Source organism: Schistocerca nitens, chromosome 1 (genome assembly GCF_023898315.1).
Source record: "Schistocerca nitens isolate TAMUIC-IGC-003100 chromosome 1, iqSchNite1.1, whole genome shotgun sequence".
NCBI lineage: Eukaryota > Metazoa > Arthropoda > Insecta > Orthoptera > Acrididae > Schistocerca > Schistocerca nitens.
In genome coordinates this window covers 95,181,808-95,758,523 of record NC_064614.1, presented here as the reverse complement: position 1 = coordinate 95,758,523, position 576,716 = coordinate 95,181,808, and the positions used below count along the sequence as shown (strand labels likewise).

Here is a 576,716-nt window from a genome sequence, read left to right as displayed (position 1 = left end):
CCCTAGCCTCCACTGAGAAGATGAAGCTTCAGATCGACCTGTAATGTGTTCCTGGAGTGCTTAATTGCTTCACAACAGACGAAGAGAACTTCTTTTGTCTAATCATTTGTTTATGGATAATAACGAATCTAAACACTTATACCGCTTATCTCTGGCCGTGTAAATTAGAAGTGGAGCTACAACATAGTCACAATTGTAACCTGCTTAATGGGCATAGAATAACGGGTTATGTTCGCACCTTTAATAAAACACATTTAATAGGATGTAGAGTAAGATCGTCTACCAGTCATAACAGAAGGTGATTTATTTAAGACAGAATGTCTCGGGTTTACTCCCTTCTTCAGGTGAGCATCTGATCTCAAATAAATCTTGAACTGTAACTGATCTATAAAGGAACAGACATAGAGTTCAACAACACCCATTATGGACAAAATTCACATATGTAACGAGCAAATACGTTCAACGCAAATAATTAGAAAGGCGGAGATCGTCAAAATAGTATATTTTCGGAAAAACAAATCAACATATTGTGAGAAAATGATCATTTCACCACCGGAATGAAAAAGAAATTCAGCAGTAACTCCATGTTCACAGTGGGCCAAGGGCCAATGTAAGGCGCAACGTCCGTTCTGGCTACATTTGAGTGTCTGCGTTATGGTTATGGACTCTCTCTTTATTTGTGTGTGGTGTGTTTATGCAGCTGCAAATATCATTGACAAGGTTGAGTCTTATTGGTCTATTTTGAAAAACTTTTTCCACTTTCCCTTGTCGGACAATCTATAAATGGCTATGATAGTTGAAAAAATGTGTTTTGCTGACACAGAAGTGCAACTGGACGCTCCCCTGATTGACCTGATAGTCAAGAGATTGTTCACCTGTCTAATAATTGTTTTATGTTGTTGTGTCTAGCCACACAAACAAAACTGTACGAAAAAGAAAGACAGAATATAATTTTTGTATCGTTAAATTAGTTACGGGACATATTCCAAAATCTTCACATAAGCTCACTTGCTTATGCTATTTTTCCGGGAGTGATAGCCCAGTTCGAGAACGCCTGCGCAGTTTGGAGAGCGCGGGACAGCTGCTGCCAGAACTGAGGGAGAGTCCTGAGCCGGTTCCGTACAACTCAGCCGGTAGGAGCACTGCCCGCGCTAGCGCCTAGGTCCGGCACCCAGTTTGTTGAGAATTTCACACATCACCTTTTAGCATGTAGCGTAAAGTTTTGGCTGCAGTCTGACGAATGAGATCGTCTGCACATGTACTTGTACCAAAGCTTTATCGTCACAGTACATCTTAAAATAATTTAACTACAATTGCTGATACGGTGAGACGTAAGAACTATTACTGTACGAATCCCGTGCATGGTTAACTGGAAGTAGTAGTGTAGTTAATTAGTTGCTCAACTTTAGAACATGAGCTATGTATATTAATGTAAATATGCTGTAACTGTCAACATTTGCCGACCGGAGTGGCCGAGCGGTTCTAGGCGCTACAGCATGGAACAGCGCGACCGCTACGATCGCAGGTTCGAATGCTGCCTCGGGTATGGATGTGTGTGCTGTCCTTAGGTTAGTTAGGTTTAAGTGGTTCTAAGTTCTAGGGGACTGATGACCTCAAAAGTTGAGTACCATAGTGCTCAGAGCCATTTGAACCATTTTTGTCAACATTTAGAGTTATATGCGTAATGGTTTTATTTTACACATCTAATTTGACTGGAAACGGAAATATTGTGACTTACAATATTTATACTTCTGTACTGACTCCCCATAATTTCATCATCCATCTTCTAGACTTCAAAAGATGGAATCAGGAGCATACTAATAATGTCTTCCATTTTACCTTCAACATGGCATCTGGTTGAGTGTTTGTGGAAAAGTGATTAAATGAAAGATGAAACCCACAACATCGCGTATTTGAGTTGTAAATTATTATCATACACTTCTGACTTCGTCAGCGTGGGGACGACCTGTAGTATTATAAACACTTAATAAATTTTCGACTGTTAAGATTCCTAAAATAATTTATTCATGTAGATGACCGGTTTCGGCAATTCTCTGTTGCCATCTTCGGATCTATGGTCACATCATTACACAGTCTCCTTCAGTAGCGTAAGTGGTGCTATACAAATTATGTTCATGTTAATGTCGTGATCTATGCTTGAAGTCGACGTGTCAATTTTAAAAAAAGACCTATGTACACACATACACTGAAGCGCCAAAGAAACTGGTAGAGGCATGCGTATTCAAATACAGAGATATGTAAACAGGTAGAATATGGCGCACCAGTCGGCAGCATCTATATAAGACGAGAGGTGTCTAGCGCCGTTGTTAGATCGATTACTACTGTTACAATGACAAGTTACCAAGATTTCAGTGAGTCTGAATGTCGTATTATAGTCGGCGCCAAAGCGATGGGCCGCAGCATCTCAGAGATAAGGACGAAGTGGGGATTTTCCCGTACGACCGTTGCACGAGTGTACCGTGAATATCAGGAATCCGGTAAAACATCAGATCTCCGACATTGCTGTGGCCGGAAAAAGATCCTGCAAGAACGGGACCAACGACGACTGAAGGGAATCGTTCAACGTGACTGAAGTGCAACCCTTCCGCAAATTGCTACAGATGTCAATGCTGCGCCATCAACAGGTGCCAGCGTGCGAAACATTCAACGAAACATCATCGATTCTGTCTTTCGGACCCGAGGGCCCACTCGTGTTCTCCTGATGACTACACGACACAAAGCTTCACCGATATTGGACTGTTGATCAGTGGAAACATATTGCCTGGTCGGACGAGCTTCGTTTCAAATTGCATCGAGCGGATGGACGTGTACGGATATGGAGTCAATCTCGAATCCATGGATCCTGTATGTCAGCAAGGGACTACTGAAGCCGGTGGAGGCTATATAATAGTGCGGGGCGTGTGCAGTTGGAGTGATATGGGACACCTGATACGTCTAGATAGGTCTCTGACAGGTGACACGTACGTAAGCATCCTGTCTGATCACCTGCATCCATTCACGTCCATTGTGCATTCCGAAGGACTTGGGCAATTCCAGCAGGACAATGCGACACCCCACACGTCCAAAATTGCTACAGAGTGACTCCAGGAACACTCTTCCCTGAGTTTAAAGTCTTTCGTTGGGCACCGTAGTCCCCAGTCATGAACGTTATTGAGCGTATCTGGGATGAGTTGCAACGTGCTGTTCAGAAGAGATCTCCACCCCTTCGTACTTTTACGAATTTATGGACAGCCCTTCAGGATTCCTGGTGTCAATTCCCTACAACACTGCTTCAGACATTGGTCGAGTCCATGCTACGTTGTACTGCGACACTTCTGCGTGGTCGCAGGGGCCCTACACGATATTAGGCAGGTGCACCATTTTCTTCGGCTATTCAGTGTATTACTGCTCCAGTTACTAATCTTTGTTATCGGTGTAATAATATGTGTGCACATAGCCGTTATTTTAAAATTGTCATGTCGACTTCTAGTATAGATTATATCACTAACATGGACATACATTTTATAGTACCACTTACTGTACTGAAGGAGGGGATTGTGTAATGACGTGAACATAGATCCGAAGATGGCAACAGAGAACAGCCGAAATCGATCATCTATATGTATAAATGATTTTAGCTATCTTGGCAGTAGAAAATTTGTATGAACCGTAAAATTACTGCTGGTTCACCAAAGGTTATTAATCTCAATCAATACACAAAATGTAAAGTGAAAGTAGGTGCCAAGGAATAACTGGTGAAGTTACAATTTTTAATAACACTCTTCATTTAAATTTGGTGCAAGACTTTACGATATTTTTTTTAAAAAAAGACCAACAATCATTTAACAAAGAAGTCCCAATTTACGATAGGAAAGACTTTTAAATTATTAAATTATTATAAAAAATTTCACCCCAGTAAAAGGGAAGAACAGGCAGGCAATTTAACGTATACATCTCGATGCTGTATAATATTTCAAGGTCAGCTAAATTACAGGTGAATTTCACTCCATTCATTAAATGGCACAGAATCTGACTTGTCTGCAACATATAAAGACAATCCTGTTTACAAAGTTCTTAAAATAGAAAAACCAAAACGCACGAGTCATGCACACATATTTCCAAATATATATATATATATATATATATATATATATATATATATATATATATATATATATATATATATATATCCGAGGGCCGTTCAGAAAGTAACCTCCAGTTGATTTATAAAAATACACCAAGTTAAATAAAAATATTTTAATATATACACCTTACAACTACATCTTTGCACTATTTTTCTACATAGTCTCCATAGCGATTGAGGCACTTATCGTATCTCTTCACAAGCTTTGAAATTCCTTCTGCATAAAAATCACCCGCTTGTGCCTGGAGCCAGCCTGTGACCGCATCTTTGAGCTCTTCGTCGTCATCAAACCGCTGTGACCCGAGCCATTTCTTCAAATGCATGAAGAGGTGATAATCACTTGGCGCCAGGTCTGGGCTGTAAGGTGGATGGTTGATAACGTCCCACTTGAAGGACTCAAGAAGGGCCGTTGTTCTGCGAGCAGAGTGAGGACGGGCGTTATCGTGCAATAAAACGATACCGGAAGTCAGCATACCACGGCGTTTGTTCTGTATAGCCCGTCGTAACTTTTTTGTTTCACAGTACACGTCTTGATTAATGGTCGTACCACGTTCCATGAATTCAACCAACAACACCCCTTTGGCATCCAAAAACACCGTTGCCATCAGTTTTCTGGCAGAAAAATCTTGCGAGGCTTTTCTTGGTTTGGTAGGCGAATTTGAATGTGCCCACATCTTTGATTGTTCTTTTGTCTCAGGGTTCACGTACTTAATCCAGGTTTCGTCACCGGTCACGATTCTGTTTAACAATGGTTCTCCTTCGTCCTCATAACGTGACAGAAAGTCTAATGCAGAGGCCATTCTTTGAGTTTTGTGGTGGTCGGTAAGAATTTTGAGCACCCATCGTGCACAGAACTTACGGTAACCCAATCTTGCTGTCACTATCTCGTACAAGAGAGTCTTAGAAATCTGTGGAAAACCAGTAGACAACTCCGACATTGAGAAACGTCGATTTTCACGAACTTTTGCATCAACTGTCTGAACGAGTTCGTCAGTCACCAATGATGGTCTACCACTCCTCTCTTCATCACGGACAACTCCTTCACTCATAACTCTTGGTCCGTACACGGCACAAAGCTCACGATGAATAGCTGCTGCAGAATATCCTTTGGCTGTAAAAAACCTTATGACAGCACGCACTTCACATATGGCGGGGTTTTCTATTGCAGCACACATTTCAAACTGCCACAAAAACTAAACTAGCGCAGGTACGACGTTCACTGGACCACGGCTTGATGCCGACTGACCTGTTGAGTGCGTGAACGCACAGATGGCGTCGCTACTCCCCCCACAACCCGCACTGTGACCAATCGGAGGTTACTTTCTGAACCGCCCTCGTATATATATATATATATATATATATATATATATATATATATATGTGTGTGTGCATGACTCGTGCGTTTTGGTTTTTCTATTTTGAGATATATATATATATATATATATATATATATATATATATATATATATATATATATATATATAAAAGAAATTTTACCAATTTCTGCCAGTTAACTTACGGCAAACACACAAGCTCGCCAGGTAGGACTTAGGACTTACAAACTTTTACAACATTCTCCTTTCGAGGCAATAATTTCTACCCGTAATGAAATGGCAAACTTTTGCATGGCAGGAAAACACACTAATAACCAACTGCCTATATAAAACACATAAGCACGTTGAGTAAAACCCTTAACAGGTATTGAATTGGAAAAACGCAAAACAGTTTTTGCTGACTAGAAACAACATAAAAAAATTCACTACGGCGTACATTGACAACCTTGCTTGATAAACACAGATTTACGTAAGTTGCAGCTTCCAGATGAGCAGGAATTCGTTATGCAGTTGACTAGTTCTTACCACGAGGCAAAAGGAATTTTTCCTATTTCTTAGAGTACCTTTTTACACGTGAGTCTAGTAATACTAGTTATGGCAGGCGAGAGAATGGATCAGGTCTTAGTGCCTTGCATTTTAAACAGTACAGTCATTAGTGCCTTAGACTTTCACAGACATAAACCCGTAGGTAATCTGGGAGGGGAAAGAAGCAATCCGAACCACAGATTTACTCTGACTCCCCCCCAGTCGTCCTCAAAAGGGGAGAAACGGACCACCCTTTCTAATATTACCACCTTCCAACGGGTGGGCAGACGAGAACGAATGGCGGGAAACCCCCCAAAAAAATACGGCTGGTATAATTAACAAGTAAATTGAGTTCAATTAAACTTTATAAAACCTGTTAACAATCAATTCTCAACTTCCGGTGCGCTACGACTCCCGGGACTGAACCAACGCAGCACTTCCAAATGTTCTGCCGAGCCGCCCGCTGCCAGCCGTTTCAACGGACGCAGGAAGGCGCGCCGATTTTCAGAGCCTCCTCGCCGGTCGACAGCATACGGCCTAACTGCAGATTAGGCCCCTTGCGGACCCACGCTCAGGAAGATTCCTTTCGAGACGAGCAGTTAACGCCCCATACCACGGAGCCGCTGCTCGCGTCGCTTACGGTGATGCCGCGCTCTGCGTGCTGTCGCTTGAAGCAGGGGCCGAGAAGTCGCTTCTTGATGCCCCGACTGCCAACTCTCTACGAGAGCCCATACGGCCACTTCTTAAACCCACGCGAACAGCCCACTTTTCCCCTTTCCCGCTAGACGGAGACACCGAAGCCATCAATTGCGACAAAGGCGCCATCGCCAGAAAACGGAGGGCGACTGCTTCACGCTACACGCTGTGGCGCGCTTTTCATAGCTAACTTTACTACGGCTCATTATACAGTGTTCATAGCACATTATAGTTTTTAACGTTAGCAGTGTGCTTCCGGGTGTTCTGCCGTGTTGTGACGCCCGTTTTGTGTACTGTGTTTCAACGACCGACCCAGTCATCTTCTTCAGGTGCTGTCTGGGTAGTGTCCAAGACAGACGCCTCCCCCAACAACTCAACGGGCTTTTGTTCAGTGCCAGGTCTCCGTAGACATTCTGTAACGGCCTATAAATATCTCCGAGGCTCTGGTTTTCCGCCAAGAGAAACTCAACGACAGCCCTCTGCTTGGAATGCACCTCCGTTACAGACGTCATTTTGAAGAGTGCGTCTAGCACCGCCATCTATCGAAACTTCGTGAAACTCTATGGGATGAAACAGGAATATTCTACGATGTCTCACAACAAAGTCAGCATTTTTTCAACCGCAACTGCCGGAAAAAATAAATTGTTAAATTACTTATTTAACATCCCTCATATTTTACTTGCAGTACTCGCGTCCCAATTATTGATGTTACCAGTACTTTTGCGCAGACAATCCCAACATCCATCGTAGATTCCTTCACTACTACCGTCAATTCACAAAAAAATTGCGTCACTTCCTTGGATTCGTCCAACCGCGTAGTACACCGTAATTGCGAGAACAGCCCGCAGGAGTTAAAGGTAACAAAGGAACAATCAATACTTGCTCCTCGCACGTGAAGAGTAAAATCCTGTTCTGAATTTTTTTTGTGTGTGTCTGGGGGGGGGGGGGGGGGGTGGTACTTTCCTAATCAGACAGATACATCAAAGGCCTACTCATTTTACGACCAAATATATATACTGATTCATGTAAAAAGAATTTTTATCATCATGTGACGTGACGTCTGAGGTCTCTAAGAATGTGGTTAGCTTGCAGGTCTATAACGGTATTGTGGCTGAGTCTATTTTAGCTCTTGCAGGGTTATTCCGGTACGCTTGTCTGCTCTGCGTCGAAAGGGCTGCATCGACATCGATCTCGGTGTCCGTAAATCATCTCGATACTCGGTGAAGCGCCCTCCAAACAGAGACAGCGGCTGCCAGAGTCGCACGGAAATGAAAGGGCGGTGGTACGTCACGAGTCAGAGCCGGCTGGTGGAACGAGGATGGCCAAAGTAGAAGCCCGGTACCGGCTGTAGGCGGGATCTCATACACATCCAATACACTTGTTCCTGAAAGTAAAGGGGAGGGATGAAAATGGAAAGATAAATGAACGACAATTACTGTCGAAAAATTCCCACAAATAGAACTTCTGCCGTCTGTGTAGGATATGAATGCTCCTTGTACAGAACACGCACACGATTGAAAGATTTTCTTGTTCATTTCACATCGAATGCTATGAAGGTGATGTACTTGATGGAAACTTCATGTCGTCTTCTGTCCCGAAACAGCCGGCGAGTCTATAATAAATCAGTCAGTACCGGTACATTATGTTATTCATGACATGCTATGAGCTTAATATTTAATATTTTCGCCTTTGCATAAGTACATGTTAACAGCATAATACAGTCAGACATCAACATGGTTATCAATAAAGAAAAACAGCGTATATACTGGTGGGCAAAGTTTGAGAACGAAAGTAACTTTCCCATGAAGTTACGCTGCTAAGTGACGTAGCTCGATGAAAGTTAGACCATACTCAGAAATAACTGGTACACTATGTGATCAAAAGTACCCGGATACCCCCAAAAACATACTTTTTTCGTATTAGGTGCATTGTGCTGCCACCTACTACCAGGTACTTCATATCAGCGACCTCAGTAGTCATTAGACATCGTGAAAGAGCAGAATAAAGGCCTCCGCGGAACTCGCAGACATCGAACGTGGTTAGGTGATTGGGTGTCGCTTGTGTCATACGTCTGTACGCGAGACTTTCACACTCCTAAGAATCCCTAGGTCCACTGTTTCCTACGTGATACTGAAGTGGAAACTTAAGGACGAGGGACATGTATAGCACAAAACGACCTCGTCTGTTGACTGACAGAGACCGCCGACAGTTGAGGAGGGTCGTAATGTGTAACAGGCAAATATCTATCCAGACCATCACACAGGAATTCTAAACTGCATCAGGATCCACTGCAAGTACCATGACAGGCGGGACGTGAGAAAACTTGGATTTCATGGTCGAGCGGCTGCTCATAAACCACACATCATGCCGGTAAATGCTAAGCGACGCCTCGCTTGGTGCCATGAGCGTAAGCATTGGACGACTGAACAGTGGAAGAACGTTGTGTGGTGTGAAGAATCACGGTACACAATGTGGCGATCCGATGGCATGGTATGGGTATGGCGAATGCCTGGTGAACGTCGTCTGCCAGCGTATGTAGTGCCAACAGTAAAATTCGGAGGCGGTGGTGCTATGGTGTGGTCGTGTTTTTCATGGAGGGGGCTTGCAGAACTTGTTGTTTTGCGTGGCAGTAGCACAGCATAGGACTACATTGATGTTTTAAGCACCTTCTTACTTCCCACTGTTGTAGGGTAGCCGGCCGCGGTTGTCTAGCGGTTCTAGGCGCTCAGTCCGGAACCGCGCGACTGCTACGGTCGCAGGTTCGAATCCAGCCTCGGGCATGGATGTGTGTGATGTCCTTAGGTTAGTTAGGTTTAAGTAGTTCTAAGTTCTAGGGGACTGATGACCACAGATGTTAAGTCCCATAGTGCTCAGAGCCATTTGAACCATTTTGTTGTAGGGTAATTCGGGGATGGCGACTTCATCGTCCAGCACGATCGAGCACCTATTCATAATGCACATAATGCACGGCCTCTGGCAGAGTGGTTACACGACAATATCGTCCCTGTAATGCACTGGCCTGCATAGTCCTGACCTGAATCCTATGGCACACCTTGGAATGTTTTGGAACGCCAACTTCGTGGCAGGCCTCACCGACCGACATCGATACCTCTCCTCAGCGCAGCACCCCGTTAAGAATGGGCAGTAATTCCCCAACAAACCTTCCAGCACCTGGTTGAAAGTATGCCTGCGAGAGTGGAAGCTGTCATCAAGGCTAAGGGTGGGCCAACACCATACTGAATTCCAGCATTACCGATGGAGGGCGCCACGAACTTCTAAGTCATTTTCAGCCAGGTGTCCGGATGCTTTTGATCACATAGTGTACAATAAAGTGTAGGACGTAAGTGTAAGAAATACACAATGGTGCGAATAGAAATGGTACTTTAAAAAAAAGACAACAAATACACTATGTTTGCTGCGATGTGACAGCTCTCTGGACAATACAAAAGGCGAGACATGTTTCTCAGTTGTTTGTGGGATCACCATGGACGGTAATGCATGGACAGCACTGTGCTCCAATGTTGGCCAGAAAGTTGGTTAATGAGTTCTTGTGGTACTGTGTTCATATGTTGATAACTGCTGGAAAGTTGCTGGTGCACGTGAATGCTGCTATACGTCTTCCCAATGCATCCCAGGCGCCCTGGAAGGAATTTAAGTCAGGTTAACGGTCAGACCAATCCATTTCCCGAATATCTTCTCTTTCCAAGAGATCTTCCACTTGCGCTGCTCGATGCGGTCGTGCATTGTCATCCATGAAAATGAAATAAGGACCGAATAGCTCCCTAAAAGGACGCACGAGGGGAATAAGTACAGTGTCAGAATAACGTTGAACGGTGTGTGTACGGTGATTTTAAGGTCAGTACGCCCATGCAACAGTATGCTTCCCTACATCATAACACTTGGACTACCAAAACGATAATTTTCGACAACGGTCCTGGGTTCATTACATGTTCCCACGTTTCGGCATTAAGAAGGTACGCCCAGAATGTGCTCTCATCCAAGAAGAATCTACTCTCTTCCGAGAAGAGCACGGAATCCCAATTCGCGCTTGTCCAATGCTATGCTCTTGGCACCATCGCAAACGGTACCGCTGATGTGCGAGTGTAAATGGAACACAAAGAAATGGTCGTCGGCAAAAATAAATAAATAAATAAAATAAAATAAATAAAGTCATCCGCTGCAGTCGCCATGCGAGTGTGGAGTGTGAGATGACGTCGCTTTAAATCTTGTTAATTGTGATTGCAATTTCAAAAAAAAAAAAAAAAAAAAAAAAATAAAAATAAAAATAAAAAAATAAAAAAAGGCTCAAATGGCTCTGAGCACTATGGGACTTACCTTCTGAGGTCATCATTCTCCTATAACTTAGAACTACTTAAACCTAACTAATCTGAGGACATCACACACATCCATGCCCGAGGCTGGATTCCAACCTGCGACCGTAGCGGTCTCGCGGTTCCAGACTGTAGCGCCTAGAACCAATCGGCCACATCGGCCGGCCTGCAATTGCAAACACTGTGTGACGTGGAGCCCCGGTTGCATGTTGTAAAATATAGCGGTCATCTGCTGCAGTAGTTGTCCGTGATCGATCACCTTCCCTCCTTTGAGCATCAGTGCTTGTGGTTCGGAACGCTGACCATACACGTAACACAATGCTATGAGCAATACCAAACTCTCGGGCTACACGTCCTTCGTCCGCATGTGAAGTCATCCAAATGTCTCTGAGCCATGTTGTAATGAATAACGCCACTATAGTACACCGTGACTGTTCACTGAATGACACACACTATCAAAATGGTTTAAATGGCTCTAAGCCTAACAGGACTTAACATCTGAGGTCTTCAGGCCCCTAGACTTACAACTACCTAAACCTAACTAACCTCAGGACATCACACACATCCATGCCCGAAGCAGGATTCGAACCTGCGACAGTAGCAGCAGCGCGGTTCCGGACTGAAGCGCCTAGAAGCGCTCGGCCACAGCGGACGGCCACACACTTTCCATTGCTTCGACTGCCTCATGATGCGTAGCCAGCGTCTTTTGGCGCAATAGTCATACTGATATCATGCCATGTGGAGTCCAGTTACCTGTGCACAACTGGGAGACCTCTGGCAATATACTCCCACACTTTTATTCATTTCCACCGAGTGGTTAATATGTTATGGTACTTTATCTAACTCGTCCTTAAGTTTTGTAGAGCAGTATATTTGTTTTTTATATATACATATTTCAACATTCTGTTTGAATGAGCAACATCTCGTTAACTTTAATATTTGTTATGAATAACATATTCACATTGTTATAAAAGCCCAAAATTCATTAATCAACAACCTCACTGTGGGTTCCTCCATGTTCAAAGCTATGGTTGATGACGTGTCGCCATGTTCTAATGTGCTTCCCCTCAAGCATATCATAGGCGATTCTGTCAAATTCCATGAGAAATCCGTCTTTCACGTGATTGCCGTTCAGGTGTCGCTGTCTAAGGGAATCTTGTTGTATTTTGCGTTGTCTAGTGTGGTGAAGTCCGGATTTCGTGGAGGTTTCTGCAACGGTGCTGGAAAGTCTCGTAATACACGACCAACCCAGCAGTTCATTTCGCCGTTTGCAGACGCTCGCAGCAAAATGTGGCGTAGCGCCGTCTTGTTGAAATGTAGCGGTGTGAGATAAGTCTCTGGCTTTTAATTCTGGAAACGACCACTTCTTAATCATGTGAAGATAGACTTTCCGGTTCCCAGACCCGTCAGAGAAAAATGACGCAGATATAAAGGCTGCCCTTAATCCTAAGTCATAACAAGCACCAGATTGAATTCGATTTCCTCTTAAAAGTGCGGATTGTCTTTTTCAGAACAACAGATGTTACCATTTCTTGAGCTTCGATAAATCGCACAGTCGTGAGAGAACATGCCTTTTTCTAACCATTTACATGCGGGAAGCGTGCGAGCAGCATTTCACACGCATATTCACGTTGCTCCACGTCACGATTCGATCACTCAACCCACTCACTGAGGATGGGAGAAAACATGAAACGTTCGAGTCTGTGTTAATAATAACTGGTAGTAAAGAGTAGTTCTGTTCATCACACTACAAATATAAACCGTATAATATTCATACATAGTTTATCTAATTGTATTGTGATATTAACGTGTAAAGTGACTTTTCGATCGTCGTGAAGAGCGCACTGATGAACAACATTATTTTCTGTCCAGCCGGTTGTGTGGTATCAGTTAAATCGAAGAGGGTCGTCGGTGATTCACTCCTAGAGCAAACCGATACAGTTTTCTTGCACGGTCAAGTACGTGGAAAAGGTCAAGATCGCACTGATTTACCGAGAAAAGTACCCTCTCAGACAGCACCACCCAATTCACAACATCTCCACATCTATTCTTCGCCGTTTGTGTGAATGTGTATTCTTTCAGCACTCTGCAACGACTAATTGACCCTTACTACAGCTGGCATCATGAACTTACACAATTATCATCTTTCGGATACAGATACTCGTGGAACTGACGAATTCTCGCATCAGAAACGATGTTTGACCTATTTTATTTTTCGTCACACAGTGAAAGCTTCATGACCGTATGTCATAACTATTTTCTCACAACGCCTTAAAAGACGGTTACATTGATATTTCGTCTTATTACGTCTCTGAATGTACTTGCTATACCATCTAATTTTTTATGGCAAGTGAAGTTAGTAAAAAAACTAATCTTCATTATTTGGATAACTTACATCCTAAGCTACTGAAATTAAATACTTGTTCTGTAACATTTGTCAGTCTTTAAATACTTAAAACTTGTATATGTCAAAATCTCATTGTCTTCAATTCTTCATCGAAAATTCTGTGACGAAGTGTTCCTAAGCCCGAAATTCTGGTCACCTTCTGAATAGCTATAAATAACCACGTTATCTGCAAATAATAGGATATTTAAAATCACATTACCCGCTTTAAAACTACACTCCTGGAAATTGAAATAAGAACACCGTGAATTCATTGTCCCAGGAAGGGGAAACTTTATTGACACATTCCTGGGGTCAGATACATCACATGATCACACTGACAGAACCACAGGCACATAGACACAGGCAACAGAGCATGCACAATGTCGGCACTAGTACAGTGTATATCCACCTTTCGCAGCAATGCAGGCTGCTATTCTCCCATGGAGACGATCGTAGAGATGCTGGATGTAGTCCTGTGGAACGGCTTGCCATGCCATTTCCACCTGGCGCCTCAGTTGGACCAGCGTTCGTGCTGGACGTGCAGACCGCGTGAGACGACGCTTCATCCAGTCCCAAACATGCTCAATGGGGGACAGATCCGGAGATCTTGCTGGCCAGGGTATTTGACTTACACCTTCTACAGCACGTTGGGTGGCACGGGATACATGCGGACGTGCATTGTCCTGTTGGAACAGCAAGTTCCCTTGCCAGTCTAGGAATTGTAGAACGATGGGTTCGATGACGGTTTGGATGTACCGTGCACTATTCAGTGTCCGCTCGACGATCACCAGTGGTGTACGGCCAGTGTAGGAGATCGCTCCCCACACCATGATGCCGGGTGTTGGCCCTGTGTGCCTCGGTCGTATGCAGTCCTGATTGTGGCGCTCACCTGCACGGCGCCAAACACGCATACGACCATCATTGGCACCAAGGCAGAAGCGACTCTCATCGCTGAAGACGACACGTCTCCATTCGTCCCTCCATTCACGCCTGTCGCGACATCACTGGAGGCGGGCTGCACGATGTTGGGGCGTGAGCGGAAGACGGCCTAACGGTGTGCGGGACCGTAGCCCAGCTTCATGGAGACGGTTGCGAATGGTCCTCGCCGATACGCCAGGAGCAACAGTGTCCCTAATTTGCTGGGAAGTGGCGATGCGGTCCCCTACGGCACTGCGTAGGATCCTACGGTCTTGGCGTGCATCCGTGCGTCGCTGCGGTCCGGTCCCAGGTCGACGGGCACGTGCACCTTCCGCCGACCACTGGCGAGAACATCGATGTACTGTGGAGACCTCACGCCCCACGTATTGAGCAATTCGGCGGTACGTCCACCCGGCCTCCCGCATGCCCACTATACGCCCTCGCTCAAAGTCCGTCAACTGCACATACGGTTCACGTCCACGCTGTCGCGGCATGCTACCAGTGTTAAAGACTGCGATGGAACTCCGTATGCCACGGCAAACTGGCTGACACTGACGGCGGCGGTGCACAAATGCTGCGCAGCTAGCGCCATTCGACGGCCAACACCGCGGTTCCTGGTGTGTCCGCTGTGCCGTGCGTGTGATCATTGCTTGTACAGCCCTCTCGCAGTGTCCGGAGCAAGTATGGTGGGTCTGACACACCGGTGTCAATGTGTTCTTTTTTCCATTTACAGGAGTGTAATTGTCCGAGGACTTTGCCGCAAATGTGTGTCAATGTCTCTTTGTATACAGAATAGAACTGGTGGCATCGGGCATCCCTGCTTTACTCCCAGTTTTACGACCGCTTAGTTTTTGTTGCTAGGTTGTCCGCTCTCGTCGGGTACAAGTGAGCGTGAGCGCCACATTAACTGGGCCGCGAGAACGTGCCCGACATTGGGAAGATGAACTGCAGCCCATTATATGGCGGAGACAGAATTTTTTAGGCGTCCTCACGTTTTGTTCAAAGATAGGATCGATTGACACAGCAGCTCCTGAATAATAGATAGCGAGCAAGGGGCGTCGCTGCCCTGCATCTGTAGAAGATAGGAGTAGCCATATCCTCTTCTAACAGTTTCGTTCTCCTGCAGAATAAATGCAGGCCTTTTTTTTTACATGTATCTTTGCGTCCAGAAGTTTTTAAGTATCTGTTTGGAACATTGTTGCGTTTGACTATCTTGTATATTCCTCAAACTCTTCCTGTATACTCTCATAGTTTCATTATGATTAACATCTCACGAAAACGTACACAGAAATGTTGAACAATCAGTTGACACGGCAGATCTAATCTTATATTTGCGTGATGATAAACATGTACATCTACTTCTGTTACCTGCGAATCGTTAGAAGGTGCAGAATAAAGGGTACATTTGTAGCGCATCCTAACGGCTCTTCACCGGTGAACCGTAAGGAGGAATGATTACGTATTTATATTTGCGGTTCGCAGCTCGTGGTCGTGCGGTAGCGATCTCGCTTCCCACGCCCGGGTTCCTGGGTTCGATTCCCGGCGGCGTCATGGATTTTCTCTGCCTCGTGATGACTGGGTGTTGTGTGACGTCCTGAGGTTCGTTAGGTTTAAGTAGTTCTAAGTTCTACGGGACTGATGACCATAGATGTTAAGTCCCATAGTGCTCAGAGCCATTTGAACCATTTATATTTGCGTATTCTGTTGCTGGCAGGAATGCCGGCCGGAATGACCGAGAGGTTCTAGGCGCTACAGTCTGGAACCGCGCGACCGCTACGGTCGCAGGTTCGAATCCTGCCTCGAGCATGGATGTGTGTGGTGTCCTTAGGCTAGTTAGGTTTAAGTAGTTCTAAGTTCTGGGGGACTGATGACCTCAGAAGTTAAGTCCTATAGTGCTCAGAGCCATTTGAACCATTTTTCTTGCTGGCAGGCATACTTTTTTCGAGTCATCAGTCTTCCGACTGGTTTATTGTGGCTCGCCACAACTCCTGCGCCAATCTTTTCATCCCAGAGTACCAACTGCAACATACTTTGCCAACTATTTGCTGCATGTGTTCCAGTCTCTGTCTTCCTCTACAGTTTTTACCCTCTACAGCTCTCTTTATTACCACGGAAGTAGTTTTCTGTATCATCCTATCCCTCCTTGTCAGTGTTCTCCATACATTCGTTTCTACGCCGATTGTGTGGAGAACCGTGTCATTCCTTAGCTTACCAGTCCACATAATTTTCAACGTTCTTCTGTAGCACCACATCTTATCCGCTTTTGTTCCTGTTTTCCTACAGTTCATGTCCCGTTACCACACAATGCTGCGCTCCAAAATTATATTCAGAAATTTATTCCTTAAATTAAGGACTGTTTAATACTAGCAGACTTCTCTTGGCCAGGAAAGCCCTTTTTGCCATTGCTAGTCTGCTTTCATGTTCAGCTTGCTCCGTCCGTCATGAGTTATTTTCCTTTATAATATTGTGCAACAGCCTCCCCCAAGATCATTATGAAATGTTCGAACCACCTTTTCTTATATGCATCCGTGTATTTATCGTACGATTCAGTGCTTCCTAGGGCTTTTTATGTGTATTTTTGTAGGTATCGTTCAGTTCGATTTGCCCAAAAACCTATTCTTCTTTGTAAATACATAATTACGTACATTCTCGCCATTGCTTATAGATTGTTGTCTTTAACAAAAATATGTACATATGCTAAATTAAATATCAGACCGTGAAATTGAAGTAATAAGTGTTTAGCAGCAAATATTAAGAGGCTGTGGAATTGTTAGCATAAATAACTAACACCTCTAATTACCATAATTGCAATTTGTAAATTCGCTAACACAAAAACGTCATTACGATTCAAATGAAAATAAGTCATTATCCAGTGATGTAATTTCATTCGTTATTCATTTTATTAATTCAACGTAATTAATGATGGTTGTAAAGTACGCAGATATTTACCTCTTGTTATTTACGCTACCCAAATTTATGAAATTCCGGTATTTGAGAAAACATGTGTGTATATAATTTATATAATTTGGCGAAGCACGATGTGTATACTCCGGACAAATGTTAGCAATAAAATCCATACAGTCACTAATTACGAAATTAAAGAAAAATCAAAATAATTGTTGAAATCAGATTGTGAATTAATTTTCTCACGTAAAACCAAGATGACGATTAAACTTTTGTCTTATTTGACAATATATTTTATAACTTGTACAAATGTAACAGCAGTTAGTTTAGATGAAATTGTTTGTAATTGTAAGTTACATTTTGTAATAAATCAAGAATGGTAGTGATTTTTAAAATTGCATTTAAACCGATGCAGCGATGCTGCGCAGGGAGGCAGCCAGTCAAGTTTTGTTTACTTCAGGTGTCAGTGCAGTTCAGTTCGGTCTAGCTCAGTTTTGTCAGTTATTCTGCACTTACTACAGTTCTGTCGATCAGCTGACGTCAATAAATAATCTGTCAAGCTTGAGATTTTCGTTATGTTCTCATTATTCGCAGCATCCACAACATCGACGAACCACAGGCCAACGCAAGTTAGGTAGTAACGTTTAAAGATCTTTACTTAACTTCATCTACTTCGTGATCATATATGATGATAAAGTTCTCGGTGTTCTCATTTATACTACTTCTCATTACCTTCACCTTTCTTAGATTTACTCTCAGTCCATATTCTGTACCCATTAGACACTTCATTCCATTCAACAGAGCCTGAATTCTTCTTCACATTCGTTACTGAGAATAGCAACGTCATCAGCACTGCTTGACATTGATATCCTTACGCCTTGCATTTTAATTCCACTCTTGAACGTTTCTTTTATTTTCGTTAATGCTTCTTCGACGAATAAATTGAACAGTAGGTGAGAATGACTACATCTCTCTCTTACACCCTTTTTTAATATGTGCTCTTAATTCTTGGTCTTCCTCTCTTATTGTTACCTCTTCGCTCTTGTACATACTGTATGTTATCTGTCTTCCCGTATATTTTTTTTCTCATAATTTCGAACGTCTTGCACCATTTGCCATTTTCGAACGCTTTTCCCAAGTCGGCAGATCCTATGAACGCGTCTTGATTTTTCTTCAGTCTTGCTTCCTTTATCGGCTGCAACGTCACAACTGCTTTCTGGTGCCTTAATCTTTCTGGAAGCCAAACTAATCATGTGACAGATATTCCAGGAATACTTAACCTGCTGAAGTATTTTATAGATTCCGTTCTAGATACTAGTTTTCTGGACGACTTTACCAACTTTTCGAATGGATTATCTGTTTTTCAGTACCAACTATAGGAAATTTTCAGCTTTTCTGTTGCACTCCCTCATAAGGGGGTATGCCTTTCACATTTCGTGCTGACTTATTTTATACAGGGTGAGTCACCTAACATTACCGCTGGATATATTTCGTAAACCACATCAAATACTGACGAATCGATACCACAGACCGAACGTGAGGAGAGGGGCTAGTGTAATTGGTTAATACAAACCATAAAAAAATGCACGGAAGTATGTTTTTTAACACAAACCTACGTTTTTTTAAATGGAACCCCGTTAGTTTTGTTAGCACATCTGAACATATAAACAAATACGTAATCAGTGCCGTTTGTTGCATTGTAAAATGTTAATTACATCCGGAGATATTGTAACCTAAAGTTGACGCTTCAGTACCACTCCTCCGCTGTTTGGTCGTGTGTATCGGAGAGCACCGAATTACGTAGGGATTCAAAGGGAACGGTGATGGACCTTAGGTACGGAAGAGACTGGAACAGCACATTACGTCCACATGCTAACACCTTTTTATTGGTCTTTTTCACTGACGCACATGTACATTACCATGAGGGGTGAGGTACACGTACCCACGTGGTTTCCGTTTTCAATTACGGAGTGGAATAGAGTGTGTCCCGACATGTCAGGCCAATAGATGTTCAATGTGGTGGCCATCATTTGCTGCACACAATTGCAATCTCTGGCATAATGAATGTCTTACACGCCGCAGTACATCTGGTGTAATGTCGCCGCAGGCTGCCACAATACGTTGTTTCATATCCTCTGGGGCTGTAGGCACATCACGGTACACACGGTACATGATGGCCACCACATTGAACATCTATTGTCCTGACATGTCGGGACACACTCTATTCCACTCCGTGATTGAAAACGGAAACCACGTGTGTACGTGTACCTCACCACTCATGGTAATGTACATGTGCGTCAGTAAAAAAGACCAATAAAAAGGTGTTAGCATGTGGACGAAATGTGCTGTTCCAGTCTCTTCTGTACCTAAGGTCCATCACCGTTCCCTTTGGATCCCTACGTAATTTGGTGCTCTCCGATGCACACGACCAAACAGCGGAGGAGTGGTACTGAAGCGTCATCTTTAGGTTACAATATCTCCGGATGTAATTAACATTTTACAATGCAACAAACGGCACTGATTATGTATTTGTTTATATGTTCAGATGTGCTAACAAAACTAACGTGGTTCCATTTAAAAAAACGTAGGTTTGTGTTAAAAAAACATACTTCCGTGCATTTTTTTATGGTTTGTATTAAACAGTTACACTAGCCCCTGTCCTCACGTTCGGTCTGTGGAATCGGTTCGTCAGTATTTGATGTAGTTTACGAAATATATCCAGCGGTAACGTTAGGTGACTCACCCTGTATATGCTCAACATATTTGAGAAGCGCAGTACTCGGCTATAAAGAAAACAAAACAAAATAGGCAGCCACCAGAATTTTCGGTACCTTAAAAATTACGTGGCTAAGTATCAAAGTAGAAATGTAAGAATTTGGGATTGTATCCGTCGTCGGCTAAGAGTTATCTGTGACTTATCGCTTCTTTCATATCCTGCGGCGATTTACACGTGAAAAAGATGTCAAGTTAGTACCGTCATTCAGAATCTACTCTAAAATGTGGGCTGCTTGTAACTCACTAATTCAGTGCATGAGGGCTTAAGGGAGATGGATATAAGAAGCCAACTAGTACGCAAAAAAGGAAATCAAAAGACGGCTGCTATTATCAAATAGGTCTTAACTTGAAAATAAATTATTTGGCAGGAACACAGAATTTTCTAAAATGATCGTGGACTATAACGAATCTGGAAAAGATTATCGAAGCATTTGAGATTTGATGTTACAGAAGGATGATTAAAATACTGAAAAAGGAGGAATTCTTCCTCAGAATCAACTAGGAAAGGCATAATATGAAAAGTAAGTACCACAAAGGAGGAGAGGATAATCTGTTAAGACATAAACTCGAGTGAGCCGTCCGTAGTGGCCGAGTGGTTCTAGACGCTTCAGTCTGGAGCTGCGCGACTGCTACGGTCGTAGGTTCGAATCCTGCCTCGGACATGGATGTGTGTGATGTCCTTAGGTTAGTTAGGTTTAAGTAGTTCTAAGTTCTAGGGGACTGATGACCTCAGATGTTAAGTCCCATAGTGCTCAGAGCCATTTGAACCATTTTTTTAACTCGAGTCAGACGCGGAGTGCGAAAATCGAGGGAGAAGAAAAGCTGAGGTTAAGAGAGTGACCGCTAGAAGAAATGGTGGTGTGTCGCATCAAACTAGTCAGAACACTGGTGACTCAAAGAACAAAAAATTCGGTTGAAAGGACAGAGGAAGGCAAGAGCAAATGTAGTAAATCACTGTGGTGGTCAAATGTATTTGACTGAAACTGCTCGACTGCTTCACTTTCAAAATACTTTGTCCAGGTCCTCCTGGATATCAATGAAATAAGTATAATAATGGGGTTAATTATTGGATAAGCAAATGAATTGTTATCCTCCGTATGAGTGACAGCGCAACGACAGCTTTCTCACTAAAGGATACGGTCATTTTACGAGGGACATTTCATAAATAACGCAATGGTTGGTATTACTGTGGAATGTTTGATGCAACAACAATTAAAATTACGTCAGATGTAGTTGGGAGCTTGAGGAAAAAGCACTTGCTTTTATTTTTCCGCTGTACACTCTAACATAAAACTCGCGAGAGGTACAAATGGACGCTGTAGGGATATCAGATAAGTGTGACTGTTGAAGACTAGAGGTTACATGAAGATCGAAACCTCACGCGGCAAAAACGCGACAGAAAAACCACAGTGCGTCAAGTGAAGTGTAGTTTCACGTTGGGTTGATTACGTGGTGATCGTATGAGCGTAGACGATAATGCAATAGCCCGGAGGCCAAAAACGTCAACAAATGAACGAAGTGTGAAACTTGTGGCAGATTCTCTTGGTGAAGATTGCAGTACGACTTGTGAGGAACTTTCTGAAGCCACGGGAATTCCCCCCAACATCAGTGTTCTGACAAATGATTTGAAGAAGAGAAAAATTTCTGTGAGATTGGTCCCACACTGTTTGATTGCCGAAGAGAAGCAGCAACTCCTGGACATAGCAACCTTGTTCAAACAACGATTCGACCGTGAAGGTCAAGTATCCTTGTGCCGCACTGTCACTATTGATGAACCGGATTTGAAATCACAGTCGAATGAGTGGAGAGACCCAGATTCTCCAAGTCCAAAAAAAAATTCGGCGCGCTCAGTAACGATTTTTGCTGATGATCACCACGGAATTATCAAGACAGAAAGAACCCAATGCGGAACAAATGTCACGGCAGTGTATCATCGTAACTCCACGCAAAACTTGCGCAGAAAAATGTACAAAAACTGACCTCAGTTGCTTGAGTCTGGGCCACATTCTCCCAAAAAAGTGCGAGAATACGCGTGGGAAGTGTTGCTGTACCCTCCCTACAGCTCGATCATGAGTCTGAAAGTCAAATAAACCTATATGCTATGTTTCTCTGGAAGAGACATTCGACAGATGAACAGATGTGGTGTCCTCCTGGATGGAATAATAGAGCTTCCGAGACGTTGGGACTCGATCATAGAAAAGCAAGGAGACTATATTGAAGGATTGTAAAGAGATATTGAAAAAGCCTATAAGGAAAATGATTGGTGTTACTTCTTTATATCCAGCATCATATTATACCATATCCCTCCGTAGATCACTATTATAGGGCCTCCAAAGTAGTTATAGAGCGGGCCTTTCCCCAAGGAGCCCAGTCGGCCTTCGCTGAAGACAGAGGATGCACCGGGGCGTGTCTGATGCGTGACGTCTTGTTGTGGCAGCAGGTGCTGGCGAGGTGCCAGACCACCGCCCTCCCCCAACTTTTCCCCCACCCCCACCCGTGTGTGGGCGGCGCTAGGCTTCTCCTGGCACTGCGCTGACAGGTCTCTCACTACATCACCCACGCTTCCACTGCCGTGAGGGTAATAGCCACGCTGCCTGCACTTGTTACGGCGCCAAGGTGCCTTCCCCACGTTCAGCGTCCACATTCACAGTCCGTAAACACTGTAAGTCTCTACATACAGTGGTCGTCCAACGATCCGCATGCGGCCCGAAATCAAGCACTTGTGCGTCCCGCGGATCTCAGCTGGTCTTTTACGGTTATATTCATCTAGCAATTAACAGCCGAATCCAAAAATGCAACTAAAGATCAAAGCTTCTTATGAGTGTAGTTTTCCTGCTTAGTAACAAACAAAAATGCTAACAGAGATAGTAATGTCTTAAACATTTTTCCAAGGTGACTATCAACAGTCATCAAGTAATGTATAAAATGCATGTTTGACAATCAGCTGCTTTTTAAAACCCAAATACCGATCGGTTTCAGTCACGGACCATCTTCAGGGATGAGGGTTAAAACAGTTTAAGCCACAACATCACGTTCATCATTACTTAAATAATGGCCACGTCTCATATGTAGAGCATGTCATGAATTCCAGTATACCTCACAGGACTTTTAAAGGCAAACATAGTAATTGTATTTTAAGATGTGCTTAAATTTAATTGACGTTGGTGATTTCGGCCGCTTGCCTCAGGGACGTAGGATTAGGTAGTGTGGCCACTGCGGGGTTAAAGAATATGAAATGGGGAATGTTTAATTGTTTGTCTTCCAGTATTCAAAATTCACGGGCGTGAGTGGGCCGTACCGATCACCTGCTATGGTATAAATTTCGAACGAAAGTAGCATGGATAGCAGAGATAGTCACCTTCAAATGCGACACGTACAGAGTGACTGCTTGATGATGATACAAAATTCAGGGATGATGAAGAAGAGCAAATAAATCAACTTGAGGCAAGGATCCCTGGTTTTGAAACTAAAGAATCTAATGTTATAAGCGAAAATCGTTCTGATACCTCTGACTGAAATATATGTACCGGTACTGCTGTTGTTAATATCGTGAGGTAGGCGAGTTGCAGAAAAGAAAAAAAGGAAGAAAAAGAAAAGAACGTCCATCAAACATGGGCTCAAAAATGCTTACATTAAGAAGTGTAGGCACTTGTCCAGTAGAAAAAATAGGTTTCACAGTAGTGAAGAACAAGTCCTCCTAGTTCGTAAGGTATGTATTTTAGAGCCTATTAATGTTACATATTTTTTTCTTGTTTTGGTCCAGCCCTGAAGTTGCCTACGCTTCAGTCTCAGAAACAGCAGTACTGATATGCATATTCCACTGTCACAGGTATCAAAACGATTTTCGCTAATAACTTTCGAACTCGCTAATTAATCTGTTTACTGTGCTCCCTCATCCTTGCAAGTTTGTAATATCATTACGGAGTCACACTGTATTTTTAGCAAGGAATATCGTCTTAAATTAAGGCTGTTGTTATGCAATATAATGAGTAGAAGGTAGATGACACTCAAAACAGTAAACGTTGTGTCTGATATTGCAAAACGCATTTGAATGTAATAACTTACTAATCAGATAATCATCCACTCCTCCCACAGAAACAACACAACACTTAGTTAGCACGTTACAGTGTCACAAGTTTGTAGTCCTTCAGGCTGGAAGTAATCTGGAACTGCATAGTCGAAACGAAGTGTTCACCGAACGATGCCGACATACAACGGTCAGTACTTTGCGGCTGGCGGCCAACGTATCACTTCCTTACTACAGATAGACTATTTGGGGCTCATAACACACTAATTTATATAGGTTACGAATTAATAATAAGGTCGGTACATATGTGGACTGAGGTGCCGCCACACAATGTCAGTGTAGGCCCTTGAGCAAAAATGTTTGACAACCAATGCTCTGCAGCTACAAACACAATTTCTCAAAAATGGTTCAAATGGCACCAAGCACTATGGGACTTAACATCTGAGGTCATCAGTTCCATAGACGTAGAGCTACTTAAACCTAACTAACCTAAGGACATCACACACTTCCATGCCCGAGGCAGGATTCGAACCTGCGACCGTAGCAGCAGCTCGGTTCCGGACTGAAGCGCCTAGAACCGCTCGGCTACAGCGGCCGGTACAGTTTCTCAGATCACAGTTCTCGTCTGCTTGTAAATATCCCCCCCCCCCCTTCCCACAGAAGCGAGATATTGATGAAATCATCTTGGATTTTCAAGCATTGAATTGCCATGTTTGAACTTCGCCTGAAGATGACGAGTAGGAAACTCGTCGGAACCTTACGACAACACAACACCACGACTCGGCTGATAGTTCAAAAAGATTTCTTCAACGTAATTCGAGAAAGCCTGCATCCCCAAAAGCGACAGATTTATAAGACATCGAAATATAAGTCAACAGAGTCTGTAAATTCCAAATTATCATTTTAGGAAGTAAGTACCAAGCACTAGAATTAGTATGTAGATGGCTGTATGGGTAAACACCTAAAGGCCACTAAATGAAATACAGATATATTAAAAATACGGTACAATCACATTAGCATTTCATAATGCAATTTCCAGTTTCAGTCAGTCAGTGCACATATTCCGACTGAAGGCTTGTGCTGCAAATGATTTCCACAGCGTTGTCTATAATACTATATAACTGACAATGCAATGTAAATCACTTCCGGCATGTGTCTGCAGACTTAATATAAACACTGGTTGATTGAAAACAGTCAGACACTGTGAAATAATCATGTGATTATTTCGGGGAAAAAATAAAGCAATATATTCAATCATTTGGGTCCAAAGACCTAAATGTTTTTAAAACAAAGTTTGTTTTTATCATTCAAGTCAAAAACGAATAAAGGGTTTAGTGTTTTCTGAACTCATTTAGCAGATATAATTCCCCTTTTTCCTATTCACTTGCTGCGTGTATGGTGTCTCCATTTCCACAAACTGTTAGCTGAACTAGTAGAAGATTTTTTGGTAATTTAGTAATTAATTTCTTAAACAGATTTAAAATAGTTATCACCTTATGAAACTGATGTGAAATGACTTTCAATTAATGGTAAAAACGGACTTACACTAAAGCTGTATCACTTGCAGTCTATGTACTGTCTACAGGCGAGTTATCTGTGAAACTAACAGAAATAATTCATGTGTGGATGCAGTAGTGGGTTTAGGGGCACGAACTGCTTGATGACCGGACTCCATCGCAGACAACTACAAGAGACTTACAGATAAATAATATGACTGAGTCAGTAAAATGTAGCCAGATCTAAGTATGCACAACTGGTTAAGGAATACCAAAATGTATTAATTTTATTTATATTGTTTCGCCATGTCTATATTTTAAAAAAATCGTTATCTACATCAATAATACAAATTTTGGACTCTGTCTGAACGGAGTTCACGGTTTTGATGTTCATGTTGCTCTTCTACATCTACATTCATACTCCGCAAGCCACCCAACGGTGTGTGGCGGAGGGCACTTTACGTGCCACTGTCATTACCTCCCTTTCCTGTTCCAGTCGCGAATGGTTCGCGGGAAGAACGACTGTCTGAAAGCCTCCGTGCGCGCTCTAATCTCTCTAATTTTACATTCGTGATCTCCTCGGGAGGTATAAGTAGGGGGAAGCAATATACTCGATACCTCATCCAGAAACGCACCCTCTCGAAACCTGGCGAGCAAGCTACACCGCGATGCAGAGCGCCTCTCTTGCAGAGTCTGCCACTTGAGTTTATTAAACATCTCCGTAACGCCATCACGGTTACCAAATAACCCTGTGACGAAACGCGCCGCTCTTCTTTGGATCTTCTCTATCTCCTCCGTCCACCCGATCTGGTACGGATCCCACACTGATGAGCAATACTCAAGTATAGGTCGAACGAGTGTTTTGTAAGCCACCTCCTTTGTTGCTGGACTACATTTTCTAAGCACTCTCCCAATGAATCTCAACCTGGTACCCGCCTTACCAACAATTAATTTTATATGATCATTCCACTTCAAATCGTTCCGCACGCATACTCCCAGATATTTTACAGAAGTAACTGCTACCAGTGTTTGTTCCGCTATCATATAATCATACAATAAAGGATCCTTCTTTCTATGTATTCGCAATACATTACATTTGTCTATGTTAAGGGTCAGTTGCAACTCCCTGCACCAAGTGCCTAATCGCTGCAGATCTTCCTGCATTTCGCTACAATTTTCTAATGCTGCAACTTCTCTGTATACTACAGCATCATCCGCGAAAAGCCGCATGGAACTTCCGACACTATCTACTAGGTCATTTATATATATTGTGAAAAGCAATGGTCCCATAACACTACCCTGTGGCAGGCCAGAGGTTACCTTAACGTCTGTAGACGTCTCTCCATTGATAACAACATGCTGTGTTCTGTTTGCTAAAAAATCTTCAATCCAGCCACACAGCTGGTCTGATATTCCGTAGGCTCTTACTTTGTTTATCAGGCGACAGTGCGGAACTGTATCGAACGCCTTCCGGAAGTCAAGAAAAATAGCATCTACCTGGGAGCCTGTATCTAATATTTTCTGGGTCTCATGAACAAACAACGCGAGTTGGGTCTCACACGATCTTCCTGCATTTCGCTACAATTTTCTAATGCTGCAACTTCTCTGTATACTACAGCATCATCCGCGAAAAGCCGCATGGAACTTCCGACACTATCTACTAGGTCATTTATATATATTGTGAAAAGCAATGGTCCCATAACACTACCCTGTGGCAGGCCAGAGGTTACCTTAACGTCTGTAGACGTCTCTCCATTGATAACAACATGCTGTGTTCTGTTTGCTAAAAAATCTTCAATCCAGCCACACAGCTGGTCTGATATTCCGTAGGCTCTTACTTTGTTTATCAGGCGACAGTGCGGAACTGTATCGAACGCCTTCCGGAAGTCAAGAAAAATAGCATCTACCTGGGAGCCTGTATCTAATATTTTCTGGGTCTCATGAACAAACAACGCGAGTTGGGTCTCACACGATCGCTGTTTCCGGAATCCATGTTGATTCCTACATAGTAGATTCTGGGTTTCCAAAAACGACATGATACTCGAGCAAAAAACATGTTCTAAAATTCTACAACAGATCGACGTCAGAGATATAGGTCTATAGTTTTGCGCATCTGCTCGACGACCCTTCTTGAAGACTGGGACTACCTGTGCTCTTTTCCAATCATTTGGAACCCTCCGTTCCTCTAGAGACTTGCGGTACACGGCTGTTAGAAGGGGGGCAAGTTCTTTCGCGTACTCTGTGTAGAATCGAATTGGTATCCCGTCAGGTCCAGTGGACTTTCCTCTGTTGAGTGATTCCAGTTGCTTTTCTATTCCTTGGACACTTATTTCGATGTCAGCCATTTTTTCGTTTGTGCGAGGATTTAGAGAAGGAACTGCAGTGCGGTCTTCCTCTGTGAAACAGCTTTGGAAAAAGGTGTTTAGTATTTCAGCTTTACGCGTGTCATCCTCTGTTTCAATGCCATCATCATCCCGGAGAGTCTGGATATGCTGTTTCGAGCCACTTACTGATTTAACGTAAGACCAGAACTTCCTAGGATTTTCTGTCAAGTCTGTACATAGAATTTTACTTTCGAATTCACTGAACGCTTCTCGCATAGCCCTCCTTACGCTAACTTTGACATCGCTTAGCTTCTGTTTGTCTGAGAGGTTTTGGCTGCGTTTAAACTTGGAGTGAAGCTCTCTTTGCTTTCGCAGTAGTTTCCTAACTTTGTTGTTGTACCACGGTGGGTTTTTCCCGTCCCTCACAGTTTTACTCGGCACGTACCTGTCTAAAACGCATTTTACGATTGCCTTGAGCTTTTTCCATAAACACTCAACATTGTCAGTGTCGGAACAGAAATTTTCGTTTTGATCTGTTAGGTGGTCTGAAATCTGCCTTCTATTACTCTTGCTAAACAGATAAACCTTCCTCCCTTTTTTTATATTCCTATTAACTTCCATATTCAGGGATGCTACAACGGCCTTATGATCACTGATTCGCTGTTCTGCACTTACAGAGTCGAAAAGTTCGGGTCTGTTTGTTATCAGTAGGTCCAAGATGTTATCTCCACGAGTCGGTTCTCTGTTTAATTGCTCGAGGTAATTTTCGGATAGTGCACTCAGTATAATGTCACTCGATGCTCTGTCCCTACCACCCGTCCTAAACATCTGAGTGTCCCAGTCTATATATGGTAAATTGAAATCTCCACCTAAGACTATAACATGCTGAGGAAATTTATGCGAAATGTATTCCAAATTTTCTCTCAGTTGTTCTGCCACTAACGCTGCTGAGTCGGGAGGTCGGTAAAAGGAGCCAATTATTAACCCAGCTCGGTTGTTGAGTGTAACCTCCACCCATAATAATTCACAGGAACTATCCACTTCTACTTCACTACAGGATAAACTACTACTAACAGCGACAAACACTCCACCACCGGTTGCATGCAATCTATCCTTCCTAAACACCGTCTGTACCTCTGTAAAAATTTCGGCAGAATTTATCTCTGGCTTAAGCCAGCTCTCTGTACCTATAACGATTTCAGCTTCGGTGCATTCTATCAGCGCTTGAAGTTCCGGGACTTTACCAACGCAGCTTCGACAGTTTACAATTACAATACCGATTGCTGCTTGGTCCCCGCATGTCCTGACTTTGCTCCGCACCCTTTGAGGCTGTTGCCCTTTCTGTACTTGCCCGAGGCCATCTAACCTAAAAAATCGCCCAGTCCACGCCACACAACCCCTGCTACCCGTGTAGCCGCTTGCTGCGTGTAGTGGACTCCTGACCTATCCAGCGGAACCCGAAACCCCACCACCCTATGGCGCAAGTCGAGGAATCTGCAGCCCACATGGTCGCAGAACCGTCTCAGCCTCTGATTCAGACCCTCCACTCGGCTCTGTACCAAAGGTCCGCAGTCAGTCCTGTCGACGATGCTGCAGATGGTGAGCTCTGCTTTCATCCCGCTAGCGAGACTGTCAGTCTTCACCAAATCAGATAGCCGTCGGAAGCCAGAGAGGATTTCCTCCGATCCATAGCGACACATATCATTGGTGCCGACATGAGCGACCACCTGCAGATGGGTGCACCCTGTACCCTTCATGGCATCTGGAAGGACCCTTTCCACATCTGGAATGACTTCCACCGGTATGCACACGGAGTGCACATTGGTTTTCTTCCCCTCTCTTGCTGCCATTTCTCTAAGGGGCCCCATTACGCGCCTGACGTTGGAGCTCCCAACTACCAGTAAGCCCACCCTCTGCGACCGCCTGGATCTTGCAGACTGAGGGGAAACATCTGGAACAGGACAAGCAGCCATGTCAGGCCGAAGATCAGTATCAGCCTGAGACAGAACCTGAAACCGGTTCGTCAGACAAACTGGAGAGGCCTTCCGTTCAGCCCTCCGGAATGTCTTTCGCCCCCTGCCACACCTTGAGACTACCTCCCACTCTACCACAGGTGAGGGATCAGCCTCAATGCGCGCAGTATCCCGGGCAACCACAGTCTTAGTCCGATCGGGGGATGCGTGGGACGAGCTGGCCGTCCCCGACAAACCCCCATCCGGACCCCCACAGTGATGCCCATTGGCAACAGCCTCAAGCTGTGTGACCGAAGCCAACACTGCCTGAAGCTGGGAGCGAAGGGATGCCAACTCAGCTGCATCCGAACACAGCAGTTGCAGTCCCTATCCATGCTAAAATGACTTCTGAATGACTAGGGTGACCATTGCTAAGTTTCGTTTCAGATGAATCAAAAGAGACTTACGCGCACGTAGTATTAGTTATTACTGAAAATAATAAGAGTTTCACAGAGAGGTAATGAAGACTGCTGGGCCAACCAACATAACCGAATCGCACATAAATCATTAAATTATAGAGGAGGCGAAGCAAAGATGATGTCAAAAATGAGTTACGACAGGCTACGAAAACGTTCTTGGGGTGATGAGATAACCTAAAACTAAAACTCTCTCTGAACTAGCCTCATAAGGCCTAACGGCACCGGCCGACCGCCGTGTCATCCTAAGCCGATAGACGTCACTGGATGCGAAAATGGAGGGAGCCCGCTACTTCTCAATCAAGCAGGTCGTCTATTGGCCTCAGAAGGACTGAGTGCACCCCGCTTGCCAACATCGCTCGGCAGACCCAGACGGTAACCCATCCAAGTGCTAACCATGTCCAACAGCACTTGATTCCGGTGATCCGACGGGAACAGTTGTTGGGAAATGAGGGAAAAGTTCGTAAAATTTTACGCCAGGAGAACTGCTTTGAATAGAAGCAAACGTGGACCGACCGGAATTTGGAGAAGAATATGGAAAGTTTAGAAATATGGTGTTACTGAAGGATGTTAAAATGTGACTCAATGGATAAATTACGAAATGGAGAAGTACTAAAAATTATAGACGAATAAAGGACTAGTTAGTGGGACATCTGCCGTGGCAGCCAGGAGTAGTCAACATGGCAGTGAAAAAAGAATTGGAGGCAAAAAGGTCTGTGGAAAAAGACTTGAGTATGCAAATCGCATTATGTAAGATGGGAACGGGAGGGGGGAGGTGCACAATATAGGACAAGATGCAGCCAATTATGAAATAAGAAACGAATAAAATGAAAAATCGGATACATTTTTTACGCTAAAAGTGGACACTCGTTGGAGGTTAGCGCGTTCCTGCAATAAGAAGCCTCTGTAGCACTTTAACGTAGTCGAGCTATTCCCTTCCAGAGCTGGAGGAGGCACCTACTTCCTGGAAGCGTTCGCAGGGCAACAAGAGTTTGGGCGCGGCTATCCCTTTATTACCATAAGTGCCAAGCCGGACGGGCGCCGTGGCGGAATTATTCCGACCCGCGCCACTACGCCGGATGGGATTTCCAACTTTCTCATCCGCTGAGTGCGACGCAGTCCGGCCTATTTGTCAGGGGCCGGTCGGGGCACGAGGAGCAAAGCGACACACCGACAGATTGCGCCTCGCTGGCAGCAGCACGCGATGCGCACTGCACGCACTTGCTTTGCACATCAGCCGAGGCGCAAATTTGACACAGGGCCGAATTTAGCAATTGTGGCGCTCTAGAAGTATAATATATTTACTAACCTGCGAAGCAAACTGGTAGCCCAGCCAAAGTGGGAACTGACTAGATAATGTCACTACGTACACTACTGGCCATTAAAATTGCAGATGAAAAACGGGTATTCATTGGACAAATATATTATACTAGACCTGACATGCAATAGCATTTTCACGCAATTTGAGTGCCTAGATCCTGAGAAATCAGTATCCAGGACAACCATCTCTGGCCGTAATAACGGCCTTTATACGCCTGGGCATTGAGTCAAACAGAGCTTTGATGGTGTGTACAGGTACAGCTGTCCATGCAACTTCAACACCATACCACAGTTCATCAGGAATAGTGACTGGGTCCGCAGCTCGTGGTCGCGCGGTAGCGTTCTCGCTTCCCGCGCCCGGGTTCCCGGGTTCGATTCCCGGCGGGGTCAGGGATTTTCTCTGCCTCGTGATGACTGGGTGTTGTGTGATGTCCTTAGGTTTAAGTAGTTCTAAGTTCTAGGGGACTGATGACCATAGATATTAAGTCCCAAAGTGCTCAGAGCCATTTGAACCAATAGTGAATGGCATATTGTGACGAGCCAGTTGCTCGGCCATCATTGACCAGACATTTTCAATTGGTGATACATCTGGAGATTGTGCTGGCCAGGGCAGCAGTCGAACATTTACTGTATCCAGAAAGACCCGTACAGGACCTGCAACATGCGGTCGTGCATTATCCTGCTGAAAAGTAGGGTTTCGCAGGGATCGAATGAAGGGTAGAGCCACGGGTGGTAACACATCTGAAATGTAACGTCCACTGTTCAAAGTGCCGTCAATGCGGACAAGAGGTGAGCGAGACGTGTAACCAATGGCACCCCATACCATCACGCCGGGTAATACGCCAGTATGGCGATGACGAATACACGCTTCCAATGTGCGTTCACCACGATGTCGCCAAACCCGGATGCGACCATCATGATGCTGTGAACAGAACCTGGATTCATCCGAAAAAATGTCGTTTTGCCATTCGTGCACCCAGGTTCGTCGTTGAGTACACCATCGCAGGCGCTCTTGTGTGCGACGCAGCGTCATGGGTAACTGCAGCCATGGTCTCGACCTGATAGTCCATGCTGCTGCAAACGACGTTGAACTCCTCGCGCAGGGATCGAGACGTGGCTGCAAGATCCGTTACAGCCATGCGGATAAGATGCCTGTCACCTCGACTGCTAGTGATACGAGGCCGTTGGGATCCAGCACGGTGTTCCATATTACCCTCCTGAACCCAACGATTCCATATTCTGCTAACAGTAATTGGATCTCGACCAACGCGAGCAGCAATGTCGCGATACGATAAACCGCAATCTCGATAGGCTACAGTCCGACCTTTATCAAAGTCGGAAACGTTATGGTACGCATTTCTCCTCCTTACACGAGGCATCACAACAACGTTTCAGCCGGCCGAAGTGGCCGAGCGGTTCTAGGCGCTTCAGTCTGGAACCGCGCGACCGCTAAGGTCGCAGGTTCGAATCCTGCCTCTTGCATGGATGTGTGTGATGTCCTTAGGTTAGTTGGGTTTAAGTATTTCTAAGTTCTAGGGTACTGCTGACCCTTAGATGTTTAGTCCCATAGTGCTCAGAGCAATTTGAACCATTTGAACAACAACGTTTCACCAGGCAACGCCGGTCAGCTGCTGTTTGTGTATGAGAAATCGGTTGGAAACTTTCCTCATGTCAGCACGTTGTAGGTGTCGTCACCGGCGCCAACATTGTGTGAATGCTCTGAAAAGCTAATCATTTGCATCTTCTTCCTGTCGGTTAAATTTCGTGAACGTAGCACTTCATCTTCGTGGTGTAGCAGTTTTAATGGCCAGCACTGTACTAACCTGCGAAGCAAAGTGGTAGCCCAGCCAAACTGGGTACTGACTACATAAAGTCACTACATACATTCAAGTTTCAATTCAAAACATCGCGCACTGCAACCTCGTCTTGCGGTCAAGAAAAGCGATCACGAAAAGCGATCGCGGAAAATACGTTCGCAAGGTGTCACGACAGCTTGCTGTGAGCGCTATTAATTTTACTGGCAATGAGAAAAGAACGTAACAGTGCGTATAGAAGACAAAAATGGTTCAAATGGCTCTGAACACTATGGGGACTTATGAGGGAATCAGTCCCCTAGACTTAGAACTACTTAAACCTAACTAACCTAAGGACAGCAAACACATCCATGCCCAAGGCAGGATTCGAACCTGCGACCGTAGCAGCAGCGCGGTTCCGGACTGAAAGTCCTAGAACCGCTCTCCCACAACGGCCAGCGGACAGAAGACAGCGGTAGGTCCAATCAAATGTTGACAAGCAAAAGTAAGTCAGTGGTGTTCAAATATGGAAGATTGCACACTTTGTCGAATGGAGCAGGATTCAATTATGTGTCCAAAAACAGAACAAGTAAAATACACACAATAAATATTTCATTGGTGATGTAGATAAATACATTATTAGGCAGCCATTTTTGCAATAATATGACCAATACGAATAAAATCGAATTTTGCAAAACTTCACAGCTTTCGTCCCACAGAACTGGAATTCCAGGCTGGCAAAGACAATTCTAAGAGGAATTGTTTCATCAATTGTATTTAATTTTAAAAGGAATGAACCACTCGTTATACGCTTACGGAAGAGGATTGCAGAAAATTCACGATACGTTAGATTTGTTATGAAGAAAATGACGCATCCGAAATAAAATTCGCAGTTGAGACTTACTGGCAGATTAGAAGTGTGTGCCGGATTGGGACTCGAATCTGGGATCTTTGTTTCCGCGCAAAAGCGCTCTACCAACCGAGCTACGCAAGCACGACTCGTCCTCAGAGCTCTAATTCCGTCAGTGTCTCATCTCCTACCTTCCAAACTTACAGGAGTTTTCCTGGGAAACGTGCAGGATTAGCACTCCTGGAAGGGAGGAATTTACGGAGGCGTGGCTTAGACACAGTCTGGGGAACCGTTTCTGGAATGTATTTTCGCTCTACAGTGGAGAGTGCGCTGATGTTTTACCGGGTTGTTACAATTAAACTTTCCCTATTTAACACATTATAACACGGAAAATACGAGGGTCGGTCAAAAAGTAATGCCTCCCATTTTTTTTCTACTTAAAGAAATTAAGTTAAGTGAAAAATTTGAATTTGGCGCCATTCCTCAAACCTTCTTCTGCAATCCACTGCAGTAGTAACTTTCTGTGTCAACAGGTGGCAGCACAGCAGAAGTTTGTAAGATGGCCGACATCGATGTTCGTTTGAGACAGCGTTGTGTGATTGAATTCTTGAATGCAGAAGGTGAAACGCCCATACGCATTCATGAAAGACTGAAGAAGGTGTATGGTGTTGTGACAGTGGATGTCAGCACTGTTAGACGATGGGTTCGTCGTTGTAAGGAAGCTGAAGGGCAAACACCGTTGACTGACGAAAAGCGGAGCGGCAGGCCGGTGAGTGCAGTGACTCCACACAACATTCAGCAAGTTGATGACATCATTCGTGGTGACCGTCGGGTGACTGCAGATGAAGTGTGTCGCATTATTTCTCTTAGTAAAGGCAGTGTGATCACGATTATTAAACAATTGGGGTACTCAAAAGTTTGTGCACGGTGGGTTCCAAGAATGTTAACCGATCAGAATAAAGAGGCAAGGAAAACAATAGCCTCCCAACACTTGCAGCGCTTCCGTTTGGAGGGAGATGAGTTTCTGAAAAAAATTGTGACCGGGGACGAAACATGGGTGCATTTTTTTGAACCCGAATCAAAGAGGCAGTCAATGGAGTGGCGTCACACAAGCTCGCCGAGGAAGAAAAAATTCAAAACTGTGCGATCGGCAGGGAAAGTTATGGCAACAGTTTTCTGGGATACAGAGGGTGTGATTCTGGTTGATTTTTTGGAGCAGGGATGCACAATAAATTCTGTTCAATACGTCACAACCCTCAAAAAACTTAAAGCACGTCTTCAGCGAGTTCGCCCAACAAAATCAATGGCAGATGTTCTTCTTTTGCATGACAATGCAAGACCACACACCAGTCGTCACACCTCTGACGAGATTGTCAAAATTGGATGGGAAGTTTTGCCTCATCCCCCATACAGCCCTGACCTGGCACCATCAGACTTCCATCTGCTCGGGCCACTAAAAGAAGCTCATCGTGGGATTCATTTTGAAGATGAGGAGGCCGTCAAAACATCCGTGCGTCAATGGCTTAGGAAGCAGAGCTGTGATTTTTACCGTGCTGGGATACATGCCCTTGTTCAAAGATGGACCAAAACTGTAGAGATGGGCGGAGATTACATTGAAAAATGACAAAATGATCCTCAATTTTGTGGTTTTCAACCTATGTAATTGCATTTAAATTTCCTGACAATTAAACGTAGAAAAAAACATAGGAGGCATTACTTTTTGACTGACCCTCGTAATTACCGTACGAGTACCAAACTTGGTAGCACTAATGTCCGCAGTATGGGGTGCATGATTTCCATGCGCCACAGCGCCACCGTCCAGTTCCAACTATGGCCACCAGGTGCCGTGAACAGTCATCGTAATTCGTAGTCTCACGCACCTGACCAGTCCCAGTGCATTTGTTGTCGTATCAACGTAAGGCTGGACGAAAGGAGCAGGCCATTATTGCTTAAGCTCTGTTATCATAGTAATGCTGCAGCCGCACGGAAGGGTCCTCTTTCTTTACCTGCTGTGCGGAGCGTGATGAAGAAGCACGAATGAACTGGAGAATTGGGCGTCTCTCCGGGAAGAGGCTGACGACCGGTTGCACCACAGGTGATTGGCGAAATGACTTTGGCTATGGCAGACAACGCTGCGCGCACTTTCCGATCGTCAGGCAGTGCGCGTGCTGTTTCACGATAGTTGAACATCCCGTGGTCCACTGTACGGAAGGTGCTTCGAACCACTCAGAAAGGATATCCGTTCAAGATCCATGTCGTACAGCAGCTTGCACCCCAGGACACACAACATGTGTTGACTTCGCTTTCCACTTTCTCGCAAGGATTGGAGTTGACGAGAGCCGGCCCTGGATCGTCCTATGGACAGATGAAGTTCATTCTTCTCTGACGGGTGAGATGAACACACAGAACTGCCGAGTATGGGGATCTTCCTCTCGATTCACTGTGCATGAAGTTCCTCTGTATGGTGAACGTGTTACCATATGGTGTGGATTCACGGCTACGTTTATCGTTGGCCCATTCTTTTTTTTAACAGTTAGGCGCTCAAGGTCCAAAGACGTGCAGTGTGACCGGCCAGCATTACTGCGATGTCCTTCGCCAGCATGTCATACGCACGCGTTGAACTCAACAGTTTTCGAGCAAGATAAGGCTCCAACACACACCGCTCGTGAAGTTCGCCGGCTTCTCCGAAACACGTTGGGAAACGATTGAATTATCAGCCGATTGTTTCCAAATGCCTGGCCGGCACGCTCAACTGATCAGGGGAACATTCACACATGTGCTGATCTGAAGCTCATCATATCAAGAGAGGTTGCCAGCATACTTACGGACATTATTCGTTCTGCTGTGCAGAATGCAATCCTGCGCTTTCAGACTCTTCTGGACACTGATGGGCGCTATATTGAGCCCCTTTTGTAGCAATAATGGTATCGGTATGTAACGGTATGATGTACTGTAGCAGCACAATAAAAGCTTTTCAATTGAATTGATTCTACATGTTTTCTCTTCCCCATGTCCTTGACATTAAAGCTGCCAAGTTCTGCACTAGAACGGTAGTTAGTTTCCGTGTTATAACGTGTTAAATAGGGAAAGTTTAATTATAACCACACGATACTTTCCTCATTTCTCATAAAAGGTACTCTATGAACAAATATTGCAAGGTGACAGAATACTAAGAGATTCTCTAACAGCAGTACCAGGCAACGTTTTATTGTACCTAATGCCGAGTTTCACTTCTCCTTTGTGGCTATAACAGCGTAACGGCAGAGTATCATCTAGAAATGGTCAGGAAAAATAAAAATACTTATCGACAAAGAAATCCGAACTTTTCGGATTAATTACGAAGCAACAGCCTTCTTCTCTTTAATTCGCCAACAAAATTTGCAAGATGATGGTTCTCTTCGTACTGCCATCATACTGCACCTAATTCCTTCATAACCGCTCTGGAATCTTGTAGCATATGAGATCCGTAGTCGTAATACGTCAAGTATTTCGCTCTGACATCAATAAAATAGTTTCGTACTCTTATATACAAAATATTTGTTCATATCTGGAACTGGAAATAAATAAAATTGATTTCAGCTATTTTTCCAACAATTTAATTACTTTTTCATATATTTGATCTATTTCTAAATTAGCTTATTCAGTTTTATTTTTATTTGAAGTCACTGGCATTAAAATTGTTAATTATAAATTTTCAAAATGACTTCAAAGAATAGGTGGCGCATAAATAACTCATTTGTTATGTAAAAGAATTTCTTTGATACATGTCTAACCTATGTTCTCCTCGGTAATCAACTGGCGGGAAGTAGATGTGGTCTTTGGCGCATAGGCTACTACGATGTTTAACAGTTGCAATTTCATTATTTTATACTTAGAAGGTAATTCACATGATCCTGTACGATGAAAATTGCCAGTGTTATTACGCACTGCTGTACTGTTTTATTTACGTAAGTGTCTTTTTTCTTTTATTACGAAGTATAATTTTTGTTTGCGGAACCATTGCGACTGCCTATACTGAAAAAGTTCGAAATTTTAAGAAAATTTGTAAACATGAAAACTACTGTATGTGAAATGAAGCAAATAAATCAGCGGATAAATGCATTTTAACCACGCGGCTTTTTTAACTGAAAATCAGTGCCTGGGACCTACTAGCTAAACGAAAATTATTTTTTCAGCGGGCCACGGTTTCGTCGAGAAGCCGGTAAATAAAGTTTATAGTGTGCGACCTTCTTTCTAAGATATTTTGGGTGCATTACACTAGCGTATCCACTACTACAAAATGCATTCGATTCCAACAACAGTTACAGATATTTCTCAAGTTCGTACATTTAATTGTAAGGCAAACGTAAACACCAATGATTGACAGCTGTCTGCAAGGCAGTACGATGAGCGATCCATGATCGTAGGACTTATTATCGTCATGTGGCCAGTCCCTCCAGTCGTTATTGCCAGTAGAGGAATCCTGATGGTGTCGCTGCTTCTTTATTCAAGTAGGTCCTTAGGTGGCCCACAAGAGCTAAGTGGGCCCTCTACCAAACCTCTCTTGTCGTGCAGGGTAGCAGCGCGGTCTGAGGCTCCTTATCACGGTTTGGGCGCCTCCCCCCCGTCGGAGGTTCGAATCCTCCCTCAGACATGAGTGTATGTGTTGTCCTTAGCGTAAGTCAGTTTAAGTTAGTTTAATTAATGTGTCAGCCTCTGGACCGATGACGTCAGCAGTTTGGTCCCATAGAACATTACCACAAATTTCCAAAATTTCCTCTCTTACTAAAAGTCTTTCTGAGGAGATACCGGAAATCGAACTCGGATCCTTCCATATGTGAAGTCAGCGATGCTAACCTTTTGGGTACAAAGGCGGTCCACCTTTCATTGTTTTATGCTGATCACTATACGATACAGTCAGTTTAATTTTGTAGCTGTGATATCGACTTTTACAGTAGGTAGAAGACTAAATATGCTGTATACCATGCTAAAAATGTGTGATGGCTGCTGTAGGAGAGATAGTTTTGGAGAGAAGCTGAACATATAACAGTTGGCATAGATTTGAACAGACGGTGGTATCACCAGCGACTGAAACAGTAGTCGACGAATCAACAGACTACGCTGTATAGACTATCGATATTACCAGGAAAGGTGGTTTCATGGACACTGCCAGTAAAGTGAAATGAGCAGATAAGAAGAGAAATATTATACGTTCTGTTCCTGTTCTACACAAGAACTTCATTCAGTGGCGCGTAAAATGAATACTTCTCGAGCGTAAACACGACAGCGCTGCCAACCAAATCAGGTAACCAGTTCGCTTGGCCTACTTTCCAAACATTCCGGCTTTCCTTCCATTGAGGTCGTTTTTAAGTTGTTCTCAAAAGGGGAGAATGTACTTCAGACATTTTAACAAGCAGAAGTCTATGTATTTAAATTAAGGCCTTTTTTATCATGAACGAAATGAAAGTTAATGATGACAAAACAGAGGACAGCATTTAGCCTCAGTCGTACTGGAACACTGGGTGACACAGCAGCCTTTTCCATGGTACTATGTTAACCTGGCAACGTCACTAAACATGTATGTTCTAAACTTTCACGGATTCTATACCGCCTGAGGGAAAAAGTGTAATATCGGAACAAAACATACTAACAGTGTGCTATGCAATTTTCCACAGCCACATCCGCCGTGGGCTTCCCAATGGTGGCCCTAAAATTATTTAATGCTCTACCTTAGGATATTCAGTCATTACCAGTGGAGCCATTTAGAACTAAGGTTTTGTGTATATTAAAAGAGCAAACTTTACACAGTACTGAAGAATACTTCTCTGTGGGACCATTCACTAAACTGCAAGTACGTGCTTTTACTGCAAAATAAAGCAATGTGGGCCATTGCCTCATGCAAGAAAGAAGTTGACCATTGTAGCCAATGTTTTCCAGATTAGAGTTTGACTGTTTTCATCCAATATATTTTCAACTAATTAGTTCGCAGAAAAACAAATCATCAGACGTACAGAAAGAGAAATTAGGTTGATCAACACAAGACTCGCAACGAAGACGGTACAGATACACCAAGATGTCGATTAACAAAAACGGAGATCGCGTACCCTGTGGCGGCCTTAAATTATTTAATGTTGTATCTGAGGATATTCAGTCATTACTATCCAAGCAATTTAGAACTAAAATTACGTGTAAATTAAAGGAGCAAACTTTAGACAGTACTCAGGAACACTTCTCTGGTGATAGAACAGTGTCTACCTGAATTGCACTTCAGTGCCATGAAAAGAGCAGCAGCTCTGTAATTCAACTACACTATATTCTAACATTTTTCTAGTTCAGTTGGTAGATCACTTGCCCGCGAAAGGCAAAGGTCCCGAGGTCGAATCTCTGTCCGGCACGCAGTGTTAATCTGCCAGGAAGTTTCATATCAACGCACACTCCGCTGCAGAGTGAAAATCTCATTCTGGAAACATCCCCCAGGCTGTGGCAAAGCCATGTCTCCGCAATATCCTTTCTCTCAGGAGTGCTAGTTCTGCAAGGTTCGCAGGAGAGCTTCTGTTAAAGTTTGGAAGGTAGGAGGCGAGGTACTGGCGGAAGTAAAGCTGAGAGGACGGGGCAGCCGGCACGGTAGCTCAGCGTGTTCGGTCAGAGGGTTAGCTGCCCTCTGTAATAAAAAAAAACTGAGTTAATGGATCAACGACGAACTGAAACGGGTGTCTTGCGACGTCCGCCCCGAGCGGATACAACGAACAAAAACGAACAAAATGAGATTAATAAAAATAAAAAAAGTTGGTAGAGCACTTGCCCGCGAAAGGCAAAGGTCCCGAGTTCGAGTCTCGGTCCGGCACACAGTTTTAATCTGCCAGGAAGTTTCATATCAGCGCGCACTCCGCTGCAGAGTGAAAATCTCATTCTAGAAACATTTTTTTTGGTTTATTACTATTGTGAAGTATGCACATCTTTATTTGTTTTGTAATATCCATTTAGTATCATAGTTTAAATTACATACTGTATTCATTTTATTGTGACAATACTATCGTAAATTTGAGCAGTCTATCCAGCCATGGCTGGTGAACGACATAGAACTGGTCTTTAAATTGATCTCTTCATTTTTAACATAGGTTTGATGCGACTCTCCGTATTAGTTCATCCGGTGCAAGCTTCTTCATCTCTTTATAACAATTGCAATTATAGGAGCGATGTGGAGAAAATAAAACAGCATTCCATTTATATAAAAACGAAAACCTCGTCTACAATAGACACAGAAATAAATTTCTCTTATAGCTAACGCGGTGGTTGGACTACAAACTGTCTGTATTTCTTGGTGAATGATCAATTTCAGTATGAGACTTACGAGGGGCGTTTGAAAAGCCCGTGCGAAGTCCGAGATATGACACCACCGGCGCGTATCAAGGTCATGTTTAGTTAGTAGCATCTCCGGAAAGAACGCACACCAAGTTTCAGCCATATTGGTCGGTTTCTTTGTGTTTGGCATTCGTGTGAATCAAGGAAGTTGAGTGATTGTCAAAAGATGGACGAAAAAGAATTTCGTGTGGTGATTAAACATTACTTTATGAAAGGCAAAAGCCCTCAGGAGACTAAATAGAACCTTGATAAACATTACGGTGAATTTGCGCCTAGGATTAGAACAGTTTATAAGTGTTTTCAAAATTTTCGGAGTGGCCATAAGGGCACAAGTGATGCTGAACGTTCTGGACGCCCTGTGGAGGTTACGACTCCAGAAATTATTGATAAAATCCATGATATGGTGATGGATGACAGAAGAGCTAAGGTGCGAGAGATTGCTAGTGCTGTGGCCATCTCGAATGAACGTTTACATAATATTGTGCATAAACATTTGGACATGAGAAAGCTATCCGCAAGATGGGTTCCGCGATTGCCCACGCTTGACCAAAAACGGAATCGTGTGAAGTGTTGCAAGGATGGTTTGCAGCTGTTCAGGAAGAATCCGCAGGACTTTAAGCGTCCTTTCGTCACTGTGGATGAAACATAGATACATTACTATACTCCTGAGACCAAAGAAGAATCTAAACAATGTGTTACCGAGGGAGAATCTGCACCAAAAAAGGCGAAGACCATTCCTTTGGTCGGAAAGGTTTTGGCTACTGTCTTTTAGGATTCGCAAGGGATAATCTTCATCGACTATCTGGATAAGGGTAAAACTATCACAGGTGCATATTATTCATCGTTATTACACCGTTTGAAACCGAACTGCAAGAAAAACGCCGGCGATTGGACCGCAAAACTTTTCCATAACGACAATGCACCAGCACATACCTCTGTGGTTGTGGTCGCAAAATTAATGGAAATAGTATTCCAACTCGTTTCACATCCCCCCTATTCTCCAGACTTGGCTCCCTCGGACTATTATTTGTTCTCCACTTTGAAGAAATGGCTGTCGGGACAAAGATTTTATTCAAACGAGGAGGTGATTGCAGTAACTAATAGCTATTTTGCAGACATGGATAACTCCTTTTATTCGGAAGGGATCAAAAAATTAGAACAGCGTTGGAGGAAGTGTGTAGTTCTAAAATGAGACTATGTCGAAAAATAAAAAAGGTTCACCCCAAACACGTAAGTAGTTTTTATTTTCGCACGGACTTTTCAACACCCCTCGCACAAGTTACTTTCCATTTTTAAAACATATTTAGAGAATTCTGATCCACACACATGTCTGGCTGCTTTTTGCAGTGATTCAAAAGACAAATGCATTACGCGCTCACAAATAGTAAATTAATACCTATCAAAAAGCCTATATACGTTTTTCCTCTGATATTACCTGTTACGAGACCTTCCTCTCAGAATAGCACTACTACAGACTGGTAGCATAGGTACGAGCATACGGAATAGGTTTCCAGACATGTGAGTGGTTCAAAGATTCTTAAGTAATAGAAACCAATACATTGTCCTCACTGGCGTGTGTTATTGAGAGAGAAGAGAATCCTCAGGACTGCTCATGAAAGTGTGATAGAAAAACTGTTATTCACTGTACACGTAAATGATCTGACAGACCAGGTGAGCAATTGGCTGCTGTTTGCTGACGAAGTTTTCGTGAACGGGAAGATGTCATTGAGTGACTGTAGGGCGAAGCCAGATGACGTAGACAAAACTTCTGTTTAGTGAGACGAATTGAAGCTTGCTCTAAAAGCAGATGAATAGAGCATTAGTATTACGCTGCTTGAAACAGTCATGCCGATTATCTAGACGTAATGTAACAAAGCGATATGAAATGCTACGAGCGCGTAAGGATGGTAGTGGGGAAATCAAATGGTCGACTTCGCTTTATTGCGGGAATTTTAGTTAACTGTGGTTAATCTGTACGAGAGACTGTGTACAGAACATTAATGCGACCCATTCTTGTGTACTGCTCGAGTGTTTGTCGGACTAAAGGAAGATATCGAAGCATTTCAGAAGCGGTCTGCTAGATTTGTTACCGGTAGGTTCGGTCAACACCCAAGTATTACAGAGACGCTTCGTGCACTGAAATGGGAATCCTTGGGGGGAAGACGTTCTTTTTGCGAATCATTACTCAAACAGTTTAAAGAACGCTTCTATTGCCGCCAACATGTATTTCGCTTAAGGACCACAAAGCTAAGGGAAATTAGAGCTGTTAGGGTCTCTATTTGCGAAGGGAACACGGAATGAACTGTTTAGTAGTGCTACAAGGTACCCTTGGCGATGCACCATACGGTAAATTTCGGAGTACACAGGGTGTCTCTCAGAATAAGAGTCGTCAGACATATGTTCTCTGGTGTTTCAGGAGATTTTTTGCAACTCTGTTTTTGCAACATGTAGGTGGAGTCAGCCCAAACAATTACTGCTTGCAACTCTGTTTTTGCAACGTGTAGGTGGAGTCAGCCCAAACAATTACTGCTTGTCACATCTTTCATGTGACGCCCATTGTCGATGTAAAGCCTCGGTTTGTCTCCCATTAAAAACTGAATGATACTGAAAGTGGAACTTTACGAGTCCATAACACAGACACAAATTAGTTTTATCGACATGTATTATCAGGAACGCGCAGCCCCTCCCGCCGGAGGTTCTACTCCTCCCTCGGGCATGGATTTGTGTGTTGTTCTTAGCATAAGTTACTTCTAGTTAGTTTCAGTAGTGTGTAAGTCTAGGGACCGATGACATCAGCAGTTTGGTCCCTCAGGAACTCTCACACATTTTATCATCAGGAACAGTGAAACAGGAAGAATAATCAGCAATCCAGCAGCGATAGCAATCGGGCGCTGATTGCTACCGCCATACAAAAGCGTTGCTTTCTTCCTGTTTTTCTGTTCCTTTTAATACATATCAATAAAACTAATAACTGACTAGGCTAATCTGGGACCATTCTATCGAATTGGCACCTAAAATACCAATTTAAAAACGGAAAACAACTTGGCGCCTTCCGTTGACACTGGGCATTGTATGAAAGATGTGATGAACAGTATTTCTTTGGGCTGACTCCAGCTGCACATGGAAAAAACGAAACTGCAGATGTCTACCGAAACACCACACAAAAGACGTCTGACAGCCCATAGCAGAGACATCCGGTATACGCAGATATATTTGTAGAAAAGGCCTAAATCTGGTCCGGGGTTCCTTCTGGAATATGGGGAAAATGCAAGTCAGAGAAAATGACAACACTAGGAAGAGTTTGCTCGGAACATATTCTGACATCTACAGCCACAGAAGCACTAATTGTTAAATCATGCGCTATCTGGGAGCACTTATCTACTTGAGGACCAGTGGCTGTGTTCTAGTTAAACGATGAAGTAGGCACTCGTTGCAGCCCGCGGCCTCAGCTGGTTCCATCTTCCTTTATTGCAGAGCCTTCCGCCTCATTTAATTTGCATACATACGACTTCCCACACGCAGGGCGTCCCATTCTCAGCGTCTCCTTGTGGAGCCTGGGAGGCAATCTCTGCTAGAACACTATTCCGCTTGCACGAGGAACGAGCTGGTGCTATTAATTTTCTATGGCAGATGGTATTTAACATCTCACACTAAAAAAAAATTAATAAAAGAAGTGCTCCATGTCGCCCGGTATAAGGGAGAACCTGATGATCAAACACTGCGACATCATGGCTTCTTCAACATCTGATATATTTTTTAAATTTAATTTGCAGCAATTGCTGAACGCAGAAACTTTCACTCTTTGTTTTTTTTGTACCAGATGTTGTGCACCCAATTCATTAATGATAACTGATCCAGGGGATCCATCAACGAATCAAGAGTGCTACATAAAGTATAGATATAAATTATGTTTTTGTAAGAAGACAAAGAAAGTTGCAGTTAAGAATTATTCTTGGGCCCGGGTACTTACATAACATCAAGATTTACAGTAAAGGAAAGTGATTAGTAACAATACCAGTATAAACATATTAAACGGGGGTGTCAATTAGCCTTTGAAAATTTGCATGTTCGACAGCATTGCACTTTCGATTTATACGTATCCATTATAAATTGCTAATAGTATTTCTTAAAATGGGAGAGAAGAACCTGGCACCATGTCCAAGTTTCAGGACATCAGGTGACTTGAATACAGGTTAAATTCCAGTCTTCTTCAGTTCTCATAGACAGACGTTGCAGTATATTGTTACACAGAACTTTCGGGTTTACCGACGTAATTGCCATCATAATCACAATTCCCAACAAAAGATTGAGCTTCCCCACTTTTAAGAGCTACTATGATAACCACCGACAACGTGTTATCTACACTACTGGCCATTAAAATTGCTACACCAAGAAGAAATGCAGATGATAAACGGGTATTCATTGGACAAATATATTATACTCGAACTGACATGTGATTACATTTTCACGCAATTTGGGTGCATAGATCCTGAGAAATCAGTACTCAGAATAACCACCTCTGGCAGTAATAACGGCCTTCATACGCCTGGGCATTGAGTCAGAGCTTGGACGGCGTGTACAGGTACAGCTGCCCATGCAGCTTCAACACCATACCACAGTTCATCAAGAGTAGTGACTGGCGCATTGTGACGAGCCAGTTGCTCGGCCACCATTGACCGGACGTTTTCAGTTCGTGAGAGATCTGGAGAATGTGCTGGCCGGGGCAGCAGTCTAACATTTTCTGTATCCAGAAAGGCACTTACAGGACCTGCAACATGCGGTCGTGCATTATCCTGCTGAAATGTAGGGTTTCGAAGGGATCGAATGAAGGGTAGAGCCACTGGTCGTAACACCTCTGAAATGTAACGTCCACTGTTCAAAGTGCCGTCAATGCGAACATGAGCTGATACGCCAGCATGGCGATGACGAATACATGCTTCCAGAGTGCGTCCACCGCGATGTCGCCAAACACGGATGCGACCATCACGATGCTGTAAACAGAACCTGGATTCATCCGAAAAAATGACGTTTTGCCATTCGTGCACCCAGGTTCGTCGTTGAGTACACCATCGCAGGCGCTCCTGTCTGTGATGCAGCGTCAAGGGTAACCGTAGCCATGGTCTCCGAGCTGATAGTCCATGCTGCTGCAAACGTCGTCGAACTGTTCGTGCAGATGGTCGCTGTCTTGCAAACGTCCCCAACTCTTGAGTTAGGGATCGAGACGTGGCTGCACGATCCGTTACAGCCATGCGGATAAGATGCCTCTCATCTCGACTGCTAGTGATACGAGGCCGTTGGGATCCAGCACGGCGTTCCGTATTACCCTCCTGAACCAACCGATTCCATATTGTGCTACCAGTCATTGGATCTCGACCAACGCGAGCAGCATTGTCGCGATACGATAAACCACAATCGCGACAGGCTACAATCCGACCTTTATCAAAGTCGGAAACGTAATGGTACGCATTTCTGCTCCTTACGCGAGGCATCAAAACAACGTTTCACCAGGCAACGCCGGTCAACTGCTGTTTGTGTATGAGAAATCGGTTGTAAACTTTCGTCATGTCAGCACGTTGTAGGTGTCGCCACCGGCGCCAACCTTGTGTGACTGCTCTGAAAAGCTAATCATTTGCATATCACAGCATCTTCGTCCTGTCTGTTAAATTTCGCGTCTGTAGCACGTCATCTTCGTGGTGTAGCAGTTTTAATGGTCAGTCTTGTATTAAGGACCAACGATCACTAGATAAGAGTAAGAAGCTCATATTAGCGTTCAATCCTCTTGTGACATGGTTAGCCTCAAGTGATAAATTAAAGTCAAGAATCACGTGGATACAATGTCTGCCACTTCATTAAGCCGTCTGATACGACAATTATATGCAGAATACTTTAATCAAAAACTCTACTGGTTTCAATTTACCCTTTTTAATTCAATGATTATGTTGATTTTAAAGAGACCAAATTTATTTCGCGGTAGATTGATGTCTAACCGATTTCTGAACAGATTTCATATATACAGTGTGAAGAAAAACTGCCGCACTTGTTAGTCTGCAAATGATTCCTCATCCAGTTCAAGAAAAGAGTGTAGCTGGCAAAAGTTACTTCCGTCAACAGGTTTTAATAGAAATGTGATTTACGAAACGAGGCTCCAGAAACGCTGTAACTGCTTGCAGCATGACTAAGAACAGGTAGGAGGAGCTGTACCATTAGCTCACTGAGAAGAGCCGTGGGGGACCGACATACAGCCTCGCCGATGTTCTAATCGTATTCACGCCAAACTTTTTTTTCAGTCAAAGCATCAAATTGTATGTCATTTACAACTACACAATGCGGTACGTTGTGTATTTGCTTGTGTTGCCGTTAGCGTATAAAATTAACATCTCACAGACTTAAACGACTACTTCGTTTCGTCCATGACACAAATAAAACCGATAGAAAATAGCATACTACAGTAACATCGTCTGTATCTAATGACGTACAAAAAACACAAAAGGTAGACTACACTACATTGCACCTTATGTTATGCACAGTAGTTCCATTATGTACAATTGACGTCCGGCCTTAGTTTCACGGAGTCGGTACGTACCTGCACAAGTAACGTTCACTTTAGAGAAGATGTTCAAAGCGACCACCTTCCATTTGCAAACGCTTCGCCATTCACTGAATCGTACTTTGCTGTCTTCTACGCAACACATATGCATCAACTGTTGACAAAGGGACATGTACGCGAACTATTAGGTCCTGTACATCCACGGTTGGTGTACTAAAATCCTACTCCCTTAAGTATCTTCAAATAAAAACCTAGTGGATACAGTTCCGGGGAACATGAGGGCAGAACGTTGACCTCCATAAACAATCCATTTAATTAGAAATGCTTCTTTTAAACAGTTACGCACATTTATTCCTAAGAGTGACGGCCCAGCATGCTGAAAACATAGCTTTCGCCGAACACCAAGTGGGACGTTTTTTAATGTGTCAGGTGAAATATTGCAAACAAACGTAAGGTTCAAGGGCGCATTAACTTGTCCTGCAGTAGTTAAAGGGCACAAAAGTATTCCTTCCACGCCAGCAGCCCACAGGTTTACACCAAAGCATGCCTGAAAGCACATTCACAGGTGACATATAGGTTGTATTCTCACCCATAATGACTGTTGCGGAGGTTGAAAATTCATTCAACAATAAAGTTAGATTGTTGTTGTTGTTGTGGTCTTCAGTCCTGAGACTGGTTTGATGCAGCTCTCCATGCTACTCTATCCTGTGCAAGCTTCTTCATCTCCCAGTACCTACTGCAACCTACATCCTTCTGAATCTGCTTAGTGTATTGATCTCTTGGTCTCCCTCTACGATTTTTACCCTCCACGCTGCCCTCCAATGCTAAATTTGTGATCCCTTGATGCCTCAAAACATGTCCTACCAACCGATCCCTTCTTCTAGTCAAGTTGTGCCACAAACTTCTCTTCTCCCCAATCCTATTCAATACCTCCTCATTAGTTACGTGATCTACCCACCTTATCTTCAGCATTCTTCTGTAGCACCACATTTCGAAAGCTTCTATTCGATTCTTGTCCAAACTGGTTATCGTCCATGTTTCACTTCCATACATGGCTACACTCCATACAAATACTTTCAGAAACGACTTCCTGACACCTAAATCTATACTCGATGTTAACAAATTTCTCTTCTTGAGAAACGCTTTCCTTGCCATTGCCAGTCTACATTTTATATCCTCTCTACTTCGACCATCATCGGTTATTTTACTCCCTAAATAGCAAAACTCCTTTACTACTTTAAGTGTCTCATTTCCTAATCTAATTCCCTCAGCATCACCCGACTTAATTTGACTACATTCCATTATCCTCGTTTTGCTTTTGTTGATGTTCATCTTATATCCTCCTTTCAAGACACTGTCCATTCCGTTCAACTGCTCTTCCAAGTCCTTTGCTGTCTCTGACAGAATTACAATGTCATCGGCGAACCTCAAAGTTTTTACTTCTTCTCCATGAATTTTAATACCTACTCCGAATTTTTCTTTTGTTTCCTTTACTGCTTGCTCAATATACAGATTGAATAACATCGGGGAGAGGCTACAACCCTCTCTCACTCCCTTCCCAACCACTGCTTCCCTTTCATGCCCCTCGACTCTTATAACTGCCATCTGGTTTCTGTACAAATTGTAAATAGCCTTTCGCTCCCTGTATTTTACCCCTGCCACCTTCAGAATTTGAAAGAGAGTATTCCAGTCAACATTGTCAAAAGCTTTCTCTAAGTCTACAAATGCTAGAAACGTAGGTTTGCCTTTTCTTAATCTTTCTTCCAAGATAAGTCGTAAGGTCAGTATTGCCTCGCGTGTTCCAACATTTCTACGGAATCCAAACTGATCATCCCCGAGGTCGGCTTCTACCAGTTTTTCCATTCGTCTGTAAAGAATTCGCGTTAGTATTTTGCAGCTGTGACTTATTAAACTGATAGTTCGGTAATTTTCACGTCTGTCAACACCTGCTTTCTTTGGGATTGGAATTATTATATTCTTCTTGAAGTCTGAGGGTATTTCGCCTGTCTCATACATCTTGCTCACCAGATGGTAGAGTTTTTTCAGGACTGGCTCTCCCGAGGCCATCAGTAGTTCTAATGGAATGTTGTCTACTCCCGGGGCCTTGTTTCGACTCAGGTCTTTCAGTGCTCTGTCAAACTCTTCACGCAGTATCTTATCTCCCATTTCATCTTCATCTACATCCTCTTCCATTTCCATAATTTTTTCCTCAAGTACATCTCCCTTGTATAAACCCTCTATATACTCCTTCCACCTTTCTGCCTTCCCTTCTTTGCTTAGAACTGGGTTTCCATCTGAGCTCTTGATATTCATACAAGTGGTTCTCTTCTCTCCAAAGGTCTCTTTAATTTTCCTGTAGGCAGTATCTATCTTACCCCTAGTGAGACAAGCCTCTACATCCTTACATTTGTCCTCTAGCCATCCCTGCTTAGCCATTTTGCACTTCCTGTCGATTTCATTTTTGAGACGTTTGTATTCCTTTTTGCCTGCTTCATTTACTGCATTTTTATATTTTCTCCTTTCATCAATTAAATTCAATATTTCTCTGTTACCCAAGGATTTCTATTAGCCCTCGTCTTTTTACCTACTTGATCGTCTGCTGCCTTCACCACTTCATCCCTCAGAGCTACCCATTCTTCTTCTACTGTATTTCTTTCCCCCATTCCTGTCAATTGTTCCCTTATGCTCTCCCTGAAACTCTCTACAACCTCTGGTTCTTTCAGTTTATCCAGATCCCATCTCCTTAAATTCCCACCTTTTTGCAGTTTCTTCAGTTTCAATCTGCAGTTCATAACCAATAGATTGTGGTCAGAATCCACATCTGCCCCTGGAAATGTCTTACAATTTAAAACCTGGTTCCTGAATCTCTGTCTTACCATTATATAATCTATCTGAAACCTGTCAGTATCTCCAGGCTTCTTCCATGTATACAGCCTCCTTTCATGATTCTTGAACCAAGTGTTAGCTATGATTAAGTTATGCTCTGTGCAAAATTCTACAAGGCGGCTTCCTCTTTCATTCCTTCCCCCCAATCCATATTCACCTACTATGTTTCCTTCTCTCCCTTTTCCTACTGACGAATTCCAGTCACCCATGACTATTAAATTTTCGTCTCCCTTCACTACCTGAATAATTTCTTTTATCTCGTCATACATTTCATCTATTTCTTCATCATCTGCAGAGCTAGTTGGCATATAAACTTGTACTACTGTAGTAGGCATGGGCTTTGTGTCTATCTTGGCCACAATAATGCGTTCACTATGCTGTTTGTAGTAGCTAACCCGCACTCCTATTCTTTTATTCATTATTAAACCTACTCCTGCATTACCCCTATTTGATTTTGTATTTATAACCCTGTAATCACCTGACCAAAAGTCTTGTTCCTCCTGCCACCGAACTTCACTAATTCCCACTATATCTAACTTTAACCTATCCATTTCCCTTTTTAAATTTTCTAACCTACCTGCCCGATTAAGTGATCTGACATTCCACGCTCCGATCCGTAGAACGCCAGTTTTCTTTCTCCTGATAACGACGTCCTCTTGAGTAGTCCCCGCCCGGAGATCCGAATGGGGGACTATTTTACCTCCGGAATATTTTACCCAAGAGGACGCCATCATCATTTAATCATACAGTAGAGCTGCATGTCCTCGGGAAAAATTACGGCTGTAGTTTCCCCTTGCTTTCAGCCGTTCGCAGTACCAGCACAGCAAGGCCGTTTTGGTTAATGTTACAAGGCCAGATCAGTCAATCATCCAGACTGTTGCCCCTGCAACTACTGAAAAGGCTGCTGCCCCTCTTCAGGAACCACATGTTTGTCTGGCCTCTCAACAGATACCCCTCCGTTGTGGTTGCACCTACGGTATGGCCATCTGTATCGCTGAGGCACGCAAGCCTCCCCACCAACGGCAAGGTCCATGGTTCATGGGGGGAAGTTAGATTAGTCACTCCAAATCACGTTACTCATAAAATGTTCCTTATCTTCAAAAAAAAAAAAAAAAGTTCAAATGTTTGTGAAATCTTATGGGACTTAACTGCTAAAGTCATAAGTCCCTAAGCTTACACACTACTTAACCTAAATTATCCTAAGAACAAACACACACACACACAAATGCCCAAGGGAGGACTCGAACCTCCGCCGAGACCAGCCGCACATCCTCATCCTCAATTTGGTGTAAAATCCATTCGGAAAACCGTACTCGTCGAATGCAGTCGTCTCGCCGCTGCGGTTGAGTTAGTGTGTAATGATATGGATGAAGCACTTTAGGGTATAACACTTCACCAACGAGTCTTTGAGATATCTGGAACTGCCTTTTAATATCACGGGTAATTAGCCGAGGTGATTCGTGAATGGCTTCACATCAGAGCACACTCCGCTGCAGAGTGGGAAATTTCATTCCGAATAAAAATTATTTTGAACTGTTCTGTACCGTATATTTATTTGTGTCTACTCCATAGCAGTTTGGAAAGAATATTGTAGATAATTCATCAGCTGTACTTTTCAACGAATGTTCAGTTGTTTTTCGATCGCTTTCATTGGGCTAATCAGCTCTCTCATTGCTGTGGCAAGAGAGCAGCGCGTAGCTAACGCTACCTTGTCCCTACATGGCGTTGGCATTTGGGCTGTACAATAGGCAGTTCGAGCGCGGGAACCACGCTACCAATATCTTAATTGACAAACGTTTTTACAAACTTCCAGGTCATGTCAACAGCTGAAATATTGCGTACAGATTTTTTCAACGTTAACTCACAGTGGCAGAACGAGCAACACAAGTGTTGACATGACAAGTTTGACCGTCTGCAAAGATTTTCGTATTCTATCACTTCCTACGTGCAAACTATTAGTCCTAAAAAAAATGAACAGAACCTATCTGAAGGAAACTTAAAGTAGCTAAATTTTATGCTGAAATGCGTTTCCGCTAGAGGACGTTTCCGAATTATTTAAGGAAAACGTAGAAAAGTGGCCTTTTTTTTACTAATAGTATACGCGTTGTTGGTGAGAGAATATGAACCTCGGAGTAGTTTCTGAAGCTATTGCAGATTGCATAAACCAACTGGTAGGAGCAGCTGAAGTTTCAATACGAGCTTTATACACTGGACCGCCAAAGAAACTAGTATAGGCATCCGTATTCAAATAGAATACGTCGCTGGGGTCGGCAACGCCTATATAAGAGAACAAGTGTCTGGCGCAGTTGTTATATCGGTTATTGATGCTACAATGGCAGTTTATCAAGATTGAAGTGAGTTTGAACGCGGTGTTGTAAGTGGCGCACAAGCGGTGGGACACAGCATCTCAGAGGTAGCGATGAAGTCTGCATTTTCCCGTACCACCATTTCACCGTGAACGTCAGGAATCCGGTAAAATATCAGATCTGTGATATCGCTGTAGCCGGAAAAATATCCTGCAAAAACGGGACCAACGACACTGAGGAGAATCGTTCAACGGGACAGAAGTTCAACCTTTCCGCAAATTGCTGCAGATTTCAGTGCTGGGCCATCAACAAGTATCAGTGTGCGGACCATCCAATGAAACATAGATACGGGCTTTTGGAGCCGAAGGCCCACTGGTATATCCTTGGTGACTGCACGACACAAAGCTTCATGCCTCGCCTGGGCCCGTCTACAGCGACATTGGACTGTTAATGACTGGAAACATGTTGCCTCTGTGCGGCTGGTCCCGGCGGAGGTTCGAGTCCTCCCTCGGGCATGGGTGTGTGTATTTGCCCTTAGGATAATTTAGGTTAAGTAGTGTGTTTGCTTAGGGACTATGACATTAACAGTTAAGTCCGATAACATTTCACACACACACAGCCGGCCGTGGTGGCCAAGCGGTTAAAGGCGCTACAGTCTGGAACCGCGCGGCCGCTACGGTCGCAGGTTCGAATCCTGCCTCGGGCATGGATGTGTGTGATGTCCTTAGGTTAGTTAGGTTTAATTAGTTCTAAGTTCTAGGCGACTCATGACCGCAGAAGTTAAGTCGCATAGTGCTCAGAGCCACACACACACACACACACACACACACACACACCCGCGCGCGCGCGCGCGTGTTCTCTGGTCGGACGAGTCTCGTTTCAAATTGTATCGGGCGGATGGACGTTTACGGATATGGAGACAACCTCATGAATCCACTGACCCTGCATATCAGCAGATGGTGGGGACTCTGTAATGGTATGGGGCATGGGCGGTTGGAGTAACATGGGACCCCTGATACGGCTATATACGACTCTGACAGGTGACACGTACCTAAATACCCGATCACCTGCGTCCATTCGTGTCCATTGTGCATTCCGACGTACTTGAACAATTCTAGTAGGACCGTGCGACACCACACACCGCAGTGGTTAGCACACTGGACTCGCATTCGGGAGGACGACGGTTCAATCCCGTCTCCGGCCATCCTGATTTAGGTTTTCCGTGATTTCCCTAAATCGTTTCAGGCGAATGCCGAGATGGTTCCTTTGAAAGGGCACGGCCGATTTCCTTCCCAATCCTTCCCCAACCCGAGCTTGCGCTCCGTCTCTAATGACCTCGTTGTCGACGGGACGTTAAACACTAACCACCACCACCACACCACACACGTCCGGAATTGGTACAGAGTGGCTCCAAGAACACTCTTCTGAGTTTAAACACTTCCGATGCCCACCAAACTCCCCAGACATGAACATTATTGAGCATATTTGGGACGGCTTGCCACATGAGAAGCTCTCCTCCGCCTTGTACTCATACGGATTTATGGATAGCACTGCAGTATTCATGGTATTAATTCCCAGGAGCATTACTTCAGACATCAATCTCGTCCATGCGACGTCGTGTTTCGGTACTCCTGCGTGCTCGCGGGGGCGCTACACGAGAGGAGGCAGGTGTACCACTTTCCATGGCTCTTCAGTGAACGTTATAATCAACGTCCATCTTACTGACATCAATCGAAATACGTTTATAGTTACCAAACACAATGGGTACCATAAGACTTTGAACAACGTGTTAAAATAGTTTTTTGTTTTGGTCCCCTGTTCGAATACATACCCATAGGTTTCCACAATGTCATACACTCAACACACGTTTTTCTTATTAGTTCACATAAAGCTATCTGACGGCGAGGTTTCAACCTCTACAACGGTATTGGAAATATAATAAAATATGGGTGGTACATTAAACTTTTAATTTCTGTTGCGAGTGGTGTTTTCCCGCTCACTTTTTGCTGACACCAACGTACAGTCAGAATGGGACTGACCACCCCTACAGAGAGTGCAGCCCTTTCTACAAACATCGAAGATTCCAGAAATATGGTATTTTTACACCCACCGAATATCCCAAAATATACAAACATTGCAAACGTAAGATGTTTCAGGAACTAAATACTAAATAACAGGTAACTGCTACTTCTAGGTTTTGAACTGGCGGCCCGCAGCCTCTACACCACACTGCCTTCATCGCGGCTCGTTACATTACGACCTCTCCTGGAGAAACAGCGATCCGCTGTTTCGGAAATTACGACCGGACCTGACTACAGTACCTTGAAACTGGATCCTGTCGATGGTCTTCTGTATGAGGGCGCTGATAGGTCCTCGTGTTCTGGATGTGAAGTTACGTCCTCTTTACTACGAATGACATCGAGCCCCTTTCATCGAATTGTAAGTTTCCTTGAACCTCCCATCGTCCGTGTGCTTCGATTGATTGCAGTAGGGTTTCGTACGGAGAACGTGGACAAGGTCTCTGTGATTATATCTTCCTGATGAAGGACCATAAACGCAGACTTCATTTGTGACGTCCGTCAAGCGACGAAGGACACTATAAGACCCAGAGTAGCACTTTAGTAACTTATTCGATAGATCCGCTTTCCGCAGAGGCATAAAAATTCATGTGAATTCTCCTGGGCAGTATCTCACTGGCCGGTGCTTGGCTTTATAGCACTCTCGGTCTTTCCCTGGGCGTCCAGTGTCCGTATATGAGTGTTAAGTGGTTGAGCCTAGGGCTGTTGATATTTTTAAAAATGTCGGGGATCTGATACATCGATATTAAAAAAAAAAAATATTTTCGGTTCCCGATATATCGAGAGAAAGTACCTATATAGAGATATATCGACGGAAAAAATATCGGCGTATCGGCCTATAAAAATATCGGCTGTACATTGTATACAAGAGGGTCATTCAATATTTAAGACAGACAAATTGGTCAGGGGAAAAAACTGTTTGTCGGGCAAGTTTGATATTTTTATGGCCTTAAGTTGGCATCACTGGGATGAGTCCTGATCAGCTGATATATCAACATTGTTTTGTTTATAACCTCGAAAATACTTTTCAACATGGCGAGTCCGCTTGAAACGCTCACTTTAGTTGAACAACGTTCCGATATTCGTTTTTTACTTACTGAAGGCGACAAATCAGAGAATACATACTGTAGAATGTGTAAAGGTTGTATGAATAGTGCAAATTTTTACAAGTGGGTAGAGCAGTTCAAAAATGGTCGCGACTCAGTGACTGACAAACACCGTTCTGGCCGTCAAGTTGCAGTTTCAACTATTTCACTTGAAAGTCGAATTCATGACATTATTCGTGCCGACCGTCGTGTGACTATGGAAATGATACACTACTGGCCATTAAAATTTCTACACCAAGAAGAAATGCAGATGATAAACGGGTATTCATTGGACAAATATATTATACTCGAACTGACATGGCTCTGAGCACTATGGGACTCAACATCTTAGGTCATAAGTCTCGAACTGACATGTGATGCAATTTGGGTGCATAGATGCCGAGAAATCAGTACCCAGAACAACCACCTCTGGCCGTAATAACGGCCTTGATACGCCTGGGCATTGAGTCAAACTGAGCTTGGATGGCGTGTACAGGTACAGCTGCCCATGCAGCTTCAACACCATACCACAGTTCATCAAGAGTAGTGACTGGCGTATTGTGACGAGCCAGTTGCTCGGCCACCAGTGACCAGACGACTTCAATTGATGAGAGATCTGGAAAATGTGCTGGCCAGGGCAGCAGTCGAACATTTTCTGTATCCAGAAAGGCCCGTACAGAACCTGCAACATGCGGTCGTGCATTATCCTGCTGAAATGTAGGGTTTCTCAGGGATCGAATGAAGGGTAGAGCCACGGGTCGTAACACATCTGAAATGTAGCGTACACTGTTCAAAGTGCCGTCAATGCGAACAAGACGTGACCGAGACGAGCAACCAACCAACGAGCAACCAACCGAAAAAATGACGTTTTGCCATTCGTGCACCCAGGTTCGTCGTTGAGTACACCATCGCAGGCGCTCCTGTCTGTGATGCAGCGTCAAGGTAACCGCAGCCATGGTCTCCGAGCTGTTAGTCCATGCTGCTGCAAACGTCGTCGACCTGTTCGTGCAGATGGTTGTTGTCTTGCAAACATCCCCATCTGTTGACTCAGGGATCGGGACGTGGCTGCACGATCCGTTACAGCCATGCGGATTACATGCTTGTCATCTCGACTGCTAGTGATGCGAGGCCGTTGGGATCGAGCACGGCTTTCCGTATTACCCTCCTGAACCCACCGATTTCATATTATGCTAACAGTCATTGGATCTCGACCAATACGAGCAGCAATGTCGCAATACCATAAAAACCGCAATCCCGATAGGCTACAATCCGACCTTTATCAAAGTCGGAAACGTGACGGTACGCATTTCTCCTCCTTACACGAGGCGTCACAACAACGTTTCACCAGGCAACGCCGGTCAACTGCTGTTTGTGTATGAGAAATCGGTTGGAAACTTTCGTCATGTCAGCACATTGTAGGTGTCGCCACCCGCGCCAACCTTGTGTGAATGCTCTGAAAAGCTATTCATTTGCATATCACAGCATCTTCTTCCTGTCGGTTAAATTTCGCGTCTGTAGCACGTCACCTTCTTGGTGTACAGTTTTAATGGCCAGTGGTGTAGTTTATCAAGTTCAAGATAGTACTGGTACAGTTCATGAAATTATCTGTAACAAGCTGAAGTACCGAAAAACATGTGTAAGATAGGTCCCAAAGGAGTTGACGCCGCTACACGAGGAAACAAGGTTGAGTGTGTGCACAGAACTAAAGCAGCGTAATGAAAGAGAAGGTAAACACTTCCTCAACAAAATTTTAACTTGTCATGAAACTTTGGTTCAGAATGAAAAATTCCATTTGTATCTTTAATTCACTTGAAATGTGGTCAGCAAATCATACAACTGTTTCCTTGAACGGCTGCTTCCAATACAATCTCTTTATATGGAATTCAAATGCTTTAAACGGAAAACTAGCCAAAATGCCTGCCAATAATGGCGCTCTCTCTCTGCGAATTTCTACAACGTCCGTTGCAGTCAACGCCTAGATCACAAAAGTCTTTGGTTCATCGCTCCAATCACTCCCAGCGACTTTTCCACAGAGTAATACAACAATTAAAACAGCCAAAGATGTTGCACATTCTCGAAGGTTCATTTTTTTGTTTTTACAGCTGAATAGTTCATTGATTCTTTCTTACGAGAGTTGTAATCTTTTTTTCACACAGACATTTTCCTTGTTTTTAAATAAAATGAACATAATACAGCATTCGTCACACCTGTGGTGATTGGGTAGTGGGTAAGGTATTCAGTCAGGTTATTATTCATTGATTCCCGTTTTTCGACTTCGGTTACCTCCGGAAGAGGTCGATTTCATTTCGGTGAAATGGCGCTGCTACAGGCGGGTTTGGTACCAGATGCTCCTGAGATTATTGGGGCAGGTGCTCCCGTCGTTGGACTGCCTTTCAGTGGCTCACATTCAGTTTCGAAAAACTTACGTGTTCATGTTTTTGATTAATTCGGCTATTCTGGATTTATTTACCACGGCGCTATTGCAGTGGAGATACTCCGTTAGGGTACCTGGGGAGAAGCCATAAACGAAAGACGTAAAGCGCAGCAGGGTGCTAACCACGGAAACCAAGTGCAATCCATGACGTGTCGCTGCGGTACGTTGCTTCGTATCTTACAAAGCACTTTCAAAGTCAATTTCTGACACTAGTGAAGTTATAAACGTCGGTAATAAAATCTTTATGACGTAGAAGCTACAGGCCACTGCGATAAAACGAAATAGTCGTACAAATTTCTAACTACGTATTGTTAAATGTGCAGTTAACGCGCGGAAAATATCACACCCGAGGTGATACTTCGCGCTGTGCAACAATGTAGCTTGTGCACTAAAGCAAAAAGAAGAGGGACGTTTCTAAGATATACAGTGCAGAAAAGATGAATGTCTTCATTTCTCAGTGACACCCTGTAAAGGCCCAATGCTGAAATTACATCATGATGATGAACAAATGTAAGTGTTGGTAGTGAGACAATCAGTGACCTGGTTACGGATATTCAGGAACGGACTGTTATTTCTCGACACTGTTTTTAAGTCAACTATTGAAGAATTCCCTCTCGTTGAAACTAAATTAGCGAAGTTTATTCGACTGAATTTATTTCAAAGGATATAGAAGCTCAAAGATCAATGATCTGATGTATCAAACTTTAATCATTATTACGTGTGGTTTCAGAGCATAATTAGTAAACACTGAAGGTTGCAGTGACGTCTCTTCGACTAAAGTCTAGTAAACTATAACAGCTTTTCAGTCTGATATGCTTCACAGTTTTTTGCCCAATACATCCAAAGGCAAAAATTTTTAATCATTTTTAATGTAATACTATCCAGTGGCGAGTATTTTAATTTCAGTTGTTTGCTTCTTTCCTTATTTCTCTCATTTCCTTACTTCTTTTATGAGTCTAAGCTATAGAATCAATTTCTGGGTATCTTTGTAATTTACAGAGATAAATGTCAGTGGGATATGCTGTGGGTAATTTTCCACAATAATTTCGATATCCTTTACCTCCGTTTTGATGATATGGTAGCAAGCCAACATTTCTTACAGCCCGCTACATCTGCATGCCAGAGCTCGCAGTGAATCGTATTGAATGTTTTTTTTTCCTATGACTGCGTAAAAAGAAGTGGCCATCTCGAAACTAACTTAATGGTGTGTGTTTTTCACGATGTAGTTTGTGTTGTTGCTCAATTTAAATCAGCGCAGGAAACGCATAAACCTATTGTACCATCTACGGCGTCGAGAACATGCTTTATCGCCCTGCTCGGATTGCAACACAAAGAACACTGACAGTTCACGAAAACTACTACACGCCAGGTAGTCATGACGAAGAAAGCAAACCGAGAGAGATACGCAGAGTGTCCAGTATCACTCCAAGCTCTTTGGGAGCAACGTAGCTAGCAGCTTGAGGGTATCCAAAGAGAAAGCCAAACAATAATGGCAGAGCACAGCATAATACGAAGTATGAGTCAGTAGCTCATTTCAATAGTGTCATCTACCTCAAAACGTACTTTAAAAATCATGATCCCATACCAAAGACATCATTCAAAGTTCTCATAGTATCACAATGGTTCCAAAAAAATATGAACAGTTCACAAAGTACAGACAAAATACAGTTTCATAAGTGTGAAGTTATCCAACTGTGTAATTGTATAAACATGTGTCACTGATGTAGTAAAAAAAATGTTTGTCTCTCAGTTCAATGGTCAGATAGCTGTGTAATTTATGTGTTAGAGAAATATGGTACCGATGTGTAAAGTTGTATAAGCAAATACCATATTAGCTAGGGCTCCTTGTGCTTGCCAAACACATGGTACACAAAGTAAGCGTGTACCCCCCCCCCCCCCCCCGAGGATTAATGTTATTATACCCTCAGGTGTTACAGATTACAGCAATGGAATGAAATTTATCACGGAAAACTTTCTTTGTAATTCAAAAATCTTGAAAAATAAATGGTTTAAGTACAAAATTAATCACTCAAATGCATGTCATATAGCGCTAAATTTGCGTCTTGCTGTAAGATAATTCTGTGGAAGTGTCGTAGTTATCGTCCTCTGTAAGCAAAGTTCTGCTGAAGTCAATGTACTTACCTCATCATAAACGAAAGTGAAATGCTTTGCGTATAGATACTGTAGTTATTACGCACCTTACCGTGATCAAGAAAGTACTATAATGTAACGTATTGTTGTGCTACGAAAAAGGCTGTCTCATTGTAGCTATATCACAAAAGTTACTACTAAAACATGTTTTACTTTCCAGAATAATACAGAAAAACTGTGCAGATATTACACAGATACACCGCAAAAGCAACAATGTAAATTTGTCACACATTAGTACCGTCGTGATATAATCGTGTAGCTGTCAAAGAAACCAAATACTAAGTCATCTTTAATCCCACAGAAAGTACTTTACATAAAGAATGTCTTTTCAAGTAAACCAGAATGTTGCATTAAAATCTCATTAGCAGTATATAAGCAGTATGTAAGCCGTATATTCGTTACGTAATAGTGCAACCAACAAGCAAGAAAGTACAAATTCAATCACTCAAATACGTGTACTGTCGGTAAGGAATGCTAAAATTTTTCTCAAGATTAGCGTCTATGTTACTTTTTTCTGAGCCAGCCAGCGCACGTGGCTGCCTGCGGTGCGAGTCATTGTCTGCTATCTCTTTGTTGGCGTGCGTCGTTATTGGGATTAGGAGACCTAGCTTCTAAAAATTCACCTTGCCGAGAGGGCCCAGCCCTGTTTGATTCCCGCCAGTTCTGATGAAATTCAGGTCTGTCGTTATGATTATATTGTCTGTCGTCATGTCGGTAGTTCCTGTAGTTTCTTTCTTGTCGGTTAAGTGGTGGAGAATTTCACCCTGAATTATCACTGCATGGTGGACCGTTGCGTCTGAAGTTATTCTGTCTCCCGTGATAATAAATAGTTCTGGTTGCCATATTGTTAGATTCTATGATTGTCTCTGTCATATTCATTACTACGGAAATGCGATCTTTCTCTGTAACTATTACTACTCTGCCAACGGTTGTAATACGGGTGGTGTCTGTTTTGGTCACGATTTGCGTTGTAAGAATAGCCTTGTCGTGTCCAGTTATTATTTCTTTCATCCTGGAATTGTGACGGATGTGACCGGTAATTTTTGTGCTCCTGTTTTCGCGTTCCGCGATTGTCAGTGTCAATTTCCAATTCTTGTAAGAGTCCCTGAAAAGCTTCAATGTCGTCTTTGCAACGTCCTGCCAAAATAATATGTCGTAAATGTTCAGGTAATTTGATTAAGCAAATGCGGATGAGTTCTGAGGGGCTGTATGGGTTTGACAGGTACTGATTTTTGTGCAACATGTCTTCAAAATATTTCACAAGACTGGAGAATTCAGATTGTTCGAAATGTTTCATCATTATGATGCTATGTTTTACTCGGTCTTGTGTAGCTTGAGACCAATACGCTGAGAGGAAGGCATGATAAAATTCTCCTTCACTGTGGCAGTCGTGAATGACCGGTCGCATTCTTACAGCTGGTTCATTCTCTAAATAGCCACACATAAATTCTAATCTGTACTCTAATGACCAGTTGGGAGGAAAACAATGATAGAATTGATGAAGCCACCCTTGTGGATGAATGTCGTTGCCGGAATTCTTAAATGTTTTGAATTTACGTGTAGTAATGAACATCGTGTCGGCGAGTCGCATGTCGGTCATTGTTACTTCGTTTCGGCGGTTCCATCTCAAAATTCGGTGTACCTTGCCAATTTCTTTCATAATTTCCGAAGTACCCCGTGTTATTATTTTGTGGCTCTTCCGTATTTCTATGTCCCTCTTCCCGTATTGGAGCGCTGAGTGTCCTCTGAAATACGTAATTCTTGTATTACCTGTGTCAGCTGATCTTGTACTTCCCGGATTTCTCTTTGGTGTTGCGTATATTAATTTGATTCTGATTTTGTTTGAATTTCGTAATTTGTTCGAACTCTTCTGTGTCATTAAAGACTACCGGTTTTGTGTCATTCAGATTATCATCTACCTTCGTAGATAAATTATTTAGCTGATCCGAAAGTTCAACTTCTTTCTCTGATAATGAACTAATTTCCTCCATGTGTCTTTCTGAACCAATTTTCAGAGTATCTACTGTTTCCTTTAAGTTTTCCTGAGTTTTTGCAAGTTGCGTAACCGAATCGGTAGATGCAACTGAGTCAATTTTAGCTTGCAAGGTCTCATTATTTTCATGAACGATAGTTTGCAGTTCTTTTATAGCTGCTTCGTGATTCTGTAATGCATTTTCATGCCGCGAAAAAATAGGTTGAAAATGCTCAGAAATTTGTGTTTTTACGTCATTACAGACTTTTTGACATTTCGATTCGATTTTAAGTAACTCAGCAGTTAAACCTTTACGTGTTTGTTCAAGCGTTTGTTCCAATGAGTCTCACTTTTGAAGCTGTTGCTGTGTTTGTCTCTGATTTTGTTCCATTGTGTCTAACTTTTGAAGCTTTTGTCCCATTTGTTGTATTAATTGTAACAATGCACTGGTGTCTGAAAGATGTTCCTCAGTGCTTTTCGGCAGCGAATTTGCACCGGCAACATTCACATTTTGACAAGCAGAAAATGTGTCTTTACTTATATGAGAAAACGGTGAGGACCGAAAACCTTAAAATACAGTATTTGCAAGATTGTGTCCTGTCATTTCGGATTCCTGAGGCGAGCTGTTGCCGACCGATCGATCGATAACGCTTCCTTGTTCACTAATTGTTTCACTGTCTACGCCATTATTTGCCACCCGCTCCATTTCCCTATGCACAATTACAAAATTACTACTTTGAATGTCTGTTAATTCATTACACAGTGGTGCTGATAAGCTACGCTCGTCGTCACTATTATTTCTCAGTTTACTTTGGAGCCTAGTGTTACGTTTTTCACACGCCATTATTGCCACAATATTTCACACGATAACACAGAAAAGCACAATTTGAAGAGCAAAAATAAGAGAACACATTAACATAGCACTGAAAATAATATCTAGTTAATTGCAAGCGCAGCTGCGAAATACTTGGTGCAAATCTACATACATGCCACAACTGTTTTACTGTACAACAATGAAAGACTGCAACTACAAAGGAGATTCTCTCTACAATTCGCGCTAACAATAAACAAAAGCTACACTAGTTACACAAACTACAAGAAAAAATCAGAAGATTCCAGTGAGGTATCCTCGGCTAAGGGTCGACATATGAAACGTCCCCTTACAAAAATTTGTGAATTACTGTGCTGATAAATCTCTTACATTATTTGATTCTCAAACAGCTGAGTAGAACTGAACGTACTCAGACATTTCGCTCTTTACCTATTCTGATCAGCACTAAACTGATACACAATATTTTTTAGCGCAACACAATCTGACTTTCAATAATCCCTACAAGAGAATGACCCTTACTAAATTAACCTATACGTTTCACAAATCACTTACCTCACAAAAATCTTCGTTACTCGAACTACTGTAATACAGCGAGTGCCAATACTGCTAGCTAAATAAGATTCAAACTACTGAAGGCACTAACTACTGATAGGCATAGTTAGCAAATGAAAGATTTTGATAGAGAACAAACAATGTATTTACCTTAATGGTGTTCAAAAGTCATAATATATATAGCAGTTCATGACATCCCTTCTTACAAACGAACTGTATCTGATGGACACACGTCCAGATCACCCGCTCTCAAAAATCCGCCATCATTTCCCCACATCAACCACTGCTGGCGGCACACCCCCAACTGAGCAACGCTATGCACTGTTCACATCCAGCTGCCCAACACTACAATGGCAGACAACAATGCAAACTAGCCACAGACTGCACACAGCACAGCCAGTGATTTTCATACAGAGCACTACGTGGCATTAACAATAAGAAAACCTCAACAGCCTACTTACAAGGCGTGCAACCATTATAGTCACAAAAAACTATAAGCAATTTAAAAATAAGCTGGATGATTGTGGCAAAACAGGTACTAAATGTCTTTTCGACCCATTTCTCTTATTGCTCGTTTTGCGTTTCGAACACTGCCCATGTTCAGAATACCTGACAAAAATACATTATCAAATATAAAGTTACATAGCGTACATAAAATACAGGTTTGTTAAATAAGCAATGTAGTTGCAACATATTTGCACAAGAATTACTTTTGATAGATTGATAGATACAGTTTTAATTGTTATATGTAACTTTGACAAGAGCATCAAAATTTTTCAGGAAAATTATGAAGTTACACAAAATAGCAGCATTAAATAGATACGATGACTTAGCACGTATAAAACTTACAGTGCAACGATAGGATAGTTTAGATGTTCCCCAAAACAAATTTTAGAAGGCACGAGTGTACAAAATGAAATGTGGATTTTGCGATGACTTCTGCATTGGACAAATGGGGAGAGTGTTTAAGATCCAGAGAACACAGTGTGCGAGTAACAGTAATGCAGCGGGTTGTCATTTGAGAGACCAGAACCATCAACTCATAACAACTGAAAATAGCCTTTTCATACTACATTCTGGAAAAATGGTAATATATCAGATTTTCTCGAGGAACCTGAAATCCTATACCAACAGTCGCTTTGCTCCCAACCTTCTAATTAATGAGCAAACCTTCTAGCAGTCGGAAGTGGTTTTTCAGTATATCTGATCACCTGCTTGTGAATAAAAGAGAAATAGATAAATAAGCTGCGTTATTAAACATCTACTGCTGAAATCCTCCATGTTTTCCTTTTCGAAAAAAGAAACAAAATTTAGCTATGTATTTTTCTATTTTGTTCCCATGGGATTGTGACAGATTACAATTACAGAGAAATACTCGTCTTACTTTTTATAAATCACATTATGTGTAATTCTCTCCTGTTATCGTTTTTATATATTAAAAAAGGCTGTGTTACCAAAAAAATATTTCCTTGCATGTATTGTTTTTTGACTAATTGAGTGGCATGAATAACTCTTAAAATTTTTAAACACATATTCTAATTCACATATTACTTTTAACAATAACTTTTAAGATGGACAAATATGTAACTAATGATAAGAATGAAATAATGATGTAAATCAGCGCCATTGTAGTTACACTGCCTGTTGATCATTTACCTAGCGGGTGCAAGAGACCATTCCTATCATTCCACTGTAAGTTTTATGTGTGTTTGGTCGTCGTATCTCAGAAGTTTAACTGTAGCGTACCTCTTCATTATTTAACTAGCATTTCCGGAAAGTAGCGTAAAGTTTAAGTTGTTGTTTCAGAAACTTTGCACTGTTGTTTTTGTTTACACATAGTTGCTTATAGGCCAAATTTGTGGAACCATATTTTCGTTTTTATCTGTGATTTAACTGACTTATTCTTAATAAACTATTAGGTTTATCATGAGTGAAAAGTGCTTGACTTGCCGTAGAATTGCTAGGTGTGATGGGTGCTATAGCTTTTTCCATGTGGGTGACTGTAGTGGCATGGGAATAGGGGAAGTAAATGAGACTCATCAGTGGTTTTGTAGGATTTGTAGTAGAGATAGGATAGAACAGAAGGGGAAAATTGCCGCCCTTCAGGCTGAGTTAGACAAGGCCAGGGGAGATCTTGAAAGGTTAAGGAGGGAGAAGGTTAAAGAGAGGTGGGAAGTGGCAACAGGCAACAGGAGGAACAGGCCTGAACTTTGTCTGACAGTTTCGTTGTGAATGTGCAAAATAGATTTGACCTGTTGCGTCAGTTAGAAGCTGGTGAGCCTCAAGCAGTTGCAGGTGTAGATAGGGCACAACAAACTTTCAGCAGCAAATTGAAAAGTATGAATGTAGGGAAATCAGTAGAGAAAAAGAAAGTGTTGTTGTTAGGTAGTTCCCATGGCAGAGGTGTTGGCCAACTTTTGCAGGATGAACTAGGATCAGAATACCAGGTCACCAATTTTTTTAAACCTGGTGCTGGCGTGGAGCAGGTTGACAGAGGATTTAGGATCACTTTGCAAAGATTTCACTAAGGAAGTCACCGTGGTTATAGTGGGTGGGGTAGGTAATAGTATTGACAGAGATCCTGGGTACAGTACAGAGAGTGACCTGGCAAAGATTGCATCAGCATCTAAGCATACTAGTGTTGAGTTTGTATCTGTTCTTGGGCGCCATGACCGACCTCATTTGACCTCTTCTGTCAAGAGAGTTAATTTGGAGTTGGAACAGTTGCTTATGTCGGGTGCAGGGTCACACATTGGTGTGGTTCCTGTTGATTCTCTCAATAGTTGGGATTATAGTAGGCATGGCCTTCAGCTCAACAGGAAGGGGAAGGGTAAACTGGATGGGAAAATAGCAGCAAAGTTAAAGGGGGGAGGCACTGTCATGAGTGATAAAATACCAGTGGTTATAGGGTTCAGAAAAGACCCTTTTTTAGGGTAGTGAGGACAGAAAGAAACCAAATTCTAATAGAGGTTAGGAATGAATCAAACCTTCAGTTTGAGAAAGGAACAAAAAAACATAATTATAGCTTATTACATCAGCATAAACAGCCATTGGTTAAGAATTTTCAACAGTCAGCAGATATTAGGACTCTAGCCAATTTTAACTCTGTCAATGTGAAATGTCAGCTACCTTTATTGCATCAAAATATTCGAGGACTGAGAAATAAAACTAATCAATTAATTATCTGCATAGATTGATTAGAGTCTTCAAACCCAGCTGACATAATCTGCCTCTCTGAACATCATGTGACCACTAGTGTAGAACCTTTAAGTGTTACAGGGTTTAGGTTAGCATCTCACTTTTGTAGATCAGAAATGGAGAAAGGAGGAGTTGCCACATTCATCAGGAGCTGTCATAAATTTAAGAACATAGACATTCATAAATTTGGCCTAGAACAGCATATGGAAGCATGTGCAACAGAAGTAGAATTTCACAAAAAATCCTTCATAATATTAAGTGTATATCGACCACCTGCAGGTAACTTTAATATGTTCATAAACCACCTGTACTGGCCTATTTAACAACCAAAAACAAAGGAGTAGTGATTGCTGGTGATTTCAATGTAGATTTCCTTAAAGACTCTCCCAATAAGAACTTATTTGAGTTAGTAACACTATCATTTAACTTAATTCTCACTGTAAAGTTCCCCACTAGGATAGCCAATTGCTCATAAACAGCCATTGATAATATCATTATAGAAAAGTCCAATGAACAAAATTATATTACAAAACCAATAGTCAATGGCCTCTCAGATCATGACATGCAGTTCCTTCTGTTAAATGTTAATACTGAACATGATATAAAATCTGTTAAATCTGAGCTCAACAGGGTAATCCATAAGCCAAAAATTGATTATTTTAGGAGACTCCTCAGAGACATTCACTGAACTGATGTTTACAATGCTCATGGCTTGAATGAAAAATATAACACTTTTGCTAATAAAGTGTTTACCTTATTCGAACACTGTTTCCCCCCAAAACTTACCAAGGTTAGATCAAATTCTACAAAGAAGCCATGGATTACTTAAGGAATAGGGGTATCTTGTAAAACAAAAAGAAAACTGTATCTGTCACTCCGAAACAGTCCCGATGTTGATGCTATAGCACATCACAAGAAATACTGCAAAATATTAAAGACTGTAATACGGACATCAAAGGAAATATATTACAAGGAAAAGATAGTCATATCAGATAACAAAATAAAGACAATATGGGATATAGTGAAGGAGGAGACCGGTAGAACCAGACATGAAGAGGGACAAATAGCATTAAGAGTAAATGACACATTGGTGACAGATGTGAAGTGTTGCAGAACTTTTTAACAAACATTTTATAACTGTTACTGAAAAGATGGAGTTGTCAGATTCTGTAGACGCTGCTATGGAATACCTCAGACCAGACATTTCAGGTAACTTCCATAATATGAATTTGACCCTCACTACCCCAGCAGAAATAATGTCCATCATAAAATCTTTAAAATCAAAAACATCTAGTGGGTATGATGAAATATCAACAAAGCTAATTAAAGAATGGGATTCTGAGTTACGTAACATATTAAGCTATCTGTGTAACCAGTCGTTTATCAGTGGAATATTTCCTGTATGGTTAAAATGTGCTGAAGTTAAGCCACTGTTTAAGAAGGGAGATAAATAAATAGCATAAAATTTCTGTCCAATTTCACTGTTGCCAGCATTCCCAAAAATTTTAGAAAAGGTAATGTACAATCGGCTTTATATCCATTTTATCTCAAATAACACACTGTCAAAGTCACAGTTCGGATTTCTAAAGGGTTCTGATATTGAGAAGGCTATCTACACATACAGTGAAAATGTGCTTAATTCATTAGATAAATTGCAGGCAACAGGTATGTTTTGTGATCTGACAAAGGCATTTGACTGTAACAATCATAATATCCTTTTAAGCAAATTAGAATATTATAGTGTAACAGGAAATGCTGCAAAATGTTTGAAATCTTATATCTCTGGCAGGAAACAATGGGTGTTGTTAGGAAAGAGACATCTATCAAGCTATCAGGCATCATCCAACTGGGAACTAATTACATGTGGGGTCCCACAAAGTTCCATTTTAGGGCCCTTACTTTTTCTTGTGTATATCAATGACCTTTCATCAGTAACATTACTAGATGCCAAGTTCGTTTTGTTTGCCGATGATACTAACATTGCAATAAGTAGCAAATCAAGTGTAGTCTTAGAAAGATCAGCTAATAAAATATTTGTGGACATTAATCACTGGTTCCTAGTCAATTCTTTGTCACTGAACTTCGAAAAAACACACTAAATGCAGTTCAGAACTTGTAAGGGGTGTCCCACGAGTATATGGCTAACATACGATGACAAGAAGATAGGAAACGTGGACAGTGTTAAATTCTTGGGATTACAGCTTGATAATAAATTCAACTGGGAAAAGCACACCACAGAACTGCTGAAGTGTCTTAACAAGTCTCTATTTGCAGTGCGAATTGTGTCGGACATAGGGGATATAAAAATGAAAAAGCTGGCATACTATGCTTACTTTCATTCCATAATGTCATATGGGATTATTTTTTTGGGTAATTCATTAAGCCAGGCTAACGTTTTCGGGGCACAAAAACTTGCAGTAGGAGTTATATGTGGTGTGAACTCAAGAACATCCTGCAGAAGCCTGTTTAGAGAACTGGGGATACTAACCACTGCTTCCCAATATATTTATTCTTTAATGAAATTTGTCATTAAAAATATATCACTTTTTCAAACCAACAGCTCAATTCATGGAATCAATACTAGAGATAAGAATAATCTTCACAAGGATTTAAAGTCACTTAGTCTTGTACAAAAAGGTGTGCATTATTCAGGAACACACATTTTCAGTAACTTGCCAGCAGCCATAAATAGCTTAACAACCAATGAAATTCAGTTTAAGAGAAGCCAAAGGGATTTATTTGTGGCTAACTCCTTCTACTCCATTGATGAATTTCTCAGTAGAACCAACTGATTATATATATAAAATAACAATATAACTTCTGCACAATTTCAGTGCAGTAATGTGTTCATTGTAAATAAGTGTGTGTGTGTGTGTGTGTGTGTGTGTGTGTGTGTGTGTGTGTGTGTGTGTAAGTACAATCTAACTTCTGCACCATTTCAGTGCAGTAATGTGTTGATTGTAAATAAGTATTATAGTAGTTGTATTACATGTTTATTGCCTTATAAATAAATAAACAACTTTTTTTATTTTATTTCAGTGCATTAGTATTTGTAAAATGATCCTTTCGTATAGTGTTCATTAAAAAATGACGATCATTCCACTTGGGACCTGTGGAATGATACATTAGCTTATTTGTTTGAGTTGTAAATATTTGTCATGTATTGTTGTTTTTCTGACATGTTCTACATCCTGGAGGACATCCTCACTACGGATCAATTGGAATGAAAGTAAATATAATCTAATCTAAAGTATCAGAGGTGTTAGAACGCTTTTCGCTTGTAGCTTCCGAGTCGGTATTCTCAGGACCAAGATCCGTTACATCAAACTGATATATTTACAATTCATCACCCCTGAGAGTTTGTTACACCATCACGGAATCACCGTGTATTTCTGTTGAGTTCGCCACTGTTCTTGTCAACATGAGATCAAGTGCAGGCACTAGACCTGTACTTTACATATTGCTTCAGACGCTAGGCTCTTTGTTCATCATTACCTAAATTTTTACTTCGTAAAATTTCGTTCTGTTGTAATATAATAGCTTGTTTGGGCTACATAAAATTCCTTATAATTATACGTATTTGAGTTTTCATGTCTTTCCGCTTGTACATACTATATGAACAATCATCATGTGATTGTTTTAACATGTGTTTCCTGTTTCTAAATGATCCCCAACACTACTAAAATTTATTGGAAAGCAAAACCGCATCTTATTCACATTGGTTTAATAGGTTTTGTAGGGACATAGCATCCATAACGTAATCCTGCGAAGACTTTATCAGTTAAGCTGAAACGGCCGATATGTGTGGTCAGAATACTACGATACGGATGCCTCGTTTTTAAAAGGCGATGTTTATTATTAATCAAAATATTGAGAAAAACGCATCGACAACTTTCGAAATACTTTACCTCGTGAAACTCCAGTTTCAGACTTTTAGTGGAGAAATGTAAGGCAATCAAGTGATATGCAAGTCGTTCACACTGTGCTCAGTTTTTATTTTAACATTTTTATTATGTTATTCGTTTTTTTTTCATTTTCCTCACATCCTTTCATCTATAGGCTTCAACCATATATTGTAAACATGATTTGCATGCCTACATAATCATCAGATTGTCCAAGTTTCAGAATTTTATTTTTGTCCATAGAGCAAATCTAAAAACATTCCTTCCCTGTCATTTTAAAGTACAAGCTATAATCCGATTCACAAGACCATAATTATGGCGTAGGGCTTGGCTTAAGCGAGTTCCGGCACCATTACGAACAGAGCAAAGGTAGCAACAGGTGGTGGTTTGCATTAACAGCCTCAGACTGCACTGATTATATTTGCTTCTGATAAATAGTGTGGTGGCAACGTTGGTGAACATAGCCTAACTGAAGTGGAACAGACACAAGGTTTCCTTCTGTGCTGGTGGCTAATAGCAATTAGCAAACAGCATGAACATGTCTGTTTGTTTTTGACAGTTGGCTTTACTTTAGGCACTAGAAGCTGTGCATCTGCAACCCCGGATAAATCTACTATAGAAAAATGATCATATCCACGGGTGCTGTAGAAACGAGAATCTGTGGAAGGGGGCGTGATTTATACACAGCCTGACCAAAAGTATTCGGACAACCCTACGTAAGGCAGAAATGACCACGAGATGTAAGGATAGGTGCACCCGCCAGTATAAAAAAAGAGGCGGAGAGTCCTGTGTTGTCGGTAGCGGAGCAGTGACACCCGAATGGGTCGCTCAAGAGAGTTCAGTGACATCGAATGTGGACTAGCCACTGTATGTCACCTGAGCTACAAACAAAACGAGATAGGCCAGTGGTTACAAGATGTATTCGCATTCGGGAGGACGTACTACAGTTTAAACCCGCGTCCGGTCGGCCGGAGTAGCCGTGCGGTTCTAGGCGCTACAGTCTGGAGCCGAGCGACCGCTACGGTCGCAGGTTCGAATCCTGCCTCGGGCATGGATGTGTGTGATGTCCTTAGGTTAGTTAGGTTTAATTAGTTCTAAGTTCTAGGCGACTGATGACCTGAGAAGTTAAGTCGCATAGTGCTCAGAGCCATTTGAACCATTTGAACCAAACCCGCGTCCGACCATCGTGTTTTATATTTTCCGTGATTTTCCCTCAGCGCTCCAGGCAAATGCTTTAATGGTTGCTTTGAAAGGGCACGGCTGATTTCCTTCGTCATCCTTGAAATAATCCGAGCTTGTGCTCCGTTTCTGTGATGTACATGTCAACGGGACATTAAACTCTAGCCTTCCCTCCTCTCTTCTGAGTAACGATTCGATCACGGACATTTCAATACTTCTAAGCCTGCCCAAATCGACTGGTGATGTCAACGTGAAGTGGAAATGCAAGGGAGCAACCTCAGCTAAACAAAGGACAAGCATAGCCCATTCACTAGAGGATAGGGACGTCGAGCACTGCGGAGGGTAGTTATAAAAATTGCTAGAAACCAGCGGAAGGAACCACTCGTGAGACACAAATTGTTACCTGAATTGCAGCTAGCACAATGACAGCGCCCAGGGAGTTTATAAAAATGGGCTACAGTGGTGGAGAAGCTCCTCGTGAATCGAACATTTCTGTATTCAGTGCTGGGCGACGCCTGAGGTGGTTTAAATAGGACTGGAGGGTAACTGGGAAGAAGTGATTGGGAGTGATGAATCACGCTATAAGCTGTGGCAATTCGAAGGAAGGGTTTGGGTTTTGCAAATGCCTGGAGAACGTAACCAGCCATCACGTGTAGTGCCACCAGTGAAGTACAGAGGAGGTGGTGTTACAGTATAATGGGTACTTATCTGTGGTTGCGGTGTGTGCCCCTTATTTTGGTTCAGGAAACGCTAAATGCGGAAGGATATGATTACATTTTACAGCATTGTGTGCTACGTCCAGTAAGTTAAAAAAAATGGCTGTGAGCCCTATGGGACTTAAGATCTGAGGTCATCAGTCCCCTAGACTCACAACTACTTAAACCTATCTAACCTAAGGACATCACACACATCCATGCCCGAGGCAGGATTCGAACCTGTGACCGTAGCAGTCGCGCGGTTCCAGACGGTAGCGCCTAGAACCGCTCGGCCACCCCGGCCGTCCGTCCAGTAGGGGAACAGTTCATTGCCAATGATTATTTGCATCAGCATGGTAACAAACCATGTCTAAAATAGCATTTTCGCGGTCATAGTTTCTGGGCAATGACGTTGCTGAAATGGGCTGGCCCTAACCAGAATCCCTAACTGAAACCCATGGAACTCCTTTGGGACGAGCCATACCGCTGCGTTAAACATCATTACCTTCTCTGGTTCTGCTCTTGTGACATAATAGGCTGCCGTTCCTCCACAGACATTCAGAAACCTTACTGTAAGTGACCCGTAGCAGAGTTGAAGCTGTAATAAAAAAAAAAAAACCTTCAAATGTTCATATGTCTGTGAAATCTTACGGGACTTGATTGCTAAGGTCATCAGTCCCTAAGCTTACACACTACTTAACCTAAATTATGCTAAGGACAAACACACACAGCAATGCCCGAGGGAGGACTCGAACCTCCGCCGGGAACAGCCGCGCAGTCCGTGACTGCAGCGCCTTAGACCGGTCAGCTAGTCCAGCTGTAATAAAGATGAAGAGTGGGCACACCCTATATTCGTGTCAACTGACAGGTGTCCGCATATTTTTGATCACGTAGTGTAGGTCACAAGCTAAACTTTGGAAGCAGGAATAACATCGTTTCACCGTCGCCTTCCCAGCCGTACGGCTGTGCGGGTCGCCTTAGCCTCTTCTCCAGGTATCAACCTGTGCCGGCCGACACGTGCGTGGTTTGGTGGGCGGGACGGGCGCCACGCCCACGCGCTATCAGCGCCGCTATCGCCCCAGTGCCGTCGTGTCGACACGGCCCTTCCGCCCTTTACTCCGGAGCCCTTCGCCTAATTACTCCAAAATATTTCGGCCAATTTAGGTCCGGGCGCTCACATGCCCCACCCGACGGTCCCGCCACACACGACTTCCGAAAGCACTTCTCGTCTTACGCACTTCGGAGACATCCAACCCGGCTGTCGCTCCGAATGAAGAGTGAAAGCAACGCTAGCCACCGTACGGTAATATGTCGCTGATGGTTTTGGTGTCTGCTTGCATTCCTCCAGTAACTCCTAACTCGAAGGCTAATGTGCGTATGTGTCAACGTTTCGTTACATACAAAGGAAAGAATATGTGAAACAATTACTGCATTTTTTTTCTCTTCTGTGATGTCATAACAAATATGCTACTATCCTGTACCTTTTTCTTGTTAGTGTTTTCCATACATTCCTTTCCTCTCCGATTGTACGGACAACATCCTCGTGGCTTATCTTATCAGTCCAACAAATTTTCAACGTTTTTCTGTAGCACCGTATCTCAAATGCTTCGATTCTTTCTTTCCCCTTTTTTCCCACAGTCCATGTTTCACCACCATACAATACCGTGCTCCAAGCGTAAATTCTCAGAAATTTCTTCCTCAGTGAAGGCCTATGTCTGATATTAATAGACTTCTGTTGGCTATTAATGCCCTTTTTGCCAGTGCTAGTCCTCCTTGCTCTGTCCATCATGAGTTATTTTGCTGCCTAGGTAACAGAATTCCTTAACTTCATCTACTTCATGATAACCAATCCTCTCGCTGTTGTCATATCTGCTAATTCTCATTACCTTCGTCTTTTTTCGATTTACTCTCAGTTCCTCCTTACCCCCTTTGAATCCGAGCACCAAGTTCTTGGTCTTCCACTTTTATTGTTCCCTCTTGGGTCTTGTACACACTGTATACTACCTGTCTTTTCCCTACAGCTTCCCCCTATTTTTCTCAGAATTTAGAACATCTTCAACCATTTGACATTGTCGAACGCTTTTTTCAGGTCGGGAAATCCTAAGAACGTGTCTTGTTTTTCCTTTTGCCTTGCTTCAGTTATCAACCGCAACGTCAGAGTTGTCTCTCTGGTGCCCTTACCTTTCCGAAAGCCAAACTGATCATCACATAACTCCTAAATTGTCTATTCCATTCTTCTCTACATTATTCTTGTCAGTAACTTACATGCATGAACAGGTAACCTTATTGTGCAATATTTGTCACCCTTGTCAGCTCTTTCAATCTTCCAAATTGTTTCGATGACTCTTTTCCGAAAATGAGATTGTATGTCACCAGACTCGTACATTCTACACACCGACGATAATAAGCATTTCGATGCCTCTTCTCCAAATTATTTTAGAAATTCTGATGGAATGTTATCTATCCGTCCTCCCTTATTTAATTTTACGTCTTCCAGGACCTCTTTTTAATTCTAATTCTAATACTGGATCCCCTATCTATTCCCGTTTCTGCTTCCATCACATCTTCAGAGAAGTTTTCCCCCTGATAAAGGCCTTCAATGTAATATTTCCACCTATCCGCTCTCTCCTCTGCATTTAACAGTGGAATTTCCATTGCACTCTTTTTAATGCTGCTACCCTTACTTTCGATTTCACTGAAGGTTGTTTTGACTTTTATATACGTTGAGTCAGTCCTTTCGACAGTCACTTATTTCTCGATTTATTCACAATTTTCATACAGCCGTTTCACTTTAGCTTACCTGTATTTCCTATTTATTTCATTTCTAAGTGACTTGTATTTCTGTATTCCTTAACTTCCTTGAACTTTTTTGTACTCCCTTCTTTTATCGATCAGCTGAAGTATTTCTTGGTGTTACCCAAGGTTTCTTCGCAGTTACCGTCTTTGTGCCTATGTTTTTCTTTCCAGCTTCTGTGACTGCCCTTTTTATGTCCATTCCTCTTAAACCTTACTGCCTACTGAACTATTCCTTATCGCAATACCTACAGCCTCACAGAACTTCAGGCGCAGTACTTCCGTATTCCACTTCTTTGGGCACTGATTCTTTCTGATTAGTCTCTGAAATTCAGCATACTCTTCATCACCAGCAAATTGTGATCTGAGTCTGTGTGTACTTTCGGGTACGCCTTAAAATCCAGTACCCGATTTCGGAATCATGATGTAACATAACTGATATCTTCCTGCACCTCCTGGTCTATTCCAAGTATACCTCCTCCTTTCTGATTCTTGAACAGATTACTCGCTATTACTAACTGAAATTCATTCCATAACTCAATTAGTTCTCCTTCTCTCTCATTCCAAGTACCAAGCTCATATTCTCCTTCAGCCTTTTTTTTTCTACTCCTTCCCCTACAACTGCATTCCAGTCCACCGTGACTATTAGTTTTGCAATTCCCTTCATACCAGTTTAATATCCTCATGTACTTTTTCTACCTCTTCATTTTCAGCTTGCTACGATGGCATATATACATGAACTATCGTTGTCTGTCTTGTTTAGTTGTCGATTCTGAGGACAACCACCGTACAAAAACTGAACTTTCACAGTAACTAACTCTCTGCCCTATCTCCTATCCATAAAGAATCCTACTCCTGTGGTACCTATTTCTGCTGCTGTTGCCATTACCCTCTACTCGAATGACCAGACATACTTGTTTTCTTTCCATGTCTCTTTACTGACTCCCACTGTACCTCGATTGAGCCTTACTATTTCACTATTTCTAGCTTCCTTAGTATGTTCAAACTTCTTGCATTCCACGCCCTGACGTAGATCGATATCCTTTCGTTGGGTATTCAGTCTTTTTCACATGGTCACCACCCCCTTGGCAGTAACCTCCCGGAGATTCGAATGGGGGACAAGCCTTCCTATCTTGCTTTCAATTCCTATATATAGCCGTACTCAGAGATGCTGTAACGCCCTTATGATCACTGATTCTCCGCTCCGTGGAAAAATTACATTTACGAGTCGTTCTCGTATTACCAGCTCAAGGATAAGGCATTTACAACTATTCTATACGATTCCCTTTGCTTACTACCCACCATTATCATTTGAGTCTCCCTGTAATAACATAACATGAAGTGCAATTTTCTTCAAGTTTCCCGTCAACTGCTCCACTACTACTACTCATTCTACTAATTCATACGATTAATATGTTTCATCCAACTAATTATCTTCGTCCAAAGTATTTCGCATTCGTAATCCTTACTAATCTCAACAGATACTTTCGTATTATTTATGGCTGTAAACACGGCTCAATCTTGAGCGTTCAATCTTATCTTTGCGATATACATTCCAGTCTGAATTTAGTATTTCATTGCTGTTAACATCAGGTTTCAGCTAGCTTTCCGTCTGCAGCATTAAGTGGGCATATTACAATTTTAAACCGAGACTAGACAGACAGTGTTAGGTGGACGCTCCTGCATTTAACTACGGTAATATAATATTAAAATTTCTTTCTCCGATCTGCTTTGTCGGATGTTACTCTCTGTAACCTCTTCCTTATCTGAATTCAGAAAATACTGTACCTTTCGAAGGATTTGCCTTTCCTAAAATGAATGTCCGCTGTACACAAAATATGTTACCTTAGTACCACTTCCTGTGTGTAATGCACAGCAGACCTACTTACATGGATTCTACAGTTCTCCACCCGATTGGGGGGATATACAAATCCGCAACCCAGGTTGTCACTTAATCGTCTGAACATCTGGTTCCATGCATTCCACTCGGCTCACAACCAGAGGACTGGGAACGGTGCTGAAAACACTAACTCTGCTTTCACACCACGCAGGATGCTAGCTGCCTTCAAGAAAGCGGTCAGTCGGTTGCAGAAACCGAGGCCAGCCTCTGATCTCAGGTAGTATATGTCGCTCGTGCCAATATGCGCCAAGATTTAAAGCTAGGTGTACCCAGGGTACCGCAGTCGCCTCCCTCGGGCCACCAAATAGAGTGATCACTGACTTTGTTTCCCACCCTGCGCGTTAACTCCCTAAGGGGCTTCATCACACGCCAAATGTTATTACTCCTAATGACAAGCAACCACACCCTCTTCCCTTTAGGCCTGACAGACGAGGCGTACCGTGCTGGTTGATGTGTGCTTTCAGCAGTGGGCGGTACGTCAAAGCAGCATTTAAGGCGTAAGGTGACAGCCCTTTTGCAAGTGCTCGCTTTCACTTACCAACCAGGGATTCACGACCACTCCACTGTTCACTGTTAATCGTCAGGTTAGTGTCAACGGAAAAAGAAGAGCGAATTGGAAGATGTAAGATCATCAGGGATTACAGGCGACACTATAGGCGTCAGAAGAGCCAAATCATTTGCCTCAGATGACCCTGCGTCATCGCAGCCTAGTATAATACCCTGAAGCCGGACAGTGGAAAATGGCCCTTTATACGTCCACAACAAGCCCAGTTCATGTCTACATTAAGTCAATGTTCGCCTAGACACAAGGAATGTAACACTAGTCCAAGCAGTAGCGAGATACAATCCAAATACTGGTGCTACGCTGCCTCTGGTTATCATTACGCTACAAAGTCAGCTCATGTGACACTAACACAAAAATTCGAGAATTGTTGAATTCACCCAATACTCTTGCCGTCCAGCATGATGTGGAAGGAAAAGAACCCCTTACCAGGACGCATAAACTTTACAGCCCCGTCACGCTGCCATAAAGGGTAAGGCGAAATACAGTAGAAATTATGGAAACACAAATTAGCAACAATTAAAAACAACTTTTTCACAAAAATTTTATAATACTCAAGTAAAGCATGAAAATGAAACGTGGCAAAGTTCATCGGAACTGATTAGTCTACGAACACTGGTCCAGTCTTAGATGCAGTGAATCATGACTAATACAACTAGTAGCAGGTCCAGATTGTCTCTTCTGGTGGAGGCTATAAATAAATACAGTCATGATGCAGTCGTGTGACAGTGTTGATACTCCGAATACCACTCGGCGATGATGCGAGGTGCCGGGGCTAGCAGTGTATTTAACACTAAATTCTTCTAGAATCTACATATGTAAATGATGCTCTAAGCCCCCCCTATTCTAACTCCGACTTTTGCTGTTGCACAAGGATTAAAAAAAATACGCGCACTGACTCTAATCAACCCTGCCAGTGAAGTAGAAGAGAGTTTGGCACCTGCAATAATTTAATTTGATAAATAAGTTAAATAAACGAAGGTTTCATTAACATAGTGAGGAATGATAGGGTTGCTCTACCGATTAACAGAATGAAAGTTCTGTCCATAATAACAATATGATTTATTAAGACTAAACACAAAATAATAAACAAAAACACATGAAACATTTACAATACATCAAATTGGCTCAAATTGGATACTCATACAAACACTGTAAAGGTGAAGTTGTCCCTAAACTAGATTGTGAGGTTTAAGACGAAGTGGTATGTGGAGCCAATTCCTTGCCACTCAAATCTTAAGGGAGACACACAGCTAACCCAACATTAATTGCTGCTACTCAAGACAGAACAAAGTTAGAAAAAGACGAACAGGCGCGCTCTGCTGAGCTCTGATTATCACCTAGGAAAATCCCTATCTGCCGGTGCTGCGGACATACATTACCAAACTGTCTTCTTAACTGCCAGAACACGATCTGGCGTACCGGAGGCGATGGCTGGTTGCTTCGACGTCCTCGACCGAAAGGCGAGAGCCGACTACCTAGAGCACCCGTACAGGTCGAACAGACAACATTCCCGCCCCCACGACAGTGGCCGTGGTTAAACGTTCCAATCAGCAACTCGAAAACCGGCGGAAAATTCCACTCCATTGCCGGAGCACTACCATTCCACCAATGGAGATTCTTGGCGCCGATTTCTGCGCTGATTTTGCTATGTCACGGAGCTATGCCCTGAGCAAGCCAATCACAGTTACTATTTTGCAGAAAGCGCGGGAATTTTCCCGCCACTACTGCCTGGGTACACAAGTCATTCCCACGCCTCGCTGGTAGCCCGCCAGAAAGTGTTTTCGCTAAGTTTCTGCGAAGTAATGGAACCTCTAGCCCAGCCGCTACTTCAGACCCCTCCGGGCGTGTCTTTTGACAATGTTGGCGTCTGCAAAGCATTCACTCGACTTCCTCACACCCGTCGGTTTAACCCTTTCCAGATCAGCGGCGCACGCCTGTCACCGGACCACCCAGGTGACGATAGACGCTGCGTGGGAAGTCCGCGTGTGAAGGAATAGCAACTTTTCACCGCATACAATTAGAGACGAATATCGTAAGATAGAAATCTGAGAGGGGGTTCATGCCACCTCTCAATGATGCTGAATTCAGGGCAGCCGTGAGTCCGCTCATATCCGCATTTTGCGGTTTGATGTCTGTTTGGAAACAATCTTCATAACATATTCCGTGCTGTGTGCTACCTTAATGGTGTCTGACACTAACAGTGTTGTGCCTCTCTGGATGCTGGCCTTGTGTGGCGCCCTCTCTGTGTACAGCTGTTTACGCAGGGGTAAGACTTTGAATCAGTTAATCGGCACCAGTCAACACAGTTACACACGCATATTCAAGGTGACACACGTAACACTTGTACTGGAAATATTTAGAGCATGAAAGCCAGTATCGACATGTGATTTTCACAGAACTGAACAGTAGACAAGAGCGTGAGCTTGCAACCGATACACAGATTTTGAGACGTTTACTAAAGTGCAGTTTCTTACAATAGTTATAAATTATGTGTCAATGTCTATTGATAGTAAAATCCTAAAAGTATCGTAAATGAGAATGTCAAAGGCGTTTCCTGCACAAAGCTAGTACAAGTACTTTACGAGTTGTCTTATTGTGAACATAGTTAACATTACGAACATAGTAAACATAGACAGTTATTTGTTCAACGCTATTGCTTTGATGCTAACCCACGACGTTATGGTGTCTTGCGTTGTGTTTTGTGTACATTCCGATGAGATTACGATGGTCCTGTCAGTTATTGTGTGATAATGGACACAGCAGGACCTGCTTTGAATATTTTCTCCGCTCCCCCAATCGTCGCACCCCGTACGGCGGAAGATATCCCAAAATACGTACACCACCGCAACCGTTATTTGTGAGCCTCTTCAAACATCAAGTTGTAGGTTAGGATAGGTGAGTGTTGTTTAACGTCCCGTCGACAACGAGGTCATTAGAGACGGAGCGCTAGCTCGGGTTAGGGAAGGATGGGGAAGGAAATCGGCCGTGCCCTTTGAAAGGAACCATCCCGGCATTTGCCTGAAACGATTTAGGGAAATCACGGAAAACCTAAATCAGGATGGCTGGAGACGGGATTGAACCGTCGTCCTCCCGAATGCGAGTCCAGTGTCGAACCACTGCGCCACCTCGCTCGGTCATCAAGTTGTAGTCTAATGCCTAAAACAGGTAACAGAACGAAACGTGTGACTGGAGAAGAGGGTAAAATTAATATTCTTGCTGCTGTAGTAGTAGTACGACCGCAAAGTACACTCATACTCATAAACTAAGAATAATTGCATAATGTGGTGCCACACAATGTGGCACTACACAAAACTGGCGGTAATAGCTTAGGCACATAGGGAACACACACGACACAGATCTGTAGGTCCACAGTATTGGTGATAAGTTGAGAAAACCCTCCCGACTCACATATGCTTCAAAACGCCACTGTTTCCTGCGAATGTACCCCAACATCAACATGGGATATGACCATCATGCACACGTACACAGGCTGCCCAACTGGCTAACGTACTCTGGATCAGGTGGTCAAGCAGCTGCTGGGGTATAGCCTCCCATTCTTGCACCAGTGCCTGTCGGAGCTCCTGAAGTGTCCTAGGTGTTTGAAGACGTGCAGCGGTACGTCGACCGAGAGCATCCCAGACGTAATCGTTGGCGTTTAGGTCTGGAGAGCAGGCAGGCCACTCCATTCACCTGATATCTTCTGTTTCAGGTTACTCCTCCACGATGGCAGCTCACTGGGCCGCGCGTTATCATCAATCAGGAGAAAGGTGGGACCCACAGCACCCCTGAAAAGGCGGACATACTGGTGCAAAACGACGTCCCGATACACCGGACCTATTACAGTTCCTCTGTCAAAGACATGCAGGGCTGTACGTGCACCATCAAACAACGACCTCCATACACGTCCCTTTCAAGGCCATTAAGGGGTTGGTATCTGGTTCCCATTTCGGTTCACGCCAGATGAAATCCCGGCGAGAATCACTGTTCAGACTATACCTGGACTCCTCCGTGAACATAACCTGGGACCGTTATTTCAATTACCATGTACTGTGTTCTTGACACAAGGATTTACGGGCTCTCCTGTGACCAGAGATCAGTGGAATGCACCTTCAAGGTCTGCAGGCGAATAAACCATGTCTGTTCAGTCGTCTGTAGACTGTGTGTCCGGATACAACTGTTCCAGTGGCTGCGGTAAGGTCCTGAGCAAGGCTACCTGCAATACTCCGTGGCCGTCTGCGGGCACTGATGGTGAGATATCGGTCTTCTTGTGGTGTTGTACACTGTGGACGTCCCGTACTGTAGCGCCTGGACACGTTTCCTGTCTGCTGGAATCGTTGCCATAATCTTGAGGCGCTTCAGTCTGGAACCGCGTGACCGCTACGGTCGCAGGTTCGAATCCTGCCTCGGGCATGGATGTGTGTGATGTCCTTAGGTTAGTTAGGTTTAATTAGTTCTAAGTTCTAGGCGACTGATGACCTCAGAAGTTAAGTCGCATAGTGCTCAGAGCCATAATCTTGAGATCACAGTTTGTGGCCCACGGAGGGCCCATGCTACGACCTGCTGTGTTTGAGCAGCCTCCAGTCGCCCTAGTATTCTATCCCTCGTATCGTCATCAATATGTGTTCTTTGAGCCATTTTCAACACACAGTCACCATTAGCACGTCTGAAAACGTCTGCGCACTTACTCGCTGCACCGTACTCTGGCGTGCACCAACACACCTCTCCGAATGTGGACCGTTACCAGCGCCATCGTGCGACGACTGCAGGTCAGATGCACCGCAGGGTCATACCCCGAGGTGATTTAAACCCACAAACCGCCCACCAGAGCATTTTTTGACGATGTATCAGCATTAGCCTTCATTTATGAGCGTGAGTGTAGTTCCCGTGCAATCGTACAAGGAAGTGCTACGAGTCACGTTCTCCATCGTCGTCAGTTCCATCCATATCACACATCTCTCCATCAAGTGCCATACGTGAAGGATTTTGCGGATCGCGTGTACTTTTGTTCGTGAGCATTAAGACATGATACTATGCACGTGTCACGTATCTTGTTCATAGATGAAGCATCAGCCCCATAGAACTTAGAACTACTCAAACCTAACTAACCTAAGGACATCACACAACACCCAGTCGTCACGAGGCAGAGAAAATCCCTGACCCCGCCGGGAATCGAACCCGGGAACCCGGGCGTGGGAAGCGAGAACGCTACCGCACGACCACGAGCTGCGGACATGGGAAAAAAAGCAACTGCCGGTGTTTAGAAGGTTAAAACTACGATATTTCATAAACTACTTGCATTAGACTCCTCCGTTGACATAATATGGTCTACTTTGATTGTGGTAATTTCAATAGACATTGTTCCATTAAAATATTCGTATCTTTTTTAAAACCACGGAAACGCCAAAGAAACTGGTATACGCATGCATATTCAAATACAGAGATATACAAACAGATCTAATACGTCCGCTGTGGCCGAGCAGTTCTAGTCCCTTCAGTCTGGAACCGCGCTGCTGCTACGGTCGCAGGTTCAAATCCTGCGTCGGGCATGGATGTGTCTGCTGTCCTTAGGTTAGTTAGATTTAAGTAGTTCTAAGTCTAGGGGACTGATGACCTCAGATGTTAAGTCCCATAGTGTTTAGAGCCATTTGAACCATTCGAACACGTCGCTGCGGTTGAAAACGCCTATACAAGAGAACAAGTGTCTGGCGCAGTTGTTAGATCGGTTACTGCTGCTACAATGGAAGATTATCCATATTTGAGTGAGTTTAAACATGGTGTTATAAGCAACGCACAAGCGATGAGACACAGCATCTTCGAGGTAGCGATGAAGTGAGGGTTTTCTCGTAGGACAATTTCATAAGTGTACCGTGAATATCAATAATCCGGTAAAACATCTCCACATCACTGCGGCCGGAAAAAGATCCTGCAAGAAAGGGACCAAAGACGACTGAAGACAATCGTTCAATGCGACCGAAGTGCAATCCTTCCGCAAATTGCTCCAGATTTCAGTGCTGTGCCATCAACAAGTGTCAGCATGCGAACCATTCAACGAAGCATCATCGATATGGGCTTTCGCAGCCGAAGGCCCGCTCGTGTACCCTTGATGACTGAACGAAACAAAGCTTTCAGCACCGACACTGTACTGTTGACGACTGGAAAGATGTTGCCCGTTCGGACGACTCCCGTTTCAAATTGTATCGAGGGGATGGAAGTTTACGAGAATAGTGACAACCTCATGAATCCATGGACCCTGCATGTCAGCAAGGGACTGTTCAAGCTGGTGGAGGTTCTGTAATGTTGTGGGTCGTGTGCACCTGGAGTCATATGGGATCCCTGATACGTCTAGATACGACACTGACAGGTGACACGTACTTAAAAATCCTGTCTGATCGCTTGCATCCGTTCATGTCCATTGTGCATTCCGACGGAATTGGGGAATTCGAGCAGTACAGTGTGACACCCCACAAATCCAGAATTGCTATAGAGTAGCTGCAGGAACACTCTTCTGAGTTTAAACGTTTCCGATGGCCACCCGAGACATGAACATATCTGGGATGCTTTGCAAGGTGCTGTTCAGAAGAGATCGCCAACCCCTCGTTACTCTTGCGGATTTATGGACAGCCCTGCATAGTTCATGATGTCCGTTCCCTCCAGCACTAGCTCAGGCGTTAGTCGAGTCCATGCGACGTCTTATTGCGGCACTTCTGGCGTGCTTGCGGGGGCCTTGCACGGTATTAGGCAGGTGTACAAGTTTCTTTGGCTCTTCAGTATAAATACACATTCGAAACTGTGTCAAGACCCTGCCTACCACTCCAATCTGTGAAATCCACTTACCTGTGGCACCTTCCATCCGAAAAATATTTGCGTTGCACGTTTCAGGTGATTCACGCTGCATTACTTATTCACAAGAGCACGGGAGAAAACGCTATGTGCAAACAGCAATTACTACTACTACTACTACTACTACTGCTGCTGCTGCTGCTCTCGACTACACTGCAACATCCCTGCGATTGTACCCTCTATACCGTGGTTGTTATACTACTGTCTCATGAGTCATTGACATACAGGATCCGATTTTATTGCTTCCGACCCCAGCCGTGAAGGGCAAAACTCTTAATCAGGAGCTATTCCATTCGGCAAGTACAGTGCGCTGAAACGATTCCGGCGTTATGAACCGGCTCCAAGCGAGGGCCTCTTTGGTATTCACTGTGTTCGGCTGTTGACCGGTGAGCAGTACCGTGCGGAGTGCCCCACGGAAGGGTAGCTGCCGGCGCGCCAGCTCTTGACGCCCCTCGGCGCTGCTGGAGGGTGCTCAGGCCGCGACGGCCTGGTTCCGCTGCGCAGCTGGCTAATGCACTCCATTTGGGGTGCGCTGTAGCTACCTCTACCTGTTACCGAGGCCCGCCGCCCCTGCAAGCCGTCACAGTGGCTGAGCTCCCGCTGCGACAGGTGACAACGGGCGGCAGCCAGTGACGTTCGCTGACGGCGTAATCACGTTACGGGGCGCAGCAGTGTTTGCCTAGGCCGCACATCCACGTGTCACTTGAGAACTCTGACGTCTGCTCTGAATCAACAATTTGATAGTGCTGCTGGCACCAATAACACAATTCTATTAACATAAATGGCGTTGACTCAGTCGAACTACTCTGATGCAACATCGTCACAATTCAGTTAAAATCCCATTAATGCTCTCTTCTCAAAACACGACGTTCTAGTAAGAAATAGGAAACTTTTTCCTTCAACATTTTCATAATATCTCTTGTAAGTTGCCATACGAATCTATGAAGTAATTAAAATTGTCCAGGGTTTTACAAAAAAGGTTAGTCCAGTTTCGTAAGACTACATCTTCCACTTTGAAAGCCTTCTGCTCTAATCGATTTTACTGTCATGTACTCGTACACGAGTTGATAAGCATTTGTATAGCTCAAAGACTCTATAGCCAATATTAACTCCCGATAGAGTACCTTTACTTTTGGTTGGGTAGTGAAAAGCACGTGTCTACCATATAGTGAGCATAGCCTACTGCGTATGTTCTCAACATCAGATCGGTTTCGTCACGTAATTTTGCGACGACGCTGCTTTTTCTACAGTTTGCGGTAAAAGCGAAACTTGTATATTACACGTATTCGCATTGTTTTATATACCTTTCTACACGTCTGAGTTTTAGTAATAGCTATGGTACAATATCGTCGGTGCTATGGATGTAAAGAGAGGTACGTGATAGGAGGGCCAGTTACTTTTCACAGGTATGTGCAACAAACGTGTAAGTGTAAATATTGTAGTGACTCGAGACACTTCATATGTTCGAAAATGTCGACGCATGGTATTATGAAGTCTTGCATTTAGAGATAATTTTTGTAGTTTTATGGCCATTTTTTTAGGTTTGCTGAATAAATTTGCTAGTGTGTTTGACTAAACTATCAGTCAGTCTATACGTGTTGGCCCTATGCCAGTGTAAACGTCTTGATCCTATGTCAGAGTATAAGTGTGGGTGCTATGTCAATGTTCAGACAATATTTATACATAACTTTCCAATTTCCCACAACTTAACCGTTTTCTCAGGTCCTTGTATCAATCATAGTATTTATGCATGAGACAGTTTCCTATACAGTGACGTTGGAGCTTAATTACACTACTGGCCGCTAAAAATTCTGCACCAAGAAGAAATAAAGATGATAAACGGGCATTCATTGGACAAATATATTATACTAGAACTGACATGTGATTAAATTTTCACGCAATTTGGGTGCATAGATCCTGAGAAATCAGTACCCAGAAATACCACCTCTGGCCGTAACAACGGCCTTGATACACCTGGGTATTGAGTCAAACAGAGCTTGGATGGCTTGTACAGGTACAGCTGCCCATGCAGCTTCAACACGATACCACAGTTCATCAAGAGTAGTGATTGGCGTATTGTGACGAGCCACCATTGACCAGACGTTTTCAATTGGTGAGAGATCTGGAGAATGTGCTGGCCAGGGCAGCAGTCGAACATTTTCTGTATCCAGAAAGGCCCGTACAGGACCTGCATCATGCGGTGCTGCATCATCCTGCTGAAATGTAGGGTTTCGCAGGGATCGAATGAAGGGTAGAGCCACGAGTCGTAACGCATCTGAAATGTAACGGCCACTGTTTAAAGTGCCGTCAATGCGAACAAGATCTGACCGAGACGTGTAACCAATGGCACCCCTTACCATCACGCCGGGTGATACGCCAGTATGGCGATTACGAATACACGCTTCTAATGTGTGTTCACCGCGATGTCGCCAAACACGGATGCGACCATCGTGATGCTGTGAACGGAACCTGGATTCATCGGAAAAAATGACGTTTCGCCATTCGTGCACCCAGGTTCGTCGTTGAGTATACCATCGCAGGCGCTCCTGTCTGTGAGGCAGCTCAAGGGTAACCGCAGCCATGGCCTCCGAGCTGATAGTCCATGCTGCTGCAAGCGTCGTCGAACTGTTCGTGCAGATGGTTGTTGTCTTGCAAACGTCCCCATCTGTTGACTCAGGGACCGAGGCGTGGCTGCACAATCCGTTACAGCCATGCGGATAAGAATCCTGTCATCTCCACTGGTAGTGATGCGAGGCCGTTGGAATCGAGCAAGGCGTTCCGTATTACCCTCCTGAACCCACCGATTCCATATTCTGCTAACAGTCGTTGGATCTCGACCAACGCGAGCAGCAATGTCGCGATACGATAAACCGCAATCGCGATAGGCTACAAAGTCAGAAACGTGATGGTACGCATTTCTCCTCCTTACACGAGGCATCACAACAACTTTTCACCAGGCAACGCCGGTGAACTGCTGTTTGTGTATGAGAAATCGGTTGGAAACTTTCCTCGTGTCAGCACGTTGTATGTTCTGCCACGGGCGCCAACCTTGTGTGAATGCTCTGAAAAGCTAACATTTGCATATCACAGCATCTTTTTCCTGTCGGTTAAATTTCGCATCTGTAGCACGTCATCTTCGTGGTGTAGCAATTTTAATGGCCTGTAGTGTAATTAAAATTGTCTAGAGTTTTACAGAAAAGGTTCACAAGACTACATCATCTACGTCGAAAGCCTTCTGCTCTTATCGATTTTACTCTCATGTACTCGTACACAAATTGCTAAGCATTTGTATAGCTCAAAGACTCTATAGCCAATATTTACTCCCGGTAGAGTAGCTTTACCTTTGGTTGGGTAATGGAAAGCATGTCTCTACCATACAGTGAGCATAGCCTGCTGCGTATGTTCTCAACATCAGATCGGTTTGGTCACATAATTTTGCGTCGACGCTGCTTGTCTACAGTTTGTGGTAATAGGGAGATTTGAGATTTGAATATTACACGTATTCGCATTGTTTTCTATACCATTCTACACGTTTGAGTTTTAGTAATAGCTATGGTACAATATTGTCGGTGCTATGGATGTAAAGAGAAGTATGTGATAGGAGGACCAGTTACCTTTCATAGGTATGTGCAACAAATGTGTAATTGGAAATATTGTAGTGACACGAGGCACTTTATATGTCCATAAATGTCGAGGACGGTACTATGAAGTCTTGCATTTAGAGATAATTTCTGCAGTTTCATGGCCATTTTTTACAAGTGCTGAATAAACCTGCAGGTGTGTTTGAGTAAACTGCCAGTCAGCGTATACGTGTTGATGCTATGCCAGTGTAAACGTGTTGATCTTATGTCAGTGTATAAGTGTTGTTTCTATCTTAATCTTCAGACAAAATTTATACATGACTGTCTAATTTCCCCCAATTTATCCATGTTCTCAGATCCTTGTATCTATCATAGTATTTATGCATGAGACAGTTCCCTATACAGTGAGTTCGAGGATAATTAATTAGAAGAGAATCGACTATTTGAATCAGTGCAAATGAAAACGTAAAAATAATGTTGTTCGCTATCACTTCTTTCATTACTACATAATTCGAGCACTGCTCTTGTATTTTTCATTTTTCTGTGTGTAGTGTATAGTTTGTTTTCTGGTCAGATGGCGATAATTTTACTTGTCTATAAAGAAGGATAAACAAAGAAAAATTTAAAATAATAGTGGACAAGCAGGTAGTGCAAATCATTTAACATATTTACTGTAACCACTTCGTAGTTCCAAATGCGTTGTTTTTTCGAGACACTTCGGCGCCGTCTTCAGTGTCACTGTAACGTAATTAATTAGAACAGAGATTCGACAATATGAATAAGTGCAACAGATAAGCTTAAACAAAATTGTTGGCTGTCACTTCTTACCCCGTCACCAAAAACCCGTAAATAAAATGAAATCTGAGCTATGATACTGAGGCAAAAAAATCAAAATATCATTGCTCTTCACATATTCAAGCCAACATCAGTTCCTGGTATCGAACTGTTAAGATGTCTGTAAAACTCATATACAAAGTTTCACGGTACTTCTGAAGGCGATCTACCTGTAGCAGCGAATAGTAACACTCAAAATCCGCTAAGCGCTACTAGGGCTAAAATGTGCCGTCCCAGAATCATGTGACTTGAGTTGCAGGAGATGCTACGTACAGAATTCTCGTTCTGCGCATCCGAATGCTCACTCCATAGATATTTATACTCTAAGGTCTCTACCGAGTACTCTGAATGCTGGGAGAAGCCGATCAATCAAACTCCTTAGCACAGAGCTGTGATTTCTCTAGCGCAGTAAGGACGGATAGACGAAGCAGTCTTTTTACTTTCGCCTGGAACTATGTATATCTTCTGCGTGCTGCTGATTTTTAAAGTATAGACATGTCTCTTGTGATACTGAAATGGGGTAATTACTGGTGACACGGTTTCTTGCTCACGTTTCAATGGCGTAACTACGGGGAATGATGTAAAGTAATATCTCCAAATTTTTATGTGAAAACTCTTCGAGACTTTCAGTAATACAAACGTTATTAACATTCGACATCTTTTTACTGCATCTCTAAATATTTATCACTCAACATACCCACCCTGGCCATGGGCGTACCCAGCGAGGGGCAGGAGGGGGGGGCAGCTGCCCCCCCCCCCCACCCAGCAGATATTCGCAGTTTTTTTACTAGTTTACTGTTTTATTTATTAAGAAATGCTGCATGTTTTCTCGGATTGTACAAGTGCATTCTTGTATTTAAAATGTTTATTAAAAGCATTTTCCTGAGACTAGTATGACCTGCCCCCCCCTCCCCCCCTAGTTCAGATCCTGGGTACGCCCTTGACCCTGGCAACGAAGACGTTGCTCCCAACGATAGACCAGTTCGTTGATCTTGTCTCTGTAGAACGTTTGAAATTTGTTGACGGAGCCACAACCTCACCCATGCTTGCACCGCTTGATCACTATCAAAGCGAAGTCCTCCAAGGTGTTATTTAAGTTTTAGAACCATTTGAAAATCGGATGGGGCCAGATCGAAACTGTATGGGGAATGATCGATGGCAGTGAACCAAGGCGTCGGCTTGTTGCACATGTCGCAGCGCTCGTGTGGTATGGCAGAAGGAGAGATTGCTGCATGTATCGATGAATCTAAAATCGATTACAGTGAGCTTTTCTCACGCATAGACGTAGTTACGTTACAAACAGCCATCTTAGACGCTATAATTCGGAACCTTCAGCGGCAGAAGGCTGCAGATATGTAGACATAATGATTGTAGAATTTCGATAATGGTTGTTTTATTTAAATGGCTTTAAGAGTTTTCACATGTGTTTATTGTGACCAATCTTAACTTTTTGTTCAATGCGTGTCTATTTTTAGAATGTGTGTGGATCAATATCTACTGTTCATCGGGTCATCCGAGCATACCAGTCGCTTACTGCATTACTATTTACTCAGTAAATAATATTATGGTTCAAATGGCTCTGAGCCCTATGGGGGACAACATCTGAGGTCATCAGTCCCCTAGAACTTAGAACTACTTAAACCTAACCAACCTAAGGACATCACACACATCCATGCCCGAGGCAGGATTCGAGCCTGCCACCGTAGCGGTCGCGCGGTTACAGACTGAAGCACCTAGAAGCGCTCGGCCACCCAGGCCGGCAATAACATTATGGGGATTATTTCTAATACGAGGGGTACTTTTTCCTTGGTTTTGTGTCTACTATCTGAATAATAAAAAATTAATTGAGAGTATGGCATCGTTGGCCGGGAGGCACCAGACGGGGAAGATCGGCCGCCAAATGCACGTCTTATTTTAATCGACGCCACATTGGGCGACTTGGGCACCGGTGATGGGATGAAATGATGATGACAACACAACACCCAGTCCCCAAGTAAAGAAAATCTCCAACGCAGCCGGGAATCGAACTCGGGCCCGCTTGTATGGGAGGCGCGCACGTTACCGCCCAGCTAAGCAGGCGGACGCTGAATAATAAATTATTTTCCTCACGAAGTCATTTATCAAACCTCTGATCGTTAATGCGCTTTCCAACATGTGCTTACTTAAGCTTTGTTCATGAAATCACCACATTCATAAGCAGTGTACTTCAGAAATATATATTTCTTGACCTGCCTTCAGGAGAAGTGACATTTCTTAAACTGCCATCAGAAGCAACATTATTTTCTGACTCTACACGAAGTTTCAGTTGACTGGGTGCGAGCTGCTGTGATCTTCATGATAGTGCTGAAACGACGATTACGTCGAGACTTTGCTTTCAAATAAATCATTTTCCATTCGGTAAGCGTTAGAAAATACAGTGCGCAGTTAAATCTGCACTTCATATATCACTTCTGTAAGGAGATATACATTAACACTAATACTTTGTGCTAGACTGGTCAAGGCTTTAGATTGCGATTTATTTTGATTTTATTTAAGGACGCCTTTATCTGTTTTGCATAACCCTTTGGGGGGAGGTACGAAAGGTAACATTATTTCTACTTTTTGTTTTAATCTCTAGTTTTCTCTGGACGTACACTGTTTTCATTCTCCGAGATCGTCGTTCCTTCTCGCCTTGTGTCCACTTTCTTCCCGTTCTTGACTTTTTCCTGTCATGAAAGCCTACAATTCTACTTATTCTTATTCCGTACAAGTTGTTATATAGATTTTCGTTACCTCTTCCCACTTCAGATCTGATTTTGAATTTGTAATTGTTTAGTAAGTCAAAGTTTTGTAGAGTTATTTTGTCATTATTGATCCTGCATATGTGTGCATATATGTCCACAGAATTTTAACAACCTTCTTCCTCGTTACAGCAAAGCTGTAATGAGAAAAAGGAGGTTCATGTATTACCATTTCAACATTTCAATAGGGCTGCACATATTACATTAAAACTGCATTGTTGTTAATGATGAGTAAAATTTCATATTGGGCGTTAATTCCGGATTCATAATGTGCTAAGCACCGACAGGCTAATGTTGTAACACAGCGGCCACTTTCAAATTGGCATGTACCAACAGTAATTTGACTATTACGTTTATTAATTACATTGGAATCTGTATGATCCCGTTGTGCGAACCGATTGTTGAATATAGACAGTGGACAAAAGAACAGCAATCGATCGAGAAATCCGACTTTTTATTACAGAAGTCTAGATTTCAATTACTACATTGTTATCCTCAGAGCTTATAACAACGGGGGAAGTTAGTCCCAGTGCACATACTGAAATGCGAAATATGCGTGTGGCCTAGGGCCCCCCGTAGAGTACACCGGTCACCTGGTAGGTCTTTTTTTAGTTGACGCCACTTCAGCGACTTGAGGAATCACGTAGTAGACAATATTGATTGATGTAGTGATACAAGAGGCTAACATGTCCCCTTCATGTTCCACATCAACCAATATTGTTTACTATGTGACACTTTGGATTAATGTCCTTGTTGTTATATGCACTTAAATAGTTGAAATCTAGATCTACTGTTAGAGAACGATGGATTTCTTTATCGATTGCTGTTCTTTTCTCCATTGTCCATTTACGTTTATGATCAAAATTACCACTGCTGTCGCTAAACGGCGTCGCAGTTCACCCATAGTAGCTGGAAAGGGATACTCATGGAAGGAATCTGTCATAAAGCCCTACAGTCTAAATTACATACCGGCAGATCAGTCGTCCTTCGAGGCCAGTCTTATGCAGAGGGTTTGTGGAGGTGGGCCTGAAATTCCCCGTCCTGGTTGTGGCTGAAGCGTTCCGTCACAAAAACAGCAGCGTCAACTCTCTCTCTCTCGCTCTCTCGCGCTCTCTCTCTCTACCGCTCTCTCTCTCTCTCTACCGCTCTCTCTCTCTCTCTACCGCTCTCTCTCTCTCTCTCTCTCTCTCTCTCTCTCCCTCTCTCCCTCCCTCTCTCCCCCTCCCTCTCTCTCTCCCTCTCCCCCTCTCTCTCCCTCTCTCTCTCCCTCTCTCTCCCTCCCTCCCTCCCTCTCTCTCTCTCCCCCTCTCTCTCTCCTCCTCTCTCTCTCTCTCTCTCTCTCTCTCTCTCTCTCTCCTCCTCTCGCTCTCTCTCTCCTCCTCTGTCTCTCTCTCCTCTCTCTCTCTCCTCCTCTCTCCTCCTCTGTCTCTCCTCCTCTCTCTCTATCTCTCTCTCCCTCTCTCTATCCCTCTCTCTATCCCCCCCTCTCTATCCCTCTCTCTATCCCTCTCTCTATCCTCTCTCTCTCTCTCTCTCTCTCTCTATCTCTCCCTCTCCCTCTCTCTCTCTCTCTCTCTCTCTCTCTCTCTCTATCTCTCCCTCTCTCTCTCTTTCTATCTCTCTCTATCCCCCCCCTCTCTCTCTCTCTCTCTCTCTCTATCCCCCCCCTCTCTCTCTCTCTCTCTTTGTCTCTCTCTCTCTCTCTCTCTATCCCTCCCTCTCTCCCTCTCTCTCTCTCTGTCCCTCCTTCTCTCTCTGTCCCTCCTTCTCTATCTGGTCTACACAAGGGTGTAATGGGCATAAGTGCTGTCTCCACGAGGCTCTGTCTTGGGCATGGTGACTTGCTTGCTGCAAATCCGTATCAGTTGAGCTCTTAATCTGGTGCATCCACCGTAACGGTGCGCGTCCTCCAGGTTTTCGGCCGTCGACTTTTACATCTATCATTGCTCCTTTCTTTGACTCTTGCCCTCTGGCAATGTGACCAACATATTTTAGCTGTTTATCGTTGACAATAGTCGACATTCTTGTTCTGATACTGAGCTGCCTCAGATCGATTTATTAGTTCCACGAGTTGTTCATGGTATTCGAAGTAATCTTCTATAGCACAACAGTTCTCTAGCACCGAACATGTGGCGATCCACGCTCTTCGTTCTTACAAATTTCTGCTGCGCAGATCACGATAGGAAATATCAAATTCCAGGCGACGGTGACTGTCGTCTTGACAGAAATGATGTGTCCTTCCAGATGCGAGCAACTTTTGCTATAGCATATCTAGCAATCGAAATGCTCCTACGGATCTCAGATTCACTACCTCCAGTATGAGTGACAACAGATTGTATACGCTCCAAGCGACTGACGACCAAGTATCCAGCAATACCTACGATGTCAGGTCTGTTCTCATTAGGTCAGTCGACACTGAAGAGCCACAGAAACTAGTACACCTGCATAATATCGTGTAGGATCCTCGCGAGTACGCAGAAGTATCGCAGCACGACGTGGCATGGACCTTACTAGTGCATTAAGTAGTGCTGGAGGGAACTGACACCGTGAACCCTCCGGGTCTGTCCATAAATAAGTAAGTGTACGAAGAGGTGGAGGTCTTTTCTGAACAGCAAGTTGCAAGGCATCTCAGATATGCTCAATAATGTTCATGTCTGGGGAGTTTTGTGGCCAACGTAAGTGTTTAAACTCGGATGAGTTTTCCTGGAGCCACTCTGTGGCTACTCTGAACCTGTGGGATGTCGCATTGTCCTGCTGGAATTTCCCAAGTTCGTCGGAATGCACAACTGGCATGAATGGATGCAGGTGATCAGACAGGATGGTTACGTACGTGTCACCTGTCAAGACTCGTATCGAGACGTATAAGGGATCCCACATCACTCCAGCTGCACACGACCCACAACATTACAGAACCTCCACCAGCTTGAACAGTCCCCCCTGCTGACATGCAGGGTTCATGGATTCGTGAGGTTGTCTCAAAACTTGTACACGTCCATCCACTCGATACAATTTGAAACGATAGTATTCCGACCGGGCAACATGTTTCCAGTCATCAACAGTCCGATGTCGGTGCTGACGGGCTCAAGCGAGACGTAAAGCTTTGTTTCGTTCAGTCATCATGGGTACACGAGCGGGCCTTCGCCTCCGAAAGCCCATATCGATGATGTTTCGTTGAATGGTTCGCATGGTGACACTTGTTGATGGCACAGCACTGAAATCTGGAGCAATTTGCGGAAGGGTTCCACTTCTGCCACGTTGTACGATTGTCTTCAGTCGTCGTTGGTCCCGTTCTTCCAGGATCTTTCTCCGGCCGCAGCAATGTCGGAGATGTGATGTTTTACTGGATTCCTGATATTCACGGTACAGTTGTGAAATAGTCGTATGGGAAAATCCCCATTTCATCGCTACCTCGGAGTTCCTGTGTCCCGTCGCTCGTGCGCCGACTATAAACCACGCTCATACTCGTTTACATCTTGATAATCTGCCATTGTAGCAGCAGTAATCGATCTAACAACTGCGCCAGACAGTCATTATGTTATATATGCGTTGTCGACCGCAGCGCCATATTCTGCCTGTTTACATATCTCTGTATTTGAATATGCATGCCTTGTACCAGTTTCTTTGGCGCTTCAGTGTACAATCATTGCTTCGATCTTTGTATTTTTGATTTCACGGACACATTCCCTGTTTCGTTCAGTCACAAACTTCGCATGATGGTTTCCAGTTGATGCTACTCTGTCACAATTATGAGAGTGTCATTTGCATACCTAAGAGTGTTAACTTTTCTATATACCAGTCCTCAAGAACAAATGTTAAATTTTTTATTCCCTCTCAGAATAAAACAGTCGTGTTTGTACTATACAGTGGTGAACGCACCCGAGAAGCGCTCTGCTGTTCAAGTATGCTTAGTTAGGGAGGCAGCCATTTGTCAGAGGCAGCGTGCTGTGCCGCCCTGCAGCGGGAGGTGGCTGGAGCGGCGAGAAGTGGCCAGCACTCCTGTGGTGGCACTGACTCAGGGTCAAAAGCAGAGGAGCGTATGTCGGCCGGCTATGCCGTCTACCGCGAATACACAGCTGGTTGCCGCACGCAAAGAGCCTGCAGAATCAAATTGTGGACCCCAGGGTAGATGGCAGTGGCTCTCAGCAATGACGTGCCCACAAACGCGATGGCAGGTAGCAACCGTGTTTACAGCGTAGGGCGAGTTGAAACATTCCTATGAATTGCATAGGGGCACAGAGCTCCCACAATTAGGAATGTTTTGGAGGACTTTTGCCAAGCAATCAAAACCTCCAAAAATCTTGGTTGAAAGCTGGGGATTGGAGCAATAAGTAAGCTTAAACTGTTCAGACTTGATTTTCTTGTAAACGTTTGAGAGTTGGATCTTCCCGTTTAGATATGTTGAACACCTAATCGTGCCATGCACTCTCAGTCAATATGAAACAAATCGGTGAGGGGAAGATCGCAGGGTCTCCGTATCAGTCTCTAGGCGCTTCAGTCCGGAACCGCGCGACTGCTACGGTCGCAGGTTCGAATCCTGCCTCGGGCACGGATGTGAGTAATGTAGATCTACGTTCTAGGGGACTGCTGACCACAGATGTTAAGTCCCATAGTGCTCAGAGCCATTTGAACCACTTGTCTCTCTCTCTCTCGGTGCGTTTGTGTGTGTGTGTGTGTGTGTGTGTGTGTGTGTGTGTGTGTGCAGTGCAGTGCAGTGCAGTGCACTGCATCTAGTGCACGTCCATATCTCATCTGGTTCTTCTGTGTCTTATGTTGAAATGCTAGTTTATTGCACATTTAACACTTCTGAAGTTTCTGTCTGTACGTGATTGTCGTCAATGAGACGCATACAATAACTAGAGCCTGTTTGCAACGAATGTATAAACACGACTGAGACATTCTGGTCTAAGAGGCTGTTTTTCGTTATATTAGGAGAGCATACCTACACTCCTGGAAATTGAAATAAGAACACCGTGAATTCATTGTCCCAGGAAGGGGAAACTTTATTGATACATTCCTGGGGTCAGATACATCACATGATCACACTGACAGAACCACAGGCACATAGACACAGGCAACAGAGCATGCACAATGTCGGCACTAGTACAGTGTATATCCACCTTTCGCAGCAATGCAGGCTGCTATTCTCCCATGGAGACGATCGTAGAGATGCTGGATGTAGTCCTGTGGAACGGCTTGCCATGCCATTTCCACCTGGCGCCTCAGTTGGACCAGCGTTCGTACTGGACGTGCAGACCGCGTGAGACGACGCTTCATCCAGTCCCAAACATGCTCAATGGGGGACAGATCCGGAGATCTTGCTGGCCAGGGTAGTTGACTTACACCTTCTAGAGCACGTTGGTTGGCACGGGATACATGCGGACGTGCATTGTCCTGTTGGAACAGCAAGTTCCCTTGCCGGTCTAGGAATGGTAGAACGATGGGTTCGATGACGGTTTGGATGTACCGTGCACTATTCAGTGTCCCCTCGACGATCACCAGTGGTGTACGGCCAGTGTAGGAGATCGCTCCCCACACCATGATGCCGGGTGTTGGCCCTGTGTGCCTCGGTCGTATGCAGTCCTGATTGTGGCGCTCACCTGCACGGCGCCAAACACGCGTACGACCATCATTGGCACCAAGGCAGAAGCGACTCTTATCGCTGAAGACGACACATTCGTCCCTCCATTCACGCCTGTCGCGACACCACTGGAGGCGGGCTGCACGATGTTGGGGCGTGAGCGGAAGACGGCCTAACGGTGTGCGGGACCGTAGCCCAGCTTCATGGAGACGGTTGCGAATGGTCCTCGCCGATACCCCAGGAGCAACAGTGTCCCTAATTTGCTGGGAAGTGGCGGTGCGGTCCCCTACGGCACTGCGTAGGATCCTACGGTCTTGGCGTGCATCCGTGCGTCGCTGCGGTCCGGTCCCAGGTCGACGGGCACGTGCACCTTCCGCCGACCACTGGCGACAACATCGATGTACTGTGGAGACCTCACGCCCCACGTGTTGAGCAATTCGGCGGTACGTCCACCCGGCCTCCCGCATGCCCACTATACGCCCTCGCTCAAAGTCCGTCAACTGCACATACGGTTCACGTCCACGCTGTCGCGGCATGCTACCAGTGTTAAAGACTGCGATGGAGCTCCGTATGCCACGGCAAACTGGCTGACACTGACGGCGGCGGTGCACAAATGCTGCGCAGCTAGCGCCATTCGACGGCCAACACCGCGGTTCCTGGTGTTTCCGCTGTGCCGTGCGTGTGATCATTGCTTGTACAGCCCTCTCGCAGTGTCCGGAGCAAGTATGGTGGGTCTGACACACCGGTGTCAATGTGTTCTTTTTTCCATTTCCAGGAGTGTATTTGAACCAAGCAATTCTCATTTCCTAAGCCAGTAGGTTATCGTGACAGACGTATACGCTAATTGTGTATATTTTCTCGTTTCATTTTCTTGATTTTCTGCAGCAGTTCAAATTTAAACACTGTTTTGCTCCGCAGTAACCATATGCGGCGGCACGAGGATGAAGAACGCAACCCCAGAGAAGGCGCTGACCAGGACGTCACCACGATAGGAGCGGCATCTAGACTAAGTGAATATAAGCGCCACTCCTGCGAGTCTCGGCACAGTATTAGCGCAGTACTAGATCGGCACAGTAGTAGACCGGCACTACGATAGCAGTGACGTGTGATCCATATCCATTGCTTACATTAACACTGTATACAGCGAAGAACATTTATTATTTGTATGTAGCCCATCGCTTGCGGCAACACGTTGTAAATACCAAGTTCAGTAGTCAGAATGAGATTTCCACTCTGCAGCGGAGTGTGCGCTGATATGAAACTTACTGGCAGATTAAAACTGTGTGCCGGACCGAGACTCGAACTCGGGACCTTTGCCTTTCGCGGACAAGTGCTCTACCAACTAAGCCACCCAAACACAATTCACGCCCCGTCCTCACAACCTTACTTCTGCCACAACCTCGTCTCCTACCTTCCTAACTTTGCAGAAGCTCTCCTGCGAACCTGCAGAACTAGCACTCCTGAAAGAAAGGATAATGCGGAGATATGGCTTAGCCACAGCCTGGGGGATGTTTCCAGAATGAGATTTCCTTTCTTTCAGGAGTGCTAGTTCTGCAAGTTTCGCAGGAGAGCTTCTGCAAAGTTTGGAAGGTAGGAGACGAGATACTGGCAGAAGTAAGGCTGTGAGGACGGGGCGTGAGTCGTGCTTGGGTAGATCAGTGCCGGCACGGTAGCTCAGCGTGTTCGGTCACAGAGCCGATTGGCCTGTGCAATAAAAAACTGAGTGGAAGGATTAACCACCGAACTTGAACAGGATGTCTTGCGACGTCCGCAACGACCAAGCACAATGATCAATAACGAACAAAATGCAAAAAAAAAAAAAAGTTGGTAGAGCACTTGCCCGCGAAAGACAAAGGTCCCGAGTTCGAGTCTCGGTCCGGGGCACACAGTTTTAATCTGCCAGGAAGTTCCAAGTTCAGTAGTGTCAGTCTGCTTATTTATTGTAAAAGGTATTAATGTGACTTTGCTTGAATTGCTGAACCGCTATCCGAGAACGCAGCATCCCTTTGGCACCTTATAAAACGACGAGTGGGCAGGACCCCACAGTTTTGACCAAGTCCAATGTGGTGACTGTCACAGAACTATGTTGATTCGTACAACATAAGGCTGCTCAAACGTTTTGGCGCTGTAGAACACCACTAACTGCAGTAAACTTAGTGACAGACTGTAGTGAAAGATGAAAAAGTTGAGGCGTGGTGGTGGTGGTAAGTTCATATGGGACCAAACTGCTGAGGTCATCGGTCCCTAGGCTTACACACTACTTAAATCTAACTTAAACTAACTCACGCTAAGGACAACACAAACACCCATACTCCAGTGAGGACTCGAACCTCCGACGGTGGGAGCAGCGCGAACCGTGACAAGACGCCCAAGACCGCGCTGCACCCAAGCGCGGGAGTTGGGAGGTAAGGCAACAACATTTACAGAACAGCACTGAACACGGTCAGTATCTCACTTTTAGTATAAACTATTTCAAATACAGGGTTTGACATCTCAAAATCCCAGAGGGGTATCTAGTAACTGGTAAATCGCTTAAAAAGTCTAAATTGTAGTAAAATAATTATCAATATCTGGAAGTAACAACAAGTAAATAATATATACATTCAAGTTCGTAAAGTATCCGTTATATCTACTGGTGCCACAAATAAATGATTCATAGTTCTCCATGTTAGGTTCATGGACTTCCTTTTCCTTAGTTTTCGTTTGGTTACTACTACATCTTTTATCTTCATTCCAAGAAAACAAGAAAAAAAAGGGATTCAGCATCAATCGATGAACAATTTATAGTCTGTGAAATCGTGAATACAATATTTTTCGCCAGGTATCTTTTACCTCTGGTGATCATATGTACCCGTACGTGGTATCATTAAGAGCAACATTGACTTGGAAATATCTGTTGCTTACTACGGGTACAGACGAAGCGAATAAAGTAATTATGCGCTTACACGTGCAAAAATTAATAATCTGGAAAAATTACAGATATTAATATATCGTGCTTCGTTGGACGTTTTTTCCAGTTATTCATAAAATATGTTCAGTATTGCATCAGTGTAGCGTTACTCTTCATTAAAAATTTCCTACCTCGGCCAGTATCAGAATGTCATAGTGACTTTAACGTTCAGTTATGGCGCATCGTAACCTCCGTCTTCCCGCTCAGCCAGTCACAGAGCAGCAATCAACTATGTTCTGAATGGTGGCCATGAATATAATATTGGGTCCAAAATTACACCATCCATCCGGGAACGTTACTTATCGACGATCCGTAAGCAGCTGTAACCTCTTGTCTCGTCTCGTCGCAGTCTACTTCCCAACAAATCGTCAATACGTAACGAGTCTCTGTTTATTCCCTAAGAAGTTGAACTGTAGACGCATGGACGAAAAATGTTTAGTCTCTACGGACAGATGCAGTCCACTTAATGGTGCACTTACGACTGTGTTGAAAACATGAGGAAGTAAATTATGTGTCTGTGGGAAGAGAAAACAAAAAATGGTTCAAATGGGTCTGAGCACTATGGGACTTAACAGCTGAGGTCATCAGTCCCCTAGAACTTAGAACTAGTTCAACCTAACTAACCTAAGGACATCACACACATCCATGCCTGAGGCAGGATTCGAACCTGCGAACGTAGCGGTCGTGCGGTTCCAGACTGAAGCGCCTAGAACCGCTTGGCCACGCCGGCCGTTCCGGAGATATCTGAACTTCATGAGCATATGTGCTCTTCTCACCTGTGACAGAAATTGCAGTGCTGGGTGTTTGCTTTCAGACGCTTCACACCTTACATGCCAGTGGCCGTCTCTTCGATGGAGCATAAATTGTGATTCGTCTGAAAGGGCCGCCTGACGCCACACAGTGGACGTTGAGTTGCGTTTGTCGCGATCAACAGCATGAACCAGATGCTTGCCGTGGAGTCCCATACGTATCAACGTTCGCTGAATGGTTGTTGAGGAGACGCTGTCCATAGCCCCTTACTTCATCTGGTCAGTTGCTCAACAGTCTCTCATCTCCGCAGCTGACGTTCACCACACTCATCCATGGCCCATGGTACACCGCGTTTTGCACAGCGCCATTTTGCCATGAAGGTATGCTTTAACCACGGTGGCACACCAACAGTTTACCCACTTAACCGTTTCGGAAATGCTTCCATTCTTCTTGGCCCGAAAGTCAAAGACCATGCCACTCTGGATGTCAAATAACTCCATTTCCGCGTTACAACAACGACTGAAATGTTTTTCCTTGCCGCCCCCCCCCCCCCCTGCCCCGACACACTTCATATACACACTGCTAGTCTGAGAGCAGTTATTGCAGACTGACGTCGGAGATAGGCGGTGGTCAATTAATGTGACGGGACCGTGTTTATACACTCATGCTCATAAATTAAGGATAATTGCAGAATGTGGTGCCACACAACGTGGCACTACTCAAAACTGGCGCTAATAGCATAGGCACATTGGGAACACACACTCCGCGGTATTGGTGATAAGTTGAGGAAACCGTCCCGAAACACATATGCTACAAAACGCCACTGTTTCCTGCGTATGTACCCCAACATGTTCACATGTGCTACGATACGCCACTGTTTGCTGCGCATATACTCCGATATGATCACCATGCACGTACACAGGCCGCTCGACAGGTTGGCATACTCTGGATCAGGTGGTCGAGCAGCTGCTGGGGTATAGCCTTACATTCTTGCACGAGTGCCTGTCGGAGCTCCTGAAGTGTCCTAGGGAATTGAAGACGTGCAGCGGTACGTCGACCGAGAGCATTTCAGACGTGCTCGATGGGGTTTAGGTCTGGAGAACAGGCACGCCAGTTCATTCGCCTTATATCTTCTCTTTCAACGTACTCCTCCACGATGGCACCCCAGTGGGGCCGTACGTTATCACCCATCAGGAGGAAGGTGGGACCCACTGCACCCCCTGAAAAGGCGGACATACTGGTGGAAAATGACGTCCCGATACACCTGACGTGTTACAGACCCTTTGTCAAAGATATGCAGGGGTGTACGTGCACCAATCATAATCCCACCCCACACCATCAAACAACGACCTCCATACAGGATCCTTTCAAGTACATTAAGGGATTGGTATCTGGTTCCTGGTTCACGCCAGATGAAAACACGGCGAGAGTCACTGTTTAGACTATACCTGGACTCGTCCGTGAACATAAACTGGGACCACTGTTCCAATGACCATGTACTGTGTTCTTGACACCAGGCTTTACGGGTTCTCCTGTGCAAAAATGGTGCAAATGGCTCTGAGCACTATGGGACTCAACATCTGAGGTCATCAGTCCCCTAGAACTTAGAACTACTTACACCTAACTAACCTAAGGACATTACACACATCCACGCCCGAGGCAGGATTCGAACCTGCGACCGTAGCAGTCGCGCGGTTCCGGACTGAAGCGCCTATAACCGCTTGGCCACCGCGGCCGGCGGTTCTCCTGTGACCAGGGGCTGGTGGAATGCACCTTGCAGGTGTCCGGGAGCAACTGTAGCACCTGGATACGTTTGCTGGAATCATTATCATAATCTTGAGATCACACGGAGGGCCCGTGCTACGACCTGGTGTGTTTGGCCAGCTTCCAGTCGCACTAGTATTCTACCCCTCATAATGTCATCAATGTGTGTTCTTTGACCCGTTTTCAACACACAGTCACCATTAGCACCTCTGAAAACGTCTTCACACTTACATGCAGGACCGTATTCTGACATGCACCAACAAAAAATGACTGAACGCTATGGGACGGACTTAAAATCTGAGGTCATCAGTCCCCTAGATCTTAGAACTACTTAAACCTAACTAACCTAAGGACATCACACACATCCATGCCCGAGGCAGCATTCGAACTTGCGACCGTAGCAGTCGTGCGGTTCCGGACTGAAGCGCCTAGAACCGCTCGGCCATAAAGACCGGTCATGCACCAACACACTTCCGCGTATGTGGACTGCAGCTAGCGCAACCGTGCGACGACAGCAGGTCAAATGCACCGCATGGGCATTCCCCGAGGCGATTTAAACCCGCAAACCGTGCTGTACTGTCGCTGTTAATACATATCGATGAGACTTATATAGCGCTAGACTAATGTGGGACCCCTTTATCGAATGGACACGTTAAATTCCATTTCAAAAATAATTTTGTTTGCAACAGGGAATGCTTGGCGTGGCATGAAAGACGTCACGCGCAGTATGTGTTTGAATCTGTTCCAGCTACAGACCGCAGAAACGAAATTTCAAGTATCTGCCGCAACACAAGAGAAAGTGCGCCTGATGAATCTTCAGAGAGATACCCGGTGTATATTGAAGCAAGCTGTCCAGCACTCTTATTTGCTTACTGCCGGACTTGTATCGGGCGTACATGTCCATCATCAGCGAAATTTTATACCCACTGCTTTCTTTGTACATTCGAAAGACATACGTCAATAACACTAGTGTGTGTATATATACAGGGTGTTACAAAAAGGTACGGCCAAACGTTCAGGAAACATTCCTCACACACTAAGAAAGAAAATGGTATGTGGACATGTGTCCGGAAACGCTTACTTTCCATGTTAGAGCTCATTTTATTACTTCTCTTCAAATCACATTAATCATGGAATGGAAACACACAACAACAGAACGTACCAGCGTGACTTCAAGCACTTTGTTACAGGAAATGTTCGAAATGTCCTCCGTTAGCGAGGATACATGCATCCACCCTCCGTCGCATGGAATCCCTGATGCGCTGATGCAGTCCTGGAGAATGGCGTATTGTATCACAGCCGTCCACAATACGAACACGAAGAGTCTCTACATTTGGTACCGGGGTTGCGTAGACAAGAACTTTCAAATGCCCTCATAAATGAAAATCAAGAGGGTTGAGGTCAGGAGAGCGTGCAGGCCATGGAATTGGTCCGCCTCTACCAATCCATCGGTCACCGAATCTGTTGTTGAGAAGCGTACGAACACTTCGACTGAAATGCGCAGGAGCTCCATCGTGCATGAACCACATGTTGTGTCGTACTTGTAAAGGCACATGTTCTAGCAGCACAGGTAGATTATCCCGTATGAAATCATGGCGGTGAATCGAGGAAGTACAGTACACACTGACGAAACTAAAATGAGCTAACATGGAAATTAAGCGTTTCCGGACACATGTCCACATAACATCTTTTCTTTATTTGTGTGTGAGGAGTGTTTCCTGAAAGTTTGGCCGTACCTTTTTCTAACACCCTGTATACTACTTCTAAAATGGCTTTCTGAACAGTATTGTAATCGTCGTAGCTTGATACAGGGACTAGCATCTATCCTTAATGTCAATACATTTTTGTGTATTGTGCATAAACAGGCTAAGATATCCATTTCTGTCCAATTATGCTACTGGCTGTAAACCACTGGGAACAATAAAAACCGTTAAGTACGTCGGAGTAACTGTCCGAAGCGACACACAGTGGAATGACCACTCATAAGCAGTCATAGGAAAAGAAGTGCCAGACTGAGGATTATTCATTTGAATCTAGTATATTGTTTATCCATTTGGGGCCCTTAACCAGGTAAGATTAATATGGAGGATGGATAAGATCAAAAGATGAGCGACACGTGTGTTCATAGTTTCGTTAGTAAGCGCAAGAAAATAAGGAAATACTCCTTGCAGTTTTTCTGCATTACATTAAATATTCGGGTACGTTACTCATCGCTTTTCCCTTTGAAGAGCTATCGCATGCTGTCAGAAAGGTACATATCTCCGTTCTAAATACATGTGTGGTTCACGAATAGCGTTAATACAAAATTCAGTGCAGAAAAGAACTAATTCTATGGCATACTATTACGTGGAAAAAACCTATTGATACTTTTTACCTTCGTGAAATATTACGGCTCAACGACATTTTGAAACAACAAGGCCTGAAAAACTTTTCGCTAAGCTGTGATGTAAAATATGAGTTCGTAAAAGTTTGTGGAAGAGAGTCTGAAGCTAATTAATTTGTCGACGGGTAAGTCGTGTCCATAAAACGGCGGCCTACAGCTAAGCTATAATTCTGCAAGCTCTTTGCTTTCCATATTTTCAAAGGTGGTTGTATGGGCCAAAACTAGAAAAAAATATCCAGTAGACACGGCCTCTAAAGTGTATTCTTTAAGATCTATAAAGCACTTTTTCATCTTCGCTACCATAAAACACCTCTTTTACAGAAAAAGTGCTCGTAGATCCTAAGTTATGCATTTTAGAGCCAAGGTTACTAGACTTTTTGCTTCGCATGATCGTTCCCGTCGTATCCCTGAATACTGACCATTCCTCTTGGGACACCCTCTATGTACGTGATGGCGAGGCGCATGCATCGGTATACTTTTGGAAATCTATAAGAGTTCCAAACGGCCCTAATTAATTTCAAACTCGTACGTTACATAGATTCTATTATGCTGAACTCCTTAAGATAAATTTTAATAATTTTTAACGGTTTGGTGAATGCCAGAATACTCCCAAATGTACTAATATAACCAAACCCAGTAGTCTCATCCATCTGTCTACAATGCACCAATAGTATAAGTACAGTGCACTAACGCTGTTAATTAATACACCAGATTGCCCAGCAAGGCCACAACTGAACACTCCTAACTATTTTCTGTAAGTGCCAACACCCTTTAGTCATATTCAGCGTAAGATGCTTCGATTCTAGTGTATACTGTACACCTAAGATATAAATGGGTATGTCTGATATGACATGAAACGAAGAGTAAGTGAACCAGAGCAGATTATCAATATAAACTGGTCGGTAGACATTTCGTAAGGTATCTTGACTGTTACCGTCTTCGTTGTATATTAAAATGCAGAGGATAATAAGGACTAAGTTATCGTAGTATAAAAAGACACTTCCTCTAAGAACTGAATAAGAAAACCAACAATGTAGCCCAGCGTGTTGTTATATCCCCTCCACGTGTTTCTGGCCGTGTATCAGTCGGTGAAGTGTTCCAGTATACTCCTGGGATCCATTGTGTGCCTTTTATCTCTGTATAAGGCTATTATACATTCCTGATTCACGACAGCGGCACATTACCCGCCACTTTGTGAGAATTACTTACTGAGAGTGTCGCCTGAAGATGTTAATTTAGAAAGAAACTGGTTGTGGCGTATTAAACGCACCCGAAATACATGTATTGTCGCTTTTTAACATCTAAAAATGTATTATCAACACATCGTAAAAGAATGAAGAATGGAGCTAAGAAACAGTCGAATTTTGGAATGTAAGGCAGTGAAAGACTGCGACTGGGTAGCAAAATAAAAAATATCGTTGACCTAGAGTATTTATGGTAGCCTAAGAAGGGGAAGGAGGTCTCAGACATGGCCAACCGATTCGGCTCATATTTGGTAGGTCACTTTTGTACAACATAAAATGAAAGGATCTAAGATATTTTGGCTTAACATCCCCCTCTTCGTTTTTGAGAAAACCACCACTGAAATTCACAATGCGCAATCGATACGTAACTGAAAACTGAGCATGTTTCTCGTGGTAATTTTTGTAGAAATCGTGGAAAGAAACTTTTACAACTGCCGTTTATGTAACCTTAAGGTAAGCGCCTTTCAACACGGGCGGCGCTGGCGTAGCGGTCAAGGCACCCCGGCTAGGGAGCAGGAAACCGGTGTCCTATTCCCACATGGCTTGTGCAGTTTTTTAATTTGTGTATTTTCCATTATTATCAATAAGGAATAAGAACAAATAAATTTATTCGGGATTCCATGAAGCATTCATAGTCTTCTTTATGGTGTGCCTCATCTGTGAACGTTCAAAGTGCACAAGGTTTCAACAGAGAGCAATGAATTCGTATTTTGAAAGCCTGTAACAACATATTTTGTTTCTCATACAGCATGTCGTTGGTTTGGAACATTTAAGATATAAATGATGATCTAAAAGTAGCAGAGTTTTTGTTTTTGAGACATTTTATAATTAATATAGTATACTTTCACCATGAAGGAGTTTTACTGTTCTTCTTTCATACGATTGTTGTAAGAGTGCAAAAATTCTTGTGCACCTCTGGAGGTGGTTCCTCTAGTACACTACAGTAATACCGTTGGATATTGGTAAGCGATCTAAAAGAGTTTCACCTTAAGACTAAGAAACGACTACCTAAAACCCACTGAGAGCGGTCTTTTTCTTCCCTACGCCCCTTCCCTGTCTGTACCTTGTCAGGCTTCCCACACTCCACGCTGCATCCATTTCGTTACGTAATGGAAGTCGCGCCTCTGACCGACGCTTACAAATAGCCCTCTTGCTGCAGTCGATACGAATAAACAATCGGAGTGATGTATCGACTACCACTCCACCACCTCCCAGCGACGCAACCACAGGAGGATTGCTCTTGTTTAAGGAATCGGACGTTAACCCTCAGCGGCTGGAAAACACGTATTCATTAGTACTGGTAATAATTTCGGCTGCTACCTACCTTGTTGGACAACACCTGAAAGATAACACCGCAAGTAAGAGTCAATCGATAAAAGTGAAGAGGACTTTCGCATTTATTAGTTCGTAAGAAATACACTCGATATCAAAGTGTTAGTCTCATGTGCGATAAATTGAATAAATACCCACGACAGTAAAATAGCATCCGTTAGAGTTAGTGCCAAATAAAGTTATCTAGTGAGGCGTTTATCAGAAAATTGGTATTAAAGAGTATTTACGGATGATTGACTCAGCAGATATGATTACACTCACACACTACTGGCCATTAAAATCGCTACACCACCACCAAGATGACGTGCTACAGACGCGAAATTTAAACGACAGGAACAAGATGCTGTGATATGCAATTTATTAGCTTTTCAGAGCATTCGCACAAGGTTGGCGCCGTTGGCGACACCTACAACGTGCTGATTTGAGGAAAGTTTCCAACCCATTTCTCATACACAAACAGCAGTTCACCGGCGTTGCCGGGTGAAACGTTGTTGTGATACCTCATATAAAGAGGAGAAATGCGTACCATCACATTTCCGGTTTTGAAAAAAGGTCGGATTGTAGCCTATCGCGATTGCGGTTTATAGTATTGCGACATTGCTGCTCGCGTTGGTCGAGATGCAATGGTTGTTAGCAGAATATGGAATCGGTGGGTTCAGGAGGGTAATGCGGAACGCCGTGCTAGATCCCAACGGCCTCGTATCACTAGCAGTCGAGATGACAGGCATCTTATCCGCATGGCTGTAACGGATCGTGCAGTCACGTCTCGATCCCTGAGTCCACAGATGGGGACGTTTGCAAGACAACAACCATCTGCACGAACAGTTCGACGACGTTTGCAGCAGCATGGACTGTCAGCTCAAAGACCGTGGCTGCGGTTACCCTTGACGCTGCATCACAGACAGCAGCGCCTGCGATTGTGTACTCAACGACGAACCTGCGTACACGAATGGCAAAACGTCATTTTTTCGGATGAATCCAGGTTCTGTTTACAGCATCGTGATGGTCGCATCCGTGTTTGGCGACATCGCGGTGAACGCACATTGAAAGAGTGTATTCGTCATCGACATACTGGCGTATCACCCGGGATGATTGTATGGGGTGCCATTGGTTACACGTCTCGGTCACCTCTAGTTCGCATTGACGGCACTTTGAACAGTGGATGTTACATTTCAGATGTGGTACGACCCGTGGCTCTACCCTTCATTCAATCCTTGCGAAACCCTAAATTTCAACAGGATAATGCACGACCGCATGTTGCAGGTCCTGTACGGGCCTTTCTGGATGCAGAAAATGTGCTACTGCTGCCCTGGTCAGTGGTGGCCGTGTAACTGGCTCGTCACAATACGCCAATCACTAGTCTTGATGAACTGTGGTATCGTGTTGAAGCTGCATGGGTAGCTGTCCTGTATGCGCTATCCAAGCTCTGTTTGACTCAATGCCCACGCGTATCAAGTCCATTATTACGACCAGAGGTTGTTGTTCTGGGTACTGATTTCTCAGGATCTATGCACCCAAATTGCCAAATGTTAGTTTTAGTATAATATATTTGTCCAATGAATACCCGTTTATGATCTGCATTTCTTCTTAGTGTAGCAATTTTAATGGCCAGTTGTGTAATTACTCTGCGAAATTTGCCGTTTTTTTTCATCCTGAGTTACAATAATAGTTGTGTCGAAGGTTGGTGAGGAACATATTAATCATTGTACATTATACAAGGGAGACTGTTGCTTCTTGGTACACTTTTAATATTTTCACTTCTATCCAGCCCTTTAATAGAATAATATATTTTCTAATTACTTTTTTTAATGATGGAATTCAATTTTTATGTGCCGCAGTCTTTTTCTGAAGTTAACAAACGTTATTTCAGGAAACTAAGGTTTTTGCAAATGTGAAAACATGTGCCAAGCTTCAGCATTGTTATGTACCTATGAACTGACATTCGAATGAAATTTAAATGGGTTGCAGCCGAGAATATCTTGTCAGTACTGTATTCAGTAGGCTATCCATTTCATTATTACCCTAATACTCTCCAGTAGTCAGTAAGTGAAATCAGTTTAAGTAGAAGTATTATCAAAAACTAGTTGGAAGTGAAACGCGTTTTGAAATACAAGCTATTGCAAGCTAACAGAAATTTCCATTTTCAAGGCAGGTAAAACTGTTAACACATTAAGTATAACGTGTTCCACGGTAAAAGACATTCTTCTGTTTCAAAGTACAAGGCCGACGACGTAGGTTCTAACTATTCCCAAGTTATATAAATAGTTCAAAATGTATATAGCGTTTTACTCGCCATAAAATGGAGAATTAACAACACATTATAAATAGCTTCAATACATTATGCAGCACTTAAATTTGCAGAAAACGAACAAAACCAACAAAAAAAATTTAGAAAATACCGGAAACTCCTTATCACGGTCCCTAGCGCTCATTCCTTCAAGTGATTCTAAAGTCAGTACCGACCAAAAAATACCGTGTGTTCCTATTTTCAAGAACTCACTATCGGCACTGATACATCCCAGTGATTATAAGGAACTTGACAGTCACTGCCTGCAAGAAACGAAGAACCATTGTCTATAATTCTCGAGGAGATGCAAGTGCGAATTTCTGTAGGTTATAGTTTGCATATTACTCGAAATTTATGTGAGAGAAGCTAGAATGTCTCATAACTGTTCTAAGAAAGTTCATTCAAGAAACCTTAAGAGTGTCGTCTCCCGTGCAGCACAGTTCCACTCTGTTCCGCGTTGCTTTACTATGGTGTTACAGCGAAATCAGAAAGAAAAGTTTTGGTCTACCATGTGTACGTGCTAAAGCTCTGAAAAGAACTAAAGGTGAAGACGAGACGGCCGACGCAACGTAATGGAGAGAGCGCAACCAACGGTACGTAGAGAAGCACAGCCTCGCCCTGGCTGTTCGTGAGTCAGGAGCTGCCCAATGCTGTTCCGGAAAGTTTCTGTCGCAAAGTCGCCGGGTTAAAGTCGCGTCTGTGTCGTCAGGTTTAACTTTACCACAGTCACCGAAGTAGTTCTTCCATCAAGCAACACGTAAGACTACTTGTGTGTACGGAATGCGCGCGAAATCTGTCCAACTGAAATGCTTGGTTTTTGAACATTTTATTTGAAGCTTCAGGCTTTTCATACGATCTCTTATTCATCACTAGTTCGCCACCTACAACCGAACTCACATAAAAACGCAGAGTATTGCTGGAGACACAAACTATAGCAATGTTATTTCTGTCTCTTTCCATATGTAGATGGCGATTTGGACAAAGACCCATATAAGCCAGAAGTTTTCTAATTTTAGTTCCATAAACTTAAAGCGAGATGTCATCGTCATTAGCAGTACCAGAAGCATTATTTTAGATTCACTATTGGATAAATGCCTTCTCCATTCATTGGGTATTTGACTATAGCAATCTTTCGCAATCTTTCTGAGGCCATCCCTGATTGAAATCATAAAGTAGCTAGTACCTCTCCTGCTCTAGCCCCCTCCCTCCTTTTCCGCCGCCTACCACAATCGATATTAGCATCTAACTGAACTCACGAATGAAAAAGAATTTCCTTTGAATACATTTATTTTTATAATGATTAAAGAAGCAGTATATTTTGTATTTGTAGGTGATTTATTAAATCGCCAACTAGTGAGTTATTGAGGTATTTAACATTGCCTTTTCGTCAGTAACGATTTTCGTAGAATGATTTAGTTTTCTGTGCATCGCGAGTACTCTGTACAACTTCTCATTAGAAAAGAAAACTATCGACATTGAGGGTAGACACTTCTTAGAAAGCATTCTCCCTATGTGCCACTCCTTTCCACTGCGGCACTTGCTTCAACGATACCCAACACCCCCATTAAAGCTGAAATGTGAGCACTAAACTTGTAAGTCACTTGATTTCTGGACTCCTGAAATGGCAGAAACTGGAAGACATCAGGCTGCTAGTGCTTTATGTGTGACCACTGCCACTAATAATAATACCGTAACAATGATGATGATGATGATGATGATGATGATGATGATGATGGTAGTAGTAGTAGTAGTAGTAGTAGTAGTAGTAGTACTAGTACCAGAGTGTGGGCCCTACAGCACTGTAGTAGACATTACATAACTGAGCTGCCCGTGGGAACAAAATGGGAAGTCCCAAAAATAGAGATGGAAGATACAGAGGGTAAAAGTTAGCAACTGATCTACAAATCTGAATAATTTTGTCTGGATGGCTTTTAACATCCACATTTTTCCATTCACACAGTAACAGAAAAGGAAACTGACCACAATGCTTGAAATACACAAAAATTGACACATTACTACAGCGTAGATACCATAATGTTACACAAATCACAAACGCTCATAGATCATCACGTGATAACATTTACATAAAGTTAGAAGAAGACTTAACTGTACAGTATTTGAAACTTATGCTATCAGTATTACAGTCTTCCGAAATGATATTTTTAAAAATAATTTTGTTTGGTAATCGAAACACAATTCAATTCTTTAGTTTTTCCCTTTCAGAAAATTTCATTTTAACCCCGAGGTTGGGAACCACTGGGCCATACGTATCTGTGTCGTTTCTGTTTTCTACTGACGTGAGTCGACCTTCCTTTAAATTGTTATCTTGATTTTTCCTACCTCTTGGATTCCAGCAAAGAACCTCATCCATCCATCAACAACTGATTAGCGTCGCTACATGTACAGCTCTGCTCCATTTAATATTCATGCCAGTACCACTTTTCTTTTCCATTCCAATATGTTCCTCATTGATTTCTTTGTGCATGACGGACAGAACTATAAGGGGAGACCAAAAAGTTTGTTTGAGAGCATTACTCAGCGAATATGCAGCGTAGCGCGACTCCGATATGGGTATACAACCACCGATATGTAGACGAGAGATTAGTGTCGCATTCAAGGCTCTCCGACGTGCCTGCGACAAATGCGGAAACGTGAGCTACGCACTACTAAATGCGACCAAACTATACCAATGTGCTGTTACCTTTTCATTGTCTGCAGAAGGATAAACACTGATAGATATCCATCGAAAAATAGAGAATCTGTGTGGGGTAGAATGTCCGTCAAAAACCACGTTCGAGGAATAGTGCGTGAAGTTCCGTGCTAGTCGCTACTCGACGCCAAAGACGGTGGTTCTGAAAGCCCGGCCTCAATGGAGTGGGAAACAGTGGTGTACCAGCCCTAGAGCCCTGATCTCTCACCATGCGATTATCGTGTGGGATTTAGTGGTGAACCAGACCTAGAGCCCTATTCTCTCCCCATGCGATTGTCATGTGGGAAACAGTGATGTACCAGCCCTAGAACCCCGATCTCTCTCCTTGCGATTATTTTGTGAGAAACAGTGGTGTACCAGCCCTAGAGCTCTGATCTCTCCCCCATGCGATTATCGTGTGGGAAACAGTGGTGTACCAGCCCTAGAGCGCTGATCTCTCCCCATGCAGTTATCGTATGGGAAACAGTGGTATACCAGCACTAGAGCCCTGATCTCTCCCCCATGCGATTATCGTGTGGGAAACAGTGGTGTACCAGCCCTAGAGCCCTGATCGCTCCCCATGGGATTATCGTGTGGGAAATAGTGGTGTTCCAGCACTAGAGCTCTAGTCTCTCCCCATGCGATTATCGTGTGGGAAAAAGTGGTGTACCAGCCCTAGAGCTGTGATCGCTCCCACTGCGATTATCGTGTGGGAAACAGTGGTGTACCAGCCCTAGAGCCCTTATCTCTCCCCCATGCGATTATCGTGTGGGAAACAGTGGTGTACCAGGCCTAGAGCCCTAATCGCTCCTCATGCGATTATCATGTGGGAAACAGTGGTGTAGCAGCCCTAAGCCATGATCTCTCCCCCATGCGATTATCGTGTGGGAAACAGTGGTGTATCAGCACTAGAGCCCTGATCTCTCCTCATGCGATTATTGTGTGGGAAACAGTGATATACCAGGCCTAGAGACCTGATCTCTCAACATGCGATTATCATGTGGTAAATAGTGGAGTACCATGCCTAGAGTCCGGATCTCTCCCCATGCGTTTGTCGTGTAGGAAACATGACGTACCAACCATAGAGCCCTGATCTCTCTCCATGCGATTATCTTGTGGGACACAGTGATCTACCTGAAGTAGAGACATGATCGTTCCCCATGCAATTATCGTGTGGGAAACAGTGATGTACCAGCCCTAGAGCCCTGATCACTCCCCATGTGATTAACGTGTGATAAATAGTGATGGACCAACCCTAGAGCCCTAATCGCTCCTCATGCGATTATCATGTGGGAAACAGTGTTGTAGCAGCCCTAGAGCCCTGATCTCTCTCCATCTGATTATAGCGTGGGAAACAGTGGTGTACCAGCCCTAGAGCCCTGATCTCTCCCCATGCGATTATCATGTGGGAAACAGTGGTGTACCAGCACTAGAACCCCGATCTCTCCCCATGGGCTTATCTTGTGGGAAACAGTGACGTACCAGCCATAGAGCCCTGCTCGCTCCCCATGCGATTATCGTGCGGGAAACAGTGATGTATTAGCCCTAGAGCCCTGATCTCTCCCCATGTGATTATCGTGTGAGCAACAGTGGTGTAACAGCCCTAGAGCCCTGATCTCTCCCCCATGCGATTATCATGTGGGAAACAGTGGTGTACCAGCCCTAGATACCTGATCTCCCCCCATGCGATTATCGTGTGGTCAATAGTGGTGTACAAACCCTAGAGCTGTGATCGTTTCCTATGCGATTATCGTGTGGGAAACATTGGTGCACCAGCCCTAGAGCCCTGATCTCTCCCCCACACGATTATTGTGTGGGGAACAGTGGTGTACCAGCCCTAGAGCCCTGATCACCCCATGCGATTATCATGTGGGAAAATGTGGTATACCAGCACTAGAGTCCTGATCGCTCCCCTATGCGATTATCGTGTGAGAAACAGTGGTGTAACAGCCCTAGAGCCCTGATCTCTCCCTATGCGATTATCATGTGTGAAACAGTGGTGTACCAGCCCTAGAGCTGTGATTGCTCCCCATGCGATTATCGTGTGGGAAACAGTGGTGTACCAGCCATAGAGCCCTCATCACTCCCCCATGTCATTATCGCATGGGAAACAGTGATGTACCAGCCCTAGAGCCCTGATCTCTCCCCATGTGATTATCGTGTGAGGAACAAAGGTGTACCAGCCCTAGAGCGCTGATCTCTCCCCCATGCGATTATCGTGTGGCAAACAATGGTTTACCAGCCCTTGAGCTCTGATCTCTCCCGATGCGATTATTGTGTGGGAAACAGTGGTGTACCAGCCCTACAGGCCTGATCTCTCCACCATGCGATTATCATGTGGGGAACAGTGGTGTACCAGCCATAGACACCTGATCTCTCTCCCATGACATTATCATGTGGGTAACAGTGTTGTACCAGCCCTAGAAACCCGATCTCTCTCCATGAACTTCTCTTGTGGGAAACAGTGATGAACCAGCCCTAAAGCCCTGATTGCTCCCCATGCGAATATCGTGCGGTAAATAGTGGTGTTCCAGCGCTAGAGCCCTGATTTCTCCCCATGGGATTATCGTGCGAGAGACAGTGGTGTTCAAGCCCTAGAGCCCTGATCTCTCCCCCATGTGATTATCATGTGGCAAACAGTGGTGTACCAGCCCTAGAGTCCTGATCGCTCCACATGCGATTATCGTGCAGGAAATAGTGGTGTTCCAGCCCTAGAGCCCTGATATCTCCACATGCGATTATCGTGTTGGAAACAGTTGTGTACCAGCCCTAGAGCCCTGATCTCCCCCCAAGCCATTATCATGTGGTTAATACTGGTGTAGCAGCCCTAGAACCGTGATCGCTCCCCACGTGATTATCATATGAGAAACAGTGGGTACCGACACTAAAGCCCTGATCTCTCCCCATGTGATTATCATGTGGGAAACACTGGTGTACCAGCCCTAGAGGCCTGATCTCTCCCCCATGCCATTATCGTGTGTGAAACAGTGGTGTACCTGCCCTAGAGCCCTGATTTCTCCCCCATGCGATTATCAGGTGGGAGACAGTGGTGTACCAGCCCTAGAGCCCTGATCGCTCCCCATGCGATGATCATGCAGGAAATAGTGGTGTTCCAGCCCTAGAGCCCTGATTGCTCCCCTTGTGATTATCATGTGGTAAATAGTGGTGTACCAGCCCTAGAGCCCTGATATCTCCCCACGCGATTGTCGTGTGGGAAACAGTGATGTATCAGCCCTAGAGACCTGATCGCTCCCCATGAAATTATCATGTGTGAAACAGTGGTGCACTTGCTCTAGAGCCCTGATCGCTCCCCGTGCGATTATCGTGTCGGAAACAGGGATGTACCAGCCCTAGGGCCTGATCTCTCCCCATGCGATTATCATGTGGGAAACAGTGGTGTACCAGCCCTAAAGCCCCGATCTCTCTCCATGCGATTATCTTGTGGGAAACAGTGATGTACCAGCCCTAGGGCCTGATCTCTCCCCATGCGATTATCATGTGGGAAACAGTGGTGTACCAGCCCTAGAGCCCAGATCTCTCTGCATACGATTATCGTGTGGGAAACAGTGGTGTACCAGCCCTAGAGCCCTGATCGCTCCCCAATGCAATTATCGTGTGGGAAACAGTGGTGTACCAGCCCTAGAGTCCTGATCTCTCCCCCATGCGATTATCGCGTGGGAAACAGTGGTGGACCAGCCCTATAGACCTGATCTCTCCCCATGCGATTATCATGTGGTAAATAGTGGTGTACCACCCCTAGAGCCATGATCGCTCCCCATGCGATTATCGTGTTGGAAATAGAGGTGTTCCAGCCCTAGAGCCCTGATCTCTCCTCATGCGATTATCGGGTGAGAATCAATGGTGTACCAGCCCTAGAGCCCAGATCTCTCCGCATACGATTATCGTGTGGGACACAGTGGTGTACCAGCCCTAGAGACCTGATCTCTCCCCATGCAATTATCATGTGGTAAATAGTGGTGTACCAGCCCTAGAGCCCTGATCTCTCCTCATGCGATTATCAGGTGAGAATCAATGGTGTGCCAGCCCTAGAGCCCAGATCTCTCCGCATACGATTATCATGTGGGACACAGTGGTGTACCACCCCTAGAGACCTGATCTCTCCCCATGCAATTATCATGTGGTAAATAATGGTGTACCAGCCCTAGAGCCGTGATCACTCCCCATTGCGATTATCGTGTGGGAAACAGTGGTGTACCTGCCCTAGAGCCCTGATCGCTCCCCATGCGATTATCGTGCAGGAAATAGTGGTGTTCCAGCCGTAGATCCCTGATCTCTCACCATGCGATTATGTGAGAAAGAGTGGTGTACCAGCCCTAGAGCCCTGATCTCTCCCCCCCCCCCCCCTGCGATTATCGTGTGGGGAAACAGTCGTGTACCAGCCCTAGAGCCCTGATCTGTCCCGCATGCGATTATCATGTGGGAAACAGTGGTGTACCTGCCCTAGAGACTTGATCTCTCCCCATGCGATTATCATGGGGTAAATAGTGGTGTACCAGCCGTAGAGCCGTGATCGCTCCCCATGCGATATTCGTGCCTTCTGTCCTTTGAACTGTCGACGATTTCTGTCGGACGAGGATGTGCAGCACGCAGTTGTGGACTTCTTCACGCGGCAAGACACAGTGTTTTACCAAATGAGTATCTTCAACTTGGTGCGTCGGAAGGATGATTGCCTCAGTGGTCATGGCGGTTTTGTATGTTTAGTGTGTAGATTCTGGACTGTATGGCCTTCGAACGGCAATTTTTTGATCACCTCTAATACTTCACACACATTTTGGTGCAGGTAACTCAACTTACGACATCCACCCCAGATGCGGATGACGTAAGTTTTGTTGCCTGTCTTAAGGTGCATGAAATATTTTCCAGACGAGTTTTATTTTGCGACCTTTTATTTATGTCTCTCATTATGTATCTCTCCATCACCTCCTAAGGGAATCTCACTACCTGCATTCAAAGTCAGTATGATTCTACTATAAGTGAAGAGTGACAGCACAAACCCACACCATACTTTCCTTTACAGACAGCTAGGATTCTTCAGTTTGATCGTTCTGTTTACTTTAACAGAAGCACTCGAAACCATCATATAATCTTCTGGTCACTACTTTTCTCGTCCATGCAGTCTTCTTCAGCTGTCCTGCATCAATTTGATCTTATTGTTAATTTCCACTATTTACGTTTCGATTTGTTGCTCATACTTTTAGTTTCATTAGACCTAATTTTCAAATCTACTTGCAAACTTACTCTGTTAAGCTCAACCATCAGTTTCTGGATATCTTAGGCTGCTTAATTCATTGGCACAACGTTTACTTCAACATTTATTTTGCGTTACTAGCCAGTTTCGAACCCTGGTTATTTTCAAATACAGATGTACGTCGATGACTTGTCACAGTTAGTGGTACGAGGTAACAGTAATTTGTTCCCTCCAATGGTGACTTTCCTTGTGTATTAAGCGTTGTCGAAACTGGCTACTAATTTAAATGCTGTAATAGTGCAAAATAAATGTTGGTGAAGTATTTACATTTTTTCCAATACATTATAGCAATGGTAGACAAAATTCTTTTAATATTCATAAAATACACTAAATATGAGGAAAATAATTAAACTAGTATGACGCAGGCTTCCGCTCCTGTCATCTTCTTCATAAAACGTTCCGCCCCTGTGTCTGCGTCGTCTTGTTTATAAAGCTAACGGAGGGAAGTTAATGTTCTGAAACACCATTATTTGTTCACCTGACCGTAAGCTGATATTGGCGTTAATTTGAAGGTTTTTTGATGATTCCTTCATATTGTACTTTTTTAATCTAGCAGCGTACAATGCATGTGGATATAGATGTAGATGTAGATGATGTTCAAGCACGGATTAATCGTGTAGTGATGACTGTCAGAAGTAGGTATAGTTATCTTCAAAGTTCACAGTTTTCAACCTGCGTTGAGGGGTATGAAGAGAAAGCACGGATGCATGTAAGAATATAATACAGCCCTCTGCACGTCTTTCCCAAAGGCATCACGTAGAGGAGGCTAGACTGATAATAGCACGGACAAATATAATAGGAAAGACTTCAAAAATGCTTGTTGGTTGCTGAGAAAATCGCGTAGCTGTTTTTGGAGATTTTTTTAATGTCCACATTCGCAACATGTTTTGGGCCCAGCTCATCGTCTGTTTTTTTCCCCCTTTATTGAGTTTCAATTCCCCCCGAAGGGGGCGGGTTGTCAGCAGCTTAGTACGTCGCTGTTCAGCCTACAGAATTTTTAACACATAAGAAGAAGATAATAAACAATAAAAGCAGGCGATAAAAATGGTGACTTAAATTGTAAAATGGCGGAAAATATTGGAAGTTAAAACATAAAACAGAGGGTTGGCGAAGCTAACAAAATACACAGGAAGCAGACAGGTGAAACAGTAGACAGACAAATAAAAAAAAAAGGCGACAGTCTGGTTTCTGTTCGCAAGAGACATAAAAATCACACCCAGCGGCAGTATGATTTCCGTTCGCAACACTTCGCAAAAGTTGGACAACACTTAACATTCACTTGAAACACTGCACTAAAAAGTTGGCGCAAAGGTGACACCACAGCCAATGGCAGATGGGAGGGAGAAAAAAGGGGGGAGGAGAGGAAAAATGAATTGGGGGGTGACCGACGAAGGGAGAGGACTCATAAGGGGGGTAGGACAAGCGCGAGAGGAAGTGGGGAAAGACAGAGGAGGGGAATGCAAAAGGACTCAGGGGAGAGAAGGGAGGCAGAGAGAGGGTAGGTGGGGGAAAAACACGATGGAAAGGGGGAGAGGAAACCCGGGAAAAGGACATAGGAAGGGAGGGGGAGGTGAGGATCAGATTTGATAGGAGGGATAAATGGAGGGAGAGAGGGTATCATCTGGGAGGGGGAATCGACAGAAGCCACCTTGGGAAAGGAGATGAAGGGGGTACAGGAGGAGGGGAGGGGGAACAACGGTAAAGGCGCGGCAGAGGGCAGAAGTTGGTGAGGAGAGGAGCAACCAGGGGATGAGGGGGATCAAGTTGGTGGGAGGTGTAGAGGATGCGGATATGTTCGAGGAATAGGGGCAGATGGGGAAAGGAATCAGATCTTAGAGGATCTGCGTGGGGGATGGGAGGCATATATAGAAGGTGAGGCAGAATGCATTGCGCTCAAGGATCTGGAGGGAATTACAGAATTTGGGGGGGGGGGTGGCAGATATCCAGGCAGGACTGGCATAATAGAGGATGGGACAGATTAAGGATTTGTAGGTGTGGAAGATGGTAGACAGGTTCAACCACCATGTCCGGCGAGAGAGGAGTTTGAGGAGCCGGAGGCACTTGTGGGCTTTGGATTGGATAGAGAAGAGATGAGGGATCCAGGTGAGGTGATGGTCAATGGTGAGGCCAAGGTAGGTAAGGGCGGGGGAGAGGCGGAGAGGATGGGAGCAGATGGTAAGGGAGAAATCAAGGAGCCGGAAGGAGTGAGCAGTACGACCTACAATGATTGCGTGGGTCTTGGAAGGATTGATTTTCAGGAGCCACTGGTTACACCATGCGGCAAAAAGGTCAAGGTGATTCTGGAGAAGGCGTTGGGACCGTTGAAGGGTAGGAGTGAGGGCAAGGAAGGCAATGTCATCGGCATACTGCAGGAGGTGTACTGGAGGGGGGGGGGGGGGGGTTGGCGCATATCTGCCGTGTACAGGAGGTAGAGGAGAGGGGAGAGGACAGAGCCCTGGGGCACACCTGCGGAGGGGTAGAATGTGTGGGAATCGGTGATATGGATGAAACTTCCCGGCAGATTAAAACTGTGTGCCGGACCGAGACTCTAACTTGGGTCTCATTCTGGCGTAATGGATGGTAACATAGGAAGGGCGGCGGGAGAGGAAGGAGGCAATCAGATTCATGTTGTTTTTAGGAAGGGCGTAGGTCTGGACCCATCGTCTAGTAACCTGTTAGTATTCAAAATTTGACATTACAAACTCTTCCCACGATACAAATGAAAGTATACACAATTGCAAGGTTCAGAAACGTATAAAAATAATAAAAATTTGGAGATGTCAAAACAGGCAAAAAATGTACATATTATATGCTATTACATATGCTCAAGAGTCAGTTGTAAATGCCCTACATCAAGAAATGCACATTGCATATCAGGTACAATAACGTTTCACTCGTGCAGACAGAAATCGGAAGTACCAGCGCCAAAGCGGCATTAACACGCGCCGTGATCGATAGATGGGACCTGAGTTAACATAATACTACGTAGCGGAAGCGCCAGTATCAAAGGGAAATTTAATAAAATTTGTATATCAAGATAAGAAAGAATGACAAAACTAAAACTCAAAGACAAACTCGTACAAGACATGACAGCAACTATTAAATATGTGGCAAATACGGCATACTAAAGAATAAACCTAAATTTACTACTACAAACATCACCGAACATTTCGTGTTATAAACAGTGGCTGCAAAGAACTTTTGATTTTTGCTTCCAGGGTCAAATGAAGAAATTATCAAGAATATGAAAACACCAGTCTCTTGTTCCACTGATATCCTCATTAAGCAATCGATCATGGAAGCTCCGTCTATGTACGAAAATTTCTAGATATTCCAAAATATCCAGTTAAACGCCTTTATTCTCATAATGAAGAATCTGTAAGCTGCTTTAGATGTCACGAAGCTGATGATTGCATTGACGTAAATGAGCTACGCGCACCTACCACAACTAGGGTAACTGTGTTCCCTACATTGCGTTCTGAACTCACTCCTAGTCTATCCAATATAAAAAGTCTCACAAGCTACACGCTTTATCTTATAACCCACCATTGCAAAACTTATTGACAGGCTGCCCTATACTATATCGGAGGAACTTCTCCACTTTGTTAATAGTATTAAAACCGACCACAACATTATGCTTTTTAAACTCATTACTAATCTTAAGAGAGGGTGGGCCAACATACGTCATAGCAATACATCTCACTTCTTCGTTCTGAACTCCGGTCTCTGTCAGTCTGTGACAATAATTTCACCCACTTTCCTAGTTTCACTCTCTCTCTCTCAAATCATTTGCAATTCCTATCTGTTCAGTTGTGGCTATTTCCCTCTACGTCGCCTCATAGCCGAACGCAAACTTTAATTTGTGTAACATGGAACGAAAAAATGATTTCTTCTGTGATGGAGGATGATTGGAACTCGCAGCAATAATGACATCTGTTGTTGTCGGCTTATCAAACACCTCGTATTCTGAACACTGGCCGTTCCTACTTATCCATAAATCCAAAAAGTTAAGAGAACTCAACTTAAAACTCCATAGTGAAAATTAAATTATGGTATGAAGTGTTACAATTTTTTTGTAGCCTGAGCGCCTCGTCCTTCCTCTCGTTAAAAACAACAAAATATCGTCAACATAACGTTTGTACAGAATAATTTCATTGACCAACTCAGCGAGAACAGTCACATTTAAACAGTCGTTCTTGTCAAAATCGATACGTAATCGGAACGTGACTATCCCTAACATCTTCATAAAGATTGAGACCGTTGCTACGATGTTTTTTAATTATTTTTGATTCCTCCAGCTGATATTTTCTTTGTTTGATGTATAATTGTATAGTTTCACCCTTAGGCCATTTTCAAGTATGTAAAGCGGAAGCATTACACATTGAATACATTAGTATCTCTTCAGAATATAACACAAGAACAAGTCATATCCCAACATAAACTACGAGGATTAAAACTTACTTTTTAGAAGAATCGGTGATCGTGCATTAATGCCATATACGTCTTCGCTGTTCTGTTGTAATTATGACCGCGCGTAATTTTCATAAAATAAGCAGAAAATATTTTTTCGTTACTATGCGAACACGTTACTTTCGAGCAGTTGCTGCAAAGCCTGTACATACAAAGTCGTTTTTTAATGTACGTATACTAGGAAGATTGCAACTTATTTTACAGAGAATTAGTTGACTTGGCATTATGCAATATAGGTCCTTGCTCTAATGGATATTTAGTTATAGTTCATTGTTGTTGTACATAGGACTGCATGTAATTTCGATGAAATAAGTTTTAAATATTTGTTATATTATTACGGGAGACGACAGTTTTGAACAATTGTTACGAAGATCTCGTTTATAAAGTCTATGTATTCACATATATAGACGGTGGATAAGGCATGCTACTTTTGATGTAGATGTAAAGTATCAACACATTCAGTTATAAAGCTAGATTGTAGAATTTACATTTAGGACATACACATGGTTGTAGCGGTGCTTTCACAGCGTTGTGATGACGCAGTAATGAAAAACATGAAACTCGAATAAACGTCAATGGCCTACTATAACACTATATGATCTTTCACACTGCGCTTCCATTTGTTAACGACTATAGCGATGACTAAGCGTTCTATAGTTCTATAATGCTTCGTAGTAGAAACGGTCAAAAGTTATCTACAGATTTCCCATTACGCAGGACTTTTCGTTTATTTAAACACATAGGCATATCGGTCATGAAGCGAAAGCTGAATTCAGTTTTAACGGAACTCCGAACAATAATTGCTGTATCTGCATATTTAAAAGAGAAAATTGCAACCGCGGAGACTACGTCTGCACCTGAGGAGTTATGTGTTGAAATAGAAGGGTCGTTACCTTAAGTCTCCCAAATGCTCGAATATTGTAATATATCTGCATAACCGGGTTCGTCTCTTTCTAACATCTGAAATGGGAAAATACTGCTGCGAAGTTTAAAAGCAAAGAATAACAGAAGAAGCATTTTATGAATTCAGCTTCTTTGCTTTGCGCTGCGGAAAAAGACCTTAAAAAGAATTGGCGGAACAGTGAACTCAACCATGCGTTCTAGCAGAAAGAATAACTCTCTGCCGCAACAAACGCAAAGGAAAACAAAGAATGGAGTGCTGTACTAGAGAGAGACCTCTTCACATCGGGCTGTTCGGCCCGCCCTCAGATCAGACTCAACCCAGCCGATCACGTGAAATAAATGTTTCTTACACCTTACCGGCTATAATAATAAATTCTCAGGTGTTAAAAAATAATAATAATAATAACTTACTATGGGAAGAAAAGTCACGTAAGTAATTCTTATAGGCATCATTTTCAACCGTTTCGGTAAACAATGAAAAAATATTAACAAAACGCGGGAATTTGATCAAAGATATTTGGAGCAACCTGATTGTTTCCTGCCACTTTAGTTACCTTGGTACAACAAAGATCGTTGAACAAATAATGCCCCACTATTTTTTTCTCACTACATATTTATTCTTAGAATCTATAGTTTGTCAATAATATAATTCGAATTTCCTTTTACATGTACTATAGTTCTACATAGCATTCTTCATGTTCTATAGCATTATACCAGCGTTGTGTAAGAGCATGCAATCCTTCGTGGTAAAGGTTTTCACTGCATGAATTAGGCTTTCATTGAAATCCCTAAAGATAGGATGGGGTAAGACAAGGAAAGCATGTAAGGGGGAACCCAGAATAGAATGGTTATTTATTTAACCACCACATAGTAGCATGAATTAATACATGCAATAATCACAAATAATTATGAGTGACAGAATAAGACTAATTAGTTCCACACAACAATAATCGGCTTTAACAAATGATCTTACCTCAACAAGTCACAAACCACAGTGCGAGAATAAATATAAAACAGTAAAAATTTAATAAAAAGACCTACGTCCCTTATAAAACATATTTATTCTTAGAATCTATAGTTTGTCAATAATATAATTCGAATTTCCTTTTACATGTACTATAGTTCTACATAGCATTCTTCATGTTCTATAGCCTTATACCAGCGTTGTGTAAGAGCATGCAGTCCTTCGTGGTAAAGGTTTTCACTGCATGAATTAGGCTTTCATTGAAATCCCTAAAGATAGGATGGGGTAAGACAAGGAAAGCATGTAAGGGGGAACCCAGAATAGAATGGTTATTTATTTAACCACCACATAGTAGCATGAATTAATACATGCAATAATCACAAATAATTATGAGCGACAGAATAAGACTAATTAGTTCCACACAACAATAATCGGCTTTAACAAATGATCTTACCTCAACAAGTCACAAACCACAGTGCGAGAATAAATATAAAACAGTAAAAATTTAATAAAAAATACCTACGTTCCCTATAAGAAAAACGGAACTGCTCACAGGGAAACATCAAAGATATCTTTAAGACAATATAAGAAAAGGTCTCTTAAGTCCTTCAAAGGATTTTCGAAAACTATTTTTTTTATTAAACAGGCCCTTAGCACAAAAGAGGGAAAGCGCAAATCAGCATAAAAACCACTGAAAATTTTACGAAGTACCAAAACAGCAAAATAGATTAAGGTTGTCCACATGTGAGGCAAGTAAAGTACCAATTTAGGCTGAAATTAGTAATTATGGTTACATTATTTGGAAATATTCACGTACCGTAATAATCAAGACAGTACCTTGTGCTTAAGCAAGTTCAGAAACAACTTAGCTACGCGAAATTCATAACATGGGCGATACAAACATATTCCAAATGAAGATATATGACTAATTAAAATTTTAAATAAGGTTCCATAGATCAGAACATTAAGTAATATGGCCACTAAGTTAAAATTTACTGCCGGCCGTGGTGGCCGAGCGGTTCTAGGCGCTACAGTCTGGAACCGCGAGACCGCTACGATCGCAGGTTCGAATCCTGCCTCGGGCATGGATGTGTGTGATGTCCTCAGGTTAGTTAGGTTTAAGTAGTTCTAAGTTCTAGGGGACTGATTACCTTAGAAGTTAAAAGTTAAGTCCCACTGTGCTCAGAGCCATTTGAACCATTTTTTTAAAATTTACTAGCAGGCAGTGCGAAACACCGCGCTTAGGTGATCGGGAACGCGCCTCAAAGGCAGCCAATAAACACCGAGGCGCTGCGTAATAGCAACAAGCCCGCTCGCTGAAAAACCGGCCACGGAGCTCAAAAGACTAAGTAAGACTTACGTAAAATATAGGCCAAAGAAACAAGTTAAGCAAATCTCAATGGGAACCTTCTGGAGAAATGGTCAGCATAAGATCTCTTAACATGCCACCAAATTTCAAAAAATTATCTTTAACGAAATTTACAAGATACCAAGAATGTGAACTAGTGGCGAAGTAATGTCTCTCAAGTCATTTAGCTGAATAAACTTTGATAAAAGAAAACTTAATAAAAGCCCAGAAAATAAAATTAACCTTGTGTGAACCAAACACTATGTAAGGAAAATGACAAACTTGCCTCTATGGGGCGGTAATTAATAATTACATCTTACAAACAATTCTTCATTCCGTGATATTTATACATGGAAATCTACAACACACTTTCAAAAATGGCTCAAATGGCTCTGAGCACTATGGGACTTCATCTGACGTCATCAGTCCCCTAGAACTTGTTGTTGTTGTTGTGGTCTTCAGTCCTGAGACTGGTTTCATGCAGCTCTCCATGCTACTCTATCCTGTGCAAGCTTCTTCATCTCCCAGTACCTACTGCAACCTACATCCTTCTGAATCTGCTTAGTGTATTCATCCCTTGGTCTCCCTCTACGATTTTTACCCTGCATGCTGCCCTCCAATGCTAAATTTGTGATCCCTTGATGCCTCAAAACATGTCCTACCAACCGATCCCTTCTTCTAGTCAAGTTGTGCCACAAACGTCTCTTCTCCCCAATCCTATTCAATACATCCTCATTAGTTACGTGATCTACCCACTTATCTTCAGCATTCTTCTGTAGCACCACATTTCGAAAGCTTCTATTCTCTTCTTGTCCAAACTGGTTATCGTCCATGTTTCACTTCCATACATGGCTACACTCCATACAAATACTTTCAGAAACGACTTCCTGACACTTAAATCTATACTCGATGTTAACAAATTTCTCTTCTTCAGAAACGATTTCCTTGCAATTGCCAGTCTACATTTTATATCCTCTCTACTTCGACCATCATCAGTTATTTTGCTCCCCAAATAGCAAAACTCCTTTACTACTTTAAGTGTCTCATTTCCTAATCTAATCCCCTCAGCATCACCCGATTTAATTTGTCTACATTCCATTATCCTCGTTTTGCTTTTGTTGATGTTCATCTTATATCCTCCTTTCAAGACACTGTCCATTCCGTTCAACTGCTCTTCCAAGTCCTTTGCTGTCTCTGATAGAATTACAATGTCATCAGCGAACCTCAAAGTTTTTACTTCTTCTCCATGAATTTTTATACCTACTCCGAATTTTTCTTTTGTTTCCTTTACTGCTTGCTCAGTATACAGATTGAATAACATCGGGGAGAGGTTACAACCCTGTCTCACTCCTTTTCCAACCACTGCTTCCCTTTCATTCCCCTCGACTCTTATAACTGCCATCTGGTTTCTGTACAAATTGTAAATAGCCTTTCGCTCCCTGTATTTTACCCCTGCCACCTTCAGAATTTGAAAGAGAGTATTCCAGTTAACGTTGTCAAAAGCTTTCTCTAAGTCTACAAATGCTAGAAACGTAGGTTTGCCTTTTCTTAATCTTTCTTCTAAGATAAGTCGTTAGGTTAGTATTGCCTCACGTGTTCCAACATTTCTACGGAATCCAAACTGATCTTCCCCGAGGTCCGCTTCTACCAGTTTTTCCATTCGTCTGTAAAGAATTCGCGTTAGTATTTTGCAGCTGTGACTTATTATACTGATAGTTCGGTAATTTTCACATCTGTCAACACCTGCTTTCTTTGGGATTGGAATTATTATATTCTTCTTGAAGTCTGTGGGTATTTCGCCTGTCTCATACATCTTGCTCACCAGATGGTAGAGTTTTGTCATGACTGGCTCTCCCAAGGCCATCAGTAGTTCTAATGGAATGTTGTCTACTCCCGGGGCCTTGTTTCGACTCAGGTCTTTCAGTGCTCTGTCAAACTCTTCACGCAGTATCTTATCTCCCATTTCATCTTCATCTACATCCTCTTCCATTTCCATAATACTGTCCTCAAGTATATCGCCCTTGTATAAACCCTCTATATACTCCTTCCACCTTTCTGCCTTCCCTTCTTTGCTTAGAACTGGGTTGCCATATGAGCTCTTGATAATCATACAAGTGGTTCTCTTCTCTCCAAAGGTCTCTTTAATTTTCCTGTAGGCAGTATCAATCTTACCCCTAGTGAGACAAGCCTCTACATCCTTACATTTGTCCTCTAGCCATCCCTGCTTAGCCATTTTGCACTTTCTGTCGATCTCATTTTTGAGACGTTTGTATTCCCTTTTGCCTGCTTCATTCACTGCATTTTTATATTTTCTCCTTTCATCAATTAAATTCAATATTTCTTCTGTTACCCAAGGATTTCTATTAGCCCTCGTCTTTTTACCTACTTGATCCTCTGCTGCCTTCACTACTTCATCCCTCAGAGCTACCCATTCTTCTTCTACTGTATTTCTTTCCCCCATTCCTGTCAATTGGTACCTTATGCTCTCCCTGAAACTCTCTACAACCTCTGGTTCTTTCAGTTTATCCAGGTCCCATCTCCTTAAATTCCCACCTTTTTGCAGTTTCTTCAGTTTCAATCTGCAGTTCATAACCAATAGATTGTGGTCAGAATCCACATCTGCCCCTGGAAATGTCTTACAATTTAAAACCTGGTTCCTAAATCTCTGTCTTACCATTATATAATCTATCTGATACCTATTAGTATCTCCAGGATTCTTCCAGGTAGAACTTAGAACTACTTAAACCTAAGTAACCTAAGGACATCACACACATCGATGCCCGAGACAGGATTCGAACCTGCGCCCGTAACGGTCGCACGGTTCCAGACTGAACCACTCGGCCACACCGGCCGGCAACACACTTTCAACATATTCACTAAATGCAGGAAATTTCTGTCAAAGCAAACCAAACCAAACTTAAAATAGAAGATTACGTACAAAACCCTTAAAAACGCTTAAAATCAGCATTTAACTTGCAAAATTTTTGACGTGACTTATTGCCAAAACATTTTCACAGAACACGGCAGCACAAGAAAGCCGATATCAATGGGATATTTAAGATTAAGCTTAAATACTGAATTTAGTCTTTCACATTGCTTACAGCCAATACAAATTCATTACAGTGAAGCTCCCCGTAATTCCGTAATACACAGAAAACCGCAATACAGGCACAATTACGTATACAGCCAAATATTTGGCTGATCAGAAATATATAAAAAAATGAATGAAAAGCGACTTACCTCAGATGATTGCGCTCGAACAAATATTTCAGTAAGCCACGAAACGTAGGCAATAGAAGTGAGCGTATCTTAGTGTGAGAAATACTGACCATAAATGCACGATGGGAGAGGTGTTTGATAATCCTGGTAATATCCAGTGTGGCTCCCAGCACCCAGTCCTACAGAGGATGGAATAACAAAGTCGGAAAAAATCAGGGGGCGTGGACAGAAGGACGCCATACTCAGCTCAGTGTCGTAACTCCTGCTTCAGTGGTTCACCAAGTCTCGACATAGACAGAGCTAACGGCCGACTGGCCGACTGTGTCCGGAAATCTGCCCGTGATGCCCTCCAGTCCTTTAGGACAGGCTCTGCCAGAGATAATCAGGACAAGCTACAATCGATTCGCTTTGCCAATAGTAGCGCAGGTGAATATTGCCTGAAATCAAGCCACTCGTTATCGATTGCGAGCGCCCCCCCCCCCCCACCCCCACTGTTCATTCATCATCTTCGAAGTGTGTTGCACGTAGAGAATACTTAAACGACCCAAGCAGATTTCAGTCCGAGGGGCTTACTCTGTGCTATACGGAGGATGAGGCATTGATGTCCAATCTGATTTGGAGATACATTCCTGGGTTCTGTGATTAGCGCACGTACGTGCATTGTCGTGCTGGTGTAAGGATTTTTTTAAAATTTTTTGTTATACCAAATACGCCAGAAAGAGTTTTTTAGTTTGGAGGTTCTTGCATATGCTTCTGGCTTAGTGGTTAACCCCTTTGCCAACAGTACCAAAAGAATGACATCATGAATTTACCAAAGGAATGTTATCACGACACTTCGATTCCCAGCTGGGTCGCAGATTTTCCCCGCTAGAGAACAGAGTGTTGTGTTGTCTTCATCATCATTTCTTCCTTATCAACACGGAAGTCGCCGAAGTGGCGCCAACTAAAAGACTTGCACCAGGTGACCGGTCTACCTGATGGGAGGCCCTAACCACTCGCACATTTTTTACGAAGGACACTTGCCTTAAACAAGGATTGTTAATTTCCATAAGGGCTAGGGAAAAGTCTGTCGTTTTTGCCTGTACTGCCTATGATTAAATGTCAAGAATAATGTGAATTGATAATATAAATACGTCTAATTATTTTTACGCTATTTCTTAAACCTTTTCTGTGGAAAAATAGTGGCCGCTTCAGATTTTGCTTCTGAAGATATGTATTCATGTGCTTTCTCCATATCATTTGCTACACAATGTAAATATGTGTTTTAGATGGGTATTGTGAAGAATTAGTATTTAATTGAGGGGCGACTAGACCCTTCAACAAGAACAACAAACTACAGGATTAGCGTTGCAGCAACTTAATAAATAGCCTCTAGTCCCCAAATGTTACATCAATGCACGTTCCCAATTGGCCATGATTGATTGGCCTTCAATAACTGCCTACACAGCGTTACTGATTTACGTAATTTATTAATAATAGTTCACTGAAAAACAAGTCTTAAAACACTTCATAGAAAGGCCGGTTAGATAACTGTTCCGTTGATTAATCGTGTAATAAAGTCTCAACCAATATTAGTAGCAAACATCACTTCCAAATAAAAACTTAAGAAATCGTAATGGTAGGAAGGTACCTTACAAGCTTCAAAATTCACTTTCATTTAACACGCAGATATAAAAACATATCCAAAACTCACAGTTAGCATACTTGTCAAACTCCAGTATTTATAACACGCTGGACTACAGCGCAGAACTGACAGTTTCAAATCTGTCCAGTCAGTAATCCTGATAACAGAAAATTATGCTCACAAATAAGAAATATAATAACTTCATGACAACGTCCATCCGGCATTGGCCACACTTTTACACAATCGTAAATTCCGTTGAAAAGTGACGGTTACTGCTCATTCTCCACACAGTTAAGTGAACTAACACCGCAGAGGTCACTGAAGGTTAATACGCGTACCGTATTCCACTGCTTTCTTCTCCAATATCATGACATCCTTATTGTGAGCCAACATGCTACAGCAAAGCGTGTTCAGGTTGAGCCCACGCTGTCTTGTTTATCTGCCGTGGCAAAACACCCACAAACGACATCGGCCACAGCTCGCCGGAAGTTGCGTCCACACAATTGCAGAGCCCACGGCTTATTGTTCCACACCAGCGCTGAATTCCCAAGCGTCTCGGTTAACAAAAAAAAGTTCAAATGGCACGAAGAGAGAGAGAGAGAGAAAGAGAGGTGGTTCAAATGGCTCTGAGCACTATGGGACTTACCATCTGAGGTCATCAGTCCCCTATAACTTAGAAATAATTAAACCTAACTAACCTTAGGACATCACACACATCCATGCCCGAGGCAGGATTCGAACCTGCGACCGTAGCGGTCGCTCGGCTCCAGACTGTAGCGCCTAGAACCGCACTGCCACTCCGGCCGGCGTCTCGGTTTCACCATCAGTTCATTACCACATAGATCTAAAATTATTAATGCACAATTTGGACCATTCGGACCCCAACAGTGTGCCGTTCCGTCCTTCTCGCTCGGCACTCTCCAACCCTCCTCTCCTCGTCGCCAGAGGGCCACTCGCCGCCAACTCGGCGCTCCAGTATCTTTGGCGAGGCCAATATCGAATTTATCACTCGCGGCCGAAACACAAGCGTGCCGAAAATCGGCACAGTATGTAAAACATAGATTCTGGGGGGCCAAATAAAAAAAAGTCACCCCATCCCACCGCGCCACGCCAATGTCCATGGATGCTGTGAGGAGCGGCTTGTCCGTTATTTGCATCTAATGTTGTTGTTGTTGTTGTTGTTACTTATGTTGTTTGTTGTTACGTGTGTGTGTGTGTGTGTGTGTGTTCCAGACGGGCGCCGCGCCGCTGGCGTCGACGTGCCGGCCTCAGTGCGCACCTCGCCTGACATGTGACGATCACACTCACGTTCACAGGTCAGTAGACTGCTTTAGTATCACCACGAGGGCTCATTCTCAAATCATGCTGCATAAACTGTTTTTATAAACTTCAACTGCGTCAACCGCTGTACGCTACCGGAGTTCCCAGTGATCATGAATAGAATCTCTCTGAAGAAGTGTTTATATTTTATGTTTGCAAAGTGTGCTACAGTACAGATACGTGCAAAGATATGTTTAAATGTGACACGTGTGACAGAAATATGTGAAGTCTGCACGAGCTGTCAGCCGAGTAGAGTCGTCGTCTCGTAGCAACGTTTCGATGGAATGCGTCTCCTTCATCTTCAGGCGAAGTTCGCCTCAAGATGATGGAGACGCATCCATCGAAAAGTTGCTACGAGACGACGACGCTACTCGGCTGACAACCCTTGAAGACTTCATATATGAAATTCGCCGAGAAAGCCTGCACTCACATATAACGTGTGACAGAAATCTATACTATGTGCATGTAGTACGTATATAACGACACCCTGTAACACTTATATCGATTAGGAGTACCTTTATTTAAGTAACTGTGTACCTGCAATTTATCAAGTGTGCAGTCTGTGTTGTCTGAACTCCTTGATGTATGGCAAGAAAATTAGAGTTTTGTGATGTATATATGAAAAAAAGCAAAAGACGATGTTGAAATTTTAAATTATTGTAATATGAATATGTTTATGAAAGAAGTGTGTTTGTTACAAGCTGGTTCATACTTAGGGCGCTCGTATTTGTAACAAGAAAACGCTGCAGAGAAGTCCCTTCGCAACGAGAGTGGCATGGCGCGATGTAAAAGGTGGGTTTGGCGGTCGAACTGAGCGGCTCCTTTGAGTGAACGGCATTTAGTGTGTGGCTGGCCTTAGCACGGTACACCTCGATGGTGCTAAGAGAGGCAATTGGAAGCTGAATTCGAAGAGATTTGTCTCGGATGTGGATCTGGCTATTGTTTAGTATTCACGGAATAATGGAGTGGCTCTAATATGTAAAAAATCCGACGCCCAAGAAGAGATTTTATAGAGAATTTGCACATCAAGAGTCTTGAGTACAGCTAGCCGTCATTTCGCCTGCCACTAAACTTCACCACTGCTTCACAGACTTCATATACTCAGTTACGTAATGTATATTAGCATGGACCAGTTAATTTTTGTGTTGTTTCAATAATAATCACGTAAAACGTCAATTCGTGTTCGAAACCATAATGATAATCCTAATCATGAACCTATGTAGGGTCCTCACCTAAGTGCTGCTAAAACAGAGTATCCTGAATTAAATGATCCATTCTTACATTCATGTGTTTAAACGGATTTTTTGTCAAAAGTAAAAGGAGTAGCAAAAGCTAAACTAAGAGTAAAGTGAAATTGTTAAGGTAGGAAGATTAAGTTCAAAAATTTAAAGATTAATCAATGGAAAAGTGAAAACCTTAATTATTTAAAAACTAAAACCATGAAAGTGAATTGGATAGGCTTTTGCTAAAGCATCCTCAGTTTATCATAAAATATAATTTTGTGGGATTACAGTGCAAGATTGTGTAAATATTGCTGCAAGAATAACTGCTTCACAGGTGATTAAAGTTGATGAACGTATAAATCTTTAATGAACCGATTTGCGGTAGTACTATTAAACTGAAGTTATGCACATTTTCAAAGATAGCGCACTTTTGGTACCCATCATGAATGGTTCCCTTTTGAAGTTGAAACGTCCCCTTAGAAAAATTATGGATTACTGTGCTGGTAGACTTCTACGTTATTTGATTTTCAAATAGCTGAGGAGAACAGAAAGTACTCAGATATTTCTCTCTTTACTTATTCTCATCGACACTATACTGACACACAGTATTTTTAGCGCAACGCAATCTGACTTTCAAAAATCCCTACAAAAGAATGGTCCTGATTAACAGTAACCTATACCTTTCATGGATCACTTACCTCACAAAAATCTTCGTTACTCGAACTACTGCAATACAGCGAGCGCCAATACTGCCAGCTAAATAAAAGATTCTAACTACTGAATGCACTAACTACTGATAGGAATAGTTAGCAAATGAAAGATTTTGATAGAGAACAAACAATGTATTTACCTTAATAGTGTTCAAAAATCATAATATATATCTCAGTTCATGACATCCCGTCTCACAAATTTACTCTTTCTGATGGACACACGTGCAGATCATCCGCTCTCAAAACTCCGCCATCTCTCTCCCCACATCCAACACTGCTGGCGGCTCACTTCCAACTGCGTAGCGCTACGCGATGTTCACATCCAACTGCCCAACACTACAATAGCGAATATTCCAACAATACCAACCAGCCACAGACTGCACACAGCACAGCCAGTGATTTTCATACAGAGCGCTACGTGGCGTTACCAACGTAAAAACCTAAACAGCCTACATACAAAGTTAATTAAGACCAGTGTTGCATTCTACACCTTGCAAAGTAAATTAAGTGAATGATTATCTTTTAGAGATAGTTTTTACTTTTGCAATAATCAAAGAACTTTGGGTAGTGAAATATACCAGTTTATGGGCTCCCATCATATTGTCCTCCTATTAAGAGAAAAGTGAACTATTACTGTTACTAAGTAAAATTACAATATGCAGAGGAGCTTAAATAGTGTATTTAAGATATTATTTATCTTTATTTGTGTTATTCATGTCAGTTAAAATAGAAGCACCTCATGTCCAAAATTAGTTCTGCAGTTCATGCAGTAATGTTTCAGTATTTTGCTATTGATTGTGGCCGTCATTAGTATGAGTTCTGTGCAGTTTCGCTTCCCATAATTTACTGGTGTGTATGTCATTGGTAACTGCTGCTACACGCAGTATAGCGAGCACTGTGTCATTTTGTATCCTGCTTGCTATTCAAAGGGAAATCTTAACACAAGTATCTTCAATAATTAATATCCAATTTTCTCAAATATATATTTCCAAATTAATGTGCCTAATTCGGCTGACGACCGTTCATTTTTTTTCCATTCACTTATAATTTTACCACTTCTGTTAACTCCCAAGGTTAAGGCCTGTTTGGTTTTACTGTCAACTTCACAAAATTCGAAATTATAGTCCGATACCCCTTTCCATTAGGGTCTGACTTTGAAATCCTCTCAGATGGCAACATTAGCGTGTTTCGTAGCACGTTAGTGTTATACGTGACTTTTCCCGTGACAGAACTAAAGGTTCAGTTATTAGGGAATAATGTTATAGCCCCTGTATGCATGAAAGGGACCAAAAGTGAATGTAAAAATACACAACCATACAGTTTAAAATAGAAATAGATTTAAATGAGATGTCAATAATCACAAAAGATCTATCAATATATGATAATTAGATAATTTCCTTTGTACTAATAACCATTGAAGATTCCTGTCACGAATAGGCGAAAATGGTTGCGACACACTAAAATATTCGTTCGCAAACCACCAAATTTTTTTATCTGTACGTTAAAGGATAATTGAAGTAGCAACTGAGACAGAATGTTTTCAAATATCAACAATATTGTTATCAATGTAACATTATTTTTTAAATCTGTTCATGAAATTATAAAATTTGTTAATTCTCTTTATGAAGAAATAGGTCCCAAGAAAGTATTTTGCGAACAGGGGAGGCGTGGGGAAGTGGGTAGGCAGGACGCAGATGGGAGGAAAAATGGTGGTGGACGCTTAGCTTCGCCATCTGTAGCGGGGCCAAGCGAAATCAGACTTTAAACGTTAAACGAAGCGAAAATAATCTTAAGGAGAGCAACACGACAACTGTTCATGCAATTCTAAAGTGAACTTTTCCCCAACTATCATACCGAAAATCCAATAAGGGTAATAAGCGAATTGAAATGTTTTACCCAGTCGCTCACTGAATATACTGGCATCGAAACTAAACACACAGAGAGGGCCTAATTACTGAATTTGGTCCTTAAATATTATTTCATTGCGGGAAATCGTAATGCGGTTCGCTCCTTCAGTCATGACGCAAACGCTGCAGTTGTATTGTCGCAAAAATTGAGATAAATGGTCACGGAATACAAATTCAATTAAAACTGCACAAGAATGAAAAGGCATCGGGACCGGACGAGATTCTTGTAGGAGTTCACTGAGATTTTGCCAAAGACGTTGCTCCCCTATAGCCGTAGTTTTTCAGCCGCTGGAGCAACGAAAGATGGAAAAAACGCAATCACTTTCGTTTTCGGCAAGGGTGGTCGATAGATGCATATAGTGGTGCGTCTATACCATTGTTCACGTTCGTTTCTAGAATGTACGAGTTGCGATATAGCATCCGATTTTTGGAAAAACATCATCCACACAGTTCCTAAGATTGCAAGAGACGACAAGTGCGAGAATCATCACACCATCAGCATAACAGCCAATCCATCCAAGGTGCTGGCAAAAGTAATATACAGAAGAACGGCAAAGAAAACTGAGGCTTTGTTAGATGACGATAAGTCTCACTTTAGGAAAGATAAAGGCACCAGGGTGGCAGTTCCGACTTTATGGTTGATAATGGAAGCAAGACTGAAGAAAAATAAGACACGCTCATATGATTTGTGGCCCTGTAAAAAGCGTTCGACAACTTGAAATGGTGCAAGCTGTCCGAAATCCTCAGAAAATTAAGGCTAAGCTATAAGAAAAGGCAAGTAGTATACAATATGCACAAGAACCAAGAGGGAACGATAAGAGTGGAAGATAAAGTACGAACTGCACGGACAAAAAAAAAAGCATTCACGGAAATAAAAGAAAGATTCAAGAGTGAGTTTCCAATTCAAGATGAAAGGATATCAATAATAAGATTCGCTGACGACATTGCTATCCTCAATGAAAGTAAAGAAGAATAACAGGATCTGCTGAATGGAATGGTCTGATGAGTACAGAATATGGATTAGAGTAAATCGAAGAAAGACGAAAGTAATGAAAAGTAACAGAAATGAGAGCAGCGAGAAACTTAACATCAGGATTGGTGATCGCGAAATGGATGAAGTTAAGGAATTCTCCTGCCTATGCAGCAAAAAATCTATGACGGATGAGGCAAGGAGGACATCAAAAGCAGACTAGCACTGGCAAAAATGGTATTCCTGATCAAGATCATTCTACTAGGATCAAACATAGGTCTTCATTTGAGGAAAAAATTTCTGAACATTCACGTTTGTAGCACAGCATTGTTTGGTAGTGAAACACGTACTGGGAGAAAACCGGAACGTAAGAGAATCGAAGCATTTGAGATGTGATGGTACAGATCAATGGAGCGGTTCTAGGAGCTACAGTCTGGAACCGCGTGGCCGCTACGGTCGCAGGTTCGAATCCTGCCTCAGGCATGGATGTGTGTGATGTCCTTAGGTTAGTTAGGTTTAAGTAGTTCTAAGTTCTACGGCACTGATGACCTCAGCAATTAAGTCCCATAGTGCTCAGAGCCATTTGAATCATTTGAACAGATCAATGTTGACAATTAGGAGATTGATACGGTAAGGAATGAGGTCCTCCACGAAAATGGCGAGGAGAGGAATACATGTAAAACACTGACTCCCCCGGTAGAGAAGCAATTAAGACATCCAAGAATGACTTCCACGGTACTCTATGGGGCCGGAGGGGGTAAAAACTAAAAACTGTAGAGGACGTTAGAGACTGGGATACATCCAGCAAATAATTGCAGCTGCTACTATGATACAAAAAGGATGTAAAAGGATGGCACACAAGATGACCAGACAGACAGAGATAGAGAGATAGGTTCGCCTCCATGTTCACTCGCTCGTCGCGGCTGACTGCCATGTTCAGGACTTCCTTCCAGACAGAACTCAACACGTCCTTAAAGGAACAAATTCCATAAATACGAGGGTAACGTCAAGAGTATCCCAAACAGCTGTAATAGTGCGCATACTGATTACAGTACATACTAAGGATCCTCCGTGACACTATTCACCGGTGATACACCGTCTTATATGCGATATGATCACACGAGAATATTCTCATCCAGAAGGGATGTGAGATGTAGCCTTCGTACGTTACACGGTGAGTTCCTGAACGTAACACTTCCCGCCAAAAAGAAATGCCAGGTGCAAAATACACAGTGGATTGAGCGCTGATGCTGCTCTCACTGCATCAGCGCCCATTTCTCCTATCACAACTAGAGACAATTTGCTTACCATTTGTTGCGTGAAGATGACTCGTTTTTGCCACTTTCGGCTTTTTGTCCACCGACCGCTGGCTCTAAAACGCATGCAATAAACATTGCATAACGGAATGGCAGGTTATTACAGTGAGAATTGCGAAATATTGGGATGAAACATGATTTTCTTTCTATTCATAACACCGCAGAATCAGGAAAACGATGTCTAGAACCAGTTTAACCTTAATATAAGCAACAAAGTTCCCGGTTAATAATCATTTCTCGATCACCGTAAAAAGTTACAGAAAATTTTAAAAATTACGAGTTCGCATAGGTACGTTTTCCGAGGCAACTTTTAACAAATACACTCCTGGAAATGGAAAAAAGAAGACATTGACACCGGTGTGTCAGACCCACCATACTTGCTCCGGACACTGCGAGAGGGCTGTACAAGCAATGATCACACGCACGGCACAGCGGACACACCAGGACCCGCGGTGTTGGCCGTCGAATGGCGCTAGCTGCGCAGCATTTGTGCACCGCCGCCGTCAGTGTCAGCCAGTTTGCCGTGGCATACGGAGCTCCATCGCAGTCTTTAACACTGGTAGCATGCCGCGACAGCGTGGACGTGAACCGTATGTGCAGTTGACGGACTTTGAGCGAGGGCGTATAGTGGGCATGCGGGAGGCCGGGTGGACGTACCGCCGAATTGCTCAACACGTGGGGCGTGAGGTCTCCACAGTACATCGATGTTGTCGCCAGTGGTCGGCGGAAGGTGCACGTGCCCGTCGACCTGGGACCGGACCGCAGCGACGCACGGATGCACGCCAAGACCGTAGGATCCTACGCAGTGCCGTAGGGGACCGCACCGCCACTTCCCAGCAAATTAGGGACACTGTTGCTCCTGGGGTATCGGCGAGGACCATTCGCAACCGTCTCCATGAAGCTGGGCTACGGTCCCGCACACCGTTAGGCCGTCTTCCGCTCACGCCCCAACATCGTGCAGCCCGCCTCCAGTGGTGTCGCGACAGGCGTGAATGGAGGGACGAATGGAGACGTGTCGTCTTCAGCGATGAGAGTCGCTTCTGCCTTGGTGCCAATGATGGTCGTATGCGTGTTTGGCGCCGTGCAGGTGAGCGCCACAATCAGGACTGCATACGACCGAGGCACACAGGGCCAACACCCGGCATCATGGTGTGGGGAGCGATCTTCTACACTGGCCGTACACCACTGGTGATCGTCGAGGGGACACTGAATAGTGCACGGTACATCCAAACCGTCATCGAACCCATCGTTCTACCATTCCTAGACCGGCAAGGGAACTTGCTGTTCCAACAGGACAATGCACGTCCGCATGTATCCCGTGCCACCCAACGTGCTCTAGAAGGTGTAAGTCAACTACCCTGGCCAGCAAGATCTCCGGATCTGTCCCCCATTGAGCATGTTTGGGACTGGATGAAGCGTCGTCTCACGCGGTCTGCACGTCCAGCACGAACGCTGGTCCAACTGAGGCGCCAGGTGGAAATGGCATGGCAAGCCGTTCCACAGGACTACATCCAGCATCTCTACGATCGTCTCCATGGGAGAATAGCAGCCTGCATTGCTGCGAAAGGTGGATATACACTGTACTAGTGCCGACATTGTGCATGCTCTGTTGCCTGTGTCTATATGCCTGTGGTTCTGTCAGTGTGATCATGTGATGTATCTGACCCCAGGAATGTGTCAATAAAGTTTCCCCTTCCTGGAACAATGAATTCACGGTGTTCTTATTTCAATTTCCAGGAGTGTAGTTCCTTTTTCACTCGATATCACACTTCACACAAGGACTAACGTAACGTATTGTCTCGTCGGAAACCGGTCGTAGACTCCTTGTGAGCTATCTTTACTGTTTGGAGCCTGTCCGCTCTGGGCGCGCTGGTAATTGGTTAATTCTGTCCACCAATGACATCAACATTAACTGAAAGTTGAAGATTTTTTTATATGAATTTAGAGACCTTGAAATTATTGTTAAAATGTTGTCAAATCAAATAACATCAGCAGCACTGTTGGAGACATTTATGAATGTTTAAACAGTAAACCTTGGGGCGAAACCTCGTAGACAAATCACCGCTGTATCTATTGCTTACAACCTGCTCCATCATTCTCACGCTCTGAGACCGCCTGTCGCTTAGTGGTTCAAATGGCTCTGAGCATTATGGGATGTAACTGCTGAGGTCATCAGTCCCCTAGAACTTAGAACTACTTAAACCTAACTAACCGAAGGACATCACAAACATCCGTGCCCGAGGCAGGATTCGAACCTGCGACCGTAGCGCCTAGAACCGCTCGGCCACTCCGGCCGGCTGTCGCTTAGTGGTATGGTACGTCTTATGATAATAAATTCTTGCTAGCGTAGAGAGACTGAATCTTTCTATACTGCACAGTAAAGCATAATAACAAAAAACAAGAAAATGCCACAAAGGCACAAACGCAAGTAGACTACCAAAATGCAGGAAGTTCTGCAGAGAATCGGCGATTGATGCTGAGACCAAGATTTGCGTCTGAACGTAAACAAATATAATTATTACAAATAAACAGGCAGTGAAATTCGCTGCTCTTCGATAATACTACATCTACCTATATACTCCACAAATCACTGTAGTGTGCGTCATTTCCACTCGCAAGTAGCGGGGGGCAAAAACCACTATCTATTTGCCTCCGTATGAGCCATAATTTCTCATAATCCTATCCACGTGATCCTTGCGCACAATGTACGTTGGCAGCAGTAGAATCGTTCAGAAGTCAGCTTCAAACGACAGTTCTAAACGTAGCAGACCGCTTCTGAATTGCCTCGATGTCGTCCTTCAATACGATCTGTTACGGATCCCAAACACTCGAGTAGTACTCAAGAATAGGTCGGACCAACGTCCTATATGCGGTCTCCCTTACAAGTGAACTACTCCTTCCTAAAATTCTCCCATTAAACCGAAGTCGCCCATTCGGCTTCCCTACAACAGTTTTAAAATGCTCGTTCCATTTCACATCGCTTTGCAACGTCATGTCCAGATATTTAAACGACTTGACTGCTTCAGGCAGAGCGCTAGTGATAGTGGAATCTGTACATTACAGGTTTGATCTTCCTACTCATCTGCATTAACTTAAATTTTTCCACATTTGAAGCCAGCTGCCTTTCGTCACGCCAACTGGAAATTTTGTCTAAATCGTCTCGTAACTCAACTTCTACACCTTACCGTACACCACGGCATCATCAGCAAACAATCACAGACTGCTGCCCACACGTCCGTCAAATCATGTACAGAGAACAACAGTGGTCCTATCGCACTTCCCTGGAGCACTCCTGACGATACCCTTTGTAGTGTCGGCAGACTTGCCAACACTACGCACACTAATTGAAAGAGGCGGCCAAGATGAACGCGCTAACTCACGAAGGATGGAGTGAGGTATCGTTCTTGATGAGACATCTGGAGATTGTGGCGATACAAGTGAGACTCTTTAGATACATGCAATGTTACAAATGGCGCCTTGCTAGGTCGTAGCCATGGACTTAGCTGAAGGCTATTCTAACTGTCTCTCGGCAAATGAGAGAAAGGCTTCGTCAGTGTAGTCGCTAGCAAAGTCGTCGTACAACTGGGGCGAGTGCTAGTACGTCTCTCTAGACCTGCCTTGTGGTGGCGCTCGGTCTGCGATCCTGACAGTGGCGACACGCGGGTCCGACATGTACTAATGGACCGCGGCCGATTTAAGCTACCACCTAGCAAGTGTGGTGTCTGGCGGTGACACCACTCCCTTGTCTCTGACGAAACACTCGCCGTCGAGGACAACATACTGGCCTCTATTACTTAAGAGGGTTGGGGTTGGGTTGATTTGGGGGAGGAGATCAAACTGCGAGGTCATCGGTCTCGTCAGATGAGGGAAGGAAGTCGGCAGTGCCCTTTCAAAGGAACCATCCCGGCCTTTGCCTGCAGCCATTTAGGGAAATCACGGAAAACCTAAATCAGGATGGCCGGACACGGGATTGAACCGTCGTCCTCCTGAATGGGAGTCCAGTGTGATAACCACTGCGCCACCTCATTCGGTATATTACTTAAGAAATGTTCGAGCCAGTCACATATCTGAGAACTTACTCCATATGCTCGTACTTTCGCTAACAGTCTGCATTGGGGTACCGTGTCAAATGCTTTCCAGAAACCTAGAAATATGGAATATGCCTCATGCCCTTCATCCATAGTTCGCAATAAATCATGTAAGAAAGGGTGAACTGAGTTTCACAGAAGCGATCTCTTCCAAAACCATGCTGATTCGTCACAAGAAAGTTTAATATATTGGAACTGAGAATATGTTCAAGGTTTCTGTAGCAAACTGAAGTTAATTATATTGGTCTGTAATTTTACGGGTCTGATCTTTTACCTTTCTTATGTACTGGAGTCACCTGCACTTTCATCCAGTCACTTGGGACTTTGTGTTTGGCGAGAGACCAATGCCCTAGCGTACTCTTTGTAAAACGGAATTTGGATTCCATATGCATCTGATGATTTTTTTCTTACAAATATTTCAATTGTTTCTCTACGCCAGGGATGCTTATTCCTATGTCGCTCATACAGGAGTCTGCCCGAAGGTCAAATGACGGTATCTGTGCACGATACTCCTGTGTGAACTATTTCTTAACTGTTAAATTTAAAACTTCGCCTTTTGTTTCGCTGTCTTCCACCGGCGCATCAGTCTGGTCAATAAGGGTCTGAATGGAAGCTTTAGACCCGATTAGAGATTTTAAACAGAAATTTCTCAGGTTATCTGCCAGGTCTTTTGCTATTAGCTACAAATCACTAGAATCAGTAACTATCTAAAATATCTGCCAGTAGCCATCTGAGCATGAACGACCACTTAAAAGTATAAATGTAAGGAAAGCTGTCTTACATTCACTAGGAGAAACTTAAGGTAATCTAATTCATCCATGAGATAAGTGGCACACATTGCACTTGTTTAACCATTTGTGCTGGGACAGCTGCCAAGATTCGTGTACCAGGTATATCAAAGGTACCTCAAGTAGTTCTATATCTTTAAGTGGATGCTGTCTTCTGTTTTGGAAGTACAGGATCTGCCACTAATCGTCAACTCGACTGTGAATGGTGTTTCAATGGTAGGTCTAGGTGCCCTGTAGAGAGGGACAGGAACCAGGGAGAAGTCATTGTGTAACACCCATTAACGCCCATTACCGTAACCATGAAGTGTTGCCTTCCACTGAATCTTAAACGGAGCCAGTAAGATGAACTGCACCTCTTCAGAAACATTCTGTATCACATGTCAATGGAAGGTGCACCCAAATTGTGGTCTATTAATCGTCGGCAGTTCAAACATGGAGTAAAGTTAACCCTTAGGGAAAATGCTGCAAAAGATGGGACGCAACAAAATGTGCACTAAGTGTACATGGCTGTAGACCTGATTCAACATATTGAAGACTAAATCTTGAACGTGGCTGCGAAACAGCAATTGTGTAAATCTGAAGAGGTAGAAAAATCAGCCAAACAGTTGCAAAACAAAGATTTATTAGCCCTTGACAGGTTTCGATATTTTTAAAAATGTCTTCTTCAGAAGTAGTGGGCCTTTTTACATCACATCGGCTTCAGCTAATCTAATGTACCATCATGTGATATAACAAGCCCCACTCCTTCTGAAGAAGAAATTTTTAAAAATATCGAAACCTAGGTCAAGGGCTAATAAACCTTTGTTCCGCAACTGGTTGGCTGATTTTTCGACCTCTTCATATTGGAGACTCTATTCTGGCAGCCAGTGAGGCAACAGGTACAGCTAACCCGCGGGAAAAATGTAGTAATACCTGAAGATCCACCACCACACACAGTAAGGAGTGCTACGTATTATTGATACAGATACAGGCAATAGAGTAATGGACATTCGGGACGACCATGCCCACTTGCGGTCCTTGGTGCCGCCCCCCCCCCCCCCCCACTCCATTCATCCCCGAGGAACCACTAGAAATTGATCAGGGTCACCCAGAGGAACCCTCACAAGTCTTATGCAATTGTGCTAGTTGTATTCAAGGTCATGAAGTAACTCTATAGTCGTCAAGTGACATAAAATTGGCGGGAAACCCTTCTCAGCCAATGGTGGCACAATGAAATGGTGGGAAACCCCTTCCCCCTGCACCAATGAGGATCAAGCATCACCTCCAGCCCCTCCGCATCTTTTTCATCTATAACTGGGACGCTTGGATGGGTGAGGTTCCTTCAGGAGCTGGGCAGTATAGGGAGAGGAACATGATGTGTCTACTCGTTAATAACAAATTACTTTAAGTCACAGCTATTCTTCCATAAGATTTCAAGAAAACACCTTCAGTGTCTAAATTTCCAGTTTTATTTTATTTATGCTGAAAATTTAGACGCCAGGAGGTCTTTTGATATGACATTTACATTCAACAGTCGAAGTCCAGCAACAATCTTCTATAAAGATGGACTTACAGAGACTCGCACATGATGCTCAGACCTCGAATGAGGGGGGGGGTCCCGCGCTGCTGGAGTCGTAATCTAAGAAAGGGAGGGGAGGAGAGAGCTCAGTTCCAATTGGTTAATGGGTTTCCCGCGACTTTATTGCTCTCCAATTGACTGAGATACATGGGGAGGGAGTTCCCCGACAATTTTGTATCGCTTTTCCACTATAGAGTTACGTCATGACCTTAATATAACTTGAATAATTGTCTAAGACTTTGGGAGTTCCCCTTGATGACCTCGATCAATTTCTAGTGGTTCTCTGGGTAACAGGATTGGGGAGCACGAATGGTTCAAATAGCTCTGAGCACTATGGGACTTAACTGCTGTGGTCATCAGTCCCTTAGAACTTAGGACTACTTAAACCTAACTAACCTAAGGACATCACACACATCCATGCCCGAGGCAGGATTCGAACCTGCGACCGCAGCGGTCGCGCGGTTCCAGACTGTAGCGCCTAGAACCGCTCGGCCACTCCAGCCGGCGGGGAGCACGAAGCACATACTTATCAGTGTAACGTGATATTCAAGGTAGAGGTCGTCCCGTGAGCCCAATGTTATCCCACTGGTGTAGATGTAGGAGAATAGGGTCACATAGGTATTGAACTGCTCCGCTTCACTGTCCATATTGCTATTTTAATTGGTGGTGTGTCATCCAAGCAGAATTATCCGTGAGGAATATCTTAATGTGAGATAAGTGTGGGCATGTGAGAGACAGTAACGTCTCTTTGTCAACAGTACTCTACCACAATGGAGAGCTTGTTTGTGGCGGATGCTTGCGAGAAGGAACTGCTGAGCTACGCGTCGGAACATTGTTTCCTGAAAGTCCCTACCCGCATATGTTTCGTGTGTGAGAGAAAAGGCCCTTCACCAAGTCCTTTTCTCTCAACTACTCAACCAGCAGCATCTGCTGGTAGTAAGCATAAAGGATGTAATTTTCTCTTGTCGCTGGAGATGTAGATAGTAATCGCACCAAGGACAGATATCTCTTGTGTGGCTGCAGGCACCCTCAGACGGACAAAGGGTGACACAAAATTTCCATTGTCGTCCAGCGGCGGGCGGAAATTACAGCCGGTACCACCTCGTCTGCATACCTGGGGGGACTGTCGGCCCACCTTTAATACAGTCCGCCTGTGTTTGCTTTGGAGCGGTTAACGAGGTGGAAGACGCATTCGGTGTGCGCGCGTGCGTGAGGAGGCGTGTTTGTGCGTACGCCGCCGCAGCGGGCGCTCAAAGCCGGGTAACAGCGTTTGTGGCCTCTTCCTGCGAGGACGGCTTCGACCGTCCACAGACACAGCACGTATTGCTGCAAGCGTCGTCAGAACAGTTGTGGGGTAGGCTGTCCGCCGGACGACCACAGCTGTCGCTGCAACAACGACTCTATTGTTATCGCGTTAATTACGTCGTTTGTCATTTCGTAGGCTGTCGTGCTTGTTGTTAATACTGGTCAAAGAATGGAAGATACTGAGCGAAGTACTTGGTTTAGAAGGGACGGAAGGCATCTACTGATGGGCCTGCGTGTCGTAGGAACAGTATTGTGATTAAAATTCGTGGTGAAACGATATCAGTGATTCGCTGACGACAGACACTGATGCATTGTTAGGATCTGGAAATGCGGGCAGGGGTTGAGGGGGTGCGGCGGCGCGGTTCTTTCCGTCCCTTTATGACGTACCTGCACCTACCTGTGAACATTGTCTCAGCATATCATCAGTAGGGAAGCCGAGCGAAACCTACTCTACTTCGACGTGAACCTGGCTGCAATTAAAGTCACTAATCTACATTTCGGAAGAAAGTTTTCACACGAAATGAAAGGTTGGAAATTTTGTCCTTAATTAATAAATTCTGAAACTTAGGTGAACAAGTATTACTGCCAAGCCCGTGCTAGTCTTAACACAGTCCCTCACTATCAGTTTCACTCACGTTAGCAAGTTTATGGTGTTGCATTTCCCGAAAACGTAATAGCTACAAAAATACGTATTGTTTTTGGTTGAGAATTCTCGCCAAAAATTAAGTCTGTCGGTACCTAATGCAGTCACAGTTTTTAGCCACCGACCTGCTCAATACGGCACGCGGAATATATGTCTTTTCTCGTCACAAAATTCACTTACAAATTGCGAAATTGCTACACACTCATCGGAAAAATTATGCCGTCACTTTACCACACGTTTGATGTATGAAACACTGCTAAATCCGGCAACTTATCATTTCCATCGGAACTACTGCTACACACGTCCGAACTGTTTCATGGATAGGCTCCGACTCCTCTCTAGAATACTCCAAGTCTTCTCTACCAGCAGAGAAAGGCGCGCAAAGAATATTGCTTTACCATTGGTCAGTTTACTCAACAGCCAATAGCAAAACAACATTCTCCTGCGTCAGTCCGCGCTTTTCGTCAATAACCAGTCGCAAAATAGTAAACCTAACGACTTCACTTTACACCGACGTAATTATCTAATATGCTGAAGTTTTGTTTATGCATAAAGTTATTTACTATTGTCATTTATACCTGAATTAACTTTCCCTTTACCATAAACTTACTTTACAAATCTATTCTACAAAAATCCCCTTTGTCTACATCCATACTGCTTCGAAATGTTCCCACACTAAATCCCACTACATAACTCGTTAAACAATTATCTTCATATTAACCTTGAAACCACACTCACGCATCATTCATACTGCTAAAACACATTTATAACATTTTACCTACACAAAGACATAATAACACTTCATGAAAATACTAGAACAGTTTATGAAAAACATTCTATTACTTTAGTGCACTCTAGTGGGCACAATCGAAACTAAATCAGTCCCCTACCCAATATTGTCCTCTATCGGCTGATACATAAACTACGTGCGCGTCCAGTCTTGCGTCACCATCTGTCACTATCCAGCTCTGAGACACATCTCCCACTTAACCGCCTCCAAGGCAGGATCGGTATACGGCGCTACGCCTCAGGCCTCAGGGTGGGGGGGGGGGGGGGAGGGGGGTTACAATATATTCGATTCTCTGAGACACCATTCCTCCTCCTCATAAAATCTAACATGTTGTCACGAATAAAGCGTTACAACACTTCAAGGGAGAAGAGTGGTTGCTGTCGAATTTAGAGGAAGTTTAAATCTTTTGCGCTCTAAGAGACGAATGCGTCAGCGTTAAATGAGAAGACAGAAGCATCCAAGGAACGTTTCTGGGCCCACTTTAGCGATGTCCTCCTTGAGAATCAGCTAACAACTTATTTTACTTAGCAGGGTTAGGTTTCAAGTATTGTACAGTAGACATTAGCATCGTTTGGGGCTGTGTTATGTGCGCTAGATGGTGGTACTATATTTGGTTGGTGAAGGCAGCTGCCTTCAGTTCCGCTGAGCCTTGTGATAGCATTATACGTCAACATGAGCTGTTGAGGAGGACTTTTATATCTGGCAATGCGTCTTTGCCGCTGGCTTTTTACTTTCGATGGTGTCTAGCGGCAGAGAAACGTTAAGGAGTATTATTCTGCAGGACAGTATAGATTTTTACATGGTTGGCAGTGTGTGTATTGTTTCAACTTATTGATTTATTTCCTTGTTTTTTAGCACTTGATAGTGGCATAATATAGTCCCAAAAGATGTTGTGGTAAATGTATCACACATTTGAAAACCGGTGCGTAACGTTCTCAGTACTTGTGTACAACATTTTTGTAAATTTAAAGCTTGTTACAAAAAGTTAATAAGTAAGCTAGAATGTTGACTATTTTTATGTTTTTTGTTGATGAGAATGTAATTAAAAATACATTTTAGGGTTTTTTAAGCAACTCAGTACAGTCACTTTCGCACACTGTGTTATTGCGAGCTTGGAAAGACACAAATAATACATTGCACATAAGAGTGCCTGAAGAATAATACGTGGGGCTCACCATCAACCATCTCGTATACAACAGTTTAAGAAGTTACGTATTTTAACTGTGGCATCAGAGTACATTTTTCGTAGATCACTAGAGTTCATCAGGAACAATGACATGCGTCATACCTTCATTAATCTTCATTAAAATGACCTTAGCACAGAAAGGAGTGAATAATATTGCTACCGAAACCTTTGATTACTTACTCAGTGAAAATAAATTCCTGAAAGCCGAGGCAAATTAAAAAAATAGGCTGAAAAGATGCTACTGGACTACTTCTTCTGTTGTATAGCAATTTGTTTTTAGATACTTCTGTTATTTCATGACGTATTTTATTAAACCAAATATTAATTTCTGTTTCCTGAACTGGCCTGTGAATGGTCAGCATGCAGCCATATTTATGTCAAGATTCTGTAAACTGACTCCCACCGTTTCATTGATATATGTCGTGCAAAGCGACCCACAGGATATATACGTAATTAACGCACTCTATTAGTTGCTGATACTCTGCTTCAGTAAGCATATTAAGCATATCACAATATGTTCGTAAAATAAAGTTTTTGTGCTGGTGATGACACCGTAACACCCCAGATGATCATTTTCTTATTTTAGCTCAGAATTTACTGTTGGTCACATTACTGGACTCTAAAACTGTAGTTTTTTTATAGTACTCTATACTACAAATAACGACCTTAAAGAAAATGAAAAGATGCAGATCATATCAGTGCGAAGAAATTTACTCACTTTTATGTGCTCACTTGGTCTACTAGTATCAGATATCGGTCTTAATTTGAGGAAAAAATTTCTGTGTAAGTTCTTTTGGAGCACAGCATTGTATGGTAGTGAAACGTGGACTGTAGGGAAACCGGACAAGAGCAGTAGCGGAACATCTGAGTTGCGGTGCTACAGAAGAGTGTTGAAAATTAGGTTGACTCATAAGGTAAGGAATGATGAGGTTCTCCGCAGAGTCAGCGAGAAAAGGAATATAATTAAGAGGCTGACAGTAAGAAAGGACAGGATGATAGGACATCTGTTGAAACATCGGGGAATAACTTCCACGGTACTGTGGGTATCTGTATAGGGTAACGACTATAGAGGAAGACAGAGATTGGAATACGTCAAACGAATTATTGAGAATTGAGGTTGCAAGCCCTACTCTGAGGTGAAGAGGTTGGCACAAGAGAGGAATTCATAGCCGCATCAGACAAGGCAAGAAGACTGATGAGCCCAAAGCAAGGCCTGATTGTATGGAAAAGATGGAAGCGTCGATCACAGTAACAGAGGAAAATCTGAGAGGAAGAAACTGGAAGTATTTGATATTTGAAGCTGTTGAAGTATGTTAAAACCTGTACCAACGGATCAAGTTCGTAATGTACCAATACAGGCAATAAAAATGTCAGCACGGAAAAAATCTGGGGAAGCTCTTGCCAGAAGTACGGACAGGTTGCTGGAGCCTGTATTGTCGCATCGTGCAAAAGTTAACTTGAAAGAATCAGTAAAGAGAGAAATTGTGGAAACAGGAAGAGCCCAATATGAAGAAAGTGGTCACATTTCGGAAAAAAAGTAGATAGTGCGAGGTCGCATTTGCTCCCACATTATAAATACAACCTGTCGGTCGAGACAGCCGAGTCGCTAATAGCGGTGGTTTGATATTTTCTGGCTGGGACAAGCGTTCTTCAACAACGTGTTATGCAGTATAACACATTTTATTACCACAAAACTCACTCGTTATTCAATACAAGAAACCTGAATCCTTCAGTGTAACATCTGAATGAAATGTGAATGAGTTACGTATTTCGGAAAAATCTAAATGAGTACGGAGTAAAGTACACCAAAAACGAATGTGGGAAGATCTACAGAAGAATGAAAAAATAATCGAGAGAAAATTAATTATTGCATTCGTGTACATATTTACTATACTTTTTTGTGAAATGTTTTTTTATGTGTGTTATTAAAGCCATGTGTTAATGTCTCATTACCGGCAGAAATATTTTCCCATGCAGTTTAATTATTCTGAAGGAGAGCATTCTCTCTCGCCGGCAGTACAGATGGTCCATGCGCTCAAGCGATCAAAGGTGGGATTAGTTAAAGGCCGCTGCCTCTACACAACATTCCCCGATCACAGCAGTCTTCTGACGTGACGTAGGCATGGCACAAACGTTGAGCAGGATGGATGCACTGCGAATAGAACCTCCATGTTCCGGATGAATGTCCATAGCCTTACATTAAATGCGGGCTAGAATACGATTGCTGATCGTGTGTCCAGCTGCTTAATCCCTGCACATTTTGTGTCTCTGATGAGTAGCGAGGCGGAATTGCTCACCGATTAATCATTTGGTTAAACTGCGGCGAATGACTTAACAAAAAAGCATCAACCAGTTTGTTCAGAGAGCTACACGTTTGCTTGCTAGCGTAAGCAATCAGAACTTGGCTTTGCAATGCGCGTAACAAGCCTAACTCTCAAAACAAAAGTGGCGAAGCTCTTAGACGACCCGTTTAATATATCTTTTACTGACGAAGCATGTAGATTTAAAAGACTACTGCCCATTAACCCTTCGGTGGGCGCGCCTGTGGCGCCGCAAGATTTAGTTTTCTGTTAGTATCACAGATAGCGTTACATTTGCGTCCACGTCCAGATACGTATTTGTTGTTCTCGACGGATGTCACCACTTACTACATTTGCGCTATTCACGCTTTCAGCAGTTTGAAACGTGAGTGTTGCGTTTGCGGTGTTTGCCGCTACGCACCTTGTGATGTAAGTATTTTCTATACTTGTGTTTTTCTTTCGCCTCAAGGCATTCTTTCTTTTATATTAGTGTATAATGAACATTCGAATCGAATCAAAGTTCCAATATGCAATTTTAATTACTTTTTACAGATAATTTGCTACAATATATTACTTTTACGAAAACATGTGTTTCATTAGGTCTCATAAAAGCGTGGAAATTGAGAAAAAGAAGGCATTTGATAGGCACCGTCTAACTGTACGTCCTGAAGACTATGAGAAAGTACTGTGGGAATTGTCAGAAGAAGAATTACAAGAATTGTCAGATTCGTGTGAATCTGAGTCGGAAGTGGAAGTTATTGAAGAAGAAAACCACAGCAATGACTCCGAACAATCAAGAGTGGAAACAGGTGACCACCTGGTTGAAGAGGGGAGACAACAGAGGATTACCGATTTTATGTAGGAAAAGATAAATAAACTATTTGGACAAGTGAACCACTTCCTTCATCTTCTAAAACGAAGGCCAAGAACATACTAAAAGTTTTGCCAGGTCCAAAAGCAAGTGCTGAAATTACGGAAAAAGAAATTATGCATTTTACCTATTTGTTACTGATGAGATGATTATTTTTCCATAGTTTAAAATGTAAAACTAATTGCGGTGCAAAAGCCGCAACGCGCCCACTCATGGAAGTATGAAAGACGTGCCCACCGAAGCGTTAAATTTACTACACCAGTTAGGACCGCACAATAATATAGGCTAGTTTTACCTATGATGAGTATAGAGTGTGGAACACATCTCAGACTTTCATCTCTAGCCAGCCCTGTAATAGAAGTTTTACACATTTCCTTATCCCTCTTTTAAATGATGGCATTCACTGTTTATATCCGTGCCGTGCACGCAAGTTTTCTGGCAAGGCGCCGGCGATCGGTAGATCGAATGCCATTTCCTGATTTTAGCCTGGAGATTCGCCGAGTTGAGAAGGCCGTCAGCTGCCGAAAACGCGGTTATAAAGGCTCGAGCAGAGGGTGGGTGGAGACAGTGTGGAGGTGGAGGCTCGTCGTCATGTGTTGGACAGTGCGCGCTGCTCCTAATATCGGCCGAGCGAGGTCGAGGTCGCAAGGAGGCGGCAGATACTGGAATAGGCGGTTGTCGTGTCGCGGCAGTCACGCTGGAAAACCGTTTGAAATTCCACAAACGGCGGCTAATGGTTGATTTGCCGATTACGTTAAAGACTGGACCTTATGGCGATTATACCAGCGTCTGGTCATTAAGCAGATTTCGATATTTCCGTCGTCGAGACACTTGTGTTGAGTTGTATTCGTTTGGCTGTGAGTTAGGCTGAGTGCATTTTGTTAAATTAGTACAACCCTCCCGAAGTTTCATCCATTGTGATCCGATTTAATGTGCCGGCAGGTCATGTGTGTTGTAATCCTATCCGATCAGCATTCGAATTTGTACTGTGTACTTACTGTGACACATAAATTTTCTGTTGACAGGAAAGAGTAGTTAACGCTTAAAATTGTGTTGCTGTATTGTGACAATGTTACTTCGAAACCGTGTGGGTTGATTTTGTCAGTGACAGTTCACACACAATTCTTTCCACTGTGTGCATTCAGAATTGTGTATTGTACTACTGAAATTTAATGTTCTGTTTCTGTCGTAGACGGACTGTATGCCGCGTATGGTTCTCATGTTATACTGTGTAACTCTACTTGTCTGAGGTTTGTTAGTCAAAGGTTTTGGTACGTATCATGACCAAACAAGGTAGCAAGTTAAACAGTTGTTAAGTTCCTGTACTTGAATCAAAGCTCTAGGTGTTGGACAATTTGGTGTTAAAATGTTCCTTTTGATTTTACAAAGGTGTATCGTTGTATTTTGGATAGTTCGGTAACTGCTGTGTTCTATGTTTCAGTTATGGCCAAGTTGTTTTAAATGCATTTGAGATAGACCACTGGCTTGGGGTTGATGTTTGATTACCTAAGGGCGTGAATCCGAGAAATCGTAAAGATTAGTTCCACGGTGTGCTAGTATGTGTGTGACAAAAGGTACACCTGTTGGTTCACTGTTTTAATCTCTGTATCAACTAGCTGTTTCTATTGTGTTCTGGGCGCAAGAATTTGCGACGTGGCGCCTTTCGGCATACTCATTTTATATGTTTTGGTGGGGCCTTCCACAAGTTAAGCTCGTGTCTGTGTTAAATAATGAATGGAGTCGTTAGCTTGCCAGTGAGAATTGAGTGGCTAGTCATGATTTTGGGTACTGAATTGTAGCTTGAAATTGTTTCATCGATCGAGCAGTCTTAAGTTTCGGACTCATTGAAGAATTGTCTTGGCTAAGTTACCCGAAAAACCTAATGAGTATAAGCTCTTGTTGTGAGGTGCTAGGCCTGAAGAAGCTGCAGCTGCCAAAACTTTCTTTCATAGAGCGTCGTTATATTGTTCATTAAGATATTTTGATTTTGTTGTTTATTCAAATAGTAACCAATAGCGAAAGATTTACTATGTCATAAATTTATTTAACTAGACGATTGACGTAAATTTTGGAGAGCCGTCAAGGAAAAAAAATTGGAAATTTCTGGTAAGGTCTTACGGGACCAAACTACTGAGGTGACGGAAACTGCTTACGGCGGTCTCTAGAGCACATTCCTTTATGTGACTCTAAGATCGGTCTCTTGACTGAAGAACCGATCAAAAAGCGCCGTATGTTCCCAGGAAGCGGGTGATCATAATTAAAGTGCGGCTACTCATGGGGGGTCCACTGTAGATTGTAATTATCGTATGGCAGCGAAACTTGCTAGATACGCTAATGCGTTAATGAAATGAAATGAACGGATGGCATCGTTGGTCACGAGGTCCCTATTCGGGAAAGTTCGGCCGCCAAGTGCAAGTCTTATTTCACTCGACGCCACATTGGTCGACTTGCGGGCCGGTGATGAGGATGATGATGATGATGATGATGATGATGATGACAACACAACACCCAGTCCACGAGCGGAGAAAATCTCCAACCCGGCCGCGAATCGAACCCGGGCTCGCTTGCATGGGAGGCGAGCACATTACCACCCAGCTAAGCAGGCGGAAAATACGTTAATAGTGAACCGATTTACGCTGGAAAACAGATTAGTTCCAGTTGTGGCCACCAGATGCAAATCTGGCTCTATACACTGCTTGACTATAAGATATTCACGCAATCATTTGACAAGCCATAACGTGAGTGAACAGTACGCTTGTCGACACGAGAGACCGTGTACTGTGAGTGAACGACAGCAATTACAGTGCTCCATAAGGCCTGAGGAGAGGCTCGATGTCATTAAGTAGTTTAGAGAAGGTGATAAAGAAATTCGAAAACACAGGTGAGATTCACGTGGTACCTGGAAGAGGACGGCGTTCTATCCCGGTGGAAATTATTGACGAGGTTGCTGTTGCACCATGCACCATGCAGCACGTGCCCCGGGTAGTCAGAGAGCTCGTGCAGTGTCACAAGAATTATCCATCCAGTGGTGAGCAGTATACAAAGTTTTGCACTCTGTTTTACAACGGTATCCATACCAGATCCAGAAGATGCAGCAAATGAAACCTCATGATCCGCAGCATCGTTCTGAATTTCCTCTTCGGTTTCTGACACAAGTAAAATTCAGTGACATGTGGCCGGGGAATATTCTGCATAATTACGAATTACGAAGCACATTTTACACTGCATGTTGCCGTATTTTCGGTATATTAATCCACGTATTGTGGACGAAGAGCCATTGCGCTTGCCGTATGTGACTGTTTGGTCTGTATTCATAAGCACCTGTATTCTCAGTCCTTTCTACTTTGAATAGAATACGCCCAGAGTGCCTGTCGGTTGTGTCGTGACGTCTTCACGTCATCGATACCTCCTCGTACATTATGTGATTCCTGATTTGCAAGAGCGCAACTGTGTGGAAACAACTGTTTCCTGCAACATGTGGCAGCACCTCATGTCGTTCGTCCAGTGAAAGATCTGCTTAATGCAACCTCCAGAGGTCTTCCTGATGGACGGTCTGAAAGATCACCTGATATGAATCCATCCGATTTTTAACCCTGAGGATATCTAAAAGAATCGGTTTACCAGTACACGTTCGGTTCCCATCTGATCTAAAGGCCAGTATACAGAAACACGTTGTCCAGATTCCACCGAAACTGCTGGGGGCAACTGCTGATCACGTCGTTTTACGGATACAACGCCTCCTCGCCGTCTCTGCTGCTCTTACTGAACAAACTGTCTAAGCGGTGGTTTATAATAAAGTAAACTAGATGCTTTTCTCACTTATTTGGCCTTTTCTGTCTACGTTCCATTCCTAATCTAGTACATATGAGCACTTATACTCATATTTCTTACATTCACAGCGCTAGATTTGCGCTGGTGGCCAAAATTAAAACCATATATATACACTCCTGGAAATGGAAAAAAGAACACATTGACACCGTGTGTCAGACCCACCATACTTGCTCCGGACACTGCGAGAGGGCTGTACAAGCAATGATCACACGCACGGCACAGCGGACACACCAGGAACCGCGGTGTTGGCCGTCGAATGGCGCTAGCTGCGCAGCATTTGTGCACCGCCGCCGTCAGTGTCAGCCAGTTTGCCGTGGCATACGGAGCTCCATCGCAGTCTTTAACACTGGTAGCATGCCGCGACAGCGTGGACGTGAACCGTATGTGCAGTTGACGGACTTTGAGCGAGGGCGTATAGTGGGCATGCGGGAGGCCGGGTGGACGTACCGCCGAATTGCTCAACACGTGGGGCGTGAGGTCTCCACAGTACATCGATGTTGTCGCCAGTGGTCGGCGGAAGGTGCACGTGCCCGTCGACCTGGGACCGGACCGCAGCGACGCACGGATGCACGTCAAGACCGTAGGATCCTACGCAGTGCCGTAGGGGACCGCACCGCCACTTCCCAGCAAATTAGGGACACTGTTGCTCCTGGGGTATCGGCGAGGACCATTCGCAACCGTCTCCATGAAGCTGGGCTACGGTCCCGCACACCGTTAGGCCGTCTTCCGCTCACGCCCCAACATCGTGCAGCCCGCTTCCAGTGGTGTCGCGACAGGCGTGAATGGAGGGACGAATGGAGACGTGTCGTCTTCAGCAATGAGAGTCGCTTCTGCCTTGGTGCCAATGATGGTCGTATGCGTGTTTGGCGCCGTGCAGGTGAGCGCCACAATCAGGACTGCATACGACCGAGGCACACAGGGCCAACACCCGGCATCATGGTGTGGGGAGCGATCTCCTACACTGGCCGTACACCACTGGTGATCGTCGAGGGGACACTGAATAGTGCACGGTACATCCAAACCGTCATCGAACCCATCGTTCTACCATTCCTAGACCGGCAAGGGAACTTGCTGTTCCAACAGGACAATGCACGTCCGCATGTATCCCGTGCCACCCAACGTGCTCTAGAAGGTGTAAGTCAACTACCCTGGCCAGCGAGATCTCCGGATCTGTCCCCCATTGAGCATGTTTGGGACTGGATGAAGCGTCGTCTCACGCGGTCTGCACGTCCAGCACGAACGCTGGTCCAACTGAGGCGCCAGGTGGAAATGGCATGGCAAGCCGTTCCACAGGACTACATCCAGCATCTCTACGATCGTCTCCATGGGAGAATAGCAGCCTGCATTGCTGCGAAAGGTGGATATACACTGTACTAGTGCCGACATTGTGCATGCTCTGTTGCCTGTGTCTATGTGCCTGTGGTTCTGTCAGTGTGATCATGTGATGTATCTGACCCCAGGAATGTGTCAATAAAGTTTCTCCTTCCTGGGACAATGAATTCACGGTGTTCTTATTTCAATTTCCAGGAGTATATATATATATATATATATATATATATATATGTGTGTGTGTGTCGTATATATATATATATCGTTATATATATATGGTGTCCAAAATTAAAACTATATATATATATATATATATATATATATATATAGTTTTAATTTTGGCCACCAGCACAAATCTAGCGCTGTGAATGTAAGAAATATGATATATATATATATATATATATATATATAATCTTAAATAGGTTCCACATTAAGGTATCGGAACTATCTACCAACTTTTGCTGCCATTTGATAGTTACAGCCCGCACTGGAAGTCTGCGAGTAGTTGCACTATAATTATAGCCACTGGGTAGACTACCCTCTAGGTACAACACTCTCTCCTATAATAGGAAGAATTCATGATTACATTTATAGGTGATTTGGGGACACACACCGAAAAAAATGTGGTACAGATTGCTGCCAAAATTTATTTTACCCTGCGGCGCATCGAATCGAACAGAGTTTGGATAACGTATACAGATACGTCATTCCACACTGCATCACCTCTATGACGGAGTTCATCAATGATAATGACTGACGAGTGGTGACGCGCCATCTCTGCGCAACTCATGACGATGTTTTCAGTTGAGAAGGTCCTAGGCAGAGCAACGAAAGAAACCCACCCCATGAGGTAGTTGAGGTCAGCGCGGACAATGTGCTTCCTGGTGTTATCTTGTTGAAAGTTACGGAGAAGTTGGTTCAAAATGGTTCAAATGTCTCTGAGCACTATGGGACTTAGCATCTATGGTCATCAGTCCCCTAGAACTTAGACCTACTTAAACCTAACTAACCTAAGGACATCACACAACACCCAGTCATCACGAGGCAGAGAAAATCCCTGACCCCGCCGGGAATCGAACCCGGGAACCCGGGCGCGGGAACCGAGAACGCTACCGCACGACCACGAGCTGCGGACTACGGAGAAGTCGAAGATATAGCACAACCACAAATCTTAACACGTCATAAATGTAACTCCTGCTGTCGAAAGTCAACATCCACATACATAATCGGCATTGTATATTATGGTGCGTGGCGGATAGTATCCTGTACCATTACTAGCAAATTACTTTCGTGTTCCTCTCTCAAACAGAGCGAGGAAAAAACGAGCCTTAACCCCTCTAATCTACCATTGATGGTCCTTACGCGAAATGTATGTTGGCAGTAGTAGAATGGAACTGCAGTCAGCCTCAAATGCCTGTTCTCAAAATTTTCTCAAAAAGCATATCCCCTTCCCTCCAGTGGTCGGCGTTTGAGCTCCCGAAGCATTTCCGTAAATGCGTGTTGTTCGAGTCTACCGGTAACAAGACTAGCAGCCCGCCTATGAATTCTTTCGATGTCTTCCTATAATCCGACCTGGTGAGGATCCCAGACACTCGAACAGAACTCAGCAATGGGTTGCACGAGAGTCCTATATGTGCTATCCTTAACAGATGAATCGCACTTTCCTAAAATTCTCCCAATAAACCGAGGTCGACCATTCGCGTTCCCTGCTGCAGTCCTTAGATCCTCAATCCATTCGTCGCTTTGCAACGTTACGCCCAGATATTTAAACGACGCCACTGTGTCAAGCAGTGCAGTACTAATACCGCATTCGAACATTATGGGTTTCTTTTTCCTACTTATCTGCATTAACTTAAATTTTTCTATATTTATAATTACACTACGTGATCAAAACTATCCGGACATCACTAAAAACTTACGTTTTTCATATTAAGTGCATTGTGCTGCCACCTACTGCCAGGTACTCCTTATCAGCGATTTCATTAGTCATTAGACATCATGAGAGAACAGAACGGGGCGCTCCGCGGAACTCACGGACTTCGAACGCGGTCAGGTGAGTGGGTGTCACTTACAGGGTGTTTCAAAAATGACCGGTATATTTGAAACGGCAATAAAAACTAAACGAGCAGCGATAGAAATACACCGTTTGTTGCAATTAAAGACGTCGGCCGTGCGATGTGGCCGGGCACCATCTTGCATAAACCACGAGGTGTTCGCAGTGTCGTCTAAGGCAGTTTGTACCGCCACAAATTCACGAAGAATGTCCAGATAGCGTGATGCAGTAATCGTTTCGGATCTGAAAAATGGGCCAATGATTCCTTTGGGCGACATGGCGGCCCAGACAAGTACTTTTTGAGGATGCAGGGACGATGGGACTGCAACATGGGGCTTTTCGGTTCCCCATATGCGCCAGTTCTGTTTATTGACGAAGCCGTCCAGGTAAAAATAAGCTTCGTCAGTAAACCAAATGCTGCCCACATGCATATCGCCGTCATCAATCCTGTGCACTATATCGTTAGCGAATGTCTCTCGTGCAGCAATGGTAGCGGCGCTGAGGGGTTGCCGCGTTTGAATTTTGTATGGATAGAGGTGTAAACTCTGGCGCATGAGACGATACGTGGACGTTGGCGTCATTTGGACCGCAGCTGCAACACGGCGAACGGAAACCCGAGGCCGCTGTTGCATCACCTGCTGCACTAGCTGCGCGTTGCCCTCTGTGGTTGCCGTACGCGGTCGCCCTACCTTTCCAGCACTTTCATCCGTCACGTTCCCAGTCCGTTGAAATTTTTCAAACAGATCCTTTATTGTATCGCTTTTCGGTCCTTTGGTTACATTAAACCTTCGTTGAAAACTTCGTCTTGTTGCAACAACACTGTGTTCTAGGCGGTGGAATTCCAACACCAGAAAAATCCTCTGTTCTAAGGAATAAACCATGTTGTCTACAGCACACTTGCACGTTTTGAACAGCTCACGCTTACAGCAGAAAGACGACGTACAGAATGGCGCACCCACAGACTGCGTTGTCTTCTATATCTTTCACATCACTTGCAGTGCCATCTGTTGTTGAAAATTGTAACTACTGTAATTTCGAAAGTTTGTCTGCCTGAAAATGTATTGTTGTCCCAAGCATATTGCAACAAACGGTGTATTTCTATCGCTGCTCGTTTAGTTTTTATTGCCGTTTCAAATATACCGGTCATTTTTGAAACACCCTGTATGTCATACGTATGTACGCGAGATTTCCACACTCCTAAACATCTCTAGGTACACTGTTTCCGATGTGACAGTGAAGTAGAAACGTGAAGGGACATGTACAGCACAAAAGCGAACAGGCCGACTTCGTCTCTTGATTGACAGAGGCCGCCGACAGTAGAAGAGGGTCGTAATGTGTGACAGGCAGACATCTATCCAGACTATCACACAGGAATTCCAAACTGCATCAGAATCCACTTCAAGTACTATGACAGTTAGGCCTGAGGTGACATAACATGTATTTCATGATCTAGCGGCTGCTCATAAGCCACAAATCGCGCCGGTAAATGCCAAACGACGTCTCGCTCGGTGTAAGGAGTGTAACATTCGACGATTTAACAGTGGAAAAACGTTGTGTTGAGTGACGAATTACGGTACACAATATGGCGATCCGATGACAGGGTGTGGGTACGGCGAATGCCCGATGAACGTCATCTGCCAGTGTGTATAGTGCCAACAGTAAAATTCAGACGCAGTGGTGTTGTGGTGTGCTTGCACCCCCTGTGGTTTTCCGTGGCACTATCACAGCCCAATTTGATGTTATAAGCACTTAGAGCATGTAACCTCCCCACAGTAAAATAATATAAATAATATTCTAATTTAGTCTAACCTCCCAATAAATAAATTGCGCAACCTATCAATAATAAAATGCGACTAATCTCTCAATAAAATTGCGACTCATTTATAACATTTCAATAATTGACTGTGAATTTAAACTGGTAAATTTTGGACGTCAGCAGTGCTGCGTCATGGCCCTGAAAATTCATTCTGAATAAATTGAAAAATCTTACCTTAATTAGGTCGCCGGATAACGCATATATATCTGCTCCTATAAGAAATTTTTCTGGCGCAGCTAAGTGCAATGCTGGCCGATAGATTTGTCATGTATAAAAAGAAAAAACAGATTTTTCTTTTCAATAATCGGGATGACCAAGGATTGGAGAAATTAGTAAATTCTTTAAATTGAAATGAATGATTGTCAAAAGTTGCTTTTTATGAGAAAGATTATTATTAAGAGATTTTTTAAAACATTTACATGGGACTTGATATAACAATCCTACATATGCGCGAGGCTGCTTTTACCTTATACTACAACGCTCAGGCTCCGCCATCGCTCCACCACGACTGGCCCAGCCAACACGATACACCAGACTGCTCGCTAGCAACTACTTACTCCAACTACTACACAGTTCCTACTGCAGTCAACACTGCTCTTTGGTCTCAGATTCTCTTATAGCTTACATATCGCAGGCAGCGCGTGAGCAATCCATCGAAATTACATCTGCTCGAGTGCGCTGGCAACAAATTCCTTAATCATGGACCTCTTACATAACCCTCCACCGGGGGGGGGGGGGGGGGGCAAAAATTGGCAGCGATGGTGAGTCAATTGCACGTGCCATGAGCAACAAATTTTTCTATAATCTATTTAATTAACTAAGTCCACAGTCACAGAGTATATACATTATTGATAAGTGCAGAACATAGTAAGAAATGAAATAGAGTGCACGCACACTGAGTTCAGATCATTTTAAGGAATGACAAAATGTATACGCAATGAATACAAAATATATTAACAAATTACACAAAGTGCACACGCACTGTAAAAGTCTGTAACATTTTGCAAAAACTGAATACATTAAGAAAAGAAATACAGTGCACACGCACTGTATAGGTCTCTAACATTTTACAAGAACTAGGAAAGGAATGGGAAGGACAGCATCATGGTTGTAGCGCAGTAGGTTGCACGTAGCTGCACTGAAAGTCCATATCTTTCTACAGAAGCACAACACCAAGTGAGCCACTCTGAAATTCTCTTCCCTGAAGTATTTATCAGTGTAACCAAGACACTGAAATGTTGTATTAATATTCAATGTTATCATTTTGGTAGTACATTAGGTACACCAAACAGTAGGACCATAATAACACCTCCATCGTTCAAGGTGGTGGACAGCTTGATATGTCAACACCACATTCTTGTAGAATCCATACTCTTACATCAACGTAGAATTAGTGCAAAAACCAAATATAGTGCTCCATGATCATGAGGATGGGCAGGACAAACGGATATAGCAGTAATTGGTGGTAATTAGGTCAGAATGTAAAGGACATTAAGTCTTATGCTAGTCATCATTCAGAATTACATTAGTATATCAACCGATTTGAATAATTATTGGCACTCATTGGCTAGTTACTGAAGATGTAGTAAGTACTGAGTATTACAAAACATTATTCATAACTCATCTCATTGCAGTAATTATTGGCATAGCATTTATGCATAAGTCATCTCATTACAGTAATTATTAGCACAGTATTTATGCATAAATCATCTAGTTACAGTAATCATTGGTATAGCATTTCTGCATAAGTCATCTCATTACAGTAATTATTAGCACAGTATTTACACATACATAATCTAATTACAGTAATCATTGGTGTCATAAGTCATCTCATTACAGTAATTATTGGCAATCATTGGCCAGTTACAAAGCATTTTTATGCAGTATTCAGAAGTCATCATTCTAAACAAGAGTTAATTATTGACATAACATTTATGAATAAGTCATCATATTACAGTAATCATTGGCATACCATTTATGCAGTGTTACAAAACATCATTCATAACTCATCTCATTACAGTAATTATTGGCATCATGTCATCTCATTACAGTAATCATTGGTATCATAAGACATCTCATTACAGTAATCACTGGCATTTATTGGCCAGTTACTAAACATGTAGCAAGTATTGAGTATTAGAAAACACTATTCATAACTCATCTGATTGCAGTAATTATTGGCACTCATTGGCCAGTTACAAAGTATTCATATAGTTTTACAAAACATTATTCAGTATTATTCACAAGTCATCATTCAAAACAGGAGTTACTGAGTGTAGCATCAAGATACTGGTGTATCATGTAAGTGGCATAAGACATATTTAAAATTTAAGACATCATAACTATTACTCAAGGTCGGTAGTCGACTAATACATAGACATAATGGAATCAATACATCAGAAAAATTTGCATTATATTTAGGATTAGAAATATATCTTAAACTGGTAGCATTATTTAGTTGTATACTGATAATACTTGTGACTGATAATAAAAAATTGTTTGTACTAGCAATGCATTGCGTTGGGATCGATAGTCAATTGCTGGGACATGAAAATATTTGCTTTTGACTTATTGCTGGAAATCAGGATTAATAACGGTATTCGTCATGAGTCAGCTGTAGCAAGGTTAAGAAACAAGCACAGTATACGTGATCACATTCATAAATGATAGACACAACTGGGAAATTAAAATGCAAGTATTAGAACAGGTTTCATAATAAGCCTTGTAGCATATTAATATCATGAAAAGCTTCTCCTGGAAAAAATACAAAATGGGTTATTGACCTGAAAGAAAAAAATGTATATTATAGTGAAAAGTAATAAACTTCGAACTAACAGGTAATGAAATGTGTACTCAATATGTATGTACTCTAGCTGTCTTTCTCAAAACATTCAGTCATTATACAATGCAACATAAGACATACTGTCAAAACGACCTGCAACAAATACTTAAATAACTACATAGCATTTCTTAACTAATAGAAAATATATAAACTTCATCATTATCATCATCTGCAAAGAAAAACGTCATTATTCATATTACCATATGCTTCATATAACTATTCATCACCATTTATCACCATCTGCAAAAAATAGACGCTTCATTATTCATATTAATACTACCATTTACTTCATACAACTATTCATAGTATAGAGTTCCTTACTTCTAGCATATTTCATCACTAAAATTAACATGCGTAGTTCTGTCTGACAGCCTGAATAAATCGCCTCGTATTCTGAAAGAAAAATAATTAGTCAAGACTGCTATCATACAGTGTGTATAGTATATTCTTGTTAATGCTTGTTAATGCTGATCCAGTTACTCTTCATGACAAGGTATTGCACTTTCTTTCTTTCATTCCAGTTGTGAAATTTCCATTTCATAGTAAACCACTGTGGTTGTATAATTTATCTCCTTTACATGGTATTGCTTTCTCAAAATGATGAATATGGATTAATATTTTGCATTTAATTCATACACCCATTAAATAAAAACTTGTTTCTCGTGATATAACTAAGCATACAGCATAGCATGACAGAAAACGTATTATGTCAAAAACATAGACAGTTTTCAAGTGCAAAAAATGTACACACAGTATCATAATGTAGTAGCAAAAAATGTAGAATAGTCAAGGTATTGAGATATCATAAGGGAAAACGTCAAAGTCAACTGGTGTTTGTTACATCTTAAAGATTTCATAGTGCATGCAGAGAAAAATTCTACTTTCGATAGGAAAACAATCATACATACACAAAAAATGGAAAATGTGGACGGTCTGATGTCTAACGACAAGAAAAGCGACCTGCTAACCTTACCTTGCCGAGAACTTGCCAAGAAAAAAAAATACGATCATTATCAGTAAGTAGTCACATAAATATAATTGCATATATATATATATCAGGAAATGGCATTACAGTTTGATAAATCATAAAGTATGTTCATTTAATAAAGGGTTTAATATTGGAGACATGGTGATTGCCTTTGATTTTTCTGGTTCTCAAAGTTTCGACATGTACTACATTGGGGTGAGGAATGCTACGAATTCTATATGGACCTTCGTATAGAAGCTCAAATTTACTGCATCTACTCTTTCCTCTGTTGGATAAATAGTGTGTGCGTACTAATATTTTCTGTCCAATGTGAAAGTCACGGCGTGTACAAAATTGTTTTTTCTGTCTCCTCCGGCGCTCTGCGGCATGTTTGATGTTGTTCAGTGCAATGTCAATTATTTCATGGTGGCGTAGTCAACGAGATGTAGGAAAGGATATTAATTCTTTAATTTTGTTAGGTGGTTCAACATTTTTCAATATAACAGTCGGAGACAGCATAGTAGATTCATTTGGTATGGAGTTAATTACATCCCGGAATGACAGTATCTGTGTATCCAAATCAATATGTTTTTTATGGCAGTATATTCTACATAGTTTACCAATTTCTTTCATCAGTCGCTCAGAAGGGTTCGAAGAAGCTTGATACTTGGATGTGTAGATCGGAGAAATGTTTCTAACTCGTAACATACGTGTCCATATCGCAGATCGAAATTGTGGTCCATTGTCGGAAATTACTTTCAATAGATGCCCTACATGAAATAAAAATTTTTTTACAAATGCATTCCAAATAGATTTAGCAGTAGCTTTGCGTAACGGAGTGAAGGTTACAAATTTCGAAGTGAGTTCAACAGCGACAAAGATGTAGCAAAAACCTCTATTAGATCTGGGAATCGCACCGAAAATGTCTACAGCGGCCAGGAGTCTCAATTTAACGGGTACAATGGGATGTAACGGAGGAATATGTGAAGTCGTGTCTGATTTAGCTTTCTGGCAGATTTTACATGACGCTAAAACTCGTCGAATACGTTTCTCCATGGTAGCAAAATAACAGTTCTGTTGCAGTATAAGAAAACATTTTCTGGCTCCATAATGTGCGTAACTTAAATGAGTATACCAAATTAATTTGTTAACAAGTTCGTCGGGTATGCATAATAACCAGTTGTTGCTGTCTGGGTGAGAGCGGCGAAACAGAATGTTATTGCGTACAGTGTAATGGTTTCTAATGGTAACGTTATTCTTATCTTGCCAAAGGTGTTTCTTTCCAAACGTTGTCTTTGCACTGCTCCTGTGCTATGTCTCGTAATGACGACGAAATGAAATTTTCAAATGCAACTTGTTTGGATATACATGACGCTAAAATTTGCTTGGCAGAAGTTGGTTGCGATGTCTTGCTGATTGTTGCTGAGAGGACGGGATAGTGCGTCTGCTACAACATTTTGTGTACTGGGAATGTGAACAATTGTAAAATTAAATTCCTGTAAATAAAGTTTCCATCTGCTTAATCTGTCATGTGTAAATTTAGCCGAAAGTAAAAACTGCATAGCTCTATGGTCTGTGTAAACGGTAGTATGTCTTCCATAAAGAAAATGCCTAAATCTGGTAAATGCCCATACAACACATAATGTTTCAAGTTCTGTAGCAGAATAATTGCGTTCAGCAGGCGACAGAATGCGACTTGCAAAGGCGATGTTTTTAATTACTGTATTACCGTCTTCTTCAATTTCCTGAAAAATGTGTACGCCTAAAGCTGTGTTAGAACTGTCGGTGGCAATGGAAAAATTTCTGGTAGGATCAGGGTGTGATAAAAGTGGTGCGTTCAACAAAGCTCGTTTTAGATTGACAAATTCAGACTGTGCTTGGCTATCCCACGACCAAATAGCGTTTTTACCCGTCAACTGGCATAATCTAGGGGTGTCTAAAGGAGAGTAATGAATAAATTTACGGAAAAAGTTAATTAAACCAAAAAATCTGCGTAGTTGTTTCTTCGTCGTAGTGCGCTTTGGGGCACTATACTCATTAAAGCCTGTACTAATGTAAGTTGACGGGCTTCACCTTAAGAGAAAGGATTTTTGTATAGAAATTGACCGCGTGTACCTGAATGGAGGCAAATCAGACTTACACCCACTCGGTAATAACAATGATACGTCAAGCAAGTCCGAAATACAACTACACGTCAGGACGGACAAGAAACAACACAGAAGATGCTACCAATTTGTTAATTATACGGTCGCCAGCCTAATTAGGCATTAACTGAATTTCTTCCCTGTACAAGTTGATGTACGTTCATGCAAAACCACCTGTAATAACACTGCATAATATGGTAAATTTTAGAACCAGAAATTCTACTGAACTGATAATTTCACTTTCTGTACTAATATGGATAAACCATAAGTACATAACATTACACTATAATGTTTACTACAAAACTTCGTACTGTCTATTGATCTGATTAAAATCGGGCATAGGTTATCCTAGAAATAGCATTTTCGAAACACACACACAATGTCAATTTTGATAAAGGTAAAACACTGATAAATTTTGGTTTCTATTTTGGCTTTGACTTTGCTGGTCAAATCAGTTTAGAACACTTCAGAATTCAAATGAATAAAAAAAGGGGGGCCTGAAACTGTTATGATCACTGTATAAATAAAAAAAACAATTTGATTACTGAAATCATTGTGTGCTCAAGATTTCCAATATATGAGTTACTGCTCTTTTTATCTTATTTCCTGCTCATTTAAATACCATTATATCTGTCTCGAAATAATTAAACTTCATTACTAAATCAATATCAAAATTATCTTGCAACTTTGTCAGACCTTTGTTATTCGTCTATTGGTTCATTAACAAAAAAGTTCTTTAAACATCATTCTAACATAGCTAGGTCTGCAGGTAATTATTGTTAACATAAACTTTAATTCTTCATTTCGGGACACTCGGATTGCACAACATTTGGAAAGGACCCTGGCTAGGTTAGTTGTGAGGATAATTAAATGATAGGACAGTTCTGGTAAAATTTAAGTTGTTATTGAACAGTATGGAAGAAAAGTAACACTGGTCCACACGAATACAGTACTAAAAGTTTCAACCTGTTCGTATCGATGCGGCGGTTGGCGGGCGGCGAGATGGCGAGGCACGGAGCACACATACAACCACAGCAATGGCTCTTGATGTATCGGCACTTTACTCCTTCATAGCGTCGCAATACTTTTCCATTTAGTGCCTATGAAATTTTGCCATGCTGTATAGGCGTCGGAACGGCATATCCGAGGCTCAATGAAACTTCGTCTTCCAGGAGAGCCTCCTCGATCCAGAACGTGTTGCTCAGACCAATGCCCAGCTCCGACTACTACTGCTGAGCCCGTTATGCCGTGCAGCGCCCGTGTGCATTTTCCCGCGCTCGCCTGCCATCCACCTTTTACCGCTCCCTTACAGACAGGGTATTCACCCGAGGTTTTGCATTCTACATATCCTAATACATTGCCTACGTATGGACCAGACGCACAATTATAATTTTAACACCTTACAACAGTCTCAACATTTGTTACACTTCAATTCTATTACAATATTGCTTGAAATTTGACATAAACATTAATATTCACATCGAAATTTGTTTACAGTTTTCTTAAGACAATGACATGAAAAAAAAAAAGAAATGAAATCAGAACATCGATTACACTAATTTATCGAAAATCAGAAGAAAAAATTATTATATGTACAATAGTGCAGCGTTGTTGTTGTTACAGTAGGAACAGTAATGTCACGTAAAGCTTGAAGTTTTTCCGGGTCAGGCGCAATGTCTTCTGCTGAAATTACATGTCCAAGAAATTTTATGGAAGTTTCGCCATAGTGTGATTTGCTAAGATTAACTGTGAGTCCTTGTGCACGAAAAGTTTGCAACAGTTGTTCAAGAATCAGATTGTGTTCAGACCAGTTAGCTTCTGCGATAAGAATGTCGTCTACATACGTTGTGATTCTGTCTTTAAGTTCTGTCGGAAGTATAGTATTTAAACCGCGAATAAATGCTGCTGAAGAAATTGTTAAACCGAACGGTAGTTTGCAAAATTGATAACAATCACCAAAACAGAGAAATGCTGTGTACTTTCTGCAGTTCGGATGGAGCTGAATTTGCCAAAATCCCGATTTCAAATCTAATGTGGAATATACAGCAGTACAATGAAATTTCTGTAAAAGTTCTTCTAGTGTCTGTGGGCGATCTGTTTCATTAATAATATTGTCGTTGACATGACGCGAATCAAGCACGAGTGGAAGTGAACCATCCTTTTTCTTAACAATATGGAACGGATTTATGTACGGACTAACTGCCGGTTCAATAATTCCTTGGTCTAGCATAGCTTGTAATTCTTTCTTAACTTGTTCTCTGTGGATATAAGGAATGGGATAATGTTTAGCTTTAAATGTGTCGTGCTGTTTAACTTGAAATTCATACATAAAACCGGACATAGTACCAGGGATCTTGTCAAAAACTGGAGCTTGCTGTAAAAGAATATTGCGTAGTTGAGTACGTTCGACGTCTGTATTTGCACTGCTTTGTTTAGCTTTATAAGAAATCATTTGTATAACGTCATAGTCAGCTTCGTCTGGTGTATTATAATTGTGTACGTACGTATCTGTGAACAATGTGGAATGACAGTCCGTGTTACGCGATGTAGAAAAAGACCTGTGTTCGGTTAATTGCCTGTTCACCTGCAGATAAAGCATGCCGAAATTCTAATGCCAGTTGTACCTTCTCATCCTTTAACATTAAACAGGAATTTTGAAAGTTAATAATTGCTTCATGTTGTACCAGAAAATTCGTACCTAAAATAACGTCTGTTGTCAATAAGGGAACAATCCAAAAATTTGAGTGGAACGTATGACCTGCAATACAAAACAATAAGTGTGTCTGTAATTTTACATCTACTCCAGATACTGCTCCTTTTACTTTAGTTTTGCCTAATGGTAACGTAGGATAAATATTCTCTTTGTTACATTCGCTGAAGGTTTCTTCATTTATAACTGACATAAGTGATCCAGAATCGATTACTGCTGAAAATGTGGATGGTCCAATCTTTACTTCAATGACAGTGTGGGAAATGGTTTTTTGAATAACTGGTTTTTCATGTAAAAGAGTGTCTCGGATGTCGTCAAAAGTAATAACATTTTTGTGAACAAGAGTCTGTGTGTCAAAAGTATTGCTGACGTTGCTGGAGGATGCAACCTGTACTGTATCTAGTCGAATTCTATCCGACGTGCTATTATTTGCGGGAGGATGCTGTGGCATTTCCACTATTTATACTCTTCTGTTATTTCTTCCTGACGTATTAGGTTCGGGATGATACCGGCTGTCTGGTTCATTCATGATAATCTGTTGTTGCGGATGATTTTGCTGCTGGTAAGACCGACTGTTACGCTGAAAACTGTGCTCATTACTTTTACGTCTGTCATAATAATCATTGCTATACGGCGCGTTGCGATACGAGTTGAAATGATGTGTCTTCTGTACGTAGTGATTTCCTTGTTGCTGTGCGTTACTATTTGGTGTGGCCGACGCTATACGTGTAGGCGGCGAAACATTAAAGCTTGGTTGACCTTGTAAACCACGTTGTTGGTTAGGTATGCTAACCGGCTGGTTTTGTTGCTGTTGTGGGGGAAAGCCTCTATTGTTACCAAAATTCGTTTGCTGTTGCTGATAATTTTGACGGTACTGATAATTAAAATTTTATCTGCTATTAAAATTCTGGTGGTTGTCATTCCTAGATCGTCTATCACCTTTGCTATTAAAATAGCGTGGCTGGTCGTAATTACTGTATGCTTGTTGGCCTTGGTTATGATGTGAAAAATTTTTGTTTATGAAAGAATAGTCTGATTGCTGAACTTCCAAAAGCTTTAGCAGATCTCTAAATGCCGAAATATTTTCTTTCTGCTGTCCTGTTAAAAGTGATACTCTTAACGATCGTGGTAATTTGGAAATACACAATTGGATAAGTGCTGATTCACTGTATGGTTCACTTAAGTATTGGTTTTGTTGGACCATGTGTTCAAAAAATTGCGTGACAATGGGAAAATTTGAGTTCTCATAATTCGGTAAGCTAATTAATTGATCCTTGATTCCGCGCTGTGTCGTCTTCGCCAATACGCTGACAGAAAAGCATTATGAAATTCTTCTACCGAATAACATTGTCTCGCGATTGGTCTCATACGAGTTGCCGGTTCGCCTTCCAAGAAACTGCAAATAAATTCAAGTTTGTGTGTTACGGGCCAAGTTGGTGGAAAAGCAAAGCTAAATTGTTGTATCCAATCCAAGGGGTTAATCTGCGTTCTGTCATTCTTAAATACCTTAAATTTTCTCACTGATAGAAAGTGCTTATAATCAAAATTATCGTCTCTGTATGTCTGAGCAGGTTCGGGGTTGTATGATAATCTGTTTGTCTGTGACTGTTCGGAATCTAAGTCACGTACACTGTGTAAATTACCTAAATTACACTGGCTGTGTGAATGTGACAAATGTTCACAATGTGGCGTATGCTGTGACGTGTTAGAGGCTGAAACATTTTTCATTTCTGTCACTTCTTGCTGTAAAGACGACACTTTTCTACGCAATGTATTATTGGACGAACTTATCTCACTGATTGTCTGCTGTAAATTTTGGAATTCGGGTGTTTGATTGAAAGAAATTGGTGACGTATCGTCTGATTTGGTGTCATTGTTATTTTCGATAACGTCAATACGACTGGCCAATTCATAAAATTTTTCAGTCAGTGCTTTTACATGGTCGTCGTTTTTAGTGTCACAAGCATTAATTTGTTTTTGTATTTTACGTGTGGTTTTGTTCAATTTCTTAACGTCTGCTTTGATGGCATCAGGACCCTGTATTAATTCTAATTGTTCAAGTCTGTTGGTCACTGTCTGAAAGGCTACTGTGTGTGTGTCTGTTTTTGTTTTAAGATCGGAGATTTCGTGATGCAATTCGGTGTTCAGCTGTTTGATTTCGTCTGATACTGTAACAATATTGTTGTCTACGTATGTTTTTGCCTTCGTAAACATTTTACGCTTATCTTCCTGTCTCTGCGCAGTAATTGTTTCCATGACTTGTTTCTTTACTTTGTTCTGTTCCTGTACGAATTTACGGTAAAGCGTTTCACTGTTTTGTAGGTGGTGATTAAAACGTTCGTCAATTAGGCTGTTTTGTTGTTCAAATTTTTTGTCGACTTTCGCGTCCAGCGTGTGTGAAAGTTCTGCTGACATTAATTCAAACTCGTCGCGTAACTGTGTTGCGTTTTCAGAACATTGTTTAGCGACTGCACTAATTTCATCTCTAAGTAATTTCGTTGTGGCTGCATGTGTATTGCGTATCTCTTCACTATTATTCCTGGCACAGGCCTTAATTTCCTCACGTAATTGTCTTTAGTTTCACTACATTGCTCCGCAACGGCTGTAATCTCTTCAGTAAGCTGTTCAATAGAGGTGTCAAGTTTTTCATTAATTTGTTTGAACGACTTGTCGTGTTTTTCATTCGACTGTTTGAAACTTTCATTATGTTGTTTGAAATTGTTGTCTTGTTTTTCATTCGACTGTTTGAGATTTTCATTAAGTTGTTGTTTGAGATTTTCATTAATTTGTTGTTTGAGATTTTCATTAAGTTGTAGCAATAATGCCATAACTTGATCCATGCCAAAATTAGCTGCTGTATTCTCTGTGCTGTGTGATGGTGTATCTGCATGTGTCTCGTTTTGTGTACCGGTAACCATTTTGTCATTGTCTGATTCACAAAAAGGTTTGCTAATCGGATGTGCACTGTTGGTCACTACATCGGAATCAAATAAATTTGACGTGTTTTGTATATATTGTTCACATTCGTTAGAAATATTTATCTGTTCACTGTGTAAATTTTGCAAATCAGGTGTGTTAAACTGGGCAGCGTTCATTGTAACGGAAAGTGCCGCATCAGCAATTGTTGTTAAATTTACAGTGGACGCAATTGAATTTGTTTGCTCATCATTTAGATTAGAATCATTACTAGCGATCGGCACGCACTGATTATCTGTAATTAGAGGATTATCACTATTACACTGAGTGTCGCTAATATTATCGGTCAAATTATTCGAGTCGGCTTTTTCACTCATTGCACATCGCGATGTACTGTTAGCAGTTTTTCGCGGCATTTTTCACAACTCAAAGTTAAGCAGAAAATCAAACAAAGACAAAGCAAAATGGAACAAATACAATTCCAACATAGAGCAATAAATTGCCGATGATCTGTGAAAGAAAGAATGACAAGTTAGTAAATGCGTTACGCCAGATGCAAACTTTAACAATACTGTAAATAAGAGCAGATATATAAGTGACTGCTTCTCATAAATTTACAAAAATACGATCCTGGCCGGTTGTCGCCAAGTGTAATCTCCCCACAGTAAAATAATATAAATTATATTCTAATTTAGTGTAACCTCCCAGTAAATAAATTGCGCAACCTATCAATAATGAAATGCGACTAATTTCTCAATAAAATTGCGACTCACTTATAACCTTTCAATAATTGACTGTGAATTTAAACTGGTAAATTTTGGACGTCAGCAGTTCTGCGTCATGGCCCTGAAAATTCATTCTGAATAAATTGAAAAATCTTACCTTAATTAGGTCGCCGGATAACGCATATATACCTGCTCCTATAAGAAATTTTTCTGGCGCAGCTAAGTGCAATGCTGACCGATAGATTTGTCATGTATAAAAAAGAAACAACAGATTTTTCTTTTCAATAATCGGGATGACCAAGGATTGGAGAAATTAGTAAATTCTTTAAATTGAAATGAATGATTGTCAAAAGTGGCTTTTTATGAGAAAGGTTATTATTAAGAGATTTTTTAAAACATTTACATGGGACTTGATATAACAATATTACACATGCGCGAGGCTGCTTTTACCGTATACCACAACGCTCAGGCTCCGCCATCGCTCCACCACGACCGGCCCAGCCAACACCATACACCAGACTGCTCACTAGCAACAACTTACTCCAACTACTACACAGTTCCTACTGCAGTCAACACTGCTCTTTGGTCTCAGATTCTCTCATAGCTTACATATCGCAGGCAGCGCGTGAGCAATCCATCGAAATTACATCTGCTCGAGTGCGCTAGCAACAAATTCCTTAATCATGGACCTCTTACAAGCACTTAGAATAAGTGTAATAAGAATATTGGGAAGCGTAAACTGACTTCTATATTTAAATTTGGTTCTGTCAGTTTGTATGTGATGTTATATTATTTTCCCTGGAGTCTTGCCATTCTAAGTTTTTTTTATAATTTTATGATGCTTAATGCCCTCATGTCCCTGAATACACAATTCAAACTTAACGAAACCGGTAGTACTATTAAACGATCATACAGCCGCTGTCTGCGATTTATTTTTCAAGCATTCAAATATATGAGTTGACATATAGGACGATACTGTAATATTGGCACAGACAAGGTATCTGAAACCTTTATGGTCAAAAGTGTACAAGCGAAAGAAGATCCTATACTGAGAACTTAGATACAAACGTTTAATGGTTGATAACGAATATTTAGTTTTCATATTAAGGCTATAAGCTTTTTAGGGCAATAGTTTAGGTATCCCTGAGTTTACGCATTTGTTGATTAGTGATAGAATGTTCAAGTCACGTACGGGTTAATCTGCCAAGTAATATTAAAGTTAAAACAGTGCACTGTTTTCATCTCTGCGTGATTACCATTACAAACACATTACTACGGACTGCTGTTCAGTTTCATATAGGACACGATGTTGCTGAAATCCCTACTGCCGTTTGATACTTCTACGACTGAGCTACGTTACTGCGTAGGGCAATGAGCCTATTTTTCCACAGTCTTCGCTTACTCTCCGTCTCTTCCGTTCCGGAGACCCATGTCTGTAGCTCTTTGAAGGGCTGCACAATCGTTTACATCTTTAGAGTCTGCCGTAGGCGTTAGACTGTATTAGGAAACTACATTTACACGTACAAAACGGTCTCCAACATCAGCAGGTCTGTTAGCGGAATGTCGGAACGCGTACTTCACCGAAATAAAATGGTACGTTTTTGTAATTATATCTAGATTTTCCCAATGAATACAGAATCCAGAATGTCATTACGAATTCAAGGCTGTTAGAGCTACTTTTCTTATGTAAATGTCTGCCATTTTACGCAATATCTGTGATCCAGTATCTCGTAACCGTTATCATAGCGAACCATCGAAAAATTGTTAGGAGTGACCACTAGAAAGTTCTGGAATGTGTGGAAACTCCAGGAGAGCTATCATTACCAGACTGCAATCACCATCTTGATAGGGATGCAACACTTACTGCAATGATATTTGGCGCCATTGCATACAAGTCAGCATCACCTTCCGTTCGCATAGCAGATAATTTGGTAGTTGGAGGCGACTTTAACCTACCGAATATGCAATGAGACATCTGTGGATTCATTGCAGGGACTACAGACAGACAGACAGACAGTCTTGCGAAGTTCTTTTTGATACGCTTTCCGGAAACTGTCTGGAGTATGTAGTTCATTAGCCCAGACGCTTTGGAAAAAATTTAGATCTTGTAGCTACAAATTGGCCTGACGTAATCGACGGAGTCAGTATAGAGACAAGTGATAGCGACAATGATGTCATCATAGTGGCTTAGGTTATTTAAGTTAGTAAATCAGTCAAGAAGCCTCGGAGGCCTCGGAGAGATTTTCTGCTAGCAAGAGCAGACAGTTGTTAGCATCCCACTTAGACAATGAACAGACATCATTTAGTTCCTTTACGACGGGTGTAGAGGAATTATGTTAGACAATGAACAGACATCATTTAGTTCCTTTACGACGGGTGTAGAGGAATTATGGGCAAAACTGAAAGGGATTGCAAATAATGCTCTGTAAAAGCATGTGCCGAGCAACTGGATTAAGGACGGAAACACCCACCGTGGTTTCACAACAAAACTCGAAAAATGCTGAGGAAGCAGAGGTTGTAGCACTCGAGGTTCAAAAGAGAACGCTAAACGGCTGTAACACCTATTTTTGACCTCTTTTGCATCTGTATGGATACTTCTATGTCTATTTGTAATATTGCTTATGTATAATGTTGTATCTTCATGGAAATTCTTTGAATAAGTATACATGTTTCAGTGATGTGAAACTTTTGAACGATGTTGTTTAAATTATGCTTATGGATTTAAATAACTAATTGAATGATTGTTATGTACTGTAAATGACGTGGTCCATAGTTAGAGTACATAGGGTTGAATGTAAAAGACGTGGGAAAGCCCCCCAAATACGGAAGTAGCCTGGAAGTGTGGAAAAGGTGTGGTTGGTGCGCAAATGGCAAATCGTCCTTTGTGAAGGGTAAGGAGTCTGGGCTGAGCAGTGCTGAGGTTAACATTTCGTTAGCAGTAGCGGATAGCTATGGCTCATAATCCTGGAGTTTTGAGGCCATAAGAGCTTAAGGGCAATATTTATGGGCCTCGGATGCTGCATTTGATGATACCATTACCATGGCATGGTTTTTGGCCCTATAAAAATATAATTCGTCAGCGAAGAAGGTATGTAACAGGGCAAGGCCAACAGTATTGCTATGGTTGCATCGCCGCCAGGTTAACACACACTGCAAGTTGCGCCACCAGTTCCATCAGCCTTCCGCTAAATTGTTTATATTTGGCACTCTGTAAATGGACCAAGTATTTATGAAATTTGGTTAATTTTATAATAATAGTCATGGTGTTATTAAAAACTCTATCTTACACCCGTGATTACCCCAAATCACAAACCTGGACAGGAATCCTATTCTAGTGAATTTAATTCTGAGTGTCCTAATTTATTATGAGAAAATAGTTGAACTTGAATTTGATGTTGTGTTGTCATTTGCAGAGACAATTATACTTTTTAGTAGGTCAAAAAGACTGCTTATGAAAGCACTTTTGTTATTTAAATAGTTAAAGTTTGTTGTGCTTTACTTAATTAATAATTAATTATAAGAATACTTATTATTTCTCTAACATACTGGTGTAGTTTTTTTTATGAATATGGTTCTTCAAACCATGAACTAGGCTAGTTAGTTATTGAAGGAATGGAAAGGCTCCTTCAGAGCCAGTGTAGTTAGATTTGCCTTATGTCTGGTTGCATTAGAGTTTAAGGAAGAACTATTTACTGTGCTATCTATTCTAAGGCACGTTGGTTAATGCACAGGCATAGATACCGTGTACTAAGCAATGAAGCTATAGATTATGATCATTAGCAAACCCCTTGAGTTAAATTCAGAATCATTTCAAGCTTTTCCCTGTTCAGTATTGTTACTAGTTTCATGTGTGTCGGTAATCGGTTTTATAAACTGTTGCACCTTGTTCAATTAAGTTACGTGTTGTTGAGAGGCGTATGTTACTAATCACTATTTCATTGGACATTTGTTTGTTAGTAAAGCTTTTATCTGCAAGGTTAGGTTACCGTGTTGTAGTATGAACAGATTTAAGGAAAGAGTTTAGTGTGTGTGTATCAAGGAAAGTTAGGCAAGCCTTAATACTGCCCTCTGCTTTATCATTTTCCTTGACCCAAGAATGACTAATTATGCTGGCGACCGGTTTTAATATGTCATGTTACAACTTGCTTTTGTGGTGGGAGAACGACTGTTCCAGGCCCACCGTTTACTATTGTTTATGCTCTGCTGGAGTGCTTCGGAATTGAATCCCAGTTTTATTGTTCTGTTTCCATTAGGTTATCTCACCGTCACATCTCAAAAATTCCTCGCAGAGGGGTATAACGCTAGCATCGATTGCCATTTGAGGTCGTCAGTGGTACCGTTACACGGCGAGAGGCAAAAGTCAATACAAGTTCATGCATCTGTATAAAGATCTATGCACGAAGCTTATGCACGAAGCTTACAACAAATACCGCGGTCATACCTTAGCAACAGATCTCGCCGAGAAACCGAGAAAATTCCGGTCGTACGTAAAATCGCTAAGTGGGTCTAAGGTTTGTATCCAGTCACTCGTTGACCAGTCTGGTGTGGCAGTAGAAAATAACAAAACGAAAGCCGAAGTTTTAAATGTCGCATGCCGGAAATCGTCCACGCAGGACATTCGTACGAACAATCGTTTGACCGCAACTGGAAGACTTGGAAACAAGTAAGTCGCCAAGTGCGGATGGAATCCCAATTCGGTTTTATTAAGAGAACTCTATGGCACTGGCCCCTTACTTAGCTTGCAATTATCGCGAATCTCTCGCCGAGCGCTAAGTCCCAAGCATCTGGAAAAAATTTAGGTGACTCCTGTACATCAGAAGGGTAAAAAAATGAACCCGCAAAATTACAGACCAGTATCATTGCCATCGGTCTGCTGCTGAACATATCCTCAGTTCGAATATAATAAATTTCCTGTCTGCAAATTAGCACGGTGTTAGAAAGAATCCCTCTTGCTGAACTCAGGTTGACCTTATCTCATATGAGATGAGGGGCAAAAGGCGGATTCCATAGTCCTAGATTTTCGTAAAACATTTGAAAGGTGCCCAAAGTGAATAATGTTAAGAAAGGTAAAAGCAGTCGAAATGGGTTACCAGGTGTTTGAGTGGCTCTAAGACTTCTTATGTATCAGAGCCCAGTATTTTGTTCTCGAGGGCGAGTGTTCATCAGAGACACAGGTATCGTCAGGAGTGCCCCTGGGAACGTTGATAAGACCGCTGTTGTATTCTGTATACATAAGTGATCTGGCGGCCAGGGTAAGCATCAGACTGCGTCTGTTTGGTGATGATGCTATATTGTAGGGGAAAGTGGCACCGTTGAGTGACTGCGGGAGGATATAAAATGACTTAGTCAAACTTTGTAGTTGGTGTGATGAATGGCAGCTACACTATGTGATCAAAGGTATCCGGACACCTGGTTAAAAATGACTTACAAGTTCGTGGCACCCTCCATCGGTAATGCTGGAATTTAATATGGTGTTGGCCCATCCTTAGCCTTGATGACAGCTTCCACTATCGCAAACATACGTTCAATCAGGTGGTGGAAGGTTTCTTGGGGAATGGCAGCTGATCCTTCATGGAGTGCTGCAATGAGGAGAGGTATCAATGTCGGTCGGTGAGGCCTGACACGAAGTCGGCGTTCCACAACATCCCAAAGGTGTTCTATGGGACGCAGGTCAAGATCCTGTGTAGGCCAGCCCGTTACAGGGATGTTATTGTCGTGTAACTAGTCCGCCACAGGCTGTGCATTGTGAACAGGTGCTCGATCGTGTTGAAAAGATGCAATAAAAAAAGTGGTTCAAATGTCTCTGAGCACTATGGGACTTAACTTCTGAGATCATCAGTCCCCTAGAACTTAGAAGTACTTAAACCTAACTCACCTAAGGACATCACACACATCCATGCCCGAGGCAGGGTTCGAACCTGCGACCGTAGCGGTCGCTCGGCATGCGTCCATGACGGTTCTCACCGATAAGACTTTAAAATAACAAGTCTTGTTTTGCATCTATTTACTGTTTCTTTATTCATTCTAATTTTATTCTTTGCCCATATTTGGTGCTTTTCACTACATCTGCTCTCTCTTTACAACTGTTATTTAATTTCGCTGTCACCGGTAGCGCCTCTTTTCCTGGTTTTCTCTTTTAGAGCTGACTTTCTTTTGTGGCTGTCTTCTTCGTTCCGCCTGTTTCAACTTTTGACTCTGGTCACTATTTTGACCAAATATTACATCATGACTGTAAATGATGAGACATCCAGTGTACTCAACCATTGACTGTAAATGATTTGAAAATAAGTAATTAACTATTGTACCTAAATTTTGCTTCTGTCAGTTAGGTCATTTGTGTATGCTGTTATATTCTTCTACCTAGAAACTTGCAGTTCTAATGTTTATGTAGTTTTATAGTTTTTGTAACTCTTAGTTCGCTCATGTGCTATTCTTCTTTATTTAGATATACCTGAAGACGAAACCCTAACGTTGCGAAACTCGGTAGTATTACTAAAGGATCATACAATAACTGTTTGCGGCTTATTTTTCAAGAGTTCGTACCCTTAGCTGCGGATGCGCATATATTTGGAACGTCTCTTCTTTGTATTGTAATCTATGCTAGGTTAGAATGTTTCCGTCGAAGAGACGGATATTTAAAAAAAAATGTTTCCTCGTGTAGTGTTTGGTATTCTTTTCTTTCTTCCAAATTACGTTACGTTCACAGGAATCAGTGCTTAGGCAGTGCTTAAACCGGTGCAAGGATATCATGTTGCAGCAAGTAACAGCAAGTAACAGAAGGCAGTGCTATTTTATCGCCAGTCTTCAAAGCTGTGTTCCTCTACAGTCTCTGGAGGACCCGGAACACTGAAGCAACGAGTGAATGGGCACATGCTCCTTTGTGTTATCTCGAGGGAACTCTCCTGGAAAGAACCCAGTTTGTAATGTAAGCGATGGGCGTTACGTTCGAGGCGTTGTTCAAAGAATAACAGATAAGCTGATTCCTCATGATGCGCGCTTAAATTTTAACGTAATGTTAAAATACCGCTAGTGGCACTGAAACCTGATCAAGGCGTATCACAATAGACTTTAGGAAATCGATAAGCTGTAACATCATGTGTTGAAAGAAATGGAAGGTTACTAAATAACATAAGAAAACATGGAGGAATTACATGGATTTCGTATAGCTGACGATCGGAAGGCACGGAAAATTTTACAGTGCAGTGAACAGTTATACTGTTTTACTGAACTCTACAGAAAAAATCACACACTAATCACGTGCCTTTACCCGACTCGGTTATCACCAGTAACAATCATCAATATTTTTAAAACATTTCAATAACTTGGTACGAAATGACAGTACAAGTAATAATCATTAAAAGTTAAACATCAAATGCAGCATTAAAACGTTTAACACTTCAGGCTATATAACGATGTGATGCAACCAGTAACGCCAGTTCAGTTTTAAACACTGCAATAGTACATTCACTTTTGCAATATGTAACTTTCAGAGCATATTAATTACAACGACATTCTTCATTTAGAATGCTTCAGTATATTTTTCATTAATCAGTACATCGGAAAATGTTTGTGAGCGAAAACTAAAACCTATTATGGCGTAATTATTGTGTATTTTAGTAGATGAAGAAACTATTTTACAACGATCCAAATCAAGGTGCACTCATGTTCGGAAAAAAAGAACAGAACACCTTGAACGACTAGATATAGGACGCTCATATTCACAGGACATGTACATTATTATGTTCTGCAGAAATAATTAGCATTTCAGTCACCTCGGTTCAGCATGTACCCTGTTGCCTAGTAGGCACAGGGTCCGCCATGGGCCCTGATAACTTGTTCCAAGTGTAACGGCATCGACTCGTATAAGGCGCGAATGGCATCCGGCGGTATACCAGCCATGCTGGATTCATCTCGTTCCAAAATTGATGTGTGGTAGTTGGGATTGGGTCGCAGTGCTACACCCGTCGTTTCACCATGTCCGACACGCTTCCGATTGGTGGCAAGTCTGCTGACATGGCGGGCCAGGGAAAAATGTTGACAACCTGCGACACCAAGAAGGCACGTGTTCCTGCAGTAACATGTGGTCATGCATTGTATTGCTGAAAAATGGCAGCTTGGGTGTTGTACAGAAAGGGTATGGCTACGGGTCGCAGGACACCATTCGCTTAGGTCACACTGATCACAATGCCCTGGACACGCATCAACTGTGATTTGTGGTTGTACCCAATAGCACCCCATACCACAAGGCCATGAGTTGGAGCTGTATGTCTTGTGATAATGCCTGCGGCGAACCAAAATGCGGCCATCATTTTCGAACAAACAGAATCTGAATTCGTTCGAAAACACTATCTGGTGCTATCCCTATCCCCAGTGACGTCGTTCCATACACTACTGCCGTCTAGCATGTTTCTGAACATTCGTCAAAAGTAGGCGGAGAAGTGCACGACACGCACGTAACCCATACCTTAATAAACGGCGATGGACTGTCACCCCTGACAGTATACGAAGTCTTACACTGTTCCACTGCTGCGCCAGAGCCGAGGACGACGCAGATCTGTCCTGAAATGCCATTCGGATCAAGTGTCGATCTTCTTGGCGGGGGGGGGGGGGGGGGGGGGGGGCGTCTGGGTGGTGCGGTCTGACCTATCTCGTCATTCTACGGCCTTCCGTGAACCATTCTCCACACGCCCGTTGCACTAACGAAACACTTGGTACCACACGAGCAGCAGTTTCCCGGATGGATGCATCACATTCTGTCATGTCAGTAATGCGCCCTCTTTCAGACTCACTGCTTTGACGGTACGTTCCGGGCATACGTCTACGAGACATCCTGCACGTCTGCTCAAGTCGGTTATAGCGACAACCAGAGGAGCAGGCACATTTTGCGGGCAGGTGTTGTTGTACCGCGATATCGATGTTGGCTTTGAATCCGAGGGTCGACGTGGTTCAAATGCTAATCGTTTCTGCAGAACATACTAATGTACATGTCCTGTGAATATGAACGTCCTATATCTAGTCGTCCAAGGTGTTCTGTTTATTTCTGAACATGAATGTATATGTCGCATTAAAAACCGGATACCTGCTAGTCGCTCGCAGTGATCAAGCAGCTGAGTTATCCGAGCAAGCCTCACGTTCTAAGATTTTCCACTCCCTCTCGTCACTGTAGGTTTCAGGGATGGAACTAAGTCTCAGTGTGCCACATATAGTCAACACTACGTAAAACGAGTAAAAAAGTGGAATAACTCGATCTAAGTGACAATTCAGAGGCTGTGTCTAAGCCTGTCTCCTATATTACACAATGCTTTCATAGGTACTGCTGTCACGGTCGAGGGCCGGGAGGGGAGGGGATGGGGATGGCTAATTAACGATTTGCGTTGATCTGTGATGCGTGTTCAAATGGCACATTCAGTTGTGCACTGGGCACGAAACGAATGCTTCTAGATCCTAATAGCTGACCTCCGCACAATTTATCTCGTCATTTACTGGCGTTTCAAGAGCAGTGGTAAATATTTTAGGGTGTGGTAGAATAAACTAATTCAAAAATGCTTCAAATGGCTCTGAGCACTATGGGACTTAACTTCTGAGGTCATCAGTCCCCTAGAACTTAGAACTACTTAAACCTAACTAACCTAAGGACATCACACACACCCATGCCCGAGGCAGGATTCGAACCTGCGACCGTAGCGGTCGCGCGGTTCCAGACTGTAGCGCCTAGAACCGCTCGGCCACCCGGCCGGCTAAACTAATTCAAAAAAATTACATGTAACGTGTCCAGTTGTTATTAGTTACAGAGATACAACTGTCAGAATGTAACCCAAACAGTCACAGAATGTGTTAAACAACGGCAAATGATTTTCACAGTTGAATTTCATTAATTACGCCGAGTTCAATAAACTTTCGAATCCTCTTGACAAAACCACGTGTAGTTCTTCTAAGGTCATCTTGTAGTCCCTTCGTGAAGGCACTACTGTTCATAAGCCGAACGATCAATTCGTCTCTGGCGTTTACTTTTTCTTTGTAGATGTCGCTTCTCAAACACACCCAAAGGGAAAATTCTAAAGGGATAAAGTCGGGGGTCGTTGTTAACCAGAAAGCGTGACAAATTCTGTCGATCTATGTCCCGGAAAATGTTAGGCTTAATTAGGTGTTACCTGACGACTACAATGTGCTGGCACCCTGTCATAATCGAAGAACACGTCCATGCTTCTAGACAAAGAAACATCTTTCGATCATACTCGAAGCTCGTTTTCAAGAAAGTCTAAGTAGCGGAGACCTACAAGACGATGCGGTAACACAACAGGTCTAATCAACTTATTCTGTGTGATATCACACCACACGTTTACAGAGAAACGCTCTTGAAAATATGTCTCCATTAAGGCATTCGGGCTTCCGACGGACCATCGATGTGTCTTACGAGTGTTATTGAATGAAGCCGCCATGAATGGACGTGGTTTCAACAGTAAACAGTATTTATGGATTTAGTCATCCCTTTGCAACTAGCCAATAACAAATTTCCGGTCTGAAACTTCCTGGCAGATTAAAACTGTGTTCCCGACCGAGATTCGAACTCGGAACCTTTCCAAAGGTCCCGAGTTCGAGTCTCGGTCGGGCACACAGTTTTAATCTGCCAGGAAGTTTCATATCAGCGCACACTCCGCTGCACAGTGAAAATCTCATTCTGGAAACATCCCCCAGGCTGTGGCTAAGCCATGTCTCCGCAATATCCTTTCTTTCAGGAGTGCTAGTTCTGCAATGTTCGCAGGAGAGCTTCTGTAAAGTTTGGAAGGTAGGAGACGAGGTACTGGCAGAAGTAAAGCTGTGAGTACCGGGCGTGAGTCGTGCTTCGGTAGCTCAGTTGGTAGAGCACTTGCCCGCGGAAGGCAAAGGTCCCGAGTTCGAGTCTCAGTCGGGCACACAGTTTTAATCTGCCAGGAAGTTTCATATCAGCGCACACTCCGCTGCAGCGTGAAAATCTCATTCTGAAATTTCCGGTCGTTTACCTAACGTCTTTCTCGAAGATGCTGGATGTGGTGTAAATTGCAAGGATAGCGGCTGCGCATACTTAATGTTAGCCAAACCCTTGTGCATGTCGTGCCAATACATTTACAAATTTTGCATGTGCTTCTTGAACTACGTTCTGCCAACTAGCTAATATTTTCCATTGCATCCGTACTCCGCTCATTTACACGCTCTGATGAGATATGACTGCTGAGCGCGCATCTCAGCGAAAACAGGAGTGAGCATTCGGAAATCTGGTACTCTGTGATTAGGAAATCGTCTACAGAGTTCTCTACAAGCTGGAACAACAGCCTTTGTATTACAAAGCCTGTCCGCCAATTCCATGTTGGACGTGCAGCATGCTTAAACGAGACGATAGAACTAGCCAACAAGTCACAATCATAGTTGAAAATTTCGGTTTTGTAAACTCAAGCACAACTTAACAATTTAAACTTCAAAATAGAAATGACAACCGCTAAATATACCCATAAGAGACTAACGGGCGAAATTAAACCGTCGTAACTTGACATGTCTCCGTAATTAATATAAATTATACATATTTTATACGTATCCTGGAGATCCAAGTTCTAAACCTAGGCAGGGATGGGGACTTTTCTCTACCCAGTCCATCGAGGGTGGTCTCAGCTCCGCTCAGTTTGGAGTCAGAATGAGTACTGGCGACTTTTCCGGGAGAGGGGGTGAGGGGGGGAGGGGAGGGAGAGGAGGAAGGCCACCACTCCACCCCCTCATAGTGACGCAACGAATGGAAAGGCTGATCCTGGCGTTAAACGGATAGTACTGTTACAGGATCGTGCCACAGACTTATCTAACATCACCGAATTCTTAAATATGCACTCTTCATTATGGAACACCCTGTGTAAGCAACACAATAGAAAATTCCAATTTATTGGAAGCCTCCGTTTCAATTGAAACATCTACACTACTAAATAAATTGCACCATCAGAACAGCCAGTCACATTTTTACTAAGCTATTGTGCAGTTCAGATCCCGATCGTTACCATAGACAACCTTTCCGTGAATTATAGCTTCTTTTTCTTTAATTTCCTTAGTACCATCTGCACGAAACAATTAGGTTATTCAAATGAACTGCTGGAGTTTTACTCCAAGGAACGCGGACCCGTTTAACGGACGTGTGAGTGTTAAAATATTCGCAGAACACGTGATTCAGAGCACCTCATTAATGTGGAATGGGAAGATAAAGAGGACAGTGGGGCGTGACTTTGCATGCAGGGACGGCTCCCACGGCGGGCGGTTAAGGAACACTTCACTACGTGGTGGTGGTCTTGTTAGATAAAGCGCATTGCTCCGTATGATGAATTTTAGTGCAACATACATAGACCGACGAGATTCGATGCTCGTTTGTCTTAACCACCCATACCGGCCAGCAAATGTGTAACTCTGTTTTATTCGTATCCGTAACTATTTGCCAACGTAAATGTTTAACAGTGAAGGTGTTGCAATGTGTGGTTAGAAACAGCAACATATCAGTCTCAAATTTATTTACAAGTATCCCATTTTTTTCTCCTGTGTGAGCTATTAAAACAATGAATTAAATACGCAACTGAATACTTCATCTTTCAGCCGTGCAATCGGCATATAAATATGGGACCGATGACCATGCAGTTCGGTCGCTTTAAACTTCAAACCCACCACCACCATACAAATATTTCTTTTCCGATATTTCGGCTGCCAACCTACAACCATTTTCAAGATGTATCGGCGAGTGAATTAAAACCACACTATGGCTTCAATTCAGTCGGAGACTCACATTGCAGATGTTTGTACGATTATCAGAAAAAATATCGGAAGCTGAAATATTGCTGCTCGGGAAGCACACCCGAAAGATGATGCAATATTCACTTCGCTGCGAAAACTTACAGAAACACAGAGCTGAAGTTATTGAATCTGGTACAAAGACCGTCTGCATTTTAGTAACCATTCATTTGTGCTTTCCCATAGTACACTGCCAGGTAAAAATAACTGAAGCATACAGAGGACATGATCAGATGTCGATGTAAATTTGTTCATGGACACACTGTCAGCAGGTATATAAATGATCATAGAGATGCAATTTTCTGTGACGGGCAGGGCGTCCACCAGAGTGCAATAGTGTTGTCCCTGTTTACTGTTTTTGCCAGACCAGGCCAGGACTGATAGGCTACCTGTCAGAGTTTGAAAGGGGTCTCAATGTGGATCCCCTTCCGGCCAGTTGGTCGAATAATGCATTACCCAGATTTGTCGGGCATTTGGATGTTACATTCGCCCAGTGGTGGATTGCATAGGAATCTGAAGGCAGGCATACTTGTTAAGTTTCTGGTCGACCTAGTCTCACCACCACACGGCACAACCACCGGTACTGTGCACCAAGGACATTGAAATCCCCTTTATATATGCTTCTCCTGTCAGAAAACAAATAAAGGAGCCTCTGTTTTATGAAACGTCATCCTACACCATTGGTCGCTGACTAACCGGAGCTGGTTTAGGGAATTACTGTTCCATGTCTAAGCTGCAATCAACACCATAAACAAGCGGCCTTATTTACGGTGGTGCCGCATACTGTTCAGCGATGATTGGCGATTCTGCACTACCCTGGATGTTCATCGTCAGCGAGTATAGCGGCAGTCTGGGGAGAGGTTCTATTCTTCTAATGTTTCCTAGAGGCAGAACAGTTCTACTCCTGGCGTCGTAATGTGGGAAGCCATCGTATATGACTACAGGTAGATTCAGAAAAAGAATCATTTCTAGACTGTGATGGAGAAAGTTGGAAATGGCATCCCAATAATATATTTATCCTCGGCTCCTTTTGCAGTATGATATATGGCTGTCATACGTGCAATCACAACGCAAGAGCATCTGTGAAAAGAAAATAGACTTTAGTTCCTCAATAGGGGCATCTGTGTTGTAGGTAGCTGTAGGGAAAACAATGATCGACTGTTCTGGCTTCGTAAAGTTAACCTACATGACCTAGCTGAGCTGCTACTGCAAATGGTTGAAAGCAAGGAGGAAGTTTAGCCACCATTCTTCTCAGGGGCATACAGCTGTACTGTGTTGTTAAATATGATGGCATTCTCTTGGGTAAAATATTCCAGAGGTGAAACAGACCCATTCGGATCACCAGTTGGCGTTGTCATTATGAGTATAAACGAAACTGTTATTCTATGGGTCGGAGAGTGGAATGTTGGATGTCTAAGTGACTGGATGGGCTAGACAATTTATAGACGAAATGGATGTGTTGAACTTAAATATAGTGAGTATTAATGAAGTTCGGTGACAGGGTTTCTGGTCAGATGAGGAGGGAGTCTCGATCCGGCACACAGTTTTAATCTGCCAGGAAGTTTCAGTAGTTACTTCATTCGCAGACTATTAATTATATCTATTATGAGTAGTATGTGTTTATATCGATTATTACCATTAAATATGCAACGCACAAACAAACCATTAATTTTTACTTTACCCTGGGGAGCAGGTCAGGTACTGAAAGGTGGGCCTATGGACGCAAAACGGTTTGTCTGTACTGACAACTCCCAGGGGGAGATGTGGATTCTCACCAGATTTGTTGGTTATGAACTCAAGATTAAAACTAAAGAAACTGCAAAAATGTAGGAAATTAAAGTGACTGGATCTGGATAAACTGATGGAGCCAGAAGGTGTTGAGAGTTTCAAAGGGAACGTTAGGCAACATTTGACTGAAATTTGGAGAAGGAATATAATAGAAGACGAATGGGTAGCTTTTAGACACGAAATACTGAAGGCAGCGTAAGTAAAATACGTGAAAAGATAAGTTCTAATAGGTATCCCCGAATGGCACAGCAGATATTGATGTAAAAGGCGAAAGAAGAAAATATACAAATGCATCAAATGAAGGGCGAAACGGAATACAGACGCCTAAAATACGAGATTGGCAGAAAGTGCAAACTGGCTGAGCAGGAATCTCAAAGAGACAGCTGCGACGCTGTGGAACCAAGCTTGACTAGAGGAAAGATAAATGATGCCTACAGTAAAATTAAAAAGAAAGTATATTGAGCAAAGATAAGCAGTTTTGTGATAATGAAGTGCTCAAATGGAAAACCAATACTAAACGAATCCGAAAGGTGGAAGGAGTAAATATAGGAGCTATGCAAGTAAATTAAATTGAAGATTACATTGTAGAAAGGGACGAGTGAGAAAATGAAGATGCAATGAAAGATATGGTACTGTGCCAGGAGTTTGACAGTGCACTGAAAGTGAAAGAAAGATTCTGGAATAGATGACATTCCCTCAGAACTAAAATCGCCTGGAAAGACAACCATGAAAAAACTATTCCACCTGCTGTGCAAGAAACTTGAGACAGACTAAATACCATCAGACGTCAACAACATTGTAATAATTTCTAATCCAAAGAAGGCAGCTACTGACAGGTCTGAATCCTACCGAACCATCAATTTGAGAAGTCAGAGTTTAAAATACTGACACGATTTACTTAGATAAGAATGGAAACACTGGTTGAAGTGTTCAAGAGAAGATAAACTCAAGAAAGAGAAACCTATATTCTTAATATTTGTAGGTTTACAGAATGCTGTTGACAGTGTTGATGTGCATACATTCTTTGAAATTCTGAAGGTATCAGGGATCCTTAATAAAAAGCAAAAAGTTGTCAACAATTTGTACAGAAACCAGATGGTTTGAAGGATATGAAAAGGGAGGATTGATTTAGAAGATAGTGAGCATTATAGGCCCTCCCCGGTGTTATTTAATCCGTACTTTGAGCAAGCAGTAAAGGAAACCATGAGGAAAACTGGAAAGGGACATGGAGCTGAGGAAAAAAAATAACTTTTAAGTTTGTCAAAGTAATTAGAGAGGAGAAAGGATATGGAAGAACAGTTGAACGAAATGGATATTTACTTGAAAGGAGATTAAAAGATGAATATCAATAAAAGTAAAACAAGGGCAATGGAATGTAGCTGAATTAAATCAGACGATGCTGAGGGAATGAGATTAGGAAAACGGGCACTAAGAGATAGAGACAAGTTTTGCTGTTTGGCGTAACTAAATAGCTGACGCTGCTACAAATAAAGAGACTACAAAATAACCATTGCAGTAGCCAGAAAAAACTTCTTCACACTTACAACAAATTTAAATTTTATAAAAATTTTCTCGAAGTACTTTTCTGAAAGACTTACAGGGACTGAAATATAGACGAACGGTTACGGTATTTTTTTTTAACTATGGGACTTAACTTCTGAGGTCATCAGTCCCCTAGAACTTAGAACGACTTAAACCTAACTAACCTAAGGACATCACACACATCCATACCAGACGCAGGATTCGAACCTGCGACCGTAGCGATCGCGCGGTTCCAGACTGTAGCGCCTAGAACTGCTCGGCCACTCCGGCCGGCGAGGTTACGGTATATTGATAATTTTTACATATGGACCGTCTGACAGCGACTGAATAAAATACAATTCTAGTGCGATACGCGTTTCGCCTTTATTTTCTGCAAGGCGTCATCATGGCCTGGAATATGTACATATGTTTGTTATTCAATTTACATTTTGGTGACTGTACCTATAGGTCAAAACAGTTCTGGTGGTTTGCATTTCCTATTAAGTAGTAATGTTTTGAACTGTACTTACAGGTTGCGTGGACGATTTCCTACATATTACGCACGTGTTGCATTTTTGGTGTTGTTCTTCTTCTTATAAATGCCAATTTGCGAGCCGGCCGCGGTGGTCTAGCGGTTCTAGGCGCTCAGTCAGGAACCGCGCGACTGCTTCGGTCGCAGGTTCGAATCCTGCCTCGGGCATGGATGTGTGTGATGTCCTTAGGTTAGTTAGGTTTAAGTAGTTCTAAGTTCTAGGGGACTTATGACCACAGATGTTGAGTCCCATAGTGCTCAGAGCCATTTGAACCATTTGCCAATTTGCGGTTTTTTCCCACGTTCCACAGCACTATGAACTGAACACTGGTTTCGATGCAATGTTTTGGTTTCTGTTGCCGACTGTCAGATGTTTTTGCCAAAGACATAATGTTATTCCCAAACTTTCGAGTGCAATTATTGAAGTATCTGCGATCATATGTTAGTGTATGCATTCGTCTGAGCACGCGCGCGCGCGCGCGCTTGTGTGTGTGTGTGTGTGTGTGTGTGTGTGTGTGTGTCTAGAAGGCGAGGGGGAAGAGTGCTTCTTTTCCTTGTTGTGTAAGAGGAACGATTGGTTTCTTTTTTTAATATCATTTATTTTATTAAGTGTATTAGGGAGTCTGTGCTGATGTGTGTTTGTTCATTCATCACATGTTTGTTTTCAGCGATGGCTTTCTGAATGTGGAAGTTTTCTTGCATTTGTATAAGATGTTTGTCATGGTTGCTTATTTTCATTATTTTCATTTCTTGTTCCATGTTTGTAGAATGGTGGCTATGGTGTTTTAAATGTTCTGCAAATGTGGTTTGTTTCGTACTTCCAACACCTGATATGTTCTTTGTATCCTGTTTTAAAATTCCTCCATGTCATGCCTATGTATACTGCATCTCAACTTTGACATTCACGTTTCTATATTCCTGATTGTTGGAATTTGTCCCTCTTGGTAGCTGGTGTTTCTCTGTGGTGTTGTCGTTGTGTGTGTTTGTTGAGTGTGTTTGTAAGTTTTCAGCTTGTGAATTCTCTTGTGTTCTGGAAATGTTGTGTTTGTTTTATATTAGTGTTTTTATTTTTTGATTGAGCTTGAGCACAACGTATGTGTCATACCCATTGTTCCTAGCTATTTGTGTGATTGTACACATTTCTTTTTTATAGTGTCTCTTGTTGAGTGGGATTCTGTTTAATCTATGTAACATATGTCATAGTGCTGTAAGTTTCTAGCTATGGGGATGGTTTGAGGTGGAATGTATTATTGTGTCTGTGCCTGCAGGTTTTGTAAACATGTTAAATGTGTGATTGCCATTTTCCTTTTTATTGTAATACCAAGAAAATTTATTTGATTTTCTTTTTCTTTTTCAAGTATGAATTTTATGTTGATTTCCGAATGGAGTTTATCTATTTTTTCACTTGGCTCATCTACCAGACAAATAATGTCATCCACATATCTGTACCAATACATAATTTTGAAACTTTCATCAGTGGTTATCTTTTCAAATATCTGATTTTCTAGATGACTGGTGAAAATGTTTGCTAATGTTCCTGATATTGGGGGTCCCATGGGCAGTCCATCACTTTGTAGAATATATTCTTTCTCAAACTGACAGTAGTTTTGTTCAGTTGTCAGTCTGAGCATATCTGTTATTTCTTTTATTGCGTCTGTGGTGAGGTTGCTGTGGGATGAGAGATTTTGTTCTATGATTTCTATAGTTCTGTGACATGGATGGAGGTATACACATTTTCTATGTCAAATGAAATCAGTGATGCTGTGTGTGGTACCTGTATGTTCTGTATGTTTTCTATTAGGTTTCCTGTGTTTATCACTGTTCTGTTGTTTTCTACTTTATAGTGTTTTGTAACTAACTTTTGGAGGTGTTTGGCTATGTGGTATGTTGATTCTTTCTTGAAGTTGATAACAGCTCTCATTGGCATTCCGCTTTATGTACTTTTGGTTGACTGCAGAGTGTTGGTGCTTGTGGGTTTTTCTGTGTTATGTACTATTTCTGTTTGTCTGTGAGTGTGTGTTCAATGTTTTTCAGTGTTCGTTTCACGTTTGCCTGGAATCGTGTAGTTGGGTCTACCTTCAGTTTTTGTATGTCTTTGGTTTTTATGTATTCCTTGGTTTTGTGATGTATTGCTCTTTATCCTTGAGTACTGTAACATTTCCTTTGTCTGCTCTTGTTATTAATAGGTTGTTGTCTGGTAACTTGTATTAAAGACAAGGTGTACCGCAATGATCCCAAAACCAGTGCTGAGCTGAAAACAAACATTCATCGTGTAACCCCTTTACAATTATTGTAATTTAGTATGCTTTTACCTAAATAACAGAACACCTGTCTCTATGTTGCCATTACCTAAATCCGAATATCTGTAGTGAAGTTCACTTGTTGAATAAAGTGTGTTTGTAACTAATTTACGTTTTTTTCATATAGTTCAATAACTGTCACACTGTAAGTCGTAGGGTCAGTATTGCCTTGCATGTTCCTACATTTCTACAGAATCCAAACTGACCTTCCCCTACGTCGGCTTCTATAAGTTTTTCCATTCGTCATCTATTAGAAACTAGAGAGCAAATACTAGAAGAAACAAAGACAAAACACACTCATGCTTCTGCTCCGACTACTGCGTTCCGTATGCTTATTTGTATAACTGAGCACCAGATGGCAGCGCCAATCAGATAAGACTAGCTCTCACTGTCGAAAACATATTGGCGTGAGTCACTTTACCCTCTGCGCCAAATTCCCCCACTCTTCCCTAAAGGCTCTAGAGAGGCAGTTCTGACGTTGCAGTTGATAATGGAAGCAAGGCTAAAGCAAAATCAAGGCAGATAGGGTTTGTCGACATAGAAAATCAGTCGACAACGTAGGATCGTGCAAGGCGTTCGAAATTCTGAGAAAAATAGGGGTAAACTATTGGGAAAGGTGCGTAATATACAATATGTACATGAACCAAGAGAGAAGACCGAGTACGAAGTGCTTGTATTGAAAAGAGTGTACGACAGGATCATAGTCTTTCACCCCTGCTGTTCAATCTCCACATCGATGAAGTAATGACGGAGATAAAAGGAAGGTTGAAGCGTGGAATGAAAATTCAAGATGAAAGGATATCAATGATGAGATTCGCTGACATTGCTATCCTGAATTAAAGTGAAGAAGAATTATAGGATTTGATGAGTGGAATCAACAGTATAATGAGTAAAGAATATGGACTGAGAGTAAATAGAAGAGAGACAAAGGTAACGAGAAGTAATAGAAATTAGATCAGCGAGAAACTTAACATCAGGATAGGTGACCTCGACGTAGTTGAAGTGAAGGAATTGTGCTGCCTAGTCAGCAAAATAACCCATGACGGACGGAGAAAAGAGGACATAAAAAGCAGACTAGCACTAGAAAAAACGGTCATTCCTGTCCAAGAGAAACTAGTATCAAACATAGACCTTAATTTGAGTAATAAATTTCGGAGAATGTACGTTAGGAGCACAACATTGTACGGTAGTGAAACATGGACTGAGGAAAAACCGGAAAAGAAGAGTCAAAGAGTTCGAGATATGGTGCTACAGAAGAATGTTGAAAATTAGGTGGACTGATATGGAATGAGGAGGTTCTCCGAATAATTTGTGAGGAAAGGAATGTATGGAAAAGGCAGGAAGAAGGAACAGGATGATAGGACATCAGTTAAAACATCAGGGAATGACTTCCATCTCACTAGACGGAGCTGTAGAGGGTAAAAATTGTAGAGGGAGACAAAGATTGGAATGCATCCACCAAATAACTGACGACATACGTTGCAAGTCCTGTTCCAAGATGAACAGGTTAAAAATTACGCCTATTTGTTAACTCGCCATCCGAACTTAGAATAATATACAAAGGCTATTCCGAAATTAAGGTCGCGAAATGGAAACCACAGTGAAAATCAAAACTGTTTCATTTGCAACAGTTAGCTACAACTTCCATCTACTTATCTCCATAGTCGCTGATCCGACTTAGACGTTTGTTGTAGCGTTGTACCAACGTTCCATTACCCTCGTTATAGAAGGCACCCGCCAGTGCTTTCTACCAATCCTCTACGCTGGCCTTCAGCTCGTTGTCTGTGCCAAAATGTTGTCTTCATAGCCAGCGGTTCATGTGAGCAGAGATGAAACTCAGAGTGAGACAGTTACGGGATGTATTGTGGGTAATCAAACATTTCGAATTGAAAACGATGCAGAAGCATCTTCATTGCCCCTGCAGAATGCGGCTGAGAATTGTCCTGAAGAAGAAACCGCACGACAGTTATGTAATGTTTGCTGCATAGCTTCAGGCCCTCGTACTAGGCGGGAGACACTATTGTTCTAGGTATCTTTATGTGCTCCCTGTGAACTCAGAACTAAAAAGAACAACGTAACGTGATCGACGGGCATACTAGAGGAGCTGCCCAACACGCCTGTGCAAAACTTCATCGGATTTTCACTGTGGTTTCCATTTCGCGACCGATCGTTCCTTACTTTCCAAATAACCCTCGTAATTTAATTGCATATGACATGCTACAAATATACAGTAACCAGTGGAAATGTTCTCCTATCGGAGCACAAAAAATGCGAATAGGGTCTTGTTTATTTGAAAGACTGATAGAAAAGTGGGGCACCAGCTGCCTTATTCTACCTTCTTCAGCACCAACAAAATTTTCCCAGTAATCTGGTCATGGGAACATGTTGACGCTCTTTTCAACATTCAGCTTACCTCTCACTCGCACAAGCTTCCATATATGTAACTTGCTCACACCCGCTAGTCCATCGCTTTAAATCGCTCATACCCGTCCGCTCTCTGTTGCCCTTTCTCACTCACTCACTGAACCCAATTCATTATCATTATCTCTCTGTGGATCTCACTGTCATTGTCTCATGTGTCACAGCCACAATCTCCTTCATTCTGCCCTACTACTACAGACTCCTCTCATTCTCACGATCACTGTCACTCACTTTTGCTCTCTCTTACTCCTAACATCTCATTCCTTCCTCCCTACTGCTGCTGCCTCTTCTCACTGTCACAATCTCTCTTTTTCTTTGATACTATCATATACTCTGTCTCCCGTTAGCACTGGCAATCACCCGTAACCACTTTCTCTCCCCCCCCCCCCTCCCCACAGCCCCTAGTATTGTCTCCGTCCCTCTTTTCCTACCAGTGCTCTATCACTGTCAACTATGTTCCACTGCCACGATGTTCCTCTCTTTCTTTCATACTTACGTTCTCAGTTTCACTCTTTCTGTAACACAGCTTCTGTATATTATCGTCCAATATATTTTACTTTTCGTCTTTTTGCCACGGCCACTGTCGTCTTCTCTATCATCATGAGAAATTGGGAATACGTACGCAGGACAAAATTGTAAGAAAATTTTTAAATAAATAGAAACACATTAATATTTTTTGTGCTCCGATTGGAGCAGTTTTCCCCTCGTTTCCTTCTTTTTCCTGCTGCAGTATGGCACTTGATTCATATAGAAAGAAATAAACTGGTCAGTAAAATTAAGGTAGTTTACTTATGCAAAACTGAAATAACGCACAACTAATTTTGCATCTCATACGGTATTTTACGAGCAAAAAAGTGTTTCATTTGCTTCAATAATTAAAATTGCTACACCAAGAAGAAATGCAGATGATAAACTGGTATTCATTCGACACATATATTATACTAGAACTGACAGGTGATTACATTTTCACGCAATTTCGGTGCATAGATCCTGAGAAATCAATACTCATAACAATCACCTCTGGTCGTGATAATGGCCTTGATACGCCTGGGCATTGAGTCAAACAGAGCTTGGATGGTGTGTACAGGTACAGTTGTCCATGCAACTTCAACACCATACCACAGTTCATAAAGAGTAGTGACTGGCGTATTGTGACGAGCCAGTTGCTCGGCCACCACCGACCAGACGTTTTCAATTGCTGAGAGGTCTGGAGAATTTACTGGCCAGGGCAGCAGTCGAACATTTTCTGTATCCAGAAAGGCCCGTACAGGACTTGCAACATGTGGTCGTGCATTATCCCGCTGAAATGTAGGCTTTCGCAGGGATCGAATGAAGGGTAGAGCCACGGGTCGAAACACATGTGAAATGTAACGTCCACTGTTCAAAGTGCCGTCAGTGCGAACTAGAGGTGACAGAGACGTGTAACCAATGGCACCCCATACCATCACGCCTGGTGATACGCCAATGTGGCGATGACGAATACACGCTTCCAATGTGCGTTCACCGTGATGTCGCCAAACAGGGATGCGACCATCATGATGCTGTAAACAGAACCTGGATTCATCGGAAAAAATAACGTTTTGCCATTCGTGCACCCAGGTTCGTCGTTGAGTACACAATCGCAGGCGATCCTGTCTGTGATGCAGCGTCAAGTGTAACCGCAGCCATGGTCTCCGAGCTGATAGTCGATGCTGCTGCAAACGTCGTCGAACTGTTCGTGCAGATTGTTGTTGTCTTGCAAACGTCCCCATCTGTTGACTCAGTCATCGAGACGTGGCTGCACGATCCGTTAGAGCCATGCGGATAAGATGCCTGTCATCTCGACTGCTAGTGATACGAGGCCGTTGGGATCCAGCACGGCGTTTCGTATTACCCACCTGAACCCACTGATTCCATATTCTGCTAACAGTCATTGGATCTCGACCAAAGCGAGCAGCAATGTTGCGATACGATAAACCGCAATGGCGATAGGCTACAATGCGACCTTTATCAAAGTCGGAAACGTGATGGTACGCATTTCTCCTCCTTACACGAGGCATCACAACGACGTTTCACCAGGCAACGCCGGTCGACTGCTGCTTGTGTATGAGAAATCGGTTGGAAACTTTACTCATGTCAGCACGTTGTAGGTGTCGCCACCGGCGCCAACCTTGTGTGAATGCTCTGAAAAGCTAATCATTTGCATATCACAGCATCTTCTTCCTCTCGGTTAAATTTCGCGTCTGTAGCACGTCATCTTCGTGGTGTAGCAAATATAATGGCCAGTAGTGTACAAAATGTGATTCCCAGATGATGAGACACTTTACGGCGTATTTCTCCATGACACGTTACTTTAAAAACTGCGTTTTCGCCTGCTACCGGTCTTTGCACGCGTATTTTTTGTCTATATGTAGGGTAACTTTGAACCTCTACACCCCGGAAACGGATAAGCATACGAAGAAAAGTTACAAGGTTATTCCAAATCGGGATCTTAGGAATACATCGTAAAAATTACATTCATTTGCTGTTCATTGCCGTCTCAGAAAACGCGGCTGGGTTTCGGTACCCAAGTAACACGCTTCTCGGTAATGGACAAAGATTTTTGAAAACTGGAAGATAGCTCTTCTCTTTGATCAGTTTGCAGCGGTTATTTATTATTTAGATTTCACCTCATACCGGATTTTACGTGTAGAAATAGGTTTACATAGAACGTCAGTATTTTAGAAACGGATAAAGATACCAAGGAAGTTTACAAGGTTTTGAGAGATCTGGTTCTTAGGAATATATTGTAAAGATTTCAGTCATTTGCTGTGCTTAGCCGTCATGTAACCCTCGGCTGGCCCGCTGCTGACGAGGAAAATACATTAAAAACCCTTTTTTTTGTAGTTTTTCGAGGAAGCGCTCTTGAACTAATGATGCCTCCATTAGTCTCATAAAGACCAGAGTATAACACATGTGATGCTAAAAGAACCAATCGATTTGCTTCTTTTGCCTAAGCAGGAGTAATGTGCATAGTGTTCATAATTTGACCACCTACTGCAGGATACTGATACCAAGACGACCCTTCTGTTGCATATACAAACGGCCCTGAGCTCTAGAGTTATACAAGTCCCTTGTCGCTACATTTTCATCACCAATAGAAGCGGAAGTATGGGCACCGGAAAATCCCGCTTTTTTCCGTGGCATCTTGGAACAGGTTAGGTACGTTTGTTTTCGGATACATACAATGAACAGAGAGGCCTACATAAATTAACAACGTAAAAAAATGATAATGACAATAGAAAAAACTGTTTTGGTCCTAATTCTTTTTAAAATGGTTATTAATGAAAACATGTGCCAACAATGACACAAATCTGGTGAAACAAGTTTGGATTCATATAAAGCTGGACCTTAAATCCAGTAAATTTGTTTGCAAACACGGCTACTGCAGGAGTTTCAAAACCAAATGACAAATAAACCACGGCTTTGCTTAGAATCGTCACGATTAACCTAGTTAACATTTACGGAAAATTCCGTCGATAATTTGAGGACCATAGACGTTAATTTTCCACGATGATACTTAATTTATATTTTATCACATGGCCTCATCGAGAGCTTCTAGCTGTATAAGACTGTTATTTGCAAAGATATGTAACATTAAAGGACTTTGAATCTGCACGAAAATTATTCTTCCCTCCCGGGATATCGAGAATCCGACGTAACGAATTGTGTTGGTACCCGTTCGTCGCTATCTGTATGCCGCAAAGTGCTGTTTACTTGTAAATGCAAACATTAAACAATGGACGACGGGAACTACACGTCCGTCTCAAAACGTGCTACACTGTACGTGTTAGTCGTCGGTAACATAATAGAGTGTGACCACCTATCTGGAATTCCGCAATGGCCAGCGAGTTGGGCTGGAGAGTAGGGAGGGAGGGAGGGGAGCTTGCGAAAGCTAATGCTGAACCCTCTACAGGAGGACTGTTTCTTGTCAGTACATTACAGGAGAGATTGTAACAGTAGTACGAGATAGGAAAGGGTTAGGATACTACTTCACAAACTTTGCTAGCGTATCATCATTCAACTGCAACTTAGTTCTGTGCCAGTGCTGTGTACGAACTGTAACGACCGATCCTGGATAATGGCCATGCATTGTCATGTACCCTAACAGTGTTAAATAAAACATTCAACATGGGTAATTACAATTGGTTTTTAGCGCGTTTAACAGCTACCTTTGCACTATATGTTTCTCTGTGGGAAGAACAATAATTATAAATACCAGTCAAGCTATTTACTCTTTTCTCGTGCCCTGGTAGATGGTTTCGAGGTGTCTACAGTGTTTACTTAAGGCGGGTTTAACGAATTTCCGAACACGATATATAGGGTGCGTCAGAACTGAAGTCATTATTTTTATGTGGCCAACAATATCTTTATCGATCTATACACCTACAAACACTTTTCTTAATTATTAGGGGTATTGACTGTTCCGTTAACGGAATGTAGCCCATTACCAAGACACATTTCAGAAAGCTATCGATTTAAATGAAAAAAATTATAACTATATCAGAGTTATTGGTCCCAGTCGTACAGATGATTAACTCGGTTTAAAGGTTGGCAAGTATACTTGAAAGTTTGGAAACCAGACTGAACAGCTGTAAACCGCCATAGAGAACCTGTAACACGATAGCTCTAATGCTCTACTGATTTGTTTTGCCTTTGTTTCATTTAATGTTACGTCATTGAGCGTCTGTAAATGTGTTTGTTTGAATCGATAACATAAAATTGTATACTCCTTTCTTTGTACGAACTTTGATATCATGATTTGATTGTATGCTGTGTAACATATCTCTCGTTTAAATGCTTTGTCCCAGTTGGAGGGAACAGAACTTACTGTATATAATTGCAATTTTGTGTGAATAATTTTTTGTAGAGATGTCAATATGTGTAAATGTTTTGTTTTATTTAATGCATTTGGTTACTGTTATGTAAATTGCTGATCCTCACTTAGGGCTCTTAGTATTCTGTGTATAAAAGTTGTTGTGGTTCCCCTCGGGAACGGAACTGTGTAGCGCGCGCAAATTGTGGTTGGCCTAGGTGGAAAAGGTGGAACCGATAGTCAGTCGGGGACGAGCAGTCAGTCGGGGACGAGCTACGAGTCCGTGCACTGCCATGTAAATGATGCATATTGTACTGGTTCAGAGAGAGGCTTTTCCTGCTACTTCCTATGCCTCGGATGGATGGATAAATAGCTGGAACTACTCTGGAATTTGTAATATGTCGTCGCCACCAAGAAATGACAGAGTCCTGCAATTCAGTCTGCGAATCCACCTACCAGCTTGCAGTTGCCACCACGTTGCGCAATCACTGTAACGTAATACTATAATGATGTACAGTGAAGGATCAGCTTAATGGATGTGTTATTGTGCTCAAATACAAGGTAATTTATATCTGAATTTATGTACCAACCTTGATTTTTCTCCTCATCATAACACCTCTCAGGTTCCTTTCCGTTTGAACTAAAGTGATTACCGAGTGTCCTTACTGAAAGTACATTAAAACCCAGTTTTCTAATTAATTCCTCTTGAACATAGTAAAGTTAAAGTTAATGTGGCAAGAGAGTGAGTTAGAATTAATGATGCTTACTGAAAATCATTTTCCTAGTAAAAATGCTTATTAATGTGCTGTTGCCAACTTCAAATTAAAAGTTCTTAGGACTGAGGCTTACAGAGTTTTGCTTGGTAAATGATCACATTACTACCTGTTGTTAATCGCAGAAAGTGAGTCAGTACCTTACATAAATGTTAATTTTATGTCTCACGGTAGTAAAAGTAGAAAACTGCATAGTAGGAAATTATATGTTCATGATTACTAAGTGTTTGTCTCTCTTGTGTGCATATTAACAGTATAAAGACCACTCAGTTAGTGTAAGCCCTGAAAGTGATAGTGTTTTTGTGTACGTGTTATAATTTTGCAATTAGTTTTTGTGCTGCTCCAGTTGTTAACTTCAATCTTAAAACATATGTGTGTCAGAGTTCATTGCACTCGCGTGTGGCCAAGTCTAGGTTGTGTTTGTCCGTTATAGTTACTTATACCTACTTTCTTAAGCGAGAATGTTAATCATTCTCTTGCCGAGTTAGGCTGGCGACCATTTTCTTTATCCGTTGAACAGTGTAGATAGGCAAAATTTTGTTTGGTACTGTTCAAATATTTACGTAATTCTAACTTTCATTTCCGATAAGCCACCTCCGTTAGGAACAACACGGTCAACATAACAAAATTCCTCTCAGAGGGTAACACTGCTCTGTTGCTTTGTACCATAATTGCTATAACAAAATAATTCTGTTTTGCAAACTGCCTCCAACTTCGAGGTTATGGTATAGCAGTAGCAGGCGGGGAGTGTTGTAAACCTAGCAGTGAAGGGTGTACAAAGAGGAAAAGGAGCAACTGCACATCTTCCCTGTGATAAACAGTACATCTCCTCTGTTTACTGTTGCCGAGGATATACAACACCAAGCGACACTAGAGAGCCGTCAAGGTGCACCGAAGCGAGGTCAGGCAGCATTGACCCGCCATCCGACAGCACCTCGCACCCAATAACCTGTGTAACGATCGGCGTTATAAAATTCCCGATTAACTCGTGGCGGCGACCGTGAAAATCCTGTTAGGCGCGAGTGGCCGGCCGGTTATCGCTTTATCGCTCATTACGGCCTGAAGCGGCCGCGGGCGACGGAGCGAATTAGTGGCCTCGCGTGACGCCTCGTCACAAAGTCGAGTACATCGCCGCCTCTCCGAAACCCCGTCTCCAGTGGCAGGGCGAAGAAATGTCAGGTGATGTTATCGGTCGCTTAATGTAACAATACTGTGCAGAAGAAGGGAAAAGAAAATGAGGGTGTATTAGATGTGTATATGTTTGTGTTTAAGTAAGTTAAGAGCACGAGGGAGGCTGTTCTGATGCACTTCGTAATGGACGCAAAGTTGTGGGTGAAAGGATGTCAGTAATCAGATTCGTTGATGACACTGCTACCTTCAGCAAAACTGAAGAAACCAGTGGAGTGTGCGCTGATTTGAAACTTCCTGGCAGATGAAAACTGTGTGCCGGACCGAGACTCGAAATCGGGACCTTTGTCTTTCGCGGGCAAGTGCTCTACCATCTGAGCTACCCAAGCACGACTCACGCCCCGTCCTCACAGCTTTACTTCTGCCAGTATCACGTCCCCTACCTTCCAAACTGCAAGTGCTCTGTCAACTGGGCTACCCAAGTACCACTCACGCCCCGTCCTCACAATTCTACTTCCGCCAGTAGAGCACTTCCCAGCGAAAGGCAAAGGTCCCGAGTTCGAGTCTTGGTCCGGCACACAGTTTTAATCTGCCAGGAAGTTTCAAATCAGCGTACACTCCGCTGTAGAGTGAAAATTTCATTCTGGAAACATCCCCCAGCCACGTCTCCGCAATATGCTTTCTTCCAGTAGTGCTAGTCCTGCAAGTTTCGGAGGAGAACTTCTGTGAAGTTTGGAAGGTAGGGGAAAGGTAGGGGACGAGGTACTGACGGAAGTAAAATTGTGAGGACGGGGCGTGAGTCGTGCTTCAGTAGCTCGGTTGGTAGAGCACTTGCCCGCGAAAGACAAAGGTCCCGAGTTCCAGTCTTGGTCCGGCACACAGTTTTCATCTACCAGGAAGTTAGTTTCAAAATTGAAGATAAATTACAGAATCTGGTGAGTGGAATGAACAGTCTAATGAGTACAGAATGTGGATCGTGTGTATAACGAATGAAGGCGAAAGTAACAGAAAGTACCATAAATGAGATTAGCGATAAATCAAGACGAGAATTTGATACACTATAAAATCCCAAAAAATGTATGCATTCATGCACTATCAAATTACAATTCATGCATGTTCAAGTGAAGAATGCATAAAAATATGCGCTATCATTTTTGTTCATAATTAATTTTTTTCACTCCCCTCTTTGCACAGTTAACAACTAACAGCACATCTAAATTAGTTTCTGTGAGGTTGCCGAGCTCACCAGTTAAAATACTTTTGCAGGTAGTCAATGACCTCTCTATAACACAAGATGTTATAGGCGATAATTTGAACGAATTTATTTGTGACAGTATCCAGCGAAGTTCTTTATTCACGGTTCCACCACAAAATGCCTTCTTCACTGAACAAAAGAATCCTTAATTTTGTTCTTTCTTACGACATAGTCAAATTTGTTCTTTACATCTACTCCCACTTTCCCTTGGACATGACTGAGGCATCTCTGGAATTCAACAACTGACATTAAGTCTACCAGTGGCAGACACGTGGCTTCTGATTTTGTCATTGTAGAGGAAAATTTAGAGAAGTTTCTCTTAATGTTAATTAAATCCTGCTAAACATTTTTGCATTTAAATGCTCCTTGTGTATCTCTGATACATACGGCGTCATCTGCCATACTTGAAAAATAAGTATTGAAGAATTAATTTTGTTACAATTAACTACGCGTCAGTTTCACTTCATACCAATTTAATGGCATCTAAACTGTCAGAGCAAAATATTGCAGTTTCCAACCAGGACCCCTGTGTAGTAAGGATGGGCTCAGGGTGTAACGGTAATTCAGGTAGGCCCTTTTTGTAAGCAGTTACACGTGGAGGGGCTTTTGAAAACGCCTGTACAGAACAAAATAACATCTATTTTTATAGCTTTCAGACCATTAAAACTGATATATCCCTAAATTTTACACATACCTTTTTAGTTGAGTATATCAAATTCCCCCCATGAACCATGGACCTTGCCGTTGGTGGGGAGGCTTGCGTGCCTCAGCGATACAGATTGCCGTACCGTAGGTGCAACCACAACGGAGGGGTATCTGTTGAGAGGCCAGACAAACGTGTGGTTCCTGAAGAGGGGCAGCAGCCTTTTCAGTAGTTGCAGGGGCAACAGTCTGGATGATTGACTGATCAGGCCTTGTAACATTAAATAAAACGGCCTTGCTGTGCTGGTACTGCGAACGGCTGAAAGCAAGGGGAAACTACAGCCGTAATTTTTCCCGAGGGCATGCAGCTTTACTGTATGATTAAATGATGATGGCGTCTTCTTGGGAAAAATATTCCGGAGGTAAAATAGTCCCCATTCGGATCTCCGGGCGGGGACTACTCAAGAGGACACCGTTGTCAGGAGAAGGAAAACTGGCGTTCTACGGATCGGAGCGTGGATTGTCAGATCTCTTAATCAGGCAGGTAGGTTAGAAAATTTAAAAAGGGAAATGGATAGGTTTAAGTTAGATATAGTGGGAATTAGTGAAGTTCGGTGGCAGGAGGAACAAGACTTTTGGTCGGGTGAATACAGGGTTATAAATACAAAATCAAATAGGGGTAATGCAGGAGTAGGTTTCATAATGAATAAAAAAATAGGAGTGCGGGTAAGCTACTACAAACAGCATAGTGAGCGCGTTATTGTGGCCAAGATAGACACAGAGCCCACGCCTACTACAGTAGTACAAGTTCATATGCCAACTAGCTCTGCAGATGATGAAGAAACTGATGAAATGTATGATGAGATAAAAGAAATTATTCAGGTACTGAAGGGAGACGAAAATTTAATAGTCATGGGTGACTGGAATTCGTCAGTAGGAAAAGGGAGAGAAGGAAACATAGTAGGTGAATATGGATTGGGGGGAAGAAATGAAAGAGGAAGGCGTCTGGTAGAATTCTGCACAGAGCATAACTTAATCATAGCTAACACTTGGTTCAAGAATCATAAAAGCAGGTTATATACATGGAAGAATCCTGGAGATACTAAAAGGTATCAGATAGATTATATAATGGTAAGACAGAGAATTAGCAACCAGGTCTTAAATTACAAGACATTTCCAGGGGCAGATGTGGACTCTGACCACAATCTATGGGTTATGAACTGTAGATTAAAACTGAAGAAACTACAAAAAGGAGCTAATTTAAGTAGATGGGACCTGGATAAACTGACTAAACCAGAGGTTGTACAGAGTTTCAGGGAGAGCGTAAGGGAACAAATGGCAGGAATGGGGGGAAGAAATACAGTAGAAGAAGAATGGGTAGCTCTGAGGGATGAAGTAGTGAAGGCAGCAGACGATCAAGTAGGTAAAGAGACGAGGGCTAATAGAAATCCTTGGGTAACAGAAGAAATATTGAATTTAATTGATGAAAGGAGAAAATATAAAAATGCAGTAAATGAAGCAGGCAAAAAGGAATACAAACGTCTCAAAAATGAGATCGACAGGAAGTGCAAAATGGCTAAGCAGGGATGGCTAGAGGACAAATGTAAGGATGTAGAGGCTTGTCTCACTAGGGGTAAGATACATACTGCCTACAGGAAAATTAGAGAGACCTTTGGAGAGAAGAGAACCACTTGTATGAATATCAAGAGCTCAGATGGCAACCCAGTTCTAAGCAAAGAAGGGAAGGCAGAAAGGTGGAAGGAGTATATAGAGGGTGTATACAAGGGCGATGTACTTGAGGACAATATTATGGAAATGGAAGAGGATGTAGATGAAGATGGAATGGGAGATAAGATACTGCGTGAAGAGTTTGACAAAGAACTGAAAGACCTGAGTCGAAACAAGGCCCCGGGAGTAGACAACATTCCATTAGAACTACTGACAGCCTTGGGAGAGCCAGTCATGACAAAACTCTACCATCTGGTGAGCAAGATGTATGAGACAGCCGAAATACCCTCAGACTTCAAGAAGAATATAGTAATTCCAATCCCAAAGAAAGCAGGTGTTGACAGATGTGAAAATTACCGAACTATCAGTTTAATAAGTCACAGCTGCAAAATACTAACGCGAATTCTTTACAGACGAATGGAAAAACTGGTAGAAGCGGACCTCGGGGAAGATCAGTTTGGATTCCGTAGAAATGTTGGAACACGTAAGGCAATACTAACCTTACGACTTATCTTAGAAGAAAGATTAAGAAAAGACAAACCTACGTTTATAGCATTCGTAGACTTAGAGAAAGCTTTTGACAATGTTGACTGGAATACTCTCTTTCAAATTCTGAAGGTGGCAGGGGTAAAATACAGGGAGCGGAAGGCTATTTACAATTTGTACAGAAACCAGATGACAGTTATAAGAGCCGAGGGGCATGAAAGGGAAGCAGTGGTTGGGAAGGGAGTGAGACAGGGTTGTAAGCTCTCCCCGATGTTATTCAATCTGTATATTGAGCAAGCAGTAAAGGAAACAAAAGAAAAATTCGGAGTAGGTATTATAATTTATGGAGAAGAAATAAAAACTTTAAAGTTCGCTGATGACATTGTAATTCTGTCAGAGACAGCAAAGGACTTGGAAGAACAGTTGAACGGAATGGACACTGTCTTGAAAGGAGGATATAAGATGAACATCAACAAAAGCAAAACGAGGATAATGGAATGTAGTCAAATTAAATCGGGTGATGCTGCGGGAATTAGATTAGGAAATGAGACACTTAAAGTAGTAAAGGAGTTTTGCTATTTAGGGAGTAAAATAACTGATGATGGTCGAAGTAGAGAGGATATAAAATGTAGACTGGCAATGACAAGGAAATCATTTCTGAAGAAGAGAAATTTGTTAACATCGAGTATCGATTTAAGTGTCAGGAAGTCGTTTCTGAAAGTATTTGTATGGAGTGTAGCCATGTATGGAAGTGAAACACGGACGATAGATAGTTTGGACAAGTAGAGAATAGAAGCTTTCGAAATGTGGTGCTACAGAAGAATGCTGAAGATTAGATGGGTAGATCACATAACTAATGAGGAGGTATTAAATAGAATTGGGGAGAAGAGGAGTTTGTGGCACAACTTGACAAAAAGAAGGGACCGGTTGGTAGGACATGTTTTGAGGCATCAAGGGATCACAAATTTAGCATTGGAGGGCAGCGTGGAGGGTAAAAATCGTAGAGGGAGACCACGAGATGAATACACGAAGCAGATTCAGAAGGATGTAGGTTGCAGTAAGTACTGGGAGATGAAGAAGCTTGCACAGGATAGAGTAGCATGGAGAGCTGCATCAAACCAGTCTCAGGACTGAAGACAACAACAACAACAACAACAACATATCAAATTATTGACATCTGCATCTTTACTCTGCAGACCACCGTGAGATCCCTGGCAGATAGTACGTCCCATTCTACCAGTTACTAGGGTTCCTTCCTGTACAATTCCCGTATGGTGGCAGGGAAAAATGGTTGTCTGAATGCAGCTTTGTATGCGGTAATTTGAATAATCTTATATTCGCGATTCCTATGTGAGCGATACGTAGGGGGTTGTGGTATATTACTAGAGTCGTCCTCTGAAACCAGTTCTTGAAGCTTTGTTAATAGACTCATGATAGTACGCGTCTACCTTCTAGAGTCTTCCAGTTCAGTTCCTTCAGTACCTCTGTAACGGTTCAAACAATCCTGTGACCATTCTTGCTGCCCTTCTCTCTATAGTTCAGTATTCCTTGTTAGTCCTATTTGGTACGGTTCCCTATATTATGTTCTTTATATTAAGAAGCATTACCAACTGTATACTAATAAGATTGTAACAATGAGAAGTCTTTTGTGTTAGATTCAGAAGCATCCGACCGACCTTACATTTCAAGGCGGTGGGTTACCCTGTACTGTTAAAGAAATAAATAATATAAATAAATGTTCGGACATGCAGAAGGAATCTGGAGCAGAAATCAATTTGTCACGGAGGGTGGGGGGGGGTGGGGGGGGGGGAGAATGAATGGAGTAAAATTAGAAGAAAATCTGAAGAAAAGAAGAAAAACGAGAATAGTTAGTGTTGAAGAAAGCTATAACAGCATTCACAATGAGACTTATATTGGATCGACGATCAACAACAGGAAGACTGTTGGGATATGCAAAAGTTGGCTAGATGATAAGAGGGAAGGCGGAAATTTCATTTTGAATGCAAGGTAGTGTTGGGGCATAGGGTAGCTACTATATGGGTATACGGGAGAAAGATTTAACGTTAACCGTAAGTGCACATTTTCTATGCAGTTATGGTATGATGACAAATATTTTAATTGCGTGGTGAAGTACTGGACACAAACGAGTAAGAAACCGATGAAGAAAAAGGAGCATGAGAAAATCTCGTCACCTTTTCGGTCGAGTACACCAAACCAGAGCTTAAGGAGCGACGCACTGAAACTAATGAATGTTGCACACATATCATACGCAAGGAGTCGTTGATAGACCAAATTATTACGGACTTCCATTATTTGTACCGTTTTGAAAAACAACACTCTCTAAAGTACCCGGACGCCCTCCTGTGACGCGTAATTGTTCACTAGGAGCCACGAAAGGTCAAAAACGAGCAACGAAAGCGGACAGTGGATGATTTCGAGCGATGAATCACGCTGCAAGCTGTTGTAATCCGATGGAAGGGTTCAGGATTGGCGAATCCTGGAGAACATAAAGTGCCTTCATGTGCAGTGCCAGCAGCGAAGTATGGAGGTAGAGGTTTTCGTGATTAGGATGCCTTCCGCTTATTGAGCTTAAGAAAACACGAAATGAGGAAGTGTATGAACACGTCTTACAGCCTTGAGTACTGCGTACCGTAGAGGAACAGTTCCGAGACGATTATTGTTTGTATCATCATGAAAACGTACCCTGTCATATAGCAGCATCCGTGAGGCAACGGTTTGTAGACAATAATATTCCAGAAGTAGACTGTCCCGCCTGGGTGCCGACCTGAACCCAACGGAACACCTTTGGAATGAGTCAGAACGTCGACGTGGCCTCAGGGCCCGGCGTCCAACGTCATTCCATCTCTGGTTTCGGCTCTTGACGAGAAATGGGCTGCCGTTCTTCCAAAAACATTCCAAACATTATTGGAATGTCAGCGAGATTTCAAGTCGTCGTAAAGGGCGACCACTCCCCATATTTATATATATATTTCATCATATAGCGTATATTCTGCTGTACTAACGACGTTATTAGTTTTCCTTTTCCTTCCAGTTAATAATTATTTCTGAAAACATTACTGTAGAAATCAATGATCACAACATAATCCTTGAAATTAATTATAACAGACTAGATCGCAGGGCACATATGTTAAAAGTGACACGTTTCGAATATCACATGATCTTCCTCAAAATAAGGATAGGAAAAACAGAGCAGTTAGAACTAATTTTAGTTCTGAACAATCGGTACTTTTCGGTATTTGTTTCGTATAGGTTCTAATAGATTTTTTAATTTTTTATTAATAAATAAGTAAAAATCCGAAATATAAATTTTGCGTTGTTAAATTAATTTTTTTAAAGAATGAGTAACTTTTATTGGTAATGTGTGCATTGGTTTGAAATATTACATTATTATAAAAAATGTGAAAGTTATCAGTGCTAGTTTAACAACTCTGCGGAGAAAAACGAGCAACAAACATTGGGATAAGACCAGGTACAGCATTGTTGAGACAATAATGTCCCTGTTTTGTGATTAGGTACCCGTGTGAATGCAGTGTGCAAGACATCTCACCTCTAGTCTACACAGTATGCAGTAGTTTCTCGCTCTGGTCACCGAACATTCATTGTATTGCAGAATGGTTCCAACTTTATTCTCGAAATAATTTTATGAAGTGAACATACAGGGTGTTTCACAAATGACCGGTATATTTGAAACGGCAATAAAAACTAAACGAGCAGCGATAGAAATACACCGTTTGTTGCAATATGCTTGGGACAACAGTACATTTTCAGGCGGACAAACTTTCGAAATTACAGTAGTTACAATTTTCAACAACAGATGGCGCTGCAAGTGATGTGAAAGATATAGAAGACAACGCAGTCTGTGGGTGCGCCATTCTGTACGTCGTCTTTCTGCTGTAAGCGTGTGCTGTTCACAACGTGCAAGTGTGCTGTAGACAACATGGTTTATTCCTTGGAACAGAGGATTTTTCTGGTGTTGGAATTCCACCGCCTAGAACACAGTGTTGTTGCAACAAGACGAAGTTTTCAACGGAGGTTTAATATAACCAAAGGACCGAAAAGCGATACAATAAAGGATCTGTTTGAAAAATTTCAACGGACTGGGAACGTGACGGATGAACGTGGAACGTGCTGGAAAGGTAGGGCGTCCGCGTACGGCAACCACAGAGGGCAGCGCGCAGCTAGTGCAGCAGGTGATCCAACAGCGGGCTCGGGTTTCCGTTCGCCGTGTTGCAGCTGCGGTCCAAATGACGCCAACGTCCACGTATCGTCTCATGCGCCAGAGTTTACACCTATATCCATACAAAATTCAAACGCGGCAACCCCTCAGCGCCGCTACCATTGCTGCACGAGAGACATTCGCTAACGATATAGTGCACAGGATTGATGACGGCGATATGCATGTGGGCAGCATTTGGTTTACTGACGAAGCTTATTTTTACCTGGACGGCTTCGTCAATAAACAGAACTGGCGCATATGGGGAACCGAAAAGCCCCATGTTGCAGTCCCATCGTCCCTGCATCCTCAAAAAGTACTGGTCTGGGCCGCCATTTCTTCCAAAGGAATCATTGGCCCATTTTTCAGATCCGAAACGATTACTGCATCACGCTATCTGGACATTCTTCGTGAATCTGTGGCGGTACAAACTGCCTTAGACGACACTGCGAACACCTCGTGGTTTATGCAAGATGGTGCCTGGCCACATCGCACGGCCGACGTCTTTAATTTCCTGAATGAATATTTCGATGATCGTGTGATTGCTTTGGGCTATCCGAAACATACAGGAGGCGGCGTGGATTGGCTTCCCTATTCGCCAGACATGAACCCCTGTGACTTCTTTCTGTGGGGACACATGAAAGACCAGGTGTACCGCCAGAATCCAGAAACAATTGAACAGCTGAAGCAGTACATCTCATCTGCATGTGAAGCCATTCCGCCAGACACGTTGTCAAAGGTTTCGGGTAATTTGATTCAGAGACTACGCCATATTATTGATACGCATGGTGGATATGTGGAAAATATCGTACTATAGAGTTTCCCAGACCGCAGCGCCATCTGTTGTTGAAAATTGTAACTACTGTAATTTCGAAAGTTTGTCTGCCTGAAAATGTACTGTTGTCCCAAGCATATTGCAACAAACGGTGTATTTCTATCGCTGCTCGTTTAGTTTTTATTGCCGTTTCAAATATACCGGTCATTTTTGAAACACCCTGTAGCAATGAAGTACAATGTTTTACTTGCTTTAAAAGATTAAAGATTTGTCTGCCATTTCTGTTTCTATTAAATAATATGGGGGAAATTATGGTAACCGTAATGAATTAATAACTTGATAACAATTCATTCATAGCATATAATAAACACAGAAAGCAGGAGATCTGGTGCCTATGTGACACAATACGCCTTAATCTGCTTGCAGCCCTTGAAAAAGACAGAGTTCTACAACCTTAGTTTTCACCGTTTAGCACTGACTGTTCGTAACGCTCAGACGGTGGTATGATCCCACATTTACATGATTTTTTAATAGCGTTTCAAAAAATTAGTAAGAGAATACTGGTGATTTTTTTTTGTAGCATCCACCCGCAATTGACGAATGGTGGGTGGGCAAAATTTTCTTTCATTTGCCTGTTTGATGTAACATTTTGATTTTATGTATGAGAGTGTAAAAAATTTTGAACCTTGGTTCTAGTTATACGTTTATTAAGGAAATAATACGAATAAAAAACCGAAAATCGTTTATTTCAGAAATCGGTTATTCTGAACGGGCGAAAGTCAGGTGAAATTGGCGTGAGAAAAAAAAAAACCCAAAACCGATTGTTTCAGAGATAACTGCCATAGTTCTCAAGATGATCTTGGGGTGATTGAAACCGGTCACCTTCCAGTAAACCTGCCTTGCGATCTAGCCTTTTATAATTAATTTCAAAGATAAACCAAATAAACTGACAGAAATAAAAATTTCACACTTGGAACGCTTTCACTGAATGCTATACAGATAACACTCCAGTACTTCCAGTACTATAATTATGTCCTTATGCGAGTTTATGTTGATCGCAGAAAAAAGTCATTCCTACGGCTGAAGAATAGTGTGAGCACATGAATGCAATAGGGGGTGCCTAACGTTACCGGAAATTTTCACGTGGAGATCACAGGGCAGTACGTTCAGAGGGCATGCATGTAAAGCTAACCAGAATGTTGCGGATATGAGAAAGATCGAATCATTAGCATATGGTACTGGCATTCGCTATAGCCATAGTACGATGACTGGAGGCGATGACATGGATTCTCTGTAGAACAGACAGATGACGTAGTGGAGTTGAAATCTCGTGTACCCATACGTCGGGTGCCTCTCACATCGTACCAAGAAGAAAAAAGTAATAAAAAAAAGAGGAAGATTTGGATGACGTAGAAGCAAAGTGAACTGGGACACTGCATGGCATTCGGGGCTTCTGTTTATTTCTTGGTTCAAATGGCTCTGAGCACTATGGGACTTAACATCGGTGGTCATCAGTCCCCTAGAACTTAGAACTACTTAAACCTAACTAACGTAAGGATATCACACACATCCATGCCCGAGGCAGGATTCGAACCTGCGACCGTAGTGGTCACGCGGTTCCAGACTGAAGCGCCTAGAACCGCACGGCCACACCGGCCGGCCACATTTCTTGAACACGTACCTTTCCAGCTCTGGTAACCATCGTGTGGAGAGTTATGATATATATAAACAGGAATGGTTTGGTACTCGATGAGGCTGAATGATTGCCAATATGTGACGAGAATGATGAATCTTTCATTACCAGGGTCCCAAGAGAATAATGTAAGACCCCAAAATTCAGTCCCACTACAAGCTATGTGCTGTGTCGAAGGGCACAGCCTTTCTCCCCAACGCCATCGGTCGTGATCTTGGGAGTGCGGCACTGGTGCTGCATGAGAGCGGCGGCTATGGGAAACGTGATGGACTCGGGAGCCGTCGTCTTGCAGCTCGGACAGTGCACGGACTGCGGTTGTCATTTCGAGTGGGATGAGGAGGACCTGACAGGCCAGAGCTGCCGATGCAATGAAAGCGACTAGCAATCACGTGGCGCGGCGTCTGGGGCCGGGCATTGTCGCAATGACTGACGTTGTCCGATAGGGAGACCGAACCTGGAGGTGTTGGAGTCAGGTGGACCGTCTGCTGTACAGAGAGGAAGCGGCAAAGTCGGCTTGAGCCGCGTTAGAGGCCGCTGCAGGTAGTGGCTGACAAGTTGTGAGCCGGTGCTGGGGCGTTGTATGGCGCTCTGGCCACACTTGTTTCTCTTTGGCGTTTCTGATCTAAGTAGTTGCCTCAGAGGATCTGTTTCTGATCATGCACAAGGCTGGTCTGTGAGGTTGAAAGTCCACGGGGCTTTCTTGTTGTGGGGCCTTGCAAGATGGACTATGGTCAGCACATACGGCGGCCATGCAGTTAGCAGAAAGAGCACGTGCTGTCTTCTCTGATCACACACACGGCGCCGCAGTGAAAATGAGTAATGGCTTCGACAGATTACAAGGAGCACAGTCAGAGTGTTTTTGCAGTTATTGTTGGTATTTTTGATGAAGTTGGGATCAAGTCGAGGCATGGTATTATGTACAACTAAGTGAAGTTGGATTACATGCTGCCAACTGTATTTCATTGTGCTACAGGGCATGCGATAGTGAATGTTATGTCAGTAAGCAAGGCTTTCAAGTCAGTATACACTGAGTGCATGACTGTACTGACTGAATGAGAGCTTAAATGGCTTTGTTCTGTGGAAGGTGATTTTGGACAATGCTGTAATTTGGTTGTGATTCAATTGAGCGTACCGATAGTTGTTGTAATGGCTTGTGTGACCGATTTATCGTATGTGTGACTATTTCATTTGGACACAAGCTTGGGTATTTGTGTAGTATTGTTGGCCACTGGTGTCTTGGTGCTTGGATGTAATTAGTAGTTACAGAGCAAGCGGTAGTTAGTGGATATGTTACTGTCCGAGATAACTGAATGTTTTCTGGTACAAGTACTCGCTACTGTCGCTACCATTGACAGAGGAGGGCCACATACTGTTACTTGTTGTGTTGTGTTAATTATCTGTTATAGACACAGATTTTTATTACATATTTGAGCCGTGTTTTTAAAGTACTTCCACCTCACTACGTTAAATTACTAGTGTCACTAAGTTGCTGCTTTGTCTCAACGTGAGCAGCGGTAGCACCGCTATTACTTCCCGGTCGCTGTCTGTCGTAAGCGAGTTCGGGTCGCGAGTTCGGGTCTGTCAATCAGTTGGAACATGTCTGGAGCGCAGTCCGGACCTTCCAGTCGGGGAGTTGCAATGCGGCACTAGTACAATCGGGTTGGAGCAGCAGTGAGGTCTGTGTCGAAATGGCTCGCCCGACCATTGCCGCCCCGCATCACTTGAGCCGGGCCACGGTCTCTGTGGATCGTCGGTCGGGCGTCCTACCGGATCTCGCGTTTTGGCTCGCTGATCGTTCATGAGTCGGCTGTGTGCGTGTGCATCGACTCCTGATTTGTCTTCGTGCGTGCTTAGTTACTGTTGGGTATCGTTCAGGTCTTCGTGCAAGTGTTCGTCAGGTTGTGTGTGTACTTGGCGTTATTTCCACTGACGAATATTTTAGATGTTGTCGCCATTCTGAGGGGAGTCGGTCGTTTGGTGCGGACCAGGGAAGTTATCTCCACACGGTGCAGTCGGCTGAGTCCGCTGCCGGTCCCTGCGCAGTGTCGGAGCGTGCAGTCGGCTGGGTCCGCTGCCGGTCCCTGCACAGTGTCGGAGCGTGCAGTCGGCTGGGTCCACTGCCGGTCCCTGCGCAGCGTCGGAGCGTGCAGTCAGCTGGGTCCGCTGCCGGTCCCTGCGCAGTGTCGGAGCGTGCAGTCGGCTGGGTCCGCTGCCGGTCCCTGCGCAGTGTCGGAGCGTGCAGTCGGCTGGGTCCACTGCCGGTCCCTGCGCAGTGTCGGAGCGTGCAGTCGGCTGGGTCCGCTGCCGGTCCCTGCGCAGTGTCGGAGCGTGCAGTCGGCTGGGTCCACTGCCGGTCCCTGCGCAGCGTCGGAGCGTGCAGTCGGCTGGATCCGCTGCCGGTCCCTGCGCAGTGTCGGAGCGTGCAGTCGGCTGGGTCCGCTGCCGGTCCCTGCGCAGTGTCGGAGCGTGCAGTCGGCTGGGTCCGCTGCCGGTCCCTGCGCAGTGTCGGAGCGTGCAGTCGGCTGGGTCCGCTGCCGGTCCCTGCGCAGTGTCGGAGCGTGCAGTCGGCTGGGTCCGCTGCCGGTCCCTGCGCAGTGTCGGAGCGTGCGTGGAGCTGTCCGATCGCTACGAGCTTCGTGGCTCACCGACCCAGGAAGTCGAAGTTGAGTGGTGTCTTAAGTACCCAAGCCACATCCGTTCATATTGTGTCGTTCTTTCCGGTGGTTAGCTGTTGGCGAGGTTTTCCTGTGAGCAACACCGAGTGTTTGCATTGCTGAAATTTAGCCGCCATGCGGTGGAATTAACTATATTGGTTGATTTCAAAATCAAATGTACCAGCAGAATTTTCTGCCTTGTGGCCGTTAGTATACCACTAACGTAATATCAGGCAGTGTCCTTTCCTCACCTGTTGTCACTGTCCAACACGGTGTGTAGTTTGGACAGCTCAATACATATTTCATTGTGGATAATCACGTCCGTAACAGTTTGGTCCTTGAGTTCTCATATACCGATTGGTGGCAACAATGTCCTTTTGTCAGTCGGTCCGTGGCTGTCCCTTGGTTGCGTTACCGACGGATCAAGTGTAGTAGGGCTCACCACCTGTCTCACCTAAGTGAACGAGTGCAGACCGACCCCCTGGAGGCTTCTGAGTGCTGTTGTCTTTACTTTCTCACCAGTGTTTAATTGTATGTTTATAATCTATCATAGCCAATGATAAAAAAATTCTTGGTTTTACTGTGTTTTATATAAGTAAGTTTGAATTCCGGCAAGTGGATATTTGCTGAAAGGTTATTGTCGTTGTGTTGTCTTTTTAGTCCGGTTTCAGCTACTTAAAACTTAAGGCTTATGGTTATTTTTTTTTAATTTTGGAAAATTAATTGTGGGCCTTCAGCCTTGGAACCTTATTCTTAAAATTACCTTTCAAGCTTAAGCATTGCGGCTTGGAATCGTATTCTTAAAATTACCTTTCAAGCTTAAACATTGCGGCCTTCTGCCTTTGAAAGGTTATGGTAATTTATTTTAAAATCTTGAAAATTTTATTGCAGGCCTTTGTAGTAGTAGTAGTAGTAGTAGTAGTAGTAGTAGTAGTAGCTTTATTCATCCGTAGATCTCTTTTTACAAGGATGTAGGATACGTCAAAGTATTTACAAATTTAGGTCAATTTAAAATAAGCTAATTCGTATTCACATATATTTATAGACTTCTAGTTAGAGACAATCATTAGATTTACTCCTGGTACACAATACTTTTTACAAATAGCTTATTATTTAATGTAGCGCCACATTGTTCACTCATAACTCACTACCAGTCACTGCACACTCTATACACACGTTGTTTCATAACACTTCACTCACCACACACACACACACACACACACACACACACACACACACACACACACACACACACACACACACACACACACTGGTGATCTCTGGGCCATTTTCTGTATGTATTGTTTATGTTTCTCTATCCATCCCTGCCTTGAGGCTTTCAGACTAGCTGTGATAAATACTTCATTAAATTATTTTATTTGTAATTGTAACTGCGTGTTTTCAGTCACTTGAAATTTACCTTGTTGGTGTTTAAGATTTCTTGTTTGGAGGCCTTCAGCCGTGAAAGATTTGGAGTTTGAAACTCGTAGTTCTAAAAGTTCGGCTGAGTGCCGCTTTGGTTGTAAATATGTTATTAAATTACAATACATTACAACTTTAAGGTGAAACTGACCCCAACCTGACTTGGCCCTTTCCACAATCCTAATCACCTGTTCTGCCCAGCGGGTTTAGCGGGCGTTTCAATATCGGATATTGTTATTTTAAAGATGATATTTTGTGTAGTAATTCGAGCACTACTGAAGTTTTGTGTAACGTTCTTAACTAAACATTTTTTGTTATGTTAGCTCTTGAAGTTATAATTAATTTGAAATTTTAACTTAACATTTTGTTGATTGTCTTTTTGGTTCTTGGATTTTCACTGCTGTACTGTGTTCACTGCAGGAACTTTTTGTTTAATGGTATAGTACTGAACACAGTCCTAGAAATTTAATTAAGGTTGCTTTGTGATTGTTATCTTTTGTGTGGCTAACATTTTCTTGTGCTTAAGGAGTACAATTCATTATAATTTAGCATATTGTGTTATTAATAAACCAATATTATTTTAGAGATTACTCAGACGATGCCACACTTTTATTTTTCAAAATTCAGATGGCTCTGAGCACTATGGGACTTGACTTCTGAGGTCATCAGTCCCCTAGACGTAGAACTACTTAAACCTAACTAACCTAAGGACATCACACACATCCATGGCCAAGGCAGGATTCGAACCTGCGTCCGTAGCAGCAGCGCGGTTGGGAATTGAAGCGCCCCTCGGCCACCACGGCCGGCTTTTATTTTTCCTATGGGACTTCTTGCACATCACAGTTTATTTGGGCTACAAATAATTTCATTGCTTTGCCAATGTACTTTCTATTTTATGCATTGGTACTGTGCATGTTTCATAAATTGTTATTAAAATTGAGTCCGGCATATGCCCAATCACCAGACACAACCCCACTCCTCCTAAATCCCACACACCAACGAGTTTAGGGATATTTGGATCCTTGACGTACATTCTGTGTGCTCTGATATGTCTGGGTTGCGATGGAAAGACGTATACGTTAATGTCTGCTTCCAGCTAACAGTGTACATAAACTGGCACAGCATGTTTCCAGAATGGAATTTTCACTCCCTGGCAGATTAAAACTGTGTGCTGGACTGAGACTCGAACTCGGGACCTTTGCCTTTCACAGGCAAGTGCTCTACAGACTGAACTTTGCAAGCATGACTCGCGATCTTTCCTCACAGCTTAATTCCTTTCAGACAGTCAAGAAATTCCTTAAGATGACATTCGTGCGCTATTTGCTTTTGTACCACCCTAAATAAGTACCCGTGGTCTAGGCGTAGCGTCTGATTCATAATCAAAACATCTTCGGTTCCGGGTTCGATCCCCGCCACTGCCTACATTTTGATAAATAATCAGCATTGGCGGCCGAAGACTTCCGGCATAAGAAGTCAGCCTCATTCTGCCAACGGCCTTGTCAAAGAGGGCGGAGGAGCGGATAGAGGTTCAGGGCACTCTCTTGTCCTACGGGTGGGAAATTGCCCCTAAAGGCGGAAGAATCAGCAATGATCAACGACATGAGGATGCAGAAGGCAATGGAAACCACTGCGTCAAAGACACGTAATGTGTATCCACAGGACATGTGGCCTGTAATTGAAGAAGTGTCATGATGATCTCTCCATTGGCAAAAGATTCCGGAATAGTCCCCTATTCGGATCTCCGGGAGGGGACTGCCAAGGGGGAGGTTACCATGAGAAAAAGATTGAATAATCAACGAAAGGATAACGTTCTACGAGTCGGGGCGTGGAATGTCAGAAGCTTGAACGTGGTAGGGAAACTAGAAAATCTGAAAAGGAAAATGCAAAGGCTCAATCTGGATATAGTAGGGGTCAGTGAAGTGAAGTGGAAGGAAGACAAGGATTTCTGGTCAGATGAGTACCGGGTAATATCAACAGCAGCAGAAAATGGTATAACAGGTGTAGGATTCGTTATGAATAGGAAGGAAGGGCAGAGGGAGTGTTACTGTGAACAGTTCAGTGACCGGGTTGTTCTAATCAGAATCGACAGCAAACCAACACCGACAACGATATTTCAGGTATACATGCCGACGTCGCAAGCTGAAGATGAACAGATAGAGAAAGTGTACGAGGATATTGAAAGGGTAATGCAGTATGTAAAGGGGGACGAAAATCTAACAGTCATGGGCGACTGGAATGCAGTTGTAGGGGAAGGAGTAGAAGAAAAGGTTACAGGAGAATATGGGCTTGGGACAAGGAATGAAAGAGGAGAAAGACTAATTGAGTTCTGTAACAAGTTTCAGCTAGTAATAGCGAATACCCTGTTCAGGAATCACAAGAGGAAGAGGTATACTTGGAAAAGGCCGGGAGATACGGGAAGATTTCAATTAGATTACATCATGGTCAGACAGAGATTCCGAAATCAGATACTGGATTGTAAGGCGTACCCAGGAGCAGATATAGACTCAGATCACAATATAGTGGTGATGAAGAGTAGGCTGAAGTTCAAGACATTAGTCAGGAAGAATCAATAGGCAAAGAAGTGTGATACGGAAGTACTAAGGAATGACGAGATACGTTTGAAGTTCTCTAACGCAATAGATACAGCAATAAGGAACAGCGCAGTAGGCAGTACAGTTGAAGAGGAATGGACATCTCTAAAAAGGGCCATCACAGAAGTTGGGAAGGAAAACATAGGTACAAAGAAGGTAGCTGCGAAGAAACCATGGGTAACAGAAGAAATACTTCAGTTGGTTGATGAAAGGAGGAAGTACAAACATGTTCCGGGAAAATCAGGAATACAGAAATACAAGTCGCTGAGGAATGAAATAAATAGGAAGTGCAGGGAAGCTAAGACGAAATGGCTGCAGGAAAAATGTGAAGACATCGAAAAAGATATGATTGTCGGAAGGACAGACTCAGCATACAGGAAAGTCAAAACAACCTTTGGTTGGTAACATGAAGAGTGCAACGGGAATTCCACTGTTAAATGCAGAGGTGAGAGCAGATAGGTGGAAAGAATACCTTGTAAGCCTCTATGAGGGTGAAGATTTGTCGGATGATATAGAAGAAGAAACAGGAGTCGATTAAGAAGAGATAGGGGATCCAGTATTAGAATCGGAATTTAAAAGAGCTTTGGAGGACTTACGGTCAAATAAGGCAGAAGGGATATATAACATTCCATCAGAATTTCTAAAATCATTGGGGGAAGTGGCAACAAAACGACTATTCACGTTGGTGTGTAGAATATATGAGTCTGGCGATATACCATCTGACTTTCGGAAAAGCATCATCCACACAATTCCAAAGAAGGCAAGAGCTGACAAGTGCGAGAATTATCGCACAATCAGCTTAACAGCTCATGCATCGAAGCTGCTTACAAGAATAATATACAGAAGAATGGAAAAGAAAATTGAGAATGCACTAGGTGACGATCAGTTTGGCTTTAGGAAAAGTAAAGGGACGAGAGAGGCAATTCTGACGTTACGGCTAATAATGGGAGCAAGGCTAAAGAAAAATCAAGACACTTTCATAGGATTTGTCGACCTGTAAAAAGCTTTCGACAATATAAAATGGTGCAAGCTGTTCGAGATTCTGAAAAAAGTAGGGGTAAGCTATAGGGAGAGACGGGTCATATACAATATATACAACAACCAAGAGGAAATAATAAGAGTGGACGATCAAGAACGAAGTGCTCGTATTAAGAAGGGTGTAAGACAAGGCTGTAGCCTTTCGCCCCTACGCTTCAATTGTACATCGAGGAAGCAATGATGGAAATAAAAGAAAGGTTCAGGAATGGAATTAAAATACAAGGTGAAAGGATATCAATGATACGATTCGCTGATGACATTGCTATCCTGAGTGAAAGTGAAGAAGAATTAAATGATCTGCTGAACGGAATGAACAGTCTAATGAGTACACAGTATGGTTTGAGAATAAATCGGAGAAAGACGAAGGTAATGAGAAGTAGTAGAAATGAGAACAGCGAGAAACTTAACATCAGGATTGATGGTCACGAAGTCAATGAAGTTAAGGAATTCTCCTACCTAGGCAGTAAAATAACCAATGACGGACGGAGCAAGGAGGACATCAAAAGCAGATTCGCTATGGCAAAAAAGGCATTTCTGGCCAAGAGAAGTCTACTAATATCAAATACCGGCCTTAATTTGACGAAGAAATTTCTGAGGATGTATGTCTGGAGTACAGCATTGTATGGTATTGAAACATGGACTGTGGGAAAACCGGAACAGAAGAGAATCGAAGCATTTGAGATGTGGTGCTATAGACGAATGTTGAAAATTAGCTGGACTGATAAGGTAAGGAATGAGGAGGTTCTACGCAGAATCGGAGAGGAAAGGAATATGTGGAAAACACTGATAAGGAGAAGGGGTAGGATGATAGGACATCTGCTAAGACATGAGGGAATGACTTCCATGGTACTAGAGGGAGCTGCAGAGGGTAAAAACTGTAGAGGAAGACAGAGATTGGAATACGTCAAGCAAATAATTGAGGACGTAGGTTGCAAGTGCTACTCTGAGATGAAGAGGTTAGCACAGGAAAGGAATTTGTGGTGGGCCGCATCAAACCAGCCAGTAGACTGGTGACAAAAAAAAACCACCCTAAATACGCATTGTGTGGTGCATGTGTATGATGGACATTAGTTTCGAAAGGAATGATAGTTTAATCATCAACTACCTGTAATGTGAGCATAGATGTATAGTTTGATAAACAGCATGTTGGTGTTTCATGATGTAATAATTTCCATTTCTCTTAGTGTAACATTGTAAGAACAGCCAAATTATGCTACTAACGAAGAGTTATTCTATGGAATGAAAAAGCAGCTAGGAAAAGAACAGAATTTTCGACAACAAAGGCTTTTTATTACTACAGCCCATTTGGGACTACCTTCTAACGGCATAATTTTTATACAAGGCCACAGTCACTGCGTCATGGCCGACATTCGCCTACTGCCTTCTTCGTCCGCCAGGAGATGGCGCTCACAGTGCAGACGTCTTCCCCGAAACCTATCTGATGGCGCATCGGTTTGTCCGATTGTAGCGCAGGTTCGCGTGTAGAAGCGTGGAGCAACCAATTCCGACTGTCGAATCTGATCGGTATACTGAGAAGCCGTCAGGGAGTTCGATTCACATTTTAAATAACTATCCACGCCGCTTAACCGAATTTCTGTGGCGGAATTGTGTCAGACTTCTTGCTAGAAAGTTTAATATTACACTTCTGGGAACAATAACTGAAACTGAGTAGACATTATGGAAATGAAAACTGTCTTAGATATATTTCTTTATTTTGTTACAGATTTTTTTAAATGCTTCCGTAGGCTGTTTTAAATTTTACGTTTTTTGAACGCTAGGTCGTTGTATACTTCACTGTTATTATGTCATACTTCATCAAAATGTAGAAGCTCCATTGTGTACCTGAAAGTCACACACTGACGCGCAACATTTAATTTAAGGACGGTAGACCTGACTTCTTCTTGACACAGATGTTTTTTACAGACAGACTATTGGCTGACAAGAGAGGACTTCAACTGGAACTTCGGCTTATGAAGTGTGTGAAGAGCGTTATGCAGGGAATTCTCAACGGATAGACAGGTGTTTTTGTTGTTAAATTGATATTACCGAGGGGAACAAAAAGTGGAATAACATTTTAGTCTATGGCCGATAGTTTACCTAATAAATCGCCTAATTTATTTTGCCATGGCGCTGTGTCATCAGTATTAAAGACCAGGCGAGATGCCACTCTAGCAGATACAAAGAGATGGGCGTACAAACGTGCTTTCAGTTCGCTTTACAACCAGCTACAAGATTCGCTTCACAATCAGCTACAAGACAAGTAGAAACGAATACTCGAACCTTGTCTTTGTGTCTAACAGGGCAAGACGCTAAACGTACCGTGTGCCCTGAAGATCTTACATAATACAGGGGAAATCGCGAAGGACATGGCAGGACCATTGTCCCACGAAGAGAAGCAGATCGGAGGAGACTTTATGAAACAGACTGGAGACTTGAAGGTCGAAATATTTCACACAAAAAGTGACGAAGGAATTAAAATGCAGGCGTCGAAGAAAAGAGTGGTATTCAAAAAAAGTTACGTGTCATTTTGACACGCCAGGCAACTTTTATTCAATGCCTGTAAAGGGACATTCTCCTCTAGCATTACTTTTCCTCAAAAGTTGTAGTCGACACCAGAAAAATTTTTCGAATTTTGGACAGATTAATATTATCTCAGCCGTTTTTCCGAAAAATTTCATAGTTTTATACACAATATGTTATAGTTCAAGCTCAAGTTTATGAAAAGAAATTACTTTATTTTCGTTGTTACACTCGATGTGTACCAGCTCCGAATGCACAGTTAAATTTTTTTTTTTTAGAAACATTTGAAATTACAAATTTGGCACGCTTAAAATTTCTATTATTAATTACGCAATGTAGTACAGTTTATTATGTTTATTTCTGGATTCATTTATAAAATAATAATCTAAACCAATAGAAATTCATTTGTTAAGGAAAATTGTAAACCCTTTGGAATATTGTTAATACCGCAGAGTGAAGTAGTAGTAAACATGCCTCTGATGTGACAGGACGTATTTTTGTGTTTTACACGAATAATATAATTTCGGATTTGTTAATGTGAAAAGTCAATAGACAGTGTCATAGAGTAAAATGTGAGATAATAAATTATCCTGAAATCAAAAATTCTGCGAAGACATTCTTCAAAATTATTTACATCAATTGAACCATGAGAATCTAAAATGTGAGAATTTCAGCTTCAGGAATCAGACACCAAGACATGAAGAACTGGAACCAACTGTGCGAGAAAAGATACGTAAAAGTTTCATTGTAAATATTACTCGTCTCGAATCTTCTAAAAAAATTTCACCATCGTGGACAGTAGCAGCAACAAGAAAGGAAGGAGTAGATTACATGCTGCACTACCTTTTAAAGTCACACACATATACACACACATAAGCGAGCGCTGTGTGAACTTCGTCACTGGATAATTTCTTGGTCCCTAGATGTTCTTTCGGTTCGCCGAAAAGATTTAAATCTCATGGTACAATATCTGGACTGTATGGCGGACCTCCCATCGCAAACGTTGTGCAAAGGTATGTCTCAATTCCGTGGACGCTTTCTTTGTTGCAGGTTTGAAAAGATGGACCCATGTCTCATCGCTCGTAATGATACCATTTAGGACATCACTTCCTTCCATGGAGTAACGCTCAAAAAAAGTCCAGAGACGCCATAAACCGTCGCAACTTTGTGTGCATCTGACAGCAGTCGTGCAACCCAGCGTGAGCACTATTTCCGGTACCTTTTTTTCACTTACTGCTGTTTTCTTTATGACCCACCTGCTGATTGCTTATGGCGGAGCCCTTTAGCTGCTGCGATGGGTCGTGGCGCCTGAGATGATAGGTACAGATCGTGCCAGCTCACAACTCCTATCGCACCGTTGCCAGTGTCCGCATCGTGGAAGCAGGCTTTTGTATTTCCTTTCTTTTTGTTTTATTTATCTTTTTTAATTTTTCTTTGTTTTAATTTTTCTTGTTGGTCATCTTTTGTTGTTTGTGTCTGCAGCAGAGAGAAACATTAAATGAAATTAACAAAATTTTGGAAAATCGAAATATAAACCACAACAATATGTTTAGGAAGAATAAAAACATAAGATAGGGAATTTGATAGTGAAAGTATGTACCTTCAAGAAGTGTGTATGACGGTGAGTGTTCTTGAATTGTCGATATAACCGCTGATCGCCAATCACAGCTCTTCATCCAATATTTACTATAGATTTCCTGTTAACTAAACCTTACCCTCTGACAGTTGTCTTTACTATACGTTTTCAGTACGTTCCTTTTCTTGCCGCATACAGAGTTGTTGAAATTGTTGTTATTTTTCAGCTACTGCGTTGTCTGTTTACAGTATGCCTTCCTTTTTCATTAACGATCGCGCCGGTATCAGTATCGGCCCCTGATTTCATGTCGGTTTCAGTGCTGTTTTCCATCCTGCGGATTCCTTCCTGTTTATGGATGTAAGCTCGTTCTCAGGCTCGGACATACTCTCTATAGGTCGCTTTGGGTATATTGTCAGCGAGCGTGTTTGGTTCAAATAGCTCTGAGCACTATGGGACTTAACATCTGAGGTCACCAGTCCCCTGACCTAACTAACCTAAGGACATCACACACATCCATGCCTGAGGCAGGATTCGAACCTGCGACCGTAGCGGTAGCGCGGTTCCAGACTGAAACACCTAGAATCGGTCGGCCACAGCGGCCGGCCAAGCGTGTTTAACATTGTTCATTGGTCTTCGTGTCAGAGCATTGTGTATAGGGTCTCTTGAATGTTGTTGAAGTTTAAGTGTAATGTGTGTCAAACACTGGTATATTATCTGCAAAAAAAGACGCTGTGTTTTTGGGAGCCTTCTTCCCCATACGTGCATGTTGGTGTCTGCCTCAGACTCATGCGGTTTAAGTGGGTGGTGTAAGGACCGTGTCCTGTTAATAAGTGGCCCATACCGCGGCTGGGAGTTTTGAGCTCTCCCGTACATCGGGAAAGAACTGGTGTAGCCTGCGGCCCTTATCACTTGTGTCCCACTCACCTGCAGACAATCTCGGATGATGGAATGACCACTGCCTAGTCAGATGCGCACTAGCCGAGGAATGTCTGCGATAATCAGTCTGAAATTCCTGCGAATCGGTTCCTGCCTGAACATTGCCGCCTGCGGTCCCTGTCTTCCTTCCCGATCAGCAAGAGCCACGTCTGCGGGCACTTTTCCAAATTGTCGGCACCATTTCACTACGGCAGGAAGCGACATTCCGTTTGGTCCACATAGCGCCAGAATTTCGCCCTGAAACAGTGTGCAGTCTAGGCACTGCTCAAATGGCTCTGAGCAAATGGTTCAAATGGCTCTGAGCACTATGGGACTTAACATCTGAGGTCATCAGTCCCCTAGAACTTAGAACTACTTAAACCTAACTAACGTAAGGACATCACACACATCCATGCCCGAGGCAGGATTCGAACCTGCGACCGTAGCGGTCGCCCGGTTCCAGACTGAAGCGCCTAGAACCGCTCGACCACACTGGCCGGCCTCTAGGCACTGTTCCGCGGACTTCAACTTTGCAGTACGTTCCCAGCTGCCGCGCCATTTACTCACACACTGCGGTGCACCTGTTATCCGTACTGAAGAAGAACCGCTTCTGCAGGAAAGTAGGAATATGCACTGTCTACCGACAATGTACCACTCTTGTCTCACGCTAAAACCACCCAGCAACACGTGGGACTTATTTTGTTACATCTCTACATAGGATGACATGTATTCAGCTTCACACACGGATATAGACTCTAAAAACAGCACTCACCACAAACGGGAAAGGAATAACATGCTACGGTCCTTTGGGATGTGAGGTTCAGACCTCACTGTGTTTAGCCCTACCGTACAACACTCTTTTGTTTATACACTCTTCCGAAGAAGCTATTTGATAATGTAAACAGGTTGTTTGGATTAATAAAGTAAACAGCCAGTCTGTTGCCGAAAGCTTATTTGGTTGGTTGGTTGGTTGGTTTTGGGGAAGGAGACCAGACAGCGTGGTCATCGGTCTCATCGGATTAGGGAAGGATGGGGAAGGAAGTCGGCCGTGCCCTTTCAGAGGAACTATCCCAGCATTTGCCTGGAGTGATTTAGGGAAATCACGGAAAACCTAAATCAGGATGGCCGGACGCGGGAGAAAGCTTATTTATTTAACGTTGATCTAGGTTTCGACACTACTATGAGCATCTTCTTCAGAAGTACACGATGTTACTTGGTTAGATTATTTTAAATATGCTGCATGTGTCACATCTTATTAAATAACGTAACCAAGTAATATGTACTTGTATTTCTGAAGAAGGTACTCTTAGTAGCATCGAAACCTAGATCAATATTAAGTATATAAGCGTCCGGTGACTGACTGGCTGTTTACTTTATTAATCGAAGCTTACATACAGTTGCTGCTAACAGCCATGTTCAAAATTGTAAAAAACTTGTGCTGTACAGATTTCCATTTCTCAACACCAGTCACTGCACACACTTTAAAAACTAAACAAAGTGAAACTTCCTGGCAGATTAAAACTATGTGCCGGACCGCGAGGGGCAAAGGTACCGAGTTCGAGTCTCGGTCCGGCACACAGTTTTATCTGCCAGGAAAGTTTCATATCAGCTCACACTCCGCTGCAGAGTGAAAATCACATTCTGTGACTGTGGCTAAGCTATGTCTCTGCAGTATCCTTTCTTCCAGGAGTGCTAGATCTGCAAGGTTCGCAGGAGTGCTTCTGTGAAGTTTGGAAGGTAGGAGACGAGGTACTGGCGGAATTAAAGCTGTGAGGACGGGGCGTGAGTCGTGCTTGGGTAGCTCAGATGGTAGAGCACTTGCCCGCGAAAGGCAAAGGCCCCGAGTTCGAGTCTTGGTCCGGCAGACTGTTTTAATCTGCCAGGAAGTTTAATATCAGCGCACACTCAACTGCAGAGTGAAAATCTCATTCTGTATACAAATTGATCCGCTTGCCAGAAAAACTGAGTCGGCATTCCTCCGTATAAGTGAGATGATGAGCTCCCAAGGAGGATAAATTCGTTTGCAAAAAGGCAGTAAGTTGTCACATATGAAGTCGACAATCCTATTTTATTATTGTATGACCACAACAGCCTAGATCGCTTTTCACAAACTGTTATGACAGGTTTCAGCCAGGCCATTTTTGATTTAACGTTAGAATAACATTACTTATTTCTTGTCATCCAAACGATTTGTAGTAAGATACAAGAAAGCTAGTCGGTATAGACATTGGAGCAGATTTGGCAGTCAGTGCCTAGATAGTGGAATATTTACCGCACAATGAGGAACTGAAAAACGTGCAATTTTGTGTGCGCTGTAGCGTCTCATGAATGCAGGAGGCTAACAGGAATTGGGAAGTGCCTGTAAGCTGGTCCCATTAAGGTTCACAGTCCCTACCTGTGTTGGTAGCGTCTTTCACCAGTTATGTAGTATTGGATCTCGGATTCGATCCCAGCCACTGCTAAAATTTCAGCAGTGGCAGCCGAAGACTCCAGTACAAGTTGGCTTTCTGATTGATTGTTGTAGAATTTTGGAACACGTACTATGTTCGAGTAAAAGACTTTTCTGGAGACTAGAAATCTACTCTGTAGGAATCAGCATGGGTTTCGAAAAAGACGGTCGTGTGAAACCCAGCTCGCGCTATTCGTCCACGAGACTCAGAGGGCCATAGACACGGGTTCACAGGTAGATGCCGTGTATCTTGACTTCCGCAAGGCGTTGGATACAGTTCCCCACAGTCGTTTAATGAACAAAGTAAGAGAATATGGACTATCAGACCAATTGTGTGATTGGATTGAAGAGTTCCTAGATAACAGAACGCAGCATGTCATTCTCAATGGAGAGAAATCTTCCGAAGTAAGAGTGATTTCATGTGTGCCGCAGGGGAGTGTCATAGGACCATTGCTATTCACAATATATATAAATGACCGTGTGGATGACATCGGAAGTTCACTGAGGCTTTTTGCAGATAATGCTGTGGTGTATCGAGAGGTTGTAACAATGGAAAATTGTACTGAAATGCAGGAGGATCTGCAGCGAATAGACGCATGGTGCAGGGAATGGCAATTGAATCTCAATGTAGACAAGTGTAACGTGCTGCGAATACATAGAAAGATAGTTTCCTTATCATTTAACTACAAAATAGCAGGTCAGCAACTGGAAGCAGTTAGTTTCATAAATTATCTGGGAGTACGCATTAGGAGTGATTTAAAATGGAATGATCATATAAAGTTGATCGTCGGTAAAAGCAGATGCCAGACTGAGATTCATTGGAAGAATCCTAAGGAAATGCAATCCGAAAACAAAGGAAGTAGGTTACAGTACGCTTGTTCGCCCACTGCTTGAATACTGCTCAACAGTGTGGGATCCGTACCAGATAGAATTGATAGAGGAGATTGAGAAGATCCAACGGAGAGCAGCGCGCTTCGTTAAAGGATCATTTAATAATCGCGAAAGCGTTACGGAGATGACAGATAAACTCCAGTGGAAAACTCTGCAAGAGAGACGCTCAGTAGCTCGGTACGGGCTTTTGTTAAAGTTTCGAGAACATACCTTCACCGAAGAGTCGAGCAGTATATTGCTCCCTCATACGTATATCTCGCGAAGAGACCATGAGGATAAAATCAGAGAGATTAGAGCCCACACAGAAGCATACCGACAATCCTTCTTTCCACGAACAATACGAGACTGGAATAGAAGGGAGAACCGATAGAGGTACTCAGGGTACCCTCCGCCACACACCGTCAGGTGGCTTGCGGAGTATGGATGTAGATGTAGATGTGGATGTAGATGTAGATTGATTGATCGACTGATTTGTAGGAGGGGACGAAATAGCGAAGTCATTAGTCCTATCGGATTAGGGAAGGATTGAGAAGTCGGCCGTGCCCTTTCAAAGGAACCATCATGACATTTTCCTGAAGCAATTTAGGGAAATCACGGCAAAGCCAGGATGGCCGGACGCGTGTTTGAAACGTAGTGCTTCTGGATGCGAGCCCAGTGTGCTGATTACTGCGCCACCTCGCTCGGAAGTTGTCTTTCTGGAAAAATTTGGAAATTTGTGGCAAGGTCTTATGAGACCAAACTGCTGAGGTCATCGGCCCCTAATCTTACACACTACTTAACCTAACCTAAACTAACTTAGGCTAATGACAACACACACACCCATGCCCGAGGGAGGACTCTAACCTCCGACGGGGTGGAGCCGCGCGAACCGTGACAAGGCGCCTAAGACCGCGCGGCTACTTGTCTTTCTGCCAACGGCCTTGTGAAAGAGGGCAGAAGAGCAAGCTGAAGCTTTGGAAGAATCTATGGCATGAGGATGCAGACGGCAATGGAAACCAACGCATTAAAGACACGCAATGTGTGTCCACAGGGCGTACGGGCTGTGTTTGAAAAAGTGTCACGATGATCTCTCCATTGCCAAAATATTCTGGATTAGTTCTCCATTCGGAGAAGACAGCCAAAGAGGAGGTGGCCATGAGAAAACGATTGATAACCAACAAACGGGTAAAATTCTACGAGTCGGAGAGTGGTAGTGAACGCTAGAAAATCTAGAAAGGGAAGTGCAGAAGCTCAGTCTCGATCAGGGATGGGAAAATGCGAAATACGGGCGCGAGCGCTCTCAGCGGCTTGCAGTGCCTTGCTCATCCCTTGCTTGCGTAACTAGTTACTGACTGCCATCTACGTGCAGCACGTATTGGTCTCACCGCGGACTTCTAATACTCAGCCACACACAATTGATTTCATCAAAGTGTGCGGGCCTGAAGATGGCGTTGACGCAAAATCGAAACTAATAGCCAAATAAATATGAAATCTTAAGTACAGCTGCAGGAGTTTCATTTTTAATAAAAAAATAACAACTTTTTGAGGTTATCATTCTCCTCTATTTGCTGAAGACAGTATTTTTTTGGGCATTTCTCATCGCAATTCTTCTTTTCTTCTTTATTCTCCAGTTATCATTGCTGCCAAAGTAAGTAAATGAGCAAACTTCGTGTATATTGCCATTTACATGTACCTGAGCATTGACTTGCCCTCCCTCGTTTTGGACTCTCTTTACATTGCAATGGAATTCTTTTCCCAAAGCTTTACACATTCTTCTTAACATGACATCATCACTTTCAAATAACACAGCTATGTTATTGGCTTATCTATTCTTTCGCCACGTATTACTGCAACTACTCCTAAATGTTCTCTGGTTTCCTTAAATGCCTTCCCGTCGTACAGATTAACTAGCAATCTGTGAGGCGGCTGGTTCAATAGTAATACAATGCTTCACTGTTTTTAGAAGAGCCTGATAACTATTTTTGTGGTCAGCCTGAAAACGACGGAGGACATACTGACCATAACCTCCAGTCTTCAAATCCACATTCTTCTTGTGCTCACTGAAAGAAAATGTTCCTACTAGCTATTTACTCAGCGGGATCAGAACTATAATTATAAACAAAAGTTTTCAGTTCTAACTGATTAATATATTCAATAAAATTTCACATGCACCCATATAATAAAGTTCCTGAAGATGATAATAATAATAATGTCCTTATCATAAACGGAACTATTAGCAGCTAAAAGGCGACCTCTACGGTAATTTCACATTAAAATCATCTATCGCCCGGACTTCTAATCATCAAAGTTAAAATGCTCGCCACAAAAACGGAAAATAAACTCATCACTTGCCACACGGTTTTGTCAACATTACGGGCGGCATACAAACAGCTACTTCCGTGAAATCTAAGCGATCCAGTATGGTGCACAGTCCACGCGAGTTCACTTCCTACTTTTCCCGTAATCGCGTTTGGTGGCTACCTGGCTGTGGCGTCATCCGAGGCAGAGCGTACGCCGACGTTTGACTGTCACGGACAGATTGATAGCTCGGTGCGAAGTAGTGATGGGGAGCTCGTGAATGAGTCGTTCAAATGAACGCTTCACTCCAGTGAAGTGTGAACTAGCCACTCAATTTCAATGAACTGGTACTTCAAACTCTTCACAGATAGCACACTCCACACTTTTTTCTAGTTCACTCACTCTCTCCCCCTCTCAAATGGCTCTGAGAACTATGGGACTTAACAGCCATGGTCATCAGTCCCCTAGAACTTAGAATTACTTAAACCTAACTAACCTAAGGACATCACACAACACCCAGCCATCACGAGGCAGAGAAAATCCCTGACCCCGCCGGGAATCGAACCCGGGAACCCGGGCGTGGGAAGCGAGAACGCTACCGCACGACCACGAGATGCGGGCTCTCCCCCTCTCCCTCTCCCACTACATCGGCGCTACGTCACTCTTTCTCCCTTCACTTCAGTCCTCCCTCTACTGCCTGTCGAGGAATCCCGCGGTGTTTGTGGGGAACGACAGGTTTGCGAGGGGATGGGGAGGTGAGGGGCGAGGAAAATGTAGCGTCAGCTGCTTCCTACAGTGCTGACATCATTACCCGTGACTATTTGTGCAGTTAAACATCGCGTCTACGGGTAGCCTACCGTTGGCAGCGCTTGCAGACAAATGAATATTAAAGATACAAATGAAGAGGCTGGCTGTGTGAGCATGCCCTGCCAACATGAAAATAAAAGGTTTGTTAATAATACTGAAAGAGGAATTTTACGTGAAATCGTACCAATGACCACAGGTGACAGTTTACGTTTTGAATCTGGAGGGTTATTATTCTCAACAAAAATAAAATCTACAGAAAAACTTCTGAATAATTACTTAACTTAGCGGCGAACTGGGCAACTTCGCCAGGCTTCCGTACTTCATGAATGAACTACTTCATTTGAACGCTTCACGGCAAAGAGTGAAATGAATGAAGTAGTTCACAGAAATGAACGAGTTCGACCCATCTCTAGTGCGAAGTCTCTCTTCCCACTGCCTCTCTGGCAGTATTTATCTACGGGCGCAGCGAACCGCCGAATCGAACATCTGTTGCCAACCGCTCTAGGTGCAGTCAGCAGCATCTACATGGCTGCTTTCTCGGACACGTAATATTTAACGACTCTCTTGTGTATCAGTTTACAGTTTTCATTATTTTTATAGCGATGAAGTTAATTTGGCTTCAGCTGCTGAAAAAGTATCAGTTCGTCTGCATCTAAACTTTGCCAGCTACAATTTTTAGAACGGAACCGACAGTAGAACATGACCTCTGAACTACTACTTACGAGGGTCACTCCAAAAGATACTTTTTTTTAATCCATCTTTTATTCTACATGTTTGAAAGTTTTACAGTGTGTAGATACATCCTTTAGGAACAATATTTTCATTTCTCCACATAATTTAAATCCCTCTGAACACATTATGGCATCTTGGAACCAGTGCCTGTCTACCCGCATGGTAAAATTCTGGACCAACCTGCTGGAGCCACTGTTTGCCAGCGTGCACAAGGGAGTCATCATATTCAAACCTTGTTCACGAAGAGTCTTTCAGTTTCCCAAAGAGATGATAGTCACATGGAGCCAGGTCAGGACTGGAAGGCGGGTGTTTCAGTGTTGTCCATCCGAGTTTTGTCATCGCTTCCATGGTTTTTTGAGTGACATGTGGCCGTGCATTGTCGTGCAACAGCAAAACATCCTGCTTTTGCCGATGTGGTCGAGCACGACTCAGTCGAGCTTGAAGTTTCTTCAGTGGCGTCACATATGCTTCAGAATTTATGGTGGTTCCACTTGGCATGATGTCCACAAGCAAGAGTCCTTCGGAATCGAAAAACACCGTAGCCATAACTTTTCCAGCAGAAGGTGTGGTTTTGATTTTTTTTTTTTCCTTGGGTGAATTTGCATGATGCCACTCCATTGATTGCCTCTTCATCTCTGGTGATGGAGCCATGTTTCATCACCTGTCACAATTCTTCCAAGACATTCATCTCCACCATTCTCGTACTGTTCCAAAAGTTCGCTGCATACCGTTTTCCTTGTTTCTTTGTGAGCCACTGTCAACATCCTGGGAACCCACCTTGCACAAACCGTTTTTAACGCCAACACTTTCAGTATATTGCAAACACTTCCTTCCCCTATCCCAACGTAGCGTGACAATTCGTTCACTGTGATGCGTCTGTCAGCAGTCACCAGTTCGTTAACTCTCTGCGCATTGTCTGGAGTGTGTGCAGTACGAGGCCTGCCGCTGCGAGGACAATCCTCAATATTGCTGTGCCCGCTTTCATCACGTAAGCTGCTTGCCCACCAACTAAGTGTGCTGCGATCGACAGCAGCATCTCCATACACATTTTTCAACCTCTTGCGGATGTTTCCCACTGTCTCGTTGTAAGTAGGCTGTTTAGGTTTTTTTTTATTAGTAACGCCACCTCTGTATGAAAATCACTGGCTGTGCTGTGTGCAGTCTGTGGCTGCTTTGCATTGTTGTAATACTCGCCATTGTAGTGTTAGGCAGCTGGCTGTGAACAGCGCGTAGCGTTGGGCAGTTGGAGGTGAGCCGCCAGCAGTGGTGGATGTGGGGAGAGAGATGGCGGAGTTTTGAAATTTGTCATGAACTGCTTTATATATGATGATATCAAGGTAAATACATTGTTTGTTCTCTATTAATATCTTTCATTTGCTAACTATCCCTATCAGTAGTTAGTGCCTTCCGTAGTTTGAATCTTTTATTTAGCTGGCAGTAGTGGCGCTCGCTGTATTGCAGTAGCTTGAGCAGCGAAGATTTTTGTGAGGTAAGTGATTTGTGAAAGGTATAGTTTAATGTTAGTCAGGGCCATTCTTTTGTAGGGAATTTTGAAAGTCAGATTGCGTTGCGCTAAAAATACTGTGTGTCAGTTTAAGCACAGTCACGTAAAATTGTTTGAAAGGGGACGTTTCATATGTCGACCCTTAGCCTAGGATACCTCACTGGAATCTTCTGATTTTTTCTTGTAGTTTGTGTAATTAGTGTAGCTTTTGTTTATTGCTAGCGTGTAATTGTAGAGAATTTCCTTTGTAGTTGCAGTCTTTCATTGTTGTACAGTAAAACAGGTGTGGCACGCATGTAGATTTGCACCAAGTATTTCGCAGCTGCAATTAACTAGATATTATTTTCAGTGCTATGTTAATGTGTTCCCCTATTTTTGCTCTTCAAATTGTGTTTTTCTGTGTTGTCGTGTGAAATATTGTGACAATAATGGCGTGTGAAAAACGTAACACTAGGCTCCAAAGTAAATTGAGAAATGACAGCGAAGACGAAAGCAGTGTGTTAGCGCCACCGTGTAATGAATTAACTAATATTCAAAGTAGTAATTTGGTAACTGTGCATAGGGAAATGGAGCGGGTGGCAAACAATGGCGTGGACAGTGAAACAATTAGTGTAGAGGGAAGCATTATCGATCGATCGGTCGGCAACAGCTCGCCTCAGGAATCGGGAATGACAGGACACAATTTTGCAAATACTGTAGATTCAGGTTTTGGGTCCTCACCGTTTTCTCAAATGAGTCAAGACACATTTTCTGCTTGTCAAAATGTGAATGTTGCCGGTGCAAATGCACTGCCGAAAAGTGTAGAGGAACAGATTCCAGACACTAACACATTATTATTACAATTAATGCAGCAAATGAAACAAAATCAGTGTCAAACACAGCAACAGTTAGACGCAATGGGACAAAATCTTCAAAAGTTAGACACAATGGAAGAAAATCTTCAAAAGTTAGACTCAGTGGAACATAAGCTTGAACAAACACGTTAAGATTTAACTACCGAGTTACATAACATTGAATCGAAATGTCAAAAAGTCTGTAATGATGTAAAAACACAAATTTGTGAGCATTTTCAACCTATTTTTTCGCGGCATGAAAATGCATTACAGAATCACGAAGCAGCCATAAAAGAACTGCAAATTACTGTTCATGAAAATCATGAGATCTTGCAAGCTAAATTTGACTCAGTTGCATCTACCGATTCGGTTACGCAACTTGCAAAAACTCAGGAAAACTTGAAGGACACAGTAGATTCGATTTCAACACAAATGGACACTCTGAAACTTGGTTCAGAAAAACACACTGAGGAAATGTGTTCACTATCGGAGAAAGTAGCCGAACTTTCGGATCAGGTCACTAACTTATCTACGAAGGTAAATGATAATCTGAATGACACAAAACCGGTAGTCTTTAATGACACAGAAGAGTGCGAACAAATTAGGAAATTCAACAAAATCAGAATCAAATAAATACGCAACACCAAAGAGAAATCCGGGAAGTACAAGATCAGTTGACGCAGGTAATACAAGAATTACATATTTCAGAGGACACTCGCGCTCCAGTTCAGTAAGAGGGACATAGAAATACGGAAAAGCCGCAACATAATAACACAGGGCATTTCGGAAGTTATGAAAGAAATTGGCAATGTGCACCGAATTTTGAGATGGAACCGCCGACACGACCTAACAATGACCGATATACTACTCGCCGACACAATGATTTTTACTATAAGCTGTTAAAAAGAAAAAAAAGGGAGGCAGAATAACTTCAGACGCAACAGTTCGGCGAACAGTGACGATTCAGGGAGAAATTCTCCACCACGTGACGGACAAGGAAGAAATTATGAAATCTACCGACATACCGACAGACCTGAATTTCTTCAGAACTGGCGGGATTTAAACAGGGCTGGGCCCTCTGGGCAACGTGAATTTGTAGAAGTTAGGTCTCCTAATCCCAATAACGACGTGCGCCAACAAAGAGACAGACAATGACTCGCACAGCAGGCAGCCGCGTGCGCCGGCTGGCTGGTAGAAAAATAACATAGACGCTAACCTTGAGAAAAATTCCAGTATTCTTTACCGACTTACACCGCATTCTGCACCACATTTCACATGTAAAACCGTTTATTGAAAAATAATCTGCTTTTTAACTTTGTCTTTGCCATATAACTTTTCACTTTACATTACTAGTATGCTTTGTAAGACTTAAGAAACTGTTAACATGCAACAATGTTGTTAAATATCCAGTCAAGAACCAAGAGAACTTATTTAAACAGAAATTACGAATGCATTGTTATTGTGAACAGACGACACAGTGTTATTGTGTGTGTGCATTCTTGCTTGTTCGTTGCACGATTACGTAACGACTAAAAGGTTCACATACTTAGAACATTTACCAGTACTGCTAATGAGATTTTAATGCAACATTTTGGTTTATTTGAAAATACATTCTGAATTTAAAGTGCTTTCTGAGAGATACCAGATGACACAGAGGTTAGTTTATGTGACAGCTACACGATTTTTATCACGACGCTACTAATGAGTGACAATTTACAATGTTGCTTTTGCGGTGTATCTGTTTTATATCTGCACAGTTTTCTGAATTCTTCTGGAAAGAAAAACATGTTTTAGTAGTAACTTTTGTGGTATAGCAACAATGAGACAGCCTTTTTCGTGGCACAACAATACGTTACTGTACAGTACTTTCTTCATCACGCCAATAAGCATAATAACTAAGATATCTATACGCAAAGCATTTCACTTTTGTGTATCATGAGGTAAGTACATTGACTTCTGCAGAACTTAGCTTTCGGAGGACGATAACTACGAGACTTCCACAGAGATTATCTTACAACATGACGCACAGTTTAGCGCTACAGTACACGTATTTGAGTGATTAATTTCGCACTTAAAACATTTATTTTTTTAAGATATTTGAAGTACAATGATACAAGGGTTTTCCGTGATACATTTCATTCCATTGCTGTAATCTGTAACTCCTGAGGGTATAATTACATTTATCCTCAGGGGGTACACGCCTACTTTGTGTACCATGTGTTGGGCACGCACAAGGAGCCCTAGCTAATATGGTATTTCCTTATACAACTTTACACATCGGTACCATATTTCTCTAACACAGAATTACACAGCTATCTGATTATTTGACAGAGAAACAAACATTCTTTTTACTACGTCAGTGACAGATGTTTACGCAATTACACAGTTGGATAACTTCACACTTATGAAACTGTATTTTGTCTGTACTTTGTAAACTGTTCATATTTTTTCAGAACCATTGTGATACTACGTGAGCTTTGAATGATGTATTTGGTATGGGATCATGATTTTTAAAGTACGTTTGAGGTCGATGACACCATTGAAATGAGCAGAGAATTTTTTTTAGGTTTTGATATTATTGCAGAAAGCTACGACGATTGAGAGATTTGACTGAGGTGTTATGATGTTATTTTTACGACGACGATGTGTATTATGCTGTTGAGATATGTTTATGATCAATAAGATGATGCTACCGTATATGAGGAATTTGATTATGCTACGGATTTCTAAGATGAAATATTGAAGACGTGTCGACGAATATGTATATGTGTAATAAAGTAAGGAATAATGAGTAGTGGTTAGGGAAAAAGGATGTTGAAAACCAAGAATTGTACTTTAACCCTGCTGTTCTGTTCACTTTTACTTGACATATATACTGTTCGGGTCAATATGACCCGACATATCAAAATGCTTTAGAAACATAAATTTTGGTACAGTTTTAGCTATCGACATTGTTGTTCTATTCCAGTACCTTGTTAGTAATAATAATAATAATAATAATAATAATAATAATGGTAATAATAATAATAATAACAATGCATACAACTTTATTGAGGGATATTTTTCATTTAAATATGCACATAAATTTGAAACAACAGACAGTTTCCATTACAGGCATTCAACTTAGAAAGCACTACAGTTTTTCCATACTTCTATTCTTATTGTTGACAGTTTAGACGTAAGTATTGACATTTTCTAACAACAGACAGTTGTCATTACAGATATTCATCTTAGAGCACACTACAGTACAGAACACACTACAGTTTTTTTATTACATTCCAACATAGAAAGCACTACAACTTTAGAATCCTCTCTTCTTACTGATTGTAGTTTAGGCACAAGTATTCACATAAATTTGAAACAACAGAATTTTCAATACAATCATCTTATAAAATACTACAGTTCTTTTCTTACTGCTTGCACTGTGGACACAAGTAGGTTACATGTTTCTTGCAAATATGTTTACTACATTTTCCACACACCATGTTTGTTTTATTGTCATTACTTGATGGACAGAACTTACAGCGTGCACGTTTTGTAGATTTTCTTGTTGTTACCGATTCTGACACACCACCCACATCATTCGGGTTTTGGATGCTTGTGACCATTCTCAAAGAATCTTCTGTTCTTGGGAAATGCGTTCTTGATGCAATATGTTCTTTTATCAGTGACTTTCCAAGTTCCTCCAAGAATATTCTCCTTCTAGTCAATTTGCTTGCATTCCAATTAGGGTCAACCGAAATCCACAAAACGTATGCATTATAAGCAGAAACATCAAGAATATTGTAGAAAACTATCATTGGCCACCTATTACTTTTTCGTTTGCATGTATATGTACCTAATAACTGATCAAGCGTGTCTACAGCACCTTTGGTTGAATTATAGTCCAAAATCATTTTTGGCTTCTTATCAGCCCTGTCACTGATTTCCGCATCATGGTGGAGAGTGCTCATAAGTACAACATTCTTGTGTCTCTTAGGAATATAATTAACCACAGTAGTGTCATTTGTGAAGTAAAATGAAGAGCTGTGTACCTCCTTGTTGGTCATTTTGTGTGGAAGCTCCGGCTTATTTTTCCGTATAGTTCCCAACATAGTCAATTTCCTTTTCAGAAGCAGCTGCCCCAAATTGTACGACGTAAAAAAGTTGTCACACGTGATATTCTGACCACGTAACTCAGAAGTGAGATCAGATACCACCCTCATTCCCTGATTTCTTTCTGGTGCCGCTCCACTCACCTTTCCTGTATAAATTTGGGCTTTCAGTACGTATGAAGTTTTGCTGTCACACATGGTCCATATTTTGATCCCATATTTTGCCGGTTTACTTGGGATATACTGCTTGAATGGACAGCGACCTCTAAATGCTACTAACTGCTCGTCAACAGTAACATTTTCTCCTGGATTATACAGTTTAGGAAGGACCTCTACCCACTTCTCCCAAATACTACGAATTGCGGCAAGTTTGTCAGTACGTCGTCTTTCCTCTCTAGTAGATTTCTTGTCAAATCGCAGGACACGTGATATCTTACAGAATGTTTCATGAGACATGGTTGCTCGAAATATGTTTCGCCCAGTATCTTTATCCCACAAACTTTTTGTAGACTCCCCATGAGATCGATATACACCCGCTAGGAGTAAGAGTCCTAAGTATGCATGGAAAACAGAACCATCAATATCTGTCCACTGTTCACCATAAACTCGCTGCCCTTCAATATTTGTCATCTCTATTATTTCATTTTGAAGCGCTGTGTGAAATACTGCTTCAAATGAACATTTTACATCAGATATTCTGCTGACTGCATACCTGGTAACTCCTGGGGTACTCTTGATGATGTTCGAAGCTGGTAGGCGACCATGTTGTGCTGGTGGATGCAACTGCCATTCTATATTCCCATTTTTAGAAAGAAAAGTCTCTACACTATTTTGTATGGGCTGTGGACTGTCGTAACTGTCATCGGAACACTCGCTTTCAGATGCATTGCTGATGTGATCTTCAAACTCAGAAAGTGATCCTTCATCTGGTGAGGCATTTACTATTTCTTCCAACTCACGATCATTCAATGGTCTCATCGCCATGGTGTCACAAGTCAAACTGGGCAGAAACAAAGCATTCCAATTATTGAGAACTGCCAATTATTATTTCCTGGGGAAAGCAACAAACAAGCCCATTGTTGTGAACGCATGGAGCTTTAGGTGATTGTTGAGAGTAAGTTGGAATGATGCAGTCACTATTCCCACACAACACAACAAAAATAATTTTCGCCATTTCCAGATTTTAGAAATAAATACGAGTTACACTAAACATATTTGTGTCGGGTCATTATGACCCGAACATTACATATGCAACTATTACAGTTGAAGCCCAAACTTCTTAAACTTTTTTAAAACCTTTTAAAACACATGCTGCTCATCCATTTTCAGACAAAGTCACAAAGTTTCATAAATATATATTGGTATTTACATAATGTAAAATAACGTTCATATTCGTTTCGGGTCATATAGACCCGAACAGAACAGCAGGGTTAAGAGTTATGAAATGTGTGTAAATGCGTGAATGTATCACAATGCTGACGAATATTTTTTTTTGACACTTATATTTATAGGATTTTGTTTCTACAGATTGGTAACGCAAATTCTCAACCTGTGAATTTTTTTTTTGTATAAGACTGCCACTGTAGCGGAAACTGCTGTCGTAAATATTTCCGTACGAAAGTTAAGTGACCACCTGCACGTAATGCGTCGTGGGCACCCACCTGGGCGACAGCGGCCCGAAAAAAAAAAAAAGCCATTAGCCTTCCAGCGGCACAGGTAGAAAAAAAAGGGGGAGGCCGTTATCCTCGCTATTGACGTTCCTTGATAGAAAGCATCGTAAATACGAGACGCTAATAATAAGTTGGAAACATTCTTACATCTGCACACCTGATTAGGACAAGTGTCTATCTACGAGAATTGAGAGAAATGCCATATGGCTTGCTTTATGTATTTATTTACTCATTTTGTTTAATATCTAGTTTCTAGCTGCACTGCAGCACTGGTTAAAATAAAATTTTATAGATGTACTAATATAAATATTTTCTGTCTCCAGATCCAGTAAATAATTTTATGATCTATTCAAAAAAACGAAGGAGCATAAAAAGATATTTCCTTTCACAGGAATTGCATACGGAATTTTCTTTTCAACTACTGGGTAATTTTTTTTGGTAGAATAACTTCCTGTGGTGCACCACTTTAATTACTTAGACATTAAGATGTGATTATACATTTCCCTTATCTGCATTGTTGTCTTTACTGTAATATTTTTCTGCTTGAGCGTTGTCATGTTTAGATATAATTTATTGCTTTTGCTTCTGCTGTTTGCCAGGCATAATGTTACTGAATTTGACTTTGTATTATTCTGTTAAGCCAGTTTTACTAATGATTTATTTTTATTGTTTGCTGCACATTGCCTTAGATTAGTTGTAATATTACAATTGCTTTGCTAATTTCTTAATGCAGCTTGCTTCGCAAATCTGCGTCTTTTTTCATTGCTGTTTATATTAATTGTTTTATGTGATGCTGCATTGCCTCGTCCATTGGTATATATATCTGAGCTCAGTAGATTTAAGTTAGCTTAAGAGGGGGTAGACTATATAAGAAACTAGCTATGATGGATTGGAAGAAATACATTGAAAATCTGTAAGAAAATGGTTTGGCCAAAACAGTATTTTGAAAGAGGATATGAACAAAAAAGTAGGTTTTAGGGACAACAGGTTTAGGTAGGATTTTCTTGGAAATAAATGATGAAGTAAGATAATGGAAAATAAATAATGAGGTAAGAAATATGTGAACATATATATACAGAAAGCATGCTTGAATAGGATTTTTTTTGGTGGAAGCAAAGGTTGAAATAAGACAAAAGGTCTACAGAATGAAGTTTTGCGTTGGACTGCAGTACCAAATGATACACTGAAAACAAACCCTGTCCTTTCCTTTTGTGTTATCCCACTATGTGTTTGTGTACCCTTGTGTATTTGTTTTCTTCCTGTCTCTGTGTAGTTTCATAGAATTTTTTTCTTCTTCTAATACTAAGCTACATACACTATGATGAGGAATGCTGTTATCCTCAAATATAATTGGCATTAATAATATGTTATTTTCTTTGTAGAGATGTTAGACATTATTTATCTGTTCTGTTTTGTTGCTCATGTGTGAAGTTGATGTTTCGAGGGTTATTCTGATCTTTTATGTATGTACTTATGTCATTATTTATGTAACACTGATGTATACATTTTTATTCTTTTGTAAAGCCTGTATTACTGCAAGTGTTATCTGTATTGTTATGTTCCTTAATGATGTATTTTGTATCTTTGTAATTGTATTCTTATGTTATAAAATTGTAATTGACACCGGTTCGTCAAATTGGGTATCTTGTAAGTTACATTTCACTGCACACGTTTCTATTGGTCATAGTATATGGACAATATGTGAAAAGTAGGGACTGTTAGTGTTTGCACGTGTGTTAATAATTCAGCAAGGGACTGGTTAACAGCATTGCTGGTTCTCAGGACAATTCAAAAACTTTGTGAGTGCACAAGTGGTGGTTATGGACTTGCTACATTATCCACAAGACTCTTCGATGGTGATTGTGCACCTGCACAGTCGCAGCAGATGGCTGCTGGCCATCTCTACAAGGACTACAGTGGGTCTGCATCTTTGATGACCCACCAGTACCTTTATCTCTACAAGGACTACAGTGGGTCTGCGTCTTTGCTAACTCACCAGGACCATTATTTCTGCAAGGACTGCAGTGGGTCTGCGCCTCTGGTGGCCCACCAATACCATAATCTCTACCAGCACTACTGTGGGTCGCCATATGAAACGTCCCCTTTGAACAATTTTACATGACTGTGCTTAAACTGACGCACAATATTTTTAGCGCAACGCAATCTGACTTTCAATAATCTCTACAAGAGAATGGCCCTGACTAACATTAACCTGTACTTTTCACAAATCACTTACCTCACAAAAATCTTCGCTGCTCAAGCTACTGCAATACAGCGAGCGCCACTACTGCCAGCTAAATAAAAGATACAAACTATGGAAGGCACTAACTACTGATAGGGATAGTTAGCAAATGAAAGATATTAATAGAGAACAAACAATGTATTTACCTTGATATCATCATATATATAGCAGTTCATGACAAATTACAAAACTCCGCCATTTCTCTCCCCACATCCACCACTGCTGGCAAGCACAGTCACGTAAAATTGTTTGAAAGGGGACGTTTCATCGTTTCTGCAGCACAGGAATTCTATGACAGCACGTTGCTTCTGACGAACGCCAAGTGTAGCAGCCATCTTGAAGACATGCTGTGACGGCGCCACTCACGGGAACAGGTTGAACTAAGTTTGAAAACAAGCGGGAAGGATATATCTACACACTGTAAAACTTTCACACATGCAGAATGAAAACTGTATTTTTACAAAAATAGTGTGCATTTCTTTTGGAGTGACCCTTGTATATTAATTATTATTTACACATAAGTCTTGAAACTTGGTTCAAATGTATTATTTCCTTAATGTAACCGAGTGCTGTATTTATAATTTTCTATCATAAATTCAAACGATACTTAATCTGTTATCGATAAAGACATTTCTGTTCCAAATTTAGTTTTTAGTAAATTACTTGGCAACTCTTGGGGGTAGCTTAATGGAGTCACATAGTTAATGATTTTTTTATGAAACTGAAGCTACATAAGGGTATTCATCTTTCTTATTCTAACATTTAGAGTCTTCAATTTTTCTGAAAAATACCGATTTTGACCACAATATTGCTCCAGTCAAGTTGAGGCTCGTAACTTTTGACTGTGAGATACATTTGCACATTACGTTCAATTTTGTTCTGTCTAGTTTCGTTATTTAGCTCCATTTTTTTTTTCTTAAGGTAATATATTTAGTGAAACATATTCATCTTACCCTTCTGATATTTAGCAATTTTAACATTAATCAACTGAAGCATACAATGACAAAGTTTGGAAAAGCTATTTTAATTTTTGAATTCGTTCATAGACTATGGCGCAATACTTTGTATGTTACGCACAGGCGCGTTATAATGACGTGGTGCTAGTAGCAGGAACTGGGTTAAGCCCCGGGACACCCGCCCGCCACTGTATGTCCCAGATGATACAGTCCTTGTTACGCGACATATCCATCTGAACTAGAGAGTAAAAGAGATATTCACATCACTAGAAGGAAAAAGATCAGCATTATCTTTTAATGAATCTAACGTTGGCTAAAAATGCGTGAAATATGCAGCCATGAAAGTCTTAGACAATCTCCCCACGGAAGTAAAATATCTGATAGAAAGGAGAAGTGGTATCAGATGTAGATTACAGATGTTTCTTCTTACTTACGAACTTCTTCTGAATAGTACCACAGAGTTCTTAAACAGAAATAATTAGTTATATATACAAATACGCACACACAGAAGTACCCAGAAGTTGAAGGGGAAACGAAATTTCATGGATTGAGAGAGCATGTGATGTTATTTCAATGATTGAAAAATCAAGCCAAAGTTATTAAGAATTGCAAAATCAAGCCAAAGTTATTAAGATCTTGACAGTATATGCTCATCAGTATGATGTTGCACTCCCTCTGGACTGGATGCATGCATTGTTTTGCTTAGATAGGGTGCCATAAAGCCACTGTATTCTTTCCTCAGGCAAGATGGGCCACAACTGTTGTAAATGGTACTTACTATCCTCAATACTAGCAGTGGGATGGGGTTGAAATCCAGCCTGATCCCACATAGGGGAAAGTCGGAAAAGAGTAGGCATGTGGGGTAACGGGCGAGTTGTAACGCCTTGAAAATATTTTAAGTTCGGAGTTGGCGTGGCCGCACGGGCCGCTCGGCAAGCAACCGCGTGGTGATGAACATTAGCTGGAACTAGAGGGATAGCCCCAGCACGTGGTTCAGGCCATCTGTGTGGCTGGGAATTCCATGCTGACACAGTGTCGAGGACTGTGCTTTGTGTCGACGAAGGATATTTGTATGCCGGGGTGCCAAAGATGGCGGACTTTGTGAAACGATAATGGCAGACATTTCACAGTTCATGTAGAAATTAATAATAGACAGAGGAATCATGATACCTTAAAAAGAAAAATATTCATTACCATTATTTGCACAACGATTCTGGTGGTGTAATCAGATTTTCAATATCTTTATTAGTTTAAAGATTAGTATCTGACTGTAAATTATACAAGTAACATCCAGCAACGAATTTCCAAAATCTAAACGGTTCATCCGATTTTGTCGATCGACGTGTGTTTAGAAAACTATTAGTGTAAACTTAAATTGGTATGAATTACAGGCATGTAACTTGAATAGTACATGAGTTATTGGAGGTCAAAGTGTGGCCAATTATTCTTGATTGCGTCAGGCCATAAGTACTCCACAGTTACACGAAAAAACGGTAGCAGCATGCTTATAAATACATTTATTCGTTTATGCCTTTGTTTATATCCTGTATATACAGGGTTATTACAAATGATTGAAGCGATTTCACAGCTCTACAATAACCTTATTATTTGAGATATTTTCACAATGCTTTGCACACACATACAAAAACTCAAAGTTTTTTTAGGCATTCACAAATGTTCTATATGTGCCCCTTTTGTGATTCGGCAGACATCAAGCCGATAATCAAGTTCCTCCCACACTCGGCGCAGCATGTCCCCATCAATGAGTTCGAAAGCATCGTTGATGCGAGCTCGCAGTTCTCGCACGTTTCTTGGTAGAGGAGGTTTAAACACTGAATCTTTCACATAACCCCACAGAAAGAAATCGCATGGGGTTAAGTCGGGAGAGCGTGGAGGCCATGACATGAATTGTTGATCGTGATCTCCACCACGACCAATCCATCGGCTTTCCAATCTCCTGTTTAAGAAATGCTTCTGCTTTAGCCTTTTCCGTAAGATTTTCCAAACCGTCGGCTGTGGTACGTTTAGCTCCCTGCTTGCTTTATTCGTCGACTTCCGCGGGCTACGCGTGAAACTTGCCCGCACGCGTTCAACCGTTTCTTCGCTCACTGCACGCCGACCCGTTGATTTCCCCTTACAGAGGCATCCAGAGGCTTTAAACTGCGCATACCATCGCCGAATGGAGTTAGCAGTTGGTGGATCTTTGTTGAACTTCGTCCTGAAGTGTCGTTGCACTGTTATGACTGACTGATGTGAGTGCATTTCAAGCACGACATACGCTTTCTCGGCTCCTGTCGCCATTTTGTCTCACTGCTCTCTCGAGCGCTCTGGCGGCAGAAACCTGAAGTGCGGCTTCAGCCGAACAAAACTTTATGAGTTTTTCTACGTATCTGTAGTGTGTCGTGACCATATGTCAATGAATGGAGCTACAGTGAATTTATGAAATCGCTTCAATCATTTGTAATAGCCCTGTGCTATTCATGAAGAAATTGGTCAAATATTTACTGTGTTTTAAAAAGCACAGAGGCATTAGGCTACTGGCCTACATTTGTTTCTGTTCCTTTGATATATGTTTATTTAACCTGTTTATGTGTTTAATAATGTGTGTTAGAGCGCGTTTTCGGTCCAGCCGTAGGAATATTTATTTATTTTCAAGTTATTTAAATGTCAATCCACTATTTTGTATCTGTTTCAATATGTTTGTGAGTGTGCATTGGCTTGAAGACATGGCGGGAGCGCTCTAGCCAATCACAGCTACCGCTGTATGGAAGTGGGAGAGGAGCATCGGGTGGCACAGGACGTGGGGGAGTGCTGGACAGGAAAGCGCGACGGACGGTCGCAGGAAATACTTGGATACTTGGAGAGTGCTGAGCACTTTTCGCTTGGTCGCGGGAGATAGAAATATTTCGTAGTGCCGGCACTTGTGAGATTTCCGTGGCTTCTGCAGTGATGACGTAGTATGCGTTCAGAAGTGAATATCTCGCGAGCTATGTTGTTGTTCATAACTAATTACGTCAAGTAGGGATCTATGGTTTCCCTGTTATTCAACCTATATTTTATTTAATTGCTGGACCGTCGACACCAATAAGTGTATCGCAGAAATATACCGCATTCTCAAAAGTGGTTCAAATGGTTCAAATGGCTCTGAGCACTATGGGACTTAACATCTGAGGTCATCAGTCCCCTAAAACTTAGAACCTAACTAACCTAAGGACATCACACACATCCATGCCCGAGGCAGGATTCGAACCTGCGACCGTAGCAGTCGCGCGGTTCCAGACTGAAGCGCCTGGAATCGCATGGCCAACGCGGCTGGCGTTCTCAAAAGTACTTCTGCAATTGTGCTCATCATTTAAAGTTGTTAAGATAGTACCTGCAGATTTTATTTAATTGCAATTGTTCATTTATAAATTTCTATCTTACATTCAAAACTGAGTTGTAGGAACCTTCGACCATTCGATTCATGTAGATTCATATCGTATACTGTAGACTCAGCAGTATTTGGCTTGTAATGCGGCAACTACGTATCCCAGCCCCTAGACAACGAAACCAGCCAAAACGTTTAATATTTCAACTCTGTGTGTGGGGGTACATAGTTGAGGGTCATATTTTTTATTCGAAAGCCCACACGCACTTAGTATTTAACCGCTTATATCTAGTAGATAATGAGGTTAAAACAACTTTTCTTATAACAAATTACTGCTGGTTGATTCAGGAACAACATATGTGCATTCTCCATGCCTCCTTTGGGAGCAATTATCACACTTCATCCAGCCTTCCGTGGTATGCTCCCTGTACGGTTCACTACACCCTGGGCTATTCAGAATATCAGACCCTCCTTGGATTTGGACCTGGTTGTTCAGTGAAGTCCACATTAGCCACAGAGATTCTACGTTGTTCGTTACTGGTTTTTGTCTATTCATGGTTTCGTTTTAGCTTCTTTTCTTAACAATATATTTTTATGCGGAGATCCAGAAAGAATCTCGTAATTTGTTGTCATTTTTTTCTTTGCTGTGGGTCGATCATATTTTAGCAGTGGATAAACACTAGACAGGTCTACATCTGTAAGTACATCAGCACTCTGAGCTTCATTTGTGTCATGTTCTTAGTTTTTTTCCTGCTGACTGCACAGACAAATCACCTCTCACTGAGCAGCAGAATTTGTCCGTGGGCTTCTGTTGAACTCCTTTGCCTTCTTCCGTTGTTGGAAATTCGGCCCCCTAAGTGATTTCTGATGGAGAAAAGTCTTCTGCTGTGAAGACATCAGGAGTGGACGGGAATTTTCCCGATGACTCAAAGGATTTTCCAGCTGTTGGGACTGCGGCTACTCTACAATATGCACCTCGAATCAGACACTCACATCTGCATGCCTGTTGCGTCTTCCAGGATTAGTAACTGGTAGAAACATAGAGGGAGGGGGGGGGGTGGGGAGACGTCAATAGTTCATGCATAGTCTTAACCGCCATCTTACAGCGTACTCTTAACCAACGCGCCACGCAGATCAAAAAAACGTAACAAATCGCAGACACTGCTTGGTTCCTCTGTTTGTCATGCCTTGGTTTCTTCCTCAGAGAACGGCGATTCTCTTAGCAAATAATTTTATTTTCTAGTGCTTACCTAGATAGACGAATGGAAAAATTGGTAGAAGCCGACCTCGGGGAAGATCAGTTTGGATTCCGTAGAAACGTTGGAACACGTGAGGCAATACTGATCCTAAGACTTATCTTAGAAAATAGATTAAGGACAGGCAAACCTACGTTTCTAGCATTTGTAGACTTAGAGAAAGCTTTCGACAATGTTGACTGGAATACTCTCTTTAAAATTCTGAAGTTGGCAGGGGTAAAATACAGGGAGCGAAAGGCTATTTACAATTTGTATAGAAACTAGGTGGCAGTTACAAGAGTCGAGGGGCATGAAAGGGAAGCAGTGGTTGGGAAGGGAGTGAGACAGGGTTGTAGCCTATCCCTGATGTTATTCAATCTGTATATTGAGCAAGCAGTAAAGAAAACAAAAGAAAAATTCGGAGTAGGAATTAAAATTCATGGAGGAGAAATAAAAACTTTAAGGTTCGCCGATGACATTGTAATTCTGTCAGAGACAGCAAAGGACCTGGAAGAGCAGCTGAACGGAATGGAGAGTGTCTTGAAAGAAGGATATAAGATGAACATCAACAAAAGCAAAACGAGGATAATGAAATTCAGTCGAATTAAGTCGGGTGATGCTGAGGGAATTAGATTAGGAAATGAGACACTTAAAGTAGTAAAGGAGTTTTGCTATTTGGGGAGCAAAATAACTGATGATGGTCGAAGTAGAGAGGATATAAAATGTAGACTGGCAATGGCAAGGAAAGCATTTCTGAAGAAATTTGTTAACATCGAGTATAGATTTAAGTGCGAGGAAGTCGTTTCTGGAAGTATTTGTATGCAGTGTAGCCATGTATGGAAGTGAAACATGGACGATAAATAGTTTAGACAAGAAGAGAATAGAAGCTTTCGAAATGTGGTGCTACAGAAGAATGATTAGATGGGTAGATCACATAATTAATGAGGAGGTATTGAATAGAATTGGAGAGAAGAGAAATTTGTAGCACAACTTGACTAGAAGAAGGGATCGGTTGGTAGGGCATATTCTGAGGCATCAAGGGATCACCAATTTAGTATTGGTGGGCAGCGTGGAGGGTAAAAATCGTAGAGGGGTAAAAATCGTAGAGGGAGACCAAGAGATGAATACAGTAAACAGATTCAGAAGGATGTTGGTTGCAGTAGGTACTGGGAGATGATGAAGCTTGCACAGGATAGAGTAGCATGGAGAGCTGCGTCAAACCATTCTCTGGACTGAAGACCACAACAACAACAACCCAGATAATGTTTACTGTTTATGATATACAACTTAAAGATTACATAATTCGAAGCAAAAACTTACATTTACTTGCTAGAACCAACAAATCTGGCAGAGCTCTTCAAGATTAGATGCGATAGCATCGCTATGGAAGCAACAACTGAATGTAGTTTTTCGTTGTCTTCACTGTTGCCTATGTAGAGAAAATGTCACTGCGAATTCTTACCAGATGCGTAGTCTTTCCCGACCTTACCCTATGGTCTATAGGGAACAGATCTGGGTATCTTTTTGATCACGAGAGTACCTCAACTTCACGAAGACCGTTGTTGGAGACATCTACCATTTGTGGTAAGAGAAGTAACACTGAGGTCGCAGGATTTTCGTTATGCCACCAGAGTACCCTCAGTCACTAGCCGCCGTTGTAATGTTCTTAAAAAAGTTCTTCTTTGTGTTTTATTACATGAATGCCTGAACTGGCTGGAGTTACCGTGTAGCGTGTTGCAACTGCAAGCAGTGTACTTTGTGTTACTGTTAGAAAAAACTTTAAACAAACTGATTGGGCAATGCAATTCCCAATACCAATAAAGAAATACAGTCACTGCAAAATACACTCAGGCCCTTGGGCACTGAATCGTCTGGCGTTGTTCAAAACTGGTAACTTTGGTCCCTGTGCTCATAACAGGTAAATAAAATTGTGTTACCTCTAAAGCACCAACGGTGGATCGCGATATATTCTGGTCTCTCATGAAGAAGGATAAAATATACTAGCTACAGGCTCAGCGGTGTGCAATGCTGGCAGTATTACTTTGAAATGTACATGAAATTCCTTTGGCTGATAAATGAAAACATTTAAGAAAAATTGAATGTCTTTGAAAAACATACGACCTGGACAGGGGAGTGTTAATGAATTAGGTGAATTACTAACACTGGCCTTTTCAATAGTGAAATTGTATTCGAAGTTAAGTTTGGCCTTCCAAAACATCTGACATTTGAAATTACATTACCCAGAAAAATTATATCGTGTTTACTAACTGAGTCATAAACAATGAGATTTATACAAGTATTATCTAACGTCACTAAAAAAGCATAAAGACGAATCTTCAGATTGCGTAGATCCATGTTAACAAATCTTAGAAACATTACAAAAGGGAAATATCTAAGTAGCCTTTCATCAAATCTATTTACGTGGATTCTGGGATTACTCAACAGTTGCCAATTATCAGCCAACTCTTGTACACTAACGCGTTGGCAAAACGAGAGTACCTTGCTTGGGAGAAGACTTCTGCTTCCACATTTGTATTTCCAATAACATACATCCTCGGAGTTCCTCCATTATAATCCAACATTTGGTGGTTTCACGGAGCACACCACAAAAACTGCATACTGCATCCTCTTTCTCTCACAGACAGCTACCTTCCACTGTGCACCAAGCACTCTCGTACTCCTAAAGCGCAATCTCAGATCAGAAGCAGTATCCTTGGCTCTGCGGTCATGCACAGTTAGCAATCCGCTTTATAGAGCCCGTCAAGGACTTACATCATTTATAATATGTTTAATTTTAGTTTACATTAGTATCATAGTTTACATTAGCATCATTACAATATTCGAGTGTCACATAAAAGTGTACTCCAAAGACTCATTTCACTGTGACCTGAAGTCATACCTTACGACTCCGTTCACCAGGTGACGCCTGGAGTAACACCGCTGTGCGTCCAAAAACGTTGGCAGTCTGGGACTTCTCCCCAGGTGGCCGCCGTTTCCTGACGATGGTCATCCGGGGTAGGGCAGAACCGCGATTCGTAGCTGAGCAGATCGACGCCACCCCAAACGCAGCCGTTTGTGTTGGGGTGTTAACGGCAGCCTACACATGTTACTGTCATTTTTTAATCCGTCTGCTGAGAGTGTGAAAACATAGAATATTGCTGGAAATCAGTTGCTTACTATTGGATGGCAAGCGCAGGTGTGATGGTACTACGAAGTGCTTGATGCACAATGTGACGGTCCTCTCTTGTGTTGGTCAGACGTGGTCCACCGGAACTTTGACGACGAGATGACTGCCCCCATGTTCCCGTACTGTCTAAAATAGGTCCACTAATCGTATATTTAAAAAATGCAACACCTGAAAGCAACAGAAACCAGAACGAAAACGTTTCCTAGAAAGTATTCGGAGTACAAAGGAGAGAAGTGTTTCAAAACCATTCTTCCGATTTTTTCTTAAGCTTAAAATTTTTACTTCCTACCTCATTAGATTAAGAAAAGGCAAACCTACGTTTCTAGCATTTGCAGACTTAGAGAAAGCTTTTGACAACATTAACTGGAATACTCTCTTTCAAATTCTGAAGGTGGCAGGTGTAAAATACAGGGAGCGAAAGGCTATTTACAATTTGTACAGAAATCAGATGGCAGTTATAAGAGTTAAGGGGCATGAAAGGGAAGCAGTGGTTGGGAAAGGAGTGAGACAGGGTTGTAGCCTCTCCCCGATGTTATTCAATCTGTATATTGAGCAAGCAGTAAAGGAAACAAAAGAAAAATTCGGAATAGGTATTAAAATTCATGGAGAAGAAGTAAAAACTTTGAGGTTCGCCGATGACATTGTAATTCTGTCAGAGACAGCAAAAGACTTGGAAGAGCAGTTGAACGGAATGGACAGTGTCTTGAAAGGAGGATATAAGATGAACATCAACAAAAGCAAAACGAGGATAATGGAATGCAGTCAAATTAATTCGGGTGATGCTGAGGGGATTAGATTAGGAAATGAGACACTTAAAGCAGTAAAGGAGTTTTGCTATTTAGGGAGCAAAATAACTGATGATGGTCGAAGTAGAGAGGATATAAAATGTAGACTGGCAATGGCAAGGAAATCTTTTCTGAAGAAGCGAAATTTGTTAACATCGAGTATAGATTTCAGTGTCAGGAAGTCGTTTCTGAAAGTATTTGTATGGAGTGTAGCCATGTATGGAAGTGAAACATGGACGATAACCAGTTTGGACAAGAAGAGAATAGAAGCTTTCGAAATGTGGTGCTACAGAAGAATGCTGAAGATAAGGTGGGTAGATCACGTAACTAATGAGGAGGTATTGAATAGGATTGGGGAGAAGAGAAGTTTGTGGCACAACTTCACTAGAAGGGATCGGTTGGTAGGACATGCTTTGAGGCATCAAGGGATCACAAATTTAGCATTGGAGGGCAGCGTGGAGGGTAAAAATCGTAGAGGGAGACCAAGAGATCAATACACTAAGCAGATTCAGAAGGATGTAGGTAGCAGTAGGTACTGGGAGATGAAGCAGCTTGCACAGGATAGAGTAGCATGGAGAGCTGTATCAAACCAGTCTCAGGACTGAAGACCACTACTACAACCCCATTCCCTAAACTGGCACAAGAAGAAACTTGATTCATGTGTGCATTTCTTAAGCACTTGACACGTTCAACATCACAACTGTTACCGTGATATTGATCAATCGAACAAGTAACTAACTAACTAATTAACTAACTACAGTCTCGTGAAATCGGAAGAATGTTTTTGAAACCCTTCTCGTGACTTCAAGAAGGGCACTGGTTTTGGCGTTGGCCAGAAATGTCAAGGAAGCTCATGGAGTATCATGTGCGCTGCCGTTACGAGCCGCCCGTTGCGGAAGTGTCCGGAATCGCCAAAATGGAAAGGGTGGCGTGGCCTGCCGCACAATCAAAGCCGGAGGCGGCGTACCTCATGAGGGAGTTCAGTGCAGATAGTGGTCCAAGAAGAACATCTGTGTTCGTCAAGCCTGGTGTCTGGAATTATAGTATTCGCTCTGGCTCTGCTCGTGTTCATACACTACTGGCCATTTAAATTGCTACACCACGACGTGTTACAGAGGCAAATTTTAACCGACAGGAAGAAGATGCTGTGATATGCAAATGATTAGCTATTCAGAGCATTCACACAAGGTTGGCACCTACAAAGTTCTGACATGAGGAAAGTTTCCAACCGATATCTCATACACAAACAGCAGTTGACCGGCGTTTCCTGGTGAAACGTTGTTGTGATGCCTCGTGTAAGGAGGAGAAATGCGTACCATCACGTTTCCGACTTTGATAAAGGTCGGATTGTAGCATATCGCGATTGCGGTTTATCGTATCGCGACATTGCTGCTCGCGTTGGTCGAGATTCAATGACTGTTAGCAGAATATGGAATCGGTGGGCTCAGGAGGGTAACACGGAACCCCGTGCTGGATCCCAACGGCCTCGTATCACTAGCAGTCGAGATGACAGGCACCTTATCCTCGTGGCTGTAACGGATCGTGCAGCCTCGTCTCGATCCCTGAGCCATCAGATGGGGACGTTTGCAAGACGACAACCATCTGCCCGAACAGTTCGACGACGTTTGCAGCAGCATCGACTATCAGCTCGTAGACCATAGCTGCGGTTACCCTTGACGCTGCGTCACAGACAGGAGCGCCTGCGATGGTGTATCAACGACGTACCTGGGTGCACGAATGGCAAAACGTGATTTTTTCTGATGAATCCAGGTTCTGTTTACAGCATCGTGATGGTCGCATCCGTGTTTGGCGACATCGCGGTGAACGCACATTGGAAGCGTGTTTTCGTCATCGCCATACTGGCGTATCACCCGGCGTGATGGTATGGGGTGCCATTGGTTACACGTCTCGATCACCTCTTGTTCGCATTGACGGCACTTCGAACAGTGGATGTTAAATTTCAGATGTGTTATGACCCGTGGCTCTACCCTTCATTAGATCCCTGCGAAACCCAACATTTCAGCAGGATAATGCACGACCGCATGTTGCAGGTCCTGTACGGGCCTTTCTGGATACAGAAAATGTTCGACTGCTGCCCTGGCCATCACATTCTACAGATCTCTCACCAACTGAAAACATCTTGTCAATGGTGGCCGAGCAACTGGCTCGTCACAATATGCCAGTCACTAATGTTGATGAACTGTGGTATCGTGTTGAAACTGCATGAGCAGCTGTACCTGTACACGTCATCCAAACTCTGACTCAATGCCCAGGCGTATCAAGGCCGTTATTACCGCCAGAGGTGGTTGTTCTGGGTACTGATTTCTCAGGATCTATGCATCCAAATTACGTGAAAATGTAATTATATGTTAGTTCTAGTATAATATATTTGTCCAATGAATACCCGTTTATCATCTGCATTTCTTCTTGGTGTAGCATTTTAGCTGTGTACCTCCCTCCATGGGATTTTGCAGATCAGGAGCAGTTTCACTCATTCATCATCCAATTCTTGCTCAGATGAGCAATTAGAGTGTAGTCATTCACGCCTTGCTTTGTTCCTTTATTTCCCGACCGAGTTCCATAAGTCTTTCAAACTTCCAGTTAGCTATCTCCACGTTGGCTGACTGGACGGACCTTCTCCAGTCTGGAGTGTCATGGAGCATCCACACCGCTTGCTGGACGCGACGCACTGTCACATGCGAATGCCCGACACATCTGCGTACTGCGTGATTCGATCAGCCGGCCAAACGGAGACTCACAATGAGGCCTCCTCCAAATTTTTTCAGTTGCTTATAACGTTGTCTCACACGACTCCGTGGCGCATCCTTCATACCGATCATTCAGCACCTCACACACTTCACCCCCTTGTACGAGGTCTATTCAAAAATTCCGGAACATTCGTAATGTCGCGCCAGTGGTGCGTTGGAGCGAAATGCGATTGGCATCCCTGCACACGCCTGCGTTTAATGAGTAACTGCCTGTAGTTTCATTGCAGCATGTCTGTTAGTTGTTGCTCAGAGCAAAGAGTCTGCATTAAATTTTGCGTGAAAATCAATTAAACCTTTACAGAGACACACCAAATGATGCAGGAAGCCTACGGTGACGAGTGCTTAGGATCTACTCGGTGTTATGGCGGTAGTTAGAGATGGCCCTCGTTCAGGACCCCCTTCGACGTCTGCCGGCAACGCTTATGTCAGGAACGTCAACGAAAGTGTGTGTCTCAGTTACAGACTGATTGTCGCAGAGCTTGAAGAAGAATGTTCATATCAGTTCGATCATTTAATGAAATCCTGAAAATCACTTTGGAATGCATCGTGTTGCCGCCAAGTTCGTCCCACGACTCATGAGTGAAGACCAGAAAGACCTTCGCGTCATAATCAGTCAAGAGCTTTTGGATCTCGCAAGCGAGAATGAGATGTTGCTTGAGAGAATCATATCTGTTGATGAAGACGTGCGTCTACGGTTATGATGTTGAGACCAAGTTCAGTCTTCACAATTGGTCGGGGAAGGCTCTCCAGGACCAAAAGTAAACTCGTCACGTCAGCTCAAGTATCAGGGCCATGCTGATAGTTTCCTTTGACTTTGAGGGATTAGTTCATCATGAATTCGTGCCACAGGGACAAACTGTTAATCGATGGTTGCGACGCCTGCGAGAAAATGTGAGAAGGAAACGGCCTGAAATGTGGCGAGACAATCCATGGTTCTTACATCACGATAATGCAACCGTGTAGGCGTAGGTATAAATGAAAAAAGCAGGTAAGTCGACATGCAGTGTTTCAGACAAATCCGATATGTGACGAAACCGAACTGCGGACCCATCGGACATATTTCACTGTGCCACTTACATGCAGTTACCATTGTTATCAAAGTGGTTATCGCCAAGCGTAAACGTCTATCGTTTTCATTTCAGTTCTTGCTCTAAGGAGGAGAGGCAGGCTGCTATATTATTGATGTACAAAAAATCTAATATATATCAATACTTAAATACACAGCTCTAAAAATAAAAATAAAAAAAATTAAAAAAATGCTCAAATGGCTCTGAGCACTATGGAACTTCTGAGGTCATCAGTTCCCTAGAACTTAGAACTACTTAAACCTAACTAACCTAAGGACATCACACACATCCATGCCCGAGGCAGGATTCGAACCCGCGACCGTAGCGGTCTCGCGGTTCCAGACTGTAGCGCCTAGAACCGCTCGGCCACCCCGGCCGGCCAGCTCTAAAACCGGTAGTATATTTACAATGTGCAGCCGATATTTTTATAGGCCGGTACGCCGCTACTACTTCACTCGATATATCGAAAATTATTTTCGATTTATTTTATCGGTAATGATATTTTCTAAAATATCGATATATCCGATTCATGAAATTTTTTAAAAATATCAACAGTCCTATTATACTCACATCCGACAGTGCTTTGTGATTGATTCACTTTCTCTGTCTGGTTGTGTATTTAGTGGTAGTGCATATGTCTGCTGAATTCTTTTCGGAATATGTGCTCTTTGTGTTCATCGCTCACTAATAACATCCGCCACATTTTCGTAAAAGTTCCATGCTAGTTGTCGATCGCTTTAGTTTATTTCTGCTTTCTTCAGTACATCAAACATTTTCCCCTTCCACATTATCAAAGTCTTCCAGTACTTCTTTGAAAGTTATGTACGAGGTGTGTTCAAAACGTATCGGGAGTTTTCATTTTATTTATTCGTCTACACTAATGTTATCTCCTTAAACTTTAAATATTATACTCCGATGCCAACGCTTCTTCCAATCCCCAAAACACTTCTGGGACTCGAGTGTTTAGCTCTTTCAGAAATTCGCTTTTAATTTCATCCATGTTTCTAAAACGAAGAACTTTGTGTTTGGAGACAGCAAACATTCAAGAACAGGCGATGAAGTGTGGTCAGTTCCATTACGGTCATGGAAGAACCGCGATTTGCTTAGCCAGAAATCTGGGCGTTCTTTTTTCGGACTGCTTCCCACAAACGGCGTTAAACTTGTAGGTAGTATCCCTTGCTGATCTTTTAACCTTCTCCGCAAGTTATAATGATTCACCGTGCCGTTAAAATCGAAGAAAACATTGAGCAAAATCTTCACAGTCGACAGCACTTGCCGAGCTTTTTCCGGCTTTGGCGATCCTGGATACTCCCACTGGGGCGACTGAGTCTTAATTTCGACACCCATGTTCCGTCACTTGTTATGACACGTCTCACTAGTTTTGCATCGTTGTTGGCTCAGTTAGCGACTCCTGAGCAACTTTCGTTTGCCGCTCTTTTTGCACGAAATTCAACACCTTTGGCATAAATTTTTCTGTCACACGTTTCATATCCAAAGCACCCAAAAAGATTTTATGGCATGAACCAGTTGATATGTCAAAATCATCAACAACGTCTCTGATGGTGATCATTGATAATCATTTCTTTCGCTTGCTCCCACGTTTCCATCGGTTACTGACGTGCTGGGGTGTCCAGAAGACATCCTGGAGCGTCCAATATGCCCACATGAAACTATTTTAGGTATAAATACAAGAATTTCGAGAACATCTACCTGTAACCTTCGTGTCTCACGTGAGTGTATGTTGTTGTTAGAGTTCAAACATTGCTTTAAAACGTACAGCAAAATTTTTTCTAATATGAGCTATGCTATAATGAATTTTGTTTGATCAGAACAGGTTCAGATACACATAACAGTACTGTAGAATGGCTTGTAACTACGGTCCTATATTAATGTGTATCGTTACTCTTCCATATACATTTGAGGATTTATTTTGTATTTAGATTTGAATGTATATTACGCTCTAAATTTAAAGCATGCCATAAGAAAACACTGGAAATTTGGTTTATAAGTTAGTGTAACGACAGTTTAAAACTCGTATAGTTGAGACGCACATGGAAATTGCTTTTGAACGCAAAATAAAAGCGACAGGGCCTCAGCGGCAACGTGTCCCTATCAACGTAATTTAAATTACGAGCCCTCTAACTAAATCGCTTTAGGGGTACGAATTCCAATAATTGCGCTTCAGTTATTTACGGCCTGAAAACGATCCCCTGGGCCTAAGGGCATCACCCAACTTTCTGGGTCGGCAGCTGTGCAGATCTAATTTAAACCGGTACGTAATCATTTCCCACATCAGTAAATCGGTCATTAATGTCAAAAGCCGTAAAATTTTTCACAGCAACAAACAGTTTTCAAGTGAGACCATGAACCATTTAACTTGTTTTAAGCTCTCAGAAAAAAATGATTTCCACTGCTATAAAAAGCAATCATCAACAATCTTGTTCGACTGAATTAATATTCGTCATAATGCACAAGAAAGCTTCATTCCTTTGTTAAGACGATCCTCAGTATGTCCATAAATAAACATTCGAACATGACTTTGCACACGGTTTTCAGGTAGGGGGACGGGGTGGAGGTGCTGTAAAGTGATTCTCGTGTACCACCTCAAATATTGACGTACGCTTTATTCTTCTGTTCATCTTCTTATCATTATACTCTACCACTAATCTGTTATGCGATTTCCACTCGTCAGGTCTTCCGATCTGAGTTTCCGTTAATTCAAACAGTAGCAGTACGAAAAGAAAGAACTGTTCTACTACGTAATCCCATTACCTTTTCCTTTGTTACGTTCTGTAACGTATCAGTCTAGAAACTGGAACGTCCGTTTCCAAGAAAGCCAGCTTGCGTGATTCTGTGGTAATTCTGATCAACAGAAGTGATCCAGATATTATTCGAGACAGTCGTCAATTAACAGATGTTCTCCATTCTACAGCTTTCTCTATGTGGCTACCATCGTATAACATTTTAACAGAAAGATGGCATATGTAAAGTAACAGAAATTTGTAATACCCGGTTAACACCATTACACAGTTATTAAAATAACTGTTTTCGTATTTCAGTGGAATCGAGATTACTTCGGTGGAACAGTATAGTAATACCATTGCAATTAAATGTAGTGTTCGTAGATATACAAATAACGTTCAAGTGTTCTTGCCAGAATGAGAATAACTTTCCTAAATTGTTAGAGGAACGTTGTACGGTTCATGACAAATTGCGATCTACACTATGTGATCAAAAGTATCCAGACACCCAAAAAACATACGTTTTTCATATTAGGTGCATTGTGCTGCCACCTACTGCCAAATACTCCATATCAGCGACCTCAGTAGTCATATACATGGTGAGAGAGCAGAATGGGGCGCTCCGCGGAACTCACGGCCTTCGAACGTGGTCAGGTGACTGGGTGTCACTTGTGTCATACGTTTCTACGCGAGATTTCCACACTCCTAAAAATCCATGGGTCCACTGTTTCCCATGTTATAATGAAGTGGAAACGTGAATGGACACATACAACACAAAAGCGTACAGGTCGACTTCGTCTGTTGACTGACAGAGACCACCGACAGTTGAAGAGGGTCGTAATGTGTAATAGGCAGACATCTATCCAGACCATCACACAGGAATTCCAAACTGCATCAGGATCCACTGCAAGTACTATGACAGTTAGGCGGGAGGTGAGAAAACTTGGATCTCATGTTCGAGCGGCTGCTCATATGCCACACATCACTCGAGTAAATGCCGAACGATCCCTGACTTGGTGTAAGGGGGTAAACATTGGACGGTTGAACAGTGGAAAAAACTTTATGTGGAGTTACGAATCACGGTACACAATGTGGCGATCCGATGACAGAGTGTGGGTATGACGAATGCCCGGTGAACGTCATCTGCCAGCGTGTATAGTGCCAACAGTAAAATTCGGACGCGGTGGTGTTATGGTGTGCTTGCACCCCTTGTTGTTTTGCGTAGCACTATCACAGCACACTTTGACGTTTTAAGCACTTAGAGCTTCCCACTATTGAAGAGCAATTCCAGGATGGCCATTGCATCTTTCAATACGATCGAGAACGTGTTCATAATGCACGGCCTATGGCGGAGTGGTTACACGATAATAACATCGCTGTAATGGACTAGCCTGCACAGAGTGCTGACCTGAATACTATAGAGCATCTTTGGGATGTTTTTGAACGCCAACTTCGTACCAGGCGTCACCGATCGACATCGATATCTCTCCTCATTGCAGCACTCCGTGAAGAATGGGCTGCCATTCCCCAAGAAACCTTTCAGTACCTGATAGAATATATGATTGCGAGAGTGGAAGCTGTTATCAAGGCTATGGGTGGGCCAATACCATACTGAATTCCAACATTACCGGTGGAGGGCGCCAAAACTTGTAAGTCATTTTCAGCCAGGGGTCTGGATACTTTTGATCACATAGTGTATGTATAAGGGGCAGAGCAGTGAAAAAGAGATGAATGGAAAAATATAAGTTAATTGCTTAGCATTTCAAAATTAATCGCCATAATTGTTAATGTTTTTATCCCATTGTGAGATAAGACGGTCAATGACTTCATGGAAAAATGTTTGCAGTTGACTTCGGAAGCATGATTGTACCCAGCGTTCGCCTCTTCTTCTGAAGCAAATCGGCGGTCACGAATGTCTTTCTCCAGGGCTCCGAAATTACGGCAGTCTCTTGGGGAGATAACGGGACTGTATGGGGACTGAGTAAGGGCTTCCCAACGAAACTACTGTAGCGTAGTCGTAACAAGCTGCCAAAAAAATGACCGCCCGCCATGGTGCCAAAGTTGTTTCAACTTGCTGCAGAAGTTTCTCTGGGAAGCTGTTAAAATACACCCCCATCTCACTCTTCCTCTCCACAGTCCCAATCTTTCCACATGCGACTGCCATACTTTTAGGTCCTTGAATAAGGACATTCAGGGCCATCGATTTGCTTCGTACGAAGAGGTGCAAGCCTGGGTACAATCATGGTTCTGTAGGCAACCGTAGACATTTTTCCATGAAGGTACCGACCATCTTGTTTCACAGTGGGATAGATGTGTTGAAAGTTATAAGTATTGCGTTTGAAATAATAAACAGTTCAGTTACTTTTTTCCACCACTCTCATTTTCATTCGACTGTCCCCTATACACTGAGGATACCGATACTTGGGATACCAATATGCTCAAACACAAATGTCGGTAGTATCACGTAGAAAAGGTATAAAATTGTAGTGCGTTGGTGGAGCTGCCATTTCCATTAAGGTGATACATGCAAAAAATTCAAGACACGGTTGTGTCAGCACGAAGGGAATTAACATACTTCTAACGCGGAATAGTAGCTGGAGGTTGACGTATGGGTCATTCCATTTGGGAGATCGTTAGGAAATTCAGTATTCCGAGATCCATATTATCCAGCGTGTGCCGTGAATGCCATGTTTCAGGCACTATCTCTCACCCACGAACAACGCAGCTTCCGACGGCCTTCACTTAACAACCGAGAGCAGGACGGCTTGCGTGGAGTTGTCAGTGCTGACAGACAAGCAACACTGCGTGCAATAACTGCAGTAATCAATGTTGGACGTACCAGGAACTTATCTGTTAGGACAGTGCGGCGAAATATGGCGTTAGTGGGTTAAGGCCTTTGCTAACAGCACGACATCCCCTGCAGGGCCCTTCCTGTGCTCGTGACTATGTCGCTTGGACCCTAGACGACTGAAAAGCCGTAGCCTGGTCAGATGAGTCTCGATTTCAGTTGGTAAGAGCTGATGGTAGGGTGTGACACATATCACACGAAGCCATGGGCACAAGTTGTCAACAAGGCACTGTGCAACAACCTAGTGGTGGCTCCATAACGGCGTGGGCTGTGTGTGCATGGAATGGATTGGATCCTGTGGTCCAACTGTACCGATCATTAGCTGGAAATAGTTATGCTCTGCTAACTGGAACCATATATTCATAGATGCTCTTCGTGCATAGATTGCATTCATAGATGCTCTTCGTGTAACAGAGGGGCTGCAGTTGTTCGCAATTGGTTTAATGAACATTCTGGACAATTTGAGCGAATGGTTTGGCCATCCAGATCTTCAGAAATGCATCCCATCGAACATTTACAGGACACAGTCGGGAGGTCACACCGTGCACAAAATCCTGCACCGGCAATACTTGCGCAGTTTCGGACAGCTGTAGATATAGTACGTCTGAATATTTCTACAAGGGGCCATTTGTTGGGTCCATGCCAAGTTGAGTTGCTCCAAGATACCAGGCAAAAAGAAGTCCGACGCCGTATGAGGAAATATCCCATGGCTTTTGTCACCTCAGTGTACAAGAAAATAAGCTCCAGTTCCAAGGAGATAAAAATAGTGGATAATTTGGTTTAGTGCTAATTTGTAGTTAAATTGAAATACTGAATTTTGGAGATCTAACATTTTACTGTTTGGTTCTCCAAGCGGTTTCTGCTAACGTAAGAGAATCGAGAACAAGCTGTCATTTTCCGGCCTCTGTGGCCGAGCGGTTCTAGGCGCTTTAGTCTGGCACCGCGCGACCGCTACGGTCGCAGGTTCGCATCCTGCCTCGGGCGTGGATGTGTGTGATGTCCTTGGGTTAGTTAGGTTTAAGTAGTTGTAAGTTCTAGGGAACTGATGACCTCAGATGTTAAATTCCATAGTGCACAGAGTCATTTAAACCAAGCTGTCACTTGATTGATGTCACATACGTAGGTAAACAGTTCTACAAATCTTACATCTGCCAAATAAAAATTCTCATTTGTCATTTTATTTGACGGGGATCTTAATTTCGTGTTTCATGTCTATAGGCAACTTGACTGTATTAATGATGTAAGAATTAGGTTGAAGGGACGACACGGCTGTTACAGACAGAAGGAAATGGACGATACACTTTTTAAAGAAATCCTCTCAGATATTCCTTAAGTGATTTACGCTAAGTGACCCACGGAAAAGTTTATCTTAGTGGTTGAACGAGGAATTGAAATGCAGTCCTTCTTGATTTCTTGTCCAGTGTGGAAACCTTCTGAAGCCACTGATGCGTGATTAGACCCCACAAAAGCTACCAAATTTCGGGGAAGTTGATACCTACATTTCACCTAGTGTTCAAAATAATCTCAGATTTTTTCTGTGGGATTAAGTGCCAGTGAATCGTCAGTCCAATTGAGGTGCGATAGTATGCCTGTGTGATTTCAACCAACCTTTGCTACACATACTACTTATTGTCTGGAAAGATGTAATGCCTTTGTAAGAACCACTTAGCTCCCATATAAGGGGGAATGGGGGGTGATAATGGTAACACCTGACTTCTCGGCTGATCTGCAAGAGTAACATGTTGTGCAGGTGGTGTCACAATGAGTTTCATGTGGCACATGACTCGACAGGCATAACTGAACAGGTGGTAAGAGAAGGTAGATAGAAAGAGTGGGAAGGAGGAAATCGACAGAGGGAGGAGGAGAAAATGGGCAGTAAAAGGGGAGCGGGAGTAATCAGGGAGAGGGAGAGAGAGAGATAGAGAGAGAGAGAGAGAGAGAGAGAGAGTGAGAGGGAGAGAGAGAGGGAGGGAGAGAGGAGGAAGTGGATGGATGGAGAAAGGAGGAGGAAATGGACTAATAAAAGATTGGAATAAATAAGTAACCCACCACCTATTAGTTTATCAGCTAGTACTGAGATAAGCATTGTGGTAACCTGAATGAGTAGTCTCTAAGGTGGTCGGTGTGGCCAAGCGGTTCCAGGCGCTATAGTCTGGAACACCGAGACCGCTAGGGTGGCAGGTCCGAATCCTGCCTCGGGCATGGATGTTTGTGATGTCCTTAGGTTAGTTAGGTTTAACTAGTTCAAAATTCTAGGGGACTGATGACGTCAGACGTTAAATTCCATAGTGCTCAGAGCCAGTAGTCCTCAGTCGTGCTACGAAAAACACCCCCAAAACATCACCGAATCATCTCCAACCTGAGGTACACCCTTCACACACTACGCGTTCAATGTCACATTTGGCTGTCGGTGCACTTGACACCCGTATCACTAAAAAAAAAAGGGAGGGGAGGGGGGGGGGGGGGGAATGATGACTGGAAAGATTACAATCCACGCCTCTAGTGCTCAGTTTCGGAGTTGTTAGGCAACTGAAGACATGCAGCATTATAGGCAGCTTTGAGTAATGGAGTTTTCCGAGGTTCCCATCTCCAAATGTACGTTGCAGGCATTTATTCAACAATATTTGCTCGAAAGGCGATTATAGCAGCGTTTCCTATTCGGAATGAAGTCGATTTTCATAGATGAGTCCTGCCTTTTGGAACCGAAACCTGCAGCTTAGGAGCTTCTTACGAGCACTTCTCTCAAGCCGCGTTAGATGAATGTGAAACGTTCCGTGATGGGTTTTTTCTCATCAAACCAACACAACAGTAACTGTTAAGCTATACGTGCCAACGACACAAGCAGAAGATGTGACAGAGAATGTATACATGTATACGAAAACACTGAACAGATAATTCGGTAAGTAAAGAAAAATGATAATCAAACAATCGTGAGGGGTTGAACGTGATGGTACGAGAAAGAATAGAAGACAGGCTTGCAGCAGGATGTGGGCTCGGAAGTAGCAATGAGAGAGGAGAGACACTGAGTACTACAGTAAATTGCAGCAAGTAATAGCGAATAGGCTACGTTGTTCAAAAATCATAAGTGGAGGAAGTAAACTTGGAAAAAGCCCCAACGTAGGAAGATCCCAGCTGCAGTATATCATGATGAGACAGACATTCCGAAATCAGATACTGGATTTTAAGGAAACCCAGATTCACAAATTAGCAATGTTGAAGAGTAGACGGATGTTTAAGAAAATCGTCCGGAAGAATCAGTCAAGAAACACTTGGGATACTGAAGTATTGGACAGTTACGAAATGCATCTGAAATTACATAAGGCTGTAGGTACTGCAATAATGAATACTACAGCAGAAATATCAGTTGATGAGGAATGGACGTCTCTAAAAATTGAAATCATAGGAGTTGGGCGGGTAAACGTATGTACCTGGAAGGTAATCTAGAAGCAAGTTTGGGCAATAGAAGAAATGCTTCAATTTATTGGCGCAGCTGGGAAGTACGTTAAGGGAAATTCAGGAGTACAGCAATATAAGTCATTTAGCGATGAAATAAATATTAAAGGCAGGGAACCCAGATGTAATAGTTCCAGGAAAAATGTGAAGAAATCGAAAAAGAAATGGTCATCCGAAGGAGAGATTCAACGTGTAGAAAAGTCAAAACAACTTCGGTGAAATTAAAATCAAGGGCATCAAAATTAAAAGTGAATTTGTAATTTCATTCTTAGAGAGGAAATGGTTGGGAAGAGTGCAATGAAGACCTCTAAGAGGTCTAATGACGTATAGAGAAAAAAATAAACGTCAATATGGAAGACATATGTGATCCAGTATTAGGGTCAGAGTATAATACGGCTTTGGAAGACTTGCAAACAGATAAGGAGCAGGGGTATAGGACTATAACACCCCCTTGGTTTTTCTGAACTCATTAGCACAAGTGGCAACGAAATGATTGTTCAGATTGGTGCGTACATGCGGCCGCGACTGTTTTACTGAATGTTCACATTTTCTGAAAAATATCCACATAATGCCGAAGATAGCAAGTACATATCCATGAGAAAACTATCGGACAATCAGCCTAACAACTTATGTATCAAAGTTACTCACAAGAATTACATACAGAATGATAGAAAAAAATATCTCTATATATTAGATGATGATTACTTAAAGCCATCAGAGAGGGATTTATAAAGTTTTGTTTGGGAAGCAAAGCAAGACAGAAGAGAAATCAAGACACTTTCGTAGGATCTGCCGCTTTAGAAAGAGCGTTAGACAATATCAACTGCCACAAGATGTTCGAAATTCTGAGAAAAAGAGGGCGTAAGACAGGGAAGTAGACACAAATAAAATAAAGTTTTCAGAGTTTGATTAAGAATCATTTTTAAAGTATATCAATGACAAGATTTGTTGACGACTTTGCTGTCCTCAGTGAAGGTGAAGAACAATTACAGGACCTGTTCAATTGGATGAGTAGTCTAATGAAGACAGAAAGCCAAGAAAGACAAAATAATGAATAAAACTAGAAATGCGATTAGTGATAAACTTAGCACAAAAATAGAGGACCACCAACTAGACGAATTTAAGGAATCCAGTTACTTTGAAAGCGAAGTGACAAACGACGGACGAAGCAAGGAGGATATAAAACCGTTAGTAAATAGTTTTGTACGTCGAACACTCCGCTGAGCTTAGATATTTTGAAAGTGGCGTTGATAGCCTTCATTGCATTAACAGTAAACAATTTTTAACATCAAAAACTATTTCTCAACATTTTCTGAAACTTTCTTCAGGAAAATGGCGATCTCAGGTATATCGACAAAATTTGCTAAAAACAGTCTTGATTTCATAAGTATTATTTAAATTGGGGACCGGTTTCTATCTATTGTACTCAGATCATCTTCGACTTTGTACAACACAGTGGTGATTAAATCTCTCTAGAGCAGCCTGCTCAGCCAGTCCATCTCCTGTCACAATCATGGAGTACAAGGTATGAAGATAATTCACGTACAATACATCGAAACCGGTCACCAGTTTAAATAAAATATTTAAGCGATCAAGACTGTTTTTAGCAAATTTTATTTTGTACGCAAATTTCTAATTCACAACCTAGTCAGTTTGTTAGTTATTTGTTCAGTTGATCATATTCACGATAAGTGTTGTGATGTGTAATGTGTCAGCAAAATAAACAAAGAACACACACAGATCACAGATGCTCTCTCTCTCTCTCTCTCTCTCTCTCTACCTCTCTCCCTCTCTCTCTCTCTCTCTCTCTCTCTCTCTCTCTCTCTCTTTGTCTGTCTGTCTGTCTGTACACACACAAATTGCTTATATGACTACATGCTGCCGATTTATAGATTTTCCTGTAATAATTACTAATTATTTCTACTCAAGTATTTGTCTGTTATAGAAGTTGGTATGAAGACACATCTTTAACTTATATTTGAAAAGTCTTCTGCCATATATTCCCGGGATCCTACAGATCATTCTTTTCTTCTAGCGCTGTACTCGTACTTGTGAATATTTGTTAGTCTTAGATGGGCTGTTGATAATAAATTCCATAAGTGAATAAATGAACTAGAGTTAATATTTCCAGGTGCCTCCAAGAAATACGTGCGTGAACCCCACACATTATTCCAATTACTTTCTTTTGTGTAGTGAATACTTTTGCTTAAGTGCAGAGCTACCCCAAAATACTGTCTCACAATACGTTAAGTTACAGACTTCTGTATCCTCATTGTTAGCAATTATGTTTACAGCAAAAGTTGCCGAACGTTTTAGTAGTCTACTGTCCAATTACTCCAGATAAACTTTTCATCAATATGCACACCTACGAAGTTAAAACTATACATCCTGTTTAATGTTGGTTTGGTGTACTAGGTTAAGAGGAGGTGAGATATTTTTGCTCTACAAATTTAGCATACGTAAAACCAACTCTGAGTATGGGGAAGAGACTACTTCAAATTTTATCTCTCTTACTTTCCGCATCGTCAATTCCGAAGGAATAGTGTGTTTTTCAAGGCGATCTACCTTAGTATCTATTACGTCGATTATGATCGGTTTTTCTACTGTGAGCTTAAGACGGAAAAACCAATGATAACTGACAGAGCCACTTCGCATAATAGTCAGTCATTGGCGATCTATTTCTGAAGATGTCTCCCGCGCATGGGAACGACATAGTTACTTATTTATTTAGTTAGTATTCCTTGGATCATTTGCACATAAATTGTAATGACGTGGAACGAGTCATTTTATATACACATCAGAAATTAATTTGTTAATGTGATCACATCCTCAACAGCCGTAATTTCTATTGTTTTTGTTTTCTGTAATTATTATTTATATCAAATATAAAGATGTGAGTTAGTAATTTCTCCCCACTACCTTTTACACATTACTATAACATAAATTGCTCTACAGAATACAAGCGGTTTCCAAGGAGATATTTTTCTAGAATGTTTTCAAATTTTTCTTTGCTGTGTATCAGACATTTTATATAATTGCATAAGTGATCAAAAATTTTTGTTGCAGCATGCTGCCCACCTTCTTGTGCTGAAGACAACCTTAATGTGGAGTAGTGCATGTCATTTTTGCTCCTGTTATTGTAATTATGCACATGATTGTTCCTTTTGAACTGCAGCGAATTATTTGCAACGAACTTCATGAGCGAATAAACAGACTTTGATGCAGAAGTTGATATGCCCATCTCCTAAACAGGTGTCTTCAAAATTAACGTAGGTGACAACTACATATTATTCTTACAGCCGGCTGGTACCGGCGGAGGTTCGAGTCCTCCCTCCGGCATGGGTGTGTGTGTTTGTCCTTAGGATAATTTAGGTTAAGTAGTGTGTAAGCTTAGAGACTGATGACCTTAGCAGTCAAGTCCCATAAGATTTCACACACATTTTGAATATTCTTACAGCACGTTTCTAAGCAATGAAGAAATCAAATGGCTCTAAACACTATGGGACTTAACATCTGAGGTCATCAGTTCCCTAGGTTTAGAACTACTTAAAACTGACTAACCAAAGGACATCACACACATGCATGCCCGAGGCAGGATTCGAACCTGCGATCGTAGCAGCAGCGCGGTTGCGGACTGAAGCTCCTAGAACCGCTCCGCCAAAACAATGAAGACTTTCTGTCATTATTGCATGTGACATTATTGAATGAAAATGTGCAACATATGTCAGCTTACTGATTTGTCTTTCCCGAAGTCCAAATGTGATTGGAGGAGGAGATTAGTGTTTAACGTCCCGTCGACAACGAGGTCATTAGAGACGGAGCGCAAGCTCGGATGAGGGAAGGATGGGGAAGGAAATCGGCCGTGCCCTTTCAAAGGAACCATCCCGGCATTTGCCTGAAGCGATTTAGGGAAATCACGGAAAACCTAAATCAGGATGGCCGGAGACGGGATTGAACCGTCGTCCTCCCGAATGCGAGTCCAGTGTGCTAACTACTGCGCCACCTCGCTCGGTAAATGTGATTGAACTAAATTGTTGTAGATGTTCCAAAATGTGCCTTTTGCTGTTTAAATTCTCATCAGTATGGACATCTAAGAATCCTGAAGTTACCACCCTATTTACTATTTCTTCACCGTGCGTTACACTTATTATTGGTGTAGTACCTGTAGACATGCGAAACAGAATACGTTGCCTTTTTAAAATTGAGAGTGAGACCATTCGCAGAAGACCAGTCAATGACACTGTTGAGAAGATTGCTTACAACTTCTTCTGTTGCTGGATATACGCTTGGGATTGGTTAGAGTACTAGTATCATCTGCTAAAGGAACTAATTCTGATTGTTGTATATTAGACGGAAGGTCGTTTACATATATGAGAAACAATTGCGGACCTAAGATTGAGCCTTAGGGAGCTCCACACAGGATTTCTCCCCAGTCAGAAAAATCTCCCCTGCAGACGCGTCAGGCCACTCCCAGAAAGAACAAACGCCGTTAGCGTGTAACGGCGCACCGTCTGCAGAGAGCCGCAAGTGCTGCGTACGCCCGCACAGTTCGCGTCCGTTCGTGGGCCACCCGTTGCGTGGACTGGCGGCGACTGTTACGGTGGAGCCGCAGCTGGGCCCCTTACGTAAGGGCCGCATCGACCTCACCCCATCCCACCCCACCAAGCAACCCCTTGTATATTAGATGCGCCGCGTCGGCCCCACGCCCTACGTGCGGTCCCTCCACCCGTTCCTCACCTGCCCGCAGATCAATCACAAATTCACTTTATTGTCACGGAAGGAGCCCGGCCTTGCGACGGGGGAAGACTCATTTATTGATGGCGACCTTGCCAGGAACGACCAGCAGGGAGGCCAGACCTATTTCCTACAGCGGGTCAGGGATCGGTTCGACACTGTGCACTGCTTACGGTTCATTAACATCTGAATCAGAGAATGACACCATTCAGAGCAATCAGTATCTATCGAAAAACGAATTTGTGGATATTAAATTATTGACTTTTATAATGTCGATTTTTCGTTCTTTTTTTTACGAAATAATCACTCTCGCAGTTACGAATATGAAATATGTGCTCTAGCACTGAATACTGTCACTTCAGTACATGTTTAGTATTACAGGGAAGAACGACAATAAGTAAAGTTCATAAAAGAATTGTAATTTCAGTAATATTTTGTACTAATCCCTACAGTAGTTCCAATTTCGAGGCTTATTGTCTTCATTGTATAGGAATGATACAGAAGTCCTGGATTTTTTATTTTGTGGTAAAGAAGCTTTTTTAGAATGAAACAATTCTACAATTTATTTCACATTTCTGTTTATTGTTAGAACACCAAAATTTCACAGTGATAACTCTTTTTATACTAGAGAGAATTTCTCTACAGCTACGGATTTGTCACTATAAACACAATTCACGGTTCACACATGTCGAGACATGAAGCAATATTTGCACATATATGTTGCCAACTACTGAGTGAGACAAAGAACACGTGCTTGGTGTATAAATTACAAGGTAGATGTCATCTCAGGAGAGACTGTGAACCATCTAACACACTTTAGCACGCAATTCGTTCACGAGATTCTGGTATGTTCTAAAATCGGCAATGGTTCAAATTACTATAAGTAATGATTTCCTGTTTTTAAGAGCGAATAACTGAAACAAAATTATATCTTTCGAATTTTATGAAAAATATGAGGATAAATGTCTAAAATTAGTCTCGAAAAGATTTGAAATAACGCCTCTGGCCTTAAAATTCCTACACCAAGAAGAAATACAGATGATAAACGGGTATTCATTACACAAGTATAATATACTAGAACTGACATGTGATTACTTTTCACGCAATTTGGGTGCATAGATCCTGAGAAATCAGTACCCAGAACAACCACCTCTGGCCGTAAAACGGCCTTGATACGCCTGTGCATTGAGTCAAACAGAGCTTGGATGGCGTGTACAGGTACAGCTGCCCATGCAGCTTCAACACGATAGTACAGTTCATCGAGAGTAGTGACTGGCGTATTGTGACGAGCCAGTTGCACGGCAACCTTTTTTTTTTTTCAATTGGTGAGAGATGTGGAGAATGCGCTGGCCGGGGCAGCAGTCGAACATTTTCTGTATCCAGAAAGGCCCGTACAGGACATGCAACATGCGGTCGTGCATTATCCTGCTGAAATGTAGGGTTTCGCAGGGATCGAATGAAGGGTAGAGCCACGGGTCGTAACACATCTGAAATGTAACGTGTATTGTTCAAAGTGGCGTCAATGTGAACAAGAGGTGCCCGAGACGTGTAACCAATGGCACCCCACACCATCACGCCGGGTGATACGCCAGTATGGCGATGACGAATACACGCTTCCAATGTCCGTTCACCGCAATGTCGCCAATCACGGATCCGACCATCATCATGCTGTAAACAGAACCTGGATTCATCCGAAAAAAATGACGTTTTTCCATCGCAGGCGTTCTTGTCTGTCATGCAGCGTCAAGGGTAACCGCAGCCATGGTCTCCGAGCTGATAGTCCATGCTGCTGCAAACGTCGTCGAACTGTTCGTGCAGATGGTTGATGTCTTGCAAACGTTCCCATATGTTGACTCAGGGATCGAGACGTGGCTGCGCAATCCGTTACAGCCATTCGGATACCTGTCATCTCGACTGCTAGTGATACGGAGCCGTTGGGATCCAGCACGGCGTTCCGTATTACGCTCCTGAAGACACCGATTTCATATTCTGCTAACAGTCATTGGATATCGACCAACGCGAGTAGCAATGTCGTGATACGATAAACCGCAATCGCGATGGGCTACAATCCAACCTTTATCAAAGTCGGAAACGTGATGGTACGCATTTCTCCTCCTTACACGAAGCACCACAACAACGTTTCACCAGGCAACGCCGGTCAACTGCTGTATGTGCATGAGAAATAGGTTGGAAACTTTCCTCATGTCAGCACGTTGTAGGTGTCGCCACCGGCGCCAAACTTGTGTGAATGCTCTGAAAAGCTAATCATTTGCATGTCGCAGCATCTTCTTCCTGTCGGTTAAATTTCGCGTCTGTAGCACGTCATCCTCGTGGTGTAGGAATTTTAATGGCCAGTAGTGTATGTGTAAATTTCTTTGAAAGTAACTTAGTGCACTCATCAATTGCTTGAAGAATATACACTGACGGAAAAAATAGCAGCACCAAAAAATAATTAATGTAGAGTAATGAAATTTCAGGAAGACCTTTGTCTAGGTGACATATTTAAGTGATTAACAACGCAAGATCACAGCTTAATGTAAGCGAGCGACGAGCCAGAGCAAATGTTAAATGGTGTACATTAATAATAATAGCTATAATCACCAAAATAATAAATACAAGCACACAAACGGGTGTGTATTGTGTTGTAAGGATGCTAGTTGTCAGTTTTTGAGATGGAGTGCCTGTTGCACGTGGACGGGCGATATGCGGACAGTTAATGCTAATTGTGGATGACGCTGGAGTTGTTGTCCAATGATGGCCCCTATAGACTCATTTGGAGACGGCCAGCAAGTCTACACTCAATAGAGCATGTTGTGTTACAACAGCGGTATGTGGGCGATCGTTACCCTGTTGGAAAACACCCACCGGAATTATGATCATGAACGGCATTACAACAGGTAGAATCACGAGATTCACGAACTGATTTGTACTCAGACTGCGTGGGATAACCACTAGATTGTTCCTGCTGCCACACGAAACCGCAGCCGAACCATTACTCTATGTGTAGCTGCAGTCTGTCTAGCATGCAGACAGGTAGGTTGGAGGCCCTCAACTGTCCTCCTCCTAACCAATACACGGCCATCACTGGTACTGAGATAGAATCAGGTTACATCAGAAAACGCAACATTACCTCTACCCTATTCTGTCAGAGACAGCAAAGGACTTGGAAGGACAGTTGAACGGAATGGTCAGTGTCTTGACAGGGGGGTATAAGATGAACATCAACAAAAGCAAAACGAGGATAATGGAATGCAGTCGAATTAAGTCCGGTGATGCTGAGGGCATTAGATTAGGAAATGAGACACTTAGAGTAGTAAAGGAGTTTTGCTATTTGGGGAGCAAAATAACTGATGATGGTCGAAGTAGAGAGGATATGAAATGTAGATTGGCAATGGCAAGGAAATCGTTTCTGAAGAAGAGAAATTTGTTCACATCGAGTATAGGTTTAAGTGTCAGGAAGTCGTTTTTGAAAGTATTTGTATGGAGTGTAGCCATGTATGGAAGTGAAACATGGACGATAACCAGTTTGGACAAGAAGAGAATAGAAGCTTTCGAAATGTGGTGCTACAGAAGAATGCTGAGGATTAGATGGGTAGATCACATAACTAATGAGGAGGTATTGAATAGAATTGGGGAGAAGAGGAGTTTGTGGCACAACTTGACTAGAAGAAGGGATCGGTTGGTAGTACATGTTCTGAGGCATCAAGGGATCACCAATTTAGTACTGGAGGGCAACGTGGAGGGTGAAAATTGTAGAGGGCGACCAAGAGATGAATACACTAAGCAGATTCAGAAGGATGTAGGTTGCAGTAGGTACTGGGAGATGAAGAAGCTTGCACAGGATAGAGTAGCATGGAGAGCTGCATCAAACCAGTCTCAGGAATGAAGACCACATCAACAACAACCTCTACCCTGTCCTTCAATGTGCTCTCGCTTGGCACCACTTATTTAAGCCACAAATGGCGGTGGTTTGGGGTCCATCGAATGCGTGCGTCAGGGTGGCAGGCTCGGAACTTTGAAGTAACTGAGTTGTAGTTCTTCGTAGTGTCACTGTGATACCAACTGCTACTCAAATTGCTGCTCCCGATGCAGGGTGCTAACTGCTGCTCAGATGCAATGCGATGCGCCAGAAGCATACGCCGAACACGACAATCGTACCTCTCGGTAGTGCCAGTTGCCGTCTGGAGCCCCGTCTTCTTGCGATCGTACATTCTCGTGTCCACTGCCTCCAAGTCTTTTTGCAGTGTGGCAGAAGGAGCATCCAGCTTCCCGTAGCCGCATTACACGACCTCGTTCAAACTCAGTGGGATGCTGTAATGGCGTCTTTGTCGCCTCAAAGGCGTTCTTGACCAACATAAACTCACCACATCCGAACTGAAAGGTAACTAACCCTCACGATCGTTACAACATATGTTTAAACCAAGCCTAGTTTCCATCCTCATGGTGGCACCATTAGAACCACTGTTACGCGACTGGCGGGAAGTTTGAATACACATCATGTTTCAGATGTAGGACACACCTACCAGCTTTCGTTTATGTTGCACAACTTCTTTCTGGGGTTGCGATCTTTTTCCGTCAGTGTTGGTTGGTTGGTTAGTTGGTTGGGGGAAGGAGACCAGACAGCGAGGTCATCGGTCTCATCGGATTAGGGAAGGACGGGGAAGAAAGTCGGCCGTGCCCTTTGAAAGGAACCATCCCGGCATTTTCCTGGAGCGATTTAGGGAAATCACGGAAAACCTAAATCAGGATGGCCGGACGCGGGATTGAACCGTCGTCCTCCCGAATGCGAGCCCAGTGTCTAACCACTGCGCCACCTCGCTCGGTTTCCGTCAGTGTAAAGTGGCTATTTTCGTGTCATCAGCTACGCTCCTTTTTCACCCCAACCCCAAACCTTCTGAGAAGTAGGTGGTTCTTATCCCCACAGTGGTTCCTTCTGGACCGTAAGTAATACCTGTACCAAATTTTATTGAAATCGTTCCATTGTTTTAGGAGGAGATGTGGAGTATACATGCATACATCCACTTTTATTATACGTATGTATTCCATAGGTACGTGGTTGCTGTCTAGTCCGGGCGTGAAGATTACTTTAGAGGAATACATGTTCGTTTAATGTGAATCGCAAGTACCACTAAAGATTTTCCTAATGGTATCTTGTTATATACTTTACCCAAACTGATTAGGTTCTTCTGCTTAGACTCCTTAGCATTTTTCGATCCAACAGAAGCTGCTGTATTTTACAACACGTTTTGAGTGGAAGGGGTACGTTATATTCGAAAGACGAATATTGTAAGGAACCTCAATTCTAGATTACTCTAAGTTTACTTTGTCTAGTGTTATTGGTTTCTTGTAAAGCATCAGCACTTGAAATTAGGAGTTCATACCATTGCAATAAAATGCCTCTTACGAAACGGCCCATTAGATAAATTTATGAATGACTGTGCTGATAAACCTCTTACATTATTTGCTTTTCAAACAGCTGAGCGAAACTGAACGTACTCAGACATTACTCTCTTTACTTATTCTGATCAACACTAAACTGACACACAATATTTTTAGCGCAACGCAATCTAACTTTCAAAAATCCCTACAAAAGAATGGCTCTTACTAACAGTAACCTATACCTTTTATGAATCACTTACCTCACAAAAATCTTCGTTACTCGAACTACTGCAACGCAGCGAGAGCCACTACTGCCAGCTAAATAAAAGATTCTAACTACTGAAGGGACTAACTACTGATAGGCATAGTTAGCAAATGAAAGATTTTGATAAAGAGCAAACAATGTATTTATCTTAATAGTGTTCAAAAGTCATTATATATATATATATATATATATATATATATATATATATATATATATATATATATATATCAGTTCATGACATCCAGTTTTACAAATTTACTGTCTCTGGACACACGTCCAGATCATCCGCTCTCAAAACTCCGCCATCTCTCTCCCCACATCCACCATTGCTGGCGGCTCACCTCCAACTGTGCAACGCTGCGCGCTGTTAACAGCCAACTTCCCAACGCAACAATAGCGACTATTGCAACATTGCCGACCAGCCACAAACTTCACACAGCACAGCCAGTGATTTTCAACAGAGCGCTACGTGGCGTTACCAACATTAAAACCTAAACAGCCTACTTACACACTCTACGTATAGAGCCACAACCATAAACGAAATTCTCTTAATACACGCCTGCCGCATACTGAAATACTACAATCATACTGTGGAACATGCTGACATACGTCCTCCCGCTACTAGAGAAATATTTTTTCAGTATCGTGGGCGGGATGACAGATTTAATTTTTGTTTTCCACTTTGTACGTCTGCTTGCTTTCAAGGTGCAACCTCCTTATTAGCAATTATTCTCAGTATGTTTCATATCAAAGAATCTCTTCGACGTCGCTAAAAATAAGCGAAAACTGCTCTTTGCATCTACAAGGTCTTAATTAAGAATTGTGCTTTCATCGTTAGCAATACGTCACGTGGCGCAGCTGTTGGTCATTAAACAGTTCTCCAACGTACAGAAAGTCTCATTAAACGTAATTCTCTGTACGCCTCTTTAATTATAAACTTCTCTCTGCCCGCCGTGCTTTTTAATTGTCATTTGAAACGTAATTATTTACCTTCCGCGAGCGAGAAAGCTCATTTAGAAACGCACGGACGAGTAAAATTTCTGACAACGTGTAATACGGTTACGTCAAGCATATACGGCTGATAAAATCGTCACGGGAAAATAATTTTCTCGGTTTCTCCGTAGAAAACAAAGTGTATTAATTTCGTGTATTGATATCTAATATTTAATCAACACATCTGGAGTGACGTAGGTCATTACTAGCGCCCAGATTTTAATGACAAGTCATATATTTTTCCTGAACTTCAGGGCGAATTTTACAAAAAATTATGCACGATATAGCTAATGGTTGTTCATATTCGCATCTTCGAATACATTTCATAATGGCTATAGTCGCCGCAGTGCATGCATGTCTTACGGAATGTTGCATCGTAATTGAGAGTAACATAAGACACTGCAGTGTCGTATTAATGCACGAATCCGGCTATTGTAAAATAGAAAAATATGATTTTACTCTGCATATAAAGTCCCACTTTCACCTTTTTTAGTAACAGGTCATATTGCGGCTAACGTCCGCCTTTATAATTCTCTTTTCGTCAACGTTTGCCAAAATGCATACGTTTGTCGTATCTTTAAGGACATGAGAATAGGAACATGAAAATGTAACTAGAATGGTAATGTTTGAAGTGACACTCTCACAAATAAACACAACAATTACTAGAAAGCTTTGTTTATCAGCACTGTAGTAGACAAGCAGAGTAAAACAGAAGTCGGTTCCTTGACATAAGACATTGTTTGTTGTACGAGGTTGAGAAAACGCTCTCGAAGCCAACAAAGGCAGTTTCCGACATAATAAACTTCGCGCACATGGTCACATTATTCAATCTGAATGCAAACTCGGTTTAGTTCAACACACCGAAAGTGCTCCAACAGCATGAAGTGACGTTTTGTTCCTGATTTAGAGAATAGTTCTTCAGCACCGACGGGCAAATATTATTTTGTAAACTATGTGATGCCAAAGTTAGTGGCGAAAAGCGTTTTAACGTGCATCAACACTCTAATACCTCCAAAGTCAGCAGTTGTGTGAAGCGGCTGAAAATGACAGCAGACAAACGCTGTTACTTGGACAGGTCCAGCTTCAACCGCGCTTTCTTGAAGAACTTACGTGAGACGATGAGATCTTGCAATATCCCATTGGAGAAGCCGAAGAATCCGTGTTTCTTCGAGAAGTACACATCCAGTTCCAGATGAATCTACACTGGGAAAGAACGGTTTATTCTTGTGCTACGGGGTGGTGCTCAGAAATATATGAATTTGTGCCGCTGACCAGGTGGTCAGTGTGTCCGTGGGTGAAACCATCGATGTGTGTGGGGGTTATGCTGCAAATGATGTTGTTGGTATTGTCAAAGTTGACAGGTAGGGATAAATGATTCTCCTAACAAGTGAAGCTCTCGAGAGACTAAAAACAACTTGACAATTGCCATTTTGTTTGACAACCCCAGGAACTGCAGTGGCCGGAGGGTGTGAAGAGAGAGAACATATTTCTGCTAGTAACACACGGTGCTTCATACATGGCTAAAGCAGCCAAGGGGTTTCAGAATCTCTACCACAATATGTTGCGGGTAGTTTGCATTACACGTGGGTTACACAGATTTATAGAAGGGATTGGATCAGATTACCCTCATGTGGACGAATTAATTTCTAGTGACAAGAAAATCTACTTGAAAGCTGCTCTGTAAGTGCAAAAGTTCAAGGAAGAAGCACCTTCATTGCCTTTCCCGCCTCAGGAAGGGTTTCTTGGCTTTATGCTCCTGAGTATTACTGCACCAGCTGCACCAAAATGAAGACAATCTATTACGAGCTTGGTATAGATGAATGAAGTGCTATTAAAGCTGTGAAGGCGTCTTTACTGATATCGCGTCCGGACACTTTGCATACATCAAATTTTCAGTGGTATCAAAAGCCATCATACGACTGGAAGCTGCTGTGACGCCATGGATACTTGCAACATGTGCGAAATGAGTGGGGTAGAGCTCATGGTCATGTACCTGACAAAGTGAGCAACAAAATTCAAAGTGTTCTCCAGAGGACTACTGGATATTACACAGTCTCCAAAGTTACTGACACTTTCTGGGAATGCCACAGCATTTAAGATAACGAACCAAAACTGGCCTGAAGTGGCCGTTTCTGTGAAGTATTACGATGTGGAGAGGAGCTTTTCCAGGTGCAAAACTATCCTCAGCGTCAACTGTAGATTTTTAAAACGGAAAACGTGACGATGCACCTTGCGATCCAGTGCAACTTGCAGAAACTGGTGACTGACGGGACAAGTTAAGTAATTAGGAAGTTGAATCGAGCTGAGTAGGCTTTAATCACAGGAAAAGTTTTAGCTCGCCTGCATTTAAACTTAGCCGTCTATAATTTTTAGAACGGAACTGACAGTAGAATATGAGCCCTGAACTACAACTTTAAGAGACCTTGTATTGATTGTTATTTACATCGAAGTCTTAAACCTTCTTGTAGCTCAAACATTTAATGGATTTCATCAGGTACTGTAATCAGACTTTCTGTCATTAATATAAGTGATACTTAATCTACTACAAATAAGGACGTTTTTGTTCCAAATTTAGTTTTCAGCAAATTACTCGAAAACTATTAGTCTGAGCCTAATATTTTTCTCAAAAATGTGGATTCTGACCAAAATTTTGCTCCGATCAAGTTGAAACTTGTAACAGTTAATTTTGACATACGTTTGCACATTCTGACTCATTTTTGGCTTTGTAGCTTTATTATTTAGCGCCACTTAATTTTTTCTTAAAACAATGTATGTAGGGAAAGATATTCACCAGATCACTCTGAGATTTGACAGTTTCCACATTAATATACTGAAGCATGTGTTGATAAAGATTGGAAAAGCAATTTTAAATTTTCATTTCATTTTTAAATTGTGGCGAAATACTTGTATGCTATACACAGGCGCGTTATAACGACGTGGCACTAGTAGCAGTGAACTGGGGTACGTCTCGGCAGACTCGTTCGCCTCTCAAATGATACAGCGCTTATTTCGCCACACGACAATAAATCGATAAACAAAATTTTTAGAATTGTTGTGTTGTGGAACTAAATAGTACGGACGTTGCCAAATGAAATTTTCCTTAAAGGATTTCATCGTTACTATAATGGAGGAACAAATAGTAGAACAAAGAAAAGAAGAAATTATACAAAAATAATCTGTAATATGCCTTTGGTCCACTGCTTGGTAGAAGAAATATTAAGATTCGATATTTCCTTCTGACGTCATCATAAACTAACAAGAAGATGCGTAAAGCTCTCACGGCTGTAAGCAAGGCAGCTAAAGTCGCTTCTTTAACTTCTTTTTTATTTATTGCTCATTCCGAGGGACTACGCCCGTGAAGTCGGTATATTTTAATCCCATAATCCTCCAGATTCTGTGGCAGCTAAATTTTAATGCCCCGTGTGCACAGAAGCGGCGTCTATGTTGAGTCGGAGCACTGATAGCTTTCATCCACAAAAAGGAAACCGCTTTAGTACACTTTTAAAGCTCTCGCTGTTTCATCATCCCTCGCAAAAGTACCGCACCGCGGAGCTAATTACGGAGTTTACGGTATCTGGCGGGGATCGCCTGGATGGAGCGCCTCCCCGCTTTTTATGGCTCCCCTGCCTTCGCCATGTCGCCCCTTAGTCATAGTGGAAGACGTTTCAGCGTCACTCTGAGGATCTTTAGAGCCAATCTACGGACGTGTCTCGTTAATGAGTTAGCAGGTATCACTACGTATGATTACGACCGCGTTAAGCAGGCGGATCTAACTTTGGTGAACGTGCTGTACCTCTGATGTCAGATTGGGATTGCTCCCAGGAACAAGTTTATCATGTGTTTCATCAGCAAATTAGGCGCGAATACGTAAAACTGGTTCATTCGCAGCGCGCTAGAAACATCAACGTGCTTGTATTATAAGCGATAAGGTGAATAGAAGAAGCAGTAATCATTTGGAGGGTAACATAAATAAATTTGCAATGGAAGCATCCTGTGCTCTTCTGACAACTGTTTACGACCTATAGAAGTTTGTCATCAATCAAGGTGTCATTTGTAACAACTATTTCCTTTAAGTTTTGTTCAATGTTAAGTTTTTCACGTGCAGCGGCTTGATTCTGAAATCAGTGCACGAGTGTGGTATGTAGATCTGTTGTATCAAAGATCGACGTACATGTCACAGAGAGTTACCCACAGTATTTATTTGTAAAAAGAAAAGGCTTCCTTTTCGTCTGTTTACGCTTTTTTTTATTATTTCAAACTTAACTGTTTCAGGCAGTGTTACGCATCTTCAGATCTGTTAAGCAATGTAAGCAGTATAAAAATGAATTTAACAACATGATTGTAATTTATTTTGATATTACTTAACAGACCTGAAGTTGGGCATCAAGACCTAAAACTGGCCAGTTACATATAATACAAACAACAATCGACACAGGGAAAACAAGTCTATTTTTAATTAAGCTATTGTTTCTGGACGTGATGATTCAAATAACACTGCCAGCTTTTCTTTTGCAAATGATAACTTATTAAGTTATTATGTTTGTAAAAGGAGCCTCCCCTATTAGTATTTTGGAACCAAGTTTCTTACTTACTGTCTATAACTCTTTCTGTCTACCGCAGCTTCGAGAGACCCCTTCCCCTTTTGCCTCTTCTCTTCATCCCCTCTTATCCTCTTCCCCTCCTCCCCATCTCTCCCCTTTCCCTATCCCCCCTTCTCCTTTCTCCTCCTGCTCTCTCTCTCTCTCTCTCTCTCTCTCTCTCTCTCTCTCTCTCTCTCCCCTTCATCTCCCTATTCCAATTTCCGTTTCTCACCCTCTTCCTGTTCTGTTCAGTTTGTTTGTGTTTCACTTCATTACAAGACTTACATACAATCCTTACCTATGAATCCATGATTTATATTTGCAGACGCATATTCTTCATGAAACTGAGCTAGTGTTACCGTTTTCGATTTAATTTGCTTCCTCAGTTCTCTGCCGTCTTGTCTGTCCATTTTGACGTTTATTTTGAAGTCATACTTCTTGTTACGACTTTCCATCATTTCGTATTTCCTTTTATAAGTTTAAGTTTTCGTTAGGTTTCTGTCATTTGTGTTCTGACTTATTCTACAATACTCATATCTTCTAAAATGAACAGTAACAGTAATCAGTAGTCATTATACAGTCTTGATAATACAGTGGTCTAATTGCAACATTGTGCCACATTCCACTCGGTCAGTTGAGTACTATTAGCAACGTGATCTTTCATTTACAGACGAACGTCGTCATACATACACTGAAGCTCGAAAGAAACTAATATAGGCATGAGTTTTCAAATACAGAGGCATATAACTTGTCAGAATGCGGCGCTGCATTCGGCAACGTCTATATAAGACAAGAAGTGTCTGGCACAGTTGTTAGATCAGGTACAGCTGCTGTAATGGCAGGTTATCAAGATTTAAGTGACTTTGAACGTGGTGCTATAGTCGGCGCACTAGCGATGGGACACAGCATCTCCGAGGTAGCGATAAAGTGGGGATTTTCCCGTACGACCATTTCACGAGTGTATCGTGAATATGAGGAATCCGGTACAACATTAAATCTCTGGCATCACTGCGACCGGAAAAAGATCCTGCAAGAACGGGACCAACGGCGACTGAAAAGAATCGTTCAACCTGACAGAAGTAAGTCCCTTCAGGAAATCTCTGCAAATTTCAGTGATGGGCCGTCAGAAAGTGTTAGCGTGCGCACCATTCAACGAAACATCATCGATATGGGCCTTCGGAGCAGAATGCCCACTCGTGTACCCTTGAGGACTGCATGATACAAAGCTTTACGCCTCACACGTGCCCCTCAACACCGACATTGTACTGTTGAAGACTGGAAACATGTTGCCTGGTCGAACGAGTCTCGTTTCAAATTGTATCGAGCAGATGGACGTGTACGGGTATGGAGACAACCTCGTGAATCCACGAACCCTGCAAGTCAGCAGGGGACTGTTCAAGATGGTGAAGGCGCTGTTATGGTGTGGGGTGCGTGCAGTTGGAGTGATATGGGACCCTTGACACGTCTAGATACGACTCTGGCAGGTGAAACGTACGTAAGCATCCTGTCTGATCACCTGCATCCATTCATGTCCATTGTGCATTCCGACGGACTTGGGCAACTCCAGCAGGACAATGCGACACCCCACACGTCCGGAATTGCTACAGAGTAGCTCCAGGAACACTCTTCTGAGTTTAAACACTTCCGCTGGCCGCCAAACTCCTCAGAGATAAACATTATTGAATATATCTGGGATGCCTTGCAACGTGTTATCCAGAAGAGACCCCCACCCCCTTGTACTCCTATGGATTTGTGGACAGCCCGTCAGGATTCATGGTGTTACTTGCCTCCAGCACTAATTCAGACGTTAGTCGAGTCCATGCCACGTCGTGTTGCGGCTCTTCTGCATGCTCGCGGGGGCCCAACACGATATTATGCAGGTGTACCAGTCTCGTTGGCTCTTCAGTGTATGTCTACCATAAGCCAACATGACCTCTACACATAGTTGTTGGTGCCTGAATCTCGTATCTACACAGTTTGAAGCCTGAAAGCCTCTTCACCACTTCATGAATACTGCAACCTACTTCCATTTGAACGTGTTTATTGTAATCAAGTCTTCGTTTCCCTCTGTTACTGTTACTCTCTATGATTTCCTTAGCTATCAAATTGACTTTCAGTGATGTTTCCGAGTGTATCCTATAATATAGTCATTTCTGTTATTCTAATTGTGACACAAGCCCCTTCCCATTAAGATTTTTGCTACCATCGTTTCTTTTCTACCTTGTGGCACGGTCTCATATGACGCCTGCGCCCTTTGATGCCCCCCACCGCTCTCAGCAGCTCAGCTCCTCTGGTCAGCAGGTGTAACGCACCGCAGCTAAGCCGCTACACGGACCTCCTGCCGCCACCCATAACCACGGGGTTAGCCTTAGTCCCACCACACGTACCACAGCTCTCTCATCCCTATTGCGCACCACTGTTCCATTATTGAATTCATTTGTCTGACCATACTAACACAAGGGCTCCTCAATGCAAGCACAGGAAACGACTCTCAAGCGCTACGTTGTTAAAGGAGAAGCCATTGTCCAGTTTGCACGCTCTCAATTCCCTTGTCGTATTATGAAATTTCTGACAAATGAAAGTTGTCAACTCAGAACTATTGTACAGGTGATGAAACTGATACGCAACGCTACATCCACCATACATCATACTATGACTTGCAGAGTTCAGATGATGGTGTAGAAGTAGAACAGACTAGCAAGTCAGGGACAAAAAATCAGAAAGAGAAGCAAAACTTGTTCAGAAAGAAAAGCTACAGATGGAGAACCAGCTACTCTGACCGGTAACAAATGTGATTCTACACACAACGGTTCTTGCTTATTGATGAACTGTATCGTTCCCGTAGTACAGAATGCACACAAATCTGAAGGCTGTAAATTCAGCTGAATACTTAGGGACTGCAATTACAAATACCCTAAATTGGAACGATCACATAGATAATACTGTGGGTAGAGCAAACCAAAGTCTGCGATTCACTGGCAGAACACTTAGAAGGTGCAACAGGTCTACTAAAGAGACTGCTTACACCACGCTTGCCCGCCCTATTCTGGTGTATTGCTGTGCGGTGTGGGATCCGCATCAGGTGAGACTAACGGATGACATCGAAAAAGTACAAAGAAGGGCAGCTCGTTTTGTATTATCGCGAAATAGGGGAGATAGTGTCACAGACATGATACGTGAATTGGAGTGGCGTTTTTCGTTGCGACGGGATCTTCTCATGAAATTTCAGTCACCAGTTTTCTCCTCCAATTGCAAAAGCATTCTGTTGGCACCCACCTACATAGGGAGAAATGATCATCACGATAAAATAAGAGATATCAGGGCTCGCACAGAAAGAATTAAGTGCTCGTTTTTCCCGTGTACCTTTCAAGAGTGGAACGGTAGACAGACAAAAAAATGGCTCTGAGCACTATGGGACTTAACATCTGTGGTCATCAGTCCCCTAGAACTTAGAACTACTTAAACCTAACTAACCTAAGGACATCACACAAATCCATGCCCGAGGCAGGATTCGAACCTGCGACCGTAGCAGTCGCGCGGTTCCGGACTGAGCGCCTAGAACCGCTAGACCACCGCGGCCGGCGGTAGAGAGACAGCTTGAAGGTGGTTCACTGAACCCTCTGCCAGGCACTTAAATGTGAATAGCAGAGTAATCACGTAGATGTAGATGTAGATAATTTCTGTGTACACATGTCAACATATCATTTCGCGAATTTTCTGAGAGGAGAATCAACAGCTAAAGACGCTCCCCTTTAAGGGTCCACATACCAACTACAGCAGAAGAGACATAAACTAGAAAGCTGTGGAGGAATAAGCATTGCTGAAATACTGTTTCCTCTGCCTGGGGGACACTTTTATTGGCCATTCGCACGAGTTCCCGTTTCTTTCGACAGTTCTATCCACTAACAGTCAATTCCCTCAATTGAAATAATCCACCGATTATTTGGCGTCGCGTGCAACACGGAAGAACACTCAACGATATTACTCCAGTATTTCCCTTGGAAAGAAATCGATTCTATCCCGTCCCAGAAGCATTTATGCATGTAAATTTACTCACTTACAGTGATTAGGCGAGTTCTGTATCTTAAACATGCACGTACTACGATAATGTAAAACTGGAAACTGCCCTAACGTTTACGGAACTCGCGGCAACAATTTATTTTAGACTACAGCATCATACTTTTTATAAAGAGTTTAGAATGATAAATTCAAACAATGAATCAACAATTTCACTTTGAAAAATAGAGAAAAAATAATTATACGCTCTATAACGTAAAATAAAAAAGTGGAAGATAGCGAAAATTTTCTTAAGCTATATCTATCTCATATCTGTAAGAGACTTCGAAAATGGTATATAATCAACGAGACGGCATGTAAAATCTCAAACACAAGCACAGTAGAATATAAGAAAATAGTCGCCTTGGACGTCGCAAGGTATCGCATATGTAGAACAGGGAGTGAAGCCACACAGTGTAGTGAATGCGAGTGAAGTAGGAGTGTAATGTATAGAAAGTGAGGAGATCAGTGGCAAAATTATTCTTGTGGAGCTTTATGATAAAGGGGTCCACTTTGTCGCCAACACTCACACTTAAAAACTCTGCTCAAATAATTAACAGAAGTGCTGTAACCATACCTAGCGGAGACAGAACACTTCGGTTTAGGTAACTATAAACTTGTTTTATACTTCAATAATCCTAGCTATAATATATTTCTTTCGTGAAATTCAGTTGAAACTCTACAATGCCCCATGATCACTAACAGCAGGCAACAGTAGATAACAATAGAATGCAGCCAGCTACCGCTTTTTTTTCTGTCTCTCAGGGAGATATCCTCAGTTTTTCTGCATACCTTTTATATTACGTAGTTATAAGGTGCTCAAAAGATTTACACAACTACCACTCTTTAGATTTTTACTGCACTATCAAACAAAATTGCATGCAAAAATTATAAACGAATGTGACAGTTGTATAGCATTTCATTACTGTAATTATCCTTTTTAGTTGTGGAGTTATAGGATATGTCATAGCATCCACACGGCGACCCATGAAGTACATGCATCAAATAAAGATCTAAGTTCATGGAACGTTGTAAACAAAATCGTACATTTCCAAATTACTACTTTTCCTTTTTTGTAGGGATGAAACCTTTTCCTGAAGACAGTCTCCAAATCGTTATTAAACCAAAAATTTCCATACACGTTGCACTTGGAGCTAAACACATTATTTTTGACACATAGTCTGGAAATTCTTCTCGGAACTGTCCTGTGAACAATGTTTCACTGATCACGAAATAGGGACGGAAAGTAAACATTTCGTGGCGGTATAACATCTCTGACTGGGTAAAAGGAGGATCGCTGCCCCGTGAGGCACGCTCAGTACGCTCATAACGATTACACGAGTTATGTGTATTGTGCTTACTAGCAAATAGTGTGGAAATCGTATCTCTACGTTGTGTCATTATTCTGCTACCACACCGCCGGTACCCCATTTCTCACACATTCTTTCTGACTCAGATCTACCCCATTTCAAGTTCGAACTCCTGAAAAATCACCAGCGTATACCAGGTCTCAAAAAAGGGTCGAATGTTTTGAGAGAAAAAAATCCAGTAAACATGTGTCCGGAAGCGAATGCCTTCTGAGATATGAGCATTTGTTCATAGTAGGGACCTACAGAAATCTGATAGCGGGTAAGAACACTGTCGTTGTGTTGACTCTCGATCAACGGCATTAAAAGAGTGCTTTTACGGCAGTCTAGGTACATATTAATCTGAACATTTGGTGGTCTTCGGTCATTTCCATTGTTCGAGTTATGTAGCATCGTAATTTCATTGGAATTTATGTGTATTATTATTTTGTAAATTCTCATAAATCTAGATATGTATGATGCTGTCTTACTACCTGCATAAATAATTTCACTTGTTTTCTTATTGTTACAACGATGTGTGTATGCCTTTCATACCCTGTGGCTAGAATAGTGCACATTTATTGTGTCTCAGCTACAACAGAAGTATTTATTCCAAATGAAAATCTAAGGTACACATTTGTGACTGTTCAACCTTTCCATCATACGCAAGAGCTGCAAACTGGTGGCCATCACTATTTAAATATCAGCAAGCCAATGAAGCACTGCATTACAGCTCGTGAAAACTGGAATTTGGATGTGATTGGTTCGCTATATTGCACTTTATACTTGAATATTGTTGTTATTTTGTATGATAATTATTAAATGATTATTTTACTACTCATTACAATGGCGAATATTTTGTAATTCGATATTTTAGTCCATAAAATGAAGCCAAGTGTACAAAGTATGTTTCGAAAACGGGTACATATTTTTGTATAAATCTTGCATCTAAAGTAATTAATAATTAAATTACCACAAATAAAAATTTTCCTTCCTCCATAAAAAAATTCAGATCTGAAAGGGGTATGTAATAATGGTTCAGTACATTTTTTTCCTTTCTTAATATTTGCAGCTATTTTCCTCAGTAACTAATAATAAATTCATTTATAGTCTATCATAAAGCTAAGAAAACTTCCGTCCTCTGAAACTGAAATTTATTCTTCAATACTCTATGTGTTTCGCCTCTTCATGTCAGTCATCTAGAATGGTCTAAATGCATATGCAGTTATTTAATTGTAAATATCTTGGTATGGCTGCGCAGGGAAACAACGACTTTGCTGTCGTATGCCGCTGTTGGGATGTTGCCTGGCTGCGTGCGGAAAACGCACACTTGCTCTGCGATCTTCTTAATCATTCGCGAAGAACGCGTGGTTTATGCTTAACTATATTCTCGTTTTGGATCGTCAAATTGCTGTAACTCTCATTTGCTGGATATGAGTGCTATATGTGAAGGTCAGTTCTTTATTTCTCTATTTGGCGAGTTCATTTCGAACTCACTGCATGATCTGCTTGCTATTAATTCATCATAATGGCAATACATTAAATTTGCTGTCTCTTTGAGTGAATCTTCGTAAATAATTTACGATGTATATTTGATCATACTTGGTCAATTTTCTTGCACTTCGGCCATCTCCAGAGACAGGTAATACCTGTGCCGTTGTGACTCTTTCACTTTGCTGAAATCAGTTACATGAGTTTATATTAAATCATTCTTTAAATTCTCCTTGTCATGCATTTTCCTATTTAAGCAAATTAGGCCAGTTTCTACTGAACAGTTAGTAGACCGTCACTTGGTCTAAATTCGTGTTACATGACTACCTTCCGTGGTATAACTTCGTGTTTTTTCCTATTGCAGTTTAAGTTAACAACAGCCGTAATCAATCCGAATATTATCCTTTACAATCCAGTGCATACCTTCAGCTTTCAGCTTGGAACTGATACAGGAAGCAGAGACCCAGTGCATGTTCTACAGAAAATGTGATTGTCCAGTTTCTTGTGTTTTGTGTATCACTGCGGCAAGCAGGGCGTACTTACCATTTCAAGAGAAAATGCCTATAATACTCGTTCCTTAAATATTTTTATCCTTGTGAGATATCTGGTATGATTGCTCATACCTACTTAGATTCAGCTTCTTTTTGCTTCGACCACCGTAAACCGTTGCATTTGCAAAGTAATTGTTAACTGCCTAGATAAATTTCTATATGTTCTTTGTGGTCAGGCGGAGATCTTAAATTTGAATCATGGATCAAAATTTTTTTTATATGACAGGGCATAGTTTCGCAGTCAGGGCATATTAGGATTTACTTTCCAACTTTTATGTCAGCGAGCAGTTATTTTCCGTGCTGCTAGTTCCGTTCGTTTTTTGTTTGTTTCTCCTTCGGCCACGTCGTGTGCTAAGTAGGCAGTCCTTCCTTTCAGCAGATCTAAATCTTCCACCCAGACAGAATTTTATGTCGTCTGTGAACCTATGAACATCAGCATTGCACTTGCATGGGGGCTTAATTATATAAAATGCAAATAATTTTTTAATTTTAGTAGCTGTATGTACGATTACTAAATCTCGTAACCGGTTGGCCCTGACTGGTATTAGTACGCAATCTGACTGCATAGAATAACAACAAAGAATGAAAGAAAATTTCCGTTAACGCAATTAATTAACTAAGTCCCCAGTAACTATGAAAGCTACGAAACAACAAGGCACAAGTGTAGCTGTTCTGTGTGTGGAAGTGTGATTCAACGTACACATCTGGCACGGTTCTTCCTCAAAAAGACAAGATATTTTAAATACCATTTACACTGAATTAATTAAATAAAACTGAAATACTATACTTGCACATAGAAACCAGAATTACACTCTAATACATGAACGCAAGCCAGATGCTTTGTTGACTGAACCTGTGACCAAGAGGCATTATTGTTTAAGACATTTGAAATAAAAATATAAAAAAAAAATTATTACCTTCATATACATTGACGAAACATACACTCTGATCATTTCAACATCTGCAATCGAACAGCATCGGCTGTCTAGCCCATCAGAACAACTGCATACAACATGCTCACAACTAGTCACGGCTACATCAGAACTCCTACTGCCCACTTCTCAATAAGCACTCTCCACGACGACTTCACGACAAGCACTCTCCACCACCACATCTCAACAAGCACTGTCAGTGGAGGCGGCTGGATAATATTCTTTGGCGCAATCTCTGGCGCTGTGACTCAGTGTAGCCACCTTTCATATGCCCCTCCTCCACGGGCTAGAATTTGATGGTATTTTTGCCAGCATTGGTGGTGAAAATACCACCAAATTCGTCCAAAAAATACAGCCAAAAAAAAGTAATATTAATAAGTAAATATCACATAACGAAATAAATTTTGGCTTTGCACTGACCTTCAATAATCTAATATATAAAATACAGTAAGGAATACAAATGCTTGCATACATATGATTTTACATAATAGTTTACACAAGTATCATGTGGTTAAACAATTCAATCAATATCGTCAGCAATGACGAATAGGTGCAGCTAAGAGTCTCATAACATCTCATAAACAGTAAACACACAAAAAATCAGTTTATACAAATATTCACATAAAATCCTTTCAATAGATCAATAAACAAGTAGAACTCCTCAGAGTAGTTGACAGTTCCAACAGTAGCACCCAGCAATGATCAACAGGTGCAAATAGCAGTCTCATAACATTTCATGAGAGTATTTAAACAGCTTCAACAGTGGCACCCAAAAATGGCGAGCAGGTGCAGACACCAACAAGTGACATTATCTCAGCAGAAGCAGTCCATTAGTGGCACCCAGTAATGTTGAATAGGTGCAGACACCAACAAGTGACATCATTTCAGCAGAAGCAGTCCATCAGTGGCACCCAGCATTGTTGAGCAGGTGCAGACACCAACAAGTGACATTATTTCAGCAGAAGCAGACCATCAGTGGCACCTAGCAATGTTGAACAGGTGCAGACACCAACAAGTGACATTATGTCGGTAGAAACAGTCCATCAGTGGCACCCAGTAATGTTGAACAGGTGCAGGTAACAGTCCATAATATTCACTATCACTAATTAGACAGTTCATCAGAGTTTATCAGCAGAAATTAAACATTTCCAAGTGGCACCCATCATGTTGAACAAGTGCAGGTAACACTCCATAATATTCACTATCAATAATTAGACAGTTCATCAGAGTTTATCAGCAGAAATTAAACATTTCCAAGTGGCACCCATCATGTTGAACAAGTGCAGGTAACACTCCATAATATTCACTATCAATAATTAGACAGTTCATCAGAGTTCATTAGCACAAATTAAACATTTCCAAGTGGCACCCATTAATGTTGAACAGGCGAAGGCATGAACAACAGTTTGGATGCACACACAATTGCTTTTACAAAATTATTATCAATGTTCTTACACTAAACATACAAATTATAATAAACACGCAAATGATATCAGATAATTGTCATACTAAATATTACAAATACACAAATATCAGTAAACCTATAATATTTATGGGTGTCAGTGCAAGCCACAACAAACAAGTAAAATAATATTTAGGAGATAGGTTGGCACCAATTATTTGGGATTAGGAAAGGAAAACACACAAAACACACTCACTCATCTTTCATCCACATTAAGTGCTACTGTGTAATTGAATATTGTTAACTGTGTAAATGCAATTCTGTCGAAGATTTGATGTTCGACATGTGTATCAAGTAGTAGTGGCAGCAATGTATAACAGATCAATAATAGTTAGTCAATGTCATAGTCATCATGTCAAGACCAATGTTTGCCAAGCCAAATCAAATGTACGGTTGCTGAACAACTGTCAGTGTGCCAAGATATACAAATACTTCCTCTCTCCAAAAAAAGTATGTACTGCTTATTGATTTAACAAAGTGTGTGTAGACAATCTTCCTTCCACTTGCGTGTTCTAGTCTGCCATCTTCATCCTCCTTGTTCCATATAAACCAACAAAAAAAAATATGCTCCTCACTTACTTTACCTCTTATCCACCAAAACTCCAATAATCATCAGCATCACATAATCTTAATACTTCAATAATACCTCTTACGTCGATACATATAAACCTTATCATCAATATCATTTACCTTACCTCTTGTCCACCAAAACTCCAATAATCATCAACTTCACACAATCTCAGTACTTCAATAATATCTCTTCAATACGTCGATACATATAAACCTTATCGCCAATATCATTTCACTTCCATAACAACTCTTTCCTCTAGTCAGTCTCCTCGAACAAGTACAGATAAAATTCTAGTGCAAACTTCAATTCATTATCCCATACAATCCGAAGACACAATGTCCACACACAACCTCTGTGTAATCCATATGACCCAAATCTTCTACTCATTATGAATTATAAAATACATTTTGGTTACTTTGTCCATCATTAAATAAAAGAAATGCATACATGATCTCTAACAGCCTTTAGTTTGAATAACTTTCAGTAAGTAAGTACGAGTACGTAGTATGAATGATTACATAAGACTTTGAATGAATAAATCGTAATATTTCACAGTGTGTACACCACTTCAAAAATCATGGCAAAACAGAAGCAAACATGTGGAGTATTTGTTGTGTCAAGTGTCACTTGCTATTTCAATTGCTCATGAAGAATGCAGTGTAATAACTGTCAATGGTCTAAACCTAGTGTTGGTATGTCATGTCGTTAGCTTCCTTCCTATTAGCATTAATTTACACAGCTTCCATAAACCTCCAGCTCATGTGACTTCTATGAAGTTTCTTGTACTAATGTCGTTCGTCGAATTATAGCAGTTCATTTTCTTATCTTAAAAATATAAGGCACTGAGCGCAAGCAAAACACGCAATAGCGAGTAAATATACCAGTGGAGATCAGAATGTCAACAAGTGGATGCAGCACAATCCCTATAACGAAGCTCTGCCAAGCGAACAATCTATAATGAATACCATAGTGTGACCTAAACTCCATGTTCGTACACCTTATATCAGCATTTCTATGTACCAAATTAAAGAGTAGTTATGACAACAAAACAGAAATGTATAAATGTGCAATCCATACGCAAAGCAGCAAATATATATCTTACATAATAAACAGGTCATTAGCATCATATCAGCATAAGCAAATAAATGTTCATATGTAATCTTAATAAGTAAACATCAAGGCGCAAGCAGATAAATCACAAAGTATAACTTACATACATAACCATATCAGCACAACTAATCAGGTGACAATCATAATTTAAATAAATAAGCACAGCAGACACATAATTAAAAAAAATGTGACATCAGTGAAAAAGCAGTGCAGCCAAGCGATGCATAATATACATAATTAACAACCCTGTTCATTAATCAATCATTGTCAAAATCAGTTAACACAAAGTATAAATCACGTAATCGCAAGCAGCAAATTACGTCTAAAGTACGTACCTAAGGGGAAATATGTTACCTGAAAAATAAACTCAATTAATAGTTACCTTTTTAGTTTATTAGTTTCTTCTTCGAAATTACATTCTTCCTGAAAATTTCTCGATAGCAAGTCCTCTTAACGTCGGACACACACAGAATTTACCTGAAGTTCTTAAATATTTTATACAACGGTATCCTGAAAAACACTGAACGTTAATAACATAATTTATCAAGTCACTGTAGCTTTATACTGAATTTATTCGGAGAAATTACACTGTGTATTTATTTACGGCTGTCAGTGCATTCGCACTGAGCGCTCGATCAGCTGTAGGTACGCGTGACGTAGGAAGTAATTGTTTGCGGTCAACGACTGCCTTGTGCGGCGCGCAGACTTGACTGTTGCTTTGAGTGTGTGCCGCCGCCGGAACACGGCGCGGTATCCTTGTACTCTCCGTGTGTTTACGTGTATCTGTCAGTTTCTCAAAAGTATGTCATTCCACAAAAATTTTAACGTTCGATATATGATGTATTCCCTTAGAGCGTCGAGATTTAAGAGTTTCTACTTCAACAGTGTTATCATGAATAATTTTGCGAACTCTATATGGACCGTTATAAAGCAGAAAAAATTTGAGACACAAGCCCTTTCCTTTGTGAGACAAACAGTGAGACTTAATTAACACCTTTTGACCAACTGACAAGGTTTTTAAACGACCAGGACGTTTAGCTGATTTCTCTCTTCTAGCAGCCGCAGATGCAATATTTTGCAGAGCCAGGTTCACAACTTCAGAATGCCGCAGTTTCCGTGTAGGCGGAAAAGGAACGATTTCAGAAATGGTATTTGTCGGTGCTTTATTTTTTAATATCAATATAGGCGGTAAAGAAGTTGAATCATTAGGGAGTTCATTCAGAATGTTTTGAAAAATATGAAGATACTGATCCCACGTTCTGTGATTCTGATGACAATAAAGTCGACACAATTTATTGATTTCCTTCATCCATCTCTCTGAAGTGTTAGATTGAGGGTGAAAAAGTGAAATGAAAATTGGTTTAATTTTACGACGCCGTAGAGTACGAAGCCAAATTTTAGAACGAAACTGTGATCCATTATCTGATATAACTTTATCAACATGGCCCACTTCTTTAAGAAAATGTTTGATGAAAGCATTAGATACTGAACGAGCTGTTGCTTTGCGTAAAGGTGTAAAACACACATATTTTGATGTCAATTCCACTGCTACTAAAATGTACGCAAAACCATTAGTAGAACAAACCACTGGACCGAACAAATCGACTGCAGCCATCTCCTTTAATTTCGCTGGAATGATAGGAAACAACGGTGCTCTGTGAGAAACAGTTGGCGGCTTAGCCTTTTGACATAATTTGCATTTGGCAAGAACAGATCGAATACGTTTTTCCATATTACTGAAGTAGCAATTTTCTCGTAATTTATGAAAGCATTTTCTGTGACCAAAGTGTGCATAACTGAAATGTGTATACCAACTCAATTTATTAACCCACTCATCAGGAATACAAACTAACCAAACAGAGTTGTCGATCGATTTTCGTTTAAAAAGAATATCATTGCGAACTAAATAATACTGTCTAACAAAAATCTTTAGATAAATCCGGATGTGAAAGAAGTGGAGCAGCAACTAAAGCATCACGAAGTTGTTCAAATTCTGATTGAGCTTCCTCATCCCAACACCAATTAGAATTCTTTCCAGATAGTTCACATAAACGAGGTGTGGTCAAATCGTCCAATTTAACAAAGCGTCTAAGAAAATTACAGACACCAAGGAAATCGGATGTACTTCTCTAATTTCTTTCTTTAATTCATCTTTCATGTTTCTGAAACATGTCCCTATTCGTGAGTCTAACCGTGTTTCCATTGTTTCCATCTCTGTTTTAATTGTTCCCATATCAGTTTTAATTGTTCCTGTCTCTGTTTTAATTGTTCCTATTTGTGATCCCAGTGAGTCTAACCGTGTTTCCATTGTTCCCATATCAGTTTTAATTTCCGATCGTAACTGTGATCCCACTGTTTTTTATTCAGATCCCAAATTAAATATTGCACTCATCAACTGCTCCATATAAACTGGTTCGAAATTCCTTTCACCCCTAACATTTCCCGCAAAACCAACTTCTTCCGTCAAAGCTGTAAAGCTGTGTTCGATACTATTCCAGAATCTTCTGTCGTTAATCTCGTATTCTGAAAATTTTTTTGTGAAAAATTTTGAAGTGGTTCCGGCCTATTTTCCAGACTTATTAAATTGTTTTCAACTTCATTATTCATCATACTGTTGTCCTGTGTTGGCGAGTTCGCCATGTCAACAATTTCGTCATTCTGACTATCCATCATTTTTGCCTTTTTCATCGATCGCGTAATCATTTACAAAATATACAAAACTCGTCCCTATACGAAAATTACACACAATGACACTTTATCTCCAACAATACCATTCACACGAAAAGCTTTCCGACAAACACGATTAACGAACAATTGAAATCTTCATAATTGCACAAAATTATCAAACCCATGTACAAGACATCAAAAATTAAATTCTGCCAAAATACCATTAAAAGAATGACAAGACAACTACAAATGTTCAGTTACCAAATCTACACATGCAATATAGACTACAACTACTAAACTACAAATTACTTCAACAATACTACTGTCTGCTATTTTTACTATCAAAAGAATTCCAAGGGACGATCCGAAGCAGCGGTCGCCACGTGCGTGGGGGCTTAATTATATATTATGCAAATAATTTTGATTTTAGTTGCTGACTGTCCGATTACGAAGTCTCGTAACCGGTTGGCTCTGACTGGTATTAGTACGCAATCTGACTGCATAGAATAACAACAAAGAATGAAAGAAAATTTCCGTTAACGCAATTAATTAACTAAGTCCCCAGCAAATATGAAAGCTACGAAACAACAAGGCACAAGTGTAGCTGTTCTGTGTGTGGAAGTGTAATTCAACGTACACATCTGGCACGGTTCTTCCTCAAAAAGACAAGATATTTTAAATACCATTTACGCTGAATTAATTACATAGAACTGAAATACTATACTTGCATATAGAAACCAGAATTACACTCTAATACATGAACACAAGCCAGATGCTTTGTTGACTGAACCTGTGACCAAGAGGCATTATTGTTTAAGACATTTGAAATAAAAATAAAAAAAATTATTACCTTCATATACATTGACGAAACATACACTCTGATCATTACAACATCCACAATCGAACAGCATCGGCTGTCTAGCCCATCAGAACAACTACATACAACATGCTCACAACTAGTCACGGCTACATCAGAACTCCTACTGCCCACTTCTCAATAAGCACTCTCCACGACGACTTCACGACAAGCACTCTCCACCACCACATCTCAACAAGCACTGCCAGTGGAGGCGGCTGAATAATATTCTTTGGCGCAATCTCTGGCGCTGTGACTCAGTGTAGCCACCTTTCACACTTACCCGCAAAGGGCAAAGGTCCCAAGTTCGAGTCTCTGTCCACACACAGTTTTAAGCTGCCTGGAAGTTCCATATCAGCGCACACTCCGCTGCAAAGTGAAAAACTCATTCTGGATAAGCATTGCAGTTTGTAAACTTTGGACTTTTTTCCTCTTCCATACTAGGGAACGTATCTTGTAATCAGTACTGTTAAATGATAACAATTGTCAAATAACCACTAATTTATAGAAAAGTGCAACGTAAGGCGGACGGCTTACTACATCCAGGAGAAGAAATACACACGTAAACTGAATTACAAGGAAACACTTGCTTAGGCTGTCAAAAATGGCTCTGAGCACTATGGGACTCAACTGCTGAGGTCATTAGTCCCCTAGAACTTAGAACTAGTTAAACCTAACTAACCTAAGGACAACACAAACATCCATGCCCGAGGCAGGATTCGAACCTGCGACCGTAGCGGTCTTGCGGTTCCAGACTGCAGCGCCTTTAACCGCACGGCCACTTCGGCCGGCGCTTAGGCTGTCGTCGGGTCACAGCTGAATATCGCAACCATAGACAAGGTGACGTGCGACTTATATAGATAGTACTGATACATATGCACGTGATGCTTGAAATGATGAGATACGGAATATTTACAAAAGGAAGTGTTTAGTTTTTATATTAAATAAAAATCGCAACATTTAACGTAAAACTTAAAACAGATGTAGAATTTTCTATTCTAATCGTTTTCAGAACTGTTACAAAATCAAAATTTAACAGGGGGGGGGAGGAGATAATTATATTGTATTGGGTTTTTTAAAACTAAGCTGCCATTGCGTGCCATATGTTTATTGATCGCAAGTAATTCCGATAGTGTCATTTTTCAGCTATTATCAACAGTATGTAAAACGACAAGATACATCGTATGTATGGTTTTCTTTTTGAAAGATATTCTGCAGAGATTGACTATGTCTTTCCTACTCCCAAGTTTCTGCTTGTTCCGGTAATCTAAATGCCACAGGTCTTTACCAACATGTATTTCTCCACAATTCTTGGAAGTGAAATTATACACACCGAACTGTAGCAAAGGTTTCATTGTGTCTTCACTATTGTATTATAGTTCAGCTGTGCTGTTGTTACTGTAAAACACCGGTTCATAGTTGCGAGACTTCGATTCCATAAGGCTTTCTAATTTAGCCAACATATGGGATAATGCACAAGTTTGTGTTAACTTTACGAATTTCCTGTTTTCGTAAAATGTCATCAGTCGAGTCACAAATATACCCACCTCTGAGAGTTTAGGTTTTAACTCCAGACTTGTGTAATAGAACTGACGCGCCATCGAATGGAAAGCTGAACTTTCGGTACTTTATCGGTGCTGTGAGGTCTCTTGGATTACGATATAAGTATTTCTTCTTGCAACAAATTTATTAAGATGCTCCCAGTTCCTCTGTGTTGAGAGTTTAAATGTTGTAAGAATATAATTGGCTAGTGGTGCATGTCCATAAACTCAGAACGTCATTCTTATGCCTTATCCGGTATTCATTAATTTTAAAACTCAGTGGTGCTTTCAGTAAGAAAATTTGCTTAAAATTGTGCTAGAAATTTTGAAATAGCTTGTGACAAAGAAAGGAAATCATAGATAGGCCTTCACACTGTCTATAATAACTGCTCTGAAATTGCAAATAATTCTGTTTTACACATATGTGAGTAGCAAAGATTATGTCACGTAATTCTGGAGGATTTACTTCAGATTTGCGCAGAATATCCGTTGAAATATTTACACACTCATCTGAGGAGTCATTTATATTTAATCTAGTGACATGAAGAATTACTAGTGTATAACTAGGTGGGAGCAGATGTCATCCTAATCATAATCATCCTCTCGATGTATTAGGATTTGCCTATTACGCCTAGTTACAAAGAGTAGCGTAAGATATTCAATCCAGTTTCGCGTGTTTCTACATCTCCTCTTCTTGTTCTATTTGTCTAATATTTTTGGTAACCTCATTTCCCTCCTATTTTTTTCATTTGAGGCATTCTTAATTCTGCTCTTATTTGCATATTTTGCTTTCTCTCTGGTTTTACGTATCTTGTTGTATGTCTGAGAAATCTCACTCTGAGTCTTAATGTATTCAAGTTGTATTTCCATACATTAAAACTGGGAGTTACCTTGTTTCGAAAAATGTGAAGCTTATCTCTTCCCATACTGCTCTTTACAGAGTTCCTCTAGTAGTACTAGCCACTGAGTTAAATTTCTCTACCCGTTTTGAAAATCAGTTTTCACTAATTTGATTCTTTGCATCCTAAGTATTTAGAATCTTTCAGTTTCTCTAATATTTCTGAGTCTACTTTTGGACCCAGTTTTGTTTTGACCATAAAATTATACCAGCTTTCTCTTGTTATCCGATATCTGCAAGTGGTGTGAAATTTCAGATTGAAAGAGTGGGCGATAGTGGTGGAGCAGTTTAATTTTATTCACACCAGTAAACCTCTGTATCCACCTGAGAATGAGAGTGCAATCCCTCGAAATGAGTTAAGAAAAAAAAGAAGTTGTTTAGTTTGTGCCGCTCGGGATTAGCCGAGCGGTCTGAGGCGCTGCAGTCATGGGCTGTCCGGCTGGTCCCGGCGGAGGTTCGAGTCCTCCCTCGGGCATGGGTGTGTGTGTTTGTCCTTAGCATAATTTAGGTTAAGTAGTGTGTAAGCTTAGCGACTGATGACCTTAGCAGTTAAGTCCCATAAGATTTCACACACATTTGAACATTTTTGTTTAGTTTGTCTTTCTTATTAAATGGCTCTGAGCACTATGGGACGTAACTTCTGAGGTCATCAGGAGACGGCGAAGTTCCTTCCGTCCCTTTACGATTAACTTGCACCTACCTGTAAACATTGTCTCAGCAGATCATCAGTAGGGAAGCCGAGCGAAACTTACTGTATTTCGACGTGAACCAGGCTGCAATTAAAGTCACTAATCTACGTTTCGGGAGAAAGTTTTCACACGAAATGAAAGTTTGGAAATTTGTCCTAATTGATATATTCTGAAACTTAGGTGAACAAGTATCACTGCCAAGCCACTGCTAGTCTTAACACAGTCACTCACAATCCCTTTCACTCACGTTAGCAAATTTATGGTGTTGCATTTCCGGAAAACGTAATAGCTACAAAAATACGTATTGTTTTTGGTTGAGGATGCTCGCCAAATATTAAGTCTGTCGGTACCTAATGCAGTCACAGTTTTTAGCCAGCGGCCTCCTCAATACGCCACGCGGAATATATGTTTTTTCTCATCACAAAATTCACTTAAAAATTCCGAAATTTCTACACGCCCATCGGAATAATTATGCCGTCACTTTACTACGCTTTTGATGTATGACTAGATCCACTGATAAATCCGGCAACTTATCATTTCCTACGGAATTACTACTACACACGTCCGAACTGTTTCATGGCTAGGCTCCAACTCCTCTCTAGAATGCTACCAGCAGAGAAAGGCACGCGAAGAATATTGCTTTACCATTGATCAGTCTGTTCAACAGCCAATAACAAAACAACATTCTCCCGCGTCAGTCCGCGCTTTTCATCAATAACCTATTGCAAAATAGTAAACCTAACGACTGCACTTTTTACCGACGTAATTATCTAATATGCTGAAGTTTTTTTATGCATAAAGTTATTTACCTGAATTAACTTTCCTTTTACCATAAACTTACTTTACAAATCTATTCTACAAACATCCCCTTTTTCCACATCCATACTTCTTCGAAATGTTCCCACACTAAATCCCACTACATAACTCGTTAAACAGTTATCTTCATACTAACCTTAAACCACACTCACCCATCATTGATACTGCTAAAACATATTTACAACATTTTACATACACAAAAGACATAATAACACTTTATTAAACTACTAGAACAGTTTATGAAAAACATTGTATTACTTTAGTGCACTCTAGTGGGCGCAATCGAAACTAAATCAGTCCCCTATCCAATATTGTCCTCTATCGGCTAACACATAAACTACGTGCGCGTCCAGTCTCGCGTTACCATCTGTCACTATCCAGCTCTGAGACACATCTCCCACATAACCGCCTCCAAGGCTGGATCGGTAGATGGCGCTATGCCTCAATCAGTCCCCTAGAACTTGGAACTACTTAAACCTAATTAACCTAAGGACATCACACACATCCATGGCCGAGGCAGGATTCGAACCTGCGACCGTAGCAGTCGCGCCGTTCCGGACTGAAGCGCCTAGAACCGCTAGGCCACAACGGTCGGCCATCCTTATTATTTTACTGGCCAAATAACTGGGCAGATGCCTGCCATAAGCAAAAATAAATGAATTTTGCCAGACAGGTGAGTGAAGACAGACAGGCAGGCAGGCAGCTAGTTATAGTTCTGTGGTTGGAGATTAGCTTCGTCGTCACCGCGGCACGGGACCCACCTAGCCGCGGACAGTTATCGCAGAGCTCCAGCGCCCGTTAGGGGAGGGGGGGGGGGGAGGCGCCTTTGTGGGGGCGAGATTAGCCGCCACTGCAGGCGCCTCTCTGAATGCTGAGACCTCCCTCCCCAGGCTTTGGCAGAGCAGTCGCGCTACGTCCACCTCAGCACGGTAGGGCCCTCACCGCTTAATTGTCACCATACAAGTCCCACCGTGTGTGTGTGTGTGTGTGTGTGTGTGTGTGTGTGCGCGCCAAAGCAGCTACAAGCGCCAGCCCACAGTGCAATATTCTCGGTACTACTGTCTACCTCTGTTGTCTGCTCACCACTATGACATGCATGGAGAGGGTACTTGAAATTCTACCATGTGTCAATAATTCCTAACACTCCATCCGAGTATGAAGCGTGGGAAAAATGATTGCCTCTGGGTGCACTTCCGTTAGCCTGTTCGGATCACTGTGTTCCCTGTAAAATGGTATGAAGGGGCTGAGCACACTTTTATATTTATCACTTAACAATATTTCTTCGAAACTTTGTAAATAGCCTTTGCCGATTTTTTGACGTGAATCTTCAAACGTATGCCAGTTTGGTTTCTCCAACAACTCAGTGACACTCTTCCGTAGGTCAAGCATACATGTGATCATCCATGCAGCCCTTATTTGTATACGTTAAATATCTCCAGTTAATTCATTTTGGTATGGATCCCACAAGCTTGAGTAATATTCTAGGGTGCGTCCCACCGGTATTTTACAGGCAAAACATCAACCGCACTGCTGGTTATTACACCCTGGTATTCGTGTTGAGTTGAGTGATTCCAGTTGGTAGTCATAGATATTGTAATACCATAACATATTTCTTCATTTCTCGACGTGAAAAATTTTGCATTACTGAACATTTAAAGAAAGTTTTCAGTCTTTGCACCACTCTGGAGACTTCTGAGATCTGACTGAATATTAATGCAGCATTCTTTAGAAATACTTCATTTTAGACAGCTGCGCCATTTTCAAAAAGTCTGAGGTTGTTATTGAAGTTTGATACCACTACACCAGTACACAACACTAACCACAATGGTCCCAACACACTTCCCTGGGTTACACTTGACTTTCCATCAAAATAATAAGCCATCCTCAATCTAGTAAGAACTATTATTTGATACCATAAATAATCATCTTCTGGATAGAGCGCGGTGGACCGATGGCATGGCCTGCACGCTCCACAGACTTGACACACACTGCTTTTTTTTCTTCTTGGGCCACCTCAGGTGTTCGTCTACGAAATACCCGTCGAGTCTGATGAAGTTGATAGCGCGCATTATGGCAGCCTCCGATGCAATTTCCACTTTGCCACGAGTGTTTGAATGAGTGCGACAGTCACTCCAGTGTCGTTGCACAGCTTGTATTCAAGCAGGAGGGCATAATTTCGAGCACTTTTTGTGATTGTTTTCAAATAAAGGTTATAAAACTTGACCCCGTCTTCCCATTTACCTTGATGCCACAAATACCTCGAAAATCTTCCGCTGCAGAGTTGCTACCATGACAGCCCGGATGGCGTGTTGTGTGCCTGCCCTCTTGGCGGTGCACGACGCTGTTCTACGAAGCCTAGCGCCGTACACAGAGGGATGCGGACAGGGGTTGCTATGTGGAATATGCTTTCTACGACCAGCTCTACCAGCCCTCTCATTTTCTACATTCATTTCAGATACACCCTGTATAGACAGAAGAGAGGATCGGCAACTATGTAACAGACGAAGTGAACGACTAATGCTGCCTTGGAAGAGAAAAGGTACACAATGGACGGAGCAAGGAAGCCTACTACTAGATTTGACAATGTGGTTCATAGTTAACAGCGAAATCTGATACAGATGAAAGTGTAAAATAAGAGAAGCAGAGACCTTGCACCAAACACCAGTCCAAAACCGCCTATTTGCAGAATAACAGTGAATGTATAGGTGACAGACGCCAATGACTACAGTATGAACTAAACTGAAGCGCCAAAGACACTGGTATAGGCATGCGTATTCACATACAGAAGTAAGTGATAAACAGTTCGGTGCTACGGTCGGCAATGCCTATATAAGACAACAAGTGTCTGCCACAGTTGTTAGATCGGTTACTGCTGCTACAATGAAAGATTACCAATACTTAAGTGAGTTTGAACATGATGTTATAGTTGGCGCACGAACGACGGGATACAGCATCTCCGAGATAGCGATGATTTGGAGATTTTCCCGCACGACCATTTCGCGAGTGTACCGTGAATATCAGGTTCAAATGCTTCAAATGGCTCTGAGCACTATGGGACTTAACTTCTGATGTCATCAGTCCCCTAGAACTTAGAACTACTTAAACCCAACTAACCTAAGGTCACACACATCCATGCCCGAGGCAGGATTCGAACCTGCGACCGTACGGTCCCGCGGTTCCGGACTGCAGCGCATAGAACCACACGACCACCGTGGCCGGCGTGAATATCAGGAATCCGGTACAACATCAAATCTCCGACAGCGCTGCTGCCGGAGAAGTATCCTGCAAGAACGGAACCAATGACGACTAAAGAGAATCTTTCAACGTGACAGAAGTGCAACCCTTCCGCAAATTGCTGCGGAATTCAATGCTAGCCTACGGGAGGACGACGGTTCAAACCCGTCTCCGGCCATGCTGATTTCCCTAAATCGTTTCAGGCAAATGCCGGGATGGTTCCTTTGAAAGGGAACGGCCGGTTTCCTTCCACATCCATCCCTAATCCGAGCTTGTGCTCCGTCTCTAATGACCTCGTTGTCGACGGGACGTTAAACACTAATCTCCTCCTTCAATGTTAGACGATCAACAAGTGTCAGCGTGCGAACCATTAAACGAAACGTCATCGATATGGGTGAGCCGTGCTGTGGCTCGCGATGATGCTGTTTGTAGGTTTCTGTCCCCTGTTAGAGGCGAGACCGTATCGTTTAGTTGACATGGTTGCTGTTGTTTGTCTTCTTCTCGGGTTGACTGGCGCCACTTGGTTTTGCAAGCGTTGCCTGTCCGCTAGTGGCAGCAGCGGCGGTTATCGATCTATGGTAACTGTGGCCCTATCTTTGGGGCGATGTCCTGTGAGTGGTCAGTTCGGTTGGGGACTCAGGAGCAGCCAGGTCCGCGCAGTGCGAGAACACGCCGGGACCACTGGCGGCGCGCATGGACTACCGGATCGAAGGCCTGTGGTCACGAGGGCGCAGGACCTCGCCGTAAACCGGATCCTGCAAGTTTTAAGTTGAATGCATTTGGATTCAAGTAGAGAAACCTCCACCACTGTGAGATATTGCGATTCTCCAGTGACGGGTTCGTGTTGCTGCTCATAGAGTTGCCGAGGCAAAGAGCAGTGAGTGAAGTGCTTGGGGAAGGCGGATCTGATTAGCTTTCCGGGACTTCTAATTACTATTTATTGTTTTCTGTTTCTTACTATTTGTTAAGTTCAACCAGCGGTATTTTTTTCTGCCTCGTGGCCGCTAACGCCCCAGTTACCTGCCCTGGGGCTTAGTGTGTGTAACAGCAGTGTACGTTTCCTCGCCTTGCCGCTGCTGTGCCGTGAGGCGCGTAGTTTTGACTACTTTCTTAACTGCAGGTTTCTTGGCGATTCCTCTACTCTGGTGGTAGTGATTCGTTTCTCGTTCTGGGCTCTCTAAACACAGTATTCTGTGGACGGAGTCCAGACCGCCAGTTCCGGCTTTGGCGTATTTTTACACCTTTGCATTTGGTTTACTGAACTTCAGGTAGCATCAGCAAGATTATCAATTGTCATTCGTTAGACTACCACTAGTCTGAGTTACTCAGAGGTTGATTCCTGGTGTACCATCTGTGGCTGGCTCTTGTGTTTTGTTATTGTATTTGTTGCATTATTGTATGGTTCTAAATTTTTTATATAATTGCCATTCTTGGCGTTACAGCAAGTTTAAATGATTGTGCTACCAAGTTTACCATCATTCTGTATCACCCGTTTGGTGATCAGTTGCCTGTCTTTTTAAATTTACGTTGCTATTGCATTGCTGTTTTACAGTATTTTTGTTAAATTTTTTTATAGTTGCCGTTCTTGGCGTTTAAGGCCTTCAGCCGTGACTATTGTTGCTTGTCTTAAAATTCTAAATGGGATCACATTGGCTTGTTTGTAAAACATCATTTGCTGTGTCTGTATTTTATGCTCATTTGGTATATTGTAACGTGCTGAAAGCACTTTTAATTACACAGTTGTTTATTCCTTCATTAATAAAGTGTGATATATTTATTTATTGCTGAGTGTCGAATTACCGTTTTAAAATAAATGTGTGTAATTGCAAAAGGGAACCAATAGTAATTGATTACGGTCCCAGCCACAATCGTAACCGAATCCTGCCTTCCTTGACTACCAGGTTTCAATGGGCTATCGGAGCCGAAGGTCCGTTCGTGTACTTTTGATGAGTGCACGACACAAAGCTTTACACTTCGCCTGGGCCCACCACCGACATTGGACTGTTGATGATTGGAAACATGTTGCATAATCGGACGAGTCTCGTTTCAAATTGTTTCGAGCTGATGGACGTGTACGGGAATGGAGACAACCTCATGAATCCATGGACCCTGCATGTCAGCAGGGAACTGTTCAAGCTGGTGGAGGCTCTGTAATAGTGTGGCGCGTGTACAGTTGAAGTGATATGGGACCCCTGATACGTCTAGATACGACTCTGACAGGTGACACGTAGATATGCATCCTGTCTCATAACCTGCATACACTCATGCCCATTGTGCATTCCGACGGACTTGGGTAATTCCAGCAGGACAATGTGACACCCCACACGTCCAGACTTGCTACAGAGCACACTCCTGAAATTAAACACTTCCGCTGGCCACCAAATTCCCCAGATATGAACATTATTGAGCATATATGGGATGCCTTGCAACGTACTGTTCAGAAGAGAATTCCACCCCCTCGCTCTCTTACGCATTTATGAACAGCCCCGCAGGATTCATGTTGTCAGTTTCCTCCAGCACTACGTCAGACATGCCAAGTCGTGTTGCGGCTTCTGCGTGCTCGTGGGAACCCTACACGATATTAGGCAGGTGTACCAGTTTCTTTGGCTATTCAATGTATTATACTAACTAATAGTGGTGGTGTTGGTGGTGGTGGTTAGTGTTTAACGTCCCGTCGACAACGAGGTCATTAGAGACGGAGCGCAAGCTCAGGTTAGGGAAGGATTGGGAAGGAAATCGGCCGTGCCCTTTCAAAGGAACCATCCCGGCATTTGCCTGAAACGATTTAGGGAAATCACGGAAAACCTAAATCAGGATGGCTGGAGACGGGATTGAACCGTCGTCCTCCCGAATGCGAGTCCAGCGTGTTAACCACTGCGCCACCTCGCTCGGTATACTAACTAATACAAACGTATTTGAAATGTAAACTTTTTGATTAAATCGCTTCTAATTTTACACGGGGCCCATGATTAGGGAAACTAGATCACGAAGGAGCAGTGATATATTTTGGGGCTATTGTAAGCCGATAACGGTATCTAATAAGCTAATACGGGTGTAAGACAGAGATGTACTCTACCCCCTACTGTTCAATCTATACGTAGAAGAAGCAATGATGGAAATAATAGATAGGCTCAGAAGTGGGATTAAGATTGAAAGTGAAAGGATATTAATGATAAGATTCACTGCTGACACTGCTATCCTTAACGAGACAGTGGAGAAGCTGCAGGATCAGCTGAGTGGAATGAACAGTCTAATGAATACAAAATATGGACTGAGAGTAAATCGAAGAAAGGCTAAAGTAATAAGATGTAGCAGAAATGAGAACAGCGAGGAACTTAACAGCAGGATTGGTGATGACGAAGTAGAAGTAGTTAAGGAATTCTGCTACCTAGGCGGGACGGAGCAAGGAGTACATCAAAAGAAGACTAGCTTTGGCAAAAAGGGCATTCCTGGCCAAGAGAAGTGTACTAATATCAAACATAGCCTTCAATTTGAGGAAAAAATTTCTGAGAATGTACGTTTGGAGCACAGCATTGTATGATAGTGACACATGGACTGTGGCAAAACCAGCACAGAAGACAATCGAAGCATTTGAGGTGTGGTGCAACAGAATAATGTTGAAAGTTAGTTGGACTGATAAAGTAAGGAATGAGATGGTTCACCAGAGAATCGGCGAGGAATGGAATATATGGAAAACATTGAACACTGACAAGAAGTAGATGGTAGGATATCTGTTCACTGTTATGGTGCCAGATGACCTATAGAGGGTAAAAAGTGTAGAGGAAGACAGAGACTGAAATTCGTCCACAAATAACTGAGAACGTAAGTTGCAAGTGCTACTCTGAGACGAAGAGTTTGGCTTAGGAGAGGAGTTCGAGGTGGGCCGCATCAAACCATTCAGAAGACTGATGACTGAGAAAAAAAGTGGAGTTTAATGGGCTTACCGAGGTAGCAATGGTTCATGTGAGGTTCCTTAGAAAATCCTTAAAAAGATTTTTTACCATTTTTTTGTATCAAGACCGAGCCACGGATATAGAGATTCCTATTCACAGAGGGCTGAAATTTGTAGTGTATTAACCTAATATCCTGACCTCGCACAATCTTGAAAATTTATTCATATCATTATCTATTTCCGAGATACAAAGATTCAAAGTTACCCTACTTGTACATGTAAATACGCACGTTAAGTCCGGTGTGAGGCGAAAATGTATTGTAAAGAGACGAAAATGTAATAAATGCTGGACGACAGTAGACAGTGCTTATGGTAGAAAAAGAGCGATAGAGAGAATGACAGTATGAGAGAAAGGGAGGGACACAGTAGCAGTGAAGCCTAGTTGGCAGTGACAAAACAGTGCTAGGGAAAAAGTGGAGGAGACAGTGCCAGTGGGAGACGAATAAAGAGAAGGAGAAAGTGGAAGTGGGTGAGAGGCAATGATAACGAGAGAGAGAGAGTCTGTGACAGTGACAAGGAGGAATAGAGAAACAGTGACAGTGAGAAGTGACGGCGGCAGCGGGAAGGAATGAGTGAGTAGTAGCAGTAACAGAGAGCAAGAGGGAGATAGTGGCACTGAGAGGAGACTGTAGACTGGAGATTGTAGCAGTAGGACAAGACGAAGGAGACTGTGAGAGTAGACAGTGGCAGCTGGAGAGTCAGTGAGCTGGGTTGAATGAGTGGATGGATATGAGGGACTTACAATGATGGTCTACTGGGTGTGAGCGCGCTATAGTTAGAGAATGTGAGTTGCATGTAAAAGAGAGCGCAAATATGTTTGCAAGCCATAATTTTTGAAAAAAAATTTGAAGGGTGCTAAAGATGCTAGAATGGGGCAGCTGGTACGCCACTTCACTGTCAGTCTTTTAAACAGGAGCATATTTGCCTATCCTGTATTCCTGTATGAGCATTTTTCCGCTGGTCATTAATCATAAAAAAACGAAGCGCAGCCTGTCTGTACTAATAAGGCAGCAGACAACGGACGTTAAAACGTGGGCGCAGGTGCGGAAGGATGGACGCACTGCTGTGAAAATTTCTCGGAGAGGCGGTCCAGTAGCAAGCGATCTTGCTAACAGCACATTCCCGCTGTTGGCTGTTGCTGCGACATGACGGAGTGACAGTCTCAGTTTCCTCCCACGGAGGAGTTCGACACACAGCGTACGTCAATGCGTAGCCCAGACATGGCAATGATCTACTCAGCCAGTCTACGGAGATGTATATGCTCAAAGCGGGCTTGTTAATACACAAGACAAAATTCTGCCGCTTACTTCGGTGCTGTTTGAACTCCCTGAGGCTGGTCACTGCCCGGAGAATTGGGTCACTGTTCTGGATGCTACCAGTGTGACAAGCTGCGACTCAAGGCCTGGATGCAGGACTGGATACTGTGTTGTTGCAGTCGACTCCACATTCGCAGTTATCTCGCAAATGGGTTGTTTGTGGACGCATATTTACCAGATCGTTTTTCTTCCTGTTATCGTGTCTTTCATCTACGCCAGTTTCTGGAAACGAATCTGGGATGTTTGCGTTTTCCTGGCAAGTATTCTACCGACTAAGCTGTCCAATGTACTGTTTCTTCTGGGTGGACTTGGGTTTAAAAAAATTTGTATTCTAGATATTACGATAAATTTTATAAATAATCGACAAGTACGCCAAAGAAGAAGAGATAGAACTACAAAGGACATGTTATTCCATGGACTCTTGCGCTTCTATGCATGAACTATCTTTCCTCTGTAATTCGTTTATCTATCTGCTTGGATTCGGACCTAAGAGGACGTTCTTGTGTAAAGCTCTTCTTGCTGTACGAGCTGATAATGTAACTTGTACTTAAAACACGAAAAATATAATGGTTATTTTGTCAAAAGAATTTTGTGTATGTGATCAATCTATTGTGAATCTGATACCTGTATTGCCTTAAGTAGATGTGGGCCTTAACAAAGAATTTTCATTGTTAGGCGCCATCTTAGTAAAAATCTTTAACATTTTTCTTTTAGCTAATTTACGAGACGTGCCGTCGGTTAGGACAATTAACTTTACTTCAGATCCCACGAGACCGGAGGCGGCTACTAATAATTTAACAATTTTATTTACAGATTTTGTTTGTATAACGAGATAACATCCCAGGCAGAAAAGATCTGATCACAGGATTCCAGTTTCATTATAGGATTTCATTTGTAGATGCTACTCTTATTATCTTATAATGGGTAATCGCGACGAAACCACGATAAGTTATGTTTACGGTAGTGTACATCGAACAAACTTGGCAAATATTCTCTGGTGCAATACGCACACGACTTCTCGCGAGCCTGGAATAATATCTGTAGTGTTGGATAAATGAGAAAAGCACAATTAATTATCGACGATTACGTAACTACCCTGATAACTGAGCTAGTTTAGTTTAGTTCTTTTGTCCACTTGCGTAGCCGAGTGGTCAGCGCGGCTCACTGCCGTGCAGCGGTTCCGGGGTCGATTCCCCGTGCTGCCAAGGATTTTTCGTTGCTGGAAGGAATGGAACGTCGTCTGCTAAGCCTCTTGATGCCAATTGAGGAGCTACTTGAACGAGAAGTAACGTCTCCAAGGTCTGCAAAGCCGACAAATGTCGGGAGAGCGGTGTACTGACCTTATGCCACTCCATACCGTATCCAAATGATGCCACATGGCAGAGGGTGGTCACAATTGCCCCGTCTGTGTCCAGAGCGACGGAGATACACAGCTAAGTATTCTTCTTTTAGTGCTGCGTTAGAGCACTGCTTGGCGGCATTCGAGAGGGCATCAGCATGTAACGCCGGAAATGCATATCCTCCTATTTCCATCTATTGCACTGCAAATTTTTTTCCTTATTTTGTTACCTGAAGATATAACATTTCTGTGTCTTTGTATATTGTAATTGTTTTACTATTTGTATATATATGCATTTATGTCGATGTATAATTGGTTTGTTTTGTGAATATTATTTGTATTTATACGCTGGGTCTGGCCTAGGGAAAACTATGCTATCGAACGAATACATCGATAGGTCGTGTGGAGAACGAAAGTGTTTAGGATCTTTGGTAGTGTTAACGCTGCCGCGTGGAGCGCGGGCCGAGCAGAAAGAGTCTGGCCGGAGTAGTGCAGTGGAGCAGGTGTGTTGTGTGACGCTCCCGCAAATTGCCGCGCTTTCGGGGTTTGGCAGCATGTAATTGCGCTCGATTGGCTATAATAGTTTCTAGCACGGTGTCGCGGATGGGAAGCATTAGCTGGCACGCATTAAGAGCCCGTTTCGCCTGGTGACCGTGTCGAGAAGAAGGCACGCCAGCATCCAGCTACTGCAACAGCGACGGCCGACAATGAGTGACTGTCGCCACCTCCTCGATCGACGACTTCAAACCTTCAATCAACCAACAAGGAAGACTAAAAGCACGTAAAGTTTCAGAACTGTATGGCAGACCTCAGCTTTTAAAATTGTTGCATCACAAAATTGCAGCAACTTAGCATGAACCTTTGTTGCTCATTGTCCCAATTGCATTGCCAAGCAGGGTCCCTTCCTTTTCCAAAATGAACCCGAGTGTCGTTGAAATTCAAACGCCAGCATTAAAATAATATAATTCGATTTCACTGCTTTAATTTCAAAGTTCAGTTAAAGTATTCATAGCTGGCTACAATACTTAGATTACACGAGTACAAATTAAGAGTGCGAGTTTTGTTAGCATATTTTAGCTTACCTGTGACTGCAGCTCAGCTTGGTACGTACTAAATTTTACTATTGTTAATTGTTCAGAATCATTTAATTCATGTTCGAAGTTAAATCTCTTACTTCTAAATTGCGTAGATTCAAGCAGCTTTTGAAATGATTGTTGAGGTAGCCCAAGACTAACTGTATTTTACTGAATTTCGATATGCTTCAGAAACAAATTTCACTATTAATCTCAGTCACTAAATTAACTTTCAATTTTCCGGTTTTATTAATTATTTTGCTAAATTAAGTCAGAGTGTAGCGAAATTTATTACTTCTGACAAACTTTCAGTTTTCACACTACACGTGACAACCTTCAGTTGCCACGCTTCTAGTGCTAATTATATGTGTAATAACCTTTCTTTTTCAGTTACTACAGTAATTGTCCTTAGAACTGGCAACCGTAATTTCCCCCAAATCTCAAATATCTAATTACCGCTAGTTAATTGTTGACGTAACGGACGCACATTTACTTTCTGATTTAACTTTACCCCTTTTCAAAATTAATTTCCACCAGTTTCATTTGCATTTTTCCTTTCATTTAGATGTAACCCTTTCCTCCCTCTTTACCGACAGATTAACTTTGGTGACGATTGCTTTTCCCAAATTTCCATTAGGTACACGTGGTTTAATTTTTCACTGTCATTAAGGTCGATAAGTGAGGGGGAGGTTACAAGATCTTCAGTCAAAAGGAGCATGGATGCAGTGTGATCTTTGCGCATGGCCCGGCCACAGTTGTTTATGAGTTGTGTGATCATTCAAAAGACTTGGATAGGCAGTACTTGTTGAGACGGGATTGTGCAACAGCGGTGCCTGACTGGTGGTGCGGTGTTGGTGTTTCAGGAGGAGCGGCCCACCGTCAGGGAAGCGGTGATGAGCCCCCTCGCCCTGGGCGTGCCCCTCACCGTGGTCAACGTGCTGGGGCTGCTCGTCAACGGCTACATCCTCCTCGTCGTCCTCATCACCAAGCAGGTCAGTCACCGTGTGCTGTGCTGCGAGGAACGAACCGCATGCCCAACTTCTGTGCTTGACGTTTACGTCTGAATCTACACCAGCATGACTACTCTGCAATTGACACTTAACACTCTGCCGTCCGGCGACACCACAGTATTGTCGCGCGCGAAATAGTGGTCAACGGCCGGCAACACCACAGAGGTGTCGTATGCATAGTATCGCTCACTGGCCGGCGACACCACAGCGGTGTCGTGTGCATAGTATCGCTCAGTAACTGGCGACACCACAGTGGTGTCGTGTGCATAGTTTCGCTCAATGGCCGGCGACACCACAGTGGTGTCGTGAGAATAGTATCGCGCAGTGGCCGGCGACAGCACTTTAATATCGTTTGCGTTCTGTTGGTCTTTTGTTTAGGTAACAATAAGTTAGACACGTCAACAAGTTTTTTTGTTTTTATAAGTACTTGTGCCCTTTCACCATGGCAGAGGAAAGAGACAATGCAATTATTTACGACGAATGCGCGGAGGAAAACTTGGAGGTTGCCCCTACATCGCGTACGTCTCATCATGATCTGGTTTACAGACTTTCTGGTCACATAATGCATCACCAACTAATAGGCCTACGTATTTCCGAAACGAATAAACGAAACGAAGAAACTGCCATGTATGTTCCAAAACAAAACAAAAAAGAACAACAAACTTAATGTGCAAGTCTTGTCGAGATACGTTACATCTTGGAGACTGTTTTGCTGCATATCATATGAAAGAGAAATACTAAATACAAAAGACAAAACAAATAAACAAATGTATGAAACAAGCAAATTTTGTGTTTATTTACATACGTATATATTCGAAAATTCAAGAAAGTAGGGGAATATGGTTGAGAACTTATGAGAGCTAACGATGAGATTAGTAAAACGTAACGATTTATAATCTCCCTGTAATGTCAACAACGACCTGTGACAAGCCAAGTAATCCGAATTAGCGCTGCCGGAGCCAAGCGAATAAACTTTTACGAGACCTTCGGACGACTAAGTGTCCGGCAGAGGGTTCTTCGAACCAGCTGCAGACTATTCCTGTAGCTTTCCGCCATCTGCGCGCAGGTAAAAATGGACTCTTAAATCATTCAATTCTAGCTCTGATTTCTCACACTTTATTATGATATTCATCACTCTCTACGTGTATTGGCGACAGTAAAATATTTTCACATACAGAGAAGGAAAGTGGTGTTTGTAATTTCTTGAGACGATCCCGCCTTTGTTTTAATAATTGCCACCCCAACTCGCTTATTTCCGTGACATACAATGCGAAACGAGTTCCCCTTCTTTAAACTTTTTCGATGGACTCCGTTAGTCCTATCTGGTGAAGATACCATACAGCCAGCAGTAATCTAGCAGAGAATGAAATGTGGCTCTGAGCACTATGGGACTTAACATCTGAGGTCATCAGTCCCCTAGAACTTAGAACTACTTAAACCTAACTAACCTAAGGACAGCACACACATCCATGCCCGAGGCAGGATTCGAACCTGCGACCGTAGCGGTCGCGCGGTTCCAGATTGAAGCGCCTAGAACCGCTCGGCCACATCGGCCGGCTAGAAGAGAATGAACAAACGTAGGCAGTCTCTTTAGTAGACCTTTTCTCTGGCAAACATAGTTTTTCGTTTGCATTTCCCACTACATTGCCTATGTTATCGTTTCAAGTTGTTGACAGAGCGAGGTGGCACCCTGGGTAGCACACTGGACTCGCATTCGCCGACGGTTCAAACCCGCGTCCGTCCGTCCATCCAGATTTAGGATTCCCGTTATTTTCCTAAATCACTGAAGGCAAATGCCCGGATGGTTCCTTTGAAAGGGCAGGGCCAACGTCCTTCCCAATCCTTTCCCCTCCAAACAGCGAGGTCATCGGTCCCATCAGATTAGGGAAGGATGGGGAAGGACGTTGGCCCTGCCCTTTCAAAAGTAGGCTACAATCCCAAATCAACCAACCAACCAAGTTGTTCATAATTGCCGTTCCTAGATATTTAATCAAACTGACAGCCTTTAACTTTGTATGATTTATTGTGTAATCGGAATTTAACGTTCTTCTTTTTGTTTTTTTTGTTTTGTTTTTTTACTCATGACAATAACCTCACACTTTTCCTTACTGAGGGACAATTGCCGTTTTTTGCATATGGAACTATTTAAGGCATTATGATGTTACTTTCACTTGCATCAAATACTCACCCTGTGAATGAAAATTTTCGGAGACGAATTTTACGCACCTTGCAGTAGAAAAGGACAGCCTGTCGCGTCTGTACACGTGGATTCTACGACCTGCGGATCGGGGTCTGCTTTGCGTGTGCGCTGGAAATACAATGGACTCCACAACACACATAAGACATGTGAAGAAACATCCGCAAACAGTAGAAAAAATGCTGACCTCGCTAAACTGGATCAAAAAATGTTGCGTTCATTTTATTAACTGAAGAAACCGCACGAAAGTTTCCGAATCAATAATATTTTTATTGCTAACATGACCGATTTCGGAACACTAATATTCTATCATCTGGAGAAAACTGTTAGCACTAAAAGAATGCATTAGAAGACTAGTGTAAGCATTCCTCTGAAATTATTAAAAAATGTAACGGATAAGCAGTTATACACGCTAAGGAACTTCTAAATGAATCAATAAAAAGGGAGGTCGGTCAGTGCTCACACAAAAAACACTTAACCGACGGAGGTCATCTTCCTCCCCAGTGTTGATAAGGAACTAAAGTTCCGTGTCTAACAATCTGCCAAAACTGCATTAGAAGAAACAAGAGTCATCTGGATCAAGGAGGAGCTAAGATGCGACAAAAAAGGAAAAGGAACGCATTATATATAACACTAATGTAGTATCCGCGAATAATTCCCGTGATGCCCTTACAGCTTACGCCAGATGATGGAATTGTAGTATTCTGAAAAAGGTCGTGTGAGCAACAAAAATACTGTTGATTCAGCAGCTGTGATGCGTTTGCTTCAATTCACAAAATCGACTTGTACAGTTGCGGCTGTCCCACAAGAAGGACTCTTTGTGAATCTGTTAAGTTCTCCCTGCTCAAGTGCTTATCCTACAATAATTCTTTCTATCTTTAACACTTTGTACATTAGAACCTGCTAAGCCACGAATTGTTCGCTAAGTGGGAAGACGAACAGAACTGCCGTAAAGCAAAAGAAATACATCTCACCAAAAATTGTGGGCTGTCTTAGATATGTGGCCGTGAGGGCTCTTGTCTTGACACAGCTAGTAGCGTCGTCCCCCGACCAGCCCTCCAGAGAGGTCCAGTACCTGCATCCACATCAATCTTCTTTCCAATATAATTTAGAACTAATGCGGTTAAAAGGAAGTAATTTCCAGATCATTTGACGCCAGGCACTTGCCTCTTTGCCTTGAACTAAAGTAACACATGTATTATGTAACTGACCTTAAGTTAAACATCGCCGTGATGGTCTAGTCGGTAGAGTACTAGACTCAAGCTCTGTAGGTCCCAGATTCAGTCCCAAATAGGAGTGACGAATTTTCCTCGTTTTAGACCCTCCAGAACAGCCCCACATACACCATGCATCCCTTCAAAATAGTAACGGTGCCCTTTCCTGGGAGGGTAAAAAGTGGGACGGCCGGGCGGAGGACTGTGTGGTGTGGGAAAACTGGAAAAGAAGAAAATCGAAACGTTTGGAATGCGGTAGAGTAGAAAGATTTTGAAACTTAGTGAATCGACAGGATAAGAAATGAGGGTGTTGGAAGCAGAACCGGCAGGGAGAGTATGGGAGGCTGTGGCGTGCCATACAAAATTAGTTACAAAAAAGAGCCCTCTATGCCGTCGACACTTCCATTTGTACAGGAATTATCAATCTAGCCTAAATTTATAATCGGAAATCTGCAGTAGCATATAGACAAAATGCATGGAAAATAAAAAAAACTCATCAGTTCGAAGGTCCAAACCGACAATTCACCATTGATAGCTGGGACATGGCCTGGTTAGAAATGTCAGACACCTAAGACTGTGCCGGCCGGTGTGGCCGAGCGGTTCTAGGGACCTCAGTCTGGAACCGCGCGACCGCTCCGGTCGCAGGTTCGAATCCGGCCTCGGGCATGGATGTGTGTGCTGTCCTTAGGTTAGGGGACTGATGACCCCAGATGTTAAGTCCCATAGTGCTGAGAGCCACCTAAGACTGCATGTAGACAAGCTAAACCCGTGGCATGTACACTGAAAACATGTGTAGTAAAGGCTTATCTTCTCCCTCTACCGAATGTTGAACAGTGATAGTTTCTCGAGCCATGAGCTACTTGCTGATCTGAAAAGAAATAATACTTACAGCCATCTTCTAATATGGTTAGTACTGAACATCGTAATTGCATTTGTCTCTTTAAATGATACGATCTATGCAGAGGGCATACACATAGGAAACGCCGGGACAGAATGGCGTCCCAGGTATCCCGAAGGTCGCAAGGCGAGCAAGCCACGGCAAATGGCCGCCGGTGACTGCGGCTGATGTATTGCCCGCGGCAGGGACGGGCCCCTGTGGGTTCCCCGCCAGCTGCCGGCCACGACTCAATAAGTTACGGCCAATCAATGGACGTGCGCTGGTCACGGTCACCCCACTGCCGACACGCACGGATCCACCGCGTCACACACACACACACACACACACACACACACACACACAATCTGGGGCAGGAATCCACGAAACAGCTGTCAGGTCGTACTAGGAAAAATACTCCAGGCAGGAATTCCTTCTGAAAGTCCTGACTCACTCACGGCAAATCCCATTGCTACCCCTGACAGACGTCCTGGCAGGGTCACCACATGTTGTCGTGATGGGGAACATCTTTCCATGAACAAGTCTGGTAGTCTCATGTACTTCACTTAGACACCTTTACTGGCAATACCATTTTCGGCCAAGATTGGAACAGCTAAACAGCTGAGAGTGCACTCTTTTTAGCATTATATTTACTGCAGGGGTCGATGAGCCAAGTAAAGCTTTGCATTTTCAAGAGCAGCTTTCTTTCGAATAGCGGAGCCACATGGTGAACATAAGATATACTATAATGGAAATCAGTTAGGAGGTTTTTCTTGCTTCAGCCACTTAACTATAGCAAATACTTTTTCCCTCGTAAATATATCGATGAATTTACTTGTAGTGCTTGGGGCGCAGTAACTATAATAGGCTATGTTATTTCAAATGAGGAAGCTATCTCATTAATAGAATAAAAGAATAAATTATTGTTTGTGGGGCTTTTTGGAAAGAATCTGATAGAAAGTTTGACCTTGAAGTATTACTTGGTTCTTTCAATTTGACATCAGTTATTGATTTTCCTACTCGCGTAGTACAGGAAAGCAGCACACTAACAGATAATGTTTTCTTAGACTGAGATAAACTTAATCAAATAAAAAGTTTTCCCATTAAGAATGGTCGGTCTGATCATGATGCACAGCTAGTTACAGTATATAATATTGTTCCATACAGTAATACAAAGCCCTCCAAAACAATGTGTTAAGTTAACGATTTAAGAATTCAAAATTTTAGGGAAAGCCTGCAACAGTTAGACTGGGATGAGGTGTGCAGGGAACATGATGCTAATTTAGAATTTAACCTATTTCGTGATACCTTTGTGAGTATATTTGAAACAGTTTCCCTAAGAAAACAGTGAAACATAGTTGTAAGAAACTATGTAAAAAGCCATGGCTTACTAAAGGGATAAAAGTATCTTGTAAACAGAAAAGGGAAATATATCTTATGGCTAGGAGGGGTAATGATCCCAAAATAGTGAAACATTATAAAAACTACTGCACTGTACTAGGAAAAGATATTCAAAAGTCCAGAAGTATACGCATTATGTCTGAGCTTAGCACATCTGATAATAAAATTAAAACAATTTGGAATATTGTTAAAAGGGAAACAGTGCAACTGAGAGCACAGGAAGACTGTATTTCTATCAAACTCAATGAAAAGTTTGTTAACAAAAAGCCAGAACTATAAAACATTTTTAATAGTCATTTTTTTAAAAGTTGTAGGGAAAATAGGATCCAGCTATTCATTAGAAAATTCAAGGCAGTATATGGAAGAAGTAGTATCTATACAATCTGATAAAACTGAAATTCAGCCCACATCTCCTACTGAAATTAGGAAAGTAATAAATTCTCTCAAAAGTAAAAGCTCATATGGAATTGATGGCATTTCCAAAAAATAAGTAGGATTCTCACCCACATATATAGTAGCTGACTGAAACAGGGAATTTTTCCAGATAGAATGAAATACGCTATTGTTAAACCATCGCATAAAAAGGGGATAGCTTTGATGCTAACAACTACTGCCCAATCTCAATTCTGACAGCTTTATACCAAATTCTTGAAAAAGTAATGTATTCGAGAGTAGCATCACATATTTGTAAAAATGAAGTACTAATGATTTGCCAATTTGGTTTTCAGAAAGGCTTTTCAACGGAAAATGCTATATACACTGTCACTGATCAAATATTAAATGCATTGAATAACTGAACATCACCCATTGGGATATTTTGTGATCTCTCAAAGGCTTTTGATTGTGTGAATCATGAAATTCTTCTAGATAAGCTTACATATTGTGGTATGAGTGGGACAGTGCACAAATGGTTTAATTCATACTTCAGTGGATGTATGCAGAACGTTGAAATTAACAGTACAGACAGTCTACAAAAACCAGCACAGTCCTCAAACTGGGGAGGTATCAAGAATGGTGTCCCACAGGGTTCAGTCTTGAGTCCCTTATTGTTCTTAATATATATTGACGATTTGCCACTCTATATTCATGAAGATGCGAGGTTAGTTCTTTTTGCTGATGATACAAATGTAGTAATCACACCCAAGAAACAAGAATCAGCTGAGTAAATTGCAAATAATGTCTTTCAGAAAATTATTAAGTGGTCTCTGCAAATGGACTCTCACTAAATTGAGAGAAAACACATTTTATACAATTCTGTACAGTAAATGGCATAACACCATTGATAAATATAGACTATGAACAGAAGTCTGTTGCTAAGCTAGAATAGCCAAAATTTCTGGATATGTGCATTGATGAGAAATTGAACTGGAAGTAGCACATCGATAATCTGCTGAAATGGTTAGGTTCAGTTACTTAAGCTATTAGGGTTATTGCGAATTTTGGTGATAAACATATCAGTAAGTTAGTCTACTATGCCTATTTTCATTCACTGCTTTCCTAGTACAACCTGACAGCTGTTTCGTGGATTCCTGCCCCAGATTTTGTGTGTGTGTGTGTGTGTGTGTGTGTGTGTGTGTGTGTGTGTGTGTGTGTGTGTGTGTGTGACTTTGGGGCAAATCGTCATTAAGAGAGAAAGTATTCATTGCACAAAAGCGTGTAATCAGAATAATAGCTGGAGCTCACTCAAGATTACCTTGCAGACATTTATTTAAGAAACTCAGGATATTCACAGTACCTTTGCAATACATATATTCACTTATGAAATTTGTCATTAATAACCAATCCCAATTCAAAAATAACAGTGTAGTGCATAGCTACAACACTATAAGAAAGAATGATCATCACTATTCTTGATTAAATCTCACTTTGGCGCAGAAAGGGGTGAATTATGCTCCCACAAAAATCTTTAGTCATTTGCCAAATAGTATTAAAAGTCTGACAGATAGCCAACCAACATTTAAAAGCAAATTAAAAGAATTTCTCAATGATAACTACTTCTACTCAATAGGTAAATTCTTAGACATGAAGTAGTTACAGTAAACAAATAAAAAAATAAAAATAAATTAATTATTTTGTGTAAAGAAAACTTATGTTAAAGTGATATGTTCCACATCATCACAAAATGTTGTATTCATTATCTATGAAACAAGGATTAATGCATATATATATATATATATATATATATATATATATATATATATGTATGTGTGCATGTACATCAGAGTCTGCAGAGGATATGATGTTAGTACTGACTATTTTCTGGTAATATCAAAACTAAGAATCCCATTGTGTAACAATAAAAGCACAATCAAAAAACAAAGAGGAGAAGAAGTCTATAGAAAATATTTTCTACAAGATATAAGTTTAGATGGTAACAAAGCTTAGATGAAGTACTAAAACATGTGCAAGAAAAAATAGAACGCTAATGAAGAGTTGAAAGAAAAATAAGAATAAAACATAGGTGCTGGTGAAGCTTTAGGGAAAAGGACAAAATATAAAAACTAAAGGAGATTCCCAAACTGGAACCAAGTGCTGTCAGACATCATAAAATCTAAGAAACATGGCTACCTGAAATATTTACAATCAAAGAAACAAGAAGACTATATCGAGTATAAGTGGCACAAAGCAGTGATTCAAAGAAAGACAAGGAAAAAAAACAACAAATCTGGGAACACTTTCTGAGTGGAAGGGAACCTGATGTACATAGGAAACAAACTAAAGCCTGTAGGATGCTGAAACAACTGAACAAATATGAAAGACATTTAGTCCAAACTAACCACATTTCAGAAAATGAATAATTGGATTATTTTCAAAATTTATGGGCAGCTGACGTGAGAAAATGTGAAAAGTGCAGTTAGGGACAATAATGTTGATCTTATATCAGTGGTAGAATTAAAAGCTGTGTTAAAACATCTGAAAACAGAAAATCCTCATGGGAAGACAACCTCAATGTGGAATTGTTTAAATATAATTCAGAAAAATATTCAGAAAACTATTGAATTTTGGAAATATTTGTTCGAAATACAGCAACTTAGCCAAGGACTAGCAAACAGCAGTTTTATACCTTTATTTAAAAACAGAAATAGCGTAAAATATGACAGTTATTAAGGTATTAATCTTCTGACCTCTAGATATAAGATAACTCCAAAACTAAAGGTTTCTTACTGAATAATGGAATGTGTTTCTTCAGTCTGCCAAATTATTGAAAAAAAAAACAGAAAATACAATCATCACACATACATAGCCTTTGTTGACTACAAGAAAGCTTTCGATAAAGTTAACAGACTTAAATTACGAGAAATTTTGGAAAAGAATAGTATACTCCAGCGTCTAACAAGAGTAGTTCAAATTATGTATATACACAACAAAATCAAAGTACAAAAAGGAAGTTCGTTTGCGAGAAATATCTGTCAGGGAGTGAGACAAGGGTGTCCTTTATCACCCACATTATTTAACATATACTTAGACGATGTCACAAAGACATAGCAATATAAAGTAGCACACCATTTTAAGCTTAATAATAACGTTATAAATATATTCCTATTTGCAGACGAACGAATAATCTTCATGGACTCAGAAGATATATAACAGAGAGCAGTTTGGTCCTTGCACAAAGTAGAACATATAACAATATAACATTTTAAAGGTGAAACTAAGATAATGGCATTCCATGGTAAGGAGTATTTAAGAGCAAAAATAAAAACTGTTGATAAACCGGTAGAATAAATACTAATAAATACCTGGGATGTAAGGTCGCATATATCACACACAGTGATCAGGAATACAAACTGCAAAAATTTCAGCAGTTGGTAGGTACTTTTAATCGCACTCTCCTCAAAAAAGTTAAAAAGAACCACTACTAGGATTGTATAGTATGATGGAAGAATCACTTTTAATGTATGGGTCAGAGCCTTGGACTCTAACCACCAGTCGAAGGAGGAGGATTGAGGCAGCGGAGATGAGACTCCTAAGACCTCTAGATGATTACAAACTCAATGCTCAGATAAAAAATAATGAAATAAAAAATGAACTAAATGTCAAAAGCATACTTCAGAAAATAGAGTATTACAGTGAGAAATAGCATAAACACATTCAAAGTATGTCAGAAGAATGAATACCTGAATTAATACGTAAACATACACCTCAAGGGAAAAGGAATATTGGGCATCCTAAGAAGGGATAGAAAGATTAGCTGCATTCTCCTTGAAAGTGGAACAGTCACAAACGCCTAAACCAAAACTAGATATGATGATGATGCTCTCTTTGTAACAAAATGAAATACAATTCTTCAGGTCATGTGACCACGTTGTCAGTGTGTAATATTGCAACGTTTCAGCCACTGTTGCAAATAGCCATACTCAGGGTGTAAGCAAAACATTGTGAGGAAGGTCATTTCAAATAAGTGGCCGGATAGTTGGAGAATTTTGAGCATTGACAATACTGTCACTTACGCTGAAGGGTTTTATTAACAGTGACAACAGCTGCAGAAGCCTAAGCTTACAAAAAAGTAAATGTAGAACTCAGCACAGGTCGCGGTTTCCCTGTTACTGGCATTCCGGAAGCCTCGTGTCGCACACACACACACGCGCACACACACACACACACACACACACACACACACACACACACACACACACACCAACACACCAACACACAGAAGCTCTCTGGAGCAGGAAACAGCTGTCACATCACACTAGCAAAACTACTTCAGAAACTGCGCTTGCTGAAAGTCCTGACTTTGTCACTGCGAATCCCATTGCTGCTCCAGACAAACGTCCTGTCACATCTCATATGGTGCATGAATGCTTCCTTGCATCACTCTTAATGCAGCTTCCTGCTGTCAATATACTTCATGATTCAAGGTTCACAGTAGGTATAAGTGGAAAGAGGTAAGGCTTGTTGAATAACTGGCTAACCAATAACTCCTTTATTTAGGCAGGTTAGGGGAAAGCGTTGCACCTTGGAACGCTTTCCAGACTTGCATCTCTAGCCAGCCCTATAGTAGAAATTTAACATATTTTCTTGTTTAATTTTTAAATTGTGGAATTCAGTTTTTAAACTATGTAGCAGTCTTTTCCTGAAATTACAAAAATTACTACTGAAAATTAAGATTTTTGCAAACGCGTAAACATATTCTAAGGTACATATCGAAATTAAAAAGCATTATAATCGAGAAGAATCTTATCAATTACATATCTGTTGCATTATTACTACAAATTAATAACCAGTAAGTGAAACGAAATTAAGCAAAGATACTATCAAAAATCAGTTACAACTTAAGGACAGTTTGAAATCAATACTGGAAAATAAAAGAAATTTCCATTTTGAAGACAGGTTAAAGTATCAAAGTATTATTAAGTATGTATGAGATGTTCCACGGCAAAAGGCCTTCTGTTTCGTGGTGCAAAAAGGTTCAAGATCGAAGAAGTATGGCTTAACTGTCCTCACGTTAAATGTATAGTTCTAAAAATATGTAGTGTTTTACTCACCATAAAATTCTATACCTGAAAAATCAATAACATCTTCCAAACAGCTTTAACATATTTTGCAGCACTTAAGTATGTAAAACATGTTATATCTACAAATGTCGCACAAAATACAACTTCATGGCTAACAACAATAAAAATTGCACAAAATGATGGAAACTGCTCGCGGATGTGTCTAGTGCACATTCCCTCACGTGATTCTAAAATCGGTCACTACACAGAAGTACTAAGCAAAAAAACATCGTGTGTTCCTAGATACACTATACTCTAGTTGTAACACTTTCCCCTATCATTCAGTTCCTCTAAGACGTATCAAGGGAAACAGTGGGGAGCGCCCTTTTCTTGAAGATAAAATCTCTCATCCCCAGATGCCTCTGCAACCAAGTTGAAAAGACGGTGGTTGAAGGATATCGAAACACTCCGGACTAAATGCGGTTCTTTGAAACAAAAAAGACATAAAATTGCAAAGTATCACACTATACTCTACGGAAAGCCGATATAATCAGAACGAGAGCGTAGTGCTTTGAAGTTCAGTCTTGATTTACGTATTACGGTAGCTAGCAAAACGTGTCTGCCTTCTGCGAAGATAACGATAAAATAACCGAGTCCTGTACAACAGTAGGATGTGATTTCGTTTGGTCGGAGAGTTTGGAATTATATTTGTAAATACGACACAGGCACATATACAAATAAAATTATGCTGTTCGCATTATTAAACTATTTTTTGGCGCGTAATAGTGTGCGACTATTTTTGAACCATAAAATGTATTCTTCCGTTGAAACAAATTTTAAACGTCTTCAACATTTGTAGTTCTGTCGTCCTCAGCTTCGTGTAATATTTCAATACGTTGATAATTTTTACTTTTGGACCATCTACTGAACGGTCTGTGTACGTGACGCCTTTTGTGTCCAACGTTACTTTAACTTTCAAATGAAGATCGCAACACAGCAAGCCCAGATAACCTGTTCTCCATATTTCGGACTTAAAAGAATCCTGAATCATTTCCATTATAACCCTACCACTACTATTGTAGTTTCGTATGCGTTTAACTAAATAACAGAATACCCTGTCTCTATGTTGCCAAGTATAACCCTCTTACTAAATTTAGTTTAGTTTCCAAATAAGGTACACTATGGGAGGATAGTCCTGTTAATAGGAAAAGCTAATCAATAGAGTTACCCTTCTTACAGGACTTGACCATGTGTTGTGTCTAATGGATAAGTAAATCAGACTATTCAATTCTTTTCCTACGACTTACCCAGCTTTTAGAAAGAATCTCAGTATGAATAGTATTATATTGAAGCTAGGACAACTCAGTTCCGAGTTCATTTAGTGGTTTAAAATAAATAGTAACTGTCGCCAACCTGTTCAGGCAAAGAACAGTGATTGAAAAAGCAGAAGTATGACTTTTGCCTACTTTCTTGCTACTCCTTAAGTTGCATCTTAAAATAAATATTACTCCACGTAAACTATGGTGGTGTAGACACTGGAATTTCTTTTTCACTACTACACCCTTATACCCTACGTTTTAAAAGAGAAATATACCAGTAGATAACTTCAAGGAAGCTAAAAAAATTTGGTCAGGGGGGCGGGGGGGGGGGACGTTTAGAAAAGCACTTTCTATAAGCAACCAACTTAAATACTAAAATACTCTGATACTAAAGCACACACTTTTTATACTGAACATTTCACTACAAGAAAATCTCTTTCTTACCAAAATTTACTTTCAAAAGCTATTACTCTCATTATTTACACAAAAACAATTTAAATGTTGCCTCTTTGTATTATGTAGACACTTCATAAGCCTGTAAAACAGGATACTCGGATTAATCAAAACCAGGAAGGAACCCTATATAGGTGTACGATTAGGATGAAATAACAGGGTGAACCAGCTTCTTTAAATTTCAAGAATTTAAATTAATGGTTCACGCTGTACAAAAGTAGAATACAAAAAAAAATCTTATCTGGTGGCTGTAGGCTTGGGTGTGGCGGACAATTTAGTGACTATACTACCCCAGTACGGCTTGCAGGTATCTTGCTGTATGAGCTCATTTCTCTTCTTGGAGTCGTTCAATTTTACGTACAGTACCCAACAACTCGCAGCTATGCCGTAAGCCGTTTGCAGTCTGCATCCGAGGCAATTTTGTGCAAATCTGCAGGCAAAGAGTGTTGCCTCAATCCCTGCTGCCTACAGACTGTGCGACTTACTTCCCGTGCTTGCTCTAGGTAGCGCGCCAATTCGCCCTTGCCACCTTTTCCACTGCACAGAGCCACTTTCGTTTCAAACAAAAGCACACTGGCTTTTACGTAACACCTATTTCTTACATTTTTCCTAAACGTGACCATTTCTTACAATTGTCAAACTTAGATCAACAAGAACAGTTTAAACACACAAATATTTTTAAATACAAAATGTCATCAGAAAATTATTTAACGTAATAAACAATTTACATAGTATTTTACGTACATTACTAAAATACTGCAAAGAACTTCAACCTCCAGTATAGTACACTTTACTTTGCGTATACGGAAAATACAATACCGATATGGGAAAATTTTAAAGCAAAAAATAATAAATTTACATGAACCGTAAACAAATAGTGTCATACCATGATGGACACGAGAATAATACACAAGAGATCGCACTGTCAGTTTGTTGCAGCACAATGACAATTACCTCTGACGAACTGGCGGATGACTTCACCTGAAATCCGGGTGAACTTTACGGCAGAATATCATGATTATTGCGCTTGTATTTTAGGACGCAAACTTCTCTGCAGACCACGTGGTGGAAGGAAGCAGCGATTCCCGTTACCCATACCTCTCCAGCTCCAGGAATCATGGTGTGGTGAGATCCTGAATGTTGCAACAGAACTGATTTGTTAACTGTCGAAGGGGTGTTATGCTCTCCAATATGTAACAAGAATGGTGAACTCTGTTGAGAAGGGTACCAAAAGACGTATTCCAGCAGGATAATGCAAGATCCCACCGTGCAGTTCATATCACACGCGTACGGACCCTCGACTGGCCTACCCAGTCTACTACTTTGTCATCGATAGAACATGTCACCCATAGAACATGTCACACTAGTGTCCTGCCATAAATTTTCATCATCTGACACAGCATCTGTTTGAAGCACGGCAAAAAATTCCCCACGAGGTTTCCGCTTACACGCCACAACGAATGCAAGTGCGCATTCATGTCTTTGTGCTGATAACTGACATGGGTTCCGAATGCACGCAATGAACATCTCCACAATGATAAAAATCAGTCTGTTGCTTTCTATCTCCGTCAGTGCATGTAATGAATAATTTTTAGAAATTCAGAATCTCAGACTTCGTCATACGACTCCACTGAGCACACCGGATGTTAGTTTAATTTCTGTTGAACTTTACTTGTCCAGTACGCCATTCAAGAATTCATCGTTCCCTTCACGTATCTAGGCATCTATGAAGAAGGACCCTACCTACTCATCTGTATCCACTATTTGTAAAGTCCCAGGTATGAATAATCTAAAGGTAAGGCTACCGTATTTTCTGCATCCATTTTGAATTTTTTGAGAGAAGGTTCTTCTCCCCCAGAAAATCGTAATATTTTAGCGAGGGACGTTCAGTAAGTAACACAACATATTTTTTTCTGGCCCAGTTTCGTTTGAAAAATGGGGAATTTGCTGTGGGACATCGTGGAATATTCCTGCTTCAGCCCATATAATTTCGTGAAGTTCCGATAGTCTACAAAATGTCGTAGTTTTTGGAGGGGCTTTCCAAGCATAAAGCTGCCAGTGAATTTCTTTAGGCGGGAAACCAGAACATCGCTGATACTCATGGGCGCTTGCTTAATGTCTACGTATACCTGGCAGTGAACAAAAGCGTTAGGTGAGGTGTCTGTCATCATCTTGAGCGTTACGAGGCGGATTGTTACAATTTTTTGTCAAACATATTCACAGGCGATAGGTTCATCCTTCCTAACCAGAAAGAAATCGGCAAATGATGGAATGGCATCATACCATCTCTCCTCTGAAGATAAAGTTCAAAGCCGCTCCCTCAGCTGACAAAGTCATGGCGACGGTTTTCTGAGACTCCGAAGGGGTCATTGTGGTTGATGTTCTACCTCATGATGCAACGATCAAGTCTGAAGTGTATTGTACTACCTTCAGGAAATTGAACCAATGACTTCAGTGTGTTCGTCACCACAAAAACGTAAACGAACTTTTCCCTCTCCTTGACAACGCAAGGCCTCACACAACTCTACGCGCCCGAGAAGAGATCGCACAACTTCGCTTGACAGTTTCTACTCAACCACCCTGCAGCCACGATACCACAGTTCATCAAGAGTAGTGACGAGTCAGTTGCTCGGCTACCATTGACCAGACGTTTTCAATTGGTGAGAGATCTGGAGAATGTGATGGCCAGGGCAGCAGTCGAACATTTTCTGTATCCAGAAAGGCCCGTACAGGACCTGCAAATGCGGTCGTGCATTATCCTGCTGAAATGTAGGGTTTCGCAGGGATCGAATGAAGGGTAGAGCCACGGGGCGTAACACATCTGAAATGCAACGTCCACTGTTCAAAGTGCCGTCAATGAGAACAAGAGGTGACCGAGACGTGTAACCAATGGCACCCCATACCATCACGCCGGGTGATACGCCAGTATGGCGATGACGAATACACGCTTCCAATGTGCTTTCACCGCGATGTCGCCAACCACGGATGCGACCATCATGATGCTGTAAACAGAACCTGGATTCATCCAAAAAATGACGTTTTGCCATTCGTGCATCCAGGTTCGTCGTTGAGTACACCATCGCAGGCGCTCCTGTCTGCGGTGCAGCGTCAAGGGTTAACTGCAGCCATGGTCTCCGAGCTGATAGTCCATGCTGCTGCAAACGTCGTCGAACTGTTCGTGCAGATGGTTGTTGTCTTGCATACGTCCCCATCTGTTGGCTCAGGGATCGAGATGTGGCTGCACGATCCGTTACAGCCATGTGGATAAGATGTCTGTCATCTCGACTGCTACTGATACGAGGCCGTTGGGATCCAGCACGGCGTTCCGTATTACCCTCCTGAACCCATCGATTTCATATTCTGTTAACAGTCATTGGATCTCGACCAACGCGAGCAGCAATGTCACGATACGATAAATCGCAATCGCGACAGGCTACAATCCGAGCTTTATCAAAGTCGGAAAGGTGATGGTACGCATTTCTCCTCCTTACACGAGGAATCACAACAACGTTTCACCAGGCAACGCCGGTCAACTGCTGTTCGTGTATGTGAAATCGGTTGGAAGCTTTCCTCATGGCAGCACGTTGTAGGTGTCGCCACCGGCGCCAACCTTGTGTGAATACTCTGAAAAGCTAATCATTTGCATAACTTAGCCTTTTCTTCCTGTCGGTTAAATTTCGCGTCTGTAGCACGTCATCTTAGTGGTGTAGCAATTTTAATGGCCAGTAGTGTATATACTAGCGGCTGTAATTTTTTTTTATTTTTTTAGGGGGGGAGGGGGTTGAGCATTATTTGATAAACGACACCAGTAATATACTGTAAATGATACAGTCGTGTGTTCTTGGTGAAACACAGTGAACTGTATTAACTAAACGAAACACATTTTTACCCTTGTTTCACATATTCTATTAGTACGATAGGACCTAGGTATCGGGTTATAAGACCATTTTTCTGGTACGGAACTGACCCCAAAGACGGGAACCAACCTAAGATAAACAAGACCACTTCTTAATATATCGATTCTTTATTTCTACTATAATAGTTACCTTTGCTGACGATTTCACACATTGACATAAATATTTACAAAGTTCATCAGCACATCCTCCAAAATAACAATGACTAAACATAAGTTGGAGTAGATTTATGCACGGCAATGAAATTTTTGTCATTATCTACACATGAGTAAAAGCACCAAGGTTCTTATCCTACATGGAAAATGCAATAAGGTCCAAATAGATGAATGATAGAACTGAGTTTGTTCATTTAATAACAAATGTGGGGATATGCTTATATGTCTCTTAATTTGTAATATTTCTAACTGAGATGAACTTATAAAACCCATTTGTCATTAAGGTTGGCTGTTTATCTTTTGAAATAAGAATCTGCAAAGAACAGAGAACACAGATTTAAGAAGCCAGATTCATCCTCTGCTGAGATTTCTTAAAAGAAAACCACAAAAACTATGTAGATATAGAACTCCTACACACAGTTAAAAATATTAGAAATTAAGAAACAAGTGAATGCATCCCTACATTTATTCATCAATGAGTAAACTCAGTTCAGCCAGTCATCCTTTTCAGTCAATGTTACGAACTCTGCGTAGGAGAACCTTTGTTCCCTCTTTCATGAGTAGATAATGACAGACAGCCGCGCGGAGTGGCCGCGTGGTTTCAGGCACCGTGTCACGGATTGCACGGCCGCTCCCGCCGAAGGTTCGAGTCCACCCTCGGGCATGGTTGTGTGTGCTGTTCTTACCATCAGTTACTTTAAGTAGTGTATAAGTGTAGAGACTGGTGACCTCAGCAGTTTGGTCCCTTAAGAATTCATACACATTTGAACAATGACACACATCCCATTCCTGTGCATAGCTCTACTCCAAGTTAATAACTGTCGTCCTGAAGAATTTTGTAAATGCACTTGTAACTGTGTCAAAATTGTTAAAAGAGACAACGTTTGTAGTTTATTTCAAGAATGGATAGATTAAGATGTTGACATTTATGTCTTTGGTTGGTTCTTGTCTTTGAGATAAGCTGTGTATTAGAAAAAGGGCTTTAGAGTCGAAACTTAGGCTATTCAGTAATAATACAGTTTGTGAAAAATGGCCAAAAAGCTTCATACTAGTAATATATATTCACAATAAAATGTCTTCGACAAATCAAACAGCTGGAAACTGTTGGTGACGCTTTTCTTTCGGAATGGACGGAAGTGAGACATGGTAACGAAAATGTTATTCAGAAAGCAGCTGCACTTACGCCTCGATGCTTACTTTCGTGTTGCTTTCTGCTCGTCATGGAATTTCTTGAGGCACAACTCAGCTGCAGATCTTCCGCTTTCCCAAGTTTTACGTGAACGCCAAATGCTGCCAGTGTTTTTGTGATAGCGCAGTCACATTCCTAGTTCCTCGAAGGTGTTTTACTACATCCCCATTCACTCACCGACCACACAAAAGTCACTTTCGCCGTACGCTATGCGCTCACACCGCTTTGCTTCCCAGCGGCTTTTGGTCTCGCATGAATTCTCGAGTCAGCACCCACCCCTCCCAGATTACTATTCGGCAGACGGCAAGCGGTGTCAGAGCGCGGTGCCAGCAGTCATAACCCATTTTCTCTCGTTTCCAGAAGTAACAGCCCTAGAAAGAAAAATGGGCCGTGAAACGCATGTTGCCGTCTGCTTCATTGCTCCTTTCCACTCTCGCAGAGCGCATGAGGAGCACACCCTCTCTCCCCTACGCATGTTCTGCTCCCGAATGACTTTGAAGCTCGTGACGGGGTGCATGAGAAGTGTTTCAAAAACATTCTTCCGATTTTACGAGACAATAGTTAGTTAATTAGATAATTAGTTAGTTACTTGTTCCATTGATCAATCTCACGGTAATAGTTATGATGCTGAACGTGTCAAGTGCTTAAGAAATGCACACATGAATCAAGTTTTTTTTTTTTTTTTAAGCTTGAAATTTTTACTACCTACCCCATTCCCTTATCTAGAACAAGGCACAAAATGCATTTATTATACCTATAGATTTCTTATTTCCTATTCGAGACTTCATCTGTGGTATAGAAGGGGTTGTCATGGACATATGATATCAATTTATTTTTGAAACTATTACTGCTGTCTGTCATACATTTTATTCCATCTGGTAATTTATTGAAAAGTTTTACAGCAGCATTTTTTATCATTTTCTGTGCCAAAGATAGGTTAGGTAGAGGATAGTGTAATTCTTTCTTTCTTCTGGTATTATAATCATGAATGTCGCTGTTGTTTTTAAACTGGTCCACGTTGTTGAGAAAAAATGTCATTACTCAGTAAATGACTGTGAGGCTGTTGCACGAATTCCTAAATTTCAAGCAGATGGCTACAAGATGTGCGACTTTGAGTCCCACACATTATTCTAACCACTTTCTTTTGAGCAGTAATACTTTTTGCCTAACTGTTGAATTACCCCAAAATATTATTCCATGTGATATCAGAGAGTGAATGTATGCAAAGTATGTTAGCTTACTAATTTCCATATCCTCAAAATTGGCAATTATTCTGATTGCAAAAGTTGCTGAATCCAGTGGCTTTAGGAGATCCAAAATATGAATTTTTCCAATTAAGATTCTCATCTCTATGTACACCCAAAAACATAGTATGCTCTACCCTGGCTATTGACTTCTGCTAACGTGTTATATTTATTGAAGCAACCGTACGCCTTGCGGCAGAAAATTGGATGTACTGTGTTTTTTTTCAAAGTTCAGAGCAAGTCCATTCGCATAAAACCGATTAATAACTTTTCCAAACACATTATATGTATCATTTTCTATTGGAATTTCTTTTACTGGATTAATAATGATGTTTATATAATCAGCAAACAGTGTCAGTTTAGCTTCTTGTTTCAGATAAGAAGGGAGGTAATGCGCATACAAAAAGAATAGAAGGGGACCCATGATCGAACCCTGCAGAACACCTAATGTAATTTCCCCTCACTTAGATAAAGTGGAAAACTTCTTTAAATCGGTTAAACCATATAAAAAAACTTTTTGCTTCCGGTTCTGTAGATTTGAGTTAAACCACTCATATGCTGTTCCATTTATACTGCAGAATTGTGATTTCTGTAACATATTAATGATTCACACAGTCAAATGCTTTGGATAAGTCACACGAAATTCCTGGTGGTGACATTCTACTAATTAAAGACTCTATTATGTTGGTAGTGAAACTGTATATTGCTGTCTCAGTGGAACAGCATGTCTGAAATCCGAACTGTGACTTACTAAGTATCCCATTACTGATGAGATGGTTAACCACTCTTCAGTACATTATTTTCTCGACGATTTTTGAAAATGCTGTGAGCAAGGATACTGGTCGGTAATTATTGACATCTTTGGTGTCACCTTTTTTGTAGAGAGGCATGACAATGGCATATTTTAACCTGTTTGGGAAAATAAGTTGAGTTTGTGATGCATTACATACATTACTCGGAACATCAGCTGGAACTGCTCCACATTGTTTTAATATCTTGTTAGAGATGTCATCTATTCGAAGAGAACATTTGTTTTTCGAAGATTCCTGGTTTCACAAGAGGTTATTAGGAGAAAATTAATGTGACTAAGATTTCTCAAAACTGACCCTTCCACGAACTGCTTGGCTTCTTCTTTTGAACTATTCTCACGAATTCTTTCACCTACACTGAAGAAATGGTTGTTGAATACATTAGCTGCTTGTGTGCTGTTGGTTAAGTTTGTCTCATTCTGTTTAATAGTAATACCACCCATCCCAGTGGCTACTTTTCCTGTCTCCCTTCTGACAACATTACATATTGATATCATTTCGTTGGCCGACTTGTTAATTTCATCTCTAACATACATATTTCTTGATTTTATGACAACTTTTCTCAGTATGATACAATAATTTTATCGTGTAAAACTACTTCTGGGTCTTTACTAAATCTTCCTATCTCATACAGTTTTCTTTTTCTTTCTGAAGACACTTTAATACCTGTAGTAATCCAAGGTTTCTTTGAAAACTGTTTGGTGTTACATTTAGTAATTTTTACGGCAACAGTGTTCAAAAAGGGACATAAATTTATTAAGAAATATGTGGTATTTATGATTAGCATTTGACTCATTATGTACATCTCCCCAATTAACATTTCTTGAACTTTCTCTGAAGCTACACTTTTACTTATTAGTTTCTGAACTGTACATCCTGCTATGTACTGTAAGTTAATCAATTGTGTATCACGGTCTGATAATTCATTTGTCACAGGGAAGGCATACATAGCCTTACATCCTCTTGCTGTACAAATATATTATCTATTAGAGTGCTACTGTCTTGAGCTGTATGTGAAGGGAATTCATCACTGATTTAAGTTACATGTCATTAATAACACTTCTAGTTCACTTTTCCCATCAGAATTGCTTAGAAAGTTTACAATGAGATCACCATAGGTTAATAACTTCTTCTTTTCGTCTGACAGACAGCATAATAGAGAGTCAAACTTTTTTATGAATAGCTAACAATCTCCTAATGCGGACCTGTACATTGTTTCTAACATCAACACTACATTATCTAGCTGTAGTTCACATGCGCAAGCCTCACACTGCTGATCGACACAAAATTTGCTTTCTTCCACAAGTTTGTATTTATGCTCTTGTTTTGTGTAAATGGCAACTCCATCCTTATCCATGCTAGAACTGCAAGTTTAATATCCTAAATTATACCTATAAACACTGACACTTTCCATCCTCACAGTTTCATGGTGTTCATACAGACAAAGCATTTCAATCTCATTCTTATTTTTGAGATCATTTAAACACACTAATAGCTCATCTACTTTATTTTTTATTCCCCTGATATTTTGACGAAATAAGTTGATACTACACTTACCTATATCTCCACTGTACTCCTGCAGCTTCTTTTATTCTATTTTTCTTGACAGTTGTCTCTGGACCTGGGCTTTAACCTAAAAAACCTTTGTGATTTCGGTGCTGGTTTTATCACTGACGTGTGGCCGGGCGTTACCAAAAAAAAAAAAATGGTTCAAATGGCTCTGAGCACTATGGGACTTAACATCTATGGTCATCAGTCCCCTAGAACTTAGAACTACTTAAACCTAACTAACCTAAGGACATCACACAACACCCAGTCATCACGAGGCAGAGAAAATCCCTGACCCCACCGGGAATCGAACCCGGGAGCCCGGGCGTGGGAAGCGAGAACGCTACCGCACGACTACGAGCTGCGGGCTCGTTAGCATGTAACAGTAAAACATCATTTCTTTGACGATATCGTCGAATTCGACAGCTTCGAGCATGAAAATATTTTGCGATTGCCACATACGTGGCATAACTGACGGTGTTTCAGTGCGGCATAATGCTCACAAGCAATACACCTTCTGCACAGAAAAACGCACTAGCCACCACTTCTCCTGCTGAAGGCGTACTTTTGAATTTCATTTTCTTCGGCGACTTTGCATGATGCAATTTCATCGATTGCATTTTCGTCTTTAGTTCAAAGCAATGCAAACTTGTTTCACCTCTATCACAAGTCTTCCAAGGAAGTCATCTCAAGAATTATTGTACTGTTCCAAAGTTCGCTGCACAATGTTCTGAGCAATCTGCAACATAGAGTTTTTTATCGTGAGCCACAGGTACCAGCAGCTATAACATTTTCTAATGTAAACTTTGTTGTAATTTACACCAGGTTTCTACATACTCGTAGAAGATATAGTCTTGCGAAACAGTATGTGTTGTGTACTCTGACTACCCCTGCAAGGTACATCCCTTCCCACATCGCTGTGTGCCGGGTTGCCGGCCACGCCTGCAACGCAGCTAGCAGCGCCAGTCCGACGGCTGCTCAAAAGAGGTCGCCCTCGGTGGAAGAACAACTTTCGCTGCGGCTCATGCAGATGCCAATCCGAGGCTACGATGACATCCGGCCAAGAAAGTCAACCAGCGAAGAGCTCGAGCTCTTCCATTGCAGCGGCCAATCACGCGACTCCATTGCATTCATCCGTGCAGTTCTGTAACTATGGACAGAGAGCTGCAGTGGTAGACTCTTTAGCAGTCTCATCACATAGTCCAATCTGGAGTTGTATCATGGAGTCGCAACTAGAAGCTCTTTAGTCATCGTGGATTAATTGAGAAGCTGTCGGGGAATGCACTGTCGTTGTGACTAATTCGTTGTTGTAATCAGCGCAGGCAAGTACTGTATCGCTATTAGAACTTGACCTCAGGCGGAAATTATTTTACTGGAAGTATTATGTACTTTTATTCAGAGTTATGAGCCGACCGCTCACAACTTTTTTTCCTTTTTTTTGTTTTTTGATTTTACATAATCGGACGAAGTTTCGTATTGGGATTTGATTTTTCTATATGATTTTTCTCCTTGTAGAATGAATCCGTGAACTAAATATCTTCCACGAAAGTGCTCTTGCTTGTGCGTAAGAATGCCATTGAAAATTAAAACTGTCTTGACGTTTCGATTTCTTTGACCTCTAGCTTCTTTAAGGGTGCTGAACCACTGGCTAATGTAATGAATGACATAATTTGAGGCAATCTCTAGACACGCAGATGTGAATTTTATAGACTGGTAACCAGTTTCGGCTATTGAACCAGACGGCTGATGGTGTGATGCATAAATAACCGAAACGCCTCTGAATAAAACTGACGGTTGTGGCTCTATACTTAACTACGTCATATATTAAGCCATAGTCGCCTGTTCCATGGCCATGTTAAAATTTTCGTAGGTACACCCACAAAAACATGTTTTTCCTGTTAAGTGCATTGTGCTACAACTTATTGCCGGGTGCTCCATACCAGCGACCTCAGTAGTGATTAGACACTGTGAGAGAGCAGAAAGGGGCGCTCCACGGAGCTCACGGACTTCGAGCGTGGTCAGGTGATTGGGTGTCACTTGCGTCGTACGTCTGCACGCTAGATTTCCACAATCCTAAACATACGTAGGTCCACTGTAGCCGATGTAATAATGGAGACGTGAAGGGTCACCTACAGCACAAAAGCGTACAGGCCGACCTCGCCTGTTGACTGACAGAGACCGCAGACAGTCGAAAATTGTCGTAATGTGTAATAGGCAGACATCTATCCAGACCATCATACAGGAATTCCAAACTGCATCAGGATCCACTGCGAGTACTATGACAGTTAGGCGGGAGGTCAGAAAACTTTGATTTCATGGTCGAACGGCTGCTCATAAGCCACACATCACGCCGGTAAAGGCCAAACGACACCTCGCTTGGTGTAAGGAGCGTAAACATTGGACAACTGAACAGTGTAAAAACGTTGTGTGAAGTGACGAATGGCAGGTTGTGGGTATGGCGAATGCCCGATTAACGACATCTGCCAGCGTTTGTAGTGCCAACAGCAAAATTCAGAGGCGGTGGTGTTATTCTATGGTCGTGTTTTTCATGGAGGCGACTTGCACCCCTTGTTGTTTTACGTGGCACTATTACAGCACAGGTCTACATTGATGTTTTAAGCACCTTCTTGCTTCCCACTGTTGAAGAGCAATTCGGGGATGGCGATTGCATCTTTCACATAATGCACGGCCTGTGTCGGAGTGGTTACACGACAACAACATCCTTGTAATAGACTGGCCTGGATGTTTTGGAACACCGACTTCGTGCCAGGCCTCACCGTCTGACATCGATACCTCTCCTCAGTGCAGCAGAACGTAAAGAATTGGCTGCCATTCCCCAAGAAATCTTCCAGCACATGACTGAACGTATGCCTGCGAGAGTGGAAGGTGTCACCAAGGCTAAGTGTGGGACTGCTCCATATTTACTTCCAGGATTACCGATGGAGGGCGCCACGAACTTGTAAGTCATTTTCAGCCAGGTTTCCGGATACTTTTGATCACATGGTGTCTGTTTTTTTCATGATTATTGAAAACGTAGAGACATTAGTAGCAGATATCAAATAACTGATGTCATCAAGAGCGTGAGCAGTATTGCAAAAACGTACCTCTGATATGTCATCCAAAATGATTTTTTTTTACGTTTTGCACAATAATGTAACTAAAAGGTCAGCTTAAACAAAACGAAGTACAAAAGTTTATTTAACGAATATCCACAGCTAAGAAGCTTCATGTTGAATAAAAACTCCGCTGAAGCTGTATGCTTAACTTATTACAATTATTACAGAAGATCGGACGGTTTCGTAACGTTTGTTACATCATCAGGTGAAGTTCAAGTGGCTCTGAGCACTATGGGACTCAACAGCTGTGGTCATCAGTCCCATAGAACTTAGAACTACTTAAACCTAACTAACCTAAGGACATCACACACATCCATGCCCGAGGCAGGATTCGAACCTGCGACCGTAGCAGTCGCGTGGTTCCGGACTGCGCGCCTAGAACCACGAGACCACCGCGGCCGGCTCAGGTGAAGTCCTGAATGGAAATAGAACATGAAATAATTTTCGAATGTGCCAACCTTGGACACAAAGGATTTCAGATCTTTTGTCACAAGTAGCTGAATGCAAGTAATATGAAACATGGCAGGGACCAATACTTACAATTACAACTTGAGGCTGGAGTATTTTCCCTCTGATTCCTAGAATTTTACTCCACTTTAAAAATCATATTACCATCACCCCCCCCCCCCTCCCACCGAAAAAAAGTAAACTAATGCTGAAGGGAATCCTCAGTCGGAAAGTAAAAGTGTATGTAAACAAACGGTTAAAATACGAGGTAATGGTGGAAGGGGGTGAGGGGGACGGATGGAAACAGATAACAGAACAAACCGGAGAAAGCCGTACCGTGTTACAGAGCAACCAACACGTGGCATACAGCGCAGCACCGTGTCTGACCACAGACTAGAGCGGAAAACGTACAATGGGCCACTAGGCTGGTGGTGCAAGCGTAGAAGCACTAGGCGCCGTCTCGGCGTGAGAAAATTACTAGGAATCCGTTGCACATTAGATCACCGTGTCAACTACTGCAACAGAAAGTATAAAATGGAAACTATTGGAGAGCCTAAATGGCGTTCTGTGGGAAACTGTAAAAAAACGTTATAATTCTTTGAAAACTAAGAGGAAATGGGTCCATAAAGTATCAAACCATTAAGAGACCGCAGAGTTCTGAGGAGTGGGGTGGGGGGAGGTAGGAGGAAGACTACCCCCCCCCCCTCAGTCACTGCGGTCTTTTTACAGTCTCATACTTTATGGATCCCTCTCCTTTTAGTTTTACTATGCAATGTCGTTCGGACATGCACTTTGTGATGACTCTTTCTGTTACCAAGCAGTTGTGGTCCGCATGTTTCCACGGAACCTCATAGACAAATAACAGCGTTAACGCCTATAACAGTTATAACATGAATACGTATGTACATTACCTAGAGTAGTTTTTGCAGACTGATGATGTAGTTTATACTACGGTATGATAACAGTATCTAATACATGGCTTTATCATTTAACGCTAATGATTTTATATTTCGGCTAACATGAAGCTGTGAATATTTTTACGAACGTGATGGTCAGTCGACCGAAATTGGTTATAACAACAAAAATAAATAACAACATCTCAAAGCAGTCTCATGGCATATTTTAAAAATAAATCAATAAACAAACAACTACCTAATATACAATATTTCTCACTGTCTTGCTTCCATATCATTCCACAACTAAAGATATTTGTTGCCAGAAATATTTTTCAGTACTACCACCCACGTATGTGTGCAGACACATATTGCAAGAGTAATTACATCCTACAGCCTAATGTTATCATTATGCCACGTGTGTTATACGCAACATCTTACTTTTCGTGCCTGAAGCATGTTCTAAGCCTCGTGGCTGTACTTGATAGTACAGGAAGACCAGATGTGTTTCGTATTTAGTATAGTATTTACAAGCAATTCGCACATCCTGCTCTGGGGTGTGTCTTTGTTGTAGTTCCCTAATTAATTTCTAGCACTTACTATTGCATCTTACACCTCTATACATAACGAGAGAGGTGGCGCAGCGGTTAGCACCCTATACTCGCATTCGGGAGGACGACTGTTCAAACCGGCGTTCGGCCATCCTGATTTAGGTTTTCCGCTATTTCCTTAAAACCATTCAGGGAAATACCGGGATGGTTCCTTTGAAAGCACTCCGTCTTCAGGCCACAAGTGGCCCACCGGGACCATCCGACCGCCGTATCATCCTCAGATGAGGATGCGGATAGGAGGGGCGTGTGGTCAGCACACCGCTCTCCCGGTCGTTGTGATGGTTTTCTTTGACCGGAGCCGCTAGTATTCGGTCGAGTAGTTCCTCAATTGGCATCACGAAGCTGAGTGCACCCCGAAAAATGGCAACAGCGCATGGCGGCTGGATGGTCACCCATCCAAGTGCAGACCACGCCCGACAGAGCTTAACTTCGGTGATCTCACGAGAACCGGTGTATCCACTGCGGCACGGCCGTTGCCTTCCTTTGAAAGGGCACGGCCGATTTCTTTCCCCATCCTTCCCTAATCCAATGGGAACGATTACCTCACTTTTCGGTCTGCTCCCCCAAATAAATCAACCAACCAACCTCTACATCTAAGGTGACGAAAGTCATTGGATACCTCCTAATATCCCGTCGGACTTCCTTTTCCTGCTGTAGTGCAGCAATACTGTTGACATGGACTCAACAATTCGTTGGGAGTCCCCTGCAGAAATACTGAGCCACGCTGCCTCTATAGCCGTATACAATTGCGGAAGTGTTGCCGCTGCAGGACTTTGTGCACGAACTGACCTGTCGATTATGTCCCATAAGCGGTCGAAGGGATTCAAGTCGGGCGGTTTGGGTGGCCAGTTCATTCCCTCGAACTGTCCAGAATATTCTTCAAAAAACCGCGAAATATTGTGGCTTGGTGACACGGCGCGTTATCATCCATAGAATTTCCATCTGGGAACATGACGTCCATGAATAACACCAAATGGTCTCCAAGTAGCCAAACATCCGGAGGACCCAGTGCATTCCATGTAAAGACAGTCCACACCAATATGGAGCAAACACCAGCTTGCACAGAGCTTTGTTGACAACTTGGGCCCATGGCTTTGTGGGGTCTGCGCCACACTCCAATCCTGCCATCAGCCCTTACCAGTTGAAATCTGGACTCGTCCGACCAGGCCACGGTTTTTCGAACGTCCGTGGTCCGACCGATATGGTCACGAGCCCGGGAGACACGCTGCACGCTGTGTCGTGCTGGTAACAATGGCACTCGCGTCGATGGTCTGCTGCTATAGTCCATTAACGCCAGAATTCGCCGCAGTATCCTAATGGATACTTTGTACGTCCAGCGTTGATTTTTGTGGTCATTTCACCTAGTGTTGCTTATCTGTTAGCACTGACAACCCGAAACAAAAGCTGCTGTTCTCGGTCGTTAAGTGAAGGCCGTCGACCATTGCATTGTCCGTGGTGAGAGGTAATGCCTGGTATTTGGTATTCTCAGCACACTCTTGACACAGTGTATCCCGGAATTATGAATTCCCTAACAATTTCGGAAAATTAATGTCCCATGCATGTAGCTCCAACTGCCTTTCCGCGTTCAGAGTCTGTTAATTGCCGTCGAGTGGTCGCAATCACGTGGGAAACATTTTCACACGAATCGCCGGAGTAGAAATGACAGCTCCGCCAATGCGCTGCCCTTTCATGCATTGTGTACCCGATACTCCCGCCTTCTGTATATGTGAATATCGCTACCCCACGACTTTTACACCTCACTGTTTTAGTTCTATGAATGTGCACACCATCTTGAATCTAGTTCCAAGAGCATATAAAATTTAATCTGCTAACTTTGCTCTAGTTTTTAATTTCACACTGGTTGTTCATTTATTCCGTCACGTAGTTTTCACATGGGCAGTGTCATCAGCGTCTCATGTTACTTTCAGGGTGGCTAGAAGCTCACATCATTCTACGGGCGCACCGGCCGTTTTATTGTCCGCTGTCGGTGTAGACAGTGCACAACTTAATTATTTATTGACTCAACTCGTTATGATAACATAGGGGACGGTTATGCAACATAGCTTTAAACCCATAAATTTATTACAGAATTGTTCACTAACCTTTTTAAGTAAATCGACAAGTCACTGAATAATATATGTATAAATGAACAATATGACTCGGTAAATGTTGTAAGATTAACGTTTTTGACGAAACTACTGGATTGTAACCTAAACAAAACAAATATTTTTTAATAACATCCACACGTGTGTAAATGGAGGTCTCACACTCATTGCGAATAAAATTTTTAAAAAGTTGACCAGCAATTAACGCATGTAGCGTTAGCGAAGCATAGAATACAGAAACACGGGCGAGCAAAGATTATTTAACTGCACATTAATTCACGAAAAATTAAGAGCAAACGATCTAAGTCCATACTATACTGTTATAAATAAATAATTACAGTTCACCTTTGCCTCAGGCGTGGTAAACAAAGTCAGAGTTCGTGAAGTCACGAAAAATCAGTCACCGACAACACAGTCAGATCATCTAAGTGCAGTGAAAATATTTCCAACGAATCCTCAAATTGTACAAGATATTGCTTCCTTGAGGACCCACAGCCTGTAAGTCTTTAATAAAAGACTACATTGTCCGTTGTAGGCTCTTCTAAATAATGCAGTCCACAATGGACAAGGCATTCTTTTATTAAAGTGTATAACTCACATGGTTACTCGGTCGCACACTCCTCTTGAGTGAGTAGCCCACAACGACCAACGACAGTACAATGACCACTGACCAACAAAAGACCAAAGATGACATGTACCCTACTTCTTGCCCTTAAATACTTTATTTTAGTTAGTTAGTTAGCTAGTTATATGCTCCACAGATCATTTGAACGATTGTTTAGCGAAATGACGTGGAACGAGTCAGTTTACAGGAAATGTATACGTGATTACGTTAAGGAACACATTGTTTTTAGTACTACTCATGCAACCATGCTTACTTTTTTTTTAACGTCACACTATTTCATCGATTCATATATCAGAATACGGTTAAAATTATTGCGGTTATTTTGCACCCTTGTATTGAAATGGCAACACAATATGGAACACCTTATTAACGAAGTTCACAAAGCATGCCTGCATCGGATAGTACAATGTGACAAAACGAAAATAAAATTATAGACACATACCGCAGATTTTTTTAAAAAAAAGAAACGAGAGTCCTTCTGCTCTTTAGTTTGAATATCTTTTATGTTCATGTTTTATTCATTACAATTGACGACTCCACAGCTGTTTTCCACAATTTTCTTGATGGCCTTTTGAAACTTTAATATGCAAATAATCGTCTTAAAATTCGTAATTCAAAAGTGTGTGGTTTTCAGACTTCGATTACGATGTCGGCCACGTATTATGATTTAGAATAGCCTTTGCTACTGTACTTTTGAAAACCACCATCAGCTGCGTAAATTAGTTTTGATTTTCATGGTGCCAATTACTCTAAACTAAATCTGACATCTTGTAAATGAAACTGAACACAAAGAACGGCTATTAACGTACACAGAATGCCTCCCTTATCAAAAAATCACAACACTTTGGCTAATTGTCTCGCACTGAAACTTGTCCTGCCAAAAATGCACCTACCGAACTAAATGAAAATTTTACAAATGAATACATTTCAGAAAGCGCGCTTAGGCCCTCCAAATATTTCTTGCCTGCAACGGACAGGTCAGCTCTGTTCTGTCTTAACTTCGTAATAAGAAGTACCGAGCTGCAGGGTCCTGAAATCACTGCGTGGCTAATTGCCTGATCATTTACTTTAAGGTTGTTTTCCCAAATGAGAATTTCGCTATCTTTCCAAAAATGCAGCTAGCTGTCCACCCAGTAGAACAATGCGTGACCGTGTCCTAACGTTATGATCTGCATTCAAAATGTAAAGCTAAACTTAGCGAAATGTTTGCAAATGAATGAAAAGGCTGCTTTAAAATAAAATGTTGTTACATTTCTTTTATAGCTCTGAAATGGATGAAATTAATTTGAAGACTATATTCTTTTTTCGACATTGTGAACAATGAAAACTGATTCGGTCAAACAGTATTTAATTTACAAATGTACTCTTTACTTTTCCTTCAAAATGCTGCTAACTGAAAGAGGAGGGTAAGGAATAATAAAATACTGCACACATAACCGATAACTCATCCTGGATACCAAAACGTAGATTTTTTCAACAAAACGGAATCTTTCCAATACAATAATTACACGGCTAGCACTTGTAGCAAATAAGAACTCTGTTTATGCTATCCTTTTCAAAACATGCCGTCTCTCCACGAAATCATCTCAGAATCATCCTCTGTCATCAGTCACACCAGGAATAATCTTACATAAAACTAAATCTCTGTTCAGCATGTCGTCGCCCAGAGTTCCTCAGTCAGCAGGCTTCCTATCATCTTCTACTACTAATACAAACTCTGACAGCCACAAGTAAGGTATTAATCAGCTACTCAGGCATTCAAAGACGCTCATAATGGCAAATATTCCAAACAACTGTTATCTCTCATGATATGTAAGCCTTTCACGTTCACATAACTAATAAATCAGCATATATCAACTAGTAAACTATGAGTATCTATCTACTAGGCAGGTAAGGTAATGATTTATAAAACACGTGTTGCCTTCACCATGTGTAAACAGTATTAACACATTTGCATATAAATCTTTAATAACCTCTTCTGTAATTCATTTTATACATGCATGATTTGAACGATAGCTTGTTGTGATGTTGACGTCGTCATCTTTCATTTTACTCTCCATCTGTCTATGTCGCTCCACGGGTTCAGTTCTTTGTAATTGTATAATGTATCGTAATTGAAACAATTATAACGTTTGAATGGTGGGCTCCATGTGGCTTCCAAGTCGTGCAGCGACCGTAAATCATAAAATTACCAAATATGCAGCAACCAGTCGCAAAATCATGTTTCATTTATTCACTTTTGCAAATCGATTTCAACTGATTAACAGTTATCATCGGTGCTTTCAACACATGTGCCCTGAGTAGTAATGATGTATCACTTTATGTTTGACCTCTGCTTAAGACAGTATTACTATTCAGGGCACATGTGTTGAAAACATCCATGATGGCTGTTAATCAGTTGAAATCGATTTGCAAAAGTGAATAAATAAAACATGATTTTACGACTGGTTGCTGCATATTTGGTAATTTTAATTATAACGTTCTTAATACCTGTGGTAGAGTCATACATAAAGTTTCAATGAGCTCGTCTCATCACCGGCGATTTTTCTGGTGCATTTGATTTTTCTGTATCATGTCTGTTGGGTCTCTGAAGTAGTTTCGCCATCTCTCGTTTCGTCCACCTTAGCCGCCATTGGTGGTCTCCACCCTTCAGTCAAGCGCGCACGCTCCGACCTCGGGGGAAATCCCGCATTCATTGCTCAACCACCACCCTATCTGCATCTCTCGCCCGTTCGCTAGCCACATTGCGTGAAAGAGAACTGCAGTGTTATAGATCAAAGCAGTCACCACTGCCTCTCGCTCCGAGAGCCAGCTTCTCGAAATGTCGCAATCTTTTATATGTGATTCCTAGATGTAAAGAAGCTGTTTTAATATTTTCGCTGAAGCCTCCAAGAGTCTTTCAAATCGGCTTAGGTTTTCAAGAGATGTACAAAAAAATGGTGAACTGTGCACGATAACATCCGCCGTGTCTCCCTCTGATAAAACGCCCACTCGTTTCTCGTATTCATATAAGTTGGCTAAAGAAACTTTACGTCCATGTTTTCGTAACACGCTCCAGCCACATAAAAGAATGAAATATATTATGCAGGTCTACCGTAGTACGATACAACTTTTTTTCTTTTCCTTTCATTTTTCCGTTCACATCAAAAGACAACTGCGATACTACAGATTTTGTATTGCTGTCTATATGCGTTCTGTACCTTCCATCCATGGAATTGTTACTTTTCATTTTCTGCTGTGCATAAAAATTGTATAGTAATGTGAAATTGTAATTTCGCTCAAAAGTTTAAAATATTGAAATCTATGCAATACTCCGCGAGAAAAAGACCTTCGAAATGTATCGATAAGTTGCTATGTGAAACCTTAACAAAAGAAAACAGGGGAAACAGCAGAGACTGATTTGTCTCATGCGTGACAAGGTAATGGCGCGTTTGTACCAATGGTTTTTAGATTGTATTTGCGGTGGATAAGGCGGACAGTTTCGGTAAACATTGCGGACAGTGAATATAACAGATAGACATACATATTATAGTGCTTCCTATCATTTCCCAATTTCAATTTCCTGGGTGTGGTGTATAAGCACTCGCCATCTCCTTCTGTCTTCGTACATCTTCTGTTCCAGGACAGCTTCCCGTTTGTGTCCTTTTTCCTCCACATCTGATCTTACAGTCTCTATCCAGCGTTTTCTTGGTCTTCCTCGTAGTCTTTTTCATACGAGGTTCAGGTTGAAATACATTTGGCAGGTCCTTCAGTTGTTCATTCTTATTATGTGCCCATACCACTGACGACTGCGTTTCTTTAACACTGGCGACAGGAACCTCAATACCAGCTACTTTTCCATTCACCTCATTTCTGGTTTTGTCCTTTCTAGTTGTTTGGTTCATGGGTCTACTGACTCTCATTTCTGTTGCACGAATTCTGCTGAGATCTTTGTTTAGCAGAGTACATGTTTCTAAACCATATGTAAGGATTGGTACGAAATGGGTGTGATACATGGTCGCTTTTACTTTTCGTGGCATTTTAGCGTCCCATAGAAGATTTCTGCTTTGACTGTAAAAATTGGATGCTTTCTGTGTCCTGCTGAGTATATGCTACTTAATGGTGTTGTCTTTTGAGATCATGCTTCTTCTAGGTACTTGAAATGTGAAACAGAAACTCCTTTGCCTCTTGCCTGTTGATGGTCACTTCTGCTGTCTTTGATTTAGTTATTTTTAGTCCAAAAGTTTTGATTGTGTTGTTCTAATCATTAAGTTTCTTCTGTGCTTCAGCTTCTGAGTCTCCCCGTACTATCAAATCATCTACAAAAACCAGGCCATTTGGCTCGCTGTCTCTCGATAGATTTAATGAACTTGACTGTCACTATTACAAACAGGAGTGGTGATAGGGCACTTCCTTATTCGACACCTCTTTTGTTTAAAACTATTTTGATCATCTGTTGCCTATCTCTACACAGCTGTAACACTTTTCGTATACCGTCTTGACTTTATCGATTAGGTACTTTGGCACTATCATATCACAATTCCCCAAACTTGACAATCATGATGTGTAGACGGGTAAATAACGTGATTTCTGAGAACGGTTTTTGGTGTGTACCATGGACTGTGAGCTTGATGCACGTGCAGGTCAAAGCAAAGTCAATTTTGTTATAAACTATTATTTCATAAAATAATGATCTGATGGCTACAGGGGAGTAGTTCATTTGCTGAGTTGACTGATTTCGAGGTGTAATGCGAACTGTGCACTTAAGGGACGTATAGCTCAAAGTTATTCTCTTTGTAAACTGTTATATTAGAACAATAATGTGCAAACAAAATCAACAGTTCACTGATTTCAATGCGCAGTGCGAACTGATAAGTTCAAGTGCAAATATCCTTCCTGCCATGGACTAACATATAATGCATTCAAAAAGAAAGGAACTGTAGGCTGTAAAATGAAAGTCGGTGAACTGGTCGTAATGCCACTTCATAAACGAGAAGGTGTGGACCCAGTAAGACCGGCAAGACCCCAAACTCTCCGCTAGATAGCACACCCACATGAATTTTGTTTTATGTGGGAACAGATCACTATACGTGTTCCACAGTGTTCAACTATGGAACCACTCTTGTTCTTGCTGTAAAAAATGACCTTCCATCTCACACTGGAAAGGTAGAAATATACCTCCATACTAATGATACAAGTATCATAATTAAGCCCAACAGAGTTGCACCACTTTAAGCAATGTATAAAATATCCAAAGTACTGTTGGTTGATTAATGGCCTAGTACTTAACTTACAAAAAATTACACGTTTCATTGAATTCAGTACAAGCAAGGTACCATTAAAAGCTGTACAGCACGGAAGAAAGAAAATACGTAAACAGTACAGATCTCACGCGTTTAAGTTTGGTTACATTTAAACTATGTGTAATTGCTGGTTTTGATAATGAAAACATTAAAGCATTATCTTACCTTTGCATACCCCCCCTCCTCCATGGCATTGTTGTCATATAGAAACGTTTTCTGGGTAGATCTAGTCATAGACACAAAATATTCATTTGACAGAAACGTACTGAGAGGATAATACTTTGAACTTCACATAGGCAACTGCTTAAAAAATTTGGCATGCTAATAACAACTTCGAACTATGTTTATACTGTAATGAGTTTCATTGGGTAGACTCAAGCTCAATTAGAAAATAACAGTAGCAACAACTACGAAGGCTTTCCCGGCGTAATAATTGATAATATTCTTCTCGGGTATGCAGCCGGATCATAACGTCTTCATGACACAATATTTCCGCGGTCCAACTGGCCGCCATTTTCAGGTGAGAGTGCTGGTCCACGATCTCGCCGGAACTGACTGCCTAGCACAAGCTGCGGCCCCTATATAGGCCGCAGAAGACCCACAACGCGTGCGCGAGAAGGTGCCGTAACTGCCCTCTAGCGCAGTAGACATATACGGCCACCAGTGGTGGAAACAGGCGAAATCGAGATATCGCTGTCAAAAATTAAAAAAAATTTATTCCGACGATCGAACCACAGACCGTTGTTTTTTAATGTCAGATAACACCGGGTCCCAAGTTTTACTTAGAAGATAACCCTTGCCTCTATTAATAAGATTGTCCGATAAACGAATCTCTATGGATTCTTTTAAAACACAGTCCCAATAGCGAGATGCAGGGGCAACCATTTGTGTCTCGTCATATAGCATTCTGTGTCCCTCGGTGAGACAGTGTTCCGCCACTGCAGATTTCTCAGGTTGAAGCAGCCGTGTGTGCCGCTGATGCTCAACACATCGGTCCTGAATGGTCCGGATTGTCTGACCAATATAAGCCTTCCCACAGTGGCAAGGGATCTTGTACACACCGGGCTTCCTCAAACCCAAGTCATCCTTAACAGAGCGAAGGAGCGCTCTAATCTTAGCTGGCGGACGAAAAATACTTTTGATATGATATCTTTTCAGAATCCTTCCTATCTTCGAGGAAATTCTCCCAGCAAAAGGCAGAAAAGCCACCGATTTGCAGGTATCAAAAAAAAATGGTTCAAATGGCTCTGAGCACTATGGGACTCAACTGCTGAGGTCATTAGTCCCCTAGAACTTAGAACTAGTTAAACCTAACTAACCTAAGGACATCACACACAGCCATGCCCGAGGCAGGATTCGAACCTGCGACCGTAGCGGTCTCGCGGTTCCAGACTGCAGCGCCAGAACCGCGCGGCCATTGCAGGTATCTTCTGGTGGTTCAGGCGAAGGTCCAAACTGGAAAGCACGACGGATCTGTTTATCTGTATAGCCATTCTGCTTGAACACAATCTTAAGATGGTCCAATTCTTGTGTCAAGCTTTCTCCAACTGAAATGGCATAAACTCTTCTCGCCAACGTCCGCAGGACCCCCGTACGCTGGAACGATGGATGACAGCTAGAAGCATGCAGGTAACGGTCCGTGTGCGTAGGCTTTAGATAAACACTGTGTCCCAGTGTCCCATCATCCTTTCTGTACACCAGAACATCCAGAAACGGAAGCTTTCCATCACTTTCCACCTCCATGGTAAACTTGATGCTAGGATGCAGGGAATTAAAATGATCCAGCAGGCGGTCAAGAGCTTCTCTCCCATGAGGCCACACCATAAACGTATCGTCAACGTACCTCCAAAAACAGGTTGGTTTTAAGGACGCCGTCTTCAGTGCCATGTCCTTAAAATCTTCCATAAAAAGATTGGCGACTATTAGGGACAATGGGCTCCCCATAGTCACTCCGTCAGTCTGTTCAAAATATTTGTCAATGAATACAAAGGACGTCGACGTCAACACGTGGCGACAAAGCCTGGTTGTTTCCTTATCCAGTTTCTCACCAATTAATTGCAAGGATTCTTCCAGAGGAACCCGGGTGAAAAGCGACACGACATCAAAGCTCACAAGCAAATCCCAGGGACTAAGAGACAAACAGAATTGGAAATGTGATGTTCCCATTTACCGACGTGAGGGCCAAGAACGGATGCTAAATACTTGGCTAGATTGTAGGTAGGAGCACCCAAATTACTCACGATCGGACGAAGCGGGACCCCTTTCTTATGAATCTTGGGTAGACCGTATAATATCGGTGGCACGGCAGCACCAGGACGAAGTTTTTTCAGAACGTCGTCAGGTAAAGAACTCTTCTACAGCAGTGAAAGCGTCTTCCGTTTTATCCGTTCAGTTGGGTCGTCCTGCAATGTTCTGTATGCTGAGTCTTCAAGTAAGAGATCCATCTTTCCCAGATAGTCATCACGTGACAGAAGAACCGTTGCGTTGCCTTTGTCCGCCGGTAGAACTATCAGATCTTCGTCTTCTCTAATGGACCGGACGGCTGCCCTTTCGAGAGAGGAGATGTTACTCCGTGGAGGCGGCGCCCCCCGCAATGTATGTGAGACCTCTTGCCTAATCGCTTCAGCTTGATCCTCCGAAAAGCTGGACACTGCTTGTTCGACTGCGCAGATGAATTCGGTGATAGGCACATTCCTCGGTGTAGGGGCAAAATTCAGGCCTTTCTCCAACACTGACAGCGTGGCGTCGTCCAGTTCTTTACTCGTGATGTTAATCACTGTCCGCCGACGGGTGTCGTCATCAGATATCATGGGTTTAGCACTCACCGAGGGACACAGAATGCTATATGACGAGACACAAATGGTTGCCCCTGCATCTCGCTATTGGGACTGTGTTTTAAAAGAATCCATAGAGATTCGTTTATCTGACAATCTTATTAATAGAGACAGGGGTTATCTTTTAAGTAAGACTTGGGACCCGGTGTTATCTGACATTAAAAAACAACGATCTGTGGTTCGATCGTCGGAATAAATTTTTTTTAATTTTTGACAGCGATATCTCGATTTCGCCTGTTTCCACCACTAGTGGCGGGGTATGTCTACTGCGCTAGAGGGCAGTTACGGCACCTTCTCGCGCACGCGTTGTGGGTCTTGTGCGGCCTATATAGGGGCCGCCGCTTGCACTGGGAAGTCAGTTCCGGCGAGATCGTGGACCAGCACTCTCACCTGAAGATGGCGGCCAGTTGGACCGCGGAAATATTGTGTCATGAAGACGTTATGATCCGGCTGCATACCCGAGAAGAATATTGTCAGTAGCAACAACACTTGACGTAGGCGACTGGTTAAAAAATTGTGCATAATAACAATAGCATATATTTACCCTCTAATGAATTAAGTTGTGAAGAATCAAGCTCCAATCGAAAATAATAGTAGCATCCATTAATATAGCAATATGAAAAAAATGCCTCCAATATCCACCATTTAACTGTACTCTTGAATAGAAAGAAGCCAGGTATACAGCAATAAAAATCTTTTATCATCTCCCTAGTGTCTTAAAGATGTTGAAATAATTAAAGGTTTAAAAACAAATTGAAATGAGTTCCACTTCACAACTTACTCTGCTACATGATGTATTTCAGAGTAGACGGTTACCAAATTTTGTTGTAGATTAAGAGTGAAAGATAAAATTCAGTTCCGTAAATGGCTAGTACGTAGCCGAGTCTTCTCAAACAATGTGTGTATTATCTGTAGACCTACTGGCATAATCCACATCCTGGCCAGTAAGAAACTAAACTGAACTAGAACCGCCAAATGAAATGAAAACATGAAATGAAGTGTGCCACTGTGACATTTCAGCTTGTACTTGGCATGATACTAGGTAGTGATTTTAGTGTGGAACTAGTAGATAGGAGTGCGCCATTAGTAACGTATCGGCCTCGGAGCATAAAAGGTAGCCACAAAAAGCCTGTTCATATAGTTCTAACAAATTGTCCTTAAAGCATATTTACATTTGCATGAGCAATAACTCTAGCGATGACAACCATCATGCCTGCATGGTCATAATGAAGCCACCTAGCTTCATTCCCTGTAGTGCTGCAACCAGTCCACGGTTGATGTTTTTATTTTCATTTCATTTGCTATTGGCACTTTATAGTTTCAGTACAAAAGTACCCTGGATACCTGCAGGATCGGTAACCAAGAAACGCAAGTTATTTTTTATTACCTTATTGTTGCAGAATCTACAGCCTGCACTTCCAGCCTTGTTTCAGAGTTTTCCCTGGGAAGCAAAAAATATCTGTTTTGAAAACAGAAGCTGCTCTTCCTAAGAATTAAAATCACGCGTTCTGAAAAAATTATGACAAATTAAAAGGTTGTTTATTATTAGAACTTCTTAAAAATAACATCTACCATTTTTGAAAACTAAAAATTTTCCTGTTCTTGAGGATTACAACATTCTGCGTGGTCCAGTAAACAGCATAGTACTCGAAGAATTTCGTAGGCTCCGATCGCTTTATTCCTTACTTTCCTCGTTAATACGAAATGAGAGGAAAGATTAAAAACTTGTATAGTTCCTCGTAACTGATAGAGGTGTAACAGCAAACTAGTCATATCTGTGTGAGTTTTTACTTCTCAGAGTTTCAGTTGCTTTCCTGCCGAAGCTAGTGGTAGATGTTGTCGAAAGATAGGATTTTTATAGAGAGGTAACACCGCGAAAGTGCACTGAAACATTAAATAATTCTGTAAGAGTCCTGCTCGGTTTAAAGTTGGGTTACTGGTAAGCAAATCCTAACATACCCAAATTTGCAAAGCAGTGCCCCTACATACACAAAATTCGACCTATATATATCATTCATGAGCGCACTCTGACTAAAACATGTTAAAAGAGTTACCTGTGCAGTTAACACTTAAAGAGCGCAACAGTTAACGATGGGCATAGCAATTAGAACTGAATTTGACTGAATATGCAAAATCGTCTCTAATATCTGAACAATAATTTGCAATGGGGATGAAAGACCCAGTCTACAATAATAATAGTCAAATACTGCACAGCAAACAAAAGTATATAAACTTCCATGGAACCAAGTCCAAGTTGCACCATCGTCGCAACTTACCTTATCTGCTGAAAAATGGCCGCAGAGAACGGGATAGATATATTCAGAATAGTGGATGGTAGCTTGATGTGAAGTGTATGACGAAAATCATAAAATGTATTAATCACCGAGGACAAAGATTGCGTTTTTCAACACGCTGTCGCATAATAGCTACAGAACAGAAATCATGCCAAAGCATTTGGAAATTTGTGGTAAGGTCTTACGGGACCAAACTGCTCAGGTCATCAGTCCCAAAGCTTACACACACTACTTAATCTAACTTAAACTAACTTATGCTAAGGAGACACACACACCCATGCCCGAGGGAGGATCGAACCTCCGATAGGTAAAGCCGCACGGACCGTGACAAGGCGCCTCGGACCGCGCGGCTACCCCTCGCGGCCCAAAGCATTCAGATAGCAAATAAGCAACAAGGGGGATTAAAACAATAAAGAATATTTAGATACGAAATGATAATTAAATAGACACCCTAGCTGCAAACAGGCGTTGATATACTTAACTGGGGACATGTTGAAAATGTGTACCTCGACCGGGACTCGAACCCGGGATCTCTACACAGGAGATCCCGGGTTCGAGTCCCGGTCGAGGCACACATTTTCAACATGTCCCCAGTTAAGTATATCAACGCCTGTTTGCAGCTAGGGTGTCTATTTAATTATCATTTCATTTCTAGAAAAGCTGCATGGTCATCCACGGTAGGTGTTCTTTTGGGAACAAATACTACCGTCATATATATTTAGATACGACCTGAAATAATTACGTTCAGAAAACCATATCAACATGATAATACACATCGTATCAGTGCACACGCAACACCTGGCAGTTAGAATACGTGGTCACCATACAAACAGAAACTCCATACAGATTACAAACGACATAGGAAGCGAAACTGAAGGGATGAGTGACTGAACTGACTCTTCGGATTCACTGACTATGAACAGATTCTGCCGGCCGCGGTGGCCGCGCGGTTCTAGGCGCTTCAGTCCGGAACCGCGGGACTGCTACGGTCGCAGGTTCGAATCCTGCCTCGGGCATGGTTGTGTGTGATGTCCTTAGGTTAGTTAGGTTTAAGTAGTTCTAAGTTCTAGGGGACTGATGACCTAAGATGTTAAGTCCCATAGTGCTCAGAGCCATTTGAACCATTTGAACAGATTCTGTAGCAAGCATCGAAGCTACGGCTCTCCTCCCCCTCCTCCCTCACCCCCCCCCCCCCGCCCCACACACACACACACACTCCAAATAAAAGCGTCGGTAACAGCCACTCGAGCTAGTCGTAAGAAGTTCGCAACGTGATGTAGTCAGAGTTTAGCCATGAAATGTAAGTCACGAATGATGATTGAGAGAATAGTATCGCAGATTTTCATTGTCCACACAGAACGCATCAAACCGATTTGCCTATGCCACCGAAAACATCAGAAGAGAATGCATTTGAAATCAAGGTGTAGTATACTCTGCGAGCGGACCGCACTCCCACTCTTAATTATAGGCTGCACCTTGGCCTGAAACATTTTACAATTATAAATCTTGAGAATTATAACTCTAAATAGATTTTCTGATAACGGAGATATACAAAGAAGTAAATTAAGTAGAGTAAATCGTGTATTTTCAATCACGTATCCGTACTACTGGAACCCCCACACACTAAACTTCTACAGATACCAGCGACTCATAATCGATACCTTGTATTGAGTGGTTTCGCGAGATAAATGAAATATAGAAACAATGAAACTGCATTTTGAAAGCGCCTATTTAACAAGCAACTTTGAACACAGTAAATACGAATCGAAAGACTTTGTGGCTACGTAAGCAATTCTTGTACGTGGTCCATAGTTGGCCGGCATCGGCACAAAAACGTGTATATAATTGTATTAGTATTTGGTAACTACTAATATTACAGTAGGAAGCAACACTATTTCAGAACTCGAGCGCCACAAAAAAAAAAGGAACTGTAGTCAGCGATACGTCACTCTTCACATTTAGAGCGAGAGGAGAGAAGGCCACTCCTCCAGAATGCACGAATGGGACCGTACTTTTTGTGAGGATGCGCCGAGCACTTTGCGTAGTCTCCCTCGCCGAGCAGCGGATACTGAATGCGGAGTACGACTCCACTGTCCCAGACGTCGGACGTGCGCACGTCACGCGCCAAAAGATATGCAAAATGCATTCCGCTCTTGTCGGAGACAAGTCTGTAGGCGACTCACATCTCGCATGCAGCGCGGAAAAGCACACGAAGTTCCGCAGCAACGCTTCGGGGGTCCGTAGTAAGTTTCGCTGAATCCTAGCTCGGCAGCCAGCGTAAGGCGCATACCTGGCACGAAGTGTTGTTTCGGCAAGAATCAAAGAGATAGGAGTGCGATCGTGACAAAACATCGTGCAAAAGAGAACTCTTTTAAACGATTCGGCAACTTATTAGTTAAACATGAATACGATAATTGTAAGCTGAGCTCACAATGAATTTTTGTAGATAAACGCAGCAGCGAAAGTCCCAATGAATTATTTTCCCTGAGAATGGCATTAAAAAAAAATGTTTCACTCAACAGAGTTTTCAAAGGGTTTCCCATGGCGTCGCTAGAAACTTTTCGATAGTCTGCCAGATTCGCTGCTGCAGAATCCTTGAACATACTCTTAGTTTGAATATAGTAAATTTTCTTGAGACCGATAGCTTTACGTCCACTAATCAGCACAGTTATAGAAATTATCTCTCGGATGAAACTCAACTCCCCTTTTCTCATATGATAAACTACGCACTATGGATGAAGGGCTGCAGGCATATTCCATTTTTATAGGTTTCCGGAAAGCATTTGACACGATGCCCCGCTGCTGACTGCTAACCAAGGTACGATCATACAGAATGGGTTCCCAGATGGGACTCATACGCCTCTTAAGTAACAGAGTCCAGTATGTTGTCCTCGACGCCGGCTGGTCATCAGACACAACGGCATCATCAGGAAGGCCCCAGGGAAGTATGGCATGACCGGTATTACTCTTTGCATACATAAATGATTTGGCGGACAGGGTTGGCAGCAATTAACGGTTGTTACTGCTGATGACGCTATGGTATATGGTGAGGTGTTGAAGTTGTGTGACTGTACGAAGATACAAGGTGACTTAGACAAAAATTTTTGTTAGTGTGATGAATGTTAGCTAGTTCCAAGTGTAGAGAAATGTAATTTAATTTAATGCGGATGAGTATCAAAACCAAAACCGTACTGTTCTGACACAACGTTAGCAGTGTCCTGAGGGATAAAGGATGGGGACCCTCCACGCCCACGCCATCGTCGTGACCAAACCAAACGTTCTACTGTCGCCTCCGTATAACATGTTAGTTTTCGAATCATGAGTCACAGAATGCGGCCTGTGATGTTATCCATGCGTCTGGGTAGAATTACTCATTGACATGGTCCATTAGGAGACAGAAAGTGGACGAAAGCGATCGAAGGGTAGCGGTCTGTAAGGGCAGAGGGAAAAAAGTGCCAAGGCGAGCGCCAAGGGAAAAAAACCTTTGCGACAGTAGGACTGGTAGTAAGGGCAGTAGCGGCTTGCTAGCTGCGACAGTGCAAGCAAGGTGTGGTTATGTTAGTGTGAGGTATCGTGCATCGTTACCTTTGTCGTTGCAGAAGCTCGTTGTAGGGCTTGCTGCAGCTGCTGCGCCCCTGCAACAATTCAAGGTCGTCATACATTAGTGGGCGATCGGTCATAGATCAGCTCACAGTGTAGGGGGTGTGTGTGGCTGGTTTGGGTGCTGTGTACAGTACGGTTTCCGTGCGATTGCTGTTTTTCGGCGGGTCGAGCATCTGGGGTTGCCAGTAGCAGCTGTGTTGCAGGGGCTCGCCAGTACTGTCGTGTTAGCGCGCTATGGACCATAGATGTTTAGTTTCTTGCTAATAGTGTCTTTGGTCTATTATGTTACCATCTACTGTTGTGATCGTAATTACCCAGAGAAAGGATAAACAGGTTGCGCGAGTGTCTCGTGTTTCTGTACAGTCGTGTGGAAAGTTTCGGGAATACCTGCAAGATGTTATCTAGCCGATATTCCCGGTGAAGGTCCGCGATGCGTGTGTAGCGCGGAGCGTTGCTTACGATTTTGAGTACTTTGTTCTGTATGAGCTGCAGACGGCGCAGTCGCGTGGGCGCAGCGCATCCCCAGACAGGGGCTGCGTACGTCATCAGGGGTCGAATAAGTGTCATGTACGTTGACCTGGACACCCTCCTATTCAGTGTGCTACGCCTGTTGAGCATAGGGTAGAGATGTTCGAGCCTCGCGTTTGCTTTGTTCGTCACGTGTTGAATGTGGTCCCCCCAGAGTAGTTTCCGGTCCAGCCGGACACCGAGGTATTTGACCTTCTCACGGAAACCTATTGGGCGTGCATGTAGTGTTATTGGGTTGCAGTTCTGATGTTTGCGCAGTAGTTTTGGTCTTCTAGTGAACAGAACGGCTTCACACTTGTCAACGTTTACTCTAACACGCCATTTCACCGGCCAAGGCTCTGCCGCTCTGAGTGCAGTCTGTAGTCGTGAGTTAATGTCAGACGGCTTCCAATCTAGCGCAAGGATGGCAGTGTCATCCGCGTAGATTGCTACTGTCGTGTTGTGTGTAGCTGGCAGGTCATTAATGTAGAGGTTAAACAGTAAGGGCCCTAGGATACTTCCTTGCGGTGCTCCTGCCTGGATACTATGTCGTGTCGATTGTTTGCCCTGCAGGCCGGTGGTCACGTCGTTTAAATATCTGGGTGTAGTGTTGCAAAGCAATACGAAATGGAACGAGCGTATGAGAATTGTGTTAGGGAAGGCGAATAGTATGGTTTCTTGGAAGAATTTTAGGAAGCTATGATTCATCTGTATAGGAGACCGCATATAGGGCGCTAGTGAGACCTGTTCTTGAGTACTGCGTGAGTGTTTGGGATCAGTTCTAAACATTCTGCGTGGTGTCTGTTTGCTCTATATCGTGTCTCCCTACCACTTTCGCGCAACGACGCTCTGAGCGAGTTTTTTAGGGAATTGACTAGTTTGAACCTGGGACCTGCTGCTGGTAAGGAGACGCCAGACCACACATGACATGTAGAATTCAGAAGAGTTCAGTGAGACTAACGATGATATAACCAAATACTTAATGATTTCAACGTCAGCTCCACTGCCCTCCCTGTAAAAGAATCTTAATACAAACTAAATTTAGTGGAAGGGGTTCAAGGCTTTCCTATTTTTAGTTAGCTGGTAAAATAACGTCGAAAAAGCAGTTAAGTTTACCATTGGAAATTTTATTCTACTCACAAAACATTGTTTATAAATTGCACTATTGATAAAAGGAAATGTTTTAATACAGGATGGTAAAAACCAACTGCGTGCAACAAAAATGTGAACGAATATTCCCTGAATGGGTTCTACAATGGATCGAAGGATGACCTATGCCATATCACATCTATAATCTAGGTTTAAATTAAGTTTCACAAGAGAGAAAACTATCAAAATGGTCTACAGTGACCCTCAATTATCTTTAATTACTTATCTAACTTGTCGTAAATTACAGTGGCTGATGTGGCTTCTCAATAACTATATAACAGAAAAATCATTGAGTTTCAGATTTTTACTTCAAGTGGCAAATGTGAACACCATGAGCTTTAATTGACGATCGACACTAGTATTACGTAAAGGGGATGTAACAGATGAGACTTCTGCAGTTCTGAGTGAAGCCTTATGCGCTCAAAAACGCGGCATCGCGTGCGTTCATTACCTTGTCGGTGTTCGTCAGGGGGGCGGCGGCCGGCGCAGCTCCGTCCAGCTCGCCCTCTCGGAAGCAACTCTCCCCTAACTTCTCCTTACTACAATTTACCGAAGTTGGTTTAAAAAAAAAACTATCTGGCTGTGTTTTCATCTGACCAATCAGGGTCTCAATGTTAACCTTAAGCTCCGCATACAAAAATTCTGTCTATCCAATGAGAAACGTTATACTTTTCGTGGTGGGGCAATGTTTTTAAAGTTTGCAACGTAGCAGGGACGCGAAAAAGTCTCACGCTAAAACTTGCAGCTGGTGTGGTCCTTTTAGCGTTATCATAAGATCTCTACTGTTCTTCTGGAGGGCTCTATCTTTTAACATGGGTTGGGGGGTGGTCCTGATGTAACAGAGAAGCGAAAAAGTCTCACGCTAAAACTTGCGGGTGGTGTGGCCCTTTTTGTGTTATCGTAAGATCTATACTGTTCTTCTGGAGGGCTCTAGCTTTTAACAAGGGCTGGGGGGTGATCCTAACGTAACAGAGACGCGAAAAAGTCTCACGCTAAAAATTTGTGGGTGGTGTGGTCGTAGCGGTTAGCTGGCGACGTGGGTGTCCGTCCCTTATCGTAGGGCCTTCTCGCTTAACACAGTTCTGCTCTCGGCTTCCTCGTTTCTCCCCTCGGAACTGCGTCTGTCTCACGGTGGGAAGGTATGACATGCATTTAGGCATTCTTGTGTTAGTCTGTGGTATTCCATTTGCTCACTCGTTACTCGTATTACTTTGGTTAATTTAATGTCACGATTTATTCGGAGCTATGTGACATATTACTAGATTTCCTTATCATGTCAGGGTTTTCATGGAAGGTGTTGGATTTGCCTGACACCTTACACAGTACCAGGTCGGATTAAAAGAAGATATGAAAGCAATTCAGAGGCGGGTTGCTAGATTTGTTACCAGTAGGTTCGAACAACACGAAAGTGTTACGGAGCAGCTTCGCGAACTCAAATGGGAACTCTTGGAGTGAAGGCGACGTTCTTTTCGAGGAACGCTATTGGGAAAATTTAGAGAACTGGCATTTGCAGCTGACTGCAGACCGATTCTACTGCCACCAACATAAGTTTCGCATAAGGACCACGAACATAAGATGCGGTAAATTAGGGTTCATACGAAGACGTATAAACAGTCGTTTTCCCTCGCTCTATTCGCGAGTGGCACAGGAAACGAAATGATTAGTAATAGTATGGGGTACTCTCCTCTGCCCACCATGTGGTGGCTTGCTGAGTGTGTATGTAGATGTAGAAGTTGATTCTGGTAAAATTAAGCATGACGGACGAAGGAAGTAGGTTATTCGAAGCAGAACTTACAAAAAAAGGGCATACTTCGCTAAAAGGGGTCTGCTGTTGTGAAATAGAGGCCTAAAATTGTACGTCTGGAGCAGAGCATTGTGCGAAACTGAAAACAAGAAGAGAATCGAAGCGGTGGTGTTGTGGTCTTACAAAACGGTGGTGAAAATCAGGTGGCCTGATCAGAAGTCAGGAAGTTCTCAGCAGAATTGAGAACTGGAATGTGTGGAACCCACGGAACACAAGGAGGGGCGGAATGACAGCCCGTTTGTTACGACATCAGACAAAAAGAACATTCACGGTACTACACGGAGCAGTAAAGGATAAAACTGTAGGTGAAAACGGTGACAGAATTACTCCCAATAAACAACTGTTAGATGTAAGTGCTACATGCAACGAGTCGTAAAACAGGGGTAGACAAACCAATGAGAATGATGCTCCTGAGCAGCATGCAAGCCATGCACTCTGCTACGTCATAATGTTAAACATTCTAAGCTTCTTAATCAGCGTGTTCAACAAATTTCGGGAGGAAAGACGCCGGGTCTAGTGGACTGGAGCACGTACGCAAGCAGCTGCTATCGTTCGCCGAGAGCGTACGCTGCTTGCTAATAGCTGGAAGAAATATCTAAAGAGGAAACCGTCTTGGCCAGGTTTGTTAAAAAGAAACTAAATCATATTATTCTGAGTAAATTGGAGTGTTTCGTCATGGTAGGACTTACTGATTTTCTTGATCTTGAAGTATTATCCCGACGTTATTGTCTTCGGTAAGATTGCCGGGGATGTTACAAGGAGTTGCTTTCAGCTTCAGTAGGGGATAAAAGCGGCGTACATTTCAGTGATCGGAATTACAGTACTTCTCCGAGTGCAATCAGATTGCTACACGAGAGTGATCACTAAGGTCAGAATTCCGATTACGTAAGTTTGTCCCGAGGGTCAAAACGAAGGTACTGACCCTTACCAAAGGCTGTTTCATAAACGCGTTAATTGCGATACAGAGAGCTGATCTCGATCTGGTGAGCATTTAACTGATGTAACCGAAGTCTGCGCTATGATTTCTCAGAATCAAGCTGGCAGACTGCGGCGATGACGCAATGGAGATTACGTACAATTAACAAAGACGAGCGTGGGCATTACTACACCTTTATCTACAATATTTCTTTTGTCTTTAGAATATATGAGTCTGGCGACATACCGTGTGACTTTCGGAAAAATATCATCCACACAATTCCGAAGACTGCAAGAGCTGAGAAGTGTGAGAATTACCGCACATCAGCTAAACAGCTCATGCGTCCAAGTTGCTGACGAGAATAATATACAGAAGAGTGGAAATGGAAACTAAGGGTGTATTGGATGGCGATCAGTTCGTCTTCGGGAAAGGTAAAGGCACCAGAAAGTCAATTCTGACGTTGCGGTTGGCAATGGAAGCAAGACTAAAGAAAAATCAAGATAAGATTTGTCGACCTGGAAAAAGCGTTTGACTGTGTAAAGTGGTGAAAGATTTTAGAAGTTCTGAGAAAAACGAGGGTAAGCTATAGTGAGACACGGGTAATATACAATTTGTACAAGAGCCAAGTGGGAATAACAAGAACGAAGTACTCGAATTAAAAATGGATGTAAGACAGGAATGTAGTTTTTCGCTTCTACTGTTCAATCTGTACATCGAAGAAGCAATGATGGAGTGTGATTAGAATTAAAGATGAAAGGATCTGTCCTTAGTGAAAGTGAAGTAGAATTACAGGATCTGCTGAATGGAATGAACAGTGTAATGAGGACAGAATACGGACTGAGAGTAAAGCGAAGAAAGATGCAAGTAATGAGAAGTAGCAGAAATGAGAACAGCGAGAAACTTAACATCAAGACTTATGGTCACGAAGTAGATGAAATTAAGAAATTCTATTACCTACGCAGTAAAATAACTAATAACGGCGGTGCAAGGAGGACATGAAAAGCAGACTACCACTGGCAAAAAGGGCGTTCCTGGCCAAGAGGCTTTAATTTGAGGAAAACATTTCTGAGAATGTACGTTTGGAGCACGGCAGTGTATGATAGTGAAAGATGGACTGTGGGAAACCCGATAAAAGGGAATCGAAGCATTTCAGATGTGGTGCTACAGACGAATGTTGAGAATTAGGTGGACTGATAAGGTAACGAATAAGGAGATTCTGGGCAGAATCGGAGAGGAAAGGGGTATGTGGAAAACACTCACAAGGAGAAGGGAGAGGATGATAGAACATCTGTGAAGATATCAGGGAATGACTTCCATGGTATAGAGGGAGTTGCAGAGGGAAAAAACTGTAGAGGAAGACAGTTTAGAGTACATCCAGCAAATAACTGCGGTTGCAAGTGCTAATCTGAGATGAAGGGGTTGGCACAGGTGAGAAATTCGTTTTGGGCCGCATCAAACCAGTCAGAAGACTGATCTACAATTTTTTGTATCTCTATTCCAGATTTACTTTCTAAATTCCATGTACAGAATGTGTCACGTCATAAATTGTCCCCATACCATCATGGCAAGAGTCGGATCGCTGTGCCTGTCCAAAACATGGGAAGAGTGGGATCTGCCTGCAGGTCGCCGACTTCCTCACCGAGAACTGGCATCCAGGGTAACGCACAATGCACCGCTCCTCTTCAGCAGTCCATGATTCGTGGTTACGGCATCACGGCAAGGACGGCCGCTTTTGTTATGGTTTAACGGTAGCCTACAGGTGTCGCGATATTTCCCCAGTCCGGCTGTGGCAAGTCTCCGACCAGTGATGAGGTATTACGCAGAATGTTGCGTGGAGTCCATTACTTTTTCTCGGGAGGCAGGCCCGGATGTGAACGGGTTACGATATGCTCGGTACACAGTACCGCGATCTTCCCATATGGCGATCTGAAGTAATCGAACGGAGCCTTGACGCCGGCCGCTGTGAGCGAGCTGTTCTAGGCGCTTCAGTCTGGAACCGCACGACCGCTACGGTCGAAGGTGCGAATCCTGCCTCGGGCATGTATGTATGTGATGTCCTCAGGTTAGTTAGGTTTAAGTTGTTCTAAGTTCTGATGACCTGATATGTTAAGTCCCATAGTGCTCAGAGCCATTTGAACCATTTGGAGCCTTACGATGAGTATATGCGTGCTCTGACGTTTCCATGCAGCTCAAAATCGGGCCACTGTCAAATCCAAATACCTCACCAATGTAGATACTGTAAGATACGACCACTAGGTCAAAGGCGCACAAGGCAGTCCTTTCAAACTCTTTCATATGTTGATAACACTGAGGCACGGGAGTGCGCGACATCCCCGTGTCCTTCAAAATCATCACACCTGACACTCCTTGTGTACCGTAGCAGACATAATGCTCTCTGGTAATAGTACTGCCTCCCACAGAAAACTACAACTCTAATACTTTACATAGCTTCCAGTTGTGCGTACATATACCATATTACATTGACATCTAATCACGTCGTCTAGGTTCAAAAATGGTTCAAATGGCTCTGAGCACTATGGGACTTAACGTCTGTGGTCATCAGTCCCCTAGAACTTAGAACTACTTAAACCTAACTAACCTAAGGACATCACACACATCCATGCAGGATTCGAGGCAGGATTCGAACCTGCGACCGTAGCGGTCGCGCGGTTCAAGACTGTAGCGCCTAGAACTGTTCGGCCATCACGGCCGGCGGTAAATCACAATACAGTTATTTCTCATACAGAAAATCGACACTTTTGCACCGGCCGCTGTGGCCAAGCGTTTCTAGGCACTTCAGTCCGGAACCGCGTGACCGCTACGGTCGCAGGTTCGAATACTGCCTCGGGCATGGATGTGTGTGATGTCCTTAGGTTAGTTAGGTTTAAGTAGTTCTGAGTTCTGGGGGACTGATGACCACAGATGTTAAGTCCCATAAGGCTCAGAGCCATTTGAACCATCGCGTCGCCTACACTTAATGTAATAAGTACATGCTCCCTTGTCGTTTTTCGCAAGACTCACTTAAGTTTTTGTGCGGTGAACCTCCCGCAAAGCAATTCATTCGTTCAGTTCTTTCCTTAATCAAACACTTTCTGTGTACTTGTTTTTGTAATCCGAACTGTCCACGTTACACTCTTACTATCCGGTCTATCAACTAAAGAAGAGCAGTAACATTCTCGAGCATTATATGACGTATCTCCATGTTTTAGTAGCAAACGTCGTTACCGATAGAAGTACATCGACCTTTTTCACACAAAATTGCTTGAAATTGAATGAGCTCTTCATTGCTTTAATTTGTTACATTATATCATTCTGGACTGATGTACCTTCAAATATGGTAAGACAAAGTAATTATGACAATAGTGCTCTGAAAATTAATTTTCGTTTTTCCTGTTGTAACCTCCCCACAAAAAATTATATATATAATAATAATATGATTATGATTCTAATTTTAGTATAACCTCAGAACAAAATTGGTTCCCATTTATAACCTCCCTACAGAAATTCATTCACATTTAAGCTCCACACAAAATTTGTTTCCCATTTAGTGTAAGCTCGAAACAGAAAAATTCCTAAACCTCGTAATAAAAAATAAATTCAGTAACCTGGTAAATTTTGGACGACAGCAGTGCTGCGTCATGGCCCTGTAAGATCATTCCGAATAAAAAAGCAAAAATTCTTACCTCAATAAAGTAGCCAACTATCTGCTCTTACAGTAACTTTTTCCGGCACAGCTCAGTGCAATGCTGGCCGATAGATTTGTCATTTATGAAAGGAAGCAACTGATTTTCCTTTTGCAACAATCGGAATGATCATGGATTGGAGAAATTAGTAAATTCTTTAAATTGAAATGAATGCTCGTTGGAAATTACTTTATATGACAAAAATTATTATTAGGACATTTTTAAAAGATTTACATGGGAGTTCACATAACATTACTAGATATGCGCGACGCTGCTTTTTACCTTATACAATAATACTCAAGCTCCGGCATCGCTGAACCGCGACCGGCCCAGCCAACATGATACACTATACCAGACCAGAGCAGACTCCAGACCAGACAAGCGCAGACTAGCAACAACTTACTGCTACAGCTACACAGTTCCTACTGAGTCAACACTGCTCTCTGGTCAGCGATTCTCTTATACCTTGCATATCGCAGGCAGCGCATGAGCAATACATCGAAATTACATCTGCTCGGACCTCTTACACTGTATGTTCCATATATCCCTAGGGCAGAGCTGCGAGAGAAGTCAAATGCTCAGTCTCCCCTTTAATACACAAATTCACACTTTTCCCTATGTTTCACGAAGTTCTTTTCCACACGATGAGCGTTTCATAAGCAATTTGATTGTAACCGGAAATCCTGTTTGTGTCCAATAAAAGTTCTTGAAACATAGTGTAAGAGGTATGCGCTGCCTGCAATAGGCAAGGCATAGGAGAGTCTCTGACCAGAGAGCAGTATGTATTTAGTTGTTGCTTGTCGCTAGTCGGCATTAGTCGGTAGTAGTCGATAGTAGTCTGCGTGAGTCGGCAGTAGTCGGCGGTAGTCGGCGGTAGTCTGCGCGTGTCTGCGCGTGTGCAGTCTGCTCTGGTCGGGACTCTGGAGGATGAGTATTATTGTAGAAGGTAAAGAAGCAGCCTTGCGCATATCTAGTAATGTATGTTGTCATCCAATTTCTTTTAAAAATGCCCCAATAATAATTTTTATAATATAAAGTAATTTTTTTTAAAAAAAAGCATTCATTTCGATTTAAAGAATATATCCAATGGGTAATTATTCATTTCATGAATCACAAAGCATAGGCCAGCATTGCACGGAGCTGTGCCGGAAAATTTTTTGGTAAGAGCAGATATATTCGCAGTTTTTATTGAGGTAAGAATTTTTGCTTTTTTTATTCAGAGTACAGGGCCGTGGCAAATAAAATTTACCAGGTTACTGAATTTTTTTATTATTTTTGTGTTTAGGAATTTTTCTGTTTCGAACTTAATATTAAATGAGAAAAGAATTTTGTGGGTACATTAAATGTGAATGCAATACTGCACTGAGATTATGAATGGGAACCAAATTTGGTTCAGAGGTTACAATATTTTAAAATTCATTTAATTGTTATTTCCGTGGGGAGGTTACACTTGGTTCATTTATTTTAATATTTTCCGTGGGGAGGTTACAATAGGTAAAGCATACTAAATTTTGTTATAATCGTAATGGTTCACAAAACATATTAAGTTTTGATGTGACCCATGATAATCCCATTTTTCTGCTTACAGTGGCATTTTCCCTGGTGGCGTAGATCTCGAGGAAAACGAATATTTGTCTTAATCTATGTATCTGACTTTCCACTTCACATATCCTTCCTTTGTAACTGTTCTGTGAAAACTTACCTATTTCAGTGTATTGCCACATCCTATGTTTCTCCTGCATGTTGTTATCCTCCGTTGTCCTCTTCTTAAAAGAAAAGTAAACTGTGACAAAGCGGAGCATTTGGACACTCTGGTCACCATATGAATAGGGTGGCAGAGCGTCCGTCACAGTTACACTAAGAACGGTCCTTTTCGGTTATTGCGTCTTCTGACCTCAGTCTCCCAGCGTTAATCAGGAGTGACTGGGCTAATAGAGATGGAAGAGAATAAATGACGTTAAATGCCCAAAAACAACGTTACACAAACTGGAATCCTTAGGGCACGCGTTTTTAGTCTAACGCAGTGCTTGACCTCAACACATCTGCTGTCAACCTATCTCCTGTGGCGAGTTTGTCCCATGAACCTGTTTTCTAGCACGTACTGTCCAGTAACACTTCACTGACGGTGTACAGGGAGCCTGGTACATCTGTGACGTAGCACGATGGTGCACGCCCCGACAACTTTTATTGCGGCCGATGTTATCAGAGAACAGTTACACAAGGGGGGCCAGTATCAATCCTCTGCTAGACACATGCAGTTCTCTGGCTCGCGTGTGGCCGTTAGGCCACCATACCTCTTCCCCTATCTCTGCACATGTGTCACAGTTTTCTGCGCTATGCTTCTTCTCTGCTGCTCAGGCTTTATCTACTTTCGTTTCTAACTGCCTAGAATCATAAAACATGTAAGAGTGTTCAGGTCGCTATTACGGTCGAAAATAAGATGTGATGAAGCAACAGACAATACTAGTGTTTACTGAGAAGAGGCTAAAACAATAATTTGTTTCATAACATCCACTAAATACAAATAGCAACAGACTGAGAACTCTCCACGCAAGTAGTTCGAATCTTTTAGAGAGTTTTGATGTAGTTTCTCTTTTTACAATGGTACCTCTTGCTGATTCGTTGGCACCGATTGGTAAACAGTTTCAGTCGGACATCACTGCTTTGTTTCGGCACTCTCTTTCCTCAACCTATTTTATGTTTAACCAAGAATATTTTGAGCAGACTGACGGCATCGCCATGGGCGGCCCCTCTTCTCCCATGGTGGCTAACTTTTTTAGGAGGATTTTGAAGATAGAGCACTTGGACAAGGACAAGATAAGTTAATGGAGTTTTTACGCCATCTTAACTCCATTCATGAGAACATTCGATTTACTGTAGAATTAGAGAAAGATCGATGTCTGCCATTCATAGATGTTTTGGTTAGACGGAAGAGTTTGGGCCTCTGGGACATTCCGTTTATCTAAGTGCTCTCACATTGATCAGCATTTACAATCTTCAAATTGTCATCACCCATCGCAAACCGTGAATGTTCTTAAAACCCATGTACACAAGACCCATACAGCTTCGGATGCAGATAGTTTACCTAAAGAACTTGCACGTTTAAGGACAGTGTTCAGCGAGTATGGATAATCGACCCTGCAAATTAACACGGCGTTCTCAGCTAAAACCAAGTACCCGAAAGTGGATAAAGAGGAGAGCGCGCAATCAAAGCCCATACCTTTTCTTCCCTTCGTTGGAAATATTTCTTTCTAATTATCAAGAATCCTTAGTAATTTTCCATCCGCCGTCTAAGGTTTCGGACATGCTGGGGTCAGTGGAGGATAACTTGTTATTGGGGAAGGCGGGAATTTACAAAATACCTTGCCAGCATGATGTAGCCTACATAGGACAGACAACACGCACAGTGGGAGAACGTTGCACGGGTCATAAACGTTACACTCGCCTTCTGCAACCCAGAAAGTCTGCGGTTGCGAAACGTCGTATCTACAACGGGCTTTCAATGTACTATGACAAAACATTAACTTTGGGCACAGCAACATCTTCTTGGGACTCCATTGTCAAAGAATACGTTGAAATACGCATCGCGGAAAATCTAATGAACCAGGACAGTGGCTACAAGCTAGATACTGCGTGTAATCCCGCCATCTCCGAGATTTTCTCCAGATGAAGACGCTAGAGTACAGCGAGCGGCAGCGCCTAAGACGGCTGATCCTTGCAGTTCTGCCAGTGAGGGCGCTGTCGCTGGGAAGTGTGGTCCTTCTGTAACCGTGACTCTGACGCGTGTGCGGCAATACTATCAGCGCGCTATATAAGGCGGAGCGGAGAACGTCTTCGTCAGTCTTCGATGATGACTGGCAGGTGTTCCGTTAAAATGTCATGGAGTGAAAATTAGGACGACCACCTGCAATCCCGAAATCTATTCGAACAATCCAACTAGTCCAGCCTTGTTCCAGTGTTTCTAGTTCCATCGGCAAATAAATTTATATTCAGCTTTGCACTACATTGTTTTCCTTACCTTAAAGTCACTTTCAGAGATTTACGCAGTGATATTAGCACTTTGCAGTGACTCTTGCATTTACTACGAATCACATAAAGTACGAGGTGTTTGAAATAAACATAAACTCCGTCCCCAGGCCCTGGCACCCCTATTGGTACAGACCGACCGCCGTGTCATCCTACACCAATTGCATCATTAGCTGCGGAATGGAGGGGAGAACCCCGCTGTCCCCGCCGTTGTCAGTTTTTGTGACCTGGAGCCGCTACTAATTGCCCAAGTAGCTCCTCACTTGGCATTACGAGGTTAAGTGCCCAGCTGATTGAACTATACGTTCATCCACGGCCTATCTTACCAGAAATATGACACTGTTTCAGCACATTACATGTTACAAGGTACTATCATGTGACAGACAAGGTATTCTACAGGTCGTCTTCCCATTTGGACGCATACTGTACAGATCTACGAGCTACGAATTCCTTGAAACCCCCCTTGATTATTTCGTAAACCTTGACGTCACTGTACAATTCGCTTCTCCGTTTCTTCAGTCCTATAAATTGGAATGTTGTGTTTTACAGAAGTGCTTTAAAGATGATCTCAGACAAATAAAAAGAGAGATTTGAGCTCGGGTCGTGTTGGCGGCCGTGGTACAGGCCGTACCTCACCTATCCATCTTGATAAATTTAGACAACATTATCCGTCGAGCGCAACAATCTAGTACTATACTTTAGTTAATACAAATAGTCGAGATGACCGGTTTCGGCCTATGTTAAAGTCATCCTCAGATTTTTTGGGCACCCTATAGGTGATGCTAGCGGCTCCTCGGTTTTTCACCTGATGCTACGATCATACAGCGAGAAACAGCCTTAGGGGGCCCAAAAAATCTGAGGATGACTTTAACATAGGCCGAAACCAGTCATAATAATAAAAATAATGTTATTGCGATCTCGACTGTTTATTTTAACCAAACTATACATGTTGAACTGTTTATATGTCACCTTTCATCATGACTAAACTGTCCCAGAGCCCCTTCTCACATCTTCCACATACCCTAACCATGGGCCTTGATTGAAATTTGACCCCAAGAGGTTGGCGATAAAGGTAACATTTCAAATAAACTGTTTGACCAGAAAATAGATGCACACAGAAGTCATGGTTGGATGTTGTCTAACTTCGTAGACGCACACAACATCGACGAGTTTCGAAATGATTAGGACTGTAGCGTCAATGTTGTTCGCGTTTATTTTTGTTACCAGGCTAGGAATGGAATATAAGTGGAATGAACAACGTCAAGATTTACTGTGAAAGGCACGGCGATGCCGCGTACTCGTATGAGACAGCGCTATCAGCACTCGACAGGGTCTGAAACGCACCTCAAGCGAACTGTCACAAGACCGTAGCGCGGCTTGGTAGAGGTGTTTTCTACATCTGAAATGTGACGCCTATTCAGATGTAGCACCAGTATGAGTATCCAGATTAGGTTTGCTTCACACGCTTTAACGGTCGTGAGCATTATTTACCTTTAAGATTGGACCTGGTGAGTTGATGTTAGTCACGAATGCCTTTAAGGCGGCTAAGACGCCGTTATCAGCACTTCATTAAGTTTGAATGAAGTCTTGTGATAGGGCTACGAGAAGCTGGATGTTCCTTCTGTGGTGTTGCAGGAAGACTTGGCAGGAATGTAACCACTGTACATGACTGCTGTCGGAGGTGGTCACGTGGCATTAACGAGGGTGAAGACCATCGTGTTCAGTGCATGGCTCTCACACCTCGTACTGCATCTGCAGCAGCAATTTGAGCAGCAGTTGGCACCACAATTACATTATGAACTGTTACAAACCGGTTACTTCGAGGAGAACCTCGAGCCAGACGCCCTGTAGCGTCCAATCCACTGAACCAAACCACCGTCGTTTGCGATTTCAATGGTGGCAAGCGGTAGCTCATTGGATGTCGGAGTGGAGGTCTGTTTTGTTTTCTGATGAAAGCCTATTCTGCCTTAGTGCCAGTGATTAGGAGAAAGCCAGCTCAGGGCTTGTTAGACACACTGCACCTAATCCTGGAGTTATGGTCTCAGGTGCAATTTCGTATGATAGCAGGAGCACTCTCGTGGTTAACCCGTGCACCTTGACTGAAAATTTGTACTTCAGTCTGGTTAGCCGACCTGCTGTGCTGCCGTTCACGAACAGCATTCCTGGGCATGTTTTCCCACACAATAACGCTCGCCCACATATCCGTGTTGTAACCCACCATGCTCTACAGTGTGTCGACATGCTGCCTAGGCCTGCTCGATCACCAGACCTGCCTCCAGTCGACGACATATGGGACATCACGGGACGACAACTCCGGTGTCATCCACTGCAACAGGCATAACTCAAACCCACATATAGACATCCGCACCTGTACAACACATTTCATGCACGTTTGCATGCTTGAATCAATTTTCTGGCGCCTACACCGTTTATTAATGTACCAGGTTTCCACATTCGCTGTGGCCTATCTCGCGCTTAGATTAACCCGTGGTCTTGCAGTAATAATCACTTAAATATGTTACCCACCAAGTCTGTTCCGAAATGTCATTACTCTACATTCATAGCTTTTTGGTGTTGCAGTGTTTTATTCCGTCAGTGCACGGTTAGTAACGAGGCTTATTAATGGACAATACGCAGACATATGCTCTCTGCAGGTTGGCGGACGTCGGTGTACAGTGCGTGGGGTCCACAGGACCGCCGTAGCAGCCTTCTCACCCGATGGCTGGGGAGCGTGCCGATGCTTGTCACGCGCTTTCTCCAATTACTTTTCATTAGCGGCGCTTGTTGTTGCCGAGTTCTTGGCGGATATTGGCTGCCGACCGTTGCGTCCGCTTCCTCTCAAGGCGCCGCCTCTCCACACGCAGACCAAGGTCGAAAACTCACAAGCTGTGCCGAGCAAACCAATACTCTCTTTCCTGATCTCCTCCACAATTCATCTATTTGGCTTTCGATTGGTTATTCAGTTCTGCACCTCTTCATATATGGAGTTAACCACTCAATCAACGTCTACCTACTACACACAATATACTACACATATTTTATGTGTTGTAGGTACTTAAAATAATTCACTTTCGGTCACACGATTTTTTTAACATTTAAAATAAATATTTTATTTCGTCAACAACGATTGTCTAATTTCACCTCATTATCAAGCTACGGCACGCCAGAGATGTTATTCATGCTGCATGTTAGTATCCAAGTAGAACTGTGGTTTTTTTTTCGACTCTCTGCTCGAAAGGTTAGAGGAGCTGTTTGAGATCTGTTTTGTTACACAGTCTACATTGTTTTCAGTCAGACGCCAGGCGAGCTCATAGGGGCGAAGAGACTCCCAAATGGGGGTGACTAAATAAAAGACTACAAGAGATTATGAGTTCTAGCATTTGCCTAAGAATGAAGGGAAATCTTTAAAACTTGGTTAAGATGTAAATTCGATGGTTTGCTCAGCATGTGCAGTGTACTTCCCCACCCCCTCTCCCCACCCTGTGCATGGGAGTGGGCCCTCAGCGGCCATGTTGCCGCGCTTCAGCCATTAATTTTAATGTACTAATTCAGTAACACAGTAAACATTTATTTAGGTTAAAATATAGATGTCAATGTTTGTGACGCGATGTATATTCTAAATAGCAATGTGAATGATATGATGTGGCGATTGGAATGTGGGATATATTAGAGGAGGATGTTGGCTGGAAAGGATAAGGGATGGCTTTGTTGGAAGGGACCGATAGAAGGAATACAAGTGTTAGGATTGGAGTGGGATGGCAGCCGGACAAGGAAAAGGTGGATTGAACTTCATTTGGAATGGATTGGTAGGTTAGGTTGTGGTCAGAAGGAAGGGTAGATCTTTGGGACGAGTTTATTGAATGACAGGGGGAGGCAATGGAAATTTCTCTGGGGAAGGCTATGAGTCTATGGGCTTGGAGATAAGGTGGGACATGTCGATAAAATCCTGTTTTCTTTCCAATTTTGTTCATCCCCCTCGTCCCATATGAACGGCGGGTAGCGCTGCTAGCGGTAAAATACATCACTGGTCACCGAAAAACCTTTAGAATGTAACTAATTACAATTTGATAATTAAAGGACGCAAATGTAAATACGTTTTCCAAATCTCTAGGGAGATGACAGTCTGATGCTGTTTGCTTATACACAAAGTTCTTTTGCTTCCCTTCTAAAATTAACATCAAAAAGACAGATGAAGACAAGAAGATAAAACAGATACAACGACAATGACGTTCATTAAAAAGGAATACCGCACTTGCACTAAAAGGCTGAATGACTTGCACTAGAAAGACAACTGTGTGGTGAGTCTACATTAAGGGTTCTGTAGCGTGGAGGGGGACGTTGCTTGATATCTCCTAAATGAAGAAGTGTTAGCATGGATAGTGGGAAGCCGGAAAGGGGAGGGTTTTTTTTAGTAGGTAGGGCCGTAGTATGGAGAGGGAGGGGGCCGCCCTGATAGAACAGTTGGTAGGACGGATAAATCTAAGGACAGATTTCACTGCCTACCAGAGTGAGTCGGTTGAACTTGCTGTGGGATAGGATGAAGAGTGTGTGTGTGTGTGTGTGTGTGTGTGTGTGTGTGTGTGTGTGTGTGTGTGTGTGTGTGTGTAGGTGTAGGGATGGTAGGATGCATTTGTAAAGGCGCGGTAGCATACGAAGATTGGTAATCAGAGGGAAAACAATGAGTCTGCGGACAGCGTAGGATATGTGAAGGTGTTCGTTGTGGGTGGGGTGGGTGGGAATGTGATGGGATGCTGGAGGATCCATGTGGTGGAAGGTAACAGAATACGAAAACCAAGGTGGATTGCATGACATTCAGTGATTTGAAGGGTATGATAGAACAGGTGGAGCGAATATCCACGCAACATTTGGATAGGTGTAGAGGACAATAAAGGGGTGTAATACCCATCTTCGCCCAGTATGTATTTATTAGCTTTCTAATGAAAGAAATTCTTAAATTCTTATAATTCTTCACATTAAATTCAGTTAATATTATTATCTTTCTGTTGGAGATGAAATTTCCATGTTACCTGCCGGTCGAGGATTCGTCCAACATGGTTCACTTTATTAGTTGACTGGATAGGACGAATGTAAATGATGAGATAGAAGTCATGTAGCCGGAGCCGCTTCTTTGATGGTTTTCCTAACGTGTTCAACACTATCATAGCAGGTATTAACACAACCATTGCATATATGAAGTCCAAATGCAAGACGATAAATGTGATCCAAATGCGGGTTTTGTCGCTGTACCAGGCTACATAACATAGTAAAATGATCTGCGTGACGCACTTCACACGTAACAACGATATGATCCTCTTTCACCGAATGCTGTAGTCAAAAATTTCCTAACCGTTTGAAGCTCGCGGTGGACAACGATGACCAGAAATGTCACGACTGTGCTATTACTACCAACTACCTCTACATCCACATCTACATGGCTACTCTGCAAATCACATTTAAGAGCCTGTCAGAGGGTTCATCGAACCACCTTCGGACTCTTACTCTGTTATTCCACACCTGAATAATACGCGAAAAAAATAACTATATCTGTCCGTGAGAGCTTGAATTCCCTTACTTTATTATGATGATCGTTTCTCATTATATAGGTAGGCGTCAACAAAATATTTTCGCCTTCGGAGTAGAGAGTTGGTAATTGAAATTTCGTGGGAAGTTCCCGTCGGAAAGAAAAATGCATTTGCTTTTATGATTTCCACACCAAATCCTCTATCATGTCCGTGACACTCTCTCCTACATTTCTCGATAGTACAATATATGCTGACCTTCTTTGAAAGGTCTCAATGTACTCCGTTAATCCTATCTTGCAAGGATTCCACAACGTGCATCAGTACTCCAAAAGAGGACAGACAAGCGTAGTGTAGGCAGCCTCTTTAGTAGATCTGTTGCATCTTCTAAGTGTTCTGCCAATAAATCGCAGTCCTTGGATATGCCTTCTCCACAACATTTTCTGTACGTTCTTTCCAATTCAAGTTGTTCGTAGTTGTAACTCCTAGATATTTAGTCGAATTTACGGTCTTTAGATGTGACTGATTTATCGTGTAACTGACTTTAACGGATTCCTTTTAGCACTCATGTGGATGACCGCACACTTTTCATTATTTTGGGTCAGTTGCCAATTTTTGCACCATATAGATATCTTTTCTAAATACTTTTGCAATTAGTTTGGAACTTCTGATGACTTTACTAGACGATAAATAACAGCATTATCTAAGGCAGCTGCTCAGATTGTCTCCTAAGTCGTTTATGACAGTAACAAACAGCAGAGGGCCTATAACACTACCTTGAGGGACGCCAGAAATCACTTCTGTTTTACTGTATGACTTTTCATCAATTACTGCGATCTGTGGAGTACCTGACAGGAAATCGCGAATCCAGTCGCATAACTGAGACGATATTCCATAAGAACGCAATACGATTTCAAGCCATTTCTGTGATAATGTGTCAAAAGCCTTCTGGAAATCTAAAAATACAGACTCAATTAGGAATCCCTTGTCAACAGCACTTAAACTATGTGTGAGTACTAGTTGTGTTATAATAGAATAATGTTTTCTGTATCCGTGTTGACTACCTGTCAATAGAGCGTTCTCTTCGAGGTAATTTATAATGTTAGACCACAATATACGTTTCAAAATCCTGGTGCAGATCAACGTTAGCGTTATGGGCCTGTAATTTAGTGGATTACCCTCATTGCCTCTCTTGAATATTGGTGTGACCTGTGCAGCTTTTCAGTTTTTCGGTACGGATCTTTCGTCCAGCGACCGGTTGTATAAGATCGTTAATTATGAAGCTATTGCACCAATATCCTTTGAAAGAAACCTAACTTGTATACAATCCGAACCGGAAGACATGCTTATATTAAGTGATTTAAGTTTGTTCACTACTCCGAGGATATCTACTGCTAAGTTGCTCACGGCATTTTGTTCTTGATTCGAATTCTGAAATATTTACTTCGTCTCCTTTGATGAAGGAATTTCGGAAGGCTGTGTTTAGTAACTCTACTTTAGCAGCACTATCAACTATAGTATTTCCATTGCTATCGCGCAGACAAGGTGTTTATTGTGTTTTGCCGCTAGTATATTTTTAAAATGACTCTGAGCACTATGGGACTTAACTGCTGTGGTCATCAGTCCTCTAGAACTTAGAGCTACTTAAACCTAACTAACCTAAGGACATTACACACATCCATGCCCGAGGCAGGATTCGAACCTGCGACCGTAGCGGTCGCGCGGTTCCACACTGTAGCGCCCAGAACCGCTCTGCCACCTCGGCCGGCTAGTATTATTTACATACGACCAGAATCCCTCTGGGTTTTCTGTCGGGTTTCGAGAGAAAGTTTCGTTGTCGAAACTATTTTAGATATGCGCGCTAACTGTCGAGTACCTGTGAAATTTTGCGTTCATTTAAATTTGGTACGCTTTTTTCGTTGTTTCTGCAATAGTGCTGTAATCTGTTTAGTGTACCATACAGGATCAACTCCGACGTTTGTTAATTTGTTTGGTATTATCTCTCACCTGCTGTCGATACTGTTCCTTTGAATTCAAGCCACATATGGTCGGCACTTACACAGTTAATTTTGAAGGAGTGGAGGTAGTGTGTAAAGAAGACGTCAAGCGAATTTTCATCTGCTTCTTTGAATGCACATATTTTTCGTTTATTTTTGTGGGGAGTTACGGTATTCAGTCTCGCTACGACAACCCTGTGTTCACCATTCCCAGTAAAGAAGTTTTGTAAATTTGTGGCAAGATCTTATGGGACCAAACTGCTTAAGTCATCGGTCCCTAAGCTTACACCCTACTTAACCTAACTTAAATTAACTTACGCTATGGACAACACACACTCATGCCTGAGGGAGGACTCGAACCTCCGACGTGAGGAGCCGCACCAATTCTACTATCCATTTTGATCCTCGTTATTAGCTCACGATTATTTGTTGCTAAAATGTCAAGCGTATTGTCACAAACGTTTACTATTTAAGTGGGCTCATGAACTACTTGTTTGCAATAATTTTCAGTGAATGCGCTTGGCAGAATTTCGGATGATGCCTTATGCGTACCTCCGGATTTAAACATGTATTTTCGCCAACATATCGAGGGTAAACCGAAGTCACCATCAACTATTACTCTATGAGTCGGGTACGTGTTCGAAATTACACTCAAGTTTTCTCTGAGCTATTCAGCAGTGTTCCACTGCCAGGAACAGCCAAACTCAAAGTGTTCTTTGATGTAACAGATCAGTGCTCCCTCGGTATAAATGTGTGTTTGTGGTGATAAACGCACGATTGACGTGATTTAGCATGCAGACGATTCTATTGTGACATGATTTCAACAACTGGCATAGGCACTCCGCCCACAACAGCATTTCGTAAGAATGGAAGGCATGCCGTTTCAGCAGGAGGCAGTAGTCCTAGATGCAGTCCATTATTTGTTAGACGACATTTTGGCATACCTGGTTTAACCATCGGCAGTCCCTGGCGGAAAATTGAGGAAGAGTAGCCACTAAAAAATAGTCCCACCAAACCTGGCCGTCTTATAATGGACTTTCCCAAGGCCAAATGTACATTACAGCTAAATGTGGGACTTTTTTTTTATCATCAGTCTTGTGACTGGTTTGATGCGGCACGCCGCGAACTCCTCTCCTGTGTCAACCGCTTCATCTCAGAGTAGTACTTGCAACCTATGACCTCGATTATTTGCTGGATGTATTCCAATCTCTGTCTTCCTCTACAGTTTTTGCCCTCTACAGCTCCCTTTAGTACCAAGGAAGTCATTCCCTGATGTCTTAATAGATGTCCTATCATCCTGACCCTTGTCCTTGTCAGTGTTTTCCACATATTCCTTTCCTATCCGATTCTGCACGGAACCTCATCATTCCTCACCGTATCAGTCCACCTAATTTTCCACATTCATCTGTAGCACTGCATCTCAAATGCTTCGATTCTCTTCCTTTCCGGTTTTTCACAGTCCATGTTTCACTACTATACAAAGCTATGCTCTAACCATACATTCTCAGAAATTTCTCCCTCAGATTAAGGTCTATGTTTGATACTAGTGGTCTTATTCTGGTCAGGAATGCTCTATTTGCCAGTGATAGTCTGATTTTGATGTCCTACGTGCTCCATCGGTCACTACTTAGTTTGCTGCTAAGTTGCAGAATTCCTTAACTTCATCCACTTCGTGACCATCAATCCTACAGACACTCGCTGCTCTCATTTGTTGTACTTGTCACTACTTTCGTCTTTGTTCCATTTACTTTCAATCCATATTCTGTTCTCATTAGATTGTTCATTCCATTCAGCACATACCGTAGTTCGTCTTCACTTACACTCAGGATAGCAATGTCATCAGCGAATTGATATCCCTTCACCTTGAATTTTAATTCAACTCCTGAACCTGTTATCTATTGCCATCTTTGCTTCTTCGATGTACACATTCAACACTAAGGGGGAAAGACTACATCCCTGTCTTACACCCTTTTTAATCTGAGCACTTCATTCTTGGTCGTCCAGTCTTATTATTCCCTCTTGACTCTTGTACATATTGCGTACTACCCGTCTGTCCCTATAGCTTACCTCTATTTTTCGCAGAATTTCAGACATCTCCCATAATTTTACATTATCGAACGCGTTTTCCAGATCTACAAATCCTGTGAACATGTATTGATTCTTTAATATTGCTTCCATTATCACCCAGAACGTCAGAATTGCTTCTCTGGTGCATTTACCTTTCCTGAAGCCAAACTGATCGTCATCTAAGAAATTTTCTTTTCAATTCTTATATATATACCGGGCGATCAAAAAGTCAGTATAAATTTGAAAACTTAATAAACCACGGAATAATGTAGATAGAGAGGTAACAATTGACACACATGCTTGGAATCACATGGGGTTTTATTAGAACAAAAAAAAAAAAAACCACCCCATATTGCTAGACGCGTGAAAGATCTCTTGCGCGCGTCGTTTGGTGATGATCCTGTGCTCAGCCGCCACTTTCGTCATGCTTTCCTCCCAGTTCCCCAGACCTCAGTCCGTGCGATTATTGGATTTGGGGTTACCTGAAGACGCAAGTGTATCGTGATCGACCGACATCTCTAGGGATGCTGAAAGACAACATCCGACGCCAATACCTCACCATAACTCCGGACACGCTTTACAGTGCTGTTCACAACATTATTCCTCCACTACAGCTATTGTTGAAGAATGATGGTGGACATATTGAGCATTTCCTGTAAAGAACATCATCTTTGGTTTGTCTCACTTTGTTATGCTAATCACTGCTATTCTGATCAGATGAAGCGCCATCTGTTGGACATTTTTTGAACGTTTGTATTGTTTTTCGTTCTAATAAAACCCCATGTCATTCCAAGCGTGTGTGTCAATTTGTACCTATCTACATTATTCCGTGATTTATTCAGTTTTCTAATTTATACTGACTTTTTGATCACCCGGTATATATATATGTGCGTCAGCAGCTTGAATGCATGACCTGTTACGCTGATTGTGCAATAATTCTTGCACTTGTCAACTCTTGCAGTGTTCAGAATTATGCGGATGATGTTTTTTCCGAAAGTCAGATGGTATGTCGCTAGACTCGTACATTCTACGTACCAATGTGAATAGTCGTTTTGTTGCCACTTTCCCAATGATTTTAGAGATTCTGATGGAATGTTATCTATCCCTTCTGCCTTATTCGTTCTTAAGTCCTCAAAAGCTCTTTTACATTCTGATTCCAGTTCTGGATCCCCTTCCTCTCCTAAATCGACTCCTGTTCCTTTTTCTACAATAGCAGACAAATCTTCTCCCTCATACAGGCCGTCAGTGTACTCTTTTCACCTTTCCGCTCTCTCCTCTGCATTTAACAGTGGAACTCTCGTTCCTTTCCTAATGTTACCAACCTTGCTTTAATTTCACCGAAGGTTGTTTTGACTTTCCTATATCCTGAATCACTCCTTCCGACAATCATTTCTTTTTCGGTTTCTTCGCATTTTTCATGCACCCATTTCGCCTTAGATTCCCTGCGCTTGCTATTTATTTCATTCCTAAAGGACTTGTATTTCTGTATTACTGAAACTTCCTTAACATTATTGTGCTTCCTTCTTTCCTCAGTGTACTGAAATATTTCTTCTGTTACCCATGGTTTCTTCACAGTTACTCTCTTTGTTTTTCTTTCTAACGTTTCTGCTTGCCTTTTTAGAAACGTTCAATCCTTTTCAACTGTACTCTCTACTGAGCTTTTCCTTATTGCTGTACCTATAGCCGTAGAGAACTTCAAGCGTATCTAATCATTCCTTAGTACTTCCATACCCACTTCTTTGTATTGATTCCTCTTGACTAATCTCTTAAACATCAGCCTACGTTGTGGTTCAAATGGCTCTGAGCACTATGGGACTCAACTGCTGAGGTCATAAGTCCCCTAGAACTTAGAACTACTTAAACCTAACTAACCTAAGGACAACACACACATCCATGCCCGAGGCAGGATTCGAACCTGCGACCGTAGCGATCGCACGGTTCCAGACTATAGCGCCTACGTTGTGATCTGAGCCTATATCTGCACCTGGGTATGCCTTACAATACAGGATCTGATTTCAGAATCTTTTTCGCTCCATTATGTAATATAACTGAAACCTTCCCGTATCACCCGGCCTTTTCCAGGTATACCTTCTCCCCTTGTGACTCTTGTACAGGGTATTCTTTATTTCTAGCTGAAATTTATTAAAGAACTCAATTAGTCTTTCTCCTCTCTCATTCCTTGTCCGAAGCCCATATTGTCCTGCAACCTTTTCTTCTACTCCCCCTCCAACAGCATTCCAGTCCCCCATGACTACTAGATTTTCATCTCCCTTTATTTACTGTATTAACATTTCAATATCCTCATTTACTTTCGCTATCTCTTCATCTTCAGCTTGTGACGTCGACTTGTACACCTAAACTATCTGGTTAGAACAACCCTATCATTGAACTGTTCACAGTAATACACTCTGTCCTACCTTCCTATTCATAACGAATCCTACACCCGTTACACCATTTTCTGCTGCTGATGACATTACCCTATACTCACATGACGAGAAATCCTTCTCTTCTTCCCATTTCACCTCACTGATCCCTACTACATCGTTTCAGATTTTATAGCTTCCCTACTACGTTCAAACTTCTGATATTTCACATTCTGACTCGTAAGGACGTTATCCTTCCCTTGTTATTCAATGTTTTTCTCATGGTCACTTGGCAGTCCCCTCCCTTAGATTCGAATGGGGGACTATTCCTGAATCTTTTGCCAATGGAGAGATCATTATGATAATTTTTTAGCTGTAGCCACTTGTCCTGTAGATACACGTTATGCAGTCGTTTCCATTGCCTTCTGCATCCTCTTGCCGCTGATCACTGCCGATTATTCCGCCTTGAGAGGCAATTCCCCACCCTAAATCTCTGTCCGTCCCTCCGTCTTCTTTACTGTTGCGTAAAATAGCATTAGGAATAAGCACAAGATCTTGTTTTAGCAGACAAGGATTCTAGCCCATGTTACGTACCAGTGAAACTTATTCATCAAAGAGGCTATTGAAATTTCGCTGAGTGAAAAAAATTCATGTGATACCTCCTAATATCGTGTCGGACGCGACTCAGCGTGGACTCGACAAGTCGTTTGAAGTCCGCTGCAGAAATATTGAGCCCATCTGCCTCTACAGCCGTCCACAGTTGCGAAAGTGTTGTGTGTTCAATGGGATTCACGTCGTGCGATCTGGGTGGCTAAATCATTCGCTCGAAATGTCCAGAATGTTGTTCCAACCAATGGCGAAGGGTTGTGACATAAAAATTCTACCGTTGATTTGGAACATGAAGTCAACAAATGGCTGCGAATGGTCTCCATGGAGCCGAACATAACCACTTACAGGCAATCATAGGTTCACTTGGACCAGAGCTCTCAGTCCATTACAAGAAAACACGGCCCACACAACTGTGGGGCCACCACCAACCTGTACAGTGATTTGATAGCTTACTGTTAAGCAAAGGCCCTCGCGTCGATCGTCTGCTGCCGTAGCCTATTAACGCCAGATTTCGCCACACTATCCTAACGCATACGTTCGTCATACCCCCCCCCCCCCCCCCACCCACCCACCCATAGATTTCACACAGTGTTGTTTGTCTATTAGCCCTGACTAACCAAACGCCTATGATCTCCGTAGTTAAGTGAATGCCGTCGACCACTGCATTGTCCGTGATGAGAGTTATGCCTAGCATTTCGCATTCTCTGCATAGTCTTGACGCTGCCGATCTCGGAATATTGAATTCCCTAACGATTCTCGAAATGGAATGTCCCATGCGTCTAGCTCCATCTACCATTCTGCATTCAAAGTCTGTTAATCTCAGTCGTGCGGGCACAATCACGTCGGAAACCTGTTCGCATTAATCAACTGACAAGGGGAGGCCGCCAATTGTGAAATTCAGATTCGATTCATACTGCGCATAATAGAAGCTCATGGCCAGAGGTGTGATGTGGCAAAGCACCAAGATGCACTTCTCAGCCGTTGTCGAGAAAATCGACAGTTAAAAGAAACCGTTGCGGTGAAGTACTCTCTACGATTAATAGTTTTCTACAGTGTCGTGGCGTAGCGGTAAGCGCTCGGGTTCGTAATCCGAAGGTCGCCTGATCGAATCTCGCGCCGTGCAAATTTTTTTATTATTAGCTTTTTGTATTTCAAATATATAAACTATTAATGAATTGCTTATGCATGTTGGTGAAGGCGGATCGCTCTCCAATTGTACCGCCTCCATTTCTCCGTTTGTTTAACAGGGTGTACCAAAGCTCTCCCGTCCGCACTGATTTTCGACGATGTTAGAAGTTGCGCTAGGGACCGAATCTACCTTCTTTCGAAGTTAGCAGGCAACTACGCTGTTATGCGGCGGCTCGTTTCGGCCCATTCAACATCTGTTCTTCAAGTGTATCGAGCGAGTAACGGAGTTTATATTTCATACCTGCCACAGCGAATTTGTGTTCGTGGGGTCTCTATTCTAATTCGAACGTTTGACTTACGTTATATGTATTCGTTTCGGAATATCGTTTCTACGTCTTCCGTTAACTATACGTGGTTAACATTATGAAGACAATTAATAACATTTGTGAAATAGGACTTTGTTTGCGGAAAACATAATGATGTTCGAAGTCGCCAGTTTTTCCACGACAAACGACTTTCAACAACTTATTATATGCATAATTGTTGCAACTGATTGCCGGGATATATATATATACTCCTGGAAATTGAAATAAGAACACCGTGAATTCATTGTCCCAGGAAGGGGAAACTTTATTGACACATTCCTGGGGTCAGATACATCACATGATCACACTGACAGAACCACAGGCACATAGACACAGGCAACAGAGCATGCACAATGTCGGCACTAGTACAGTGTATATCCACCTTTCGCAGCAATGCAGGCTGCTATTCTCCCATGGAGACGATCGTAGAGATGCTGGATGTAGTCCTGTGGAACGGCTTGCCATGCCATTTCCACCTGGCGCCTCAGTTGGACCAGCGTTCGTGCTGGACGTGCAGACCGCGTGAGACGACGCTTCATCCAGTCCCAAACATGCTCAATGGGGGACAGATCCGGAGATCTTGCTGGCCAGGGTAGTTGACTTACACCTTCTAGAGCACGTTGGGTGGCACGGGATACATGCGGACGTGCATTGTCCTGTTGGAACAGCAAGTTCCCTTGCCGGTCTAGGAATGGTAGAACGATGGGTGCGATGACGGTTTGGATGGACCGTGCACTATTCAGTGTCCCCTCGACGATCACCAGTGGTGTACGGCCAGTGTAGGAGATCGCTCCGCACACCATGATGCCGGGTGTTGGCCCTGTGTGCCTCGGTCGTATGCAGTCCTGATTGTGGCGCTCACCTGCACGGCGCCAAACACGCATACGACCATCATTGGCACCAAGGCAGAAACGACTCTCATCGCTGAAGACGACACGTCTCCATTCGTCCCTCCATTCACGCCTGTCGCGACACCACTGGAGGCGGGCTGCACGATGTTGGGGCGTGAGCGGAAGACGGCCTAACGGTGTGCGGGACCGTAGCCCAGCTTCATGGAGACGGTTGCGAATGGTCCTCGCCGATACCCCAGGAGCAACAGTGTCCCTAATTTGCTGGGAAGTGGCGGTGCGGTCCCCTACGGCACTGCGTAGGTTCCTACGGTCTTGGCGTGCATCCGTACGTCGCTGCGGTCCGGTCCCAGGTCGACGGGCACGTGCACCTTCCGCCGACCACTGGCGACAACATCGATGTACTGTGGAGACCTCACGCCCCACGTGTTGAGCAATTCGGCGGTACGTCCACCCGGCCTCCCGCATGCCCACTATACGCCCTCGCTCAAAGTCCGTCAACTGCACATACGGTTCACGTCCACGCTGTCGCGGCATGCTACTAGTGTTAAAGACTGCGATGGAGCTCCGTATGCCACGGCAAACTGGCTGACACTGACGGCGGCGGTGCACAAATGCTGCGCAGCTAGCGCCATTCGGCGGCCAACACCGCGGTTCCTGGTGTGTCCGCTGTGCCGTGCGTGTGATCATTGCTTGTACAGCCGTCTCGCAGTGTCCGGAGCAAGTATGGTGGGTCTGACACACCGGTGTCAATGTGTTCTTTTTTCCATTTCCAGGAGTGTATATATATATATATATATTACAAAAAACAAATACTAAAAAAAAGTTGCATGGTGCGTGATTCGATCCGGCGACCTTCGGATTACAAACCCGAGCGCTTACCGCTGCGCCACGACACTGTGGAATGTTACTAATCGTAGAGAGTATTTCACCGCAACGGTTTCTTTTAACTGTCGATTTTCTCGACAACGGCTGAGAAGTGCATCTTGGTGCTTTGCCACATCACACCTCTGGCCATGAGCTTTTATTATGCGCAGTATGAATCGAATCTGAAATTCACAATTGGCGGCCTCCCCTTGTGAGTACAAATGACAGTTCCGCCAATGCAGTTTCGTTTTATACCTTGTGTAACTGATACTAACACCATCTGGAAATGCGCATATCGTTACCCTCGACCTTTTTCGCCTCCCTCTACAATGTGTGTCAACAGCTTTAACACAGATACTGGCTACGTACTCAGGAATCCATGAAAGTGGACACTTCATACGGAGCGACTGCATACGAACATGTCCTTCACTACCTATCGTGATCTAATCAAAGCCGCTGCGGAGGATATTTCATTGTTGGCACCATTGTAATATCTTGGGGGCTGCTTCATGTGTGTCATCTATGTGATTCCAATATTTCTTTCATTGTTTCTTTCTTAATGAAGATATCTATGGGTATTATCGAAAGCTCGCATTTTAAAGCGACACACGCACCGAGAACATTTAATACGACTACTCTGTATCGGTAGATCTTGTGGTTACGTCCCTGTTTGTACCGCTGACTTCGGTCAGGTTACATTGTAATACAGTAGTAGCTTGTAAGGATTGGAAACGCATGGGTCAGTACAGGTACCTACAGTGAGCTAACTCTCAATGCTGAATAAAAGACGTGGAGTGTTTGTTGTATTATTTTTAACTTAGTCATAAACACGTCGTATTCCCATAATATCACTAAGTAGCCACACAAAACAATTGTGATCCATAAGGGCCCAAAGCACAGAAACAAAGTTTGAGAAAAACAAATGTTTGTGAAAATCAAATTTGTAGACAAACTACAAGTCTGAAAGATCTGATTTTTTTTTTTTTTTTTTTTTTTTACCAAGTCTCAGAAACCTGTACTTCCATATTTCCATTTATAAGCTAGTGTCTCTCTACAGCTGTAAAGTTTATCACTCACAGACAGACAGACAGACACACACACACACACACACACACACACACACACACACACACACACACACACAATATGTCATGACATGTTCCAACAGTTCATGGTCCCCTTTTGCCATGATTTTCGTAAAGCACATTCTGTGGCTTGCTGCCCATACACCTCCGAGTATGAAGTATTATTACTACGTACATGATGCAAACACTAAATTATGATGTGTACACTAGACAACAATTGAGCACTGGAGAAAACAAAATTTGTACTTTGGACCAATATGGAAATGAATATACAAGAAATCGGTCAGGCAGCTTTTCGCGAATGTTCATACATACAGTGTGGGGTTACAGATATAGATAAAGCCGGTTCACCACAAGACAAATGTCAGGAACATCCATACATGCTAAAATCTCAAAATCGATGACAGTGTGCTTCAGGCCCTTATGTTTCTCAGAGGTTCAACTCATGAACGATTCGGAACGAGTGTTTCTTCCCATACTCCTAGATATTTAAAGATCGTAATCGTTTCCAAGAAACAATCACTCACACAGTCTTCTGTTTGATGCTTTACATATGTTTTTGGTGCGAGTGAGTTGCGTCACACGTCGAACTTCCTCAGGTCTTCTTTCTTTTAGTTAATATTTTTAGACGCTGCGACTAACATATACTTGAGAAACAGACCGTATTGCGTTGTCTGTAGGAATGAAAAGCGGTTCTGGAAATATCTTCCCTTAGGAGTGCCACAGAGCTTGCCTTATGCTCACTTTTCTTTTCCTTTTATGTCAATGACATTTCGTGGATTCTGTCTTTCTATACATTTCGTTTCTGCGCCGACGATCTCCATCACTGCCTAAGTATCATACCTAAAGATATAAATATGACCGACTGCCTTTATTGGTGGCGAGAGTGAAACACCTGGAAATTAAACTAAATGCAAAAAAGTCGCAAGTAATCTTAGTGGCCCATCATAAATTAATAACACCAGATTTCCGCGATAAACTGCGCCTCATTACACCTGACGGTATTCGAACACGGTATCTGAAAGCAGCGAAACACTTGGGTGTAGCTCTCGATGAGCATTTTATGGTTCAAATGGCTCTGAGCACTATGGGACTCAACTGCTGAGGTCCTAAGTCCCCTAGAACTTAGAACTACTTAAACCTAACCTAAGGACAACACACACATCCATGCCCGAGGCAGGATTCGAACCTGCGACCGTAGCGGTCGCGCGGTTCCAGACTGTAGCGCCAGAACCGCTCGGCCACCAGCGGCCGGCGATGAGCATTTTAACTGGGCAGAGAGTACTGCTGCCATGCGGAATGGTACAAACATACCGTCATTTGAACGTCGGACACACTCTTGAGTGGGCGACATAGCAGTAAGCGTACCTGGCGAAGAGAAACAACTTAAAGATTTGAAGCAAATAAATCACAAGGTCCGGATAGAATTCCAGTTAGATTTTACAAAGAGTACTCTACACCATTGGCCCCTCACCTAGCTTGCATTCATCGTGAATCTCTCGCCCAGCACAAAGTCCCAAGCCACTCGAAAAAAGCGCAGGTGACTCCAGTACATAAGAATGGTAAAAGAACGGAAAAATTGGAAATTTGAGGTAGCGTCTTACGGGACCAAACTACTGAGGTCATCGGTCCCTAAGCTGACACACTACTTAATCTAATTTAAACTAACTTACGCAAAATGCGACACACACACACACACACACACACACACACACACACACACACACACCCATGCCCGAGGGAGGACTCGAACCTCCAACGGGGGTAGCCGCGCGTACCGTGACAGGACGCCCTGTAAAAGAACGGAACCGCAAAATTAAAGACCAATAGCCTTAAATTCTGATTGCTGCAGGTCCTTGAAAATATTCTCAGTTCGAATATAATAAACTTTCTTGAGACTGAGAATCTTATGTCCACGAATTAGCATAGTTTCAGAAAGCATAGCTCACCTTCCCCTTTTCTCACATGATAGGCTGCGAACTGTGGATAAAAGGCAATAGGCAGACTCCATACTTCTAGATTTCCAGAAACCATTGGCAAGATGCCCCATTGCAAGCAATTAACGAAGGTACGAGCACATGGAATACGTTCACAGATATGTGAGTGGCTCGAAGACATTTTAAATAACAGAACGCAGTATGTTGTTGTCGACGGCGAGTATTCATCAGAGAGAAGGCTATTGTCAGGAGTGCCCCAGGGAAGTGTGATAGGACCGCTGTTGTTCTCTGTATACGTAAATGGATTGGCGGAGTTCGTGGGACACAATCTGCGATTGCTTGTTGATGATGCTGTGGTGTACGTTACGGTGTCGAAATTGAGTGACCGTAGCAAGATACAAGACGACTGAGACAAAATTTCCAGTTGGAGTGATAAATGGCAGTTAGATCTAAATGTGGAAAAATGTAAGTTGATGTGGATGAGTAGGAAGATCAAACCTGTAATGATCGGATACATTATTATAAGTGTCCTGTTTGACACAGTCACGACCCTGAAATATCTGGGACTTACGTTGAGTCTGGAACCGCGTGACCGCTACGGTCGCAGGTTCGAATCCTGCCTCTGGCATGGATGTTTGTGATGTCCTTAGGTTAGTTAGGTTTAAGTAGTTCTACGTTCTAGAGGACTTATGACCACAGATGTTAAGTCCCATAGTGCTCAGAGCCATTTGAACCATTTTTGAACTTACGTTGAAAAGCGATATGACATGAAACGAGCATGTGAGAACTGTGCTAGGGAAGGCGATTGGTCGACTTTGGTTTATTGGGCAATTTTAGGAAAGAGTGGTTCACCTGTAAAGGAGACTGCATATAGGACGCTGGTGCGACCTGTTCTTGAGTACTGATCGAGTGTTTGGGATCGTTACCAGGTCAGAGTGAAGGAAGACATCGAAGCAACCCAGAGGCGGGCTGCTAGATTTGTTACCGGTAGGTTCGAACAACACATGTTACAGAGATGCGTTGGGAACTCATATGCGAATCCATGGAGGGAAGGCGACGTTCTTTTCGAGAAACACTACTGAGGAAATTTAGAGAACCGGCATTTGAAGGGGACTGCCGAACGATTCCACTGCCGCCAACATACACTGCTCGTAAGAATCACGAAGATGAGACACGAGAAATCAGGGCTCATACGGAAGCGTATAATCAATCGTTTTTTCGTCGCTCTATTTGCGAGTGGAACAGGAAAGGAAATCACTAGTAGTGGTAAAGGGTACACTCCGCCACGCACCGCACGGTGACTTGTGGAGTATCTATGTAGATGCAGATGTGCCGGAAGACTTTCGCTTGCCTCTGTGATCTCAAAACGTTTCGGACATATTTCCGTAGGATTTTAAATTGCAAAGTCCTTCCATCACTGGTTCTACAGAACTGCTACTATTGTGATGTAATTCAGCATGGCACGAGTAGTGAAAACACAAGGCCGTTAGATGTAACATGAATGCTTGTGTGCGATACAACAGTGGCATACGTCGACATGGCCACGCCAGCGCTCCATATGCCAAGTAGCCAGAGGAGTTACGGGACTCCCACACACCGTGCCTACTTCAGCTGCTGCTCAGGCGCAAGCACCCCAGTATCTCGCCTCAGAAGTTAAACACCTTTCAAGCCGTCGTAATCGAAAAACAATCTCTAAGTTATATAATGGGCAAGGGCACTATGAATATAGTGCGGGACAATAAGTTGGGAATGTGGGTCTCACGGGAGGCGAGTCAGAGATAAGTCCCTGCAGTCGCACTATCCTCTGTGTCCTCGGTGGCTCAGATGGATAGAGCGTCTGCCATGTAAGCAGGAGATCCCGGATTCCAGTCCCGGTCGGAGCACACATTCTCAGCTGTCCCCGTTGACTTATATCAACGCCTGTATGCAGCTAGGGGTATTCAATTCATTGTAATTTCAATCTCTAAGTTATCTAGTATCCAATTTGGGTTCACTCCTAACACAAAAACATTTGGAAACTCCTTCGCGTCGCTGCCGTCCGCCTGTGGAATGAGCTGCCTTGCTCTCCTCGCACAATTCGAAATCCCGCTACTTTTATGAAGTTGAAGCAGTACCTTCTGTCAACGTCACAGCGTCTCTACAAAACTTGACGCATATGGCCAATTTTCTCTCTGTCAAATGGCAAAGCGAATACTCCTAGGCCTCTTTCTCCCTTCCCTTCTGTACGAGTCATGTCACCTAATCTTCCCATGTATTCATTAACTGTATGTTATCACATTCCTCTTTGGCTCCCTCCTCTACCTCTTTCTCTATTCCTATTTTCGCTAGCACTTATAATTAAAAACCAGCTCTACCGTAATCTCTAATTCTTGTTATACGTATCATGTTCGAATATAAACTGTATTTTGTATGTGTGTTTTTGTAGTTTTTAATTTTCTACGTTTAGTACAGCATGGTTATTGCAATACATGCAATGTAAAATATGTAGTACGCCTGGTTAGGTCTAAGACAGGGGCCTGATGGCTCAGAACTTGCCAAGTTAAATAAATAAATATGTAACGGCATCATCCATGATCAGAATCATGGAGCTTCCGACGTTACCCCTATGTACATCACGAATAGTTAGAGTCTTAATACAACTAAAATCATCTTCCATTCCTGACGATTCCTTCCGGTTATGAACAGATGTTCTGAATTGTACTTGCTTGTCTTACCCAGGCACATACCTGGGCCGATGTTCCGTAAGCTCTAATTTCGTTCAGCGATCAACAATGCTGTCCAGTGTAGAAATCTTTTCGAAATTCATGGACAAATAGAGTGCGCTGAGTTCTCTAACATCGTTATCTGTATAATCTGTATTCATCTCTTCATACAGTATTTTCATTCAGCAAAATAGTTATAGCAAGCGAACGTAAAACGTGTCCTATAAAATTTTCGGGTTAACTCTTCGCCTGCATGAAGTCATTTGATTTGATAGAAAAATTCTGTGTATAGCTAACAGGTTGGGTTACCGAACATCAGTTCATGTCAGGAATACGCCAGTTTTCACGTTACATAAATTCCCTTTCGTCATCCGACGCAAATCGACGCAGCGTGAATTATTTATTCCTCTTTTGCCGACGACAGTGATGACGTCAGAGTCACATTCACGCCTATCGATCAGGGTTAGCCGTTTTGAGGCAAGAAGTGAGGGAGGCTCACGTCGGAAGGTCGGTATGAGTGAGGAAGGCTGCATTCCTACCAGTCCTAAAATAGGATGGCACTGTGTAAACATTTTGCCCCAGTAAGCAGATGCGTAGATAAATCATTTCTCTATATTGTTCGGCTTTAGGCAACGCTGAAAACAAGGCTCTTGGAGAAGAAAGCGTTTTTAAAAGCTTATTAGTCAGGAAACGCTCATAGGTAGCTTTAGCCAAGTAATAGGACAGGCTTTCTTCCTTCACTCACAATAGCTAGTTTTTTTCGTCAATATCTGTTTTGTACCTTAACTGTTACTATTTAATCGATGTGTCTTTGATAACTACATCCAGGTTGTATCTCTGATGGCAGAGTAATGAGAGATTGGACTGTGCTGATACCACTTAGCATTGCTTCCTTGCACGCCTTTTAAAATTATTACTTACGAACTTCAGAGTGTAGAAATGAATAAACGATGTATTTTTCCAAGTTTTCGAGTGTACGTAACTGGTAAACAGCAGATTCCTGGACAACTTTGATCGAATAAAGATACCTTAGAGCTTTGAGGTTTTATTGGTTAACTTCAAATGCTGTACTAACTGTATATATTGCTTTGCATTCATCTTGAATTCCCATAGGAGTAGACCTGTCCCTAGTGTAATGCTACTTAGCTCAAGCAGTCGCACTGCCTTGGTTTCCTTCTGTTATGTGTTTCTTTACAGCAAGTGAGAGATACCAAAATTATTGTGTATTTAAACTCTACCGTGCGTACGGTCTCTTGCCCATTTGCTTTACATTTGAGATAGTCATTCAACTACTACCGACTCCAAACTCTTAAATCGATGGATCTTAGAATACCTTTCTGTTTTCTGATCTCGGGCTCCATGTCTTGTATGATTTCGCATTACGGGATTACGACCAATAACGGCTGACTCTTCATAGTACTTCTATTATACGTATACAATAATCAGCCAGAACATCATGACCACCGACCCTCTATCGATATAAACCCGTCCAGGCGATAGCAGCATCACATGACGAGGAATGACTGCTAGTCAGATACACGCACGGTGCCTGTAGTGTCACAGAGCTTGCCGTCCATATCTAGAAAGGGAAAGGCGTGCGATCTACACTCCCGGAAATGGAAAAAAGAACACATTGACACCGGTGTGTCAGACCCACCATACTTGCTCCGGACACTGCGAGACGGCTGTACAAGCAATGATCACACGCACGGCACAGCGGACACACCAGGAACCGCGGTGTTGGCCGCCGAATGGCGCTAGCTGCGCAGCATTTGTGCACCGCCGCCGTCAGTGTCAGCCAGTTTGCCGTGGCATACGGAGCTCCATCGCAGTCTTTAACACTGGTAGCATGCCGCGACAGCGTGGACGTGAACCGTATGTGCAGTTGACGGACTTTGAGCGAGGGCGTATAGTGGGCATGCGGGAGGCCGGGTGGACGTACCGCCGAATTGCTCAACACGTGGGGCGTGAGGTCTCCACAGTACATCGATGTTGTCGCCAGTGGTCGGCGGAAGGTGCACGTGCCCGTCGACCTGGGACTGGACCGCAGCGACGCACGGATGCACGCCAAGACCGTAGGATCCTACGCAGTGCCGTAGGGGACCGCACCGCCACTTCCCAGCAAATTAGGGACACTGTTGCTCCTGGAGTACCGGCGAGGACCATTCGCAACCGTCTCCATGAAGCTGGGCTACGGTCCCGCACACCGTTAGGCCGTCTTCCGCTCACGCCCCAACATCGTGCAGCCCGCCTCCAGTGGTGTCGCGACGGGCGTGAATGGAGGGACGAATGGAGACGTGTCGTCTTCAGCGATGAGAGTCGCTTCTGCCTTGGTGCCAATGATGGTCGTATGCGTGTTTGGCGCCGTGCAGGTGAGCGCCACCATCAGGACTGCATACGACCGAGGCACACAGGGCCAACACCCGGCATCATGGTGTGGGGAGCGATCTCCTACACTGGCCGTACACCACTGGTGATCGTCGAGGGGACACTGAATAGTGCACGTTACATCCAAACCGTCATCGCACCCATCGTTCTACCATTCCTAGACCGGCAAGGGAACTTGCTGTTCCAACAGGACAATGCACGTCCGCATGTATCCCGTGCCACCCAACGTGCTCTAGAAGGTGTAAGTCAACTACCCTGGCCAGCAAGATCTCCGGATCTGTCCCCCATTGAGCATGTTTGGGACTGGATGAAGCGTCGTCTCACGCGGTCTGCACATCCAGCACGAACGCTGGTCCAACTGAGGCGCCAGGTGGAAATGGCATGGCAAGCCGTTCCACAGGACTACATCCAGCATCTCTACGATCGTCTCCATGGGAGAATAGCTGCCTGCATTGCTGCGAAAGGTGGATATACACTGTAGTAGTGCCGACATTGTGCATGCTCTGTTGCCTGTGTCTATGTGCCTGTGGTTCTGTCAGTGTGATCGTGTGATGTATCTGACCCCAGGAATGTGTCAATAAAGTTTCCCCTTCCTGGGACAATGAATTCACGGTGTTCTTATTTCAATTTCCAGGAGTGTATCAGAGTTTGACAGTGGGTAGAGTGTGATGGCCCGGAGGCTCGGCACCAGCATTTCGGAAACTGCACGAGTTGTGTGGCGTGCTGCGGTGAGCGTCTTCAACACGTGGCGAAACCAAGGTGAAACCGCGTCCAGACTTTGTCGGGTTGGGCAGCCACCTCTCATTACAGATGTCGGACGTCGGAGGGTGGACCGACTGGTAAAACAGGACAGACAGCGAACTTTGTGGAATTAACATCAGACTTTAACGCTAGGCAGGATGCAAGTGTGTCTGAACAAATAGTGTCCTGAAAACTCCTAACGAAGAGCCTCCGAAGCCGCGATCCGCGCATGGTCCCATGTTACCACCACGACATCGGCAACCACGACTAAAATTGGCATATATTTTCGTAATGTGGCAGGTGTTACGTAGCAAGCCCATCTGTTAATATCTCGGCAGCCCTTAGACGCAGTATTAAGAAACTTTGTAATTCTTCACAACATCAAGACCCAATCTCTGCGCTTAGTTTACGCACATAGGCTAAACGAGGCCATTAGTATGTGTTGGTATGCACTAAGTACTACATGGCACTACAGGAATCGTGATGCATAGACCCCACCGAGAAGAGTCTATGGCAAGTGGAAAAAAATTCCAAGTTACCAAAAATTAGAACACATAAATTGTAGCTAGCAGTATTTCCGTAAGTACACCCTGTTAAAATACTCTTCAAATTGGCACAGCTCGTTACAGACACACACACACACACACACATATATATATATATATATATATATATATATATATATATATATATATATTTGTTGGAAAATAACAGTCAAGAAAAATAACTATCGTTGGTAGCAATTTAATAAACGTACGTGGTGGTTTAAAAACAGTCGTTGGCTTTCTCTGAATTTGTTTATTAACGGTCTTAATGCGTTGCTGGTTTAACCCTTCATTTAACTGCCTATTATAAGCAAACAGAAACAACAGATATTATGTTACAAATTTTACATAAACGCAAATTTCTTACAAAAGTCAATTCTACACGAATAATATTCAAGAACAAAACGCTTTTTGATACAAAAATACATACATTTTATAAACAAATATACGAGACTTCGATGAAGACGTCAAATACTGTCATTGCTAATATTACTAGTATGACGAATAACGGGTAGGAGCATTAGCTGCTCAGCTCGACCCTAACTGTTGAAGTACCATCCAAGGCACGGCCAGCGCCACCCTGTGTGTTCCGGTCACACCTGGCGACGTAGCCGTGTCGCTGCACGTTCAAAGAGCGCCACGCACATTCGTGGCCAATATACTTATTAAGGTTAAATTTTTAAGAAACAATTGTCGAAAGTGCGTGACAGTTTATAAAAGTTAAAAATTGCTTGACCACACTCTTAAAAAACCTATCTGACGTATAAAAATTCAAGTTACATGTGACATAAAACTGGGCGTTGGTGCAGTGGCAGAGCCTTGCACGGTCTAATGAACCCCGATATCTTCTTCACAGTCACGGCACAGTCCATTCAGCTCAGGATATTGAACAGAATGTGTGCCTGTATGCTGAGAGGATATCGGCATAATAGTGATTTTCGGAATTGTTATGAGTTTCATGGAATTCCAATTTCTCCCCTCCCACACGCAGTGCAACGCTTTCCGCCTGTGTCTCATATGAATGTGACAGTATAAGACCTCTTTCGTTTATCTCCTTTATCACAAACGATTACCTCAGTAACGCAGTCTCGAGTGCATTTCCGGTCGTTTTAAATTACTGTCCTACTAAATCTAAAAATGGAGTGTTAGGGGACCACTTGACGTTTAGTGTGGATGTTCTGCTTGTTAAGATAAAGACACGATAAACAAAGAGAAACAAAAAGTTTTCATTGAAAATTTCAGTGACATTTCACCGTTTACGTAAAAATATCCCGAGCATTCCCTAGGTTTTCCTCATACCACACCTTTTATCATAAAAAGAGTAAGAGTGGTTGCATAGTGATATCCTTTTCCTATTCAACCACGTCAACATTGAATTGTGTGGAATATACACTCCTGGAAATTGAAATAAGAACACCGTGAATTCATTGTCCCAGGAAGGGGAAACTTTATTGACACATTCCTGGGGTCAGATACATCACATGATCACACTGACAGAACCACAGGCACATAGACACAGGCAACAGAGCATGCACAATGTCGGCACTAGTACAGTGTATATCCACCTTTCGCAGCAATGCAGGCTGCTATTCTCCCATGGAGACGATCGTAGAGATGCTGGATGTAGTCCTGTGGAACGGCTTGCCATGCCATTTCCACCTGGCGCCTCAGTTGGACCAGCGTTCGTGCTGGACGTGCAGACCGCGTGAGACGACGCTTCATCCAGTCCCAAACATGCTCAATGGGGGACAGATCCGGAGATCTTGCTGGCCAGGGTAGTTGACTTACACCTTCTAGAGCACGTTGGGTGGCACGGGATACATGCGGACGTGCATTGTCCTGTTGGAACAGCAAGTTCCCTTGCCGGTCTAGGAATGGTAGAACGATGGGTTCGATGACGGTTTGGATGTACCGTGCACTATTCAGTGTCCCCTCGACGATCACCAGTGGTGTACGGCCAGTGTAGGAGATCGCTCCCCACACCATGATGCCGGGTGTTGGCCCTGTGTGCCTCGGTCGTATGCAGTCCTGATTGTGGCGCTCACCTGCACGGCGCCAAACACGCATACGACCATCATTGGCACCAAGGCAGAAGCGACTCTCATCGCTGAAGACGACACGTCTCCATTCGTCCCTCCATTCACGCCTGTCGCGACACCACTGGAGGCGGGCTGCACGATGTTGGGGCGTGAGCGGAAGACGGCCTAACGGTGTGCGGGACCGTAGCCCAGCTTCATGGAGACGGTTGCGAATGGTCCTCGCCGATACCCCAGGAGCAACAGTGTCCCTAATTTGCTGGGACGTGGCGGTGCGGTCCCCTACGGCACTGCGTAGGTTCCTACGGTCTTGGCGTGCATCCGTGCGTCGCTGCGGTCCGGTCCCAGGTCGACGGGCACGTGCACCTTCCGCCGACCACTGGCGACAACATCGATGTACTGTGGAGACCTCACGCCCCACGTGTTGAGCAATTCGGCGGTACGTCCACCCGGCCTCCCGCATGCCCACTATACGCCCTCGCTCAAAGTCCGTCAACTGCACATACGGTTCACGTCCACGCTGTCGCGGCATGCTACCAGTGTTAAAGACTGCGATGGAGCTCCGTATGCCACGGCAAACTGGCTGACACTGACGGCGGCGGTGCACAAATGCTGCGCAGCTAGCGCCATTCGACGGCCAACACCGCGGTTCCTGGTGTGTCCGCTGTGCCGTGCGTGTGATCATTGCTTGTACAGCCCTCTCTCAGTGTCCGGAGCAAGTATGGTGGGTCTGACACACCGGTGTCAATGTGTTCTTTTTTCCATTTCCAGGAGTGTATTTGCTCTTTGTGTGCGCTCTGTCGGTCATTTTTCACCACCTGTTCGTATATAAGAAATTATTCCGTTGCAATAAATTAGATTAATAGTTCATTTGGTCGTATATAAGTGTTATCTCGTCGCAATCATTAATGCAACAGGTAAGGAAAACGACCAAAGGAAGCAAAGGAAACTACGTAAGAAAAGGTTAAGCTTTCAATACATTCATTAACATGATGACTTCTTCTCGGGTTATCAGCCGAGTGGTGGCGTCGTCTTGTCGCAACGTTTCAATGAGTTTCGTACCCATCATCTTCTCGGTCCTTCGCCAAAAGATGATGGGTGTGAAACTCTTCGAAACGTTGCGACAAGACGACGCCACCACTCGGCTGATAACCCGAGAAGAATTCATCATTGGAATACGCCGAGAAAGACTGCAATCTCATACATTCATTAATATCTTTGTCTATAATAATAATTATCTTTCCAAAAACTTCTGAGTGTGATGACGATGCTAGACAAAAACAGTTGCTATAAGAAATGAAAATGTGTATGATTTTTTCCCTTTCTTTTTACTCATTTTCTCCATAAGTGAGCAGGACAGGCAGTTCTAGAAGTGTCTGATCTCTCGACCCACGTCCCGGTGAAGTGGCAATGGGTCAGTAGGATTACCTAATGGGATCTTTTGTAAGGGTGTTGCCTGTTCCGGTATTTACCTCCTAACCGAGGGAAACAACCCGAAAACTATCGTCTGAACAGGGATAAAGGAGCTAATTTTGTTTCTTCAACTCTAAATCAGACGAAGTCCAGCTTATAAAAATCTTTACAAGTCTTTTTGTTTTTATACACATGTGAAATTATGTGTGTGTGTGTGTGTGTGTGTGTGTGTGTGTGTGTGTGTGTGTGTGTAAACAATACCTTGCAATGCATTTTTTACGCTGGTTTTATGTGACATGTAACTTGAATTTTTATACCTCAGATAGGTTTTTTTACGAGTGTGGTCAAGCAATTTTTAACTTTTATAAACTGTCACGCACTTTCGACAATTGTTTCTTAAAAATTTAACCTTAATAAGTATATTGGCCACGAATGTGCGTGGCGCTCTTTGAACGTGCAGCGACACGGCTACGTCGCCAGGTGTGACCGGAACACACAGGGTGGCGCTGGCCGTGCCTTGGATGGTACTTCAACAGTTAGGGTCGAGCTGTGCAGCTAATGCTCCTACCCGTTGTTCGTCATACTATATTAGCAATGACAGTATTTGACGTCTTCATCGAAGTCTCGTATATTTGTTTATAAAATGTATGTGTTTTTGTATCAAAAAGCGTTTTGTTCTTGAATATTATTCGTGTAGAATTGACTTTTGTAAGAAATTTGCGTTTATGTAAAATTTGTAACATAATATCTGTTGTTTCTGTTTGCTTATAATAGGCAGTTAAATGAAGGGTTAAACCAGCAACGCATTAAGACTGTTAATAAACAAATTCAGAGAAAGCCAACGACTGTTTTTAAACCACCACGTACGTTTTTTAAATTGCTACCAACGATAGTTATTTTTCTTGACTGTTATTTTCCAACCAAAAAAATGCATATATCGTATATCATTGTTAACCGGGAGGCCCTACCCGGGGAAGCTCTGCCGCCGAGTGCAAGTCTTATTTTAGCCGGCGCCACATTGGGCGACTTGCGTGCTGGTGATGATGATGGAATGGTGATGAGGACGACACAATACCCAGTCAACGAGTGGAAAAAATCCCAAACCCGGCCGGGAATCGAACCCGGGCTTGCTGCATGGGAGGCAAGCACGTTATATATATATATATATATATATATGTGTGTGTGTGTGTGTGTGTGTGTGTGTGTGTGTGTGTGTGTGTGTGTGTGTAACGAGCTGCGCCAATTCGAAGAGTATTTTAACAGGGTGTACTTACGAAAATACTACAATTTATATGTTCTAATTTTTGGTAACTTGGAATTTTTTTCCACTTGCCATAGACTCTTCTCGGTGGGGTCTATGCATCACGATTCCTATAGTGCCATGTAGTACTCAGTGCATACCAACACATACTAATGGCCTCGTTTAGCCTATATGCGTAAACTAACCGCAGAGATTGGGTCTTGATGTTGTGAAGAATTACAAAGTTTCTTAATACTGCGTCTAAGGGCTGCCGAGATATTAACAGATGGGCTTGCTACGTAACACCTGCCACATTACGAAAATATATGCCGGCCATATTTCATTTAAATAGCGTTACTACCCAAGAACAATCTGCGGCAATTTATTAACAAATTTCAGAGGTAAATATCAATTTTGGGTAATAATACTGTAAGTAGCAGTCATCGTAAAATGTTTTGCGCAGTTCAGACTAAGCGACAAGTCATATTACTTTTATGAATTTATCTTAACATAACAGTTTCTCCTAAAATGATGGCGTTGTCATAAGTTTTCAAAGTGTTCAAAAATATGTACACATAAACCCCTCTCTAAAAGCAGGAATTTTAGTGTATGTGTTCCTCCAGAATAATGAAAAAACTCGATCTACGCAGTCAGGTATGAATCCAACTATGTGCGTTCCGCAACTGGGAAGAAAAAATAGCCGGCCGAAGTGGCCGTGCGGTTAAAGGCGCTGCAGTCTGGAACCGCAAGACCGCTACGGTCGCAGGTTCGAATCCTGCCTCGGGCATGGATGTTTGTGATGTCCTTAGGTTAGTTAGGTTTAACTAGTTCTAAGTTCTAGGGGACTAATGACCTCAGCAGTTGAGTCCCATAGTGCTCAGAGCCATTTGAACCATTTTTGAAGAAAAAATATAGTTATGCTTTCAAAAGTTGTTGTCACGCATAAAGGAACACCATCAGTCTAAAATGTATGCAAATGAGAAAATTCGGTAGAACAGGAAATCACCTTCATCAACCATTTGTCATCCATCTCTCAATAAGTCCTCCTCCAGAGATATCCACGAATAGTTAAAACTTTAAGCCAGACATGTAAAAAAAGAAAGAGGGTGATACGAATGAAATACAGAACGGAACACTAGTTTATCACAAAAGTAACACATGTAACGAGGAACGAGGCACCAGCAGCTAATGTCATCCGAGTTTTCGATAAAATAACTATGTGATTGTACTCCTCCAGTAATAGTTATTTAGTCTGGTGTACGAAGTCTGAGCAGTGGGGCAGTCAGTGGTGCTCAAAAAATATTTTCGAACGATGAATAAGAACGGTGAGGAGGTAAATCTAAGAATTACATACGCTTGCTGACACTGGTTTTATGCCTGCAGAATCAGTGTTACCGAGGGTGTAACTACCGATCGCGAAGTTATGAATTATTGATGATAATTACATAGTTAGCAACAAAACTGAAGAAGTGAGAATTAGGAGAAAGGTGAAGCGAAAATTAACGTTTAAAATTCCAAAAATACTGCACCAGATGTTTAAAGAGAAGCAGGTCAGAGTACAGACAGTAAACAAGTGAGAAGGATAAGAAAAATAGTGAGACATTAGGTTGTGAAAAGTGATTAAGAAAGGAAATTCACCATTCATAGTTTCGACGTTATTCTGAATAGATAATGAATGTGGTGAGAAGTTGTGAAAACGGGTACTAAAGTGCGCGTCATTTATGTTGGCGGCCGAGTTTAGGTCCGTTCTGCGCATCTGACGTCAAAAAATACGGTCAGCCAATGAACACAGAACGACGTTGCCAGATCTCGACTGCAGTGCAGAGCACGGACGAGTGTCTTCAGTTTTAGAAACGTTCAGTCATAAATAAAGTAATAGAACAAAAGCAATGTCTTGATAGCAGACTTTGTTTTATAGAAAGTTTGGGAAAACCATTCTTTATACCAATTGCTTCATTTTCTATTAATTAATTAAACCAAACAAGCAATAAGACTCTTAATTCAGGCGATAGCAAAGAAAGGTGTTTGTATCAATTTCACGAACCGCTTTTTCGCAATAAAGAACAGCGGTAATTGTTTATTTCCTATTGTACTTCGACGAAGTGCGAGTAATTCATAGGCATACGAACAGTGTTTGTCAGAATTTTGCGTGACCTGTTAAAGTCCTTATGGAGAAACATTGCAGGACGAGCTGCGCTAGCGTAACGGTTAAGGCGTTGGGTTGGTAATTGGAAGGTATAGAGTTCAAACCTCGTGCAATGTTAAATATTTTCTTTCCTTAAAAACTATATCGAAGTGTCTTACTTCACGAATTTTATTCGTTTGAATGCAATTTTTTGAAATTTCTAGTGCTTTGTCTCTTCATTAACCCTTTCGCTGCTGCAGTCACGTGCTCCCCGCATTCCGCGCTGTGCGCGATTTTGACATCACTGCACTGCTCGCCTGTGCAGACACATTATGTTCCCACTGCTTTGACACACTTATCATTCGATTTCACAAAAACTATTTGGCCCAAAAATTAGATTTTTACACATCTTGACTGATACCTTCCCCCCATAAATGACTTAATTTTGTTTCGATGTTCAACCCAGTTATTGTGCAGCATTAAATGTAGTAAACCATTGCACGAAATTTTGAAGAGTTTGCAGAGGTAAAAGTCCATAGCGTATACTTTCCGTATGGTCGATTTTAGTTGCCACAATGTTGAGAATGAAATGTGGACAAGGTACCTAAATTTCATATAAAATTTACTGTATAACAATATGTCATTTAATTTAAGTACCACATAGGTGTCGTATGTAATTTTGAGAAATATTCCGTCTTTCGCGACTGTAATAAAAGTTTTATTTAAACCGGGCGCGTTTGGCTTTACTTTAAAGCACTTCAATCAGTCAAAGGAAGTGGGGGGGGGGGGGAAGGTATCAGTCAAGAAGATGTGTAAAAATCTAATTTTTGGGCCAAATAGTTTTTGTGGAATCGAATGATAAGTGTGTCAAAGCAGTCGGAAACACCATGTGTCAGCAGAGGCGAGCAGTGCAGTGACAAAATCGTGCACAGCGCGGAATGCGGGGAGCACGTCTCTGTAGCAGCGAAAGGGTTAATGCGGCCGTGGTGGCTTTACTTCATAAACTGCGCGCTCCCCTCTAAACGTAAGCTTGTGAACTATACTATACTATGGCGCTGCTTCTCTTGGCGCGTGCATCATGTGAAACTGGCAACACAGCAATCTCCCGCGTCTGGGCGGGCATGCGCGAGCCGCCAAGATAAAAGAATTCAACTATAGTGGAAAGGTATGACAAGGGAGGGCGCCACGGCATTTTTCTCGGGTAGACCCCGAGAGGTTCCCTTACACGGGGCACAACGCTTTCTTTCCTCGGTGTGGTATGTGGAGTCTTGAGTACATCTATTGAGTGTAACTGACGGCAATGAGTGTGTATAGAGTAGTGTCATGTATGTTTTATGTAAGTATGGGAGAAGGAGGAGTCCGCAGCTCGTGGTGTAGTGGTTTTCGTTGCTGCCTCTGACCACGGAGTGCCGGGTTCGATTCCCGGCTGTCTCGGGGATTTTCTCCGCACGGAGACTGGGCGTGTGTGTGTCCTTTCATTTCATTATCCTTCAGGAAAAGTGGCGAGACTAGACAGTGAAAAGATTGGGAATTTGTATATGCGTTGATAACCACGCCATTGAGCGCCCCACGAACCAAAATCATCATCAGGATGAGAGGAGGAAGAGGTGAAACCTGGTGTCGGCGTATAGCCTTCTTGCTCTTGAATACCACCAACGTCCCCATCCGACGGACGGATCACCGTCAACACCACACACCCTAACCCATAACACACTGAGAAGAAGTTTTGAATTTAATCAAGGACATTCGTGAAAAGCCTGGTGATCAGGAACTGACATCACCTCTCCTCCCCTTTCCGACCAAATATTGGCACTGAAATATTCTGTTGCAGCCTCGATTCGACTCGACTATTTCCGACAAGAGCGTAAATTATCTTTCTCAGATAGGGAGGCGGGTTTACAGATTCACTGAGATTCCGGAGTAACAGTTTTGCTGCTGCCTCGGAGCAGATCCGCGTAAACTCTAACGTAGTTAAAAACGTTTGTGCAGTTTTCGGGCCATGGTGGGAATTATTCGTGTGATGGGGTTGTTCCAAAGCCAGGTGCGTCTCCATGTGATGTAAATGGATCCCGAGTTGTCCAACGGCACCGATGTAAATAACCGCCGTGGTGCCGTGGATCATACGCTCCTTTGATGTCTGTGACTCACGTCGACTAAAAGGGGTATAAGACAAAGGTACCAAGTGTTCCCAGGTGGTCACCCATCCTAGTATTATCTGGTCCCGACGCTACTTAACTTCAGTGATTGGGCGAGAATTTGTGTATCCAACGTGGCAAGGCCATCGGCAAAACTGGGTGTGTAAGGATATCAATGATAACCTTCACTGATGACATTGCTATCTTCAGTGAACTTGAGCAAAAGCTACAAAACGGACTGAGTGGTACGAACAGTCTAATGAGCACACAATATGGAGTGGGCATACAGTGAAGAAAGTCCAAAGCAATGAGGAGTAGCAAAAATGAGACTAGCGGTAAACATCCTTGTTCACGACCACGAAGTAGACAAAATTAAGGTATTCTGCATCCTTGGAAGGAAAATAACAGATGTTGGACGAAGCAAACTAGCACAGGCAAAGGAGGCACACTTACCATGAGAAACCCACTTTCAAACGTAGGCCAATATTTGAGGAAGAAAATAGTGAGAATAAGTATGTTTTTGGATAGGGTCCGCCCTTAGCAAAACACAATTTTGTTTTTTAACCCAAACATGTTTCACTGCAGTTGCACCATCTTGAGTGGGCTTTTATTTTTCTTCTTTTACCACTTGGCGTGGTGTTTCTGATGTTTTGTGTTTCTACAACGACCGTTTTGTTCCACAGTTTGTCATCTGCAACCACTGATACTTTTTTTTTTATTCATCTTCCTCACTGCCAAACACTATGTATTGAGTTGCCACTGTCACTGTCAGTGTTTCACTGTTTACCAGCTGGTGATGAAGATGAATAAAAAGAAAGTGTATAAGTGGTTGCAGATGAAAAACTGTGGAACAAAATGGTCACTGTAGAAACACAACATATCAGAAAAACAACACCATGTGGTAAAAATATGAAAAACAAAAACCCACTGAAGATGGTGCAACTTGAGTGAAACATGTTTGGGTTAAAAAACAAAACTGTGTTTTGCTAAAGGCGGACCCTATCCAAAAACATACGTATTGTTAAAGCAAACACAGAAAAAAAGAGCTTCAACCCCAAGATGATTAATACTGAGAATGTACGTTTAGAGCACTATATTTTATAAGGGTGAGCCGTGGTCTGTGGGAAAACAAGAAAGAAGGGTAGAAGCATTTGAGATGTGGTATTACACAAAAATTTTAAAAACTAGATAGACTGATCAGATAAGAAATGAGGATATTCTCCGCAGTAGTGGCGAGGTGATGAGCATGTGGGAAACATTGACAAGAAAAGGGACACAACGACAGAAGATGTTAAGACGTCACGGAATAACCTCTTTGGTAGTCGAGGGAGCTGTAGAGGGTTGACAGTGTTGGGGGAGACAGAAACTTGAAGTTATCCGACTACTAACTGCGGACGTTGGGTCCAAGTGCCAACCATCAGTCATCGCAGAATGCGTGAAAGATATGGTTGCTGCACCATTTAAACGTCATTCACGTCTGCTTAGTGATGTACACAAACTGCGTAAAGGCTTTGCGAATGACGATAATTTCAGAATGCTGCATAGTACTGGTTGGATTACCAGATAGCCATATGGAACAAACCTTTCTCTGTTCAATTAGCATCGAACAGGTTTAGTCAAGAGAAATTTGAAAAGAACTACGGGACGGCTCAAAGAGAAGGAACGGATTTGAAATATTTATTGCTCCCAAACTACAAAAGGAAGAAACACAATTCCAACGTCCCTGGAAAGAGAAAAGTTCAAATGTTTGTTGCATTCAATGTGATCGCCTTGTGTTACATAACAAATATCAAAACGGTGTTTCATTTCCTTCACACACGAAATATCTAGTCTCTCGTTACCGAATTCACAGCTTCAGCAATGCCATGTTGCAGACTTTCAAGAGTGTCGGGGAATGGACGGATAAAAGGGCGGCGTTTCATGAAATCCCACAGTTAAAAGTCACAAGGTGTGAGATGTGGAGAGCTGGGAGGCCACCGGCGATGACGTTAATCTCCTGCTCCTTCTCCTCTAACCCAGCATCCTGGAATGGTGTCATTCAGGTGGAGAAATTCTGTAAGCACGAAGTTACCTGAATGACACCATTCCAGAACGTTGCACTGGAAGAGGAGGAGAAGAAAATGAACTTTATCGCCGGTGGTCTCCCAGTTCTCCAGACCTCACACCGTGTGACTTTTATCTGTACGGTACGTAAAAGACCGCGTTTTTATCCTAGGGGGTACCCTCGGTAATTCTGCGAGATAGCATTGCTGAAGCTGTAAATTCGGTAACGAGAGACCAGCTGCTTCGTTTGTGGCAGGACGTGAGCCACCGTTTTGATATTTGTCATGTAACACATGGCGCTCACATTGAACTCAAAAATATGTGAACATTTCTCTTTCCAGAAACGTTGGAATTGTGTTTCTATCTTTCGTAGTATGGAAGCAGAAAGTATTTGAAATTTGTTCCTTCTTTCCGAATAGCGGTGTATATTCAAATATCCTGAAAAACATGAGCATGCTGCTTGTTAATGAACGTATTAGTACGAGGAAACATTATTCACTCCGATGGAATGCAACGTATTTCACGAGATTACTTTTGTGCGGCGATATGAACTACAGAATTTTAAATTAAACGAAGCAGACAGTATGGTTCTTGGAGTTTACTGCTATAGACAGAATAGTGCATCATTTTCATGTGTGCATCATAGTCCATCGTTGGTGTCCTTAATGCATGCCCCAAAAATAGTGAAAAAAGACACTGTCAGAATTTTCTTGGCTACTTCTTAGTTGTAGATCTCTAACCTTTTTTTGTCTACGAGCAATAAACTTTTGAGATATCGTCCAACTGAAACGCTCTTCTTCCTGGGAAAACAAAATTCTTAACTTAGCACCAGAGCTGTAAACGTTCTGCAAATGTTTTCTTCATAATAGAAGAGAGGAACTATACAAATAAACTTTTAGAATGGAACATCGATATCAGTTTGTAAACTGCAGAGCTATTTCCGTTGAACAACACTGTGTCGCTCTGACAAACTTATTTCGAAAGTTTGCTTCTGCACTTTTTTGTGAGCCGCGAGGCACTGCCTTAAAGTTCCCCACCGCTGCTGTGCGATAGACTGCCGCATAAACATTTATCTACGTGCTCACAGGCAGGAGAAGTACCGTAAAATAAGCACGTGAGGAACGCTTCGGCCGGTTACCATCTATTCAGGGCGTCTGTCCATTAGCTAGTGGGTTTCTCGTGGCGCGTTTCAATTCGTGTAATGGTTGTTGGCGTCCCACGGTTTACATACTAGAGGAAATGGCCAGAAACAAAAAATACTTGCGTTGCATAATTCTTTCCCTATATAATAATCTAGCTCCCACAAGCAGCCTGGTATTTTTTAGGATAATTAAATGTACTATCTGTATTCAATCTACTTGCGACTTATTGTTCGAGCAATTACATTGCTCTTTTTTTTAAAAACATTTATTATAAAATGAAAGGAATAACCCTACAGTACACTTGTGACAACATAACGTTGAGCCTAGAATTTTGTGTAAACCGATTCGATCCATTTAACGATGATATTTAGAGCTGATTATTCACAAGTTGTGAAAAGTCAAAATGACAAAAAGAACAGTCATAAGCAGTAACATGAAAGGAACTGCACTGTAGTACACTTCTTACAACATTTCGTGGCATCTAGCATTTTTGAGTAGCATGGTGGATTCCACGGGATCTTGTCCCAAGGGTAGTACAGTGCTGTTCTGTTTACTTTATAGCTTATGATCATGTTATTTTTAAAGAATTTTAGCGTTTTGCAACTCGAGATTAATCATTCCTGGAGATGATCATCAAATTTGATCGAAACTAGTTATCAAGTGTGACTAATTGCAACTGACGCATTTACAATAAATATTTAAAAAATACTCGTACAGTTACAGCATCTCTCGTGACAATACGTGAACCTTTATTAGTATTATTTGGTGTATTTCAGTGACGCTATCCTCCATCAGATGCCGTGCACATTTAACACAGTAGCTGAAAACTGTTGGCCGCTTCTATGCAGACATATTTTTCTTAAAATCTTACACAGAGAGGCAAGTACGCACTACTAAACTGAACACTATACTGTTGATTACATGTGTGATCGTACACAAATTGCAGAGTGCCGAGGTGCGATTTTTAAGACGGTGGTTCAAATCCTCGTCTGGGCATTACTGTAAGTCTTAGGTTTTCTCGGTTTCTCAAAACTGCTTCAGAAAATGGCGGGATGTATCCATTGAAAAGAACACGTGTGATTTTATTTCCATTCTTTCCCAATCCAAAGATGACTTCATATCGTCTTCTGGACATTAAACCGAATACTTTTTCATGAATTACAATTACAGGATGATTTCTCACTCTGTAAATTAAGTTTAGTGCACTCGTGTTTCAATTAGAGCCTCATGAGTCATGCCTTGTAGTCATACGCGATTTACATCTGTTCCTAGGGCTTGCGCAGATCCTAGATGAGTCCATGTGCGATCAGTATTAGTTGCTGGAGAACTGTGACGATCTACTTGCGAGTCTTCCATACCTCTTATGAAGAAGGAAGAGAGTAAGATTAGCGTTCAGTGTCCCATCGACGACGAGTTATTAGAGACTGTATACCTTATATATTGAGACTGGCGCATGTTCGGATTGGTGAACGACAGCGAAAGACATCGGCCGTGTAGTTCCATCCTGGAGTTCGTTCCGGATTTACTATCCTCCCCGACATTTTCAATGGGTCACTTATCAGGCGAGTCAGTAAGACTGGCAAAATTAGACCCGTCTTTCTTTGGCACAATTCTCGCTGACTGAGGCCGTGTATTCTCTAGCTGAAAGATACTGCCAGGATATTTGTCAAATTTCATGAAGATGTTCATCCTATAATGAGTATTGAATGATTAATCTTTCTTTCCATTTGAAACTCATGTCCGTCATCAACGTCAGAATGAGGTGTAATTCACATTCGTTGTAACACGGAAGTAAATGGCCTCTGACTGTCATCTTGGAGAATTTCTTGCCATGCCCGGACCACAAGTTGTGTCACTTCATCGAGGTTCTTGGCTGTGGGGTGGCATGAAAGCATACGTCCTCCATTCGGATCCTGAATATCCTCTAAGGGTGTAAAATCGGGGGAATGAGGAAACCGGTCATGTATTCGAACATTCCTCAGTGCATTTTTGTTGGTCGCTACGGCTTGATTCACATATTATCTTCCTGGAATAAACTAACCATGTGACAAGGGGTTTAACATTCTTGCTAAATACTGGTGGGCATTAAAGCTCTCTTTATACCAGTTCAGTCATTTGTCATTCGTTAAGCTCCCTAAATCGTGTCCAGAATTTGGAAAGGAAAATCATTGCTTTCTGTGATCTTTCACCTTGTTTAGGGACACACTGGCGACTGTCTGACTGTCCGCAGCTCGTGGTCGTGCGGTAGCGTTCTCGCTTCCCACGCCCGGGTTCCCGGGTTCGATTCCCGGTGGGGTCAGGGATTTTCTCTGCCTCATGATGACTGGGTGTTGTGTGATGTCCTTAGGTTAGTTACGTTTAAGTTGTTCTAAGTTCTAGGGGACTGATGACCATAGATGTTAAGTCCCATAGTGCTCAGAGCCATTTGAACCATTTGACTGTCTGACTGCTGAACACAACAGAACGCCATTCGTTGTCCAGATACCTCTATTGTCTGTGGTACGGTGTCAGGGGTAAACTACGCATGGCAACCCGAGACTTCAACCCAAACTCCAGGAATCTTTTCCCGACGGTTCGTGTTGACATTACCTGTAACTTCTGCCTGGACTACAGTTGTTGGCATCAGTCAGTCAAATAATACTGTGATCTTCGCGTTGTGTGGTCTTCCTGAAAAATCCATGTCTACCTTTCTTCCCGTACTGTTGTCCTGAGGTCATCTTGCCACAATTCGCATTACAATTATTGCACTACAGCCAATTCTCTGTGCGATCCGTCGCGTCCATCACACCAATACTTCGACCTTTCTCAAAGTCTGTGAGATAGCTAAAACATGTACGTGAACTTTTCTGAGCAAGCTGTGCCTTGATCTCCATCTAAAGAATGCCAGTAACTTTACATACACAATTTATCCATCGTGTAATGACACCACTCGCAATGTGTAGGAATGGATTTTGTATTTCCTGGTAATATAGGAGAAAAGCTAGCTGTTGCGTCACGACCTAGGGTGGACCATTGAAATGTCTGGCACTAATGCAGAAAAACGACGTCATAAGAAGAGAGGTGCCATCATTATGATGATCACACGCTATGCAGTAAGAAGACATTTTCAGAGTACATCAGTATCCATTCAGTGTGGTGAAGGTGCAATGCCGGCCGCGGTGGCCGAGCTGTTCTAGGCGCTTCAGTCCGGAATCGCGTGACTGCTGCGGTCGCAGGTTCGAATCCTGCCTCGCGCATGGATGTGTGTGATGTCCTTAGGTTAGTTAGGTTTAAGTAGTTCTAAGTTCTAGGGGACTGATGACCTCAAATGCTAAGTCCCATAGTGCTCAGAGCCATTTGAACCATTTTTGAAGGTGCAATAATGCCTACAACCGTTTCTGAAAAGTGACACCCTTCAGCTGCGACAGGGCAACTAGAAAAGCTGTACGGATGAGAACCGTTTGTGAAGTGAGGTCAATATTGCTTCACGGTAGCGAGTGAGCACCCTAAGATATTTTGGTTTCCAGGCTACATCCCCAAGAGGAAATATTAGTTGGCCTGGTACACATAAATAGTACTTGAACGAGACCCTCTCATTCATTGTGCCTGTATTTTCTCAGACAGTTTCCAGGTGTGTACATGACGCCGAACTATGCTGCCAGCGTCAACCTCTGCCGTGAAGTCGTAGACCGTTCGAAGTATCGATGATGCAGCCAGTCAGCTACGTACTCTGAACTTTGGCTCCAGAAGCTGTAGGCATCTGCCTCACAAGAAGACTGTCCGTACATCTGAGATATGAAGACACACATATCCTGCGTGAGATACATAGATGTGATTCAGCTGCTGTAAACTGTCGAACAGCGTTTAAAATAATTACATACAATACGTAAATTTCTGAACGTACCTGGGCGTTATCCTTCGATGAAGAAGAATTGACTGTCTGCTAAACTAAGCTTCTGAAGATGACAATTAATTTGTCGAAACCGGTACAGCATAATAAAATTTATTTGCAGCTGGTGACTCAAGTAATATGTTGTCCTGGTCCTCGTGGAAAGTGCTCTCTCAGAGTTTCAATAGTAAACCCGTCAATGATGCAAAATGCCTCTTTTTTGACGTCTGCTAATGGAGATTGCTGAGCATTTCTGTAACTCTCTCGCGCCGGCTAAACGATACCGTGATGAAACGCGCCGCTCTTCGTTGCATCTTCTCTATCTCTTCTATCGGTCCTACCTGGTAAGGATCCAAGATAGATCAACAGTTCTCAAAAATCGGTCGAACAGGTGGCTTGTACACCAGATCCTTCGTGGATGAGTTACATTTCCTTAAGATTCTTCCTATAAATCCGAATTTGGCATCTGCTTTTCCTACTATTTATTGTAACTGGCCATTCCACTTAAGGTCGCTATCGAGAGTAGCTCTTACAAATTTTACAGCAAATGCTGTTCCAAAAATTTGTCGTCAGTAGAGTAGTGGTACAGCGGTGGCCTTCTTTCCTCTGCATGCGGTACATGTTACATTTATTTACGGTCAGGGTCCACTGCCAGAGCCTGCACCATTCATCAATACTTTGTAGGTCATTCTGCAAATCGATACTGTCTTCTGGCGTTGCTACTTCTTATAGGCAACCGCATCATCTACAAACAGCCTTACAGAGCTTCCGACGCTTTCTACTAGATCTTTTATACACATTGTAAACACTACCGGCTTCATAATCCCTTCCTTGCGGTACTCCGGAAATTACCATTATATCTGCCGATTTCGTTCCGTAAAGAGCGACGTATGTGTTCTACTCCAAGGATGTCTTGAGTCAGGTTGCAAATCTACTCCGATACTCGGTGAGCTCGTGTAACTTTTTTACTAAACGGTACTACATTTTTCCGCTATTCAAAAATGTGAATTTCTAGATTGCGGCCACCTCGTTAGTATCTAAACCGTGTATAGAATAGACTGGAGTGGTACTCACCCTAAAGCCAGCAGCAACGGTTGGGTGGCGATTGCAGTACGACGCATTGTGTATTGTGCACGGTGGAAGTAGGACACAATGCGGTCGACACACTTCGCAGCTTAAAGCTGATGTGGACGATGCTGTGAAGCCTTTTGCACCTAGGTGCAGATACGTGGCACAGTACCTATACGCCGCTCCCAAACAAGCAGCAGCTACGTCACATCCATTTCTGACGTAGCAGCAGCGTAAGGGCGTAGCGTACCTAAGCACACCGATAACGTAACGCTAATATCGTGTAACACTGCCTCATAGCACAGCATCATTTCGAAGGAGAAACACTCAAAAATTTTCTTAAAAAAAGAAATGGTTCAAATGGCTCTGAGCACTATGGGACTTAACATCTATGGTCATCAGTCCCCTAGAACTTAGAACTACTTAAACCTAACTAACCTAAGGACATCACACAACACCCAGTCATCACGAGGCAGAGAAAATCCCTGACCCCGCCGGGAATCGAACCCGGGAACCCGGGCGTGGGAAGCGAGAACGCTACCGCACGACCACGAGCTGCGGACAAATTTTCTTCAGATGCGTCATATCCGGATGAAGTTACTCTAATACCTGTGCATGAAAAACTACCGAATTGCGGGGATACTGACTTGTAGGTTTCACCTGTTGTGTAATGACAATACATCTGGACATAAGTGTGAGCCTGAGCAGTGTATTGCTGCAGAGCCAACAGCAGGCGAACGCAGGGTTTTGTCAGCACAACAAAGGCAGGAAACGTTGCGAGGCAGGTTAGCTTGTTCAAACAGCAAACACAGTAGTACTTGTGCAGCAAGGGGCAAGGCAAATTTGCCACACTGGCAGTTCCTGGTCACGTGGTTGTTAGTGGCGCATGCACAACTGCGCCACTGCCGACTATCAGTACTGGTCATTTTTGTCATACAACTATTCTGTTCGTCGCAGCTCAGTCAGGACGACGAGGCTTGCCAGACGAGGACGCTACATGGACATGCCAGTAAGAGTCAGCGGTTCGCGGCCACGGCTGGGCCACAGCTCTATGCACTAAATCCCTTGCAGCCTCGTTACGTAAGCTGGCCATGCGCTTTCCGTGCCAGCGGCGCGTTCTCTACATCTACATCTACATGAATACTCTGCAAATCACATTTAAGTGCCTGGCAGAGGATTGATCGAACCACCTTCACAATGTTTCAAATGGCTCTGAGCACTATGGGACTTAACATCTGAGGTCATCAGTCCCCTAGAACTTAGAACTACTTAAACCTAAGTAGCCTAAGGACATCACACACACCCATGCCCGAGGCAGGATCCGAAACTGCGACCGTAGCGGTCGCGCAGTTCCGGACTGAACCACCCACACAATTCACTATTATTCCAATCTCGATAGCGTGCGGAAAGAACGAAAACCTATATCTGCCCGTATGAGCTCTGATTTCCTTATTTTATCATGGTGATCGTTTCTCCCTGTGTAGGTCGGTGTCAACAAAATATTTGCGCATTCGGAGGAGAAAGTTGGTGATTGGAATTTCGTGAGAAGATTCCGCCGCAACGAAAAACGCCTTTGTTTTAATGATTTCCACGTCAAATCCTGTATTATTTCAGTGACACTCTCCCCTATACTTGGCAATAATACAAAACGTGCTACTATTCTTTGAACGTTTTCGATGTACTCCGTCAATCGTATCGTGTAAGGATCCCACACCGCGCAGCAGTATTCCGAAAGAGGACGGACATGTGTAGTGTAGGCAGTCTCCTTAGTAGATCTGTTGTATTTTCTAAGTGTCCTGCCAATAAAACGCAGTCTTTGGTTAGCCTTCCCTACAACATTTTCTATGAGTTCTTTCCAATTTAAATTGTTCGTGATTGTAATTCCTAGGTATTTGGTTTAATTTACGGCCTTTAGATTTGACTGATTTACCGTGTTACCGAAGTCTAACGGATTCGTTTTAGCACTCATGTGGATGACCTCACACTTTTCGTTATTTAGGATCAGTTGCCATTTTTGTACCATACAGATATCTTTTCTAAATCGTTTTGCAATTTGTTTCGATATTTTGATGATTTTATTAGTCGATAAACCACAGCGTCGCCTGCAAACAACCTAAGACGGCTGCTCAGATTGTCTCCCAAATAGTTCATAGATAAAGAACACAAAGGGCCTGTAACACTACCTTGGGGAACGCCATAAATCACTTCTGTTTTAGTCGATGACATTCCGTCAGTTAGAACTAACTGTGATCTCACTGACAGGAAATTATGAATCCAGCCACATAACTGAGACGATATTCCATAAGCACGCAATTTCACTACAAGTCGCTTGTGTGGTAGAGTGTCAAAAACCTTCCGGAAATCCAGAATCAGTCTGAAGTCCCTTATCAACAGCACTCAACACTACATGCGAATAAAGAGCTAGTTGTGTTTCACAATAACGATGTTTTCTAAATCCATGTTGACTGTGTGTCAATAGACCGTTTCTTCGAGGTAATTCATAATGTTCGACCCAATGTATGTTTCAAAATCCTGCAGTACATTGACGTTAATGATATGGGCTTGTAATTTAGTGGATTTAGTCCTACTACTTTTCTTGAATATTAGTGTGACCTGTGCAACTTTCCAGTCTTTCGGTACGGATCTTCCGTCGAGCGAACGGTTGTATATTATGGTTACGTATAGAGCTATTGCGTCAGCATACTCTGAAAGGAACCTAATTGGTATACGGTCTGGACCAGAAGACTTGCTTTTATTAAGTGATTTGAGTTTTTGTGAAGGCATTTCGGAATTCTGTGTTTAGTATCTTTGCTTTGGCAGCACTGTCTTCGATAGTATCTCCATTGCTATCGCGCAGAGAACGCATTTATTGTGTCTTACCGCTAACATACTTCACATACGGCCAGAATCTCTTTGGATTTTCTGCCATGCATTCTGCGATGCTGTATCCGCAACGGCCGCAGGCGATAAGCGGTAGGCAGTAGATGCCCAACACGGCGGGATGCCAGTCTGACGGCGGCTGCCGTACACGGGGTGCGATCCGCTGCCACCTGGGCAGGAATTTGCCGTGCTGCTGGAGATGACCTGTACTGGCTAGCTGCACCATGGCACTCTCTGGAGGCACATAGTGCGTAGTGCTGTTGTCCTACCGTGGCCTAGAACCAATGACACCTACTGGCAGGTTCACAGTCCCGTCGTACTGGTTGGGCTGCGAGACTCAGGAGAATTCTGCTACAAAACTGACCTCTACTTGTCGGAAGCAGCGAGCTTGTTATGCATATGCCTCACTATCAGTCACATATCCTGAAAACCCACTGCCACTGCCAGTCTGGAAAGCTGCCTTGCCCCTTGCTGCAGTATCGCTGACTTGGTAGTTTTCACCAAGCTCACTAGCTTCGCAACAAATGGCTCTGAGCACTATGGGACTCAACTTCTGAGGTCATTAGTCCCCTAGAAATTAGAACTAGTTAAACCTAACTAACCTAAAGACATCACACACATCCATGCCCGAGGCAGGATTCGAACCTGCGACCGTAGCGGTCTTGCGGTTCCAGACTGCAGCGCCTAGAACCGCACGGCCACTTCGGCCGGCAGCTTCGCAACATTGCGGGTACAGCTGAACTACACTACTGGCCATTAAAATTGCTACACCACGAAGATGACGTGCTACAGACGCGAAATTTAACCGACAGGAAGAAGATGAGATATGCAAATGATTATCTTTTGAGAGCATTCACACAAGGTTGGCGCTGGTGGCGACACCTACAACGTGCTGACATGAGGGAAGTTTCCAACCGATTTCTTATAGACAACAAGCAGTTGACCGGCGTTGCCTGGTGAAACGTTGTTGTGATGCCTCGTGTAAGGAGGAGAAATGCGTACCATCACGTTTCCGACTTTGATAAAGGTCGGATTGTAGCCTATCGCGTTTGCCGTTTATAGTATCGCGACATTGCTGCTCGCGTTGGTCGAGATCCAATGACTGTTAACAGAATATGGAATCGATGGGTTCAGGAGGGTAATACGGAACGCCGTGCTGGATCCCAATGGCCTCGTATCACTAGCAGTCGAGATGACAAGTATCTTATCCGCATGGCTGTAACGGATCGTGCAGCCACGTCTCGATCCCTGAGTCAACAAGACTCAGACAACAACCATCTGCACGACCAGTTCGACGACATTTGCAAAAAAAATGGCTCTGAGCACTATGCGACTTAACTTCTGAGGTCATCAGTCGCCTAGAACTTAGAACTAATTAGACCTAACTAACCTAAGGACATCACACACATCCATGCCCGAGGCAGGATTCGAACCTGCGACCGTAACGGTCGCTCGGCTCCAGACTGTAGCGCCCAGAACCGCACGGCCACTCCGGCCGGCCGACATTTGCAGCAGCATGGACTATCAGCTCTGAGACCATGACCGGTTTTTCCTAGACGCTGCATCAGACAGGAGCGTCTGCGATGGTGCACTCAACGACGAACCTGGCTGAACGAATGGCAAAACGTCTTTTTTTTTCGGGTGAATCCAGATCCTGTTTACAGCATCATGATGGTCGCATCCGTGTTTGGCGACATCGCGGTGAACGCTCATTGGAAGCGTGTATCCGTCATCGCCATACTGGCGTATCACTCGACGTGAGGGCGTGGGGTGCCATTGGTTACACGTCTCGGTCACCCCTTGTTCGCATTGGCGGCACACTGAACAGTGGACGTTACATTTCAGATTTGTTACGACCCGTGCCTCTACCCTTCATTCGATCCCTGCGAAACCTTAAATTTCAACAGGTTAATGCACGACCGCATGTTGCAGGTCCTGTACGGGCCTTTCTGGATACAGAAAATGTTCGACTGCTGCCCTGGCCAGCACATTGTCCAGATCTCTCACCAACTGAAAACGTCTGGTCAATGGTGGCCGAGCAACTGGCTCGTCACAATACACCAGTCACTACTCTTGATGAACTGTGGTATCGTGTTGAAGCTGCATGGGCAGCTGTACCTGTACACGCCATCCAAGCTCTGTTTGACTCAATGTCCAGGCGTATCAAGGCCGTTATTACGGCCAGAGCTGCTTGTTCTGGGTACCGATTTCTCATGTTCTATGCACCCAAATTGCGTTAAAATGTAATGTCAGTTCTAGTATAATATAATTGTCCATTGAATACCCATTTATCATCTGCATTTCTTCTTGGTGTTGCAATTTTAATGGCCAGTAGTGTATTACAGTGACAACGTTCCACGCTAGCCTTCTGCCAGCACTGCTGCAATACAGCATTCAGTCTCGCATTAAATATGCTCGTGTATGGTCGTTATGTTGCACATCTATTCTTCCAAATAACCCAATACAGTTTATGCTGGCGAGGAGATAGGACGATTTAGCGTGCCATTTGAGGTGCAATAACGTCCCCGAGTGTTCATCAAAGCTCGAAGGTATACATGGATCCCCGTGGGAACGGTTTGAAACACCGAAATGCAGATAAAATAGCTTCTGCACCGTTCGAAATTTTTCCCCTTTTAATATCCGTCGATAACTTATAATACATCGCTAATTTTGAGTCTGTAAGTTTTATTACATAAACTGTGTTTAACACGTAATGGATGTAACAGTTTATTTTTGAATGCATAGAATTGATTCTAATTATAATGTACAGATTTTAAATTGCTGGGTAACAGCCAAGGCAACATTATTTAAGTGTATCGATAGCAACGACGAAGTGGCAGTAGCTGTATCGTTGTTTATCTTTGAATATGGACGATCTCTGTGGTGCTGCGAGCAGAGAGGAAGCAGAGCAGTTTGAGTTTGTAAAGAGTGCGGAACTGTTTGTTGGGTGCTTCCGCAGACGCGTGTGCACTGATGATCACGCCAGTGAAGCCGCAACTCCTTTGTTAACACACAAGTATTCAGAGCACGGTCGGAGCGAACAGGCGGAGGAAACTGTAATTTTAACTATTGCCTGTCTCATAATCATCCGTGGCTCTGGAGATGATTCGTGGTTCGCAACCAGCAGCAGCAACAACAGCAGTTCAGCATTGTCGTCTGCCACATTCGTCGTCGTCCGCATAGCTACAACATCGTAATACAGTTAACTGACAAATCAAACTAATATTGTACAGACATTGCCTACTGGCATTTCTTTCACAAACCTTAATAACTAACTTTCTTGAATAACAGCCTGCAATAGTTAAAACTGGCAGGGTACCTGTGTTGTCATTGTCGTCAGACATTATTATCAGGCATCGTCTCTTTCCTTTCCGCGCAAACTCCGAGTGTCGTAAGAATATGAAAACTGATTAACTATTTAGCGCCAGTTTTGTTTGTTTGGTAATGACCAGTTTGTCTAAATTTTGCTACTTCAGTAACTGTTCATTCTTGTATTGCATAACAGAGGTTTAATCAATTTACAGTTTTGAGTATTAACTTCATTCACTTAAAGTTACATAAAATTTCGCTGGCAAAACTAATAACTGAAGGTACAGCACAAATTAAGTGTGTGCAATTTCATTTAATCTGTATTAACTTAGCGAGTGTCTTCTACTAGCTTGGTATGTATTTTATTGTTGTTATATTAAAAGTAACATCAGTTGCTCATTTGCTTAAAGTAAATTCAAATCAGTCTTTCAATAATCAAAATTAAATTGCTTGCCTTTTGCTAAATTTTGCGTTACTTTACAATAAGGTTGCTGAAAGTCATTTTTTACATACAGTCAGTTACGTATTTAACTAGGAACTTCATTTAACTTTTCTTTCAAAATTTAGTGTTTCATATTAAGTAAGCGTAAACTCAGTGCGTTCTGATTCATTTATTTGCTCGTGAACCGATGTGATGTGGAAATGCGTGACAACCCTCTGTTGCAGGCCAGTGATTATTTGCTTTTCTTTGCCATTACCTTTGGATAATCTTTGCCCTAGTAGGATTGCGACCGTTTCATTATCCCTTTTCTGCTGATCAGTATTTTTTGCAATAAATATTACGTGGTACCCTTTTTCCCCACTGTGTAGTTCGTGTACAGTTACACTATCTTCCACCATTTTACAATTGTCCTTCAGAAGGGTCTGTTGCACACCTTTCTCCTACTAATCGGCATTATTTTCCTTCGGTAGCGATGGCCTTACTTACTTTAAAATGTAATTAGGCACACGCGATCACGATTATATATATCCCAATCCAATAGACCAATTAGAAAGAGGGAGGTTACAGATTTTCCTCATCTTGGGAGACGTGAGTGTCCACAACATACTTATCAAGAAGATGATTATTGCGTACCATTTGGTCGCCGACAATGTTGAAATAAACACCCTGCTCTGCGTCACTGTAACCTAAATTAAAGGGGCTAACTTTTTCTACACGAAAACCTGCATAACAGCACAGAGCCGCCTTCGGTACACTCGATGCCTTCCATCACATGAAGAACATATGCAAAACAGCCGCTCGTCACTTCACACAGCATGCCTCCAGCCAGCTACTGCTATCTGGTTTTCAAATGATTCAAATGGCTCTGAGCACTATGGGACTTAACATCTGAGGTAATCAGACCCCTAGAACGTAGAACTACTTAAACCTAACTAACCTAAGGACATCACACACACCCATGCCCGAGGCAGGATTCGAACCTGCGACAGCAGCAGCAGCGCGGTTCCGGACTGAAGCGCCTAGAACCGCTCGACCACAACGGTCGGCGCGATCTAGTTTCTGTACTGTTTGGGCCACTGAAGACGTGCCGCCTGAACAAATGGTCTATGGAACGGAAAGACTCTTGTCTTGGTTACCAACATATTTTTTTGTTTATGATCTCTGAATGTTTCGGGCTAGTCCATCATCAGATCAGTGGTGTGAAAGATATGACAAGATATGGAAGGCATACATTGTAACAACACAGCGAAACAGAGAAACGTACGTATCAAAATCAGTACAAAGTATTCTGTCACCTCCTACTCCATTCCTAAACAGCATCAGTGACTAAATTAACAGAAGCAGTTCAACATGGCACAAAATAAACTATTTCGCGCGTATGTGGAGTTAGTGATATATATATATATATATATATATATATATATATATATATATATATATATATATATATGATTGTAATACAGTTACAGTGTTACAATATAAATTGCTTGATTTCGGACAGACAGTTCGAAATAGCGCAGTGCATAAATTTCACCAGTAGTACAAAGCACTTCAGACTTACATACAGCTCAATAAAGGTAAACATTAAAAATGTGGAATGAGCGAGGATACTTATTAGGTTACGAGGAACACTGACATTTATGGCCTATAGCAGGTATTGCTTGTGACATCAAGATCAGCCATTACCATTGCACTCTGAAAGTTGTGAGTAATTGCAGTTACAAATTGCCACAACCAATGACACAGCTGTAGCGCTTAAGCCTGCTAGCTTTGAACCTAGAAATACAACATATATACGACCGTTCAGTATGCCAATTTCAAACAATGATCTTTTGCCAAATACTCTTGCACCAATTCTTCTGTGACGGGGCTAACTAACAATTAGTCTGTTACCTCAGTACGATTGCGTCAATGTAATGTCAGGAACAACTACACGAGGAGGAGTCCAAACAGAGATACATTTATTGTAGCCTTCAATCCCAGAAGAACATAATACAAAGAAAGTTACGAAAAGACTTCAGAGCAGAGGTTCAAAGACTCTCGACGGTGACGCTCGCTACACTCCGGCTGCAGAGTCACTAAAGAACACCAAAATATCAGAAGTGCAAGGCCCATGTTAAGATACGGGAACGGGCATTAGCGCTCCGATGCGACGTGGCAGTGACTTCGAATTCGGTCACGTATGGCGCGGTAATTTGTTTTCTTTCTTTGCGAAATACGAGTACTAGAGGATAATATTTTTCATTTATACGTTTTGGGTGGCCCTGGTAGTAATTTGTATTTGTTTGTAAAACCTAATATTGCAATTTCGACTGTGTGGCTATTATCAAGTGGAAATTAAGTTCCTCATTCCGATTGTGCGCATTGTACTCTTTGAATATCTTTGTAAATTTGTTGCTCTCTTCCGTAATATTTGGTGGGGTAAATAAGTTACTGAAGTACACCAAAGCCAGATAGGGTAACAGAGAAACAATTTGTGTGATTATGTGTTTACGTCTATTTTTACTGATTATGAATCTGTATCGGAACTGCTCGATTTAAATACATTGCTAGTATTCTGCGTTATTTTTGTTCCAATCCGTTTTTCGTACTCATGCGTTTCATGGAGGCCACCGAAATATTCACTGACTTCTGCTAATATGTACTGTTTGTAGTACCTCCAAATAATGTGTGAACGCATTTGCGTAACTACTGTTGTATTCTTAGCACTTGCAACAGAGAATGCTCCAGTCATCAAGACTATATAGCACACTCACCGACGCCTAGATCCATACTCTGCAAGCCCGTGTGGATCGCACGGCACTCAGTGGCAAAAGGAACACCATTCATAGCAGAATTACATATCCATTCCGTCACAGGATGAAATAAAGTTAAATACCAGTACTGTCAAAAACTGCTAACATGGAGTCCCGCATTACATGCAAGAATGCGCAGGAAACAGATACAAACAAAAATAAAGTAGCGTAAAAAGAATATATTTAACATGCATTTAAACTGAGCAGTTCACACACAAATTTGTATCCAGTAGCAAATATACAAAAGTCCACAGAACACGATGTGACGAAACTAGCTTCTATTTTGTATGAAACAAAGGCAAATATGGAAACATTTTCCCCACCAAATATTTTGGACACGAATAGAAAACAATCAGAATACGAACAACATATTTACATTGCAGTTCAAAATGAACAATACACACGTGAAGTGACAATCAAAAGCACAACGTGGTGAAACCACCTTCTGGTACCTATGAAATTAAAACAAACATGGCAGACTAAAAATCAGCCAATAAGAAAGCGAGATGATGGACTGATAAGCTTGCAGCGCTCTAGGAGGCGTGGCAGCGAGCAAAACAAAAATGGCTCTGAACACTATGAGACTTAACATCGAAGGTCATTAGTCCCCTAGAACTTAGAACTACTTAAACCTAACTAACCTAAGGACATCACACACATCCATGCCCGAGGCAGGATTCGAACCTGCGGCCGTAGCGGTCGCGCGGTTCCAGACTGAAGCGCCTAGAACCGCTCGGCCACAAAGGCTGGCAGCGAACGAAGGTCGTGCTACCGAAAGTCCCTATACGAGAGTCACCACAGTGGAATAAATTCAGTCAGGACACTCACTGATGCGAAAGCTTTTACCGTTTGACTGCTGGAGCGACACTTGTGCTCCAAGCGGCGAGAAAACTCACATTCACATGCGCCGTATGGATAATATTCACTTATAATTACTTCCTATCAAATTAACAAAATAGTTATTATAATTGTGCGTTCGATGCATTAGTAAATTACTAACTCAACCATCCGAATCATACTCATTCAATGACATAAGCTACAACTTATTCATGAAGAAATGTTTCTGCATACCTGTATATCTGCAGCTTACTCCGCTGAAAACAAGAGAATATATATATATATATATATATATATATATATATATATATATATATATATATATATATATATATATATAGGGTGATTCAAAAAGAATACCACAACTTTAGGAATTTAAAACTCTGCAACGACAAAAGGCAGAGCTAAGTACTAGCTGTCGGCGAATTTAGGGAGCTATAAAGTTTCATTTTGTTGTACATTTGTTCGCTTGAGGCGCTGTTGACTAGGCGTTAGCGTCAGTTGATGCTAAGATGGCGACCGCTCAACAGAAAGCTTTTTGTGTTATTGAGTACGGCAGAAGTGAATCGACGACAGTTGTTCAGCGTGCATTTCGAACGAAGTATGGTGTTAAACCTCCTGATAGGTGGTGTATTAAACGTTGGTACAAACAGTTTACAGAGAATGGGTGTTTGTGCAAAGAGAAAAGTTCTGGACGGCCGAGAACGAGTGATGAAAATGTAGCACGCATCCAGCAAGCATTTGTTCGCAGCCCAGGAAAATCGACTCGCAGAGCTAGCAGAGAGCTGCAAATTCCACAATCAACTGTATGGAGAGTCCTACGAAAAAGGTTAGTTATGAAACCTGAACGTCAACTACCCGAGGCGATGGATCGGCCGCCAGGCAGCCCGTGACAGAGCACTTCATCACTGGCCTCCAAGAAGCCCTGATCTCACCCCCTGCGATTTTTTCTTATGGGGGTATGTTAAGGATATGGTGTTTCGGCCACCTCTCCCAGCCACCATTGATGATTTGAAACGAGAAATAACAGCAGCTATGCAAACTGTTACGCCTGATATGCTACAGAGTGTGTGGAACGAGTTGGAGTATCGGGTTGATATTGCTCGTGTGTCTGGAGGGGGCCATATTGAACATCTCTGAACTTGTTTTTGAGTGAAAAAAAAAACCTTTTTAAATACTCTTTGTAATGATGTATAACAGAAGGTTATATTATGTTTCTTTCATTAAATACACATTTTTAAAGTGGTGGTATTCTTTTTGAATCACCCTGTATATATATAATGCATGTGGAGACTATGTTACTTTTTTTCTATTATTATCATAAGCACTTCCCTTTTTTATGTAGTCTAATGATTTACACATTCTTACACTTCAATTGGCTTTCTAGAAAACAAATAATTTTGTAAATGTAATTAATTTTGCTTCAAAATAGAACGTGTTGAGGATTCTTGCCGTTTGTGGCTCAAATGTAGCAACACTTGTGGAATTGGTTTCTTCTCTGCTGGGAAACACTTGTGTAGCTTTTGACGATTTATTAACACTGTGTCGTTTACCCTTAAGCTACAGCTGTGGTGGCTTAGTTCGTAAATAAAATAATATAGGTATTACGCTGAAAGCGTAGAGAAAAAAATGTACTTTGTGTGGCAAATATAAAACGTCTTTCTGCAAATGAGCAGGTCTTTCGGAGTTTACGAGCAATTCTTTTTATTATTAAAGGAAAACGACGCTATTCGGTAAATATCTTTACGTTACAAGAGAACAGTAAATGAATTGTTTTGTAATGTACCGTTTCGTACCTTCCAGGGTCCTTAATAAGGTAAATAATGACAAGTGTGGTATCATTTTGTAGTTATTGTCGATTTTTATGGCACTATATAGGCTCCCTATTGTAAAAACTATGTTACAAACCAGCGTAAATATCACTATTCACACTCATCCGATATAGTATTCAGAAGTATCGATTGCTGGCCGCTTCGGCAGCTGCTATCGCTGTGGGTAACAAAACGGAGACAGCGTCGCACCGTCGATGTCTTCCGCAATGAATGGTCGCGCCTGCGATGTAGGCATCAGGTGGTATCACGACGTACGGAGGGATGTCGTCCGGCAAGGCGCCGGGATGTAATAGAAACCGATGGTCGGTGACTTGTCGTGAGAGTCCTTTCCGCCATTCAGTCACTTCTGCTCGTCGACCCAATTTACTGCATTGATTCCCTAAAACCGACTACCAAATGCTCACCACCTCACTGTCATGACTTACATCAGCGGTATCAGCGGTGGAGTGTCACATGACCACTTGGTACCAGTTGTACACCATCTGCATCTTTCCAAACTAACGAAGATTCTCTTTCCATGGCTAGGCCAATATTCTATTTCATAAGCTTGTTTCCTGTTGATCTATCATTCTGCTCGTTCAGTTTTACTAATGCCCTGAAGTAACGCCATGTAATTCGGAAATTTGTGTTAAGAACTACGGCACAACACTACTGAGGTCATCGGTCCCTAATTAATCTAAATTAGCCTAACTTACGCTAAGGACAACACATACACCCATGCCCGAGGGAAGACTCAAACCTCCAACAGGGGAGCCGCGCGAACCGTGACCAGACGCCCAAGACCGCGCGGCTACCCGGCGCGGTTAACGCCCTGTGATGACGACTTATACTGGCATTTACACTCTAAGACAAAAAAAAAAAAGACACACCACTGAGGAATTATCCGAATGGGACGGAAATCGGTAGATGTGATGTACATGTACAGGCAAACAAATGATTACCGTTTCAGAAAAATTGGATGATTAATTCAAGAGTTTCTCAAATTGTGTAGTCAATAACATGTTTGGCCGGCCGGTGTGGCCAAGCGGTTCTAGGCGCATCAGTCCGGAACCGCGCGACCGCTACGGTCGCAGGTTCGAATCCTGCCTCGGGCATGGATGTCTGTGATGTCCTTAGGTTAGTTGGGCTTAAGTAGTTCTAAGTTCTAGGGGACTGATGACCTCAGATGTTAAGTCCCATAGTGCTCAGAGCCATTTTTGAATAACATGTTTGTTCCACCTCCAGCCCTTATGTAAGAAGTTATTCAGCTTGGCATTGTTTGAACTGCTAGATGCCCTCCTCAGGGATATTGTGCCAAATTCTGTCCAATTGGTGCCTTGCTGGCCGAGCACGAAGACTAGCAGTAGAAACGCTCGCTCTGTGCGAGCGGGAATTATCTTACTGAATTGTAAGCCGGGATAGGTCGGTGTAAAGGGCAATAAAATGAGACGTAGAATAACGTTGATGTACCGCTGTGCTGTAAGTGTGCCATCCTAGGCTCGCATTTCAGCAAGATAATATCCGCCCCCACACGGCGAGAGTTTCTACTGATTGTCTTCATGCTTGCCAAATCCTACCGTGACCAAGAAGGTCACCACATCTCTGCCCATTTGAGAATGTTTGGTGCATTATGGGCAAGGCATTCCAGCCAACTCAGAATTGTTACGATCTAATAAACAGAATTTGGCCCATATCCCTCAGGAGCCCTCAGAGGACGTCCAACAATTCCTATCAATCAATGTCCAGCCAAACGGTGCGTCGTTGCCCCGATATCTTTATTTTTTTCCTATGGTGTATTCCAATTTTTCATGTCGTCTTCCGCCTCTTCACCAATTTAGCCAGCCGTTACGCCTTTCTGTTAACACACGAGATAAGTGAGGTCGCAGTCGTGTGTACCTATACGCCACCTGTTAGCAGTTTTACTGTTATTCCTGGTACAGCGTTACACATTCCTGATGCTGGATATTCCGGGCTACTTTTGTTGTTATGTCGATTTTTACATATTGCTGTTGCATCCATTTCATGCACACACGTGGCTAGCAAATCCACATCAATACAGATGTCCGCCAGTTAGCTGTAAATATCTACGATGTCCCACTAGCAAAAGTGCACTTCTCACGTAAACATATTTAGTAAGGAGGAGGGTAATCCTCTCAGATGAACTTACATGAAAAATTGTCAGTTAACTGAATATTTTGTAACATTATTGTATGGTGGTCAAACGTGAAGCAGGTGAGAAAACCTTGTAACAGGAAGTGGAAATATGTGCTGCAGAAGCAATACGAAATGAATGGCAACTGGAAAGCACTTATGGAAAGTCCATACTAAGAATAGGTTGAGGGAAGTCGAAGCCCTATGTAAAGCCTTTTATCAACATTGCATTTACATTAGAAAAACCTGCAGAGGGAATACACTGCAGAGGTTCGCAAATATATCTTACTCAAAGTATGGAGAAAGTTTGGAGTAACAGGTGAAATGATTAATATGGGATAAGAAGAAATAAAGGACAGCATTAAACCATTCCAAAGCCAGAGAGGGTAAGAGATAAAGAAAAGACAGATAAATATACTTGTTTGCTCTCAGATAACACGATTGATGAACAGAGTGAGATAAATTTCTCCATGCGCAAATATTCTGAACGAAATCGTGACATACCTTTCCGTCTCAATAAGGGGTTCTTTATTGATTTTCCCGCCGATAGGTATGAATAGGTAAGAGATTTTACGTCAGCTTTTTCAATTCAATCACAATTAAGTTGTCTGTAACTGTGAAATGAAATGTTTTTGCTCTTTTATGCCTACACTTCTGTTTTCGTTGGCCGTTACGGTTTTGATACTATGCTACCGTGGCTGGTAATCACCTTTCATAGCATGGATTCACATGTCTGCAACTCCGTGGCCGACCAAACGGATGTTCTTGTTTTGTCAGACAGCTCGACACCAGTCCACCTAAGTCCGGTGCAGAGGTAAAGATGTTCGTCCTGTGGGTAGTGTCCACTTGATGTTGACACTGTTGCCTCATTGCCAAGAGCGGAGCAATACTACTGCATTGTCCGTTGTACACAGAGACCTCAGCAAACTCTCCGGCGTTGTTTGCACGCCGGTCTGTCTGGGTCCTTCAGCCGAGACTTGAGAGCTCCTGGTACTACCCTTCATATCGATCGGTCTCCGCTGCTTCACGCGTAAGTACTGCTAATAATTGTTTCTGCACCAAGGGTCGGCCACGGAGTTGCAGACATGTGAATCCATGCTATGAAAGGTGATTACCAGCCACGGTAGCATAGTATCAAACCTCCTATCTGTCTGCTTAGGACTTGTCTGGTTACCCTCGATTGGTTTACAAATAATTCCTTGGTGGATTCGCTATCGAGACTGAAGTACAGAAATAATCCAATATATGTAACATTCGTTTGCGACCAACTTTATACTATGGTATAAAGCAGCAAATCCGTGAAGATTACTTACAACATATCCCTCGAAGAGACACAACTTTACGCTACTCAGAAAAGTTTTGCAACGTCTTTTCACAGAAAAACGTCTCACCTTAAACTTTTATTTTATTATAAACGAAAAATCTGTATAAATTTAAATAAAAGACGAATAAATTAATATTATTAGAAGAAAAATTCCGTCTTTGGAACTGAATATTTCTTTTATTTTTAACCAAAGCCGTCTCGCTTATTCATACGAGACATCATCAGTGGTTTTTATTTTTGTATTCTTTTTGTGTGTCCAATAGCTCTTCCGTACGCACTAGTCACACAGAGTAGAGATTTACAGTCGATAGTGGGTCATATTTATACGTTTCACCATACGTAACCTTTTGTATTACACACTGAACATGGGCATGCTCATTTGTCGTAGGATTAAATAAAAAATTAGAACCACTGATGATACTTAGTATGAATAGACGAAACATGTTTCGTTAAAAATAAAATAAAAATCCAGTTGCAAAATACGGATTTTTCTTGATTAGCATATTTGAATGGCTGCAAATATTAAAGGTCGAAATGACTGAAGATCAGAGTTTAGCGTCTCGTCGATGACATGGTCATTAAATTAAATACTGACCATAAGCTCGGATGGGAAAATCGCTTTATTTCTCAAAGTACCCATTCCGATATCCATATTAGTTATCTCTCCGCCCCTGGTAGCTGAGTGGTCAGCGCGACGGAATGTCAAACCTAATGGCCCGGGTTCGATTCCCGGCTGGGTCGGAGATTTTCTCCGCTCAGGGACTGGGTGTTGTGTTGTCCTTATCATCATTTCATCCCCATCGATACGCAAGACGCCGAAGTGGCATCAACTCGAAAGACTTGCACCAGGCGAACGGTCTACCCGACGGGAGGCCCTAGCCACACGGCATTTCCATTAGTTACTTTACAGAAATCGTCATCTTCGGATGTGTAATCATCATTGATTTTCTCTTATTATGATTTATTATACAGTAATCGTGTGTGGAAGGAATCAAGAGGGCCACAAGCCAAATAAGCAGATTTTCTTCTCCCTATTATGAGCCACAACCTCGTTTTTCATTTGCCGTAAAATTTTTTATATGTTTTTCCCGCTATCAGTGGGATTTTTAGCAGCCGAAGATAGATTCAGATCTCAAATGTTGATTACTTTCTCATTCCGGAAAATTTCAACGTCTTGCCTTTTGAACTAATACTGATCATACACAGCATTTTAACTGTTCGATGCTGGTAGCTAGTCTGAAATCTGTATTAGTGAGAACATAATTAAATTCCAAAAAATGTAATACGAAAAAGTTATATAATGTCCAGTCACACAGAACAATGCTCCAAAGCAATTTCAGTGGCCAAAGTACGAAAAGACAACGGGATGTAAGCAAATAACTACTTCAGTCTTATCACAAATTTTGTTTTACATTATCAGCATCATAATTACAGCATCCTTCCCCCATGAACCATGGACCTTGCCGTTGGTGGGGAGGCTTGCGTGCCTCAGCGATACAGATGGCCGTACCGTAGGTGCAACCACAACGGAGGGGTATCTGTTGAGAGGCCAGACAAACATGTGGTTCCTGAAGAGGGGCAGCAGCCTTTTCAGTAGTTGCAGGACCAACAGTCTGGATGATTGACTGATCTGGCCTTGTAACATTAACCAAAACGGCCTTGCTGTGCTGGTACTGCGAACGGCTGAAAGCAAGGGGAAACTACAGCCGTAATTTTTCCCGAGGGCATGCAGCTTTACTGTATGATTAAATGATGATGGCGTCCTCTTGGGTAAAATATTCCGGAGGTAAAATAGTCCCCCATTCGGATCTCCGGGCGGGGACTACTCAAGAGGACGTCGTTATCAGGAGAAAGAAAACTGGCATTCTACGGATCGGAGCGTGGAATGTCAGATCCCTTAATCGGGCAGGTAGGTTAGAAAATTTAAAAAGGCAAATGGATAGGTTAAAGTTAGATATAGTGGGAATTAGTGAAGTTCGGTGGCAGGAGGAACAAGACTTTTGGTCAGGTGATTACAGAGTTATAAATACAAAATCAAATAGGGGTAATGCAGGAGTAGGTTTAATAATGAATAAAAAAATAGGAGTGCGGGTTAGCTACTACAAACAGCATAGTGAACGCATTATTGTGGCCAAGATAGACACAAAGCCCATGCCTACTACAGTAGTACAAGTTTATATGCCAACTAGCTCTGCAGATGATGAAGAAATTGATGAAATGTATGACGAGATAAAAGAAATTATTCAGGTAGTGAAGGGAGACGAAAATTTAATAGTCATGGGTGACTGGAATTCGGCAGTAGGAAAAGGGAGAGAAGGAAACATAGTAGGTGAATATGGATTGGGGGGAAGAAATGAAAGAGGAAGCCGCCTTGTAGAATTTTGCACAGAGCATAACTTAATCATAGCTAACACTTGGTTCAAGAATCATAAAAGAAGGTTGTATACCTGGAAGAATCCTGGAGATACTAATAGGTATCAGATAGATTATATAATGGTAAGACAGAGATTTAGGAACCAGGTTTTAAATTGTAAGACATTTCCAGGGGCAGATGTGGATTCTGACCACAATCTATTGGTTATGAACTGCAGATTTAAACTGAAGAAACTGCAAAAAGGTGGGAATTTAAGGAGATGGGACCTGGATAAACTGAAAGAACCAGAGGTTGTAGAGAGTTTCAGGGAGAGCATAAGGGAACAATTGACAGGAATGGGGGAAAGAAACACAGTAGAAGAAGAATGGGTAGCTCTGAGGGATGAAGTAGTGAAGGCAGCAGAGGATCATGTAGGTAAAAAGACGAGGGCCAATAGAAATCCTTGGGTAACAGAAGAAATATTGAATTTAATTGATGAAAGGAGAAAATATAAAAATGCAGTAAATGAAGCAGGCAAAAGGGAATACAAACGTCTCAAAAATGAGATCGACAGAAAGTGCAAAATGGCTAAGCAGGGATGGCTAGAGGACAAATGTAAGGATGTAGAGGCTTGTCTCACTAGGGGTAAGATAGATACTGCCTACAGGAAAATTAAAGAGACCTTTGGAGAGAAGAGAACCACTTGTATGAATATCAAGAGCTCAGATGGCAACCCAGTTCTAAGCAAAGAAGGGAAGGCAGAAAGGTGGAAGGAGTATATAGAGGGTTTATACAAGGGCGATGTACTTGAGGACAATATTATGGAAATGGAAGAGGATGTAGATGAAGACGAAATGGGAGATACGATACTGCGTGAAGAGTTTGACAGAGCACTGAAAGACCTGAGTCGAAACAAGGCACCGGGAGTTGACAACATTCCATTAGAACTACTGATGGCCTTGGGAGAGCCAGTCATGACAAAACTCTACCATCTGGTGAGCAAGATGTATGAGACAGGCGAAATACCCACAGACTTCAAGAAGAATATAATAATTCCAATACCAAAGAAAGCAGGTGTTGACAGATGTGAAAATTACCGAACTATCAGTTTAATAAGTCACAGCTGCAAAATACTAACGCGGATTCTTTACAGACGAATGGAAAAACTGGTAGAAGCGGACCTCGGGGAAGATCAGTTTGGATTCCGTAGAAATGTTGGAACACGTGAGGCAATACTAACCTTACGACTTATCTTAGAAGAAAGATTAAGGAAAGGCAAACCTACGTTTCTAGCATTTGTAGACTTAGAGAAAGCTTTTGACAACGTTAACTGGAATACTCTCTTTCAAATTCTGAAGGTGGCAGGGGTAAAATACAGGGAGCGAAAGGCTATTTACAATTTGTACAGAAACCAGATGGCAGTTATAAGAGTCGAGGGGCATGAAAGGGAAGCAGTGGTTGGGAAAGGAGTGAGACAGGGTTGTAGCCTCTCCCCGATGTTATTCAATGTGTATATTGAGCAAGCAGTAAAGGAAACAAAAGAAAAATTCGGAGTAGGTATTAAAATTCATGGAGAAGAAGTAAAAACTTTGAGGTTCGCCGATGACATTGTAATTCTGTCAGAGACAGCAAAGGACTTGGAAGAGCAGTTGAACGGAATGGACAGTGTCTTGAAAGGAGGATATAAGATGAACATCAACAAAAGCAAAACGAGGATAATGGAATGTAGTCAAATCAAATCGGGTGAGGCTGAGGGGATTAGATTAGGAAATGAGACACTTAAAGTAGTAAAGGAGTTTTGCTATTTAGGGAGTAAAATAACTGATGATGGTCGAAGTAGAGAGGATATAAAATGTAGACTGGCAATGGCAAGGAAATCGTTTCTGAAGAAGAGAAATTTGTTAACATCGAGTATACATTTAAGTGTCAGGAAGTCGTTTCTGAAAGTATTTGTATGGAGTGTAGCCATGTATGGAAGTGAAACATGGACGATAACCAGTTTGGACAAGAAGAGAATAGAAGCTTTTGAAATGTGGTGCTACAGAAGAATGCTGAAGATAAGGTGGGTAGATCACGTAACTAATGAGGAGGTATTGAATAGGATTGGGGAGAAGAGAAGTTTGTGGCACAACTTGACTAGAAGAAGGGATCGGTTGGTAGGACATGTTTTGAGGCATCAAGGGATCACAAATTTAGCATTGGAGGGCAGCGTGGAGGGTAAAAATCGTAGAGGGAGGCCAAGAGATCAATACACTAAGCAGATTCAGAAGGATGTAGGTTGCAGTAGGTACTGGGAGATGAAGAAGCTTGCACAGGATAGAGTAGCATGGAGAGCTGCATCAAACCAGTCTCAGGACTGAAGACCACAACAACAACAACAATTACAGCATCATGATAGCGGCGTACAACAAAGCTCAAACTGGTACGAAATATACTACGAACTTCGACATGTAACTTGTTGAGTCCATTTGTGGGTGTTGCATACTACTAAATGAAAATGGCCATGCAATCAAAGACCACTGGAACTTTGTTTACATATCACTCCAAACAAATTCAACATACAGCAGTTTCAAATAACCCAAGTAAAACATCGTCCAGGTGTTATACGAGAATAACGCGATACACACTAACAGTTTCTCAGAACGCACGAGCCACATCGTTAAGGCTAATCGCAGTCACCGAGTTAAGTATACCTGTCTGTCCTAAGGGGACTTTCTGGTCTATAAGTTTCAAACAAACGACTTTTAATTGCATATTTCGATACTTTATATTAGGGAGGACATGGGTGCGAAACAGTTTTGCCAGTAAAGTATTGCACATAGGCCGGCCGGGGTGGCCGAGCGCCTAGAACCGCGCGACCACTACGGTCGCAGATTCGAATCCTGCCTCGGGCATGGATGTGTGTGATGTCCTTAGGTTAGTTAGGTTTAAGTAGTTCTAAGTTCTAGGGGACTTATGACCTTAGACGTTAAGCTCCATTTTTATTGCACATAGTCGAAATACACGGCCATCAGACCCGCAGTCCCGCGTCGTCGACCGCCTACGGACGGCGCTCAGAGGCAATCAGACCTGTATGTGACTCAAAATTATAGCATCGGCGGGATTCGAACCCGGGACAGAAAACGTTTTGATTATGAATCAAAGGCGCTACCCCTTTTTTTCTTTTTTTTATCTCATTTTGTTCGATACTGTTCGTTGCATTTGTTCGGTGCGGATGTCCCATGACATGCGTTCAAGTTCAGTGTTCAGCCGTTGACTGAGTTATTTATTACAGAGGGCAGCTAACCCTCTGACAAAACACACTGAGCTACCGTACAGGCGCAGCTCGTCATGTTATTCACATCCCCACAAGCTCGTCAAGTGCCGCAAGTCTGAAAGTCTCGAGACGCTACGCCCCTAGAGCATAGCTGAGTTTAAATAACAAGCCTTGACTCACAAAAGGAACCCAACGAAGCCAACAAGCGCTTGGTCGTGGACGTCGGGATGGGGAATGTCTGAGCCACGTGCGGGATTCGCGAAGCGACATAAACATTAGCAAATCGGGTCCTTTGCATCATGTCCAGGGTTCGAAGTCGATGGTCACAGAGCTCTGCTCGGATCCGTTGTAATAAGCGCCTACTGTTAAGGGCCACTGATCGCCGCAAGTCGGTTGTAAAATCAATACCCGGACATCGTACCACGTCGCAGAACCTGCAGGGGAGCGAAGCATCCACCGTACAGCCCACGGCGTATGAGCAGTTGGTTGTTGTTGAGTTGTTTTTGGGGAAGGAGACCAGACAGCGAGGTCATCGGTCTCATCGGATTAAAGAAGGACGGGGAAGGGAGGCGGTCGTGCCCTTTGGAAGGAACCATCCCGGCATTTGCCTGGAGCGATATAGGGAAATCACGGAAAACCTAAATCAGGATGGCCGGACGCGGGATTGAACCGTCGTCCTCCCGAGTGCGAGTCCAGTGTTTAACCACTGGGCCACCTCGCTCGGTCGTATGAGCAGTGCGCGAGATTTTCCAACATTAAGGACGCAGTCCGAAGCAGCACCTTAGGACTCCACCCAGTCCAGCCCTGCCTGAACATCGTTGCCGTTGCGCAGGAAGAGAACCAGCTCGTCCGCTTAGGCCGTGCAACAAAAAGTGTGTCCGCCAAGAGTCATCCCGGTGAGGCGTTGGAGGAAGCCGCGTAGTAACGGTTCCATGGCGAGAGCGTACAGGAACGCAGAAAAAAGGCATCCTAACCGTACCGATCGTTGTACCAGGATTTGAGGCGTAAGACGACCATTCTACAGAACCCTAGATGTCGCGCCCCGGAGTAGATACATTATGACCTCCACAAAGCTGTCTGGAAATCCCATTCAAATGGTTCAAATAGCTCTGAGTACTGTGGGACTTAAGATCTGAGGTCATCAGTCCCCTAGACATAGAACTACTTAAACCTAACTAACCTAAGGACATCACACAAACCCATGCCCGAGGCAGGATTCGAACCTGCGGCCGAAGCAGCAGCGGGGTTCCGGACTGAAGCGCCTAAAACCGCTCGGTCACAGTGGCCGGCTGGAAATCTCATTTCCCGCATCGCCGCTGTCAGATAGAAGCGATCAACCCTGTCGAAGAATTGACTGAAATCAAGGGAGGCAGGCCCCTGTGATGCGCCACGTCCGCGCAAGCGGTATGTTGTCACGGTATAGACATAATGCACTCCCCATGTTGTGATCACCTCTTAAAGAGGCCTGATCGTGGGGCACCACGTATGGGGCGGCCTACCTGAGACGCTCTGCCAAAAGCGGGGAACCACAGTTCAGGAGCGACGGGTGTGATAGTCACTGTCAGAGGCGGCAGATGTCGGTCCAGGCAGGTGTCAGTAATGAACCGTCAATTACGGCGGTTCACAAACAACAACTCAAGTACACATGTTATTCCAAAATGTTATCGTGGAAGTAGGGGCCAGGAGGTGCTGGTGAAATAACACACACTGCTAAAGATACCTTTTTATTTCAAAAGACTTTCTGAATAATAACTTTTTATGTCTAGTATTTAAAAAATTTTAAAAAAATGCGTTTTCTTTATGAAAACGAGATTGCAAGGTATGACGTTAACAACTTCCCAATAATAAGATTTTAAACTTATCATATATATACATATAAGAGAACAATTCCTTAAAAAACCATTAAGTACCTAGTTTGTACTAAAGTTAAAATAGTTGTCTCTTGCCAAGTAAATACTTTATATTCCACCTGACAGTTGTTAGAAGATAAATGTGAATAAGCCAGCACACAAACCGTCACATTAAAGGCAGTTATCCAAAAACATGTCCTTAGCTCGGTGAGGAAGTGACACGTCTAAAGGGGCCCAGATCACAATAGTCGGAATAGTTATTGGTGGGCTACAGGGCCACAGCAGAATGGTTCAAATGGCTCTGAGCACTATGGGACTCAACTTCTGAGGTCATTAGTCCCCTAGAACTTAGAACTAGTTAAACCTAACTAATCTACGGACATCACAAACATCCATGCCCGAGGCAGGATTCGAACCTGCGACCGTAGCGGTCTTGCGGTTCCAGACTGCAGCGCCTTTAACCGCACGGCCACTTCCGCCGGCAGGGCCACAGCAGATCAGCCCCAAAACTTGCATTACAAGCCACCATCTCCCTGAGTTACCCAAAACCAGAAGATGTAGCAAGGGCGGTGCGTGCACAGACTCCGAACCACAGAGACCCGCGACACCGAGCCTAAATCACCCAATCGAGGTGTGAATGAAATGGCCCGACCAAGAAGCAATTACCATATTCCCCCGGACAGGCAAACGAAAACTGTGGTGGGAAGACCCCAACAAAACCACTGATGAAGAAAGTCATACACTCCACTAAAACTGGAAAAACCCAAAAACAGTACTCAACTTCTCACACTCCACCACAGCGCCGGGAACACGTTGCACTTCCAAATGCTCGTCAGAGCCAAGCGCTGCCAGTGGTTTCAACAGCCGATAAGAACACATACGGTCTCACGCGCTGATCTCCTGCACCACGGCTTCTAAGCTTCATAAGCCACGAACATGCGGGTAAGGCAGACTTACCCCTGACAGCCAAGAGGTCGGGCAAAGCACGTGGCGAACAGTTGAAGATCTCCAACAGCAGGGCCCCGCTCGCGCCACCACCTCTCTCGGTCACCGTCCAGTACGTACTCCTCGATCGTCACGCCACCGAACACTTGCTCCACCTCCCGCCAGAGAGCGGTAGCGATCCAAACAGCGCGCCAAACCGAAAGCGCCACCTCAAACACTAGACGCGAAGCGAAAGCACTCCACCTGGCGTGATTTTCGAAGAGCCGGACACAACTACAGCTAAAGTAATTGGCGGTAGTTCCTGTGAAACTTTAACGGTAGGCGGTCGCGTCGTGGCGACTTGAGGAGCGCTGGCCAGTACAGCTGCAGGGTCCTCAAGTAACACCATCTGCGCGTCCCGCTGTAATGTGCCATACGAAAGGCGAGAGAATTCTTCAATCGCGTCTATAGTGAGAGTGGAGAACGTTTCCGATCGCACGTTGTGTTGCGACACAGCGACCGTCGGCTAAAGTTCCAGCACGAATCAGCTCCCGTCGCCGATGCCTGTGTTCCACGATGGTATGATACAACGACGGCCCCATCGTGGTCCATTCTTTCCATGGTGCGCGCACGAGCAATTGTCCTTCCGTTGTGCTGCCTCGTGAATGCTGCGATCCGCGTTTTTGCGCGTTTCATTGCTTGCTGACAGGCAGGTGAGTGCGGCATTGCGGAACAGTAACGCAGAACACGGTAGTAAAAATCTAGTGAGTGGAGGCGATCTCCCTGGCGTGACCAATCAAACACCTTCCTGAGAGCCGGCTAGGCGCATAGCAGCCACCATGCAAGTGCGGTCAGGTAAGCCTCTCGTCAGCGAACGGATGACGTCCACGTTGCCTCCACGACCTGTCGGTGAATGTAGGCGTCTCACGTTCAATTTCCAGGGGCCTTGTTCATACCATACCAATCTGGCGGCGTAAGGCGACTGTGTGTGTATAGGCCGCATGGTCGGAAAAAGCAGCGGGCTACATTTCAGCGGCCCTTCCTGGCCGCAGCCAGCGCAGGTATGGGACTGTCCGTTATACATAATGATGGCTCTGCTTACAATCAAGTAAGAAGGCACATGATTCACAAATTGACGGACGCCGTTGAGTACAGGGTAGGTTTCAAAGGATTTTCCATTTTTCAGACAGCTGACCGAGTACATTGCCAGAAGCCTTAAAAGCCGACATGACGACGTCCTGGGGGACTTCGAACGGGCATTCGAAAACCCTGATCGTACGCAGGCCGAAACAAGCGTGATTAATCGTTACATCACCTATGTACCCGTCGGGGTGCACTTGAGGTTTCGCGCGTGGCGGCTCGCAATTTCGGTACACAGTTCTTCGGTGCGCATCTTGACATATACAGCATGCCCAGTCATGCAAAAGTGAATGCTATTGACACCTACATCTACATTTATATTCCGCAAGCCACCTGACGGTGTGTGGCGGAGGATACCTTGAGTATCTCTATCGGTTCTCCCTTCTACTCCAGTCTCGTATCGTTCGTGGAAAGAAAGATAGTCGGTATGCCTCTGTGTGGGCTCCAATCTCTCTGATTTTATCCTCATGGTCCCTTCGCGAGATATACGTAGGAGGGAGCAATATACTGCTTGACTCTTCGGTGAAGGTATGTTCTCGAAACTTCAACAAAAGCCCGTACCGAGCTACTGAGCGTCTCTCCTGCAGAGTCTTCCACTGGAGTTTATCTATCATCTCCGTAACGCTTTCGCGATTACTAAATGATCCTGTAACGAAGCGCTCTGCTCTCCGTTGGATCTTCTCTATCAACCCTATCTGGTACGGACCCCACACCGGTGAGCAGTGAGCGAACAAGTGTACTGTAACCTACTTTCTTTGTTTTCGGACTGCATATCCTTAGGATTCTTCCAATGAATCTCAGTCATGAATCTGCTTTACTGATGATTAATTTTGTATGGTCATTCCATTTTAAATCACTCCTAATACCTACTCCCAGATATTTATGGAATTAACTGCTTCCAGTTGCTGACCTGCTATTTTGTAGCTAAATGATAAAGGATCTTTCTTTCTATGTATTCGCAGCACATTACAATTGTCTACATTGAGATTCAATTGCCATTCCCTGTTCCAACCGACAATTCGTTGCAGATCCTCCTGCAGTTCAGTACAATTTTCCATTGTTGCAACCTCTCGATATACTACAGCATCATCCGCAAAAAGCCTCAGTGAACTTCCGATGTTATCCACAAGGTCTTTTATATGTCTTGTGAATAGCAACGGTCCTGCGACACTCTCCTGCGCCACACCTGAAATCACTCTTACTTCGGAAGACTTCTCTCCATTGAGAGTGACATGCTGCGTTCTGTTATCTAGGAAATCTTCAATCCAGTCACACAATTGGTCTGATAGTCCATATTCTCTTACTCTGTTCATTAAACGACTGTGGGGAACTGTATCAAACGCCTTGAGGAAGTCAAGAAATACGGCATCTACCTGGGAACCCTTGTCTATGGCCCTGTGAGTCTCGTGGACGAATAGCGCGAGCTGGGTTTCACGCGATCGTCTTTTTCGAAAGCCATCAAGTACTCCTACAGAGTAGATTTCCAGTCTCCAGAAAAGTCATTATACTCGAACGTAATATGTGTTCCAAAATTCTACAACTGATCGACGTTAGAGATATAGGTCTATAGTTCTGAAATCTATTCGACGTTCCTTCTTGAAAACGGGGATGACCTGTGCCCTTTTCCAATCTTTTGGAACTCTACGCTCATCTAGAGACCTACGGTACACCGCTGCAAGAAGGGGGGCAAGTTCCTCCTGTGTAAAATCGAACTGGTATCCCATCAGGTCCAGCGGCCTTTGCTCGTTTGAGCGATTTTAATTGTTTTTCTATCCCTCTGTCATCTATTTAGATATCTACCATTTTGTCGTCTGTGCGACAATCTAGAGGAGGATCCTGAGGATCGATGTAAGGATCATGCCGTATAAAGTTCTCAATTTCGTAAGGTCTTGGTCAGCATACTCTGCTTGGAAAGCGATCTTGATCGTTGTCCGGCGGTAAGTTTGTGCCGTGGCTCTCTCGTAAATACACGAAAACGCGGCGAGGAGCAAACAAATACGCGCTCAAGATCCTCAACAGGCGGGGCACAGGTGACGTCCACGCCTCACGATTGCGCGAGCCGAACTTCACGACGCCATTGCTCCCTAACGCTCCTCTATGTGGAACTTGCTGTCCTTGAACTGTTCGCTGTTTCTATTTTGCTTTTTTCACAGTTCAGTAAACCTTCTTCCTGTTTTCAACCTTGACTTGTGTTCTGTTTTGAAGGGCTGTCGACTAGGCCATCTTACCGCTAAATCTGACGGGACTGCGAGGATGAGAATGAGGAATTATGCCTGCTTCTACATACTTTTTATTTAGTGGGACATGTGTGGCCATGAGAAATTTACAGAATGTGAAAAGCATTGGTGTGTGATGTGCCAAAACTATTCGAAAATTTATATCGGAAATTTGTTTCCGAGTGTTTATAACTTTCATTGTCACCAGAATAAATGTATTTCAGTAATGATTTATTATATTTTGTCCACATTGCCAGCGATATAAAATCACTATACCAACAAAAGTTAACTTTGAAAATCCTAGGCTCACATGAAAATATGGATGTACGAGGTTGTTAGGTATGTGGGGCACATGGGTCCCACTTCACCTTTTTTCTAAGTCATCATCTCAAAAATTTTCTGATAGTGTGTTATTGATCATAACAGAAGAGGGTGTTCCAACGTTTTTATGTTTCAGATATATCTGAAGTAAATTTTAACCACGAAACGATTGACAATAGATCTTACTTATCTGAAAAATAGAGTACATACGCTAGATGCAAAACGAAGGCAACGGTCATCAACTGTGATATTAATTGAAGTACATAGAGTAATATGAGCTAACCTACAACTAAAGATTTTTCAAATGAAGTTTAAAGCAACAAAGACACTGTGTCTGTTCTAGAACGATCGCTTTAAATATCTGCAATGGAAAGAGGGAAAAATGCCAACTTAAAATGAAAGCGTTCAAGTAATGGCCAAGGACTAGTTGTTCTTTTACTGATGGCATCAGATACTATTCTAGACCAACGTATCGGAAACGACAAGACACATCGAGTGATTGTGGGAAGTTAAGTGTCCATTTAGATCTTTGAAAGAGCCATCAAGTACAATAACAGTCAGTCTGATTTAAAGAAGCTTTTAGTCTTACTAGCAGTAGTACTGAATGTAAAGGGAGACACCGGTTTAATGGGAGGTACTCATGCTACTGTACGTTGGAGCTATATCAATAACCGTAACGTTCCCGGAAATAATAGCCCATTGCTTTTGCGTCGTTTTTTACCAATCTTTCCTAAGATCTTTTGTGCGTCTTACGCGCAGCCAGTGACGGGCTGTGGATCGCTCACAGGCATTCAGCAGAAAACTATCCACGTTACATTGACTGACACTGATTACACGTCAGGTTATCAGGTTATCTTGCTATAAAAGCCGATCAGCTTGGCTCCTCATCAGGTTTAGCAGTTGCTGGAGCCCTGACATCGGATAGTGAATCGCACTGCCGAAGGACGCGTTTTGGCGTGAACAGCATTTCTGCCATTTCCATATCCTCTGAGTTCATGCTGTCCCTTTGAGCAGCGAGTTAGCTGACTCGCCTGGACATTTCTTTTTCTGCTTCCTAAATGTCATATAATATACGAGGCAAAAAGGATGCAGAATGCACTGAAACGTCTATGGCAGCTTTCAACCCAACTTGGTTCAGTGACTACGTAGTTACACACGCACGTAATTAAGATAATGCTCCCGTGTTTTAAAGAAAACTGATGACTCGGTTTTGAAGACAATCTAGAAAAATCTGCCGGCCGCGGTGGTCTCGCGGTTCTAAGCGCGCAGTCCGGAACCGTGCGACTGCTACGGTCGCAGGTTCGAATCCTGCCTCGGGCATGGCTGTGTGTGATGTCCTTAGGTTAGTTAGGTTTAAGTAGTTCTAAGTTCTAGGGGACTGATGACCACAGCAGTTGAGTCCCATATTGCTCAGAGCCATTTGAACCATTTAGAAAAATCTGTCGTAATGGGAACACTTAACTTCATAAATTAAAAACGTGGATGTTTAATATATGGTGTAACCTTACCGTATAAATAAAGAAATATATAAAATAATGATGTGTAACCTTCCCGAACACAAAATAAAAATAAAAATAATTAAATTTGGATAATTACATTCTGACGAATGAAAACTGATAAATCTTAACTAATGAAAAACTGAATAATTTTAACGTAAGCAACGCTACGCCATGGCCCTGTGAAATCAATCTGAATCTGTCCGTGAGAAATAAACTGAAAAATTCTTATCTCGTGATGGTGTCGCCAGATAATGCCGTCTATATATCTGCTTCTAAATGGCACAGCTTAGTACAGTGCTGGCCTATCTACTAATACTGGATAACATTTGTCTGAGATCTCAATTACGAGAAAAACTGACTTTACTTTCAAGGGGAGGCCGCCAATTGTGAAATTCAGATTCGATTCATACTGCGCATAATAAAAGCTCATGGCCAGATGTGTAATGTGGCAAAGCACCAAGATGCACTTCTCAGCCGTTGTCGAGAAAATCGACAGTTAAAAGAAACCGTTGCCGTGAAATACTCTCTACGATTAATAAATTTTCACAGCGTCGTGGCGCAGCGGTAAGCTCTCGGGTTTGTAATCCGAAGGTCGCCGGATCGAATCTCGCACCATGCAACTTTTTTTTTTAGTATTTGTTTTTTGTAATTCAAATGTGTATACACAAACACACACACACACACACACACACACACACATATATATATATATATATATATATATATATATATATATATATATATATAATTCCCGGCAATCAGTTGCAACAATTATGCATATAATAAGTTGTTGAAAGTCGTTTGTCGTGGAAAAACTGGCGACTTCGAACATCATTATGTTTTCCGCAAACAAAGTTGTATTTCACAAATGTTATTAGTTGTCTTCATAATGTTAACCACGTATAGCTAACGGAAGACGTAGAAACGATGGGGGACTGATGACCTTCGCTGTTTAGTCTCCCTTAAATATCCCAACAACCACCACCACCACGTAGAAACGATATTCCGAAACGAATACGTATAGCGTAAGTCAAACGTTGGAATTAGAATAGATACCCCACGAACACAAATTCGCTGTGACAGGTATGAAATATAAACTCCGTTACTCGCTCGTTACACTTGAAGGACAGATGTTGACTGGGCCGAAACGAGCCGCCGCATAACAGCGTAGTTGCGTGCTAACTTCGAAAGAAGGTAGATGCGGTCCCTAGCGCAACTTATAACATCGTCGAAAATTAGTGCGGACGGGAGAGCTTTGGTACACCCTGTTAAAAAAACGGAAAAATGGAGGCGGTACAATTGGAGAGCGATCCGCCTTCACCAACATGCATAAGCAATCCATTAATAGTTTATATATTACGAACCCGAGCGCTTACCGCTGCGCCACGACGCTGCAGAAAGTTATTAATCGTAGAGAGTATTTCACCGCAACGGTTTCTTTTAACTGTCGATTTTCTCGGCAACGGCTGAGAAGTGCATCTTGGTGCTTTGCCACATTACACATCTGGCCATGAGCTTTTATTATGCGCAGTATGAATCGAATCTGAATTTCACAATTGGCGACCTCCCCTTGTTAGTAACACAGCTGCACAGCTGGTCGTCTGATTACTAAAGAGCACATGACTATGATCTGACAAAAATTCTGGAATATTTTAATTTTGATAAATGACTGGATCGGGACTGGCAGTGACTTAAGGAGAAATTATACTTTTATAGTTGACTGGTAAAAACAATTATAATCTGAAAATTTCTCAGGTTTTGATAAAGATCTACAATCCATTACACGGTAAAATTGAATATGTTACAAATCTGGGTCAACTGGTGCTGACGAATCACAAAAGAAAAGATTGAAACAAATTCAATTCAGACAAGTGACTTAACTACACGCATGCCAATAAAAATAATAAAATTTACCTCAGAACAGATGGCTGACTTAATTACTCTGTTGATTTTTCATTGTATTAACAATTATTCATTTGTTCATCATCATCTCATTCCATGGTATCATTTAACTTTGCGGCTGATGACAATTATTATTCAGTTCCATGTAATAATATTTTACAATTTGTTCTGCGCTGTGACTTTAACAACTATTAACTGTAAACTGCGCTGTACCAGCGACAGACTACAACTACAATGTAGCTCTCTTTTGACAGGGGCAAAGACATTTTATGTCTCAGGCAGCTCCTGTGAATTGTCTTTCTAGCAAGTGAGCAATACATCGAGATTACATTTGCTCCAGCAGTGTGCTGAACCCTTTCCAATGGCTACAGAAGTCAACTTCTGTAAATGAACTGTGGTGGAATACCAAAAAAGTAAGCATTAAGTGCTGTATCTGTATAGAGCACCATTAACTTCCATATGTTGTTTCTAAAATAATACTCGTGGATTTGAAAACAAAATAGAGATCATTCCAAGAAAGATGGATTTACTTCATATAACAGCTAATCGATACGTGTAAGTAAACAAAACCTATGCAGTCCTTATCGGCGCTCACAGTTTCCAAAGTGCAGCTGAATGTTTCAGAAGATTTTGGAACTGATCATTCAGGCGACTGGGATACACAATCTTTTGTTAGTTATTTGTCTTTGGTTCGATGTGGCCCGCCACGAGTTCTTTGCTTATGCCAATACCTTCATCTCAAGAGTAGCACCTACAGCCTAAGTTGCTAGATACATACATCAAAAAAGAGACTGTACAGAAAATTGGAATAGAGACCAACATAAACATCACTTCCGCCATATTTATTGCTCATGAAAACCAGACATTGCATGTTGTACCACCATACAGGGAGACCTTCAGAAGTGGTTGTCCAGATTGCTGTACACACCGGTACCTCCAACACCCAGTAGCACGTCCTCTTGCATTGATGCATTCCTGTATTCGTCGTGGCATACTGTCCACAAGTGCATCAAGGCACTGTTGGCCCCGTTGGCCCACACCTCAACGGCGATTCGGCGTAGATCCCTCAGAGTGGTTGGCGGGTCACGTTGTCCATAAACAGCCCTTTTCAATCTATCTCAGGCTTGTTCGATAGGGTTCATGTCTGGAGAACATGCTGGCCACTCTAGTCGAGCGATGTCGTTATCCTGAAGGAAGTCATTCACAAGATGTTCAAGATGGGGGGCGCGAATTGTCGTCCAGCAAGACTAATGCCTCGCCAATATGCTGCCGATATGGTTGCACTATCAGTCGGAGGATGGCATACAGGTATCGTACAGCCTTCCATGACCACCAGGGACGTACGTCGGCCCCACATAATGCCACCCCAAAACAGCAGGGAACCTCCACCTTGCAACACTCGCTGGACAGTGTGGCTAAGGCGTTCAGCCTGACCGGGTTGCCTCCAAACACGTATCCGACGATTGTCTGGTTGAAGGCATATGCGACACACATCGTTGAAGAGAACATGATGCCAAACCTGAGCGGTCCATTCGGCACGCTGTTGGGCCCATCTGCACCGCGCAGCGTAGTGTCGTGTTCGCAAAGATGGACCTTGCCATGGACGTCGGGAGTGAAGTTGCGTATCAAGCAGCCTATTGCGCACAGTCTGACACGGCGTCCTCGGCTGCACGAAAAGCATTATTCAACCTTGTGGCGTTGCTGACAGGGATCCTCCGAGCCATAATCCGTAGGTAGCGGTCACCCACTGCAGTAGTAGCCCTTCGGCGGTCTGAGCGAGGCATGTCATCGACAGCTCCTGTCTCTCTGTATCTCCTCGGCGTCCGAACAACGTCGCTTCGGTTCACTCCGAGAGGCCTGGACGCTTCCCTTGTTGAGAGGCCTTCTTGGCACAAAGTAACAATGCTGACGCGATCGAACCGTGGTATTGACCGTCTAGGCATAGCTAAACTTCAGACAACACGAGCAGTGTTCCTCCTTCCTGGTGGAAAGACTGGAACTGATCGGCTTTCGGTCCCCCTCCGTCTAATAGGCGCTGCTCATGTATGGTTTTTTACATCTTTGTGTGGGTTTAGTAACATCTCGGAACAGTCGAAGGGTCTGTGTATATGATACAATATCGACTGTCAACGTCTACCTTCAGAAGTTCTGGGAACCGGGGTGATGCAAAACTTTTTTTATGTGTTCATATACCAATCTCTGTGTTACCACACAGCTTTTAGGCTCCACAGCCTCCTCTAGTAGCGTAGAAGTTATTCGCTGCTGTCGTTAAGACAGATGTTGTACCATCCTGTCGCTCCTTCTTGTCAGTGTTTTCCATATGTTTCTTTCCTCGTCCATTCTTCAGAGAAGCTCTTCAGTTCTTATCTGATCAATACACCTAATTTCATCCTTATGTGAACTTGTTGTCAGTATGTTCAGTACACAAAAATGTCAGCACTACAAATGAAGATTAGTGAGAGTACCTGATGGCCAATGCGTCTGCCTAATGTTACCAGAACTTTACAAGTGTACATCTCAACACAGCAGGCACAGAGGACGTGTAAGTACAATTTATCGCCATCTTTCGTACTATGAAAAAGGCTGAATCATTGACACGAGGAACATGGGAGCATCGTACCCAAACATCGTACAGACGGTATGATGTAGTTAAACGATGTACTACGAATGACTGGTTTCAAGACAACTGTGTGGCAACAAGAGTAGACACAAGTTCTTCCAGAAGGATTACACCACAAAATGATAGTAGGATTGTTCGATTATCTCTGAAGAATAGACTGATGACAAAAACTGAAATCCGCGAATAGGGTACAGACGTTCGCGACGAACAGTCGAGAATCGAGCACACGAAGCTGGATTGGGTGAGATCTCCATGTGTCATGCGTCGTTTGATACCTACACCATACCACAGGCAACAGAAACTGCCACAGTGTAGATCCGGAATACATTAATTGGTATTGATGGATACCAACGTGCCCGTTGACAACCCGGGAAAGGTCACAGAAAGCAGTGATTCTCGAGACGCATTCGTTTCCATCTCCTCGAATCGTAGTGTGAAGAGGTATTAAAGACGACACCATGTTTTTGGTGTTTGTTAAAGGGATCGTGGATACCTTCGTAAAAGCCTACAGGCACCAATATTCATGAACTGATAGAATGAGTGTTTGTGGCATGGCAACAAATCATTCAGGGTGACTTTGAGAGGCTGTTTGCTTCTCTGCCACAACAAGCTCAAAAGAGTAATCCTGATCATTGGAATCACACCTCATACTGATGATGTGGTGAACCGAAGTTCCATGGAATTAAAGTTTAATTGTGTACGGCTCGTTGTGCGGCGAAATTCTCCATGGAGTTTGTTAAATATGGTGCATCATGGTATAGCGCTTTGCATTTCTGTCGTTATCACCCAAAAAAATGAAAGACGGGAAATGGGAGGAGGAAACGAAATAAGACTTCACGAGCTGAGAGGGTATTTGGTATTAATGGCTCTGAGCACTATGGGACTTTACATCTATGGTCATCAGTCCCCTAGAACGTAGAACTACTTAAACCTAACTAACCTAAGGACATCACACAACACTCAGTCATCACGAGGCAGAGAAAATCCCTGACCCCGCCGGGAATCGAACCCGGGAACCCGGGCGTGGTATGTGGTATTATTTTATTACAAAACCTAGTGAAATTTACAAGCGGCTTAGGAGTATGACCCTACGTATCCATATGACGTTGCACCCCCGCCCCTCCGCCACTCCCGGCCCCCTCTGATATGAATGCATGCGCTGATTCAGTTGGGAAGGGTGTCATAAAGCCTTTGTATCCTCACTAGAGGCAAGCTGGCCCAAAGCTGTCGAAACCAGTCTTTGGCTTACTTGACTTTATTCCTTTGGCCCCTATGGGGGCTAGGGCGTCCAGGAGAGCTCGCCATCCATCTCTGCCTTTGACCATTTGCCTAAATTCTGTCCAAGTCTTGCCAACTTTTTTTGCTTCCCCTTTCACTGTCCTCTTCCATGTGCCCCTAGGTCTTCCTCTCCTCCTTGTTCCCCGGGGATTCCATTCCAATGCTTTTTTCTCGATGGCTCCATCTGATTTTCTCACGATGTGCGCCAACCAAACCCACTTTCTCTCTCTTATCTGTTGGTCTACAGGTATCTGGTTTGTTATTCGCCAGAGCTCCTCATTACATATTTTTTTCTGGCTACCAGATATTCATCATGCGTCGAAGACACCTATTTATGAAGCTTTGTAACTGGGATGTTATCTTTTTATCCATTTTCCAGCTTTCACTGGCGTACAGAAGGACAGTCTTCACATTTGTATTAAAAACACGGATTTTTGTTTTGTACGTGATATTTCTATTTTTCCATATTGGATACAATTGTATGAAGGCAGCATTTGCCTTTTTAATGCGGTTTTTCACATCATCTCCAGCTCCACCATCTTCCATCACTATACTACCCAGATACAAGAATGAGTTGACAGTCTCCACCCGATGCTCCCCTATTATCTGTGGCACCTCCATGTTCCCTGAATTTACTCTCGTGTCCTTTGTTTTGCCTGTATTCATCTTGAGGTCAGCAGTCTCTGCTTCTTCTTTCAGCAAGTTTAATTTAGCTTGATTATCAGTCAGCCTTTGAGCTAATAAAACTATGTCGTCTGTAAAATCCAAATCCTCCAGACGTTCATGGATCCCTCACTGGATTCCTCGTTTCCTGCCTGCTGTGACTCTTCTCATACCTGAGTCTAGAACGAGTAGAAAAAGTGTTTGTGACAAAATGCAACCCTGCCGGACTCCAGTTGTTACATTTATGGGCTCTGTCATATTTCCCTTGTGGAGTACGCAACACTTGTAGCCATCATATAGATATTTTATGATGTTCAAGATCTTCTGTGGTATGCCATACTTCCGCAACACCTGCCAGACCACTTTATGTTTCACGGAATCGAAGGCCTTTTGAAAATCAATGAATTCCAGGTACATGGTCTAAAATGATCCTAGGAGTGTTAATAAGATCAACACAACTACGTTGTGCCCTAAAGCCGGCCTGTTCTTTACGCAGTCGCTTTTCAAGAGACTCTTTAATTCTGTTTAAAATAATGCTGGTGAGGACCTTACTGGGCACTGACAACAATGTAACACCACGCCAGTTGTTACCGGGCTTTGATATCCTGGATATTGGCACTGGGTCACAGTGGATGTCAAAGCTTATCCTACATGTCTTCTGTCGGGACAGATCTGCAGGTCTTGCTAGCCATAGGATTGCCTCAGCCTTAGGCAAACAGTTCAGTGCCATTTGCCACGTGTGGACGAGCATTGTCCCGTTGAAAAATGATACTTCGATACTATGACATGAGTCCTAACACAGTGGAGGATGGACGATGTACGTTAAGTAACGTTGTGCCGTCAGAGCTCCCAGGATGAGTGCGAGCAGTGGCCTGAAGGCAAAAGTGATGGCTAGGGATCCACACCAAGTTGAGAAGAGTAACACTGCTGTGCCTTTCTCTACATGTCACCGGCACACTTCTAACGGCGGTCATCTGGGGTGATGTAGGACCGCGATTCTTCTCTGAACACAGTGCCATGCCATTCATCAACAGTCAATGCTTCCCGATATTAGTAGCACCGTTCAGAACGCAGCCGTTTGTGTTATGGTGTTAACCCCTACTTACATTTGGGGTGGTAAGACCATTGTCTGGATACTGATAGTCTCCGACCAATGATACAGGATGACCCATTATGTCGCAGGGAGTCGGTAACTTGTACTCGGATGGCAGGTGCATCAGTGGAAGCGTAACGATGCCCTTGGTGGGCAATACAACAATCTTCTCCTTGTGGTGATCACACATTGTCGGACGGAAGCTTGACAATTAGCATGGCTGCCCTCACGTTCCACTGCAGTCAACCATCAGGCCACTGTCACATCTGATCGTCTTACAAATCTGGATATTGTACGATTCTACTAGCCAGCCTAATGCAGACCCACGCTGAGGCCCCTTTCGTACTCTGTCTCACAGTAGTATGGTTGTCCACACCACATGCGCTATAAATCTGTGTACTGCACAATTCCATCAGCCACCGAACTGGAGACCGACAATGGTCACTTTGAAACTCCGTCAGGTGCTGATAACGGCGTATCAGACAAGTACAAAGTATATTTCTCTCTTACACAGTGATCATCCATCATCTGATGCTGTTCACGGCCCGTATATATGTTACCATATCTGGTAACAACATTAAACAATGCTTTAAAAAAGGGACAGAAGCAGTCCTGACTGCAAAAACATTTATTTCAATGGTAACCGGTTTCTGTCAGCTTTCGCCATCCTCAGACCCTGATATCATGTTGGTAGGTGTTGGTGGTGAATGGAGCAGGTGTTTTAACTCCACGAAAGTCAACTTCTGGTGATAAAATACCTGCTACATTCACTGCCATCACCTACCACTATGTTACAAGGTTCTGAGGATGGTCAGAAACTGATCAAAACCGGTTACCACGAAATAAATGTTTTTACGGCCGATACTGCGTCCGTTTTTAAAGTACTTTTAGCAAAACCGCTGTTTCTCCACGATAAATATTCTAGAAAATTATAAAACAGTATATTCTGGTGATCACACAGAGATAATATGAATGCATGGTGTCTGTCCTTTGGGCATGTCCGAAAGAACAGACACCACGTATAATCCGCAGCTATGACACATATTATGTAAATTGTAGACAGAGACGGGAGACAGGAAAGGAAATAGAAGGAACTATTGATGTCAGCTACATTGGGACTTTATGTGGAAACAGCGGCGACAGTTGAAAAGTGTGCCAGATCGGTATTCGAACCGGGATATCCTACATCCTAGGCAGCTGCGTAAAACACTGCACCACCCAGACACAGTGTTCATTGCAATTACGTTATCAATGCACGCCTCTCGGGCGATCCACACTGTCACCTAAAGCCACCTGTCTGTAGGCCCTGTCCGTGTCCTCCACTGTTGCGGGAGGTCGAACGTAATTGTGCATCCGTACTGAAGATCATGGATTCGTAGCCCGTCGCAACACAACTGCCTAGTAAGCGCGTTCGAGTCCCAGTCCAGCACACGTTTTCACTTGTCGCCATTGATTCCGCATAAAGTCCCAGTACAGCTGACTAATAGTTCCATTCCTTTCCTCTTCTCCCACCCCCCCCCCACCCCCTCCAACTTTAATTTACGTAACTTTTACAGAGAATTGCAACTCCAGTCATTTACATACACGCCGATGGTGTGTACGTGAGAGAAGTTCTATGGCATCCGGCTCTATCTTCTGGATGCTTCACTTTCTTTGACATTCTGCGTATGTGAATATTTTAGCTGTCGCATTTTTAAGAAAGTAGGGGGGGGGGGGGGGGCAGGAGCAGTTCGTAATCTCACGCAGTTCGTAATCTCATGTTTTGGAATCCAGATGCTACACGATCCAAGGTCATTCAGTTACCTGGAGATGTGGACACACTGGCGGCTCGTCAGTGTACCTTCTGGGTGTTCACAAATTTTTAGATTCAGATAAATTTGAGATTATCAACTTAATAGCACCTGCTGTACAGAAGTTAAGCTTATCAACAGGTTTATACAACTACAGCACTGCCAATAATAATAATAACAGTTGTTGTTGTTGTTGTTGTTGTTGTTGTTTTCTTTAGTCCAGAGACTGGTTTGATGCATCTCTCCATGCTACTCTACCCTGTGCAAGCGTCTTCATCTCCCAGTACCTACTGCAACCTACATCCTTCGGAATCTGCTTAGTGTATTCTATTCATCTCTTGGTCTCCCTCTACGGTTTTTACCCTCCACGCTGCCCTGCAATACTAAATTTGTGATCCCTTGATGCCTCAGAACACGTCCTATCAATCTATCCCTTCTTCTAGTCATGTTGTGCCACAAACTTCTCTTCTCCCCAATCCTATTCAATACCTCCTCATTAGTTATGTGATCTACCCATCTAATCTTCAGCATTCTTCTGTTGCACCACATTTGGAAAGCTTCTATTCTCTTCTTGTCTAAACTATTTATCGTCCACGTTTCACTTCCATACATGGGTACACTCCATATAAATACTTTCGTAAACGACTTCCTGACCCTTAAATCTATACTCGATGTTAACAAATTTCTCTTCTTCAGGAACGCTTTCCTTGCCATCTCCAGCCTACATTTTATATCCTCTCTACTTTGACCATCATCAGTTATTTTGCTCCCCAAAATAACAAGACTCATTTACCACTTACAGTGTCTCTTTTTCTAATCTAATTCCCTCGTATCACCCGATTTAATGCAACTACATTCCATTATCCTCGTTTTGTTTTCGTTGTTCATCTTATATCCTCCTTTGAAGACACTGTCCATTTCGTTCAGCTGCTCCTCCAAGTCCTTACTGTCTCTGACAGAATTACAATGTCATCGGCGAACCTCAAAGTTTTTATTTCTTCTCCATGGATTCCTACCCCGAATTTTCTTTTGTTTCCTTTACTGCTTGCTCAATATACAGAGTGAGTAACATCAGGAATAGGCTAAAATACTCTCTTACTGCCTTCCCAACCACTGCTTCCTTTTCATGCCCCTCGACTGCCATCTGGTATCTGTACAAACTGTAAATAGCCTTTCTCTCTCTGTATTTTACCCCTGCCACCTTCAGAATTTGAAATAGAGTATTTCATTCAACATTGTCCAAAGCTTTCTCTACGTCTACAAGTGCTAGAAACGTAGGTTTGCCTTCCCTTAATCTATCTGCTAAGGTAAGTCCTTGGGTCAGTATAGCCCCCACGTGTTCCAACATTTCTATGGAATCCAAACTGATCTTCCCCGAGGTCGGCTTCTACCAGTTTTTCCATTCGTCTGTAAAGTATTCGTGTTAGTATTTTGCAGCCGTGGCTTATTAAATTGATAGTTCGGTAATTTTCACATCTTTCAAGACGTGATTTCTTTGAGATTGGAATTATTATATTCTTGAAGTCTGAGGGTATTTCGCCTGTCTCATACATCGTGCTCACCAGATGGTAGAGTTTTGTCAGAGCTGGCTCTCCCAAGTAGTTCTAATGGAATATTGTCTACTCCTGGGGCCTTGTTTCGACTTAGGTCTTTCAATGCTCTGTCAAACTCTTCACGTAGTATCATATCTATAATAACAGTAATAATAATAATAATAATAATAATAATAATAATAATAATAATAATAAGGAATAGGCCTCCGGTATGTTCTGCCAGTCGTAAAAGGCGACAAAAAGAGCAAACAACTAATAGGGTTAACCCCCTTTTAGTGTGATTAGTTGGTTCAGGACAGAACTAATGAAGCCTCGGACTAGCGCTGTCATGGTCGGGGACGACGCTTGAACCCTATGCCCGTCCACAATGGTAACGACACTGCTAGCCACACGGAAAACGATTTAAATCCAAATAGAGATGTTTTGAAGAATATCCTTCCTGCAACCGCTCTTGAAGGAAAAGAAAGACAGAGGGTGAGACGGTCATATGAAGTTAACCGACACCTCACGTTCTGTTATTACCAAGCAACAAACTTAGGAACCAACACAACTGGATACAGATCACAAGTATACACAACATTTATTACCAGATACCCAGAATTAAAATTTTTAACAGAACAACAACTAGCTGATCACATCCGTGTAATAATCAAAAATAACAGGATACCCCAGTCAGAATTAGAAAACATCAAACAACAAGTACAACAAATACTGGAACAAAATAATGTGCAATCAGAAGAAGAAGATAATACAGTAATGGACAGCGACAGCATAGAAACGATGGAAAAAACAGATACCTATAAATATCTGGGATACAGACAAAAAATAGGAATAGATAATATAAATATTAAAGAAGAACTAAAAGAAAAATATAGACAAAGACTAGCAAAAATACTGAAAACAGAATTGACAGCAAGAAACAAGACAAAAGCTATAAATACCTATGCTATACCAATATTGACCTACTCATTTGGAGTAGTGAAATGGAATAACACAGAACTAGAAGCACTCAGTACACTTACACGATCACAATGCCACAAATATAGAATACATCACATACATTCAGCAACAGAAAGATTCACATTAAGCAGAAAGGAAGAAGGGAGGGGATTTATCGACATAAAAAAAACCTACATTATGGACAGGTAGACAATTTAAGAAAATTCTTTATAGAACGAACAGAAACTAGCAAAATACACAAAGCAATCACTCATATAAATATATTGGCTACACCACTGCAATTTCATAACCACTTCTACAGCCCTTTAGATCACATAACATCAACAGATATGAAGAAAGTAAGTTGGAAAAAGAAAACACTACATGGCAAGCACCTGTATCACCTAACACAGTCACACATTGATCAAGACGCATCCAACACATGGCTGAGAAAAGGCAATATATTCAGTGAGACAGAAGGATTCATGATTCCAATACAGGATCAAACAATAAACATCAGATATTACAGCAAGCATATTATTAAAGATCCCAATACCACAACAGATAAATGCAGACTTTGCAAACAGCAAATAGAAACAGTGGATCACATCACAAGCGGATGTACAATACTAGCAAATACAGAATACCCCAGAAGACATGACAATGTAGCAAAAATAATACATCAACAACTTGCCATACAACATAAACTAATAAAACAACACGTTCCCACATACGAGTATGCACCAAAAAATGTACTGGAGAGCGATGAATACAAATTACACTGGAACAGAACCATTATAACAGATAAAACACCACCACATAACAAACCTGACATCATACTCACCAATAAAAAGAAGAAATTAACACAACTAATCGAAATATCCATACCCAATACAACAAATATACAGAAGAAAACAGGAGAAAAAATTTAAAAATGCATCCAACTGGCTGAGGAAGTCAAGGACATGTGGTATCAGGATAAAGTTGACATTATGTCAATTATACTACCAACTACAGGAGTCATACCACACAATATCCACCAGTACATCAACGCAATACAGCTACATCCAAACGTATATATACAACTACAGAAATCTGTAATTATTGATACATGTTCAATTACCCAAAAGTTCCTAAATGCAATGTAACATATACCGTACAGTTAAAAGGAAGTAACGCTTGATCAAGGTCCGCGTCACTGTCCATTTTTAACCAGACATAACGTCACCAGAAAGGAAAGAAATAATAATAATAATATGCATAACTTGTCTGACCAAAGAAAGAATTGTTTTTGTTGAATTTGATGCATAATTAAGTAAAGTTTAGGGCAATAACGAATTAATGTGTAAGCTTTCGCAACTTTCCATTTCGCATTTTTCTGCAAGTGGGAATTATCGAGCTTTTCCATTCCTTTTGAAAAAAATGTGCCAGATCCCTAACAGATGTATTAGTTCACCTATTTACTTCTGGGCTGCAAATCACATATTCTTACGCTGCACCCACATAACTTCCGCTAACTGAGCACTTCCTTGTTAAATGTTCGCTCGTAGTCACACTTAATTGATTTCGTCACTCTCTCAATCAAAGGATCTGTCTCCGGAGGGCCATAATTCCTTTGAGGCTAACTTCTCCTGGCAATTTATCATCTGTTTCCAGAACGAGATTTTCTCTCCGCAGAGGGGTGTGCGTTGATACGAAACTTCCTTGAAGATTAAACTTGCGTGTGCCGGACCGAGACTCGAATAAATGACCTTTCCCTTACGCCGGCAAGTGCTCTACCGACTGAGCTACCAAACCACAATTGACGACCCGTCCTCATAGCAATACCTTTCTGTTAGCATTTAAAATAGATTCAACACAGTTCACGTTTACACTGCACACAAAAATCGATTCCCGCACAGTAAACATAGAACTCCAAACGCAAAGTGTAGTTTGTGGAAATGATTAAACTCAAGTAGTAATGTCTACCAACATGGTAACTTGACTAGAATATGAATGCGGCGCTGAGATCCATAAGGGTCTAAAGCACACTGCCGTCGATCTCACATTTAAGAGAATATCGGAGAAACCAGTGATACAGCTTTCTGTGAATTTTCGTATATACAATGTGGGCTTACAGCACAAATAAACCTGACTCACCATAAGATCAAGAGATTTCAAAAGCATGAATAAATGCGACAGTTTCACAATAGACAGTGATGCGCTTTAGGCCTGTGTGATTGTCAGCGCCTCAAATGAATTACTGTAGGACAAAATTCATAACTTAATACTTCATAACTTAACTCCTTCAGAAACCCACAAAATAGGTTTACTGTCAGTACATTTTTAACACATATTGACGTTGACCTAATTTTACAACAGTATATAGTGAGTGAATTAATATACCTGAGGAATGTGCTGTCATCTAGCAGAATTTATGCCGAGCGCACAGGGATAAAAGTCTTGTGCAGTGCGCTACCACCTGGTGGCACTGAAGTAAACTACTAGTTGAGTGCAAGGGCTACCTATTCATATCGTGAACCGTGCACGGTGTTTAGCAAATTCGTATGTATTTGGCCCGTAAGGCAATTACGGAACGCGAGATGTGCATGCGCAAAAGCTCCTTAAAACGTGCACAACTGAAGGTGTGCTCGCGACCCTGATGCCAAGTTTCACAAGTCTAGAGCAGTAGCGCGGTAGATTGAAGTGCCGTATCTTTCAGACTGCAACATCTACGTTACGTTTAAGGGGCTCTGGAAAGGCTCAAAATCATGAAAAGTTCAATTCTTACTTTTTTGCGTTTTCTGAATCTGCAGACTATTACCTTTTAATAGATATATAATTTATTCAATTCCGAAGACTACAACTATTTTTAAATTTTTTTTTGAAATGTGTTCTACATGGGCGTGACCCACTGTGGCGCTGTTAAACTGCTGTCAAATGGTGTTATTATTAACGTCCGTGTTCATCAGGTACATTTTAGTGATGTGAGATAAAGTATGTGTTGTGGCTAACCTGTGATTGTTCAATATATATCGCTGGTGTGATTGTCGATTGTTTCATGTTTATTTACTCTGTCGTTATCTCGAAAATATTCGTAATTAATTCTGTTTATTGAGTCTCTGTTTTGTTGAAGTATAATAATGAGTAAAAATAAAGTTCTTAGAAATCCTCTGAAGGCTTTTAAGAAAAGGAGAAATGTTGGAAAGCCAAAGGGATTTAGAAATATGGGAATGAAGATAGGTTCTAACATGGTACGAGCGATGCTCGCTTTAGACAAGGAACGCCTTCGGGCTGCAGACAGGGCTGTAAAGAGTCTAGAAATACAAGCAAGAGTAAACAGGAGGAGGAACAAGAGGAAGCTGGAGGAGGAGTTTGCAGAGGATGAAGATAATCCATCCTATGGACCTGGAATGCACTAAAAAGTTAATCCAATCTTTGTCGCTCGATTCCCAAAACTTTTATTTTCTCATACTAATTACATGTTTTCTAAGGATCTTCCAAACATATTTGTTTCAAACTTTCAGTAAATGTTACACAGTACCTTCTGCATAATTTAACACAGCCTTTTTCCGAAAAACTGTATATTTTTGAATATATAAATAAAAAATTGCAAAAAAATGTTGTGAATTTTCATTACAATTGAAAAAAATCATCTTTAATAACTGAACTAAAATTTTGTAAAATCCCTGTGTTAAGTTGTAGCCCATATTCCAATAAATAATCTGTAAAAAGTTCAACTTCCTACCTCAAATACTTTGTGAGGAAAGATGTAATTTATAAGCGTTATTTTAACATTGCAAGTATAGGGCGTTCCGGAGCCCCTTAACAGTACGAGTATACAAAAAAGATTACCAATAAATTCGAAAGGTATCGAAAAGCTGTGCTCTTACACAGCAGCCGCCACTGTGTGGACGTGCCCTGTCGCTCCCCGCTGCCCGTGGTGCTAGTGCTCCGCCTACATGTAGGTGAGCAAGTTCGTCACCTGTTGTTGCAGGCGCACACGGCCAACAGCCTGCTGCTGCTACACCTGGGTGCCGTGGACGCGCTGCTGTGCGTCGTCTTTCTGCTCTTCCCGGCTCCAGGACTCCTGCTGCGCTCCGGCACTGGTGCCGCCTGGCTTGGGGCTGGGTCTGCAGCCTGCGCCACGCACGGCTTCCTCATCACGCTTCTACACCCGGTGAGTACCTGCTGCACGGCTTCGTCATCACGCTTCTACACCCGGTGAGTACCCGCTGCACGGCTTCCTCATCACACTCCTACACCTGGTGAGTACCTGCTGCACGGATTCCTCATCACACTCCTACACCTGGTGAGTACCCGCTGCACAGCTTCCTCATCACGCTTCTGCACCCGGTGAGTACCCACTGCATGGCCTCCTCATCACGCTTCTACACCCTGTGAGTACCTGCTGCACGGCTTCCTCATCACACTTCTATACCTGGTGAGTACCCACTGAATGGCTTCCTCATCACGCTTCTACACCCAGTGAGTAACCGCTGCACGGCTTTCTCATCATGCTTCTACACCCGGTGAGTACCTGCTGCACGGCTTCCTCATCACGCTCCTCCGTCTGGTGATTACCCACTGCACAACTTCCTCATCACACTCCTACACCCGGTGAGTACCCGCTGCACGGCTTCCTCATCGCGCTCCTACACCCAGTGAGTACCCACTGTATGGCTTCCTCATCACACTTCTACACCCGTTGAGTACCCGCTGCATGGCTTCCTCATCACACTACTACATCCAGTGAGTACCCGCTGCACGGCTTCCTCATCACGCTCCTACACCCAGTGAGAACCTGCTGCGCAGCTTCCTCATCGCGCTGTTACATGCTGTGAGTGCCTGCTACACCGCCCCACTGTCAAAGATGCTTCAATCATAGTGCCTGCTACATGCTGTGGGTGCCTGCTACATCGCCCCACTGTCAAAGACGCTGCAATCACAGTGCAACTTATGCACTGAATTTTCTGTTTGATTGCAGCTACAGGCCTGCGGTCCTCGTGCACATTGGGATTCATGCCCCACAATACCGTAGTACACCATTTTAGGAACCACAACGAAATGGCGGAACCCATACATAAAGCAGATGGCCTACACCATTTTGTTTTGGTTCCTCCAGTGGCGTACTACGTGACTTTGTAGTAGGGTTTCCAACGCTTACCGTCACTGGAGACATGTACTATTCGACCACAGTATTATTGAAAGTAGGTCCAAGGGCGTTTCGGTCGTTTGTCGCCGGTTTTTATCACAATATTGCACAAGGACACTCTGAACCACTTGATAGTATTTGCCCAACTGCTTTAAATCATTCACAATGCGATGTGTTTTCCTTACACACCACTGTACTTGTTTTCTGTAACGTCAACGAGTGTTTCCTATAATGGAGGCCAATTTCAGTAATATTACGGTCGGGCAGTACCAGTAGGACGGTTTACCAGTAGCTACAAGCTGCACAATGGAAGTAATTGGGGGTTGTGAGGTAGCAAATGTAATTCGAAAGTCACAAAACTCATTACTAAAAATCAAGAAAAGCAATTCCAAAAAAGATTTATACCAAAGTGAACACATGAAAACCCTAATAATTAAATCATAAACTAAGCAAAAAATTTTGATGCGGTTCTCTTTCATTTCAATTCTCATATCAATCGGGAAAATTCTTCGTGACTGGACAAATAGTCCACAACTATAATTCAGTTAATCTATAAAAAAATCATACTTGAACATCTACTACAGAAAATCCATAGAATAATTGAAATTTAATTTAATTTTATCCATATTTTGCAGCTTGAAACATGACTGTATTCAAAACATTGGAGGTATGAATTAAACAACGCCTTCAGTCACAACTTTTCCGTGTTTTATTAAGTACATGATGCATTTCGGACCAAATAAAAAATGGTTCAAATGGCTCTGAGCACTATGGGACTTAACATCTATGGTCATCAGTCCCCTAGAACTTAGAACTACTTAAACTTAACTAACCTAAGGACATCACACAACACCCAGTCATCACGAGGCAGAGAAAATTCCTGACCCCGCCGGGAATCGAACCCTGGAACCCGGGCGCGGGAAGTGAGAACGCTACCGCACGACCACGAGCTGCGGACCGTTTCGGACCCTGTGGGGCCATCGTCAGGTGTACTTTGTCTTAATACATGTCTTATTTCTTCTCCTGAATGAGGTGAAATGCATATTACTGTCACGAAAAGGTTTAATGTTAGGTTATGAATTTCGTAATTCGAAAGCGGAAAATATGTGCAAAATAGTGGAAAATGAACAGTGTAAACTTAACACATAAACCAAGGAAAGCATTTTCAACGTTTTAGTACCAGCAAACATTCTTTTCTCCGTCGTTTTAGTAGATGTCACTTCATTCAGGATGTACATTTGCACACATATGTTTATAAACACTTCACAGATGTTTTTGTACATGGTGTTGTCAAAGATGAATTTATTCGTAGTGCTAAAGATATAACTATAAACAAATGACATACGCAAGGAATAACTTTCGAATAGGTCTTTAAAATTACTGAAATAACTATGGCCATCTTTGACAACACCACGTACAAAAACATCTGTGAAGTGTTTATAATGCTTTCCTTGGTTTATGTGGTAAGTTTACACTGTTCATTTTCCACTATTTTGCACATATTTTCGGCGTTCGACTTACGAAATTCATAACCTAACATTAAACCTTTTCGTGACAGGAATATGCATTGCACCTCATTCAGGAGAAGAAATAAGACATGTATTAAGACAAAGTACACCTGACGATGGACCCATAGAGTCCGAAATGCATCGTGTAGTTAATAAAACACGAAAAAATTGTGACTGAAGGCGTTGTTTAATTCACACCTCCAATGAATTGAACTTTAGTTCGAACACTCAGATTCCTCAAAAACAAAATAAATAAAAATAAAAAACTAACGACATGATCAGTAACGTGGACAGGAAACTACACTACTAAAATTAGGCACATAAAAGTTAACAAAGGAAAAGTAATTTCCAGTGTGAGCCTCCTACCATTGTGAACATTTTTTGGATGAAAAGGTCTACATCGAAGTTAAAATTTTCTTTATTTAGTACACGTTTCAGCAGTTGCTATCATCGGATATCTGCAGTTATAATTAGGAGGAACATGAAGATCGACAGGAGTTCCTTATATAACAAAAGGTACAAAAAATGAAAAATTAAAAAGTTAAACATATTTTTAAAAGTACACTCAAAAGCCTAGAACTTCCAGAACGAGGTTCAGTGTCAGTATTAAAATCTATGCCCAATCTGAACGTCATCTAGCAGTTGGCTCAAAAATTTGCAAAAGTTCTAGTTGCCAGGTGGCGGTAGTGTGGGGGAGTTCTGTTCATACTTTTAAAAAGGCAGATAAAATACAAGCATTCAGAGTCAAATTTTAATAGAGATCTAGACGGTTTTATTCACAAAATATACAACCATCGAAAACAGTACTCGTACACCAATGTTCATGTAGAATAAGTTTATTTGTCACACCTAAAGATCACAGTCAGATATCTTATTTGGTAAACTACCGTCTGGGTTTTCCTTCTTAGTCAGTATATATACAATGATTAACTAAATTAGCTTTCTACAAAAATAAATACAAATTCTGCACCTGCTGGCTGCGCACAGTGGGGAAAAAGGTAATCATACATCGAAAGAAAATTACAATGTACATGATTAGAAAGACGATGTACAATACATACTGACAATGTAGGCATCCCTCTTCTATGTGTCGTTCCTGTTAATCCGTTTGGCATGGAATGAACCAGTTTTTTGGTAGTCTTTGAGGTAACGTTTTGCCATTCTTGTTGCAGACATTGTGCAAAGTAGTCTTACTTCATATTTCATGTTTTCTCACCGTTCTTTCAACTCCATAGAAGTTCAGTTGGATTAACCTTTTCAGACAGTCTGGCTACAATTGTGTACATTAACTTTCACTATGTCTTCGCAGCAACAGAAGTATTTTTCCCGATAGAAACCTGCGGTACACATACGTCAGTGTTCAACCTTTTCAACAGGCACAAGAGCTGCCAACTGTTGAGCACCACTATGAAAACATCAGCAAGTCAATGCAGCAATGCGTGCAGTTCGTGACCGCCGGAGTACAGGAATTGGTTTTTCGCTATACTGAATATCGATATTTTAATTTGCATCATAATTATTCAGTGATCATGTAACCATTTATTACAATAGAGAATTTTTCACAATTAGTTATTTTAGTCCATAAAATGAAGCCAAGTCTACAAAGTATGTTTTGGAAATGGGTACATATTTTTATATAAATCTTGCTTCTAAAATCATTAATAAATCACATAAAAATTTTTCATTCCTCTAGAAAAAATTTTGGTCGGAAAGGGTTAAGGTCTGCGTCCTGTGCTGGAAACTTAAAATATGTGCAGTAAACTACAACAACCACAAATAAACAATTTCCGCTGTATGCTTAGGGTCGTTGTCTTGTTGAAAGTGGTGATCCGTGCCTAAACCCAAGCCCATGTTATCTTCGACAAAACAAGCTGCCAATCACCATATGCAGCCATACATCCCCATGCAATAATTCCTCCACTACCGTGCTTTCCTGTACGTTAAATGTGTTTGGGATATAGCTCGGTAAGTTATCGTCTCCACCCCAAAATTCTGCGATCATTTAATTTTTTGTGGATTCAGCAGACATTCGACTGGTTTGATGTGGCCCGCCATGAATTCCTCTTCTGTGCTGACCTCTTCATCTAAAAGCAGCACTTTCAACCTCTGTCCTCAATTATTTTCTGGATATATTCCAATCACTGGTTTCCTCTACAGTTTTTATGCTCTACAGTTCTCTCTAGTACCATACAAGTTATTGAGTGACGTCTAAAATGATGTCCTACCATCCTGTCCCTTCTTCTTGTCAGTGGTTTCTATGTATTTCCTTCCTCGCTAACTCCACGTAGGAACTCCAGTCCACCTAATTTTCAACATTCTTACGTAGCACTATATTTCAGATGCTTCGATTCTTCTCTCCTTTTTCCACATTCCATGTCTCACTACCTTCTTAAATTAAGGCCTATGTTCGATATTAGTGGACTTCTCTTGGGCAGAAATGCGTTTTTTGCCAGAACTAGTCTGCTTTTTATGTCCTCCTTGGTCCGTCGGTCATGGGTTATTTTACTGCCTATGTTACAAAATTCTATTACTTCATTTACTTCGTGATCACTGATCCTTATGTTAAGTTTCTCACTATTCTCATTTCCGCTCCTTCTCATTACTTTCATCTTTCTCCATTTACAGTCTTCAATGTATAGATTGAACAATAGGGGTGAAAGACTACATCTGTCATACGCCCCTTCTAAGCCCAGCACTTCGTTTTTCGCAACCCCTAACCCTCTTTTTTCTCAGAATTTCGAACACCTTGCACCATTTTACATTGTCGAACTTATTTACAGGTCGACAAATCCTATGAATGTGTCTTGATTTTTCTGTAGTTTTGCTTCTATTATTAACCGCAACGTCAGAAGTGCCTATCTGGTGCCTTTACCCTTCCTAAAGCAAAGCTGATTGTCACCTAGCACATCCTCACTTTCCTCTTCCATTCTTCTGCTTAATATTCTTGTAGACGGGTTGGATTCATGAGCTGCTAAGCTGACTATGCGATAATTCTCGCACTTATCAGCCCTTACAGTCTTCGAGACAGTGAGGATGATGTTTTTCTGAAAGTCAGATACTATGTCGCCAGACTCATACACTCTGCACACAAACGTGAATAGTCATTTTGTTGCCACTACCGCCAATAATTCTGATAGAATGTCTTCTGTCACTTCTGCCTTATTCGATCTTAATTCTTCCGAAGCTCTTTCAAATTCTGATTCAAATAGTGGATCCCCTATCTCTTCTATATCGACCCCTGTTTCTTCTCCTATCAAGCCAACAGACAAGTCTCCCCCCTCACACAGGCCTTCAGTCTACTCTTTCCACCTATCAGTTCTCTCCTCTGCGTTTGACGGTGGAATTCCCATTGCGCTCTTAAGTCTACCAACCTTGCTTTTAATTTCCGGAAGGTTATTTTGACTTCCATATGCTGAGTCAGTTGTTCCGACACTCGTTTGTTTTTTATTTCTTCACATTTTTGATAGAGATGTTTCGTCTCAGCTTCCCTCCAACTCCTATTTCTTTAATTCCTCAGTGACTTGTGTTTCTGTAGTTCTGAATTTCGCTGAACATTTTTGTACTCCCTTCTTTCATCTCTCAACTGAAGTATTTCTTCTGTTACCCTTGGTTTCTTTGCAGTTACCTTCTTTGTACTTTTTCTTTCTGTGATGGCTCTTTTTAGAGATGTCCTTTCCTCTCTAACTGAACTGCCTACTGAGCTTCTCCTTATCGCCGTATCTATAGCCTCAGGGAACATTAAGCGTATCTCTTATTTCCTTAGTATTTCCATGTCCCAATTCTTCGCGCATTGATTCTTCCTGACTAGTTTCTTAAACATCGCCCTACTAGAACAGCACTTGGTGTGATTTCCGTCCCGAACTGATCATTAACATGCCAGGAAATGCAGAATGTGTGAATTTAGCACTTTTTTTTTTACCATCCTTATTAACACATTCCGTTGTCTGTGCTTTAGCTTCTGTGGTCGACCTCTTCTTTCGCTACTAGCGACAGAATTTCTTTCTCTAAATCGCAATATTATGGATTTCACAGCTGCCCGTCTTATTCCACCAGTATCTGCTATTTCTCAATATGATTTTCATATTGGGAGATAACTAACTGCCTTTTCCGTACCAATGTTTCCTTCCCTTCGCGGTCCATTTTGCTGTTGCACGGCATTTAGCGCCTACCAGAACCAACATGCAGGTGATGCGGCTCGCCTCTGATGACTTTACTTGCTTTGTTATTCGTTTCTATGTTTACATTTCTAGTAGTATCTGAATAATTTGGTCTCCACTGTGTGAAGTCAGCTGGTATGGACTTTATTTTTACTTTCAGCAGAAGCTTAGTTTAGTTAATCTTTTTATATACACAGATTAGGAAGGAAACCAATACTCTTGGATTACCAGGTTTACCAAGAAAGATATCTGATTGTGATCTTTAAGTCTAATATATAATGTTATTCAGCTTGAACAGCGGTGTATGAATATTTTTTTCCATGGCTGTAGGTAACAGTGCCAGATGGATCATGAGGCAATTAATTGTCTGAGCAGTGAAGCAGAGATTCACGTGCAGAGTCTGACGTCCAGAAAGGACAGCACAAGGCGCGGTGCCTGCTGCTGCACTTACAGCTCGGACTTGTTGTGCACCAGAACAACAGCGGCCAGTCGGTTCTCCACGCGTTGGGCTTCGCTACCTCTTGCTGTTCTCCCGCTCATCTGCCAGAGCCTACTGTCTTCTTCGGCCGTTGCCCCCAACTTCCTACCTGTTTCCCTCCTCGCGGATAGACTGACCACGGAACCCCCACGTGGAGTTAACAACAAGCTCCTACGATACCTACGCCCTCTCGCTGCAGGAATAAAATTCCAATAACTTTAGCGCTACCTGCTGAGAGTGGTATAACTTGAATTGTGTTCGAAATTACGGCACAGTACCTACAAACAAACAAAATATTAATTATGTAAATTTATCTTATAACTTTAGGTCTGTACCACTACTGAAGCCACAGAGGACATTTGCTGTGACGTGTCAGGCATAGCATAGCGTGCTTTTAGGTGGCGTATTTGCAGCAGTCAGCTTTGTGACAGGGACAACTGAGCCACTGCAACTGGTGGAATATGCCGAACCCAGAAGTAAAATGCAGCTGTCATGTGGACCGCAGGTAAACTTAACAGTTACTGCGTGTCGAATTCTGTAATTCCCCTGCAAGTGGCCACTCAAAGGCCTGACGGTTGATCTGGTAGGAAACTGAGTGAGCTTTGTTTTATTTCACAGCTACCGTACGAATAAAATCAGTGGTGTTACCACCAAGCAGTATGCAGTCGGGCAGTCGCACTATTTGAAGGAGAGAAACGGGACGAGGAAGCAGGTCTAAATGCCCGCTATGTGGTTGGAATAGGAAGTCAGCTAGAGTCGAAGGAGGATGTAGATTTATGTTCTTCAGAATTTTATAAATTCTAATCTTCTCCAGCGATAAAAACAAAGTGTTCAATGGCAGCGCTTGGCCAGTAACGTCAGAAACCAGAATCATTTTGTAAAGTAAATACATTTTGTGTCATGAGACGGAGTACTGATTAAAACGATAAGAAAACTGATTTAGTGAAGACAAATTTGGACAACAGCACATATAGTAGCAATATGGGATATAAAGTCAGAACAGCAACCGGTAGATGTATTTTTGTTTTATATTTAAACAATTAATTAATAATAATGCTAATGCTAAATTTTCTGAAGTAAGTGAAGCAAAAACCCCCACACCACGTAAACTCTGGTGTACTTCTAATGCATATTGATATGTAACACATGTGGTAGCGATAAGTTTTAATACGGTGTTCATTCACTGAAAATTCTGCGCTTGACAGGCAAGAGATTACATACAAAATTTACCAGTGGATAAAAATGAAACTGGCGTTTTTGCGAAATGTAAGAGGAATCAAAGCGTATGCGCGATTTATGTTGTATATTTAGATGTATGGTTTTAATAGTGTATTTCGTGTGCTTTGCAACTATGAGTATGTGAGTATGTTCTTGCATGAGTTCACGGATTTGAAATACTGTAGTTTCCACAGTCGTTCAACAGACATCACAGAACATGCGGATTAACAGGACTTTCTATTATTCCCACAAAATATCGTGCAACAGTACTTTAATGTGGATTAAAAGGGGAGTATATGCATCTGTCATTTCAATTACAATAAATACAAATGTTTGAGGTAAATAAATTATTTAGTAAGCTGCAGCCACACTACGACGAGGACGTTTATAGGCTGATAGTCATACCTTCCCCCATGAACCATAGACCTTGCCATTGGTGGGGAGGCTTGCGTGCCTCAGTGACACAGATAGCCGTACCGTAGGTGCAACCACAACGGAGGGGTATCTGTTGAGAGGCCAGACAAACGTATGGTTCCTGAAGAGGGGCAGCAGCCTTTTCAGTAGTTGCCGGGGCAACAGTCTGGATGATTGACTGATCTGGCCGTGTAACATTAACCAAAACGTCCTTGCTGTGCTGGAACTGCGAACGGCTGAAAGCAAGGGGAAACTACGGCCGTAATTTTTCCTGAGGGCATGCAGCTTTACTGTATGGATAAATGATGATGGCGTCCTCTTGGGTAAAATATTCCGGAGGTAAAATAGTGCCCCATTCGGATCTCCGGGCGGGGACTACTCAGGAGGACGTCGTTATCAGGAGAAAGAAAACTGGCGTTCTACGGATCGGAGCGTGGGATGTCAGATCCCTTAATCGGGCAGGTAGATTAGAAAATTTAAAAAGGGAAATGGATAGGTTAAAGTTAGATATAGTGGGAATTGGAGAAGTTCGGTGGCAGGAGGAACAAGACTTTTGGTCAGGTGAATACAGGGTTATAAATACAAAATCAAGTAGGGGTAATGCAGGAGTAGGATTAATAATGAATAAAAAAAATAGGAGTTCGGGTAAGCTACTACAAACAACATAGTGAACTCATTATTGTGGCCAAGATAGACACGAAGTCCACGCCTACTACAGTAGTACAAGCCTATATGCCAACTAGCTCTGCACATGACGAAGAAATTGAAGAAATGTACGATGAGATAAAAGAAATTATTCAGATAGTGACGGGAGACGAAAATTTAATAGTCATGGGTGACTGGAATTCGAAAGTAGGAAAAGGAAGAGAAGGAAACGTAGTAGGTGAATATGGATTGCGGCTAAGAAATGAAAGAGGAAGCCGCCTGGTAGAATTTTGCACAGAGCACAACTTAATCATAGCTGACACTTGGTTCAAGAATCATAAAAGGAAGTTGTATACATGGAAGAAGCCTGGAGATACTGACAGGTTTCAGATAGATTATATAATGGTAAGACAGAGATTTAGGAACCAGGTTTTAAATTGTAAGACATTTCCAGGGGCAGATGTGGACTCCGCAAAAAGGTGGGAATTTGAGCAGATGGGACCTGGATAAACTGAAAGAACCAGAGGTTGTAGAGAGTTTCAGGAAGATCATAAAGGAACAATTGACAAGAATGGGGGAAAGAGATACAGTAGAAGAAGAATGGATAGCTTTGAGGGATGAAATGGTGAAGGCAGCAGAGGATCAAGTAGGTAAAAAGACGAGGGCTAGTAGAAATCCTTGGGTGACAGAGAAAACACTGAATTTAATTGATGAAAGGAAAAAATATAAAAATGCAGTAAATGAAGCAGGCAAAAAGGAATACAAACGTCTCAAAAATTAAATTGACAGGAACTGCAAAATGGCTAAGCAGGCATGGCTAGAGGACAAATGTAAAAATGTAGAGGTTTACCTCACTAGGGGTAAGATAGATACTGCCTACAGGAAAATTAAAGAGACCTTTGGAGAAAAGAGAACCACTTGTATGAATATCAAGGGCTCAGATGGAAAGCCAGTTCTAAGCAAAGAAGGGAAAGCAGAAAGGTGGAAGGAGTATATAGAGGGATTATACAAGGTCGATGTTCTTGAGGACAATATTATGGAAATGGAAGAGGATGTAGATGAAGATGAAATGGGAGATACGATACTGCGTGAAGAATTTGATAGAGCACTGAAAGACCTAAGTCGAAACAAGGCCTCGGGAGTAGACAACATTCCATCAGAACTACTGACAGCCTTGGGAGAGGCAGTCCTGACAAAACTCTACCATCTGGTGAGCAAATTTTATGAGACAGGCGAAATACCCTCAGACTTCAAGAAGAATATAATAATTCCAATCCCAAAGAAAGCAGGCGATGACAGATGAGAAAATTATCGAACTATCAGTTTAATAAGTCACGGCTGCAAAATACTAAAGCGAGTTCTTTACAGACGAATGGAAAAACTGGTAGAAGCCGACCTCGGGGAAGATCAGTTTGGATTCCGTAGAAATATGGGAACACGTGAGGCAATACTGACCCTACCAATTATCTTAGAAGATAGATTAAGAAAAGGCAAACCTACGTTTCTACATTTGTAGACTTGGAGAAAGCTTTTGGCAATGTTGACTGGAATAATCTCTTTCAAATTCTGAAGGTGGCAGGGGTAAAATACAGGGAGTGAAAGGCTATTTACAGTTTGTACAGAAACGAGATGGTAGTTATAAGAGTCGAGGGACAGGAAAGGCAAGCAGTGGTTGGGAAGGGAGTGAGACAGGGTTATAGACTCTCCCCGATGTTATTCAATCTGTATATTGAGCAAGCAGTAAAGGAAACAAAAGAAAAATTCGGAGTAGGTATTAAAATCCATGGAGAAGAAATAAAAACTTTGAGGTTCGCCGATGACAGTGTAATTCTGTCAGAGACAGCAAAGGACTTGGAAGAGCAGTTGAACGGAAGGGACAGTGTCTTGAAAGGAGGATATAAGATGAACATCAACAAAAGTAAAACGAGGATAATGGAATGTAGTCGAATTAAGTCGGGCGATGCTGAGGGAATTAGATTAGGAAATGAGACACTTAAAGTAGTAAAGCAGTTTTGCTATTTGGGGAACAAAGTAACTGATGATGGTCGAAGTAGAGAGGATATAAAATGTAGACTGGCAATAGCAAGGAAAGCGTTTCTAAAGAAGAAAAATTTGCTAACATCGAGTATAGATTTATGTGTCAGGAAGTCGTTTATGAAAGTATTTGTATGGAGTGTAGCCATGTATGGAAGTGAAACATGGACGATAAACAGTTTAGACATGAAGGGAATAGAAGCTTTCGAAATGTGGTGTTACAGAAGAATGCTGAAGATTAGCTGGGTAGATCACATAACTAATGAGGAGTTATTGAACAGAATTGGGGAGGAGTTTGTGACACAACTTGACAAGAAGAAGGGATCGGTTGGTAGGACATATTCTGAGGCATCAAGGGATTAGAATTTTAGTATTGGAGGGCAGCGTGGAGGGTAAAAATCGTAGAGGGAGACCAAGAGATGAATACACTAAACAGATTCAGAAGGATGTAGGCTGCAGTACGTATTGGGAGATGAAGAAGCTTGCACTGGATAGAGTAGCATGGAGAGCTGCATCAAACCAGTCTCAGGACTGAAGACCACAACAACAGTCATATCTTGCTTTTGTTAAACAGCTTCCTATAGTAACTAAACAGTAAATGGTTTATGCTACTGGTTTTTGGCCACTGCCAAGATCCACTTCGTAGACGGTTACACTAAGCCTTGGCACACACTGAAAAGTATTTGCTCTGACTCGATCGTTCTTTAATGAGCATTAAAGTGTTTACCTACTCTTTACTCAAAAGTGAATGAACTGTCCTCTGTTATAGGAAGGTTGAACAGAAATTAGTATTGCGAACAGCGTGTCTCAGTGCACATATTTACATAAAGACAAAAATAACTGGCGTTCACCGTACAGGGAATCAAACCAGAACTGTTACTTAAAAACCACTACCAAAATCAAACCGTGCAATACCAAAAAAATTGAAACACCGAAACTACGTGGCAACGCTATGAAACACTCACTGTTCACTGCCCATTAAAAATCTGATTTCACAGAAAATGCTTAGAACTTGCGCAGTGGTAATGCAACATGAGAAACGAAAGAACCACCAAAATATGAAAAGGATCTCACTTGAAAAATTACAGCAGCAATAGCACAGCATGAAAAATTCGCGGCAGATGAAAATACGCTAAGGTAAAGCAAAACTACTGGGATAAAAACTGGCGTGACTTTCTCATACTAAAAAAACTTCTTAGTTGAAATAAAGATACTAACCCGTTCATTATAATAAGAGTGTTGTATTTTAAATTCATTTTAGAAGAACATGGTACTCACAGAAAGTCAAAAACTTTGCTTTATTTACAAAATTCTTACTGGTTAATGCGTTTACGTTTATGCAAATTGAAACGAATTAAACTGAAATGATCTAAATTTATGCGGGAAGGTGGAGTGTTCTGTTGCAAGAGACGCTAACATTATTAGTACGCGCCAGCAAAAATTATTACCTTAAAACGTATCCGTAACGGAAATCGATTGTCTCTGTTCCATAAATGCTGCGTATGTAAGTCCTTCCATTAGATTAATAATTCCAACAATTTTCTTCAGCAAATTCTCCTCCAAAATGCACCATGGTAAAGTTCTGCCAGCGTACTCCATGTCCCGCACTCGACTACGCTCCGCTTTACAACGAAGTTAAAAAAAAAAGTTCAAATGTTTGTGAAATCTTATGGGACGTAACTGCTAAGGTCATCAGTCCCTAATCTTACACACTACTTAACCTAAACTATCCTAAGGACAAAGACACACACCCATGCCCGAGGGAGGTCTCGAACCGCCGCCAGGACCAGCCGCACAGTCCATGACTGCAGCGCCCCAGACCGCTCGGGTCTAGTTTAGCAGGGGATACAACCCGTCGGCTTCGAACAATGACGTCACAACTCACCAGAGAGGATGTATTACAAAGATGAAAGAGCTGAGAAGAATGTTCAGAAACAAAGGAATGCGAGAGAGATAAACTTTATTTCACATATGTAAGGGCCAGTAGTATTTTCGCGTTAACGATATCGGGTATTTATATCGTAGTATTTCTCCGCAAAATAAAATGAAAGGAAATGAATGAAATGTGTTACTATCAAAGAATACATCTCGTGAGATGTATGTCAATTGTATCTCGAATCGAAACTGTTTGAACTATATTGCTTAAGTGCAGTACGGGATACAAGTTTAGCGTACGCCGATTTCTTAGTTATAAGTAGCATTACTGTTCTGTAGTTCACTTGAACTATGTATCCTCCGCTTCATTAAACCCTAAATGAAACACGGGATATAAATTTTAGTTGTGATGGGGGTTTCGGAAGTACACAGTCGAAAATGTCGTACTGATACTAGAGCTGGAAAACGAAAAAAGATCGCCAGCTGCCAAATTTCTGTTACGTACTTCGCAATACGAAAATACACATACTGATGGAATAAAAAAGTGAAATATGGCAAAATACTGAAATATAGGTAAAGAAGCAAATGGAAAGGAGAACTTACCACACGGAAATATCGACGAATAACGGAAGCTCGCCTAGAGAGATAGTAATGAAAATCACATACCCACACTCACAACAAACACATCATTACGAAACCTCTCTCTCTCCCTCTTACACACACACACACACACACACACACACACACACACACACATTCACCAACCCCCCTTCCCTCCCCCCCCCCTGAAATTAACTGAGATGTTTGGGACGGTACATTTTGCCCACGTGTTTAATGAAACATTTAAAAGGGCAATATGTCCGCGGAATGCTTTGTCTCCAAGAATACTCATCTAGATGGCTTTGAAGAGTCGAAATTTGGCGTTTCTCTTTCCCTATGAGAGATTTTACCGCTGACCAGTACCCCTCTATGCTGTTAGTGCAGGCGCCTGTCGATTGAGATCTAAATTCAATGTTGTGGTTTACTACAAGATGATGGTAACCCCTATCCCCTAAATCCTTATAAGAAGAAAACCCGTCTGAAATAACAATAGAGCCCTCTGCAACGTGATCTTCAATTAACCTAACCAAAACTTCCTTACTTCTATTTGGTACTACTCTAAACACTACATCATGACAATGCTGACCTGAAACTACTGCCCCCCACACCCATAATCCCATCGGAGGTTCGCCCCTATTGTATTTCCTTTTCCCAAAATGCGATTCGTCAATTTCGACGATAACGCCCGGCCCCCCCAACGGCCCCTATTTCCTATATTCCCCGCAAACCTCCCTACAAAACGAGTACCAGTCTACCACAGTACGCTTACTCACACGACATTCATGCACACACAGCCACACAGGATATCTTAAACACCAACAACATGTGATTTTCATTATATCTCTCAAGGCGAGCTTAGATTTCTCGAACCACGTTCCTCGTCTAATGGGCCGCCACAACCGATCTTTGCTGCAGCGCCATACGAATAAGTCGTGAGTACGGCGACTTGATACACTCGTGAGGCACATATGTTCGCCACACTCACGACATTGAACGTATTCCGCAATGAGACCACACATTTGCAGGAAGCAAATTGTGGTCAACATGTCTTGGCCCATGACTTTCCTTAAATCGTCCAGATTCATTGGGATAGACAAACCCATTCCTATAAACGAAAATAAGACACTACAAATTGTTCTATAATAAAAAACTAATAATCCACATTACCTCAATATCATTACGAAAAATATTAGGTACCGTCTGAATAAGAAACAATTAACTTAATAAAATCACACGTTTAATGATTTAGCGATTATCAAGCGATCGCTTTTAGATTCACATTCAGTTATTTTAATGATAGCGCTTATTAGAACACAGAACTCATTTATTATCTATGCCTCGAAGTGAAGACATTACTATCTATGACTAAGGAATGACGTCATTGTTCAAAGCCGACGGGTTGTATCCCCTTCTAAACTAGACCCGACCGCTCGGCTAATCCCGCGCGGCTACAACGAAGTCAAAGATACGCTAGTTCAGACATAATACTGTCAGTGCCGTAAGTCGACAATTCCACAGATGTTACACGCGACTACTGCGCTCTCGTAACATGAAATTTCCACTCATTCTGAAAATATCCCCAAATAAATGTCCAGTCCACCTAGATTTGTTCCCCATTCAACTATTCATTAAGCTCTCTCATCAACGAACACTTACTATACAGTCTCAGTGCTCATGAGGCTTACTGAAGCATTTGAAATCACTTCATTAGCGTCAGTGCTGTCCTTTTAGACATGTTCGTTTTAATGTAAGGCAACTAAATATATCTGAAACGACGCATCATATGTCAGAAATGTTCTGCTTGAAAAGTGAATATTAGTAAAAGGGACATATGTTGTGCTACAACTGCCCGCCTCCTAACCACCCCTCCTGTTTGGGTGGGACCAATTTTGTATTTTCAAATGGAAACCTCCAATTTTTATTGCATATTTGGATTCTACGCCAAAAATACGTGCAGTTTACTCAAACCATTGTTTTCCTTTCGTGGTAGATGGCGCTGTAATCGACAAATATAAAATGTGTCTGTTTCTACAATTAAGAACAGACTCATCTTTCCTACATTTCATTTACGATGTAAAGTAAACCTTTATGTTCTAACGGTTGATATTAATGTTCAAATGTTACTTGAGTGTTGGTAATGTGGTTATACAGTAAAACTAATATGGCTTGACAGTGACATTTCTTGAGAATAATCTGATTGTATAGTACTGTAGTTTCCGGTTCCCTATAGGGTTGATTGTAATGAGTCGCAAACCATTGGACTGATCGATTTCGGTGTCCGCCCACTAACCCCGTCATCAGGGTGGTAACTGCTTCAAATGTACGGTTCTATACAACAACTGTAATTCCCATCCCGATCGCTATGCGGCTACCAGCTGAATACAAATTACAACGATTGTAGTACGGTACAATATCCATGATGTGACAGTTACAGGAGCATCTGCAATGGATAGTCACCAAAATGAAGCACCCCTGGGGGATTCACTGATAACAAGCATTCCAGTGGGAATAGAAAACTATCACATCGCCGGTCGGGGTGGCCGAGCGGTTCTAGGCGCTACAGTCTGCAACCGAGCGACCGTTACGGTCGCAGGTTCGAATCCTGGCTCTGGCATGGATGTGTTTGGCGTCCTTAGGTTAGTGAGGTTTAAGTAGTTCTAAGTTCTGGGGGACTGATGACCTCGGAAGTTAAGTTCCATAGTGCTCAGAGCCATTTGAAGCCAACTATCACATCCAAGTCGTTATTCCTGTATCACATTAAACGTAATTTCTAACCAACACTGAAACGTCTAACCATTTTGTACTGTGCAGTGAAATATGCAACACTAAAGTAGATTTCGACCATAAATATCACCAGTTAGAACAAAAAAGGCTTAAATTTACAACGTGAATAAAATGTAGAATAAATGTGTCGGTTCTTAAAGGCTTAAACAGGAACACTTGACAATTGTCGATTACAGCGCCAGCTGTCATGACTGGAAAACGACAGTTTGAGTAATCGTACGTATTTTTTGGCTTAGATTACGATTATGCAATAAAAATGGGGAATTCCCGTTTGAAAATACAAAGATGAGCCCACCCACGCAGGAGGGATGGTGAGGAGGTGACCAGTTGTAGCATAGACAGATTTCCCATTTACTAATATAAACATATCGCCTAGAAATTTCTTTTTGTAAGAAGAATCATTTGCGAGATATTTAGTTGCCTCCAGTTGAAACAACTACCTTGTGTATTATTGCCAAGTATCTTGCTACCTCATATTGACTCAAGCTGGACATTATCAAGATATAACCTGTAAGAAAATTGGCAATTAAGTCCACCTAAGGAGCAAGTGGGTGTGCGTACCTGACAATGTAGGTCTATCCAAACAGGGTTGTAGCCTTTCCCCGACGTTATTCAATCTGTATATTGAGCAAGCAGTGAAGGAAACAAAAGAAAAATTCGGAGTAGGTATTAAAATCCACGGAAAAAAAAATAAAAACTTTGAGGTTTGCCGATGACATTGTAATTCTGTCAGAGACAGCAAAGGACTTGGAACAGCAGTTGAACGGAATGGATAGTGTCTTGAAAGGAGGATATAAGGTGAACATCAACAAAAGCAAAACGAGGATAATGGAGTGTAGTCGAATTAAGTCGGGTGAAATGGTTCAAATGGCTCTGAGCACTATGGGACTCAACTGCTGTGGTCATAAGTCCCCTTGAACTTAGAACTACCTAAACCTAACTAACCTAAGGACAGCACACAACACCCAGCCATCACGAGGCAGAGAAAATCCCTGACCCCGCCGGGAATCGAACCCGGGAACCCGGGCGTGGGAAGCGAGAACGCTACCGCACGACCACGAGATGCGGGCAAGTCGGGTGATGCTGAGGGAATTAGATTAGGAAATGACCCACTTAAAATGGTAAAGGAGTTTTGTTATTTGGGGAGCAAAATAACTGATGATGGTCGAAGTAGAGAGGATATAAAATATAGACTGGCAATGGCAAGGAAAGCGTTTCTGAAGAAGAGAAATTTGTTAACATCGAGTTTTATTTAAGTGTCAGGAAATCGTTTCTGAAAGTATTTGTATGGAGTGTAGCCATGTATGGAAGTGAAACATGGACGATAAATAGTTTGGACAAGAATCGAATAGAAGCTTTCGAAATGTGGTGCTACAGAAGAATGCTGAAGATAAGGTGGGTAGATCACGTAACTAATGAGGAGGTGTTGAATAGGATTGGGGAGAAGAGAAGTTTGTGGCACAACTTGACTAGAAGAAGGGATCGGTTGGTAGGACATGTTCTGGGGCATCAAGGGATCACCAATTCAGTATTGGAGGGCAGCGTGGAGGGTAAAAATCGTAGAGGGAGGCCAAGAGATGAATACACTAAGCTGATTCAGAAGGATGTAGGCTGCAGCAGTTACTGGGAGATGAAGATTGCATAGGATAGAGTAGCATGGAGAGCTGCATCAAACCAGTCTCAGGACTGAGGACCACAACAACAACAACAACAACGAAGCATTAAAGATAGGTTGAAGTTAGAACATGTTCACTAAATTAAAACATTGTTACCTGCTGATCTGTCAAGACTTATCCTCAGTACACCTTCAGAACAGACCCCCAAAGAGGAATCTGAATACAGGTGTGCCTCCCCAGAGTACACTATATTCTAGAGTCCGTCTTTTCAAACAAAAGAAATCAGAGACGTTACAAGAATATCGAATCAACTGGATCCAGAGTTATAAGAGATTATGAACAGCATGCAAAATGCCATTTCCTATCAGCTAATCCTCTGCAGACGCCAGGGAAGTCAACAGCCGTCGAGCATTCCAACACATATTGCGTTACGTGTCAATGAAAGTGAAAGTGTAGGTGATGCGATTGACAGTGCTAATTGCAGCAACAGATTCGACAAGTCGGACACACATCATCTCCTTAGACTGAATCAACGATCCTATCGTGATCATCCTCCAGGACCACAGTGGACATAACAGAAACGGACCGCGTAGCTGATGGCACCATTCACGTAACTGTTAGGCAGTGAGTTGCAACGTAAGCACGACACCTGCACAACTCCCAGCTTGAACCCCACTCATTTGAGAAATTAGTCACCCCTTTAAAAGAATAGACTCGCTTCTAGCGCTGTACATATTGTAGAACTGGCACCAGGAGGTCATGTGACCCTCCAACTATGACGTAGGTCATGACAGTGAAATTGTGTGAAATCAGTTGAATGGAATCAGTGGACTATGATGGATTGACACTGAGTCGAGACAGGGTGTTCGAAAGGAGGTGTCGTGTTTGGACGTGCCTTTTACTACAAACTGAATAAGGATGCTGATGTGTTGGTGCATCAACGCACACTGTCAAAAGTGTCCACGAAGAATGGTCACTCCACAGCCATGTAACACCTCCGGCTGAATCGACGTTTGTACTCCCCTGAGCCACCCATGTTGTCTTGAGAGAGGTACTTTCTGTACCACTGTGACTCACCCACTTTCCCATTCCTGTCGGGAAGGAACAACGCGCCTTTAAGTGAGCTTGAATCTCTCTTTCTACCTGTACCTTTATCTGCACTGCACTTTCACGAGGTATACCGGGAGATTCTATAATGATGTTACAAATTTCCAGGGATAATGGAGAAAAGTAATTGTATAAATTTGAGGTAAGGGGGTCTGGAAACCACTGAGTGGGAAAGATCTAAGCGGAAATCGTTCTGATACCAAGGACAGTAGATCTCCTCTACCGCATTCTCATTGCTTTTGGAGGAGTTAATATGGACCAAAACAAGAAAAAAAGTCCAGTAAACAGAATCCGAACAGATATCGCATATCCGGAGAAACGTTTTGAATCACTATCTCGCTACATTGAGACCATTTCAGAGGTAGAGGCGGCGTTAAAAGTTATTACAGAGGGGCTGAGCAGACACATCTCTGCTTGAAGTCAGGATAGCTGCTGAGAACCTGTGAAGCATCTTCGACACTAGTAAAACATTACTAGAAGTCAATTATTTACATTCAATGTTTACAAGTCATCGTCCTTCCGCACCATTCTCGGCTAATGCTTCATTCAGTAGTGTGTTGGGCCCTATCTGATATCTGTAGAATCAGCTCAACATTGCATTCCCAAGCAAGATGTTCGTGAACATGGTGGCACAGCGAGTTGCTGGTGAGCAGATGCGGCCATTGCCGGTATGAAATGGTCTTTGTGCTGCCTACTGGAGTGTCCTTGGTACCACTCTTAATTCTGTGATGACCCCTCAGTGATGCACCTGGTGTCAGCAGTCGTGCAGTTGATTGATCTAATCCCTACTGACCTTGTAGGTCTCAGCAACCAGAGGTGCCTTGGTGCTGAATAGCAACATAGATTCGAAGATGTGGTGTGGTGTTGTAAGCAGAGTCAGTCAGTTTCTCCATCAGTAGACGACAGGCGGCGAGCATCAGGAAGTTCATCATGTAAGGACCATCATGTCAAGTATTCCTTTAGCTAGTTCATAGACTGTGCTGGAGCATCTAGGGCATAGATTATTACAGCATGGTAAACACGGAATCAAGTCCTATTATTGTGAATGCCCTCCATCCAAATGATCAACTCATGATAAGAATTAGAATGCTGGAGTATTTAAACGGACCTAATGTGAGGCTATGAGACAAGGCTTAGTTTATAACGACTGCATGTGTCGTCCTTATTTTGCTATATTCACTTAACAGGCTTTTAACCCTGAGGCGGCCATGCATATATATAAAGTGTTTCAACCACAAACAACATTGCCCTGTACTGTTCGATTGTTGTTTTATAATACTGAAGCCATGCTTATTTCTTCATTATTGCTTCAGCTGTCCGCCCCCGGTAGCTGAGTGGTCAGCGCAACAGAATGTGAGTCCTAAGGGCCCGGGTTTGATTCCCGGCTGGTTCGGAAATTTTCACCGCTCGGGGACTGGATGTTGCGTTGTCCTAATCATCATCCCCATCGAAGCGCAAGTCGCCAAAGTGGCGTCAAATCGAAAGACTTGCACCCGGCGAATGGTCTAGCCGACGGGAGGCCCTAGCCACACGACATGTTTTTAGTTTACTTCAGCTAACACCATGATAAGTTGTGAGGTCCTATGTCCAAGTGAGCAGCAGTAATATAAAATAAACAGGGAACTAAGCGATTCAAATGGCTCTGAGCACTATGGAACTTAACAGCTGAGGTCATCAGTCCCCTAGAACTTAGAACTACTTAAACCTAACTAACCTAAGGACATGCCCGAGGCAGGATTCGAACCTGCGACCGTAGCAACAGCGCGGTTCCAGACTGAGGCGCCTAGAACCGCTCGGCCACTCCGGCTGGCGAACTAAGTGAGAAAAAAATTACGATCGGTGCAAGAAAATGTCCCGGATTCAGAGCTAGCACCACAATCCCCCAATGAGGCGGTTGTCTACTAAATAATTAGCAATCAAATTTGCGTTGGCTATGATCTGATGCAATTGCATTGTTTAATGCTCTGAGTGTGTAACTAGCGTGTGGTAACAGTTCCATGCAGCAACAGAGTGATACTATGAAAGTTTATTTTATTACTGTTTGATTAAATAGGAATTCACCTCATTTAATGTAATTTTATTTTATCATTGTTTGGTTAAATTAAGATTAAACTGTCATTTAGTTCGTAGATGTTTACCATTGGAAAATAAAGACAGCTGTTGTTCACACATGTATGAAGTACACTCGAGGGTTAGCAGCTCTGTCAGTTCCTGAGTATGTGCTCTAGTGTAAGAGATAGAGTTTTTTGCCCCATTTCTTGTGAGTTTACGACCATGCTTCTCTTGCTTCCTTTGGTTTTCTGTCTCAGCCGTCTTTGTCTTGAATCCTTATTCTCACTCTGCAGACAGTTTCTTCAGAGTTGATGACCTGACCCACTTGTGACCTACTGGCTCGCTTGCTACTGGTGCCTCTGTCTTTGGCATGTCTTGATTTTGCCTTTCTTTCTAATTCCTTACTCCCTAGTGTTCTGTGCCATAGCAGTATTAACGTGACTTATCCTGGAGGTGAGTAATGAGTAATTTCCTGCCCGGTACGTTTACAAGGGAACCTTCCCATCGCATCCCCCTCAGATTTAGTTATAAGTTGGCACAGTGGATAGGCCTTGAAAAATTGAACACAGATCAATCGAGAAAACAGGAAGAAGTTGTGTGGAACTATGAAAAAAGTAAGCAAAATATACAAACTCAGTAGTCCATGCGCAAAACAAGCAACATCAAGGAAAGTGGAACCGCAGGAACGCCGTGGTCCCGTGGTTAGCGTGCGTAGCTGCGGAATAAGAGGTCCTCGGTTCAAGTCTTCCCTCGAGTGAAAAGTTTACTTTCTTTATTTTCGTAATGTTATGATCTGTCCGTTCGTTCATTGACGTCTCTGTTCACTGTAATAAGTTTAGAGTCTGTGTTTTGCGACCTCACCGCAAAACCGTGCGATTAGTAGACGAAAGGACGTGCCTCTCCAATGGGAACCGAAAACATTTGACCGCAAGGTCATAGGTCAACCGATTCCTCCACAGGAAAACACGTCTGATATATTCTATACGACGCTGGTGACGGCATGTGCGTCACTTGACAGGAATATGTTGTCGACCCACCCAACTTGTACACTTGGCGAATGGGTAAAAAGATTCTTCTATCTTGCCCGATTTAGGTTTTCTTGTGGATGTCATAATCACTCCCAAAAAAGTGATGAAAACACAAGAGTTTGTCACATAAACTGCAATAAATGAATGCAACAGTTCCACAGTCGCTCAGTTTTCCTTGTGCTCTGTCAAAAAATATGTTTTCAACGTTTTCAAATTTTTCCGTGTGTAGACCGTCAAATCCTGCATATGTCCAAGCAAATCTGAACATGTCCTGTAATTTTGGAGAGTGAAGTTGATTTTATTTGAGTGCCTGAACTTCGATAATTGTCTGAAAATAAAAAATTAAAATTTTAACACTAGGGAAGACCTGAACCGGGGACTTCTTGTTCCGCAGTTGCTCACGCTAACCACGGGACCACGGCGCTCCCGAGCTCACATTATCCTTGATGCTGCCTATGTTGCGCATGGTCTACTCAGTTTGTATATTATGCTTATTTTTTTCCTAGTTCCACACAACTTCTTCCTGTTTTCTCCATTGATCTGTGTTCAGTTTTTCAAGGCCTATCCACTGTGCCAACTTATAACTAAATCTGCGGGTGGTGCGATGGGGAGGTTCCCTTGTTAGAAGCACTCGCTCTGCACTACCCGTGTGGCGCCTCGGCAGACGGGCTGGGCTAGTACCCGCGGCTGCCGGCAGGTGGCGCTGTGGACGGTGTGCGGGCTGCACTGCGACCGGTATTGCGCGATCGCGGCGCCGCTGCACTACGGGGCGCTGGTGAGCGTGCGGCGCGTCGCGGCCGGGCTGGCGGCGGCGTGGGCGGCGTCGCTGGCGCTGGCGCTGCCGCCGCTCTTCCTGGCGGCGCCCGCCTACCGCTACAGCGCCGCGCAGGCCGGCTGCGCGCCCGACGGCGGCGCCGCCCTCTGGTACTCGGCCGCCTACGCCGTGCTCGCCCTGCTGCTGCCCACCGCCGTCATCCTCGCCTGCAACGTCAAGGTATGACGCACACCAGCTCACTACTCTGTAAACCTGGCGCAATAAATACTTTGTGGGCCTTGAGATAGGCAACCCAACTTACGTACACTCTACTACACAGCCAGCTCGTAGTGGAATTGCGTGCTTATGGAATAGCGTCTCAGTTATGTGACTGGATTTGTGATTTCCTGTCAGAGAGGTCACAGTTCGTACTAACTGACGCAAAGTCATCGAGTAAAACAGAAGTGATTTCTCGAGTTCCCCAAGATGGTGTTACAGGGCCTTTGCTGTTCCTTATCTATATCAACGATTTGAGTGACAATCTGAGCAGCCGTCTTCGTTTGGTTGCAGATGACACTGTCGTTTATCGACTAATAAAGCCGTCAGAATATCAAAACAAAACGAAAAACAATTTAGAAAAGATATCTGAATGGTTCGAAAAGTGGCAATTGACCCTAAATAACGAAAAGTGTGAGGTCATCCACTGAGTGCTGAAAGGAATTCGCTGAACTTCGGTAATACGATAAATCAGTCTAATCTAAAAGCCATAAATTCAACATTACAATTATGAACAAATTAAATTGGAAGGAACACACAGGAAATGTTGTGGGGAAGGCTAACCAAAGACTGCGTTTCATTGACAGGACACTTGGAAAATCTAACAGATCTACTACGCCTGCCCGTCCTCTTTTAGAATACTGCTGAGCGGTGTAGGATCCTTACCAGATAGGACTGACGGAGTACATCGAAAAAGTTCAAAGGAGGGCAGCACATTTTGTATTATCGCGAAATATGGGAGCGAGTGTCACAGAAATGATACAGGTTTGGGCTGTACATCATTAAAAGAAAGGCGTTTTTCGTTGAGACGCAATCTTCCCACGAAATTCCAATCACCAACTTTCTCCTCCCAATGCGAAAATATTTTGTTGACACAGACTTACATAGGGAAGAACGATCACCACGATAAAATAAGGGAAATCAGAGCTCGTACGAAAGATATAGGTGTTCATTCCATCCGCGCGGTATACGAGATTGGAATAATAGAGAATTGCGAAGGTGGTTCGATGAACACCCTGCGAGGCACTTAAATGTGATTTGCAAAGTATCCATGTATGTACGTAACCCGCAAGCTAGCAGAAAATGTAAGTTCGGGTAGCCATCTTAAGGAGCTCGAAGCGCACTCCAAGAAAAGAAAAGCCGCACCACGACGGAATTATCCGAATGGGACGGAAATCGGTAGTTGTCGTATACATTTGCAGAAAAACAAATCATCAAAATTTTAGATAAAATGGATGGTTGATTCAAGAGAAAGAGCTTCACAGATTGAGCTGATCGATAACGCGTTGGTCCAGCTTTGACACTTATGAAAGAAATTATTCGCCTTGCCATTGGTTTATAGAGTTGTTGCATGTATCCCGATGGATATGGAGCCAAATTATGTCAGACTGGCGCGTTACATCGTTAAAATCCCGAGCTGGTTGGAGGGCTCTGCCCGTAATGCTCCATATGTTCCCAGTTAAGAAGAGACCTCGCGAGCTTGCTGGCCTAGGTAGAGTTTGGAAAGAACAAAAATAATCAGAAGAAACTCTTGCTACGCGCGGAATGGCATTATCTTGTTGAAATGTAAACCAATTATGGCTTGCAATGAAGGGCAAGGAAAAGGGGTGTAGAAGATTGTCTACCTGCCACTGTGCTGTAAGGGTGCTGCAGACGGCAGCCGAAGGATTACTGTCGTGAAATGACTCCTGGTTGTCAGGTCATGTGGCGGGTGACAGGCAGTAAGGCTGGTATCCCACCACAGTCCTGGACGTCTCCAGACGCGTCTCGGTGGCCTTCGGGCCCAATTCAAAGCGGCATTCATCATTGTAGACCATTCAATTCCAGTCAATAAGATTTCAGGCGCCGACGACTACCGAAGACATGTCTGCAGACGCCCCAGATAGCGGCAGGATACCAGCCTGACTCTCACCCCCCATGCAGCCCGACAACCAAGAGTGATTGTCTGCTGTGCCATTTCATTTTGTAGCGTGACCTCTTTGGTTGTCATCCGCGGTACCCTTACAGCACAGAGGTACGTCGACAATATTCTACGCCCCATTTTGTTGCCCTCCTTGGCAAGCCATTCTGGGCTTATATTTCAGCAATATAATGCCCGCCCGCAAACGCCGAAACTTTCTACTGCTTGTCTTCGTGTTTGCCAAACCCTACGTTCGCCACTGTCCCATTCGAATAATTCCTCCGCGGTGCTCCGTTTTTTTGTGTCACGTGTTTACTGCGCCAGGTTTCTTTTGCCCATCCTGGACGTACCGCGCAAGCAGCCATCCACAGTGCCCCCCAAAACTTCCGAAACCACTAGGGTGGCAGCTTGAAATACCAACTGTAAACAACCAATGTGGATTCGAGCAGTCAGTTTTGAGAAGGCAGTGTTAAGTAGTGGAATTGCGGCCATAGAGTGTCAACACTGTCACAAATCGCATTGGAGCAACATCTCTGAATCAAGTCGTCAAGACATTCTCTAGAAAGATTTGAAGAAGGAAAAAATGTGTGCAGAGTTTGTCCTGCACACATTTGACTTCCGAAAAACAAATAAGAAAGATATTGGACGCCTACCTCAACTTGACTGAAAAGAAAAAGGCGAATAACTCTTTTCTGAAAAAAACAATAAGGGGTGACGAGACTTGGTGTGATAAATAGGAACCTACCACAAAACCCGAAAGTTCAAAAATTCACATTAAGAGCCAACGCTTCTCTGACATAACCGATATTCAAGCCAATGCTAAGCGCGAATCGAACAACATGCCAAAGAATGTCCTTTCTGACAACTTCACATGGCTGTCTGAACATTCTGTGCGTTGTGCTTAGGTGGGGAAGATTATGTAGATCACATGCAGTATTAACACACCGTCTTACCTTTCGTCTACTTTTTATTAATCGAGCCTCGAAACATTTTGTACTGGTCGGATACGCTACATGGCAGAGGATACCTTGTATCACTGCTGGTCATTTCGTTTCTTGTTCCACTCGCTCGCAAACGCAGAGAGGAAAAAGCTATAATATTCTTCTGTATGAGCCTGACATCTTTATCTCCACGTTTCTTAACAGAGAAAGAAATGGTCACTTTTTCAAACCACGTCATTTTTTCAGTCACGATCTAGAAGTATGAAATTTGGATTATAGGTGCCTACAGTCTTCCTCTGTGAAAGTGCAAAAGTGTGGCGCCTTGCAGCGTTTCCCTCTGGCTTGGCAATGTTTCTGCCATCCAGGTATCGACACATTGGAAAGAAAGGCCAGAACTCATAAAGTCATCTGAGGTGTAAGGTGTGTTAATTACCTGTGTCCTTGGAGTGTTTCGCAGTGGTAAGCTTCAATAAAGTATAAGTAGAACACCATATCTGGAATGCCTTGCAACGTGCTGTTCAGAAGAGATCTCCACCCTATCGTACTCTTACTGATTTATGGACAGTCCTGCAGGATTCCCGACAGTCAACGGTTTTAACTCCTGATGACGTTGACGAAGACAACTGTCAATAGTTCCGGGGGGTTTATCCGAAGTAATTTTGATGGGTTAATGCTGTCACGTTAGCACCAAATTTCACTAAAATTCTTCCCAGTACCACCCTGGACGTCTCACATGATGGGAACGTCGTCACATTTCCCCGTAGCCGCTCAGAATCGACACTAAAAGGTCTCAGGAAGTGGTATAAAGGGCGCTAACAAAACCATCTCTTCCACTGAGGCGTTCATTTACGCATATTTTGCTTTCGAAAAAGACAGTTTGCAGTGTGAAGTGCAACAGAATGACGTTCTGAACAACCTTCGACATCAATGACATCTCCCAGACGATTCCCGCCCTTTTCCAAGAACATCGTGGTGATGCAACCCCGTTGACTATGGTCTGACCCTTTGTGGTGTAATGCGACCACAATTCTTGGCGTGGTACATAATAAATATTCAGATAGTAATAGCAAATACTCTGTTCAAGAATCACAAGAAGACGATGTATAGTTGAAAAAGGCCGGGAGCTACGGGCATCAGATATCCTAAATCAGATATTCGATTCTAGGGTGTATTCAGGAGCGGGTGTAGGCCTAGATAATTTAGTAACGATGAAGAATAGGCCAAAGTTTGCAAGACTAGTCGGAAGAGTAAATGGGCGAAGAAGTGGAATGCGGAAGTACTAAGGAATGAAGAGATCCGCTCTCTGAGGCTACAGATATTACAAGCATGAATAGCTCTGTACGCAGTTCAGTTGTAGAGGAATGGACATCTCTAAAAAGGGAAATCACGGAAGTTGGAAACAAAAACGCAGGTACAATGAAGGTAACAGCAAAGAAACCATGTATAACAGAAGCAATATTTCAGTTGAATCACACAATGAAGGCTTTCACGACCGGATGCTTCAGCTGCTGAGAATTTTTCTGGGTTGTATGGCAGTAGTCCATGGAGCTCTTCAATCCCTGACGTTTCGTCCAAGGCTACGTTGGACATCTTCGAAGGTGCTCCTGGCTGTGCTGAGTCTTGCCGACAGGACTACCTTCGTGTCGTACGCGCCGCGGCCTGTCTTTCTCGTGGGCCTCGGTCCCTGGGCGGGAGGCAGTCGCTAGGAGCTGCTGCCCAACTCGCCTTCCGCGCATGAGGCACACTGGCCCTCTGTGGAAAGTTCCAGACGCTGCCGTTACATCTGTGTAAGCAGAACACCGTACCTGCCCCGGCAGCCACTGATTTCAAGTCCTGATAAGGATGGCGGAAATAGGAGTCGAAAACTCGAGTGAGTTATTCGAAATCTCGCGGCTTGTAAATCGAGATTTTATTGTATATGCTTATTGCATTAAAATAGATACAGCAACTAATAACTTGTTTTGAAAAGATTTATTTTATTAGATCACTTAACTTAGTTAAGCAGAACGAGCTATAATATTTTTGTTGACGAAATTTCAAAGAGAAAAGGAGATACACTCTGAAAGTTTGCATTTTTTTAGGGGCAGAAATTCTTTTCCCCAAGATCTCTCAAGCAAACAGTACGTACATGTGCCTCTATTTAAGACCAGTAATTCATTATAAAGTGATGAACAATAATTCATTACAGAATGTGTAAGCAACACCGTGTCTGAAATTCCATGCGGCTTTTCGCGGATGATGCTGCAGTATACAGAGAAGTTGCAGCATTACAAAATTGCAGCGAAATGCAGGAAGATCTGCAGCGGATAGGCACTTGGTGCAGGGAGTGGCAACTGACCCTTAACATAGACAAATGTAATGTATTGTGAATACATAGAAAGAAGGATCCTTTATTGTATGATTACATGATAGCGGAACAAACACTGGTAGCAGTTACTTCTGTAAAATATCAGGGAGTATGCGTGCGGAACGATTTGAAGTGGAATGATCATATAAAATTAATTGTTGGTAATGCGGGTGCCAGGTTGAGATTCATTGGGAGAGTCCTTAGAAAATGTAGTCCATCAACAAAGGAGGTGGCTTACAAAACACTCGTTCGACCTATACTTGAGTATGGCTCATCAGTGTGGGATCTGTACCAGGTACGGTTGATAGAGGAGATAGAGAAGATACAAAGAAGAGCGGTGCGTTTCGTCACAGGGTTATTTGGTAAGCGTGATAGCGTTACGGAGATGTTTAGCAAACTCAAGTGGCGGACCCTGCAAGAGAGGCGCTCTGCATCGCGGTGTAGCTTGCTGTCCAGGTTTCGAGAGGGTGCGTTTCTGGATGAGGTATCGAATATATTGCTTCCCCCTACTTATACCTCCCTAGGAGATCACTAATGTAAAATTAGAGAGATTCGAGCGCGCACGGAGGCTTTCCGGCAGTCGTTCTTCCCGCGAACCATACGCGAGTGGAACAGGAAAGGGAGGTAATGACAGTGGCACGTAATGTGCGCTCCGCCACACACCGTTGAGTGGCTTGCGGAGTATAAATGTAAATGTAGATGTAGAGATCTCCGCACCTTCTGTAACATCAGGTCCGCCGACTACGCCTCATGCGCTCACCTCTTGCAACTACCTCGTGGAGTGTGTTTACTCGCTAACTTTCGAGTTAGCCTCGGGACGTACTCCCTCCCGCCAGACGCGGCAGTCGAAGGAAAACACAGAGAACTGGTTAAATCTCACTTTGGAAACAGAGTGTGTTCGGCTTACCTTGTTTTCAGTTACTTTCTGTTGTGAAGCGCATCTCTCTTTTCGTCTGTTTCGCAGTCCTCTGTTCGTGAATGGATGGCTGCGATCCGTTTACAGCCATTCCCGAGATGATACGGGAGGGTAAATGTGAGATCTGTGTTTATGAAAGTATAGTGTGCAGAATATATCACACCAAATTACTAAATAGAACCAAAAATTGAACCTGGGAAACGGAAAAAGTTTGTACAAAGATTTTTCAGCATTTTTTTTTTTTTTTTACTTTAAGCATCATTCTTATACAAACGCCCCACACCAATGTAATTTCCCAAATGAGTGGGGTTCAAGCTGGGAGTTGTGCAGGTGTGCACTTCATTTTATAAACAATTTATTGAACACAAATATTCTTCTTGACAAATGACTATAAGTAATGCAGCTGAAGTTAATCTGCATCCCAATTATAGTTTTTGAAGAAACGGGTGGAAAGTAAGAGGATACTAATACAAAATTCCTTCAGCACAATACACCAAAAAACTTCGTTCCAGTAAGGAAAATTATGCCAACAACAATATTTCACAACATATGAGACACCAAATCAGCAAATGGAAACAGCTTCACGAATAACCATTTTACTTACATTTGCAATTAGCACACAACCAAATCTACTATCATCACAAAAGACGCACCAGGACAATGCTAGTATCAACTCACTACAGTGCTACCTGTGCAGCTATAATTTCCTGTACAGTGACACATACGAAATCAATCACGCTGACAGCGTAATAATGGCAAAGTGATTTCCTATATAATGATACACACACACTCAATCACTCTGACAGGGTAATAATAATAAAGTAAATTTCCGTAGGGCACATACAAAATCAATCACTCTCACAGTGCAAAATTAATGGGATCTGTATAGCTTTCGATGAAGAAAACACTCGCACACGCAGCTTGCCAACCCAGAATAAAAACATGCCGCACTGTACACAGGGATCTTCCTTATGAATGGGTCGCAATGGATGCACCGCCTGCACTCATTACTGTACACTATGCTGCATCACTCAACCGATCAAAATACTGCTTTCGCTCACTAAAGCACGCTCGTAGTGCTCCACTTGCAGTGTGGAAGCCGTTTTCTGAATCTCCTTTGGAATCGCCGTCCTAAAGCCCAGGAAAAGACATTAATGTCCCCACTGGGTTTCTTTTGTCAGAGCAGTGGCCACACCCCACACAAACCGTTAGTGAAGTCCTGTACATAGCTCCAGGGTGCACCAGCTTTGGAGGAGACTTCCCGTACTTGGCTGGTCTACAGACTGATTTCATGGTCAACTTCTCCTCGTGGCTCGGCCCCGGTGGCGCTCGTGTCATTCAAGTGCGACGACAGCTCATCCCCATACGGTGCACTCCAGCGACAAGCCGACAAACTTAACTCGGTCGCATGCAAAACACCCGTGACGCTCGGCACGGCACCCTCTCTCTCCCCCACCACCCTCCGAAACTCTTCCCTCCTGCCCCGCCAGCTGACTAAAAGAGGTGCCAATATAACAATGCCGCACATGTCACATGTTACGATCTAACTCACTGATCATATGTCTCTTTAATTGGTGATGTACGTATCTTATATTCTCTTGCTGCAGAAACGTAATTGAAACGGTGACCGAGGCCACATACCGAATAATTCCAAAAGTCCACTTTAAATGTGGTAGGCGCTTTCCCCTTCAGCTTGGCGTCTCCTCTGCTCAGCTTAACGAAAATTCTGATGTGCACCCGGTCCCCAGTTCTCAACGGATTAGTGCACCTTTTTCAAATCTAAAGTCCGTAAATTCAACTAAATACCTAGGAATTACAAAGAGGTCTGTTGAAATATGGTGTACGTAACAGAGGTTAACTCCTCCTATGTGCTTCGGGAGGGTAAAGGACTCTTATTTTTGGTCTTCATCTCAGAGTAGCACTTGCAACCACTTATCTGACTAAAAGAGGCACCACATTCTGTAATGCAATAACTATATAAAAAATTTGTGCCAATATAACAATGCCGCACATGTCACATGTTACGATCTAACTCACTGATCGTATATATATATATATATATATATATATATATATATATATATATATATATATATATATATATATATATATATGCTACCTCCCCAATTATCTGCTGGATGTATTCCAATCTCTGTCTTCCTTTACAGGTTTTGCCTTCTACATCTCCCTCTAGTACCCTGGAAGTCTTTCCCTGATATCTTAACAGATGTCCTACCATCCTGTCGCTTCTCCTTATGCCCGCATCTCGTGGTCGTGCGGTAGCGTTCTCGCTTCCCACGCCCGGGTTCCCGGGTTCGATTCCCGGCGGGGTCAGGGATTTTCTCTGCCTCGTGATGGCTGGGTGTTGTGTGCTGTCCTTAGGTTAGTTAGGTTTAACTAGTTCTAAGTTCTAGGGGACTTATGACCACGGCAGTTGAGTCCCATAGTGCTCAGAGCCATTTGAACCATTTTTTGCTTCTCCTTATCAGTGTTTTCCACATATTCCTTTCCTCTCCGATTCTGCACAGAACCTCCTCATTCCTTATCTTACCAGTCCATCTAATTTATAACATCCGCCTGTAGCACCACATCTCTAATGCTTCGATTCGCTTCTGTTCCGGTTTCCCCACAGTCCATGTTTCATTACCGTACAATGCTGTACTCCAGACGTACATTCTCAGAAATTTCTTCCTCAAATTAAGGCCGATATTAGTAGACTTCTGTTGACCAGGAATGCCCTTTTTGCCATTGCTAGTCTCCTTTTGATGCCCTCCTCCTCCGTTGATCATGGGTTATTTTGCTGCATAGGTAGCAGAACTCATTAACTTCATCTACTTCGTGACCATCAATCCTAATGTTAAGTTTCTCGCTGTCCTCATTTCTACTACTTCTCGTTACCTTTGTCTTTCTTCGATATACTCTCAATCCATTCTTTGTACTAACTATTCATTCCGTTCAGCAGATCATGTAATTCTTCTTCACTTTCACTCAAGACAGTAATGTCATCAGCGAATCCTATCATTGATATTCTTTCACCTTGAATTTTAATTCCACTCCTGAACCCTTTTTTATTTCCGTCATTGCTTCCTCGATGTACAGATTGTACAGTAGGGGCGAAAGGCTACATCCCTGTCTTACACCCTTTTTAATCCGAGCACTTCGTTGTTGCTCGTCCACTCTTATTATTCCCTCTTGGCTCTTGTACATATTGCATACTTCTCGTCTCTCCCTACAGCTTACCCCTATTTTTCTCAGAATTTCAAACATCTTACATCATTTTACATTGTCGAACGCTTTTTCCAGGTCGACAGATCCTATGAACATGTCTTGATTTTTTTCAGTCTTGCTTCCATTATTAACTATAACGTCAGAATTGCCTCTCACTGCCTTTTCCTTTCTTAAAACCAAACTGATCGTCATCTAGCGCATCCTCAATTTTTTTCCATTCTTCTGTATGTTATTCTTGTAAGAAACTTGGATGCATGAGTTGTTAAGCTGATTGTGCGATAATTCTCGCACTCGTCAGCTCTTGCCGTCTTCGAAATTTTGTGGATGATGCTTTTCTGAAAGTCAGATGGTATGTCGCCAGACTCACATTCTACACCCCAACGTGAATAGTCGTTTGTTGTCACTTCCCCAATTGCATTCTTTCCACCTATCGACTCTCTCCTCTGCATTCATCAGTGCAATTCCCGATGCACTCTTAATGTTATCACCCTTGCTCTTAATGTCACCGAAGGTTGTTTTGAGTTTCCTGTATGCTGAGTCTGTCCTTCCGACAATCATTTCTTGTTGCATGTCTTCACTTTTTTCCTGCAGTCATTTCGTCCTAGCTTCCCTGCACTTCCTATTTATTTTATTCCTCAGCGACTTCTATTTCTCCATTCCTGAGTTTCCCGGAACATTTTTGTACTTTCTCGTTTCATCGATCAATTGAAGTATTTCTTCTGTTACCCATGGTTTCTTCGTAGGTACCGTCTTTGTACCTAGGTTTTCCTTCCCAACTTCTGTGACAGCCCTTTTTAGAGATGTCCGTTCCTCTTTAACTGTACTACCTGCTGAGATAGTGCTTATTGCTATATCTATACCCTTATAGAACTTCAACTGTATCTCGTCATTCCTTAGTACGTCTGTATCCCACTTCTTTGCGTATTGATTCTTCCTGACTAATCTCTTAAACTTCAGACTACACTTCATTACTACTATATTGTGATCTGAGTCTATATCTGCTCCTGGGTACACCCTGCAATCCAGTATCAGATGTCGGAATCTCTGTCTGACCATGACGTAATCTGACTGAAATCTTCCCGTATCCCCCGGCCTTTTCCAAGTATACTTCCTCCTCTTGTGATTCTTGAACAGAGTATTCGCTATTACTAGCTGAATCTTGTTACAGAACTCAATTAGTCTTTCTCCTCTTTCATTCCTTGTCCCAAGCCCATATTCTACTGTAACCTTTTCTTCTACTCCTTCCCCTGCAACTGCATTCCAGTCGCCCATGACTATTAGATTTTAGTCCCCATTTACATACTGCATTATCCTTTCAATATCCTCATACACTTTCTCTATCTGTTCATCTTCAGCTTGCGACGTCGGTATGTATACCTGAGCTATCGTTGTCGGTGTTGGTCTGCTGTCGATTCTGATTAGAACAACCCTGTCACTGAACTGTTCACTGTAACACACTCTCTACCCTACCTCCCTATTCATAACGAATCCCACTCCTGTTAAATAATTTTCTGCTGCTGTTGATATTACCCTATACTCATCTGACCAGAAATCCTTGTCTTCTTTCCACTTCACTTCACCCACCCCTATTATATCTAGATTGAGACTTTGCATTTCCCTTTTCAGATTTTCTAGTTTCCCTACCACGCTCAAGCTTCTGAAATTCGACACCCTGACTCGTAGAACGTTATCCTTTCGTTGATTATTCAATCTTACCCGACTGTAATCCTGGGTTCCTTGGTCGAGGTCGACAAAAATTTTTCCAGGCCCTACACTATCTATCTCTGATCTGCTTACATGATATGTTACTAGAAAAGAAATCCTCAACTGATCCGTTTTAGTGTACCCAGAGGCAGATACTGAGTCCGATCACAAGTTGGTAAAGATAAAGACTGGGCTGAAGTTAAAGAGTCTAGTCAGGAATAATTAGTGAGCAAGGAACTGGGATATGGACGTACAGAGGAAGGAAGAGATACGCTTGAAGTTCTCTGAAGCTACAGATACTGCGATAATGAATAGCTCAGCAATCAGTTCAGTGAGGAAGAATGGACACATCTATGGAGGGCAATCACAGAAGTTGGAGAGAAAAATTTAGCTATAAGGAAAGTAACAGCGAAGAAACCATTCGTAACAGAAGAAATACTTCAGTTGATCGATGAAATAAGCAAGTACAAAAATGTTCAATGAAATTCAGGTTTAAGGACATGCAAATTTGTTCAAATGGCTCTGAGCACTATGGGACTCAACTGCTGAGGTCATTAGTCCCCTAGAACTTAGAACTAGTTAAACCTAACTAACCTAAGGACATCACAATCATCCATGCCCGAGGCAGGATTCGAACCTGAGACCGTAGCGGTCTTGCGGTTGCAGACTGCAGCGCCTTTAACCGCACGGCCACTTCGGCCGGCAAGGACATGCAAGTCACTTAGGAATGGAATAAATAGGAAATACAGGAAAACTAAGGCGCAATGTTTGCATATAAATCTGAAGAATTAGAAAAAGAATTGATTGTCGGAAGGGGTGACTCAGCCCATAGGGAAGTCAAAACAACCTCCGGTGAAATTAAAAGCATGGCCGGCAGCATTAAGAGTGCAATGGAAATGCCACTGTTAAGTGCAGATGAGAGAGTGGATAGATAGAAAGAGTACATTGGAGGCCTCAGTGAGAGGGAAGACTTGTCTGATGATGTGAAAGAAGAAGAAAGAGGAGACAGTTTAGAAGAGATAGGAGATCCAGTATTAGAATCGGAATTTAATAGAACTTTGGAAGGCTTAAGATCGAATAAGGCAGAAGGGATAGATAAAATTCCATCAGAATTTCTGGAATCAAAGGGGAAAGTGGCAACAAAAAACTATTCATGCTGGTATGTAGAATGTATAAAACTTGCAATATACCATCAGACTTTCGGAAAAACATCATACACACAATTACGAATATTGCAAGAGCCGACAAGCGCGAGAGTTATCGCACAATCTGCTTAACAGCTGCACCGAAGCTGCTGAAAAGAATAATATACACAAGAATTGAAAATAAAATTGAGGAAGTTTTAGATGACGATCAGTTTGACTTTAGAAAAGGTAAAGGCACCAGAGAGGCAGTTCTGACGTTTCGGTTGATAATGGAAGCAAGACTGAAGAAAAATCAAGACACTTTCATAAGATTCGTCGACCTTGAAAAAGCGTTCGACAACGTCTAGTGGTGCAATATGTCGGAAATTCTGAGAAAAATTGGGGTAAGCTATAGGGAAAGACGGGTAATATGCAATATGCCCAAAAGACAACGTGGAACAATAAAACGAAGTACGAAGTGCACAGATTAAAAAGGGTGTAAGACAGGGATGTAGCCTTTCGCCCCCACTGTGCAGTCTATACACCGAAGAAGTAATGACGGATATAAAAGAAACTTTCAAGTGCGGTATTTAAATCCACGATGAAAGGATATCAGTGATAATATTGCTATTTTCAGTAAAAGTGAAGAAGAATTACAGGATCTGCTGAATGGAATGAACAGCGAAGAATACAGATTGAGATGAAATCGAAGAAAGACGAAGGTAATGAGAATGAGGAGAAATGAGAACAGTGAGAAACTTAACGTCAGGATTGGTGATCACGAAGTAGATGAAGTTAATGAATTCTGCTACATGTGCAGCTAAATAACCCACGACGGGCTTAGCAAGGAGAACGTAAAAAGCAGACTAGCAATGACAAAAAGTACACGCCTGACCAAAAGAAGCCTTCTCGTATCAAACTTAGGCCTTAACTTGAGGAAGAAATTTCTGGAATTGTACGTTTGGAGCACAGGAGGAAGAAATTTCTGCGTCTATACGTCTGAAACATAGTGAAACATGGTCTGTGGGAAAACCGGAAAAGAAGCGAATCGTAGCGTTAAAGACATAGTGCTACAGAAGAATGACCTAATAAGGTAAGAAATGAGTTGGTTCACCATAGAATCGGCGAGGAAGGGAGTATATGGAAAACACTGAAAAGTCATTTTGACAGATGGTAGGATATCCGTTAAGACATCGCGGAATAACTGTCATAATACTAGAGTGGCCTGTGGAGAGTACAAAACTGTGGAAGAAGACAGCGATTGGAATACATCTAGTAAATATTTTAGGATGTAGGTTGCAAGTGCTACTCTGAGATGAGACTGGTGCAGGAGAGGACAAACCAGTAAGACGACAGATGACACAAAACAAAAAAAAGAAAGAAAGATAAAACTCAGGAAAGTACCGTAAACTCGCTTGACCCAATACATCGCAGCTTGTTTGGTCATTGATCTAATAGCAAACAACCAAGAGAATCTTGAAAAGGCATCCACACATACCGTAGGATACTTGTTTCCCGCACGCGACTTGGGAAGTGGACCTTCGAAATTGATATACACCCACCTCGGTGTGTCTACAACACACACACACACACACACACACACACACACACATACTCGAAACCGTGATGACAGGCGAATAACATTGGTACAAAGTCCACGGGTACTGCTATCCTAGGTTGACTTACACCCCTAGTATTAGACTACAGGATACCATTCCTCAAAAGTATTAGACTTAATTGCTTCCGTGCTATTTTCTGTTAACTGGCTTCAAGGCCTTATCCTCTCCCTGATACTTGGTGATGCCCTTAAACAGAGTTTGGAATTACCTGTCGCTTACTGTCGTAATCAGGCCCACTGATCCTCTCTTCTGGATCCCCCAGAATCATGCGACTTTGGCGCAGCAACATTGTCACTCCTGCTTAGATGTCTGACCTCAAACTGAAAGGCTGAAATTCGTGAAAACCACCTGGCGATGTGACCCGTGCATCTCTGTCAGGCCAACACCCAACTCAGTGCTTGACTGTATCTAACTGAAGGGTTCAAGTTCCAAATAAAACCTGAACTGTTTCAGAGTGAACATAACCGTCAGTGATTCAAGTTCACAGAGTACTTCTTCTTTAAACGTTTTAGTCCTCTAGAAGCATACGATACCGGCCTTCTCCCTTGTGGGGACACTTAAAGTAATACAGACGCTCCATCAACGTCTTTATTATATCTATATTCCGCAAAGCATCGTGAAGCACTTGACAGAGGGTACGTCCTAATGTATCTGTTATTAGTGTTTCTTCCCGCTCCATTCACTTACGTAGCGCTGGAAGAATGAGTGTTCGAATGCCTCTGTTTGTGCTGTAATTATTCTAATGTGTTGCCCTCACGGTCCCTATGTGAGCGATACGTAAGGGGCTGTAGTATATTCCGCAAGTCGTCATTTAAAGACGGTTCTTGAAATTTTGTTAGTAGACTTTCTCGGGGTAGTTAACGTCTCTCTTCAAGAGTCTGCTAATTCAGTTTCTTCATTATCCTGTGGCACACTCCCACAGATCAAACAAACCTGTGACCATCCGTGCTGCCCTTCTCTGGATACGTTGAATACCCCCTGTTAGTCATATTTGGTAAGGGTCTCCAACACTAAAGCAATATTCTAGAACCAGGCTAACGAGTAATTTGTAACCAATACCTTTTGTAGACTGATTGAACTTTCTAACATCAAACCGAAGTCTACCACCTGCTCTGCCCACGACTGTAATCATCCCATTTCATCCCTAAAGAATGTCACACCCAAGTATTAGAATGAGTTGGCCGATTCCAACAGTCAATCATTGATATTATAGTCATAGGATATTACAGTTTTTCGTTTTGTTAAGTGCACAATTTTACATCTCTGAACATTTAAAGCGTGTTGCCGATCTTTGCACCACTTTGAAATCTTATCGAGATCTGCCTGAATATTTATGCAGCTTCTATCGGACAGGACTTCATTATAGATTGCATCATCTGCATTAAGCCTGAGATTAATATTATGTTAGATTTGTGACGAGGTGGGGCCTTATAGCTGTCAAATAACTGAAACTGCATTGTACATGAGCATCAGCTGCTTATTTTTATGTTCAGTGCTACCGATTTCGTTATCAAGCCTAAGCCTAACGGACAGATAAAACATTTAAAATGCACACGTTACTATATGCTGACAAAATAAAAATTATGGCGTTACATATCGTAGGAATTACTTAAAAAGCATAACCAGCTTGTCACTACAAGATTTGAAGTGAACAACTTCGATGTAGGTAGAAAAACATAGCTTCTGTTTCAATAAATAATTCCCAAAAGACACGGATATGTAGAAGACGCATACAAGACTATCATGCATTGCAAACTGAAGAAAATTGTAACGAACTTATAGCAAATAAAATTTTTAATAGCGAAGAACAAAGGCAAATGGCTATGAATCTAGGAAAAGATCGAAAGTGGGAGTCCGTAGCCGTAACATTGATAATATATACATATCACAGGTGCATTTGAGATCTTAGGAGTATTTTGGAATACATCGATTTAACAACAAAGTAAAGAATGAAGTGGCTCAATGGAAAACTTAATTAACAAACAATATCAGCAAAGCATAGTCATAAAAGCGCATATAGTGAAGTGACATGAGTGGTGAAGGAAAGCGTTACACAACAAGCAATGTCAAATTATTAAAAATAAACAAAAAACGTGGAATTAAACTCCTTTAGGTTATGTGTCATACTGAAGTGTTTTTCAATCATGCCAATGAAATGTGTACATAAAAAAATCGAGGTTAAACGTATGGGCTGACTGACTTCCTGGAAATACATAGGAATGATTAGCTACACAATGTGTGGTAGGTTTATAAATAAGCAGCTTTTAAGACGCCACCCTGTGTATGTGACCTCTGTTTCCTGTACTAAAACTGTTTCTTGTACGCTACTTTTGTCTTTCCCTATATGTTTATTGCAACTGTTATGATACAGTTTTATAAAACTTGGAATTTAGTACTGTGCGTTAACAAATGTTATCACAAGCACAGTATATTATTGTACACTATCATGTACGTCTTCACCAGTTAGCTAAGTGTCTATGTCTAATGTTAAAGTTGATTGTATCCTTACTTTTTGTTATTGTTGCTACAACTGCAATTTTTTTTTCTCAGTGTTGCAATACGTGTGCAACCTGTTCCTATTTACTGTCGTATTTATTACTTTGTTGAACCACAGCACTCTCTGTATTTGTTAATGAGAAATTAATGATCTCATATTATAGAAAACTAATACATACCTCCTTTGTTTTATTGTATGTAGATATCTTCTCTCCCTCACACTTTTTCACCTCACATCACCCCCCCCACCCCCCATTAGCCACATCCCCTTATGTTTTAACACATTTGTTATTCCTTATTAAGCTCATCTTTGATTTCATAACATACATTTCTAACTATTAAATATTTCAGTCACAGCCACCTATCTCCCCAACCTACATCTACATTTCACTGTGTATTTAATTTTTCTGTAAATAATTGTCTAATTCATATTGTAACCTTTATATATAATCTCTAGCCCCTCATATTCAGGTTTTATTTCTGTGACGTGGCTTTATAGTTACCATACGATGTTTTATTATATTTTTTTGATATTTATTTCCTTTACAAGTTTCCTATTTTGAATATGTTATTTTAACACATTTTTCAATAGCCAATTGGCTATTTTTGTTATTAAGTGATCGATGTGATACAAAATCCTGTTATTGTTTGTGTGGTTGTAGCTTTGTTATGATGGCTCTGTTTTAGACCCCACTGTCGACATGCTCGTTTGATATGATTAAAAAATAGAAGTCCACTCAAATTTTCTTATGTATGACCCATAGTCTTAAAGGAGGTTAATTCGATGCTTTCTTATTTACTTCTTATTAGTTTGATCTTAAATGTTGTGTAAAGCACTGTATGCCTTTTTATGGTAATGCTTTGTTGGTACTGTTTGTCAACTACTAAATATCTGTGTCATTTGAAGATTATTTATTGAATCAGAAGCTATGTGTTTTCTAACTACATCAAAGTTGTTCACTTAAAATGTTGTAGTGACAAGCTGGTTACGCTTTGTAACTTCTACGGTATCTAAGCCATAATTTTTATTTTGTCACCATACTGTAACCTGTGCACTTCAGACGTTTTGTCTGTCGGTAAGGCTTCGAATTGGTAATGGTCTGCTGATCGAAACAGGTAACATTGAGCATAAAAATAAACAGCAGTTGGTCACCTACATCGAAGTTTCGCAATTACTGTTAGTATTGTCTACAAGGTCATTAATATACACCATGAACAACAAGGATCCCAACACACTTTTCGAAAATCAAGAAATCTGCAGCTACCCGAATGCCTTGATCGAAAATTTTCAGAATGTCATGTGAGAAATGGTTTCACAAGATCAGTGTTTTCGGGACCCATGCTGGTTGTTGGTTGGCACTAAGTAGGTCACTGTATTCAAGATACCTTATTTGAGCTCAGAATATGTCCTAAGATTCTACAATGAACTGATGTCAAGGATACTGGATGGTAGTTTTGTGGCTCACTTCTACTACCATTCTTGTAGATGGTTATGGCCTGTGTTTTTTTTTCTTTCTTTCGAGAACTGTGCACGATTTTTAGCTCGAGGGATCTAAGACAGATTATAGCATAGGAGCTAACCCAGCCGCAAACTGGTTATAGAACTTGACAGGGATTCCATTGGGTACTGGAGCTTTGTTTTAACAATTTCAGTTGTTTTTCAAGACCACTAACACTAATACTGATTTCACTCAACTTTTCAGTGGTACGAGGATTAAATTTTCGCTGTTCTCCATTGTTTTTCCTTTGTAAAGCAACATTTGAAAACGGAGTTATGCATTTCAGCTTTTTGTTTGGTACCCCCCAGTTTCAGTTTTGTCTCAGTCACCTGGGACTGGGCACTAACTTTTGCGCTACTAACAAACCTTACATGCCCCACCCGGCTAGCCGTTCGGTCTAACGCGCTGCTTCCCGAGCGGGAAGGCGTGCCAGTCCCCGGCACGAATTCCCCAGCGGATTAGTGTCGCGGTCCGATGTGCCGGTCAGCCTGAGGATGGTTTTTAAGGCGGTTTTCCATCTGCCTCGGCGAATGCGGGCTGGCTCCCCTTGTTCCGCCTCAGTTACACTATATCAGCGATTGCTGCACACTCTCTCTCCAAGTACGCGTACACCATAATTACTCTGCAACGCAAACATGTGGAGCTACACTCGTCTGGTATGAGGCGTTCCAGGGGGGATGGGGTGTTGTCGACGGGGGGCCGAACCACACAATAACCCTGGGTTTGGTGTGGGGCGGCGGTGGAGCAAATTGGAAATTTGTGGTAAGTCTATGGGACCAAACTGCTGAGGTCATTGGTCCCTAGGCTTACATGCTACTTAATCTAACTTAAACGAACTTACGCTAAGGACAACACATACATTTATGCCCAAGGGAGGACTCAAACCTCCGACGGGGGCAGCTGCGCGAACCGTAGCAAGGCTCCTTATGCCGCACGGCTACCCCGCGTGGAAGGCGGTGGAACGGGTGGACTGCTGCGGCCTGTTGTGAGGTTGTGAACCACTGAGAGCCACGGCGGGACGAAGCCTCTCCGTCGTTTCTAGGTCCCCGGTTCAATACACACACACACACACACACACACACACACACACACACTGACACGCGAACAGAATTTCGTTGGGTTTTGTGAAGTATCATTTGATAATATTCTGCTACAGCAGTCATTGAAGGCATCTCTAGACAGCCAAATGCGTTTCATTCAGAATCTATAGCCATACGCTTTGTCTTACACCTGCTATGCAGTAGTCTCTGTTTCCTTAGAAGTTTCCATAGAGACTGTATACCGTGGAGGTTCCCTCCCACTATGAACCATTCCACTAGTTACATATCTAACCAGTTCATTCTTTTAAATTTGAGCTACAGGAGCACGCTCCTGCCCTATGGTGAAAGTTTCTAGTTCCGCACTGAGATATGAGAGTATTAATTTTTTACCTAGTTTACTGAACATATGTATCTTTCTGCTTGTTTTAGTTGTTCTTTGTACTTCGGTAATAATTGTTGCCAGAGTTGCGTCCTGATCATTGATACCATCCTCAAGGAGATCAGGTCTGTTTGTTGCCATTAGATCCAATATATCTTCATCGTGAGTGAGGTTTCCTTCTATCTGTTCTAGGCAGTTTTCAGAGAAGGCATTTAGTAATGTTTCACAGGATGTCTTACCATGCCCACCACTAACAAAACTGTAATTTTCCCAATTAATTGTTGGATGACCGAGCGAGGTGGCGCAGTGGTTAGACACTGGACTCGCATTCGGGAGGACGACGGTTCAATCCCGCGTCCGGCCATCCTGATTTAGGTTTTCCGTGATTTCCCTAAATCACTCCAGGCAAATGTCGGGATGGTTCCTCTCAAAGGGCACGGCCGACCTCCTTCCCCATCGTTCCCTAATCCGATGAGACCGATGACCACGCTGTCTGGTCCCCTTCCCCAAACAACCAACCCAAACCGCCCAGTTGTTGGATGATTAAAGTCTCCACCAATGATTACAATGTGTTTTCTACTGTGACAAATACACCATCTCCATTTCCAATTTTCCTATCCTTTGGAAATACGCTTAAATTTTCCCCATTCTCACTGATGGCAATTTCACTGTTCAACTAGTTTTCTATACCCAGTATTACGTGAACTTCAGTGCTTTCAAGCGTGCTTCAAACTCTAGCACTTAGCTGCGAATGCTTCGGCAGTTAACCAATAGGATTCTAATTCTCTCATCTGTGGGAGGCATTTCTTTCGATCTTACACTGATACCTCTGGGTTTCCTGAGGCCGTCGTTGTCTGGATTGGATGGTATGTCGCCTAACCTGCAAAAAGCCTTATGTCCACCACACACACAGTCAGCTACCTGAGTAGCAGCCCCTGATGTGTAGTGCACACCTGACCCATTTAGGGGGACCCTACAGTTCTCAACTCTAAAACACTAGTTCAGTCTAGCTTGTGACAGAACCTTCTAAGTTTCTGTTTCAGTCCTTCCACTCGACCCAGAACCAAAGGTCCACGATCAGTTATGGGGACAATACTGCAAATTGTGAGCTTCGCTGAAACTCCACGCACAAGACTGATCTTTTCAGCCTTCTCTGCCAGTCCCTAGAAAGACCCAAGTATGACTTCAGGGCCCAGATGACAGACATCATTTTTGCCAACGTGCGCCACGATCTGTTGTTGGTTGCACGCTGTTCCCTCAGTGGCTGCTGAAACAGCCTCCTCAACATGTTTTCTAACGAACCAGCTATACACACTGAGAACACCTGGTGTCCTTTCCTGTCCTTTGATGCTATTTCCCTAAGGGGTACTATCATTCGCAATACAGTTGAATTGCTGATGATTAATAGACTCCCACCGCTTTGTATTTGCCTCCTCTTCTCACCATACAAAACATGTATCCCCAAAACAGGTGAAGTGAGTCCCACTGGCTCAGTTTCAGTGAAAGACAGCACCCCACATTTGCTGGTGAGGGGGATCAGTACAAAACCCTGAGTCCTTCCTGGCCGCATCCACCCTGTACAGAACGCCTAGATCTACCATTGACATGTCACTCGCCGGCCGTTGTGGCCGAGCGGTTCTAGGCGCGTCAGTCCGGAACCGCGCTGCTGCTACGGTCGCAGGTTCGAATCCTGCCTCGGGCATGGATGTGTGTGCGTAGGTTTACGTAGTTCTAGGTCTATGGGACTCATGACATCAGATGTTAAGTCCCATAGTGCTCAGAGCCATTTGAACCATTTGAAATGTCACTCGAATTCAGATCGTGTACTTTTCTGCAGGGGAGACGAGATCCACAGAGGAAGTTAGTACTTGAGGTACATCTGGTACTGGTGTCACAGGTACACGCCGGGAGCTCTTCCAGCAGCTGCCAATCGTTTGACAGCAGTCAGAACAGAATCCAGCTGCTTACGAGCGTCAACCAACTCATCGAGCGTTTGAAAGGAACATTCACAGTGGGGCTGCAATTTGGTTGGTGTAACGTATTACAGGGCAGTGAACAAATAACTTAAGTCGCTACCTGATCATCGAGGCATTGATTTGCATGATGAATTCCTTATCGAAAATCGGTGTTGCTAAGAGGTGGGCACCTATCAAGGTCTCCTCAACCTCTCCAATGCTGCTTTCTGGGATTCACCCCACTCGAACATGCAATCCTCTTCCCATAACTCATTTAATGGCTCACCCAACTGAGTGAAATTCGGTACAAAATTCTCCCTGCTCCCCAAAAAAACTAACCACTCCCACAGATCTTGCTGTTTCTTTACTATATCTTGGCTGGGGGGGGGGGGGGGGTCAGCGGTTCGTTGTCTAATATTTCTGGCCCATTCCAGATCAATTTTGATTTTACCCGGTGACACGATATTCCCTAGAAACGACATGTCAGGTAAACCAGTCCCTGTCTTTGTAGGTTTGACAGTCATCCCTAGCATGCTAAGGCGAGTGAACACTTCGCTCAGGTGTCAAATGCTCCTACCATTTTTCCTAAACTTAGCGAAAACCCACCCCCAACTTCTCCAAAGCACTATAACTGGCTGTTACATATAGGTGTGTCACACAAATTCAACTTCAACCACCCACACCCTGCCTATGTGTGCAAAGCCAGTCATCACTTACTATTGTCACCGAGCTACCAGTATCCAACAGACCATATATGGGTACATTATTAATTTGCCTGCAAATAAATGGTGTCCTGTGGCGCTGATGTGCAAATGTCACCGTAATGTCTGCAGGGGCGGCGACTGAACTGACATTTGTTGCATCACTCTTTGGACCATGTCAACTACTAGTACCTGACCCATTCTTCTGTTGCGGGCTAACTCTCTGAAAATGTCTTTCCACGCCACAATGAAAGCCATCGTTAATTTTTAACTTATTTCTCGTCCCATTGATTTTCATCTGTCAACTGAATTGTGGTTCGCAATCCCGACCTTGATCTCCATATCTAAACCGTTCACTCCAGTATGCTAGTTCTTCTAAGTCCGGAGCAAATGTCGCCCTCGAATGAGCACTGGTTTAATACTTTCCGCGTCCTTGATGACCAGGAGACAAATGCACTCAGAGTTGTATGAACCTGGTTAGTGTACGGCTTATTTATTTCCTGTTTGCATCTTTAATACAATTCAACCTATTTCCACACAGTCCATGCAGGAAACACTTTCTTACATAACTGTTGGTGGAAGTTTGACACGCTATCCCCTTTAACAATTCGTTTTTACTTGTCAAACCACCTATAGGATGAGGATACATTAACTGTAAGAGGTCCACATCTCTTAATGCAAGCCGCCCAGGGTGGCCGAGCGGATCTAGGCGCTGCAGTCTAGAACCGCGCGGCAGCTACGGTCGCAGTATCGAATCCTGCCTCGGGCATGGATGTGTGTCATGTCCTTAGGTTAGTTAGGTTTAAATAGTTCTAAGTTCTAGGGGGCTGATGACCTCAGAAGTTAAGTCCCGTAGTGGTCAGAACCATTTGAACCACTTTTTTTTCTTAATGCAAACATCTCCTTCTGTACTGTCAATAACACAATATCGTAAAAACACTTCACAGTATCAGTTATTGAATTAAAATTTCTTGCTGCTAACGAATGGGAAATCCCAGTGAATTGCATCTTCCATGATTTATCCTCCCTTTCTGACAGCTCAGTTCCATGCTGTTGCTTCACCTTGTCTTCCACTACTAAGTTCAAATTTACTTGGATACCCTGCGCGGAAGATGCTGTCGACAAATCATTAATTCTAACTTCTAGCCTTGCCATTCTCTCCTGTAACTCGCCCAACACAAGCCTAGTTTTCCCACTAACTACTGCTAACACATCATTATTTGTATTCTCATAATGTGTGGCCCTGCCCCCAAGAAAGTGTCTCTCTTCCAGGAATTGCAATACTAACTCAAACTCTGAGATGGCCAACCACACAGGATTTTCCTCGGTACTCGCATCCATGCACTCTCCTGCCACCAGCTGCACTCGCTCACCCATGCTGTTGCAATATCCTTGTTCTCGCTGGAGCCCACCCACTGATCGTCACCTCATTTGGGAGCTCTTCCTTGTGCAGCCCCACTGCACTCGGTAAGTTCCTAGTGGCCACAGCTGCAACAGCATACGAGGAAACAAGCACAGCCATTAGTCTACAATCTAATCCTGCCTGGCTATGGACACAATACCAGCGCAACACACAACTACACTCAGGTTCATAAATTAAGAATAATGCTGATACATGGTAAAACAACGCTCTGGTGGGCGGTTTACGGGTTTAAATCACCTCCGAGTATGACCATGACGTTCATTTGGCCTGCGGCCGTCGCACCGTGGCGCTGGCAGCAGTCCACATACGCAGAGGCGTGTTGGTGCATCTCAGAGGACGGTGCAGCGAGTAAGTGTGCAGACGTTTTGAAACGTGCTAATGGTGACTTTGTGTTGAAAATGGCTCAAAGAACATATATTGATGATGTTATGAGGGGTAAAATACTAGGGCGACTGGAGGCTGGCCAAACACAGCAGGTCGCAGCTTGGGTCCACCGTGTTCCACAAAGTGTGATCTCAAGATAACGGCAACGATTCCAGCAGGCAGGAAACGTGTCCAGGCGCTACAGTACGGGATGTCCACAGGGTACAACACCACAAGAAGACCGATATCTTACCATCAGTGCCCGCAGACGGCCACGGAGTACGGTTCCCAGCGCTTCAGTTTGGAACCGCGTTGCCGCTACGGTCGCAGGTTCGAATCCTGCCTCGGGCATGGATGTGTGTGATGTCCTTAGGTTAATTAGGTTTAAGTAGTTCTAAGTTCTAGGGGACTGATGATCTCAGAAGTTAAGTTCCACAGTGCTCAGAGCCATTTGAACCATTTTTTTTTACTGGAGGTAGCCTTGCTCGGGACCTTACCGCAGACAATGGAACAGTTGTTTCCAGACACACAGTCTACAGACGACTGAACAGACATGGTTTATTCGCCTGCAAGGTGCATTCCACTGACCCCTGGTCACAGGAGAGCCCGTAAAGCTTGGTGTCAAGAACGCAGTACATGGTGATTGGAACAGTGGTCTGCCGCGCGAGATTAGCCGAGCGGTCAAGGGCGCTGCAGTCATGGACTATGCGGCTGGTCCCGGCGGAGGTTCGAGTCCTCCCTCGGGCATGGGTGTGTGTGTTTGTCCTTAGGATAATTTAGGTTAAGTAGTGTGTAAGCTTAGGGACTGATGATCTTAGCATTTAAGTCCCATAAGATTCCACACCCAAATAAAAACAGTGGTCCCAGGTTATGTTCAAGGACGAGTCCAGATATAGTCTGAACAGTGATTCTCACCGGGTTTTCATCTGGCGTGAACCAGGAACCAGATACCAAGCCCATAATGTCCTTGAAAGGGACCTGTATGAAGGTCGTGGTTTGATGGTGTGGGATGGGTATGATTGGTGCACGTACACGCCTGCATGTCTAACAGAGGAACTGTAACAGGTCAGGTGTATCGGGACGTCATTTTCCACCAGTATGTCCGCCTTTTCATGGATGCAGTGGGTCCCACCTTCCTCCTAATGGATGGTAACGCAGGGCCCCACCGAACTGCCATCTTGAAGGAGTACCTTGAAACAGAAGATACCAGGCGAATGGAGTGTCCTACCTGTTCTCTAGACCTAAACCCCATAGAGGACGTCTGGAATGCTCTCTGTCGACGTATCGCTGCACGTCTTCAAACCCCTACGACACTGCAGGAGCTCCGACAGGCACTGGTGCAATAGTGGGAGGCTATACCCGAGCAACTCCACGACCACCTGATCCAGAGTATGCCAACCCGTTGTGCGGCCTGTGTACGTGTGCATGGTGATCATATCTCATATTAATGTCGGAGTACATGCGCAGGAAACAGTGGCGTTTCGTAGCACATGCGTTTCGAGACGGTTTGGTCAACTTATCACCAATACCGTGGCCTTAGAGGTCTGTGTCGTGTGTGTTCCCTATGTGACTATGCTATTAGCGCCAGCTGTGTGTAGTGCCACGTTGTGTGGCACCACATTCTCCGATTATCCTTAATTTATGAGCATGAGTGTACATTCTGCTACCAGCTGCAATATAGGAGTTGGGTGGTGTTGGCTTTGGGCTGGGGTTGCGCAGGTGTGGGTTCAGTTTCAATTTGTTACACGTAAGATGTCCTTCTTGACAACTTACAATCAGTAATACAGCTTGACATAATCTGCAGCCCAATTACACTTTCTCAAGACAGGGATTAAAATAAGAGAATAACGAATCAAAAATCAGCAATGAATAAGAATTATCTCAAATATCTAAATAGAAGACCGGTCAAATAGACGCATAATTTAAAAGAGAGTTGGAAGCACAATCAGTTGCTTGAAGGACAAATAGGAATGAGGTAACATCCCGTGTTATCTTTACTTAGCAACCACAATGCTGTAACTAATTTGCAAACGATGGATATAGCGCCTTACCATCTGGCTACCCGAGCACGGCTCATGGCCAGACGTAAACTCCCAACTTTTCATCGTAATTCTAAACACCACAAGCACTGCAATGTCGTATTTATCTGCCGACACTGGGCAAGTGACTTGGAAGTACAATGTCTCCCCTGTACAGAAAGATACATAATGGAAGTACGAAAACAGGTTGTAGACATATGGTAGACGACGTATGGAAGTTTGGTCTGGCCGTGACTCGCGCTCAGATAGCCAAATGGTAACGCTACCGCTCGCGATAAACGGGAATTCCCGGTTCGAGTCCCGCTCGGGCACAAATTTTCACTGACTACATTCCGTTCTACAGCTAATTGTTGTCCATAATCGCACTGCGAATAAATTTCACATATTTCACAACTGTTGTAGTTACCCTAATGCCTGTTCCGTCGGACTTGAACGCATATCCGAAGGAACTTCGCATCATAGTTCAGAATAACACTGGCACTGCAATACCGTATCTCGATGTTTCTTTGCAGTGGGAATAGAACCCTCAGATTTGTTATTTACAACTGCTTGCGGACGTCAGCTACATTACCAGGTGATCTTATAGATACCGGCTAATCAGCATTACTTACCTCACAGAAGGCACAATAAATCAGTGTCCTTTGTTCTGAACCATATTTCTTGCTTGAAGTGCGAACTGTCGCGGCATATTAATTAGACTGTTCAGTCTAATTGATTTACTGCCACCGTTCACACATAAAGCAGGGATTTCTTGTACCCTCTCCGCAGTGCCGTACGGTTGTTAGCCGCGCGTGCCGTATCATTGTTCGCCTGCCTTGGTTACTTCCCTTCAAGTGGACTCTCCCAACATTCCACTGTTTCGTTTATCTCAGCCAGCGTCAGTAGTATCGTTGGTGTGTGTCGTTACGTGTTGACGTGAACTTTAAGTTTAGTTCCTTTGTTCGTTTGTTTCGTTTTTGCCACTGTTAAAATACTAACCATTGAAGAACGTGTGTTTTTAGTCGAACAAGTGTTCAAAGCTGGCGGTAAATATTCAGGTTCAGTTCGTCAAATATTTAATTCAGTTTTCCCAGTGAAAACACTCCCACATAGCGATACTGTGCGAGATTTGATTAACAAATTTCGCCGGCCGAGGTGTCCCAACGGTTCTAGGCGCTTCAGTCCGGCACCGCGCTAATGCTGCAGTCGCAGGTTCGAATCCTGCCTCGGGCATGGACGTGTGTGATGTCCTTAGGTTAGCTAGGTTTAAGTAGTTCTAAGACTAGGGGACTGATGACCTCAGATGTTGAGTCCCATAGTGCTTAGAGCCTTTTGAACAAATTTCGAAGTACGGGTTCAGTGACAGATGCACCTAGAAGTGGTCGTCCTAGCATTTTGTCTGATTGGAGTCCTACTATGACAGAGACATTGTTGCCTATCGTACCTGTTCTTTTGGAGTTCAGGGTGATAGGAATTATGGTACAGCTGTTGTTCAGACTGATAAGCCATTTTCATTGTATACTAGAAACAGAAGACGTGTTAATGCTAATGACAAAATTAATACACTCCTGGAAATTGAAATAAGAACACCGTGAATTCATTGTCCCAGGAAGGGGAAACTTTATTGACACATTCCTGGGGTCAGATACATCACATGATCACACTGACAGAACCACAGGCACATAGACACAGGCAACAGAGCATGCACAATGTCGGCACTAGTACAGTGTATATCCACCTTTCGCAGCAATGCAGGCTGCTATTCTCCCATGGAGACGATCGTAGAGATGCTGGATGTAGTCCTGTGGAACGGCTTGCCATGCCATTTCCACCTGGCGCCTCAGTTGGACCAGCGTTCGTGCTGGACGTGCAGACCGCGTGAGACGACGCTTCATCCAGTCCCACACATGCTCAATGGGGGACAGATCCGGAGATCTTGCTGGCCAGGGTAGTTGACTTACACCTTCTAGAGCACGTTGGGTGGCACGGGATACATGCGGACGTGCATTGTCCTGTAGGAACAGCAAGTTCCCTTGCCGGTCTAGGAATGGTAGAACGATGGGTTCGATGACGGTTTGGATGTACCGTGCACTATTCAGTGTCCCCTCGACGATCACCAGTGGTGTACGGCCAGTGTAGGAGATCGCTCCCCACACCATGATGCCGGGTGTTGGCCCTGTGTGCCTCGGTCGTATGCAGTCCTGATTGTGGCGCTCACCTGCACGGCGCCAAACACGCATACGACCATCATTGGCACCAAGGCAGAAGCGACTCTCATCGCTGAAGACGACACGTCTCCATTCGTCCCTCCATTCACGCCTGTCGCGACACCACTGGAGGCGGGCTGCACGATGTTGGGGCGTGAGCGGAAGTCGGCCTAACGGTGTGCGGGACCGTAGCCCAGCTTCATGGAGACGGTTGCGAATGGTCCTCGCCGATACCCCAGGAGCAACAGTGTCCCTAATTTGCTGGGAAGTGGCGGTGCGGTCCCCTACGGCACTGCGTCGGATCCTACGGTCTTGGCGTGCATCCGTGCGTCGCTGCGGTCCGGTCCCAGGTCGACGGGCACGTGCACCTTCCGCCGACCACTGGCGACAACATCGATGTACTGTGGAGACCTCACGCCCCACGTGTTGAGCAATTCGGCGGTACGTCCACCCGGCCTCCCGCATGCCCACTATACGCCCTCGCTCAAAGTCCGTCAACTGCACATACGGTTCACGTCCACGCTGTCGCGGCATGCTACCAGTGTTAAAGACTGCGATGGAGCTCCGTACGCCACGGCAAACTGGCTGACACTGACGGCGGCGGTGCACAAATGCTGCGCAGCTAGCGCCATTCGACGGCCAACACCGCGGTTCCTGGTGTGTCCGCTGTGCCGTGCGTGTGATCATTGCTTGTACAGCCCTCTCGCAGTGTCCGGAGCAAGTATGGTGGGTCTGACACACCGGTGTCAATGTGTTCTTTTTTCCATTTCCAGGAGTGTATTTGGGTTAAGGTCGATGGTCTCTTAACCTAAATACATTAGAGTTCAAGGTGATGTGACTCTATATTATCATCCTTAATAAACGAACCATCGTTATCTATCCCGTGAGTCCGAACAGGTCAGTAAGAAAAGTCGCCCAGGATATCGATGTTAGTGTCGGAACGGCCCACACAGCTGTAAGTAATAAATTATATCTTTTCCCATACAAAGCGACAGTCGTGCAAGGACTGAAAAATACTGATCATGGCAAGAGACTGCATTATTGTCAATGGTTCAAAAATTTCGTTCAACAAAAATGGAAGCGATATTCTTAATGAAACGTTTTTCACTGATGAGGTGTGGTTTCATTTACCAGGGTACATGAACTCGCAAAATTCTCATATGTGGAGTACTGCAAATCCATTGTGTATTGATGAGGAACGACTTCATTCTGTGAAAATAGGAGTTTGGATTGCAGTTTCTAGACGTCGGATTGTAGGCCCCATATTTTTCAACGAAACAATAAACGATGCTGCAGTGATATTCGGTACCCATTCATAGGAGAACTTGTGTTAAGTGAAATACTGAACGGTTTTTTTTGAACAAGATGGTGTAACCACGCATATAGCTCGCATTTAAATGCCACTGCTTGCTGATGTTTCTGGTGATCGCATAATTTCACGGGGACTTTGACCTCCACAATAGCCTGACCTAACAGCACCTGACTTTTTCTTCTGGGGTGCAGTGAAAGCAACTGTCTATAAAAACCGTCCAAAATCCATCGATGAATGGAAAACTGCAATATCCACTTACACTGTTACTGTTACAGAAGAAATGTTACAGCTTGTGTTTGGAAACATGATTAGACGAATTGAATTGTGTATTCAACATCAGGGGGACACTTTCAACATTTAATGTGAAAATGAATATTGAATAAATTAATAACTTGTATTTCACTGAGTTTCATTTCGGTATATTCACTGCGGCATACGGCACGCGTGGCTAACAATCATACGGCACTGCGGAGAAACTTTTTGAACACCACATATAACGCTAATTACCCGGTATCCACATGATCACCTGGTGTTAAAGAGGGCCTGAAGATTGTGGACTGGGCCGAAAACAGTTGTAAACAACACCTGTAACTACTTCTGAAGGAGTACTCTCTGCTACATAAAGATATACACTACTGGCCATTAGCATTGCTACACCACGAAGATGACGTGCTACAGACGCGAAATTTAACCGACAGGAAGAAAATGCTATGTTATGCAAATGATTATCTTTTCAGAGCATTCACACAAGGTTGCCGCCGGTGGCGACACCTACGACGTGCTGACGTGAGGAAAGTTTCCAACCGATTTCACATACACCAACAGCAGTTAACGGGCGTTGCCTGGTGAAACGTTGTTGTGATGCCTCGTGTAAGGAGGAGAAAAGCATACCATCACGTTTCCGACTAAGATAAAGGTCGGATTGTAGTCTATCGCGATTGCGGTTTATCGTATCGCGACATTGCTGCTCGCCTTGGTCGAGATCCAATGACTGTTAGCAAAACATGGAATCGGTGGGTTCACAAGGGCAATACGGAACGTCGTGCTGGATCCGAACGGCCTCGTATCACTAGCAGTCGAGATGACAGGCATCTTATCCGCATGGCTGTAACAGATCGTGCAGCCACGCCTCGATCCCTGAGTCAACAGATGGGGACGTTTGGCTCAAATGGCTCTGAGCACTATGGGACTCAACTGCTGTGGTCATCAGTCCCCTAGAACTTAGAACTACTTAAACCTAACTAACCTAAGGACATCACACACATCCATGCCCGAGGCAGGATTCGAACCTGCGACCGTAGCAGTCGCACGGTTCCTGACTGCGCGCCTAGAACCGCGACACCACCGCGGCTGGCATGGTGACGTTTGCAATACATCAATCATCTGCACGAACAATTCGATGACGTTTGCAGCAGCATGGACTATCAGCTCGGAGACCATGGCTGCGGTTACCCTTGACGCTGCATCACAGACAGGAGCGCCTGCGATGGTGTTCTCAACGACGAACCTGGGTGCACGACGTCATTTTTTCGGATGAATACATGTTCTGTTTACAGCATCATGATGGTCGCATCCGTGTTTGGCGACATCGCGGTGAACGCACATTGAAAGAGTGTATTCATCATCGCCATACTGGCGTATCACCCGGCGTGATGGTATGGTGTGCCATTGGTTACACGTCGCGGTCACCTCTAGTTCGCATTGACGGCACTTTGAATAGTGGATGTTACATTTCAGATGTGTTACGACCCGTGGCTCTACCCTTCATTCGATCCCTGCGAAACCCTACATTTCAGCAGGATAATGCACGACCGCATGTTGCAGGTCCTGTACGGGCCTTTCTGCATACAGAAAATGTTCGACTGTTGCCGTGGCCAGCGCATTCTCCAGATCTCTCACCAATTGGTCAATGGTGGCCGAGCAACTGTCTCGTCACAATACGCCAGTCACTATTCTTGATGAACTGTTGTATCATGTTGAAGCTGCATGGGCAGCTGTACCTGTACACGCCATCCAATCTCTGTTTGACTCAATACCCAGGCGTATGAAGGCCGTTATTACGGCCAGAGGTGGTTGTTCTTGGTACTGATTTCTCAGGTTCTATGCGCCCATATTGCGTGAAAATGTAATCACATATCAGTTCTAGTACAATATATGTGTCCAATAAATACCCGTTTATCATCTGCATTTCTTCTTGGTGTAGCTATTTTAATGGTCAGTAGTGTACTTCTGAAGGAGTCTTCTCTACTACATAGGGATACAATAACAGTTGCCGTCTCATGATCTGTTGGAAGAGAGACATAAGGAGAAACGTCATCGCGCTTCTGTCCGTGACATAGCAGCCAGGGTGTGTCGCAAGTGCCGCCAGCACAGCGTGACGTAGTGATTCCGTGCCGGGCAGGTGCTGATGATCGCGCGCTACCACCGGCACCGCATCGCGTCGGCCATCTTCGAGGTGGCGCTGTCGGCGCAGGTGACCATCATGCACCAGCGCAACCCGCTGGCGGGGGCGGCGACGCCGGCGGCGGTGGCGGCGCGCAGCCTCTACCGGGGGCGGAACGCCGTGCCCACCGTGCTGCAGCTGGTGGCGGCCTGCATCCTGCTGTACGTGCCCTGGCACGCCGCCATCCTCTGGGAGGCGGCCGCCGCCGCAGCCTCCGCCTCCGCAGCCGCCTCCGCCTTGACCACTGCCGCCCCCGGCGCCGCCTCCGCCGCCCCCGGCGCGGCCGCAGTGGCCGTGCGGCCGCCCCCACCGCCGCTGCTGGCCCTGTCGGCCGCGCTGTTGGCGTGCGCGCCCTCCGTCAACGGGGTGCTGTACGGCGTGCGCAGCAAACTGCTGCGGAAGACCTTCCAGAACTACTGGCGCAAGCAGATGTCCAAGAGCGAGATGAACCAGGTAACGCCGCGCTGGTGCCTCGAGCAGTGCCAAACCAGATGGAGTGTGTCAGGCAAACCGACCTACGTCACACAAGCCACGTATACAGAGTGTTTCAGAATGACGTTTTAAAAATTTGGAGATAGGTTCCTTACACTAGCAGAAAATTGTCTAGTCGACATACACACACACGCTCACTGGTCATACCGGACTCGAGAGTCCATTACCGCAGCAACGTATTTACATCATCTGTCCCTGTTTTGGGCTATTTCCTTCCATTCACCTTCAATATCTAGGCTCCTCAAATCAGCCTTCACATTTTCCTCCCATCTACGCCTCGGTCTCCCCACAGGTCGTTTTCCTTCTAGGTGCCCTACCAGTACTCTGCGCGCTGCCCTGCCCTCTTCCATTCGAGCTACGTGACCCGCCCATCGCAGCCTACGTGATTTAATAATACTGATTAGGTCATGGCTTGAACAGAGTTCGTGAACCTCTTCTTTATGCAGTTTTCGCCACTCTCCGCTAATGTCATCTCTTTTTGCTCCGAAAATGTTCCTCAAAGTTTTGTTTTCAAGTACTCGAAACGGCTTTTCATTTTGCACAGTGAGAGGCCAAGTCTCACACTCATACAGCATAACTGGTACAATAATAGTTTTGTATATTCTAATCTTTAAATTCCTAGACAATGTCCGTGATAAAAGTAATCTATTCAGTGAGAAGTTTAGATCATCTGCATATCCTAATATCTTAATATTTCCATTTCACTCCACACCCTCTGAATTATCTGCTGCCATTCGTACAATATATTCTAGGACTAAATTGGCTCTGGCTCTGAGCACTATGCCACTTAATTTCTGGGGTCATCAGTCATTAAATTAAAAAGTAGTGGAGACAGGACATCTCCCTGCTTAATTCCGTTCTTTATCAGAAATTCTTCTGACTCCAATTTCCCAACGCGTACTCTACCTTTTGTGTTTTTCAAACTTGCTTCTATAAGTCTAACATACATCTTTGGTATTCAAAGTTCCAAAAGAATTCTGTACAATTTTGGTTGCAATACTGAATCATATGCTTTTGTAAAATCTATGAAAAGATTATGAATTGGTTTATTGTATTCCCATTTGTTTTCTACAATTTGACGCAGGGTGAATATTTGGTCTATAGTTGATATGTTCGTCCGAAAGCCAGCTTGGTAATCCCCCATAATTTCATCTGCGTATGGTGTAAGCCTGCTTAGCGGAATATTCGAGAAAATTTTGTAACGTACTGGTAATAGCGATATCCCTCTATAATTACTACAATCCATTTTGTCGCCCTTCTTAAAAATTGGGATCAGAATCGACTCCTGCCAGTCTTCAGGTATCATCTCCGAGTTCCATACTTTAGTTATCACTTTCTGAACTACTTCCACCAATTTCTGTCCCCCATTTAACTAATTCTGCAGTTATGCAATCAGATCCTGGTGCTTCATGGTTTTTCAATTTGTTGATTGCATCTCTTACTTCCTTTAACGTTTTAAAACTTCATTCTCAACCAACCTACATTTACTATGCCGTCATCATAACTGTCAGAAAAAAAAATCTAAAAATTTTAGCACTAATAGGTTGAAAAACACGAATCGATTCTTGACGATGTGGACTACCTTTGCAACTAGATGGAAGACACTCTGTTTTGTGCAACATGCGTTTCGCTTCTTTTTATTTGTGAAGCGTCTTCATTTACTTGTAATACACGTTTGTTTCATGTATATGATAACTGCGTTGTATAATCATTTGAGATACGTTATTATATTACAGCGTTTTGTTGTTACTGTTCGATAAGAAACAACTTTTGGAGCACTAATTTTGTATGGTTGAATTACTATTTGGCTATGATTAAGAGTTTGTTATCGTATTATTGTATATGTGTCGTCCTGGAGTTGTACTTAGATGGCCTGCAAATGCCAGTCTTTTAGATTTTCGGCTTTCTTAAACACATCTCAGTTGAACACTGCACTTTCACTGTCTGTTGGTTGTGTGTTTCCTGTGTATAGTGTTGCAAACTGTTGCTGTGTGTTTAGCGTTCCTTTTTGTTTGTTTGTGTTGTACTGTCTGTATATATTTTGTATCCGTTTGTTTGTCATGTGTGCGCTTGTGTTATCGCATGCAGTGAGGCCTGTACTGGGACAAGGTGAGAATCTATAGCCAACGACGAACATCATCTCGAAGAACATAGACGCAACTGAGGAACAACAGAAAACATAAAAAATTGGCCAGTTGACAGTAGGACTCGCGCATTGGGGCTTCCGTTCAAACTTAATTATGTACATAAACAGTTCATCCATTCCGGGAATCGAAGATCTCGACCATTTTTCCCTGTTACAGGCAAGATAGTAAGTCCCAGATATTCCAAGAGTTTCGAGGATGATTTCATTTCAAGTTTGAAGACAGATAAAAATGACAAAAGAAATACTTTTTTTCGTGTGATAGAAATACAAATTAACAATTACCCGTTTTCCTTTACTTGTATCGTGAAACCTTCCTTCTTGCCACATTTTACGATTGTACGTCAAGGGGAAGTACCCTTTAAGTTTTAATGATTGAGTTTGCAAGTATCGAAATATGTGACATGAATCACCATATCTTTTGACTGCATTGAGTTACAACCTTAACGTTTTTAAAGTACCAAACGCCTATAGACCTCATTATGTGGCACACATTTAAACTTGATACGTCTACCCATTCCTTAGGAAGAAACGGGCTTATAAGACTAAGGACAGACAAATGACAAAAAAAAAAATTTGTGCGATATAATTACAAATGAACAATTTTCGGATCTTTTTTCTTCGCCTGTAGTGTGTAACCTTCCTCCTTACCAAATTTAATGATTCTAGGTTAACGGGAAGTACCTTGTAAGTTTTGATGACTGAGTTTGTGAGTATCAAAATGTTGTTGTGGTCTTCAGTCCGAAGACTGATCTGCTCTCGATTCTACTCTATCCTCTCCATCTCCGAATGTCTACTGCAAGCTACAGCCTTCTGTATTGATGTCTTGGTCTCCCTTTACGATTTTTGCCCCCACATTTCCCTCCAATATTAAACTCATGATCCCTTGAAGTCTCAGAATGTGTCCCTTGCAACAGATCTCTTCTTTTGGTCAAGTTGTTTTTAATTTCACCGAATGTTGTTTTGACTTTCTCATATACTGAGTCAGACCTTTCGACAATCATTTCTTTTTCGATTTCTTCACATATTTCATGCATCCATTTCGTCTTAGCTTCCCTACACTTCCTATTTATTTCATTCCTCAGCGACTTCTATTTCTTTATTCCAGAATTTTCCAGAACATTTTTTTTTTTTGTTCTTTCACTGATCAACTGAAGTATTTCTTCTGTTACCCGTGGTTTCTTCGCGGTTACCTTCTCTGTTCGTAGGGTTTTCTTTCTGACATCTGTGATTGCCCTTTTTAATGATGTCAATTTCCCTTCAACTGTACTGCCTACTGAGCTATTCCTTAGTGCCGTATCTGTAGCCTTAGAGAACTCAAAAAATGTTCAAATGTGTGTGAAATCTTATGGGACTTAGCTGCTAAGGTCATCAGTCCCTAAGCTTACACACTACTTAACCTAAATTATCCTAAGGACAAACACACACACCCATGCCCGAGGGAGGACTCGAACCTCCGCCGGGACCAGCCGCACAGTCCATGACTGCAGCGCCCAAGACTGCTCGGCTAATACCGCGCGGCCCTTGGAGAACTGCAAGCGTATCTCGTCATTCCTTAGTATTTCCGTATTCGACTTCTTTGCATATTGATTCTCTCTGAATAATCTCTCAAACTTCAGTCTACTCTTCATCACATCTACATTGTGATCTGAGTCTATATCTGCTCCGGATACACCTTACAACCAAGTATCTGATTTCGGAATCTTTGTCTGACCATGATGTAACCTGACTGAAATCTTTCCGTATCCCCCGGTCTTTTCCAAGTATACATCTTGTGATTCTTAAACAGATTATTAGCTGTCACTGCCTGAAATTTGTTACAAAACTCAATTAGTCTTTCTTCTCTCTCATTCCTTGTCCCAAGCCCATATTCTCCTGTGACTTTTTCTTCTACTTCTTCCCCCTCCAACTGCATTCGAGTCCTCCAGCTCCCTTTACGTACTGTACTAACCTTACAATATTATCATATACTTTTTCTGCCTCTTCATTTTCAGCTTGCGACGTCGGCATGTACTGCTTAGACTATCGTTGTCGATGTTGGTTTGCTGTCAATTTGAATAAAAGCAACCCTATCATCGAACTGTTCACAGTAACACACTCTACGCCCTACCTTCCTATCTCTAACGAACCTTCCTTCCGTTATAGAATTTTCTGCTGCTGGTGATATTATGCATGGGGGCTTAATTATATGCAATGTAAATAATTTTAATTTTTCGTAGCTGTTTGTCCGATTACGAAGTCTCGTACCGGTTGGCCCTGACTAGTATTATTACGCAATCTGACTGCTTAGAACAATAACAAAGAATGAAATGGAAATTTTCATTAACACAATTAATTAATTAAGTCCCCAGCAACTATAAAACCTACGAAACCAAAGCACAAGTGTAACTGTTCTGTGTGTGGAAGTATGACTCAACGTACGCATCTGGCACGGTTCTTCTTCAATAACACAAGAATTTATAAATATCATTTATACTGAATTAATTAAAGAAAATAAGAATACCATAATTACTCAAGAAAACCAGAATTACACTCTAATACAAGAACACAAGCCAGATGCTTTGTTGACTGAACCTGTAATGACGCATTATTTAAAACATGGAAATAATGAAAAATAAATCAAGTTTCGTTACCTTCATATATTGACCAAAATCACTCTCATAATTACAATATATCTCCACACCGACTCGCTATTACCACATCTCAACAAGAACCTTTCAGTATCACATCTCAGCAAGCACTCTCTACTAGCACATCTGAACACGAACTGACTACTACGAGTCCTCGACAAGCACTGACTACTACGACATCTCAATAATGACTGTGCCAGTGGAGGCGGCGGAACAATGCTCTCTAGCGATCTCTGGCGCTGTGGCTCAGTGTAGCCACCTTTCATATGCCCTTCCTCCACGGCTAGAATTTGATGGTATTTTTGCCAGCATTGGTGGTGAAAATACCACCAAATTCGTCAAAAAAATATAGACAAAAATAAAAGATAATATTAATACGTAAATATCATATAACTAGATAAAATTTTGGCTTTGCACTGACCTTTCAATAACCTATTATATAGAATACAGTAAGCAATACAAATTCTTTCATACATGTGACTTTACATAACAGTTTGTACAAGTATTATGTGGTTAAACAGTTCAATCAATAGCGTCAGCAATGACGAATATGTGCAGGTAAGAGTCTCATAACTTTCCACAAACAGTAATACACAATAAATCAGTTTATACAAATATTCACATAAACGCTTTCCATAGCCCAAGAATAAGCAGTTGACAGTTCCAGCAGTAGCACCCAGCAATGGTCAACAGGTGCAAATACCAATAAGTAACATTTTTTCAATAGAAGCAGTCCATCAGTGGCACCCGCTATGTTGAGCAGGTGCAGACACCAACAAGTAACACCATTTCAGTAGAAGCAGTCCATTAGTGGCACCAGCAATGTTGATCAGGTGCACACAGCAACAGGTGACTTCATTTCAGTGGAAGCAATCCATCAGTGGCACCCAGCAATGTTGAGCAGCTGCAGACATCAACAAGTAACACCATTTCAGTAGAAGCAGTCCATTAGTGGCACCAGCAATGTTGATCAGGTGCACACAGCAACATGTGACTTCATTTCAGTAGAAGCAATCCATCAGTGGCACCAGCAATGTTGATCAGGTGCACACAGCAACAGGTGACTTCATTTCAGTAGAAGCAATCCATCAGTGGCACCCAGCAATGTTGAGTAGGTGCAGACATCAACAGGTGACATCTTTTCAGTAGAAGCAGTCCAACAGTGGCACCCAGCAATGTTGAGCAGGTACACACAGCAACAGGTGACATCTTTTCAGTAGAAACAGTCCATCAGTGGTACCCAGCAATGTTGAGTAGGTACACACAGCAACAGGTGACATCTTTTCAGTAGAAACAGTCCATCAGTGGTACCCAGCAATGTTGAGTAGGTACACACAGCAACAAGTCACATTTCTCAGCAGAAGCAGTTCCATAAAATACACTGTCACTGATCACACTGTTCATCAGAGTTTATAAGCAGAAATTAAACATGTCCTAGTGACACCAATATTGTAGAAAAGGTACAAGTAACAGTCCATAATTTTTTTACAATCACTGATCACACAGTTCATCAGCAGAAATTAAACATATCCTTGTAGCACCAATCATGTAGAAAAGGTGCAAGTAACAGTCCATACTATTCACCATAACTACTGAGACAGTTCAGTCATGAACAATAGTTTGAATGCACATACAATTTCTTTAACAAAATATAATCAATGCTCTTACACTAAACATACAAATCATAATAAACACACAAATGATATCAGGTAATTGTCACATTAACTATTACAGTACACAATAACAGTTAACCTATAATATTTATGGGTGTCAGTGCAAGCCACAACAAACAAGTGAAATAATATTTAGGAGATAGGTTGGGATCACTTCTCTGGGATTATAAAAGGAAAACACACTCACTCATCTTTCATCCACATTAGTGCTACTGTGTAATTGAATAGTGTTAACTGTGTAAATGCAATTCTGTCAAAATTTTATGTTCATCATGTGTATCAAGTAGTGGTGGCAGCAAAGTATAACAGTCAATAATAGTTAGTCAATCTCATAGTCATCATGTCAAGACCAATGTTTGCCAAGCCAGATCAAAATGTACTGTTGCTGAACAACTGTCAGTGTACCAAGATATGCAAATGCTTCCTCTCTTCAAAAAAAAGTGTATACTGCTTATTGATTTAACAAAGTGTGTGTGTAGGCACTCTTCTTTCTACTTGAGTGTTCTAGTCTGCCATCTTCATCCTCCTTGTTCCATATGGACCAACCAAAAAAAATATGCTCCTCACTTACTTTACCTCTTATCCACCAAAACTCCAATAATCATCACTTAACTTCAATAATACCTCATTTACCTTACCTCTTGTCCACAAAACTCGAATAATCATCAACTTCACATAATCTCAATACCTCAATAATACGTCTATACATATAAACCTCAGCACCAATATCATTTCACTTCCATAACAACTCTTTCCTCTAGTCAGTCTCCTCGAACAAGTACAGACAAAATCCTAGTGCAACTTCAATTCAGCATCCCATGCAATCCGAAGACACAGTGTCCACACACAACCTCTGTGTAATCCATCTGACCCAAATTTTCTACTCATTATAAATTATAAGATACATTTTGGTTCCTTGTCCATCATTAAATAAAAGAAATGCATACATGACCTCTAACAGACTTAGTTCGAATAACTCTCAGTAATTAAGTACGATTACGGGGTGTGAATGATCATAATATTTCACAGTGTGTACACCACTTCAAGAATCATAGCAGAAGCAAACATGTGGAGTATTTTTATGTCAAGTGGCACTTCCTATTTCAATTGCTCACGGAAAATGCAGTGTAATGATTGTCAATAGTCTAAACCTAGTATCGGTATGTCATGTCGTTAGCTTCCTTCCTATTAGCATAAATTTATACAGATTCCATAAAACCTCCAACTCATGTGACTTCCATGAAGTTTTTTGTACTAATGTCGTTCGTCGGATTATAGCAGTTCATTTTCTTATCTTAAAAATATAAGGCACTGAGCGTAAGCAAAACATGCAATAGCGAGTAAATATACCAGTAGAGAACAGAATGTCAACAAGTGGATGCAGCACAATTCTTACAACGAGGCTCTGCCAAGCGAACAATCTATAATTAATACCACAGTGTAACCTAAACTCTATGTTCGTACACAGTATATCAGCATTTCTATATACTAAATTGAAGAGTAGTTATGACAACAAAACAGAAATGTGTAAATATGCAATCCATACGCACAGCAGCAAACATGCCTTACACAATAAACAGGTCATTAGCATCACATCGACATAAGCAAATAAATGTTCATATGTAATCTTAATAAGTACCCATGAAGGCGCAAGCAGATAAATCACAAAGTATAACTTACATATCTAACCACATCAGCACAATTAATCAGGTGACAATTATAATTTAAATAAATAAGCACAGCAGGCACATAATAGGAAAATATGACATCAGTGAAAAAGCATAGCAGCCAAGCGATGCATAATATATACAAATAACAACCCTGTTCATTAGTCAATCATTGTCAAAATCAGTTAATGTGCGCAAGCACGTCGCTTCACAAGTAAATTCATAGAACATGAAATTAGCACAAAGTATGAATCACGTAATCGCAAGCAGCAAATTACGTCTAAAGTACGTACCTAAGTGGAATTATGTTACCTGAAAAATAAACTCAATTAACCGTTACCTTTTTTTGTTTATTACTTTCTTCTTCGAAATGACCTTCTTCCTGAAAATTTTCTCCAAAGCAAGTCGTCTTAACGTCGGACACGCACAGAATTTACCTGAAGGTCTTAAATACTTTATACAACCGTATCCTGAAAAATACTGAACGTTAATAACATAATTTATGAAGTCCTTATAGCTTTATACAGAATTTATTCGGAGAAATTAAACTGTGTATTTATTTACGTCTGTCAGTGCATTCGCACTGAGCGCTCGATCAGCTGTAGGCGCGTGACGTAGGAAGTGATTGTTTGCGGTCAACGACTGCCTTGTGCGGCGCGCAGACTGACTGTTGCTTTGAGTATGTGCCGCCGACAAAGACAGCGCGGTATCCTTGTACTCTCTCTATGTTTACGTATAGCTATTAGTTTCTCACAAGTATGTTATTCCACAAAAATTTTAACGTTTGATATATGATGTATTCCTTTAGAGCGTCGAGATTTAACAGTTTCTACTTCAACAGTGTTATCATGAATAATTTTGCGAACTCTATATGGACCGTTATAAAGCAGAAAAAATTTGCGACATAAGCCTTTTCCTTTATGAGATAAACGGTGGGACTTAATTAACACCTTCTGGCCAACTGACAAGATTTTTAAACGACCAGGACGTTTCGCTGATTTCTCTCTTCTAGCAGCCGCCGATGCAATATTTTGTAGAGCCAGGTTGACAACTTCAGAATGCCGCAGTTTCCGTGAAGCCGGAAAAGGAACGATTTCAGAAATGCGATTTGTTGGTACTTTATTTTTTAATATCAATAGAGGCGGTAAAGAAGTTGAGTCATTAGGAAGTTCATTCAGAATGTTTTGAAAAATATGAAGATACTGATCCCAAGTTCTGTGATTCTGATGACAATAAAGACGGCACAATTTATTGATTTCCTTCATCCATCTCTCTGAAGCATTAGATTGAGGGTGAAAAAGTGAAATGAAAATTGGTTTAATTTTACGACGCTGTAGAGTACGAAGCCAAATTTTAGAGCGAAACTGTGATCCATTATCTGATATAACCTTATCAACATGACCAACTTCTTTAAGAAAATGTTTGATGAAAGCATTAGATACTGAACGAGCTGTTGCTTTGCGTAAAGGTGTAAAACACACATATTTTGATGTCAATTCCACTGCTACGAAAATGTACGCAAAACCATTAGTAGAACGAACCACTGGACCGAACAAATCAACTGCAGCCATCTCCCTTAATTTCGCTGGAATGATAGGAAACAACGGTGCTCTGTGAGAAATCGTTGGCGGCTTTGTTTTTTGACATAATTTGCATTTGGCAAGAACAGATCGAATACGTTTTTCCATATTACTGAAGTAGCAATTTTCTCGCAATTTATGAAAGCATTTTCTGGGACCAAAGTGCGCATAACTGAAATGTGTAAACGAGGTGTGGCCAAATCATCCAATCTAACAAAGCGTCTAAGAAAATTACAGACACCAAGGAAACTACGAACATCACGTTTTGTGGTAGGAACAGCATAATTACGAATAGCGTCTAGTTTCTCTGGATCAGGGAGAATACCTTCTGTAGAAATAATGTGACCGAGAAATTTCACCTGAGAACGACCAAATTCTGATTTTTCCAAGTTCACTGTCATGCCAACTCGTACAAAAATACGTAATAATGAATCCAAAATTTTGTTGTGCTCACTCCAAGAACGTTTAGCAATAAGAATGTCGTCAACATAAGAAGTAATATTGTCACGAAGATAAACAGGTAAAATTTCGTTTAAGCTACGAATGAATGCTGCTGACAATAGTAAGTCCAAACGGTAATTTCCAAAGTCACTTTTGGGTAAAACAGTCAAATCCGGTTATTCTTTACCTACTGTCTAGATAGATGGATAGTAGAAGAATTGTTTTTATAGATACAAAGAATAGTGAAAGAGTAGGCAGCGGTGCAGAAAACTAAAAGGGAAATAGTACCACTACAGCTCGGGGCCTTGTGAGCGCTACGGCACATATTCACTTAGTATAGTGAATCCCCTGAGGACTTTAATAGCTGCACATAAATTTCAGTTTGTGACTTAGAGGCAAATTTGGCGGAAGTGCGCACGTAAATCGATCCAACCATGAACATGGACGTATGTCATTTCTAGAATTGCAAAAGATCTTAAATTTCCGAACAGTCAAGAAGTGTTTACCGTCAAAGCTTCCGCCTCGCGGCGACAAAGACCTACCGCGTCTGTCCCAGTCCCAATGTCGATTATTGTCAAGTTCCCGCGCCTGGCGCTCTCTTGTTACAACCCGTAAATGAAACAAATTACTTTCTTCAAACCCTTCTGCTATCTGTGATTCTAAATTTCTTCTGCTGTCTTTTCCTACGATTTCACCTTCGATTTGTTTGACTTGCTTTCGTAATGCCTCTACTTCCCTTTTAACGCGTTCATTAAACTTTCCCTGATTTTCAACATGCTTATTTATGTCCTGATACTCTTCGGTTTCTGCAAATGGCAATGGTGCTGTATCATCTGAATCTCTGTCCCCATGTAAACTAAGATTTGTCAATTTATCTGAAATCTCCTCAACTCTTTCCGATAAGTCACCTATTTTTTCTTTCTGTTTACCTACGTCTTCCGTAAGTGTCGCGACTCGGGTTTCAGTGTTGACACATTTGGTAGTTAACTGTTCATATTGTTGTGTTAGGTTATTTAATCTGTCATTTGGTACGGATTCCTCGATTCTCTCAAATATTTCTTCCTTATCGTGTGCACGTTGTAAATTTAACTCTGAAAATTTCTGCACTATCACGCGATCTCTTTCCTCCTGTTCTCTATCCTGTTCCCTTTGTCTAATCTCTACTGCAATTAATCTATTATTGTGAGCATTCAAAATCGGTTGTACTTCTTCTCTAATTTCTTTCTTTAATTCATCTTTCATGTTTTTGAAACATGTCCCTAGTCGTGAATCTAACCGTGTTTCCATTGTTCCCATCTCAGTTGTAATTGTTCCTATCTCTGTTTTAATTGTTCCTATCTCTGTTTTAAATTCAGATCGAAACTGCTCCATTGTTCCCATACCAGTTGTAATTGTTCCTATTTGTGATCCCTGTGAGTCTAACCGTGTTGCCAAAGTTCCTATCTCTGTTTTAATTGTTCCCATATCAGTTGCAATTGTTCCTATTTGTGATCCCAAATTTAATATTGCACCCATCAACTGCTCCATATTAAATGGTTCAAAATTCTTTTCGCCCCTAACATTTCCCGCAAAACCAGTTTCCTTCGTCATGGCTGTAAAGCTATTTGTGTTCGATACTATTTCAGAATCTTCTGTCGTTAATCTCGAATTCTGAAAACTTTCTGATTGAGAAAAATTTTGAAATGGTTCTGGACTATTTTCCCTGCTTATTAAATTGTTTTCCACTTCATTATTCATCATACTGTTCCCCTGTGTTGGCGAGTTCGCCATGTCAACAATTTCGTCATTCTGACTATCCATCATTTTTGCCTTTTTCATCGATCGCGTAATCATTTACAAAACATACAAAACTCGTCACTGTACGAAAATTACAGAGAATATGACACGTTATCACCAACAATACCATTCACACAGAATGCTTCCCTCAAACGCGATTAACGAACAATTGAAATAATTGCACTAAATCGTCAAACGCGTATACAAGGCAACAAAAAAAAAATTTTGAAAAATACCATTAGAAGAATGCCAATTACCAAATCTACACATGCAATATAGACTACAATTACTAGACTACAAATTACTACAACAATACTACTGTCTACTATTTTTACAATCAGAAGAATTCCAAGGGACGATCCTGGCAGGGTCGCCACGTGCATGGGGGCTTAATTATATGCAATGTAAATAATTTTAATTTTTCGTAGCTGTTTGTCCGATTACGAAGTCTCGTACCGGTTGGCCCTGACTAGTATTATTACGCAATCTGACTGCTTAGAACAATAACAAAGAATGAAATGGAAATTTTCATTAACACAATTAATTAATTAAGTCCCCAGCAACTATAAAACCTACGAAACCAAAGCACAAGTGTAACTGTTCTGTGTGTGGAAGTATGACTCAACGTACGCATCTGGCACGGTTCTTCTTCAATAACACAAGAATTTATAAATATCATTTATACTGAATTAATTAAAGAAAATAAGAATACCATAATTACTCAAGAAAACCAGAATTACACTCTAATACAAGAACACAAGCCAGATGCTTTGTTGACTGAACCTGTAATGACGCATTATTTAAAACATGGAAATAATGAAAAATAAATCAAGTTTCGTTACCTTCATATATTGACCAAAATCACTCTCATAATTACAATATATCTCCACACCGACTCGCTATTACCACATCTCAACAAGAACCTTTCAGTATCACATCTCAGCAAGCACTCTCTACTAGCACATCTGAACACGAACTGACTACTACGAGTCCTCGACAAGCACTGACTACTACGACATCTCAATAATGACTGTGCCAGTGGAGGCGGCGGAACAATGCTCTCTAGCGATCTCTGGCGCTGTGGCTCAGTGTAGCCACCTTTCAATTACCCTATACTCATCTGACCATAAATCTTTGTCTTCTTTCCGTTTCATTACACTGACGCCTACTGTATCTAGATTGAGCCTTTTCACATCCCTTTTCAGATTTTCTAGCTTCCCTGACACCTTCAAGCTTCTGACACTTCACGCCCTGATTCGTAGAACGTTATGTTTTCGTTGGTTATTCAATCTTTTACTGATGATTACCTCCCCCTTGGCAGTCCTCTCCTGGAGATCCGAATGGGAGACTATTCCGGAATCTTTTGCCAGTGGTGTGATCATCGCGACACTTTAATTACAGGCCACATGTCTTGTGGATACTCGTTATGTGTCTTTAATCCAGTGGTTTCCATTTCCTTTGCATCCTCACGCAATTGACCACTGCTGATTCTTCCGCCTTTGGGGGCAGTTTCCCATACCAAGGATAAGAGAGTGCCCTGAACCTCTGTACGCTCCTCCGCCACCTTTGACAAGGCTGTTGGCAGAATGAGAGTGTCTTCCTATGCCGGAAATCTTCGGCCGCCAATGGTGATTGTGAATCAAAGTTTAAGCGATAGCGGGTTTAGAACCGGGAACCAAGGATGTTTTGATTACCAATCAAAGACGCTACCTTTTCTTTCTTCATTTTTTTCGGTATCGTTCGTTGAGTTTCGTCTGGATGGACGTGACACGACACCCGTTCAAGTTCATCGTTGACTCCTTTGCTCGTTTTTTTTTTTTTTTTTCATGTTTGAACATGACTCCTGTTTCTTTCTCCAGGATATTTTGCTCTTATTTTCCCATTGTTTCTACCATGTAATCCTAGTAGAACTGACACACTCATTAGGAAAATATTTAATTTTTACATATTCTCTTTTTGTTTTGTTCAATCCTTAACCTCTTCAATCCGCATTTCGTCAGATCGGTTTCTTCTCCTCTATTCATCTACTAATTCTGATATACTGCAGTACTGCTTCATAATATCCTTTGAACATAACATTTTCCTCAAATTTGTTTCATTAGTATTTCTAATTTATCAATTTGTAATACTCTGCTAATCATTTGATTAGCAGAGTTCAGTTTTACAGTGTGTTGTTTTTTAGTTTCTCAGTATATACACCTAACGGTAAATATTTTTGGTCATTCCGAATATAAAATTCTCAAATTTGCTATCCTATCATTGTGGCAGATTTTTCTAAATCATTTTCTAGGATTTCTTCTAACGTTTTCGACACATTTCTACTTCTGAAATGTCCTTTGCTAAAATTATTCTGTTCTTTAGATATTCTTAAGCTATTTATTGAACTCTGAACAAAAATTCCAATAGCTATCATAATTCCTCCTTTTACCAGACACTGATTTCAATTTCTGCATCTGTTAGATTTTCTGAAACTATGAAACATCATTCCTTAACGAAGTTTTCTTCAGATATTTCACATTCTTTCCTACAATTGCATAAAGGTTTAGCCAATAGGCTGCACGCCAGAAGCGGGTTGGCATTCGATGTTTAGGAGATGGTTGCAGGGTATGAAATTAGAAATGCCCAAGTTTACTATTGAAACTGAATAATGGCAGGATTTATTGCATATGTCTACCCCGATAGCTGAGTGGTCAGCGCGGCGGTCTGTCACAGCAAGGGGCCCGGGTTCGATTCCCGGCTGCATAGGAGACTCTCTCCGCTCAGGGTGTTGGTTGTCCTCATTATCATTTCATCATCATCAGTGGAAGGCAACGGGAAACCACCACTGGAATCACTTCCCTAGACGCTCATGCGGTGGACCTCTCTGACGAGGTTTCCTCCACAGAAGACCTGATGTGAGGCAGAACACAAAGTTTTTTATTGCATACCTCTTAGCGGTACAGAAATGAAGCCTGAAATCTTTAGTAAAAGGTGGGGGCCTCACGGCCAGACGGAAGCAGAAGGTGGACCTGAACAGTCCGAGAGCTGGACAAGAATAGAGCAACAGAACTTCACTCGCTCACACTTCTCCGACCCCTCCCCTTCCTGTGATTGGCTTCGCCCAGTACACTTGGTGGTTTCACGGCGTCAGCGGCGCTTCGTCGTAAAACGACTGTTCACTGATTTATTCGTATTGCATGCAGGCTATATAGTGAATTAAAACAAACTGGATAGAGAAAAAGGAGTACCGGTGGAGGGGGGGGGCAGTCGTAATAGACAATAAAATGATTTATTTCTTTAAATTGCCCTGTCAGCACAGCTTCACACTTGCACCACGTGAACAGAGCGTAAAGTGAATGGCATCCGACTAATATCAGGTGTCAGCCGGCCCAGGCTCTCCTGCAGCTTAACAAAAACTTGACAAGCTATCCACGAACGAAAATCTAAAGAAATAAATCATTTTATTGTCTATAATTCCTGCCCCTCCCCTTTTTTACTCCTTTTTCTCTTTCCAGTTTTTTTTTTAATTCACTATATAGCCTGAATGCAATACGAATAAATAAGTGAGCCGACCGAGGTGGCCGAGCGGTTCTAGGCGCTCAGTCCGGAACCGCGCGACTGCTACGGTCGCAGGTTCGAATCCTCCCTAGGGCATGGATGTGTGTGTTGTCCTTAGGTTAGTTAGGTTTAAGTAGTTCTAAGTTCCAGGGGACTGATGACCTCAGATGTTGAGTCCCATAGTGCTCAGAGCCATCTGAACCATTTTAAATCAGTGAACAGTCGTTTATACTACAGTGATTCATTCCTGATCATCACTTGTAATAGAAACCCGTGTATGTAGAACGGTCAATACTTCTTCATTAGGAATTGAATTTAATAATATGATGTGAACCGGTTTTAAGGTTTCGATACTAGATGTTTAACAAGTTCTTTATTACTTAATTCCAGATTTTGAATATGACCGATTATCAGCTGTGAACTAGTAGGTGTTCTTGCAGTGACGAAGTTCTATAAATGTTTTATAATTTTGTGTATCTATTTAGAGAGGTCATTATTGTTACTTTATTTTATTTGTAGATCAAATATTACAGAAACTAGTCAGCCACCACATATTTCGTGCAACTGTAACAGTAAAAGTAAATACTTCTTAAAATATATTTTCTGTACCATTAAAACATATTTTCGGCCACAATTTTTTCTCCATAAGATATACGTCTAATTTTAATTACAATAATGAGTATGTGTGCGCGAATAGTTTCTAGTAAAATCCAAGACAGTGCACTATAGCAAAATAGATTTCTTACCATCCTCACAAAACGCAAATGAAAAGTAACGAACTTGCAGGAGAATAATATATATATATATATATATATATATATATATATATATATATATATATATATATATATATATATATATGGGGGGGTGTATTTGTGGACGGTGAAACAGAAATTGTGTCTACTGCGTTTCATCTAGTCTTTGTCTTCTTCACACGTCAACGTAATGAAATAAATTTCCCATTTTCTGACGTTTCATGAAGACCGAAAAAACACCTCTTGTTTCTGTCAAGCTAATGACGCAATACATTCATTGAGGCACGGTTATTCTGAAGCACAATGTGAAGGCAGAAGGCATTGCCTGCGTTGTCAGCAGCCCCCTCATCTGCTGACATTGAGTGTAACAAGTGCTGGTGAGCGAGATGTTGACTGGCGCCGGTAGTATATCCAGGAGTGCATGCTTTCCACCTGTGACCCACAGTGATCTTTCGCTGACGCTAACTATGACAGGTGTTTGTGAGTAAGGCGGTGTGCCTGGTGCCGACAGGAGATCCAGGCGCGGACGCCGTCGGCGTGCGGCTCTCGCCGGCCGTCGCTGACTCCCCTAGGCCTGCTGACTCGGCCGTGCGCCGCCACGCTGCAGCGCCGCCTGTCGGAGGCCCTGCTGGACCCCAGCCAGCGCACCAGCCCGCACGCCAGGGACCGGCCGCGCATCCAGCGCATCGCTTCAGAGCTCGACTGGCGGCCTGTCGGGCTAGCCGCCGGTAATCACACCACTCCTCAGTTTTCCGCAGATTTGTATGTACAGGGTGTTCAGAAGTTAGCATTACAGTTGAAGCCTAGTGGTAAGGTGCAGGCAGGATTCGGTTACGATTGTGGACGGGGCTGTAATCAATAACTGTTGGGTGCCTTTTACAGTTACACACATTTATTTTTAAAACAGTAATTCCAGACTCAACAATAAAAAATACCACACGTTATTAATGAAAGAATAAACAACTGTGTAAATAATAGTGTTTCAATGTGTTACAATTTAGCAAATCACCATAAAATACAGATACAGATAATCTCTAAAAAAAAAAAAAAAAGCCACTGTGATCACGGCTGAAGGCCTTACACTCCAAGAATGGCAATAAATTAAGAATGTTAAAGAACTCGCTGCAGTTACAACATACAGGTATTGAAATATTAAAAAGTAAGTGGCCACAAACACAGCAGAAGGTATCAGAGGCCAGGAATGGCCGGTAACTGGAGAGTTAGCGGCCACCGGGCAGGAAAAATACCGCTGGTTGTACTTAACAAATTGTAACAAGCTGAGGAAAGCTAATCAGATCCGCTTTCCCCAAGCACTCCACTCGCTGCTCTTCGCCTCGGCTACACTACGAGCTGCAACACGAACCCAAGTTGGAAAGTCGCGAGATGTCACAATGAGTGAGATTTCTCTACTTGAAATGAAATGCATTCATCTTAAAGCCTGCATGATCTAGTTTACGACGAGGTCGTGAACCCTCGTGACCACAGCCATTACATTATAAAGTTTGCCGATATTGTAATTCTATCAGAGGCAGCGAAGGACTTAAAAGAGCAGTTGAAAGGAATGGGTTATACCTAGGAAAGTGCCTATAAGATAAATATTAGCAAAAGTGAAAGAAGGGTAATGAAATGTAGTCGAATTAAACATTGTGATGCTAGTAAAAGAGACATTAAAAGTACCAGACGAGTTCTGCGATGTGGACAGCAAAATAATTGGTAAGAGCCGAAGAGTGCAGACGAAATAGCAACTATTTCTGGAAAATAGAAATCTGATAACACCTAACATCAATGTAATTTTTTTAAAGTATTTGGACCATAGCCTTGTATGTAAGTGAGAAGTTGACGATAGGTAGATAGAATAACAGATGAGGAGATGAAACTGCCTGGCAGATTAAAACTGTGTGCCGGACCGAGACTCGAACTCGGGACCTTTGCCTTTCGCGGGCAAGTGCTGTACCATCTGAGCTACCCAAGCACGACTCACGCCCCGTCCTCACAGCTTTATTTCTACCATTATCTCGCCTCCTACCTTCCAAACTTAACAGAAGCTCTCCTGCGAACCTTGCAGAACTAGCACTCCTGGAAGAAAGGATATCGCGAAGGCGTTAACACACCTTTCAGCACCTGCCTTCTTTGAAACTGGATGGTATTTTGTAACCTAGATTTCCAGTACCCTTCTGCCTCTTAGTCAAATGTTCCGTATCCTTTATGTATGTGTTACCCTTTCTCACGTGGGACTGAAAGAGAGAGGCCAAGTGTTCCTAAACAGAAACATTCTAGGGAATGTTTCCAGAATGAGATTTTCACTCTGCAGCGGAGTGTGCACTGATATGAAACTTCCTGGCAGATTAAAACTGTGTGCCGGACCGAGACTCGAACTCATATCAACGCACACTCCACTGCGGAGTGAAAATCTCATTCTGGAAACATCCCCCAGGCTGTGGCTAAGCCATGGCCCCGCAATATCCTTTCTTCCAGGAGTGCTAGTTCTGCAAGGTTCGCAGGAGATGGTTCAAATGACTCTGAGCACTATGGGACTTAACATCGGAGGTCATCAGTCCCCTAGGACGTAGAATTACTTAAACCTAACTAACCTAAGGACATCACACACATCGATGCCCGAGGCAGGATTCGAACCTGCGACCGTAGCGGTATCGCGGTTCCAGACTGAAGTTCCTAGAACAGACCGGCCGGCTTCGCAGGAGAGCTCCTGTGAAGTCTGGAAAGTAGGAGACGAAATACTGGCATAAGTAAAGCTGTGAGGATGGGGCGTGAGTTGTGCTTGGGTAACTCAGATGGTAGAGCACTTGCTCGCGAAAGGCAAAGGTCCCGAGTTCGTGTCTAGGTCCCGAGTTCGAGCCTTGGTCCGGCACACAGTTTTAATCTGCCAGGAAGTTTCATATCAGCGCACACTCCGCTGCAGAGTGAAAATCTCATTCTAGATGAGGAGATGCAGAATGGAACTCAGCTCAGAAGAAATTTATCGCACAACTTCACTAAAAGAAGGGAGCAAATGATCAGCATCAAGGAATTGTCAGTTCTGTATTGGAAAAAGTGAGAGCGGTAAGGGTAAGGCTTCAGTCCAGTAAGAAAGGTTAAGTGTATGTAGGTTGCGGTTGTTATACAGAGAAGCTTGCACGGTATAGACTATCATGGAGAGCCACATAAAACCCCTCCTCAGAGTCAAGACCACAACAACATCCACGAATGGAAAGGTGTTAGGGAAGCGTGATAATGCTGGTACACCATGAACTGTCTGTGAAGAGTAGATGTAGGCGGTCTCTGCAGAAGCAATATGCCGGCCGCTTAGGAGAACAGACAGATTCTGCTACGGAAAGAGACAGAGCTGGCTGCGTGTGCTGCAGTGTCAGTTTCCTAGCTGAAGCACTGCGCGCATGCCTGCAGGCCTGGAGCGCGGCGGCCGCGCGCACGCGGCCTCTTGCAACACGCTGCGGGTGCCGGACAGCGAGCCGTCGCCGCTGACGCTGCAGCCGGTGGCCGCGCCCGCGCCCACGTCCGCCCCCACTCCACGAGTCACCGTGAGGGCTGCGCCGGCCGTCTCCTGCGGCCCGGCCAACCTCTTCCTCCAGAGGGTGTTCGGCGCCGGCGCAGCCGCCGGTACCGGCGGCGCAGACAAGGAGGTCTCCCTCAAGAGGGCCGCCGCCATACAGGTGGCTCACCTCATCACACTCCTCGTCATCATCATCATCATCATCATCATCATCATCATCATCACCATCAACTGCCGCTGCTATTAACTGACGTCCACTGCTGGATGACCCTATCTAGTATTCTGCAAGCATTACAGTTCTATTTTGGATGTGCATCTCTTGTCTTTCTTTCCGTGTCTGCAATTGACTTATACTATATAGATTTCCGCCTTTTTGCAAACACACTGTACATCCCGTTTTTCCTTTTTACCCAAAGATGATTCAGCACCTCTGTGCCATCACCAGTGGGTTTTTGTTCCAATGGTTCAAAATGGCTCTGAGCGCTATGGGACTTAACATCTGAGCTCATCAGTCCCCTAGAACTTAGAACTACTTAAACCCAACGAACCTAAGGACATCACACACATCCATGCCCGAGGCAGAATTCGAACCTGCGACCGTAGCAGTCGTGCGGTTCCAGACTGTAGCGCCTAGAACCGCTCGGCCACTCTGGCCGGCGGGTTTTTGTTTATTGAAAACTGTACATGTTTTAGGTTGTAACTGATTTAACAAAGTGAGGCCTAAAGAAATTTTTTGTTACGTTTTGCTTCGTACCATGATTTTACATTATATGGTTCTGCATGACGACTGTATGGTGCCCTACACCGATAGCTGGTCATCTACAAACCAAATGATGTAAATGTGAAATTCGAACTTTCTTTACTCCTCTCTTTGTTAGACCAGTTACAATCTAAAGTATGTTCACTTTTTATAGTTTTCAATAAACAAAAACCCGTTGATGATGGCACAGAGGTGGCGAAACTTGTTGGGGTTAAAAGGAAAAACAGTGTGTTTGCAAGAAAAGGCGGAAACCTATATCCTACAATTATAGTCCTCACTTACACACATCCACCTTGTGAAGCCTGAGATTCTCCAGGGGTACAGAATTTTCAAATAACTTAATGGAATGCAGGCAGGTAACACATTCGACAACCGCCGATTTTTCGATTTTTCAACAGAGATACACCTTGTCATTTTCATGGTACAAATACACCAAGGAAGCACTGTGCAAGGGAATTTGAAACCTCGGTTTGCAGAGCACACACACACACACACACACTAACGACAGCACAAAACCAAAGATGATCTACTCAAAAGTTATCGACAAGGAGTGAGGCATCAGTACACAACCAACGAGTGAGCTATCAGTAACTCTGTCCCTCTGCTTTTATTGTTATTATTATTATTTATTTTTTCAAGGGAGAGAGCAGCTTACACGCTTAATTTAAGGAAAAACCTTCATCTCTGTTTATATGGTCACTCGCTAATTCAATGCAACTACTTCCTTAACAACACTATCCGAATAGCTGGAATGCATGCCAGATTCTTTGTGTTATGTTTCGTATGATGAGCGCTACTACTAATGCAGTGTTCTTCAGTAGTGGACTTGCTCGGCTGTTGTACGCGTGTGTGACGCTTACGCTCAGCACACCGCTGCTACACGGTCCCGATACTCCAACCAATGCCACAGGTGCGAGGAATACGATAGATATCCGCCTTACGCAGATCAAGATCAACCTTTACGGTTCCTAGAAGTTCCTTAATCATAGATGGTGGTCGAAAAACAAGTTTCACATCATGTTTCCGCAAAATACGACGAATGCTGTTGGAAATGTTTCCCGCGTAGACTTAGATGCCACCTCGATACCAACACCACATGCACGGTTGATAGATAGGGCAACGCGCGTCCGATCTGCCTTTCATTGTAAACATTCTGACGAAGTGTGACTTCAAGATGGGCTAACTCAGCTGACAAACTCTCAGCATCCGATATGACGTGGGCGCTGTGAACCAGGGTACGAAGTACCACTTCACGTTGGGCCGGATGGTCACAGCTATCGGCCTGCAGATACGAGTCGGTTTGAGTTGGCTTCCTATAAAAAGTGTGTCCCAACATACCATCAACCTTCCTTCCTGCAAATACATGAAGGAACGGAAGGCAGCCATTCTTTTGCACTTCCGTCATGAAATGAATATTCGGGTGGATTCAATTAAGATTCTTTAAAAAGCCATTTAAATCCTCATTACCATGAGGCTACATAACGGAAATGCCGTCTACATATCTGCAAAAAAACGCAAGTTTCAATGCCGTCGACTCCAAAACAGCTTCCTCGGAGTCTTTCATAGACAAATTGGCAATACTAGCTGACAGCAGACTTCCCGTCGCAACTCTATACGTCTGTTTAGAGTACTAGCTATAGAATAAAAAGCAAGTGGAAGTCAACACATACCGAAATACGTTCGTCAAATCAACACCAAACCTAACTCCAATCAACGGGAACGAGTCATATGAACGCTAGTGACGGGAGAGACCACATCGAAACTCACTAAAATATGACAGTCATCCAGACATAATCCCTCTAATAATCATAAGAAATCCGCCGAGTTCTTAATGTGATGCTCACGCCGACCTACTGGTGGGCTCAATGGAGTAAGAAGATGTGTTGCTACACGATATGTTGGAGCACTGATGTTACTCACAATCTGCCTAAAAGTAACACAATCCTTGTTGATCTGTAGAACATATGACCTAGGGACGACGCCACAATAAAAGTTAAGACTTGTTAGCTTTTCTCTCAACACATTTTGTAGGGTTAACGTCGATACTAGAACACGTTGGATCAGCTCTTCCTTGCTGCTTTTGTGCCTTGAAAATGACAGAGTGTGCGCCTCCGAATGATCGGCGGTTGTGGAAGACGTCACCTAGCTGCATTCCCGTAACTTATCTGAACATGAACCTTGGTTCTACAAGTTTTGGAATGCAATCTACTGCCGTAAAATGGAAATTAATCATGGCATGTAAATACAGGGTGATTCAAAAAGAATACCACAACTTTAGGAATTTAAAACTCTGCAACGACAAAAGGCAGAGCTAAGCACTATCTGTCGGCGAATTAAGGGAGCTATAAAGTTTCATTTAGTTGTACATTTGTTCGCTTGAGGCGCTGTTGACTAGGCGTCAGCGTCAGTTGATGCTAAGATGGCGACCGCTCAACAGAAAGCTTTTTGTGTTATTGAGTACGGCAGAAGTGAATCGACGACAGTTGTTCAGCGTGCATTTCGAACGAAGTATGGTGTTAAACCTCCTGATAGGTGGTGTATTAAACGTTGGTATAAACAGTTTACAGAGAATGGGTGTTTGTGCAAAGGGAAAAGTTCTCGACGGCCGAGAACGAGTGATGAAAATGTAGCACGCATCCAGCAAGCATTTGTTCGCAGCCCAGGAAAATCGACTCGCAGAGCTAGCAGAGAGCTGCAAATTCCACAATCGACTGTATGGAGAGTCCTACGAAAAAGGTTAGTTATGAAACCTTATCGTCTGAAATTGGTTCAAGCACTGTCTGCAGCTGATAAGATTAAAAGAATCGATTTCTGTGATTTTATCCTTGCTCAAATGGAAACAGATGAATCTTTCGTTTCAAAGATTGTGTTTAGTGATGAAGCAACTTTCCACACTAACGGGAAAGTCAACCGTCACAATGTCTGTATATGGGGCACTGAGAATCCGCGGGAAACAACTCAGTATGAACGTGACTCACCTAAGGTGAACGTTTTCTGTGCCATTTCAGCCAATAAAGTTTTTGGTCCCTTTTTCTTCGAAGCTGCTACTGTAACTGGACTACAGTATCTGGAGATGTTAGAGAATTGGCTGTTCCCTCAGCTCGAACAAGAAGCACAACAATTCATATTTCAGCAGGATGGAGCGCCACCATATTGGCACTTATCTGTCCGTAACTACCTGAACGTCAACTACCCGAGGCGATGGATCGGCCGCCAGGCAGCCCGTGACAGAGCACTTCATCACTGGCCTCCAAGAAGCCCTGATCTTACCCCCTGCGATTTTTTCTTATGGGGGTATGTTAAGGATATGGTGTTTCGGCCACCTCTCCCAGCCACCATTGATGATTTGAAACGAGAAATAACAGCAGCTATCCAAACTGTTACGCCTGATATGCTACAGAGAGTGTGGAACGAGTTGGAGTATCGGGTTGATATTGCTCGAGTGTCTGGAGGGGGCCATATTGAACATCTCTGAACTTGTTTTTGAGTGGAAAAAAAACCTTTTTAAATACTCTTTGTAATGATGTATAACAGAAGGTTATATTATGTTTCTTTCATTAAATACACATTTTTAAAGTTGTGGTATTCTTTTTGAATCACCCTGTATTGCTCAAACGGTATAAATTCAAATTAATAACGCAAGGAAAAAACTAGATTTATTGTTATATACTATTCGACTGTACAAAAAACTTCACGGCCATTATGACTGGGTACAGACACCACTGTATTTCATCACATGACGGAATTGGTGCTATGTGCAAGCGTGGGCGGTTGCTGTAATGTCGGCACACGCGACAATCTCCTGCTGAATCCCTTTTTGTATCCCGTAGTAGTGGATTGACGGGCAGCAGCTTTCATCTCCGTGTACCGTGGCTTTAGAGGAGACGCTCAGAGCAGCTTAACGCCTTCCTCATTCTGTGTTTTCCGCCTAATCACTTTTCCTGTAGAACTCCGCCCAATAGCCGGAGAGGTACTATTGTCCTCGCCGGCCGCTAATAGCATTTATTGTCTGCAGTAATGAGATTGCAGAGGCGGTGTCAATGTTATAATCTGAAGTTGAGGTCAGACAAGGGGAAAATTGTCGGCTGCTTAAAGATTCGAGAATCGGATCACAAGGAAGACTATCCGACATGCAATGAAAACTGAGGATGTCACAGTGTGACGGCAGACATCAGAATGAATTCAGGTATCACACTCTGAAAACCAAATAGTAAAATGGTGACTTTTTCTCCAGAATGCAATGTCAGAAAGCTTTATGCAAAACAACAATGAGAATCACTTGAGAAGATGCATGAGAATCTCCTGAAAGGGTCTCCTGCACAAACCTTGAACCACCCCAACATGAACTCTCACGGATCTCAGAATGCTCTTCCAATCATCTTCGAATCACAGTGTCACATTGTGAACTCCAAATCATCTCTGGAAAACTTCCGAATGACAAAACCCTTTAAACCTTCTATGATTTCACAATGCCCCACTTCGAGGATGCCCCTGTTCTGCATTTTTGTTCATTTGTAGATTTCTCTGATGTCCACGCTGGTCGCATCGTAAGTTCTCCATAATATTTCAGTAGAGAGACTTGTTGTCATTTTCATGTTATTAATGGTGATTGTTGGTCTGTTCGGGTCGGCGCCCTATATATGTAGGCCGCTACCTCCTCCACCACTTTGATCCTGTTGCTGTGTGCCCAGTCGCTGCCCCGTAGGATGGAAGTGGTAGATGCAAATCGCAGCCCCAGTCTTCCCTATCATCGCTGGATGCGAACTTCACTGTACAGGAATGCATTGCTTTTTCTCGTCACAGTGCAAGATTCCACAACTGACTCAATGGTCGGCCTTTCCATTTGTGAACCCTTACAGACCGTGTGGCTACAATTTTGTACATTATTATTTAGTGTGTATTAACTGCAAACGAAATATTTTTCCTCAATGGAAACCTCATGTACATATCTGTGAATGTTCAGTCGTTTCACCACGCACACGTGCTCTCACCTATTGGGCATCACTGTAAAAATATTAACAAGTGACCATAGCAATACGCAGCAGCTTGCGACCGCCAGTATTCGCGTAATTTGTAAGTGAATTACACTACACTGTATAATTGAATATAATTTGTGTTATTTTGCATGGTAATTATTGAATTATCAGTTCATTTATTACAGCAGCGAATATTTCAAAATTATCTATTTTAGCCTATAAAAGAATCTAGATGTTCAAAGTATGTATTGAAAACGGTTACATATACACTCCTGGAAATTGAAATACGAACACCGTGAATTCATTGTCCCAGGAAGGGGAAACTTTATTGACACATTCCTGGGGTCAGATACATCACATGATCACACTGACAGAACCACAGGCACATAGACACAGGCAACAGAGCATGCACAATGTCGGCAATAGTACAGTGTATATCCACCTTTCGCAGCAATGCAGGCTGCTATTCTCCCATGGAGACGATCGTAGAGATGCTGGATGTAGTCCTGTGGAACGGCTTGCCATGCCATTTCCACCTGGCGCCTCAGTTGGACCAGCGTTCGTGCTGGACGTGCAGACCGCGTGAGACGACGCTTCATCCAGTCCCAAACATGCTCAATGGGGGACAGATCCGGAGATCTTGCTGGCCAGGGTAGTTGACTTACACCTTCTAGAGCACGTTGGGTGGCACGGGATACATGCGGACGTGCATTGTCCTGTTGGAACAGCAAGTTCCCTTGCCGGTCTAGGAATGGTAGAACGATGGGTTCGATGACGGTTTGGATGTACCGTGCACTATTCAGTGTCCCCTCGACGATCACCAGTGGTGTACGGCCACCATGATGCCGGGTGTTGGCCCTGTGTGCCTCGGTCGTATGCAGTCCTGATTGTGGCGCTCACCTGCACGGCGCCAAACACGCATACGACCATCATTGGCACCAAGGCAGAAGCGACTCTCATCGCTGAAGACGACACGTCTCCATTCGTCCCTCCATTCACGCCTGTCGCGACACCACTGGAGGCGGGCTGCACGATGTTGGGGCGTGAGCGGAAGACGGCCTAACGGTGTGCGGGACCGTAGCCCAGCTTCATGGAGACGGTTGCGAATGGTCCTCGCCGATACCCCAGGAGCAACAGTGTCCCTAATTTGCTGGGAAGTGGCGGTGCGGTCCCCTACGGCACTGCGTAGGATCCTACGGTCTTGGCGTGCATCCGTGCGTCGCTGCGGTCCGGTCCCAGGTCGACGGGCACGTGCACCTTCCGCCGACCACTGGCGACAACATCGATGTACTGTGGAGACCTCACGCCCCACGTGTTGAGCAATTCGGCGGTACGTCCACCCGGCCTCCCGCATGCCCACTATACGCCCTCGCTCAAAGTCCGTCAACTGCACATACGGTTCACGTCCACGCTGCGCGGCATGCTACCAGTGTTAAAGACTGCGATGGAGCTCCGTATGCCACGGCAAACTGGCTGACACTGACGGCGGCGGTGCACAAATGCTGCGCAGCTAGCGCCATTCGACGGCCAACACCGCGGTTCCTGGTGTGTCCGCTGTGCCGTGCGTGTGATCATTGCTTGTACAGCCCTCTCGCAGTGTCCGGAGCAAGTATGGTGGGTCTGACACACCGGTGTCAATGTGTTCTTTATTCCATTTCCAGGAGTGTAGTTGTACAAATCGTGCATGTAAAATCATAAAAAATCATCTAAGAGCATTAGAACATAAAGAAAAATTTTCCGTTCTCCAGAAAAAATTCAGGTCTGAAAGAGTTAATTGGACCGTCCTGGACCCTAATTTCAAATCCTCTTTGGTCATGCGTCCCGGAAGGAGAAAGACTGCCTAAGAATCTCGCGTATGTTGTAATATATAATACAACAAATTTTTATACTATTGCCGGCCACTGCTGATTTAGTGGTCTGTCGCAATTCAGTGTGCCATCTATGTTCATGGTACCTCTCTTATACCATGCATACTGCTTCCTCAAGGTACGCCTTGCTGCATTGTATTTGTTAGACCCGTTCTTTTGAGAGGCCTAGATCACCCTTTTCTGAACCTAGTAGTACGAAGGTGTTAGTGGGTGGGAAAAATATACATTCGACATTGTGTCGCGCCAAGATACTGCTGACTTTCCTGGAGGTATTACCGACAAACGGGATACACGCTATTGATCTGTGCCCCCAGTTTCCTTCCGGCTGTTGACTAGTTACAACCTGTCTAAACGTACGCCTTAACCGCTTGAAATTGTGCTCATTCCTTCGGAATGTTGTCTCCAGATGCCTCAGCGCAGTTGGAAGCCTGTCTTGGCTGCAGATGGGTCACGCCCTGTGAACAAGCGTGCGTAAAACCCCTCCAAGCTGGGAGTTGTAGTAGCTACTGGAAGCGTGTGGATGTAGATCAGTGTGTATAGTCTTTCTGTACACACTGTGTCCCAGCTTGCCATATTGTTTCGGTTTCAGCAGGACATCAAGAAACGGAAGACGCTGTCCTGTTCCAATACCTTGTTGAGGTGTAACAGGTTAAGATGATGGAGAAATACACCTAAGCTACTCTAGCCATGTGGCCAAACGACGAACGTGTCATCCACGTAACGGTAGAAACAGATTGGTTTTAGCTGGATTTGCACCAGGGCTTTCTGCTCGAAATATTCCATTCCTTTGAATGTAAGGAATGGTTAAAATGGCTCTGAGCACTATGCGACTTAACTTCTGAGGTCATCAGTCCCCTAGAACTTAGAACTAGTTAAACCTAACTAACCTAAGGACATCACACACATCCATGCCCGAGGCAGGATTCGAACCTGCGACCGTAGCGGTCGCTCGGTTCCAGACTGTAGCGCCTAGAACCGCACGGCCACTCCGGCCGGCGAATGTAAGGAATTACAATGCTGGAAAAACTCTTATTTTATTTGATTTTCAAACAGCTGAGCAAAACTGAACGTACTCAGACAGTTCTCACTTTACTTATTCTCATCATTAAACTGACACACAATATTTTTAGCGCAACGCAGTCTGACTTTCAATAATTCCTACAAAAGAATGGCTCTGACTAACAATAACATATACCTTTCATGAATGACTTACCTCACAAAAATGTTTCTTACTCGAACTACTGCAATACAGCGAGCGCCAATACTGTCAGCTAAATAAAAGATTCTAACTACTAAAGGCACGAACTACTGATAAGCATAGTTAGCAAGTGAAAGATTTTGATACAGAACAAACAATGTATTTACCTCAACAGCGTTCAAAAGTAATTATATATAATTTTGTGACATCCAGTTAACGAAATTTCCTTTTTCTGCCTGACACACGTCCAGATCAAAAATGGTTCTGAGTACTATGGGACTTAACATCTATGGACATCAGTCCCCTAGAACTTAGAACTACTTAAACCTAACTAACCTAAGGACATCACACAGCACCCAGCCATCACGAGGCAGAGAAAATCCCTGACCCCGCCGGGAATCGAACCCGGGAACCCGGGCGTGGGAAGCGAGAACGCTACCGCACGACCACGAGATGCGGGCACACGTCCAGATCGTGCTCTCATCGTAACCTCTCAAAACTCTGCCATCTCTCTCCCCACATCCACCATTGCTGGCGACTCACCTCCAACTGCCCAACACTACACTAGCGAATATTCCTACAGTGAGTCCAACCAGCCACAGACTACACACAGCGCAGTCAGCGATTTTCATACACAGCACTACATGGCATTACCAACCAAAAATCCTAAACAGTCTACTTACACCATTTGATTCGTTACACAACTCGCGGATGGCCGCTCTTTCCTTCTTTGATACGTTGCTCTTGGGTGGTGTGACTCTGGTGAGCACGCAGGAGGTTTCACGGTGTATTCCCTCGGCCTTGTTGATTCATAGAGCGTAGGTGGGCTGTTCCACATTGCTTCTATGTCCACGGTCGATAGTGATGTTGTAGTCGGCAAAGTTGAGTCCTTTCACGCGCACCGACACTGCTGCATCGTTGATTGCCTTTTAAGGTTGACCACAGTTTGCTCAGGTGGTGCTCGCATTGTTTTATGTCCAGCTACAACACGGTCATACTGCGATGTCTTTTTAGTTGTAGATTTTCTTCGTTCGTTATTGGCCAGTGCTCAAGTAAAAGCGTCCACTCAGGCCCCAGAAGAGGTAAAGAATGTGAGGCTACCTTCAAGTGGCCTCTTCATAGGCTACTCGGCCATCGTTTGTTTGTCAGTTTTCCGGATGGTTCGAGCCTTGAACACTTCCAGACAGGGGGAATATTGTTCCGAAGGAATGGGTACTGTGGTCGCGATACTGAAAGAGCGTTGCAGTAAAAATCAAGTACGCCTGAGTAAAATGTTGAAACTGCGATTGCGGAAGAGAAGCCAAATCCTCCAAGCTCTCCCTTATACTGGTCCAGTCTCCTGGAGGATCGGTAGACTTCTGCGGCAACATGACATCCAGAGTATTTCGCTCATTTCATATAAGATTGTCTTCATAAGCTGCGACATTGTCGCGAATAAAACAGTGACCCGTATGTACAATAAGTTTCCTTTAATTTACGTCTATGGTCACAAACATAGGACTTTGTTTTTATAAAACAGATCTGATGATGGACATTATAGACCGAAACCGGTAATCTGTTAGCAAAAAGTTTGTGGCCATAGACGTAAATTAAAGGAAAGATTGTCTTCTTTGTAATGTTTGACGATGTAGGCCAATGAAGCGGTGTGAGTGTGTGTGTGTGTGTGTGTGTGTGTGTGTGTGTGTGTGTTGAATTCCAAGCAACGTGGCATGTTTTTGTGGGGCAAACTATCAGAACAGTCGAGGAGTAATACAAAGAACACAGTGACAAATCTGGCTAAAACAAAGAAGCAAAAAAGCTTTCTGAGGGTATTTTCATTTTGTCGTTGCAACTACAAAAAAATGCGTGTTTTTTTCACCAGATGCGTTTTCCTTTATTGAGGTAAAGCATCATCACTGGTCTGTAACTAGAGATATTTATAATTTTATTTGTTTTTAAGATCGAAAAACATTTCGTTAAAAATATGTTGCTTTTTACTAACGGTGATTTCCATTTGGTTTCTCGCCTACATCGGGAATTGCTGTCTGCTAGCACATCCTTGTTGTTTTCCTTCGTTAGTCACTGTTACTTGTAGTCTAATTTTTAGTTGCTCTGCTGAACTATGCATTTCCTACGTTTTAAACAGCACATGATTTCGCACACCATTGTTTTCTGTTTATTTTTATACTTCTAAGTACAAATTGGTTTGTGTTTTGGAGTATTTCCAAAATAACATTGCCACTAGTTTGTCATTGCCTATACTCCTTTTTTGTATTTTGGTTGATTGTATTTATGCAGTTCTATTTCATTACGTTGCTGTTTACTTATATTCTGTGTAAGGGTAGTGAACGAATAGTGACGCTATTTTTGGGGGGAGGGAGAAGTCATGATGAGTGGACATAAGTGTATAGTAGTGTGATAGATTGCGAGTTGGAAATTAGACTACAAGTATCAGTGTCTAACGAAGAAATACACCAAAGATATGCTAGCAGACGCTATTTCCCGATGTTGGCGAAACACCAAACGAAAATCACAGTAAATAAAAAGCGGAATATTTTTAACGAACTGTTTTTCGATCTTAAAAAACAAATCAAATTATAAATATCTTTAATTAGAGACCACTGATGACGCTTTACCTCAATAAAACGAATCGCGTCTGCAGAAAAAAAAAAACGCACACTTTCTTGTAGTTGCAGCGACAGAACGAAAATACCCTCAGGAATTGTATAGCCGCTGCGACCAATATGGCCACACAAATGAAGAAAAAAAGTTTTCGCGGAGCAGTCACTCAAACATAATTGTGAAACGAAATACGGTGAGACCAAAATCGTATGGTAAACACCTAAGTTTCTCAGACAGCATAATTAAGGCCCCAATCGAAATAAATCTAATCTGTCCGATTAGAAGACTCCGAATCTTTCTCAACTCTAACTAGGTTCTCGTATTTCTCTTCTAAGACTTCATTGCTTACTAGTTTTATCAGTCCAAACTATCTGTGTAGTTATCAAGAGAAAATAAGTATATATTGTGTCATGAGGAGTAAACGTCTAATTTTATTTTCAGTTATTTATATTTCCCCAAGGAAGGTAGCAATTCTGCTGCATGTACGGCAGGCTCACAAAGCTTCAACACATGACTTAACATTCACTTGCTTTCATAACCTTAAACATATTAGCAAACGAGTTCATTCCTCCTCAGCTTTTCTTGTGACTGCATTATCTAGTAATTTTTTTACGCTTAACTGTTTGCCAAGAATGTCTCAGATAGTAATAGCTTTTGTTTCCGACTGTTTGCACTCAAGAAAAACTTCCTTTGTCGAGGGACTTAAATTAATTTTTCTCACAGTGGTTTACGTACGCTCCTCTTCTCTGAAGTTTACATTTTCTCTCTCTCCCTCCCTCCCTCCCTCTCTCCCTCTCTCTCCCTCTCCCTCTCCCACTCTCTCTCTCTCTTTCTCTCTCTCTCTCTCTCTCTCTCTCTCTCTCTCTCTCTCTCTCTCTCACACACACACACACACACGCACACCACACATACACACACTCACACAAATGCAGACTCTTTTGTAAGCTGAGAGGGAAAGAGAAGTGGTGTATATATATGGAATCTGGCACTGTTGCATCTCAAGCAAGCAAACGAAAAAGAAGTGTAACAGAAGACGTGGGGTTGTAGTTCACAGTGAATACTTCTTTCCCTTTAGCTCGGTGTGTGTTTCTCGTTCATCTGAAGGGGGGAACGACAGGATGACGAACCAAAATATTGCTCAAATTCGGGATATTTCTCTGCATACTGAAATGTCGTAGACAATTAGTTTTGCTGCAATGAATTAAGTAAACACTGAAGTTTTTATTGGCATTTGTATTCAAAAACACAAATATCTTCACTGTATATTTGGGGGTTTTCAGGAGGCAGATCTGAAAGGAGGTAGATCGACGGTTGTCGCCGTAACTCCGGTTGTGGTTATCTGAAATATGAAATTATCATATCACCCTGAGCCTTACAGATGTAATTTTAGTTCATCGTTGGGATATGCAAAAAAAAAAAAAAAAAAAAAAAAAAGAAGAATTGGTGGAAATTATAGATATTTGAAAAAAATGACCGTTTTATGATTCCTCTATTCGCCGAAATAAATACTAAGTACCAATATAAAAAATCGGCTACGGTGAACCGAAGGGAATTCAGTTTGCTTCAAGGGAGACCAAAAATCATTAAAATCGGATGAAAATTGTAGCGTGGTCGACGACAACCTTGCTGAAAAACATTGTTTTGAGAAAAACGTATTTAAAGTTCGAAGCTTAAGGGATATAATCGATGCGCGGTCCATAACAACTCTCTCTCCGGCTAGTGGATGGCCGCTTCTTTCTACTTTGACCTGATAAGCCCTCCTTTTCGTCTTCAAACCCATTTCCGTCGCTGAGCGCATCGCCGCTGGTGTCTCTGTCTTCACAGAATCGGCGCATTTTCATCGCCGATTGTGAATTGAAGGGTATTTACCACGTGCATTAATGCAATATGGCCTATGCTGAATAGACATTGAATAGACAAATTTGAAGCAATGTTGACAATCTCGTTTTTCTGAGTGTTACTTTTGGAGCGTGTCTCCAAATGAAACTACTGAAATTTCCGTTCACATTTTGAGTAAAACCGCCCAAACAAAGCTCCAGCAAATCAGGTTTACTCAAATCGGTATTAATAGGTGCGATGGCATCGGTAGCGATTTGTGGCAACCGGTTTTCTAACGCCGAGGGGTGTCGTACACGCTCGGCTTCAAACGCTCAGAGAATTGTTACTCTTTGGAGTTCGCGCATGATATTTTGGGCAATAGTTCCTCAATGTATATACATTCGAATTGCGTAATAAAAAAAAAACAAGTTTTTTCGACCGCCACCCAGCAGTTCCCCCTTAAAACTCCAAATCCATGGTGCAATATGTCTCAATTTATAGTACTGCGCAGGCAGTTTGTTGAAATACAACTCGCATACTAGTTACTCACTCTAGCATTAGGGTTCCAAACATACTTCACGGCGCAGTGATAGCAGTGTCGTAGCGCAGTGTGTACACGGCGAAAGTAACACGCTGGATTCGCCTTCGGGCGGACAGCGATTCGAATCCCCATCTGACCGTCCTGTCTTAAGTTTGGCTTTACTTAATCGCTTCAGGCAGGTACGTGAGTATTTCTTTTGAAAAGGACAGAGCCAATTTCCACCCTCATCCTTCCTCAATCGAAGATTGTGCTCCGACTCTAACGACCAAGTTGTCGACGCAAAGTTTGATCCACATCAGCTTTCGAATGTAATATGTACTTCTTATTCTATCGTATCGCATATTGCAATTGCCATATCTTCCTCTTCGTTAAACGCGAAACTGGTTACTTCTCATTAAAAGGTAGTGGAGAAAAAAAGAAGACCCTATTTCACAGTTTCTCATTATCTTCCCAGCTAAACGCCAATTTTTAGTGCGACACACACGAAAAGGTAACAAAAAGACGGCTTGAAACAATATTGATCTTATTACGAGAACACTGTCAATAAATAATGGTTAATGTTTAAAATGTTCAAATGTCTGCGAATTCCTAAGGGACCAAACTGCAGAGGTCATCTGTCCCTAGACTTACACACTGCTTAAACTAACTTATGCTAAGAACAACACACACACCCATGCCCGAAGGAGGACTCGAACCTCCGGCGGGAGGGGCCGCGCAGTCCGTGACATGACGCCTCAAACCGCGCGGCCACACCGCACCGCAGTCGTTAATGCAATTAATTGCAAGTAACTAGCGAAGACTGTACTGTTCACCCTCGAAATATTGCATCAAAAGTACCAGCAGCTTAAATCAGATTTTAATGGAAGATTATACATCAGGATAAAATAAAGTTTCGTTACTTGCGGTAATTATATCAAGAGCTACTTCATAAGACTGTACTCACGTATGTGTAATTCTCGTTTCTAAAATAAATGTTTGGCTGTGCAGTGAAGCGTGCACTGTTTTAGAACTTCTTGACAGATAAAAACTTTATGCTAGACCTTGCCTCTTGTCAGAAGTTATCTTACTCAGTGAGTAATTATTTTTTTCATCTAGCAGTATCGCGGTTATCAGAGATCGACTCAGTTCGTGGGTATAGAGTATCACAATAATATACCAATACAAAATTTCTTTTGTATTCGATACCTCAACACTGTACATTCACCAGTGCAAGTTCTAACATGGGTACTACAAATATGTGTACACCTGAGAAATCGGTCACAGTGAATTCTGAGCGTAAGTCGTAAAACAGTAACAGTTTTACTATAACGCTTTACACAGTTATTTACGGTATCGGTGGTCTTATTTTTCGACATAGTTCCCCTGTTTTACTAAACAAATGTTTCATCGGTCCATAAATTTTGGTAGCCCCCAGGAAAAAAATAATTGTTTGACATGGCTCGTTAATCCGCCCTCATGTATCAAGCCAGAATTGTTATTTAAATGTTCTAAGCAAACGAAAATCTGATGACAACGCGTCCGAATTGTTTGGTGGATATTGCAGCGCACCTCAGATTTAAGTAAAGTATTCATGGTATTCACAGCATCATATGACGGTGTTCGTTGACATGGAACGGCAGTAGTCTTGGTGATACAAGTCTCCAGCAATTCAGTCGTATTTCAGGTTTCAACAGCTAAATCGACTTGTCACTATTTCGAGCAGTAGTCCCTATTTGATCCTGAAAGTGCACGTATATAGACCACTCGAAATCTCAAAAGATCGCCAAAATCACATTCCCGGTGGATGGCTGCCACCTGAAACATTTTCTTGACAGGAGGAGATAAGTGCACTATGCTACTGACCATATCTTTCTCTGACCGGAATGGTGCATTCACACCTCAGTACTGTCCAGAAAAGCATCTCAGTGCATGACAAGGGCTTTCTCTTTCCCAGATTCTTGTAATCATTGTGCAGCTGATCTGTTAACCACGTGATACAAACTTTCCTAGATCCATTACGGATTACATTGCACTGCTTGCTAACAAGGGAACCTCCCCATCGCACCCCCCTCAGATTTAGTTATAAGTTGGCAAAGTGGATAGGCCTTGAAAAACTGAACACAGATCAATCGAGAAAACAGGAAGAAGTTGTGTGGAACTATGAAAAAATAAGCAAAATATACAAACTGAGTAGTCCATGTGTAAGATATAATGTGCAACATATAGGGAAATGTGAGCTCAGGAGCGCCGTGGTCACATGGCTAGCGTGAGCAACTGCAGAACGAGAGGTCCTTGGTTCAAGCCTTCCCTCGAGTGAAAAGTTTTTCTTTATTTTCGCAAAGTTATGATCTGTCCATTCCTTCATTGACGTCTCTGTTCACTGTAATAAGTTTAGTGTCTGTGTTTTGCGACCTCACTGCAAAACCACGCGATTAGAGACGAAAGGACGTGCCTCTCCAATGGGAACCGAAAACATTTGATAGCAAGGTCATAGGTCAACCGATTCCTCCACAGGAAAACACGTCTGATATATTCTATACGACACTGGTGACGGCATGTGCGTCACTTGACGGGAATATGTTGTCGACCCACCTAACTTGTACACTTGGCGAATGGGTAAAAAGATTCTTCTACCTTGCCCGATTCAGGTTTTCTTGTGGATGTGAGAATTACTCCCAAAAAAGTGATGAAAACACAAGAGTTTGTCACATAAAATGCAACAAATGAATCCAACAGTTTCACAGTCGTACACTTTTCTCTGTGCTCTGTCAAAACATATGTTTTTAACGTTTTCAAATTTTTCCGTGTGTAGACCGTCAAATCCTGCATAAGTCCAAGCAAATCTGGACAGGTTCTGGAATTTTGAAGATCTAAGTTGATTATGTGTGAGTGCCTGAACTTTGATAATTGTCTGAAAATAAAAAATAAAATTTTACGTTCGAAGGAATACTTGAACCAATGACCTCTCGTTCTGTAGTTGCTCACGCTAACCACGGGACCACGGCGCTGCTGAGTTTACATCATCCTTGATGTTGCCTATCTTCGCATGGACTACTCAGTTTGTGTATTTTGCTTATTTTTTTTCATAGTTCCACTGAACTTCTTCCTGTTTTCTCGATTGATCTGTGTTCAGTTTTTCAAGGCCTATCCACTGTGCCAACTTATAACTAAATCTGAGGGGGGTGCGATGGGGAGGTTCCCTTGTAAGGAACACCTGACACTTGTTATGCAACAACTGCCAGTTGCTACGGAACAACCGAATATTGCTAGGGGCACCCGGCCAACGACAATAAAAGGAAATGTAGAAGTTGAGAAGTGTTAACTGCAGCGAATCCTGGGCACGAGCGCTCTGTATGCCTTCAGCAGTTCACACAGTGCGGTGTTTGACGAAGGTTGTTGTGGAACCGATGATTACGACATTTCGCGTGGTGCGGCAACATGTCTGCAAGACATGATTTGAGTGTATTCGATGGTGGACCAGCAGTTGGACGATCAAAGTGTGGGTGTGTGCAAAAGTGTCATCTCGCTATTAGAAAAGGCCACTGAATGTATAAATGCTATACAAAGCATGCCCGTGATCACAGACGGACCAACGCACAGCAACGGAGTCGACACGTAGCCCTAGTGACGAAAACGAACAGACATCTAATTTGTAGGCACATCGCTACATACCTTGCAGCTGCTATCGGTACACGTGTCTCTGCCAGAATCAATTTACGGTGACTAAATCAGGCTGGTTTGTAGGCCTGGAAGACTGTTAAATGAATCTCACTTCAAAGTCGCCACCGTCGAGAAAGTGTTCGTTGCTATAGGGAGCAGTTTAAAGTGGTCCAACTAAGCCCGCTTCACTGTGAGGAGTGGTACACTGTGATACATTTTTGAATAGGCCTTTAGGAGAGGAAATGAATTGCCGAATAAAAAACACAGGGTATCATTTAAAAAAGTCATACCGCTGTTCATATATTTGTAAAAAACAAAGCTGCAACGAAGGCCATCATACTGATTGATGTCCCCCTGATGGCTAAAGAACATTTGCTTGAAACATTTTGTAATTTGCGTCTAGACAAACAGTTATTTAGGGTAGTCAAGATAAATGGGACGCCCTGTAAATGCAAATCTGCGATCATCTGAATTCCGCAAGTAATTTCATCCATCCTAAAGACGTTACATTGTCGCAGTAGGTAAGCAAACCGGTATTCAATTCCAGAGTTTCAGACTTATCTTCTGGTAAACCTTCCTTGCCGGCAAGACTCACCGGAGGAGAAACACCCCTCTGAAGATGTCCAGCGCAGCGATGTCTTAGGAGCTGAAGAGTTTCATGGACCACGACCTTACATCCCGGAAGGTTTACCAGAAGATATGTCATCCGGTCGTGAAAGCTTTCATACTATTTCAGTCTGTAGGAATCAGCCTCTATTTCTGATGACTGCTTGTAACGGGAACGACAAAAAGGCATGGTCATGTGGAAAACGCCATACAGACAAATAACTTACAGGCATTTCACTCTCTCTTGTATGCTCACACCGTGCAGCATTGATTACAAGTTGTAAGAGACATTCGTCGATGGCAGATTTTCCTACATTTCTGGGTCTACCACCAGCCACAAGCACAGGCAGTACTGAGGGTGTTTCATACACTACTGCTGCTACTACTACCCAGCCAGAAATACTCAGCACGTTCATTGTGGTCAGCGTGGAAAATACTCCGGGTCCAAGTGTATTTTTGCGTATCCAATGCCATTTGCTGTACGATACATGCTTGGTTTGAGAACGCATCATGTTTCACACGTGACCAGCATCTTGCCGTTTTGCACTGCTCACTGGTAGTTACCCTAGCGTAACTGTGTTCCTCCCCTTTACAAGTGGCATACCGTTAAAATGAATGATCACAGGTTCCATATTACGTGTATTACACACCGAGGCCCGTTGTTTCGTATTGCATGAGTGATGGCACAGCCGTCTCCGCAACAAATGTATTGTCATAGTAAAATACTTAAGCATGTTAGTAAACCACCTTTCCTTTAAACGCTTGTCGATACCTGTCAATAAATGACATATAATCATAGAAGAAGTTTTACTTCTGATAGTCGTGGGCATAAACACATTTCCCCTCAATTGTTTGACAAATGTTTAGAAGCACCTCGTACAATTTGCATGACGGATGTAACATCAAGAAGTTGGCAGGCTGCTGAAAATTATATATCGAATCATGTTGTCTGGCAGCTTTGTCGAAGAAAAGGACGGTGTAGAATTTCAATAGATAAAAGCTTCTTTATGCGTCATTTTCTGTTGATGCCACAACTTCGTTTCAGTTACACTGGCGCTATACCGCCCGAAATTTCTCTCGGAGTATAGACCCCATTTGCATCTTAATGAACGATCAGCGTAAGGGCGAGAAACCGGTAGAAGAGGATGATGCTTCTGGCTGTATCACTAGATTAGCTGTTCCCCATGGCATATAAAACGATGGACACCGTTACAGCACGTAATTCAGAACGATGCAAAAAAATTGCTCCCTTTATACAAGCCTATTAACTATAGGAAATTCACATATTCAAAGGGAGGTGGAAATTAACTTTACTCCCCGTAATCACGCAATCCCTGAATGCCACAATTGCAGTACTACAGTCTGTTATTCTATTTTAATACGAATACGTTTGTGTTGAACTGATTATATTGCGGCCGGCCGCGGTGGTCTCGCGGTTCTAGGCGCGCAGTCCGGAACCGTGTGACTGCTACGGTCGCAGGTTCGAATCCTGCCTCGGGCATGGATGTGTGTGATGCCCTTAGGTTAGTTAGGATTAAGTAGTTCTAATTTCTAGGAGACTAATGACCACAGCAGTTGAGTCCCATAGTGCTCAGAGCCATTTGAACCATTTTTTGATTATATTGCGAGTCATTTGTTGCCCAGGTAGTTGCTCAGTAGTTCTATTACCAAGTGAAATACAGTTAGGTGATTCTACACTGTCATCGGAACAACGAGTTCGGACGGCACGCCGTTTTCGTATGTCTTCACTCTAAGCTCCAAAGAGCTGTTATTCGTTTCATAGTAACAAAGATTGTGTCCCCAAAATTTTAATAACGAGTCTTCTACTAAATTCGCGCATCTGTACTCCTGTTGGCAGGTGCATCTGTAGGATAATATTTGTGTTGACATCCTCATCTTGGTGAAATCTGCATCTGCCCCTTGAGGGGCTGCCAGAGTTTCTGATAAATATGAACTGATGGACAGTCAAAGAAAAAGCCTCATATCTCGCGAAAACCGGCTTAGAGAATTCTAAGAACAAATTTCCTGGCACGATTCTATGAATGTTCTTCAAAGGCCTTATTGATTCGCGGAGTTCTCTGCGAAGTCACCTGAAGTTAATCAAGTCGTGTGCTTTGTGCGCCGCCTAAACGCGATGTAGGAAAAAGCAGAAAGTAACATTCTGGTTTTTTAAAGTATTTACAGATTTATTTTACTTTTTGTTCTATTTTACTCGCCCAGTACCGTAGGACGAAATTGAGAAGCAAATCCGCAGGGTCATGTAACAATTACATATAATTAACATCAGAGAAGCTAATAATAGAGAAAATAGAATTTACACGAATCCTATGCAGACAACGAGCTGTTGACTATATACTAGCAAAATCCTCAATATAGCACAGGAATTTTCTTAGTTTTTTTCCAGGGACTCAGCGACAAAACAGGAGGAATGAAGCATCAGGAAAATCTTCGAATAGGGCTTGAAAGTGTGAGGATTACTGCTAAACCTTTTTTCATTCTTGTGGTAACCTTATGAAAATGAACGCGGCAGAATAATGCGCGCCTTTCTGCTCAAGAGTTAAGGAGGGCGATCCAAATATAGATTGGAATCTATAGATTGGAATCTGCCTAGTATTAAATGAGTCAAAGCTGCTAATTCTTGGGCCGGCCGAAGTGGCCGTGCGGTTAAAGGCGCTGCAGTCTGGAACCGCAAGACCGCTACGGTCGCAGGTTCGAATCCTGCCTCGGGCATGGATGTTTGTGATGTCCTTATGTTAGTTAGGTTTAACTAGTTCTAAGTTCTAGGGGACTAATGACCTCAGCAGTTGAGTCCCATAGTGCTCAGAGCCATTTTTTTGCTAATTCTTGGGAATAAGCTCATTTTGTTAACAACAAACGACATTAAAGGAAACATTTGTTGAGAACAATTCGCAGACTCATGAGGAGGGATCGACAAGAGGTTCGCGAACTTACACCATATATTGCTCGAATTGACCATTTCTGAGCCAGAAATACCATTTAAAGAGTTCCCTTTAAATATAATGCCGTTTGTCAAAGCGAGTGAAAATAAGCAAAGCAGAATAATTTTCGTGTTGGACTTTCTGTTAAAGTAAATACAGCAACATTAGTTTTTTGAACAAGATTCCGAATATGGGCTCTCGATGACAACTTACGATCTATCTCAGTGGTTGCCAATCTTTCTTGCTATGAGCGAATACTAACATTATTGGATGAGACATCGGGCCGCGCGTATACTGACATTATTATTAATTGGTAACCTACATGTTATGAGTCGCCGTTAGACTAGCTATCTTGAGGGTGCGATAAGTTGGTCCTCGATCCCCAAGTACTGATCGTTAGAAGTCTGCCTCAATCGGAACACTTCGGGTCGACTGTTCTCCGTTTCAGATTTCTGCCAGCCTCGGTGATTTAACGGTTGTGACACTACAGTTGCGTGGCGAAGTGTTGGTATTTTTACTATGTGCGCGAATTGCTTTGATTAATAATAGTATTTGTACTTACATTTAAATGCACTTTTGAGTGTAAGAAGCCATCACAAAGGTTTTATGAGCGATAAAGGCCATTTTTTTATACTCACTGCATTGTATTACAACAGTCTAATTGCTTTAGTGCTTCTTGCTACAAATAAGTACCGCATTTGAAGATGAGTGTCTCTGTAATAACGCACTCACCAAACGCGGTTTACTTCCGTGTCCAAATTTATACCATAGCGCTGATCGGTACGGGTTGCGCATACGTGTGTGTTGTCAGTACTGGAAAACAAGCAGTAAATCGTTTCTCCATATCACACCCTCTAACCCCTCAGTGGTCGCCCTACTTACCCCTCTGCACCTCAGGAAAGCGCCGAACTTTACTTACCTCAGAGACGAATTCACGAACGTCAATTTAAAGTAGGCACATCTTAAAGTCTTAGTCTCTGTAAGTATTTTTGTTCTTTACTTAATAGAAAAGCTACATTCTTAAAAGGCTCATAGCGTTAGTTGACGTTTCTATCGGCTGCTAGTTGTCAGACGCATATCATAAAATACGGTTAGAATAGTGGACCGAATGAAGACTTGATTCGGTCCATATGTGGTACTGATCTTCATGAGCACCTGGGGATTTGGACTGTTCAGACTCATTGATCACTTGCCCATTCTGTATACTCAGAATGTTAGTTTTATTTGAATTGCAAAACTGTACAAACTGAGTCGTGCTTTGATTTAGCATCAATCCATTTTCTAGAAGCCACGAACTTTTATCTGGGAATGCACTATGTGATTTTGCCTATGCTGCACTCAACATCATTCACTACCAAGTTAGTCCCATCAGCAGACAGCAATATTTTAAAATCTGAAAGGTGGCTACATTTATTATTACGCTATCTGACTGCATAGAACAATAACAAAGAATGAAATGGAAATTTTCATTAACACAATTAATTAATTAAGTCCCCAGCAACTATAAAACCTACGAAACCAAAGCACAAGTGTAACTGTTCTGTGTGTGGAAGTATGACTCAACGTACGCATCTGGCACGGTTCTTCTTCAACAACACAAGAAATTTTAAATATCATTTATACTGAATTAATTAAAGAAAATAGAAATACCATAATTACTCAAGAAAACCAGAATTACACTCTAATACAAGAACACAAGCCAGATGCTTTGTTGACTGAACCTGTAATGACGCATTATTCAGGACATTGAAATAATGAGAAAGAAAAGAAAAGTAGTTTGTTACCTTAATTTATATTGATGAAAAGCACTCTAGACATTACAATCTCTCCACACCGACTCGCTACTATCACATCTCAACAAGAACTTTTCAGTATCACATCTCAGCAAGCACTGTCTACTAGCACATCTCAACAAACACTCTCTGCTACGAGTTCTTAACAAGCACTCACTACCACGAGCTCTCCCCAAGCACTGCCCACTACGACATCTCAATAATCACTGCCAGTGGAGGCGGCGGAACAATGCTCTCTAGCGCGATCTCTGGCGCTGTGGCTCAGTGTAGCCACCTTTCATATGCCCTTCCTCCACGGGCTAGAATTTGATGGTATTTTTGCCAGCATTGGTGGTGAAAATACCACCAAATTCGTCAAAAAAAATACAGACAAAAATAAAAGATAATATTCATGCGTAAATATCATATAACTAGATAAAATTTTGGCTTTGCACTGACCTTTCAATAACCTAATATATAAAATACAGTAAGCAATACAAATTCTTTCATACATGTGACTTTACATAACAGTTTACACAAGTATTATGTGGTTAAACAGTTCAATCAATAGCGTCAGCAATGACGAATACGTGCAGGTAAGAGTCTTATAACTTTTCACAAACAGTAATACACAAAAAATCAGTTTATACAAATATTCACATAAACGCTTTCCATAGCCCAAGAAACAAGTAGTTGACAGTTCCAGCAGTAGCACCCAGCAATGGTCAACAGGTGCAAATACCAACAAGTGACATTTTTTCAGTAGAAACAGTCCATCAGTGGCACCCAGTAATGTTGAATAGGTGCAGACACCAACAAGTAACACCATTTCAGTATAAGCAGTTCCATTAGTGGCACCAGCAATGTTGAGCAGGCGCACACAGCAACAGGTGACATCTTTTCAGTAGAAGCAGTCCATCAGTGGCACCCAGCAATGTTGAGCAGGTGCCGACACCAACAAGTGACATCATTTCGGTAGAAGCAGTCCATCAGTGGCACCCAGCAATGTTGAGCAGGTGCAGACATCAACAAGTAACACCATTTCAGTATAAGCAGTTCCATTAGTGGCACCAGCAATGTTGAACAGGTGCTGACCGCAGTCCATAATATTCAGTTTCACTAATCACACTGTTCATCAGCAGAAATTAAACATGACTAAATGTCACACATCATGTTGAAAAGTGCAGCGCCATCACTAATCAGACAGTTCAGGCATGAACAATAGTTTGAATACACATACAATGCTTTTACACTAAACATACAAATCATAATAAACACACTAATGATATCAGATAATTGTCATATTAAATATTACAAATACACAAATATCAGTGTCAGTGCAAGCCACAACAACAAGTAAAATAATATTTAGGAGATAGGTTGGTACCAATTTGGGATAGGGAAAGGAAAACACACAAAAAACGCTCACTCATCTTTCATCCACATTAGTGCTACTGTGTAATTGAATAGTGTTAACTGTGTAAATGCAATTCTGTCAAAATTTTATGTTCATCATGTGTATCAAGTAGTAGTGGCAGCAATGTATAACAGTCAATAATAGTTAGTCAACGTCATAGTCATCATGTCAAGACCAATGTTTGCCAAGCCAGATCAAAATGTACGGTTGCTGAACAACTGTCAGTGACCCAAGATATGCAATTGCTTCCTCTCTCCAAAAAAAAAGTATATACTGCTTAGTGATTTAACAAAGTGTGTGTGTGTAGACAATCTTCCTGCTACTTTAGTGTTCTAGTCTGCCATCTTTATCCTCCTTGTTCCATATAGACCAACGAAAAAAAAATATGCTCCTCACTTACTTCACCTCTTATCCACCAAAACTCCAATAATCATCAGCATCACATGATCTCAATACTTCAATAATGCCTCTTCAATACGTCGATCATCAATATCATTTACCTTACCTCTTGTCCACGAAAACTCCAATAATCATCAACTTCACATAATCTCAATACCTCAATCATACCTCTTCAATACGTCGATATATATAAACCTCAGCACCAATATCATTTCACTTCCATAACAACTCTTTCCTCTAGTCAGTCTCCTCGAACAAGTAGAGACAAAATCCTAGTGCAAACTTCAATTCAGCATCCCACACAATCCGAAGACACAATGTCAACACACAACCTCTCGTGTAATCCATCTGATCTAAATCTGCTACTCATTATAAATTATAAGATACATTTTGGTTCCTTGTCCATCATTAAATAAAAGAAATGCATACATGACCTCTAACAGCCTTTAGTTTGAATAATCTTCAGTAAGTAAGTACGAGTACGAAGTGTTAATGATCGTGATATTTCAGTGTGTACACCACTTCAAAAATTATGGCAAACCTAAGCAAACATGTGGAGTATTTTTTGTGTCGAGTGTCACTTCCTATTTCAATTGCTCACGAAGAATGCAGTGTAATAACTGTCAATGGTCTAACCTAGTGTTGGTATGTCATGTCATTAGCTTCCTTCCTATTAGCATAAATTGATACAGCTTCCATAAAACCTCCATCTCATGTGACTTCTATGCAGTTTCTTGTACCAATGTCGTTCGTAGAATTATAGCAGTTCATTTTCTTATCTTAAAAATATAAGGCACTGAGCGTAAGCAAAACATGCAATAGCGAGTAAATATACCAGTAGAGAACAGAATGTCAACAAGTGGATGCAGCACAATCCCTACAACGAGGCTCTGCCAAGCGAACAATCTACAATTAATACCATAGTGTGACTTAAACTCCATGTATGTACACCTCATATCAGCATTTCTATACACCAAATTAAAGAGTAGTTATGACAACAAGACAGAAATGTGTAAATATGCAATCCATACGCACAGCAGCAAATATATATCTTACACAAATAACAGGTCATTAGCATCATATCAGCATAAGCAAATAAATGTTCGTATGTAATCTTAATAAGTAAACATGAAGGCGCAAGCAGATAAATCACAAAGTATAACCTACATACGTAACCATATCAGCACAATTAATCAGGTGACAATTATAATTTAAATAAATAAGCACAGCAGGCACATAATAGAAAAAATATGACATCAGTGAAAAAGCATAGCAGCCAAGCGATGCATCATATACATAAGTAACAACACTGTTCATTAATCAATAATTGTCAAAATCAGTTAATGTGCGTAAGCACGTCGCTTCACAAGTAAATTCATAGAACATGAAATTTAGCACAAAGTATGAGTTACGTAATCGCAAGCAGCAAATTACGTCTAAAGTACGTACCTAAGTGGAAATATGTTACCTGAAAAATAAACTCAATTAATAGTTACCCTTTTTTAGTTTATTACTTTTTTTTTTGAAATTACATTCTTCCTGAAATTTTCTCCATAGCAAGTCGTCTTAACGTCGGACACGCACAGAATTTACCTGAAGGTCTTAAATATTTTACACAACCGTATCCTGAAAAATACTGAACGTTAATAACATAATTTATAAAGCCACCATAGCTTTATACAGAATTTATTCGGAGAATTTAGACTGTGTGTTTGATTACGGCTGTCAGTGCATTCGCACTGAGCGCTCGATCAGCTGTAGACGCGTGACGTAGGAAGTAATTGTTTGCGGTCAACGACTGCCTTGTGCGGCGCGCAGACTGACTGTTGCTTTGAGTATGTGCCGCCGCCAAAACACAGCGCGGTATCCTTGTATTCTTTGCATGTTTACATGTAGCTGTTGGTTTCTTAAAAGTATGTCATTCCACAAAAATTTTAACGTTAGATATATGATGTATTCCCTTAGAGCGTCGTGATTTAAGAGTTTCTACTTCAACAGTGTTATCATGAATGATTTTGCGAACTCTATACGGACCGTTATAAAGCAGAAAAAATTTGCGACACAAGCCTTTTCCTTTGTGAGATAAACGATGGGACTTAATTAACACCTTCCGACCAACTGACAAAATTTTTAAACGACCAGGACGTTTAGCTGATTTCTCTCTTCTAGCAGCCGCAGACGCAATATTTCGTAGAGCCAGGTTGACAACTTCAGAATGCCGCAGTTTCCGTGAAGGCGGAAAAGGAACGATTTCAGAAATGCGATTTGTTGGTACTTTATTTTTTAATATCAATAGAGGCGGTAAAGAAGTTGAATCATTAGGAAGTTCATTCAGAATGTTTTGAAAAATATGAAGATACTGATCCCACGTTCTGTGATTCTGATGACAATAAAGACGGCACAATTTATTGATTTCCTTCATCCATCTCTCTGAAGCGTTAGATTGAGGGTGAAAAAGTGAAATGAAAATTGGTTTAATCTTACGACGCCGTAGAGTACGAAGCCAAATTTTAGAGCGAAACTGTGATCCATTATCTGATATAACCTTATCAACATGACCAACTTCTTTAAGAAAATGTTTGATGAAAGCATTAGATACTGAACGAGCTGTTGCTTTGCGTAAAGGTGTAAAACACACATATTTTGATGTCAATTCCACTGCTACCAAAATGTACGCAAAACCATTAGTAGAACGAACCACTGGACCGAACAAATCGACTGCAGCCATGTCCTTTAATTTCGCTGGAATGATAGGAAACAACGGTGCTCTGTGAGAAATCGTTGGCGGCTTAGCCTTTTGACATAATTTGCATTTGGCAAGAACTGATCGAATACGTTTTGCCATATTACTGAAGTAGCAATTTTCTCGTAATTTATGAAAGCATTTTCTGGGACCAAAATGTGCATAACTGAAATGTGTAAACGAGGTGTGGCCAAATCATCCAATCTAACAAAGCGTCTAAGAAAATTACAGACACCAAGGAAACTACGAACATCACGTTTTGTGGAAGGAACAGCATAATTACGAATTGCGTCTAGTTTCTCTGGATCAGGAAGAATACCTTCTGTAGAAATAATGTGACCGAGAAATTTCACCTGAGAACGACCAAATTCAGATTTTTCCAAGTTCACTGTAATGCCAACTCTTGCAAAAATACGTAATAATGAATCCAAAATTTTGTTGTGCTCACTCCAAGAATGTTTAGCAATAAGGATATCGTCAACATATGAAGTAATGTTGTCACGAAGATAAACAGGTAAAATTTCGTTTAAATTACGAATGAATGCTGCAGAAAATATAGTAAGTCCAAACGGTAATTTCCAAAGTCACTTTTGGGTAAAACAGTCAAATCCGGTTATTCTTTACCTACTGTCTAGATAGATTGATAGTAGAAGAATTGTTTTTTATAGATACAAAGAATAGTGAAAGAGTAGGCAGCGGTGCAGAAAACTAAAAGGGAAATAGCACCACTACAGCTCGGGGCCCTGTGAACGCTACGGCACATATTCACTTAGTGTAGTGAATCCCCTGAGGACATTAATAGCTGCACATAAATTTCAGTTTGTGACTTAGTGGCAAATTTGGCGGAAGTGCGTACGTAAATTGATCTACCCATGAACATGGAAGTATGTCATTCTTAGAATTGCGAAAGATCTTAAGTTTCCGAACAGTCAAAAAGTGTTTATAGTCAAAGTTTTCTCCTCGTGGCGACAAAGACCTACCGCGTCTGTCCCTGTCCCAATGTCGATTATTGTCAAGTTCACGCTCCTGGCGCTCTCTTGTTGCATCCTGTAAATGAAACAAATTACTTTCTTCAAAGCCCTCTGCTATCTGTGATACTAAAATTCGTCTGCTGTCTTTTCCTACGATTTCGCTTTCAATATATTTGTCTTGCTTTTGTAATGCCTCAAATTCCCTTTTAACGTGTTCATTAAATTTTCCCTGATTGTCAACATGTTTATTTATGCTCTGGTACTCTTCTGTTTCTGCAAATGGCAATTGAGCTGTATCATCCGACTCTCTGTCCCCATTTAAGCTAAGACTTATCGATTTATCTGTAATCTCCTCAACTCTTTCCGACAAGTCACCTATTTTTTCTTTCTGTTCATTTACGTCTTCCGTAAGTGTCGCGACTCGGGTTTCGGTATTGTCACATTTAGTAGTTGACTGTTCACACTGTTGCGTTAAGTCATTTGGTACGGATTCCTCGATTCTCTCAAATATTTCCTCCTTATCGTGTGCACGTTGTAAATTTAACTCTGAAAAATTTTGTACTATCACGCGATCTTTTTCTTCTCGTTCTCTGGCCTGTTCCTCTTGTCTAATCCCTGTTGAAATTAAACTATTATTGTGAGCATTCAAAATCGGTTGTACTTCTTCTCTAATTTCTTTCTTGAATTCATCTTTCATATTTTTGAAACATGTCCCTATTCGTGAGTCTAACCGTGTTTCCATTGTTCCCATCTCAGTTCTAATTGGTTCTATTTGTGATCCCACTGAGTCTAACCGTGTTTCCATTGTTCCCATACCAGTTGTAATTGTTTCTATTTTTTTAATTGTTCCTATTTGTGAGTCTAACCGAGATCCCAAATTTAATATTGCACCCATCAACTGCTCCATATGATCTGGTTCGAAATTCCTTTCGCCCCTAACATTTCCCACAAAACCAGATTCCTTCGTCATAGCTGTAAAGCTATCTGTGTTCGATACTATTTCAGAACCTTCTATCGTTAATCTCGTATTCTGTGAATTTTCTGATTGAGAAAAATTTTGAAATGGTTCCGGACTATTTTCCCGACTTATTAAATTGTTTTCAACTTCATTATCCATCACACTGTTCTCCTGTGTTGGCGAGTTCGCCATGTTAACAATTTCGTCATTCTCACTATCCATCATTTTTGCCTTCTTCATCGATCGCGTAATCATTTACAAAATATACAAAACTCGTCACTATATGAAAATTACACACAATGACACTTTATCTCCAACAATACCATTCACACGAAATGTTTCCCTCAAACACGATTAATCGAACAATTGAAATAATTGCACTAATTGTCAAACCCGTAGACAAGACAACAGAAATGAAATTTTGCAAAAAAAAATACCATTAGAAGAATGACAATTACCAAATCTACACATGCAATATAGACTACAATTACTAAACTACAAATTACTACAACAATCCTACTGTCTACTATTTCTACTATCAGAAGAATTCCAAGGGACGATCCGAAGCAGCGGTCACCACGTGCATGGGGGCTTAATTTAAAAAAAATGCAAATAATTTTAATTTTTTTGCTTCAGTAGCTGTCTGTTCGGTTACGAAGTCTCGTAACGGTTGGCCCTGACTAGTATTATTACGCAATCTGACTGCATAGAACAACAACAAAGAATGAAATGGAAATTTTCATTAACACAATTAATTAATTAAGTCCCCAGCAACTATAAAACCTACGAAACCAAAGCACAAGTGTAACTGTTCTGTGTGTGGAAGTATGACTCAACGTACGCATCTGGCACGGTTCTTCTTCAACAACACAAGAAATTTTAAATATCATTTATACTGAATTAATTAAAGAAAATAGAAATACCATAATTTGTTACCTTAATTTATATTGATGAAAAGCACTCTAGACATTACAATCTCTCCACACCGACTCGCTACTATCACATCTCAACAAGAACTTTTCAGTATCACATCTCAGCAAGCACTCTCTACTAGCACATCTCAACAAACACTCTCTGCTACGAGTTCTTAACAAGCACTCACTACCACGAGCTCTCCCCAAGCACTGCCCACTACGACATCTCAATAATCACTGCCAGTGGAGGCGGCGGAACAATGCTCTCTAGCGCGATCTCTGGCGCTGTGGCTCAGTGTAGCCACCTTTCAAATCACGTGTCATATTAGAAGGCATCTTATAAAGTGGAAGCCCCAGCACCGATCCCTGAGGCATTCCCAGTCGTACGCCACCTCATAGCCGTTCTCATTAATGTGGTGGTCCTTTCTTTCAAAGTATGAGGCGAACCAGTTGTGAACTATGACTCTTATTCTATAATGGTCCATTGACGTTATGTAATCAATACAATAAAAAGACTTTTTTAAATCACAGAGCATGCCTAGTGTTCACAGCTTTTTGTTTAATTCATCCAGTGCGTCGCTGAGAAATGAGGCTATACCATCTTTAGTTGTTAAACAACTTTTAAAACCAAAAGTATACGTTCGACAGCAAATTAAGTGAACCGATATGATCAATTACCTTTGTATATATGGCCTTTTCAATAATTTTCGCTAACATTGAGAAGATCTTAAACTTCTACAATATCCCTTTCTCCTCTTTTTTTTTTTTTTTTTTTTAGTGAAATACTTTCACTACTGAGAGTACTTTAGTCGCTCAGGAAACTGACCCCTCATACAGGAAAAATTATAGACATGGCTAAGTACTGAACTAACATAGGCAACACAGTATTTCAGTGACCTGTTACAGATCCCATCATATCCACGAGATTAGTTAGTTTTCAGATGTTTAGTTATTGATTCATCCTGCCCACTGTTAGTATCACGTAGGTATATTTCAGATAGCGATCTTGGAAAGCCATTTTCTGAGAGAGTTATATGATTCTTTGCAGAAACCAGGTTTTTACCTAATTCATCTGCAATGTTCTGTAATTGAATGTTGAATAATGCACATATATCTGACTTATAAATAAGACCAATATTTTTACTACAGACTGACTTTATATGCCCGACACGTCTTTCACCGCTGACTGCCTTTAATTTTACACTGAGAATTAGCTATTCTGTCTGCATACTACATGCTTTTTGCATTTGTAATGACATTTTTAAGCACCTTACAGTATAGCTGTATACGTTATACCGAGCGAGGTGGCGCAGTGGTTAGCACATTGGACTCGCATTCGGGAGGACGACGGTTCAATCCCGTCTCCGGCAATCCTGATTTAGGTTTTCCGTGATTTCCCTAAATCGCTTCAGGCAAATACCGGGATCGTTCCTTTGAAAGGGCACGGCCGATTTCCTTCCACATCCTTCCGTAACCCGAGCTTGCGCTCCGTCTCTAATGGCCTCGTTGTCGACGGGACGTTAAACATTAATCTCCTCCTCCTCCTCCTGTAAACGTTATGATAACGTTTCACTGAATGCACTAATCTCAAGACTGAGGTTTCTTTCATTTTTCAGGGCCACTGGGATTATCCCTCCATTCTTTGATAAGAAAAACACCACCAATAAACCTCACATTCATAATTTCGGCATTTCTTTTAAAATGTTTTGATATGAACGGTATTTCAGATTGGTAAGGATGATGAGGCTCTAGGAGTCATCTGAAAAAAATTAAGTCTTCTGACATTTTCTTTTACGTACATTTATGCACGTTTTTACTATGAATATCCTGCAGACCTCATATCCGTCGGTTTTGTTTCGAATTCAATTCAGGCCTCTGTTTATTCCTGTCACAGTGCCCCGTGGTTTAGGTCCATACTAAAATGAATAAGTCATTTCAAATGGAGGAAGGAACGAGCAAACTGCCTCTGAGAGAATCATAACTAGTGTAGCACTGTGGTTTACCAATTCATCCTAGAATAAATAAAAATTTCGTGTGGCTAGGGCCTCCCGTCGGGTAGACCGTTCGCCGGGTGCCAGTCTTTCGATTTGACGCCACTTCGGCGACTTGCACGTCGAGGGGGATGAAATGATGATGATTAGGACAACACAACATCCAGCCCCTGAGCGGAGAAAATCTCCGACCCAGCCGGGAATCGAACCCGGGCCCTTAGGATTGACATTCTGTCGCGCTGACCAATCCGCTACCGGGGGTGGACATCCTAGAATTAAGGACATCCTTACGTTGTCACCAGCCATTTAACTCATAAAATTATGTGGTCTCTTCAAATTCACATTCAAAGAAGGTTTTAGCAATTTCTTCCAATTGGAAGATCTTGAGCTATTCTCTGCCAAGTTAATTCTGTAACGTTTCGGTCGTCCTTGACCCGTTAGTCTGGAAATCTTTCCCAGGGCTAGCCTATTTCTTGGATTGCGGTTCTGGGGACGGGGCCAGCCCACTGTCATGTCAGTGAGACTGGCCTTCCCGAGATCTCTCTGATTTTTGTGACAGAATGTACGTCCCTTGCCTTCCTCTTATCATTTTCTCAAGGCCTAGCGTAGACCTTATGATTCCTCTATTGGAGGTTATGAACTTTCTTTTAATGTTTCCATCTTTAACAACTACTGATCATCTTTGGTAAAACGCTCTGGTCGGAAACCATTTTCTTCAAGTTTACTGACATGTGGGAGATAAAAGTAGTGAAGATTAATCACCATGTCTGCTTTACTGATGCGCTGCTCATCTTCAGTGCGTCCAGTGGCACTACGACATTCAGAATGCTGCAGATGATTACTCTCACAGTACCTTCATCTTCGCTAAACATAGCTGTTGTCAGAATATAACGGCAACGTCGAACTAAATTCTGTTGCTCTTTCAGTGAAAGTCGAATATTTTAGCTTGTGCCTTTTTCCTTGTATCTCTCTCTAAGCAAGAGGGTTGAGCCAGCGGTATCAGGCACAATAGTCGAATATTGTATCGAACTGCGCGGTCTGAAAGTTTCAAATGATATCACACAAGTGGGGACACTTACATACGTACACGCGTATGTACAGTATGTGATCAAATGTATCCGGACACCTGGCTGAAAATTACTTACAAGTTCGTGACGCCCTCCATCGGTAATGCCGAAATTCAATATGGTGTTGGCCCACCCTTAACTTTGATGACAGCTTCCATTCTCGCAGGCATACATTCAATTAGGTACTGGGACGTTTCTTTGGGAATAGCAGCCCATTCTTCACGGAGTGCTGCGCTGAGGAGAGGTATTGATGTCGGTCGGCGTTCCAAAACATCCCAAAGATGTTCTATAGGATTCAGGTCAGAACTCTGTGCAGGCCAGTCCATTACAGGGATGTTATTGTTACGTAACCACTCCGCCACAGGCTGTGCATTGTGAACAGGTGCTCGATCGTGTTGAAAGATGCATTCGCCATCCCCACAGTGCTCTTCAACAGACGGAAGCAAGAAGGTGCTTAAAACATCAATGTAGGCCTGTGCTCTGATAATTTCACGCAAAACAGCAAGGGGTACAAGCCCCCTCCATGAAGAAAAAAAAAAGAAAAAAAACACGACCACACCATAACAAAACAGCTTCCAAATTTTACTGTTGGCTCTACACATCATCGGGCACTCGCCATACCCACACCCTGCCGTCAGATCGCCACATTGTGTACCGTGATTCGTCACTCCACACAACGTTTTTGCACTGTAAAGTCGTCCAATGTTGACGCTCCTTACACCAAGCGAGGCATCGCTTGTCATTTATCGGCGTGATGTGTGGCTTATGAGCAGCCGCTCGACCATGAAATCCAAGTTCTCTCACCATCCGCCTAACTTTCATACTACTTGCAGTGGATCCTGATGCAGTTTGTAATTCCTGTGTGATGGTCTGGATAGATGTCTGCCTATTACACATTACGATCCTGTTCAGCTGTCGGCGGTCTTCGTCAGTCAGCAGACGAGGTCAACCTTTACGCTTTTGTGCTGCATGTGAACCTTCACGTTTCCACTTCACTATCACATCGGAAACAGTGGACCTATGGATGTTTAGGAGTGTGGAAATATCACGTGCAGTCGTATGACGCAAATGACACCCAATCACCTGACCAAGTTCGAAGTCCGTAAGTTCCGCGGAGCGCCCCATTCTGCTCTTTCACGATGTCTAATGACTACTGAGGTCGCTGATATGGAGTACCTGGCAGTAGGTGGCAGCACAGTGCACATAATACGCAAAAGTTTGTTTTTGGGGATGTCCGGATACTTTTCATCACATAGTGTAAGTGGCAAAGTCTACTACAGGGCGTGCTCGCGCAAAATAAGTTGGCACTTGGCAGAAACGCATTTTAGTTCACAGTACTGACCGAGCAGTACTGACCGAGCCGTAGTACCCTCAGGTTTTATCAGCTGATTTTCTCATTCGGTGCTCCGGTCAGAGGCTACTGAGTTATCGAGTTCGTCATGCTGATATAACCTGTTAATACTTATACAATAGCTTGCAAACTCACTAACTGTAGCTCAGAAGATCCGCTTGTGAATAGGTGTCAGCGGTTAACCTGCACCTCTCCTCCCGCTCGCTGGTTGCACACAACGAAGCCCCCACCTCCACCTTTGCCACTTCCTTTACAATATCGTCTGCGCAGGTACGGGCCAAGTTATATTATGCACGCACTATTGTCGGCCTACTCCATCAGTGGAGCCACGATGTATAATGACCAATTGCCAGCTGCAGTATACCAGACTCCATATCCATACTGCAACTTGTGAAGAAAGTGAATCACTGCCGGAGACACAGTTAGCGTCTGTGAAGTGAATCATTATAGCTAATTAGAATCGCCTTGCCACCTGACGGACCAGAAATGAAGTCTGTGTACTTCCTTTAAACTTAAAAATGGGTAATCTCCGAATTCACCGTCTGCGTCTGCTTCGAGACTCGATTGCCAGTCTCTGGTGCTGCTCAGTTAACTGAAAACTTTTCGCTTGCGACTGTTGTCAGGTACGAGTGGACTATACCAAAGCAAAAAGGAAAGCGATTACAAGAGTTCACAAGAATAACCAAGAATTCTTTGCATTGCCATTACATACACAATTCGCCTCCATGACGATTATTATTTACAAATATATTGATCGATTGGTTAGCAGTCAATATTGTTATGTTCATATACAGTGTGTAACCAATGTAAGTGCAGATTTTTTGTGTGTGTTACCTTGATGTGCACACACATCAATATGTTGGTTGTTCTTTTCTCTGCATCCAACAGTCTTCCCGCAAATACCTCATGTATTTTACTACCGCATGTTGTTGAGACTGTTGTGACTGCACCAGTAAGTGTAATATGCCTGTGAGTTTGGACAAACCGTTTTGCAACCGTGTTTCACACTTCAACACCTGATCTGCTGCCCGTGGGAAGGTAAGCGATAATGGCATGCTCTTGCCACGTGTACTTGCAGGTACTAACCAGCCGAAAAACATACTACTCCAAATAGCTTAATTTATCAGCATGCAAAAGAAAAAAATACAGATTTAATGTTGTTCGATACAGCGTCCTCACCCACCAATAAAAATATCTGCACTTGTACCTGTTACACCAATTACATGCATGTATGTTTGAATGTATGACGTGTATGTGCATATGTGAATATACATATATCTGCCGGCCGGTGTGGCCGTGCGGTTCTAGGTGCTTCGGTTTGGAACCGCGTGACCGCTACGGTCGCAGGTTCGAATCCTGCCTCCGACATGGATGTGTGTGATGTCCTTAGGTTAGTTAGGTTTAAGTAGTTCTAAGTTCTAGGGGATTGATGACCTCAGAAGTTAAGTCCCATAGTGCTCAGAGCCATTTGAACCTTTTTTTTTTTTTATACATATGTCTGTCTGTCTGTCTCTCTCTCTCTCTCTCTCTGTCTCTCTCTCTCTCTCTCTCTCTCTCTCTCTCTCTATGAGAGAGAGTATACATGCATAAGACATTCGGACACTGGTGTGAATTAATTATTTGTTTGCACTGCACCAACTTTATTTGCTTTGCACCTGAATAAATGGTTCAAATGGCTCTGAGCACTATGGGACTTAACATCTGAGGTCATCAGTCCCCTAGAACTTAGAACTACTTAAACCTAACTAATCTAAGGACATCACACACATCCATGCCCGAGGCAGGATTCGAACCTGCGACCGTAGCGGTCGCGCGGTTCCAGAGTGTAGCGCCTAGAACCGCTCGGCCACCCCGGCCGGCTTTGCATCTGAGGTGTGGCCTATAGCATTGAAAGTTTCCCGGACATAAATCTCTCTCTTGTACTGAAAATTTGCAGTTGTATAGTATGTAACAGTTTTCGTCTTAGACCCTCCACATCCTCACAATATACAGCTTCGTTAGACGCCATCTCATTCCGAGAGTACTTTTTTCGTTATCAGTGCTACTTTACAATAGCAAGATCATGCCCTCAACGTCCATTCTGCGTCACAGCTTTACCTTCTGCACGCCTTAATACGAGGTAATGAGCGGTCTAGTAGGAAGGGATCGTAGCACCACTATCCTCAGACTCATGCTCGCAGAACTGCAGTGGGATGGAAGGAATCCAGTACAGCTGTGACGTAAAAGCAGCGCCTTTATTTGTCACGTACGCAACCCTCAACACCGGACTCACACTTGCTCCGTGCCGCTACTGACGGCGTGCGCCGCCCTTGCAGACGGTCCTGTCGACGCCGCGACGCTCGCCGCGCATCCTCATCACGCGCGCCTTCTCGGAGGAGAGCGACCACTCGCCGCCGGCGTCGGCCGCGGCCGGCGACCTCGGCGACAGCGGCGCCGGCGGCGGGCTGGGCCGCAAGTACTCGACGTCGACCACGTCGCTGCTGGACCGCCGCTGGCGCCTCGCGCTCGACGCCAAGGAGCGCGAGGCAGCCGCGGGCATGGTGGCTGCGGAGGCGGCGGCGGCGGCGGCGGGCAGCAGCGGCGACGACCAGAGCGGCGGCAGCGCGGTCGCCAGCAGCGACGACGAGGGAGACGACGCGGGGACGGAGGAGGTGGGGGCGGCGGCCGAGGCGGAGCGCCGCTGCCTGCGGTGGGGCGACGCGGCCGACTGCGGCAGCGCCAGCGGCTCGCTTGTGCTCAACGACTGCGACGCCAGGTAACGGCCAGTCCGTATCCAAGTGGCCGGCTGAGGCCGTCACGTTAGATTGTTTACGACCACTGCCGGCTGCCAAGGGCAGACAAATTTTAAATAAAAGGGTAAACTTTATCCAATAATGTATATGTCACCCAGTAACTGACATTTATTTGTAGAAAGGTATCTTGAATGAGACATCCCCCAAGCTGTGGCAACAGCTATGTCTCCGCAGTATCCTTTATTCCGAGTGCTAGTTCTGCAAGTTTCGCAGGACTTCTGACGCGAGAATATAAATTCTTTGAAATGCTTTACAATATGGTACATTTTTCACTGTCGCATCTGCTGTGGTTTTTCTCTCCTGGGTCCTTGAAATCAGAGAGGTTTGAGCGAGACATCCTATATTACAGGCCCTCTGTTATTTCTGATATACATAATCGATTTAGGAGACAACCTGAGCAGCTCTCTTAGATTGTTAGTAGATGATGTTGTTATTTATCATCTTGCAAAATCATCAGAGGATCAAAATGAGTTGACGTATAATTTAGACGAGATATCTGTATCACACAAAGAGTGACAATAGACTCCAAATAATGAAAAGTGTGAAGACATCCACATGAGTACTAAAAGGAATTCGCTAAATTTCGGTTACACGAAAAATTGCACAAACCTAAAGGCTGTAAACTCAACTAAGTACATAGACATTACAATTACAAGTAACTTAAATTGGAATGATCACATAGATAATGTCGTGGGCAAAGCAAACCAACAACGCGATTTATAGGCAGAACAGTTAGAAAATGTAACAGGTGTACTACAGACTCTGCTTACACTACGCTTATCCGCCATTTTAGGGAGTATTGCTGTGCGGTGTGGGTCCACATCAGATAGGATTGACCGAGATTATCGAAAAAGTTCAAACAATGGCAGGACGTGTTGCATTATTGCGAAATATGGGAGAGGGTGCCATGGATGTGATGCACGAATTCGGGTGGCAGTCATTAAGGCAAAGGCGTTTTTCGCTGCGGCATGAAATTTCGATGACCAGTTTTCTCCTCAGAGCACGAAAATATTTTGTTGGCGTCCACGTACATAGGGAGAAATTATTACCATAATTAAATAAATCAGAACTCGCACGGAAAGATTTAAGTGTTCGATTTGGCCGCGCGCTGTTCGAGTGTGGATCGGTAGAGAAATAGCTTGAAGGTAGTTCGATGAACTCTCTGCCAGTCACTTTAATGTGAACTGGAGAATAATCATGTAGATATAAATTTAGATCGGGTCTATGAAGAACGCTCAAGAGTTCAGAACGTCCGGAGTGTACAAAATTCCAAGTCAGTGTGGCTGTTACAGTGTCAGGCGGAACAGAAGTGGTGGTTACACCTACGCTATCCGGGCAAATCAGCCGTGACAGAACACGCTTTAGAAAATCGACGCCGAATAGTATTCGACGTAACGTCTGTCATTGCAAGGACGAAGGATTTGGGATAGTGTTATGAAAGACGCCATAGAAATAAAAATATCTGGAAACATTTTCAGTAAGGACGGCGGTCCGAAGCTCAGCACAGTCTCGACCTGGCCATCGGGAGATTGAAGAGGGCGCGGCGGACGAGATTCGAAAACATTTATCACATTTGGCGAGGAAGAGAGCACCAGTGACGTCACAGCCAGCAGTCGCCCCAGCGACACGGCAGTCATATACGACTTGATAATTGCCGAGGATAGATTTGTCGAAGGCTCGTGGGATTTTACCCGCCTGACGCAGCTGTAAGCCCGAGAAGATTTTGTTGATACAGAATTTGGTTTCATATCTTTCTATCTGTTGCCTTATGTGGATTAACATGAACAGTACAACCCTTGCTGTTTGGAAGCGGCTTACGTATTATTTTCTCTTCCGTTATTACTCAAAAAATTCTCTTAAGCTGGTACTGCAATGAAACATAATCTGAGATGGAGAAACTACTGCAGGGACGTATTTTGTTTCATTTGCTAGAAGACATTGCGGCGAGACGGGGTCGGTCACCTTTGTTTTTGTTAACGCTATCGTACAGTCCATCTACCTCGATAGGTTTCTTGCCGATGTCCCTTCAGTCTGTGGTAGCAGATACGTGCTGGGCGGTGTAAAGCAGCGTTGATGAAACCACTGCCTGATACCTACCACACAGAGGCAGCGTAACTCTAGTTGAAAGTCATTACCTGAACGTTCATGATTAAGAAATAGGGCGTTCGGGATATTCAGTGTACTTGCCGAAAAGCGTTTAAAATTAGATTAACTCTGCTTTTTATTCATACTGAAACACATTAAATGGCTATCAAGTCGTTATTTAATAAGGTAAAACGTTACCATCCAAAGTTCACTGTCTGTATAACAAATATCCATTCGCAAAGCAGCCAGAATTTTAGTAAGTCCGACCCGACTAATTTACACGTTCTACCAGTCACAGTCCCACAACTATTCGAGAGTTAAACATTCGGTCTTTTCAGTGGTCTTCTTCGTAAGAGGTGCTCGCCAGAATATTCTGTACAGAGCGCGAAACACATCACGCGGAGTTGTTACTACGACCAGAAAGTTCACACGCTCAAATCTCTCAAATCCACTGCCCATTTCTACCTTGTGTACGCGATACTACCCTCGTTCGTATACGTGCATTTGGCTATCCCATGACTTCCGTACCATGTGTGTAAAGCATATATGGAAAAAAACCTTGTGAAAGTGTCTGGTGTCGCATATTTGTCTTCCCTATGTGTGACAACTGGAGACCGGCGCTAAAGGAAAATGATGGCCTATGTGCCGGCGCCGACGAAGGCAAAATTGGCGAGCATAATGTGGGACTGTGAGGGGGAGGATAATCACCCTGAAAAAGAGTCGGTTGAGTACCTGCACTTCAAATCAAAGGATCCAGTTTCGAGGTATGCACAGTCTTCCAGAAAGTTTCAGTTGTGAACCTGTTTCAGTCCTCTGACTTTTTAAAGTGGTTCTCAGTACATTTTTAACATACGAGAGTTGCCCAGAAAGTGATGCACCCCATTCTTTTTTCGAAAACAATGCTACGAATGCGGAACGTTAGTACGTATTATTTGAAGTCTCCTGAGTGAGTCACTTCCGACTAAAAGCGTAGCAGCAGGACAGTTTCAAAATGGCGTCTATAGGTGACGCGCGTTACAAACAACGTGCTGTCACTGAACTTTTCACTGCGGAGAAAGAAACTGTGGGCTATATTCATAAACGCTTGTGCAAAGTCTGTGGAGCTGTGGGGCAGCGAGTAAGTTACTTCACTGGTTTCAAGTTTTGATGCCGTCTTTAATCACGTGAGCCTGGAAACTAATTTGGTGGTCAGCCAGAAAGTGAAGGGAAACATACTGACCTTAGTTTTCAGTCTGCACGGTCACAGTCCGGTCCAGCCCACTGAAAGAAAAGTGTCTATTTCCCATTTCTTTGCGGGATCAGGACTATGACTTCAATAAAAGTTTAAAATTCCAATTAAGATTTAATTTAATTAAAGTTTCCCAGAAAGAACACTTAAAATTCCGTCATGTTCAATTGAAAACAAGTCTTTCTAATCAAACAGCACCTTTAGCAGTTCAGAGGCGACCTCTACGGTAACTTCCTACCAGATTGTTTTTCGCCCTGACTGTTGTTGTGGTCTTCAGTCCTGAGACTGGTTTGATGCAGCACTCCATGCTACTCTATCCTGTGCAAGCTTCTTCATCTCCCAGTACCTACTGCAACCTACATCCTTCTGAATCTGCTTAGTGTATTGATCTCTTGGCCTCCCTCTACGATTTTTACCCTCCATGCTGCCCTCCAATGCTAAATTTGTGCTCCCTTGATGCCTCAAAACATGTCCTACCAACCGATCCCTTCTTCTAGTCAAGTTGTGCCACAAACTTCTCTTCTCCCCAATCCTATTCAATACCTCCTCATTAGTTACGTGATCTACCCACCTTATCTTCAGCATTCTTCTGTAGCACCACATTTCGAAAGCTTCTATTCTCTTCTTGTCCAAACTGGTTATCGTCCATGTTTCACTTCCATACATGGCTACACTCCATACAAATACTTTCAGAAACGACTTCCTGACACTTAAATCTATACTCGATGTTAACAAATTTCTCTTCTTCAGAAACGATTTCCTTGCCATTGCCAGTCTACATTTTATATCCTCTCTACTTCTACCATAATCAGTTATTTTACTCAATAAATAGCAAAACTCCTTTACTACTTCAAGTGTCTCATTTCCTAATCTAATCCCCTCAGCATCACCCGATTTAATTTGACTACATTCCATTATCCTCGTTTTGCTTTTGTTGATGTTCATCTTATATCCTCCTTTCAAGACACTGTCCATTCCGTTCAACTGCTCTTCCAAGTCCTTCGCTGTCTCTGACAGAATTGCAATGTCATCGGCGAACCTCAAAGTTTTTACTTCTTCTCCATGAATTTTAATACCTACTCCGAATTTTTCTTTTGTTTCCTTTACTGCTTGCTCAATATACAGATTGAATAACATCGGGGAGAGGATACAACCCTGTCTCACTCCTTTCCCAACCACTGCTTCCCTTTCATGCCCCTCGACTCTTATAACTGCCATCTGGTTTCTGTACAAATTGTAAATAGCCTTTCGCTCCCTGTATTTTACCCCTGCCACCTTCAGAATTTGAAAGAGAGTACTCCAGTTAACGTTGTCAAAAGCTTTCTCTAAGTCTACATATGCTAGAAACGTAGGTTTGCATTTTCTTAATCTTTCTTCTAAGATAAGTCGTAAGGTTAGTATTGCCTCACGTGTTCCAACATTTCTACGGAATCCAAACTTATCTTCCCCGAGGTCCGCTTCTACCAGTTTTTCCATTCGTCTGTAAAGAATTCGCGTTAGTATTTTGCAGCTGTGACTTATTAACCTGATAGTTCGGTAAGTTTCACATCTGTCAACACCTGCTTTCTTTGGGATTGGAATTATTATATTCTTCTTGAAGTCTGTGGGTATTTCGCCTGTCTCATACATCTTGCTCACCAGATGGTAGAGTTTTGTCATGACTGGCTCTCCCAAGGCCGTCAGTAGTTCTAATGGAATGTTATCTACTCCCGGGGCCTTGTTTCGACTCAGGTCTTTCAGTGCTCTGTCAAACTCTTCACGCAGTATCTTATCTCCCATTTCATCTTCATCTACATCCTCTTCCATTTCCACAATACTGTCCTCAAGTACATCGCCCTTGTATAAACCCTCTATATACTCCTTCCACCTTTCTGCCTTCCCTTCTTTGCTTAGAACTGGGTTGCCATCTGAGCTCTTGATATTCATACAAGTGGTTCTCTTCTCTCCAAAGGTCTCTTTAATTTTCCTGTAGGCAGTATCTATCTTACCCCTAGTGAGACAAGCCTCTACATCCTTACATTTGTCCTCTAGCCATCCCTGCTTAGCCATTTTGCACTTTCTGTCGATCTCATTTTTGAGACGTTTGTATTCCCTTTTGCCTGCTTCATGTACTGCATTTTTATATTTTCTCCTTTCATCAATTAAATTCAATATTTCTTCTGTTACCCAAGGATTTCTATTAGCCCTCGTCTTTTTACCTACTTGATCCTCTGCTGCCTTCACTATTTCATCCCTCAGAGCTACCCATTCTTCTTCTACTGTATTTCTTTCCCCCATTCCTGTCAATTGTTCCGTTATGCTCTCCCTGCAACTCTCTACAACCTCTGGTTCTTTCAGTTTATCCAGGTCCCATCTCCTTAAATTCCCACCTTTTTGCAGTTTCTTCAGTTTCAATCTGCAGTTCATAACCAATAGATTGTGGTCAGAATCCACATCTGCCCCTGGAAATGTCTTACAATTTAAAACCTGGTTCCTAAATCTCTGTCTTACCATTATATAATCTATCTGATACCCTGACTAACATCACTCAATTGAAAGTTCGCAATAAATGTTCAAAAATTAATGATCGCCATAAAAGTGGAAATAAATTCGCCACTTGCCACGCGGAATTGAATTTCACACGGACGGCACACTAACAGTTATTTTACTGAATTCTAAACGATCCAGGACGGTGTACAGTCCTCGCGAGTTCACTGTCCGTTTTCACTGCCAAATACGCGCTTGTCACAGCTCGGTTCTGACGTCATCCGAGGCAGAGCGCGACCAGACGTTTAACTGGCGTGGACCTCACAGTGTCTTGAGAGCGAAGTGAACCTTACTACTGCTTCAGGGGCTATATTTACAAGGTGCCGGTGCGGACTGCCGAGAAAACATCTGCTGTCTGTTTATTTGCATACGGCGGCGGTCTACAAACGACCGCTATCTCGGGCATATAATCTTTAATAATATAGTTACCAATTACTTCAGAAACTTCTTAATTTTTAGTGGTATGCAGATAAGCATTTTGATAGCACGTAGAAAGTTTCAGCTCGCTAGAATGAAAACTTTGCTTAATAGAATTTCTTTAGTGGAACTGATGGTGGATTGTTACTTCTGAACCATACCTTTCCTAAGACTTATATCAGTTGCTATTTATGTTACAAGTCTTAAATTTGGTGCAGCTCTATTATTTGATATATTTGATCATCTGGTTTAACCAAAATCGTCTATCATTAAAAATTCAAGTATTTAATCCACAACATTTTAGTTACAAAATTAGTTTTTATTTAATTACTCAAAAACTATAAGAGGTAGATTAACGTGGACTCTCTGTTATTACTTTTGGGGTGTACTGAAGCATAAAACACACTCCCATGCCCGAGGGAGGACTCGAACCTCCGACGGGGTGAGCCGCGAGGACCGTGAAAGACGCCTCAGACAGCGCGGCTACCCTGCGCGGCCCAAGGATTGGTACCGACAGGGCATACACGGTCTGGTTTCGCGGTGGAGGAAAGCCATAGAACGGGATGGAGATCTGTGCAAAAGTAGGGTGTGTGGATAAAACACCATTCTGTCGTGTGTGTAATTCTCATTACGTTCAGTAACGAATTGTTGAAAAAAAAATGCGGTGCATTGCTTTCTCGGGAAACCTCGTACGTCCGTAGATCATAGCCACCGAGCAGCTGTAATAATACCAGCTAATTCCGATATCCTCCCCCGCAGATGTATCGACAGTTCGTCTGACGACGAGTGCGACTGCTCGGACGCCTCGTCGGGGCGGCTGTTCTTCTCGCTGGACTGCGCGTCTGGCGCCAGCACGACGCCGCTCGTCGCCAACAACACGACGAGCAGCGCCAGCAACAACAGCAGCGGCTGCGGCGGCGTCACCACCAACCACGTGCAGGGCCAGCAGCAGGCCGCGGGCGCTCCACCGCCGGCGCTCAAGCGCCACCAGCTGCAGCTGCACGACCAGGGCGGCGTGGGGTCGTGGCCGACCGCGCGACGACCCGCCCCCGCCTCCCACAGCATGGTGCAGCTCGCCAGGAGCCTCAGCGACGTGCCCAGCGCGCCAGAGTTCGTGCTCTAGCACAGGCGGACGCCCAGCACCGGGACCGGCGCCAGTCCACCGCGCCCGCCACTGTCCCAGCGTCTCAACAGACAGTCCAAACGTTCCGTCGACGAGTGTTGGCTTTGAAGGCAGTGCACGTTGTTCGTCGCGGCTACCACGGGACGATGGCAAACGGACGGCGACGATGTCCTTGGGACGCACTATCAATACTCAGCAGCTGTACCAAATACGAACGTGGATGTCCAAAACAGCCATTGGACTGCTCTCAGGGCAGTGGGATGACTTGCTCACACTCTTTCAGCACTCTGCATAACCATTTCTAGTGGAATTCAGTGAGACTCTCCGCAACTAAAAGTGGCGCCAGAGAGAGTCTGTAGTTCCGGCTGCATCAGAGAAACTGTTTAGTGCACTACATACTAGTTACAAGTTGGACTTCAAGACGGGACCGTAGTCATAAGTCTCCACTTTGAACAGATCACGTTCACCGCGTAACTCGATATAATTATGATTTCCTTCCGTCCCGATCCTCAGTCCTTCTCTACCATGTTTTGAACCATTCAACTTCACTCTAATATTTTCGCTTTCATTGACATTTCATTCTTCCGTACTCATGGAGAGTGAGACAACTTTATTACCTATGACATGCAGTATACTTCCGAAAAAAACTACACCTCATAAAGAACTACACCTCATAAAAATCACAAATATCTAACACGAATATTTAATAGAGAGGGTAACTTCTCAAATAAAATGTGTAATCGAGTTGAAAATTGTACCTGAAATGACTCAGCTGTCTATTGCAAGACTTGCCGTGTGCCTGAGTCGTATTATACGAGCTGATCAAACGTCTCTTTATGACATTCTGCTTACTTAGTACTGATGAAGAAAATGGATTGACATTATTGTTGCATCCGCTACATGTAGCGCAAGCGTCGTACTGTGGATGACGCAATATTGCTACTTGTCCGAGAGTCAAGAATCTCAACCAGTTTTACTTGTTTCTTTAGTGACGGTACCAGGTAATACTGTGTTATCCATTCCTCCTTGACGGCCTATTATTATCATACATAGCTGTCGCTAGGCTCACCTTCATCATCTCATTTCGTTTGCGATGTCTGTGCCAACCAATATTTGGCGCTATTCTAGAATACATGGCGTAAGAGACGTATTTACAAAAACGTACCCCTTGCATGGATTAGGATGACCTCTTTTAAAGTTATAATATTATTACAGTCCTTCTGTACTAATTTCCTTGATCTCTAAGCTCCTTTTGGCAGTGTGAATGTCATTGAGTCATTGACTGAAATTAAAAACAATCAATACCGCGTACCTCAAAAGTATAGTCTTGCTAATATTGTCTCAAATTAATAAAAGTTAACTTTCTCAAAAATTTGGAAACGCAAGTGATGGGATTTTCTGGATAAAATTCAATTAATTCTTGTCAGGAGAAACGGTAAAACGTCAAATATTTGAAATAGCAGAGATGTGCAGAAAATTTAGCTTTATTGAGCATTAAAAAATGTAGTACCTTATTATGTCTA

General features: G+C 42.5%; 1 protein-coding gene across 1 annotated transcript; it reads left to right on the top strand.

Annotated features, from left to right (window-relative positions):
* Positions 1 to 312,043: 312,043 nt before the first annotated feature.
* Positions 312,044 to 576,471, top strand: LOC126249672 (uncharacterized). The gene is made up of 9 exons (XM_049951530.1): positions 312,044 to 312,151; positions 454,973 to 455,155; positions 478,344 to 478,640; positions 510,250 to 510,744; positions 527,497 to 527,713; positions 530,388 to 530,653; positions 567,338 to 567,777; positions 574,830 to 574,959; positions 575,011 to 576,471. The coding sequence occupies exons 1-9, from the start codon at positions 312,053 to 312,055 to the stop codon at positions 575,191 to 575,193; spliced, it is 2,310 nt and encodes a 769-aa protein (XP_049807487.1). The 5' UTR covers positions 312,044 to 312,052; the 3' UTR covers positions 575,194 to 576,471.
* The last annotated feature ends 245 nt before the right edge of the window (positions 576,472 to 576,716 follow it).

Bases quoted from the DNA above. Each gene is read 5' to 3' on its own strand.
- LOC126249672 (XM_049951530.1), top strand. From the start codon at position 312,053: ATGAGCCCCCTCGCCCTGGGCGTGCCCCTCACCGTGGTCAACGTGCTG. The intron at 455,156-478,343 runs GTGAGTACCTGC...GGCTGCCGGCAG, and splicing joins TCATCACGCTTCTACACCCG to GTGGCGCTGTGGACGGTGTG. The intron at 478,641-510,249 runs GTATGACGCACA...CGTGCCGGGCAG, and splicing joins TCCTCGCCTGCAACGTCAAG to GTGCTGATGATCGCGCGCTA.